We start from the raw sequence: 576716 nt of genomic DNA on the forward strand, positions 1-576716 counted from the left end.
GTGAGCTACAGAGGGCACTGTGTGTGTGGTGCTTTACTTTACTTTAGTGTTTGACACAATTATATTCATGGGCACAGTGTATGTTATTATTATATTCAGGGGCACAGAGTATGGCACTATTATATTCAGGAGCACAGTGTGTAGCACTATTATATTCAGGGGCACAGTGTATAATACTATTATATTCAGGGGCATAGAGAATTTTATCTTCGTTTACAGGTGCGAAAATGTTGGAAAAGTGGGCAGCCGAAGACATCTACGCAGCAAACTCTGCAGAAATGGGTCGTGGCCAGGAGGCGTCATCATGGAGGTCTGGGCCGAATGGAAAAGAAAAGAGAAAAAGAATGACTCCAATCTGAGAAGTAGTCACCTGTGAGTCAGTAAATGTTCTCCTTGTGACTGATCAGTACTGCAGTCACTGTACGATCTGCAGCGAGATAATGGGCAGGGTTGCCAACCTCCACCTCAGAAATTTCTGGACAACTGAGCTAAAATTCACGGACAGACCAAAATTTTTACGGACACGTTAAAAAGTTGTTGCCTGTGCAGTGTTCTAGGAGTGACTCACCAATCACAGCTCCTCTTGTAGCTTTCCCACGCTAACTTAGTTGATGTTTTCTCTAATTAGTCGTTCACTTTTTCCCTTTTTTTTCTCCATCCAGCCCTAACCGCTGTGACGACTTATTCCAGCCGCGACTCCTCTCTACAGAATGTGACACACAGACATGTTGGATTCTCCCTTTTCCAGCACCTCCTACCTATACCCCAACCTATAAACAAACTCCTAATCCACAGTGCCCCAGATGGTAATAATAATCCCTCAGTGCTCGACACAATAAAAGTGCCTCATCAGTAACCATGCCCCCTGCAGATAAAACCACACACAGCCCCCCTTGTATATAGTGCCACACACAGCCCCCCTTGTATATAGTGCCACACACAGCCCCCCTTGTATATAGTGCCACACACAGCCCCCTTGTATATAGTGCCACACACAGCCCCCTTGTATATAGTGCCACACACAGCCCCCTTGTATATAGTGCCGCACACAGCCCCCTTGTATATAGTGCCGCACACAGCCCCCTTGTATATAGTGCCGCACACAGCCCCCTTGTATATAGTGCCGCACACAGCCCCCTTGTATATAGTGCCGCACACAGCCCCCTTGTATATAGTGCCGCACACAGCCCCCCTGTATATAGCGCCGCACACAGCCCCCCTGTATATAGCGCCGCACACAGCCCCCCTGTATGTGGCGCCGCACACAGCCCCCCTGTATGTGGCGCCGCACACAGCCCCCCTGTATGTGGCGCCGCACACAGCCCCCCTGTATGTGGCGCCGCACACAGCCCCCCTGTATGTGGCGCCGCACACAGCCCCCCCGTATGTGGCGCCGCACACAGCCCCCCCGTATGTGGCGCCGCACACAGCCCCCCCGTATGTGGCGCCGCACACAGCCCCCCCGTATGTGGCGCCGCACACAGCCCCCCCGTATGTGGCGCCGCACACAGCCCCCCCCGTATGTGGCGCCGCACACAGCCCCCCCGTATGTGGCGCCGCACACAGCCCCCCCCCGTATGTGGCGCCGCACACAGCCCCCCCGTATGTGGCGCCGCACACAGCCCCCCCCGTATGTGGCGCCGCACACAGCCCCCCCCGTATGTGGCGCCGCACACAGCCCCCCCCGTATGTGGCGCCGCACACAGCCCCCCCCGTATGTGGCGCCGCACACAGCCCCCCCCGTATGTGGCGCCGCACACAGCCCCCCCCGTATGTGGCGCCGCACACAGCCCCCCCCGTATGTGGCGCCGCACACAGCCCCCCCCGTATGTGGCGCCGCACACAGCCCCCCCCGTATGTGGCGCCGCACACAGCCCCCCCCGTATGTGGCGCCGCACACAGCCCCCCCCCGTATGTGGCGCCGCACACAGCCCCCCCCCGTATGTGGCGCCGCACACAGCCCCCCCCCGTATGTGGCGCCGCACACAGCCCCCCCCGTATGTGGCGCCGCACACAGCCCCCCCGTATGTGGCGCCGCACACAGCCCCCCCCGTATGTGGCGCCGCACACAGCCCCCCCCCGTATGTGGCGCCGCACACAGCCCCCCCCGTATGTGGCGCCGCACACGGCCCCCCCCGTATGTGGCGCCGCACACGGCCCCCCCCCCCCGTGTGTGGCGCCGCACACGGCCCCCCCCCCGTGTGTGGCGCCGCACACGGCCCCCCCCCCCGTGTGTGGCGCCGCACACGGCCCCCCCCCCCGTGTGTGGCGCCGCACACAGCCCCCCCTGTGTGTGGCGCCGCACACAGCCCCCCCCGTGTGTGGCGCCGCACACAGCCCCACCCCCCGTATGTGGCGCCGCACATAAATATGTACTGAGCTTAGTTCTGGCGCTTTCTTTATGTACTTAGCTTGGTTCTGATGCTGTATTTATGCACTGAGCTTGGTTTTGGTGCGGTATTTATATACTGGGCTTTGCTCTGGTGCTCTATTTATGTACTGAGCTTGGATCTGGTTCTGTATTTATGCACTAAGCTTTAATCTGGTGCTGTTTATATGTACTGAGCTTGGTCCTGGTGATGTATTTATGTACTGAGTTTTGTTCTGGCGCTGTATATATGTACTCCGCTTGATTCTGGCACCGTATTTGTGCATTAAGCGGGAGATTTGCTGTGGCTTACAGCACACGCCACACTCTTCTCCACTGACTAACTAAATGGACTGAGCACGCTTAGGATATTGAATGTGTGCATATAAGTCGTATACAAAATGGGTGATTTTAATATAATGTGTGGGTAGGTAGGTATGTATGTATGTATGCTTATGTAATTATATACATAGTGTGACAATGCAGTTAAACATTCTGGACAGGGAATTACTTTGAGTTCACTTTAATATAAGGTGTATTTGGAATATTGTAATTATTTTAATTGATTATTAGAATAATTTTCCATGGCGCGATACACCGCGACCCCCTCGTCGCGTATGTCTTTGTCTGCAAACCAGAGAACCTGTTGTTAAAAATCTGGGTGATATGTCCCGGTGTCCAGAGGTAGATACAGTTGCGTTCAATGCTTCAGCATGGAACCGTCAGCTCCCTGCTTCAGCATTCAATGTCCACTCATCGAGGACTCCCCGGGCACAGTGCTACTTTAAGCACTGAGCACAGTGATGTCGGGTTTTCAACTATGGTGTCCCTGGCCAGAGCAACACAAGCTCTCTGGCCAGGGACTCCTGTCTTAGGAAAGCCTTTGACGTCAATGTCCACATATGGACAGTGAGGTCAGGTGCTCCTCCTGCAGCAGAATTCCTGGCCAAAGCGTCGGCAACACTCTGGCCAGAGATTACACTCCTGGAGGGAGCCCCTGACGTCCCACTCCATAAATGGACAGTGACGTTAGGAGCAGAATCCCCGGACAGAGCGTTGCCGACACTCTGGCTGGGAATTCCGCTCCTAGAGGGAGCCACTGACGTCACTGTCCATATATGGACAGTGACGTCAGGGGCTGCTCCTGGAGCAGAATCTCCGTCCATAGCGTGGCCAATGCACTGGCTGTGGATTCCGCTCCAATAGCACAGGGAGGGGGAGGTGGCGGCGCTATCTACAGGGAGGGGTGGCGCTGTCATCAAGGGGTGTCCATATTTACATGGGCACTATGGCACTAGATGGGAACTATCTACAGGGGATACTGTGGTGCTATCTACATGGGCACTGTGTGGCACTATCTATATGAGCACTGTGGCACTATGTGGGCTCTGGCACTAGGGGCAGCTAAGGTGGCATTATACTGTATGGAGCAGCTAATGTGGCATTATACTGTATGGGGCAGCTATGGAGAATTATACTGTATGGGGGCATTATATTGTATGGGGCAGCAATAGGGGCATTATACTGTATGGGACAGCTGTGGGGGGCATTATAATGTATGGGGCATTATACTGTATGGGGCAGCTATGGGAGCATTATATTGTATGTGGCAGCTATAGGAGCATTATACTGTATGGGGCATTATAATGTATGGGGCAGCGATGAGTCATTATACTGTATGGAGGCATCTGTGTGGGCATTATACTGTATGGAGGCATCTGTGTGGGCATTATATTGTATGGAGGCACCTGTGTGGGCATTATACTGTATTGGGGCAGCAATGGGAGCATTATGCTGTATGGGGCAGCTATCGCTATGCGTGCCGCATCGGTTGTCCCTCTTTACGATACTTGAAAGTTAGGTATGAAAGGGAGGTATGTTTACATGTCGCCATTCTCTAGGCCTATGTTTTGGAGTATTTGCACTTATCTGTGATGTGTCTATTTTCTAATGTGCCCCTACTCTTAGTGTGAACTTGCAATAGAAATTGCTATATATATATATATATATATATATATATATATATATATTATTAAATAAACCGTTAAGGTTGTGTACTTTCTTTATTTAATTTAATGGAATAAAAATGCTACAAGAAAAAAACCTCAATAGGTCCTCAAAACTGTATACAGTGCTGACTGGGAATTTATAAACTCCTATTCACACACTTATTAGATCTGAATTTGCAGGGTCAAAATCTACCACTGGCTAGATATCCAGTAATGGACCCAGAAATACAATGAATCAAAAACATCACAGATCTCCTGATCTCCTTGAAAAGTCAATTATTCAAATTTTTAACTCATTCTCCAATTGGTTGACGGATCTAAGAAATGCAGTCCCTGTAGCCTTCACATTCTTTCCAGTGGCAAGTCACTGCAACTTCCTTGCCACGCTTCATTTAATTAATATAATTTGTTAAGCCATGGTAATTTCCCATGGGATACTATGAGCACAAGTCCCAGCCCTGTCCTAAGTAACTAATCTCTATACAGCCTAATGCCTGCTGTGAGGAATATTGCTAATATCAACTTTAACCAGTCTACATTTCAAAATAGAACAATAAATATATCAAAGGCAGCAAAATAAAAACAACAACAACAAGCCAGTTATTATGTTTCCCTAAGAGATTGTTGTAAAGATATTACGCCTATGAAGCCAGCACACATATTTCATGTACTTCTAATACTTTATATCAAATGGGAGAGACTAGACATGGACCGCACATCCACTGTATACTATGATCAATTGCGGCTACGCAAAATATTTAAATATGAACGAGAGGTTCTTTGTAAAATTTTGATCAAATTGTATGCAAGCCCACTTGCCACTTCACGGCGACCTCTTAAAAGTGGGTCCCTACTCTATCGGTTGCACCACCGCGTGGCGGCCACCGCCACTGCAGCACCGCTCCTACTTTACACCGCTAATACTTTATAGTGGAAGAATATTTGTCATTCCGGACTTTCATAGGAATAAATGATGCAGTAAAGAGAGATGTTTGGTTTTACTGGGGTCTATTATTAACATAGAAAGATATCGATAAGACAATGTAAAAACAATCGAGCGTTTTCTGGCTGTTTTCTGTTGTAAAAATGTGCCAAATGTACAAAATTGTTGGCTGGATGTATCAGTATATGGTGTCAGTGCTGTATGTTCGAGCACTGAAGACGTAAGGTCACTTTTACAAGGACATATTCTGTAGTGGAACCTACACAAAAAAATCATTTTGGTTTTTCGTTATTCAGTATTGTCTGCTGAGAAATGTAAACTTTTTAAAAAAAAGGCTGAATATAACTAGCGTCCATGGCCGCGGACCGTGGGGGTTTACTCCCCCCCCCCCCCCTCCCGGCAGCCATGGATCTGTGAGCACTTTCTCGTATCTCCTTCCCAGGAGACACCAGCGCTCACTTCTGCTCCAGTCTGCTGTGTCCCGTAGGGTGGGCGCACACGCTCGTGCCCGGCCTTAAAGGGCCAGCGCGCGCACATGGGACATCATCAACTGCCCATAATTTCCTGGACTATAAGAAGGGCCCTGCCCCTTTTGCTAATTTCCTGAGCATTGTTAGTTTTCCTATATCAGTTTTGCAAATGGTTCCTTAGTGTTATCCTGTTCTTGTTGTTACCCGTGCCCTGTTACCGGTTTCCTGTATCCCGTGCTTTGTTCTTGTTCCTGAGCCTCTTGGTGTTGGAGTCATGTCCTATTGCACCTGCTGTTGTCTGCCACGTCCAGTGTTATCCACTACGTCTGGCGCAAACTGCTGCACCTGCTGTCATCCATCACGTCTGGCGTAACCTGCTGCACCCACCTCTATCCATGCTAAGCCTCAGCCACTGTCTGGACTATTCAGGTACCCTAGTGCGGGACTTTGTATTGCTTGGGTGCTCTGTTTGGCCAGCTGCCTCCCCGCCACGGCGGTGCGGCCTAGTGGGTCCACATACCCACAGACCGTGACAATAACCCAACACTACAGAGCAGAAAATTTATGATAATCTTGTATCAAGAGGATTTCTGCCCAAAAAGTAAAAACTACCATATTAGTGTTAGATAGAATATATATATATATAAAATCTATCTATCTACATATTTTATCTTAAAGCTGCACTTTGTAGCAGCTCCCTATCTGGCTAATAGTGCTAATCTGACCTGTGGATACCAATTGTAGATATAAAGGAGTTGTCCCACACTTAAATAATGGATTTCTCTGTTAAATCGCAGAAAAACGAAAAACGTTTCAATCAAAATAATTGAAAAAAAATTCTCGTGTGTCTATTGTTGTAACTACTTTTTATGGCACTTTCTCCTCTGACCATCCATCTAATGTGTCCAGTGCTGGTGAAAAGAATCTCCGTCTAGTGGGCCAAATTTTACTGGCGGGCGTGCACAATAGCAGGAAACACTCCACCGCCCATGCACTAGAGGATCCAGTGTGACTATGTTATTGGGAGTCTGTGGCCACTGACACTGGATATATTATGTGAATGTACTGAGAGGGAAACAAACCAACACCAGGGGGTGCCATAAGTATGAAATAGCAATATCTAAAATATTGAAAGAATAATAAAGGGCTGTATGATGAGGAATAACAGTGGCAAGTGACAAAATAGTTTGTTCGAAGAGCAAGTTACCATTTCTATGTATTAAAATAAACTTTTTGAATGGATTTGAAGGTTACCCATGGACCAGATGGGAGGGCTAAAAGGAGATGTATTATGTAAAAGAACATGTTCAAAATGATTCTTCTGGATCTCTCTGCAGCCTTTGACACTGTAGACCACAAACTCCTACTTAACATGCTCCACTCTATTGGCCTTAAAGAGACTCTGTCACCACATTATAAGTGCCCTATCTCCTACATAAGGAGATGAGCGCTATAATGTAGGTGACAGCAGTGCTTTTTATTTAAAAAAAAACGATCTATTTTCACCACTTTATTAGCGATTTTAGATTTATGCCAATGAGTGTGCTGTCTTAGGGTATGTGCACACACACTAATTACGTCCGTAATTGACGGACGTATTTCGGGCGCAAGTAGTGGACCGAACTCAGTGCAGGGAGCCGGGCTCCTAGCATCATACATATGTACGATGCTAGGAGTCCCTGCCTCTCCGTGGAACTACTGTCCCGTACTGAAAACATGATTACAGTACGGGACAGTTGTCCTGCAGAGAGGCAGGGACTCCTAGCATCGTACATAACTATGATGCTAGGAGCCCGGCTCCCTGCACTGTGTTCGGTCCGGTACTTGCGGCCGAAATACGTCCGTAAATTACGGACGTAATTAGTGTGTGTGCACATACCCTTATACTAACACATTAACGATACTGAAGTGTTTAGACAGTGAATAGACATTCCACGGGATGTCTATTCACAATCCCTGCACTTCGGTACTGTTTCTGTGGTAGTTACAGCAGAGCACGCGTAATCTCGCGAGATTACGCTGTAAATGACAGGTTACAACGAGATTACGCTTACTCTGCTATAACTACCACAGAAACGGTAACGAAATGCAGGGATTGTGAATAGACATCCCGTGGAATGTCTATTCACTGTCTAAACACTTCAGTATTGTTAATGTGTTAGTATAAAACAGCACACTCATTGGCATAAATCTAAAATCGCTAATAAAGTGGTGAAAATAGATCGTTTTTTAAAATAAAAAGCACTGCTGTCACCTACATTATAGCGCTCATCTCCTTATATAGGAGACAGGGCACTTATAATGTGGTGACAGAGCCTCTTTAAAGACACAGCTCTCTCTTTGTTTTTCTCCTATCTCTCTGACCGCTCGTTCAATGTGTCATTTGCTGGTTCCACTTCTTCTCTTTCTCTATTGGACAAACTATCAGCAGATTTGGCTTCCAGTACCATCTCTACGCTGATGACACCCAATTATATGCCTCTTCCCATGACATCACCCCTGCTCTAATACAAAACACCAGTGATTGTCTGTCTGTCTTTAACATCATGTCCTTTCTCTATCTGAAACAGAATCTTTCTAAATCTGAGTTCCCTGCGATCCCGCCATTCACTAACCTACCGAAACCTGATGTCTCCGTCTCTGTGTGGCACTACCATAACTCCCAGGCAGCACGCCCGCTGTCTCAGGGTTAGTTTTGACTCCGATCTTACCTTTACTCCTCACATTCAATCACTTACACGCTCCTGTCATTTTCACCTCAAAAACATCTCAAGAATCCACCCTTTTCTTACTGAGGAAACAGCCAAAACCCTTATTGTTGCTCTGATTCACTCTTGTCTTGATTACTGTAACTCGTTATTAGTCGGTCTTCCCCTCACTAAACTCTCCCCTCTCCAATCTATCCTTAATGCAGAAGCCAGGCTCATCTTTCTGACCAACCGCTACACCAACGCCTCTACCCTGTGCCGATCACTTCACTGGTTGCCCATCCCCTTCAGAATTAAATTCAAACTTATTACTCTCACCCACAAAGCCCTCCACAGTGCTGCACCTCCTTACATCTCTTCCCTCATCTCTGTCTACCAGCCTACTCGCGCTCTACGTTCTGCCAATGACCTTAGATTAAAATCCTCCATAATCCGAACCTCCCACTCTCATCTCAAGATTTTTCTCGTGCTGCACCAGTCCTCTGGAATGTGCTACCATAGACAATCAAATGAATTCCTAATATCCACAGTTTTAAACGTGCCCTGAAAACACATCTTTTTAGACAGGCCTATAACATTTCCTAATCTGACTCCTTTCCTTGGCCCCATTAGTCATCAGAATAAGATTCCCTCACACTCCGTGCACCCTAATTGTCACGACGCGGGGTATGGCCCCACTGGGCTGTACCGCGTAGTGGGATAACAGCTGGCCAAACAGGTTCAATGCAATGTTTATAGTCCAGAAAGGGTACCTGAGGCAATGTAAACCGTAGCAGTGGATTCAGGCTAAGATGAGGCTCCGACAGTAGACCGACACCCGGCGACACAATGGATGCAGCGGAGGACACCACACGACTCCAACTCTTGACGGCACAGGGGCACGGTAGCACAGGATACGGGGTACAGGCAGTAGGAACGGGTAACACTGGGAACTGGAAAACACTAGGAGACCATTTGCAATGACAAACTTAGATAACACAACAACGCTCAAGCAAGGATCAAGAGGGGAGAGCCCCTTTTATAGTCCAGAAGCATTCTGGGATAATTGCAGATATTCTGCAACTGTGCGCACACTGTCCCTTTTAAAGCCATGCATGCGCGCGCGCCCTGCGGGAGACCGTGTCCAGACCAGGAAGTGAGTGCCGGGGTCTCTCTCAGGAGGGAGATGCCATCGGGAACACACTCGTCCATGGCCGCGGCCATCAAAGGGTAAGTCAGGATGACGGTACGCGGCCATAGACGTTACACTAATGCACTTCATGTCCGTCATACATGGATAGTGGCAGGTGACCTGGTCATGCAGCTTTATGTGTACTACCCCATGTGTATAAAAGATGGCCGGACCATTGTACTGAACAAACACTTTTACACTTTGTGTCTCCCTTATTTCCTCATAGATTGTAAGCTCTTGCGAGCAGGGTCCTCAATCCTCCTGTCTGAATAGTAAATTAGCTTTGTCACTATGTAATGTCTGATATTGTCTTTCTATGTTCCCTCTAAATTGTAAAGTGCTGCGTAATATGTTGGCTCTATATAAATAAAGATTATAATAATAATAATTATTATTATTATTATAAAATGAAACAAACATTCATTGTTGAGTTTATTGAATTTTGCAGAGTAATTCAGATCCGTTTTTTTTTTTCAAGTTGGTGAGAACTATGCATAAAAGCACTAAAACGATATAAAAGTTTCCAACAATATTTGTCAATCTGCAAGATATGCTGCGTGTTCTGCAAACAAAATCTGTTAGAAAACTCCTGTCCATTCCCTACTAAACTCTTCAGTTTTGGTCAGAGACTGGCTGAGAGGGGGTGGGGGAAGCTTATCTAAAGGGGCGTGGCTTAGCTTGTCTGTTTTCTCACTGATCACAGAGCCGGAGACTGGTCTGATCTGACATGCTGTGATTGCTCAGGTCTGATGTCCTATTTTCATTCAAAGCCTAAATAAATGTGTCTTTTACCACTTATAAACCACTGATTTAACATTACAGGGTTATTTTATGTGAGTTTTATGTCTTTTATACTCTGTAGCTTTAACAGGCAGGCAAATCATGCTACGTCACAGCTGAGAAATGGAGTGAAGGTGGATTATTTCTTCCTGATGTAAACAGACACCAACCAGTGTAAAGGTTTCCTGTATAAGCAGCAATACAGACTCTTTCACTTTCATTTTGAACTCTTTCTTCGCAGATCTTAAGTCTCCCGCTGCCTCTCTGCTGATTTCTGTAAGTTTCTGGATGAACATTTAGTAATCTCTTAATATGAATAAGCTTTTATTTTGTATTTGTAGGCAGGATCTTTCTGTCTAAACATAAACCTTTACAACTTGTTTACATCCACCTGTCTGATCTTCTTGGACATAGGGCCGGACATATTCCAGGCTTTGAGGTTCAGCTAATCATGGATCGTGAAGCAGAAGAACCACCGACCTCTATTATGCCCCCTGAAGAAAGCAACTTTTCACAGGTCATGTTCACTAATGTGCAAAAATTTAACAAGCCTAAAACCGACATACTATGCCAATTCCATATGGAAAACCACTTTGTCTGCAACCCTAAAGACTGGATTGGAATCTTTAAAGTAAGTCTGAATGTACCATATAAATTTGATAAACCTAATCTGGCTTTGTACTACTCATGACATTAATCCAAGGTGGTCCACACCTATTTGTAGTTTTAATGTTATCTGTTTAAAGGGTATGTACAGAATTAGAAAAAACATGGCTGCTTTCTTCCAAAAAACAGTGCCATACCTGTGCACAGGTTGTGTGTGGTATTGAAACTCCGCCACTGCAATTGAGCTGAGCAGCAGCATAAAATCCAACATGTCGAACTAAAGGCCCTATTACACGGGCTAATGATCGGGTAAACGAGCGTTCACATGAACCTCCTTCCTGATCATTGCCCTGTGTAATCAGGGCAATGATCAGCCAATGAACGGGCAAACACTGGTTCATCTGCTGATCTGCTCTTTTAGGCAGCATTAAATGATAGTTGTGGTCAGCTGTGTAATCAGGGAGATGCGATGCTGACATGATGAAAATGTATGGGGACGAACGATTGGAGTAACGCTCGCTCATCCCTATACATAGGCAATCATTGCTCCGTGTGAAAGGAGCAAACGAGCGCCGATCAACTAGCTGTCTCATTGATCGGCGATTGTTTATATGGCCCATGTTTGGCCGTGTTATAGGACCCTAAGTTTCCCTAAGTAGAAAACGCACAATAATACATTTTTGACGTCAGATTCTGTTGACACTTACCGACAATGATATAATGTGCTCTGTTATTGTGGAGGGGGTCTCCAACAAATTGCCCCAGGGCCTCTACCAATCTTGATCTGACCCTGAAGCTGCTCTTTTGACTAGCTCTGTTTCAGATCCGCTTATCTCTCTGGCCTGATGCTTCAAATCGTGCAGGATTTCTTCTTTCATTGAGAGTGCGGCGACACTCCTGCTTCTGATGTTCTTCCTAAGCTTTATGCTGCGACATTACCGCAGTCTTATTCACAATCTTCAGGTCTTTGAGATGGCTTTTGAAGTGCAGAATTTCAGTATCTATTTGATCAAGCTAATGCTGAAATTGGATTTTCAGGAGCATACATGATGCCATATCTTGACTGTTTTTTTTTGACTGACTTTGGTTTTCTGTTGGATCTAATATTAGCTGTATGATCTCCAGCATGGGCTGTCGATATTGAGCAATATACACAAGATATATAGCAGCACACGAAGTCCCTATGATCGACCATGGAGTCGTATGCACTGCATATAAAATGTTTATGCAATATCACTATAACTAAAGATAAAATTGTGTATCCGTTTGCGTGTCCAGGCCCAGCAAGGTCCCTGAATTTCCCCTTAGTGATGCCCACACATAACAGACTATGCCTCCATAACAGTGCAAGACCCAATACCCTAATATGGCTGGGTTTCCATTGCTAAACCCTCTTCCCAATTCACCAAAAAAATAAAAAAATTATTCAATGACTGATCATATTGCTTTCTGTGGGCCTCAAACAATTACAAGTGTAAGCCTTAACAATGACCTAGGGGGTTTCAAGTGTTAGAACTGTATATATTATACAGTCTGGATGACTGTATAATATTAGCCAGATTCCTTAGCTATTACCTTTGTTACTTTTTACCTGTGGATTATTTGATCATCGGGGTGTGTATTACATACTTAAGGAGTAAGTTCCCTATGATGTTCGTATTTAGATGGATGTATACTTATAGGGTCCGGGTTAGTAAATACCCCAACTATGATTTGTGTGGTGCATAGTGTTATTATTGTGTAATCTTGTGGACTTGTTTTGCATATCTAGTTTTTAATCGGTATAACAAAGGTTAGTGTGATTTCAGTGACAGATATTTACTGGCAAGGAGCTGTTTTTAGCTGAACCGGTTACCCAAGAATTTATATCTTTATAGGGAAGCTGTTTTTCTGAAATCATATCATTTTGACTACATGCAGTCACAACTAGGGGGAGCAAACTGTATATGGATTCATACAGCTAACCTTGATCTCAATGGGAGCTCTCCTTAGTGGCGGCTGTCTCTATGATAGGTGCAGCAAGGCCTGGGGCAGCTGCCTCATTTATCTCACCCCTCAACACAGTCATCTACTCATAGCTCTAATCTCAGCACTGGTGCAAATCTATTGATGTCTGCCTTAGGAGGATTTCAGGTTGTCTCCTGCCAAAGGTCAAATGTGAATTGTGTAAAGGTCCTTTTATACCGGCCAACACTCGGCCGGTGCAGCGAGCGCCGATCAGCGAGACCTCGTTGATCGGCGCTTTTTTTCTCCTGTCACATGGAGCTATGGATGGGGACGAGCGGTTGTTACTCCGATCGCTCGTCCCCATCCATTATTATAATGTTGGCAGCGTGTCTCCCTGTTTACACACGGAGATGTGCTGGAAACGATAACGATAATATTTAACTTTTTTAAAACGATACGACCAGCAGATGATCGACCGTTTGCTCATTCATCTGATGATCACTGCCCTGTATACACAGGGCAATTATCGTCAACGAGCGTTATATGAAAGCTCGTCTGCCCGATAATCGGCCAGTGTAAAACACCCTTAACTCCCATTTAACCTTATGCTTCACTGCCTCAGATGAATTATTCAGCCAGTAGCAAGGAAATATGGTGAAAAGTGCTTGTTTACTGGCAAAAATATAATGATCTGCTTAACCAGTCTTAATAAACCTACTAATATACATATAGAAAGGAGAGCTACAATCTGACTGCCATGAACAACCACTCCAAATCTTCTTGCCACTAGTTTTAGAAACTTCCCTGTAGGTGCCCTGACTAATACACAACTGGTTTTGTGGTATTATGACATTGGGAAATTGCGGCTATTTTGTGAAAGTTGCAGAAAAAAAAGAGAACCACAAAACCATATTGGGTGAATACAACCCTAAATGTGCGCAGTAATTTAGAGTTCTTATCTGTTCTGCAAAGTTAACTAAAATAATATAATATTGTTATATTTGCAATTCGTGTTTGATTATTACTGTACATATAGCTTCGGCTCTGTTTACATAAGCGTCATGGGTTCAGAATAGAGTCATAACAGCTATGAAGGATCCATCTTGGACCGGATCCCAGCAAGTTCTGATCGATCCCAGTGACTTATAATTGAGTCCATCAGGTTTCTATCGGGTTGTTTTTGACAGCAAGAATAGCGCTGCATACTATGCTGTCTTTGCTGAAAAAAAAAATACCATAGGGCCTTTAGATACATAGATATAAAATACAATTTGAAAAAACAAAAGGTACAAATTTGTATGTGTTTTTAAATATAAGATTATGTATTTACATATTTATTGACTTACACATAATATTTCCAAGTGAATGGAAGAAAACTGTAATACTGTGAACCACCGCTACAACTGTGTCGGCAATTCACAGTATGAGCAGTGACCGTAATTAATCGGAAACAGCGGTCACATGAGGGGGTGCCAAGAATCTGACCCCTACCGATCAGATATTGTTGGCCTATCCTCCGGATAGACCATCAATTTCTTCAAACTGGAAAACTCCTTTAAAGAGGATCTCTCACTAGTTTAGTAATGCACAATCTCCTCGCTAATCTAATAGGCACTGCCATATTGATAATGCTAGTGAAAATTGTGTCTGAAAACGTTTATTATTTTAAAAGTTATGAGCTTTTTTCAAAATATGCAAATGAGCCTATACTTGACAAGTGGGCGTCAACACCAGCGATTCTCCTGAGGTTGAATTACCTCACAGCCTCTGACGCTGTCCTATCAGCATGGAGCTGCTTCACACAGTGTAAGAGACTGAGGCTGGAGGAAAAGGGGATCAATTAAAATAGCCATATATCGGGCTGTGGACCACCTAGAACAACGCTTCTGGTGCCATATGAAAGATGAGATTCTAATCTTTCATATGACACCAGGAAACAACCGGAGGTATCACTAGTTAAAAACACAATCGGGAATGGAAGCTGTATACTAAATGATCAGGCTGTGTTGCTGGGCAGGGAAGGGGGAGAAGCTGCATGCTGATTGGACAGCGTCATACAGAAAACATTACACCGCCCAGAGTGAAAAGAAAAAGTCACCTCCTATTTGGCAAGTATAGCCAAATTAACATATTTAGAAAAATGCTCATAAGTTTGCAAATAATGTATTTTTTTTCTCCCCAAAAACGTTTACCTGTAGTTATCAGTATCATAGCGCTATTAGATAAGTTAGGAAATAGGGAATTAATAATCTGGTGACAGATCCTCGTTAAGCTTAAACATTGTATATGGTTGATTCCATTGTATAAATCTCTGTGCTGCTTCACATTTCAATGTAAAGAGTAGAAATATAAATGCAAAAGCCATATTAACAAATAACAAAGTAATACAGCTGAGGACATACCATATGTGCAAACTGTGCAGCTGCACAGGGACTTAGTAGGTAAGGGGGCCCTCTGCCATCTTATAAGCAGTATCTTACTGTCTATTAGATTGCAAGTAATCGCCTGAGCTAATGAAATTCCTAGCTCACAATTACTGAAGTATTTTTTTAAAGGCATAAGTGGTGCCTATGATGAGTTATTCGAGAACGAGGGGCCCATATACTGTACTTTCACATGGACCCTCTACTGTCTGTGTCTGCCCCTGGAGTAATCCCAACACCACTCTGTGCCACCAGCTGATGAGAATAAAATGTCCAGTCTCTGTACTCACATGGGCTCATCCTTCTCAGCTGACAGGACGGGAAGGAACATAGGCGCCAGACGTGTCCGTTAATAACAGTGATTTTATATCATCTGCCTGAAAGGGATTGTTTCTTTTTATTCTCCTTGCTACAAAAAAGTCACAGACAAACTGATTCATAAATGACCAATTAAACCTAAAAAGCCATATCAATATTTAAAGAAAAACAACAATTATTATGTTTTACATCCATACGATCCCCATAGGATATGTTCTTTATGTTTATATAACTTATGTATTATTTCCATCTATCCATGGGTAGAGCTGGAGCTTATTTGTGTGCATGTGCAAACTAACAACATATAGTTAACACGTTTTCTAGTTTGTGAAAAATATGTCCTGAAGATAACATGCACTAACTGCTACAATGTAGAAACCATACTGTAACAGTCAATACAGGGAACACAATGAGCAAATAGAAAGCACTTACAAACACATTGTGATGCTCTGTTTACCTTTAAAAATGATGTCATCTCCAGTATTCTAGTCCAGAGCTGCATTTATAATGCTTCAGAGCTGAAATCTCCCAGCAGTCCTTGCTAACTCAGAGCTAGACAGAGCAGATATTATATGTTAACACATATAACCATCCTAGACCACCATGGCTAATAGATAGTAATAGTAACCTCTTCATCACCCTATATCAGTGTTTCTCATCATTCCTAAGCCATGTACCCCGTACTCAAACAAATTTAATCAAAATACCCCCAAGACTATGATCATACACTGTGCTCCCTATTGAAAGCAATGCATGAGCACAAAGAAAGTACCCCCTAGAGACATGGTGTGTACTACCTGGGGTACACGTACCCCAAGTTTAGAACCTAAGCTCTAGATCACCCGACATACTAGGTATTAATTACTAAACTAAGTTGGCAAAGTGAGCACAATCTTGGCTGGACGGGGAAGGAGGGGAATTTTGACTTGTCTGTCGTGGGCACCAACAAACATGGAAAACCCCCTTTATAAAATATGTCCTGACATCCTAAGGTCTGATTTGTGTATGTTTTACTCTAAAGGTTGGTTGGCTAACTACTAGAGAATATTTCACCTGGATCTCCGCACGGACAAGCGTGGACAACACTGTTCTATTCACAGGTCAGATTTGTCTATATGCTTATACTTTAAATGAGTTCTAAGCCGGGTCTGTCCTTTACCAGGCAGCCTCGACACAATTCTCAAAAGAGAATAAAAATAAGTAAATGAGTATGGTTATAATAATATTGCATAAGTGTATAGCCATACTAGAGAGCCTACCACTTGCATGCGTCATCTAGCACCCTCCATGCTATATACAGTTTACACATTGCTCATTAGGGAGGGGTGAGGGGAGTGCCATTATTTTCTTTTGTGCACATTGGTAGTCTACAACAAGGAGATGTTTGTGTAGAAATATTTGCTTCTCTCAACTATTTTGACTCATTCCAATGTGCTCTATTCACATCCTATAAAACCTTATGAACATATAGTATTTTCTTGAGTTAAGCTCATTAAACCATCACCCAATAATATCTGCAATATAGATTTCTCAGGAGTTGTACTTGACTATTTTCAGAGGCTCTTAACACCATAGGAGTCAGTGGTGCAGCTATGAATCATGCAGAGTTTACAGTTGTACTTTGGCCCTGATACCGGATCGAGGCAAAAAGGTTCCTCAATCAGTTCTTTATATGCATGTGACTGTCCTGTTACTGAATCTGTATCACGGCCCAGGAGATTCAAGCTGGACTTCTGCTGGGGGAGTCATGGTCCAACCCCCCCACCCCCTCTGTGTATAAATACTTTGTATTACAAAATCCAGGAAATATTTAATTATACAGAGGACAGGGCAGATCATAAAACGACATGTGCAGACACCCTAGGTTGTACTTATGTATAGAGTGCAGCCAAAGAGAACCCTTGAGATTTTAGAATCACTTCACCACAGGAAAGTAAGACATGAGAGGGCAAAGATTGAACCTGATTAAAGCAAAGACATACGTTTTACATTTTAAAGGAGTTCTACGCTTTGGACAATCTCTTTTTGTTAGAAAGATCCCCTTATAAAAGGCTGTTATGGATTCTAGCTGACACCCTGCGATCAGTTGTAATCTATGGGGGAATCGGGCACCAAGTATTTAATTCCTTTGCAGTGCCACCACAGGTGAAAAGAAGTATTACAATGTTGTCTGAAATCAATGGGCTGTCCTTGTAATGCATGGTCATGCCGGGTCCTCCAGAGTGAGAGATGCTCTTTGTAGCCACTTTTCATTGGCTCTGTACACCCTGATAGGATATTTGAAAATGGGGTTATTAAACAAGACAATCCATTTGTTAGTTTACTATTAGAACATTAGAGTAATAGCGGTGGAAAAAGGAGCTTTGCAGTAGTATGTGTTTAACATTAGTAATGTCTAACCTATGTATTGGTACCTTCATAAAAAAAATTCTATGAACAAAAACATTTCTAAGACATCTTAGTAATTTTAAACCTTTGCATGCTAGTGTACATTTCCCTGAAGTTACTAAGCACTAAACTTTAGTACATTTATATACTTTATTTATTTACTCTCGGAGTCTCCATTTTAAAAATGACAACTTACATACTGGAGCTCAAGCCTTTATTCTGACATAGCCCCAGTAATAAGAAAACTGACTTATTTTTCCCCAGCATATTATCTGCCCAAGGATGATGATTACTACCAGTTCTGCTATGTGGACCACAATGGAGAAGTGCGAGGAGCCAGCATTCCTTTTCAGTTTTGTCACAACATCCCAGAAGATGAAGATGATATCCTGATGGTGACAACTGAGGTCCGATTTTGTCTTTTTTTTTCTTTTTTTCAAACATTTCAATATAAATAGTTCAGTGAATTCGCAATTGTGGTTTAAATAACATTCCTTTTTGTTCCTTAAAGGGGTTTTCTGGGATTCTACCTTGATTGGCCTATTCTTTGGATAGGCTATTTGATTGATGGGGGTCTATCCCCTAGGACCCCAATGATCATCTGAATGAAGGGGCAGAAGCATCCCTTCGCTGCAGTGCCTGACATAGTGATGTCTATGCATGTGCTGCTTCACATAAGAAATAGATCCAGGGGGCAAGTGATTGGCTACAATGTCCGTTCCAAATGGGATTGTCTTCTGCTGGATCTTTGGGACCCACTATCAGAGCTTTAGAGCATGGGCCCACTAAACAATCCTCTGGTAGGCAAGTCCGAACCTGAGCCCTTTTACTGAGTACTGACTGGCTACCTTATTTTACTGCAAGTACTAAACTAAAGGCTGCTTGTAGATAGTTGCTGACAGTTTTTTTTTTTTTTTTAAAGAGGACCTGTCATCTTTCCTGACACGTCTATTTTAGTAATTACTGGTATTCCCCATAAAATAAAAATTCTGGATAATCTTTTCTTATAACTCTGCATTGTGCTATTCTTGTTGTTCCTCCTAGAAATGTATGAATAAATGGACAACTGGGTGTTGCCATTTCCCTTATCAAAGGGGCGTGTCCCTACACAGTCTCACTCTGTCACCGCTGATTGGATAGTATCAGTCTGTGAAGGGACACACCCCCAACTGGTAACACCCAGTTCTCAATTTATTTATACATTGTTAGGAGGAATAACAGAGGAATGGCACAATGTAGTGTTCTAAGAAAAGATTCTTCAGAATTCTTATTTCATGGGAAATAAAATTATTTACTAAAAAATTCATGTCTGGAGAGGTGACCGGTCCTTTTTAAGAAGATTAAGCTCCTAATCAGAAGCACTTAATAGATATATCTTCAATTACTGTTTCATGGAGAGTTAGCAGTTCCTTTACATAGTCATAGGATTTGATATAAATATTTTTTTTTATCCTATTCTGCTTCTTTCTTTATTTTTATCAGATGGAGATGATAAAGACAAATGAGGAGAATGCTGAACTTAAGGTAAAAAAACTTCTGTTGTAAATGGAATGTATCATATTGTTGTGTGTTCTAATATATATATATATATATATATATATATATATATATATATATTTGTGTTAGATGCTCATTGGGTTTAGATAGGGCACCACTGCTGAACTGAGTCTTTGTGTTCCTAATGGGAAATCTATGGGCCCTTCAGCTGCAGTATCCTCATACACTGCCCACTTGCCTGACTTTTGCATTCATCCTTGTATTGCCACACAGTGCTCAGGGCAACAACAGTTGTGAATACATCCCTACATCCCATTCATAATAAATACCTTCCATTCCACAAGACCTGTATGAAATAGTTATAAAGGTTTAACATTGTTTAATCTCAATGTTATTAATGAACTCCAGGTAATAAGGTACCGATGTACCATATTATGTGCTAAATCCTATTCTTGCATTATATGGAGTCATGCTATCCACTTCAGGAATCTGCAAGAATTCAAGATCTCCGTTGTCCCAAGATAACATATTCCCAATGTCTGACCAGATCTATTTCCAAATGAAAACTTTTATTTGGCTTGAATATATTTTGTAAGGTTTTCCTAGCAAAAAATCAAACCGATATTAAGTCATATACTGTAAATTATTGTAAAGAAACTTAAAACTCCTATGAAACCTCTCTCGTAGAAAGTTGTGGAAAAACTGACAGAGGAGAGCTCAGTACTGCAAAATAAAGTATCGGCTCTGCAAAATGAAAACCAGGCCCAAGCTGGGAGGATCCAGAGTCTCCAGGACGACTTACTGTACTCGACAGAGAAGATGGAAAGGCTGGAAAAGGAAAATATGGTAACGAATATTCATTCCTAAAACCAACAAAGTGTAAATTAAGCTTCGTTCACATCTGCATTAGAGGCTCCATTTGGGGCCTCTGTTGCAAATCCGGCTAAAAATACCGTAAACAATAGTATAGCATATTGCGCTATTGTTTCCGATAAAACCGTGGAAACCCGATGGACCCATTAAAGTCAATGGGTTACATCAGCCGCCGGTGATGTCCGACGTGCAACGGAATCGGCACTTCCAGGATTTCCATTGTTCTGCCTCTCTGGCGGAGCAGAACAATGGAAAGCTGAATGCAGGTGTGAACCCAGCCTTAATGTGGTTGTCTGCTGTGGATCCTGTTTCAACAGCGGGCTCCCCAGATGATAAATTAATCATGCAGATGTCCTGCTTCTGGGACGTGCCACCAAGTTTTTGATTTCCCTGTAGCGCCACTGGTTCTCATTAAAACCAATAGACTGTTCATGTAATGCACAGAGGCACTAGTTTCCACAGAGACTACACAAAAACATACTTTATTGTGACATAACTGGGGTTAGGAACTAAAATAAGAAGCAGGAATTGAAACAAGATTATGTAAGTGTAGTAAATAGTTCATAGACTTTGACATGTAAATGACTTCTTTTAAGCCGAGTTCAAGTTGTTCTTCATTTTACGGACTCTCACATGACAGGCGTAGGTAAATTTGCCAATCTATATCAGTCATTGGCAAGAAATCCCTACTTTTCTGCTGATGGTAGGGGGTGTTGGATTGTTGGACAATTAAGAATATTTATCCTTTACATTACACCTGTCAATAACATATTGTAAATGTAGCAGTTTGGAAAAGCGGAGAGTGACTCAATATTCTTAGAATAGAGGTTTTTGGTTTTCTTTTTATATATTATTTGTTCGTAGGCAAATAGTTATAAATAATAATTTTTACTAATACATTTAGTAAAAAAAAATCATTTTGCATACTATGTCACTAATATATTGTGAAGGTAGCAGTTTGGGAAAAGGGGAGAGTGAGACTATATGCTTAGAATATTGTTTGTTTTTTTCCAAAAATATTTATTGGTAGGTAAATAATTATAAATACCGTAGATAATTTTTCCTAATAGATTTAGTAAGAAGAAAATGCTTATTTGCATACTAGACCGCAAAATGGTGTGGCGTACAATGCTTTCACCTTCTCGAAAAGTAAAATAATAACATGAATTATTGTTGCATATACTGAAGGAGCGGACAGTCCAAACTAAGAATCTTGAGGATGAAATCGAGAGGATTAACACAACCATTCAGTCATTGGACATGGACCTGCAAATGTAAGTGTATACTGAGTGTCACTTAGTGTATAGATGTGCATAGTTCCCCAAGGATCCCCTACGTTATAATGAATGACAGGCACTACCGATGTAACTTTTAATGGAGAACTATATACGGATATCGGCTAGACTAGTAACGCTACTAATATGTACTATAACATGTTATATGAGATGAACTTGTATTCTCAATACCCCATTTTATTAATCTTTACAGGCAAAGGAACCAAGAGGAGAAATTGCTGTCAGAAATCAAAGAGATGGAGAAATCAAAGGATAAAATCCAGGAAGAAAAGAAACACCTTGAGGTCAGCGCAAACAAAACAAATAACCCAAACATTGCACATTTGTAGAATTCATATAGTTATAGATATTTGAGGGGTGTTGGCCTCCCCCTAACAGTGGTAACAGATTGGAGATACTCTGTGCCATGTTTGGCTTTAAAGGGATTGTCCACTTTGGAAAATTTCTACTATTTAGAAGGGTCCCTTGACGATAGAAAAGAAACATAATAGAAAGACAATAGAAAGATCACAAAATGTCCACCCGCTGGCACCCCCAGCGATCAACTGTTCTCTATGGGGAAACCAGGCAGTACGTGCGTGAGTTCCTTGCAGAGCTACCACAGGGGAAATTAAGCATTATACATTGTCTATTTAAAGAGGCTCTGTCACCAGATTTTGCAACCCCTATCTGCTTTTGCAGCAGATAGGCGCTGCAATGTAGATTACAGTAACGTTTTTATTTTTTAAAAACGAGCATTTTTGGCCAAGTTATGACCATTTTTGTATTTATGCAAATGAGGCTTGCAAAAGTACAACTGGGCGTGTTTACAGTAAAAGTACAAGTGGGCGTGTATTATGTGCGTACATCGGGGCGTTTTTACTTCTTTTACTAGCTGGGCGTTAGGAATGGGAGTGTATGATGCTGACGAATCAGCATCATCCACTTCTCTTCGTTAACACCCAGCTTCTGGCAGTGCAGACACACAGCGTGTTCTCGAGAGATCACGCTGTGACGTCACTCACTTCCTGCCCCAGGTCCTGCATCGTGTCGGCACCAGAGGCTACAGTTGATTCTGCAGCAGCATCAGCGTTTGCAGGTAAGTAGCTACATCGACTTACCTGCAAACGCCGATGCTGCTGCAGAATCATCTGTAGCCTCTGGTGCTGATGTGTCCTCGCTCGTCCGACACGATGCAGGACCTGGGGCAGGAAGTGAGTGACGACACAGCATGATCTCTCGAGAGCACGCTGTGTCTGTGCACTGCCAGAAGCTGGGCGTTCTGAAGAGAAGTGGATGATACTTCTCGTCAGAACGCCCAGCTAGTAAAAGTGGTAAAAACGCCCCGATGTACGCACATAATACACGCCCAGTTGGACTTTTACTTTAAACACGCCCAGTTGGACTTTAGCAAGCCTCATTTGCATAAATACAAAAATGGTCATAACTTGGCCAAAAATGCTTGTTTTTTAAAAATAAAAACGTTACTCTTATCTACATTGCAGCGCCGATCTGCTGCAATAGCAGATAGGGGTTGCAAAATCTGGTGACAGAGCCTCTTTAAATCAATGGGATGTCTGTGTAATGCAGGACAGGTCCTCCAGAGCAAGAGACGCTCTTTGTAACCGCTCTCCACTCTGGCAAAAAGATGAGAATCCTGACAAGTGGACCCCCTCACTATTAACTCAGACTACCCTAATAGTATGAAAAGTTTTTTCCCAATTGGGCAACCCCTTAAAGTGAGGCTGGCACTGGAGGTTAAAGGGGTATTCAAGTTTCATTGTATAATAGAAAGTTATGTAGTTTGTATCAATTCCTCATAGTTTTGAAGATCTCGTCTTGTAAATGGGAGCCTTTATTGTCTACTTTCAGCTCATCACATGATGATCAGACGGGTACACGGCTCATTAAGTTATAGTACATTTATCCGAGCTCTCTCTTGTAACGATTCCTGCATTACATGGCCAGGATAGATTTTCATTTTCTTGAAGTAAACAATGATGGTTTCAATTTACTGACAGAAAGCACAGATTTTGAAAAGCATGAGAAAGTTGCATAACTTTTTATATCACAATGAATACGTTTTATTTGTGGGAAACCAGAACAACCCTTAGTTTCTGATTGAAAATATACATGTAAGGTCTCCGATGCTGGTTTCATTTATGTAACTTACTGCGTGATACTTCATTTGCAGCCATTCCAATCACTGAGACGTCCCCATCAGTGTCCTAAAGAAGATATATTTTTTTCAGGACATTTATTTCTTATAGATTTGTTATTATCACTATTATGTAAAGTACATGTACCTAGACATAAACACGGTCATATCTACTTGGTACTCATTCATGTCTTCTCTTTATAGAGACTGCAAATCCACATGAAGACCCTTGAAGAGGAAAAAGAGAAGCTGGAGTCAGAGCTGAAACTGTATGTGCAATCCAAATTGAAATAATAATAATAATACGCTTGACAAAGAGACGACGGCTTGCATTATTGCACATTATTACTGTACATGTATTCATGGTAATTGGATCGCCGTTCAGGTTTACAATTGGCCTCATTCACATCTGCGTCAGGGCTCCGTTCAGTGCTATCCGTCAGAATGGAACCCTGATTGAAACAAACGGAAACCATAGGTTTCCGTTTGCATCACCATTGATTTCAATGGTGACGGATCCAGTGCAAATGGTTTCCGTTTGTCTCCGTTGTGTAAGGGTCGGTTTGACGGAAGCAATACCGTAGTCGACTGACCACATACTTTTTTTAATCCTTCCATCCACCTATCCCATGTAGGTACAGAGAAAAAGAGCAAAAATTTCTCTCAGACATGGTGGAGATGGAAAAATCTCTTGAGAAGTCAGTGGCTGAAAAGAATCGCTTGCAGGTGGGTGTCCGGTATGACTATAGTAGTTGGGCCACATGCATACGACTGTTTTTGTCTGTGTGATATCTATGTCTTTTAAACAGCGAGCACACTGACCCATTCATTTTTATGGCCCCATGCACACTACTGTGTTTTTCACTGATCCGTGTGGGGGCCTTGGGACCGGGCCGCAAAACTCAGAGTAGGTCATGTTCTTGTCCATGTTTGCAGCTTGGTCTCGCTCATTTAAGTCTTTGGCAACGTGAAAACAACGGACGGCACATGTATGCCGTCTGGGTTTTGAGGATCCGTTGTTTACGGGCCACAAAATACAAACAGTCGTGTGCATGTAGCCTTATGTATATGTTTAGTTTGTGAGGGGATGTTCTGATCTCTTGCCTTTTACACCATGTGCATAGGATATGGCCTAAAATCAATGGCAAAACACTGCAAATTTTGATGCAAATTTCACCCTTTGTTGCATAATCCAGAAAAAAAAAATATCTTTCGCAGATCAGAAAATCCACAGCATGCCCTTAGATCTGCATTGATTTTTACCACTTTATGTGTATGGGGCTATAGTGAAACCCCAATCACATTTATTCTATTGCAAATTTCAGGGCAGATTCTGCACTAGAAATCCATGTGTGAACGCAGACTTTTGCTAGTGCATAGACCTAGCTTTTACATGTAACAATTCTACAAACCATTGATGGACTATCCCCGATACACACCATTGTTACAACCCTAAAGATGGTCACTTACAATTGTCGTACATGTGCTACCATGATGAAGATGTCTGATGTCAGCCGGCATTTACATATTTCATTCATTTGACAGAGTGAAGACGCAGCCAAGCAGAAGGTAGTGGAGAACTTGTCTTATACTCTCACTCAATGTAAAGAAGAGACTGTTAAACTGAAAGCAGAACTTGAAGTAAGCATTATCTTGTGTTTGTTATGTAGTGACTGTGTAATGTGCTTATAGGGAGGATCCTATATAAAGGTGCGGGTATATTATACAGCACATCTGTAGTGGGTCTGTATTCTGAATGGGCATGGCATTCCGGAGGGTGAATTTAAAAATGGCAAAAACATGGATGAATGGGAGCTTTTACAGAGGAACCACTATATTTACATAGGCGCAATAACATTTCATACTGTCCTATCAAAGAAATAAACCATTTGGTATAAATACAACGTATGATTGTAAAATACATGGTATACATTTTCTTGCATTGTATAATAAACCAAAGTCATAGTACATTACTTAATTTGAATGGAACACCATTTCACTGTCACCCAGTGGTCCTATTTGCTACTAAGTTGATGGCCAGGTAATGTTTGTTAGTATATGTACTGTAAGTCACTATATTTAGATGGCTTTTACTTGCTTTTTTTTTTTTTTTTTTTCAGTTGTAGTTTTCAGGTTGCTTTTTAGCTCTGCTTTACCAGGTACAACTAGGGTCAGCTATCCTGTGTATAAAGTAATTGCCTTTTGTTTCATCATACACTCAGACTGCTGCTTAGTCTCATTGCATGCTTTAGGCCTCATGCATATGACTGTAGCCGTGTGCACGGTCTGTGATTACTGCATGAACGACCCGAGGAGTGTCATCCGCAGGCCGTCCGCAATCACAGAGCGTGCACACCTAAGATGTGCATTGACTTTAAGGAGTCCCGGACTGCAAATGCGGTCCATAAAATTACTTGTCCTATATTTTTGCGGTCCGGACTCCCGGACAATGCACGGACCGTAGAAACCACAGGCCCATAGAATAAAATATGTCCTATACTATCCGCAATTGTGGATGAGGCCTTACAATGCAGCTCTGCTTGTCTAGATTAACTGCTGTGTATAAGCATAGGGTCACTTTCTAGGAGGTCAGTGCAAGGAAAAAATTATTGTTTATTAAAGGCAAGAAAACCACCAATGGCAAAGTTATTACCACACATATCTTCAACAAAAATGAGCCTCACTATGTAGTATCCTGGTGTTCTGCTTTAAAGCACCACATTCATAAGAAATTCAAAGAAAAACTCCAGGATTCCAACTTAGTGCCCTCTGTAGAGCCCCACAAACTGGATTTCGTTGTAGTTGTTGACAGTTCCCAGAGCCCCTCCAAATGGACCTCCTATTGCAGAAACATTTTGCATTACATCCACTATACATTATATTATTGGGTTTCTTTCATACAAAGATTTTTTTATATATATATATATATATATATATATATATATATATATATATATAATCTTTGTATGAAAGAAACCCAATAATATAATGTATAGTGGATGTAATGCAAAATGTTTCTGCAATAAGAGACCTGACAGAGTTTTTCCATTTCATCCTCTAATTTCCACTCGCACACTGGTATATTGAGTTCTTGCACAGTCTAGGAGTGTTGGCATTATGGACTATAAAACTCTTAATAAGCTCTTCCAAAATGCTGCCTGGATGTTTTCCAAATCCTGGTCACATTTACTTTCTTGAGAAACGGAGTTACATTTGATAATCATATCCAGACCAATTTAATCAGTGCTAACTATGATTCTCCCATACAAGTTGCAGAGATGTACACTGGAAAGAGAGAAGAAACAGAAAGAAAATCTAAAGCAATCGTTGGATAAAGAGGTAAAGATGCGTCCATACACCTAGTCACCCTGCGTATACTCAGGATATAGATTGCGCTACAGCAGATGAATTAAAGGGGTATTCCCATCTTAGACATTTATGGCATATCTACAGGATATGCCACAAATGTCTCATAGATGCGGGTCCCACCTTTAAAATCCACACCTATCTCCAGAATGGCGGTCTCCTGCCCCATCACATCTGGTGAGGTGGCCATTGGCCGTCGCCTCCTGGCAGAGAGTCAGTGGAGAGGTGAATGGGAATTACAGAAACAGTCGAGCACAATGATGAAAAATGCTGTAAGGCTGTTGATCTGGGGACATGCCAGGGTACAATTCACACTAAAACCTGTTCAGAACCCTTAGGCTGGGTTCACACTGAGTTTTTTGCAGGCGGAATTTTTGCCTCAAAATTCTGTTTGAAAGTTTGAGGCAGATTTTCCTCTCCCTGCACGCCGTTTTTCGCGGCGCTTTTTGCAGAGTTCAGCGCCCGCGACCATTGAGTGCCACGGGCATAAAACGCCGTAAAATATGCTTTCTCTGCCTCCCATTGAAGTCAATGGGAGGTCAAAGGCGTAAACGCCCGAAGATAGTGCATGTCGCTTCTTTTTCCCACGAGGCGGTTTTACCGCTCGCGGGAAAAAGACGACTCGCCTCCCATTGAAATCAATGGGAGGCATTTTCGGGCCATTTTTGACGAGTTTTTTGGCGTGGTTTCCGTGCCAAAAAACTCATCAAAAAACTCCCTGTGAACATAGCCTTCAAAGGGTTGTCTGATATGACAAAAAATGGGTGTTTTTTTCAACAAACAGCACCACCTTTGTCTCTGGGTTGTGCCTGGAGTTGCAGCTTAGCCTCATTTGAGAGAATGGGGTTGAGGTGTAATGCCATCTGCATTCCATGGTCAAGGGTGGCAATGTTTCTGTAAAAAGACAGTTTATTTTTTCTAATTTCAAACAACCCCTATAAGACCACACATCCCCACCACATCAGTAAATACATATACAGGGACTGGGAAATGTCATAATTCAGCATTTTAAAACAGAGCAATACTTACGCCATATGCATAACAGTAGTTAGAGATTCCTTATGTTAGAATGTACAATACTGAGGGAAGCCAACATCCTGGATAAACAAGTGTATTTTATTAAAATAATATAGAAACCGATACAAAAATTATAAATAATACAATTAATTGCATAAAATAAAAGCAACATAAATAATAAGCATGCTAACTAGTTCATATTAAAAAGAGTTTGGCAATACTATAGACAAAAAAACTATTAGGTACCATATATACACCTAATAACCCATATGCCTTAAAGGGGCAGTCCCATGGAGCTAGAGTGCACATGCGTGACCTGCCGCTCCATTTATAAGGGGATTCAGGACCCCCATTCTCTTGATTGGTGGGGGTTCTAGCGGTGGGACCCCAGCGCTCAAACACTTATCCTATGGATAGCTGATAAGTTGTTGTGGTGGGACGGGACAACCTCTTTAATAAAACCATTGGTGATTCCAATAACAACTAATCAGATTGCAGCTCTCTTTTTAATCAGGCATGTTGGGAAATTACCCCTCCAGTATCAATTGTAAAGCAGCACATGTTGGAGATCTACATCTGCCCAGGGAACGAACGTATACTTGTTTTTGAAGATGTTTTCTTCTTTTATTAGTTCAGGAAGACTCTTGATCTAGAACGCAATATGGAGCAGGAGAATCAAAAGCTTAGATCTGCAGAAGAGACACGGACCAGCTTGTACAAGAAGGCAGACTTACTTAAGGTAAATAACGTGATATATAGCAGCCACAATGAGAAATTAAATTGGTGTGGGATCGAGCCAGTATTTTTCATTCTACCTCTTGTAACCGCACAGAACAGAGAAGGGGGGGGGTGTCCTTCCTTCGGGACCCAATAATCCAGAGCAAAGAGTGGCTACGAAAAGCATCTCTTTCTCTGGAAGGCTTGGCATGTCTGTGCAGTGATATCAATGGACACTCTGTAATGCTTCATTTCTCCTGTGGAGGTGCTGCAAGGGAAGTGAACACTTACTAGATTAGAGTGGAGGAGTAGAGTTCTGGGGATCCCAGCAGGAAATGTTGTGATCAGCTTATTTGTGAAGGACACTTTTATCAAAAAGGAATTGGAAAATGCAGACAACCCCTTTAAGAATTACTTACTAGATATTTTTGAAACCATTACTGTTTGCTAAACAGCATCCCTTATGTATTTAAGTCATTGCTTAGCAACAAATGCTGCAGACAGCGGGTGACACCACCTAACCTCTTGTCTATTGTCTTTTTCCGGGTGAACTAGTAGACTTGTGATAGTAGCAGGATGTTTGTTTATGTATCTTCAGAATACCCGAGTATCTTTACACATAATGTTATGTAAGAATTAACCAAATAGTACAGTAGTGTGACCACTTACGGGTGCTTTACATTAAAGGAATTGTAAACCTTATGTACAACAATGCACTATTTACTGTATTCTGATTTCGGATACAATCATTAGTGCACCGTGTATGCAGCGGTTTCTGCGTGCACACTTTATGATAGAGATTGAAGTCATGTCTATGTTCTTTTTTTATTTCTCTAGTCTGAAAATGAAAATAAAATCAAACAAATGGGGCTATTACACATGACTATTGCTGATTTGGAGGGTGAGGTGAACAGACTAAAAGATGAGTGCAAGGTAATAACATTTATCTTGATTGTAGTTTACTACGAGATTTACCCTGAATGATGAAACACAACTGGAAGAGAATAACAATAATTTCTAACATTACAGTATCTAGAAAGATTCAATTTGTCACAGAATCATTTGTTTGGAGAAATCATGTGCGTCATTGCTTAAGATCTGAAAATCACAATTATCTGAAGATCCGTGGATCACATAAATACATGCTTGGGTCTAAACGTCCGTATTAAATATCTGAAACTTCCACTTGTTTTATGTATAACCACATCTAGCAATGGTTCACCCTTATTATGGGTCAGGACCAGTTCAGAGAGGTATGGTCATAATATGCCACCTATAGACTGATGTGGGCTCATACTCTTCACTTCATGTGCCTTTGATTTTATACAGATACATACAGAGGTTTTTCTCATGGATTCATATGGAATCCGTGGGAAAATAACTGTGGCATATTCATATCCATGTCCTAGTACAGAGGTATACTCCACTAGGAACATCGCTTCTAGAGGAAGATGCAGTGCCTCATGGACACACCACCCGTGTGCCACCGTATAGGGTCTGTGCACACCATTTGGTTAGGAGGAGAGGGTCTTAAAGAGGCTCTGTCACCAGATTTTGCAGCCCCTATTTGCTATTGCAGCAGATAGGCGCTGCAATGTAGATTACAGTAACGTTTTTATTTTTAAAAAACGAGTATTTTTGGCCAAGTTATGACCATTTTCGTATTTATGCAAATGAGACTTGCAAAAGTACAACTGGGCGTGTTGAAAAGTAAAAGTACAACTGGGCGTGTATTATGTGTGTACATCGGGGCGTGTTTACTACTTTTACTAGCTGGGCGTTCTGATGAGAAGTATCATCCACTTCTCTTCAGAACGCCCAGCTTCTGGCAGTGCAGATCTGTGACGTCACTCACAGGTCCTGCATCGTGTCGGCACCAGAGGCTACAGTTGATTCTGCAGCAGCATCAGCATTTGCAGGTAAGTAGCTACATCGACTTACCTGCAAACGCCGATGCTGCTGCAGAATCATCTGTAGCCTCTGGTGCCGATGTGTCCTCGCTCGTCTGACACGATGCAGGACCTGTGAGTGACGTCATAGCGTGATCTCTCGAGAACACGCTGTGTCTGCACTGCCAGAAGCTGGGCGTTGTGAAGAGAAGTGGATGATACTTCTATACACAACGCCCAGCTAGTAAAAGTAGTAAACACGCCCCGATGTACGCACATAATACACGCCCAGTTGTACTTTTACTTTTCAACACGCCCAGTTGTACTTTTGCAAGCCTCATTTGCATAAATACAAAAATGGTCATAACTTGGCCAAAAATGCTCGTTTTTTAAAAATAAAAACGTTACTGTAATCTACATTGCAGCGCCTATCTGCTGCAATAGCAGATAGGGGTTGCAAAATCTGGTGACAGAGCCTCTTTAAACCTGACTGGTACTTGTAGAACAATTTTGTGGCACCCAACCCTATTGCCTTTCCTCTTCTCAACACAGAAGAAGGGAGTTCAGATGTCTTCTAGCCAGGGTGGAAGTCTTGTCTAGACAAGAAGTTTAAATTCAGCTCTATGGCAAAAGGCATGACGAAGTGAGATTCAAGAGTATGAAAGACATTCAATAGAGTTTTGTTAGTTGCTGTTTTTTGTTTTGTTTTTTACCCCTAATGCCATATTTTTGATCACATTTATATATAAATGTGTTGTATATTATATTAACCTTTTAAACTTCAGAATTCAGATCCCAGCCATTTCTGCATCTTATGTTTTTGAGAGGGTAAAATGTACTCCTCAATGGAATTTAACTTGGTTCATCCATAGTTTTTAGCAACATGAAGAATTAGATAAGCTAAGATGACAAGCAGGATAATGCTTACTTCACATTGACAAAAAAATAGCTTATTGAAGGACTGAGGGCCCCTCTATGATTTGAGGGCAGGTATGGACAGTATTGCAGAATTTAGGAGCTGATTAGTTAATTCCAGGAGCCATTTGTTAGTGCTCAAAAATAAGTTTTGTAGACGTAAATATAAACCAACCTAAAATCTTAGGGTCAGCTGGTATGGTATATTAATCGCATGGGCAGATGTAGCTGCCAGCCAATGTTAACATGAATTCAGTCCAGCAAAAGATTTGGGACTTGAGTTAAATAAATACTTGTATTTGCACCATTCATTTAGAGCAAGATGGACGCAGAAAGAACAGTGAAACAATTAAGAGCACAACTCAAAACTACTGAGGAGAAAACGTTCAGCTTGGAACTGGAATTGTCTCAGAAGCAGGTGAATGTTTAGTATGATATGGGGTTTATATCTACAGTTTATGGACAAATGTATTAACACACCTACACATTAAGTAGTGGTTCAGAACGCACTAGACCAAAGTAGGTGCACAAATAGGGGCCCAAACCAATCGTATATAAAATAAGTATTCGGCACACAAGGTTGAAGTTTTGAAAGAAATCTTGATTTTTATTATCAGGTGGATGCCAGAGGCTTAGTGGGACGTTTCGGTCATAACAAGACCTTCATCAGGCACTATGCCTTTCTGGTTACTGGTATATCCAGTCGTTGGCGCTACGTTATAAATGACGGCTGACCAAGATTTTGGAGTGTTTGTGTGGGAATTTTTGCCCATTTATCCAGAAGAGCGTTTGTGAGGGAGAACACGAATGTTGGAGGAGAGGGCCGGGCTCGCAATCTCCGTTCTGGTTCATCCTAAAGGTGTTGGATGGGGTTGAGGTCATGGCTTTGTGCGGCCAGTCAAGTTCTTTCACATCAAAATCATTCAGTCATGCCTTTATGGACCTCGCTATATGCACTTAGGCACAGTCCTAAGGGAACAGAAAAGGGCCTTCCCCAAACTGTGCCCACAAAGTTGGAAGCTACAATTGTCCAAAATGTCTTGGAATGCTGAACATTAAGATTTCCCTTCACTTGAACTAAAGGCCTAAACCAACCCCATAGCCTTATCCCTCAACCAAACATTACAGTTGGCACAATGCAGTCAGGCAGGTAAAGTTGTCCTGACTCGTCCATCAGACTGTCAGATAGAGAGGGTGATTCGTCACTGCAAAGAACACGTTTCCACTGCTCTAGAGTCCAGTGGCGGCGGCTTTACACCACTCTATCCGACGCTTGGCATTGTGCTTTGTGATGTAAGGCTGGCGTGCAGCTGCTCGGCCATGGAAACCCATGACATGAAGCTCCCGGGGCACAGTTTTTGTGCGGATGATAATTCCAGAGGAGGTTTTTAAGTCTGCAGAGCGTTGGCGACATTTATGCACTATGTGTCTTAGCACTCGGCGACCCCGCTTTGTAACATTACGTGGTCTGACACTTCATGGCTGAGCTTCTGTGGTTCCTGAACACTTAGGGTCTGTTCACATCACCGTTCGCTTTCCGTTCCGGGGTTCCGTCAAAGGTTTCCGTCGGATGAACCCTGTCGGAAAACCGGAAACTTGCCGGAATGGTGACTGAAACGGAAGCTGTGGTTTCACTTTCACTTTCCGTTGTGGGGTTCACCCGACGGAAACCTCTGACGGAACCCCGGAACGGAAAGCCAACGCTGATGTGAACAGGCCCTAACACTTTGCAATATCACTCACAGTTGATTATGGAATATCTAGGAGGGAAGAGATTTCACGCACTGACTTATTACAACAGTGGCATCCTATTACAGTATTACCTTCAAATTCAGTGCGCTCTTTAGAACGGCCCCTTTTTTCACAAATCTTTGTAAAGGCGACTGCATAGCGAAGATGCTCCAGGATTTTATACACCTGTGGCATTGAGACTGAATGAAACACTTGTATTCAATGGTTAAGAGTTGTCCCAATACTTTTGTTCATATAGTGTATCTACATATCATAATGGTAGACGTATTATAATTTTTTTTTTTAATACAGGGCATAGTTATTGAAACCAGACAACTCCTTTTTAAATAGAAGGGTCAAAGTATGGTTTATTTCAAAGTAATAGTCTAGCGCTGACTGGTAAGTACCTACCGTCTCTGTCAGCTTTGGGTTTCAGTGGTGTGAATCCGCTGCATTTAGTGCCCCATCACAAAAATAGCAGTAATGTGTGAACTGCTCCGCAATTTAGATCCTACTTTCACGCTGAAAGTCAGTAACGGTATAGTAATGGTACGGTGACGCAGATCAATACAGAACTTGTAATAAACATGTTACCCTTCACAAACAGCTGAACCATCTGGGTTCCTATTGTTTTTTTTATGTTTTTCAGAAAAGGACTGCGGAGCTACATTACAGCACACGATCAATAGTTGTCTTTCTTATTGTTCACAGGACATCTATAGAGAACAGGGAGAGGAAATATGCACATTAAGAAGTGCCCTAGAACTTCGCACAGAAGAAATTATGGACCTGAAGGATATACAGAAGGTATTCTAGTGAGATACAAGTGACTATCGCTTATATACTATCTTTTATATACCTTTAAGAAAAATCTAAGGATTGCACTCTATGTGAGCAACATAAGGTTGAATTGTTTATTCATTTCTAGAATCATCTTATCGAAATAGATGAGCTCCACAGTTGTTTGTCAGGCAGAGCATCCTCTACTTCCATGTCCTCATCCCAAGGCTTACTTTTTGGGAATCCATATCAAGGTATCCAATTTGTGTCTTTCCACATGTTTTACATTAAAGTTTCACTGCATCTCTTCAATGTGTGCACTGGCATTTAACATTTTAATTAATGGATGATATTCATGTGGTTATACTATTAGCCTGAATTCACACATCGCTTATTTGTTACGGAATTTGGGTTGCGAAATCCGCAACGAATTTCCACAACAAAGGACCGTACAGTGTTAAGTGAATGGGGTTTTAACAAACCCCATTTCACTTTCAGCGTAAAAAAATCTAGACATGCTGCATATTTTCAAAACCGCAGCTGCCCTATCTGTTACGGAAATGGCGCAGATTTTCACTGCCGATTTCAATTATGGCAATACAATTGGTGAAATCCGCAGCTGTATCAATGCGAGTAAATATACGGATTTCGGTGCTGCTCTTGGTGCAGATTTGTAGATTGATTCACCAGCAAAATATTTACGTGATGTGTGAACCTGGGCTAATTAGCTATTCATCTATGGCGACAAATTGGTCCACAGAACTGTGCTGATTAGTGACTGAAGCGAACCATAGGACCATCTAGTTTTTCTTTCCTAGAATGAATTAATTTCTTTTTCTCCTGTTGCTTAAATAGCGCCAGCATATTCCACAATGCTGCACTGTACTAGAACGCCTGTGCTATGTACTGACCCACCATATTGCAATAATAATATATACCCATACTGGTGTTATACACCAATCAGCCATAACATTAAAACCACCTGCCTACTATTGTGTAGGTCCCCCTCGTACCACCAAAACAGCTCTGACCTGCTGAGGCATGGACACTATAAGACCTCTGAAGGTGTCCTGTGGTATCTAGCACCAAGACGTTAGCAGCAGATCCTTTAAGACCTATAAGTTGTGAAGTGGGGCCTCCATGATCCAACTTGTTTTTCCAGCACATCCCACAGATGCTCAATCACATTGAGATCTTGGGAATTTGGAGGCCAAGTCAACACCTTTGTCATGTTCCTCAAACCATTCCTGAACAATTTTTGCTGTGCAACAGGGCGCATTATCCTGCTAAAAGAGGTTTTTGCCATTTGGGAATACCATTGCCATGAAGGGGTGTACTTGGTCTGCAACAATGTTTTGGTAGGTGGTACATGTCAAAGTAATATCCACATGAATGCCAGGACCCAAGGCTTCCCAGCATCACACTTCCTCTCCCGGCTTGCTTTCCACCCGTAGTGTATTCTGGGGCTGGCACACTCACCCGGCCGTCCACATAATGTAAAAGAAAACGTGATTTATGAGAACAAGCCACCTTATTGCATTGCTCCATGGTCCAGTCCTGATGCTCACATGCCCATTGTATGTGCTTTCCTATCATGGCCAGCATTAACTTTTTCAGTAGTTTGCACTAGAGTAGCTCTTCTGTGTGATCAGACCAGAATGGCTAGCCTTCCCTCTCCTCTTGCATTAACAAAGCTTGGCTGCCTTGACCTTGTCGTCAGTTCACCGTTTGTTCTTCCTTGGACCACTTTTGGTAGGTAATAACCACTACATACCAGGAACACACCACAAGACCTGCCGTTTTGGAGATGCTCAGACCCAGTCGTCTTAGTCATCACAATTTGGCACTGGTCAAAGTCACTTAGATCCTTACGTTTACCTATTTTTCCTGTTTTCCACACATCAAATTCAAAAACTGACCGTTCACTTGCTGCTTATATAACACCCCTTCACAGGCACCATTGTAACCAGATCATCCATGTTATTCACTTCATCTGTCAGTGGTTTTAATGTTATGGCTGATGACAAAACAATCATTTTGGTTTCTTTCTTAAAGAGGCTCTGTCACCAGATTATAAATTACATAATGATCGGCGCTGTAATGTAGATAAGTGTTTTTTATTTTGAAAAACGATAATTTTTGAGCAAGTTACGAGCAAATGGGCATTGTAAAGAGAAGTGTATGACCCTGACCAATCCGCGTCATACATTTATCATCGTTTCAGCCCATTGTTACAGTGTGATTGTGCAGTGAAAGAAGCTGGGCTGGAACAATGAGAAGTGTATGACACCGATTGGTCGCTGATTGGTCACTGATTGGTCAGAGTCATACACTCCTCTGTACAACGCCCAGTTGGTAAAAAGTAAAAACACGCCCAGTTGTCTATTAAGAAACTAATTCGCATAAAACTAAAATTGCTCATAACCTGCTCAAAAATGATCGTTTTTCAAAATAAAAACCACTGCTGTCATCTACATTACAAGCGCCGATCAGATTATGTAGGAGATAGGACACTTATAATGTGGTGACAGAGCCTCTTTAAAGAACGGCCAATACTTTCCAACCAATAGAAGGGATCTCCACCGTTGGAGAATTTATAGGCCATTCTTTAAATATTTCCTTGCTCAACATGTTTTTTTCTTTTGTCTATACTTTGCTTTGATTGGATTGATGTTCCATAGGGCTTCAAAATATTGATGCACAATACTGATTAAATTTGTAATGTGTGAATGACGCCTAACTCATTGTGAATTTACTATAATTGAGAGACCTGAATATTCTGTATTTTCCAGAAAACAATGATTTGGCACGTTCTTCCTCTCTGGACAGACCATGACTGTAGATGAGTAGTACTTATAAGAGCCTCACTAATGCCTTGTTATTATTACATGTAAAACACTCAGAAGATCTTAAGCTGAAGAGCGTTCAGATTTGTCAATTTCCACAGTGTTTGATAACAAATGTCTTAGCTTCACATTTTTTTTTCCTGTCACTGATCTACATTTTTATGTTCTTTTTTTCAGGAGATTATCATAGTGGGGCGGTGAGTACAGAATTGACTTTTAATGCTCTTAGATCATTTACAGATACAACTCTAAACTGTGTTTAATGAATATGTTCATTTTATCTTCATCTAAAGATGATGATAATATATACATAATGTATACTAATTGCCATATACAGCTCATTTAAATATCTAAAAAAAACAACAATTTTCAATTGAGGCTGGCCCGACGTTCAGCTGACCACTGCGTGTTCTCCTGCAACTATAATTATGTTACTATATTATTTAATATAGTATTACACACACAGTATTAAATATATGTAATATAGTATTACATGCCAGTCATTCAAATGAATGGTTGGTCATATAATGCATGGGAAAACCCTTTTACGCACTCCCCACAGCTCCCACTGATTTCCAATAATACCACAATTTTATTTTTAACTGCTCTCAAGCTGTATAGGTGTACTCTGCAAATATGCAATGCCAAAGCGTCTTAAAAATATTTTGGTGCATAAACGCAAACAAGTTTCACTTGCCAATCGTTCCACCCTCTGACAAAATTACAAAATATAAAAGCATACCATAAATGGTTAAATGAAAATTCTCATATCCTGAATGCTGTTTTCGTAAAATTGCAGATTCTCTTGAGTCTTAAGTAATAGGTGCACATTCACTTCTTATCTATTGTATGGGCAGAACTGGTTTCAAATCTGACCAAGGACAGCATCTGCATGGAGTTTGTGTTATGACTACAGGTTTGTGGACCCACTGGGCTACGCCTCCGGTTTGGGCCACCTCTGAGACCGTTATTTAATTAGCCTCCCTGGTCTTCACCCTTTAATCCCTATACAGCAGGGGTCTGAAACTCGGCCAGGTAAATGGGCCGCACATACAAAAAATGTGAAGTTGACAGGCCGCATTACTATCAAACTTGATACAATACAAAAGTATTGTTAATCAATTAGTTATTCGAACTACTATAATAATACCACATTACTATAACAATACTACATTACTATAATAACAATACTACATGACTAATGATAATACCGCTAGGTTTAAACCTAACAGAAATTTACGAGTTTACTCCACGTGCTTATTTTAATAGTCCAGTTTTCCAGTTTGTGGTGTTATATACAGTCTGGCTGCTCAGTTGGCAGCGTTTGCCAAACACAAGAATATCGAGATTGGGCAGTCTCTTTTTAGATAGTGCCACAGTGCCCTCTGTACGTAAGACCACACCCTTCCCTAGATAATGCCACATTGCCATCTGTAGATAGTGCCACACACACACCTCCCTATAGATAGCTCCATTGGGGCTCCCTCTAGGAGTGGAGTCCCCAGCCAGAGCATTGCCGACACTTAGGCCGGTGATTCCTCTGCTGGAGAAGCCCCTGCGTGGTCAGGGGCAACCCCAGAGCCACAGTCCCAGAGCAGAGAACTAGTATAGGCTAGTATGGACAGGCTAGTATGGACAGTGATGTCAGGGTCAACCCCAGAGCCGGAGTCCTAGGCAGAGAGCTAGTAGCGCTCTTCCTGGGACTCTTGCTCTGCTTGCGACATCACTGTCCATATATGGACAGTGATGTCAGGTGCTTCCCCAGCCGGAGTCCTAGAGTAGAGCCGCTTCCAGCACTCTGACTGGGACTCCATCTGTACTCCTGACATCACTCTTCATATATGGACAGTGATTTCAGGGGCTTCCTCAGAACAGGAGTCCCGGAGTAGAGCGCTAGTATAAGCTCTGCTCTGGGACGTCATGAAGGAGCGCATGTGCACTCCTCCTTCAGCCTGCTCTCTCCTCTCCCTAGGGAGTTATGGTGCCCTGCGGGCCGCAGATGACAGCCTCGGGGGCCGCATGCGGCCCGTGTGTTTGAGACCCTTGCTATACAGGGATCTGGTCTTTGCTGTGGGGAGGCTACCAGGTCGCTACCTCTTGAGGTGGTCCCAGCGAAGTAGCTGCTGGCCAAGTGAACTAGAAACGGGGACTGGAAGATGGTACCTTGATGGGTGGGAAGTTCAGCCTTGACACTAACGGTAGGAGGCTGACTGACAGCAGGCAGCTGAATGGAAGCTGTTAATGGATTGCTGAACACTGGCGGATAGCAGACACAGGCAGAAAGCGGACAGCTGGACATTGACAAGTAGCTGGACACTGGCAGACAGTGGATAACTGGATACTGGCCGACAACAGACAGCAATAGCGGACTGGATACAGGCTGGTGGTGGTTGATTGGATACTGGCTCACAACAGGCAGCAATAGGGGACTGGATCAAGGCTGGTAGCAGATGACTGGATACTGGCTGACAACAGGCCTCAATAGCGGACTGGAATCAGGCTGGTAGCAGATCACTGAAAACTGTCTAACAGGCAGCAATAGCGGATGACTGGATACAGGCTGACAGCGATAGCAGACTGGAATCCGATGTATACAGCAACCTTCGCAGGATGCAACTAGGTTGTTCCAATATGGCTCCGGCACCAGGTGGACAGTGGAGGTGCCTTAAATAGTCCTGGGGCAACAGGGATTGGTTAAGTGAATTTTGAATTCATAGCCCTTTAAGAGACGGCCGGAGCGCGTGCGCATTAGGGAAAGAGGAGTCGCGAGAGGAGGACAACAGAAGATGCCGCTGGAGTTCGTTTGAATCTTCTCCCAGTGTCTGCTTGGATTTTCTCTGGGTACTCTGGTTTCCTCCCACCCTCCAAAAACATACCGATCGGTTGACTGGCTTCCTATGACATTTGCCCCAGTGTGCGTGTGCCTGAGATAGGGAAATTGGATTGTGCGCCCCATCGGGGACACAGACCTCTATGAATGCTGCCAAGCCTTGTACAGTGTCGCGGAATATGCTGGTGCTATATAAGCAACCGGAAATAAACACCATATCACAACCAAAAGAACACACAGCTGCAGCAGATGACACACTAATATATTGTATGTTTAACTTACAGCATGAATCACTCAGAAGCTCTACAAGCAGGTTCAGTGATGAGAAAACACAGCTATCCAGTACTTTATCTTGTCCTATATGTGCTTTAACATTTCTCCCACATGAACGTCAAATATTACAAGATCATGTGATGTGTCACCTTGATGGGGATGAAGCCAGGCCATAATATTCATTCTCTCTCATTTCTAGATATGATATAACGTAGAAGGGAAATATATCGTATCCTCCCCTTCTATATTATATTGTTGAATTATTAGGTGGTATACACCAAGGTGTCATATGGTCTCACCGCACAGGGTAGGCGGGAGGATATGGCCACGACTGTCTGAATAGATACTTTTTGAACCTTGTTTCTTTGAGAAGGTGTGCATATTAATTCTAGATATTCTAGTTGTACAAGTAATCTGCAAGAGGTTTGAGGTATAAATAAATAGGAATAAACCCTTTTAGTATGATATCTACGACTTGATTTCCCATCGAGGCATCTTCGTGCCCTTAGATCTATTCTGCCCTTCAACACCTAAATAATAAATCTTGTCTAAAGTCTTTTAATATTCAATTCAGCTGTTTCAAAGTTATTACCAATTCTGGTTGCACAATACATCGAAATATCGACACTGTATCGATGCTTTGCACCTTCAAATGGTTCAATACCGTAAATTCATATATTTCGATACTAACCTGTGCTTAGTATTATAATACATGAATTTAATGACTAGCATTTTGTGATGCGGCCAGCGCTACACTAATGAGTAGCGGCGCCGGCCCTGAAAACAGAAAACATGGTTGCGCACACTGCACAGCATTTCCATGTTCTCTGTCTTCGGTGCCGATGATGCTGCTCATTAGTGTAGTGCCGGCCACATCACATCATGCTAACCGCGTGTTTAGGAGCAGGGCAATGGCTGTAATACACAGCCGCAGCCCCAATCTAATGGCGATGATCCGAGAAACCTCTGATCTCTGCCGTTATCCCCTTGAATGCCGCAATCAAAGCTGACCGTGGCATTCAATGGGGGACCCCCCATTCGATCGCATCACAAGCAATCCCTGTGACACGATCGAGGGACATACCTAATATGGACAGAAAGCCCAGTGTCCATTGAAGGACCCCAGGGCTGTCTGACCATATTTTCTATTCGGGCATACTTAGGCATGTCCTAACAACTGCCTGTCTACTATCTGTAGATATGCCAGAACATTAAAGTGTAAAAAAAAAATACACATGCACATTTTTTAAATAAATAATTATTAAAATATAAATTAAATAAGTCCCAATACATAAAATAATCTACACCTACTTGGTACCATCACGACTGTAATACCCTACAGAACCAATTTATAGTGTCTTTATGATGATCAGTGTATGCTGTAAAAAAAATAAACTTCTTTCTGCATTTTTGCAGAAATAAAAATTTATATAAATTAAACAATAATGTAAATGTGCCAAAAAATTACACCTTCATAAAGTACAACTCGTCCTGCAAAAAACAGTCTCATACAGCTACGTCCATTATGACTGTGCAGTACACAATCGGGTTAATTACTGTTAATGTGAGGCACATGAAGGTTCAAAATTGATAACCCCGTGTTGCCTCCCATCAGAAGATTGACTTTTTATTTTTTGTGCTTTTTTCTCATTGTTGGCAAAGTATTGTTTTTGGTATCGAGAATTGTAATTCTATACGAAGTATCGGTAACAAAGTCTAAATTCTGGTATCATGACAACTCTCTTACCAAGTATGTGAAGCTTGAAGTAACTCCTCCATGCACAGAAAATGTGAAGTTCAACGTTTTTTTTTTCCCACTTTTAATTTTTGAAAAAAAAATAACGGCAAAATCTGTGATAAAAAGAGTTTTAATTACTCCTATCCTCCATCTCCCATCTTTATATGTCTGCCTCCTTTACCTTAGCTCCCCTGTCCATGTCTCCTTGTTTTTTTCCCTCTTGCTCCTCTTGTATGTGAGTTCAAATCCCCTGATATTTCACTCCAAGAAATGTATAAAATAAAATGTAACAAGGTGTAAAAACAAATTTCTTTACAAAAGCGATAAATAAAACTTTAAAAATAAATATATATTGCAAATGATATACATATTTGGTATCCCCATATCCATAATATCCCGTTGAATAAAAAAAACATGTATGATAATCAGTGAATGATGGAAAACATAAATTCAAATATATAAATATTTTCCCTGAAGATGGTTCCTTAAAAAATCTACAGCCGTCCTGCAAAAAACAAGACCTCACACACCTACATTGATGAAAAAAATAAAATTATGCATTTTGCTGCGCTCAGTGAGGACAGAAGAATGTGGATGACAGGTTTCCTTAAAGGCTAAAATCTGTGACGTCATGAAGGGGTTGATATGCACTAAAGGGACCCAAATAATGCATCATCTAAATCTACATGAGCCATACACTAAATGTCTACAATAAAAACAGTGACATTTGCGGAATGGTTTTTCCAACTTTGTTGTGACTATTTGGGTGTTAAAGTGAATCTCTAGACTTCCTCCGTACTGTAGCTTATTTGGCTCACTATATGTATGGCATTAACCTGATATTCTTCATTTCACTTTAGTCGCTTAGTTTATAATCATTCTATCCTTGTAAGGAAATTGAGCTCTGCATGTACTGACATCCTGGTGAGTTTATATACCCACCACAGCCAATCCGAACAAGCAGAGAGGAAGAGGGGAGGAGCAGAGCAGCGGTCTGAGCCAATGATAAGACAGGAGGTAGATTTCAGAGTCCCTGTAGCTAAGCTATAGTCACAGATCACAGCTCTGAACTAATGGATTAGAGCTATAAAGCAAACAAGCAGGCTCATCTAAAGAAAATAAATAAGGTAGTATTACCCAAAGTCAATGATTTGCGTATAATATTTAAGCCCACAACTGAAGTTTCACTTTAAGACCAGACGCATTACTCTTGGATTTAATTTTATCATCTAGACTTCCAAATACCTGAAAACTAGAAAAGCCCCCAAAGTAACTGTCTAAATGTTTAATTGGTTACAAAAAACTCAATACAAATCAGTTGATGTTGTTTTGCATTTATTTTCATTATTTGTATTCTACTAGAAAAATAAAGGATGATTTTTAATAAACTTATAACAATAATCCTGTTAATACCGGTGTACTGTTTTCAGATCTGCTGACTGGCTGAGAGGGGATACACCATGCAACTCCTCAGAGCAAGGATTTGCTTTATGTTCAACATCCCCCCATTAATGGTAGCTTCTGTTAGTCAATATCTGACCTGTAGAAGAACCTTGAAACGGGACTAAGCCAGATTCTCCTATAAAAAACGCTCTGGATTTCTCTCCTTTTTGGAGGAGACTCCGGCTTGGCTATAATCTCTAGCAGTGTTTTAAGGCTCTTCTACAGGTTGGACATTGACTAACAGGGAAGCTACCTCCAATAGGTGGCACTAGAGTGTTTTCCTGGAGGAGAACTAACTTGCATATAGTTCATAAGTACACATTACACAGAGGTGCAGGTCTGCAAAAGGCATCCCCTGTGTGTGTGTGACCCCTGCTGGTCATTTTTGGGATATACAGATATAGATAAGATTCCTTTGAAATAAGACTGAATGTAGCGCTAGCCACACACATCAGATACATGTCAGCAGGTCCCATCAATTTTGAATATAATGTTCATGGCCGGAGCCCAACTGTTCTCCAAAGGCAAAAATGGGAGGTAACAAGGATTGGGCTTGTTAAATTTCAACATATTTAATCATTTGTTCCTCACAGGGAACTCTACAGTCGATTTGAAACTATTCTTGTTGGAAAAATTATATCAGCCAAAGAAATGGAAGCAGTTTGTTTTTTAAGATTTCACTAATAATACCGATCACTTTCAGCACGTACTTAAAACTGCAGATAAAAGATCTTTAAACATTTCATACATTTACTAGGTGATTTAATGTTACAACTGTCTACATATTGATATCACTGACATGTATAGAGATCTTCATAGCCATCCACAGTCTTCCACTATAATGATCAGTTTAAAGGGACACTATCTCAATGCCCAGTGCAGTTCAATACAAGTTGCTGTTCTGTGTAAATGCCCTTTACAGGATGATTGTAGTGTTCCTTAATGGGATTACTAGAAAAAGTCCAGATAAATGTCTGTCCGTCCGATCACTACTAAATGTCACATGAGGCCCTTAGTTGTTTAATCAGTTGTTTCATGCATTTAATCTTATGCTTCTGCCTTTGTGCCCGTCGATGTAAGCGTCGGATTTTCCTTTTAAGTGTAACGGTATCAGGGCTCAGAGCAGAGTACGGGATATCACAAGTTACAATGTCACATGCCGCTGAGTAGGTGTGATCCATGTGCTCATCAGGGTTGTCACTGTCCAGATTGTGGTCTTTGCTCTGCGCTGGGGACTCCTGATAGGTTTCGTCTACATGACTGCAGTCCATGTTCTCTACATAAATCGCCTGATGTCATCCAGCCTGTGCCGAGGAGGCCAGCAATCTGGAGGGATAAAGAAAGTGGGCTGAACCCCAACCTCCTTTTTGATGTTACCTTGAAGAGGTTCTATAGGATGGATCACTGGAAAAGATACAGAACACAACAACTGGTTACACTCTCAAGTAAAAATCTTTTCTTATTACAGATTTTCTTTTTACGTCAACATAAGAAGAGCAGTTTAAAGGGGTTTTCCAGGACTGTAACACTGATGGCCGATCGTTAGACTAGACCATTAATGTTTGCTCGATGTGGGTTTGAACTCCAGGACCTCGATGATCAGCACCATTAAGAGACCGCTGCGCTGCTGCCAGTTTTGCTTCATTGTTTACATAGCACAGCGGCTCATCTGTCCCTGGTAATGCAGCTCGCCTCATTCAAGGAAAGGCACACGCTGCAGTACTAGGCACAGACGCTGTTTGAGAAGCTTGCTGGTATATCCATGTATATAGGTCTCCTTCTTTGGGTGCTACAATTTATGATCTGTGAATAGCGTTGCCACCCGACCGGTAAACAGCCTAGAGAAAAAATTACCGGCAATTGCAAGTGCATTTTATGCGTATTGTTGCATAAGACAGGGCCTGCACAGGGATCCTCCTGCTTTGCTAGGCCCTCCTCGCCCTAGGAACACGTCAGGACTAGGTTACGGGTGGGATTGGTGCCAGCAGGACACTGTAGCCGAGACCTCACATTCAGCAGCAGGACATGGACACTCTGCCGGCGCAGCCTCAAGTGTCAAGAGTGGAGGACGGAGAATAGTAATTTGTCTGTCTGAGGGGTCCAGACCTAGGTGGCAAACACCCCACTAAAGTCACGGCCCCAAAACCACACTCACTTTTTACTCCTGTTGGGGTGTATTTACATGTTTTGGGTTTTGTGGCGATTTGTTGCGCATCATTTCAGCAAAACAAATACGCAAAGCTGACGTGTAAATAACCCCTTCACTGCCATGGCCATATGTAATACGTCACGACTTTAAACTTTCTTTGCGGATTTTATGCAGAAATTGGTGTCAAATTTGAACCCAATCTGCTTCCCATGTATGTGAAAAGGGTTCTGCACAGATATTTGTTCGCAACTCGGAAAAAAAAAATCACCATTGAAAATAAGTAGCATGCTACGCATTTTGGCAAATTCTGCATGGAAATCAGAGGATTAACCCACATTAAATAACACAAATGTAGCGCAGCCGTGACAGAAATGCCTTGGATTTCTGCCACGCATCACGCAGGAATTCGTGTTGGACTTGCAATATGTAAATCAGACGAGCGACCGGAGCGACTCCACGACTCCGATGATTACTGGCATCCGGATCACTGAGATTTTTGGTCCACAGTTTTGATGATTTGTGAGGATTATGTTCATGTAAACATGTATGAGCTCTGCACAATGTCAACTTGTATTCTTAGGAGGTGTTGTGCTTCAGGCTCTACTTAGGTCAGACCTTTAGCCATAAATATGACTTTTTATCACTTTGATGCAAAATTGCATGAAGGTGCCCAGTAGTGTGGAGTGCAGGCGGCATTTTTATAATGTGTAAGGTGTCTACTTTCATAAAATGTATAAGGAGCTATCATATAATTTTTTTACATTTCATAATTCTTGTTTAATTTGTGAAAATTGTTGCGCAGTGAAGGACTTAAATCAGGAATTCTAGCTGTTCGGTACAGAGCTATTGACCAATATGGATCTTCGGCATAATGACCCCCGATGACTATGTCATATGTCGGTAGGTATTTGAAGTAATGGCCAAACTACTCGACATAGCCGATGCTGTGTCCGACTCCCCCACATTATCACAACCAACAAGATGGCCACTTACTTACCCTCTAGGAAGCGACAAAAAAAAAGAGCTCTGGCGCAACTTCTTCCGCCGGAAGTCAGCACCTATTCTATAGCTGATTAACAGGTCGTTCTAGCCGTTACCACAGACTCTATGGTTCAGTTTCCGGCGGAAGTAAATAGATTGTCCGGCGTTTCTATGACAAGTGAGAGTCTATCTGTCCTATCATCTCGCTGCTCCGGAGTCCCGGAAGCGAGAGTAAAAAGGAATGGCGGAGAGTCCGGCGGCTGAGGCGATCATTCTCCAGGGGGCGGTCGGTGGAGGTTTGGTCCCCCACCTCAGTGGTCTCCAGCCCCCCGGTACCTCGCACCTTGCAACGTCATCTGTGTGGGACCCAACATCCAGTACTGACTGGGACAACGAGAGGGCGTCAGCTCAGTGTGTACTACGGATTAAGCGGTGAGACACCGGGGGTCACCCCGCCTGTATACAGGTGTCCCTATAATGGGTGGGACTGGAGGTGGCTCTCCTCCCCTATTGCTGGGCACAGGGTTCCAGAGTGCCCGTATTGATGAGTATTAAAGGGGTTTTCTGGTGATTTAAAAAAATATCCAGCCAAAAATTCTTCACCGAATCTCCCACAACATCTGTGATGACGTGTCGTCCATAGGAATGATGTCATGTGAGTGGGTCAGCCAGTGAGAGCCTGCTCTGGTGATTTCACTATGTTGGACTCGTCGCTTCTTGTGATTGGCTGGACTGCTCCCATGAGATTGTGCAGCGGGTTTATTATTGTAGCGTATGGGGCAATTTAATTGTGTTTTTGTTTTATTTATTTATATATTTGTTTTGGTTCCTGAAAAATCGCTGTAAACATGCAGGAGGTGTCGTGTTGTCTTAAAGACAGAAGCAAAGTATTGAACCCCAATTATTACCGCCATCACACAGCGATTTATTATATGATCCAATCATAAACAGCCACAATGATCATCTCTGTGTGACTGGGGGTGAAATAATGATCTGGTCAGTTCTATAACATCACTATTATCACTATGGCTACCAAGCCCCTATTACACCGGCCAATTATGGCCGGTAAAACTAGCGCCGATTGAGACAGCTCATTGATCGGCGCTCGTTTGCTCCTGTCACACGGAGCTATGGATGGGGACAAGCGGTCATTACTCCGATCGCACGTCCCCATACAGTATCATGTCGGCGGCGCGTCTCCCTGTTTACACAGGCAGATGTGCTGCCGACAACGATAATATTTCACTTATTTAAAACGATACGACCAGCAGACGATCCAGCGTTTGCTCGTTCATCTGCTCATCGTTCCCCTGTTTACACATGACAATTATCGGCAATTATCGTTCTATGAACGCTCGTCTGCCCGATAATCGCCCCAGTGTAAAAGGGCCATTAGTGTGTACCCGCTTATCACACGGGGACCCCATTACTGCAATAGCAGGGCTTTATTTTGCTGATATTGGAATTATTTTTTCTCTACTAAATCATTCCGTCCTAGTAAAATGTAAATAAATGGGTCTCTCAGACAATCACCCCGATAATTGTGGGACATTGCTTGGATTGGGGCTGAGTTGTGTAAGAATAAACTGGCTATTGAGAATACAAGTTCTTATCAAGCAGGGAGACGACGTGAACCCTGCGTCCCCCTCCCCCCCCGGCCTAATTAAACCAGCGTAATCCACTTTTCATGCAACGTACCATCCGCCATCTTTCTTTCCCTGACAGCCAGTACTGATATTGCTTGTTGCACCTGTCAATATATGTAGGGAATCTGAGACTGCTTGAATTGACGATGTTATTCCTATGGATGTCACATCATTATTGGTGAAATGTCTCCATGGCTGGCAGTGAGTGGCTGGCCTGGTCTGCTTGCTTTCTGTACGATACTCTATTATCGAAAGAAATAAAAAAAAAAATAATACATGCCATCTAATCCGCGCTGGGTGCCGCCCCCTTCTTCGTTGCAAGTGACCGTGCCTTGGGCTTTACACTGCCAACAGTTCTACTCAATGAGTGTGGCAATGCCAGGTTGGGGACATGCGCCACTGTCATACATGGGTGGTGTCTTCTGTTGAACATATTTGGGTCACAGCTCAGAAATTGTTAATGATGAAGTCTGATATATAATTCCACTGGGAAACGTATTTTTACTGGAGAGTCCCTTTAATGTAAATTCGTCTTTCATCATCTCGGGGCTGTAAATGACAGTAAATAGTGGCCACTTGCTGCAAAGTCGAGTTGCGTTGCTTCTACATGTTGCTATAGTTATTTGGCCATATGTCTCCCCAGTAAGAACGCGGGGCAGAAAATCACGCGAAGAACCTGCGGTAATTTGCAGTTTTGTTGCCCTGTTTTCTTTTCTACTTCAGAGCAAATTACAGATCCATGTAACAAAGTATGGAGTCTAATGATATTACTCGCGAACTGGAGATCGCATAGATATTATTATCTTGTTTTCTATGTATTTTAAAGTGCCATTAACTCCAGGGCGCTGTACATTAAAGGGGTTGTCTGGTTTCATCAAATTTTACAGTTATTTTTTGTATAAATAGGGCTACACGATGACTTCAGCCACGACCTGATGAAAGTCAATGAGACCCCATTACAACCCTAGAGTTACTGGGCCGCAACAATGGCAAGAAATCCATCCTGCTGGATTTTTTGCGACTGTTGTGGTGCAGGTCGCAACACGGGCCAGTGACTCATTACCAGTGGTGAATGCAGGGCGACAAAGCGATCTTTGGCCGCGTGACCTGTGTCGAGGCCAAAGTCGCTCTGTAGCCTTAGCCTAAATGTTATACAATTTTCCAATTTGCATTCTGCATGTTTTTCAAGATCTCTGCTTGTTGTCATTCAGTAGCAACATTCATTGTTTACTTCCAGTGGATAAAATTCTGTCCATGGTCATGTGATGGGCACACAGGCGCTGGGCTCGTTAGTGTGTGTATCAGAGCGGAGTCTAGTAATGATCCCAGCACCTGTGTGTCCATCACATGACCATGAGGGCAGAGGAAGATAAACCGGGCTGTGGGGTTAAGGATAGATGGGAGGCCGCAGAAAAGGAAGTTGTAGTGCTAACATCCCAGCGTGTATGTTGTACTCCGCTCCCCTGGTAATAACACAGGGTGTACACTACTCGGTGCCCCTACTATAACCATTTCTCATACAATTTAAAAATAAAAAAATCATCAAATACTTTCTATTTCTTTACCAAATATGGAAGTCAAATCAGCGAGAAACTTTCATTTCCTCTGTCGTTCATTCTGTGCTGATCATCATGCAAGTGGCATCTGGCACTAGATACATGGCACAATAAGAGACTTGGGGCCTGTTCACACCTGCGTCTGTGTTTCAGTTCTGCTCCTTAAAGAGGCTGTCACCACATTATAAGTGGCCTATCTTGTACATGATGTGATCGGCGCTGTAATGTAGATTACAGCAGTGTTTTTTTTAATTTAGAAAACTATTAATTTTGACGGCGTTATGAGCAATTTTAGCTTTATGCTAATGAGTTTCTTAATGGACAACTGGGCGTGTTTTACTTTTTGACCAAGTGGGCGTTGTACAGAGGAATGTATGACGCTGACCAATCAGTGACCAATCAGCGTCATACACTTCATTCATTTACACAGCACATAGTGATCTTACTAGATCACTATGTGCAGCCACATACACACACATTAACGTTACTCAAGTGTCCTGACAGTGAATAGACATCACTACCAGCCAGGACGTGATGTCTATTCAGAATCCTGACACTTCGGTAACGTTTCTGTGAGATTTACAGCGCGGCAAGCGTAATCTCGTTTTAAATGACCGTTTACAGCGTAATCTCACGAGATTACGCTTGCTGTGCTGTAAATCTCACACAAACGTTACCGAAGTGTCAGGATTCTGAATAGACATCACGTCCTGGCTGGTAGTGATGTCTATTCACTGTCAGGACACTTAAGTAACGTTAATGTGTGTGTATGTGGCTGTACATAGTGATGTAATAAGATCACTATATGCTGTGTAAATGAATGGAGAGAAGTGTATGACGCTGATTGGTCACTGATTGGTCAGCGTCATACACTCCTCTGTACAACGCCCAGTTGGTCAAAAAATAAAACACGCCCAGTTGTCCATTAAGAAACTCATTAGCATAAAGCTAAAATAGGTCATAACTCCGTCAAAAATGATAATTTTTCTAAATAAAAAACACTGCTGTAATCTACATTACAGCGCCAATCACATCATGTACAATATAGGGCACTTATAATGTGGTGACAGAGCCTCTTTAAAGAAGAGCAGAACAATGAAAATACCGGAAGCGTTGGGTCAATTGAATGACATACACCATCAGCTCCTGACAGAACACATTGACTTTAATGCGTTCCGTCACGGTGCCCGTAGTTTTACCGGAAACAATTGCGTAGCATGCTGCACTATTTTTTCCGATATTTTCAGGCAGATCTTTGACGGACGCCTCTAGTGGGGGCAAAATGCACCTGTAAAATTGTTACAGAAAATTTGTGTTCTGCCCATCAGCAACCACAGAAACCTGACCTGCCGTCATGACCCCAGTGTGAATAGATCCTAATGGAGCAATGTCCTGACTGCAGCTCTGACCTGTCGTAACTTTGCTCCAAATTCTGTCATTTCTATCAATTTAAAAGTCTTGTTGGTCATGACTGGACAGTGGCTACAGTTCCCAGGTCCCAGCAAAAGTCCTCATGCACACGACCGTGTCCGATCTGTGATATATGGACCACATGTCGGCCGCGTTTACCAGACAGAACACGGTTCAGGGAGCCGGGCTCCTAGTATCATAGTTATGTATGACGCTGCGAGTCACTGCCTCCCCCTGTTTTCAGTACGGGTCAGTATTTCCGCGGGGAGGCAGTGAACCTAGCGTCATACATAACTTTACTAGGAGCCCGGCTCCCTGCAGTGTGTTCGGTCCGGTAAATGCAGCCGACATACGGATCGTATATCACGGACCAAACACGCTCGTGTGCATGAGGCCTAAGGCTTATTTTGCAACTTCACTTTCATGATGTGACTTGTGCAGAATTTCCCTTCTGCACTCCAATAGAAAATGAATGGATGACAATAGCAGCGCAACTTGGTCTCCATTTACTTGAGTTGGAGTCTTCTTGGGTTCTATGGGCCTAAAATAGTCCGCCTACTATAGTGATGTTTCTTTGAATTGCTGCCTGCTGCGACCAGGTGATGGATTGTCACTATGAACAGCCTGTCACCGATTCTCCAGCATTGGAAGTATACGTGATAAGTATATTGAAGCGTTCAGTAATTTACTGTTTTAGGTATATAGGATAATCAACACGTATGTTTTCCTGAGACTCCTTCACCAGTTGCGTCATACTGATGAATTCCCCTACCGCCCCCCTTTTTTTGTTATAATAATGTTCTTATGTCGCTCTCGGGTTTGTTGTAAACACCAGGAAATGTTCTGCCCTACTGGAATAGTTTCACTTTCAGGTTACATTTAAAGGGGTATTCTTATCTATACCTCTGGACATGCCCTACTTGCATGATAGGTGGGGGGGGTTGCACATTTGGGACCCTTACCTATCGGGAGAACATAGGTCCTCTGACCCGTGCGTGTGTGTATTCATGTGTATGGGCGTGATCTCAGATAGGAATACCCCTTTAATGTCTATGCGGCTTCGTCGTTCAGTGTTCTGATATTTCTTCTTGTTTCCCCTCAGGGATATTATGTCAATTTATAAAGAGCCTCCTCCTGGGATGTTTGTGGTGCCGGATCCTCATGACATGACAAAGGTACACATGATCTCTTCCGTGTTGTTATTGTTTTCACTGATTTTGTCATCGTTCTGTATCAGTCATTTACAACCGACATGTATATAAATGGTTAAAAAAAAATGTCCCATATATTGTGTTCAATTAATGGAGATGTCTGTCCTTGGGTTTCATGTATTAGGTTTTTATAGGGTTTCATCTATTAGGCGACAATCATATTTAATGTTAGTAGTGCGGTGGGAAGGCATGCGTATACCACATTGAACAAAGAGAATTTCCATCACTAACATATGTCATAACCTCTGATATCTCCACTGACCCGACGACGAAGAGAGTGAGGCACCTTTTGGTTTTTCATTGCACTTCGGAGCTTCTGTCCAGATGCTGTGCAGGGAACTGAGTTCAAGTGAATAGGGCGGTGTGGTCGTTCCCTGCACAGTCTGTGGGCATGAGCGCTGCTGAGTGGGAAAAACTATGAAGGAGGTGTAGTGCCTAACTAGAATTGCTACCATGTAATTCTGGGTCCTGGCAGGCGAACTAACGCAGATTAGAAAGTGATGCTGTAAACTGGCGTGTCGGCAGGAATAGCGTTCTGCTCTACAGCTAACTGAGGTGTATCCTGCACTGCAGGTGGCCGGGATTGTCGCTGCACAGGGAAAGTGAAGAGCTGCCATTTTTGGCTGTCACTTATGTAATAATGATTTAACTCTAGATTACAAATGTGCATGCGTGGTAGTGCCACTTTGCCCAGATCATTCATAGTGAATGAGCATGCAGTTTTATTACACAGTGCACGCCGCTTCATTCTAGTGATTGGTGCAGGGCAAGCTCAGGAACTCTCACCAATGCTATCTTGAGACATATACATTTGATATACCTGTCTATTCCCCTCCTCTCTCCCATTGTCTTGTATGTATCGGCCGACTGTGCAGATTTTTTAGCAGATCTCCAGGGGAAATCAAGAATCAAGCGGGTTGAAATCCAACATGTCTGGTCCTTATTTCCCTACAGTAGACATCAGGACAGTCAGGCTTCCCTATACACATTACATGGGATTCATGGCTGCTTAAGAATGTTTCCACAGGTCGGATACACCGTATATCCCACCTAGAACACACTGGGAATTCTGACCGAAAAACCACACAAAATTGTGGTGTAGCCTTTCGGATGGAATTGCCACTGCGGAAAACAGAAGGAAAAATAAAAAAAAAGCCGAAACCCTCCTGGCGTTGACATAGAAACACATCCCTCTGTTTTCTGTGCCGCCTGGCCTCCTGTGATGAGGCTGTAGTCCATGTGACCACTACAGCCTGTGATTCGCTGCAGCAGTCACATGGGATGAAACAATCCCAGGAGGCTGCCCTGGATGGAGAACAAGGAGCTGTCGCTGTGTTAATGCCAGGAGGGGTAAGTCTAGATATATAGATACATTTTATTTATTTATTTTCCCCCCAGATTTGATATTTTTTGTGGCAGAATCTAAGCTTTCCTGCTGCAAAAATCTCAACGATTGCTATTTGTTGCGACTGTTATCACCCCATTGGATTAAAAGCCCATTATCTTTCCTGCTACTGTAAATGTTGCAGATTTTCCGCACAGAGTTCTGCTTTTGTAAGGTGTAATTATTTTCATTACAAAGGTTACGTGCCCTATATCTGTGAAATGCCACTTCATCCTTGGTAATGGTATGAACATACACTTTGTCTTCCAGATCCACGCACTTATCACAGGTCCGTTTGATACACCTTATGAAGGCGGCTTCTTCCTGTTCTTGTTCCGGTGTCCCCCAGATTATCCAATTCACCCCCCTAGAGTTAAACTGATGACAACTGGTAACAATACCGTGAGGTTTAACCCCAATTTCTATCGTAACGGCAAAGTCTGTCTGAGTATTCTTGGGTAAGGAACTACTTGTGAGTAACTGTGCTGTGACTTCCCTCCGATTCCTTTGGCTGCACATAATGTCTAGTAGTGAACAGAAGAGTCTCCAGATGCAGAGCTGTGAGGGTGGGGGGTTTGGGTTTGGCAGCACAGAGCTGTGAGCCCGAAGGGGGCGGGGGGTTTGGCAGCACAGAGCTGTGATCCCGGGGGGGGGGGCGGGAGGTTTGGGTTTGGCAGCACAGAGCTGTGAGCCGGGGGGGTTTGGGTTTGGCAGCACAGAGCTGATTCTTGGTCAGACTTTTTAACACTCTTTGTTTTCTTACACCAGTACTTGGACAGGACCTGCATGGAGTCCAGCCCAAAGCCTGTCTTCAGTGCTCATCTCTATCCAGTCCCTGATGACTGAAAACCCTTATCACAATGAGCCTGGCTTTGAACAGGTATTAGATTTTCTTCTAACCCTTGGATCTTGTTCTTGATGCAATAACTCCGGACTCGGCATGTGATATTTACACTGTTTGCTTCTCCTCAGGAAAGGCATTCAGGAGACAGCAAGAACTACAATGAGTGTATCCGTCATGAGACCATAAGAGTGGCAGTATGTGAAATGCTGGAGGGAAAGTGCCAGTGTCCTGAGACCTTACGGTAAGTCATAGCACTGTGGCGTTCTCGTAGACTATACTGAAATACAATGTATATACACTCACTGATGTTGGGTTGTGTTCACATCTGCATTCGGTTCCGTTGATTGGTTCAGTCAGACATTTCCGTCAGGGGAACCCGTCAGCAGAAAGACAAATGGAAACCATAGCTTTCCGTTAGAATTACCATTGATTTCAATGGTAATGCTTCTGTTGCTAATGGGTCCCATTTGTCTCCGTTCCGTAAGGTTTCCGTTGTTTTGGCGGAATAAATTGCGTAGTCGACTGCGCTATCTTTTCCACCAAAAAAAAAAAGTATTTTTCCTCTCACTTGTGAATTCTTTTTTTCATGGTTTCCGCCAGAAAAGTCGCAACACATAGCTCTTTGTTGCGGGTTTTACCTCCCCATTGAATTCAATGGGAATAACAAAAGAGCGGCGATGCTGCAGCAAGGATGGACATGCTGCGGCTTAAAAAAAAACAACAAAACTCGCCACAGGACAATTTATTATCCTTTTATTCCCATCTGATTTTTTTTTTTTCCGCTGTGTGTGGATGTGGTTTGTTCAAATCTCACCCACTCTGCTGCTACTGTAATACCCTGCGGATATTTCCTGCGATGAAATCCGCTGTGTTTATGCCCAGTGTGTTACTACCCTTAGGCCTTATTCAAATGAACGTTGTATACATCCGTGTGCTGTCCGTTAAAAAAAACGGACAGCACACAGACCTATGCAATTCAATGGGGCTATTCAGACATGCGTGATTTTTCACTGCATGAAACTCACTGCATGTCCTATTCTAGTCCGTTTTTGCTGACCACACGCCATTGAAGTCTGTGCGTGAAAATCAGCACACGGACGTCATCTGTGTTGTCTGTGTTTCACGCGTCAGTTGCTAAAGAAATTCAGAGAAAAAAAAATGTGCACCAACACTGATGGCACACAGAACTGCAACACATAAAAAACACAGCGTTTTTATAAACCCGCAAAATGGACACAATCGTGTGAATCAGGCTTTAGGATAATGATTTAATTGTTTGTGTAACCTGTTTGTTTTTGTTGCTGCTAAATGTACAAAATACTTTTAATATGTTGCGTGACTCTTAACCCCTTCGCGCACCTGGGTGTGCAGTTACGTCCGCGCTTTAATAGTTGACCACCGTGCCGCGCTACACTGCAGCGGCTGTCAACTGTGCAGGGTGTCTGAAATACCAGTAAAACCCCAAACACAACTGGCAAGCAAAATCTGCGCTCCAAAAGCTAAATTCTGAGCCCTGCTGCGTGCCCAAACAGCAGTTTACGTCCACAGATATGACATGGCCATACCCGGGAGAACCCGCTTAACGTTTTATGAGATATTTGTCTTCAGTGGCACAAACTGGGCATAACATATTGTACACTAAAATAGCATATCAGTGGAAAATTGTAATTTTCACTCTGCACCAACCGCTGAACTTAACCCCTTCACGCACCACGACTTAATAGCATGTCGTGGTGTGGGGGCTGATGTATGGAGCGGTCTCATGCTGTAATACACAGCTGACACCCGGGGCTAACGGACAGGAACAGTGATCGCGCTGTTACAGGAGCCTGTGAAAATGACTATATACTGCAATACATTAGTATTGCAGTGCATTGTACCAGCGATCTACTGATTTGCTGGTTCAAGTCCCATAGGGGGACTAATAAAATGTGTAAAAACTAAAGTAAGTAGTTATTAGTGGAAAAAAATAAACAAATTTAAAGTCCAAAAAAGTTCAAATTATTACAATAATTTGCACGGTGAACGTCGTGAAAAATAAAGAATTTAAAACGGCTAAATTGCTGTTTTTTGGTCACCTCGGCGCTACCAAAAAATGTAATAAGTGCTCAAAAAGTTGTATGTACTAATAAAAACTACAGCCCTCACACTGCTCTATCGACCAAAAAAAAAAAAAATGTTGCGCCTCTCGGAATGTAGTGAAAAACATTTTTTTTACTTTGTAAAAGTAGTAAAATTAAAAAAAAATATATATAAATTTGGTATCACCGTAATTGTATTGAAACGCAGAAAAAAAATGTAAGTGCTCGTTTTTACTTTGCGGTGAAAGCCGTAAAAACAAAACTCAAAAAACAATGGATTTTCACCTTTTACAGACTAATTCCAATGAATTCAGCAAAACAACTGTGGGGTCAAAATGCTAACTTTACCCCTAGAAAAATTCCTTGAGGGGTGTAATTTCCAAAATGGGGTGATTTATTGGGGTATTATAATATATAAGGCCCTCAAAGCCGCTTTAGAACTGAACTGGTCCCTGAAAAAATGGCCTTTTGATATTTTCTTGAAAATATGAGAAATTGCTGCTAAAGTTCTAAGCCTTGTAACGTCCTAGAAAAATAAAAGGATGTTCAAAAAACGATGCAAATATATAGTAGACGTTTGGGAAACGTGAACTAGTAACTATTTTGTGTGGTATTACTATCTGTTTTACAAGCAGAAACATTTTAAATTGGGAAAAATACTAATATTTGCACATTTTTTCTAAATCCTGGTGTACAACACGACACGAGAAAACAATCTCCGAATCACTTGTATAGGTTAAAGCATTCCAAAGTTATTACCGCATATAGTAACATGTTCGATTGGAACAAATCTGCTTCGTCCTGAAGGCCAAATCGGGCTCAGTTCTGGAGGGGTTAATAAATCTACAGAAGCCTGAATTGGAGGGTTACGTGTAATATAAGTTTAACCGGTCGTACCTGTACATGCTTCTTATGGAGCACATAACGGACATATTTTAATATTGGGGTGGTTAGCCCACACCGAATAAACTGTGTTCTTAAACCTCCCAAATATTGACCGGTCTGACAACGAGGACATTTTACTACTACTCATGCAAAGGAAAGGCAAATCTGTTGCCTATAGCAACCTGTCAGGTTTCTGCTTTTGTTGTCCAAAGAGCCCCTAAAAATGAGACCTAGCGTTTGATTGGTTGCTTTAAGTTAGTGCTCCGCTTGCACTAGTCCTGATACAGCCCCACCAGTGTGATACCTTTGAAATGCCATATTTTCTGATCCAAGCGATTCTGAGATTTTCTTGTGACACATTGGACTTTATGTTACTGGCAAAATTTGCTCGATACATTCAGTATTTAATTGTGAAAAATTGCAAAAATTAGCATTTTTCTAAATTTAATTGTATCTGCTTGTAAGACAGGCAGTTATACCCCACATAATAGTCGCTAATTAACATCCCCCATATGTCTACTTTAGATTGGCATAGTTTTTTTGAATATAGTTTTATTTTTCTAGGACGTTACAAGGCTTAGAACTTTAGCTCCAATTTGTCACGTTTTCAAGAAAATTTCAAAAGGCTATTTTTTTACAGGGTGCAGTTCAGTTGTGAAATGGCTTTGAGGGCCTTATATATTAGAAACCCCCAATAAGTCACCCCATTTTAAAAACTTCAACCCTCCGTATTCAAAACAGAATTTAGAAAGTTTCTTAACCCTTTAGACGTTTCACAGGTATTAAAGCAAAGTAGAGGTAAAATTGACAAATTTCTTTTTTTTTTTTTTGCAGAAATTTTATTTTTAATCTTTTTTTTTTTTTTTTGTAACACAGAAGGTTTTACCAGAGAAACGCAACTCAATATTTATTGCCCAGAGTCTGCAGTTTTTAGAAAATATCCCACATGTTGCCCTAGTGTGGTAATGGACTGAAGCACCGGCCTCAGAAGCAAAGGAGCACCTAGTGAGTCTTTGGGCCTCCTTTTTATTAGAAAATATTTTAGGCACCATGTCAGGTTTGAAGGTCTCTTGCGGTGCCAAAGCAGTGGAAACCCCCCAAAAGTGACCCCATTTGGGAAACTAGACCCCTCAAGGAAATTATCTATGTGGTCATAAACTGCTGTTTGGGCACACGGCAGGGCTCAGAAAGGAAGGAGCGCCATTTGGCTTTTGGAGTGCAGATTTTGCTGGATTGGTTTCTGGGCACTATGTCGCATCTGAAAAGCCCCTGTGGGACTAAAACAGTGGAAACCCATTTTGGAAACTACACCCCTCAAGGTATTCACCTAGGGGTGTAGCGAGCATTTTAACCCCGCAGGTGTTTTGCAGAAATAAGTGTGTACTCGATGTTGCAGAGTGAAAATTTTATTTTTTCCATAGATAAGCCAATATGTGGTGCCCAGCTTGTGCTACCATAACAATACAGCTCTCTAATTATTATGCTGTGTTTCCCGCTTTTAGAAACACCCTACATGTGGCCCTAATCTTTTGCTTGGACATTCGAGCAGGCTCTGGAGTGAAAGCGTACCATGCGAAATTGAGGCCTAATTTGGCGATTTACAAAGTATTGGTTCACAATTGCAGAGGCTCTGATGTGAAATAATAAAAGAAACTGCTGAGAAGTGACCCCATTTTGGAAACTACACCCCTAAAGGCATTTATTAAGGGGTGTAGTGAGCATTTTCACCCCACAGGTCTTTTCCATAAATAATTGTGCTGCGAATGGTGCTGTGAAGCAATCCTTTCTGCACAGGCCGGTGTCGCACTGATATATGGCGTCCTTTCTTATGCCACTTTTGATCCACACTCCACACCTTTGCGGTTTGAGGAATTTTGCTGGGAAGGGTTGTCCTGGTATAATACGGGCTCCCTCGCTTCCAGCAGATATGTTTGGGCCCTCCCCTTCCTGGTTCCCTAATTTTAGTGCCTTGATGATTCATCTCTTGAAACAGAAGAAATGTTCCCCTTGGGCCTGCACAACCGCATATTTTTATTTCCTGACTTATTGGAGCCTTAACTAATTTTATTTTTTCATAGACGTAGTGGTATGAGGGCTGTTTTTTTTGCGGGACGAGCTGTAGTTATTATTGGTACCATTTTGGGGTACATGCGACTTTTTGATCACTTGTTATCCTTTTTTTTTGGGAGGCAAGGTAATCCAAAAATAGGAATTCTGCCATAGTTTTTTTTTTTAGTTTTTTTTTTTTTTTATACAGCGTTCACCATGCGTTATAAATTACATGTTACCGTCATTCTGCGGGTCAGTACGATTCTGGAGATACCAAATTTATAGAACTTTTTTATGTTTTACAACTTTTTACACAATAAAATAACTTTTGTAAATATAATGTATTTTTTCTGTCGCCAAGTTGTAAGTAAAATAACGGTTTAATTTTTTCGTCGATGGAGCTGTCTGAGGGCTTGTTTTTTGCGAGACGAGTAATATTTTTTATAGGTGCGATTTTTTTTATTTTTTTTTTTTTTTTTTTATTTTTTTAATTATAATACATGCGGCTTTTTGATCACTTTTTATTTACATTTTTGTAGAAAGTGACCCAAAAAAAAAAGCAATTCTGGCATTCTTTTTTAGGTTGTTTTTTTTTTTTTTACGGCGTTCACTGCGAGGGACAAACAACATAATATTCGTGTAGTTCAGGTCGTTACGGACGCGGCGATACCAAATATGTATGGTTTTATATATTTTTTTACAATAATAAATGACTTGATAAGGGAAATTAGGCGATCGTGTTTTATGTTACTTGAAACTTTTATTTTTACATTTTTTTTACACCTTTCTTTAATCCCACTAGGGGACTTGAAGGTCCAACTGTTTGATTGATGTTCTAATATATTGCACTACCTATGTAGTGCAATGTATTAGAGCTGTCCGTTATTCACGGACAGCAAGCCGATCAGGCTCCGGCTCCAGTCGGGGCCTAATCGGATTCCGTAATGGCAGACAGGAGGCCATTGTTAGGCTGCCGATTTGCTAGAAATCACTTTGATGCAGCGATCGCATTGGATCGCTGCATCGAAGGGGTTAATAGCAGGAATCGGAGCTAGCTCCGGTTTCTGGCGTTACAGTGGGATGACCACTGTAATATACAGCGTACACCCACTGCTGATGACGCCGGCGCCATCTTGCCAATGGTACCGGAAACCTTTTAGGCCCCGCCGCCGAGCGGTGCATAGGAGGCTTCAGTTGCTGGCAGACCGGGAGGTAAGTATTAGGCCTCCGATCGCCTTTGCAGCCACCGGCAACCCAGCGATCACGTTGCTGGGGTGCCGGTGGCTAAAAACTCGTCACATGCTGCGATCTCTATTGAGCGCAGCATCTGAGGGGTTAATCGGCCGGATCGGATGCTAGCTCCGGTCCTGGCCAATACCTTAGGGTGCCAGCTGTAACATACAGCTGGCACCCGGCGGTGATGGTGCGGGCTCGGCTCCTGAGCCTGCACTATCACCGCGACGTAATGGTACTGCGCTTTGCGGGAAGCCCTTCCCGATTGACAGACACTGATTTCAATGGGGCCATTCACACAAGCAGGAGTGTGAAAACTATGCACAGCACACGGATGCACATCTGTGTGCTTTGTGTGATTTGTGCATTTCCATTGGAAAAAAAATAAATGTGCTTTGCGAGTGCGTGAAAAACACTTGCCATACGCAAAGCACAGATGCAGCAACGCACACGGACCAGATTTATGCGTGTAAATCTGTCACGCTCGTGTAAAAGTAGCCTAACAACGTTCGATCGTCTCCTTTTTTTTTTTTTTTTCCTGCTCAAGCAGTAGACCGAGCCCTGTGCATTGTCTCCCAGGCATCCGTAGCCAGTAGTAAGCATCAAGTCGACTGCGCTATTGGTTTCCGCTTGTTACCATTCTGTCAGGATTCCGTTTTTTTGACAGAATCATTATCAAAAGGTGACGGAAACATTGCTATCAATGGTGATGCAAACGGAAGCTAAGGTTTCCGTTGAGGGGTTCTCCCGAGGGAAACCTCAGACTGAACCCCTCAATGGAAAGCCAACGCTGATGTGAACCGGCCCTAAGTCACAAATTAGTGCCGCAAATGTTTGGACAGAAAAAGTTCAACTAATTTTAAATTTAGAGGTGAACTAAATAAATATTTTAATTAGGAGCAATTCTAAGCAGCTGCCCTCTTCAGTTTAATTGGTGCTAAATATGCCATTATTAATAAATGTTGGCCATTGTGTGCAGGTGATAAGAACACTTCATACCTTGTAGAATAAAGCTGCCCATAGGCCACCTGCGGTGCCTGGCACATCGAACAGGAATCTGGTGTTTCATTTTAACCCGTCTGATCCTTCAATTTCTTTAGGGGCTCTAACATCTATGTGTCCCCCTTTGCTGTATTAAGATATTCTATATGTTCTAACTGACCAGCCCTAACGCTATGCCAAGAGAGGAGACACTGAGGACCATCTTATATCCATGACTGACTTTATCTTTTCTTGTTGCAGGAGTGTAATGGAAAAATCATTCTTGGAATACTATGACTTTTATGAAGTGGTTTGCAAGGATAGATTTCACTTACAGGGACAAAGCATGCAGGTGAGTTACCTGGTTATTATATCAAATGTCTATATATATATATTTCATGAGAAAATGGGCCCAATAAAGTTAGGGGATAACTGACATATTGCCGTTTTTAGGAGCATAGTATTGTGACTTTCATCAGATTGCCACTTTCTTTGGGTTTGGGGCATAGGCGTTGTCGCTCAGCCTAATAGGATGCTTTGGTATACTTGACGGGCAGTTACTTGATGGGCAAATTATCGTATTCTGAAGTCCCCCAGTGGGACTAAAAAAAATATTAATGTTTAATAAAGTCAATTAAAAAAAAAAAGCAATTTATTTTATATATATATATATTTTTTAAAGTGATTTCATTTAGAAAAATTGTTTACCCCAAATTGGTTAAATGAAAAAAATAAAATGACTGGTCACGCCAAATACAAGCCCACATATGGCTACATTGACGGAAAAATATAAAACTTATGACTCTTGGAATGCGCGACAAATATTTTTCCTAAAATGTGCTTTTATTGTGCAAAAGTGGTAAAACGCAAAAAAAAAAAAACCTTTACATGTTTGTTTTGACTGATGGAATAAAGGTAAGGCTCTGTTCACACCTACTCTCACAATTCTGTTCTGTCAGAGGAGCAGAACAAGGGAATAACCAGAAGCGCCGGTTCTGTTGCACCACGGACACCACCGGTGGCTGACTTTGATGGTTTCCATTGGGGTGTCTGTAATTTTAAAGAGGCTCTGTCACCAGATTTTGCAAGTGGGCGTGTATTATGTGCGTACATCGGGCGTTTTTTCTTCTTTTACCTGCTGGGCGTTCTGACGAGAAGTATCATCCACCTCTCTTCACAACGCCCAGCTTCTGGCAGTGCAGACACAGCGTGTTCTCCAGAGATCACGCTGTGTCGTCACTCACTTCCTGCCCCAGGTCCTGCATCGTGTCGGCCACATCGCCACAAGAGGCTACAGTTGATTCTGCAGCAGCATCGGCGTTTGCAGGTAAGTCGATGTAGCTACTTACCTGCAAACGCTGATGCTGCTGCAGAATCAACTGTAGCCTCTGGTGCCGATGTGGCCGACACGATGCAGGACCTGGGGCAGGAAGTGAGTAACGTCACAGCGTGATCTCTCGAGAACACGCTGTGTCTGCACTGCCAGAAGCTGGGCGTTGTGAAGAGAAGTGGATGATACTTCTCATCAGAGCGCCCAGCTAGTAAAAGAAGTAAAAACGCCCCGATGTACGCACATAACACACGCCCAGTTGGACTTTTACTTTAAACACGCCCACTTGGACTTTTGCAAGCCTCATTTGCATAAATACAAAAATGGTCATAACTTGGCCAAAAATGCTCGTTTTTTTAAAAATAAAAACGTTACTGTAATCTACATTGCAGCGCCGATCTGCTGCAATAGCAGATAGGGGTTGCAAAATCTGGTGACAGAGCCTCTTTAATATTGGCCGGGTCTGTGACGGAGGTCTTAAAAGCAGTGAATCGGCCCTTACATGTTATCCCACACGGTGAATGTTTTAAAAACCAATGGCATAATTTTTTTTTCTTCCCATCCCCCAGAAAACATTAATAAGAATTAATACAAGTAAATCAATACATTTTATAGGTAGCCCAAAATGGTGGCATTAAAAAAAAAAAAAAAAGAAAACTTATCTTGCAACAAACAAGCCCTCATACAGCTATGTCGACAGAAAAACAAAACCGTTTTGGCTCTGAATGCAGCGACACAAAAATCCTATGGTCATTAAGGCCAAAATAGGCTCAATCCTGAAGGGGTTAAAGACTGAATGTAACGTCCCTCCACACTCTCTATACAATAGTCTCCACGTAGTACGTTCTCTGTAGGTTCATAGATCTTTACTTGCATAGGCAATAGCGTGGTGATGCAGATCTGCTAAGGATGTAACTCCATAGGAGGCGTCCCAGGGAGACCCAATGCTTTCCAGCAGCTGTGTGGCCAGATAGCTGTATATAGGAAGAACCCTTTAGATCACTGGTACCTTAAACTGTTGTATTAAAGGGGTTATGTGGGGACTGAAAAGTATTTGCAGTAGTACAGCGGGGCCGGTCACGTGACGATGAGGTGTGTCATCATGAAGTAAGACTCTGCAACTAGACTTCCTGTCCCCGGCAGCGCTATATAAAAATTAAATTAAATCTTCTAATCGGCGTGACAGGGGACCGGAATGTATATTAGCGAGTGTATTCACATACTGCAGTGACTACACTGCTAATTTTCAGTACACACAACCCCTTTAACCCCTTATCGACCGCCCACCGTCTTTTGACGGCAGGCGGTGCATGTCCTTAGTCTACAGCGATGTCTTTTTGGCGTCGCTGTGGAAGAGGCTGATGAGCGCTCCTGTGAGTACTCATCCTCCAAGCAGGAACTGAAACCTTCAGCTCCTGGTCTTCGAGCCGCCTGCCTAATACAGCTGAGGTCAGAAAACATTCGGACCCCAGCTGTTTAACCCTTTGATCACCGTGGTCTGTGACCGTGGCAAGATCAAAGGGAACTCCCCTCTTTGATCACGTTACCGGGTTTCCAGTGACATTATCAAAGAGCAGGGAATCCCTCAACAGTCAGCCCTGGGGACCTACAAAGGACCGCAGGAGTGTCGGTTCCGTTTGCCTGCTGTTCAGGCACACTATGTACTGCCCTAACAGCTTCCTGTGTCATAGTGACCCAGTGTAATGTATTAGCATACAGGAGTATGCTAATACATTTCAAGTAAAAAATAAAGGTATCCCATAATGGGATTAAAGAAAAGGAGCAAAAAAAAGAAATTACTTATGCCCCTACACTAAATAAAAACCAAAAACCTACACATATTCGGTATCTAAACAACCGTAATAACCTGAAGACTTAATATAACAGGTTATTTAGCATGAAACGTGAACGGGATAAAAATAAACCAGAAAAACTATGCAGAGAATAGCTTTTTCCTATATTCACGCTGTAAAAAGAATTTTTTTTCTACCTCTAATCTGTGCAAAAAAAATAATACAATTTCTCCCGCATAAAACAAGGCCTCATACGGCCACGTCCATGAAAAATAAAAAAGTTATGGCTGCTAAAATGCAGAGGTAAAAACTGAAAAACTTAACTGGTCATTAAGGTCGTTAAGGCCTAAGGCACCAACTTTGTTCTTGAGATAAGACTCCTATAAAGTAGTTATTGCTTGTGCAGTGTGTTGTAGTGGCAGCATCTAAAAAGGTTTTTCTGTGGTTATAGGACCCATTTGGTGACAAGCGAGGACATTTTGACTACCAGTCTCTTCTCAGTCGTCTGCAACTTATCCATCAGAGAGTGCGGGAAAAACACCGGTGTGAGACTGTGGACATAGACTCGGACTCCAGCTCTTCTGAGACAGACATGGACACGCAAGGAAGCTCAAACCCATAAGGTATGGGAACGTAAGGCCTATAGAGCATTGAGACAGTACCTCGAGCTGTTACGCTGGATTCTAAGACTTTGTTGAGCACAAAGCCACTTCCGCTTTTGGCTGCTGTTTGGGCGCTAAGGAAAGACGACATGTGGTCAGTTTATAGATAACACCACGGTGAGGCTTGGCCTAATGGAGCCTGGATCAGACATAAGGCAGCACTAACCCTTTATGTTCTTTGTGAAATGGTCCAGACAAGCCAAAGAGTTAGATTCCAGGTGAGCCAAGCCTTGTCCAGCCGCAGGATTAACCACATGACGGACAGCGTGAAATTCTGGAACAGTCTTTTTATTTTATGTTTTCACCCCCTCAAAACCAGCACTTTTGTCTTTTACCTGACGGGTTATGTCCTTATCTCTGTTACTACCCATAGGTTTCCTACAGGAATAAAGCAAGGCTTCTATGTATTTTTTTTTTCTATGTTTTTGTAAGGTTTATTTGTAATTGCTGTACAGCCGGGTAAGCAATGTGAACGATTGTTACGTTACAAAAACATTCAGAATTCCTTATGGCTCATTCACATCTGTCTTGGGTTTTTCACGAGATGATTTAGGGCTTGTCTAAACGTAACAGAATTGCTGCAGCAATTCCGCAGAAACAAGCAGGATTTCTTCTGCAGAAAATCCGCACCATTTCCTGCGTTTTTTACTGCAGAACGTGGTGCCGATTGTGCTGCGTTTTTTACTGCAGAACATGGTGCCGATTGTGCTGCGTTTTTTACTGCAGAACATGGTGCCGATTGTGCTGCGTTTTTGTCAATGTTGAGAGATGGTGACGTCTCCTCTGAAAAACGCAGCAATTCAGTCCACTTTCTGCAGCGGGAATTGACATGCTGCAGTATGTAAATTGCGCACCGCAGGTAAATGTCTGTTCGGAATTTTTATGCAGCGTGTGGATGAGGTTTGTTAACTCTCATCCACCTTACTGTATTCTGCTGTGTATTTTCCGTCTGTAATTCCGGACTGACAATACGCAGCAATTCCACTACGTGCGGACGAGCCCTTATACTTTCAACAGTTGGCAAATCTGTAATTATCTAACAATAGCTTGACATAAATGCTGAGATGTGACTAAAGCCACGGACTTGTAAAAAACCAAAACCTTCGAAAAGCTGGTGCCAACATCAAGATCCATTGTACATTTTTTTGACTTGTTCTGGATTTTTCTTCTAATAGTTTACATAAACGTCCTCCTTTATATTTTGTATTTACCACGTTTCCCAAGTAAAATGAGGGCAAGTGCTGTCTCTATGGAGCATTCTCGATGGCACTGAAGAAGTCTAAGCCTCTATAACAAGATAAAATTTGTGAGGTTATTGCCGATCTTAAATAGAAAGATAAACCAGACGCTGTTATGAAGGCGGACGCTCACTCTTGACTTTAGACGTGATCTGACACAAGTGCCTAGTGAGTTTTCTCTGCACAGCTACACCAGTCTTATGAGAATCATATTTAACTTTTATAAAAGTAAAAAAAATAATGGAAGAGGAAAGATCTGTTTTATAGTAAAATGATCATTGTTTATGTGGTTGGTGTTGTCCTGCTCATTGGATGAAAGTTAGAAGCCATTGCTGTCTCCTTAAAGTGAATGTCCACCTTTTAACGGGGTTGTTTGGGCACGAACTACTGATGTATCCATAGGATAGGTCATCACTATATGATCGGTGGGGGTCTGACACCCAGACCCCACACTGATCAGCTGCCTCAGGCACCGGACGTCCATGCCGGAAGCGGATGGCTCCGGTCACAATATAGCGGCTCCTATTCAAGTTAATAGGAGCAGAGTTGCTGTTCTGCAGAACGGCTGCTGTGCGGTGTACGGAGCCATCTACATAACATCTGGTGCGTGGAGGCAACTGCAACAGCTGATCGATGCAGGGGTCACCCATCATATCCTCATGACCTATGCTGTGGATTGCTCATCAGAATTCCATGCACTGACAACCTCCTTAAACACTTCTTATTCTTGTACTCTAAATAGGCCACAAAAATCTGTTCTGATTAAGTTCTTCATAATGGTTGCAGCTCTTTTTCAGATACAGATCTCCCAATTCCCTGCTAAACGATCAAACTAAAGGCCCTTTTACATCGGCCAATAAGTGGCCGTTGCAGCGAGCGCTGATCAACAAGACATCGTTGATCGGCGCTCGTTTGCTCCTGTCACACGGAGCTATGGATGGGGACGAGCGGTCATTACTCAAATCGCTTGTCCCCATACATTGTTATCATGTCGGCACCGTGTCGTCCTGCTTACACAGGGAGATGTGCTGCCGACAACGATAATCTTTTATTTTTTTTAAAACTATGCGATCAGCAGATGCTCGAGCGTTTGCTCGTTCATCTGCTGACCGTTCCCATTTACACAGGGCAATTATCGTCAATGAGCGTTATGAATGCTTGTCTGCCCAATAATCATCCTGTGTAAAACCCCCTTTACTGCCTGCAGACACCACTAGGCATTCAATGTAAACCGTATGCAGTAAGCTCCTACGCGCCCCCTAGTGACTACTGAAGGCAACCAGAATTTAATCTTTTAGCTCTATCTTTTGCAGGGGATGTAGTTCTGTATCAGAAAATCTAAGCTCCAACAGTTAGATATTTCTTAAGAAATGTAATGCGCACAGAATGTTTGACTTAAAACTGACAATTTTAAAAGGTGGATATTAACGTGAATATAGTTAAGGGGTTGTACACTTTTTTTCTTTTCTTTTTTTCTGTTTTTTTCCCTTATTTTCATTGTTAAAATCCCAGAAACGTTCTGCAAAAGCAGATTCTTACCTTCATAGGCAGCATTGTAACACTTCTACATAACGATTATATTCCCTAAGAAGGTAAGGACATGCCCGTGCACAGCACATCCGATGTAGTCCAGGTTCTTTACTTCAGCTATAAAGGCCCAATGCACACGGGACGGAAATGCTGCGGAAATTGATATCTGGTGCCAATCCTCAATCGATCGCATGTCAATTTATCTTACGGAAATTCCACATCTTTTCCGTCCTGGGTTGAAATGGACAAAACAAGCAATCTTTGTTACGTATATTCTTTTTCATGGCCAAATCCTGCTGTTTGACAAATGAGAATTAAAAGCAACAGGATAATATATCAAATCCGCTAAACACTGGTGGCCAAAAATGAGGTGCTCTGCCTCCACCAGCCGGATGTCCTAAGCCCCAGCTTGTGGGTCTGATAATATACAGGTAAGCCGCATTAAACCACAGTTCAACCATAGTAAATGTTTGATATAAAATTCCTTACCTGGTATTCTCCCCATTTCCCTAAAGCGGGATGGGGTCCAGTAGATCTGAAGTAAAGACCCCCTGCAGCATTGTGGGAGGATCAGACACTGGGGGAGATTTATGTAAACCAGCGCAATGGAAGAATGGAAGAGCTGCTCATAGCAAACTGTTAGATTTCAGCTTGGGTTTCTCAAAGGTCCTTTGGGGAACTGCTCCACTTTTCCCTTGCTCTAGTTTTGATAAATCCCCCCCCCCCACTATAATTTGGTGGAAGTTAATTCTCATCCAAAGACTTTCAAACGATGCAACACTGAAGGGGACTTTAGAAAACACCAAGGGTCATAGGTAAGGAACCTTCAGCTAGTTGGATTTTATACATAGTTATATGGTGCAAAGGGTCTTAGTTTTTAATGTCGTCTTTAAGGTAATTATGTGATTACGTTTCTTTTGATGTTAAAGTGGGCAGCTGCCAACTAAGGCTCCATCTCCATGGGCATTTACAGCAATAGATCTATACCAGCAGCTGGGATTTTGCCGTGCACAGTTGTAATGGAACTTCTTGCCATAAGTTATAACAGTTGATATTTGGATACTTTACTGCATTTACAACCGGGAATAAGAAAAAATATCCTGTTTTCTGGTTAGTATTTTAAATGACTCCATGATTTTCTAATCTAAAATGTTTTTGTCGTAGTTCTGTCAAGGACAAGTGACCCGTCAAGCAAGAGTGACCTCCGCATAGTGGAGCAGCTTTCCTGCCCTATGATCCGATCTCTCCTGCTTGCGGAGTCATTTGGTTCAGCACAGTGGATTATGGCATAATGCAATTCCCTCAAATCTTAGCCATGGCACATTTATTTGCTGGAATAATACATGAGGTTTTTGATGTATTTTTTTTGTTTGTGGCAAAGCCAGGGGTGAATCCAAAATAAAGGAAAAGTATTAAAGGAATTCTGCCGCTACTACTTTATTTAGTATCAACTTCTGTATTTTGCAAAAAAAAATGCCGCAAAAACTGCACACGTAATTCCTGCCTTAGGCCTTATTCACACCAAATCAGATGCCAAAATTAGGAGTGGATGCAAAGAAGAGTAGAAATCTTTCCATTATGTTTCCCTTGTGTATTAGGATCCATTCCTGGTTGTGGCTTTAAGATACTGATGCACAATACTGACTAAATTTGTGAATAAGTCATTTAAAAAATGAACACACTGCTTCCTTCTGTTGTAATGTTCACTGCGGGTCGTGTCACAGGCGCTTGTTACAGGTAGGTGGGTTAAGTACAGTAAAGATTTATTTGGTTTATCTGATTCTTCTGTAAATAAAGAAATTCCTGTCTGATTTTCTGGGTTCTATTGATCTCTATGTGATGGACTTGGGTTATTATAAGGTGAGACAGTAGAGCGTGCTGCTCTGGTGGAGGATTTATACTTACCTAGTAACAAATCAATCTATATAGCAGAATCAAGAGGGGTCCTGTAGAGATCACTGGACCCGATGGATGTACAGAACGGCTCTTCTAGGGAACAAATGACCAGTTTCATTCCAGACAAAACTCGTGTATGAGTATGAGCCTAACCCCAGGGCCGGAGTGAAACACAAAAAACAATCATCCCTGGCACACAATCCCCAGCAGCCAACATACTGTCTAAAACCGGCCCTGGCCCTAATCCCCCCAGTCACAGCACACAGCGCACGTCGGTCGATTCGGTCCAAAGTGATTTCTGTTGAATGTCAGATTACCGAACTTTTTTATGAGGGGAATATTCGTTCCGGTGGAGCAGCGAGCTCACACCTTATGCGCTCAACATTCAGCTTTCCCCCTTCCCCATAGAGCAACACCTACGGGGTCACAGGGTTTTTTTGCAGTACAGGTTGTACTTTTTAATAGCACCATGTTCGGGTACTTATAATTTATTCATTAACTTTTTTTGGGGAGGGGATGGAAGAAAACCTGAAATGTCACCACTCGGTGACGGGTTGTTACGATTGCAAAGATACCAAATTTGTATAGATTTTGTATGTTTTACTACTTACACAGTAAAAACACCACTTTTTGTAAATTATTTGTTCTTGCGTCTCCATATTTGAAGAGTCATAACTATTTTATTGTTCCGCCGATGCAGTTGTATGAGGGCATTTTTTTTTTGCGGGATGACTTGTAGTTTTTATTGGTACTATTTGAGAGTAGCTGTGACTTTTTGATCACTTTTTAATCACATTTTTTTTTAAAGTCAGGATCAACAGAAAACAGCAATTTTTCCATTGTTTTTTATTTTATTTTTTACGGCGTTCACCGTGCGGGGTAAATAATGTAACCGCTTTATAGTCGGGGTCGTAACGGACGCGGCGTTACCAAATATGTTTACGTTTTTATTCCTTTATTGTGTTTTTTTTTTAAATAGTAAAGCATTTTGTAAAGTGTGGGTTTTTCATTTTTTTTTTCCACATTTTTTTCATTAACTTATTCAACTTTTTTTCACTTTTATACTAGTCCCACTAGGGGACTTCACTATGTGCTCCTTGGATCGCTATTATAATACACTGCAATACTTCGTATTGCAGTGTATTACTGCCTGTCCGTTTAAAACGGACAAGCATCTGCTAGTACATGTCTCTGGCATGACCTAGCAGGCATTTATTACGGGCAGACCTGGGGGTCTTTATTAGGCCCCCCGGCGGCCATTGGAGACACAGACACTCGGCGATTTTATCGCCGGCTGTCAGTGGGATGAGAGGGAGCGCCCGTCCCGTCTGTCTGTCCCGTCCCGATCTCACCCTGTCGAGCAGGGATGTCCCCAGCCCTCAGCTACCTCTGGCAGCTGAGAGCAGGGAGAAAGCCCACTAATGACCGCTGTGAAAAGGCTAGCTCACGTGATCCGAGTTGAGAGCAGGAATCACTTCTGTACAATGTGGGGTCTAACCCCCATGTTGTCCTCAAGGTGACCTTGGGCTGCTTCCCCTTTCCCAAAGTGCCACCTATGGAAGGATTCTGATACCTGTTTGAGTGATGAGTATGTTGCTGAAATCTGTAATAATCTACTATATAAATACAGCTGTCTCAAAAGAGACAGCTGCATAAGTAACTTTCTTTACATAATTAACTTTCTTATGCAGCAACAATCTCACTGCACTGCCTCCACACCACTATAAACACCATTTTGGACAATCCACACATCAGGACTTGAACCAAGGGCTGCACAGAAGATGCTCACCATCCAGACACCACTTAATCACCACACCACCAGCTCACGCTAGCATCTTAGCTTTCTTATTGTCCCCATAAGACCAAATGTAATCATTACTTCCAGCAGGAATAACAACATGTCATCTTTAGAAGAGTTTGTTTGCAGTTTTCAGCAGCAGAGGTAGCGCACTGGTAATGTTCTGTACTGATAAACTAGATGTGTCAGGGACGTGTTGGTTCTATCCCCAGTGTCTCCTCCTTGTGTTGCAGTTTTAAACGTCTCATCAGTTCAGGTTCACAAGGCGAGGCATCCTTTTAAAGCAGAAATGCATTGCATTGTTGAGTGTCAGCCGCTTGCCAAAATTGTTGGAAAAACATCACCAAGCACAAGCAGCAAACTCGTATAAGTGAGGAGATCGCCATCTACCACACTAGCAGCATGCAGGATGCTTTGAACCTAGGTTAACTCCATAGCAAACCAGGCCTAGGCACTTAAGCTCCAAGCCACCATGCTGTCATACTGCCCCCCACAGCCCCAAGCCAGTCATACTGCCCCCACACCACTATAAACACCGTACCGTACTATACCATACCGGACAATCCACACATCAGAACTTGAACCAAGGGCTGCACAGAAGACACTCACCGTTCAGACACCACTTAATCACCACACCACGAGCTCACGCTGTCATCTTAGCTTTCTTATTGTCCTGATAAGACCAAATGAAATTACTTCCAGCAGGAATAACAACATGTCATCTTTGGAAGAGTTTGAGGGCAGCTCTCAGAAGCAGAGGTAGCACACTGGTAATGTTCTGTACTGATAAACTAGATGTGTCAGGAACGTGTTAGTTCTATCCCCAGGATCTCCTTGTATCTCACTTTTGAACGTCTTTCACCAGTTCAGGTTCACAAGGCGCGGCATTCTTTTAACCCCTTCAGAACGCAGCCACTTTTGGACCTTATGACACAGCCTTATTTTTTAAATCTGACATGTGTCACTTTATGTGGTAATAACTCTGGAATGCTTTTACCTATCCAAGTGATTCTGAGATTGTTTTCTCGTGACATATTGTACTTTAAGTTAGTGAAAAAATTTGGTTGATATATTCTATTTTTTTGTGTGAAAAACACCAAAATTAAGAGAAAATTTGCAAAAAATTAGCATTTTCTAAATTCAAATGTATCTGCTTGTAAGACAGATAGTTATACCACACAAAATAGTTACTAGCTAACATTTCCCATATGTCTACTTTAGATTGGCATCGTTTTTTGAACATCCTTTTATTTTTTTAGGACGTTACAAGGCTTATAAGTTTAGCAGCAATTTCTCAAATTTTCAAGAAAATTTCAAAAGCCTATTTTTATAGGGACCAGTTCAGTTCTGAAGTGGCTTTGAGGGCCTTATATATTAGGAACACCCACAAATCACCCCATTTTAAAAACTGCACCCCTTAAAGTACTCAATACAGCATTTAGAAAGTTTTTTAACCCTTTATGCATTGCACAGGAATTAAAGAAAAGTGGAAGGGAAATTTGCAAATTTCATTTTTATTTGCAGAAATTCCATTTAAATCCATTTTTCCTGTAATACTGAAGGTTTTTACCAGAGAAACACAACTGAATATTTATTGCCCTGATTCTGAAGTTTTTAGAAATATCCCACATGTGGCCCTAGTGCGCTACTGGACTGAAACACCGGCCTCAGAAGCAAAGGAGTACCTAGAGGATTTTTGGGCCTTCCTTTTCTTAAATTATATTTCAGGCACCATGTCAGGTTAGAAGAGGTCTTGTGGTGCCGAAACAAAGGAAACCCCACAAAAATTACTCCATTTGGGAAACTATACCCTTTGAGGAATTCATCTAGGGGTGTAGTGAGCATTTTGACCCCACAGGTGTTTCATAGATTTCATTAGAATTGGGCAGTAAACATGAAAAATATCATTTTTTTTCCACTAAGACATAGCTTTAGGTAAAAATGTTTCATTTTCTCATCAAATAAAGGAGAAAAATCACCGTAACATTTGTAAAGCAACTTCTCCAGAGTACGGAAATACCCCATATGTGGTAATGAAGTACTGTATGAATACGCATCAGGGCTCAGAAGGGAAAGAGCGCCATTTGGCTTTTGGAGAGCAGATTTTGCTGGATTGGTTTTTCTGCGCCATGTCGCTTTTGCAAAGCCCCTTAGGTAGCAGTACAGTGGAAACTACCCAAAAGTGACTCCATTTGGCAAACTACACCCATTGAGGAATTCATCTAGGGGTGTAGTGAGCATTTTGACCCCACAGGTGTCTCATATATTTTATTAGAAATGGGCAGTGAAAATAAAAAATTACATTATTTTCCAATAAGACGCAGCATTAGTTAAAAATTTTTCATTTTCTCAACAAATTAAGGAGAAAAAGCACCGTAACATTTGTAAAGCAACTTCTTCAGAGTAGGGAAATACCCCACACGTGGTCATAAACTGCTATTTGGACACACAGCAAGGCTCTAAAGGGAAGGAGCGCCATTTAGTATTTGGAGTGGAGGTTTTACAAGATTAGTTTTTTTACACCATGTTGCATTGAGCTATAGTACCAGTACAGTGGTACCCGCCGAAAAATTACCCCATTTTGGAAACTAGATCCCTCAAAGAATTGATCTAGAGGTGTAGTGAGCATTTTGAACGCACAAGTGTTTTGCAAAAATGAGTAAACAATAGATGTTGCAGATTGAAAATTGCTGTTTTCCACAGATATGCCATTTGAGTGCCCAATGTGTTGTGCCCAGCTTGTACCACCGTAGACACACATCCCATAAATTGATAAGCGGGTTCTCCAGAATACCCCATATGTGGTCATAAATTGCCGTTTGGGTACACTGCCAGGCTCAGTTGGACCACCATTTGGCTTTTGAAGCGCAGATTTTGCTTGGTGTATTAGTGGTATTTCAGCTTATAATGTGGGCTGGGCGGAGTACATCAGGGTATATGTAATCTGGGCGGAGTACATCAGGATATATGTAAACTGTGCGGAGTACATAAGGGTATATGTAAACTGGGCGGAGTACATCAGGGTATATGTAAACTGGGCGGAGTACATCAGGGCATATGTAAGCTGGGCGGAGTACATCAGTGCATATGTAAGCTGTGAGGAGTAAATCAGGATATATGTAATATGCGCAGAGTACATCAGGATATCTGTAAACTGTGCGGAGTACATCAGGGTATATGTAAGCTGTGCGGAGTACATCAGGGTATATGTAATATGTGCGGGAACATCAGGGTATATGTAAGCTGTGCGGAGTACATCAGGGTATATGTAAGCTGGGCGGAGTACATCAGGGTATATGTAAACTGGGCGGAGTACATCAGGGTATATGTAAACTGGGCGGAGTACATCAGGGCATATGTAAGCTGGGCGGAGTACATCAGTGCATATGTAAGCTGTGAGGAGTAAATCAGGATATATGTAATATGCGCAGAGTACATCAGGATATCTGTAAACTGTGCGGAGTACATCAGGGTATATGTAAGCTGTGCGGAGTACATCAGGGTATATGTAATATGTGCGGGAACATCAGGGTATATGTAAGCTGTGCGGAGTACATCAGGGTATATGTAAGCTGGGCGGAGTACATCAGGGTATATGTAAGCTGGGCGGAGTACATCAGGGTATATGTAAGCTGGGCGGAGTACATCAGGGTATATGTAAGCTGGGCGGAGTACATCAGGGTATATTTAAGCTGGGCGGAATGCATCAGGGCATAATAGGATGATGTAATAATGGGGTGAATGAATAATCCATAGATTGGTGTGGTATGCTTTGAACCAATCCTTTATACACAGGCCGGGTTTATTGGGTATTATACAAAATATCTGCGCTCCAGTGTTGCCTTATATTTGACTTCTTCACTAGCCCTATAAGCCGCACAAGGCCCTAAAGTTTCCTCATCACCGCTGCATCTACAGGGTTCACCTGTGGGGTCCAGCAAATGATGATGTGGGGTATTTAGTGAAATTCTACTGGACCTAAAAATGAGTCTGGGCCGTCATTTAGAATCATTTTGCATCATTGCGTTTTGAAAGTCATAACGTGTTATTTTTCCGTTGACGGAGCTGTGTGAGGATGCGTTTTTTGTGGAATGAGCTGTAATTTTTATTGGTTCCATTTTGGGGTACATACGATTTTTTTATCACTATTTATTCCATTTTTTGGGAGATGAGGAAACCAAAAAACAGCCATCCCAGCACGTTTCTTTTTTTTTTTTTTTTTTTTTAGTGTTCACTGTGCAGTATAAACAACATGTTAACTTTATTCTGCGGGGCGATACGATTACAGCGACATCAAATTGATATCGTTTTTTTACGTTTCACAACGTTCCCTCAGTAAAAATACTCTTTTCTAAAAAAATTCATGTTTTAGTGTCGCCATTTTCTGACAGCCATAACTTTTTTCTTTTTTCGTTGATATCGCTGTGGGACGGCTCGTTTTATGCGTGACGAACTGTAGTTTCTATTGGTACCATTTTGCGTTACTTGCAACTTTTTGATCACTTTTTATTACATTTTTTTTTGAGACAAGATGACCAAAAAATAAAATGCTGTCATTGTTTTTTATTAAAAATTTTTACGGTGTTCACCGTGCGGTAAAAATAATGTGATATATTTATAGATCAGGCCGTTCCGAACGCGGCGATACCTATTATGTATATTTTTTTTCATATTTTCATTTTTTTTCTAATAATAAAGGAGTTGATCAGGGAAACAGGGCAAGTGTTGTTTTTATTATTTATTTATTATTTATTAACTTTTATTTATTTATTTTTCTTTCACATTTTTTACTTTTTCTTTTACACTGACCTGGGGACTTGAAGATCTGGTCTTCTGATCCCCGCTACGATACACTGCACTACTTATGTAGTGCAGTGTATCGTAACAGTCATTCTTCAGTTGACAGATAGCCGTATTAGGTCCTGCCTCGGGCTACCGTACCTTGGCAACCAGGAAGCCTAGTAACGGTTTCCTGGTTGCCATAGCAACAATCGCCACCCACGATCCATCGCGGGGGGGCCCGGGGGGTACAGAGGGAGCAGACAGCCGCATTGAAGGGGTTAAATGGCTGCAATTGGCGGTAACAGCCATCGCAGCGGCATGTCAGCTGTGTATAACAGCTGACAGCCGCTGAAGATAAAGCGCGCGCAGCTCCTGTGCTCGCTTTATCTGCAGGGCATAACTGTACGCCCGTCTGCGGGAACTCACTTGGTTTCCGGGCGTACAGTTACGCCCAATAGCGGGAAGGGGTTAAAGCAGAAATGCATTGTGTTCTTGAGCGTCAGCCGCTTGCCAAAATTGGTGAAAAAACATCGCCAAGCACAAGCTCGTATAAGTGAGGAGATCACCATCTACCACACAAGTAGCATGCAGGATGCTTTGAACCTAGGGACATGGGTTAACTCCATAGAAAACCAGTCCTAGGCACTTAAGCCCCAAGCCACCATGCTGTCATACTGCCGCCCCCCACCTCCCCAATGTGATCTAAAGTTTTTGTTGTTGAAGGTCCGATTACCCATTTTTAAAAGATGTGAAAAATGCATCCTTGTAAGGCTGCCGTGCAGCTAGCTCACAGCTTGCGTGATCCAAGTTGAGAGCAGGAATCACATCTGTACAAGGTGGGTTCTAACCCCCCTGTTGTCCTTCTGGTGACCTTGGGCTTCTTCCCCAAAGTGCCGTGTGCGTGTGGTTGTGCGTGCGTGCGTGCATGCATGCATACACGCACTAATATATATATATATATATATATATACACACACACACACACATATCACAAATATGCACACATATACATATAAAGTACACACGCACTTACTTTTGATGTAGGATATTTGTGAACGGAGTTCAGCAGGTTGATGGGGTGAGATTCTTCACTCAGCGTTTCTCCTGCTCATAGTCCAACACAGTGCCGCCAACAGTCTCCCCTTCCCCACATCCTGACTGGTAACAGCAGCAGGAGTTTGTGTGAAGAGTAGGAAAGGGGGCTGGAGGGGTGAGATTTGTTAGATAGCAGCACAGACCACGGCTGCTATAACAGTCGGACAGCAGTTCTTAACTGCTGTGCCGCCACCTTAGAAATGCTGTACCATGCCGCCTGAGACACTGATCGTTTGGGCGGCCAGCAGGCGGCCCACTGTTCACCGGCATTTGCCAGAACTGCCAATCCGACCCTACCCACCCCCCAAGTTATACATAGTACCGGACATCTTAAATATTCCAAGATTTTATTCATAGAAAATGATATTACATTGATATATGAGATTGCTTTTCATCCAGGCTGCTATAGGCTTAATCCTCCCATGTTGGATTGTAAACATTGCTGGGTCATGGAGCCTCAAAAACATAGGCAGGAATACTACAGATCACAGCTGTCACTGGTTGCAGACATGGGCTGGATCACTGTACATCGTAATCACACTTACTGCCCTCTGGGGAGAAAACGTCCAATAGTCAGATATAAAGGGGGGATAGAACAGATAAGAGATACATATATCTGCTGCTGTCCGTTATACCCTCGCAGAAAATACCTTTCCCTCAGAGGTTTCTTCTTGTTTTGTAGACAGATGAAGCTGAGGTAGTGGAGATTTTCATTATCAGTGACCGGTATCAGGGAGCCCCCACCCCGCTCTCATCTGGAGTAATCTGCTGAGAATAAAGTTCAGAAAAGAGAGCTGGCAGCCAGTATTGGGGCTCCCCCGCTGCTTGTGAGTCAACCCACGCCAAGCCTTCCTTTAGTAAATGCTCCTGGAGGGGAGAATCAGTAATCACTCAGCATTAGTCGACATGTTTCACAATAATTACATCAGCTCAAGTTAAGGAGATCGTTGGACTGTATGTCTTTTAATAGATTTGGCGTCTGAAAATTTTCACCTATTTTTCTTTTTAAATGCAGCCTAAACAAGACCATCCCGGCCTTTCTTGTCCATTTGCAAATTTGTCACACATTACCTGGTGTAAATGGTATAATAAATGTGGTCCATTCATAAAGAGGTAAAAATGTATTTATGTCAAAATCGTATTCACAATTCTGGCTGTTATGGGAAATTACTTCTCCTGGATTGCCGGCAAGGTGCCAATCCACTTTTTCAGACGATTGCTATGAGACAGATTAGTTGCTAAGGATTCATACAGGGTTGTCAGGAAGCGCATCCCTAGCAACCAGCCTGATTAAGATTACATAGGTCCTCAGCTCCAGACTTGAGGGCCGTACACAACCTGTGCCTTTCTTCATGTTGCCCCATTATAATTTGAATCATGGTGACCATCTGCTTTGTGGCGCTCCCATGTTCACTGTAACAGTATTACAAACATAATAAAACTCTGCACCAAAGGTTTGTGACTAGAGGCAAACATGACACTGATGGGATATTAGGACGGAAGCAAAATGTTATATAGAGGGGGCTGTTTCTCAGATTTTACTCAGTGTAGTAACAAAAACACAAGCATCTGCTCAGGGCAACATTGAATATTTGTGCCCTTGTGTTGTGAGTCTACACTACCGAAATATTATGGGCAATGTTGTATGTGAAGATCAGTACATGCCCGGGTTTTACTATAAAACATCAAAGGACATTAAGGCTATGTTCACACTGAGTTTTATTGCAGGTGGAAATTCTGCCTCAAAATTCCGTTTGGAAGTTTGAGGCAGATTTTCCTCTGCCTGCACGCCGATTTTCGCGGCGTGTTTAGTCCGCGGCCATTGAGCGTCGCGGGCATAACTCTGCGAAATACGCTTTTTCTGCCTCCCATTGATGTCAATGGGAGGTCAGAGGCGTAAACGCCCGAAGATAGGGCATGTCCCTTCTTTCTCCCGCGAGACGGTTTTACCGCTCGCGGGAAAAAGACCCCTCCGTCTCCCATTGAAATCAATGGGAGGCATTTTCAGGCCGTTTTTGACGTGTTTTGCGACGCGTTTTTCGCGTAAAAAAACTCTGTGTGAACCCAGCCTTATGAAAACTGGTGCAAAGGAAACGTGAAGTAGTTGTCCATAGCAGCAAATAGGATTCCAACTTAGTCTTTCAGAGGCCCTTAGGGTATGTGCACACGTAGTGACCAAAAACGTCTGAAAATCCAGAGCTGTTTTCAAGGGAAAACAGACCCTGCTTTTCAGACGTTTTTTGACCAACTCGAATTTTTCGCTGCTTTTTTCGCGCCGTTTTTTACGTCCGTTTTTGGAGCTGTTTTCATTGGAGTCTATGAGAAAACAGCTCCAAAAACGTCCAAAGAAGTGTCCTGCACTTCTTTTGATGAGGCTGTATTTTTACGCGTCGTCGTTTGACAGCTGTCAAACGACGACGCGTAAATGACAGGTCGTCTGCACAGTACGTCGGCAAACCCATTCAAATGAATGAGCAGATGTTTGCCGACGTATTGTAGCCCTATTTTCAGACGTAAAACGAGGCATTATACGCCTCGTTTACGTCTGAAAATAGGTCGTGTGAACCCAGCCTTAGGAGAATAACAGCAGCAACATGATTGGTTGCCATGGGCACCTATTCAACTTTGCTTTTGTACCAGTTTTCATAAATCCGTCTTGGGTAATTATAATACCTGATAATTACGCGTAATTCCCTGCTAATCCCCGTTCTTTCCTATTCGCTTTCTTGCCTTATATCAGAGGAGAGGGACTAATAATACAGAAGGGACAACACTCACCAGGACGTGATTGGCTCTTTCCTTCTCCCAGTTCAAATTTGCTTTTATTTCACTGACTGTTACGTAGCTCTTCTTCTGTAGAGCAAAAAAAGTCACGTGATAAATACATGTATAATGCGGGCAAGATGTCACTCTGGAAAATTCCCCAAGGCAGAGAACATTAGTACCTGGGGGGTTACACAAAGTAAAACTTGCCTCACCACAGGCAGGATTAGGGTATGTTCACACGCCCTATTTACGGACGTAATTCAGGCGTTTTACGCCTCGAATTACGGCCCCAAACAGTCTGCAAACATCTGCCCATTGAATTCAATGGGTCTTACGGTGTTCTGTGCAGACGGGCTTTTATTTTACGCGCCGCTGTCAAGACGGCGCGTAAAACGACGCCCGCCTCACAGAAGTGCCTGTCACTTCTTGGGACGTAATTGGAGCCTTTTTTCATTGACTCCAATGAAAACCAGCTCCAATTACGTCAGTAAAAGACGCAGCGAAAAACGCGTGCACTTGTCAAAACGTCTGAAATTTAGGAGCTGTTTTCGCCTGAAAACAGCTCCGTAATTTCAGACGTAATTGGCGTTGCCGTGTGAACATACCCTTACAATGACAGGACACTGATATATTAAGAACACAGGATCCACCATTGACATTAAGTGAAGGACACAGCTCTCCCCCTCCCTGCACAGGTCACAGAGCATGCCTAGAAAACTCACGTTGAAGTCAATAAGTTATGTCCAGACTACTGTGTCCATGTGGCTGCTATAAGGCTGTGTTCACACTTGCAGATTTCGTTGTTTTTTTTCTTAAGGAAATGGCGCAAAACGAAGGGCACAGTGACGGAAGCACAACGGAGCCAATTAACGTCAATGGGTTCCGTCATAAACGGATCTGGAGGCTTCCGTTTTTCTACTCCTACGATTGACCAGAACAATGGAAAAACCCTAAGGCTACATTCACACGAGTGTTAGATTTGCGGGCGTAAAAAACGCAGCATTTTTCCTACATTTCTAGCCCGTGTGCATTCCATATCGGCATCGGTGTGCTTTGGGCGTGGCATGCGTTTATTACGTCTGTTAAAAGCACTTTTTTTTTTTACATTTATTTCTACGTGTTTCATGCATCAAATACATAGAAAAGAAGACAGCACCCGGATGTCGTCCGTGTGCTGTCCGTGGTTTTCACGCACGCATAGTCTTCAATGGGCGACTAGGTGCTCAAAAACACACCAATATGGGACATGCAGTGACTTCAGGGAAGATGGCTGCCCCACATAATCATGTACAGAAAATAGAACGAAAACAGATTAGAAGAAAGTAGAACCAGTCTACACGTTCATGCTGCCCTATCTGCTGGTTAAAGGAACAGTGTCATCACAAATAATTTTTTTATATGTTAAAGATGTTAGTGCTTTAATAAAAACGTTTATTTTCATTTGTGTTTTACTGTTTCTTATTTTTACACTTTTTCTTCCCTATGGGGGCTGCCATTTTTTGTTCCATTTCTGTGTGTGTCGATTAACGACACACACAGACATGGAACACGGCAGCCACAGTCCCATAGGGACTGCGAACGGCTCCCGTCCCATTGACTGCCGTGTACGGCGTCTGTGTGGGAACTGCGCATGCGCCGCTCCCACACAGTCCTATTCGAAATTGGCGCCGTCCGGCGCCATTTTCCTGTGGACCGGAAGTCGCGGCCGGACAGTAATATTACTACTTCCGGTCGCGGCTTCCGGACTTGTGCACATGGAACAGCGGCAGCAAAGGGAGCGGACGGGCCGGAGGGAGCCGCGGCGGCAGGAGCAGGTAAGAGATTTCAATGTATGTTAGTGTTTGTGTGTGTTTACTTCTGTATGTAAACCTACTACACTGTGGGTTACCTCAAAAAATGGCAACACACAGTGTAGGAGGTTAAACCTTTCAAACCCCTCGTTTATCCCGGCACTAGCCAGGATAAAGGAGGGGGGGATGCTGAGAGCTCACTAGAGCGAGGGCTTTTAACCCAATGTTGCAATGCTGCAATTTTGGGAACAGCTCCATCTAGTGACCAAAAATGGGTAGTATTATAAATTAGAAATAATTTATAATATTACATGGACTCGTGCAAAAAAATAAAAAAAATTTGAACAATGTTTAATCACCCACACACTAAATGTTTAATTTTTTAAAAAAAAACATGTTTTTCTGGCAACACATTCCCTTTAAGACTGGTCCCCTGATAACACTAAACTGTATTTGGCTCTAAAGCGCTGCACCTTTCAGCTGGATTGACAGGTCTCCTATACACAAATAGGAAGAGACCCGTCAATCAATCTATCTGAGCTGGAAGCCGGAAGGGACCCACCCAGCAGACCCCTCTCTCCAAGCCCGGCACTTATTAAAACTATTTCTCTAAAACGCAGCGGCGCTTCAGCGTAAAACAGTTTAGTATAATCAGGACACTTGTCAGCATGTGGGGGCGGCATGACATAGTAACAAGTTCCCTTTAAACATAATACATGTGTCAAATCTATTAAACCACAAAAGACTGTTTCCCGTCATGTCCAATAAATGATGAGATAACCGCACTGACCTCCGCCAGCTGTAAGACCACCGTGTGATCCATGTTTAGTTCAGCAGGAACCGACTGCACCAGGTAAGAGCCGCCCACTGGGATCATTCCAAAACCGCTGCCGAGGACTTTTAATTTTTTTATTGCTCTGATGATATCGTCCCTGAAACAAGAAATGTGCTCAGTGAAACCTACTAAAGAAGAACCAGGGCTGCAGCGTCATCCAGGGAGGCCGGACAGGACGGCAAAGTTGTGACGCGTCACCATGACAATGGCCGGGGTAAGTAGGAACGTTTCTGTATTTTTTATCCCTGCCACTGCTTTCTGCAGCGGAAATTCTACCAGAAAAACCGCACCACAATGTGATGCGGTTTTTCAGACAGGATGTGCTGCGGGTTCCAGGTCGGATACGCTGCGTAGTTTTACGCAGCGTATCCGACCCGTGGGAACCCGGCCTAAACAATGAAGAGGCCGTGGCGACAAACGCTGCAGCCCCTTCAGTCAGCTGATCAGCAGGGGTGCCGGGAGTTAAAAACCCCACCGATCTGGATAGGACTAAGGGTAGGTCATCAATATCAAATGTTTGGAGAAACCCTTTTACGGTTTAGAAATTGCAGCCATTTTTTACATAGCCCCTCCATTTTCACAGGCTTAAAAGTAATTGTCAATTTCATGGCCAGATGAGGCCGGTTCCCTTCTTATTTCATGCCAAATTGAGGAGAAATAAAGTCTGGCGTTGACTCCAAGTGTTGACTCTGCATTTGGTAGCGGTTCATGGAAACTCTCAATATGAGGCCTTGCAAGGTATTGTACCAGTATCCTGTTCACTTGGACGAGACAGTGGTACAATACCTTGCATGATGTAACGGCGAGTGCAACAACGAACGAGGAGGAGAAAAACCATGTACACAATGAAGAGGGAGCCTTCAAACAGCTCCCGGGAGCCGGACCCCCACTCATCTAATATTGATGGTCTATCCTAAGGACGGCCACCAGTTTTAGAATGCCAGATAACCGCTTAAAGGCAAAGAAATGTAAAATGCTTCAATGAGCAAAACTGAAGAAAGAAAAACCCACAAACAAGCAGCAAGTGAAGGCGGCTGCAGTAAAAGCATCTCAGAGCCTTGTTTGCACAGTGCAGATTGGCTGCAGATTTTGCCTGCATTTTTTTAAGCCAAAACCAGAATTGTATCCAGGACAACAGACCTATATTTATATATTTCTTCAGTTTAGGTTCCGTTCCTGATTTTGGCTTAAAAAATACTGGCAAATTCTGCAACAAATCTGCACTTTGTGAACAAGGACCAAGGGAGGAAACCGCATACGGTGATGACCATGGGTTCCAGACCACAGGCAGTCATGGATGCACATGCTCTGCAGTCACAGTATTAACAATAGTACTTATATTTAGGATCATGTTAGTTTGTCCAATTGTTTTTGAGCATGTGAAAATGGAGGGACTATGTAAAAAACGGATGTAATTCCTAAACGGTTAATGCAATATTTCTGGTTAACCCTGTGAAGTAAAGCTGGAAGTCTACACTTAAATCACATTTTGATTGCTTTGTTTTAAAATCCATTGTGATGGTGAACAGAAGCTAAATAGTCAAACTTATGCCACGGTCCAAATACTTATGGACCCGACTGTACATATCACCATCTGACGATTTGCATTCGAGGATAACGGACACAGACATGTCCAATAACAGAGATCATGGTTTGGCTGCAACAGCCTTAACCCATTCAGTGCCGCAGTAATGGACATATATTGTGATTATAAGCACTTTGGTAACATATTAAACATTTTGTACCGTTTCTGCGCTGCAGCTTCTATGTATCCACTTTACATAGACATAGCGCTGCTGTAACGGGTCGAATGACATCAGTTCCCGTGTGCCTCTGACACCACATCTAACCCTTATCAAATCTAAAACGGATTCGGATTTGGCCATGTATATGAAGTGGATACATAGAAGCTGCAGTGCTGAAAAGGTAAAAAATTTGTAATAAATGTTTATTACAGAAGTGCTTATAATCACAATATATGTACATTGCAATGCAAAAACAATTGTCACAAGGTTTATATAGCCTTTAAAAGAAAACATTCTGCCTATGTTTATGCCGGGGGTCCGGAGCTCGGTAACAGAAAAATTCAGCACGGACTGCTTTAAAAACCATGTATCATGAAATAATCAGGACAGAACCTAAAAACAACATGATGGAAAAAGGCAGAGATTCACTTTGCGGTGAGTTCAGATGTGGTAGAATTGTCGAAGATTTGGTCACCAAAAATGAATAAGAATTTACAATACATGTTGATGCGGTTTTTAACCCCTTAATGACCAAGCTATTTTTTACGTTTTTCCATCGTCGCATTCCAAGAGCTAGAACGTTTTTATTTGTGCGTCGACATAGCTGTATAAGGTCTTGTTTTTTGCGGGACAAGTTGTATATTTAAATAGCACCATTTTGGGGGGACATATTATTTATTGATTAACTTTTATTAACTTTTCTTGGGGGGGGGAATAGAAAAAAATCTGAAATGTCGCCACTCTTTTTTGCATCCTAAATCTACGCCGTTTACCGTGTAGTATAAATAACACAATAACTTTATTCAGCGGGTTGCTACGATTGCAACGATACCAAATTTGTATAGTTTTTGTATGTTTTTCTACTTTTACACAGTAAAAACGCTTTTTGTTCAAAATTAATTTGTTTTTGTGTCTCCATATTTGAAGCGCCGTAACGTTTTTATTTTTTTGCCGATGCGGTTGTATGAGGGCTTTTTTTTTTGCGGGAAGACTTGTAGTTTTTATTGGTACCATTTTGGAGTAGATGCGACTTTTTGATCACATTTTTTTAAAGTCAGGATTCACAGAAAACAGCATTTTTTCCATCGTTTTTTTATTTAATTTTTTACGACGTTCACCGTGCGGGTTAAGTAATGTAATAGCTTTATAGTCTGGGTCGTTACGGACGCGGCGATACCAAATATGTGTAACTTTTTAACTGTATTTTGTTTTTTTAATAATAAAGCAGTTTGTAAGGGGAAAAAGTGGGTTTTTCATTTTTTTTCTACATTTTTTTTTTATTAACTTTATTAAACTTTTTTATTCACTTTTTTACTAGTCCCATTAGGGGACTTCACTATGCGATCTTCCAATCGCTATTAGAATACACTGCAATACTTCTGTATTGCAGTGTATTATGCCCGTCCGTTTAAAACTGACAGGAATCTGCTAGGTCATGCCTGCGGCATGATCTAGCAGGCATTCATTACTGGCAGACCTGAGGGCCTTTATTAGGCCCCCGGCTGCCATGGGAGACACAGACACTCGGCGATCTTATCGCCGGGTGTCGGTGGGATGAGAGGGAGCTCCCTCCCTCTCTCCAAAACCACTCAGATGCGGTGCACGCTATTGAGCACTGCATCTGAGGGGTTAAACGGGCGAGATCGATACTAATATCAATCTCACCCGGCAGAGCAGGGACGCCCCCAGCCCTCAGCTGCCTCTGGCAGCTGAGAGCAGGGAGATTTGACAGCTCCCTGCTCTGTTTACTTATTCCGATGCCGCGACGTAAAAAGTCTATGGCATCGGAATAAGGCCCGTTAGTGACCGACGTAAAAACACTATGGGCCGGTCACTAACGGGTTAAACCCCATGCACACGTAGCAAAAAGTCTGCCCAGAGACCACCGCATGCTGTGTATTTTTATATTGGCAGCGTGCTGTGGATCTTTATATTGGCAGCGTGCTGTGGATCTTTATATTGGCCGCGTGCTGTGGATCTTTATATTGGCAGCGTGCTGTGGATCTTTATATTGGCAGCGTGCTGTGGATCTTTATATTGGCAGCGTGCTGTGGATCTTTATATTGGCAGCGTGCTGTGGATCTTTATATTGGCAGCGTGCTGTGGATCTTTATATTGGCAGCGTGCTGTGGATCTTTATATTGGCAGCGTGCTGTGGATCTTTATATTGGCAGCGTGCTGTGGATCTTTATATTGGCAGCGTGCTGTGGATATTTATATTGGCAGCGTGCTGTGGATCTTTATATGGGCAGCGTGCTGTGGATCTTTATATTGGCAGCGTGCTGTGGATCTTTATATTGGCAGCGTGCTGTGGATCTTTATATTGGCCGCGTGCTGTGGATCTTTATATTGGCAGCGTGCTGTGGATCTTTATATTGGCAGCGTGCTGTGGATCTTTATATTGGCAGCGTGCTGTGGATCTTTATATTGGCCGCGTGCTGTGGATCTTTATATTGGCAGCGTGCTGTGGATCTTTATATTGGCAGCGTGCTGTGGATCTTTATATTGGCCGCGTGCTGTGGATCTTTATATTGGCAGCGTGCTGTGGATCTTTATATTGGCAGCGTGCTGTGGATCTTTATATTGGCAGCGTGCTGTGGATCTTTATATTGGCAGCGTGCTGTGGATATTTATATTGGCAGCGTGCTGTGGATCTTTATATTGGCCGCGTGCTGTGGATTTTTATATTGGCAGCGTGCTGTGGATCTTTATATTGGCAGCGTGCTGTGGATCTTTATATTGGCAGCGTGCTGTGGATCTTTATATTGGCAGCGTGCTGTGGATCTTTATATTGGCAGCGTGCTGTGGATCTTTATATTGGCAGAGTGCTGTGGATCTTTATATTGGCAGCGTGCTGTGGATCTTTATATTGGCAGAGTGCTGTGGATCTTTATATTGGCAGAGTGCTGTGGATCTTTATATTGGCAGCGTGCTGTGGATCTTTATATTGGCAGCGTGCTGTGGATCTTTATATTGGCAGCGTGCTGTGGATCTTTATATTGGCCGCGTGCTGTGGATCTTTATATTGGCCGCGTGCTGTGGATCTTTATATTGGCAGCGTGCTGTGGATCTTTATATTGGAAGCGTGCTGTGGATCTTTATATTGGCAGCGTGCTGTGGATCTTTATATTGGCAGCGTGCTGTGGATCTTTATATTGGCAGCGTGCTGTGGATCTTTATATTGGCCGCGTGCTGTGGATCTTTATATTGGCAGCGTGCTGTGGATCTTTATATTGGCAGCGTGCTGTGGATCTTTATATTGGCAGCGTGCTGTGGATCTTTATATTGGCAGCGTGCTGTGGATCTTTATATTGGCAGCGTGCTGTGGATCTTTATATTGGCAGCGTGCTGTGGATCTTTATATTGGCAGCGTGCTGTGGATATTTATATTGGCAGCGTGCTGTGGATCTTTATATGGGCAGCGTGCTGTGGATTTTTATATTGGCAGCGTGCTGTGGATCTTTATATTGGCCGCATGCTGTGGATCTTTATATTGGCAGCGTGCTGTGGATCTTTATATTGGCAGCGTGCTGTGGATCTTTATATTGGCAGCGTGCTGTGGATCTTTATATTGGCAGCGTGCTGTGGATCTTTATATTGGCAGCGTGCTGTGGATCTTTATATTGGCAGCGTGCTGTGGATCTTTATATGGGCAGCGTGCTGTGGATTTTTATATTGGCAGCGTGCTGTGGATCTTTATATTGGCAGCGTGCTGTGGATATTTATATTGGCCGCGTGCTGTGGATCTTTATATTGGCAGCGTGCTGTGGATCTTTATATTGGCAGCGTGCTGTGGATCTTTATATTGGCAGCGTGCTGTGGATCTTTATATTGGCAGCGTGCTGTGGATCTTTATATTGGCAGCGTGCTGTGGATCTTTATATTGGCAGCGTGCTGTGGATCTTTATATTGGCAGCGTGCTGTGGATCTTTATATTGGCAGCGTGCTGTGGATCTTTATATTGGCAGCGTGCTGTGGATCTTTATATTGGCAGCGTGCTGTGGATCTTTATATTGGCAGCGTGCTGTGGATATTTATATTGGCAGCGTGCTGTGGATCTTTATATGGGCAGCGTGCTGTGGATCTTTATATTGGCAGCGTGCTGTGGATCTTTATATTGGCAGCGTGCTGTGGATCTTTATATTGGCCGCGTGCTGTGGATCTTTATATTGGCAGCGTGCTGTGGATCTTTATATTGGCAGCGTGCTGTGGATCTTTATATTGGCAGCGTGCTGTGGATCTTTATATTGGCCGCGTGCTGTGGATCTTTATATTGGCAGCGTGCTGTGGATCTTTATATTGGCAGCGTGCTGTGGATCTTTATATTGGCCGCGTGCTGTGGATCTTTATATTGGCAGCGTGCTGTGGATCTTTATATTGGCAGCGTGCTGTGGATCTTTATATTGGCAGCGTGCTGTGGATCTTTATATTGGCAGCGTGCTGTGGATATTTATATTGGCAGCGTGCTGTGGATCTTTATATTGGCCGCGTGCTGTGGATTTTTATATTGGCAGCGTGCTGTGGATCTTTATATTGGCAGCGTGCTGTGGATCTTTATATTGGCAGCGTGCTGTGGATCTTTATATTGGCAGCGTGCTGTGGATCTTTATATTGGCAGCGTGCTGTGGATCTTTATATTGGCAGAGTGCTGTGGATCTTTATATTGGCAGCGTGCTGTGGATCTTTATATTGGCAGAGTGCTGTGGATCTTTATATTGGCAGAGTGCTGTGGATCTTTATATTGGCAGCGTGCTGTGGATCTTTATATTGGCAGCGTGCTGTGGATCTTTATATTGGCAGCGTGCTGTGGATCTTTATATTGGCCGCGTGCTGTGGATCTTTATATTGGCCGCGTGCTGTGGATCTTTATATTGGCAGCGTGCTGTGGATCTTTATATTGGAAGCGTGCTGTGGATCTTTATATTGGCAGCGTGCTGTGGATCTTTATATTGGCAGCGTGCTGTGGATCTTTATATTGGCAGCGTGCTGTGGATCTTTATATTGGCCGCGTGCTGTGGATCTTTATATTGGCAGCGTGCTGTGGATCTTTATATTGGCAGCGTGCTGTGGATCTTTATATTGGCAGCGTGCTGTGGATCTTTATATTGGCAGCGTGCTGTGGATCTTTATATTGGCAGCGTGCTGTGGATCTTTATATTGGCAGCGTGCTGTGGATCTTTATATTGGCAGCGTGCTGTGGATATTTATATTGGCAGCGTGCTGTGGATCTTTATATGGGCAGCGTGCTGTGGATTTTTATATTGGCAGCGTGCTGTGGATCTTTATATTGGCCGCATGCTGTGGATCTTTATATTGGCAGCGTGCTGTGGATCTTTATATTGGCAGCGTGCTGTGGATCTTTATATTGGCAGCGTGCTGTGGATCTTTATATTGGCAGCGTGCTGTGGATCTTTATATTGGCAGCGTGCTGTGGATCTTTATATTGGCAGCGTGCTGTGGATCTTTATATGGGCAGCGTGCTGTGGATTTTTATATTGGCAGCGTGCTGTGGATCTTTATATTGGCAGCGTGCTGTGGATATTTATATTGGCCGCGTGCTGTGGATCTTTATATTGGCAGCGTGCTGTGGATCTTTATATTGGCAGCGTGCTGTGGATCTTTATATTGGCAGCGTGCTGTGGATCTTTATATTGGCAGCGTGCTGTGGATCTTTATATTGGCAGCGTGCTGTGGATCTTTATATTGGCAGCGTGCTGTGGATCTTTATATTGGCCGCGTGCTGTGGATCTTTATATTGGCAGCGTGCTGTGGATCTTTATATTGGCAGCGTGCTGTGGATCTTTATATTGGCAGCGTGCTGTGGATCTTTATATTGGCAGCGTGCTGTGGATATTTATATTGGCAGCGTGCTGTGGATCTTTATATTGGCAGCGTGCTGTGGATCTTTATATTGGCAGCGTGCTGTGGATCTTTATATTGGCAGCGTGCTGTGGATCTTTATATTGGCAGCGTGCCGTGGATCTTTATATTGGCAGCGTGCTCATTCTGCTGCAGAAAGGTCATTGATTTTCCCAGCAAATTTAGAAACCGCTGCAAATCCCATATGTAACACGTGCGGATTTTGCCATACAGTCGCAGAAAAACTCAAGTTCTTGTGACAGTTCTCTTGATGGTGAGCGGATTGTTGAGGTCCGAATGCTGGAGCACTCAGCGACCACATCTATTGACCAGGGGAAGTTGACGTGACATTGGAGGGAGGGCAAATGTAGCATTACACAGCGCCCATTGAAATCAAGTCTTTCAGAGTGAGAGACGTTCTCTGCAGGAGCTCTGGCTAATAGAGGGTCCTGAACAAAAAGTCTCAGGGGTAAAATGTGAGCGTGTGTATATTCAGCTTGATAGGATTTAAAACGACTGAATTGTGCCCATGTGCAAATACGGCACCGGTCGCCTGCAATAGGCCCATTCTGTACCTCTAATTTTACACATAGGCACATGGAGGACTCTTCTAAGATTGCAAAAATACATTGTGACATATATAGTTGTGTGCCATATTACGGAGGTATTCTGGACTAGAAGCATTGCTTCTAGTCCAGAATACAGTGCCTACGGTTTGGTCATATGGTCTAATAGACACTACATGTGCCGTAGTACAGGTTCCGTGCATGTGGCACTGCCCAGGACCATGAGGCCGAAATCACTCAGATCCAGCAAGTGAGCCAAATAGAATGTGCAACATGATACGCAAACGCATGTTCCTGGAAAATTAAGAGCAATGTTTGCTTGAGACGAAAGACCCTAATAGAGAGACTCTCGGTGACTTGGTCAGGCCGCCTAATATACGGTCGGCACGTAATACTACTAAATGACGGCTTCAATGTCAAAAGGACTGGTCTTAGTGAGAACCCTTTTAACTAGATATATTAATAAATCAAAAACGTTTATACTTTGTCAGGTCGTCTTTGCGAAATATTACATTTTAGGTAAGGATCAGAAACCTTTCAGTGTGACAAATACGCATCTGGGGATATTTGTTGGGGGACAAATACTTGTCTTGTACAACCATGAAATGAATATGTCCATTCCCAACGTCCTTGCTTCATGTGGGGGTTACTCACTGACTGACGTCCTGAGCCAGCTTCCCTCTTCCCTTCAAAACCTGCTGGTGGAGTTCAGCCAAGGTTATCAGACCTGGAAGAAATAATGACAAGTTAGAAGTGAGAGAGGGAACGTGCGAGATAGAACAGGCAGCACACGACATGCACAGCTCTGCCGTGCTCAGGGATAGCAGACACCATATATATATATATACATATACCACCACAGGATTCTCGTGTTTCAGATATTCTGACATATCATTAAGGAACGTTACAATTTTACATTTGTGGGGGTTTCTGAGCTGTGACCCCCCTCTATATCCATGAGAAGAGGTTCCCAGCACATGGCAATGTCCCAGACCTCTTCAGCCCCGATTAAAGATTTCTGTGACAGATAAGCCCAGTAGGATCTGCTGCCATCATACACAGAAGCTTATAGCAGTTTTTCATATAGAAGTTGTTTCAAGACTAGATATGACAACAGTTGGGATTCCTTTTTTTTTTTTCAATGTTGAACACATAATTTGATCTGCAGGCATCATGTTATAGAGCCGGAGGAGATGAGCAAGTTGATGTATAAGTTTGCAGGGAAAAGATTCAGAATAACTTTTAATTTATTGATTTACATCCCTCCGTATTCTGGCTTTAGGTGTCCGGTGGGCAGTCCTATTCAGTGACAGACTGCTAACTCTGTAAGCACACTAATACAGAGAAGGCTGTCAATCACTGAGTAGGACCGCCTACTGGACTCCTAAACCCAGAATAAGCAGGGATGTAAATCAATAAATGACTAGTTATTCTGAATCTTTTCCCACAAACCTATAACCTGGAGCACTTGTCCAATCATCCAGCAGGAGATTGACAACGGACTCTAGTCCACACGGTCATACAGAGAAGTCATTCGTCCGGCTGCTCACCCTTGTACGGAGCGCAGGATTCACCCGTGTACGGTCCATACTCCGCACTCACCTCCATTCTGATGCTTTAGAGCCAGACACACTTCTACTATCTGTACACCCAGCTCGTAGTAGAAATCTCCGACACCCAGCATTTCCGACCAGAAGCCTTTACCAGCTGGAAAAAAAACACATCATTCACTTGGAGCTGTAAGAAATAGATAATGTAAAGGTCTAACATGATACATCTCCAATATACATGCAACCCGTGATGGCTGTGTAACTGGAGCAAGGAGCCAATAACAATGAATACACATCACTGACAGACTATTCCCCTCACACCCCTGCAGGCAGCAGAACTTACAGGCCAGAGGGTCCACTCCAATTGTCGCGCACATATCTTGAAACTGGACCCGGAATTGGGGATTCTTCCGAATTTCCTGCTTGTGTTTACTGGCAAAGTCTTCTAGATTTGTTTTAAACATTTCTAGCTGCTTAGACATCTACAATAATGAAAAGAGAGAACAAGCAACGAGTGATTTACAGCAAAAAAAAATAATCGTTAACAGGATCTGTCAACAGCATTTTATTATGTGTTTAAAGAGGCTCTGTCACTACATTATAAATGCCATATCTTCTACATAATGTTTTTTATTTAGAAAAACGATCATTTTTGACGGAGTTATGACCTTTGAGATTTATGCGAATGAGTTTCTTAATACCCAGCTGGGCGTGTTTTACTTTTTACCAACTGGGTGTTGCACAGAGGAGTGTATGACGCTGACCAATCAGTGACCAATCAGCGTCATACACTTCTCTCCATTCATTTACACTGCAGCATCGTGTTCTTACTAGATCACTATGTGCAGCCACATACACACACATTAATGTTAATCAAGTGTCCTGACAATGAATATACATTACCTCCAGCTGGGATGTGATGTGTATTCAGAATCCTGACACTTCACAATCTTGACACTGAACGATTCAGTTTATTAAAGAAGTCAAAAGAAAACGTGTCTTGATTTCAAAAAGTTAGGGCCTGTTCACATCAGCGTTGTCCTTCCCCTGAGGGTTTCCATCGGAGGTTTTAGTCGGGTAACCCCTCAACGGAAAGGCAAACGGAAACCATAGCTTCCGTTTGCATCACTATTGATCTCAATGATGACGGAAACTTAGCTAACGGTTTCCACAGTCGACTGCGCAATTGATTCCGTCAAAACAACGGAAACCGCTCACAACGGTGATAAACGGAAACCATTAGCAAAGTTTCCGTCACCATTGCAGTTACTGAAATGTTTTAAAACCTCGGATAACCCCATTACCAGAAAGGATCCAGTCATAAAGAGACGGGGGAGCGGATGCCATCCAGAAATTTGACCGTTTTTCTAGCATGATAGAGGGTCTCACAGATGGAAGAGGGGAATTTCTTTGAACAGAACCTGATGTGGTCAAATAAAATAAAAGAGCCAGAGGACTCTTCACCCTTCAGGAGGATGTCCGGAAAGCCAAGTTTAAACTTATTAAGTCTACGGTAGTAATATACACACACTATGTAAAATATATACCTGGGACATCTTCTCTAGCATTTCATTGTTTAAACGAAGCTTAAAGGTGTTTCAGAGGATTAGAAACACATTGCGCTTTCTTCCAAAAGCAGCAGGACATATGTCCACAGGTTGTGTGCAGTATTGTAGCTCACCCACATTCACTTCAGGAGCTGAGCCGCAATACCGGACAGCACCCATGGACAGGTGTGCCGCTATTTCTGGAATCAACCAGCCATGATTTTCAATTCTTTGTGAAACTGCTCCTATTCTCACCCCTGTTGTGGGGGGGGGGGGGGGGGAGTGTCACCCTTAATGTAACAATCAGAGAGCACATATCCTCTCATTAGCAATGGGGGTAATAACATGAAGAAAAGTTCCTGACACCCCCCCCCCCCCCTTTGGCTCATTGGAGGCTGTACAGGGGGAGAGAGGACAGGATCAGGCTGTGATGTTTCTTCCTGCTCTCACTTGCAGCTTCCTCCCTCCTTTACAGAGACACGAGGTAAAACTTTTCTTGCTATTCCTCAAGTTCAAACAAACGCTGCACCTCAAATATTGTACCAATCAGGGTATTATCTGAGAGCTCAGATTCTGGGCATTAATGATACCACTATCTGAGCTGTAGTCCTTATATTCTAGTCACAGTAATCTTCTAAAGTCATGATGTATTACGAACATCCTTGGCAGAGAAAGGGTTAAAGGGGTGAGTGTCTCACTACAGACATTGGTGGCCTCTCTCTAAGATCAGCCATCAATGACCTATCAGTGACTTTGACGCCTGCGAATCACAAACACAGTGGCAGTGGTCCAAGGAAAGCGCTGTGCCCCTTCTGCTCCTGTCCGCTCAGCTGGTGTTTTCTTGGAGGCTGCATAGTCACCGTGTGACCCTTGCAATTGGCAAGGGTGGCAGTGGCCAGACCTCTACCAATCAGACATTGATGGAACATTCTTTCAAAACTGGACTGTGTGCCTGAATCCTAAGGTGCAGTCACAGCGTACAGTCTTTCTCTTGTAAGTTCAGCCATTTGTGCACCAGACTTCTCCTGCCTTCAATGTTTGGCACAAGAAGAAGCGGCTTCCTGTTAGCCATATTACCTCTCACTGGACTAATAACTAGTCTCCAGGACAACAGTCTGAATCTGTATGCAAAGCTTCTCCTCTAAACTTGAGACAACCCCCATCCCTCTCACTATGAAGAGACATGCTTAAAGACCACCAGTGGTAACACAACTTTCCATGTCTGCACCCCCCACCTGACTGTATACCACACCCTACACTTTTTATGTATACTCTACTTACTATTTGAACTGCTGCCTTGCTGGTGCTTAGAAAAAGTCTCCATCTTGATTCTTAGATTTCCCCAGCTTTCTCTTCTTCTCAGCTTTGCTATAAATCCCATGATGCTTCAGCACAGCATCACATGACACAGTTCCCTTGGTTGAACTTGATGGACGTGTCTTTTTTCAACCGTATTAACTATGCAATGACCAGCTAAAAACCATACCCCTTCTGCATGCTGGGGGGACACTGTGATTATCATTTTCTCCTAAATAAGCTGGGAAACCATAAGTATACAGACAGGGAAGCTGCACTATATTCTTCTACATTATACCTGTGTGACAGGAACCTGTCTAAGTGTCAGTGGTAGCTGATGATAGACGTTTGTCCTCCTGTGTAATACTAGTGGTACAGGAACTGCTGAAGCCTGTGATGGGTGACACATAGATATCCATAGACTCAAGTAGAGAAAGCGTGTCACCGAGCCGGATTCACACTGCTGATAAGCAACCAACCCAGTCTGATATATAGAGATAGAAGCAGCAAGAAAAATAACAGGTGAGAGACTGATACATGGAATACCATAATGGGGCACGTGGGAAAGTTTAAGTGTGGCCTTGTGCATTAAAATGTGAAAATGCGGTAAGACACTGGATTAAAAAGAAACAAAACGATAGAACGGTTATTGTAGACCCTATGACAAACACCCAGAATGTTTTTTGTCCTAGTAATGCACAATACAGGGTTGGGGACTAGCGCTTATCTCCCTCACTGAGCGAACAGTGCCCAGAAGTGCTTATGTGTGAATCAATATGCCTCAAGGCTTTCATTACTCTGGTGACACGAAGAGTATGGAGACCGGCTGAGTCACCCAATCCCCGCAGTATCTGTTGTTAAGCAACAAGAAAGAATGACTGAGCTTTTTCTTATAGTTATCAGCCATACTGTGGTTGTGAACTGAGATGTAGAGTTATTTCTCTCTTTTTACTTTTCTATGGTCCCCCCCCCCCCCCTCCATGTTCCAGGACAACCTGACAAGTCCTGGGAAACCACTTTTGTGGTCTGCTGGTTAAGCTCCAACATCAGTGCAGAGCCCCAGACTTCTCTCCTGCAGTCCTGATAGAAAATCTGAGACTATAGTCACCTGTACAAGCTGGTCCTCAGCCAAGACATTCCCTCGCTCCTTGTACTTGGCCTGAGAAGAAGAGAGAGAATATTAGAAACGTTATGGTTAGAACTACATAAGAGTATCGATCACCAAAATGCTGTTTTACTATGTTTTTGGACTGATCACATTAGGAAGATATACAGTGCGTACATTGTGTATTATGTGAGGGGTTTCTACATCTGACTAAAGCTGGCATTATAGTTTACATCTATATGTTGGCCTACAGCTATCACTCCCCTGTAAACATGTATGCTAGGATCAGCAGAGCGTGCATGTTTACCCGCCATGGGCAGAAGGAGATAAGTGGCTGCCCACAATCTGATGCCCCAGGAAACAAATAATTGAGTATGCTGTAATCCAACCTACCCGATAGTAGACTGCCCACCTGCTGTACGGTGATCCTTCTGGATTTCATCTATGTATCTCAAAATTATCATTGCGCTTGAGCACTTTAAAGGAAACATGACACCAGGAAACCTAATAAAAGCAAGCCAGGAGCAACCCACTGGCCTTGGAGCTTTTGACCGTTGCTTGAGATGAAGCATTGCAACAAAATGCATCCTCCATGCAATGTGAGTTTTCCACACCACATAGCTGTATCGATGGCAGTTTAGTATATATAATAGTATATAACGGATCGGCTCAGCCAAGCAGCTCAGCTTGCATAGAGAGCATGCATTTTCCAGTGATCCCAGATGGGAATTTGAGGGTCCTTTGTGCATGTACACGCTGACTTCATATTTTTTGGGGGTCTGTCTAGTGACAGATTACCTCAAACCGACACTCCGGTCTCAGGACAAAATTATAAACGTGATGGGGTATATGGAGTAATTTTACCCGGTGCCCTCCAGTTGTGCCCTCTGCCGTGGATCCGCCGTTTTAGGGTCCCCTCTGTGTTGTCTCAAAATCGCCATAGCCCTTCTCAGACTGAGTCTAAGACACTCCCTCTATTCTCGGATTGGGCAGAACTGCTCACGTGAGATGCTCTGGCCAATCCGAGTACAGTGGGGTTGTCTCAGACTCGTACTCTTAGAAGCACTGAAGTAATTTTGAGACAACACAGAGGGGCACAACTGGAGGGCACCGGGTAATATTACTCCATATCATCATATTTAAAATGTTGTTGCGGGACCAGAAGGTCGCTTTAAGGGTATGTTCACACATAGCGTATTAGTTGCAGATTTTACATCCGGATTTGTGGGCAGAACATTTGCATCATATTACAGTAGCAGCAGAGTGGATGATATTTTAACAAATGTCAGCCATGTGCTGCGGAAAGAAACAACACACAGAATACGGGCATAAATTTACCTGCGGTGCGAATTATTAACCCGCAGAATGTCAATTTATGCTGCAGATTCGCTGCGCATTTATTGCAGAATGTCCCCGTTCAGCTCAATGGGGAGGGGGGGGGGGGGGTCAGATTCTAAAAACAAATGCCGTTGTTTGCGTCATTTGCAACAGAAATGTGGATCCAGCCTAAAACTTCTGTTGATTTGCAAAACTGAGAGGCCATTAAAAATCGATTTGAAAACAGCGCCAAATTGTGGTAAAACCGTATACAGACACGATTTTGGTTGCGCGGATAATGATGCAAAAACCGTCTCATGTAAACCGGACACTGTACCTGCTGCAAAGCAACACAAAGTATAACGGGAGACTTCTAGAAACAAGTGTGGTCCATAATAACCCATCAGATTACTATCGGTTGCTATGGGCAACAGTGCTGCTTACACTTACACACACTATATACAGTATATATATATATATATATATATATATATATATTCCCATTATGTGTTAGGTGACAACAACTGGACATTTACATACTAGTAAACAATGTAATAATCAGCCTTGGCATCACTGTGATGGGTAAGAACACCGGACACAATACGAGCCTCCCTCACGTTTACACATAAATTACACGCAGATGGCCCATGACCCGGTTAACCCCATCCCGTTCACCTCCGCCAGCTTCTTCTTTGCTATCGCCCCCGCTCCCACCCCTCTCCGGTGCATGGTTGACGCTCAGAGCTTCACTTCCGCACTTCATCTACGTCACCACTACGAGACACCGACATAAGGTGATGACGACATTCTGATCGAAACCTTGGTAAACGCTAGGGGGAGATGCTGAGGAAAATGTTGTCTGCTACGTTGTTCATAGAGAGACATAGTGGCGGCCATGTATGTGAAGACCAGATAATGTTCTCTCAGCACTATCATTGCAGTTCGGTGGCTTTGCTTTCTTATTGAATACTCTGTTTTGTTTCTCTGTCCATAATCCTCTTTATCGGCCAGGACAACCTATCAGATGCCTGCTTTCATCTACTCACTTGCGCTTGCAAAATTAAAGGGGTATTCCTCAAAATCATAAATGATCACCAGAATAGGTAATTTTTTTCTGACTGCTGTGGAGCCAAAAATGAGGAGGACATTGAATGGAGTGGCACCGAGCATGTGTGCTGCCGCTCCATTCAGAGCCTACGGAAATTATGGAAACAATCAAGTATATCACTTGGCTGTTTCCGTCAGTCCTATAGACATTGAATGGAGCTGCAGCACACATGCTCGACCACCAATCCATTCAACCTCTTCTCACTGCGGGTGTGTAGTGCAGAGGATCTAGGGATTCGGGACCCCCGTGACCCCCATGGTATGGCCCCCAGTGATCAGATAATTATCACCGATCATGTGGATAGGTGATAATTGTCAGTTCTCGGACAACCCCTTTCAAGGAATTTGAATTTTAGCCATAGTAAACCTGCCTGCACTGGTTTTATTTATTATATATTGGCTGACCACGCCTTAGTCATAATCATATTTCCCTCCTCTGCTGTAAATTTGGGTGATGTCACCTATTTGGGTAGACTCTAGTACAATTTGGAAGAGCAAGTTTAGACATTTATTGGTTGATGCCACTCTATGAGCAGGAACTCAAGCCGTCTGTGTATTACATGGACAGCCATTTATCTGAATACCCGCCATGTAATACTACATTTCCCCTGCAGTGGCTGCTACGGGAAAATTGTCTGGCCACCGATTCCCCTGGAAAAATCAGCTATTTGCTGGGAGTTTCGGGACACAGACCTGCGGTGAGCTGCAACATGAAATCCCTTAATCCTATGACTAAATTAATGGTAACGCAAGGTTTTAGTATTAATCTTGCCTATATGTGGCATACACTTTAGATAACTGATCCCTGGGGCATTGCTATAGAGGGTGCAGAGGTATAAGTTGCACCTGGACCATGGTGCCCGAGGGTGCCCAAGGAAACTGGACCAAATAATATGATATCAGTATTATAAATGGCACGTTAGTTGGGGGCCCTGTTATAGATTTTGTATTGGGACCCAGGAGCTTCAAGTTAAATTTTAGGAATTACAGTCACAGCTACTCAGATGCGTTCCCTATAACCTCTCAGACATGTAAGTGCTTACAGGCCTTCTGTAGGATGATGTAAGTCGGAAATAACCAAGCGCCATTACAATTTACTAGTAAGTGCAATTTACTAATAACTAATGGTCTAGTACACAATGCGCGGCGTAGACCGTTATTATGGTCACTTAATAGTAAGTTTGAGAAATACTAGAGCCCATTATTTTTTATATGAATGTTTTATTGCAATAAATTGCATCGTGACTACATATTAAATTCTGGACAATATTAAAGCTGCAAATGTTTTCCACTGTCTCTCCAACAACCGGTACTCAATTGGGTGCTGATATGTTTATTAGGGGAATCTGTGGAGATAGAAAAAAGTTTTACTCAAAGTGTCTTTCCATACACGTAATAGTATGCTACATATGCAAACAGACTATCATCAAATATTTTTAATGGTGCATGTAGCATAGTCTGCAAGACTAATCTTACAGTCAAAATATACTCGGGGAGAAGGGGTTGGGAATTGTTCCAATGCATTTGCACCACATAGTAATATAAAACTCACCTAGCATTGCATAAATCCATTGACATGAGTAGATCCAAGGTTTGCTGACACACTGCGGCATTCACATCATACTGATCACTGGAAAGGATCATCCAAAACAGGAGTAACAAAATTACATATTGTCTGCAGATTTGGGTGGTGGAGGAGTGTGTTCCAGCTGAAAAAAAGTTCTAATATATTTACCTGTTCATTTGCCTGTATTTCAAGATCCAGGGCATAAATTTCTTGTTTCCTTCAAACCCTTCTATTGAGTCTGTGTCGATATTGAAATCTGGAATCTGGAAATCCACCTGTCTTTTGGCAAAGTCAGAAATGTTGCTATGGAAGAGAATAGGCACGGGTCAGAGGGTTTAGGTAGCTTTTATTAGAGGAGAATGAGCACAACAGTCAAATGGCACCTGGCATATTCTTTTCATATTGCATGTTAAACCCTATACAGAAAAAAAAACCTCCCAGTTTGCCATGGGCATATTGCTTCCTCCTGAGTAGGCAGAGAGAAGTGGCTGCCCAGTTTCGAGCTTACACGAATATATGCTCAATCAAGAAGCTCGGCCAGAGACAGGAAGGTGAGCATACATTATATGTATGATTGGTCTTAAGGAACTTCTTCCTTACAACAATGGTGGTTGTCTGCCCCAGATGCCCAAGGCTCTGTGATGCCTTTGCAACACAGCCCCATTCAAGTGTATAAGACTGGGCTGCAGTTCCAGTTCAGGAGTGGGCCTGTGTAGAAAATAGGGGCTTCTTCATTTTGGACCACGGGATTGTACCCTTACCAATTATACAATGATGGCATATCCTAGAGATGTCCTCATTGTCTATAGTGGGAAAACCTGAAAAACTATATATAAAGTAACTGAAATGTAGTTGAATTGGGGCTGAGAAGTACCCTCCTGCAACTTCAAAATATTTGCTTGTGCCTAGCAGTGGAACATGTACAGGACTCACTTCTCCAGGGATCTGCATTGTTTGCAAACAAAATGGTAGGAAAATGCCCCAAGGGTCATGAAAATATAGTGAAGGGGGAAACAAACCCCAGGCCTTACTGTCTTAAGCGGCAAAACCCAACCCCATAATGGCGGAGCCAATGTTGATCTTTGCTGTGAGACTCTTCTATATATGCCACTGCTTTATTAGTGAAGATGGAAATGCTAGTATTTGGTATATTCATTGTGTAAAATGAAGATTAGGTAACATACTTGCTCTTCTTCTCTCTTCTACCTAGCAACCAGTCCACAAAATTCTTTTTGAGCATGTTATCAACTGATCTGCTGTAGTCACTGGCTAGAATAGCCTCTGAGTATCTTCTCTGTATGGGCTGTGCCACTTCACTGCTCATCGATGCCCTACAAGACAGAAAAGTTGTAATAATTAACAAAGCGTAAAACTGATATAGTTAAAGAACCCTCACAAATGCCAACCAGACCAGTTTTAGATGGCTACAGAAAAGATTTGGCCACAATCAGATACATATTGTAATGAATCGTCATCTACAAACTACACACATGCACAAACTAAGGCTCGGTTCACACAGTGCAGGATTGCTACAGATTTTGCCTGCATTTTGGAAGCGAAAACCAGAATTGGATCCAGGAGAACAGACCTATAAGGCCTTTCTTTATATATTTCTTCTGTTCCTGGATTTGGCTTAAAAAATACACGCAAAATCTGCATCAAATCTGCACTGTGGGAACCCAGCCTAATGGCTACAATCAGAATGGTTTTTATTCTAGTGGAAGGGACCTAAACCAAGCTTGTGTAGCATGAAGATGTAGTCTGTTATACAGCTGTGACCACTCCTTTATATGTAGGTAGATGTAATGAAATGGTGGTCACCCAGATGGCCTACTAGTGGTTAGTAGCGAATCTGAAGTCTATAGTATGTAGAGTACAAGTGGAAATGGGGGTACTGCCGGAAGTGAAAAAAACAGATGTAAACAAAAGCATATAATACTATGTAAAGTATGTGTCTACAGCTACAACAGAGGATTTCGGTGTTAAATTATGTAGTCTGATGTAACGTTTGTTGCCAGTGTGCTCCTTAATCCTTAGGCAGTATACCGTTTTTCAGCTGTTTATGCTTCAGACTTCTTATGCCTTCAGTTTCTAGGACAGGAAGTAGCCGTCTGATGACCAAATTTTGATTTGGCTATCAGGATGTGTCAGACTGACCCTAATTCCCAGCCATTAAGGTTAAATGTTTTTTTAAGAAGAAGATGAAAAACAAGAAACGTTGGGAAGTGTAGTTCAGTGTTGACATCAATGAGGGAGGAAGTAGCTAGCTTCTCTTCCTACTTCCTCCTTCAATATAAATCAATATAGCAGTCAGATTTCTAGGAATTATAGCATTTTTTTTTTTAAATGCGTTTAGTTATTTTTTTTAGAAATACCCTTTATTGACTACTCACATTAAACAGAAGCACACTTTATCTGCATTCAGTTAAGATTTCTTATTTACCTTATATTAGTTTCTTCACAGTCTATGGTGTTAAAGGCAATAAAGGTGAAAAAAACAGCTAAATATTTTGGAGCCATCATCATGTTAGTGATCTGCAAAAAGGGCAAAAACAATAGTTAGACTCTTATGGGCATAAACTATTTCCTTTACACAGTGTGGTCTAATAAGATAGTACAGGTTCTTAGGAATATCCGTCTTCATAGAAAGATCTCAATCTCTATGTATCACCATAATCATAACTTTTTTTTTTCCTACAAAATCGACTGTATTAACACCTTTGTGTGTGCGTTTTCCATTCATGACCAACTGGCCAAACTGCAAGTTTAATGATCAGATTGCCCATGGTTTACAATACCTGATTCTCAGTTTTTTCAGATTTTCTATCAAGCTTATGAAAGGGGCTGCTTATATCATTCACATATATGTATATAAAAATGTTTCTGGAGTTTCTCAGAACTGGAGATATGTGCGATAAAGTGATGATCACCGGGGCAGACATTTTTCTGGTTTTCTTTTTAGTAACTCTCTTGAAGAACATTACAGTCAGCCTCTTTCCAGCCTGAAATAGCTAACAACAGTGAACTTTAGGTTGTACTCAGCTGCACATCACACGTATATGAAGGGTTGTTTCATGAGGACGTCACCTTTTCTCAAAGAAGCCAATGCCAGGTCTGGCTTCTCTCACCCCCGTTGATTAGCTGTTATCGCCAGGGGAAGCAGCGGCCAGCCACACATTTCCCCTGCAGCTGCCACTGCAGGGGAAATTTAGCATTATATACTGGCCATTCAAATGAATGACCGTCCTTTTAACGTAAGGTCACGCCGGGTCTGCCACAGTGGAAGTCGCACTTACAGAGCTGCTCTCCGTTCTGGCACATAGAGGGGGATCCAAAGCAGGGTACCCCTCTCTATGACATCCATATGCCCTAATGGGGCATATAGACAAGGCATGTCCTGATGGGACAAACCCTTTAAGTGTCCATTGAACATGCCAGATGATATTCTATCAGAGAAAGAAGTAATGGATGGGGCAGTCAAAATAATAAAGTAAGACGATGTTTATGCAGAATAAAAATCTACTTCTAGTATGAGTAATTTATATTATATATATATATATATATATATATACATACATAGCAATGCAAATTACTTACCTTGTGCAGTGTCCTGTACTCCTGGCTCACTTGGTGAGTAACACAACTTTATATACCCTGTGACATATCCCTATTGGCTGCCCAGGAACATGCCAGCTGTACAAGAGCTGGACTTATTATATTTGCTTCATTAGCACCAATTAAGTCAATTTCACATGAAACACGAGCACTGATGTACAGTAATTAAGCTAATGCAAATCACCATGTGGTGTTTATAGAGGGGGATTTCTGAATGGAAACCTTTTACAAGAATAAGGTCCTAATCATCCTAATCAATAGATAATAATGGATGCTTCATTGACCAGATAGAGAGCGGTTTAATACATAAGCAAAATATGCTGGAAGAAAATGTCCAGTTGGCGGTCCTACAAGCGTCATCAGATCACACATTCCAAAGTTACACATAAAATATGTTGGGCAACATTATTGTTATTAAAGGAGTTGTCCAGTTTACATGACCCTTTATGACCCTTTACTATGTGCTCTTTTGGGGATGCTAAGCTAATAGACAGGGCAAGAACACGGCTATCTGCTCTGGAGGACCACAGGTGTCCATCGAACGATATGGATACACCTTAATTTCAATGCCTGCCCTGTAATGCTTTATTTTTCTTAATGCAGCACTGTAGGGGAAATACTTACTTACACTTCCATAGCACAGAGCAGCTTATCGTGGGGACTTCCAGTAGCAGTACCCTTTAAACAGATGTAGGGAACTTCAGACCCACGGGCCGTATAAGGCCCGCAGAATCATTTTATCTGGCCCCTGCCGATATGCACCAACCTCACTCAGACCACCACCGCATCAATCACTACTTGGCTCCGTCCGCCCTCCTCCTGCTCCTAAATGTGAGTGTCCTAAATGGGAATGCCAATCCCATTTAGGAGCAGGAGGAGAGCGGACGGAGCCAAGTAGTGTCATTCAGTACTAGTGAATGAGGCAGCGGTCGGAGTGAGGTCAGTGCGTGCTGGCCCCGGGAGTGGACCAGTCCAGTCACCTAACCTCACGTCACTGATGTGAAGTCAGGTGACTTAGGTCTGGTGACTGGACTGGTCCACTCCCAGGCTGGCACGCACTGACCTCACACAGACCGCCGCCGCCTCATTCACTAGCCTAGGCCCCATGTAGAGTTAGGACCTAAATTAATTTGCCGTGAGCCGTGGCCTACTCAGACCGCCGCAAATAAAATAATCTTGTCGCTGGCATCACACACACTGGAGAGTTTACATTAGGGGTGAGTTAATTAAATGCTTGACCAAATATAGCAGGCTAATTTTTAAGTTGATAATTTTGTATGGCCTGTGAATGATGCTATAAATATCCAAATGGCTCTGCGGAGAGAGCTGGATGGTTGACATTTGGTGAAATTGTTGCATTAGCTTTATAAATTTGGGACAAATTTGGCCACGCCACCCAAATTTAAAGCTAACCATGAGAAAAAGTTGTGAAAAAAAAAAAAAAAGTAAGTTAGATATTTTATAAATATGGTACACTCTATATTTACTCCATAACACATTTTATAGCAATAATTTGGGATCTGCTTGTGTCCAGCCCTGTTACACATGGATGGTTCAAAGAGTTAGATGATCTGCTAAGAAACATTTAAGTATATTATAAATGAATGCTGTGCATTACTCTGGTGACGTGACCTTTGGATTGGGCTGTGTGGGGGTCAGTATACACACTATATTGCCTATATGAATAGTGCTATGATAAGGATCTGCTTAAGTGGAAGGTTTCCTGCTATTAAGATGTAGTCTGGTGGCGATTCTTAACCTGCCTGTTCATTAGATGTGATAAGAGTGTTATAAAGCATCCTCCACCATCGTGTACAATGTATTTATTAGCTTTAATTGTGATTTTCAGCAGAAAAAACTCTAAGTAAGGAACTGAAGATTTTGTTAACACGTGAATTATTCAGGGTTTTTTTTATTTTGCCACTGCAAATCGATATTGTCAATTTATGGTTGACAACAAGATCTAAACACATCTGTTTCTCTATAAAACGAAAGGTGACCGTACAAGGGTGTAACAAGTAATCATGGGCAGTGGTGCATTAAGTGTACAATGGGCCCTGGGCTGTTGACACAACATGGGCCCCCTCTTTCTCCCTTACACGCAATGCAACCCCCAAAAACCCTTTTCCCTTGCGAGACGCCTAAACAACGCTTTTCTTCTTTGAACTTTTATTACAACTTTAAAACAAACAATCCTATTAATAATTTTTTTCAAATATACAACTGTAGTATATGAACTTAGATGTGATGGATAACAGCTTGATCCTGCGTGTCAGAGACACGCAGGACTCGTTGAGACTGGACCCGTCAGTCCCGCTGACCTGACAGATACAAGTTTTAGTGCTAGATACAGCTGCTATGTATACAGGATACAAAGCGGCTGTATGTCAAAAAGTAGTTTTTAAAAGACGCACATAGCCTTTAACACATCAAATAAAAAATATTAACACCTCTCTTTAAAGTGTAACCAAAAAAACTTCAAAAAAAACTTTTGACATGTCATAGTGAAATGTCAGAAGTTTTGATCGGTGTGGGTTCAAGAGCTGTCCCCCCACCGATCGCTTAAATGAAGCCGCAGAAGGGCTCGGGTGAGCGCTGTGATGCTTTGTTTCTGATCGGCATTCCTCCAAGCTGTGTGTCGTCTCAATAGAAAGTATATGAGTCCACTGCGCTATTGATTTCTCCAAAAGAAAACCAGAAACCTTGTGGAACTGAGACAAGCGGAATCCATTTGCATTTAAATCAATGGTAATGCAAACGGAAGCTATGGTTTCCGTTTGCCTTTCCGTTCATGGGTTCCTGTGACGGAGAGGTCTGACGGAAGCCATCAAGGGAACCCCAATGCAGATGTGAACACACCCTTACTGTATCAATAATGCAGTCAATTCAGAAGGCGATGTGCAGAGAACTGCATCACTGATTTCTAGCGCGTCCAGGAGTGTTGCAAGCCCCAAAGCATATGTCCCCCCTCTCACACAAAAACATTATCTATATACATATACAGTTATTAAATCATACCACTATAGCAGATGAAATATTACCTGCATACTGTTACTGAACACAACTTATTATAAGACCAATATTACCAATCACAATACATTATAGTACCAAATAATACCGCCACACCATAACCCCATAGTCACTGAATAATACAACCACACCATAACCACATAGTGACTGAATAATACCCCCATACAGTTACTGAATAATAGAACCACACCATAACCACATAGTGACTGAATAATACACCCATACAGTTACTGAATAATACTGCCACACCATAACCACATAGTGACTGAATAATACCCCCATACAGTTACTGAATAATAGAACCACACCATAACCACATAGTGACTGAATAATACACCCATACAGTTACTGAATAATACTGCCACACCATAACCACATAGTGACTGAATAATACACCCATACGGTTACTGAATAATACCGCCACACCATAACCACATAGAGACTATATAATATCCTCATACTGTTACTGAATAATACTTCCACACCATAACCACATAGTGACTGAATAATACTCCATACTGTTACTAAATAATACCGCCACACCATAACCACATAGTGACTGAATAATACCCCCATACGGTTACTGAATAATACCGCCACACCATAACCACATAGTGACTGAATAATACACCCATACGGTTACTGAATAATACCGCCACACCATAACCACATAGTGACTGAAGAATACACCCATACGGTTACTGAATAATACTGCCACACCATATCCACATAGTGACTGAATAATACCCCCATACAGTTACTGAATAATACCCCCATACTGTTATTGAATAATACAACCACACCTTAACCATATAGTGACTGAATGATATCTGTCACAATCTGTGGGTAGGTGGACCCACTAGGCCGCACCGCCGTAGCGGGGTAGCAGCCGGCAAAACAACAGTGTACCAATTCAATATAAAGTCCAAGCACAAGGGTACCTGTAATAGGCCAGACAGTAGCAATGGCTTAGATGGGACCTTGGTGGCAGGTGATGCAAAACATGGCAGATGACACCAGACGTGTAAGTCAGCAGGCATAGTAGACGGCACAACACGACTCCAACACTAGAGATGGCACAGGAAGAAATACAGCACGGGATACAGGTAGCAGGGCACGGGAACACAGGGAATTACTAAGGGACCATTTGCAAGACTAACAGAGGCATAAAAACAACGCTCAGGCAAGGAGTGAAAGTGCAGGGCTCCTTTATAGTCCAGGGTGATCTGGGAGTAATTAGTTAATTCTTAAAATGTACGCACGCTGGTCCTTTAAGGCCGGGAATGAGCTCGTGCTTGCACCCTAGTGGTCACTGCAGGACAGGACGGCGGCATGTGCTGGCATCTCTGGGGAGCAATACCGTCAGCAGGATGAGAGGGGTCTGCGGTCTGCGACCACGGCCATTACATTATCCCCATGTTGTTACTGAATACCTCCACACCATAACCAAATAGTGACTGAATAATACCCCCAGTATTGCTACTGCATAATACCTCCACACCATAACCAAATAGTGACTGAATAATACCCCCGTACTGTTACTGTATATTACCCCCATATTGTTACTGAATAATACCTCCACACCATAACCACATAGTGTCTGAATAATACCCACATACGGTTACTATATAATACTGCCACACCTTACCTACATAGTGACTGAATAATACCCCCATATGATTACTGCATAATACTGCCACACCATAACCACATAGTGACTGAATAATACCCCCATACGGTTACTGAATAATACTGCCACATCATAACCACATAGTGACCGAATAATACCCCATACTGTTACTGAAAAATATCGCATACTGTTACTGAATAATACCCCCATCCTGTTACTGAATAAAAACGAATATACAATGACCAATATTACCACCATGTAGTGACCATATAGTGGTAGATGCCAGTTATACACAGGAGCTCTGCAGATGATATAAGTGATTACAGCACATTTATATCTAGTGACTCACAGTTGATGTCTTCTCTGATTAGTTGTTCACTTTCCCTTTTTTTCTCCATCCGGCCCAGACCACCGTGACAACTTATTCCGGCCACGACACGTCTCTGCAGAATTTGACACACAAACATGTTGGTTTTTCGCTTTTCCAGCACCCCCCACACCTATACCTCATCTTCTAAACAACCTCATAATCCACAGTGCCCCAGATGGTAATAATGATCCCTCAGTGCTCGACACAATAAAAGTGCCACACCACACTCCCACCCTTGTATATAGTGCTACACAACGTTCCCCCCCATATATTGCCATACAGCCCCCCTTGTATATAGTGCTACACCACAATCCCCCCCTGTATATTACAAAGCCTCCCCCAAAAAAAATAAAAATATTGTACTTACCTTGCCTTGTTCCCGCGACGTATGGAGTGCTGCACAGGCTCCGGTCGAGACACATGCGCAGACCAGCGTGATGCAGTGACGTCATCACGCCGGCCTGCGCAAGGAGTCTTCCCAGCGCCTTATAGGCTGCAGGCCTAACGTGGCCTGCAGCCCATAGTATTCATTTGTATCTGCATCCGGAGGACACAGATACAAGTGAATTTGGCTGTCGCTAGCACCAGGGCCCCCTCTAGCGACGCTACCGGGCATGAGGGGGCCTGTGCGGTTTGGGGCCCTAATGAAGATCCGCCACTGATTATGGGGCCCCATAGCTGTAATTGGAATGGGGCTGTTTTATTAGGACAGGAAGTTTTTGCCTCATCACATTCTGTCAGCCATAAAAATTTTATGTCTACGTGGCTTGTTTTTTGCAGGATGATTTGCAGATTATTTTTTTAGAAACTATTTGGGAGTACATATAAGATTATGTTTAATTTATATGAATTTTTAGAATGACAACACCATGACAAATGCAAATACATCATCGTTCTTCATTATTTTTTTAACCATTATTTACAATATAAATTAATTATACTGGTAATTACGAGTACAGGGATCTCCAATATGTATTACTGCTAAAAAGTTTTATTCAATAAAAATATTTTTTTTAAATCCTGTTTATTGCATGATTTTTTTTCATTTTTTATTTAATCCTTAAAGGGTAACTAAACTTTTTAAAAACTTTTGACATAGCATAGTGACATGTCAGAAGTTTTGATCTGTGGAGTTCCTAGCATTGAAACCCCCCCCAACAATCGTTAAAACGAAACAGCAAAAGCGCTCGGGTGAGCACTGTGGCCCCTAGTTTCTGATCGGCTTTCCTCGGAGCAGTATACGGGCTCAATAGAAAGTCTAGGAGTCCGTACACCGCTTGATCTACTTTCCTTGGAAAGCAGAGCTCTGTGTTCGGACCCCCACCGATCAAAACTTCTGACAAAAAATGTAGTTACACTTCTAACAATATTTGATTATTTTTAAAAAAAAAACAAAAAAAAAAACTTTAGTCCTATTACAAGACTTTCACTTTTAATTTTTTTTTTATAAACTCAATGTAATGTCATATGTATATAAGTCAATCTGTTCTAAAACATTATGACCCTTGAACTGTGAAACAAATGCATGGAAATAAGAACTAACAAACCAGAAAAAAAACACCTATGTGGATAGGTGATAAATGATAATGGCTGGAATACCACTTTACAACAATTGTTACATACGTGTTATTTATGGTAACCCCTTTAATGCCACTGGTGAGTCAGTAAATCGGTGTGTAGTGGCTCACTATTTGTGTCATTTAATCTTATTAACAGCCTTGGAAATATTAAATAATAGGGAAAAGGGATATGGGTTAGAAAAAAGAAGGGCAATACGTTATTTGGATCAATAGATCTCTTAAAAATATATTACTGGCAACAGTAGGCCTATATTGCCTGACAGGGATATTTTGGGTGAACGGTCCCCTGATTAAGAGCACCCTATTATATCAAATCCCATTTATTTTTAGTTTTTGTGTTAATATTTAACTAATTTCTCCTTTGCTGATATTAATTTTTACCTTTACTAGAGGGTTAGGCGTCGTTCCCATCAGCGTCAAGACTCCGTTCATGGGTTCCGTCTCAGCTTTCCAACAGGGGAAACCATGAACGGAATCCAAAACGAAACAAACGGAAACCATAGGCTTCCATTTGCATCACTATTGATTTCAATGGTGATGAATCCGGTGCAAATAGTTTCCGTTTGTCACCATTGTGTAAGAGTTCCGTTGTTTTGACGGAATCAATACCGTAGTCGTCTGCGCTATTCATACCGTCAAAACAACGGAACCCTTATACAACGGGGACAAACGGAAACCATTTGCACCGGATCCGTCACCATTGAAATGAATGGTGATGCAAACGGAAACCTATGGTTTGCGTTTGTTTCAGTTTGGATTGCGTTCATGGGTTCCCCTGTTGGAAAGCTGAGATGGAACCCATGAACGGAGCCCTGACACAGATGTGAATGAAGCCTTAATGAAATTAAATAAATAAATGGAAAAAAGAGTGACAGTTGGATTTTCATAGATTGTAATCATAGCACTCTCAACTCCCGACTCACAATGCGAGGCAAGCCCGGAGAAGCAGAGCGCCGCGCTCTTACAGCTGACACGCTCTACGCGAGTCAGCTGATCTGTGAGACATCTGAGCTACCGATCTCTGATTGCACGATCCAACCGGCACCCAAGCGTTCTAGTGTCCGACTGTGATCGCAATTTTAAATTACTTACGAGAATGATTCAACTTCAGGGATTGTGTTTGTAAGGTACAGCACTGAACTCCCTAACCTTTCCCCCAATTGAGCTATCCTTGTTGGGTTTGTCCTGACGTACGTTTCGCTATTGTCAGTCAGCTTCTTCTAGGGGCGGGGGTGCTCAGTTTCTGGCGTCTTTTAGGGGCTGAACTTGATAGACAGCTCTTTGAGCCAATCATACATCTGCAAAAATTAAAACAATGTTAAAACATACTCCTAATGCATCAACAACATAGTGGATAATTATTTAACAAAACAGGGTTGATTCCTTAAGGAGACATGAATAATGGGGAAGTGTAATTTAAAGAATAGGGGACATTGATCTTATAGAATGGGCACAGAGCCTTGATTAAAGCCCATTAACCCCTTAATGACCGGGCCTGTTTGGGCCTTAATGACCAAGCCAGATTTGTTAAATCTGGTATGTGTGACTTTATCAGAGAATAACTCACGAAAGTTTTGAATATCCAAGTAATTCTGACATTGTTTTTTCGTCACATGTTGTACTTTATTTTAGTGGTAAAAGTAGACTGATACGATTTGCGGAAATTAATAAAAAAATAGAAAAATTGAAGAAATTTTGTAAAAATTATCATTTTTCCCTATTTTTAACGGCAATATGTCACATATGTACATACATACAGTACAATTTTTTTAATTAAATATATATTTCCATCTCTTTACTCTATTTTGGCAGCACTTTTGAATTTTTTTTTTTTTTAGCAATTTAGAAGACTTACAAGTTTAGTAATAATTGTATACATTTTGAAGTACATTTGGTTTTCCTGCACCAAGCCAGGTTTTCAGAGGCTCATAGGTGTCAGAATGGTGGAAACTCCCTCCAGTGACCCCATTTTGCAAACTACACCCCTTAAGGTATTTATTAAGGGGTGTTGTAAGTATTTTGACCCCACAGTTTTTTTGTAAGAATTCATGCAAAGCAGGCGTAAAAAAATCTAATCTCACTTTTTTCATAAAAGTATCACTTTGAAGACCGATTTCTTTGTAAAGCGACCATGAGAATGAAGAAACACCCCCCAAAATCTATCACCCTGTTTCTCCTGTTTTCAAAAATGCCCCCATTGTGACTCTAATGCATTGCCTGGACACACAGCAGGGCTTGAAAGGAAGGGAGCACCCGGAGGCTTTCAGGACCCCTATTTTGCTTGAAAATGTTTTAGGCCCCACTGTACATTTGGAGAGGTTTTGAACTACCAGAACGATAGAAACTCCCCATAAACGACCCCATTTAGAAAACTAGACCCCTTAAGGTATTTATCTAGGGGTATAGTAAGTATTTTGACCCCACAGTTTTTTGCTAAATTTAATGCATAGCAGGTGAAAAAAAATTAAACTTCACTTTTTCCATAAAAGTATAACTTTGAATACCGATTTCTGTGTAAAGCGACCATAAGAATGAAGAAACACACCCCAAAATCTATCACCCGGTTTCTCCTGTTTTCAAAAATACTCTCATTGTTGCCCCAATCTGCTTATTAGACGTGTGGCTGGGCCAAAAAGAGAGGGAGCACCCTTTGGCTTTCAGGGCACAATTGAATAAATTCTCGGCCCCATATCATGCATTTAGAGGCATTGAGCTGCCTGAACAAAAAAAAAAAAACACGCAGAAATGACCCCATTTTAAAAACGAAACCCCTAAAGGTATTCATCTAGTGGTGTAGTGGGCATGCGGACCAAAAATTTTTTAAAGGAGGAATAATGGGTATTATTTCAGACACTATGGATATATAATGTTTTCTTCAAACTCTTATTACGTTTCCACATGAAATAGAGGAGACGTGGTAGAAGGTTATTTTGTTAGAAATATGCCACATTAATAAATTTGTGCGGCATACAGAAGAGAAGTGAAGCCGTGTATTCATAACGGATACATGTCGCTATAGACGTATTTGCCTGTACTTATGACTATGTCTTGCTGAAGAAGCAGTTGGTGCCATTATGATGTCATTGTGGACAGAATTCTGTCCTAATATAAAATCAGTCAGAGAGGAAAAAATAAACTGTACTGGAGTGACGGGCAATATCTTCAAACAAATGGAGGAAAATGTATCCAACTATGTTGCAAACTCGAGTCTGTTCACTAGATAGAAGAACACCTGCAGGGCTGTCAAGACAAGCTTTTTTTTTTTCAGTGACTGGTTGTACAACGTCTCTTTAGCTCCATCAATCCTTATATGAGGGACGAACGTGCCAAGTGACGCGGTACACCATAACAGACCCCTGCCCGGCAAGGTAGGAACCGCTATGTGCACAAAACAACCAATCACCTACAGAATATATAGAGGGGCAATGTCCAAAACCATCTATAGGAACAGTAAAGGATCACTAATCCCCAAAATGATGTCAGTATTTCCATAAGAACGGTAACAAAGCCCATGGTGTATTGATAAGGAACAGCTCAATTATTAGAGATCCTCCAAAAAAAGGTAAAGAATTAGGAATGTAAGAGCTGTATGTGGCAGGACATAGTCATAAGAAAAAGGAAATACATCCCCAATTTATTCTTGTAACCATTGCTAAAATGCACAATTTTCCCACTAATGCCAATATCCTCTGGGCATCCTGGGGGATTAAGGTGGCGGTCCCTGCCCTCATAAATGAAAAAGCCACAGGTGTAGCCCGTTGTGCTCTCGCACACCTTATAGAGTTTCACTCCGTATCGGGCTCTTTTGGAGGGGATGTATTGGCGAAACGATAGACGGCCCTTGAAGGACATAAGGGACTCATCTACCGCTAGTTTTTGGCCTGGGGTGTATAAATTGAAAAATGAGTCACTTAGGAGGGAGATTAGGGGTCTCAGTTTGTTGAGGCGATCATAGGCTGGGTCACTTCTTGGGGGGATTTGTGTATTGTCAGAAAAATGCATGAAACGCATTAGAGTCTCATAGCGCGTTCGGGCCATAACGGCTGCAAATACAGGCGTGCTATGGATAGCGCTGGTAGCCCAATAGGAGCGGATAGAGGTTTTTTTTACTATGCCCATGTTTAGGGTAATTCCCCAAAAAATTTTTATTTCAGAAACTGTTGTGGGGATCCATCCTCTGGCATAGCAAGACCTGGGATTTTGGGTGCCAAATTGCCTGGCGTATAAATTCGTCTGCTGGACGATTAGTTCCAGGACCTGATCGCCTATAAACAAATGAAAAAAATTATAGGGACTAAAATTTGAGACATCTGCGTTGATGCCTGGAGTCGCTGTAAATGGCAAAACTTGGGGGGAGAAAGCAATTGCAGGATCCCAAATTGCGGAAGGGACTGCAGTACTAGGCCCGTCTCCTGACGCTTCACCGCTGACCGCTGCGTCCACCACCATAGGGCTGGGGGGTCCAGTGGCAGAAGCAGAACTTGTGTCGCTTTCTGAGCCAAGTTCTGCTTCTGACGCAGTGTCCGTATCACTGCCGGAACCGCTAGAGCACAGCATGGCATATGCCTGCTCTGCAGAGAACATTCTGCGGCTTCTGCGGTTCATGTTCACCACACTAATAATTGTTTTTTTGTTTTGTTTTTCTAGAAGACAAACAAAAAAACGGGGGTGATTACGTGTAATCTGGGGTGATTACTGGTAATCTGGGGTAATTACGGGTAATCTGGGGTAATTACGGGTAATCTGGGGTAATTACGGGTAATCTGGGGTGATTACGGTAATCTGGGGTGATTACGGGTAATCTGGGGTCATTACGGACAATATTCGGATAATATCGGAACACTAGCGAGTAAGTATGTGGTGTATTTTACAGTATAATACAGCACAAGATTTCTATAGTATTTCTCTCTCCTCTCACAGATCAACTACAGTGAGAGGAGGGAGGGAAAGAGCACAAATCTTGTGCTGTATTTTGAAAATATGGGACTATGGTCACTGTGATAGGTATATCACAGTGACCATCTGATCAGGGACCAATTATAACGGTCCCTGATCAGTTTCTATGTACAGGCAGAATAGCTGCCTTTCACTGACAGCGCATGCGTGCGCCATTTTTTTTTAAATTTTCCCGGCGGTTGGGGGGAGGGGGGGGCACGCTCGGGGGCCTAACAAGTGTTTTTTTATCTCCTCTCACCAAACATTCATGGTGAGAGGAGATAAAAATGTTAATTTTCCACCGCTGCGTTAATTGTAACGGCGGTCGCAGATATTCGTTGAATACCGGCGATCGCCGGTTTGGGGACCGCAAACAACGGTCCCCAGACTGTGCTGCAAGCCCTCAGCTACCTCCGGTAGCTGAGAGCAGGGAGCTATCTCTTTTCACGGCGCCGCAATTTTATTCTGATGCAGTGCCGTGAAAAGGCCTATGCATCAGAATAAAGCCCGTTAGTGGCCGCCGTGAAAAGGCGTATTGGCGGTCACTAACGGGTTAATAGAGGAAGAATGCCATTCCCCTAGATGCTACAAAAATACTCAGAAGACAAAAGGATGCTGTATTGACATGATGTTGCATTAAATAAACTTACATTACACATTTTTATTATTAATTATTACTTTATTAATTATTCTAAATGATTATTTTGTTAGGTAGTATTTTATTTTTCTACTTTTATTTTAGTTTTGTCTATATTTATACCTCAATTATTTAATAATTTTGTTTTTATTATTGTATAGTAATTACAACTTAAGTGTTATTATGGCACTATTCTCAAGCCTACTTATTTGTCTTATTATTATTTTTTGTAGTGTTTTTATTTTTGTTATTTTCATTTGTATACTATTTTTAATGTGAATTTATACATTATATACATAAATGGTGCTTAGTTGTCCATCTTATTTAATTATAATGACTTTATGTAACTCCAGATGTACAGAGAGGTGTATAGGACACCTCAATTGTGTGTTTTGACCTAACAAGACCTATCCTAGCCAAAATTGAAGGATTCATTGAGTCCATTAGGGTTCACCGAATTCATCGTATAGATCCATTTGCTTTCTTCCCTTAACAAAATGTTGTCTAAATCTCCTCCTCTAATTCCTGTACATAAGTGACAAATTGCCCAACCAGGCAAATCTTTAACATTTTAGTTGTGTATCAATTTGAAGTGTTGGGCAACCAGAGTGGGTTGAAATGGGTTATTTCTCCTTTCAGCTTCTTTTTCCATCTTATCATAATTTTTAATACTGTTGATGTGTTCACGTATTCTTGCTTTTAGCTCTCCCCCGGTTTTCCAATGTAATAGAGATCGCATTTACAGTGTGGGATATAAATGACAAACTTTCGTAGAATAATAGATATGTTCTTTGATGCTGTAATATTTCCCTATACCGTCTGTAAAACCTTTCATTTTGACCAAAACTTGACAGGGCACACATATTCCACAAGAAAAAAAATCCTGGGTATTTCTGAATTTTCTTACTGATATAGTCTCGTGAGAAATGGCTCTTGACTATATGTTGACCAATTGTGTTCCTCTTCCTATAACCAATTGAGGCTGTAGGGCCTAAATGTCTTTTTAGGTCTTGATCAAGAAGTAGTATCTTCCAATGTTCATTTATGATGTTGTTCATCTCATCCCACTTATCATGTAGTGTTGTGATGAATCTAACTTTGTGGTCATCATTTTCCACTCTCTCTTTGATTTCCAACAATTTGCTCTGATCAGTAGGTAAAGCTTGATTACATGCATATTTAATTTGGTGTCCTGAGTAATTTCTTTCTCTTAAATAATTTTTTAGATCATCAGCACCTAATTGAAATTTCTCGAGAGTTGAACAGTTCCTTCTTCATCTAAGAAATTTTCCCTTCAGGATTCCCTTAATTGTCCTACATAGGTGGGCTCTTCTCGCATCCAGTAGACTGTTTGTGGCTGTCTCTTTCCTAAATAAATCAGTCTCAATTTTTCATTTCTGATTAATGGCAATTTTGTTGTCTAGGAAAGGGATTTAAATTTTGCTATAACATAGCGTAAGTTTCATATTCAATTTATTGCCATTGAGTCAATCCACAAATTTGAGTAGCTCCTGTTCTGGCCCTCACCGGATAAATATGACGTCGTCATTATAACGACACATATCGTAATATTGTCAATATATATTTGTAATCGATCATTGAAAACAAATTCTTCTTCCCACCACCCAAGGAAGAGGTTGGCAAAGATGGGCACACAAGCTGCGCCCATCGCTGTTCCTTTGGGTTTGCAGGAAGAAGCGAGAATAGAAAAAAAAAATCCTAGTTAGAATGAATTTAACAGCTCTCACAACAAATAACCTAGAATAAGTTCTGAAAAGGGAAAAATTATGTTTCTGGGTGGTATTTAAATTCTAGAAAATATGTTACTCTGTCTTTGTACTACATATGCTCAGAGGATAATGCAGGAAACTATAGTAGTGACATAAACATTTACAATATAAAATTGCTCGCGTTAATTGTAATTACTTAGCCTGTATTTAATTGAATTTATATTGAAGAAAAATTAGTCACTTTTTCCATGAAGCTTTCACGGTGGATGAATATTTTAGCTGAGAACTAATATAAATCTATGTTTTATTGTCCTCAATTTACTGCAGTTTGTCTTTTGCAACATTAGTTTTAGGGCTTCCTTGATTGTGTTTTTATGGTTGGTTGTTTAAGTGATTTATAGTGAATTTGTGGTTGTTGTGGAGATAGAACTGTAGAGTTAAACATTAGTGGACTGAAATGCAAAAGATCTGTACGTGTCATGTCTGTATTTATACAGTACCATTAGTAGCACTTTACATACAAGTAACACACCATGTCGGAGAGAAGTTCATGTAAGAAAGGATCTCTCTGTATCAAGGTACTTAGTTTCAGATGTCAGGTATGGCTCTATGACAATACAAGGTAAATTGTGATTCTCAGCAATATTTGTTCCCCCATGATCGGTCGCAATTTCACTGTGACTTGTGTCCGACGTTATTTCACTGGGGAGACCTAGCCTAAAAAGTGGAGAACTTTATGTTTGGGACATTGTGAATTACAATGATTTTTTCCCTCCATAGACATTTAAGGCATATCCATCTCTGGGACCCCCAGCTATTTGTATAATTGAGGTACCCTGCCAGCTGCTGCATCCAAGCAAAGACGGAATGTAAAGTGGTCAACACATGAATGGGGAAAGCCATGGACACACCCCTGTACTCACAATAGTTGGTCGTTCCAGAGCTATAGATATGCCATAAATATCACTATGTACATTACATGCATTATCCCTGTATTGTGATTTTGTGTATGTTATCCTTGTTCTGTGACATCACTGTTTGTATTATTCCCATACTGTGACATAGCTGTGTACAATAACTCTTTCTTTTCCATGGGCCTTGACATCACTGTATTTGTGTTTTGTGATATCACGTTGTGCATCATCCCTGTATAGTGATATAATGTGACCATGATTACTGTATTGTGACACCGTTATGTGCATCATTCTTGCCTTTTAACATCACTGTGACTGTTTTAACTGTGCTTGTTCCTTCACTTTAGTTATGACCCCTGTGCTGTGACATCACTGTCTTTATTATTCCTTTGCAGAGATTTAACTGCTTATTTCTGTACTGTGACATCACTGTATTTATTATCCCTGCACTGTGACATCACTGTGTGCAATGACTCTTTCTTGTGACTTAACAGTGTATATTCTCCCTGTACTGTGACATCACTATGTTTACTATCCCAGTGGTGGGATATCATTATGTGTATTATCTGCTTTATGTGACATAACTTATTAATGTGCAGTGACATCACTATGTGCATTTTCAGCAGTGTATGATATGTAGAGGTTGCCAAGTGGTTACTCTGATACACAAAAATGATTCAAGTATTATAAATTGCTTCTAATGTTGAGTGGCCCTGTTAGAGACTTTGCATGAGATCATAGGAACTTCAACTTCACCTCTGCATATTAATTCTTAAAGGGGTTGTCGAGGCATGGGGCGGTTTTCATACTGATGACCTATTCTATCTGTTTCTGACACTGACCACTGCAAAACCTCCGGTGCCTGAAGGCAGCCGGAACAGCTGATCGGTGCGGGGTCTGGGTGTCGGAACTCCACCGATCGTATACTGATGACCTATCTTGAGGATAGGTCGTCCATATGAAAAACCGCCCTATGCCCAGACAATCCCTTTAAATGCACAGATGTAACTCCATACACTTGATTGTGTCAGCATTATGTCAACATTAGAAGAGAGTATTACAGCTGCAAATCCTAGGTGACATGGGGTTCAAGGACCAGAACGAACAGTATCATAGGGTATTACGCTAGTCTGAATACAGCCTATGGATGGATTCACAAAAAGCAACTCCAAAAACTGCAACTTGGGTTACACTGGCAATCACAGTTTTTGGTGCAGTTTGTTTAAATTGAGGTTATTGTAAAGTAAATCATGTGGTGTTTTTGTACACAGCACGACTATTTATATGGAAGTCTCATAAGTGGGGTGAAGAGGAAATTGAGAGGTGACCACACATGTCTAATGGATTCCATAACTCCTATAGACTTCAATGGAGAGAGCCACACACATGCCTGATTCTGGAGATAGGGCTTCCACCTATCAGACATTTTGGGCATATCCCGATGATCTCCTTTGGATTATTATTATTATTTGCATTTCATAATGGGAAAACAATATTCTCAGATTTTCCAAGAAGTGCTTATTCTGCCCATCAGATAGAGATCTCCATCAATGTACTTACTGTCAGTAGCCCTAATAAAGAGGAGAAATATTGCATTGGAGAAAGTGTAGACATTTAAATTAAAGGACAAGCACCGCCATGACACTGGAGTTCTATAACCTAAGTTTGTATTCTCTATGGACTGGCGTACTGATAAACGCTACCCCTTGTAGATAGCTCCACACACAGCCCTTCCTTGTACTCAGGGCCACACTGCCCCCCTTTGTACTTTGTGCCACACAACCCCCCTCTCCCTTTTACTTAGTGCCACACAACCCCCCTCCCGCTTGTACATAGTGCCACACAGCCGCCCTCCCCCTTGTACTTCGTGCCAAACAAGCCCCTCTCTCTGTACTTAGTGCCACACACCCCCTTGTACTTAGAGCCACACAACCCCTCTTGTACTTAGTGCCACACAAACCCTCCCCCTTGTACTTAGTGCCACACAACCCCCTCCCCCTTGTACTTAGTGCCACACAAACCCGTCCCCCCTGTACCTAGTGCCACACAAACCCCCTCCCCCATGTTCTTAGTACCACTGAACCCTCCTCCCCTTTGTACTTAGTGCCACTGAACAGCCCTCCCCCTTGTACTTAGGGCCACACTGCCACCAGAGCGGACAGCGGTAGACTACCACTACCACTCTCCGCTCTGCCTGACGTGACTCACCGTTAGGAGGAGGCAGGAGGTCTTGTAGCGGTGTTCTGACTGTGGTCAGTGCCGGCCCTGGAGTGGACCAGTCACCTGACCTGAGCCACCTGACCTCATGTCACTGACATGAGGTCAGGTGACAGGTCAGATGACTGGACTGGTCCACTCCCGGGCCGGCACTGACCCCAGTCAGGACACCGCCGCAAGACCTCCTGCCTCCTCCTAACACTGATCGCTGCTGCAGCCTTCCGGCATACAGGGCGCCTGTCAGCAACGATCAGCTGTTTGGTACGGCTGCTCTGCGGCGCCCTCCTCCCTTCCTCAGAGTTGCACTCGGGGCACCAAGGAGTTTAAGGCAAAGAAGTGGAATATTCTGCATTGGCCAAGTCAATCACTAAATCTCACCCCGATCGAGCATTTCACTTGCTTAAGACAAAACTTAAGGCGGAAAGACCCACAAACAAGCAACAACTGAAGACAGCTGCAGTAAAGGCCGGGCAAAGCATCACAAAGGAGGAAACCCAGCGTCTGGTGATGTCCATGGGTTCCAGACTTCAGGCAGTCATTGCCTGCAAAGGATAATCTACAAAGTATTAAAAAAAAACACATTTTATTTATGGTAATGTTAATTGTTTAATTACCCCTGAAATGAGGCGGCTGTGTAGAAAAATGGTTGCAATTCCTAAACGTTTCACAGGATATTTTTGTTCAACCCCTTGAACTAAACCTGAAAGTCTACACTCCAATTGCATCTCAGTTGTTTAATTTCAAATCCAATGTGGTGGCTGCGGAGCCCAAATCATGAAGATTGTGTCACTGTCCAAATAATTCTGGACCTAAATGTATATTGTCTGAAATGTCTTTCTTCCACATGCAATGGTTGTCCCCTGGTTCTTTGTAGAGTCCTTAGAAGGAACATATTATGTGCTAGTTCTCTGTATTGACCACACATATTAACATGTATGGTCAATATTAATAAGATCACACCTAAAATGTCTTTTTTCCAAGCAGAACAAGCCAAATTGTTTTAGCCTTTCATTTTAAGTGACACCTCCCATCCCATTTAATAATCTAGTTGGCCGCCTTTGAACTCTCTCCAGTTCTCCTATATCTTTTTTACAATGTGGAGCCTAAAATTCAATTCCATATTCTAGATGTGGCCTTACAAGGGATTTATACAGGGGTAATATTACATTTGAATCACATTTTTTCTCTCTCTTTCTATACACCCTAAAATCCTAGTTGCTTTTGCAGCTGCTGCTTGACGTTGAGTACTGCTGCTTAGCTTATTTGTTACCAGAATACCCAGGTCCTTCTCTTGTTGCATTATCCCCAGTTTTATTTCATTTAATGTAAATGAATTAATGCCATCATTGTGTCCTAAGTGCATTACTTTACATTTATCGACATTACATTTTATCTGCCATGTTTTTGCCCATGCTGCCAGCTTATCTAGGTCTTTCTGTAATACTTTATAGTCAAGTTAAGTTTTAAAGGGAACCGGTCATCAGCATTTCACTTATTAAACCAGCAATACCTGGTGGAAGTGGGTGAAAAATAATTTTGATGTAACCTATAATTATCTTCTAAGTCGGCCCTGTAACTTTTAGTATTCTGGTTTTTAGTGTTCCTGTGCCGTATACTAATGAGCATAAAAGACTCATATCTTCATTTGAAAAGAGTCATATCTTCATTCCTCAAGCCTTTCCGAGTTAACCCCACCTCCTTACTTTTGATTGACAGCTCCTCACCTCCCCCCAGCACACATGAAATCCCGCGTTTACACATCGATGTCCTGTTCTGGTGCGTGTGCACAACGGGCGCATGCACAGTACCATAAAAGGCGCAACATATTTGCAGACCATTACTTACAGTCGGAGGAGGATTTTCGGAAAGGGGATAACGGCAATGAACTTTTGACAGCAGCGGCCAGCAAGGGGTAAGTAGAGTTCAATAGGTGAAATGCTGGTGACGGGTTCCCTTTAAGTACCCTACAAAGTTTTGTATCGTCTGCAAAAACTGACACCTTGCTATCAATCCCATCCACAAGGTCATTGGATCATATTAGTTACGCACGACATGTTTTTCATGAATCCATGCTGGTTAACAGTTATTAGACTTTTCTCTGCTATATACTTTTGCAGTTCATCTCTCTTAGAATACTATCAAATATTTTGCATACCAAAGATGTCAAACTTACTGGATGGTAGTTACTTGTACAACATCAGCCGTCCTCCAATCCTGTGGCACTGATCCTGTTACAAGAGAGTCTAAGAAGATGAGATACAATGGTCTGTTTAATACTGAGCTCAATTCCCTTAATACCCGTGGATGAATGCCGTCTGGGCCGGGGGCTTTATCAATATTTAATTTACTCAGACGCAGCTGTACTTCCTCCTGTGTTATGTAGGTAATATTGGGTGGCTATTGGGTGGGGAACCTTTATCACTGTCCCCCTGAATATCTGGTACTGGCAGCTCATCAGTGAACACAGAGGAAAAGTCCATGTTTAATATCTCAACCCTCTCTTTGTCCTCTACAATTATATTCCCATGCTCATCTTTAAGAGGGCCAATATTATCAGTTTTTTTCTTTTTGGCACTAATATATTTATTTAAAAAAATTGGATTAATTTTAATGTCGTTAGTGATTTGTTTTTTGTAGATAACTTTGCTAACTTGATTTTATTTTTACATTTTCTTTTAAGAGATTTTGCTGAGCCCTCAGCCTTCAATGTTTTGACTGCTTTTTGGTTTTGTCTTACTCAATTCAGTAATTCCCTATCATCCATATTGGTCTAATTTTATTCCTAGACATTTTGTTACCAGTGGGTATAAACTTACTACACGATTCATGTAATATATCTTTAAAAACTCCCCATTTATCTTCAGTATTCCTATTTACCATTACATGAACTTCGTCAACAAGACTAAGTGTTTCCCTCTGTTGATTGCTTTCTAAAATTCCAGGTTTTTGTTGCTCCCCTTCGTATTGTTTTATTAAAAATGAACACAGTGCAGCCCCCAAACCAGAGTTAAGGGGTGCTACGTGCTGTTTCTGGTGTCCGTCTGGAAAGTGTGCTGTGACATTTGTTGAGAAGAGCCCTGTCAGTCAGAGTCTACCCTCCAATCAATGGTGTTGAACATTCTGGCACAACCACTGGACATCATGTGGGGATCACCCACTTGATATGGGGTTACAGGATCTGGACCTGGTTGGCAGTGGATTGCTGGGGTAGCTTTCATATGAGACGAGAGTTATCCAGATGGCACAACCACTTTAATGTGTGGAGGGACAGGGCCACAATCACAAATACAGAGCTGAAACATAAGAATAGGACGGCATCACTGCAATAAATCCGCAAAGTTCTTCTATATGCATCAAAATAAAGAAGAAACTAAAAAATACAGTTAGTTCACCTGCAGCTGATTTGATGCAGAAATTTCTATGACTGTCCTATTTATTGGAGTGGGATTTGCAGAAATCCATGCGCATGCTGCAGAAACAACCCCATTCAGATGCATACCTCCCAACCATCCCGGATTCAGCGGGACAGTCCCAGATTCCGGGCGGTGTCCCAATGTCCCGGGAAGCCAGGGGTATGTCCCGTTGTCAACCTAATTCTGGAGCAGAGAACCATCAGCTCCCTGCTTCAGAATTAGTTCAGAGCGGAGGAGCAGAGGGAGCTCCTCTGCTTGCTGAGGACTCCCCGGGCACAGCGCTACTTTAAGCACTGTGCCCAGGGAAGCCTTTGACCGTTACTGGAGCGGAATCCCTGGCCAGAGTCAGCAAAGGGGATTCCGCCGCTCAAGGAGCAGCCACTGACGTCACTGTCCATATATGGACAGTGACATCAAGGCTTCCCTCTAGGAGCGGAATCTCTGGCCTATGCTCTGGCTGGGGATTCCACTCCTAGGGGGGAGTCCCAATGGCGCTATCTACAGAGGGGGGAGGGTGGTGCCAGCTTCAAGGGGGTGTGGCACTATTTACATGGACACTGTGGCACTATCTACAGGGGACAATGTGGCGCTATGTACATGGGCACTATCTACATGGACACTGTGTCACTATCTACAAGGGCACTGGCACTAGGGGCATCTATGATGGCATTATGCTGTATGGGGCAATTTGTTTGGGCATTATACTGCATGGGGGAACCTGTATGGGCATTATACTGCATGGGGGCATTTGTGTTAGCTTTATACTGCATGGGTGCATCTATGGGGCAGTATACTGTATGGTGGCGGCTATGGGGGCATTATACAGTATGGTGGCAGCTATGGGGGCATTATAATGTATGGTGGTAGCTATGGCGGCATTATACTGTATGGTGGCAGCTATGAGGACATTACACTGTGTGGGGGCAGCTATTTGGTATTATACCGTGTGGGAGGCACTATGGGAGCATGATACTGTGTGGGCTGAATCGAGTGTGTATGGGCGGGGATTGGGTGGGATTAGAGGTGTGGCTTAAAAGAAAAAAAATTGTTGCAACGCGCTGCGCACGCCGCATCGGTTGTCCCTCTTTGTCATATTTCAGTTGGGAGGTATGCAGATGTATGGAGCAGATTTCAAGTCACAGAAATTTCTTCCAACAAATCTGCTGCGTTTGAATATACCATTAAAATGTAGGAACTAAAGACATAAGCACACAAATACTAAACAGTATATACATAGATATCTTTATTATGGCCGTGACAGAACACATATGTTGATGCCATCCCATACTAAAGCCTTTAAAACAGTCTAATGAAAGCTGAAATACTGTTGTGGTCTAAAAGATTTTTTATTAAAAACTAATTAGTTGCTCTATCTAATAGGAGTCTGAAAATAGTCTGAAATCCAGTGGCCCATGTTTTATCCTAAATGCTTTACACTGCAGCTTTTTTTTTTGTTGCAGACTACTTTGTATAAGCACAGACATTTGCCATACCTTATGTGCTAATAAACCATGTATACCTACTGTATGTGCACATTATCCATGTTTGCATGTTGTACCCCTGTTCTACCACTAGATGGTGTATAAAAGTTAGGGAATACACCAAAAATTCCAAAAATAACCCTAACTAAAAAAAGCCCTATATTATTTCTTAACAAATCTCATAAAGCCGCGTTTGACATTAAAATATCCCATTTGTAGCTGGGAATAGTTTATACAGGGGAAACATTCAGTTAATGGAAACTGAATATTTTCTGGATTTCCTTATAATTTCAATGCAGGTAGTGGGCAATATCAGCAAGGTTCCACTACTGCTATATTTAGTGTAAGTTCAGACATACTGTGGATTTTCCGGAATGGATTTAGTTCCAGAAAATCCGCCGCATAATACAGTAGCAGCAGAGTGGATGAGATTTGTTTAAATCTCATCCAGACGCTGCGTAAATGTGGAGTGGAAAAAACAATCAGAAATTGACCTGCGGTGCGTTTTTTAATACGCAGCATGTCAATTGTATTTGCGTGAATGCTGCTTATTTGTTGCAGGATTTCCCCATTAAATTAAATTGGGAGGTAAATCCTGCAACAAATAGCAGATGTTGCGTTTTTTGCAGTGAAATCTCTGTGATTCCAATCACAGGCTGCAGCATCACATGGGATAAAACATCATCCCAGGGCTGCAGAGCGTCAGGACGTCGGATGGACACATGGTAAGTATCCGTTTTTCTTCTCTGTGCAGTTTTCTGCAGTGTACATTCCGGGCGGAAAACTGTACCACAATTTGGTGCGTTTTTTCAGCCGGAATTCTCTGCGGCACACAGGGTGAATACGCTGTGTGCTTTTACGCAGTGAATCCGCCAGTATGAACATACCCTTATAGTTCCTTCTGTTCCTTCTTTGTAGAATATTGTATAATGTCATAGAAGCTGATGGCACTAGGTCAATTATAAAATGGGCACAACCTGCGATAATAAAAACCTTCATTTATACAGCACCAACATATGCCACAGCACTTTACAATTGCCTGGCAAGGAAAGGTGTAATGTGAGGCCTCATCAAATTTGCAGCAAAGTAGGAGGAAGTGCTGCTGGTTTACGGTCAGTTAACATTGAGATTTTTGGCACTGATCTTGACGCGGAAACCACGTCGGAATTAGCACCAAAAAAAAGGCCCAAACCGCCCCTATTGCTTTCAGTGGTAGGCAGAGGCGATTTTTTCCCCGGGCGTTTTTTGCATTAGATTCAACAGCTGGGGGGGAAAAAGGCCATAGAAAAAACGGTTAAAAAAAAAAGCGTCCAAAAATGCTGGCAATTATTTCCTGAAAGGAATTTTGAGGCAGTTTTTTTTCTGCCTGCTAAAAACTTTTTGTGTGAACTGGGCCTTAAAGAGATTTCGCAAGGCATAGCCACCAAAGGCCATCAAGTAAGCACCCATTTTGCCCGCTACTTTACCTATTCAAGGGCATCCAAAAAGGGGAACTGGAACTTTTGCTACAAGGGTGCTTTGGTTCCCTGTGCCTTGGATGGGATTTTATTTTTTGCTAAACTTGGTCACAATAGCGCTTTCATTGATGACTGTACAAAAGATTTCCCACTTATGCATATTTCTATGCATGAGACAGAACCCCGTACAGAAGGAGACAAAAGCGCCACAGCGCTACACCAACATGCAGCCTAGACGGGAGCGCCAATGAGAAAGCTCCTTACTCGCAGCCAATGGTAGGCGGTGGCGACTAACAAGCTTTTTTTTTTACATGCAGCCAATTGGACAGGCTGCCAGAGAATAGACATAGCAGCAAGAGTGGTGCCATTATTGTTTCTGCTGGTGACCGGTAAGCAGCCTCCTGCAAGCCTGACAGTGGACATATCTTGGCCATGGCAGTGGTCTGTGTGCACAATTCACCTCAAGGTCTGATCACCTCATATACAGTGAAGGAAATAAGTATTTGATCCCTTGCTAATTTTGTAAGTTTGCCCACTATCAAAGTCATGAAGAGTCTAGAACTTTTAGGCTAGGTTAATTTTACCAGTGAGAGATAGATTATATTAAAAAAAAACTGAAAATCACATAGTCAAAATTATATATATTTATTTGCATTGTGCACAGAGAAATAAGTATTTGATCCCTTTGGCAAACAAGACTTAATACTTGGTGGCAAAACCCTTGTTGGCAAGCACAGCAGTCAGACTTTTTTGTAGTTGATGATGAGGTTTGCACACATGTTAGATGGAATTTTGGCCCACTCCTCTTTGCAGATCATCTGTAAATCATTAAGATTTCGAGGCTGTCGCTTGGCAACTCGGATCTTCAGCTCCCTCCATAAGTTTTCGATGGGATTAAGGTCTGGAGACTGGCTAGGCCACTCCATGACCTTAATATGCTTCTTTTTGAGCCACTCCTTTGTTGCTTTGGCTGTATGTTTCGGGTCATTGTCGTGCTGGAAGACCCAGCCACGAGCCATTTTTAATGTCCTGGTGGAGGGAAGGAGGTTGTCACTCAGGATTTGACGGTACATGGCTCCATCCATTCTCCCATTGATGCAGTGAAGTAGTCCTGTGCCCTTAGCAGAGAAACACCCCCAAAACATAATGTTTCCACCTCCATGCTTGACAGTGGGGACGGTGTTCTTTGGGTCATAGGCAGCATTTCTCTTCCTCCAAACACGGCGAGTTGAGTTAATGCCAAAGAGCTCAATTTTAGTCTCATCTGACCACAGCACCTTCTCCTAATCACTCTCAGAATCATCCAGATGTTCATTTGCAAACTTCAGACGGGCCTGTACATGTGCCTTCTTGAGCAGGGGGTCCTTGCGGGCACTCAGGATTTTAATCCATTACGGCGTAATGTGTTACCAATGGTTTTCTTGGTGACTGTGGTCCCAGCTGCCTTGAGATCATTAACAGGTTTCCCCCATGTAGTTTTCGGCTGAGCTCTCACCTTCCTCAGGATCAAGGATACCCCACGAGGTGAGATTTTGCATGGAGCCCCAGATCAATGTCGATTGACAGTCATTTTGTATGTCTTCCATTTTCTTACTATTGCACCAACAGTTGTCTCCTTCTCAACCAGCGTCTTACTTATGGTTTTGTAGCCCATCCCAGCCTTGTGCAGGTCTATGATCTTGTCCCTGACATCCTTAGAAAGCTCTTTGGTCTTGCCCATGTTGTAGAGGTTAGAGTCAGACTGATTAATTGAGTCTGTGGACAGGAGTCTTTTATACAGGTGACCATTTAAGACAGCTGTCTTTAATGCAGGCACCAAGTTGATTTGGAGCGTGTAACTGGTCTGGAGGAGGCTGAACTCTTAATGGTTGGTAGGGGATCAAATACTTATTTCTCTGTGCACAATGCAAATAAATATATATAATTTTGACAATGTGATTTTCTTTTTTTTTTTTTTATATAATCTATCTCTCACTGGTAAAATTAACCTAGCCTAAAAATTCTAGACTGTTCATGACTTTGACAGTGGGCAAACTTACAAAATCAGCAAGGGATCAAATACTTATTTCCTTCACTGTAGTATTTTGGCACTATGGTTGGATAATACGTATTGGTGGGACTTAGCCTGGATGATACTGTATTGGGGCACTGCGGCTGAATTATCCTGTATTGGGTCACTATGGCTGAACTTTACTGTGTTGGGTTCACCATGACTGAATATTACTGTATTTGGGGCACTGTGGCTGGATGATCCTGTATTGGGGGCACTGTGGCTGGATGCTAGTGTATTGGGTTCACTATGACAATGTTACTGTAGTGGGGGCACTGTGGCTGAATTATACTGTATTGGGGTCACTATGGCTGAATGTTACCATATTGGGGGCACTGTGGCTGAATTATACTGCATTAGAGTCATTGTGGCTGGATGCTAGTGTATTGGGGTCAATGTGGCTAAATGCTACTGTATTCTAACACTGTGGCTGAATGCTACTGTATTGGGGCACTGTGGCGGAGTTCCACTATATTGAGGGGATGTATCTTAATGCTACTGTATTGGGGGCACTGTGGCTTAATGATGTAGTATAATGTATTCTTAGGCTTTAGTAGTCATACAACTTGAAAGACAATTTCTTATCTACTAAGACATAAGGGTAAATAATATTGAAACCTCAGTAATATTTATGTATGGGCAGATTAAAGATGTTGCTCTTGTTTGCACTGGTTGGCGAGGGGGCACTCTGCAGCCTGTGTCTCTCCAAATGCTGTCATACTACTACTGGCCAGGACATGCTGGCAGAACTTCTATCAGTCCAGATGGTCTGGAACTATCACTCCCAGCATGTCCTGGCCAGTAGTAGTTTGACAGCATCTGGAGAGCCACAGACTGCAGAGTACTACAGTCATCATGTTCATGCTTTAAAACTATATCCTTGTTTCCATGTACTTAAGTAATCTTCTTTTATATATGGACAAGGCTTAAGGTGAGTTTTTTTGTGCATCTATAGAGGTTCGGAATGGCAAAAGCAAAGGGCAAAAGATAACTCTGCAGTCATGAGAAGAAGTCATCATAACTGTCTGGTCCAGATGGAGAAGAAAAGGAAAGAGAACGTCTACAAATCAGAGAAGACGTCATCTGTGAGTCTCTGGATTTAACTGTACTGTAATCACTTATATGATTACTTATTTGTGTAGAACTGGTATCTATCAGTAAATGGTCATTGTATGGTGCTATAATGCAATACCTTACCACAGTTCTTATTTACATAACCACGCTGTTTATTTTCATGAGTACACCCACAAATATGACACTAACCAGATATCTCCCGCTGCACTGCTAGCTCCGCCTACAATGGCCTCAGACCCTAGAGCCCTGGCATTTTTATTTTGGGACTACACCCCTGCATCCAAATAAACATAGTTTTAACCTAACCTCTATGGTGACACTGATGTACTGTACTACTGCATAAGATGTGAGTCGAATAGTCATCCTAGCAGAGTATACGACGGTAATTCCAAAACAAAATCAATGTAAATATATATATATATGATTTATATATACAAATAGATCATTTTTATCTGGTTGACTGAAAACTGTATGGGTAATATGAAACAAGTACAAGCTCGATTGAGTCTCCTCTAATTCTTAACCAAACTTTGAGTGACATTTTAATACGCCCAGAGGAAGATTCTCTATGAACCGAGAATTCTAGAATTAGAGCTTCTCATTAATTGCATGGTCATTGCTTGTTTTGTGATAATTGGGACCGCCAGTAGGTTTCATGGGTGAGAAGTTGGCCGTGGAAAATTCATTGTAACCCAATTAATAGAATTCATACATGTATATACTGTGTGATACTTAAAGGGGTATTCCAATCACTATTGACTTATTATTTGTACCGTACACATTACTGGAGAGAATGCTCATTAAAACAATTTTAAAGGCTATGTACAAGTACAGTATTGTAGTTGAGGACTTAATGCAACACAACGTACTGATACGTTGTGTTGCTGATGCGGACTCAGAAGTTGAGCCCGCACCATCGCAAGCCGGCGTCAGCTGCATATTACAGCTGACACCCTGAGGCAAGGCCAGTACCGGAGCTAGTCTCCAACCCGGCCGAAAAAGCGCTGCATCTATGGTGTTTCCCAGCAGATCGGAACCCCGCAGACCCTGAGCCTGCGACATGAGCCGCTGGTGTCAGCTGTATGCAACGGCAGGGAACGGAGCTAGCTCTGATTCCTGCCATTAACGCGATTAAATGCAATTTCGGCATCTTAGTGCTTTGCTACAAATTGACACAAATGTGATTGTGAAGATGCCGATTGTTACTATGGCAACCGGAGGCCTAACAATGGCCTCCTGGTCTGCCACATACGATAGCCTATTATGCCCCTTCCGGAGACGGGACCTAATAGGCTTGCTGTCAGCGAATGACTGACAGCTCTAATGCATTGAACTACGTGGGCAGTGCAATGCATTAGAGAAAAGATCAGAGGTGCAGGCCCTCAAATCCCCTTGTTGGACAAAAAAATCCATCAAAAAAGTTCAAAAAAAGTTGAATAAAAGAGTAAAAATAAAAGTTTCAAGTTAATAAAAATGAACACTGCCTTTTTTCCTATTATAAGTCTTTTATTATAAAAAAAAAGAAAACTTTCAAAAAGTACACATATTTGGTATCGCCGTCCATAACGACCCAAACTATAAAGCTATCATGTTATTTTTCCCGCACGGTGAACACCGCAATAAATAAAAGTAAAAACCAATGCCAAAATCACTATTTTTTTTATCACCACTCTTTAACAAAACATGGAATAAATTTGCATGTACCCCAAAACAGTACCAATAAAAACTACAACCGCAGAAAACAAGTCCTTACATAGCTTTTTTGACTGAAAAATAAAAAAATTATGGCTCTCGGAATATGGTGACGCAAAAAAAATAAAAATAAAATAAAAAAGGGATTTTATTGTGCAAACGCTGCAAAACGTAAAAAAACAATATGCATTTGGTAACGCCGTAATTGTATCGACCCGCAGAATAAAGTAAAATTTTAATTTATAGCCCACGATGAACACCGTAAAAAAAAAAAGAATAAGAAACTTCAGAATTGCTGGTTTTTGGTCACATTTCTTGCCACAAAATGTAATAAAAAGTGATCAAAAAATTTAGTGTAGCCCAAAATGGTACCAATGAAAACTACAGCTTGTCCCGCAAAAAATAAGCCCTCACACCGCTCAATCCACGGAAAAATAAAAAAGTTAAGGCTCTTGGAATATGGTGAAACAAAAGAATTAAATTTTTTTTAACACATAGTTTTTGTCTTTGTAAAAGTTGTAAAATATAAAAAAAACTATATAAATTTGGTATCACCGTAATCGTATTGAGCTGCAGAATAAAGTTAATTATTTTTGCCACACGTTGAAAACCGTAAAATTGAAACCCAAAAAACAATGGAATTTTTCCAATTTTAGCACACAAATAATTTTTGTTCAGTTTACCAGTACATTTTATGGTCCTTTAAATGGTGTCAATAGAAACTACAACTCCTACCGCAAAAAATAAGCCCTCACACCGCTCTATTAGGATATGGCTCTTGGAAGGCGGGGAGTTAAAAAACGAAAATGAAAAAGAAAAAATGGATCAGTCCTGAAAGGGTTAATTAATTTTTAATGAAAAAAAACATTTATGGGGTAATCGGGAAAAATTGCTTTACAACTGTTGGGGTTCTTTTTCTCCTTTATTCCTTCTAAAAATGTCTACATTTTTTTCAGAAAAAAAGTCGATTTTAATTTTCATGGCCTAATTCCAATAAATTTAGCGAAAAAACTGTGGGGTCAAAATGCTAACTATAACCCTAGATAAATTCCTTGAGGGGTGTAGTTTCCAAAATGGGGTACTTTTGGGGGGTTTCCACTGTTTTGGCACCACAAGACCTCTTTAAACCTGATATAGTGCCTAAAAGATATTCAAAAAAAAAGGAGGCCCTAAAATCCACTAGGTGCTTCTTTGCTTCTGAGGCCTTTGCAGTTCATTAGCGCACTAGGGCCACATGTGGGATATTTCTAAAAACTGCAGAATCTGTGCAATAAATATTAAGTTGTATTTATTGGCTAAAACCTTCTGTGGTACAAAAACAAATACATTTCGGCAGAAAAAATTACATTTGTAAATTTTCCTTTTACTTTGTAAAACGCCTAAAGTGTTAAGAAACTTTCTGAATGCTGTTTTGAATACTTTGAGGGGTGCAGTTTTGAAAATGTGGTGATTGATAGGGGGACTTTCTAATATATAAGGCCCACAAAGCCACTACAGAACTGAACTGGTCCATAAAACAAATAGGTTTTGTTAATGTTCTTGAAAATGTGAGAAATTGTTGCTAAAGTTCTAAGCCTTGCAACGTCCTAGAAAAATAAAAGGATGTTCAAAAAACGATGCAAATATAAAGTACACATATGGGAAACGGTAACTAGTGACTATTGTGTGTGGTATTAACATCTGTTTTACAAGCAGATACATTTAAATTTAGAAAAATGCAAATTTGTGAGAATTTTCTCTACATTTTGGTGTTTTTCACGAATAAATATTGAATTTATCGACCAAATTTTTCCACTATTATAAAGTACAATATGTCACGAGAAAACAATCTCAGAATCGCTTGGATAGGTAAAAGCATTCCTGAGTTATTACCACATACAGTGACATGTCAGATTTGAAAAAAATCGGCTGTGCCACAAGGCCAAAACAGGCTGCGTTCTAAAGGGGTTAAAGGGGTTGTCGTAAGATCAACATTTTCACCTATCCACAGGATAGGTGATAAATGTCTGATTGTTGGGGGCCCCACTGCTGGTGATCACTAGAATGGGGGTCCTGAACCCCATATTCCTCCTCACTGCACAACCGTTCAAGTGATCGGTGGGCGTTGCAGCATTACGACCTATCCTGTGGATAGGTGATAAATGTTGATCCTGGGACAAAACCAGTCTAACTGAAAACCTAGACATATGGGAAATGTTAACTAGTAAGTAGTGTATAGGTACCTAGTGGGCCTAGTGGGGGGATAGTCTGCTGTAAGCACTACATGTTGGAACAATAAGAAGGGGTAGGGCTGAGGAGGGGCTTTTTTGATACGGCTGCTCTGCTCCCATCCTCTCAGGGCCCACGCCGCCCGGCAGATTACATTTATGGGTCGGTCTGCACAGGCTCCCTCATGCCCGGTGGCGTCGCTACCACCGGGGCCCCCTGCCTGGTGCTAGCGACTGCCACATTCAATTTTATCTGCAGCTTCAGGATGAAGGAGACTGAAGGGGGGCTGCGTGGCACCATCTACAAAGGGGGGCTGCGTGGCACCATCTACAAGGGGGGGCTGTGTGGCACCATCTACAAGGGAGGGCTGTGTGGCACCATTTACAAAGGGGGCTGTGTGGCGCTATCTACAAGGGTGGGCTGTGTATGGCGCTATCTAAAGAGGGGAGCTGTGTGTGGAGCCACCTACAGGGGGCTGTGTGTGGCGCTATCTACAGGGGGCTGTGTGTGCCGCTGTCTACAAGGGGGCTGTGTGTGGCACTATCTACAGGGGGCTGTGTGCGGCGCTGTCTTCAAGGGGGCTGTGTGTGGCGCTATCTACAGGGGGCTGTGTGTGGCGCTATCTACAGGGGGCTGTGTGTGGAGCTATCTACAAGGGGGTTCTGTGTGCTCTCTTTCATTTATTTTCTTTTAATTTATTGTTATGGTGACCCCCTTATATAACTATATTGCTTGTAAAATGTACAAATGGTTTTATGCTCGAGTTACATAAAAAAAAAGTGAAACAAAATTACATCTCATTGATTGGTAGGGAAAGCAAACATGGTGAGGGGGAAGGAAATGTCGGGAAAGAAGTTGGGGGGGGTGCACCAATATGAATCTTTGCCCCGGGTGCAGGAGAACCTATCTACACCTCTGATTGTGGCTCCCAAAAAACATTTAGCCGTCAACCCCTGGCAAATACTATTGAAACGCCATTAATGTCTTAGACCTGAAAACCGCTTTTTATCATTATGAAGGTTCGTTTTTGGCTGCACCAGATATAAATGTTACTTTCCTTTTGACAGATAAGGGAAATAATAAGATTCCCAAATAGTATTTTATATGGGCAGATTACTAGAGGCTCGGGCCAGTTAGTCTGTGCCTTTCCTATGGTCAGCTGTGTGAAGTCCCTCTGATCTGCCGGATAAGTTTAGCATATTGATGATTCACTCTTACTGTGAGAGATCTGATGTCTAAAACGGAGCATCACAGGCACAGCCCCATCATGAGATCTGTCGATTGAAAAGAGCTTTATTGAATTTGGCAAGGAGGGAACAATTGATTTTCTACATGTATTTTTCATGCAGATGGATATGTTGTTCTTTGAAACATGGCCTATCCCATTTATTACCCAGAAAGGAGAACAGATTGGAAAGGAGGGTTCATGTTCTCCATTTAAATGGTGACTGCATCACACCCCATCTGCGGTGAGTCACCAGATAGGTTAACAGGAGTAAATGAAACATAATTCAGTGTTATGGAGAAGAATGATAGAAGGACAGAGACAAGATATACAGAATATCAATAGATTGTATATGTCCAGTCCACTTTCATCTTGGTGCTGCTGGCTTTCATTCAAAATTAATTAAAATCTTACTCCACCAAAAACATCAATATCCAGGTTTGATGGGGTTAAAAGGTTCTCCATCTAAATTTATATTTAGAAAAATCCGATTAATACTGCTGCCAGAGATGAAGAATGAAGCGGCTTGACTGAAACCCTTGACTGCCATCAGCACAGTGCCAGTCTGACAGTCTAGTTACTAAGGCTATACTGCCTAGCAACCAATATATTCTCAAGGTGGTTGTTAGGTTGCACATCCATAGTAACCAAGTGTCTCTCAGATTGCTCATGACAGATCTGGTACTGAATTGAGTACAAAAGAATGGGGTAAGAAGTATTGGGAGCACCTAAACCCTTCATTTCCCGATTTATTTATTTCTACCTCATTTACCGTATTTTTGAGAACCTCCATTAAGGCGAAGTTAAAGGGGTATGTTTGGTATTTGAAAAGAGGTCTACTTTTATGCAGAAACTATACCAATCTTGACCATAGCCCATGAACAAGAGTGGCACTATTTCTGTTAAAAGGCAATTATTTTTTTTTCTTAAAAGTCCAGACAACTCTAAAATTTTAGTGGCCCATTGCTGCCGCTTGAGGGTGAGATCCATTTACATCTCATTTTACTGCTGTACAAATATGACTCCTGGTAAGGCCTTATTCACATGACCGTGCCGAATTTACGGACAGTAAACACTGCACAGACGGGCCGCGGACTGTCACACGCACTTGCGGGCTGTGCTCACATTAGGAGCACGGTTCGTAAATGCAAAAAATAGGTCCTATGTTTTTGCGGGTCATTTCTACAACCCGGACACACACTCATAAATATACGAGCAGGTGTCTGTGGCCGATATAAATGAATGGGTCAGTATTTTATCCGTAATTGCGGATAAAAATTACGGTCGTGTGCATGAGGCCTAAGGCCTTATTCACACGACAGTGAAAAAAAATGTCCATTTAAAACTGATCAACTGTCAGTTTTTCATGGCCATTTTGCATCAGTTTGTCTCTAAATTTTCATCCATTTCAAGTCCATCTGTCCGTTTTTAATGGCCGTTTGACATCCATTTTGCATCAGTTTTTCATGGCCGTTAAAAAAACTGATGAATTTCATTGGTCAGGCTTTTTTTGTCCCAACCCCCTGAAAACAACCAAAGGAAGGTCACATGTTCACCTAGACACTATTTACAGCCTCCCTGTAGATCGTGCCACACGCCCCCTGTATATGATGCCACACGCCCCCTGTAGATGATGCCACACGCCTCCCTGTAGATGCCACACACCTCCCTGTAGATGATGCCACACCAGCCTCCCTGTAGATCGTGCCACACCAGCATCCCTGTAGATCGTGCCACACCAGCCTCCCTGTAGATCGTGCCACACCAGCCTCCCTGTAGATCGTGCCACACCAGCCTCCCTGTAGATCGTGCCACACCAGCCTCCCTGTAGATCGTGCCACACCAGCCTCCCTGTAGATGCCACACCAGACTCTTTGTAGATGCCACACCAGCCTCCTTGTAGATGCCACACCAGCCTCCCTGTAGATGCCACACCAGCCTCCCTGTAGATGTCACACCAACCTGCCTGTAGATGCCACACCAGCCTGCCTGTAGATGCCACACCAGCCTGCCTGTAGATGCCACACCAGCCTCCCTGTAGATGCCACACCAGCCTCCCTGTAGATGCCACACCAGCCTCCCTGTAGATGCCACACCAGCCTGCCTATAGATCATGCAACATACTCACGAGAGCAGCGCCGTCTCTCCTCTTCTTCACTTGTGGTCACTCGTCTGCACGGGATCTGGCAAGGCAGCGCGACGGGGCGATGACGTCATCGAGGCGCCTTCAAACCCGAGTGACCACAGACGAGTGACCACACCTGAAGAAGTGCCGCAAACGTGAGTATGCCAACGATAGCCATCTGTTATATGGGGATTGGCAAGGGAACTACTAGTTCCCTTGCCAATCCCCATGTAACAGATCCGTTGTTACATGTATTGACAGCCATTAAAAACGGATCCATTGACTTCTATGGGGGCCGTCAGGCCGTTAAAACGGCCAAAAATAGGACATGTCCTATTTTTTGACGGCCATTATTCACGGGCCGTTAAAAAAACAGCCGTGTGAATGCACCCATAGAATATCATTGTTCTGAAAACGGCCATGTGAAAGCCGTTAAAAGGACGGCCATCACATGGCCGTTTTTCACTGTCGTGTGAAAGAGGCCTAAGAGTAGCAAACTGCCTAGATGTGAATGAGTCTTTTTTTGGGGGAAACAGAATTGGTGCCGCATATGAAACAGAAAGAAAATCAACCCATGATTACAGTGAAGGAAATAAGTATTTGATCCCTTGCTGATTTTGTAAGTTTGCCCACTGTCAAAGACATGAACAGTCTAGAATTTTTAGGCTAGGTTAATTTTACCAGTGAGAGATAGATTATATATAAAAAAAAAAAAAGAAAATCACATTGTCACAATTATATATATTTATTTGCATTGTGCACAGAGAAATAAGTATTTGATCCCCTACCAACCATTAAGAGTTCAGCCTCCTCCAGACCAGTTACACGCTCCAAATCAACTTGGTGCCTGCATTAAAGACAGCTGTCTTACATGGTCACCTGTATAAAAGACTCCTGTCCACAGACTCAATTAATCAGTCTGACTCTAACCTCTACAACATGGGCAAGACCAAAGAGCTTTCTAAGGATGTCAGGGACAAGATCATAGACCTGCACAAGGCTGGAATGGGCTACAAAACCATAAGTAAGACGCTGGGTGAGAAGGAGACAACTGTTGGTGCAATAGTAAGAAAATGGAAGACATACAAAATGACTGTCAATCGACATCGATCTGGGGCTCCATGCAAAATCTCACCTCGTGGGGTATCCTTGATCCTGAGGAAGGTGAGAGCTCAGCCAAAAACTACACGGGGGAAACCTGTTAATGATCTCAAGGCAGCTGGGACCACAGTCACCAAGAAAACCATTGGTAATACATTACGCCGTAATGGATTAAAATCCTGCAGTGCCCTCAAGGTCCCCCTGCTCAAGAAGGCACATGTACAGGCCCGTCTGAAGTTTGCAAATGAACATCTGGATGATTCTGAGAGTGATTGGGAGAAGGTGCTGTGGTCAGATGAGACTAAAATTGAGCTCTTTAGCATTAACTCAACTCGCCGTGTTTGGAGGAAGAGAAATGCTGCCTATGACCCAAAGAACACCGTCCCCACTGTCAAGCATGGAGGTGGAAACATTATGTTTTGGGGGTGTTTCTCTGCTAAGGGCACAGGACTACTTCACCACATCAATGGGAGAATGGATGGAGCCATGTACCGTCAAATCCTGAGTGACAACCTCCTTCCCTCCACCAGGACATTAAAAATGGCTCGTGGCTGGGTCTTCCAGCACGACAATGACCCGAAACATACAGCCAAAGCAACAAAGGAGTGGCTCAAAAAGAAGCATATTAAGGTCATGGAGTGGCCTAGCCAGTCTCCAGACCTTAATCCCATCGAAAACTTATGGAGGGAGCTGAAGATCCGAGTTGCCAAGCGACAGCCTCGAAATCTTAATGATTTACAGATGATCTGCAAAGAGGAGTGGGCCAAAATTCCATCTAACATGTGTGCAAACCTCATCATCAACTACAAAAAACGTCTGACTGCTGTGCTTGCCAACAAGGGTTTTGCCACCAAGTATTAAGTCTTGTTTGCCAAAGGGATCAAATACTTATTTCTCTGTGTACAATGCAAATAAATATATATAATTTTGACAATGTGATTTTCTGGTTTTTTTAAAATATAATCTATCTCTCACTGGTAAAATTAACCTAGCCTAAAAATGCTAGACTGTTCATGTCTTTGACAGTGGGCAAACTTACAAAATCAGCAAGGGATCAAATACTTATTTCCTTCACTGTAGGTATATTGAAAAAAGGTAAAAATCTAATAATCCTAATGCAAAAGTTTTTTTGTTTTTTTAAATTAAAACATATATTTCGATTGTTCTGTAACGAATAAATGGATGGAGTGTAGCGAGGAGATGCCACAGAAGACATAAACCCCATATCCTATTGTTAGGGATGCAGAAGGAACAGGTAGGTGACATATAATAACATTATTCCCTATTATATCGCTGACATATTATGCAGAGGTGTACACAAAATGTATTAATTCACATCAGTTTTCACTCACTCTAATTTCCCTATCTCCCACATACTCCTGGGACACTTGTATACCAGTATGTATATGGTTAGTGGGAGAGGGTCAAACTACCTGGAGAAAACACACGTAAGCACTGGCAGAACATACATGCTCAATGCAGATCTCGCTACGTTCAGGTTCGGCCAGCAATTAAATGGTTACACCTCTTGTGTATGTAAAAACACTGCTATAGAGTTAATAAGGTCCCTGGTGGCTTTGGGTAGCGGACAGTGCGCAGTACATTGACTTGTGTTAATTGTATTACATGAGATTGTTTATTCCATTACCGTGTGGGGGATGTGATATTGGTTTCTTAATTCAGTTACAGAGATAAGGTTTATTGTTAGATTTAATTATATTGAAGAAATAACATGCTACCCAATGTGTCGCTTGACTTGAAAAAATAGAAAGCTAATAGGTGCCAAGTGTCTGCCAGACGCCATACACAGTTGAGGGGAGTTGCTTTTGTTACACCCCCCGCCCCTATAGTGACTGCTGTTCCTACTCTCGTGGTATTGCACTACTACAGTGGAGGTGGAAATGATCACATGACAAGTCACCTACATCATAGGAAAAACTCCCCCCAGTTCACACACAGTTTTTTTTACGATGATTTTGACGGGGACAACTGGGGGGGACGGGGGACTGAAAGGGCATGTTGCATCTTCCAGCAGGTGTTTTTTCTTTAAATATCAGAATAAAAAAAAAATCTTCATTTTTTTTCAAAAACACATAGGCTCTTAAAAAAAATGATATCTGATTCATGTATGGAAATGCCAATATATGCATATTACTCAGAATAAACAACAGTTGTCAGTATACATGAGTATACTCCAGAAATAGACATCAGAAGCGTTCGTACCATAGAGGCAAACCATGCCGTTTCTATTGGGTCCTAGGAATAGGGCCGGCTCCAGGTTTATGTGGGCCCTTGGGCGATACAGACTTAGTAGACCCCATAGCAAGGGAAATCACAGTAAAATGGTAGAAAATGTCACTTTGTGCCCTCATATAGACGTTAGGCCCTGTTTATGCCTCCATTTAGAAGTTAGGCCCCCAGTTTGTACCCCAATAAATTTAGTGCCCTCTGTAGATAGTGCCACACAGCCCCCCTCAGGTAGTGCCACACAGCCCCCCTCCTTGGTAGTGCCACACAGCCCCCCTCCTTGGTAGTGCCACACAGCCCCCCTCCCCGGTAGTGCCACACAGCCCTCCTCCCCGTAGGAACTCTGGCTGGGCATTCCGCTTTAGGAGAAGCCCCTGACATCACTGTCCATATACAGCTAGTGATGTCACAGGCAACCCCAGAGCCAAAGTCCCGGGCAGAGTGCTACTAGCACTCTGCCTGGAACACTGCTCTGCTCCTGACATCACTGTCCATTTATGGACAGTGATGTCAGGGGCTTCCCTAGAGATGGAGTCCCGGAGCAAAGCCGCTTCAGTTACCTCCTACCCTCAAGAGTCCCAACTCATTCCACGTGTCCCTCCTTAAGACTGTGGTTCTGAACCGCTACAGTAAAGCTCATAGTTCGGGACATAGTTCGGGACATAGTTCGGGACATAGTTCGGGACATAGTTCGGGACATAGTTCGGGACATAGTTCGGGACATAGTTCGGGACATAGTTCGGGACATAGTTCGGGACATAGTTCGGGACATAGTTCAGGACTCCTGCCAGCTCGTGCGGCCATCCTGTCCTGGACTGTGTGTTAGGGTGCACGCGCTCATCCCGGGCTTAAAGGGCTAGCATGCGTTTACTAAAAGTTACCTAACGCCAGATCAACCTGGACTATAAAAAAGGTTACGCCCTTCCACTCCTTGCCTAAGTGTTGTTGTCTACCCATGTTCGTATTGCAAACGGTTCCTTAGTTGTATCCTGCTCCCAGTGTTCCCATATCTTGCTTCCTGTGTCCTGTTGCTGTTTTGTCTACTGTACCTAAGCCTTAAGTTGGAGTTGTGTGTATCATCAGCCACGCCTGCTGTCATCTGCCACGCCCGCTGGCGTATACCACGTCTGGTATCATCCGCCACGTCAAGTTCCATCCGTGCCAAAGCCTCTGCTACTGTCTGGACTCTTACAGGTATTCTTGTGTCAAGGACTACTGCATAGACTTTATAGACTTATTTGGCCAGCTGCCACTCCGCTATGGCAGAGTGGCCTAGTGGGTCTACATACCCCTGGATTGTGACAGGTCATCACATTGCGATGACATCGCTCTTATAAAATGCTCAGCCAATTAGACTGATCAGATCTTGTTGTGGCAAGACTCAGAAACCATAACTTCCAGGTGCCCATAGCACCTACTCTAGCTGCATACACGTTTTTTGTTCTTAATTCCTCTCCTTTCTTACAATGCAGTTCCTGTGGAACGACGAATCCTGCACAGGTTCTTGCTAACCAGTAGCAAAAGGGGATGCGACCAACAGGGCCTGGCCTACTCTTTTCGAGGGCCCCATAGTACCACATGGTCTGCCTCTATAGTACATACTCCCTTGTCTGCAGTTTACTGTCCTGAAAATCAGGGATAACATAAATTATTCACATCAAATATTGTGGGTCTATTCTGAATACAAATGTATTAAATCAATATTCGTCCCGTAATTGCCATTGTGTTTTATGTTCTATTTCAGGTTAATTTGACTGATCTTGAACATCTGCTTTATGGATAATTAACTCATTACTGACCCTTGCCAATTTTCTGTTAGACAAATTTCATAACCCATAAACTACAGATTCGTTCCAAATATGTGCAGAGCCCTTCAGCTCGGATTACCGAAGAACCCCGGCTATTAACCAAATACTGGGCCCCTTTGCAAAGGTTGCAGTAGTGGTCAGCTCCCAGACTACAACCAATGGGATTTTCTAAAATCTCTTAACAAATGTTACAAAATTCTACTAACTGGATAATCCCTTTAAGTGGTAATTTAAAGGCTATGTACACCTTTGAAAAGCAAATAATTAGTTGTTGTTTTTTTAAAAATAAATAAAAAGGTCTATCAATTTGTTTGGTGCAACTTTACAAATACTTTTTATTAAAAAATTTCGTTTACTTTTTTAGATACAGCTGCTCTGTATTTTGTATACAGAGCAGCTGTATCGCTCACTATTTACTGAATCAGTCAGTCCCGCGGACCTGACAGGCTCAGTGACAGTGGGTCCTGTATGTCTCTGACACGCAAGACCCACCTGTAAACTATCACATCTAAATTCGTAACTTAGATGTGATAGTTTACAGGTGGATCCTGCGGGACTGACGGATTCAGTGAATAGTGTTAGATACATCTGCTTTGTATAGAGAATACAGAGCAGCTCTATCAAAAAAAGTAAAACGAATTTTCAATAAAAAGTATTTAGAAAGTTGCACCAAACACTTTGCCTTTAATCCTAAATTACTCCAGCACCTTGGACAGCACCGATGCTGAGGAAAATAGTCATCAGTCATTGAGAATGGTATTGAGGGATCTAAAACGCTGAACTTTAGAGTTACTTATTAAAGGGAAACTCTGACATATACAAGACTTTCCCTGTAATAAATCTTCACCTAATGAAAAATAATCTCGGCTAAATACAATACTAATGAGGGGGGGGGGGGGGTGTACTAAAACTGCTGATCATGCAACTATTAATAGGGACACTCTCTGGCTAGTATTGTTAATGCAGGCACTGTTCTTGGGGCACTATCTGGCTAGTACTGCACTGTTCATGGGGCACTATCTGGCTAGTACTGCACTGTTATTGGGGGCACTATCTGGCTAGTACTGCACGGTTATTGGGGGCACTATCTGGCTAGTACTGCACTGTTATTGGGGGCACTATCTGGCTAGTACTGCACTGTTATTGGGGGCACTATCTGGCTAGTACTGCACTGTTATTGGGGGCACTCTGGCTAGTACTGCACTGTTATTGGGGGCACTCTGGCTAGTACTGCACTGTTATTGGGGGCACTCTGGCTAGTACTGCACTGTTATTGGGGGCACTATCTGGCTAGTACTGCACTGTTATTGGGGGCACTATCTGGCTAGTACTGCACTGTTATTGGGGGCACTATCTGGATAGTACTGCACTGTTATTGGGGGCACTATTTGGATAGTACTACACTGTTATTAGGGGTACTATATGACTAGTAGTGCACAGTTATTGGGGGCACTATCTGGCTAGCCGTGCACTGGTAATGGGGGTACTCTGACTAGTACAGCACTGGTAATGTGGGCACTCTCTGGCTAGCACTGTACTGGTAGTGGGGGCACTCTGGCTAGTCGTGCACTGGTAATGGGGGCACTCTGGCTAGTCGTGCACTGGTAATGGGGGCACTCTGGCTAGTCGTGCACTGGTAATGGGGGCACTCTGGCTAGTACAGCACTGGTAATGGGGGCACTCTGGCTAGTACAGCACTGGTAATGGGGGCACTCTGGCTAGTACAGCACTGGTAATGGGGGCACTCTGGCTAGTACAGCACTGGTAATGGGGGCACTCTGGCTAGTACAGCACTGGTAATGGGGGCACTCTGGCTAGTACTGCACTGGTAATGGGGGCACTCTCTGGCTAGTACTGCACTGGTAATGGGGCACTCTCTGGCTAGTACTGCACTGGTAATGGGGGCACTCTGGCTAGTAGGGCACTGGTAATGGCGGCACTCTCTGGCTAGTAGGGCACTGGTAATGGGGGCACTCTCTGGCTAGTACTGCACTGGTAATGGGGCACTCTCTGGCTAGTACTGCACTGGTAATGTGGGCACTCTGGCTAGTAGGGCACTGGTAATGGCGGCACTCTCTGGCTAGTAGGGCACTGGTAATGGGGGCACTCTCTGGCTGTCGTTATGGTGATGTGGCCAGTATTTAGGGTACTTCTACATGCTTCACGAAAGCAATTCTCAAAAGTTGGCAGCTATATGGTACAGAAATGATGGGTAAGTAGTATGTGTTGATACAAGGTACCAGCACTCTCAGACACTGGTAGATGGGCCACCAGTTTTGAACAATGTGCCAGATAGTGCCAGGCAGTACTGCATGTCCTCATCATAGTTATTAAAAATGTTTAAACCTCTTTAAAAACACACAGCCTGTGCCCACCTGGTGCCCTGAAACCTGTGCTCTCTACTACATTGGTGCTGCTACTCAGTAGGTATATAATATTACTAAGTGGGAGTAAATCTTAAATTCAGCGATCTCTGTTGCTATGGCACATCTCTAAGGGGATGCTGCACCCTCCCTGTCCTGGCAAGAGTTAAATATCAGCGCATGCTCAGTATTGTCTCCAGTGCTGAGACAGCAGCCTGTCGCGGGCCAGTTCGAAAGGCGCTGGGGAGTGATGGAGAGCAGTCGGCGCTGCCTCTACTAGCGAATCAGGGGGCGCCCCCTCCCGGCCGGTTCAGGAGTGTCTGCGGGCGTGAAGTCAGGTGCACAGGGGTGGACACGACAATGGTATGACCCACACTCAGCCAGGACTATGGAGGCTTCATATGTTCACCACTTGTAGGGTCCGGAGGATGATGGTGACCGCACGGGGTCCAGGCTACACGGACATACAGAGGTGAGCTGCTCCACATAGACAGATGGACAGACCTATTTACTATGCATCATTCATACCCCTCCCATGAATGAATATATACATGACATGGTGTGTCTGCTGTCATCCTCTATGATAGTTCATGCACTTGTTGTACATAGGGGTCATGTGATCTTACACTAAAGTTTGCCATTTCACTGTTGGCGGTGGGACTTGCCCAAGGTCACATTACTATGCCAACCACCTGTCCATCTGAAATCATATCATATAATATACTGCCAGCAGACCCTGGTCACATTACTATGCCAACCACCTGTCCATCTAATATCATATAATATACTGCCAGCAGACCCTGGTCACATTACTATGCCAACCACCTGTCCATCTAATATCATATCATATACTGCCAGCAGACCCTGGTCACATTACTATGCCAACCACCTGTCCATCTAATATCATATAATATACTGCCAGCAGACCCTGGTCACATTACTATGCCAACCACCTGTCCATCTAATATCATATAATATACTGCCAGCAGACCCTGGTCACATTACTATGCCAACCACCTGTCCATCTAATATCATATCATATACTGCCAGCAGACCCTGGTCACATTACTATGCCAACCACCTGTCCATCTAATATCATATAATATACTGCCAGCAGACCCTGGTCACATTACTATGCCAACCACCTGTCCATCTAATATCATATAATATACTGCCAGCAGACCCTGGTCACATTACTATGCCAACCACCTGTCCATCTAATATCATATAATATACTGCCAGCAGACCCTGGTCACATTACTATGCCAACCACCTGTCCATCTAATATCATATAATATACTGCCAGCAGACCCTGGTCACATTACTATGCCAACCACCTGTCCATCTAATATCATATCATATACTGCCAGCAGACCCTGGTCACATTACTATGCCAACCACCTGTCCATCTAATATCATATCATATACTGCCAGCAGACCCTGGTCACATTACTATGCCAACCACCTGTCCATCTAATATCATATAATATACTGCCAGCAGACCCTGGTCACATTACTATACCAACCACCTGACCATCTAATATCATATAATATACTGCCAGCAGACCCCGGTCACATTACTATGCCAACCACCTGTCCATCTAATATCATATCATATACTGCCAGCAGACCCTGGTCACATTACTATGCCAACCACCTGTCCATCTAATATCATATAATATACTGCCAGCAGACCCTGGTCACATTACTATGCCAACCACCTGTCCATCTAATATCATATCATATACTGCCAGCAGACCCTGGTCACATTACTATGCCAACCACCTGTCCATCTAACATCATATAATATACTGCCAGCAGACCCTGGTCACATTACTATGCCAACCACCTGTCCATCTAATATCATATAATATACTGCCAGCAGACCCTGGTCACATTACTATACCAACCACCTGACCATCTAATATCATATAATATACTGCCAGCAGACCCTGGTCACATTACTATGCCAACCACCTGTCCATCTAACATCATATAATATACTGCCAGCAGACCCTGGTCCTTAGGATTGTAGCATAGATGGAAGAGTCTATAAGGCAACTGTTCAATAGACAATTCCCCAATATCGTCCCCTAGTGAAGAGCTCTGATAATAAGATGTCACGGCTGCCTTGCTCAGTGTTGCACTACAGATCCCAGCAGGGCACATCTTCATATTAGAATGCCCTCAACATACTAACAATATACACAGACATTTAGGTAATTGCTCTTTTATGGACTAGTGTACGACCCTAAAGGGACCGATTGAATTTTCATGTATTTCCTTGCAGATGTAGCAAAGCGTAATATCTTATGTGTTACCTGAAGATTTACATAGGACTGCCGGTACATTATATTGTCACAATGCTTCCACGACATGTTACATGTCAAATTCATCTCTGCTACCTATGTTCAGACGTAATAGTCTGCTGAGTAATCTCTTTCTATATGGAGTTATTACTGACAGTCTAGTGTTTGTCTCTTCTTCTAGATGCCACCTCTGGCTTGTGGACTTGTCTGGTGACCGCGCAGTCGCTGGCAGTCAGATGTGATAAGTCGCAGGTCATCCTGTGAACGAATGTCTAGTTTGATGTTCAAGTCCGGATTTTCAGTCTTCCTACACAAAATGAAGAAACAGAATATACGGACCCTGTCTCTGATCCTCTGCATGTTCTCCTATCTCTTGGTGGGAGCCGCAGTTTTTGATGCCCTGGAATCAGAGTCCGAAAGTTCCAGAAAAAGGATCTTGGAGGAAAAGAGGACTGACCTCAAAAAGAAATATCATTTCACTGAAGAGGACTACCGGGAGATCGAGCGCGTGGTTCTGCAGTCCGAGCCCCACCGTGCAGGCAAGCAGTGGAAATTTGCTGGCTCCTTTTATTTTGCTATTACAGTAATTACTACAATAGGTAAGAGTTGGCGCTGCCGTGCATTGGCTTTAGCACAAAAATTCAGATGTAGCAGAGCTGAATTTGTCATTTTAACGGTTTCCTTTGTGAACGATGAAATTCACTGTGGTAAAACAGTTCAGTAAACTTACCATGCAGTCCCATGTAAAACCAAAGATTGTGTCAAATGCTAAATATATATATATAAAAAACGTCTTCGATCGATGTAATAAATGTTGCATTATACTTTGAAGTAGAAAATTGCAAGCTTTGAGTCGATTCCATGCCGAGTTACATAATACAGAGTTTTCCCTTCAGCCTGAAGAAGCTTTTTACCTGATGAAGTCTCTGAATTGAAAGCCCATGAAATGATTTGCACTCGCAGGCTTTATAGTTATTTCAGGAGGAGTCACTATGTTCTTCTATGTACTTCATATAGCAATCTTATAGTCATATGAAATAAACTGAGAGGTTTAGCTAGTCCCCAAACCCAGCAATAAACCTTTAAAAATAAATTAGGAAATTGCAGAAATAGTAATTCCCCAATAACGCTGCACTGTGTGAACAAGACCTTGCTGTTTTTTGACTTGGGGTGATTCACGAATACCAATATATTCCGAGCACCGCGCCAGTATCTCTCTCCACGGAGCATTCTTTACATTCATCAACAGGGCGCATGCAATTGAGTTTTATTTTGGCATAATGCTAAAGCCCTGCCTACTTTTTCGAGACTCTTAGGTGTCAGGAAAAATGGCGCTAATTCATACAACATTGGTAATTATTAGGAGGACTTGGTTGTTCAGCAGAGGGTATAACCTTAATAAAAAAATAAAATAAAATATATATATAAAATGATCTATCTGGGTGAAAATGATGTTCACATTTTCGCAGAATAAAACCAAGGTGACCATGGAAACAGACCGTTTCTTTAAAGTTCAGTACGCCGGCTCCTCTCTTATTGTAACCTCTGAATGATGCAGCATTTGTTTGCCTTATCTTGGTAAATGTACATTTCCTGAATGATATCCCGATACTGGTTGATGCTGTTTTACCAGCCTGTGCCCCAGATTGGAGTTCTGTACATGTTACCATATAGAAATTACTAACATTTGCCCCTGTCTTTCTAGATATATAAAATACCAGGTGGGCTCAGCCTTAGGCTGACCATACACATATACTAGTCCTTCTCAATGAATTAGAATATCATCAAAAAGTTTATTTATTTCAGTAATTCAAGTAAAAAAGTGAAACTCATATTTTATATAGATTCATTATACACAGAGTGATTTATTTCCAGTTATTTAGTATTATTTTTGTTCTTTACAGTGCTGGTATGTATAGAGAAGACGTGTGTATGTGGGGTGTGAGTAATGTGGCTGAGTGGGTTGGGATGTCGGAGACGTGGAGAAGGACTCCAGCTCTTGAAAATAGACACTCATTAATGTAAAATATTTATCGAAATCTAAAAAGGTCAAATACCAGTTTTTGTAAATGCCAAGCACATTACTGAGTTATCATTGTATGAGACCTTAAAAAGTGAAAACTAAATATGTATAAATCTGCCTTTCTGCTGTTTTATGAATCCTGTTACGCTCCACTACCAGTCCATCACATGACAAAGTATGCGTGAAAATCCCCTGAATAAAGTTTTCCCACAATAAACATTGTGATACTTTAGATCACTAGGAACCCAACCAAGTACAGGGGTCCCAATTCCCCCTGTTCCTATAACAACAATAGTGAGGAGGAGCTCTGTAGCTCCCATAGAGGTTCTATAAAGTAGCAGTGCGAATGCTCGACCACCGCTCCATATAAGCTCCTCCTTATTCAGGGCCCCATATTAGCGATCGGTGGTGGTCCCAGAAATCTAACAATTTCTGTGGATAGGTGATGAATATTTATTGTAGGAAAACTATTTTAAAACAGAGGACTCCTGTTAGACTTTGTTCACACTAGCATGATGGCTTCCCTTATAAGAGGAGCCATTACAGTTATCACATGCCTGTTGTGAACTGAATCTTAACCGATTCCATGGAGTTAGAATGGGTCTATCAGGTTTATTTTGAGTCTCAGTTTTATTTAAAGAAAAAAAATAGTGCAACGGACTATGCTATTCTTAATGTGAACAGTGCCCGAACCTTTATTCCACTATTCACCACTTCTAGCAGGATCTTCCTAGTTAGTTAAACAAGTTGTTCAAGCAGGGGGCGGTTTTTCATACTGATGACCCATCTAAAGAAAAGGTCATCAGTATATGATCGGTGGGGGTCTGACACCTGGACCCCGCACCGATCAGCTGTTCTGGCTGCCTCTGGGCAGTGGTCGGGGCCAGAAGCACAATTCTGGATTACTGCAGCTCTCCTCCTATTCACTTGAATAGGAGGAGAGCTGCAGCACAGTTGCTATACTGTAACCGGAGTCATCTACTTCCGGCCCCTCCATAGCTTTCTGGCGCACCGAGGCAGCTGGAACAGCTGATAGGTGTGAGGTCCGGGTGTCGGACCCCAACCGATCATATATTGATGACCTATCCTGTAGATGGGTTATCAGTATAAAAAACTGCCCTATGCCCAGACAACCCCTTTAAGTAATGCAGACTATTGTAGGGAAGATTGAAATTACAATCCGTTGTAAAAAAGCATTTCCCTCTCAAGCAAAAAAATACTAATAAGTTATTAAAAGTATCTTCCTAAAGAAAGGCACCCCGGGCTGCTGCACATCTTCCCTACAGTGGATGCCAATCCATATAAACTGCCACCCAGATAATATACACGGTCGCACCTAGTCCAGCAGACCAGGAACTGCTCTTAGTAGTGGCTCCCCAATGTCTATACGGACAACACTTTCCGATATTTCCCCCACACAACTCCCCTGTCTTATTACTACTTAAAGGGGTATTCTGATGAGAATCATTTTTCCCCATATTTATAATAGAATTTATAAGGAGAGAAGCCAAGTGAGAACCCATAGATTACAATGCAGCGTATGCATGCTGGATAAATGCTCCTTGTCAGAATACAACTTTTTACTAGGCAGATTAGGAAAACGGTGTGACAACCCCTATGGGTGCTGTAATGGCAATATTGGTTGTCATCTAGCTTACCCAGAAACCACCAAGACTTAGTTGGATAGAATTTCAATAACTTGACAGAAGAGGATGACTTATATTTACTGGAGATGTTTTCTTAATACTTTTTCGTTTATATTGTCATTTATTAACTCCATGCATTGCCTCTGGGTGTTGTAAATGACACTTGTTGCAGTATTATAGTATTATTCCCCTATTCAATCTTAGATAATATTAAACCACAACAAATTTTTAAAAATTCTTTAATTACTGGAATAAAGAGGTTCTCCGGGACTTTAACCCCATACCGCCGCAGACAGTTTTAGTATTTTTTCTCCCTGCCTTCCAAGGGCCATAACTTTTTTTATTTTTCCTTTTTATTGTTGCAGAGCAAGGTTTAGTTTTTAATAGCACCATTTAATGTACAGAAAAAAATCAATTCTTTGTGTGGTGGAATGGAAAACAAACCGCAATGCATCCATTGTTTTTTTGTGTTTCGTTTTTACGGCTTTCGCCGTGCAGTAAAAATGACAACTTATTTTTAATCTGTGGCTCAATATGATTACGGTGATACAAAATTTATATAGGTTTATTTATATTTTACTACTTTTATTGCTAAACTTTTTGTTTTGTGTTGCCACATTCGGAGAGCCATAAGTTTTTATTTTTTCACCGATTGAGCCGTGTGAGGGCTTATTTTTTGCAGGATGAGCTGTAGTTTTTATCGGTATCATTTTTTGGTACGTAGAACTTTTTGATCACTTTTTACTAAAACATTTTTTAGAGATAATGTGAGCAAATAACAGAGATTTTGGCGTTTTACATTTTATATTTTTTACGGCGTTCACCGTGTGCATTAAATAATGCTATATTGTAATAGTTCAGACTTTTACGGATGCAGCACTATTAATTTTGTTTACTTTTTTATTTTTTACATTACTTTAGGGGGAAAATTGCACAGGCAGGGCTTAACAGAGGCAGAGTGAAGGCTGCCCTGGGGGCCTTCATTAGGCCCCTGGGCTACCATAACAACCGTCGTCACGCCCGATCTCACTGCGAGGGGGGGCGATGAGCTATCGGAGGGGGCCGCCTCCCTCTTTTCAACGCCTCAGATGCTGCGGTCGTGATTGCCCGCAGCATTTGAGGGGTTATACAGCCAGGAACACTGCGATCGCTAGTCCCAGGTGTCCGCTGTAAAATACAGCCAACACCTGCAGCATATGAAGCGCGCTCAGCGCGGGAGCGTGCTCCAAACCTCACCCCCCGCACCCGGACGTAATAGCACGTCTGGGTGCGCAAAGGGGTTAATGCTCTTATTACATATCGTGTTGATATGCGATTCAATAGAGGACCAGTATGGTGTGATTATAGGGCAATCCCACCAGATATGCATTAGAGTGCCTGGGGACCTGCCACACCTTCAACACATGTCAAGAGTGGAGCAAATCAGAGTTTCAAACCATGAGAGTGGCCTGGTAACCGTATAGTTTTTCAGAAAAACTAAGCCGATATTGTGGAAATGCTCGTACTGTGCTCTGGACCAATGTTGTCCTTCTCTCAAACTATTGATGGAGGCAATGGTTGGTACAGCATTACCTTTGTATAGGTCACCTATTGAGATAGAGTTCATTGAGTGCCACAAATTCAAGGCGTCATCAAAGTGTGGGTATAGAATGTAAGGAGTTAAATGTGCCGGCATTAAAGGCGATGGAAACTGAGAGCTGAATACATGAGAAGTTGGAAATTTCCGGGTAAACAACAAGCCCATAATCAGGGGGGTTATCGCTATCCGCTTTCCCCACCTGTCCCATACCACCCCATAGAGTTGGTAGAACCTGAACATGGATGTTTTCCAAAGCAATTTGTTTAGCGAAGGTCAAATTTGAGCTGGACAGTAATTCAAGATGTGTTCTGAGTTGTATAGCTTGATAATATAGTAGTATGTCTGGAAGTCCAAAACCTCCTAATGCTTTTGGAAGAGTTAATTGTTATATGAGACTCTAGGGTGGGACTGGTTCCATAAAAATCTAGGGAACATTCTCCTAGTCTCTGTAAAAAAGGATGTAGGGGTGAAAATAGGGGCTGCCTGTAATAAGTATAATAATTTAGGTAAAATTAAAGATTTTAGTAAATTCTTTCTCATGATCCACGATATCATCGGAATTTGAAGATCTCGTAGTTGGTCAGAAACGGACTTCAGTAATGGGGGGAAATTTAGGCGATAGATATCATGGAGATCACCAGAGATCTTAATACCCAAATAGGTGATGTGTGATGATGCCCACTTACATGGGAAATCTCTCGTGAGAGTAGAGAATATAGATGGGGATAGGGTGATGTTCAGGGCCTTGCATGTCGAGTGGTTAATCCTAAAATTGGATAAAACACCAAACTCCTCTAATAATGTCACTAAGTCAGGGAAAGCAGTCTTAGGGTTCGAGATAAACAATAACATAACATCTGCGAAAGCAGCTACTTTGTGGTCCTTATTGGCCACCTGCAGTCCCTGGATATTGGGATTTTGTTTAATGGCTGGAATAAACATTTCTAGGGTTAATATGAAAAGGGTAGGGGACTGTGGACAGCCCTGTCTCGTACCATTGGTTATTTTGAAGGTCGATGACAATACACCATTGGCCCTAACTCTGTCCGAGGGCGAGGCATATAGAGTAAAGACAGCATCTACCACTGCTGTGGGGAAGCCAAATTAAAGCAGCGTGGGGTACATATATTGCTAGTCCATCCTGTCAAAAGCTTTTTCAGCATCTGTACCGAGCAATACGAGGGGTCTTTTGAAAGTCTTAGCATAGTTTATGGAATGAAGAACTCTATAAGAGTTGTCTCTATCCTCCTTGCCACGCACAAAGCCAGATTGCTCTGGATCAATCATTTTGGGTAGAAAAAGGGCCATTCTATTCGCTAATAGCTTCGCCCATAATTTAACGTCCCTATTAAGGAGTGAAATTGGGTGATAGTTCCCACATTGAGCAGAATCTTTACCCTCCTTGTGTAATATTGCTATATGTGCTTCAAGGGCTTGAGAGTGTGGGGGGCAACTAGAGTTCAGCGAGTTTAAATATTCTACCAAAGGTTCACCCAGTACAGCAAGGAAATTTCTTGTAATAGGAAATCGGAAAGCCATCTGGGCCAGGACATTTGCCATTCGGGAAGGACTGTAGCACCTTCTTAATGTCAGCCCAAGTGACTGGGGCTAGCAGCGGTGTCACATCCTCGTCAGTTAAAGTTGGAAGGGATAATGTGTCCAGAAAACGTAATACGGCTTGGCGTTTACTATCAATAGAAGGGGCGAGGTTAGTAGAAGCGGAGTTAGTAGGGGAATCGCACGTTTTTAAATTATACAGGGAACTATAGAATGATGAGAAAATATCAGTAGAAGGGTCAGATGATATAGAGCCCCGATCTGTGAGGATGCGTTTAATATAGGTTTTCTCTTTGGCTTTTTTGACTAATGCGGACATAACTTTCCCATCTTTATCCCCATGTGAAAAAAACTTATGCCGCATTCAAAGGTAGACCTGGGCAGATTTAATATTTAAGACGACTTTAAGAGAGTTATGAAGGTTAGTCAGCTTATCCTGTTCTAAGATTGTGAGAGATCTCATGTAATCTTTCCATTTTAGCTATCTGAGACAGAAGCTCACTTATCTGTTTGGCACGTTGTTTTTTGCAGTACGCTCCTAGGGCTATAAACTCCCCCCTCATGTAAGCCTTATGTGCCTCCCATCTAGAGGGCTGACTAGTGTCTGTAGACAAATTTGTAACAAAGTAGGACTGCACCTTCTTCTCAAGAGCCCTCAACGTTGTATAGTTATCCAAAATTGTTTCATTTAATCTCCAAGTCCACTCTCTAGGAGAATGATCAGTAGGCTTAACTGCAAGATAAACAGACGCATGGTCGGAAATCGTTACTTTACCTATTGAGGAGCTTAGGAGATGCGAGAGACTGGTGTCAAGTGTAAAGAAATAATCTAATCTCTGATAAGAATGGTGAGCAGCAGAGAAGAAGGTGAAATCCTTGGTATCTGGGTGCAGAGTCCGCCACACATCTATTAATCTGGTATGCGCCAATGATGAGAAGATACGCTTCTGAGCTCTGTAGGATACAGCAGATCGCTTCGAAGTAGAATCCAGTAATGGGTTTAAGACTAAATTCAAGTCATCCCTTATACATAACCGATCAGTCAAAGCTGCAATCTTCTGTAAAACTTCTATGATCCAGTTTGTTGTATTAGTATTTGGAGCATAAAGGTTACAAATCGTAACTAGTTGGTTACCAAACCTGCCTTTCAATAATAAATATCTGCATTCAGGGTCAGCTATCAAGTCTAAAGACGTGAACTGGGAGTTCTTATGAAAACCAATACTGACACCCCTAGATGCAGAGGAAGGGCTAGGGGCATAATACCAATTGTTATAAAGTGCATGATGTAAGTTGGGGATATGACAAAGCGAAAGTGTCAGCCATAGTTGGAGGAGCGTAGAGACCTTAAAAAGACAGTTAATGCAAGTACCACAAAAATGAAAAGCAAGTATAAACTATAACAATGTATAACGAAACCTGAGACATTACTAGGATATTGCATACTCCGTGTGATCAGCATGTAGAAAACAGTCTGTAAAGGAGAGACTCCTTTATGAAAATGTAAACCTGTAAAGAAGGAAGACGATGAGTGGGGGGGGGGGGAAGGAGAGCAGAGAGAATAGTAGCACTGATCAGAGGAGCTACCAGAAACCGTTAATGCAAAGAAGAGCGTTTTGTATTGGCCAGCAGAACCAAAGATTGTACTTTTTTTTAATGTAATCATGTAGCTAACGTAACCAAGAGACAGCAAGCAAAAAGAATATGAAGGCAGACAATCGTAGGAGTCCAAGTTGATGGATGATCTGACTTGGTGTTTCCTATATTTCGGCGACTTCATCTTGGAAACTGTGGATCAGGCATCATGAGTTGGTAGGTCAGGTAGATCATCTGATTCATCTAACGGTAGCCAAGAAGGAATGTCCATAGGGTCAATATGAAGTTCACCCCACACATATCTAAGAACCTCTGGTTGTGTGATCATCATCTTCTTGCCCCTTTGGGTAATGCCCTGGCCAAAAGGATACAGCCAACGGTATGGTGTTTTGGACTCTCGAAGTTCGTCAGTGAGTGGCTTCAAAATTCTGCGTTTCTGCAGGGTAGAAGGGGCCAGGTCCTAAAAAATCTGGATGGCCGAACCCTCAAAGGTAAGTTCTCTCATTTCAGTGGGAAGGATAATAGATATATCTACATAACTCAGGAGTTTGCATATGATGTCCCTGGGGGGGTCAGACTGTGCCGGCTTCGGCTTGAGAGCTCTGTGCACTCTTTCTATAACAATATTAGCCGCTCTATCCTTTCCTAAGATATACACAAATAAGTGAGAGACAGTGGTTTGCAGGATATCTTGTAAATAGGATTCAGGCAGGCCTCTTATCCTTAAATTGTTTCTTCTGCTCCTGTTCTCCTGGTCCTCAGGGAGCAGGAGCAACAGAGTCTGATTGATTTGGGCCCGTTGTGTGAGAACTTTGTTATTCAGCGCTGTAAATAAAATGGAGGATTGTTAAGCCTGTTCCAGGGCCTCCACCCTTCCCCCAAGATGACGTAGGTCAGATTTAATGTCCGCCAGCTCACTGGCTATAGGAGCCAAAGCCTTAGTCAATGCTTTTTTCAAAAAACCACGGGATATAGGGGGTAGATCATCACTTGCCTGTGCATCTGAAGCACTTTCATCATCCGAGTCCTCATAGTGCTGGGCGGCATCTCGTGGTTTCGGCGCCATTTTGGGAGCTTGCAAGCCGGCAAATTCTTTTGAAAGAATTGATCAACTTCGTGTTGGTTTCGGGAAGCTTTAGAAGCCGGAGTGAGATCCCGGTTCTTTTCATTAGCTGTCAGCTTTCCCATAGTTAAGAACGGCCGGTATAATCTGGGTTTCTAGTGCTCAACATTTTTTTGGGGGAGTTGAGGTGATAAAAAAAACAGCTATTCTAGTATTTTTTATTTTTTTTACAGCATTCACCGTGCAGGATTAATATTGTTATATTGTAATAGTCCTGACTTCTACGGACGCAGTGATACCAATTATGTTTATTTTTTATTTTATTTTTTACATTAGGGGGAAAATGGTAAGAGGGTTTTTTTAAATTTTAATATTTTTTGTCCTGTTTGTAATAACTTATTCCTACTAGTTTTTACACTATTTATAGTCCCGCTAGGGGAATTAAAACATATGACCATACCATCATTCTATCAATTAACACCCTCCTTTTAAACCTTGCCCCTGGCCACGGGTGGCAGACTTGGGGGCCGTCATTTGGCCCCAAAGCTCCCATGCCAACCATCTGCATCCCACGATTGCGTAGTGGGTCAGCGCGATGAGATAACGGAGGAGCGCACCCCCTCTTACTAACGGCTTAGAGGCTGCAGTCGCTATTGACCACGGCATCTAAGTTGTTAAACGGCTGGGATCAGAGTTTTTCCGATCTTTTTTGTTACAGTGAGTTGTCGGCAGTAACATACAGCCGACACCCACTGAGTAGGGAGCGGGCTCAGTCCGTGAGCCTGATCCATATACCCTCTTTTGGCAAAGACGTGCAGTTATATAAAATGTCAGGAAGTGGTTAAATTTGATATGCAGGTGAAACAGCCCCAACCGTATGTACGGCGTTCTGCCTGGGTAAACATTGATGGGCCACTTCATTGTGCTGCTTGGCGGGTGTGACGGGAGTCGATCCCCCACCAATCAAATAGTCTATACGAAGGTATTGGCCATCAATAATAAAGTCCTGGAAACCCTTTAAAAAAGAAGCCGTAGCTGATTTACTTCCGAGTTGATGTTCAGCTCACACGGCGTCATGAAGTATTCACCCCTCTATTGCTCTTTTACACATTTATTGTGTAACTACTTTGATTCACTGTGGATTTAATGAGACTGTTTCTACTACACCGATCAACAGAAAAAGAGTTGTGTTAAAGTGAAAACTAAGATCTACAGAATGACCTCCGTTCATTACAAGTATTTAGTAGATGCAGATTTGGGAGTCATTACAGCCCCGAATAGGTCTCTATGAGCTTTACATATATGGAATACAGATACAGATTCTCCTTTGAATTGAGTTTTGGATTCGGACAGCCCCTTTAGAATATTAAAGGGGTTGTCCCAAGATTAACATTTATTACCAATCCACATAATAGCGCTTGGCTGTTTCCGTCAGCTCCATAGATTTTAAAATGGAGCGGCAGGGCGCATGGTTACCATTCATTCTCCTCCTCACAGTGATCGTGAAGGGAGGAGGAACTGGGAGTTCGGGAACCCTGTTATAGTGATCCGTGGGACCCCCAGCGATCAGACATTTATCACCTATCCTGTGAATAGGTGATAAATGTTAATCTTGGGGGCAACCCCTTTAATACTGCTGTTTTTTAAGCTATACTGATGCAGTCCTAGTTTTATGTTTAGGATCTTTTTTTCGAACAAAATAATTCTTCTCCCAAGTCAGTTCTTGCAGACTGCAGCAGGTTTTCCTCCAGAATTTCCATGTATTTTCCTACATTTATTTTGCTCTCTACCTTCTATTGCCTGCTGCAGAAAAAAAAGCTAAAAAACATGCCACTACCACCATTCTGTACCTTGGTGGACAAATTCTATATACCGTGCCATTCCTCTGTTATTCCTCCTAGAAATGTATGAAAACGTTGTCAAAGGGGTGTGTCACTACACAATCTGATACTTTGAGCACTGATTGGACATTGTCAGTGTGTAGAGACACCCCCCCCCCCCAACTAGTGACATGCCGTTGTCAATTTATTCATACATTTCAAGGGGGAATAACAGAGGATTGGCACAATGCACAGTACTAAGAAAAGATGATCTGGAATATTAAAATAAGTATTTACTACAACAGACATGTCAGGAGAGCTGACAGATCCTCTTACACACTGCGCATTATACCTCTGAACAACCTCGCGTTTTGCCTGTAGTAATCATTTCTCACATATTCTGTGCAATCACCAATAATTTGGGTAATATTCTATTGCAGGCCGTATTTTCTGTCTTGCTCATCCATTTTTCTTTTGCTCCCAAAATATCCTTTTATGGTCCCATCTGCTTAATTTCTTTCTGTACTTGACATAACCTCAGAATGGTTCAGTGATGCAGACCAATCTCTCGCCGCTATGTCTATTACTATGTGGAGATGTCAGAGGGTAACTGCAGACCTATTATTGGACATACAAAAAACTGTGGAATTGCTGAGAATATCATTTCCCTCCGATGTGCACCGTGACGCTCATAAAACGGTTATTGCTGCATTTTTTTCTGTCAACACCCTGACCATAAGCTTCAACCTTTTTTTGACTGATTCAAAAGTTGGACTCTAGTGACTGAGATATGAAAAGGCAGTCAGCAGGGCAGCCCTTAAAACGCTCAAGCAAGTTACAAAAGAAGATCCCAGTATCTGAAGAATAACCTATATTGAGATATATATTGTATGTTGCTCAGGTGACCTGCCTTTGATATATAGAAATTTGCCCGCTTCTTCCCTCCACCCTGTGTACCCTCAATGACCATCCTAGAGCATGAAAGTTAGTGGGCCCACAACATAATGCTGGCCATACACAAGCAATAGCTGTCGGCTGAACTTTCTGTCGACTCCACTATAAAAATGCACATTAACCTCAGCCGAGCATCAATGGGGAGAGGAGAATATCGCCCGTGTGGAGCAAAGGATCGGGCTTGCTAAAATCGAACAAAACTGATCTCTTTCCCCCCAATATCTGCTGTCGACAGACACCCATACACATGAGATTGTCGGCCAATCCTGTCGAGATCCATTAATAACCCTATTTTGGAACTCCAGATTGAGCGATGCCCTAATACGTAAGGTTCCTTTGCCTAGGTTCGCCTTTGAACCAAAGATGGACCTACATCGACCTGTGCCACCATACTGTATTCTATAAGCAGACAGAGGGTATCATAAAGGAGGACCCAGCTTGTTCATGTATTAAAGGGATGGCCCATTTCAATGGGGGTTATGTAATGTTTTATTTCCCCTGCAGCGTCACTGCAGGAGAAAGGAGGACAAGAAAGGATCTGTGGAGGTCTGAGATCTCTACAGAGTACAAAAATGAAGTGGCTACCTGATATTAATACTATCTTCTCACATATGTGTGACCGGTCAGAAAACAGGAAGTTTATGGGAACGCTGTATATGCCTTATACGCAAGCATAGTTTCACCTATAGTAATGCCGGTCCTGTATTCTGCAAATCTTTAAGTTTTTATGCCTTGAGTAATCTATGTGATGCCTCTAATTTCAGTTAAAGGGAATCTGTCACGTTAAAAAATTGCAGCATGTTCTGGAGCAGGGAGAGCTGAGCAGATTGATATACAGTTTTGTAGCAAAAGCTTTAGTATTACTTGTAATTTAGTCATTTAAACCTCTGCCCTTTCTAGGCTTAGGAGTCCAGTGGGCGGTCCTGATCACTGATTCACAGTTATCTCTGTATTCACACTCCTACAGGGATGGCTGCCACTGTATAGGACCGCCCACTGGACTCCTAAACTCAGATTAAGCATAGGTTTAAATGCATAAATTACAAGTTATATTAAATATTTTGCTACAAAAATATATATATTAATCTGCTCACCTACTCCTGCTTTATAACATGCCGCCTGCTGATTGGACTGCATTTTCAGAGTGACAGGTTCCCTTTAAGGCAAATGATTGAGCTGGGATTTCTTTATACGTCTTCTCAAATCCCTGTTGTATATGATCGGCTTAATAGGGCATCACATTCACTGTCAGTCTGAAGAATTTAACACGTCACTTAGTATGATGTTCGCTGATCTGAAGCCTGAATATGATAACTTGACACCATATTAGTAAAGGACCTTTGTCAGCAGCCAGATGCATTAGTCGGCCTGTGATAAAATGGTGAGTCACACTGGAATCAGATCTGAAGGTTATATTTATATTTTGTGCCGACTCTTTCGTGCAAGGTCCTGACAGGAGAGATTTCAGCGGACACAATCGACACATACAAGTTCACATTTAAGCATGTATAGTTGGCATCATAACTGGGTCATGGCAGGAACCTAATTAAATTATAGCAGATCTCGTACAAAAACGAATGCAGCCAGAAAGTGGAGAAGATGCCCATAGCAAACAATCACATCACCTACTTTTCATCCTGCCTTAGAAAATGAGAGCTGTAGTCAGATTGGCTGCTAAGGTCAATACCGAAGCTTTATGTACTCTAGTTTTTTTTCTCATAAGACCCATTTTGGAATAATCTAGACTGCTTTATGTTAATATTTGGGGGTCTTAACACACTGTGCGTCTTTATATACGTAGCCTCTCCCTAAATGATAAATTAAGCTTTATTTAAAGGGTAACACGTTGCCTAAATACAAGTCATTCACTGTTTGTTGGGCAATGTATTAATGAACTACCATTTATTTCAAATAAGGACTCATTCACATGGACTGTTCTGCAGCACACAGAGTCCCTACGCAGCGGCGAACATACTGCCCTGTGCAGCTGTACAGGAGCCCAGAGGGGAGTTGGTGACCCCTCTGCCACAACTGGGCTTGCAGCAGAAGCTAAATAAGTTATTGCTACGGAAGGAGAGTCATGGCTTACCAGTATTGGGCGTGTTGTACCAGTGTTGGGGAGTGACTTTTTGTCCATGGTAGATGTCTCTCTCCTGTCTCCTAGGATTCTATCAAGAGTCAGCACTGGGCAACAGATATCTAGTAAGACATTAGTGTCAAGTGTGACAGCGTGTGAGTGATGTGCGGAATGTGTCCTATGTGTGAGTGGCACGTGTGGCATTTGTCCTATGTTTGAGTAGCGCGTTTGTGGCATGTATCATGTGTGAGTGGCATGTATCCTATGTGTGAGTGGCGGATGTGGCATTTGTCCTATGTTTGAGTAGCGCGTTTGTGGAATGTATCATATGTGTGAGTGGCATGTGTGTCATTTTTCCTATGTTTGAGTAGCGCGTTTGTGGCATGTATCATATGTGTGAGTAAGCCTGTGTATGCCATATCCAGCATGTGAGTAGCATGTGAACAGTATGTGTGGGCCCCTTCAAGCACCACTTTCACCAGTGCATGAGGCTGGCCCACACATACTTCTTGAATAAGGCCCCTCTGCAGTCGGTGTTCACCCCGTCCGTATGGCAGTGTGTTTTTTAATGTGTAAAAGATTACATAATTTTTTTTAAAGAACATATTTGGCCAATTGTACCCAAATAGACCAAAAAAACTAAAAATCATGTCTGAGATGCTGTGTGTGCGTCTTTACTGGGGGAGTGGTGCAGTTCTCAGCCTCACTATTAACACCTTTGTTGGCCGACAAATTAACGAGGCCCTTCCTGTGCTTTTCTTTACTCCAGTTAAAGAGGTTTTATGTCCCATCCTTTGTCTCCTGGTGACACGAGCGCTGGCTAGGATTGAACTCTTCATCTCGTGCTTGTATGAAGAGGCTGCAAATGTGCAGCTCCAGCATTAAAATAAGCAGGTGACGTCTGCAGCTGGCGTCTACATGAGTAATGTCTCTTTAAGGTGACACATGTAAACAGCTTTTGGCTGTGCACATAAGGAGTAGAACGTATTTGTAATTTGGACAGATAAAAGCACTTACTTTGCTTGGTTCTACATGCTCATTAAAGCCGCCCACATTTAAAGACACTTCATTTTTCCAGTTGCTGTCGTGTTCTCTGAATGTCAGCGGCTCGGCTCTACAGGTGCTGCGGTGACATTCAGGAACCATGTTACTCATGTGTTATTCTGCGGACAGCTACATGCATGTCACACCAGCAATCCCTTCAACTCTGTCATAAATAGGGATTTTTAACACTTTATACATGGACGCAAATCTGCAAAACTATTACGCAGAAAAAAGAGAAGGTGATACACGATTATAATTCTATTGTTGGGCTCTTTCTCCTTAAAAAAAACAGTGCTAGGGATTGTGCCTAGAACTATTTTTTATAAAAACCGCACTTGTAAATTAGGCTTAAATTTATTTTAACATCCACATGTATTGTACTGTAAATTGATGCAGATTTTCGGTACAGATTTCTTTAGTTGGCGAATAGACTTTCTGCTATTTAAAGTGTACCTATCATTTCACTCCCTCAAAATAAAAACGACTCCATATGGGTTATAATGCCAGCGCAAAACATTTATTTGGTCCGTTCACCTTTATTTGCAGTTTTTTGTAATTTTTTGGTGATATTCTTGCGCCGTTGGGAGCAAGGAAACGGTTTCATTTTGCATGGCTGACGGGCGGGCTCCATCTAAGTCATCAGCCAGTACCTAGTATACTGATGTCAGTGCCCTCACTTCCCAGTATTATCTGCGGCCCGATTGCGAGCGCGACAAGTTAATGCAAAGATAGAGCAGCGCTTAGCCGCTGCCTCGAATTGTGATGTCACTAGGGAGCTGAATGGAGGCGGACTATGCCGAAAAACAGTAACTACTTTGTGACATGCTTGGGAGCGCGCATGTTGGGGAAGAGAGGAAGAAATCCGTATAAATAGATATGTAGCGTGGTATACAGATATCACATGGAGACATCAAAGGAGTATTTGTTTACCATGAGAATGACACTTAGCAATGCGCTATACGGAATGAAAAAAGTAAATACGGAGTCATAATTTAAAATGACTATATTATAAAGTAATAATTCTATAAAGGAGTTCAAAAGTAATAAAGTTTAAATGATAGTGACACTTTAAGCAATTTCCACAGAGATACGCAGTAGATATTGAGGAAACGTAATGTATAACACCCCAGCAATATCCTTACAGTCCGGACATTTTAAACATCTATAGCTAAATAGGACCAATAACAATGACATATGTTTTCCTGTACTTAGTGCCAGCGCACAATGTACTCACAGCTGTAGGGTTCCCGGAAAGTAAGGCATATTGTAAAGGATCTGCCAGGCACAGCTTCGGGGTTAACGCCCATAGATAATCAGTCTGCACCTGCTTCTATGTCTGTGAGACTGACTCCATCTTCCACCACTCAGGGTGGCAGGCTTAGGAGTGGGAGAGCCTATCACAGCCTGGCCAGACGGAGCTAGCTCCCGCCCTCTGTCTATTTATACCTGCCTTTCCTGTTCCTCCTTTGCTTGTGATTCTTCTCGTTTGGTTTCCTGGCCCTGCTGCAGCTTCTTGTACTATTGTCCTTGCTTCATATTGACCCCGGCTTGCGGACTACTCTCCTGCTCTGCGTTTGGTACCTCGTACACTCCTGGTTTGACTCGGCTTGTTTACTACTCTTCTGCTCTGCGCTTGGCACCTCGTACTCTCCTGGTTTGACTCGGCTTGTTCACTTCTCTTGTTGCTCACGGTGTTGCCGTGGGCACTGCCCCTTTCTCCCCCTAGCTCTGTGTACCCTTGTCTGTTTGTCTGTCGTGCACTTATTGAGCGTAGGGACCGTCGCACAGTTGTACCCCGTCGCCTAGGGCGGGTCGTTGCAAGTAGGCAGGGACGGAGTGGCGGGTAGATTAGGGCTCACTTGTCTGTCTCCCCACCCCCGTCATTACACATATATTCCAATAGTCTCCTGCCCACCCTCAGCTGTACCCACTTTAAAAAATGTTCTTTAAAAATAAAATGTAAATTAAAAACCTTGTATGCTTGACTGTAGCACTGGGTTCCCACTCTGGACCCCAAACTGTCCATTTGTTGGCGCATATAATCTGTGCATGGCATCGGGCACGTCTTCAGAATGATGGCAGCAATACCGGAACATATTCGACACTTCCTGGCAAACCGTACTTAAAAAAAAAAAAACTTATTAGGGAATATAATCATGAATACATCTTTTAATTACAATATAATTCTGTCATTTTAGTTTTTTCCATTTTGCAGTCTCTACATTATAGCTGCACCACAAGGCCGGCGTGGAGCGTTTACAACGTGAAGCAGGCACCACTGAACATTGTGATGTATGCATTCACTTTCCTCATGAACTACTTTGTCACTTTTCATAAATCCTATATATTCAACCTTGTCGTATCCTCGTCCGCCTTCCTTCTTAGTGGCGAACTCTGTAATCACAGGGAAATAATACAGAGGAGACATTTGTCCAAAAAGCTGGACAGTTGACAGAGTAATGTAGATCCGCCACACAATAATCATGACATCTAAGCAATTTCCCCCAATTACTTTCCGTTACAACCACTAATAGTAAATTGTGGACATTGTTACAATAGTTCTGGTCCTTGCTGGACCAGAATAGCAAACAGTACCATTAACTCTCTTCCCTGTAATCCAGCCACCTGTGTGTTTCTGATCAGACACCATCTCGACACCTTTAGATTTCATTCTTCTTTCTCTGTGCTATTATATCAATCCCATGGTGCATCAGCACAGCATAAAATGAGCAGGTGGAGCCAGTGCCATCTCTGCCTGCTGGGTAGGACAGTGTGATTATCCTTCCCTCAATATTCTCCTAAATAAGAGGTTAAAGGTGTAGAACCAAGGAGGCTGAAATGTGATCTTCTTCATTATAACTGTGTGACCAGCCTGTCTAATCATCATCGGTAACTGTGATAGGAGTCGTGCCCCTCTCCCCCAGTGGAGTGCCTCTGTGGAACAGTCTGTGATGACATCATACAGGAAGTTGTGGTTATTGTATGAGTGACATAAGGAGGCTCTGTCAACAGATTAGAAGTGCCCTATCTCCTACATAATCTGATCGGCGCTGTAATGTAGAGAACAACAATGGTTTTTATTTTGAAAAACTATCATTTTTGAGCAAGTTATGAACAATTTTAGATTTATGCGAATTTCTTTCTTAATAGACAACTGGGCGTTTTTTTACCTTTTTACCAACTGGGCGTTGTAAGAGAAGTGTTTGACGCCGACCAATCAGTGACCAATCAGCGTCATACACTTCTCTCCATTCATTTTTAGCTGTACTCGCAGCACGGCGTGATCTCGCGAGATCACGCTATGCTGTCACATACACCCACATTAACTTTACTGAAGTGTCTTGAGAGTGAATAGACATCGCCTCCAGCCAGGACGCGATGTCTATTCACACTCCTGACACTTCGGTAAAGTTTCTGTGGGACTTACTCAAACAGCACAGCATGATCTCGCAAGATCACGCTTTGCTGTCATTCAGAGCGTGATCTCGCGAGATCACGCTGTGCTATGATTAAGTCCCACAGAAACTTTACCGAAGTGTCGGGAGTGTGAATAGACATCGCGTCCTGGCTGGAGGCGATGTCTATTCACACTCAAAACACTTCAGTAAAGTTAATGTGATGTGCTGCGAGTGCAGCTAAAAATGAATGGAGAGAAGTGTATGATGCTGATTGGTCACTGATTGGTCAGTGTCATACACTTCTCTTTACATTGCCCAGTTGGTAAAAAGGTAAAAAACGCCCAGTTGTCTATTAAGAAACTAAATAGCATAAATCTAAAATTGTTCATAACTTGCTCAAAATTGATCGTTTTCAAAATAAAAACCACTGTTGTTATCTACATTACAGCGCCGATCAGATTAGGTAGGGGATAGGGCACTTATAATCTGGTGACAGAACCTCTTTAAGCTTATACCATTGAATCATGGAGAGAAAGCAGGTCACCGCTGGTCTAGTGAACAAGTTTGTGGGTCTCTATGATCAACAGTTCATTCTTCTTTTGCATAAATGTTGCTTTACTTGTTACTAGTGTGAATGTTGCAGTTTGTACAAATATTATTGTCAGCCATTAGTTTGGCCACATATTGTTGGCTGAGGTGCACATTGCATTATCCAAACCTCTTGAATGTAATTGGCTAACAAGTATGCCACCCATTTCTACAGTTTTCATTGACATGACATGACATGAATACTACACATAGACTTATCTACCCTCTTCAATCACTTACCCTCTACTGTTCCTCTGTTCTCACTTCTATCCGAATGCTATATAACAGCTAGACTATTTTCATTCCCCTTCTCTGTGGACATTTCTATTGCATCTACAATAACAAAATACAAAAAAGAAGCAACTTTGTAATCAGAGTCGCTTAAAAATATTCTACCGTTTTAGGTTTACAGCTCTTGTGCAAACCTAATGTGTCTTTATGGTTACAGATTGCAAACCCTGTGTAGTTTGATCCTGCATTCATGTGTTACTCCACTTTCCCTGCTCCCTTTTCTTGCAACCTAATGACATTAAGAGAGCAGGAGCAACATCTGCATTCAGCCCCAAACCAGAATGGAGAGTGCTTTCCGCTCATTCTGCAGCTGGATGCGGCCATCTCAACTGGTGGAAGGGGGGGGGGGGGGGTCCTGTGGATATGCCATACATATTTCAGATAGAAATACTTTTTACTTTCATTGTTGCATCTACGTCTTGAAATACAAGAGACCAGAAAAAACGGTCATACAGATCACAGGGCAATAGTCAACAGTCCATGGCTACATTTCCAAGTCCGTGGCTCTCAGGTAATGCTGGGGGTTACAGCTCGCAGCAGCCGGAGTGCCACAGCTTCCAGCCACACTGTAAGGAGTCCCAGCGATGCATCTCATGATAGAATCAGTTGTGTTTGGACTGTAGAATTATGTTGTATTTGTAGACACTGGCTCAGCTCAAGCTAAATTTAGAGTCCAGTGACTGATCTCAGATATGAATATGTTATCGTTCTTATTTTTTTCATGCCTCTACTGGAAAGCGCCAAGTTTCCACTCACTAATTCTGTTTATACCTTTGGCGTCAGACTTTGGTTTCCCTGTAGAAATGTTAATATTTGGAGAAAGGTGTTTTTTTTTTTCTTTAAACAGGAAACTAAACTGTAGAAGAATTTTTTTATGAACTAGAAGCTGAACGGCACCTTTCTCTCCTCCTCTCCATGCCTGTCACGGCGCATTTATTTATTTCTCAAGTTATTTTGGTTTTTAACTCCGTGTGCAGTGGATGCTGGCAGACTATTAAAATAGGCTGTAACACTCAAGTCACAAAGGAATTGCTGAAAAAAATAAAATGATGCAGAATTGCACCACATATTTTCACCCATTTGCGTGTTTGAGAACATCCACAAGTATAACTTTTGGTATCGAGAACTGAACCCCGATCAGGCGCCTCTAAAACCAGCTGGAAATCTATGTAGCGGAGATATAGGAAAACTATGAAAGATCTACCAGCTTCATGAATGTGGAACGGTCACTCGATAGGTCAATTCGATAGGTGCAATTCAGCTATAGAGTGTATGTGGGTTTAGCTGTAGCCCCCCTCCCCTCCATGTGCCCTATAACCCTGGGAGGAGGGTAGCAATAATACAGGATGGATATAATGGCATCACTCCTTCCCGAATAAGCCTGGTTACTTAGATTTTGGATATGTTCCCCAATGTACATACTAAAGTAGATCTCCAACAGTTTAGAGAATGTTTAACCCTTTTAGGACTAGGAGTATTGTGAGCCTCAAAACAGGGTAACACCGATATCAGAATGACCAGTAGAATAAAAAATAACGTATATTTAAACTGCATGGCGGAAATAAAACAAAAGACGATGGCAGATTTACTGTTTTGGAATGAGGTGATGAAGAAAAAAAAAATCTTTAAAAATATTGCTTGGTACTGAAGCCCTCAAAATGGTCCTTAAGGTGTTAATAGTGGAAAAGATCATTCAGCCGTATCCACATTCCTGCAATGAAACCTCCCTTGTTTTAAGGTTCAAGAGTTGGAAAAATTCTTCTATAATTGGGCCTTTTGGGAAGCATTTGCATTATGACATTGTAGAACTGAATATTATATGTACACATTTTGAAACGGAAACCGATATTTTCTTTCATTTTTGGCTTTGAGCTAAATCAAAGGGATGTTATGGGGTTAAAGGCATGGTTGATTTATTTTAGAAATATCGCCACTCTTGACTATGGGCTGGGTGTTTATACAGCTAAGCCTGAAAGAAAGCAGCCATGTTATTTGAATATCATACAAACCCTTTAACCCCTTAAGGACGCAGCCTTGTTTTGGCCTTAAGGCTCCGAGACGATTTTTCAAATCTGACATGTTTCACTTTATGTGGTAATAACTTCGCAATGCTTATACCTATCCAAGCGATTCTGAGATTGTATTCTCGTGACACATTGGACTTTACGTTAGTGGTAAAATTTGGTCGATATATTCAGTGTTTATTTGTGAAAAATAGCAAAATTTTGAGAATTTGTTTTAAAAAATTGAATTTTTCTGATTTTAAATGTATCTGCTTGTAAGACAGATAGTAATTCCACCCAAAATAGTTACTAGTTTACATTCCCCATATGTCTACTTTATGTTGACATCATTTTTTGAACATTCTTTTATTTTTGTAGGATGTTACAAGGTACATAAGCAGCAATTTCTCATATTTTTAAGTAAATTTCAAAAGCCTTTTTTTTAGGTATCAATTCAGTTCTGAAGTGGCTTTGAGTGGCCTACATATTAGAAACCCCCATAAAACACCCCATTTTAAAAACGAAATCCCTCAAAGTATTCAAAACAGCATTTAGAAAGTTTCTTAACCCTTTAGGCGTTTTACAGGAATTTAAAGCATAGTATAGGTGAAATATACAAAGTTCATTTTTTATGCCGAAAATCCTTTTTATTAAAGTTTTTCTGTAAGACAGAAAGTTTTACCAGAGAAACACAACTCAATATTTATTGCCCAGATTCTGAGGTTTTTAGAAATATCCCACATGTGGCCCTAGCGTGCTACTCGACGGAAACACCGGGCTCAGAAGCAAAGGAGGACCTAGTATATTTTGAGGTCTCCTTTTTATTAGAATATATTTTAGGCACCATGTTAGGTTTTAAGAGGTTTTGTGGTGCGAAAAACTGTGGAACCCCTACAAAAGTTACCCATTTGGCAAATTACACCCCTCAAGGAATTTATCGAGGGGTATAGTGAGCATTTAGACCCCACATGGGTTTTGCTGCATTTTGTGGAATTAGGCTGTGCAATTGGAAAACACATTTTTCCGATTAAAAGGTACAAATTTTTACTTTTTACACGGAATAAAGGAGAAAAAGCACCCCAAAAGCAATTTCTCCATATGTGGGCATAAACTGCTGGTTGGACAAACGGCACAGCTCAGAAAGGCAGGAGTGCTATTGGGCATGTAGATTTTGCTGGATTGGTTTTTGGGCGCCATGTCACATTTGTAGAGCTTCTGAGGTACCAGTAAAGGGGAAACCCTATTCATGGGGCGCATGCGACTTTTTGATCAGTTTTTATACTATTTTTTAAGAGGCGTGGTGACTAAAAGACAGCAATTCTACTATTGTTTTTTATCCCTTTTTTACAGCGTTCACCGTGCGCTATAAAGGACATTTACTTTATTCTGTGGGGCGATACGATGATGGCGATACCATAGGTTTATAGTTTTTTTTTTATGTCTTACGGCGTTTGCACAATAAAATACTTTGAATAAAAAATCATTTACTTTTTTTGTTGCCATATTCTAAGAGGCATAACGTCTTTATTTTTCAATCAAGAAAGCCGTGTGAGGACTTGTTTTTTGCGTATTGAACTGTAGTTTCGATAAGAATCATTTTTGGGTACATGCAACTTTTTGATCTCTTTTTATTCCAATTTTTGGGAGGTGAAGTGACCAAAAAATTGTGATTCTGGTATGGTTTATTATTATTTTTTTATACAGCGTTCACCGCGCGAGATAAATAATGAAATACTTTTGTAGTTCAGGCTGTTACGGACGCGGCGATACCAATTATGTATAGTTTATTCTTTTTTTAATAATAAAGACTGATAAGGGAATAAGGGGGATTTTTACTTGTATTACTTATGATTTTAAATTTTTTTTATACAACTTTTTTTTTAACTTTTATATTTTGTCCCACCAGGGGCTTGAAGGCAGGAGGCCCTGATCACAATTCTAATACACTGCACTAGTGTATTAGAGTTGTCAGCTACTCACTGACAGCAAGCATAGTGGGTCCTGACTTTGTCAGGACCCACTAGGCTTCCGTATATGGCATAGCCGGAGGCCATTGTTAGACCTCCGGTTGCCATAGCAACCATCGACGCCTGTGATCATGTCGCGGGACGTCGATGGTGTTTTAACCCCTAAGAAGCCGCGATCACTGTTGAACGCGGCTTCTAAGGGGTTAATCAGCAGGGACCACTGCGATCGGTCTCTGCTGAAGGAGCTGCGGCCACTACTGTACGAGACAGCAGTTGTCACAGCTCCTGTATGTGCCAGGAGGGGGGCCGGAATGGCCATTCCTCCCGTCAAGATACTATTAGGTCATGGAGGGAGAACGATGCACTTATCATGACCTAATAGTACGTCCAGGAACGACATTGCTCTGATTGGTCCGTAAAAATCCACGGACCACTCAAAGAGATCGCCGACCCGGGACTGCTCTCATTGGTCCCGGGTCGGCTAGCTGTGCTCCTCTGCTGTCTCTGACAGTGGGGATTACAGCCCATATTCTCCTGCTGCCTCGTTTAAATAGGACATTGCTCTGATTGGTCCGTGAATTTTCACAGACCAATCAGAGCGATCGCCGACCCGGGACTGCTCTCATTCGTACTGGGCCGGGTAGCGGTGATGGTTAGCGGTCTGTGACAGCTGTCATCACAGCTCTGTCACCGTGCATTAAGACACCGTGACGGTTTGATGCCATGGCGAATATATTCGTCATGGAGCATTAAGTAAAAGTGCTATATGACGAATATATACTCGTCATGGAGCGTTAAAAAGAGAGCGTTAAAAAGGACCTGTCACCTCTCCTGACATGTCTGTTTTAGTAAATAATTGTATTTCCCATGAAATAACAATTCTGGAGAATCTAGAACCTTACATTGTGCTGTTCCTCTGTTATTCCTTCTAGAAAGCTATGAATAAATTGATAACTGGGTGTTACCAGTTAGGGGTTTGTCCTTACACAGACTGACACTGACAGACTGTGTAGGGACACACCCCTTTCACAAGAGGAATGATGTCACCAAGTTGTCAATTTATTCATAAATTTCTAAGAAGAATTACAGAGGAATTGCACAATGCAGATTAGAAAATATGTACCCGAATTGTAATTTCATAGGGAATACAAGTATTTACTAAAACAGACATGTCAGGAGAAGTGACAGGTCCTCTTTAATGTTTGCTTACCTAGCCCTATGTTTAAATACGCTGTCCAAGGCTTGATGGCACGGGACATACAGTTAGGTCCAGAATTATTTGGACAGTGATACAATCTTCATGATTTGGGCTGAAGCAGTGCTGCTGAGGATACATCCTGTGAAGTGTGCCACACCATAGCCTAACACAGTTGTATTGTGAGTACCAGTAGATATTGGTAGTGAATGGGTTTTTGGTTCTCCACGGTTTGAATGAGATAAGAAATAACTTTAAGCCATAACCTTCAATAAAGATGGAGTTCTCCTTTAACTGCTCAGTTTATTCTCTCTCCATTTGTGACTTCTACCTTCATCTTCCCTTTTTCTTTTCCCAGGATTCGAGCACCCTCTGAAATGTTGACGGAACAAAGTTGTCTGTAAATAATGAATGAAGCTCTGCTCACATATTTCAGTAATATTTAACAACGGCATTCATTATGCATTAAATAGAAATGCTCTGCAAGAGATTTATAAGAAATGTTTTCCCATTTGCATTTTAAGTAATAGGAGGTTAAAAGCAGAGATAATTTCCTCTAAACACAGGCCACTTATCTCTTCTGCTTGGCACCCACACCAAGTACTTATAATGAAGCCAGACGATTGCACTCACAATGTAATTCTGCGTCCGGGAGAATGGTAATTAGCACTCAGCCGCGTTCTCTTTCAAGTGAAGAGTCAGCTCTCTTTGTCTTACACTAAGCACTATAAGAGCGCTCCGTAATATCACCCATAGGCACTTCTCACATATGCATAGAGATGCGTTCTCATACACCTACGGGTGGTCATGGATGTCAATGATTAGAGTTATCGGTTGTTTAGGGGACCAATAAGGTCCTCCAAGTCTTTTATTGGAAACTTTGAGTTTAGTCTTTACTGTAGTAGTTTGTCTGTAGCTACTAGATAGATAGAGGATCATTGGAGAAGCTGCCCCTGGAAATAGGTTATTCAGAGTATACCACCCCTTTAAATAACATAATTTGGTATTTTAAGTGCCCTCTGTTTTCAAAACCTCATCTCACACGTAGCGAGAAAAAAAAAAAATCAGCGTAAAAATCGGTGCAGGCTGCGGATTTTAAAATCTGCCGCATGCTCATTTGTGTACGGAGATGTTGTGGATTTTCACCACGGATTTCACGCTTTATGAGATCCCTGGTAAATTCTGCCCCATAAAAATGTTCCATGTTTTAATTGTAAAAATCTAGTTTTTCAGGGTTCTACGCAGTGCACATACTTGGGGCACGTCAATTGCAAATGTTAGACTATATTCAGGGTTAGCCTACGGCAGAAATTCTGCAGAAAATAAAGGCTGACATTCGCATTTCTGTCATAGATTATCCAGCGGTTTTGCACATGGATAATATTGTCATTCAATTGGGCTAATCCGTGTCTTTTCTGCGCAAATAAAATACATATCACTTTTTTTTCCCCCGTTGTTGTGTGAGGAATGTGAACGCATTTGAGGAGGATTTAGCTGTGGAATCTGTGCATAAATCCTCATTAAATCCTGAATGTGTGAACACGGCCACTGGGTTAGGGGAGGAGGTGGCAATAAAATTTACAGCAGAACTCTTAATGGACAGCAGGACTTGTTTTAAATATATATATATATATATATATATATATTATATATATATATTGCCCCCTACTATAAATTGTAAGATTAGAAGTCACTAAGAATTTCTATGACTATATTTTCCCAATTAAAGTTTTTATTTTTTGAGAAAAAAAACAAAACATGAGCGTTTACAACAATCCTCACACCCTTAATCCAAAGGATAATGAGGTACATCATTAGTACAGAATTACAGAAGAACAATAAGAAACAAACAGACAGTAAAAAGGAAACCGTGATTGCTGAAAAGAAAAGGAGTGTAAATGTTATACATATCTATTGCGAGTCAAACAGATATTATGGCTAACAGAATGTGCAAACCTTATTAGGTCTAAATCCTATATGTAGAGAGACAGAAACTATACCTCCCAGAATCGAAAAACAAATATAATGGAAATATCTCAGCAGACAGATACCACAGGAGTTTGCGAGCGTATATCAGGAAGTTGGTCTACAAAGTCTGACCAAAGAGACCAACGTAAGGCAAAGGCAGAGTATCGGAAGGTTCGTATTGCCAACATTTTTTCCATTAACCAATCCAAGCGCACCTGGTTAGTGAGTTCCTGAACCAGAGGTGACGGGGACTTCCAGGATCTAGCTATTATAATTCTAGTCGCCATTATTATATGTCCCACAAACGTCCTCATGGATTGCGGGATGTCCATAATGCCTATGAAGCATAGAGCTAGAGCCGGAGACGGGAGGATTGTGCAGCGAGTAACGTTAGATATTAAGGAAAAAGACTGCAAAATTTCTTTTTGAAGAGTAGTGAGGAGATTCATTTCCACCATTGGGGGATATGAAACTCTCATTCTTATAAAAAGACGTTCTGCAGGATCTGAGGTGTGTATTAGGTTGTTTTGCAGCAGCAGGGACACAGAACTGTATAACATACTGTGCAGCTGCTGAAGAACCTCTTTTAATAGGGGTTTCAACATGTTAGTCAGTCATTGACATAGAACTGTAATCTGCTACTTATTGGTTTTGCAGTAAGACATCAGCAGTGTCTATGTAATGCCATTTATCTCTATATAATCATCAAGTGCTGACATCAGAATGACATTATTTGCAGACCTGTTGATGGAAACTTTTCATTGATGTGTATTATAATATATATCATAGCACTTGGCGTAGGTAACTGGAATAAGGCAAGGACAACAATGATAGTCAATTGGATAACAGTCTGCTAAACTACAGCGTGATTTATACTTTTCTAGTTGTACGGTGTCTGAATAGATCTCATACTTTTACTACAAGAAACGTTTGTTTTTTGTTTTTTTTTTGCTTGCTCATGGAGACAGCAGTTGGCGGCAGAACACCATGGTGATCACATAAAATCAATCCATGAGAAACTGGTTTCACACCTACCTACTCCATAAATAGCATTACCGTGAGCTCCTGCATTGAGGTCTCATCAGATGTTCGTCTGGGGGTGAGGGAACACGTGGCATCAATGTGTAGATCTCAAGATTCACACATTAGACAGTGGCTTCCTTGCCAGCAGTAAGTTGGTGCTATTTCTGTGTAGTCAGTGTATTTTGGGCGTCTGTGATGTATTTCTGAAATGTTACCTTACAAATTGTACCATTTTGTTTATTGCATTCAATAAATAGTGTCACTGGTTCGAAGACATTTACTGGCTTCAGAAAAGGGGAACCGTCTGTTTCATTTCTTAAATGACGCTTTAGGTCACAATAACCTGAAAGAAGAAGTCTCCTGTCTGAGATCTACTATTATAACTAAAGGGATTGTCTTATGAAGACAGCCCCTTTCCTTATGTCCTATTAGGGCAGGGGGGGCCAACTCATTTTCACAGAGGGCCACATCAGCCTTATGGTTGCCTTCAAAGGGCCGATTGTAATTGTAAGACTGCATAAATGCAACAGCTCGCTTAACTGCTAAGGATTTATGCACGGGCAAGACACAATCTCGATGTGGGAGTAAACCAGGGTTGCTAACCTCCACTTCAGTCATTTCTGGACGACTGATGCCCCAGTTGAGCCCCCTGTAGATAGCACCACACACACAGCCCCCCGTAGATAGCCCAACACATAGCCCCCTGTAGATCGCACCACACCCCCCCTGTACAGAGTGCTACACACAGTCCCCCCTTGTACGGAGTGACACAGTCCCCGATTGTACAGAGTGCCATACAGAGCCCCGCCTTGTACGGACTACCACACACATTCCCCCTTGTACAAAGTGCCACACACAGCCCCCTTGTACAGGGTGCCACACTGCTACCCTTCTACTGAGTGCCACACAGTCCGTCCCTTGTACTGAGTGCCACACAGTCCGTCCCTTGTACGGAGTGCCACACAGTCCGTCCCTTGTACGGAGTGCCACACAGTCCGTCCCTTGTACGGAGTGCCACACAGTCCGTCCCTTGTACGGAGTGCCACACAGTCCGTCCCTTGTACGGAGTGCCACACAGTCCGTCCCTTGTACAGAGTGCCACACAGTCCGTCCCTTGTACAGAGTGCCACACAGTCCGTCCCTTGTACTGAGTGCCACACTTTCCGTCCCTTGTACTGAGTGCCACACATAGGGCCCAGAGCGGAGAGTGGTAGCTTACTGCTCTGCCTGACGTGACTCACATTTAACAGCAGGTCACGTGTTAGCGGTCTGAGTGAGGTCCGTGCCGGCCCGGGAATAAACCAGTCCAGTCACCTGACCTGAGTCAGTCACCTGACCTCATGTCATTGACATGAGGTCAGGTGACTCAGGTCAGGTGACTGGAGTGGTCCAATCCTGGCACTGACCTCACTCAGACTTAGAAGTCAAACTTAGAAGTCCTGCTGTTGTGGCGCTGCATGTAAAAACCTAATTCAGGTTTTTACATGCAGCGGACCTCGCGGGCCACATAAAATGTGGCGGCGGGCTGAATTCAGCTAGCGGACCTTACGTTTGACATGTGTGTATTAGGGCATATGGACGTCATATTAGCCAGAGCAGTTTACAAAGAGCAGCTCTTGACCTGGCCTGTACATGTGTTACATGGTTGCCCCTGTATCTTGCCTTATGTACCTTGTACTAATTGAGTTGATTATATTCTTTTGCATACATGACTAAAACGAAGTGTACAATGTAACTGGATTTTTGTAAATCAGTGAATTGTGGGTGCTCAGTTGACAGTTACACAGAGCTTAGCTGTATGTCACATATCTGACAGCAGACTAGAGCTAAACGGTTTCCAAGGGCAAACAGTAGAGTTTTAAGGGCAGCCATGCAAATGAATGGTTAAAATGTACATAAAATAAGTATATATATTGTTATAAAAAAGTAAAGCAAAGAGTTTTTAGGGTACATCTACATGCCGCAGATTTCGCAACAAATCCTCTGAAAAGTCTGCATGTGTTAAATGCAGATTTTGCATCTGATTTGGAGCAAACATTTTCTGCAGAAATCTATCTGCATGCACTGTACTATAAATTGCTGTGGATTGTACCGTAAATCTGCCCCGTGTGAACTCATCCTATTGACACCTTTGCAGACTTTTTTTTTGTTATTGCACTGTATGTATTTTATTAAATAAAACATATTGACAATTGGTTTCTATTTAATATTTTGCACTTTATCTTCTGCAGCTTGTATGTCTTACAATACAATACAAGCTGCAGAATGCCATTAAGTACTCATTCTAACAGACCAGCTTATTTTCTGTTTATCTCTAGCCTCTCTCTCTACTCTCCTTAATGCTTTTCTAAGGCGAAATCTTGATTTAGGTTTATTTTCTTTGGTTTTAAAGATGTCAGCTTACAATACGTAACGTTCAGGAGAGAAAGAGCAGAGCGAGAAGAGAGAAGAGAAGAGTGCGAGAGAGAGAGAGACTAGAGATAGGCTGGTCTGTCGGACTGAGCATTGGACGGCAACCAGCAGCTTGTATTCTATTGTAAGACAAATAAGTTGCAGAAGACAAGCAGTGCAAAATTTAAAATGAAGATGAATTGTAAATATGTTTTAATAAAATACATAGAACGCAATAATTAAAACATTTTTTAAAGAAAATCTGCAAGAGGTGTCCATAGCCTTTAAAGTTGCTCAACCCTTCATGTACATTTAGGTTTTTAAGATAGAGCATTATTTCCTAACAATACCCAAAACTTTGCAGTCTCCAACATTTATAAAACGAAAAAAAAAATAGAGGTTTTGATTTTCTATTGATTGAAACTGAAATATGGGTTAATGAGAAATTATGATTAATGTTTAATATTTAGATTACCAATACAAATCCTGCTATTCACCGAATAGGCAATTTCCAGTTAAAGGGGCTGTTTGAGATCATAACTAGTATTGCAGCTCAGCCCTTTACAGGCGAATAATCCCGATAACATTGTTTGGAAACATCACCTGAACCATCAGTATATAATTTCTGACAATCTCCATATAGAGAATATTCTACTGACATATCTCATAAGTCCCTGCTCTATGTAACACTTCTGTTTTCTTCTGCAGGTTATGGTCATGCTGCCCCAGGAACTGATGCTGGGAAAGTGTTCTGTATGTTCTATGCTGTCCTTGGGATTCCCCTCACCCTGGTCATGTTCCAAAGTCTGGGAGAACGCATGAACACATTTGTCAGATTCTTATTAAAAAAGCTGAAAAAATGTTTCCGCATGAGGAAGACGGAGGTGTCCATGGAGAATATGGTGTTAGTTGGATTCCTATCTTGCATTGGTACACTCGGCATTGGCGCAGCCGCCTTCTCATACTTTGAAGGTTGGACCTTCTTCCACTCTTACTATTATTGTTTTATTACACTTACCACCATAGGGTTTGGAGACTTTGTTGCCCTTCAAAAAAATGAAGCTTTGCAGAAGAAACCACCATATGTTGCTTTTAGCTTTATGTATATCCTGGTGGGACTGACAGTAATTGGAGCATTCCTCAACTTAGTTGTCCTCCGCTTCTTGACCATGAACTCTGAAGATGAAAGACGTGATGCAGAAGAGAGAGCTTCTCTGCGGAGGGCACAGAATAGCATGTCTCTACAGTCTAAGATGGATGCCCGTAGTCGGAGCTCTATTTATCTTCCGATAGGAGATCGGACAAGCCAGATTAACCTCATACCGCTCATGCAGGATGATCCAGATAGGGGGAGACGCAGGTCTTCGAATGCAACCTCAAGGGCAGGGTCTTTTTGCACGTGTATGTGCTATCGATCTCCTTTTTGTGACAGTCCTGCAATATCACATCATGAGGCACTGAGCTGCCATACCAACCCAGTTTATTACAACTCCATCTCTTTCAAAATAGATGAAATATCTCTTAGCACTCGTGACAACACCGGCTTCTCTTCTCCTGACAGCATTTTTTCACCAGAGAATCAACGGTACACAAATCATTTCAGAGTCAGGAGGAAATCTATATAAAACATGAGTGGACGTATCAATGTCATTTGTTTAATATAGATGTATGAACTATTTGCACTGTTGTTAGACTTCCTAATGACCCTATAGAAAGTCTGTGGGACTGTAACGCAAGGACTTTCATGCTTCGTGTGACTGTCCTTTGCATGTTACCTTGTGAAGAAACAGACCTACAATTACTAAATATCAGCATTTTATTTGTCCTGTATATTGCTATCTTTGTAGGCAGCTCAAACCAACAGAAACTATTAGGGATTGTGTAAAAAAAAAAATCAGTGTTAATCTTGGTATTTCTTCGGGTATATTGGAATGGGGTGAAGTAAAATGAAGAATGGAAGACATGATGTATATGGGTGTCAGGGTGCATAATTTTTTTTTAGAAGAACACCTATGATTCTTGGAATAGGTAGGCTACATGATTATAGCCATTCCAATATTTCCATTGTTTTGCCCAGGTCTTCTCAAAAACGTCAAGAGCTTGGTGCACCCCTCTATCCCCTGTTCAACTTCACCAAGAAACAGGGCTAAACAGGTCGATGATCTTTTTAGGACATGATGTGATATAACCAGTTTACCCCTAATGCTTGGCCTCCTGGCTATCATTTACCAAGCATCATCTGGCCATTTTTATTCATTCAGAGTTAATCTACAGTCAAGAACTGAAAAGTGTATCTTAATCCAAAACTTAATTTTCCGTTCTTGGCTATAGATTGACCCTAACAGAACCAAACTCTTTTCCACCCACCCAAATCCTGAAAACTGGGGACCACACCACCAATAGGGTAGAAATAGCAGGGATGTTCTATCGATGTGGGTAAGCTAGTGGTCTAAGGGTTAGTGGACATTTTTGTCCAAGCTGCATGCCATAAATTTAATAACAAAATATTCACTTGAGACTAAGGTATTGTTAACTTATGCAACAAAAAGGTGTTATGGTGCCCAACCAAAAATTCAATAGACCAACTATTCACCTCTTTCCCATCTCAATCTGTGTATGTCCAGTAGAGAACAGAGTTAAAGATGAGCTCCTAATTTTTTCTGCCAAGACTTTTATTTTTTTTCAGTGTGGTTGTATGCACTCAATAAAAGAGACAAAATTGTAAAGGAAATCCAAAAACAAAATGTTGCACAGGGACTCACCACCTTAGTAGTAAAAGGGGTAAAACCAATAGGGTCCCCCTCCCCACGGCACCATAGCAGCCACGTGGCCTGCCTCTACAGTATGTCTGCCCTTGATCACCTATATTAATATATACGCATGCTCTGTGAGCTGTGCACTGAAAATGTAAGCTAGCGCTGTATGTCTTGAGCTGTTGTATGTTTGTTTGCAGCCACAGCACCATCAAGCACATACGCACCATGATAGCCATACCCCTTAACCCCAAATGGATTAAAAAAAAAAAAAAAAAAAAAGCACACCACATATTATAAACATGCAGCAGACATAGCCGATCATCTGTTGCCTAGCAATACGGACAGTTTGCCAGCTGACACTTCACTACATGCGCCCTAGTGTACAGCAATCTGCAATATAATTGTAGATTTCTTATTGGCTGAGATCTTCAAAATTATTGTCTGATTAAAAGAGGAAGAACAGAAGATTAAAAATCAGCACAAATGAATAATTTCATTTTAATGTAGCGTTAGGGGCTTTACTTTTGAAAAATGTGGTTGTGGATACGCTGTCAAATGCTCTGGTTGTATCAATACATAGGAAATATCTCCAGATTTTAGGGAAATGATAGGGATTGTTATACAGATGTAGCCGTCTTTATCTTGACTTAACGCATTAAATACACAGTGGCTAGATCTCTTATCTTTACTTTTTCAATGACTTTTCAATGGCTTTTGTTGTGTGATATCACGCTGCAGCAAGTTGCCAGAGTCAAGATAAAGATGACTACATCCGTATGGCATTAAAAAGATATGTCTTTTCTTGTAGAAACAGCACCACCTTGTTCATAGGCTGTGCCTTGCAGCTCAGCATCATTTACGAGAAAGGGGCTGAGCTGCAATATTTTAGACACAGCCCATAAACGAGAGTGGCGCTGTTTGTAGAAGAAAAGAGACATCTTTTGCATCTCGTACCGTCCGTTTAGGCCACTTTCGCACGGAAGTTATTTTTGTCAGTATTTTGTATCGGTACTTAAGTCAAAATCAGGAGAGGAATCGACACAGAGAAAAAGTATAATGGAAAGATTGCACTTCTTCCTTGTTTTGGACTCACTCCTGGTTTTGGCTTAGAAATAGTACTGAGTTTTTCCCCTTTAGAATATTTTAGAAAAAATTGTGACGTGTTCATGATAGATATCTGTGGCGCTTTTTACCTTTTGGCTTGGCAAAACCATTCTGGGTTGTGATAACTGGTGTCCCATTGCAAGTCTGGCGTAAGGCTGAAAAACTTTTTTGCAGCAGGAACTATGGAGTAAATCAAAAATAGTTAGAAGGACAACTCCATGTTTGATCAACATTTCACAGTTACAATCTTCATAAGGGCATGCCCCCACGTGGCGGATTTCCTCCGCAACTGTCCGCATCAATGCCGCACCTAATCCGGGTTGCGGATTACGGCTGCGGATCTGCCCAAAATGTGCAGTAAATTGATGCGGACTAGCTGCTGCGGACTGCGGGAAAAGTGCTTCCCTTCTCCCTATCAGTGCAGGATAGAGAGGAGGGACAGCACTTTCCCTAGTGAAAGTAAACGAATTTCATACTTACCGGCCGTTGTCTTGGTGACGCATCCCTCTTTCGGCATCCAGCCCGACCTCCCTGGATGACGCGGCAGTCCATGTGACCGCTGCAGCCTGTGATTGGCTGCAGCCGTCACTTAGACTGAAACGTCATCCTGGGAAGCCGGACTGGAGACAGAAGCAGGGAGTTCTCGGTAAGTATGAACTTCTATTTTTTTACAGGTTGCTGTATATTGGGATCGGTAGTCACTATCCAGGGTGCAGAAACAGTTACTGCCGATCGCTTAACTCTTTCAGCACCCTGGACAGTGACTATTTACTGACGTCTCCTAGCAACGCTCCCGTAATTCCGGGAGCCCCATTGACTTCCTCAGTCTGGCTGTAGACCTAGAAATACATAGGTCCAGCCAGAATGAAGAAATGTCATGTTAAAAAAGCAAGACACATCCGCAGCACACATAACATGTGCATGACAGCTGCGGACTTCATTGCGGAATTTAGAATCTCCATTGAAGTCAATGGAGAAATTCCGCCATGAGTCCGCAACCAGTCCGCCACTGCTCCGCAACAGACAGAGCATGCTGCGGACACCAAATTCCGCTCCGCAGCCTATGCTCCGCAGCGGAATTTTACGCATCGTCTAAACGAACACTTCTAAATTTAAGTGGAAGTCAATGGAGAAACGGCTCCGCTGCGGATTAACGCTGCGGAGTGTCCGCAGCGGAATTCCAGTGAAATTCCGCCACGTGTGAACCCAGCCTAAAAGTTGAGAAACTTTGTAAATAATTTCTGTTACTTAACTAGTACTGTTATGAGCAGGTGTCATTTTCTTTATTATTAAAAAATTCTACTGTTTCTTTTTTGTAATCTGTATATGGATTATCTGCACCCCACAAACATTCTTGTGATAGGATAACCTCTTTACTAAACACACTGGCGACCAGCTGATAACACTGCAGAAAATGGCATGGTTGAATCAAGTTCCCCCGTTGATTCGCAAATGCCCTAATGGGGCTAAATGAAAGGGGTTGTCTTGATGGGACAACCCATTTTAACAGAATAGCTCTAATTTTAGATTATGTTGTGGTTGACCTTCTGACACCACATCTTCAGTCAGATATTCAATGTTTGCGTATATCTTAGCACCCGCAGGGAACTGCTGCATTTTTGTAATAAAATGTGCAGGTGCTAATCTGCTGTGGCTCACTTTGTAAGGCCATGTTCAGATAGAAGAAATTTTCCGCTGTGGCATTGGCCTCAATTCTGCATCAAAATCCCTGGATTTGAGCCTTTGTATTGCAATGGTTAAAACCCGTGGCAAATCTGTAAAAAAAATCTGCACAATATAAAATCCACAGTATGCCCTCAAATCCGCCCAGATATTTCTGCAGTGTGTGTATGGTGAAAATTCCATGCATTAGGCCCCATGCACACGACCGTAAAAATCTTCCGTAATTGCGGACGCTTCAGGAGTAGCCCATGACTTCACTGTCCATATAAGGGCAGTGACATCAGTGGCACCTCCTGCAGCGGAGTCCCCAGCCAGTGCGTCGGCAACGCTTTGGTCAGGGATTTCGCTACAGGAGGAGTGAATTGCATAGCAGGAAGCAGTGTGTTCCTGCTCTGCAATAGTACGCAATTGTATCTGTGTTCTGAGTATGCAGATACAATTGAATGTAGCAGTGGTACGGTCTCTGTAAATTCTGGACAGTCCTGGCAAATGCTGGACAGTTGGCAAGTATGCAATACCACCTGCTATGACAGGGGCCTTGTATGTGGGAGTTGGGAGAGCTGTTATAGGTGTTTTCCCATAAACAGCATTTATCTCCTATTTTGTGGATAGGTGATAAATGTTGTCAGTGGGAAAACCACTTTTAGTCAAATGTGAGCTCAGCTGACTGCTATCTCATGTGGCTGGCTTAAAGGGATTGTGGGGCACCTTTCACTTCCGCCCAATCTGACATCAGCTGTGGAGAGACTGTGCTTCACGCCAGGCAGGACAATTGCTGTGCACAATATCTGCTGGGCACTGGACATCGTACTGTTTTGGCAATAATTTTTACAATCAGGGTTGTGCAATGGGCACACACTTTGCACCAGCATATGCCAATCTCTATATGGGAGCCTTCGAGGAAAAATACATACATGGGGACCATCCTTTCAAAGATAATATTTTACTATATAGACGCTATATTTATGACCTTTTCTTTGTATGGAAAGGTGAGGAGGAAGAAGCTCTTCGATTTATGGACATTTTAAATTCAAACGATTTTGATCTATCTTTTTCACATACTTTCTCTGTAACATCTATAGACTTTTTAGATTTGACCATCAATTTTGACAAAAGCAGCAATAATTTTACCACCAAAACACATTTTAAGTCAGTGGATGTCAACAGCTACATTGATTTTAAGAGTGCACACTACCCCCCTTGGATTAAAAACGTACCCTTCGGGCAATTTAGAAGGGTGAGGAAAAATTGTACCACAGACAGCAATTTCAATAAAGAATGCAACATCCTAGAGAAGAGATTCAGAGAAAAAAAACTTTCCCACTGATCTCATAAAAGGGGCACGTTCCAAAGTTATCCCAAGAGCTTTGCATCAACCATACTCACAAAAAATCAGAACCTACAAGCTGCGATACTAATTTTATCACTGCTTTTAATAGTGGTAATAAATCTGTTAGAGCAATCTTAACCAAACATTGGAATATTGTGAAAAATGACCCCTACTTAAGAAACGAACTACCGGATAAACCAACTATTACATTCAGACGCTCTCAAACACTTAAGAATATTCTTGCTCCAAGTAGAGTACGAAAGTCTAAACCACCAAGTCTGAAAAGGTTTCCCACTTTTTTTGGTTCATTTAAATGTGGTCATTCACGCTGCCTGTGTTGCAACAATATTACTCATAGAAAAGATACATATACATCTACAGTCACTAATGAATCTTTTCCGATCAAATAATTTCTCAATTGTGGTAGCTCCTACGTAATATATCTATTAGAATGCTCATGCCACTTACAATCTTACAATACATTGGCAGGACGACACAATGTTTACGCACTAGAATCAATAAAACACAGGTTTAATGTCACTACGGGCTTCCTCAAACATAGTCTCTCTCGGCATTGTGCCTCTACACATAACCGACAATTTGAGACAATTAACATCACTCCCATCAAACACATTCAATCTGATGTTCTCAATAGATTTTACAAACTAAAACAAAGGGAGAATTACTGGATCTTTAAGCTGCAAACACTAAATCCAGGAGGTCTCAATGACATTTCAGAATCATCATTGGACTGATGTTCAGCTATATACTCTCAATTCATCTGTGCGTATGAGTGATCCACTCTATTCTGACTGTAATATAAAAACTTCCAATTTTCACAAACACTACTATAAGTATATCTGTAGACTTCTCATCGAAGTAAATAGATAAGCTTTGAAAACTCTGATTATACTGATACACAAAAAATGTTGTAAGTGTAAACACAGTCCTATTACACTTTATTTGATCATTTGATTCCGTTCATCTGTTTGGACTTTAATATGGGCTGTTAAAGAATATCACCGCACAATACGTGCTGCTACAAAGAGATTTATACAATTATAAAATTTCTTTATGACTTACCGATTTGCAGCCTCCTGCGCCAGTGTGGATGTCCCTCTGACTCCTCTCGGCTTCCATAGTCATTGTGGTTGCCTAGACTACAGAGACGCTTATCAGCGTCCTCCAAGTAGCCCGGCAACCAGTGGCAACCTGCTTCTCTTTTGAAACATCCATTTGTATGTTTCCACTATACAGTAAGTTATTTAGTATTATTCACATCAAATTTTACACTTTGAATAAAAGTTTTTTCATTAACTAAATATGTTCTATAGACCACTAGTCATTGTGGTTGCCTAGACTACAGAGACGCTTACCAGCGTCGTCCAAATAGCCCAGCAACCAGCGGCACCCCGCTCCTCCTTTGAAACATCCATTTGTATGCTTCCACTATACAGTAAGCTATTTATCACTGTTCACTTTAAATTTTAAAAAAGTTTTTTTTATTGACTACATATGCTCTATAGACATAAAGTATGTTTTTTTATCGATCTCCTATCTGGTCACTTTTCTAACCGTGTATAATTGATGTATTTTATTACAAGCCCGATTTCATTTTTATAATATTTTATAAGGTATTGTAATGACTGTCATCCTTTTTTTTTTAGCTTTCATGAAAACTAACGGCCTGAGGAAGACACTGGTACAGCGTTGAAACACGTAGCCACTATTGTTTTACAATAAATAGATATATTTTTTATATAATTTAGTCTACCACCGCCAGTATTTTCCAACAGCCACGTAGCAGCGCCTTGCAAGATCCTCCCTTTTTCACCTTTCCTCCTTTACTTCATTAAGCGGTGACCGTGTGGTTTACCGGTTTGGATCCTGGCAGCAACACTTGTGGATTATCCTAAAGATCACCTTTCCAATTACTTTATCCAAGTATTACCTGGGTGAGCAAGGTATATCACTACCGGTAGTTTACATAACCCGATTGACCTGCACTATTTGGCGCCGTGTTTTTTGTTTTTATTTCCACGTACTGTTGCCTCGGCACCTGTCCTTGCCCAGTGTGAAGCAGCGTCTCTCCATGCCCGATGTCAAATTGGGTAGAAGTAAGAAGCGCGGTGCGACCCCATTAAGACACTTGAGATCTGTCTTTTAAAATTGAGTTGCGGTGAAGACAAGGCCGGTTAGTCTTGGCTGTGTGACATATTTCTGAAGACAGAATTTTGTCTGATAAAAATGTACTTTAGACCTGGCGCAGAGTTTGTGCTTTATTTTAGAACAGTCTGTAGTTTGCCTTGTGTTTCACTTCCTCAAATTTTTTTAAGATTAATGTGTGTATGGTCAGTGAATGGAAACATTCTTGTTTACATTCAGAGGCTGAAAACCCATAGAGGCTCTGTTCATACAATGGGTCTGAGTGGCCACCAACAGACCCTATTGACCTCTAATGGGGTCTGTCAGGGTTCTGTCAAGGCTTCATCATTTTTATGCCAACTAAAATGACGGAAACCTTGACAGAATGCCTTAGTGCAAATGTGAACAAAGCCTTATATTTCTCACAGCTGACAAGAGGATAAATTGTATCGAGTCTAGGAATACCTCTGTGAGCATAATACAAATCTTTCCGGTCCTGATCTTTTGCTACAATGTATCTGTGAAGGTAAAACGTATCACCCATGGGTCCAGGCCATTTGGCTTTGACTCCATGAACACGACCATTGTTTTTATCCGTAATTACGGATAATCTGCGGACCCATTCATTTCTATTGGCCACAGACAACTTTCCGCATACTTACGGATGTGTGTCCGGGCTGTAGAAATGATCTGCAAAGAATAGAACATGTCCTATTTCTGTCTGCAATTGCGGCACAGACTCGCCCATCTATGGGTGCGTGCAAAATTGCGGACGTCTATGGATGTGCATATGTAGCCGTTCGTAATTGTGGAAGCGTTGCAATGTGACGGCAGGGTATTCCCAAAGAAAATGGCGCCTGAGCAATTATGTGACTTTTTAAAGGGGTTGGAACATGTTGGTGACATCATTTATAGCCTCCCCTTTTTTTTCAGATCCGTAAATACGGATGCAGTAAAGACCGTATTTGCGGACAGCGTGCCAGATATGCGGATGACTTGCGGATTACAATGGTCGAGTGTATAAGGCCTAACCTAGAGCGTTGCCTAGACTGGATACAATTGAATCCATCCACTTCTCAGCTGAGAGCAGGGCTAGGTATGTAGCAGTTGGCTACCTCTGAATGTAAACAAGCATTGTCATACACTGACAGCAGACGAATATCTTGAAAATAAGAATTGAGACACAAAGTATATTAGAACATTTTATAACTTTTCCTTTATACAATGATTACGCTTTATTTACATACAACTGGAAAACCCCTTTAGATATAGGCACAGTTTGTGTATATTAGGGGTTCAAAACCGGTCTCAAAATTTGCCTGTTCTTGTTGAAAAGTGAATACATCCTAAGGCCCTGTTCACACAGTTTTTTGCCGCGGTTTTTGCCGTCTGATGTTTTTTTTACTCGCGGGAAAAATAAGCGACATGCCCTATCTTGAGGCGTTTTCAGCCTCAAAAACCCCATTGAAATCAATGGGAGACGGAAACAAACACTGTTTTTGACAAAAAACGCGGTAAAAATCGCGGCAAAAAACGTGTGTGGTGCCAAACCACTTAAAAAAACCGGAGCTGATTTTTCCAGGCTTAATTTTTGGCCAGCAAAAAACTCTGTGTGAACAGGGCCTTATGTTGTACTTTTAATACATTTACATACATTAGAGGAGTCTGTTAGGCCCTGTTCACACACAGTATTTTGCAGGCAGAAAAAAATCAGCTTGAAAATTCCTTCAGGAATTTTGAGGCAGATTTTGACCTGCCTGCACTTTCTTGCCGCGTTTTCCACGCCGCAAATCTTCAGCAGTATACAGTACAATACAAGTGGATGGGGTAGTCAAAACACCGTTCACTTGTAGCAGAAAAAAATCTACATGAAAATCATAGCCAAAAACTGCAGCATGCTCATTCTTGTGCGGAAAAATAATGGAATTTCACCCTCTGCAATGCACAGATAAATTCACGGTTGGGAGGTACGCTCTTCTGTAGTGATTGCAGGTTACAGTGTTCTATAGTTTGGGGTGTACTCTTATAGTGATTGTGGTGTACAAGCTGATTTTCAGGAGGGGGCACTCTGGTTCAGAGGTTTCCAGCTGTGTTGCAGTACAGACCCATCACTCACTTTCCTTTTCCCAGGACGCCAGCTCTTCGGGGTGACTCTGGGGTACAGGCACGTCCCGTAATCCATCCGCTGAGGTTCTCAGCTCTCCTGTACATAAGTATCCTGTGCCTGGTGGCAGTTTTCACCAGGGCCGCACCTGCCATGAGGCGAAGTGAGCCTGGTGCCTCAGGCAGCGCCACCTAGTTAAATAGGGGGGCGGCATTTTGTGCACTTTATTTACTTAGTGCACTCATGCCTTGATCCCAGCGAGGAGCCAGGTACGGACTGGGCAGGGAGGCGGGGGTCGAGGGGGGGCATATCGCGGGGGGGGGGGGCATTCGCGACCAAAATACAAGCCATCAATGTGTGATCGGTAGGAGTGTTATTTGTTATTCAAGTGAAGGGGCTTAGCTGTAGTACCAGCCACAGCCACATGCGTATGGAGGTCACTGTGTCAGGTAGTGCAGGGGTCTGTCTGCAGACTAGAGTCTGTCTTACATGTGTTGTCTCATCAAAGACAATCCCTTTCACATTGGTGATCAGCTAAACGCAGCGGATTTTTCCAGGGGGAACCAGCGTGAAATGTATTAACCCCTTAACGCAAAAATTATGTACATGTACGTCATCGACGAGATGTAGTTTGGCATTGAAAAAAATCTTTGATACCGTCCATTTAACCCCCTAAAACACAGCAACGTTTTTTTGAAGCCAAAACCAGGAGTGGATCATAAGGGAGATAAAGTATAAAATGCAGATACTAGTCCTCTTACTTGAATCCTCTCCTGGTTTTGGCTCTGAAAAATGCACAAAAAAACCTAATCAAAACCTGCAAGTGTGAATGCATCCTAAAACTGCAAACCTACAGAGCCAAAGTATTTGAGCTACTCCAATAAGCTGATTTTCAGTTTCGCACTCTTCCATTCCTCCCAACTTTCAAGTATTGCAAAGAGACCAAACCGATGTCCATGTATCATGCTCCCATAGTGCTTCCCACACAGGATAATGCCAAATAGCAGCCCCTGCACAGTATAATGCACTCTAGCTGTCACCATACAGTATAATGCCCCCATAGATGCACCCATACAGTATAATGCCCACACAGATGCCCATATGCAGTTTAATGCCCAAACAAATTTCCCCATACAGCATAATGCCCCATAGAGCATAATCCCCCCATAACTTCCCCCATACAGTATAATACCCCCACAGCTGACCCATACATTATAATGCCCCATAGCTGACCCCATACAGCATAATGGCCCCATAGAGTATAATGCCCACACAGATGCCCCCATACAGTATAATGCCCGTATAGCTTTCCCCATACAGTATAATGCCCCCTTAGCTGCCCTAGTGCCAGTGCCCATGTAGATTGTGCCAACCCCTTAAAGATTTAGTGCCACATCCCCTGTAGATAGCGTTACCCCCCTCCTGTAGCCATTGGGACTCCCTCTAGGGGCCAAATCCCCAGCCACAGCATTGGCCACACTGTGGCCGGGGATTCCGCTCTAGGAGGAGCCATTGACCATATATGGACAGTGACATTAAGGGCTTCCCTGGGCTCAGTGCTTAAAGTAGCGCTGTGCCTGGGGAGTCCTCTGTAGTAATGCTGAAGCAGGGAGGTGATGGTTCCGTGCTTCAGCATTGTGTTCAACTTTATCTGCGTCCTGAGGACGCAGATACAGTTGCACCGGGAGTCCAGGACATACCACTAGCCGCCAGGGACAGCGCCCAAAATCCGGGACTGTTCCACAGAATCTGGGACGGTTGGTTTTGCGGCATTTTGTGCACTGTCTCTACTTTGTGCACGAGGAGCCAGGTACGGACTAGGCAGGGAAGGAAGCGTCTCGGGGGGGGCCATCTTACAGCAAAACCCACAGCATAAATTCTTCATCAATTCCCTGGGTGCCGCAGGGAATTGGAGGGAGGAATACAGACTACTCGGCACGTATGAGATTTTTTTTTTTTTCTGAGTTGCGTTTCTTGCAGCAGAATCGCTGCAAACCTGCCGCAAAAAAATGCAACCAATGCTATTTGTTGCAGGTTTTACCTCCCCATTGAATTCAATGGGGAAAACCTGCAACAAATAAGCAGCGTTTATGCAAATACTATTGACATGCTGCTGAATAAAATTCTGCACCACAGGTCTATTTCTGAACGTTTTTTTTACGCTAAGTATTTACGCAACGTGTGGATAAGATTTGTTTTATCTCATCCACTTTGCTGCCACTGTATTTGCTGCGATTTTCCGCAACGAATTCCGTTGCGGAAAATCTGCAGTATTTACGCAACGTGTGAGCTGACCCTTGCAAAGCTTTTTCAGTGACTTATTGCTGCTAAACTAGAGATAAAAATGAACACGAGGGTCTTCTTACTACACCTCTTAATCAAACTGTATAAACCCAATTGCCACTCGTGAGCAACCATTTTAAGGCCTCATGCAAACAGCTGGGTTCACACGTTCCTGTCAAAATGCGTTTGTTTGCTGAAAATGCATTTTGACCGCCACGTGAAACCCACCATAAGGCTTCGTAATTTCCGCAACGGAATTCTGGATAATTTCCGCAACGGAAAGTGGATGATATTTAGTAAATCTCATGCCCAAGCTACGTAAAAAAAACACAGAGTAAACGTTAATAAATTGACCTGCGGTGCGGATTTTAAATCCGCAGCATGTCAATTTATGCTGCGTTTTCATTGATTTTCTGTTGCGGTTTTTCCCCTTTGAATTTAATGGGGATGCAAAACTTGCAACAGAAAGCCGTGTTGCGACTTCTGTGGCGGAATCACAGCGATTCAAAATTCGCAACAAAGGAAAATAAAAAAATGTCATGCTTACCCAGAACTCTCTCCATCCTGAGATGATGTTATATCCCATGTGACCATGGTTGCCAACCGTCCATAAATTTATGGACAGTCCACAAAAATGGGTGTTTTTTTCTGCCTTCTGTAGTGTCTGGCAGAAAAAGCACCGTTGCGCCAAAATGTACATGTCCTGATCAAAGGAAGAGTAGGCTGCGGCCGGGAATATTTTCAGATTTCGCGGACCGCTGCCAAGTGAGGTCGGTGTCGGGAGTGGACCAATTCAGTCACCTGACCTGTCACCTGACCTCATGTCAGTGATAGATGACCCTAGTCAGAAGGTACTCCGCCGCTGTGCCGCCTGACCTTCTCGGCTCCTCCGGTGAGTCACGTCAGGCAGAGCAAAGAGTGGTAGTGGTAGGAACCACTACCGTTCTCCGCTGTTTGCAATGTGGCATTAAGTACAAGGGTGGAGGTGGCGCTAAGTCGTGCGGAATGTGTTCTGGGGTGCGACTTTCAATTCTGCAGCATGTTAATTTATGTTGCGGGTTCTCTGCAGAGATGCTGCGTGTTTGGAGAATAGACTTCAATGGGGAGCATAAATTCAGCAACAGATTTGTTTTGTTGCGGTTTTTACAGCGAAAATACACCCTAGGCTCTCTTTACCCTAATATTAGGTGCAGCACAGCACGGTGACCAACTCTGTCACAACGCAGCACCTACAGGGAGAGCACCCTAACAGCACCCCTGCTGCCAGGCTCCCTTGGCTCTGGACTACACCCTCCAACAGGTACAGTACTGAGGCAGCAGAGACCACTAAAGAGCACAACAACCACGTGAACAGTTTAGAACAGCTCACCTTTCCATGAGATAGACTGCTAGCAACTAGGTAGCAAACATGCAGTCTCCTAATTAAAACCATCTGGGCCAAATGGGTGGAGTGTTGATTCTAAAGGAGTATTCACACGTGCAGGTTTTGCTCAGGTTTTTTTAATGCAGTTTTTTAAGCCAAAACCAGGTGTGGATCATAAAGGGAGAGAAAGTATAAGGTTACGAACACACACGGCGTAGCTTAGCAGCGTATCTGCCCTGAACACCGCAGGGAATGCCACCCCAAAAAAAAATCGCACCATTGCGGTGCATTTTTCCAGCTGCGTAAAGCTGCACCGGGAAAAAAAAAAAGTTCATACTTACCCCCTCACCCTTCTCTGCGCGTAGTCCAGCCTCCTGGGATGACGTTGCAGGTCATGTGACCACTGCAGCGGTCACATGAGATAAAATGTCATCCCAGGAGGCCAGACTGGAGGAGCAGCAGGGAACTCTGGGTAAGTATAACTTTATTATATTTCTTCTTACTTGCAACACACACCACTTTGTTGCGGGTTTAAGCACCCCATCGTATTCAATGGGAAAACCCGCAAGAGAAGACCTGCGATTCCGCAGCATTAGCTGACATGCTGCGGTTGAAGAAACCGCACCGCAGGTCAATTTATGTGGGTTTTTTGCAGCCTACATTGTTTCGCAGTGTTGGGACGAGATTTGTTGAAATCTCACCCACACTGCTGTTACTGTAATATGTTGCGGATTTGCAACAATTATGCCGTGTTCACACGGAGCGGATACACTGCGTAAAAGCATAGAGCATACCCGCCCATGTGCCGCAGGGAATTTCAGGGGGAAAAGCGCACCAAACTGTGGTGCAGCTTCTAACCCGGAATGTCTGCTGCGGAAAACTGTAGCATTTAGCTGGCCTGCCTCCTGGGATAAAACGTTTCAGCCTGTGATTGGCTGCAGCGGCGGTCACATGGGATGAAGCGTCATCTGAGGAGGCCAGCCCCCTGACGTCATCTGGGCCGGCCTCTTGGGATGATGTTTCACCCCATGTGACCGCCGCTATAGCCTGTGATTGGCTGCAGCCGTCACATGGGATAAAACATCATCCCAGGAGGGAGGAACACAGACTTCTGGGTAAGTCGTTTGTTTTTTTTTTACTCTGAGTTGCATTATTTGCGGCGGATTCGCTGCGAACCTTGCATAAAATACTCAACAACTGCTATTTGTTGCAGGATTGACCTCCCATTGAATTCAATGGGGAAAACTCGCAACCAATAAACTGTGGAATAAAATTCCGCACCGCAGGTCAATTTCTGAGTGTTTTTCCGCTCAGTATTTACGCTGGATGTGGATGAGATTTGTTTTATCTCATCCACTTTCCTGCTACTGTATTTGCTGCGTATTCTCCGCAACGAGTTCCGTTGCGGAAAAAAACACAGTATTTATGAAACGTGTGTACAGACCCTTAATCCGTTACAGAAAATCTGCAGTGTTTACACTGTGTGTGTTCGTACCCTAAAGGACAGACACTTCTTATTAAATCCACTTCTCGTTTTGGCTTCAAAAACTCCATAAACAACTGATCAAAACCTGCACGTGTGAATAGAACCCAAATAAAAAAAGTGAGGGGATAAATAATTTAAAGAGGCTCTGTCACCAGATTATAAGTGGCCTATATTGTACATGATGTGATCGGCGCTGTAATGTAGATTACAGCAGTGTTTTTTATTTAGAAAAACTTTCATTTTTGACGGAGTTATGACCTATATTAGCTTTATGCTAATGAGTTTCTTAATGGACAACTGGGCGTGTTTTACTATATGACCAAGTGGGCGTTGTGGAGAGAAGTGTATGACGCTGACCAATCAGCGTCATACACTTCTCTCCATTCATTTATACAGCACATAGCGATATAGCTATATCGCTATCTGCAGCCACATACACAAACGCTAACGTTACTGCAGTGTTCGAACAGTGAATATACATTACCTCCAGCCAGGAGGTGATGTGTATTCAGAATCCTGACCACTTCTGTAGCGTCTCTGTGATGCACAGCACAGCTAGATCTCTTTGTGAATGACAGTTTACAGCGTAATCTCTCGAGACTACGCCTGCTATGCTGTAAATCACAGAGAAGTGGTCAGGATTCTGAATACACATCCCGTCCTGGCTGGAGGTAATGTCAATTAATTGTCAGGACACTGCAGTAATGTTAGTGTTTCTGTATGTGGCTGCACATAGTGATATAGCTATATCGCTATGTGCTGTATAAATGAATAGAGAGAAGTGTATGACGCTGAGTGGTCACTGATTGGTCATCGTCATACACTTCTCTCCACAACGCCCACTTGGCCATATAGTAAAACACCCCCAGTTGTGCATCGAGAAACTCATTAGCATAAAAATAATATAGGTCATAACTCCGTCAAAAATGATCGTTTTTCTAAATAAAAAACACTGCTGTAATCGACATTACAGCGCCGATCACAACATGTACAATATAGGCTACTTATAATGTGGTGACAGAGCCTCTTTAAGTACATAAAAAGCTAAGGCCTGCACATCCAATTTTTACATTGATCTATAGCTGCTGCCATATATTTCTCCCTTTTGTAATGTAGATCCTATAAGTCCTATTCTCTCCATTGCTGCAGTGGTCCATGGCCTGAAGTTCTGTTCATGGCCTGAAGAAATTAAAAATGAGATGCCGCTTTCACGTGCTCTTAATACACCTCAGACTGTGTTCACACATCACGGTTTTTGCCGTGGTTCGTGGCAAAAACCACAACGTGTGAACACAGGCTGAGTTGACTCATATGTTTTTTATATTCTGAACCACATAAAAATATTTATTGGCTTAAGTGTACAATATTCAAATTCCAGACAGCAATAGGGTCTTGGACTAAATTATTTCGTTTTTTTTGGGTTAAATCCGCTAAACGTAATCTTCAAGAGAAACTATTTGCATTTTGTGTGCTTTGTATCATTTATAATGTAATGAATTGCAAGCCTGCCATCTAGTGTACGTAGTGGGTTATTGTACACAATAAAAATACTGTATGCAATAATGTACTAAACAATTGACCTATTTAACCTCTTGGCACATTCAACATACATTTATGGCGCTGGCGCTATGCAGTTAGCACCAAGGCCCGTAAATGTATGGCGCAGTGATGGTGCAGGCAACTGCATATTACAGCTGACACTCTGCTGCAACTGCAGGGATAGCAGATAACTCAAATCCCGGTTGTTTAACCCCTTAGATGCTGTGGTCAATACCGGCGGCAGTAGTTGGACAGAGAGAGAGGCCTTCCTCTTTCATCCCATCAGTGTCCCCGCGGACACTGCAGGAGTATTGCAGTGTGTTATGACAGTAATCAAACATTTGCATGGTCGTCCCAAAGTGGGACTAAAAAAAAGTGAAATAAAGAGTAAAATAAAATTGAAAAACAAACCTTTTTTCCCTTATAAAATGCTTTATTATGGAAAAAAAATAATCAATGACGAAATTGCTTTTTTTTATTCATCCCCCTTATAAAAAAAAAACTAATAAAAGTTAACCAATAAACTTTATGTACCCCAAAATGGTACCAATGAAAAAAAAAGTTACGGCATCTACACGGTGTGCTTAGGATTGCCAGCAGGGTCCATTGCCTGAGAGACCTGTAAAGAAACTGCAGATGTGGACTAACTGTGTCTCCAATCAGGAGTAGGAGACAGCTGGCCAGGCTGGATATAGTCAATGATGCAAGGGTAACAAAACCGCAGCTATGAGATGGCTGGTCAGACACGACAGAGTCAATGATGCAAGTCACCAAGGGTTGACGCAAACACAGGGTGGGAGCAGTGGCGGATTAAGTAGACCATGGGCCCTGGGCTGTTACCCAAACTTGGGCCCCCCTTCCTCACCGTAACTATTTTTAACACTACCTTTTTGGGCAAGCATTAACAGTGTTACGATTCCCCTTGTCACAGCGCGGTGTCCCTACATACTGACAGGATCACACTGTGCAGGGACACAACCTTCTGACAAGGGGAATTGTCTATCAGTCCTGGACCGCAGAAAGACTTTTTGTGAAATACAAGGATTTCCTATAATAAACATGCCAGGAGAGGTGACAGATTCTCTATAAATCTAGTGACTCACAGGTGACGACGTCTCAGATTCTAGTAGTTTTTTTCCTCTTTTCTTCTCCATCCGGTCCAGCGCTCATGACGACTTCTCCCGGCCATGACTCATTTCTGCAGAATTTGCCACTTAGACGTCTCCTCACTTTTCCAACATTTCCACACCTATAAACGAAAATAAAGTTATCATGGTGCCACATAGTGTACCCCTAAATATAATAGCACCAAACACTGCGCGCCTGAATATAATACCACACACTGTAAAACACCATACACACAGCCCCCTGTACATAGTGCCACACACAGCCCCTGTAGATATTACACACCCCCATAGATATCGCCATACACAGCCCCCTCTATATATCACACATCCCCCTCGTAGAGAGCGTTACACACAGCCCCCTATAGATAGTGCCATACAGCCCCCCTGTAGAGAGCGCCACACAGCCCTCCCCCTCTTGTAAATAGCACCAAAAAGCCCCCCCTATAAAGAGCGCCACACACATACCACGGTGGATAGCACTACACAGCCCCCCCTTGCCTCACAGCGCTCCCCCTTGTATATAGTGCCTCACAGCGCTCCCCCTTGTATATAGTGCCTCACAGCGCTCCCCCTTGTATATAGTGCCTCACAGCGCTCCCCCTTGTATATAGTGCCTCACAGCGCTCCCCCTTGTATATAGTGCCTCACAGCGCTCCCCCTTGTATATAGTGCCTCACAGCGCTCACCCTTGTATATAGTGCCTCACAGCGCTCCCCCTTGTATATAGTGCCTCACAGCGCTCCCCCTTGTATATAGTGTCACACAGCGCTCCCCCTTGTATATAGTGCCACACAGAGCTCCCCCTTGTATATAGTGCCACACAGCGCTCCCCCTTGTATATAGTGCCACAAGGTTATGTACACATTTAAAAACTTTATATTATAATTATATATATATATATATAGTATGTCTGTGTATCAGTGTGATTGATTGATTTTATTAAAAAATATTTTTACTTTTTGAGATACGGCTGCTTTGTATCCTGTATCCGTCAGGTCAGCAGGACTGACAGGATCAGTGACACGCAGGATCCACCTCAAATCTATCACATCTAAGATTATAATTTAGCGCAGGGCCCGTTTCACTGATCCCGTCAGTCCTGCTGACCTGACGGATACAGGATACAAAGCAGCTGTATCTCAAAAAGTGAAAATATTTTTTAATAAAACGTAATTACAAAGTTGCACCAAACACACATTTTTATTAAAAAAAAATAAAACCGACGTTATTTTTGCGACGTTTTTTCCGTAGACAATGCAGGTTTCGTTTTTTATCGTTTTTATGCACACATTTTTTGCCATTTTAGAATTTTTATTCATAAAGTTTGAAAATAATAGTAAAAAAAGAAGCTTTTTTACGTTTCAGCTATTTTTTTTTGGTAATAACATTGTTTTACCCTAAAATAGACCTTTTATCTGTGATCGTCATTGTCTACCGTAAATTTTAATATATTACATGTCTATATTAGGGTAATTGGGTCAGCGCTAGCGTTACAACAATGATTGGCGGGGGGGGACGTTTTTTTTGGGGTGGGTATTTTATGTGTATTTATTATTATTTATTTTTTTTGCACTTTACTATTTTTTATTACTATGTTCTGATCCTCAAAGGTCAAAAAAGACCTTTGGGGAACCTTATATCTACTTTCTCTTTGTTTTACACCATGTTTTTCCACTGTAACTGGAGCTGCACAGCAGCCCCAGTTACAGGGGAAATCAGCCCTCTCACAGTGACGATTGTCACTAATAGGGCTGTGCTGGGTCTAGTAAGACCCAGCAACAGTCTGCCACTAACGGCACCCGGCGATCATGTGACCTGTCACATGATCACCGGGAGGAATAGAGACAGCGCCGCTGCTGCTGTCTCTATTCCTGTACACAGCGTTCATTGAACGCTGTGTAAGAAGACATCGGAGAAGACAGAAGCAGCGAAAGCTGCTTCTGTCTTCTCCTCAGGGTCCCCGGCAGTCACTGACAGCCGGAGACCCGACATTCAGCTGCCCGATCGCGCGGGCAGCAAGTTAAAACCCGAGCTGTAGAAAGTCTATGGCTCGGGTTTTAAGCACCCGTCCCTGACCGCTGGCCGTAAAAATACAGCCAGCGGTCGGGAACCAGTTGGGCAGGAGGATAATCCTGTACTAACCTCAGCGCCGGTGACCGCCCGCCGGCTCTTCTCTTGCTGCTTTGGAGTAACAGAACAGCCGTCCGTCGCTGTTCTGTTACTCAATGGCGGCGGCCCGCACTGTCAGGGAGGCGTGTCCTACCCCTGGATCCCGGCGAATTCCCTGCTCCTCCCCATCTTCGGCCGTTAGCAGCGCTAGCGCGCTGAATAGATTTACGAGATAATGTGCGTTTCGGGCTGCCATGGGCCCCCTGGAAGCCTCGGGCCCCGGGCGGCCGCCCGAAACGCCCATATGATAATCCGCCACTGGGTGGGAGCACAGGCCAAGGTCAATAGGCAGGCAGAGTTCATGGTCAGGCAGGTGGTCAGCGCTGGCAGCAAGGGTTAAGTGGTCAGCGGTAATCCGGGTCGGGCAACGGGTAATCAGATAGTGTCAGCAGGCAGAGACAAATTCGAAGGTATAAGTTGGGGTCAAATACACGAGGAGTCAGCAACATACAGAATACAACACAGCAGGACCAGACAGAGCTAGGAACCTTTGCTCAGGCAACTTCCTGTGGGGGAAGCTGCCTTAGATAGCCCTCAGATGCATGGGAGTGGCTGGAAACAAGCAGCAGAGTTTTAATTTCTTAAAGGGTCAGCGCACACACCCTTTGGGCACAGTAACCACGGCATGGGAGAACAGTGTAACGGGCAGAGAGAGGGTGCCGTCGGCCAGGTGGCATTACACCCCTGTATATAGTACCCCACATAGAGTCCCGTGTAAATATTGAGCCTCATAGAGCCCCCTGTAGATAGTGCCCCTCATAGAGACCCTAGTAGATAATGCCCCTCAGAGTCCTCTGTAGATAGTGCCCCCATAGAGCCCCCTGTAGATAGTGCCCCCTGTAGATATTGCCTCCTATAAAGTCTTCTTTTGATAGTGCCCCCTGTAGATAGTGCCCCCTGTAGATAGTGCCTCCTATAGTCTTCTGTAGATAGTGCCCCCTGTAGATAGTGCCCCTCATACAGCCCCCTGTAGAAAGTGCCCCTCATAGAGTCCCCTGAAGATAGTGCCCCATGTAGATAGAGCCCCCTGTAGATATTGCCCCCTATAGAGTCTCCTGTAGATAGTGACCCCTGTAGATGGAGCCCCATAAAGTCTCTTGTACATAGTGCCCCCTGTAGATAGTGCTCCCTGTAGATAGTGCCCCCATAGAGCGTCTTGAAGATATGCCACTCATGGAGCCCCTTGCAGATAGTGCCCCTCATAGAGCCCCTTGCAGATAGTGCCCCTCATAGAGCCCCTGTAGAGTGCCCCTTATAGAGCCCCTTGTAGATAGTGCCCCTGTACATATTGCACCATATAGAGCCCCTGTAGATAGTGCCCCTCATAGAGCCCCTTGTAGATATTGACCCTCATAGAGCCTCTTGTAGATAGAGCCCCTTGTAGATAGTGCCCCTCATAGAGCCCCCTCTAGATAGTGCCCCTCATAGTGCCCCTTGTAGATAGTGCCCCTCATAGATCCCCGTGTAGATAGTGCCCCCTGTAGATATTGCACCATATAGAGACCCCTGTAGATAGTGCCCCTCATAGAGCCCCCTGTAGATAGTGCCCCTCATTCTGCTCCTTGTAGATAGTGCCCCCTGTAGATATTGCCCCCTATAGTCTCCTGTAGATAGTGCCCCCCAAAGAGTCCCTTGTAGATAGTGCCCCTGTAGATAGTGCCCCCTGTAGCTAGTGTACCCCATAGAGTCCCCTGTAGATAGTGCCCCATGGAGCCCGCTGTAGGTAGGGCCCCCATAAAGTCCCCTGTAGATATTGTCCCCTATAAAGTCTCCTGTAGATAGTGGTGTTCCCTGTAGATATTGCCCCCTATAGATAGTGCCCCCAATACTGCCCACTGAAAAATAAACCATTACATTCTCACCTGTCCCCATTCCGGCGCTTTACTTCAGCAATGACCAGGCCTCATCTAGCGGAATGCCGGAAGTGGCACGATGATGTCGTCGTGCTGCCTGCATCATTGCTAAAGCGCTGAATGGTGAGGCAGGAATGGATTTCTTAAGGGGGAAATAATAATTTGATAAAAGCCGTTATCAACAGCTGCAAATAGGAATAACTTATTTTGGACCTTACTTTTACAGGCCCCTTTCGACATTGAGTTTATGGCCTCCGTTTAACATATGCTGGGAAAAACTCCCGACGTATACCTTAAGGCTGTGACGGAAGCCTAACCGTGACATTCATCAACCATAGACTGTAATGTTTAATGACTCCTTTTCGTGACGTATCCGATAAGCTGATACCATTATAGCACATGGGTGACAGATGCCACTGTTAGATATCCGTTTAACGCATCCGTCACCCATAGGCTATAATGGCATCCATTTAACATATACGTCATGAAAAGCTATTGAGAAGTCCATGACATATACGTTAACCGGATGCCTGCGACGTATGCCATACAGTGGCCTACGTCACCCAAAAATGTATATCGTGTGGTATACATTTTTTTACTGGATCCCTCTAGATAGAATATCATAATCAACAATGCTTTTCTATCGAGCAAAAAAAGAAAAGGTACCCCAACGTATACCAGCCCAAAGGAGGACAAAATGACACTCTTTTGGCCTTCTTCAGGTGAATGGGGGTGTATGGATAAGTTTAATGTATACGCCGGGAAACCTATATGTTGGTCTGCTATAATTGGGTACTATTGATGGCTCTATTTTGGAGCACTGTGGCTGGGTCTGCTATTGGGGCACTATTAAAAGCTCTGTTATAAGGGCACTGTGACTGGCTCTGCTACTTGGGCACTGATGGTAGCCCTGTTATAATGGCACTGTATTGTTGCTGGATCTGCTATTGGAGCATTTTTTATGGCTCTTTTATAGGGGCACAGTGGCTCTCTCTATTATTGGGGAAATGTATGTTATAGGGGCACTGTTAACCGCTTAATGATCGGGCCTGAAAAGGCCTTAATGACCAGCTACATATTTCTGTTTTTGCCACTCTGCCTTTTAGCAGCCATAAGTTGTTGTTTTTTTCATGAGGCCTTGTTTTGGGGTAGATTTTTTTTTTTTTTACGGTGTGAATATAGGAAAAAGATTCTCTGCATCGTTTATCTTGATTATTTTGTATCCCGTTCAGGTTTCATGCTAAATAACCTGTTCAATTAATTCTTCAGGTTATTTCGGTCGTGTAGCTACCTAATATGTGTAGGTTTTTTGTTTTTATGTAATGTAGAGCCAATAAAATATATTTTATGCAAAATAATGACCTTTTTTTTGGCACATTTTTTATTTATTTATATTTTTACTTTTTTTTTTAATACCATTAAGAGATAACTTTACTTATAACTTTATTTTTTTACTTATAATGTAAGCATACTCCTGTATACTAATACATTACACTATGTCACTATGACACAGGCAGCTGTTAGGACAGCACGTAGTGTGCCCTAACAGCAGGCAAACTGAACAGACAGCCCTGGGGTCCTTTCTAGGTCCCCAGGGCTGACTGCAGAGGGATTCCCGGTTCTTTGATCACGTCACCGGGTTTCCGATGATGAGATCAAAGAGGGGAGTTCCCTTTGATCTTGCCACGGTCACGGACCGCGGCGATCAAAGTGTTAAACAGTAGGGGTCCAAATGTTTTCCGACCCCAGCTTTGTTCAGCAGGTTGCTCTGAGATCTGGAGCTGTAAATTACAGCTCCTGCTTAGAGGATGAGCACTCACAGGAGCGCTCATCAGCCTCTTCTACAGCGACACCAAAAGACGTGCCGGTAGACGAATGACCTGCACCGCCTGCCGTCAAAAGACAGTGGGCGGTCGTTAAGGAGTTAAAGGCTCTGCCATTGCGGCAATACTGATGCTCTGCTATTGGGGTGATATTGATGGCTATTTTATTGGGGGCACTGTTGATAGATCTTTAATAGGAGTACTGTGGTGGGGCACTGTGGATGGCTCTGTTAGTGGGCACTCCGCTCCCGACGATATGTGTTGTACATCAGAATGTGCAATTTATACAGATTTCATTAACAGATTTGTCACTGGAGGTTCCTCCTTGACGTATATTATACAGCAGGGGTATATAAATGATATAAATACCATCTGTCTTGAGAAAGCTATTCACAGCACTTGGTAATATATACACCTACACGTGGCCTCTGTATAATAATTCCCATTTTGCACTATTCTCGTGGAGCTTTCATAACCTTTTGAAGTTTCAGCTGTCAATCATTGCCAACATCCCGTTGCTTCATGTTGCTATGTGCAATCGTACAGCCGGCATGCCTCCTATGGGAATCCCTGTCTGAGATATACTTCATTGTTACCATATATTTGGTCTATAACTTTAATATGTATATATTCAGGTCACCATCTTTTATTCCCTATCCTGCTAAGAGACTGACATATAGGAGTACCAGTCACCCTGAGCTGCTAATGTATGAGGATGCGCCATTCAGTGACATTTTTTGAGGTCCTACAGGGAGTATTTGTTTAACTCACACCGCCTTTGTTCGCTTAGGCTGGGGAAAGACATCGCTGTCCATAGGAATGCATTGAGTAGCTTAAAAATATCTTCCAAATCGCTCCAGTCAAGAGAATTGATCTTTATTTTATCCGCTACATGCGGATTTAAGAGCTACACACTTGTCAGGAGCAATTTTAAAAAGATTTTCAAACTACTCAATGCATTCCTATGGACAGCGATTTATCACAGCGACATCAAAGCAATTTATTTTGTAGTCAGATAAATAGTCCTAGCATAACGCATTATTACGTACAGCGATTTATCGTTCACTATAAAACTAAAGTGGGGAGTTAACAGGGTTTGTATGCCAGGTTTTTTTTTTACACAGAAATGTCGCAAACGGCCCAAAAGTCGCAAAATCTGCAACTATTGGCCCATTTTCCTCACTCTCGCCACTTTTTAAAAAAAGTAACGGACCGTATTGTCAGGGCAATAGCTACCCGCGGTCGACACATGTATTATAATTTATGGCAGAAGCTGGTGTAATTGATAGTGGAAGTCTTCACCAACTCTTGGCTGCTGGAGATTTTATTGTGTCGGACAGACAGCTGAAGATGCAACAAATTTATCAAGAGGCGTGTATCCATGTAAATTTGTTGCATCTTACTCCAGCTCGTTTTTTTTATTAAGACTGGCACAGATTTTATACATCTCCACCTAGGTCTAGCCCCAGCCTTAGGCCTCATGCACACGAACGTACTTTTGCGGCTGCAATTCCCCTGAAAATCCACAGGAGAATTGCGGCCCCATTCATTCCTATGGGCCATGCACACGACCGTGATTTTCACGGGTTCATTGAAAATAATGGCCGTGGCCATGTGCACAGCCCGCGATTTGCAGGCGGCTCGCGGCTGTCACTCCGTGGCCAGCCGACCCGGAAATCACGGCCGTGCACATGGCTATGGTCGTGTGCATGAGGCCTTACCTCATGCACGCGGCCGTGCCCGTAATCACGGCCGGCGATGGCGAGCACGGCCGGTCACTGACGGCCGCATTTTCGGGCAGTGCTCCCATACAAAGTATGGGAGCACGGCCCGTAAAACGCAAAAGATAGAACATGTTCTATCTTTTGCAGTACAGTTCTACGGCACGGACACCTATCCGTAGCGATACGGAAAGGTGTCCGCGACCAATAGAACCGAACGGGTCCGTAATTGCGGACCGTATTACGGTCCGCAATTACGGAGATTTTTTTTACGGTCGTGTGTAATTGTGGACAAATATTATCTGTCATCATTATTTCCATTTTTACTCATAAAACCCTGATTGCAGCTACATAAGGACAAATGAACACTAGGGGGCAGTGCTTAGCTAAGGAAACGGCAATATCTACATAGTGCTATAAATGATTACATCTCATCCAATCAGCACATTCTAGGTACATGGCTATGAATAGTCCCGTACAGAATTAAATACTAATGTAGTGGTAAAGGGGTATAATAAAAAAAGTGTGTGAAGGAAACAGAATTTGCAATAAGTAAGGCCTTATTCACACGAACGTGTTATACGTCCGTGATACGTGCGTGATATTCACGCGCATCGCACGGACCTATGTTATTGAATGGGGCCGTTCAGACTGTCAGTGATTTTCACGCAGCGTATGTGCGCTGCGTAAAACTCACGACATGTCCTATACTTGCCCGTGTTTCGCGCAGCACGCACCCATTGAAGTCAATGGGTGAGTGCAAATCGCGCATGGCACAAGGAAGCACTTCCGGGTGCCGCGCGTGATTCGCGCTACAGTAGTAAAATTAATTAATGAAAACAGAAAAGCACCTCGTGCTTTTCTGTTTGTAAACATAAAAACAGAGTGTCATAATGATGCCGGCTGCGCGAAAATCACGCAGCCACGCACCGTATGCTGATGCCACACGGACCTTTTGCGCGCGCAAAACGGACACGTCCGTGTGAATAAGGCCTAAGTGATATAATCAGGGGCGTAGCTAAAGGCTCATGGGCCCCGATGCAAAAGTTCTCATTGGGCCCCCCCCTACAAACTTCTCATGGCCGCCAGCCCGCAGCTTTCAGCTGCATCGCAGGGTCTCCTAAGTGACCCAACAATGCAGCACTAGCGTGTGTGTGTGTGCGTGTGCGTGTGTGTGTGTAGGAGACAGCATATCTATAGCACTACGACCATATAAACTATGGATAGGATTAGATACAGTGGCTCAGCAGGCAGTATCACACATGATAGGATTAGATATAGGGCCCAGCTCGCTGACAGTGCAGCTCCAGCGCTGGACCCAGGAAAGGTAAGAATAATAATTGTTTTGCTTTTTTATGTGTTACTAATTATTTTCTTATGTTTTTTTTTTTTACAGGTTCGGTCGTTGGACTACGTCGGATTCGAGGACTACTTCAATCACATTTTTTTTTTTATTCTCAATAAAATAGTTAATGAGGGTTGTGTGTGTTTTTTTATTTCAATAAAATATTTTTTCTATGTCCTTGTATTTTTCTAAACTTTATTATTACCGCCTTAGTAATAGCCTCTGGCTGATTGACAACCTCCATTACTAAGGCGGGGCTTAATGTTATGCCGATGCAGAGGCTAACACTAACCCCCATTATTACCCCGGTACCCACCGCCACCAGGGGTGCTGGGAAGAGCCGGGTACGATCGAGTACCCGACCATCTGTTGTGATGGTCGGTACCGGGGCGGCCGCAGGCTCGTATTATAAGGCTGGGGAAGGCCAAAAACAGTAGCCCTCCCCACCTTGGTAATGCTAGGCTGCTGCTGCTGTGTTGTATCTGGCTGGTTATGAAAATTGGGGGGGAACCCACTTCGTTCTTTCCAATTATTATTCTTTTTTTAAAAATGACGTGGGTCCCCCCCCCCCGATTTTTCATAACCAGCCAGATACAACACAGCAACAGCAGCCTAGCATTACCAAGGTGGGGAGGGCCACTGTTTTTGGCCTTCCCCAGCCTTATAATACCAGCCTGCGGCCGCCCCGGTGCCGGCCATTACTGCAGATGGTCGGGTACTGGATCGTACCCGGCTCTTCCCGGCACCCCTGGTGGCGGTGGGTACCGGGGTAATAATGGGGGTTAGTGTTAGCCTCTGCACCGGCATAACATTAAGCCCTGCCTTAGTAATGGATGCTGTCACTCAGCCAGCGGCCATTACTAAGGCGGCAGTAATATAGTTTTAAAAAAAACCACAAAGACATAGAAAAAATATTTTATTGAAATTAAAAAAAAAACACACGACCCTCATTAACCATTTTATTGATAATAAAAAAAGCCGTCATCGAAGTAGTCCTTGAATCCGACGTAGTCCAACGACCGAACCTGTATAAAAAACACAAACACAACAAAAACGATTAGTAACACATGTGGTAGGCTTAGATACAGGGAGTATGTGTGATACTGTCTATCAAGGTAGGCTTAGATACAGGGTCCAGCACAGTTTCACATATGGGCCCTGTATCTAAGCTTGCCATGTGGTTATGGTAAGATGCTTAGATACAGGGCTCAAGCAGGCAGTAATGTTATACAGTATAAGATTGATTACGGTCTGCTGGGGCCCTGTATATAAGCCTACCGTGTGGTAGGCTTATATACAGGGCCCATCAGACAGGATCACACATGGGCCATGTATCTAAGCCTACCATGTGATTGGCTTAGATACAGGGCCCAGCAGACAGCATCACACAATCTGTGATCCTGTCTCACGGGCCCTCTAAGTCTGCTAGATCGTAGGCTTAAAGGGGTTGCCCATTCCCTAAATATTGATGGCCTATCCTCAGGATAGGCCATCGATAGCTGATGGCTTGGGGTCCGACTCCCGGGACCCGCCAATCAGCTGTTTTGAAGGGGCAGCAGCGCTCGTACGACAGCTGCTTCCCCTTCATTTCACTTACTCACTCACGCTGTGTATCGCTGACACAGATTCACAGTGTGGGCGAGTAGAGAAATGAAGGGGAAGCAGCTGTCATACGAGCGCTGCGGCCCCTTCAAAACAGATGATTGGCGGGTCCTGGGAGACGGACCACGCCAATCAACTTCAGCAGACAGGGATATTAATCTTACCCTCCTCTTCAGCCGCAGTGGATGGCCTGACTCTATCCAGGATCAGGATGCTGTGCGCGGCGCATAGCGTTGTGACCTCATGCGCTGCGCACAGCGCTGTGACGTCAGGACCTCCGCTGCGCTCCAGAAGCAGGAAGGTAAGTACTGTAGTTACTATAGTAACAGGGTCCCGCAGCCCCAGTTACTATAGTAACTTTTTATTGATGTGGTGCTGGGGGCCGCGGGCCCCCCTGTCTTCGGGGCCCGGTCGCAATTGCGACCGCTGCGACCCCTATAGATACACCACTGGATATAATATAAGAAATGGTTTTATTGTGTCATTCCTTCCGTTACTAGAGTGCAAAATATATGCAAATAGATCTGTGACTGCATAGGTATTGCATTTTTTATTTTGTTATATTTTTCTTTAAAGAGAAACGCCTTTGAGACCTGAAGTTTTCCATTGTAATCATTGATAAGGTTGCAGTCACAAAGATGTATTTACAAGCCATGTGGGGTCTGTCTGTTTTGTGCTAAAAAAAAAAGGGGACAACCCCATTAGTCCAAAGTAGGAAAACCTCTTCTTCAGGCCATGTGGAGAGCCATGTGCACAGGACTGGGGAGAGTCATGAAGACTAAAGGTATGTGCACACACACTAATTACGTCCGTAATTGACGGACGTATTTCGGCCGCAAGTCCCGGACCGAACACAGTGCAGGGAGCCGGGCTCCTAGCATCATAGTTATGTACGATGCTAGGAATCCCTGCCTCTCCGTGGAACTACTGTCCCGTACTGAAAACACGATTACAGTACGGGACAGTTGTCCGGCAGCGAGGCAGGGACTCCTAGCATCGTACATAACTATGATGCTAGGAGCCCGGCTCCCTGCAGTGTGTTCGGTCCGGTACTTGCGGCCGAAATACGTCCGTCAATTACGGACGTAATTAGTGTGTGTGCACATACCCTTACAGAGAAACTGTATTTGTTGCGCAGAGCAACCAATCACAGAGCAGCTTTCATTTCTTATAGTGCTCTTGAAAGATTTAGGCCCCATGCACACGAACGTGCTTTTGCGGCCGCAGTTCCCCCGAAAATCCACGGGAGAATTGCGGCCCCACTCATTTCTATGGGGCCATGCACACGACCGTAGTTTTTACGGTCCGTGCACGGCCCGGGAGCCCGCACTGCAGAAAGAACGGACCAGTCTTATTACGGCCGTCTTCTGCGGTCCGGGCTCATTAAAAATAATGGCCGCGGCCATATGCATGTCCCGCGATTTGCGGGCGGCTCGCGGCTGACAGTCCGCAGCCGGCCGACCCGAAAATCACGGCCGTGCACATGGCTACGGTCGTGTGCATGAGCCCTAAGGCTGCCCTATCATTGGTTGCTATTGGCAACAAAGACAGTTTTTCATGAATCTCCCCTAATATAGCATCCAATGGAACAGGTCACAATTTATTTATTTCTGTCAGACTTTACATAAATTTGAGAGCAAAATCCTCCGTATGCCCCCATATGTAATCGGAGGTATACACAGTACAGTATGGTACCATTACTAACAGGCAAAAGTGACTTCTTTCTAGATCTGTACTCATGTGCAGATCCAGCAGGGTCACTTGGTGGTGGTAGCGCATAATGTCACCAAAAACCCTTAGGCCCTGTTCACACTGAGTTTTTTTGCTGCCAGAAAAATCAGCCTCAAAATTCCTTCAGTAAAACACTTTCTCTGCCTCCCGAGGCGGAACCGCGGTAACAACAAGCATGCCGCCGGCTAAAAAACGCTGCAAAAAAAAAGCCTCCGCCACTGAAATCAATGGGGGGCGGTTTCAGACTTTTTTTGTCGCTGATTCCGACTCGGTTTCTGCATCAAAATCAGCCTAAAAAACTTTGTTAGTGGGCCTTAAATTGGATAGGGAAAGATGGGCACCAGTCCCCAATTCTTGAGGGGTATTCGCAGGGTCAGACTGGCCCACCTTTGGAGCAGTCGCTTACCACTAGGGTCTATTTCTTATGGGATGATTCACAAATTAGCTATTAGATCTTATTGATGATACATCCTGTGTGTACAATTATATCACAAGGACTGTGATGAAATGACAAGTGGATATATACATGTTCTATATAGATAGAGGTTGGGCCCTAAGAATCATCTCTGGTGGGCTCAAGTAACCCTAGTCCGACGCTAGGTATGAGAATATGTTCCCTTGTACGTCTTTTAGTTTTTGCTGTTTGTTCTCTGCGGTTTTACATGTGAAGCTACCATGCAGTTTCCCATAGAAGTTGATCTAGGGACATTTAGTGGAACTGCTTCTTAAAGAAATAAAAACATGGTAAAATCATGGTTAGGCTGGATTCACACACGGTAATTTGGACAGGTTTTCTTTTCGTTCAAGTGACATCACCTCAATGGAATGGTGATGTCATTTATCCTCACCCAGGGGCACAGACACCTATCAGTCCTCCTTTGGTTTAAACCAAAATCAGTATGACATAGGGGTGGACCGATAGTGATCTGGTCTGCCAGGCGTGACTATAAGGCTGGGTTCACACGACCATGTTACGTCCGTAATGGACGGAACGTATTTCGGCCGGAAGTCCCGGACCGAACACACTGCAGGGAGCCGGGCTCCTAGCATCATCGTTCTGTACGCTGCTAGGAGTCCCTGCCTCTCCGTGGAACTACTGTCCTGTACTGAAAACATGATTACAGTACGGGACAGTTGTCCTGCAGCGAGGCAGGGACTCCTAGCATCGTACATAACTATGATGCTAGGAGCCCGGCTCCCTGCACTGTGTTCGGTCCGGGACTTCCGGCCGAAATACGTTCCCTCCATTACAGACGTAATAAGGTCGTGTGAACCCAGCCTGAGGCTGGGTTCACACGACCTATTTTCAGACGTAATGGAGGCGTTTTACGCCTCGAATTACGTCTGAAAAAACGCCTCCAATACGTCTGCAAACATCTGCCCATTACTTTCAATGGGTCTTACGATGTACTGTGCCGACGACCTGTCATTTTACGCGTCGCTGTCAAAAGACGGCGCGTGAAATAACAGCCTCGTCAAAGAAGTGCAGGACACTTCTTGGGACGTAATTGGAGCCGTTTTTCATTGCCTTCAATGAAGAACAGCTCCAAATTACGTCCGTAAAAGACGCGGCGAAAAACGCCAGTACATGCAATTACGTCTGAAATTCAGGAGCTGTTTTCCCCTGAAAAAAGCTTCGTAATTTCAGACGTAAATGCAGTTATCGAGTGCACATACCCTTTGGGTCATGATCACGCTTACCAACCACTATAGCGATGATACACTTCATTTTCATTAGTAAAATGCATTTAAAGGGGTTGTCTGGTGATATAAACTTAGATACATGCCTTGAGGGGGCCCACATCCCCTTGGTTAGGGCCTCAATGAGGACCCACAACCCCTTGGTCATTCCGCCCCTGGTGTGGCATTAACCGAAATAAAACTTATAAACATTACAGTGGAGAGAGAACTATTCTAATGGTTGGAGCCAGACACTGCTACATTCTGCATGTTCTGAACATTTACATGAGGTTTTGCTCTGATAATGGATATGTTAAATTATTAATATGCAAAATGAGCAGATTAGATGTGACATAGAAGTGTATAAAAAGTCACTAATGGGTAAATGAGATTGATGACAAAGACCAGAGAAGTAAGGAATCCAATCAACGGCCTATATGGAAGAGCCAGATTATGACTGAATGAAAGTTTTATTCCCTCTTCTGATCACTACCCTCAGTGTTACCAGTCTACTAAGGCCTCATGCACACGACCGTGTTTTTGCGGCCGCAATTCCCCCGAAAATCCACGGGAGAATTGCGGCCCCATTCTTTTCTATGGGGCCGTGCACACGACCATAGTTTTTGCGGTCCGTGCACGGCCCGAGAGCCCGGACCGCAGAAAGAACGGGAATGTCTTATTACGGCCCGGTTCTGCGGTCCGGGCTCATTGAAAACAATGGCCATGTGCATGTGCGGGCGGCCTGCGGCTGACAGTCCGCTGACAGTCCGCAGCCGGCCGACCCGAAAATCACGGCCGTGCACACGGCTACGGTCGTGTGCATGAGGCCTTAGTGGCATCACTGATTACAATAGAAAATGAATATAAATGTGTTTAATTGTCAATCAGGTTCACAAAACAGGTAAATCACTATATAGTATCCCTGCACGGACTGGTTGCATCAAGCTTTTCTGATGGATAGACAGATGATCAGACATAAGATCAGGGGCGTTGTTAGGGTCTTAAAAGATCAGGGGCACAAGCCCCAAGACATATGTTTACCCCCCCCACGAAAAAATATATATTTTTACATACATATCAGAGACAGCATATCTGTAAGGCTAGATTCAAACGACCATATAAAACCTTGGACGTGAAAAACGACAGTGCACCCTGTTATCATGCATCCCTCCATAGACTAGAGTCTATGGAGGGATGCATGAAGCGCAAAAAAATAGGACATGTCCTATTTTTTTACGGACCCTTCACACAGTCCGTTGAAACAACGGCCGTGTGAACGGCCCCATTGAATTACATAGGTCCATGTGACAGCCATTGTTTTAACTTCCATCACACGGACGTAATCAACGTTTGTGGGAATAAGGCCTAAGACTAAGGCCTCATGCACACGACCGTAGTGTTTTTCTGGTCCGCAAATTCCAGGACCGTGTTCCGTGAAATGTCATCCGCAGTTCATCCATATGTAATCCACAGTTCATCTGTATGTAATCCGCAAAATGCGGATGAAAAAAAAAAAGCCTAGGTAAAACAGGATGACGACAGAACTCATTCCCGGTCGTCGCCTAGCAACATTTCCGCAAATCCGCAAACTGCGGATGACACACGGAGGTGTATCCGCAATTTCCACGGGCCCATTGACTTCTATTGGCATGTCCGCATCGAATTTGCGGCCCGTAATAAGACATGTCCTGAGTTTCTGCGGCACGGATTTGCGGACATGCGGAGACCCGTGAAAACACGGATAGTGTGTATGGGCCCATAGAAATGAATGGGTCCGCAATTCTCCCGTCGATTTGCGGGGGAATTGCGGACGCAAAAACACGGTCGTGTGCATGGGGCCTAAGGCCCCTATAGCTACACCACTGGATAGAATGAGATGCATTGTCTTAGCAGACTTTATCACATATGATAGGCTCAGATACAGCGGCTCAGAAGACCGTAGCACACATGATTGGATTAGATACAGATTCAGCAGACAGTATCACACATGAGAGGCTTAGATATAGGGCCCAGCTCGCTGATATTGCGGCTACAGCGCTGGACCAAGGAAAGGTAAGATAAGAATTGCTTTGTTTTTTTTATGTGTTACAAATTTTTTTTGTTTGTATTTTTTACAGGTTCAGTTGTTGGACTATGTCTGATTCGAGGACAACTTCAATGACAGCGGTTTTTTAATTCTCAATAAAATGGTTAACGATGATTGTGTTTTTTTTTTTATTTCAATGCAATGTTTTTTCTATGTCGTTATATTTTTTTAAACTTTATTTCTACCTCCTTAGTAATGGCCACTGGCTGATTGACAGCACCCATTACTAAGGCGGGACTTAATGTTAGCCAGTGAAAACACTAACCCCCCGTGATTACCCTGGTACCCACCGCCGCCAGGGGGGCCGGGAAGAGCAGGGTAGGATTCAGTACCCGACCATCTGTATTGATGGGCGGGCACGGGGGCGGCCGCAGGCTAGTATCATTAGGCTGGGAAGTGGCCTTCCCACCCTGATAATGCTAGCCTGCTGCTGCTGTGTTGTATCTGACTGGTTATGAAAAATGGGGGGTAACCCACATCGTTTTTTCTATTTATTTTTAAAAAAAATTACGTGGGGTCCCCCTCATTTTTCATAACCAGCCAGATACAACATAGCAGCAGCAGGCTAGCATTACCAGGGTGGGAAGGCCCACAGTTTGTCCCTTCCCAGTCTAATAATACCAGCATGTGGCCGCCCCATTGTCCAACCATCACTACAGACACATGGTTGGGTACTGGATCGTACCTGGCTCTTCCCGGCACCCCTGGTGGCGGTGGGTACTGTGGTTATAATGGGGGTTAGTGCTAGCCTTGTCACTGGCTAACACTAAGCCCCCTAGTAATGGACATGTCAATCAGCAAGCGGCCATTACTAAGGCAGTAGTAATAAAGTTTAAAAAAAATACAAAGACATAAAAATTGAAATAATAAAAAAACACACAATCCTCCTTAACCATTTTATTGAAAATTAAAATAGTCATCATTGAAGTAGTCCTCAAATCTGGCGTAGTCCAACATCCAAACCTGTAAAAAAAAGCACAAGCACAAAAAAAAGCATTAGTAAAACGTGGTAGGCTTAGCTACAGGGCCCATGTGTGGTACTATCCGTTGGACTCTTTATCTAAGCCTACCACATGTCAGGCTTAGATACAGGGCCCCAGCAGACAGTAATGTTATACAGGATCACAGATGGGCCCTGTATCAACACCTACCATGTGATAGGCTTAGATACAGGGCCCATGTGTGATCCTGCGTTAGATCCTGTATCTAAGCCTACCACAAGGAGACCTCAGCAGACAGTAACGCTCCTACCCTCCTCTTCGGCTCCGGACGCAGCGGAGATCCTGACACCATCCAGCATTGCGATGTTGTGCGCAGCGCATTGTCATGACATCATGCACGGCTCACAGCGTCATGACGCGAGAAGACGTCAGGACCTCAGCTGCACTCTGAAACGAGGAGGGTAAGTATACTGTCAGTTACTATAGTAACGTAGGCCCCAGTTACTATAGTAACTGTTTATAGACGTGGCGTGTGGGCCCCTTCGCAATTGCGACCGATGCGAGCCCTATAGCTACGTCATTATTTGGCAGATGCCGGGGGTTCCGGGGCAGAGATCCGGGGCTTGGGCCCTGAAAGGACGGTACTAGCGACGCCACTGCATGAGATACTGCTTTCATTTGGCCATCTTAAAGGGGTTTTCTGGTTTTATGTAAATAAAGCTTAAAGGGGTTGACTGCTTTATATAAAATTTGTACCCACTCTTCTGAACAAATATATATAATCTGTACAAAAGAGTGGAATATAGGCAATTGACTAATAGACGCCCTATAGATGTTTTGCCTTGTTTAATTGCATGGTAAAGCTATACCTCCTTGTTAGCCAAGTGTTCTCCCTGGACAGCACCACCTCTCATGTCCTGAAAATGGCCACTGATGAAGGGGCAGGTGATGTTACCCCATCAATCAGCACCTCCCATTGAAACGCGCAACTCCTGCTTTAGTGCAGCTGTGACTGTGACCTCAACGTATTGTCCCGGAGTCCTCATGTCCGTATATATATTAAGGATAAAGTTGAGAAGGATTTTTACAGCTTGCAGTCAGGGAATGCTGGGAGTTGTAGTTTTGTAGCAGCTGGAGAACCACAGGTTGGAAACCACTGCTGCACAGTGCCTGGACATTCATTGGAAAGTTATTTTATGCTCATAATACTGCACAAAAGGCATTAGGCAAATCACGGTTTATTACTCAAAAAACTGCAGCGTTTTGACGCAGTTTTGCGGTTATCACAGTAACCCTTCTCTGACCGCACCATCTGACTATACCATTATATTGGTGTTCATTGTGTAGGACACGACTCCAGAACCACTAGTACTGCAGCTGTACTGACAATGTTCATGTGATATTTTTCAAGGTCGTATGGAATAATATAAGATGACTAACACTTCTATCTCGGAGATGATTAGAGCATTGCATACCTTATAATACCTTCTTTCTGCTTCACCTATCACCAAGGTAACTGAGCTGAAGAATGAACGGGCACGTGTAATTATAAAACATCAATTAGTGGTGTCGTTTTTTACTCACGTGTAACATGTGTCAGAGTAACGCTTTCAGGTTTAGGCTATGTGATCTTTATCAAAATTATATGGTGCCATAAAATGAGACTAAATTAAAAACATTTTTAAAAAAAAAAGCGTTTCATGGTATGTACACACGAGGCGAATTAGCTTTCAGATTTTCCGCAACGGATTTCATTGCGAAAAATACGCAGTGTATTACAGTAGCAGCAAATCTCATCTACAAGCTGCAAAAAAAATAAAATATGCAGAAAAGAAGTACGAAAATTGATTTATGGTGCGGATTCTCAATGTGCAGTATGTCAACTTCTCTTGCGAAAATGCTGTGGAACTTCCACACAGAAAATTCGGTTGGAAATTCTGCAGTGTTTATGGTGTGTGTGTGGATGTACAATGAGGGTATTTTCTGAAGATGAAGTTCTGCTGCGGTTGTTGCGGTGTACAGCAGAAGACCACGTGTGGTTATACAGCAAATTGCCGCTGTTTTGTGGTTTTAATAGGGTAAGACCCAGGGCCGGCCTATGGGGTGTGCGACCTGTGCCATTGCACAGGGCGCATCACTCCAGCAGGTGGAAGGAGGCGCTGCGTTGGCTCCCTTCCCCTGCTTGTTTTAGAAGCGCCCGGGCCCGCCGCCTTTCCACCCGGGCGCTTCTTCTCCCAGTGGCGTCGCTACCGCTGTAGCAGCCATAGCGGCTGCTAGCGGTGACACCGGGCATGAGGGTGCCCGTTTCACGGCCGGCGGCCCCGCTAGCAGCCACTGCGGCTGCTACAGCGGCAGCGACGCCACTATAGCCAAGCAGGGAGGTATCTCCCTGCTCTGCTATCAACTAGCGCCACTGTAGCTCCCTGAAGGAGCGGAATCCCCATATGGCTGGGGATTCCGCTCCTGGACAGAGCGCTTGATGTCTCTGTTCATATATGGAGAGTGACATCAGGGGCAACTCCTGAAGTGGAATTCCCGTCCACAGCGTTGCCGACTCTGTGACGGGAGATTCCACTCCAGGAGAAGCCAGTGACGTCACTGTCCATAAATGGACACAGACGACAGGGGCTTCTCCTGGAGTGGAATTCCTGGTCACCGCAACGGCAACGCTGTGGATGGGGATTTCGCTTCAAAAGTTGCCCCTGATGTCACTGTCCATATATGGACAGAGACATCAAGCGCTCCATCCAGGAGCGGAATCCCCGGCCACAGGGGGATTCAGCTCCTTCAGGGAGCTACAGTGGCGCTGTCTACAGGAAGGGGGGGTTCTATCTACAAGGGGGCTGTGTGCCACTACCTACCAGGGGGCTGTGAGGCACTACCTACCAGGGGGCTGTGTGGCACTACCTATTAGGGGGCTGTGTGGCACTACCTACCAGGGGGCTGTGTGGCACTAGCTATTAGGGGGCTGTGTGGCACTACCTACCAAGGGGGGGTCAAAAAGAGAAAGCGAAGCAACATTCAAAAAATATTTGGGTTTATTTATCCAACATTCACTACAACGTTTCACCTCCTCTATGAAGGCATTTTCAAGCAATTGCAAGTATTTTTTGAGTGCTGCTTCACTGTCTCTCTTTTTGACGTTCATCATACAAGGAGGGGTCACTCCTTTGTTTGAAGCATAGCACCGGCCTTGTTAAGCATGAAACCACAGTGCTACTCCAATCCTCTGCTTTTTTTTTTTTTTTTTTTACCTGGGGGCCTAAAAGTGCCATGTCTATCAGACAAGGTGCAGCCATCCCCCTACGTCACATCCTTGTAGTGGTGAATTAATAGCTAACACTCCAGCCACAAAAATGCAATTTTCAGGGATGATCATGTTGAGGAGGTAATTCCAAAACAAGCCAATAACACTTTTCACGATGCATCCAGCAAATGCTCCAGAACAAGATAACCCAGCACCATGTGATAAAGTGTCCACCACAGTAAATCCATTCATTTCCATTATTTACGTAGCACCAATATATTCTGCATCCTGTACACAGATGTATCCACTGTCATTAGTCATTGTTCACAGTGGGGTTCTGTGTCTCAGGAACTGGGTCAATAGAAAACCAACAGACCTATTAGTAGTTTTATTAAAATGTTATAAAAACATCTCTGCGTTTGACCTATAGTCTATTTTGGTTTGATGACCATTGCTGATAATCCTAAAATGCTATGTCACATGTATAATATTAGGATGAACAGAAAGGATTTTACTTGGTTACCCATTAGATGTAGTACCCAACTCCATCATTTGTTGAGACGGAATAGTGTAAAACACATATAATTGTTTTTGGAAGTTTAAATAAGCCAATTTGAGACTTGCAGTTGGAAGTATTAGATGTCTACAAGGAGTTACGGTGGAAAATTGTTGAATTTGATTGTGAAATGTCCATACCTGTCAGAGATCTGACTGTCAGTACAAGGGTGTAATTATACAGGAATTATTCTAAAATGAGTCATCTACATGAAAGGGAAAGAATGTAAGTTCACCTACTTGCCTTTATTACGAAGCTCGGTTACGCATCCTTCTTCTAGCTTAACACAATGCGACTGGTACCAATGTTGTCTGTTTCTGAGAATCACAGCCAAAGTGACACATTCATGTACATTTGAACAATGATGATGACTTTTATTTTACTCAATTGGGGTTACTTACCCAGCTCTAGTCCAACGGCACATACTATTATTATCATACATTTATTCATTAGCATCTTTCCCTTCTATATTGCGCAGTATTTTTTCTGTTACAGAACTGTAGCAACATTACCCTCCAAAAAGTTCACTCTTGTCTAGTCTATCTTTATTGAACTTTTACAGACAAATTAATGAAACGGGAAACCATCTAAACCACTTTGAGATGTAAGGCGCAGTCAGTGTACAAATAGTCAGCAAGCACCATAATGAATAGGTGACCCCCAAAAAGAAGTTAAATAGGATGAGAATGTAAGTTAGACTGCTACCTGGAAGGACTGTTGAACCCCTAATACAGAGGGGTAGAGTGCAGAAAAAGAGCAAAAATGTGAGAAGGGGGAGAATAAAAAAGAGAGAGAAGAGTAGGTGTGTGTGTGTGTGGGGGGGGGGGGGGGGTGATGTTTGGGTATGTGCATAGGGCTAGGAATGCATAAGCCTAAAGACACTAGCTATCTAAGGTGGTTATGGCCTAAGGATGTTTTTAGGTTTTGTCATTGAGGGAAACTCAAGTCAGTAGAATCAGGTAGTAGCAAAAGCATATAGTATGTTCTTGAGGAAGACTGTCGGTTCCCCTATTCTGTATTCCAGCCTAATTCATGAAATAAAACTGAGGTGCAATAACAGACACAGCTCATAGACAAGAGTGGCACTGTTTTGGAGAGAAAAAAAAAGTAGACCATTTTTTCTAATCTTGGGCAACCCTTTTAACACCTTCTCACCTTCTTCTCTAATTTCTGCCCCTGCCTGGTCATGCCACACTTCATCCAGCCTTGACTGAGCTCTGGGTTCTCTTGTTATGCTAGAATCTAGAATAAAAAGATTTCTATGGTGATTAGAAAACAATTGACACGAAAGATTGAAATACGCAACACCTTTATAAGAAAAAGTCTTTATTTTTTTGCAACTAGTATGAACAGTTTACCCCAAAAGTAACAATAATTATGTAATCGACCATTACACAGCTTCTGAATTGAATCTACAGACAATAAAATAGCACATCATGTATAATTTCTTCATGTATACAAATTGCAGTACTTCGCTAAATGTCCAGAATACTGCAAGCCAAACATTACATTAAACATACTATAATTTGATATGCACAGTACAGTCTACTTTGTAGGCCAAACCTAGAGCTACATGCACCTGACAATATTAAAAATATTGCAAAATATATGAAAGTATTTTAATGACCATTCATGCCTTTTTAATTATTAAATCGCTATAGGGCTATGTGTACTGCATGTTTATTGTTTTTTGTTTTTTTTAAACTTTTTTAAGAAATTTTAATTATCATTAAAAAGTGAAATTTAAACTGGAATATGGTTCATATATTAAGGCTAAATAATTTGTATAAATTCCTAAACATTTGAATAAATAAAAATATGCTTATATGAGAACTAAAATGAGCTATAATGTTCGTTGATCTCATATGTAGTTTAGATTTCCTTTTCTTTGGATTAAAGTCATTTGACAAAAAAAGTTCAGAAATGTTTCCAGTATGTAATGCAGATATTTCATATTTCTTCAAGTTTTTTATTTAGTAACCCCTGAGAGCCTCTTACTGAAAAAAGGATGATTATTACAATTGTAAAGATTTACAAAATTTTTAAAATTGAGATTAATTAGATTAATACTGTTAAATTACCCATTTACAATGCACAGAAATTTCTCCTTTGAATCCGTGCGTTTCCTAATTAATTTATATTAATAATAAATAGGAGAAACAGTTTAGAATATTTTTTAAATGTTAAAAGGGTTGTCTGGTTTTGAAAATTCTGGGTTAACAGATGGGGGCCCTCATTTGTCACCTCCATCAATTAGCCAAAGCGGAGATCTGGAGAGAGAGAACCTGTCCTGTCCATGCATTACACAGCAGTCCATTGATTTCAATGGACGTCATGTAATGCTTAATTTTTCCTGTAGTGGCGCTGCAGGGAAATTGAACACTTTTTACTGAGTACCATTGCAGATTATGGCTGACCACTGGTTCTCCCAGCTGCGGGGAAACCAACTTATATTCATGGGACTCTTCTAACAAAACAAACAAAAAAAAATGCCAAAAAAGGACAACCCCTTTAAGATTAATGAACATGTTATTTAAGGATGAAACAAATATAGCTTACCAAAAATTATAAATAAGATTTTAAAAAAAGTAGATTAAAAAATAAAAATACAAAAATAGACGTTTTAATAGAATACAATTAGTGCACATTTAGTTGTTTTTATTTGCTTTGATGGTATATTAAAATTTACAGGAGGCAAACGTATTTGTTCCCAATTACCTATAAAATTGGTTATACCTGTAGTAATAATAATTTATACATTTTTATTTTTGCAATACTTTACATGAGATATTTAGTAGGGCGTGACAGGTGGTCTGCTCTTTCTTCATTGTAAGTAGTGAGGCAAAATATTGAGGTCACGTTATGTACTGGTGTCAAGCTTTCACCATTAAGGCTTCAAGGAGGAAAGATAAAAATTCCATAAAGATTTTGCCTATTTTTTTTTTTTGCTTTGTGTTGTGAAAATATTTTAACTTTTAAGTCACTCTAGAAGTTAATACATAGTAAATTTGATCAGTTTCTTTTTTTATTACCTCCAAATATTTTTAGTGTTACATTTCCAGAACAGATAGTAATTTATATTGTATAAGCACAAACATTAATAAATAAATGGGTTGTAGAAATACATTTCATAAATAGTTTTTCAAATTATGACAATTTATGTAAGACTTGGCTTCATCAGTATACTCCACATTTAATACCTGGGTGAACAATTTCCTCTTAAAAGAAAAACAACCTTTTCACAAAGTCATATAATGCATATCACTTTTTTTTTTTTTTTAAAACCTTCAAAAGTTTTATGCATTTTTTATTACCCACTGGCCATTATTTGTGATGACTATAAGTTTTGTAATACTTAATAAATTGCTTTACAAAAATGTATGTCCTGACAACCCTCAGTTATTGGTCCCTTGCTAAAAAGACATCTTGATTAGATACAATATAATCAGTGAATTGACACTGTTAAGACTGGCAGATGTTATCAGTCCAAATGACGTGAATTGGAATTATAATCCATAATTAGAGTTTATGATTCTCAAGTGTTCGCAACTCCAATCCTTGTCACTTGGACAGTTAACACCTGTCTATACAAGGTTCAAGGCTCTTTGGAGAATGGATTAAGGTCAATACATTACACAGATGTGTATAAGCATGGGGGAATTTTTTTTACCACTCATTTGACTCACTCTCATGAGCAGATTTTCATTCACCACCATTAGATATGCTATTACCTAGAAAAATGAAATCCTTCATAGTCATACATTGAAAGTACTCTCCTATTTATATATATATATATATATATATATATATATATATATATATATAATATTTAGTTTTATTTTTTTATTTTTTTTTATTTATATATATATAAATCTCCATTATTGGCCATATATGAGAAATTATTTCTCCAATGTTCTCTAACTTTACTATTTCAAAGACTTAATACCAAGTGTTTGTATGAGAAAGTATATAATTTTTTTTGCGTCTTACACTACCTTATACTATCGTGAAAAAATCTAGCCCTTAGTTTACTGTACAAACTACTTTTAAAAGCTAATTCTCTACAAAAAGTATGATTGCATGACAGGATATTATTGGATGGCTGAATGTGATGAGATACTCATAGCAAAGCTTTGATGGTCTCTCGATACTTTCAACTATTTTGATTATGGTATGATGTTCCTCATCAACCCCAAATGTGTTTGGTTTAAAACAATGTGTGTGTGTGGTTTGAAATGAATGTTGATGAGATTGGTCAAACCATGACTTTTTCATACTGTAAGTAGAGGGATATATGGTTTGAATATCAGTGGACATGTTTTCTTTTTGCAATTTTAATGCTCCTCAAGACAATTTTATAAAATCTATTTTATAGATAGAATGCATTAAATGGTGTTGTTTGGTTTAGAAAACCCATTTTCAAATACCCTATTAGGCTATTTTAAATACCAAAAATGGGTCCCTCATTCGGGACCTCCATTAATTAGCTGGAGCAGAGAGCAGCTACAAAGAGTGTCTCTCTGGAGGACTCAGCTTGTCTGTGTATTACACAGGTTGTCCATTGATTATAATGGGCTCCATGTAATGCTTGATTTCTCCTGTGGAGGTGCTGCAGGGGAATTAAACACTTCCAAGCTTCCCCAAAGTCTACAGATAATAACTGGGGGTCGCAGCAGTGGTATCAGCTTATTTTTTTTTTGTGGACCCCTCTGCCCAAAGCAGACATGTCCTCTAAATGCCAAACTCCTTGCCAATCACTGTCACTTTGATTTGGAGTATTTAGAAATGTCCTGCACCCCCAACCATTAACATAAATAGTAATCTAAATTTCTGAATAAAGTGCAATAAACATACAATCCTCTATAGAAGAAGGTGATGTAAAAGAGGCACCTGAACTCAAAACCTGTGTCAGAAACATGTGGCACAAAATGCTTGAAAATAATGTGTAATGAACATGAAAGTTTGAATTATATGAATCTTTTATGGTAATTCATAAAAACAAAAAAGAATATAATGTAATACAGTAACAGGTTTTTGTAGGTGCCAAAAGAATGGCAATGAACATTTTTTCCAGTACAAACTGACAGATGCATGAATATTGTATATCATGACATAAGTGGATAACTGTGCTGTCAATGTCATTTATCATGCATCTGACAACAGAGGAATCGGTATGGCAGCATATGAATAAAGTATGGGATGTGTAGCCCTGGACCTCCCATGACTGGCTAGTGAATACATTAGACTCCACTGTATAAAATTCTAGAATATGGTACATTAAGTATTTCTGTTGATTTTACCCGATGGGTCAAATTAGGTATTGTTTTTAACCATTAGAATAAATAGCCCCCAAGCACACCTCCCCCCCCCCCAATACCCATACAATTACCAAATCTGTCCTGAAACGTCAGATACAATACAACAAGAGGTCTAAAATGGAAACGAGCGATGTGACAGGCTCAATCATAGAACTTAATGCATTTCTTAGCAGCAAAACATTATCAGTTAATTGTATATACTGTATAAAAAAATAAAACCTTGTGAAAGTGTAGAAAGGTATTTTTTGAAAAATAAAACTTATTTTAGCTTATTTACGTTTCTAGCTAAGACAGGTTTTTAACAGGAATACGCTTATGTCATAGTATGTATTATTGCTTCACACTATACACCAAGTAGTTTTAAGGCCCTGTTTTTTGCTGGCAGAAAAAAATCTGCCTCAAAACTCCTTTAGGCTATGTTCACACGGGGTATTTTGCCGAGTTTTTTGACGCGGAAACCGCGTCGCAAAACTCGGCAGAAACGGCCCGAGAACGCCTCCCATTGATTTCAATGGGAGGCGTCGGCGTCTTTTTCCCGCGAGCAGTAAAACTGCCTCGCGGGAAAAAGAAGCGACATGCCCTATCTTCGGGCGCTTCCGCCTCCGACCTCCCATTGACTTCAATGGGAGGCAGGAGAAAGCTAATATATCTCGCTGTTTTATGCCCGCGGCGCTCAATGGCCGCGGGCGAAAAACGGCGCGATAATTGCCGCGAAAATCGGCGTGCAGGGAGAGGAATATCTGCCTCAAAGTTCCAAACGGAATTTTGAGGCAGATATTCCTCCCCCAAAATACTCCGTGTGAACATAGCCTTAGGAATTTTTAGGCAGATTTTGACCTGCTTGCAATGTCTTGCTGCGGTTTTCGGTCATTGAGCGCCACTGGCAAAAAACGCAGCGAAAAAAACGCTTTTTCTGCTTCCCATTTCAATGGGAGGTCAGAGGCAGAACCACAGCAAGAAAGGACATGTCACTTCTAATCTCCTGCGAGGGCTAAAAGCCGCTCGGGAAAAAAAAATGCCTCCGCCTCCCATTGAAATCAACAGGAGGTGGTTTCGGCCATTTTTTTGCCGCCGATTCCAACATGGTTTTGCGTCAAAACTCTGTGTGAACAGGGCCTAATGGTAAAAATTTATTTGAGGTTATTTCAATCACATTACCAACATTAGAGAATAAGGTCATTTGCACTAGGTATGTTTCTTCAGACAAATTTCCCCCATCGTTAATGATCTGGTTTATTAGACTGATCTCAACTATATCGGGCCAAGTGAACTTCTAAATGTCATAAAACTTTCCATATATGACATTCTATGGTATATTATAAACAAGATGATCAGAAACCATGATGAATGAACTCCTTTAAAATATAAGTCTAGTCCCTACGAAGAAATTAAAGGTCAATATAAGCAAAAACAAAGGCTATGGCAGACTAGCCACGTGGCCAACAAAAAGCAAGTGTCTTAAAAGATGATAAAGTGGAGATTCATGTGTAGCCTGCAGTACCTGTAATGACCACTAGTTCTGTAACAGTTATAGCTTAATGATTAACAACCAGACTCCCATATACAACTAATTTTGTTAGTTGTTTTAACTCTGCCCAGATGACATGGAAGCGAATACATTCTATATGTTAGTCTAGCCACATGCCTACTCAAGAAGCAAGTATCTGAAAAGAAAAATACATAAGTGTGGATCAGTGCTTTGTATTCTTAAAGGGGTTATCCAGGTTCCTAATTTTTTTTAGTAATGGCTACAAATGAAATGAATTAATAAAACAAGCAGTACTCACCTATCCTTTTCCACAGTGATCCAGCGCTGAAGCTCCGGTGCCACTCCCAGTGATTGTTTAAATGTGGGCAGCGAGCGACCGCTGCAGCTAATCAGAGGGCTCAGTGGTGCCGAATCGATTTTCTAGCAAAATACCACAAATACAATAAACTACGCTGAGCCCTCTAATTGGCTGCATCGGTCACATGCTGCCTGTATATAAACAGTCACCGGGAGTGCCGCCGGAGCATCAGCGCTGGATCGCCAGGGGAAACGATAGGTGAGTACTGCTTGTTTTTTGTAATTCACATCATTTGCAGCCATTGGCGAATAAATGTAGGAACCCAAATAACCACTTTAAGGTATATGGACTGTGGATGCATAGTGGACACCACAATTAATTTAGCCCTCATTATGCCACTTTATGCCTTTTTATACAGGACTGGTATGGTACAGAGAGACTTGTATGCCAGTGGAATGCATCCAAAGTGACTTCTGACTATATATGATATATATTATTTGGTCTGAGATTTTATCCTGTTAGAAACATATCCCTTCCATTTATTTTTAATCTGTGTTCTACTACACGAATTTCGCATATTAGGTTTTCTCCCCAAAAATTTTTGTCCTTTTTTTTTTATTTACTAACAATTACAACTATCGGGCTTATAAAAATGACTTTATCATACATATTTTATGTAGATTTGCTGTACAATCACAGTTTCAACGTTTCTCTATGGGGAAAGAAGTAGCAAGCAATCTTGTGACCATTGCAGAAAATGTGACCATCTGGTGTCACCTTGTTATGGTTGCAAGGTTTTTTTTCCCATTGGGAACCACTGAAGTAGCAATGTGGTTTTACAGCAATTTTACAGTAAATTTCTAGCAACCGTGGGTCAACTGAGTCTTTTTCTCACACTTCCCCTTCCCCACTTCCCCTTTCCCATCCCTTGGTTGAACTTGATGGACATGTGTCTTTTTTCAACCGTACAAACTATGTAACTATGTAACTATGGTGATCCTATAAGTTTAAAGCTTCAGTGATGGTTTGTATGATCCTTCATCTAATAATTTAGGTCCAATGGACGTCCGCCTGTTGGGGACGTCTAGACTATAATGCACCAAACATGTAAGTCAGGCTGCAACTTAGGACAAGTTCAAGATAAGTAATACAATGTAATTACAAAGTTATTCAGCTCTTTATGCAGATGATATTTATATATCTATATACAGACTAAAAATGGTGAATATACGCTTTACGTCGCAGCTTTACTGTTGTCCCTACCCTTGAATAATATCTCCTATCACATTTCATTGATGTCAGGTCAAATTTCAGAGGAAATACAACATTGATATTTCAGGTATTACCTGTAAAAGTAATTGTACTTTGTTTAGATTTGAAAAAAAATAGTTCCTCTTTGGCTTATTTTATATATATATATATATATATATATATATATATATATATATATATATATATATATATATATACACACACACACACATATATATGTGTATGTGTGTGTGTGTGTAAAACAGATTTTGGTTGAAAACAGAAATCTTTCACTTACAAAAAACAGCAGAGCGTACATAAGCGGCGGTGAATATCAGGGTGTAGCCAATACATTTTGTTATTTGACATTGTTCAATTTCATTCTGAAGGTATACAGGAATTCACTCTTGTATGGATATCCATTAATTCATTGAAATGTCCAGTCAAGAAACAATATTAGACTGGGTTACATACAATAGCTGAAAATGATTCTTAGCAAAAAAAAATATATAGGATACTGAGCAAATAATGGCGGTTATTATTTAAACAGAACAAAGCAACCAATCAGATTCTGTTCTTTACCAGAGATGTGGTTGCTATGGGAAACACCAGTTTTTCATTACATTAGTTTTCATAATTGCCCCCCCAATTGCCCCCCCAATATGTTAGACTTATTATGATAAAATAATATCACGTTAAATACTTATTTGAAATGCATTACATATTATTTTTCGAATAATACAACGATTAAAGACAACATATACATTTTGTCTGTAGGCCGCCATACCTAGGAGTCTTCTTGCAATCTTTAACAAGATCAATTTTCAACAAATATAATCATGGATATGAACATATTATTAACAATCTGTGACAAACGATGGAATATTATGAAATATTGCAAAATAAATATGTATAAAACACATATTGCATATCACATTGGATACTGTCCCATAACGGCCACATTTTTCATCATTGTCTACATTTTGTTTTGTATATAACTAACAAGCAATTATACGCTTTTTCTAATAACACATACACATAGCGGAAATGTTTTCTCTTGGGTTAAATAGTTTATCTTAGAGGACATAAATAGAGCTCAATAAAGGAACAATCTGGGCAAATCTGATACACTGTGTTATACCTACGGGGGGGGGGGCTTAAAAGGGTTGTACAGTCATAAGAAATTGATAGCCTATCCTCAGAATAGGCCATCAACATCTGTGGGGGTCCGACACCCGGCACCCTCGCCGATCAGCTGTTTTGAAGGGGCCGCGGCGCTGCCTCTCCTTCAATACTGTCACTGCTCGTACTGTGAATCGCCAACAAATTTGTAGCGGCGGTTCACAGTATTACAGCCTTCTCCCAATTCACTTCAATTGGACAAGGCTGTAATACTGTGAACTGCTGATACAAGTGTGCCAGCGGTTCATAGTAACAGTAATGAAGGGGAAGCAGCGCTCGTACAACGTACCAGGATGCCGATAGTCGGACCCCGACCGATCAGATATTGATGGCCTCTCCTGAGGATAGGCCATCGATTTCTTATGACTAGACAACCCCTTTAAAGGGCGGTGTATGACACAGGAATTCTCCATTTAGTGTTCTGTGAATGTGTCAAGCACTTCTCCCTCAGGCCCTACACTGGGCATAACACAGTTTATATGTTTTGCTTTGTGTATTCCTTTAATAAAGAACAAGATCTGGATTCCCAATAGGACATCTGTTACAATGGACAACAGCCATAGGGGAGCAGTGAGGAATACATACTGTACTTACACCCCTAAGATCATATCCCATGTCTATGAAGGATAGGTTCGTAGATAGACATTATGAGACAGATGTATCAATACTTTCTTAAGAACAAAAAGATTGGGAATGTTGAAATCGAACATGCCCGATCCTTCTCTCCTCCGACTTCTGCCATTGGGGAAGAGTTAGGACACCCCCATACACATTAGATAGTTGGCTGGTCCCACTGAAATTACCGGATTCGGCTGGCAGTCATCTAATGTGTATGGACACCTTTACTCCCTTTTATATTTACCACCACAGTTCCCTAATAAGTAATACTTGTGGGTGGCATGTGAATACAGATTAGTCCCGCTTTGACTTGTTAGACATCCCCTTTTAATATGCTCTTCTAGGGCATTCTGAGCCAATAGATGGGGGTCTTCCACTTGAGATCTATTAGCTAGAGCTTTTTTGTATCATTAGGATCTTCCATTTTGAGACTATTAATTCCATTGTGACAAGTGGAATGGAAATGGCATTAAAGGAACAGCATGCATTTTCATTCTGTAGTCAATATTTCTAAAAATGTTATATGTACATCTAAATTGAGCAATTTAATATAAATCTAATCTAATTTCTAAATCACATTCTTGTTTATTTATCATCATAGCGTTCATTTTTAAATTAACCGTTCCATTAGTGGTAATTCATATGTTCCGCCATTTTTAAATGTATCAAGTACAATCGGCACCAAAAATGCTATAAACAAACAAAGCTACTATACTGTATGTTGTACGATGCAATAGTAGCAAATATAGTCCTTTTCTATAACTATCTCTATACTCTTTTCCTTAAAGACCTATTTCTATGCATGTTTTAATTACATAGATGTAAACATAGAACAATTATCATCATAATTAATGCAACATTTAGTATTATTGAAGAGTTCAAATCTAATATACAATGAGAGATTCCAATGTCAATACCTTGCATGCAAACATATTGTATCCACCAGATAAATACTGTGGATTCTAAGCATTAATATGTTTTTTAAGGTTGTAGAGCCGGCCAGAAAAACCTGCGACTCATCAATTGGTGCAAAACTACAACTCTCAGCATAATCTGATGGATGCAAGGGCTTGTAGTTCCACAATAGCGTGTCACAGCTTACTCAAGCCTGCTATGGGAGGGTAAGTGGGATGTGTTGAAGAAAGTTTTCCTTTCCTTACATTACCATGCTTCTGCTTTATTCTCGAAAGTCATTAAATTGTGAATGCATTGGGAAATAGTTATTTTTTGTACCAGAAAAGTATCATTATTCCTTACAAAAGGGCAGAGGAAAATAACTTAGCAGAAATGTAAGTGGCATCAAGTGGATTTATAAGGCAAATTTTACCTCAAGCCTAGCTCTAAAGTAATAGGACATGCAGTGGTATTTGCAGGTAATAGATTAAGAGGAAATGTGTTGAAGAAATTCTATCCAATATTAGAAACTATCTTTAGTGCAAATAAGACTCAGCAGTGCTCGGCTTCAGTCAATCCACATATTAAATTTATCATATTTTTTCATATATTTTAAAGGGCCACTCACAAATGTTTAGAACATTTTATATAACTTAATGTAATGTAATTTATAAATGACAGCAATAATTATCCTCAGCTAACCATGTGATAGGGATTGTCTATGGGTCCTGAATGCTTCCCTGCCATATAAGAGCTAGAAGTTAGTGGTGCAGATGAATGATGACCTATCACTCTAAATGCACAGTGATGTAATCGCTCTACATCGAGGGGTGCACAACCTGCAGCCCACGATGCCGTTTTGAGCGTAAACTACATAAACTACAATAGAGATAGCTGTGCTTATGTGTGGCCCACTTGACTTATCATCTCTGGAGTGCTGAATGGGAAAGCAAGGGACGCCCATTTTCCTGATAAGTGGAAGTCCCAGAAGTGGAATCCCAACCTATCAGACATTTATGGTATATACTGTCGATGTGTCTCAGATGGGAATACCTCTTTTAAGTGGTATTGCAGCCCTTGGTAGTAGCATAATCAATGACAATGTGGCCCTCGGACCAAAAATTATTGTGCACCCCTGCTCAACACTAGGCTGTCACAACACAAGTGATGTCACAACATATGACAGCATGTGACATCATTGGTAGTTATGTAGTAGGCCTAGGTGTAAATTTAATATTTGAGTCTAGGAGTTTCATACAACACCATTAGCCCATTGCTTTTTAGGGATATCAGCCATCAACACTGAAAACATGATAAAACTCACATGTTAGGAATCTGTGTGATAACCCACAGAAGACATTTGATTCCATTTTACTAACTGCATCCCTCATTTAAAGGGGTAGTCCCAGTAGGACAATTCCTTTCCATAACCCTTATAATGGTATATGACATCATAGAGGGGTCCCCTATTAAGGATCCCTTTCTCAATTATCTATAGCGGATAGCCACTAGAAAAAGCAAATCCCATTCTGGAGGACTTAGTGTGGCAATGTATAACAAGGTCACTCATTTATTTGAATGGGCACCATTTTTACTACGTTTCATTGTACGTGTGTGACTGCCCGCATCTCCAGTTGATATCGTTGAGGGGTTTCAGCAGTTGGCCTTGCAGTGATCGTAATCGTTGGTGCAGCTGCATACTAAATGGGGGTTGTCCAGTTGAGATAACCCCTTTAACTCATAAACCTGGCCTTATAACATTATACATGCCCAGTAGTATTAAATCCTTGAAAACAGGTTAAGATTTTCCTTACTATAAATATTTAATTTGCACAAAAATTATAGTCGTAATCAATGTTGGAATCAAAAATCTTTGCCAAGTTATGCCCAGGACATCTGACTCTTATGTTTTCTATTTTTGGCCCAGCACTTTTTGAAAAATAATTATGATAAAAAGTCTTTTGTTCATATACCTCTTATTTAATTAATCTTGAATATGAATTCCTTCAATAGTCAATAAATATGTTGAATTTGCTAACAACCACAATTTCCCATTTAGATTTGGCATATATCTCTTTAAGCAGAAACGCAAAAATTCCTAAACATCTTTTTAGTACCAGTTGGAAGAGATTTCCAGTCTACTAGTAAAATTAAAGAGCAATTTCGTAGGTGTAATTTAACAGCTGTACAGGCCATAAATAAATCTGTAACATATTAGTGTATCTTATATTCCTATGGTCACTTGTGATGGTGCCCAATCTTTTAAATATGGCAGAGTTTCCCCACAATACCCCACTTCCTTAATACTACAATTGCCTACATGGCTTAGACATTCTGGTAGTGGTTAACAGTGGGAGGATGTGACATAGTTACCCGGCTTGCAGTCCAGGAAGTTGTATGGGTGTCTACCACCATTCCTACACGAGAACCACCAGTGGTCATGCCGTTAAGAGAACCCCGGGAAGAAAATTAAACTTATACATCGAATTTCAGGGATTTATTTTATATCCTATTTTTATTTTATATTCAAATATACTGTGTATTTCACAATTACACTCATAATAGTGCCCTATTTTATGATTTTACTAGTGGACTGGATCTCCACTATAGATGGTTTTCTTTGCTGAAATGAGAATAGCATGGACATCCTTTACAATGAAACACAGTGAATTAAAGAGACCTAGCTCTGTGGAAAATTGACTTGTCTTAATTTGGTAGTTAATCGATATTACTCAACAAGGTTACAGCAGCCATTTTTCTGCTGCCGCTGAGCTATTGGACAAATGTCAAACTGTTACTGTAGTTATTAATTGTAGACCTTAGATGCATTACACCTACAGCTTTAACAGCGTTTGTTCAATTTCAAAAGCAACAATTTTGGATATTAAATGAAAATATATTTGACATATGACATTATTTTCATTCAACAACATATTTTTTTAGTTCACTACATGCAAACATGTACATGGCTTTGAGGCATCACCTGCAAGGGGTCCCTCTAACAATTTCTAAACCAATATTATAGACCACATGCAGCTTGGAAACTGTCTACAACAATTCTTTGAATCATGGATATGATCTTCAAAAATATTTTAGTCAACTCTTATGTTGCCATTAATGGACATTTTGTTACATGACATCGTTTCACTTGTACACACAACATTATCATTATGTGTATGGTCAGATTTAGTAAGACAGTCTTTAGAATGCTTCAAATTGTTTTACGAAAATGTCCAATCTTGCACTTAGGATTTCTCATATGGGCGAAAAAAATCTAATAATTATATCCTTTAAAAGTTCGCTTTGACTAATGATTATAGACTAAACGTGACCCAAAGTCTTCTGTACCCAAATAGACACCCAAAATCTGAACATGTATATTGCTTCTAAATATGAAGGAGTACGGGCTCCTTATTTATCAAACTGTAACCTCAGAATTTACATACATTTTTTAAAGTCTAAACACATTACAAAAATAACATTTCTAAACGCGATCTCTTCAAAAGAACCGATGAGCAAATCAATCCACCCCATTGGTATATTTGCCAATCTGCCACCCCATTGAATACAATGGGCACATTAATGCACTTACTAATCTCTTCAATTGCCAAAAGTGAACCTCTCATCTAAAATTGATCGCCCAATGTATCCCAATGGCAGGTGAACTGCACGTAGATTTACAGAGATTGATTTGCTCATGGACTATGGATTGGCATTCACAGTTCTTCTTAACTCATTATTGATGCATGTGTTATGCATAATTACATTAAAAAAATAGAAGATATTAACACGCACTGTACACAAGTATTTGGAGTTAGTGGAACAAAATGGCTTGTGCCTCCACTCTATGGACTGCAACATGCTAACCTAAATGGTTCTTAACGCATATGATTGCAAAAAGTGCTGAGTATGCATGACAAAAATATTAAAACACACAATATGTAGTCAATAGTATGACATTCACCTGAAATATATGTACACTCATAAAATAGAATTCAATATTTCTCTCAAAAACACCAACCTTCATAATTTTGGTATTGGCACCAGCAGCAACACGTATTCGAAAATACAGAATCTTCTATATATTTGCTTTTTTCTTTTTACTTTAGTTTTTTGTTTTGCTTCTTCAAATAATGACGTGCAAGACTCGATCCTTCCTCTATAATATGAAGCTTTAACACAGGATTGTAAGGTAAGCTACCATTATGTTAAAAAGAAATGACATTAGTTGCCATAAATAGGATTTGTTAACATATTTGCTAAATTTCTGCTTTAAAATATATAGTTTTATAATATCTTTTCAATATTTGCTATTCATTAACATTTTTAAGAAGAATCTCAATTAACTTGAAATTATTCTGTTTTTTTCTGTATTCTTAAATTTTTTATGCGCTACGGTAGAAGACGGTTCAAAATATATGAATTTTTAAAATGCTATTTTTTTTTCATACCGCTAAAATCATGCTTAAAATGTACACAGTTTGCAAATGATGAACCATGTAATTAAACTATATGCTGGTATACAATGGCTTAAATTTATATTGGTTGCTAGCACTTTAAGAAAAAAAGTGCTTCCCTGATCAACTGATATATATATATATATATATATACTACCTATTTATTTATTTACCTATTCTAATTCAATTATATATTTCATTCCCAAAATGATTTATCAACTGCATTGGCCAAGTAGTAAAAGACACTTCCTGGTAGATTGGCACAGTTTTCAAATCACAAAGATATTTTTGTTACACAATAAATAAAATATTATCCCCAATGAAAAGTTGCAGTTCTTTCTAAGCATTTTTATAGTCAGTTCTTCCAGGTTCCACACACTTTGTTCAGGGAATGTTTAAAAAGTTCTTGATAGAAAGTTATGAAAATATCTTTCACTAGAATAAAAGATACTGCAACTTTTAACAATTCTCACTTTCGGCTTTGGGAATATACAAGACCTCAAACGTGAGAATAGAGGTAATTGTACGATTGTAGACCTAGGATAGTTACCCAAGGTTACTTTCATACACAAAGGGAAACCACACTTTCTCCTCTCGGAAGGTTGTTTGGTTGCTTTCAGCTTCCAAAAAATTGGTCAAACATGCAAGATGTTTGAGGTCAGAGATCCAAACAAAGCCTTGGTAGTGGGTTATAAAAAACAAGTCAAGAGGTCATTTTCTTTACTATTAAGATCTCTCGCAGCATGGTCCCACAGTGCTTTCCAAAGAAAGTTGTGAAGCTTGACGGAGGAGAGGACCTGTTGATGGATCAACCATTGATGAGGTCGGGAATAACTTGTACCAGCCAATAACCATGCTTGATATATCCAACTCTTCTAGAAGTATTCTGGCAACTCCCATGAAATGCTTCCTTTCCATTCTTCCATAATTTCCCCAAACCATCACCTTTAAGACAACACATATATGATCATCCTCATACAACAGTGCACTTGTCTCATTGGATTCACCCAATTTTCATAAATTCTCATACCATTACCACGACGTTTGTAATTATTTACTATAAGAATAGAGCTAATAACATATTATGAAGTTTGACAGCGTGGAATTTTGGTATTTCGGAGGGTGCGCTATTTGATTATAACAACATATGAATTTTTATTTATCAAGTACAATAAAATAAGGTACTCACCAAAGAAGAAAACAACGTAATCTAGGAAATGATGTAATCTAAACTGATCTAATCTAACACATGTAATGCTCTTAAAATAACATTAAAGTGGTTACTCGTCTTTGGACACCCCCTTGTGGAATGAATACTCTTGATATTAATTTGCCTGCGGGATTTCACTTCTCATCCCAGTAAAATATGAATGCAACTGTGAAGCTCAGACTCTGTTAATACTGGGGGTCGTAGTTTAGTTCCATCAGGTTTTCGTAGCCCCTGATGGGCCGAATAGCATAATCTGTTGTACTATTTTACCTGTTAATAAGAAAAAAAATAGAAACCGAGACCACTATTTCTATAAGGTCTATTAAATTTAGCGAATTCCAACTCAATATTTGAAAAAGGATTTTTTTTTTAAATTATTTAATAATTTACATAGTTGTAAGTTCAATCAAGATCGTTGTTTATTTACAGGCTATTATGTTGTAGAGTTCCACTTTTCTTCTTAATACTTTGTATTTGGCTCATGGCTGTACCAGTAAGGCTTCGTTCACATCTGCGTCGGGACACCGTTCATGAGTTCCGTCTGACCTTTCGTCAGGGGAACCCATGAACGGAAACTAAACTGAAACAAACGGAAACCATAGGTTTCCGTTTGCATCTCCATTGATTTCAATGGCGACGGGTCTGATGCAAATGGTTTCCGTTTGTCACTGTTGTGTAAGGGTTCCGTCGTTTTGACAAAATGAATAGCGCAGTTGACAAAAACGAACCCTTACACAATGGTGATTGTAATTCACTGAAGTGATATATGAGTAAAACGTATAAATTTTATTTCATAACTCTCTAAAAACAGGGGTATAATCACCACTGTGAAAAGCCCCTCCGTGTGCATTAAAAACGTATTAAACACATACTCCAAATCCTGGTTCGTTTGTGAACCCTCTCTCACTGGGTATACTTGAAAGATACAAATATGGGATCAACGTTTCAACATTGGTGTAACAGTGGATTAGACCCTAAAACACACCGGAGCCTGCAGTTACCGCTCCTAAATCTCCTGGTGCTAAGGTACACAACAATGCCACTGTTCCCTACGCTATGATCCCTCACTAAACTGACCCCTTACGCATTTTTATACATATCATCAGGGGTCTGTAACTTGGTCATTGTGGCTAGGATGCCAGCGATATTGATTCATTAGCAGATATTCTGCTGTACAACACGGAAGCGTGCACGCATAGATGTCAGCGGCACGCTTCACTTCGGGACTCAGAGTTGATATAACTAATACTCCTCCCCCTGACCTCGGCAGTGCACTTCGAAACAGCCAATCACACTAGCCCACCTCATTCGTGAAGCCTGACCATGTGACTCCCGGCCGTCAGCTGACATACCCGGAAGTAACATCGACCACATCAGACGAACGCGCAGGCGCAGTGGGAGGCTATAGGCGCATCTCCTTACTGCACATAAGCCCATTCTCATCGAGGATGGAGTATGATAATAGCAAATAGGGTAGATATTGCGGATCAGCTCAAAACCGCAACTCGGCTGCCATAGATAAAACACCTTCTCTGTAAATACACTTAGTATGGATAAATAAGCGATATTTATATTTGCCACACTTTAGAATTTTAAAACACTTCTCTTGAAAGAAACGGCTATACCTGTTAACAATGAATGGTGTACTGCAAGTAACTGTATTGTAGCCAGAATTGACAGCCACACGCATACTTTAGCAACCATAAATAGTAACATCGAAATGTGTATTTAAATGAAACAGGTATAGTTTGTTTGCTCATTTAGACCTTCAGGCTGTACACAAGCCAGTCTATAAATCCACTGGGCCTCTTTACGCAGAATAAGATTGTCCCAGTCCCCTCCCCGTTTTGGAGGACGTACCAGTTCAATCGCCTGAAATTTTAAGCATTCTGCTCTGCCTTGATGTTTTGCATGTACATGTTTGGATATGGGAGTATCTCTTTCATTTGTAACATCTCCAACATGTTCTCTAATCCGGCGCCGAAACTGCCGCACCGTTTTACCCACATAGTTCAGTGGGCATGGACATGTTATCAAATAAACCACCCCTGCCGTTTTGCAATTGACAAAGTCTCGAATATCATACTCAACCTTGGTGGTAACACTTTTGAATTTTCTCCCATTCTGAATAAAGTCACAAGCTTTGCAACTACCACATCTATGTGTACCTGGTATCTGCCTATCCAGCCAGGTTCCTTTTTGTGTTATAGGGTGAAAGCAACTGTGCATCACCCTATCCCTTATGTTTTTGCCTCTACGGAACGTGACTGAAGGCCATTGTGTAATCTGATCCACCAAGTCCACATCTGCACCTAGGATACGCCAGTATCTTTTTAGTATTTGCATGATCTCAGATTGTTTGGAGTCATAAGTACCTATAAGTCTCGTAACCCTTTCCTCTTTACGTTGTCTAGGGACTAAAAGACTCTGCCTGTCTGCATCCCTCGCTCCTTCATAGGCCTTTCTAATTACCCCCTTCGGGAAGCCTCTCTCCTTCAATCTATTTGTGAGATCCTGCGCCTGTATCTCAAAATCATCCATCGAGCTACAGTTCTGGCGTACTCTCATGAATTGGCCTCTGGGGATACCTCGTTTGAGGGGATAAGGGTGACAACTATTCCATTGTAAAAAGCTGTTAGTTGCTGTCTCCTTTCGGTGTACTTTAGTACGTATTGTGCTTTCCTTAGTTTTCATAATCTTAAGATCTAAAAAAAGATCATTCCTGATCACTGATTTCACATGTAAACCTCAGCCCTAGATTATTTTCATTAAGGGCTGCCACAAAGGCATTGAATTCCTCCACTGTGGAATTCCAAAGCAACAACACGTCATAAATGTATCTAATCCAGATACCTATTGATGAAGTCCATTTAGCAAATTTATCCCCAAACACTACTGTGTCTTCCCACCAACCAAGATATAAATTTGCATAGGTGGGAGCAGTAGGACTCCCCATTGCTGTGCCACGTTGCTGGTGGAAGATACGGTCCTCAAAGATGAATACATTCCTTTCTAACACAAAATGCAACAATTGCAACACAAGCTGGTTGTGAGCCATATATTGAATGCCTCGAGATTTAAAAAAATATTCCACTGCCTCACAGCCAAGTCCATGTGGAATAGAGGAGTACAATGCCTCCACGTCCAGGCTAGCCAAAAATGTATTTTGTTCCAGCGTGATACCATCAATTTGTTTTAAAACATCCATAGTGTCACGTACATATGATGTAAGACCTAGCACAAACGGACGCAACACCTCATCTATATATGTACTCACATTCTGGGTTAGATTATTGATACCTGATACAATAGGTCTGCCACGTAAGGGAGGGTACCCTTTGTGAATTTTGGGCAGGCTATAAAAGCATGCCATGATGGGAAATTGTGGAAACAGAAAGTTAAATTCACTAGCACTAATCAGGGAACTACTCTTTGCATCACGTAGGATGCCTAAAAGCTCCTTTTTGAAAAGTGCTGTGGGATTCTCTTTTAAAATGATGTAACAGTCAGGATTGAGCAAGATGTCCTCACACATCTTCTTATAGTCTTCTCTACTCATAACCACAATGTTCCCACCCTTATCGGATGCTTTCAGAATGATATTTTGTCTTTTTTCCAAAGTGGTAAGAGCTACACGTTCAGACCAAGACAGATTGTTGTCTATTCCAGTTTAGTGAGGGATCATAGCGTAGGGAACAGTGGCATTGTTGTGTACCTTAGCACCAGGAGATTTAGGAGCGGTAACTGCAGGCTCCGGTGTGTTTTAGGGTCTAATCCACTGTTACACCAATGTTGAAACGTTGATCCCATATTTGTATCTTTCAAGTATACCCAGTCAGAGAGGGTTCACAAACGAACCAGGATTTGGAGTATGTGTTTAATACGTTTTTAATGCACACGGTGGGGCTTTTCACAGTGGTGATTATACCCCTGTTTTTAGAGAGTTATGAAATAAAATTTATACGTTTTACTAATATATCACTTCATTGAATTACAATTTCCTATACTTTGTGGGAGCACAAGTTAATATATATCGAAGAAATACAGTGAATTCTTACACAATGGTGACAAACGGAAACCATTTGCACCGGATCTGTCCCCGTTGATGATGATGATGCAAACGGAAACTTATGGTTTCCGTTTGTTTCGGTTTGGGTTCCATTCATGGAAAGTGCCTGATGGAAAGTGCCGACGGAACCCATGGACGGAGTCCTGACGCAGCTCTGAACGAAGCCTTAGCAAACTTGCTACCATTACGAAGGGATGATTATTTAAAAACATTAGGACAATGTGTACGTTTAGAATTTTTTTTGTAATATACTGCATTGCCTACATTGGAAATGATTGATTATCATTTCCACTCTACTGTATATTGTATATTAAGAGAATCACTATAAGAGCACAGATTATCGATGTTAACTCTTATCTATGTTTCTATTACCAGGTAAAGTCACATTTGCACTTGGATAACAATCTCTAATCATTATTTTCCTTTACAAGAAAAAACAATTTTATTGATTTTGTTCCAAGTTTTCCATGCATTGAGCATCTATCTTATGAATACATTTATCATTTTCCATATGTTTGTTACTATTTTTATTATCACCATTTTATGTTGAGGCAATCCATCGGCTCAGTTATGGGTTTAAAGAAGACCAAGAGAAAATTGTCATGCACCTTCTCCTGAGTACAGATCTATTAAACCTGTATAAAGCTGTGTACGGATTGGCTGCTGTGCTAATAGTCACAATGATGTTAAATCAACACTTAAAAGAGCTGGAATAGGATGTGAGTGACTAATTGCTTTCTTGGGGATGTAGTGTCAAATTAAATTATATAGTACTTGAAAAGAAAGGACAAGGCAGCAAGTCAGCTCTGCTGTTAAGTGCAAAGATACCGAAACATATCATGCATCGAATTGTCACAAAGCCAAAGTATTAAGTACGCATTCTGCAAAGATACCTTCCCTTTTATCACAGAGGGAAAAGTGTTCACCTTTCTATGATTCCTCAATGGCTACTAGATCCCTTCAGGTCTTTTTTTTTTAAATGTCCGGTTCCTGTTTATTTAATATAACTATCGATAAAACCTATAATTCACATTAATACTGACATTGTATATTCAGACCAGTACTGGCGGACCAGCAGCGACTATAACTTACAACCAGACCGGCAAAGAACGAAGAGTAGCGTTGGCATTTCTGAAGCCATGCTTTTACTTAGCTCATAAGTTCAGATATATGGCTAAAATAGTTAAGTAAAATCTATCAAAAATTGCTTAGTAATTGAAGATCAATGACGGGGGGTACATAGTTATACCAGCTACCAACAAATCCAGTCCTGGATGCCAGGTAGAGGAAGGAGGTAACTGGAAGTGTGTACAATTATGAACCAGCGGGCTCCACAAGAGCATAGGGATCCGGGGAGTTTGTCGCCTAATGGACGCATCAGTTTTTCAGCGACCCTCAGACGTTTACAGCGCGACTAAACAATTGTCCATTAGGTAGTGGGTATGATTCCTCAATAAATAATTCGAGATAGAAATTTCCTTGTATTTTCCAGTTTATTTTTAAGGTCTATTGATATATTATGTCAATGATTCTTTATTGCAAGCGCTATGTCAGTGATGATAAGTTCCTAGGACTCCGAAAGGGGTTTGGTAAGCGTATCAGCCACTTCACTGTGGGGTCTAAGCTCATGGAATTTCTACTAAGATACCTAACGTGACTTTAGACGGATCACCCCTAAAGAAGAGTACACAGTTCTTCACGTTCTCTTTATCATTTAACATATCTATTTCTATTGTTAGATTGCCTACATTAGTATTTGACCATATTGTTTATTAAAAATAACAAAATTTATTTAAAAAAAACAACCTTTTATATTTAGAATGTAAGTGTTCCCTCTTCTTACCTGTAATATTTTCCCTTGTGGACTCTCTGAAAAGAGAAGAACCTGATTATATAACGGATCTAATGATTTCCGGGCTACTTTTGTCTTCTTCTTAGCAACGCACAGTCCGTTCTCTAGTAGGTAAACCTTTATGTAAGCAGCTGGAAGATATAAAAGCAGGCAATATTAAAACCATTTACCAAACAATGCGACAAACAGCTTGCACACTGAGCAACATTTGGACAATGCGCACTGCAAACTGCTGAAACTGCTTTATCAGAGACACAAATCTCAGACTCTGAAAAATGTTCTATTTCTAGTATATCAACTTTTCTATTGTTTTATGCACAATTTAGTTTTTAGTTTTTACTACATTTGATCATGAGATTATTTTCCGTAGCTTTGTAGAAGCATTCGAAGGCTATGAACACCGTGGACCTGACGGATTCAGTGTAAAACGAGTGATACAGCTGCTCTGTATAGAGAGTACAGAACAGCTGTATCTCCAAAAGTAAAATGATTTTTTTAATAAAGACTAATTACAACTAGCCTTTAATTGTTAAAAAATATATGTCATTATAAACAAGTTTTTGTATACATCAGTAGAACATGTGAATATATGACACTATAATATATTTTATTAGAGGGGAGTGCCATATTCCTCACCCCCCAACAGTCTGTAGTTGCCCTTTCCCTGCTAGTAGGCTCTCTGTAAATGTTCACAAACGTCCTGAGTCACTAAAAAACAGGTAGACAATGCTCCCTGGGAAAGTATGCAAAATAGCTCTCCTCCAGAAGGAACAAAATCTGTCTCGTCAGTGCCACTTATATGTGATTATCCTGTAAGTCAGTAACACAGTGTAAGACACAGAGGAGGGAGGTGGGGGAGGTGGGTCATACTGCAGTCTCCTAGCCTCTGTGTGAGGCATGCTGCGGGAGGGGAGAGGGAGGTGGCTGATTGATCAGAGCTCATAGCTCACTTCTCCAGCTCCACACCAGGAAGAGTCCACCCAGATAGCATAGTTATAGAGATAAAATATGTATTCACAGAAATTATGGAAGTAAAAGACCCAAAATATGCAGATAAGAGCAATATATTGATTATAACTATATTGATTCTATTAAAATTTCTGTGACTAACTGCAAAGGAGAGCTGATAAAGAGGGGTGGTAGACAGATGACAAAGAAACTAGCCCCATGAGAGCTAATACGGCGGCTGACACTTATTACTGGCAGACAGCTACTTCTTGTCTCAGAAACTAGGCAGAAGAAGTCCGGAGTACAAACTGTTGAGTTTACCACAGAAAGATGGCAAACCTTGTCCCTTAGAAATGAGCTCTGATGGGTTGTGGTGGACAACTAGACCAATGTTCCTCTGACACAGTTTTGATACATGAGGCCAATTGAATGGCAAATCTCGCAATCCAGCCCTAAGTTTTCATGCAATCGTAAATGACCGGGATCACTGTAAATGATTATTTATTTTGTCTAATTGTACGTCATTATAATAAAGATATACTGTTTCATCAACAGCACTACAGCATCGATTATCCTAAATATTTTAAGAGCAATCCTTGACCCATAATGAATGACTTGAATGTCACAGCTGAGACAGGTCTATATCATATATTGATTAATTTTCTATTAAAGACACAGCAGCACAAATTGCCAGGAGATACTGAAAGACAGAAATGTAATTAGATCTTTATTGGTTCATGGGGGTTAATCAATGTCACCTTAATCGTTATTACCATGTGTTTTAAGACCACTGATGTCTGGATGACACTAACCAATCAGTGAATTTATTTTTTCATAGCATCATTGTTGCCCATAGTAACCAAACAGGTTTCACTTTTCTGAGACAGGTTGCAAAATGAAAGCAGTGATCCAATTGGTTGCAAGTGCTCCACTTGCTCTAGTTTTTATAAATGAGGTCAATGGTGTTTATAGAGTTAATTAGGTTATTAATACATTCAAGGATTACCATTTATTCCATGATATCAAGGGGTATACACCTCAGGTGCCCCCAGTCCACCGAGCCACATAAGGAAATAGATTATATGAAAATAACAGTTCTACCATCAGTTTCTGAACAGTTAATTAACAAATCAACTAATTCAAAAGTGACAACCAACATGGCGGCATTTCCGGTTGTCACTTTTGAAAAATGGCCGCTGTAACTGAATAGAAAAATCACAATATCTCTATAAGTAAATAAAACATAATTACTAAACGTTGGCTTCTGATCGAACTTCTGATTTACTAATAGATGGCTAATTTTACCTTTTAGATGGAAATCCTCCTTAAATTGCACGTTTGTTAAAACTGAAAATGTTCTAAATTTTGTAACTGAAAATTGTCAATCAAACTTAGTAAATGTAAGCAATGTAAACAAAAAGGCCTAAACTCTTAAAACAGTCAAGTTTTAAAGGCTTGACAAATCTTTAATAAACTTTAAAGGGGTATTCTCACATTATAGGAGATGTCATAAATGGGTGAAATGTGCATTTCCCACCTCTGGGAACAATCACCCATCAGGTGAACTGGGTTACTGTGACCCACATTGCTGATTCTGTTGTCCATTGTCCCCATACACTTCAATAGAGATGGCCACACATAAGTCTATGGGAGTTATGGAAAGAGCCGAGTATGCAGGAAGTCAATAGAGGAGGCTCTCCCCTCTATTTGCCAGAGCAGAGATCAACTACAAAAAACATCTCTAAAGATGGTAATACACGGCCCGACGTGGGCCGCGTAAACGAGTGCCGATCAACGAGACAGCTCATTGATCGGCGCTCGTTTGCTCCTGTCACAAGAAGCTATGTATGGGGCTTTTTACTCTGATCGCTCGTCCCCATACAGTTCTATTGTGTCGGCAGCACGCCTCCCTGTTTACACAGGGAGATGTGCTGCCGACAAAGATAAAAGTTTATGCATTTAAAACGATGCAATCAGCAGATGAACAAGCGTTTGCTCATGGCAATTATAGGGAACAAGCGCTCCATGAACACTTGTTTGCCCGATAATTGGCCAGTGTAAAAGGGCCTTTACTCTGGATGACTCAGCATGTCTGTGAATTAAATGGACAGTCAATGATTAATTTCACCTGTGGTGGCGCTGCAGGGAAATTGAAGACATCGCTGACAGATTCCCTGCGGTGCCAGATCAGCTTATTGTCAGGAGACCCTTGTATATTATATAAAAAAATAAAAAGGGAATTTTTCCTAAGCAGACAACCCTTTTAATGATACAGAAAAAATAGGAACAAAAGGGCAAATTCTTCCTTATAATATGGATGTTCAGCTGCTCAAGCCCTGATTTATTCGATATTGAATATTTCCGTTAAGATAAAGCCCTATTTTGCAGGCTTCTGTTGAATTACATTTAGTCATTTGAAAGAGTTTTCTGAACAGTTCGCGGCGCTTGTTCAATTTCCAATAATAACACAAAGGCGCAAGCCCGGTAATCTCTAGTGCTACGATTATTTGGCAAACAACGTAATCTTGATGAATTATGTATTTTCCCGTTTAGCATTCGTTTTGGAGACCTAAGAATCTTTCCTAATATATAAAGCTACGCGTCTTCCTGCAAGTCTCCGAAGAGCTAAGATGTTCTTTTATGTCAAGCTCTGTTTCCACTGTAATTAGCCGAGGTTTTAAAGTGAACTCAAGATGTTGAAAGTCTGGACTTTGTACTTTATACAGTTACATGTTTCTAATACAGTTTATTATGAAAATAGAGCATGTAAAAATGCAGTAAAGTGAACCCTCTCCGGTGTCAAGAATAGCGGCAGAAAAAGAGGGCAAAGCTGATTAAAGACACCCTCTAAGTTAACACATATGAGCATGGATTCATTAGTAGCCATCCATGACGTCATAATAATTGTCCCGGTAAAAGTGGTATCAAAATGTGACCCCCTTGTGGCGCAGGTCACCGATCAAACAAACATTAGAACGCCTAAGGCCCTGTTCAGACGGCTGTATTCGGTCCGTGATATACGGGCCGTGTATTGGCCGTATGTCCCGGACTGACCACAGTTCAGGGAGTCTGACTTATATATATATATATATATATATATACACATGTCCTTTTACTTTGCCACCGAAAGAGATACTGGGTGTATTACAGGGGATGCTATGTTACAGAGTTCTCGCAATGCCACAGATCTGCAGCAGAGATGGAGGAATGGCCTGTGATTTATATGTGAAAAGCCATTTATATTGTATATTTTCTGATTCTACTGCACTCCTAAGAAACAAGCTAGCCCTTTAAAGCGATAAACGGAGAGATTTTTCTGTAGAAAGGTTATTGTTAACTTGTCATTCTAAATTAGCCTATGCAGGACTAGAAGGGAGAATAATATCTAGTAACTATCACATAAGGAATAATAGGTTACAGAAGCCAATCAAATACATATCATACAGGATAATATACTGTACCTGGTGGGGTTTTTGAACCGGCCTTTGCTGTTAGACCTCGAGCCTGGATAATTTCCACTTCAAGTTGTCCATTCCTCTCCAGAAGACCAACTTCAACGTCCCCTAAGAAAAAAAGAATATAAAATTTATATAGCGTATAATATAATAAATAATGTATACACCCCACACCCCAAGTTGTCCATCATCTGAAGAAGTGCTAATAAGTTCTCTGGAACATCGTGTAACCTATAGATAGATGGAGCCCTTGCTCTTTTGACAGTTTTTGGATTATGGTTCATCTAGAAAATGAAAGGGGTCTTGGGTAATTATTGAGGACCTCCCAATAAATTGCATCAAAAGACTATCACTTTTATCATTCATATTATTCCAGCAGACCAGGGCATACTGATGTCATCCAGCGTACACGTTATGGTAAACTATGTTCAAGCACCTTATTCTTTTAGGAATTATTGGACAAAAACAAATGATATGGTTCAGCATCTGCGGACATGAACTATCCAGTGTTCTGAATAGTGCCACTTACCCATGGATGTGGTTGCTAATGTCTGACGACCAACAAACTGCGCCGGCCCCATGCCAGAGAGGAAGTCACTAAACTGTCCATCAGATGCCAAGCACATTCCACTGTAGTTCAAGCTGCAGGTCATAAGATACAAGACCATCAGTGACATCACTCACACAAGCTGCACAATCTGCTATACATTTCTTTTCCGTACAGAGTGAATGAGGCTTCAACAAAAAAATGTGAACCATTGAAATGGATTAATTGCATGAACAGTGGAGCAGTGACAGAAAGTATATGGTCAAGTAGTTGCTCGTCTCTATGCCCAGAATATATTAAGACTATAAAGCCAACAATTTTTGGAATATGCATCATCCTCTGCTGTTCAACATCTAATAATTCCGTAACAAATTATGATTAGAAGTCCATTAAGGAAAATGAGCACAGTCCAAACAATTTGTTCAATGGGAGGACATGATAAGGAATAAATCTTCCCTAAGATGTTGAATAGAATCACTGATCAAAAATGTATTATTCTTTATCAGAGAAAAACAATATTTGATGTTTTTTTCTATTTTATAGTGACTTTAAATATAATAAACTGTAATGAAATATGAAAGTTTTCATATTAGCCTCAAGATGGCAGCACACAAGATGTACGCCGTGACCTCACTTTACAGCTTGCTGGGAGAATAAAGGATATCTGCAGGGTCATCTCATTATCAGTTACAAATAAAGATCGCCTAATTTAATATTTTCCTTCATGTTGTTACGTTCTTTTAACACCTTCCCGCTATGGCCACTTTTGACCTTCCTGACAGAGCCTTATTTTTTCAAATCTGACATGTTTCACTTTATGTGGTAATAACTCCGGAATGCTTTTACCTATCCAAGCGATTCTGAGACTGTTTTCTCGTGACATGTTGTACTTTATGTTACTGGTAAAATTTGGTCGATACAGTCAGTCTTTAATTGTGAAAAACACCCAAATTTAGTGAAAAATTGCAAAGATTAGCATTTTTTTAAATTTAAATGCATCTGCTTGTAAGACAGGTAGTAATACCACACGAAAAAAGTTACTAGTTAACATTTCCCATATGTGTACGTAATGGCATAGTTTTTTTTTTAACATCCTTTTATTTTTCTAGGACATTACAAGGCTTAGAACTTTAGCAGCAATTTCTCACATTTTCAAGAAAATTTCAAAAGGCTGTTTTTACAGGCGCCAGTTCAGTTATGAAGTGGCTTTGAGAGGCCAATACAATACAAACCCCCATAAATCACCCCATTTTAAAAACTGCACCCTCAATGTATTCAAAACAGCATTTAGAAGGTTTCAAAGTAGAGGTGAAATTTACATATGTAATTTTTTTTGCTGAAATTCATTTTTAACCCATTTTTTTCTGTAACACAGGGGGTTTTTACCAGAGAAACGCAACCTTTATATTTATTGCCCAGATTCTGCAGTTTTTAGAAATATCCCAAGTGTGGCCCTAGTGTGCTAATGGACTGAAGCACAGGCCTCAGAAGTAAATGAGCAGTCACGGACCGCCGCCGTCTCCCACCGTCGGACTACCTAGGTGTGCAAGCTCGTCACTGGCCTTAAAGGGCCAGCGCACGCATAATAAAAGTTCCCTAACCAATCCCCAAATCACCCTGGACTATAAAAAGGGTTCCGCCCTGTCACTCCTTGCCTGAGATATGTTGTCTACCCATGTTCGTATTGCAAACGGTCCCTTAGTTGTTTCCTGCTCCCAGTGTTCCCGTATCCTGCTCCTCGTATCCTGCTGCTGTTTGTGTTTCGTGAGGATTTAGTTGGAGTCGAGTTTGTCATCTGCCACGTCAGGTGTCATCTGTCATGTCTGGTATCAAACGACACGTCTGTTATCACCCGCCACATCTGGCGTCATCTGTCATGTCTATCCGTGCCAAAGCCTCTGCTACTGTGTGGACTCTTTCAGGTCCTCTTGTGCTAGGACTTTGCATAGACTTTTATATAGACTGTTTGGCCAGCTGCCATTCCACTATGGCGGAGCGGCCTAGTGGGTTCGCATACCCCTAGATCGTGACAGAGGATTTTGGGGCCTTCTTTTTATTAGATTATATTTTAGGCACCATGTCAGGTTTGAAGAGGTTTTGTGATGCCAAAACAAAGGAAACACCCCAAAAAATATGCCATTTTGAAAACTACACCCCACAAGGAATTCATCTAGGGGTGTAGTGAGCATTTTGACCCATAGTGTTTTCATATATTTTATTAGAATTTGGACGTGAAAATGGAAAATGTAATTTTTTTTAAATAAGTTATCGTTTTGGCTTAAAAAAAAAACAATTTCCATAAGGAATAAAGAAGAAAAAGCCCCCCAACATTTGTAAAGAAACTACTCCGGTGTACATAAATACCCCATATGTGGTCATAAACTGCACATGGCATGGCTCAGAAGGGAAAGCCTTTTGGCTTTTGGAGTGCAGATTTTGCACGATTGGTTTCTGGTCGCTATGACGCATTTGCAATGCCCCTGTGAGAAAGCAGTGGAAACCCCCCAGAAGTGACCTCATTTTGGAAACTATACCCATCAAGCGATGTAGTGAGCATTTTCACCCCACAATTATTTTCCATAAATGAATGCACTGCGGATGATGCAAAGTAAAAATTTTAATTTTTCCCTAGATATGCCATTTCAGTGTTGTGCCCAGCTTGTGCCACTGGAGACACACACACCAATTTTTTTTAAAACGGTTCTCCCGACTATAGAGATGCCATATATGTGGAAGTGAACAGCTGTTTGGGCACAGTGTAAGGCTCAGCAGGGAGCGTGCGCCATTTGTCATTTGAAGCGCGGATTTTGCTTGGTAGGAGTATAATTGGTATTTAGTTTATAATGTGGGGGTACATGTAAGCTGTGTGAAGTACATCAGGGCATAATAAGAAGGTATAAACATGGGGTAAAAAAAAAATAATAACAATCCATAGATGTGTGCTACGCTGTGAAGCAATCCTTCATGCACAGGCCAGAGCCAGTGTCGCAAAGATAAACTGTGTCCTTTCTTATCCCCCTTTTGATACACACTCTGCACCTTTGCGGTTTGGGGAATTTTGCTGGTAAAGTGTTGTCCTGGGAGAATACGGGCGCCCTCGCTTTCCAGCAGATATTTTTGGGCCCTACTCTTCCTGGTTCCCTAATTTTGGGGCCTTGATAAATCGCCTCTTGAAAGAAAAGAAATGTTCCCCACGGGCCTTAACTTATTATATTTTTTTCATGGACATAGTCGTATGAGGGTTTTTTTTTCCAGGATGAGCTGTAGTTTTTATTGGTACCATTTTGGGGTACGTGCGACTTTTTGATCACTTTTTATCCTATTTTTTGGGAGGCAAGGTGACATAGTTTTTTTTTTCGTTTTTTTTATACAGCGTTCACCGAGCATTATAAATGACATATTAACTTTATTCTGCGGGTCAGTACTATTCCGGCGATACCAAATTTATAGCACTTTTTTATGTTTTATAACTTTCTGCACAATAAAATTACTTTTGTAAAAAGAATTTATCTTTTCTGTCACCAAGTTGTGAGAACAATAACTTTTAAAAAAAACTTTGTCGACAGAGCTCTATGAGGGCTGTTTTTTTGCGAGACGAGCTATAGTTTTTATAGGTATAATTTTTGGACACATGCGACTTTTTGATCACTTTTTATTCCAATTTTTGGAAGGTAAAGTAGCCAAAAAACAACACCTCTGGCATTGTTTTTTAGTTTCTCTTTTATGGCATTCACCGCGCGGGATAAATAACATAATATTTTTATAGTTCAGGCCGTTACGGACTGTATGGTGTTTATTTATTTTTTTCAATAATAAATGACTTGATAAGGGAAAAAGGGTGATTGTGTTTTATTTTATTACAAGAAACTTTTATCTTTGCTACAAACCACTAAGATGCAGCGATCGCTAACGATCGCTGCATCTAAGGGCTTAATGGCAGAGATCGGAACTAGCTCCGGTCCTTGCCAATACAGCAGGGTGTCAGCTGTAACGTACAGCAGACACCCGCCACTGATGACACGGGCTCAGCTTCTGAGCCTGCACCATTTTGCCGTAGGTGTCGGAAGCCTTTTAGAAGGCTTCCGTACTAGGCAGACCAGGAGGACAGTATTAGGCCTCCGGTCGACATTGCAGCCATCGGCATCCCAGCGATCTCGTCGCTGGGGTGGCGATTAGCTGTAAACACCATAAATGCAGCGGTCGCTTTTGATCACTGCATTTAAGGGGTTAATGGCGGGGATCAGAGCTGATTTTGGTCCCCGCAATTACAGCAGGGTGTCAGCTGTAACATACAGCTGACACCTGGGGATGATGGCAAAGACTTGGCTTCTGAGCCCTTGTCATCCATTTGTCGTATGCATACGGCAAATTGCGAGAGAAGCACAGGCTTTCCATGACGTATCCATACGACAAATGTCGGGAAGGGGTTAAAGGCATTGACTCCACGATACTAGTACGTACTGGTAATTGTCGCATCATCTTATCATGGTAGATCATAGTGTGATATAATGCATTTTCACCACTAGAGTTAACCTACTGTACATAGTTGCATGAAATCCCATTTGTATATGCGCTTTCATGCCCTTGCAATGTCACAGCTGAAAAAACACCATTAATGACCCCATAGTGAAATACCTGTGATGCGTGACTTTCACCCTGGAACTCCAGCTTTACAAGATTTGGAGTGCTATGAGCTGATCCATCTCAATGTTTACATTGCTTTTAGGGCAGAATTAACCCTATTTTGCATTGTGCTACATTTTTTTTATCTGTGGACAGTTATTGTAATGTAGCATTCTACATGAGTAAATCTACAGAAAATTAAGAAATGTGATTTTAGGAAAGACAATGGAGCATATTTATCAATGTGTTTATACCAGTTTTCTGGCATAACTACATATGAATGTGTCAGAAAATTTGGTAGGAATTCATAACCACATTTCCAAGGTTTATTTCTAAATAGAAAAGTGTTGAAAAACAATGCCAGATTCGAACTGGCATTCTTTTGGTACTGCTGGTGCATAATGCATTGGAGAAGAGACTGGCACCCTGGTGCCCCAGTATTAAGAAATGTTCCCTTAAAATATGACAATTGTCTTGCAAGCATATTTACGGTTCAAAGATACCAGTTTTTAAGACTAAAAAAAACTTTAAACAGCCCTAATGTGTTTAATTAAGAAAGATACTTGCATCATTAAAATAAAGGTTAAAAACAAGATCATGGTTCCCTACGGTCCGCAAGTTAATTTTGTATAGAAATACAGCACGAGAAAGTGCATCATTCGTAACAATTAGCGAGACGGTAAAAATAAAATCAGCTGATTCAATTAGAAGAAAGTTCAGCAGTATAATTTGCTGTGACAGCCTTTTTTCCAGGACTATTGTTTGTTCCAAATTCTATATATTAAATGGACTTAATTTTCATCTGTTCTACCAGTGAAGAAGCTGCGAGCAGTCGTCGTGTGATTAATTAGCTTTTCTTTGTTATAAAACTAATCCTAAAATATTTGTTATGGTTGGTTATAAACTATAGTGTTGAAATGATATTGAATGCAGAAAAGCTCTTCTGGCCTCTATCACCTCCAATTACAGTAAATCTTTGATCAGCAAATATAGCAGTATGGTGTAAATAGCAGCCGTCGGGAGGGATGTAACCCGCTAAAGGGTTGTGATGACTGCTCTATTTTCCACGGCCTGATTAAAGGAGCATTGAATCAGATAAGACAGAACCTCACATCAGTGGGTTCCAGCAGTTCTAAGAACCCCATTCAGTCTGTTCAGCCATCGCCATTAAGATTCAGTACCAGATTTGTTTGGGACATTGGTGGGGTGGAGGGGGGGGGGGGGTCACACCTTACACATGTGATCCTTTGAATTGACTGAAATGTCTAAAGATGTTATCACCCCAATAACGCCTTGAACCATTTTTATGATCATACTGTATTATAAAGTAGGTATAATATAACAGGAATAATTAGATGCAGGGAGCTCTATTACAGAGCTTTAATGCAGCTGATCTTCCTCCAAGTCAGAAATCATAAAAGCTTTTAAATCAATATATAACAAATACCTTCCTTTTACCTTCCAAAAGCAGAGGTTTACTTTGAAGTAAATGTCCACCTTTTACCAACATGTTGTTTTTAGGTCCTACATTTGGGGCTGATTGATTTCTCATAAATCTTTATAGTTTTGTAGGGAGATATAGGGAGTTATCTAGGGAGATATAGGGAGCTCAGTGTTTCGGATACAGAGCTCCACAACCCCTGTTTAGACATAAGGGGGATTCATACGCCGGTCTTAAAAGGATACAAGCTGTACAGATAGCTACACCAGGTTTAGATTGTTTTCGTTTTACGTTTACTTCTTCCTTAATAACTTCATGCAACTAGAACATTATGTTCAAACACCACCTAGAGATAACCCCTTACTGAGTTCTAATACATAATATTCTAGGAAGAGATTACGCGTTTTACACTAACACCATTCTTCTACATGTGTTTTGCATGTACTGTTAAATTATAAACCACAAAAAACAGATTTATTTTTGTATTCAAGCTACATATGTTTCAGTATCAACCTATCTCGCAATGTTTCCTACTGACAATACTATCATAGCTCTGCGAAGCTATAAATGTTCCCGACTTGTGGGAATATATACTGATTTATCATGCCTTTTTTTGTCAAATAAAGAGTTTGAAAAAAAAAAAAAAGGATGCAATCTGGAGTAAGATGCAACAAATTTATTAAGAGGCGCACGCCAGGCACTAGCGTAGATTTCCTCTATAATTTACTCCAGTTTATGGCGTAAATTATAAATGTGCCAGGCGAGAGCAGAAGAGAAGGCCAAAAAGCCAAATGGTTTTTGACTTTTGAGCTGTTTGCGAGTTTTCTACGCCAGAAAACTGGTGTAGAAAAGTTATTAAATTCCACCAGTGTGTTAAATGGACACTAACTTTTCAAACAACTTATGCTTGTCTAATAGTATACCTGGTATATAACAAGTTTGCAATTTACTTATTGTTAAAATGTTGTTGATTTATCCATGAAAATTCTGTGTGAGGATACTGCCACTAGTGGTCTGCCTCCCTGTAATCGGCTGTCCACCCCTTGTTGTCAAGCAAAATGTGTCCCTGGTTACAAACAGGCTGCAGAAGGTGTGTGTGTGTGTGTGTGTGGTGTCTCTTCACTGCCTGCCTATATAAGTCTATGGAGAGAGGAGGGGGTGTAGGAGGATGGAGCAGACAAAAAAGACACAGACACTCTGACCATAAAAGTCTATGGAGAGGGGAGGCGGTAGAAGAAAGCAGGGACAGAAAAACACAGACATGCTGCCCATTTAAGTCTAAGGAGAGGGGGAATAGAGAGAAGATACAGATGTGGAGCAGCTGCTGGTAAGAGTTATATCTCACCCTAATGCTTGATTCTGAACTACACTGCTCATTATTGCTGTGTGATCTCTTCCATGTTGCTGCTGCTTTTAAGTGTGATAGATAGAGATAGGAGAGCAGGATGTTTTCTTATCTGCGTGCATTGTATATAACACATGGGAGGTAGTTAGGCTCCGCCCATTATCTCAGAGAAAACTGAGAAGTAGAGATAGAGCCTGCAGAGGAGAGAACTGCTAAAAATACGACATACAAGTCATATAATGCCTAGAAATAGTGTTATTCCTCATGTACAGACATATGACAGCTTATTCTAAAGAATAAAATATTCGAAGCAGCACAAATCCCGATGTCAGGAGCGGTGACACGCTGTAAGATCAGACAAACACAGTCGGACGTAACGTAATCCTCAGAAAAAGCGTGGTTAACTAGCAGCACACGTCTCCCAAATTCAATCAATATGTTCTTTTATTGGTCAAACATCCAGTAAAAAATGGCAACGTTTCGACTCGTGACAAGTGGAGGCTTGAGAAAGACCCTCCACTTGTCACGGGTCGAAACGTTGCCATTTTTTACCTAATGTTTGACCAATAAAAGAACATATTGATTGAAATTTGGGAGACGTGTGCTGCTGTTCAACCATGCTTTTTCTGAAGCTTATTCTAAAGAGTCACCTGAAACATTAGACACGCTTTAAATGATACAATTCTGGCTGCATTTAGCTACCACTAGGGAGAGCTTAAGTTTACTTCATGCTGTTATTATTGAGTTCGATGTATAAACATTATGCAGTATCCGCCCCCTAGTGGTGTCAGCATTTCATGATAAAACTCTATGGCAGGAGATTTGAATAGAAAAACAGAACTCCAACCGCTATAAAGATATATTAAGAAATTAATCAGAACAAAATTGAGGATCTAAGATTACAAAAACATGTTCAAGGGTGAATATTCACTTAAGACTTCATATATCCCCAAATTACAGCCCTAATGTGGACTATTCATTCCTGCCCAGCCACCTACATGTCCTGAGCTAGACGAATACTATGTACCGTACTTGATTTACTCTTGGATTGTAATAACATTCAACCACATAGTAAATCTTTCGATGTCATATACATATTGCAGTATGGATACAGATATACGAGCTGTACAGTACTATTCCTTCCAGAGCGGTGTAATAAGCAAACACATCACCCAGCAGCACATACATCACTAACATTGACTAATGGGTGTAGAAATTGTAGAAAGGGGAATGAATCATGCAAGCTATACAGTTAATAACTTGCTTGTGAATTCCAGTTCTGGGAAAATGGCCGACATGATACATGGTGATAAAAATACAGATAGAAAGCAATAAAAATCTATCATGAAATGTACACAGGAAAAGTGCCCAGTCAATACTGTAGTTCATCTAGAAATGCGGGTATCAATAGTAGGGTGGAAAGATTATTCCAGGACAAACAAAAATGTGAGAGATTCCCGATACTGGTATTTAAAGGGATTTGCCCATCAGGGACATTTATCTCTAGAACAGGGGCCCCTAAACCTCGTTCTAGATATAGATGCGGGTCCCAGAGGACCCTGATGGGAAAACCCCTTTAATACCTTTCTGCATTAAAATGCACATGGAGGAAATGGCAGTCTAATTCCTGACAGAATCCTAAACGTGTGAACAGGACCTAAGTCCATGGGATCCGTCAGGATCTGTAACACAAGAGATACACCATGACTCTGGAAAGAACGAGTGTGCAGGTCACACATGTAGACAATGTACACACATCAATTCCTGGAGTCATTTGTCAAGGAGTCGGCTTTAACTCATATATATATATTAGTAACTTTCATCACAGTTGTTTTTTACTGTGGTAAAACATGAGTTTCCCATTGTAACTACTTATTAGGGAGTCCTTCAGATTCTAATATTATTATTTTTTTTCTATGTGCTGTTTGATAGACAGTACCTCAATATGTTCACCCTGTTGCTTAGCAACGGGCACAGCAAGAACTGGGTGACAACAGTCTCTGTGGTGATGTTATCCAATCCTGTTTTTTGTTTTTTTTAAACTACAGAACCGTTTCAATCATCTATTCTCTCTACACAAAATAAGCCGGAGCTGCTAGGAGCTGTTTTTATTTTTACTTTTTGTCTATAATAATCCTACTGAGCACCTGCTAATGTACTCTGCCATACTCCATTTTGATCAGTTACAGATAATCTCCACCACATAGACCGAGCACTGGGGGTACTGGACAAAGCTAAACTTTAGATTACATAATAAGGAACACTAAATGGAATCTATAATGAAAGCCCCAAAATAGTCCAATACAAGTTCATCAATACATGCTCATTATGTTGACTGCTTCCAATTAGATTTTCTGTGACATGCAGCCTGATGGTCTCTCCATCTCCCTCCAAGCGTGATTTTAATTTATCTTAAGACCTGAACCATCAATAAAACCTATTTACGAAAGTGCTGCTTCAAAGGAGTGCAATAAAATGACACACTCGGCACTTGACTGGCAACTATTAATTAGGAGGTTGAACTGGCAGCATGCTTAGCAAAACACTTAGCAGTCCTCGATGAGTGTACAAGTGTCAAGTGTTGAACATAAGGCTAAATCAGACTGTCCTGTTCATCAGTATTACCATCTGGACCCGTGATGAATCCACCTCCATTCACTAGCATATATGATCCATAAAGTCTTCTGTCTTCATGGTTATATCAGCAACATACACCTAGAAATAGCTAATGTTTGTATAATACAACGTGTTAAGATCTCTATCTAGAATTCTAGAATATAAATATATCAGTCCCTTATCAGAAATAAATATATATATTTTTTAGAAACAGCGCCACCCTTTGTTATAGGCTGTGTGTGGTATGGCAGCTCATCCCCATTCAAGTACATGCTGTTTTCACACCTGGACAACCCTGTTAACTTTATTTTGCAAGTGTAGCTACCTACATTCAGCTTTATGTAGGTAGCTGCCTTAGGCCCCATGCACACGACTGTGGCCCGTAATCACGGTCCGTGATTATGCTGCGAACAGTCATCCGCATTTGCGGGCCATGCACCCATTATAAAGTATTGAAGCATGGTCCGTAAAATAAAAAAATAGGACATGTCCTATTTTTTACGGAAATTTTCTACGGCCCGGACACCTTCCCGTAAATATACGGAAGGTGTCCGTCGGCCATAGAAATGAACGGGTACGTAATTACAGTCGTGTGCATAGGGCCTGTGTTTGCAATTACTTGGTGACAGTCACGTAAATAGTTATAGGACAGTCTAAATTCCCAGGGGTCTTTTGAACCCAGGAAAGGTATCTGCCAATGGTGCAAAAGAAGGGGGTGAATGACCCAGTATCCCTGCACAATCACAAAAAAAAGAGTAGCTGTCATCTAACAGCTGTTCAGTTCTCCTCTCCTGTACCACACTCTGAAGATTGGTGCAGGAAAAGGAAATGGAATGTATTTATGATGCTGATTTCTGGTCTGTGAGTCTACAAGCAAGAGAACACATGTCCAAAAGATACTACGACATGACCCAGGAGTCACTTGGACTCAGTTAAAAAGATTCAACACACATGAGAATACGATGTCAGTAAATAGTGTACTTTATAACTCACACTGTAAAAATAACATTTGGACTACGCTTGGCGGCTAGAAGCATGTCTGAGAATACTACATAAAAAAAAGAAGCCAAATCCTCTACATTGTACAAAAATGTAACAGAAAAAAATGACTAATTGCCTTTATTCAGATCATTACCGCCCCCTGGAGGCAGGTCTGCAGCACTGTCCTCGTGCAATGACGTGGCGTCTAAACTGGTACATACATTAGCGTAGAACTGATGTTTCTTCTGACCGGGTTATCTAATTTTAGTTTTGATCACTCGAGAACAAACCAGCTCTGTTACTACGGCCAGACACAGAGGAAGATAAGACAGTGAAGGTCATGAGCTGCTACTTGGTTTCTAATTTCTGGGTTCCTGCGGAGGGAGGGTAGCACATGCTGGAGATTTACTAATTATTCTGCATTGTCGTAGATGGAATGAGTCTCCTATGAACGCCACGTCTAACGGAGAACATCATGTAAGGCCGCAGCATGCTAAAATTTGTATGAGCAAATACCTACATAGCCAACCCCCACCTCCTGGCAGACAGCAGAAGAGCCTGGGAACACACCGTTGCCATGGTAATAAAAATGTCCACTTGTTTATGACGGCTGGAAACACAGCAGTGCTGGCTTAAATGTGTGCCACGCATAAAAGATGCCAGGGTGAGGTAAAGTTGTAGGAAACGTACCTCACGCCTGGATTTCTGTGCTCTAGGCGTGTATGAACAATGCTATACATGTTGTGAGGGGGTTAAAAATAAACATGGATAAATCTGCTGCCGTGTGCGGAAATGGGGGACGCAGCTGATTGAATGTGTTTTCAGGGACAAATTTGACTGGGAATTTGTAATCCCAAATTTCATCATCTTTCAAGGACCGGCAGAAAGAATGAATATGCTGCGGCAAATTACCGGGGGAGATGTGAACACGTGTGCCGCCTGACCCAATATGCATGGCTGGGAATAATGGGAAGTTTTATATCTCTTCCTTTAATATGGGTCATTCTACAAATATTTAACAACATATACAAACAAGCCAAAGTTATTTCCTGCATATCCATCTATAAAATACATCTATTCCTGTTAGTAGAATAACTCATTCTGGAAGTTATAATGAAAAGATATTCAAAAGGAATGGAAAATTGTTGTAATAATGGCATTGGTTTCCACTCCGTATTCTCAAGCCATTGCAAAAAAAATTAAAAATGATATTCCCGCTTTCTTTTCTTTTTACAGTTACGTTTCCTGTTATCATCCATTTCATGCTTGGGAGAAGCGAAGTATAATATTCTCCAATGGGATCACTGACAGGAAGTCCCCTCAGCGTGCTGCGGCTCGTACAAGATCCTGATGCCGGGCAGTGTCAGGACGTTGTATGGAACACAGCTCTCAGGACTTTGCGTGCTGCGGTTCATACAAGATCCTGATGCCGGGCAATGTCAGGACGTTGTATGGGACACAGCTCTCAGGACTTTGCGTGCTGCGGCTCGTACAAGATCCTGATGCCGGGCAGTGTCAGAACGTTGTATGGGACATAGCTCTCAGGACTTTGCGTGCTGCGGCTCGTACAAGATCCTGATGCCGGGCAGTGTCAGGACGTTGTATGGGACACAGCTCTCAGAACTTTGCGTGCTGCGGCTCATACAAGATCCTGATGCCGGGCAGTGTCAGGACGTTGTATGGGACACAGCTCTCAGGACTTTGCGTGCTGCGGTTCATACAAGATCCTGATGCCGGGCAATGTCAGGACGTTGTATGGGACACAGCTCTCAGGACTTTGCGTGCTGCGGATCGTACAAGATCCTGATGCCGGGCAATGTCAGGACGTTGTATGGGACACAGCTCTCAGGACTTTGCGTGCTGCGGCTCGTACAAGATCCTGATGCCGGGCAGTGTCAGGACGTTGTATGGGACACAGCTCTCAGGACTTTGCGTGCTGCGGTTCGTACAAGATCCTGATGCCGGGCAGTGTCAGGACGTTGTATGGGACACAGCTCTCAGGACTTTGCGTGCTGCGGTTCATACAAGATCCTGATGCCGGGCAGTGTCAGGACCTTGTATGGGACACAGCTCTCAGGACTTTGCGTGCTGCGGCTCGTACAAGATCCTGATGCCGGGCAATGTCAAGACGTTGTATGGGACACAGCTCTCAGGACTTTGCGTGCTGCGGCTCGTACAAGATCCTGATGCCGGGCAGTGTCAGGACGTTGTATGGGACACAGCTCTCAGGACTTTGCGTGCTGCGGCTCGTACAAGATCCTGATGCCGGGCAGTGTCAGGACGTTGTATGGGACACAGCTCTCAGGACTTTGAGTGCTGCGTCGCATATAAGGCCTAGACGCTGATCGCCATTAGGACCTTGTATGAACCGCAGCACTCAAAGTTCTGAGAGCTGCGTCCCATACAACATCCTGACATTGCCCGGCCTCAGGATCTTGTACGAACCGCAGCACGCTGAGGGGACCCGGAGGGGAGAAGCAAAAAGAAGCGGTGAGGTGAGTTTAAATATTTTTTATTTTATGTCCGATGGAAAGGGAGAATAGATGGCACACGGCCGTGGACGTTATGCCACAATTGAGGCGCAAGTCCAGGCAGAAAATGCAACACATTTATTAAGAGGTGTTCACCTCTTAATAAATGTGTCGCATCTAAGGCCTCATTCAGGCGAGCGTGTATCTCGTCCGTGTGAAGGCCGGTAAAACAACGGCTGTCACACACACTCATGTATTTCAATGTGGCTGTTCACACGATCGTTGTTTCAACAGAGTGAGTGAAGGATCCATGAGAAAATAGGACATGTCCTATTTTCCTGCTTGTCACGCATCCCCCCATAGACTCTAGACAACGCGTGCAGTTTTTCACGTCCGAGGTTTGCTACACTTGTCTGAATTTGACCCAGATCCACGAGGTTCCCCCCTTTGTCTCTGTGTCCCCAAGTGGAAATTTTCACTAGATTAGTTATGGATGAATTTAAAAAACTCTCCACTAAGAGAAGAGGTGATAACCTTACAAACATACAGAGAAAGGCACTTGATGACTTGCAGCTTTTGGATGATGTTGTAATTAAACCAGCAGACAAAAGGGGGGGAACATCGTGGTTTGGCCAGTAGTCAAATACGAAAGGGAAGCCCTAAGACACTTGCGTGACAAGCAGACGTACACTAAATTGACACATAGCCCACTATCCGTGTTTTCCTCCGAATTGGTTAAAATTCTTGATAAAGCCCTGGATAAGGGAATTATTCCTAAAAAGGTATATGAGGGACTTATGATTGACGAACCAAAGATCCCTACACTTTATTTTATTTTTTACCCAAGGTGCACAAGAATCTGGTGGATCCCCCAGGACGTCCGATCGTGTCGGGTATGGGTGGCCTCTGTGAGCCAATTTGCAAATTTGTAGAATACTATTTGAAACCCTTGGTAACTGAATTGCCCTCATACGTTAGAGACACGACGGAAGTCCTGGGTAGGCTGGATGGAATCCAAATCGAACCAGATATGATACTAGTTACGGCAGACGTAGAGTCTCTGTATACCTGTATACGACACTTGGATGGGTTGGAGGCGGTCCGCTTCTTCTTGGGAACCAGCAACCGGGATGGTGAAATCTGTGATCTAATTTTGGAACTGTTGCAGTACATTTTGACTCACAATTTCTTTGTGTTCAAGGACCATTTCTATCTGCAGATCCGAGGCACTGCCATGGGTGCGGCCTGCGCGCCATCCTATGCAAACCTGTTTCTCGGACTATGGGAGAGACGGGTTTTTCTTGGGGATGGCGCTCGGGACGCTGCACATGTGCAGTGCTGGCTCAGATACATCGACGATGTCCTTTTCATTTGGCAAGGGTCCGAGTGTGGCCTGGCAGAATTCATGCAGCAGTTGAATTCCAATTCCCTTAACATTAAGTTGACCTATAAGTCACATAAACATCAAATTGACTTTTTAGATATTCGAATTTTTGCTGATCATGATGGATTTCTCCAGACGGATATGTTTCGCAAATCCACATCAGTGAACTCATTGCTGCATGCCACATCATTTCACACTCGCGCCACTGTCAAAGCCATCCCGGTTGGACAGTTTCTCAGGACGAAGCGGATCTGCTCCACCGATATTCTCTTTGAACGACAATCTGACGAACTTAAAACTAGATTTGCAGATAGAGGGTATAGTACGCGTATCATCAAATCAGGGTACAATAGAGCTAGAAGAACGCCTCGCTGTAACTTACTGCGGACTAAAGTCCAGGTGGCGAATGACAGTACCGTCCGCTTCATTACAACTTACAACGATCAGTGGGATAACATTAGGTCCATTCTGGGACAACACTGGTCAATCCTGAGATCGGAACCCGCGCTAGCACAGTGTTTGCCTATGAGACCCATGATGACAGCGAAGAGGAGCAAAAATCTTAAAGATTTTTTAACCAAGAGCCACTATGTACCCAAATATGTGAATCCCTTCAGTTCAAGAGAACCAAGAGTTGGATGCTACCCGTGTGGCGATTGCATCGCCTGTCCCAATATCAGCAGAGCAAGTGATTTCTCAACCACAGATGGGACACGCACTTTTAAGATTAGAGATTACATCTCATGCAGCACTACTCATGTAGTGTACTATGCACTCTGTGGCTGCCCGAAAATTTATGTGGGATTGACTTCGAGACAGCTGAGAATACGCACTAGGGAGCACGTTCGGGACATCATCGGAGCGAATGCAATTAGCGATCCTAAACAGCTTAAAACATTGCCAAAACACTTTAAGCAGCACCACGGGTGTAATCCTAAGTCGTTACAAATTCGTGGAATTGACCATGTGCACTGTGGCATCAGAGGGGGTGATTTGAGGTCTTGGCCCGAAAAGAAGTTATGTGGATTGTTAAACTAGGATCCATGACACCCGGAGGCCTTAACGAACAACTTAACTTTGCACCATTTCTTTAGAGTCCCTACCATCATATTGGTTTTTATTATATTTTAATTGTGCGTCTTTTTACTATGGTACACAGGTGTTTGAAACATTACCTTCTGATATCCTCTTCGTGATATGAACTGGAACAGCCATATTGGACTCGTCATGGAAGATGCACAGAGATACTTAACTAGAATATGTTTTACTGCTAACGACCTAACATTTAAATGTGTTGTTTTTTTCACCATATATTATTTTCCTTATAATTATATCTATTGCTTTTACCTTTTTTTCACTTATACTTTTGTAATAATTCAAATGTATATTGGAATGATTTATGGTATACACTTAATGTAACCTTCAGGTATATATATTTGGCTGTTATCATATATATTTATAATTATATGTCGATTTGTGTACAGTCTGATATTTCACTCTTTTTTTCTTCTTTTTTTCTCTCTGGTATTTATTTATTTATCTTTACCTTTATATTGGCAGAATATTCTGCCTCTTATCCAATCCTGCAAGTTAATACAGCGGTATTGGTCATAACACGATTATTTATTCTGTATATAACAATTTTTTATTATTATAATTATTTTTTTCACTGTTATTATTTTATTTTTGAGAAAAATGGTAATTACCCTTTATGAGCTGTCACCCTTTGTCTCACATACACATTTTTTTCATACTTTAATATATGTCTATAATCTACTTAATGTTACACAGTAATATTGATTCTTCTATATTTATATAAAGTTACGATTCTTTAACTAATCTTTTGATATGAGTGTAATGATAGACTCTGGTATCCGCATCTTTCATTTACTTACATCTTCCACGTCTGTTCCTGTCCAATGAGGAGCGCACGTCTTCTGTGGATTCTGCCGGCGTGTGCCTGGCCCTGTTCCCGCCCCCATAGCGCGCTGCGCATGTCTGGGATCCCTGTACGCGTCGGGGATCCTGGGTGTGCGCTATGGCGTTTGGGGCGGGAAGTGGGGCTTGCCACACTTCCGTTTTTCGGCAGAACGCGTGCGCAGTGAGAACTCCGGACATCAACAAACACTTCTGTCAGCTGCTGCGTATACTATTTAAAGCAGCAGCTTCACTGAGACAACAAGCCCCTTGAGAAAGCTCTATGCGAAACGCGCGTTGGGGTCCTGTGCACGGCTGTCAGACTTCACCACTGTTTGTCTAATGGGTAAGACTTTTTACTACTGAAGGGGAGGAATGGTTGCATTTGCTGTCTCTAACGAGTCACATATTAGCACCTTACTATATCTACGTTATTATTGATTTAGTGCTGATCTTTCTTTGAGATATAATACCAATATTAGTGCCTCCGTTCCCATATCTATTCCATGGGCGATACTATTATGTATACTTGTAATAGAATACGTCTTCCTATTTCTTATATAAGCTGTCTGTTCTAACCGTGTATCTTCACTGGAATTATAACAGTGTCCTCATGTCCACTTTGTACCTTTTTAAACTGTTTTTCTATGTAATTGTCATTCTGTGTCATTAAAGTAAATTTTAATATATGGCTTCTAAGCTCCTTTTTTCTCTCTGGTTTATACTTGTCTGAATGTAGTCTTACACCAACAAATTGATTATCGAGGTGAAACCTCACACAAAGTTTTCTGTGAAACGCCACAGCATTTCAGAGTAAAACGCAGTTCTTTGTATTTTCTGATGCCCGTGGTTATGGCAGCATGAATCTGCTGACAGGTTCCCTTTAATACTAGCTGTATAAATCTGTATACAGTTATTTCCCCCTAGTGGTGACTTCATGCATTCAGAATTCTATAATTTATGATCAAGTCAGTGTGTATATGTATATATATATATATATATATATATATATATATATATATATATAATTAATGAGTCAACACAGGATTTCTGTGACTTTGTGAAATAATGGGACTACACAAGACATTGTCAATTCATAAATCCTGTTACTATTCATAATGCCTTCAGTTCCCCCAGTACTTGGGCTACTGTTTATCAAAATCTATTTTTATGAAAGCATCATATTTACAAAGCTTACAGCCTCCGTTCTCGAATAATCTCTCCAGAGAATGTTGTGAATATCTCCTAAATGTCACACTGGACAGTTTTATATCTGACACCCGCTAGATCTTAGTACGTGTATGGAACTTGAGCTATGTGCTCAATGATCTGCAAAGGTTTCTACAATCTGACTTTCTCATACAAGGATTTAATTTGATCCGTCAGGCAGATTTGGGCTCAGAATAATCCACAGAAGCCAGCTTCATTAATTCTTCTGTTCATTACTTTCTGGTAATTTGTCTAGCAGCTCGCAGGCACTTACACAGCCACTGAATTCACTTGATTTTAGACAGCGGCCTTCATTGTTGGCAAATTAGTGAAGGAGTAAAGAATGGTCCTCATTTATACGACTTGTTCTTGATGAAACTAACCAGTGAAAATAGAAATGTATATTGCCAACACTAGTGGGGCTACTAAACACTTTCTACAGCAGGGATTTATCTTGGATAAAGATGCAGAATTTTGGTTGCTTGATGCCCGTAAATCCTTTGATATATTACAGGTTACAGTAACACATGACTGCAGGTAACATCTTGCCTGAGGGTCACCCTTTTAGTCCTAGCTAGAGATCAGCGAATCGATTTTGCACAAATCAAATTAGTTAGGAATTTCCAAAAAGATTCTGATTTTCGCAAATTCATTTCCCGCACGAATCGCTCAAAACGGCAGCCACCATTTTACAGATCAGAAGAAGACAGAGAAGAAGGATCACATGACCTTCAGGAGCGGCCCGGTGGACTTCCCCTTGCAGACAGCCCTCACTCTAGCAGAGCCAATCATGAGGAATAGAGGTGTAAGTCCCTGATGACATCAGTGGTTGACAGTCATATAAGTCATAGTCACTGTAAACAGCCCAACCAGGAAACATTGCTGCTTTGTGGGGATACAGATAGGAGAGAGAGGACGTCAGACAGAGAGTGAGAGATAGTAAAACACAGAATACAGATAGAAAGTGGATTAGTGTCAGTGGGTATGTATCATAATAAGAAGAGAATAGAAAGTTAGATTTACAATAATTTGACAGGGATATAAATTTTAGAGAGAGATAGGAGTCAGTCAGTGTGTTAGTTAGACAGGACAGGCAGCCATTGCTGTGAGTGAGTGCTGTTACTGCTATACAATTCTTACATTAATATGTGAATCACCAATCTTCATCACATTATTCAAAAATCTTATTCAATAATGTTGATCCTGGGGCTGATAGCGTGCCGCTGCCTTCTAAAACGGACGTTAAGTATGTGACATCACTCATTGTGTTGCGTATACCTAATTGCTTATAATAGTGGCACCAAAAATTGGCGTATTATTCTGTGTCAAGGTTTTATACAGCACCGTGCTATATCAGTCTGTGTCCATGAAATTTTTTGTTTCAAATAAACAGAGTAAAAAGCCATTGGTTCTTCACTTTCCAGGACTATCAGGCACACTGTCACTGGCACATGTAGTCGTGGCGGTGGAAGTGGTGGATAATATAATATTTTTGTTAAAATATCACCAAACCTGCCAATGCCTCTTCCGATACTACTGTGTGTGTGTATAAACACCGGCAGGCATCTGGCCCCAAAAAGGGATCATTTTTGGACTGCTTTTTAATTTAAAAAGCATAAAAAATACGATAGTGCAGTGTGTTTTTCAACAGGCTGTTTGTTACCACGGCCTAGGTTTCTGCTACTTTGACAATACTAATATTGTCTTGGCATTAAAGAGCTTAAAAGGGATTGGATACAGTTCTAGAAGACCTTAGTGTGTCATACATGATTTTTCGGGGCAAGTGGGCACTTTGAAATCGCAACAAATTTATTGAGACTGAATCGAATCTGACGGTCAGATCGGCCCAGAACGAATTTCGATAAATTCGTGCATCTCTAGTCCTAGCTTTAGTATACAGCATTAATTAGAACCTTTTTACTATAGGGGGACACAAACTTACAATTGCCATCCAATGGAACCCCTACAATTACCTCATGCCTAAAAGTAACAACTATTGTTGTTGCTATCTTCCAGGGAACCTCTAACCAGGTTCCATTTTTTGCAAACACATCTTTCTGCTTATCTTCACTTTCTTCTCCCGATAACGTTATTGTTCTGCCACTCTCGCTATTCAGCTGAACATAATCTACAGAGTATATACGTCACTTTCTTCCTCTAAAAGTTCATGCACATAGCTCTTGTACGGAGCCGTAATATGGCACCAAAGGTCTATGGGTTCATAGTGTGCCACCATATGCCTCACATTTCATGCAAAGGCATATCGATTCATATGGAATCCAATGGAATGAAAGGATGCTGTATACAAAGATATTCTCCATGCAAGCATTGCTTCTTGGGGAGAATACCCTCATAATATGGAGCCATATAGGTGCAGCATATAATGGCACATGACGTGCCTATTTTTTCCTAGTATTGAACCACAGGGACACTGCATGCCACTGTACAGGCTGTATGAACAAGGCTCTGCCATGTGCATCAGGGGCACAAATAACCAGTTTGCAGCACCCAGTTGGCTTGTTACTTTCTTATGCTTGTCTGGATAGAATATCTCCCATGTAGGACGATGTGTGGATTTTGCACTTTGTCAATCCTAGAAGTCTACACTCTGTAGTTGTGTTGTAGTTTGAGAATGGATCTCAAAGAATTGAGAAGGGTGAAGCTTTCCTTTTTGTCACCCCATAGGAAACATAAGTAGAATGTGCGACATAACTGCAGTGGGTGAAAATGATTTCACACGACCATTATAGAACCTATAATGATCTAAGTTCAGTAAAACTATGGGGGAGGGGTCCACGTGTTGCCGACACATTTGCTAAAAATCTCCTGTATCACAGCTGTCAGAAACGTAAGATGATTTTTTTGTTAGCTGATCTGAATGCAGAGTATATAAGAGGTTGCTGACTACATCTTTGCATACATACTTTTAACTTGAGAATTACTACATCTTTTATTTGCATCAAGCTTGATATACTGTTGGACAGAGATATATGTTAAGTAGCCAGATAGATTACATTAATATACTTCCTATGAAATTGACACTAACATGCATGTGTGAGGAGCACTACTACATAAGATATCTATATACAGTTGCAAGAAAAAGTAAGTGAAAGTTTTGGAATCATCTGGATTTCTGAAATGATTACTAATAAAATGTGGTGTGATTGGAGGTTGCAAGGTTGGGGAGGAATTTAGGACCATTCCTCTTCTTCAGGTCTTGCTTCTTCAGGTCTTGCCACAGCATCTCCATAGGGTTAAGGTCAGGACTCTGACTTGGTCATTCCAAAAAAACAGATCATTGTCTTGTTGCATCACCCAGTTTAACCCCTTAGTGACCACCAATACGCCTTTTCATGGCGGTCACTAAGGGGCCTTAGGCTAGGCCATCGCCTTTTCACGGCGGCCCAGTGTAAGTCCTGCATGGGTGTCCCGTGCAGGCTGGAGCCGGGGTCGGCTGTCTCATGACAGCCGGGCTCCTGCTCCAACGGACGCGATCGAAGTTTATCGTGGCCGTTTAACCCGTTAAATGCTGCGGTCAATAGCGGCCGCGGCATTTAACTTGTTTATAGAGGGAGCTCCCTCTCTCATCCATCGGTGGCCCGCAAATGCAATCGCGGGCCTCCGATGGGGTGCCAAAACAGCCGGGGGCCTGATAAAAGCCCTCAGGTCTGCCCTGGACATATGCGTATTAGGACGTGCCAGAGGCAGGCAATAATGTCCTGGTATACTAAGTATACCAAAGCATTATAGCAGCGATCTAAAGATCGCATAGTGAAGTCCCCTAGTGGGACTAAAAAAACTAAGTAAGTAATGTGAAATAAAAATGTATAATAAAACTTACAGTTAAATGTTTTCCATAAAAAGTGGTTTTATTTAGTAAAAGTGTAAAAAATTTATAAAAGTACACATATATGGTATCGCCGCGACCGTAATGACTCAAACAATAAAGTTAATATGTAATTTAAATCGCAAGGTGAACACCGTAAAAAAAAGCAAAACAGTGGTGAAATTGCTATTTCCATTGCCCCCCGAAAAAGTAATAATAAAAGTTAATCATTAAGTCCTATGCACCCCAAAACAGTACCAATCAAAATTACGTCTCGTCCGGGAAAAAAACAAGCCCAAAAAAATCACTACATTGAAGGAAAAATAAAAAAATCCTCATCAGGATTGGCCGTTGTGCTATTGGAGTGAACTTACCAGGACGCCTACTCCTTGAGTGTAGCAACAGTCCTGAATTTTCTCCACTTGTAGACAATTTGTCTAAGCGTGGATTGTGTGATAAACCAGTCTTTGGGGGATGTAATATTCCTTATTTTCAGGTGGTGAATAAATCTCCCATGCCATCTATAAAAGGGAGAGGTGTCATGAGTTATGTTTTTTTTTTTTTAATTCCTTATTTTCATGGCTAACAGCCAAATTTTTACAGTAGAAAACGAATACAGAAACATGTATATAAGGGAGGGTGATATACATGTGCAAGGTTAGAAATGCATTGAATTGAGTGGCATATCCAAAATGTAACCGTATATAACAACCTCGTCATTACTAGAATATAGTGCTATATACTCCCCCCCCTCCCCATGTGCACACAAGAAATCATACAAGACAAAATGAAGGAGGAAAAAATGAAGGATGGGAAAAAGGGAGGGTGGAGGGATAGCTGCTCCCTCCGGGGACATCTCCGCTCCCCCAGACCGCCTCCAATAAAGACTATTCACCAGTGCCCGTCTGTCCCAGAATGTCTTTGTAGGAGTCGGAGTCCTGAAATATAATCCACGGAGCCCAAGTGTGGCAGAATCTGGCATGATTATCATGAATGCTCGAGGTCAGGTCCTCCATGTGCAATAGATCGTTGACCTTGGAGACCCAGAGGGACAGAGTGGGAGGAGAAATTCTTCCATCGCAAGGGAATACAATGCCGCGCCGCCATCACTAGATAGTGAAGCAGGGAGCATCTGTAGATGTTTGTTGGGGTGTCACAGTGATGGAGAAGGAAGAAAGCCGCATCCATAGCAAAGCTGGTATCGGGTACCTCGCAAATCACCTTTTTAACCCCATCCCAGAAGTCTGCAAGTAGTGGGCATGACCAGAACGTGTGGAGGAGGGTACCATTGTCCAATCCACATCTCCAGCAGAGAGGTGATACGTTCGGGAAAATCCGGTGCAGGCAAACCGGGGTCCTATACCAGCGCGAGAGTAGTTTAAAACTAGCCTCTTGGTATCGCGAGCTAATTGAGGTTTTATGGGCAAGAGAGAGAATGCGAGAGCATTGGTTTGTGGTTAGGGAAATTCCCAGATCCGACTCCCATTCGGAAATATAACCAGGCGCTGTCAGGTCAGGCGGGTTCAAGAGGAGGTGATAGATCGTGGACAATGAGTGGCGAACCGGCTCAGAACCCACGCACAAGTCTTCCAATGGAGACCTCGGAGCTAGCTCCGAGGGTGGTAAAGAGGAGTAGAAATGACGGAGTTGAAATATGCGCCAGTAACCCAAAGGAGGGAGTTCCGGCATCTGCGTCAGTTCCTCAAGGGAGAGCCACTCCGAGTTCTTCAGAAAGTGCTCTGCCCTGAATACACCCCGCACCGCCCAGGACTTGAACACCGAGTCACTCAACCCCGAGGGAAAAGATGGGTTCCCCAGGATCGGTGACATGGGGGAGCAAAGAGGCAGGAGGTGTGAACGGACCGCAACCAGGGCACAACATCTGAGCGTGGGACCGATCGTGGGGTGGTGATGTAGGGATTTGAGAAGACCGCGTTTCAGCCATGGAGATACTTCGAGAGGGACCGTCGAAAAGCTTTGTTCAATACCCACCCATGCCTTAAAAGGGGCATGTCTACACCAATCCACTATGCGCACCAAGTGAGTAGCGTTGTAATACGAGCGAATGTCAGGGAGAGCCAGTCCTCCCGACTTCCGGGAGCGACACAGAAGCGAACGACTAAGGCGTGGATGCTTGCCATTGCAGACAAATTATATTTGTATGGAGTTGATCGCTTTAAAGAATGAAGGTGGCACTGCTATAGGAAGGGCCTGGAATAAGTAGAGAAGTCGAGGCAGGATATTCATTTTAAAAATAGTACATCGTCCCATCCACGTAAATGTGCCTCTCGACCACCTCGCACAGTCCGCCTTAATCTCAGTAAGAAACCTCGGAAAGTTCAAGTTAAATATTCCCTTTAAATCTGCCGGGATATGTACTCCCAAGTACTTGAGCACCACCGAGTTCCATTTGAAGCTAAAGGATTGTTCTAGCGTAGATAGAATGGGGGCGGGGAGGGAGACATTCATGGCCTCTGATTTGGCAAAGTTTATTTTAAAATTAGAAAGGCTGGAGAAGCGACGAAACTCCTGCATCAGATTTGAGAGAGAAGTGGTTGGGTTGGTCAGGAAAAACAAAAGGTCGTCTGCATATGCTGCCACCTTATTGACATGGGAGCCCTCCCCTAGGCCCTGAATGTCCTGATTGGCACGAACATGCCTTAGAAATGGTTCCAGGGTCAGGATAAAAATCAGGGGAGAGAGTGGGCAGCCCTGGCGTGTCCCATTATGGATGGCAAATTCTTCCGACAGAATGCCATTCACCCGGACCCTCGCCGAGGGGCAAGAATACAAAGACATGATCCAACTCATCATCTGAGGGCCCAGGCCAAGTCGGAGTAGTGCTTCCTCCATGTATGTCCAATTGACTCTGTCAAAAGCCTTTTCAGCGTCAGTTGACAAGAGCATCAGTGGAACCCAGGACAGCTTAGCCTTATGTATAAGGTTAATCGCTTTCGTGGTGTTGTCTCGGGCCTCTCTGCCCACCATGAACCCCGCCTGGTCAAGATGAATGACCCCACTGAGCAACGGAGCCAAACGCATTGCCAAAATCTTCGCGAAGAGTTTAATGTCAGTGTTGAGAAGCGAAATCGGCCTGTAGCTAGCGCACTGAGAGGGATCTTTCCCTGGTTTGGGAATCACTGCAATGTGGGCCCTGAGTGTGTCTGGTGGAACGCGAACTGAGGAGGAAAAGAAGTTCAAGGATGCTAGGAAGTGTGGGCTAAGGGTCGCGGTGTATTTTTTATAGTAGGGGAGTGTGAACCCGTCAGGCCCCGGGGCCTTACCATTAGCGGAGCTCTTAAGTGCATCAGCTAGTTCTGGTGGAGAGATTGGAGCCTCCAATACACCCAGTGTCTCCTCTGACAAAGAAGGCATACCTGAGTCTGCAATGTAGTTTTTGATACGTGTACGGAAGTTGTTCGCCATCGTGGTCGGATTGGTAGAGTCTATGTTGTATAGGGAGGCATAAAAGTCGTGGAACTGTGAGGCTATGTCTAATGGCAAGTTAGCCCGAGTAGTGGGGGATGTTGCAATAAAGGGTACGTAGGTGCGCGCCTGTTGGAGTCTCAGTGCTCTGGCCAGAGACCTGCTACGTCATGAGTTATGTTTAAAGCCCATGCATCAGGTAAATGTCCCTGACTGTGGGGGATAATCAGGATGTCCTTTTCCAGAGACATAATCAAATTAGTTTGCATGACAACACAAGGACCAAACTTGTCTCTGTGGGGCTCCCATCACACCTGGGTGCTAATATAATCAATACTTTGGAAGCCAGACAGCAAGACTCCAGTACCCACATGTCTACAGAAATGGCTGTATGGGACAAAATAAATATAATCCTTCAAAGCCCCCCCCCCCCCCGTCATAATTCATATTGTATATAACCCAGCTAAGTGTATATGATCCAGGAACTCAGACGCTCCTTGGGTCTAAAGTGCAGGTATTCTCGGCCATGAGAAACCCCAGAACTGAATGTTGGTTACAATTATTAATATTTCATAGTCATGTTTGGTATGCCAGGGTTGGTTAATATATGCCCGGGAACTTGTCGGACATAGTATCTCGCTACGAGATTCATATAAGGAGTTATGACCGATTAGAATTGTGTCCGGCAACTTTCCCTGTTTTGCATGTAATTAGCCATCCTCCTTCCACCTGACCAGGAGGAGGGGTGAGGGGTCTTGTTTGGACCCTTTATAGTGGCATACCAAGAAATACACAGTGTCAGACCACAGGAGATGCGACCACATTGCAGTTCTGTCCACTTTCAAGCTGTTCTCCTCAGCGGGATCTCTAACCTATCCAATACGTAAGAGGTCTGTTATTCTTTGCTTTATTCCCTTTTATTTTGTAACTGTTTTGCTTATATGTATATCATTTTATTTACATCATTTTTGTAACCTTTTTTGTAAGCACTGTACTTTCGTATATTAAACCTTAAAATTCATAAGTTTGTTCCTTGCTGCTCTAAACCTACCCACAACCTCTAAGAGGAAAAGCATAACCTGTTGAATGCTATTTAGGGTCAGTGTGTGCCTGTGTGAACGTGTGCGTTAACAGGAGGAGGCTCTTGTCGGCCTAATACGGCAAGTGGTGGCAGCGTTTTGTGTGGATGTGTGAACTGGTTTTGGGGTGCGCTTTAACTCGTTATTAGCCTGTTGCGATAGGTGTGTGTAATAGTGAGAGTGGACAAGCGTAGTTCCCCTTTACAGTAGCATCCAAGTCACGTGTGCCGGGAGTGGTGTTCGTGACAGATTGATGTACACCCAGGTCTGTAGCAATGCTTTTGTAGCCTTTTCCATCGTCATGCGTCTCTATAACACGTCTTCTGAGGATTCTGAAAGTTGTTTGCCTCGAGACATGGTTCACACTAACCAATATTTCTGGAGAAATACAGATTTGTCAGTGACCAGGCTTTGTGTGCCTTTATTTAATGGAAAAGGCACCTGTGAAACCCACACTTCCAATCTCATCTCCTTAATTTAAACACCTTTGCCAACTAGCTCTTAGAAAAGTCAACACAGAGGTTCGCTTACTTTTTTCTCCTGCACTGTGGCTATTTACTCAATACATTCAATAAAAGACGAACCCTACAACTGTTTGTGCGTTAGTTATATTGTGTATGTCTATAATTGGGACAGATAACAGACCACATTTTATTAGTAATCAATGCAGAAATACAGGTAATTCCATGGAGTTCACTTACTTTTTCGTGCAACTGTAAGTGTGCGTACATACAGTATATGACCTACATTTGTATCTATTTAAAGCCAACCTACTGTAAACCAAGTGATAAATTGCTTCATGTCACTTACATCCCCAAATACTGTCTCATTTATTTAGTATGTTGGTAGTATAAAACCTAGTAGCTCATATATCATTGCTGTCATTTGTGCTGAGCTCACAACTCTGGTATAACCCACAGACCCCTATGTATCCCCATGGAGATGAAGTATAAGGGTACCCATAGTCACGGGTAAAATGCATGTATATATCTATCCGGTGTTAAAGATTTTACATTATCTTGAGTTGCAGACTACTGGGAAAAGCGCCTCCTCATTGTTGGTGATTTAGATCCTTCAGCATTGAGCGGAGTCTTGGCGGATCAACATTTACATGAACACTTTGTGTGCTATAGTAAGCTTCAAATCAGCAGAATATATCCTGCTGACCGAAGTATTTAATCTGTTTTAGCTGGCAAGTTCTGTCATACTGGTCACGTATTTTACAGAAAATCTCGGAGGACAGTAATTTAGCCAGAGAGACAAATCATTACTGTTGCCAATTGACAGCTATCCTCTAAAGTCTCTCGAAGTTGTGAAACCTTTTCCCTCTAAAGTACAAAAAAATCACAAGTAAATATACATAAGATGTCCTCTTTTATCAAATAGTCAATAATCCGACTCAGCCATTTCTTAGTTATTATATCTGCTCCTGAAAAAGTAGAGTGAACACACTAAAACCTCCCAGGGCTTTTGAAAACATTTCCGTGTAGAGCCAGTTATATAGAAAACGGGGCCCTGAGCAAAAAGCTAGTAATTTTTGGGCAATCGTTCAAGTAATTTCATTATATATATTTATATTTGCAGTCACAGGTGTTCTTGTACCTGTATACACGTTTTGTATCATTTTGTTGGAATGTGCTGTTCAAACTTTTGTTGTGTTTATGTGATCCATATATGTGGGGTTAGTGACTGCCTCCACTTTTGATCTTTCCCTCCTCCCATTCTGCCCTGGGTGATTTTAATTAGTTTAATGCTGGTTCCTACCATCCCCAGGTATACATGTAGGCTTAGTCCCAGTTCTGGGTGTATGTGCAGCGTAGGTCCTCACCTTACAGAGATCACCTTGTCGTGGCAGGTGGGCAAACACTTTTTGATCAAAATGTGCGCTAAGAACCTCCCTATTGTAAGTAGATTTAGCAGTAATGCATATTTATTTATATTTAGCAGTTTAGGTGGCATTAGTGTTCGCAGTGTGCTGTCGCCACTTTTTTGTCTGATATATATATATATAAAACAGATCCATCCTGTATACACAAACAATGCTAACATAAAATGCCCACACAATACGACCATTGAGTGCCCAAATAATACCGCCACACAAAATAATACTACCATATACAGTATTTGCCGCACAATAGTGCTATTAGATGCCTAATTGGTTAATAGTAAAGTCTGTTGTGGTTCAGAGTAGTGAGGATTACAGGTTGCTCCTTGGGGTCCCCTTAAAGGGAATGTGTTGCCAGAAAAACATGTTTTGTTTTTTTTTATTAAACATTTAGTGTGTAGGTGATTAAACATTGTTCAAATTTTTTTTATTTTTTTCACGAGTCAGGAAATATTATAAATTAATTCTAATTTATAATATTTCCCATTGCTGGTCACTAGATGGAGCTATTCCCAAAATTGCAGCATTGCAAAATTGGGTAAAAAGCCCTCGCTCTAGTGAGCTCTCAGCATCCCCCCTCCTTTATCCTGGCTAGTGCCGGGATAAACGAGGGGTTTGAACGGTCTAACCTCCTACACTGTGTGTCGCCATTTTTTGAGCTAACACACAGTGTAGTAGGTTTACATACAGTAGTAAACGTACACAAACACGAACATACATTGAAATCTCTTACCTGCTCCTGCCGCCGCGGCTCCCTCCGGCCCGTCCGCTCCGTCTGCTGCCGCTGGTCCAAGTGCACAAGTCCGGAAGCCGCGACCGGAAGTAGTAATATTACTGTCCGGCCGCGACTTCCGGTCCACAGGAAAATGGTGCCGGACGGCGCCAATTTCAAGTTGGACTGTGTGGGAGCGGCGCATGCGCAGTTCCCACACAGACGGCGTACACAGAAGTGGATGGGACGGGACCCGTTCGCAGTCTCTATGGGACTGTGGCTGCCGTATTCCATGTCTGTATGTGTCGTTAATCGACACATACAGAAATGGAACAAAAAATGGCAGCCCCCATAGGGAAGAAAAAGTGTAAAAATAAAAAAAAGTAAAACACAAACACACAAATAAATATAAATGTTTTTAATAAAGCACTAACATCTTTAACATATTAAAAAAAAAATTGTGATGACACTGTTCCTTTAAGAAACAAAGGCCCTTGGCATTTATTCTGTTTGCCACCCCTAAAACCTTCCCTGCTTTCATGTGAAATATAGATAGTTATGCAGCGTGGTAGGATGAAGGGTAGGCGGCTGTCTAGGATGCCACTGAGGGGGAGGGCACAAATTCTAGCTTGTTTTTTTGTTTTTGTTTTTAAAAAGGCAATGTTCTGCCCTTAAAATGACCAATTAGTGTTTCCCTGTATTAGTTAGAATATTAGGGATTGGTGGGGGAAGGAGCAGCAACAAGGGAATAAATGATTGACTATCGGGAAGGCATAAAAAGAAATACACTCAGGACATGTTTAATAGTCTTGGTGCAGAAAAGAGTGACCGACAAAGCACAAGCCTTAAACCCAGGTTTAGATTAATACACAGCAGGTGGCACATTTATACAAACATTCAGCAGAACACATTATCCCAGGCTGTAGCACACGGGTAGCTGGTAAATATCATCGCAACGTCTCTCCCACCATGTATGGGCCTCCACCCATGACCACAGTCCGAGAACATCATGGGATCAGGCAGTCTGTCAAGCAAAAGCACAAATGTTCAATATCTACAGCAAACATGTTTACATGCGCAGTGTGGATATGATGAGCCCGTCTCTCGGGCAGAAACAGCAGGGATGAAATACAAAGCACCCGGGTGCAATGCCAATTCACTGACCCAGTGCAGCAGTCTCGAACAAATAGATTGTGTAACGTGCCGAAACTTATGACAACAAATCTTGTGGAATGGATACAGCTAAGAAGTTCAGGTCAGCCGCTGTGGCACGGATATATAAATCACATTAACCCCTTACTGCATTGTCACGTACATGTACGTGACAAGCGTTAAGGGAAAGTATGGAGCACGCTCAAAGCCTGAGTGCGCTCCATACTGAGCGGGTGTCGGCTGCATGTTACAGCTGACACCTCATTGCAAGGGTGGAATCAAAGATTACTTTGTCTGCCTGTTTAACCCCTTAGATGCCACAGTCAATAGCGACCGCGGTATCTAAGGCGTTAGAAAAAGGGGGACAGCCCATCAGGCCCCCAGCGACGCGATTGCGGGGTGCCGGTCGTTATTATGGCAGTCTCGGGGGCCTAATGATGGCCACCAGGTCTGCCATCTTTGTGCTTCTAGTAAGCCCTACCAGAGGCAGAGCTTAGTAGGAACCTGACATAATCACATTATACTGAAATACCTTAGTATTGCAGTAGATCATGTTTTCTTTTCCAGTTTCCCAGTACATTATATGGTACATTAAATAGCGCCATGAAAAACTACAACTTGTCCTGCAATAACAAGTCCTCATGAGGCTATGTCGGCAGAAAAATAAAAAAGTTATGGCTTTTGGAAGGCGGGGAGGAAAAAATGTAAATGAAAAAATGAAAATTGGCCTGGTCATTACGGGGTTAAAGCAGTCAGCTGCTTCTTAGTAAAGAATAGAAAGAAAAGAGCTGATAATACCGTATACACATTTATGTAAATGTTCCTGAAGGTATCAGAACTGCAGATATGTGAGTAGGGATCATGGGAACAGGGACTGTTTACTATAGTCTGCTCCTCTGACACCAGATATGGCTGATTACAGGGGACAATAGATTGTATTCAACTGCCCAGCAGCAAATGTAACATCTTTGTAATGTACTTTACTGACCTTTTTTGATATGTTCAGTTTAGAAAACAAAAGTTTCATTTGTGGCATGGAAACCACTAACAAGCTGCTGTTGATGGACCTGTTGCCTGTTGATCTCTTTACACAGATTTTGATGTTTAACTATTAATTAATTGTAACCAACTATTCTTCTCACCAGAACTTCTGCAGTACCTAATCCAAAATTAGAATTAAAAAAAGCCATAATAGTATAAATGAGCAGCAGCTAGCCTGCTTTCTGACAGTTTCCATGTAACAACATATTTTTCCCACGCTGTAAAAAATTGCTTAATTTGACATTTCTAACTAATAAGCCAATATTTGTGAATTGTGAGAATCCGTCACACTGAACATGAGGTCCTATTCGTGGGCATTATATTATAGAGCAGGAGGATCTGAGCAGATTAATATATAGCTTTCAATGTTATGTATAACATCCTTGTTCACTCGTGATTTTCGACAACAGAGGGGGGTTTCACGAAATGATTGACAGCCTTCCCTGAATACATTATCCAACAAGAGACAGCTGTCAATCATTGAGGCCGCCCTCCGGAGTGAATGGGGATGTATGTCAATAAATTATCATTTATACCAGATCCTTCCCACAAATCTATACATTAATCTGCTCGGACCCTCCTGCTCTACAACATACTGCTCATAGGTAGGACATATTCAACATGACAGATACGCTGTAAAGAGATGTTCCAGTCTAATCGCTGCATAATACAATTTTCTGATATACTTCGTGTTTCAATTTGTCATCATTTTCAAAACCTCTGCTTGCTGTCATTTATTTTCATTTGCCTTCCGATTCTGCCAACTTAAACTTGGCCAGATCCTGCTCACACAGCTGATAAGTTTGTTACAATGTATCATTATCAATATTTGCTGCAGCTTCCCATACTGATGCTGCCTCTGAGAATTAGGAAATACAGTTTAGATATTTAGCAGGCGGCTTCCTGGAAGTGGGAATGTCCAATGTACATGTAAACCAGCCTGCAGATTTAATAACAGATAATAATCAAACATCATTATGAAACACTTTCATGCCACGGGGCGCTAATAAACCTTCTAATGAAGACCTCCATGTTTTGTAATAAACCTGATATCTAATAAAAGACATGCAACTCAAAAACAAAAGCACTCCCTAAAGTACCGAAATGCTCAGAAATGTATGAACAAAACGTTCAGCGGCGAGCGCACTCCCGACGATAAACCCCACTCAATAAATTACGCAGGAGTCCAATTTACTCTGCCTCAGCAAAGCAATACAACGTTATTAACTTGGGCTTGTAACTGTCTTTGCTGCCTCGCTTTATTTATATAATATATAGTGGGGGGATGGGGGTTATACAAGAAAAACTGGTAAGATAACATGACGGATGACATCATTAAAGTGTTTATTTACCTTTATCGCATAAATATTAATTCACCAATATATTATTATCATAAATCCTCCATTTACAAGGTGATCACATCAGATCTCCTGCTTGATATTACAGGGATCATATATTACAGAACACATATTGGGGCAGATTTATTATTCAAAATGCGGCAAAATATTGTCGTACATGTCGTGCACCACATATATTATCTGTTTTAGACAGTGTTTTTTCAACATGCTTGACAGGGGGTGTGGCTTGACAGGGAGGGAGTGGTCTAGCAAAAGGGGACGTGGCTTAAAAATTTTGGCCCAAAAAATAATGGTGTAAACTAAGCCAACTAATAGGTGGTATAAGGAGTAGAAAAGTGTCTAACATGTCTAGCTAGATGCGCCAAATTTAGCATACAACATAACCCAATGTGATATACTTGGTGCATTTTCTGACGGCCTTGTCTAAGTCTACACTATGTAAATCTTAGACAGGATTAGCAAATCTGCCCCAAGTATTTTATTACTGCAACAGCCATGTTCTCAGGGGTACTTCACATAGAGGAGACCCTGTAGCTGCTATAGAGTCAATGAAGAATGGGACCCAAGCCCAGGCTGGCCCGGAGCAGCATGAACCTCCTCACAGGCACTAGGGAAGGACTCTCCTGCGCAAAAAGGCGAGCCCCATTGAAATATTATGGGGCTACCAAATAAGTCTTTACTGCTTGGTAGCTTGGGATGTACATTTAATTTAAAAAATATATGCCAAAAAATTGTGTTTACGTCTTTTTTTTCTTTACACATTTTTATTGTTACTCTTATTACAGTGAAATTTCTTTGAGACGATCACCTAAAATTGCATTAAAAAGTTATCTTCTAGAAGCCAAAAAGAAAAGGCCAATATAAATAGGATATACAGATGTAGCAATCTTTAACTTGACTTTTTCAATGGTTTTCAATGGCTTAAGTGATAAATTATCACGCTGCAGCAAGTCATCAGTCAACATAAGGATTGTTACATCTGTAGGGGAATTGAAAATCTATCACACAAAATCATCTGGTCTTGACACAGGAGTGCTATTTTAGGTTATTTTTTATACATCTATTTATAAATCCCAAAAGAGAATTATAATTTAGAATCTCTATTTTCTAACTTTGATGTATCGGCATATATCTGTAGTCCTGTATATATAGCCTGTGGACTAAACGTACACAGCAGTTGTTAGGTCATAACAGGCAATGTAGCCAGTCTGGCAATATATAATTGAATAATCACGTCTATTCCCTTCTATGCCGAGACGAAGGGTTAAACAGCAGAGATCAGAGGTTTCTCTGATGTTCACTGCCGTCAATGAGTGGGCCACTTTCTCCTGCTCGTTACGGGTATTTTCATCATGGTACACCAGGGGGTTACATAGTTACATAGTTACATAGTTACATAGTTTGTACGGTTGAAAAAAGACACATGTCCATCAAGTTCAACCAAGGGAAGGGAAGGGGGAAGTAAAAAATTTCTACACATAGCAGTTAATATTGGTGGCTGACATGTTAGTTCAGCGGTTTCTTAGGTTCATCTGTTATCCTATAAAAATAAATATGGCCACCATGACAGTTCCTGCAGAGGTTGTCACCCAGCTTTCTTATTTTCCTTGCTGCACAAACGACACAAATTGCAGCTGTAATGGTGGCCATATTGGTAGTCACCAACCTGAGAAACGTATAACTAAAACAATGTCAATAGATTTGAATTGATCGAAGAGGATGACTCAAGGACTTGCATCCAGTGTGGTCTTCCTCACAATCGGGCTCTTCTTCTATGATACCTACGGTACTTTTCTCCCACATCTTCATTCGGGCAGCCATTGAAGCATTCAGCATCTCTTCCAGCCTCATCATGAAGCTTCACCACCACTCGTGAAACCCCTCACCCCTTACAATGAGCTTCTTCATTTCTCACATGGCTGGCTTCATAGATTTTAATTGCCTCAGTCACTGATATCTAAATTGTTGCCTTGAAATTGGGTCTTTCATTATCTGTAGCTAAATATCAATCCCTGCGGCCTCTGACCTTCTGTTAATTGTTCCTTAAGCTAAAGGATTACATGTTTTGGCGGTATTGAATACAAATGTAAGAAAAATAAGACCGCATAAATGATCAGAATAAATGGAGACATATAGTATCAGCAATGCAGCCAGTAGAGACCATGGAACCGACCTATCTACCACCGGCAAAGAACTCCACCGCAACTCCCCCTTAAACTATGTCCTGGACCCCCCTCACATCCAGCATTGCCAAATCTCGTCACCACTGCTGAGATCTACAGATCCTGAAAGGGTCATAAAGAGTAGGTGGGGCAGTGCTGAATTGCCCACCTCGAAAGTGAGGATTTATAATGGAAATTCTGCCCATGGGAGGTGGTGGGATTAAGTGGTTCCCCATTTCCTCCATAACCATGCCGTACTCCACTCAGCTTTACATTTTGTTCCTTTTAGACCATACACTAAGAGTATGTTCACACGTAGTGTTTTCAGCCGTTTTTCGGGCCGTAAACGTCCCGAAACACGGCTGAAAAATCAGAAGCAGAACGCCTACAAACATCTGTCCATTGATTTCAATGGGAAATACTGCGTTCTGTTCTGACGGGGCGTTTTTATACTTGGCCTTTTTGAAAAACGCCACTGAGCACTACGGCAGAGCAGGGAGTTCTCTCCCCGCTCTGCCATTAAACAAAAGACATGTATCCCCTCTCCACAGGATAGGGGATACATGTGTGATCGCTGGCATTGATAGGAAGAACGGGGGACCGAAAGTCCCCTGAAGTTCTCCATCACAAACCTCGGACTTCCGGGGTCTGTGTCGGCAGCTCCGTAGAAATGAATGGAGCGCCGGTCGCGCTTGTGCGCATGCGTGACCAGCGCTCCTTTCATTTTTATTGAGCTGCGCAGACGCCGGAAGTCAGAGGTTAGTCATGGAGAACTTCAGAGGACCTTCGGTCCCCCGTTCTCCCTATCGCTGCCAGCGATCACACATGTATCCCCTATCCTGTGGATAGGGGATACATGTCTTTTGTAGAACACACTGTAGGTCAGATTTTTTTGGGGGGGTTGGGGCTGCATGGCGTTACCTATAGGGGGGCTGCATAGCGTTACCTACAGGGGGGGCTGTATAGGGTTACCTACAGGGGGGGCTGTATAGCGTTACCTACAGGGGGGGCTGTATGCCATACAGAGTCCCCCCTGTAGATAACGCCATACAGCCCCCCTGTAGGTAACGCTATACAGCCCCCCCTGTAGGTAATGCTATACAGACCCCCCTGTAGGTAACGCTATACAGCCCCCCCTGTAGGTAACGCTACACAGCCCCCCCTGTGGGTAACGCTATACAGCCCCCCTGTAGATAACGCCATACACCCCCCCCCCCGTAGAGAACGCCATACAGCCCCCACTGTAGAGAACGCCATACAGACCCCCTTGTAGAGAACTCCATACAGCCCCCTTGTAGAGAACGCCATACAGCCCCCACTGTAGAGAACGCCATACAGACCCCCTTGTAGAGAACGCCATACAGACCCCCTGTAGAGAACTCCATACAGCCCCCTCTGTAGAGAACTCCATACAGCCCCCTCTGTAGATAACGCCATAAAGCCCCCTCTGTAGAGAACTCCATACAGCCCCCTTGTAGAGAACTCCATACAGCCCCCTTGTAGAGAACTCTATACAGCCCCCTCTGTAGATAACGCCATACAGCCCCCTTGTAGAGAACGCCATACAGCCCCCACTGTAGAGAACGCCATACAAGGTCTTATTCCCGCGAGCAGTAAAAGGGGGGCCCAGAAAATTTAGCTTTATGGGGCCCTGAAATTCCTGATGGCAGGCCCTGCATATAAGTATTTGGAGTGTGGGAGGAAATCGGAGAACCTGGAGAAAAACCCACACAAACTCCATGTAGATGTTGCCCATGGCCGGATTTAAGCCCAGCACCCCTCTCAGTTGTACGTTATATTGACAGATATGCAGAACATGAGGACATTTCCTTATTCTTGTCATGAGTGCCAACCCCAGGCAACACGATCATCCAGATCAGCTTTGGCCATGTACAGGAGTCTTGTAAAACATGGCCTCCATTTTTCAGAACAAGTAGAAGATGACAGACCAGACACAGGGAAACGCTTCACGTTTCATAACTGATAAATGACTTGATAGCAGCACAAACCCGTGATGACATTACGATCTCTACCCCCAGGACAAACCTCTTATGAGCATTGTCTTGACTGTTATCAATGACAAATGGTTTCATTTCTGGGCTGCGAGCGTTTTTGTGCAGAGCAATAAAGTCGGCTACTCAGTGTGTTTAGCATTTTGTGCTGCTGTCAATATAACACTGATCTATTGATTCACCATCGTGGTATAATTGTCTAGACCTCAAACAACTTACTGACATTTCGAGCAAAGTACCAGTTCCACTTTAAAGGGGTTGTCTGGTTTCAGCAGATAATTGTCATTTTTTTTGTATAATTAAAGTTATACCATTTTTCAATATTGTTTCTGTATTATTTCATTGCCATTTTTAAGATCTCTGCTTGTTGCTATTTAGCAGGAACATTCATTGTTTACTTGCAGTGGATATAATTCTGTCCATGGTCATGTGATGGACACACAGGTGCACGGCTTGTTACAGTATGTGTATCAGAGCGGAGTCTTCCAATGATCCCAGCACTTGTGTGCTAATCACATAACAATGGACAGAACTGTATCCACTGGAAATAAACAATGAATGTTCCTACTGAATAATACATTTCATCCCTGGAGACAAATGCAGCCTGTGATTGGCTGCAGCGGCAGTCACATGGGATGAAACGTTATCCCAGGAGGCCGGCCCTCTGATGTCATCTAGGCCGGCCTCCTGGGATGACCTTTCATCCCATGTGACTGCCGCTACAGCCTGTGATTGGCTGCAGTGGTCCCATGGGATGAAAAGTCATCCCAGGAGGCCAGCCTGCAGAACATCAGAGGTAAGTATAAGGTGTTTTTTTTTTCAAGTTGCAATTTTTTGTGATTTTGCTTCAATTCCGGGTTTTAGATCCCCCTTGAATTCAATGGGGAAAACCCATAACAAAATACTGGCGATTCCGCAACCACAACTGACACTGCGGCTTAAAAAACTGCACCACAGGTCAATTTGTGTGCGGAATCTATGCATATCACATACGCAGCGTGTTGATGAGATTTCTTGAAGTCTCATCCACTTCTCTGCTACTGTATTATGCTGCGGATTTTCCGCAACAAAACAAGTTTCTGGAAAATTGGCAGTATTTACGCCACGTGTGGACTAGCCCTAAAGGTGTAAGATATTGTTTTCTCTTACCACTTACTTGAAAAATTATCATGAGGCCAATGGCAAAGTTTGCAATTATCTTAACACACACACACACACAATTAATACACAACTAACACATACACACACATATATATATATATATATATATATACATACACACACACGAAAAAAGATTGCCGCACTCCAGTAAAACGTCGCTTGGCTTTAAACATGGGCAAATAAAACCCCAGATTCTTTACTGGACCTTGCTGGAGTGCTGCAATCTTTTTTCTTGTATGGTATTTTGAGCTGTGGACTAAGCTCTAGTTGCTTTGCACCCACCACTTTATTACATGAGTGTTGCTTCATTTAAATATTTTTGGTACTATGTATATGCATATATACATATCCATGTGTATACAGACATACACACACATATATAATGTATATACATACACACAGGCATATTCAACAAAACCTAAACAAACATGCATACAGATATACATAGATAAAAACACACATCCATGTAAATGTACACACCTTAAATCTCCTGGGCACCAATGCAAAATCTGTAATAGCCCCCTCCCCCCCCTCAGTTATCACATATTATTTGTAGTATTGGTCTCCTCATATAGGGATCTTTTTTACCCAGGTATGACCTCTGTCTCGGCACCCCTTTGGCTTCGCCCCTGCAGACAAATACAGATACACACACATTTCCCTCTCCAGCAAATCTGGCAGTCTACGGACTATGACTAGTGATATCCCTGTGCCGGCATACTAATGTCTCTTCCTATGGAATAGTAAGCTGATCAAGATGACGGACTGGCTGACATATCCTAAAAGTGGAGCAGAAAGCTATCCACTGTCATAGGTGTGTCCTCTACTCTGTAAACACTAGATCACTGCTTGTATATACAAAGCCTAATAGCTGCAATGCACTCATGTAGTATGCTGGTCATGACTTGTATATGCCAATGACATTACTATAGAGTGTAGACTTTGCCTGGGTTAAGATTTGGCAGTGCTGGCATAGCAGGCTTATGAAAGCAGCGGTTTGAAGTTCTGCTCTACACCGGAGGTACAGTATAAATGTGTGTTTGTTTTTTTCATATATAGAGGAATTCTGTGTTATCTTTTGGAAACAGTTTTTATTTTGAAATTCGTTTTATTTTCAGAATATATCTGAAGCCACTAAGGTTACTTCTTCTTGCACGCGCTGCTACCCAGACACAGTGACAGGGAAATTGATGGCGTTATGTCGTCAACAGTAAATTGCAGCAGTTTGGTAAAATTATTGTTTTACTAGCTGCCTGACAGGCTACAAAATAGCTCATCCTTACAAATAAGCAGCGAGCAGGTCTTCCACCAGCAAGGAAAATGCTTGACTTAGCACTGTAGCCTTGCAGCGCTAGGGTCCGCATGGAGTTTCTATAGTATCCCTGTGTTTTCTCAGGTTTCTTCCTCCCAGTACTCGGATTTCCTCTGACACTCCCAAAACATACTGATAGGTGACTTGGCTTTAGATTGTGGCTTCAATTGTCATTATGTAAGAAACAGGAAAGTTCCCGACGTGCACACTAAAAATATCCATAGTGCTCCATTAGCCCGACAGAGGCAAAAAGAGCGTCCTTTTGTCCTTCGTTGGGCTGGTATACATCAGTATATATTTTTTTTACTATGCTATTCCACTCCATCCAACGGAATCCTGAAAAAAAACCTATACCGCGCAGTATACTCTTTTTTAACATGGGAGCCTATGGGTGACGTATGCTACTGTATGGCATATGTGATAGGCATTAATTTAAAGAAGCACTCCACTTAATTTTTTTATTGCACCCACCATTTGTACATTGGTGTTTCAGTGGGGTGCTGTGTGTAGAAATACTTACCGATCCCTGCATCTTGTATTTTTCGTGTCCAGCGCCGCTCACGTGATCTTCCCTCTGACTTGTCTGGAGTCACTGTGCTTTCGAATAAACCGGAACGAGGCTCAATAGGAATGCATTGAGAGCCTGACTTCCGGTTTTCTGAACAGCAGCGATTCCAGACCAGGTCAGAATGAAGATCACATGAGCGGCGCTGGACCCAAAAAACAAGAAAATGCGGGGATAGGTAAGTATTTTTACACACAGCACCCCACTGAAACACCAATGTACAAATGGAGGGTGCAATAAAAAAATAAAGTGAAGCGCTTCTTTAACTTACACATTTTGAGCTTTTCAATAGCTTTTCATGATGTATCAGTTTAAATGTATCCCATAATAGTCTATGGCGACAGATGCATAGTCTGTGTTTATCGTGTACGTCGGGAACTTTCTTTGGCGTATATGATAAACATAGTGAAAACATTTTATGTGAATGGAGCCTCACTCCAGTTTAATAAATATTTCAAATTAAGATGTTTAAGTGGTTTACTTTCAGTCCAGTTAGATTGTGTCACCCATGGCCGGCATCAGCACATGGCAAACCCGGGCAAGTTACCGAACCGGTTGTTAAAATTACAGCTGGGATAAGAATTGGTTCTCCTTGTACTCAATTGTATCCGCGTCCAAATGCGCTTTATCTGTGATGCAGGTGGTCGTTCCACTGAATCAGGCCTGGTCAGAAGAGACCAGGTCTGCGTTGCTGGAGGACGGCGCGTAAATAGGGGGCAGATGAGTAAGTAACCTTTTTTCCGGAGAGCAGTGTGAGTGGCACGATTTACAGGCTTTATGAGGGGCACTATCTACAGGGGGCTTTATGGGGGGCACAATCTACAGGGGACTTTATGAGGGGCACTATTTACAGGGAGCTTTATGAGGGACACTATGTACAGGGGGCTCTATGAGGGGCACTATCTACAGGGGGCATTCTGAATGGTACTGTCTACAGGGGGCTCTATGTGGGGCACTGTCTACAGCGGGCTCTATAAGGGGCACTGTCTACAGGGGGCTCTATAAGGGGCACTATCTACAGGGGGCATTGTGATTGGCACTATCTACAGGGGGCATTGTGAGTAACGTTATTTACAGGGGGTATTGTGAGTGGCGCTGTCTACAGGGCACACTGTGAGTTGCTCTATCTACAGGGGACATGTGTGTGTGTGTGTGTGTGTGTGTGTGTGTGTGTGTGTGTGTGTGTGTGTGGTGCTTTACTTTATAGTATTGGACACAATTGAATTCCACCAGTGGAAATCGCTATGTGTAAAACTAGACTTATATTAGTTTCAGAAATGTATAAGGCAGAAAGATATTACGCATAAAATAGTCATCCCATTGAAGGTCCTTTCAATCAGCATCTCCTCAGCAAAGGGCAGAGCAAAGATTAAGCAATGATAAGCACAATTCTGCACATTAATAAGGTTTACAGTTTTACAAAGCATGACTTGACAATGGGGTTGCAATTCCAGAGGGTTACCTACCTGGGGTCCATTGTGTCCCCCAAAGACTGACTCATGCCTGGTGCTCCCTGCTCGCTCCAACTGGGACAGAGTTGTTGGTAGTCAGTACGCTGCCTGTATGAAAAAAGACTAGGTTGACAGGAGCTAGGAGAGTTCCCCAATGTCTGGCACTCCTCTCCTGCCTGCCAACCTGTTTTGTTTTATGTTTCATACGACCACCAGTTTAAGATATTGCTAGCAGGACAGAGTAGAGTAGCACCTGGTGCATGCCAGACATTGGGAGATCCACCTGATTACATGGACATTAGAACCCAGGCATGTAATGTCCTACAAACAAGCTTCAGTTTGGGTTTTCCACCAATGAAAAAAATGACCAAAGATATATATATGGTAAAGGACAAATTCACCTAGTGTATAAATATTAACTGTGCAGGAGGGGTGGGGGGTAAAAGTGACAACTACTATGACTAAAATGTTGTGGTGCTCAGAAGAAGAGTTGTCACATTACTTTCACATAAATAAGGCACGATTCACATCTGAGGAACAGAACAACGAAAATACCGGAAGCGCCGGTAGCATTGTACGACAGACACCACTGTTGCCTGACGGAGCACATTGACTATAATGGGTTCTGTGGGGTTTCCTTCAAGTTGTCCATGGTTTTTTAACGTTAACAATAGTGCAGCATGTTTTTTCTGCCAAATCTGTGATGGAAGCCACTAACGCAGATGTGAATAAGGCCTAAAAAGAAATTAAGCTGTCCTAGTCTTGGCAAAGGCCTATCTAGAAGATCTTTCAGTGCTGTATCATTGTCCAGCATTTTAAAGAAAACCAAATTCAAATATATTAAACCAAATTCATAAAAATAAAACAATTTATATATGAAACCAATTTCATGAGAGCTAATGGGCCCTCTTAAAGGACTCCTTTTTTCTTTAAAGTACCCTACAATGTAGTTATGCAGGTACGTATGTATACAGGTGTGCTAACAGGTGTTCTTTTCTATCCCTGCAAAGCTATCTATGAACCACACTTTTCTTGCAATATTGAAAAGATGTAAGTACTTTGAAATTGGAGAAAAAATATGTAAGTGTTCCCTTTATAAGACCTCTTTTATTTTGCTCTATTTTGCTTAATATCGGTGAAATATTCCCAGATCGGCTCACTGAGCGGGCCTTTTATGTCATCTGGCTCCCTGAACAATGTAACAACTTATTTCTGCTTCAAGTCAATTTCATTGTCCATTCTGAAAAATATGCAGTAAACTAATGAATAAATATGTTCCATTTGTGAAAAACATGTATTTTCACAAAATGATGTTTTTACAAGCTAGACATAATATCTGAATTCTAGACATGCCTATGTACTCAATCTCAGAGCTGCAGAAATAAACCAGTAGACCGACTGCCACAGAATTGACCTGGTTGACTTCCCTTTCCCTGGTAAATCTTCATCTGGTGCCTAATGTACAGAATCGACACAATGTAAAGTGGGGTAAACCTAAACCCTTAGCCCCTTCTCTTGCATAGCTGAGATCACTTGGGACCCGTGGGCTTCTCACTGCCTGCTTCAGATAGTTCAAGACACCAATCTATGCAGTAGGCTAGGGGCATCATGCTATGAAGAACGCAGGCAAGGAGAAGCACTACTAGCTAATATAACTTGGTGGTTGGAGATCTTTTTTACGTTAAAGTTAACTCATTTGGTCCCAAGCCCAGTTCAACATTAAAATATAAATATTCCCATTCTATCTTATTCCAATTGACACCTTCCCCAATTCAAAAATTAATCCATATCTCCAAAATACCAAAAGTTTGATGGGTGGCACTTTAGCCAGCTGACAAACATGTCATACTGTACTATCAACCCATTGACTTCTGTTATTAAGAACGGAGTATAAATCACTAGGGAAGGCAAAAAGTCTGAGGATAAAAAAATTTACGACTTCCTTCAGCCTGGTGTGAACCAAAGGGAACCAGTGATGAAAACAACTAACAGGACTTACTGCCCAATTCAAACGTTTTTATGTCATCATATATTGACAAATAGTTGTGAATTGATGACTTACTTTCCCTCCGATCCATAGCTGTTCATACTATCCTCTATTGATTCATGGCTTGCTTGACGTACAGTTCGACTCGGCATCTCAACAGCAAGTCCAGTCTCAGTGCTGCGCTGAATAGCACCTTTAAGCTTCCGTCCATCTTCTGAAAGACACAAAAAAGCATTATTATAGTTATTTTTCTATTATCATCACCACTTTACATGTTGTATAGCGGTAGAAAGACATCATTATGGATTATTACACAATAAACAACTGATATAGCCAAAATCCCATGAGGTACAGTCTCTAAAGTCATAGAGATGCGATTAATACATTTGGTAGGAATGCCCAAACCTCTGCATATTTTGATCCCAAGTTTTCATTGTGATAGATGAGGTTTGTGTGTAATTTAGTATCTCTGTATACTTTACATCAGATAAATCTTCCATACTTGTTCATTGATGGTGGTAACTTTTCACTTAAAGCACAGATCCGTCTTATATTGCCATATTGAGGCCCAATTATCAATAGTGTCTATCATATGACATCTCATATGACATTAAATATGATGCACATTGTGAGTTCAATTTTCCCACATTTTGTCCACAATATTCCCACATTTTTCTACAATAAATGCATGAGCCGCAGTGTAGAAGAACTGAATTTTTGAAGAACTTTTTGAAGAAGAACTTTAATTTTCAGGAAAATAAAGTGTTCATACGTTACTAATCTCAGAAGATGGCTTTGTACATCTTCTCAACCAATTATTTATTTCTATTGCCCCAATACATTAATAATGAAAAATAACGCCACTTTGCAAATAATCTTGATTAAAAAAAAATCCTACCATTTTGAGTCTACAGCTCCTTTGCAAACCTATGTGTATCCGTGGTAACAGACAACAAACAAAACCGGTATAGCCTGATCCTGCAGTCATTCCCCGCTTCCACCTGTCCCCCAACATTCATTAGGTAGATTAACAAGAAGTAAGGGATCAGCCTGTTGTCTTTTACCATAGAGATCCATAGATCTGAATAGGAGCTGTAGACACCAAACGGAAGGACATTTATAATTAAGACTAATTGTAAAGTGGCTTCATTTTTCATTGTAGATGCTTTGGAACATTAATAATAAAAAAAGTTAATTGCCAAGGTGGGCATAGCCTTTACTATGTCAACCTTTAACAAAATATAGGTATATATCATGGGCGTGCATGGAGGAGAGAGGGGCCCCCATAGCAAAGTTCAAATTAGGGCCTTCTTTGTTTTTGCTGGTTAATATCACCACACCTTTCTCCATCTAGGACAAGAGGGCATGGCTTTTGTTTGCCACACACCCTTTCCATGAAATTTCCCAATTCCTTCCTTTTTTACTTACTAAGGCTGCAGCATCTGGGAAAAGGAAATTGATGCAAAGGTAGTCACCACTCAATAAAGAATATGGGACAAACCCAAATTAGACCCCCTTTCTACAACGCCTTTGGTGTCTTTCCTACCTAACTGTACCGCTCTGGTCATATCCCTAGTCCGCCTTCATGATGGTCACAGTCCTGATCCAAACATATGTAAGAGGAATGTTTTCCTTTTTCACATTGCCATTCACACCTTTCAATCATGAACACATGAACAATAGACTACATGCTTTAAAATGCAAGTGTTGATCTTACATGTGGATTTATATCAAACACTAAAAGGGAAAAAAAATCAATAAACAGAGGAAGAAGTGTAATAGCTTTGTTAAAGTAAGCCATCGCAGACCAAAAGTGAACAAACAGAGAAATGCGCTAAGGCTCGCGGTGTCTGGGGACCGCTGTACCATGCCCCAGTTATGTCATCTCTAGCTATTTATAATAAACTTGGGGGAAAAAATCCACTTACTGCAAGTTCAAATATGCATGAATTGGATTTAAAAAAAAAAAAAAAAAAAAAACAAGATTAAAAAAAGATGCATTGCATTTTCTACTTGTGAAATCTGAATGAGACTGTTGTATGCGGAGGTGATGGTGGAATAGAGTAATGTCTCCAGTCATTGGCAGATATGACACCTAGTGAGAAGTGACACAAGAACCCAGGGTTCTATTTTTTTTTTAATCGAGATATTGTATGTGATATCATCTATTAAATACCCTACATTTGGAACAAAACCCAAGACCACTTCCTACTGCACTGAAAATGTAGAATAAAAACTAAATTCAGAATGGTAAAACAATCTTGGGTGTATCTTGTCCGCCGTCAATACTCATCTCAAAGTCTTAGCATCTGCTCGGGATGCGGAGTTTCCACGTATATAAAATAACCATGAAAATCCAAGTAAAAAAAGTAAATTAGTATAAATCTAGAACATATCATAAGTGTAGATAATTAGTTAATGATTAAAACTAAATTGTCCTCCTCCAATCTGCCTATTACTTATATCAGTATTCCCCAACCTGAGGCATTCTGCAAAACTACAACTCCCATCATGCCTGTGAGCCTGTAGCTGTTGGAGAATACTGCCCTATATAGTCAACACAGGTCACAACTGTCCAGTCTGATTTAATAAATAATGTATATCCAGAGTGTCCTATCCTCTGTTCAATTCTTGAGATTCCTCAATGGCCTGTTCATGATTTCTGTAAGTCATCCATGAGATCCAGCCACCTTGGCTGGTCAACTCTTCCAACCATAATTGTCTTTTTCAACGAGCTGTCCTATACATGGAGGCAATCAACATCCATGTATAAAAGCAATGCAGGACTTTTTTTTTAGCCTGTACTGGTATTGCATCTGGGTTAGGAGAACTGTTTCCCATCACTGTTATGTGGGTAGAGGTGGGTGACAACAACTGAGATTACATTTATGGATGGATCAGTGCTATGGTTGTCACTTATCTAGCGCTCCACATAGGTGTGTGTGTGTGTGTGTGTGTGTGTGTGTGGCTTTAGATTTGTAACATAGGTATTCATCCTTGGTGCAGGAGACTTTAAAGGGGTACTCCCATAATCACATTCCTGGTCCATTGTCCCCAACTATTAAAAACAATCAAGTTCTCAAATACAATTAATTTTACAAACTGAATGCAGCTCAAAATTCAACCCCCCTAAAAACCCCATGGTGCAAGTGTATTTATACCTGGTTGCCCAGGAATCCGTCCTCCTTTAGTTCTCTGCAGCCTGGCCAAGCATGCGCGGTAGATACTTGCTATGCTCCTACAGCGGGTATCCTCTACTCTGTGCAGTGAGGAGGCGAATGCTCGGTAGTGCTGTTCACACCGCACTGGTAAGACAGGCACATTAGCTGCTTTCAGTGAAGAAGCAGCTCCTCTCTGTGTGCGGCCCTTGGCCGGGCTCAGCAAGCGCAGCTTAGATCATCCATTTAACCATCAATGGTAAATCTTCCCCAATAAATGGCACACGTTTATTATTTTAGCCGTATAAGTGACTGGGGAGGCGGCGGGGAGCTTTGGCAGTGTGGAGACAAGTGGTGCTTCTGGGAATTGTAGTTTGCGAGATAGCATCAGCCGTCACATGGTATGACCCGCAGAACCGCCTGTACTGCTCTAAGAGGAAAGCAGTAGGAACTGGGCCAGAGGGGTGAGAAAGCACATCTGAAAAGTTTGTAGCCCATACAAAGTATGCGAGCACGGCTCGTAAAATGCAAAAGAACGGACATGTTCCATCATTTTCGGAACATTTCTACGGCACGGACACCCATCCGTAGCGATACAGAAAGGTGTCCGCAGCCAATAGAACTGAATGGGTCCGTAATTGCGGACCATATTACGGTCCTCAATCATGGAGAGTTTTTACGGTCGTGTGCATGGGGCCTAAACCTTTAAAAACGTAAATTTTTGTTTTACTAAAACAATGTATTATAGTGTTTAATGCAACTTTGTAATTTCTTTTGATTCAAATTTTTTATTTTTTTTTTTACTTTTTGAGATACAGCTTTATTTATCCTGGATACATAGAAGCTGTATCTTGCGCTGAAACCCAAATTCATCAGGTCAGCAGAACTGACGGCTTCGGTGACAGCAGGTCACCTGTTATCGATAACATCTAAGTTCTAAACATTACACACTATAATACATTGTCTTGGAAAAAAAAAGTCTTCAAAGGTTAACATAGCCTTTTAGATGTACAGCTTATGTACCTGGCAGAACATTGATAGCAATTAGTAGTCTTTTCTTCATGACAAACAATTATTTGCAGTGATCACGGTTACGTGATTGAGTCCTTTTATTTTTATAGTTTAATATCTGTCTCTAGATGAAAGCACAGAGATATGTAATAGGTACAATAACTCAGCCACGAAGACAGTATCATTTCATGCTCTGATTTATTCTGTCAAGTGGGAAATATGAGAAGTACCACATGGTTATATATAGATTTAATGTACATGAAGAATGGGGCTGACATTTTCAGTTAAATAACATCTCCATGAGAATCCTTGTTCTTCTATGAGTAAATGTCTGGTAAGAACCGAGTGTTATAATCGAACAGTAAAATCCCGTCTGCCTATTTCAATATAAATAAAATGTGCAAATCTTCAAACTTAATATAATGTCATATGCAAATTTAAATGAAAACTAAATTGTAAGCAAAATTGTGTATATTTCTTTTTTTATTTTTATTCTTTTATTTGTCATTTTGTTATTTTATATCACAAATCGTACAAATAATATACACAACATAGTGCGAAAATGGCAGTGAAAAACATGCAACAAATCACAGGTCAGTTATCAGCCTCACATCAACACATGGGGTCACCTGAGAGTACCATGTCGCTGAAAACACTTATTTAAGGAAACTCCGGTATGCACCCTGAACCCGCACATGATATGTCCTAAGTGTGCATAAGAGCATTAAAGAGAGAAACAGAGACAGAGAGAAGGAGAGGCAAATTAGTAAGGAAAGAAAGAAGAGAAAAATGGAGAGGGAGAAAACAAGAAGGGAGGCGGGGGGGGGGGGGAGCTGACCTGACATTCCGGATCTAGACAGGAATTCACGAGGCCATGATGATTTTATATTCCTCGGTCGTTTGGAAACGAATCCATTCACGCCATGTTTTTAGGAAGGAGGCATGAGTCCCCTTTATTGATGCCGTGAGGTCCTCCATTCTCATGATTTCCTGGATCTTGCCGAACCACGTGCCCACCGTCGGAGGACAGGACTGTCTCCACAGAGCAGGAACACATGCCCTAGCCGCGTTTACCAGGTGTCGAACTACCGAACGTCTATACAAGGGCAGTGGGACCTCACACAAATGAAGCAGGAAGAGGCCCGGGGATGTCGGGAGAAGGTAATCCGTAAACTTTAAGGAAATGCGCCACACCTCGGACCAGAACCCTGTCAGGAGTGGGCAGTCCCAGAAAATATGCAGGATTGTACCCACATGGTCCCCACATCTCCAGCATAATGGCGAGGCCGCCGGGATCATAGCATGCAATCTGGAAGGCACCCTGTACCAACGGGACAGTATCTTAAACCCTGCCTCTTGGAATCTACTGGCCATGGAAGACTTATGCGTCATGGTGAACAGGCGGTCTTGTTGTTCAGGTGTAAATGTTTCGCCCAGATCCCTCTCCCAGCTGAGCAAGTACGGAGGTGGCGGCAGATTGGATCAAAAACGCATAGATTCTGGATAAAGCATGTCGGGTCGTGCCTGTGCCTGTACACAGGAGTTCAAACGCGGAGCAGTCTCGTAGTTGCTCTCCAGGATGTTCTAGGGACGCCAGGAAATGTCGCAACTGGGTAACTTGCCATGTCGAGAAAGGGACAGGGTCCAACAGGGCTTGTAAAATTGTGTATATTTCAACAATTACATTCTACATCAAATGCTTAGTAATTCCCCATTAGTTCTCTTGTACTGGGTTTGAGTTGCAAGTGTGCCTAAAGCTAACCCCAGAATGCTGACGGTTTCCTGCAGTGTAGCAGCACAGATAACAGTTACATGCTTAGCTGTTAGGTCACATGTCTGACTACACTGTTGAGCTGACCTCAGTCTGTTTCCAAGGGCAACCAGAGAAATTAGGAAGGAGAAATGTATATGAATGGGCAAAAGGATAACATGTAAATAAAGTCAGCACACGATTACTGAAGCAAGTATATGCAAAGGCACTCAAAATGTTATGTAGATTTAAACTATGAAATTGGACATTACTTTTAATTGTTTCAAGAAACAATATGTTCTATTTCCTTGCGAAATAGAAAACCGAAAAGATTGTACATTACTTTGGATCATACATATACCATAAAGTCCCATTTAGACTGATGGTACTGGAGCCCTAATGACCCGCTGTCTTCCTCCTCTTACCACTTCCTGTCTCTTGGAGACTGTGGGGTTAGGGGAAAGGGGAAAATGTGACTCCTCAAAAACTTTCCTTCATATAAGCCAAAGGAGGACAGATTTCCGTCCTCTCAACACAGGGGTTGTCATCTTATGTACTGAGGAGTCTTGATACCTGTCATTCCTATTTTTCTATTTGTTATTTGTGTTATTGCATATAGTTTATTTCATGTTATCAGTCACAGCTGGTTGTCAATGAAATAAATGTAGAGTGATAGAAGAAGCAGACGTGCCTACTGGGAGTTTGGTGGTCGGCATACTGGGATAATGACAGGAGTATTGGTTAAGGGAAAGGTGTTATCTTTGTGAACAGAATTTTATAAAATTGCCTTCACACACCTGTAACATCTGGCCAATGAAGAAACTTGTGGCAACCCGTATTTGCAGAGGGCATGTATATTGCATTATTATATAGTTTAGGTGACTTTTATATTGAAACTGTTTAAAGTGCTACAATACGTTGACTTGAAAGGGCATGTTCACACCTGTGTTAGTGTTTCTGTTGTTCTGCTCCGTCAGAGGAGCAGAAAATTAAATAAATAACAAAAACAGAAGCGCCACTTCCTTTGTACGACGGTCACTAGCAGTGCCCCAACGGAACCTATTGACTTTGATGGGTACCACTGGGGTGCGCGTGGCTTTACCGGAAACAATAGTGCATCATGCTGCGCTATTGTTTCCGGTATTTTTGCCAGGATCAGTGACGGAGGCCCCGAATGGAGTCTCCAACGCAGATGTCAAGAAGCCCTGTATTGTTGCAATCCTTACTAAGAGAAGCATTGCAACATATTATACAGTCAGTGACCTCGCCGATCTAAGAACAGAGACCTCTGTACTCGAATCGTCTCAAACAATATTGAGGTGATTAACAGGAAGCTGGTGCACGCCACAGAGCTCGAAGTTTATCGCATTTTGAGCTGCCCTGTATGTGACACTGAGTCACTTAACACAAACACTCCTGGCTTCATAGTAAATGTTCATATAATATACTGACAGATGGGCTCTAGGAAAATACGCCTAATTTCTCCAGGATATTTGGATACACTCCACTGCAGAGCTACAGAATTGGGATCTGCCCTCGTTTTAATTGCAGGGTATGACAAGAGGCGTCTTATTTAGATAAAGGACACAACTGATGTCATTGGAAATGATGCATCATCAGCCAACAAGCAGGTAGAGCAGATTACAGTGATACTCACTAATATCCAGGAAGAAAATGAGAGCAGTGAATTGTTAATTGAGCAATTTGATAATATTTCAATGGTAAAACGACATTTTAATGCTGATTCATATCTGAGACCACCACACATCCTGAATCAAACAAAAATCCCTATGTTTCACTAAAGTCGTCTATACACATAACTGAAGCTTAGCAACAGCTATGTTCCATGACTCCCCGGAAATACAGTATCGCCAGTCATGTGACAGTCATACCCACAGAAACACATTGAGCGGCACAATATGTGTAACTTAATGTGGTCGCACAAAAAGCTGCAGCACACCACAATTCAGTCAGCTCTTAAAGTTGTCCAGGATTAGAAAAACATAACTGTTTGCTTTTAAAAACAGCACCACCCCTGTCCACAGGTTGTGTGTGGTACTGCAGCTCAGCCCTATTCTCTTCAATGGAGCTGAGCTGCTATTCTAGACACAACCCATGAACAAGTGTGGCGTTGTTTTTGGAAGAAAGAAGACATATTTTTTTAATCCTGGACAACCCCTTTCACAAAGTTCCATGACTGTTGCAGTCCAATAGGATAAAATGGCGACCTTGACTGTTTTGTAACAGTTGTATGAACTTTCCCATTAAGGGCTTGTCCACACGTAGTGGAATTGCTGCGTATTTTCAGTCCGGAATTGCGGACGGAAAATGCACAGCAGAATACAGTAGCAGCACACGCTGCGTAAAAATTCAGAGCAGAAATTCACCTGCGTTGCATATTTTTTGTACTGCAGCATGTCAAAAGCTGCTGCGGAAAGTGGACTAAATATTTTGCGTTTTTCAGAGGAGATTTTACTATCTCCTAACATTGAGAAAAACTTAGCAAAATCCGCACCATTTTCTGCAGTAAAAAAAGCAGCAAATGGTGTTTTTTCCACAGCGGATTTCTGCTAGTTTCTGCGGAATTGCTGCAGACATTTTCTGCCGTCACATGTGGACAAGCCCTTATAACTATAGGAGCGTCATGTCATCTGGAGCATGACCTGCCCGTAAACCAGAACCGCACTGTTGAAGTCATCATGTGTCCCAGACTATCAAACAATATAGTTGTGGCTTCAACTAGTAAGATAGTGAAATCCAATTGTAGTACTAGATGATAAATGACAAAGAAGTAAAAGTGAAGTTAAATCTTGACTGATTTAGCACTGATGGAATTATGATTCCCGGACTGACATCTTAAAAAAGCAGACTTTTACAATCTGGCGAGAATTCCTTACGATGAAAGGCACTAAAACACAATGGATTCTCCGTCAGCCAGAGTCTCACGATGAGCTATTTCTGGTAGACCACAAACGTTTACAAACATCCCACGTTACGGAAAGCAGTTATCAATAACCCATAGAGAGCAGGAATAGGTTCTCCTGTGATGGCGCGGGTCTGATGTGACAGGCTGCAGATGGATCCCCTCCTACAGCAGATACTGGGGACATTAACCTCAATTCTATCCTGTTTCCTCACACAGAACATTCCCACACAGCAGATGTGTTTTCTAATTGCCGCTTTGTAATATATTTTCTTCAATTATGCAGAGCTCGAGTTTTATGAATACCTCCAAGAAGAAATCCCTTCGTTCTGATTGGATTTGAATTCTTCAGCTACGGGGTTTCAAGTGTTGGAAATTGCTGATAAGTCCAAACATAAAAATACGCTAAAGAGATGCAAAATATAATGTAATATTATGAGCCCCGGCAAAGTCACCGGATTAGCACCAACTCCATATCTGGAGTTATAATGGGTAATAAATACATATTACCGTAAGGACGGGGACGTCACTGCAGGCTTAGGGCCCAACTCTGCAGTAGGAACTGCAAGTATAATATTTATAAGGGAGAATTCACCTGTTAATAAAAGGTGATATATTCATTTGGCACCAGAAGTGCTCACATTTATAATATAAAATTAAAAATTAAAATTCTTCATAAAATTGCAAAACAATCTTAAATGAAAAATCTGGTGACAGAGAGCACATATATTTATCACATTTAAACTAGGCGTTTCAAGTCTACTCGCTTCTTCTTCTAGCTTATTTTATCCTCCACCGATGACTGGAATACTTCCATTTATTGTTTGTGACTAAGACCTCAATTACGTCTGCGTTGGAGGCTGTTAGGGGCCTCAGTCGTGGATTCCGCTGCAAATACTGGAAACAAAGTGCTATTGTTTCCGTTAAATCCACGGACACCCCAATGGGACCTATTAAAGTCAATGGGTTCCCCCGGGTGCCGGTTGTCTCCGTTGTTCAATGGAACCTGCGCTTACGTGATTTTTGTTGTTCTGCTCCTCTGATGGAGCAGAACAACAGAATGCCGGACTCAGATGTGAACAGGGACTTACATGACAGGTCTGTGTTTCTGTGTTAACCACATTGATCTCTATGGACACATCTCATTCTTATCATGAACTCTGAAAGCAACGCAAGAGTTGCCTTTTGATAGTTGATCAAAACTTAATCCATGTAAATTTGTTACCCAGGGTATAGGTTTATCATATAATGACTATCTAATAATCTATAACTACATTTTCTGCATCCAGGCAAAACAGATGTAGTCAGCAAATATATATAAAAATGGTTACTGATCAGGTGGATTTTCTGATCACCTGTGTGTAAGGCCTCATTTACACGAGCGTGTGCGTTTTGCGCGTGCAAAAAACGCTGCGTTTTGCGCGCGCAAAAGGCACTTGGCAGCTCCGTGTGTCATCCGTGTATGATGCGCGGCTGCGTGATTTTCGCGCAGCCGCCATCATAGAGATGAGGCTAGTCGACGCCCGTCACTGTCCAAGGTGCTGAAAGAGCTAACTGATCGGCAGTAACTCTTTCAGCACCCTCGACAGTGAATGCCGAACACAATATACACCAACCTGTGAATAAAAAAAGACTTTCATACTTACCAAGAACTTCCTGCTTCCCCCAGTCCGGGCTCCCGGCCGTTGCCTTGGTGACGCGTCCCTCTCTTGTCATCCGGCCCCACCTCCCAGGATGACGCCGCAGTCCATGAGACCGCTGCAGCCTGTGATTGGCTACAGCCTGTGCTTGGCCTGTGATTGGCTGCAGCTGTCACTTGGACTGAACTGTCATCCCGGGAGGTCGGACCGGAGTTATCGGTAAGTCAGAACGTCTTTTTTTTTTTTTACAGGTTCATGGATTTTCGGAGCGGAAGTCACTGTCCATGGTGCTGAACCAGTTTAACGCTTTCAGCACCGTGGACAGTGACTGTCTCCTGACGTCGCGTACCCGAACATTTTTTACCGGTTTCGGTCAAAACGAGTTTGGCCGAACCCGGTGAAGTTCGGTGCGCTCATCTCGAATTTGACACTCCGTTTGGATGTTTGTAAACAGAAAAGCACGTGGTGCTTTTCTGTTTACATTCAGGAGTTTGACAGCTCTTGCGCGAATCACGCAGTTCGCACGGAAGTGCTTCCGTGCGGCATGCGTGGTTTTCACGCACCCATTGACTTCAATGGGTGCGTGAGTGCGCGAAAAACGCACGATTATAGAACATGTCGTGAGTTTTTTTCTGCGCACACGCGCTGAGCGCAATTCACGCATCGTCTAAACTGCCCCATTGACTAATATAGGTGCGTACGACATGCGTGCAAAGCACGCGCGTCGCACGCGCGTATATTACGTTTGTGTAAATGAGGCCTAAATGTGGAGCCTTTCAATTCTCAAAAACAACTAATGCCTAGAACACTTTTTGACTCCTGTTCCAGGACCAGTAAAAGACGGAGAGGTGGGGCAATCAATTGAAAGCCAACGGGCCGGTCATCTGAGGGGTCTACAGACCCGCATAATGTCACACACAAATGACAGGATCCAATGTTGCTGCTGAAATTGTCGGCAGAGAAGACTAGTTTCTCCTCCATTGGAATTAGTTTCCCCATAGCTTAAAGAGGCTCTGTCACCAGATTTTCAAACCCCTATCTCGTATTGCAGCAGATCGGCGCTGCAATGGAGATAACAGTAACATGTGTTTTTTTTTCAAAAACTAGCATTTTTGGCCAAGTTATGGCCATTTTTATATTTATGCAAATGAGCCTTTTTTAAGTACAACTGGGCATGTTTAAAGTTAAGTACAACTGGGCGTGTATTGTGTGTGTACATCTGGGCGTTTTTACTTGTTTTACTAGCTGGGCATCAGCATCATCCACTTCTCTTCGTTAACGCCCAGCTTCTGGCAGTGCAGACACAGCGGGTTCTCGAGAGATCACGCTGTGACGTCACTCACTTCCTGCCCCAGGTCCTGCATCGTGTCGGACGAGCGAGGACACATCGACTTACCTGCAAACGCCGATGCTGCTGCAGAATCAACTGTAGCCTCTGTCGCCTGGTGCCGATGTGTCCTCGCTCGTCCGACACGATGCAGGACCTGGGGCTGGAAGTGACGTCACAGCGTGATCTCTCGAGAACACGCTGTGTGTCTGTGCACTGCCAGAAGCTGGGTGTTAACGAAGAGAAGTGGATGATGCTGATTCGTCAGCATCATACACTTCTATTCACAACGCCCAGCTAGTAAAACAAGTAAAAACGCCCAGATGTACACACACAATACACGCCCAGATGTTACACACAATACACGCCTAGTTGTACATAACTTTAAACACGCCCAGTTGTACTTAAGAAAGGCTCATTTGCATAAATATAAAAATAGCTCATAACTTGGCCAAAAATGCTCGTTTTTAAAAAAAAAAAAATGTTACTGTAATCTACATTGCAGCGCCGATCTGCTGCAATAGGAGATAGGGGTTTGAAAATCTGGTGACAGAGCCTCTTTAAGAAATTCTCCTGTGATTGGTTGAACTGAGTTCCTTGTCCCACTTAGGTCACTACTCGATGAGATAAATATTTTACTATTTAGTGTTGCGAATTTCACAGGACTGTCTGATCTCTGAACCTATTCGCAGAGGAGACGGCAAAAAAAAAAAAAAAGTCATATTCCCATAAAAATATTCAGAGTGGATTGGGTTCTTTTGTTGAAAATTGGGCAGAACTTGGTCTTGGTTTGGAGAATTGGCTGAAGCATTGTCACAGATGTGTCGTCAGTATTACTTATAAACACTCATACAATAGCTTTCATATTTAAAAAGCCGCTGTTACCTCCGAAAACCCCCCTAAACTACAATAATCAGTATGTAGCTTAAAAGACGCTGATTCTGAAATGTTTATCTTTTTATTCACTTGCATTCCCTCACTATAAACCCACAAATGGGCCGTGCGCTGCATAGGGATCCAGGAACACGGGCCAAAATAGGAAATGTCCTATATTTTCACGGGCCGTTCACACGGTCCGCTAAAAATGCAGCTGTGTGAATAGCCCCATAGACATGCATCGATTTTAATGCAGCCAAGTGACGGCCCTTAAAAAAACAAAAACGGACGTCATACAGCCGATTAAACCTGTCCTCTGAATAAGCCCTTAGGCCCTTTTACATGAACCAATGAAATTAGTGTAGTGCTCTTTTGATAAACTTTATTGATAAAAACCCAGAGAACGTCTTTAACATGTGCATGATGATCATTAATAAAAGAGGACTTTATTGTTTATTCCCACACATCAGCTTAAACCAGACACTAATAAATGCATACATTCTGGGCAACCTGTCAAAAATCACAGATCTTATTTTGAAAATCTGGAACTACTTACTGTATATTTGTTTATTGTATAAGTAATAAACCATCTGGCCATTAGTTTTGTGGCACAAGATCACACGCTTAAAGTTGCAACCATTGAAACCGCAGCTGTAGTTGTTGCGCTGTAGCATTACATTATGCTGATGAGACCATTGAAAATGAATGACATCTCACACAGGTGATAAAGGATGAATGTTCTACACGTGTTGCACAATCAGCAAATGTAATTAAATGGATACTAACTTTTCAAACAATTTATGCTAATCTAATAGTATACCTGATATAGAACAACTTTGTAATTTACTTACTGTTAAAATATAGTTGTTTTATCCGTACAAATTTTGTGTAAGGTTACTGCCACTTGGTGTTTCCCCCACTCTGTAATCTGCTGTCCCGCCTCCTGTTGACACAGAGACGCTGCTGGTGAGATTTCTATGTCACCCCACTGCTGAATTCTCAGCTACACTGCTCATTACTGCTGTATAATGTCATCCATGCCCCTGCAGCTTCTATATATGTAATAGATAGAGATATAGGAGCAGGATTCTCCTCTTCTCTGTGTGCAGTGTATAGAAGACATGATAGCAGTTAGGCTCCGCCCACTATCTCATAGACAATTGAGAATTAGAGATAGAGTCTGCAGAGGGGAAAACGGCAAAATAATACAGAATACAAGTCATATAATGGGCATAAATAGTGTTATTCCTCATGTACACACATATGACAGCTTATTCTGAAAAGTCACCAGAAAGAGGTACACTTTAAAGGAGTAATCCTATCGCGAACATTAATGGCATATCCACAGGATATGCCATAAAAGTTTGATAGATGCAGGTCCCACCTCTGGCACCCACTCTTTTCTCTATAACGGGGCACCTCTGTCCTATCTTCTGCCACTGGGCATTCACCACTTAGTTACGAGGTGGCCGGGTTTTAAGGAAAAGGGCGAGCGCGTTTTGGGGTGCTGTTTTAGAAAATCCTATAGACGTGACTGGAAGTTACGGAAACACACAGCGAGCTACGCTGATTCTGGAATTCGGGATTTACTTTTAAGAGTTCTTTAACACCTGAACAAGACTGAAAGTACAGCTCTAGCAACATCCTTAGATCCCATTCATGGACAAGTTGTAAGTAAACAAACATTTTACCATTGCAAACTTGGTCTCCGAGATAAGTGGTCCAAAACAAAATATAACATAGGCTAGATTACAAAGTTAGAGCACTGCAATTTCCTTCTCACTTTAAAGCGGCTCTGTCACCAGTTTATAAGTGCCCTATCTCCTACCTAATCTGACAGCCAGGAGGCGATGTCTGGTCATTCTCCCGACACTCCGGTAAAGTTACTGTGGGAGTAAGTGACTACATGAATGAAGAGAAGTGAATAACGCTGATTGGTCAGCGTCATACAGTTCTCTTTGCAACGCCCACTTGGTCAAAAGTAAAAAAACGCACAGTTGGGCATTTAGAGCAAATTAGCATAAAACAAAATATCGTCATAACTCTGTCAAAAATAAACCTTTTTAAAGAAAAACACAAAAAAAACCTGTTGTTATATACATTACAGCACCTATCAGATTAGGTAGGCGATAGGGCACTAAAAAACTGGTGATAGAGCCTCTTTAACAATATTGATTAGAATCCCTTAAACACTTATTACATGTAATTACCTTAAAGGGGTTATACAAGATTCGGAAAACATGGCTGTTTTCTTCCAAAAACAGCACCACACTTGTCCTGTCCACAGTTTGTTTGTGATATTGCAGCTCAGCCCCATTCACTTAAAAAAAAGTTGCAATACCACACACAACCCAAAGACAGGTGGGGCTTTGTTTTTGGAAGAAAGCAGCCATTTTTTTTTAATCCTGTGTAAGGGCTTATTCAGATGAACGTATAATACGTCCGTGATACGCGCGTGCTTTTCACGTGGGTCGCACGGACCTATGTTAGTCAATGGGGCCGTTCAGACAGTCCGTGATTTTCACGCAGCGTGTGTCCGCTGCGTAAAACTCACGACATTTCCTATATTTGTGCATTTTTCGCGCGTCACGCACCCGTTGAAGTCAATGGGTGCGTGAAAATCCTGCACAGCACACGGGAGCACTTCCGTGTGACGTGCGTGATTCGCGTAACAGCAGTAAAAACTATGAATGAAAACAGAAAAGCACGTCATAATGATGACGGCTGCGCGAAAATCACGCAGCCACGCATCATATGCTGATGACACACGGAGATTTTATGGAGCTTTTGCACGCGCAAAACGCCACGTTTTTTGCGGGCACAAAACGCACACGCTCGTGTGAAGCCGGCCGAAGGGTAAGGCCACATGGTGCGTTGTTGACGCGGTTTTGTTGCGGTTTAAAACCGCATGCGGTCAACTGCATGGGTTTTTTGTCTCTGTAGTGCTGCAGTTCTGTTGCGTTTTTAAAGGAAATAATTGATGGACATGGTTTCCCCCCATGTTGAGGTTTGTTAGGTGCTTCCTGTATATAGTTCATCACATTGCATTGCAGAAATGTTAGCAAAAACGCAAGCAGTTCAGCAACAACATTGGCAGCGCCGTCATTAACCGCATGCGGTGGGACATTATGAAGATGCAGTTAACTGCACAAAAAACACTTTGTACTATAATAGCAGCCGTCTGTCCATAACACACATTTCACCATTGACTTCTATTGAAAAATGACTTGCTGCAGTTTAAAAACGCAACATAATGCACCGTGACCGCACCGTCTGGCCTTACCCTAACCCTTTGTTTACAGTTAATTGCCATTTTACAGATTACATATAGATAGATGGATTAAGCTACAAAAAAGGTGGCGTACATATATTGTAATACTTATGCGCTGAGCCTGAGTTACAGCCTGTATTATAGACCAATGTTGTACTCCCCAATCCTGTGGGGTATTGAAGGGATTACATTATAGGAGCTTAGCTAAACTGTTTGGGCTGTGTGTGTCAAAAAGTTGTTCACTGTTTCCAATACCAATCAGAATTGTGCATGCAGCTCTGGACTATGATAGGGGCTGTAACTCAAGGTCAGTAGAAGATAAATAATGTAATGTATTTACAAAGTAACACATTTTTATATAGATTATATCAAGAGAACCTGTAATAATAAATGATACAACTATGAATTCATCATTTCTTTCAAGTAGATACTGACTGAAAACTTTTTCCTCCGAGGTTTTTCTTTTTGCTTTAAGAGGTTGAAAACAGTCAAAATATAGTTTTATTGATCAATCACAAGGAAAAAAAGAGAAGAAAATGAAACAGTCTAACACATTTTATGCCACTTAGAAGTATTTTTAGGTGTTCACATTGATACTTGTGAATACCCACAATGTGACATTAACAAAGCTCTGTGAAATAAATTGGCTACATGCTACTTTTCCAATGTGAGCTGCAGGACGCATCAGATTTACTAAGCAGTGGGCTGAAGAATAGGCAAAAAAAAGAAAACGTTTTCTTGGCCTGAATTATAGTGATGACAAAAAGCTCTAATTCTCATTATTTCTTAATATCTCAAAAAAGCTTTAATGTATATAAAGTTATCAAATAAAGACAGAAAAAATATAAAATAGCTAATATATATATATATATATATATATATATATATATATATATATATATATATATATATAATCGTAACTAATAAATGAATTAGGATTTACCTTCACTTCTATGGAAAGCAACAGAAAGCACAATATATCTGGTGTATAGTGTTATTTGACCATCTAGAATGGGGCCCCTATTTGATTATCCAGTTTAGTTCAATAAATATTATGTTAACCACTTAATTTTAATGCAAATTAATGTGCTAGTTACGTGGCACCTGGGCCAGAATCCAGTTAATTTACATGCTGTGTTGAATAGCACTGTGCCCCCTGTACGCAGTGCTTTCTGCAGGACAATAATCAGTTCCCTGTCACAAACACAACATGAACTCGAGGGTTTTGCATTCGGCGGTGGCTAGGGTTCCCTGTGAGGTCAGTAATCACGTCAACAAGGATTCTCTCTGCAGAGAGGACATGAAGTATGCAGGGAAGACACGATCTGTGTCTTCTTTGCATGTCTGTGTATACTGATCACTAAAAAAGGCTGTTAACATTACATCACTGTTATCAGTTATCTGTATATGGGGACAGCAGGGACTACATAATGTGTTCCCTGATAACTTGTGCACTTATAATAAAAAAATATTCATTCATGCATAAATAACTTAAAAACAATTAAAATATGTAAATAATAAAATGAGAAAAATAAATTTAAAGTAAAAAAAACAAAACTGCCCTCTTCCAAAAAAGTGTACAACTCTCCGAACCCACACGCACCAATTTCAGACATTTTACATGACACAAATGAGTAATGCATGGCCGTCAGGTGCTTAGGCATTGATATGTTTCTGTAAAGCAAAATGTACATTACCTCAAATATAAGATTATTACCTCTGGCCACCAATTTGAGTTCAACTCCGGCCCTATCTGCTTCTGAACCTTCACTAAAAAAAATCTGCACCTGGATGATTATCATTTATGTACAGATGTGGCGTCTAAAGCGAAAGAAGAGCCTTGAGAAAGTGTCTGGAGGATGTAAATCGGCCGTAGTACCACTGCTACTGCTTGTACATGGATTACAGCGGGGGGGGCGGTCACATGAAGAAGAGTCGTATCGTCATAGAAGAAAGCTGTGCAACTAGACTTCCGGTCCCCCACGAGCGCTATAAAATTCAATTAAAAACTCATAATCAGCGCGACGGGGGACCGGAATGTATATTAGTGAGTGTATTCACATACTGCAGGAGTATACTGCTAATAATTTTCTCTCCCCACATAACCCCTTTAAACAATTAGAATGTCTCAAGCATACCGCAAAAAAAGAACCATTTCGGGTGGAAAAAAAAATCCCCTTTAGAGCACAGCAATCCAAAAGGTGAAATTTAACTCTGGTCATAAAGGCCCAAAACACCCCAATAGGCAGTGCTTTACATGTGATCTAATAAACAGGGAGCACTATTATTTTTTTTAAGGTAGTAGTGAGACCCCTTGCCTATACAATATGGCCTGCTCCCCAGGTTACACATATTGTATGTCCACTCCCGCCCCCCCTATTAACCCCCTATTAACCCCCTATTAACCAGAGCTGAGAGCCGCTGAAAACTGTGGCTACCGCTCTGATATGCTTTAAATGAGCATCACATAATATACATTTCTCCTGCAGCTTTCTCCGGCATTAATAGCTGATCGCCAGTAACATTAAAATGCAAGTTCAAATCGATCTCATGTTAAATGCATAGAGTAAGGCCCCATGCACACGACCGTAAAAAACGGAGCCATTCACTTTCATTGAACACTGACACCTTTCCGTAGCACTACGGATGGGTGTCCGTGCCGTGGAAATGTTCCGGGAATTATGGAACATGTCCGTTCTTTCAGAATTTTGCGGGCCGTGCTCCCATACTTTGTATGGCAGCACGGCTCGAAAATGTGGCTGTCAGTCAGCGGCCGGCCGTGCCTGCAATCGCGGGCCGTGATTGCGGGCACGGTCGTGTGCATGGGGCCTAAGAACGGACAAAAGTCCTTAAAAACCAAGTTCATCTTATGTTAGGAACTCTAGGTTCAATTCAACATATATTGCTCTTCCACTTTATATTTCTATATTACGATTCTATTTCCGCTTAAATATATATATTACCTGTATTGTGTCTCTCTCTATTCATATATATATATATATATATATATATTGCTCCCTATAGATATATAGATGTTTATTACACATAGCAAATACAACATTTTATAGGATTTAAGTGTTAATGCACAAACTGTCTTGGACCGGAAATTTTATGGTCACAGTCATGTATAAATCATTCCACGACTCTCATCACATACATCTGAAACAATATATGTTAACCCTAATTTCTATTTTAGCTTAGTTTTAACAAAACAGAACAGTGTATTTAACATTGTTTGTTCTTAAAACGCCAACACACGGTTCCTTACAATGAGAGGTGCACGGTGGGACACAGCAGGGGGGTCTGCAGAAAACCCCGGCACAGAACATATTCCCCGGTTCAGTCTGCAGCACATCACTCCGGCTGATGTTGAGCTGAGAGTACAGTGGTGTTGGCTGAATTACAGAGCTGTTTAGTATTTGTACTCAAGCACCGAGACATCTTATTCTCATTACAATAATTAATCCTATCATTAAAAACAATCGCTGATCCCTTCTCCGCAATCTTTATTCCAGGGTCTTGATTGTCGGGGAGGGATGATTGGATTATTCCTTTTTTTTCTATTCCCTTTCTAATTACAGAGACAATAAATAACATCTCAGTTTGACAGGTAATAAAGGAAGAAAATAATATATGTTCCATTCACAGCGAAAATGTCATTATGTCCAAGGGAGCCAAGTTCTCCCCAGCTCTTCGCCTACTCCTGGACAGGATTCTCTATATACTGCAGTGACATGGAGAAAACGCTGTAATAGGAACACAACCTGTACCCTAAATAATTGGACCTGGTACCCTTTTTTTATAATAAGGGTTCAGAATAGCTATACCTAATCCCAGGCAACTTCCTCATCCTATTGCTGAAATAAAATGCTCCCACCTAGGCTTTAAATTAAAGGGATTGACCTCCCATTAGCCAAAGCCTACACCCAGGTCAAGGTAAAGGTGGCCATACATATTAATGTCGATCGAATCTGCCAAACTAATGTTTATGGGAGCCTCACAACTCTCCCCTGATGGCAGATGTCAGAGGAGAGAGGGATCGGGCAGTTGAATTTAAATATTAACTGCACTTTAAAAAAACTTTTGATATGCCATAGAGACATATCAAAAGTTTTGATTGGTGGGGGTCCGAATGCTGAAACCACCACTGTCGCTGAAACGAAGGTGCAGAAGAGCCCTGCACCTTCTGCTGTGATCAGCGCTCCTTGGAAGGTTGAAGATGGGCTTACATAGAACGTTTATGAGCCAGTCTTCTGCCTAACAAGGAGCGCCAATCAAAGGTAAAGGCGCTTCTGCACCTTCGTTTCAGTGACGGTGGGGGTCCTGGCACCCAGATCTCCACTGATCAAAATATCTGATATGTCTCTATGACATGTGCAGTTACTCTTTAAACATGCCCGATCATTTTGTTCTCAGGGGAGATAAGCCACTGCTAGAGGCGTCTGGCAGAGGCATACTTCTTTTTCCTATTTAGAATACATGCACGCTCAGCTCGGCCAAGCGTGCATGTGTATGAGGGGGATATGGAGGAATAGCTGTCGGTTGAACAAGTGTAATGCGTATAGCCAGCCTTAGGCTCTCACTAGGTTGCCACTAAAAGACCATATAGAGATTTTGAAGAAAATAACGGGAGATGGAGCTCCTCCGAGATCTGTGTCCTTCTGTATCAAAGCCGGCTGCCACCCACTGCGTTCCCTGGGAGGATAGATCCTCTTTGTAGGAATCAAATTGGTGCACCCTTCGCACTAAAAGACCATGTCATGCACTACAGCGATAACAAGCTTAGATGTAGTTTCCCTGTAAAAAGTTAAACACAAACCAACGAGGATTTCGAACTCTAGACCATCATCATTCAGCTTAAGACAATGAGGTCCACATTGTCAAAAGTGGTTGTAGATAAATAATGCAGGTAATATCGAGGTTTGGGTCAGTATCATATTGCAAGATCAATGCCACAAAATCCCAAATGTTAGGGCTTTTCATTAATCATACTTTGAAGGGAGCCATCCAAGCCGAATTCCCCTTCAAATGGGAGAACACTTCTATCCCTTATTTGGGGATCCAGGTTGGGTTTCCACTTTCTCTGATGCCTAGGCTGAATCTAGAACCCCTGTTGTCCTCTATCCAGGAAGATCTCAATAACATTTCTAAACACGAACCTTCCTGGCTGGGTCGTAACGTCTGTTATAAAATGTTTATTTTGCCTAAAATTTTGTATTTCTTACGCACTGTATCGGTTCCTATACCATCCTGTACTCTCATGAAGTTCCAAAAGCAACTTAGAACGTTTATCTGGGGAGGCCGTCACCCGAGGTTAGCTGCATCCACATTGATGGTTAATGGACGTAGAGGGGGACTAGGGATGCCTAATATTATTTCCTACCATAAAGCACTGATTGTCAAGCAACTAAGTGCCTGGATTTCCCCGGCCTCATTAGCTAACTGGACTTCCATTGAGCAAAATCTTACGTGCACTAATTCCCTTATCGAGTGTCCTGTTGGCTTATGCGGTAAAACCATCCCTACCCCTACCAGTGGTTCCCACAATAAAGGTTTCCGTACAGGCTTGGTTGTCCCTTTTATAGGCCACTTCCTCCACTGAACGGGGAGCGCCATTCCCCTTACCCTTAAGCGTTCTTGAAATGTTGATTCCAGGTTTGAGGGTGCAGACATGGGTAGGATGTGGTATACACCATGTATCTGATTTATATCACGGAGACAGCCTAAGACCATTTCCAGATCTTGTTGCCATGTATCAAATTCCAAGTAGGGATATATTCTGATATGTGCAGATTGCATCTTATTTCTTGTTTCCAACTATAACGGCCTCCTTACCCCGATTTATTTGTGATCATCTCTATAATCCCAGCAAAGGGGACCTGAATTTTACAAAACGTATATATGACTGCCTTAATGGAGATGTGGAGATCAACAAGCGGGCTCATTTTGCATTGTTTATGAATATTAATGTACTGATTGAAGATGACAAAATCAATAAAAATTTATGATTAAAAAAAAAAAAAGTGGTTGTAGAAGTCTGGTCACTGGTCATACACATAAGATAGCTGTCACGCAACACCCTCATAAAAATGCATGCTGGGATTAGTCGCTTGTGCATGTATTTCAATAAGTAGAGGGGGATAAGACACCTCCGACAGCAGCTTATGTCCTGGGGGAGCAAAGGATAAGGCTATATGACTCAACAGGAAGAAACTACGGAATCACAGAAGTTGTACTTGTCTTACTTTATCTACTAATGACGGTCATCATCAGTAAGCAGGACGCATACTGGTTATGGTGCCTTCAGCAAAGGTGGGGACTGGTGCTGCTTGTACGTACATCCTGCCCATGTTCAGTGCTGAAGTTTAGCAATGTACAGGAGAAGGTAATAGTTGGTGACTCTGTGTGGTGTGTCTATCATATCTTCTGACAGGCAGTGACCTGAACCTAATGAGAGTTTAAGTTTATTTTATTCTCTTACAGGGCATTTTTCTGCTCCATTTAGCTGCTTCTGTTAAATGGTGACAATCAATATACCAACATTATAACATAGGTTATCACCCAGATTTCCTAGACCCCTAAATCGTGAGTAAACAGTGACCTTGTTTCATAATGCAAAATAGCCAGGCAGATTAAGGCCTCATGCACCTGGCAGAGCCACCCAATATGGAGCCTGTACCGAGGCACTCAGGGTCCCTGCAGCTCTATGTGCCGCCATATGGTGCGTCCCCTACAGTGCCATATAACTGAGATTGTCTGAGAATAACTCTGTAATACGGTATCCAATAGGTCGTGCCCAAAAAAAACAACAAAATACTGTATGTAACCCTATGAAAATGGAGGCATATAAAGGTATATTATAGACCCATACATCTCTACACTTCGATCATGTGCATGAGCCCTAACTGTTGTAGGCTTTAGGAAAGCTTTCCCAGAAAAAGCATTAACTTTATAGCTAGTAATAATGAGTTGACAGTAGAAGCTGACTAAGCCTCTGTTCACACTGACGTCGGAAGCCATGACACTAGGCCAGATTTGTCATATGACGGATCCCAACGGCCCCCATTGAATTATTATGGGGTCTTTCGGGTTTACATTGTGGTATCGGTTGAGCAGATGTGAACGTATCCTAAAAGATGTTTGTTGTGAATGAAGTGATAGTGAAATACCATGGGCCTTTTATTTGTGCCTACTCATCAGTACCAAACATTTCTAGCGATCCCTCTAGAGATGAGAAGGAACACAGGTGCAAGGTTAAAGCAAAAACACTCAACATATTAAGAACATGATGTGAAACATAATGATCATATTGTCAGGGAGAGCTGGAGGTATACAATACATGGAATACATATAGTAAAACCTTGTTACCTGGCAACAACTCGCTTCCAGCTCACAGTGATAGAGACAAGCAGCACACTTATTATATTGCACATTGGCCTTATTCCTACTGACGGCATAGTTATAGTGACAGTACATTACGCAAATGATGACTATTCCTTCCATAGTCAGAGATGCAGTGCGGGTATGGCAGCGGTTCAGAAATACATTTATCGAGAGTATACTGGAGTTCATATCCCATATTCTTAACTGTGCATGATCAACCTGCCAGATAATAAAGGTTACCTATTTACAAGTACACTAAGCTCCAAAAAATGACCGCCCGTCCTTCTGCTTTGCAGTTTAATACAATCTATTGTTCCCCGTTATCAGTCATTTCATGTTCTTCAATCAAATTTCACCACCGGAAATAGTTGCATAGTTTCATATGTGTGGATGATATTACCTGCACTTAATGACATCATCACCGACATAATCAAATTGTACAGATATAGACTTGTATGGTGAAGGCAACATAGAGACATTAGTGGACCCAGGAAGTGTACCACGTGTACATGAGCACAGTAGAGATGAAAATGTAATGGTAGACTTCATACTTAAAGGGGTTGTTTGGTTTGGACAACCCCTTACCACAAAATAGATCCCCCTACGATTAGCTGGTTGTAGTAGGTCCCACTGCTGGGACCCCTGTGATCAGCTGTCATTGCTGGGTGAAGTGGCTACAAATCCTGAGAAATGAATCACTGCAAAATGCCCATTAAAATCAATGGGAGTGTCCATGTGATGTATGGACAAGCTGGCACCTCCAGAGGAAGAGCAGTTCTTTGTAGCGGCTGTCTGCTCTACCAAAGAGCAGACATCCACACTCCCTTGTATTACAATGATATGCCATTTAGAGAAGTACAGTAAAAATGGAACATACACAGATTGCTAGAACGGAGGCCCCCTCAGGCTGGGTTCACACGACCTATTTTCAGACGTAAACGAGGCGTATTATGCCTCGTTTTACGTCTGAAAATAGGGCTACAATACGTCGGCAAACATCTGCCCATTCATTTGAATGGGTTTGCCGACGTATTGTGCAGACGACCTGTAATTTACGCGTCGTCGTTTGACAGCTGTCAAACGACGACGCGTAAATGGACTGCCTCGGCAAAGAAGTGCAGGGCACTTCTTTGCAACGTAATTTGAGCCGTTCTTCATTGAACTCAATGAAGAGCAGCTCAAGATATACGAGCGTCACAGACGCCTCGCAAAATACGAGGAGGAGCTTTTACGGCTGAAACGAGGCAGCTGTTTTCTTCTGAAAACAGGCTGTCATTTCAGCCGTAAAAGCCAGCTAGCGTGTGAACATATCCTTAGTCTACCATCTTCCAACTTTGCTCTGGCCGCAAAGAGGAACAGCCAAGTGCGATTGGGGCGACGAGGATTTAGCTTACTTAGGGATCAGTGGGGGTCTTATCGGTCTAACATTTGTCATCTATTCAGTGGATAAAATGTTTGTCACCGGAATATCCCTTTAAATAGGAAATTAAATTGTTCTCATTTGTTACATGCAGGTTTTGCTGTGGATTGACCGTGGATTTCACCCTATGGATTGCACATCTGAAGCATGCTCTTATTCTTCTGCAGATTTTTCACGCTATATCTGGATGGGGTTTTGAAAACCTAAACGACTTGTCTAGCCCTGTAAATTGCTGAAGATTTGTGGTACGGTAACCGCAAATGCAAATCTGCACAGTGTGGACCCAACCTAAATCTTCCTCGTGAACATGAACTAATACTGATCCTTTTTTTCAAACAAACATTGCACAAGATAGAACTAGTGGACATCACTACTACTCTATATACACTCTCTACTCTGCATTATTAACTGCAACTACAAACCATAAATCTGTGTTAACAAAATGGCCGATTATATATCAGCTCAACTTTTCTAACAAGAAGACTTCACCTTGTTCGACCTTTTTCTTACAAGAAAAAGAGGCAGACTGTAGATAGAGAAAATAAGACAAAGACAGACTGAGAAACTGAGGGAGAGAACGTAAAACAAAATCTTATATAGTTTTAACAATTTATAGTAAAGTTGGTCTCAAACAAAGGGACAATAAACTGAAATATCATCCCCATTTACATGGATGTTTGCTTATCCGATCATACATACAAACTCAGGCGGTGGACGGACTGCCAGATGGTTCCAGATGCGCTTAAAGGGCTGTCCACTTTTACAATCCCTTTTTGTTACAAGGGTTGCCCAAAAATAAGCTGATCACAGGTTGTCCAGTTATTGGGACCCCAACAATCAACTGGGGAACTTAACAGCAAGTGTTAATTTTCCCCTGCAGTGCCACCACAGGGGAAATTAAGTATTACATGGTGCCCATTGAAATAAAAACCATTTGTAGCTGTTCTCTGTTCCAGGTAATTGATGGAGGTCCCGAATTAAGGGCACCAACTCCATTAACTCAGAATGTCCTACAAGGGTTTTTGAAAATGTTTAACTTGAGGAAAAAACAATAGAATTGGAAGAAACCTCTTCAATTTATTTATCACCCATAGAATACATGATGAGGACGTGATTTATATTAGATCCTGAGATGGAATTAAAACTGCAGTTTAATATTCAGAGTTAATTTAGTATTGAGCTAGTGTTTCGAAAACCTGTCATGTTCTGAAGATGGGTATCACGACAGACCTCTATTCACAGATTGTAGGTGGTGCATGTATTCGGCTGATCGCAAGAATGCGAGAAATTATTTCAATCCAATGCAGCGCTTTGGGCTTACTTGAATTGTAACTGGAGGGATTATGATAATAACCTAATTTAGAATAATTGCTCACATGATTAGAATATTATAGTTTTAAGGGGCTACACATCGGAGTCTGACTTTTAAGTAGCGGCTAAAGGTCCTTTTACACAGACCACTGATCAGGCAAACAAGTGTCGTCCCCGATCATTGCACTGTGTAAAACGCAGCAAACGCTCGTTCATCGGCTGATCTGTTCATTTATGCGGCCAATACAATGGTTGCTAGTTGGCAGCACATCTCCCTGTGTAAACACTGAGATCTGCTGCCGAAACAATAGAAATGTATCAAGACAAATGACCGTATCAATGATCGCTCGTCCCCATAATATCCGATCATTGCTTCTTGTGAGATCTTTGATCGGTGCTCGTTTTCGTAAAAGGACCCTATTACTAAAGGAACAGGGACATTGTCTGAAAGGGACGGTATCTAAAAATTAGGGACAGTTGGTGACTATGATGTTTCAGCCCAGAGATGTCAGCAGATGATGTATCTAGCTTCTGGAAGTGAAGAGAAATAGCATTTTGCACCCAAACAATACAGCGACTATAATGCATTCGTATTTCTGTATTTGCATTATTTAATATTTGCAAATAATCTTGAGGGAGAGGTTAGAAGAAATAAGTCTGAGCGCAGCTGTTTGGATAATACGAAACGGCATACGTCCTCGCGATAATTCATTCCATCTTTCTGCTGTGCTGTTCTTGTGATTAAAACGTGTGCACTTTCTAAATTGTACATATATATTTTTACCAAGTTTTTTGCTATTTCTGCAATTTTACAGTCAATTCTCTCTCAAACTGTGACGCACACTTGGGAGGAAGGCAGGAGCCTTAATATTATTCTGGAAGGATCTGTCAGGAGAACAGAGAGCAGTGTTAAATATAAACCTGAGGTGTCCTACATTCTCCTCAGCTCGATATTCTGCACACCTGAAGGTCTGACACATCATAAATAACAGTATAAATAGGACTGTGATATCGCAACTGTTCTTGGGATCTAAAAATTGCTTAAATTGCTGAAGAAATTGTTCTACTTTTGGCTCAAGCCTCATATTCCAGAATGCAATGCGTAAGAGAATATGTGGGTGTTGAAGTGCCATACCTGAGTTTCACCATTCTTGTGGAATGGTGGGCGCTGATCCATTATAATAGGACAATCTGCTGTGCATTCAATCCCCACACATTATATTGTGTTGTGGAAACACTAGAATAAGCAGCTAAACAAAACCATTAAGCTAAAATTAATTAAGAATTGAATCTGGGGTTGAATAAGATGACACAGGAGTTTTCTGCAATGTTCAAAAGAAACCCGCCATATGTACACTGACTTTTGTTCTATACCGGTACATACTGTAACTTACAAGAAATACAAATAAACATAATAGAAACGTATAAATGAGGTTGTCTGGTTTTCAGACAACAGGTTCCTCGGAGGTAAGCGGATTGTGGGGGTTCATGCTGTTTATAGCCCATGTGATTCGCTGTTTCAGGGGAGACCGCTGTTTATTAACTCAGTTTTCCGGGCCGCACTGCCGCAGGGAACATTCATCACTACATGTCGCTGTCAATGGACGCCAGCAATCCACCAGAGCAAAGAGCCACAACGCTCAGCTATAGCTAATGAAGGGGGGGGGGGGTCCTTATCATGCCCTAAATAACAATTATAAAAAGGGGATGTTCTCCCTGAAATAAAAAGTCAACTGAAATGTAAGTTCTTCAGTTGTCCACTTCTGTCAAGTTGTTAAAACCTATTTAGCCATATTTTAGTTATAGCTGGTTCTAGAACGCTAGGTTACAACCAATATGGCTTCCATTACATTTCCATTCTAGGTTATTTCGGCAGCTCCATTATCATCTCCATGGGTATTACAGAGTTGGTTTCCGATCATTCAGCAGAGGTGTCCCTTTATTAGCACATTAATAGGTGGGTTGTATATTAGTATACAGGGGCTACAAGGGCATCTAAAGAGATACAATTCAAGCATACATTTTCATGGACATATTCTGTGCATGCTCCATGTACATAAACGGTGCCAAGCCACATTTATAATATTACATGGTGTGAGTATATTGGGGGCTTCTTTTAATAAACTTGATTCTTGTGACTTGTGTGAGTTTTCTTCCCCTACTTCAGAAACATGCTGAGAAGTTAAAATAAGACTTTCCTTCTGCAGGGATTTGCCACATGCCATTCAAATTCCCATCCCATGTTCCTTAGCAACAGACTACAAATTTCTTCAGTCAGAACTCAATGTTACTAAAAAAGTGTTTGTAGTTATTTGCCAAGGAACTTGTGGCAGCATTTTGAATGACAAGTGACAAATCTCCGCAAAAAGAAGTTGGTTCTAAATTGTATATCTGTTTTAGTGAGAGTATATACAGAGCCCAGTAAATGCCATTCTTCGTCCAAATAGTGTCATACAGTGCCTACATAAAGGAAAACTGTGCCTAGTGCCTTATTTTGCCCACATAGAAACATACTGTATCTAAAAAAAAACAACAATTAGTGCCTACATAGTGCCAGTGTCTAAATCGAACAAGATAAGTGTCTACATAGCATCAGACAGTTTGCCAATGTAGTATTATTGTGCCCACATACAACCTTACAGTGCCCACATATCATCAAAGTGTACAGATTGCCATACTTTGCACTTAGAGTCCTAAAATGCCCACATAGTAATAAAAACCTGAGCCCAGATTTCCACACTTTGCTCACAGTTATAAAATGAGTATTTTGTGCCATACTGTGCCCAAATAATGGTACATAGTGTTTATATATGAATATTTTTGGGGTTTATTCACAGACATGGTCCTGGCACACACACTAAGTGTGTAGAATATACCTTTGTTTTCACTTTATAGAAAACCACAGCCTTCTTTGCTTTTCTGTGCAGCCGGGCACTGCAGAAAAACTATACCGCACGCTATACATTTTTTCTACAATGGTGGGCGACGTATGCCACTGTATAGCATGCAGTTGCATACACCGGAGGCATCTGTCGGAAGTATATGTCATCAGAAGTATTTCCCGACATATACGTGTATGTCCAATTGATGACCTAAACGCAGTGTGAACAGACCCTAACCCCACTGGTTCCCCATGGCAGGAACTGGCATCATTACTTGACTGTTAGCCATACATCATCTACAGGTGGAAGAAGCCTGAGGATCTCTCAGAGATAAGAGCAGATTGCACAGGATAATGGAGATTTGCAGTTGTCACCCAATGCAGGTATCGATAGTTACAGTCCAGACAAATTTTGGCATATTTTTCTTAAGTAGAAAGAAAATAAACAGCGCTGGGTTCAGATATGATTTCAAGTAAATATTTACATGGGAAAGTGTGTTTTTTCCTTTACGAAAGATTAGAAGTATCTGGAAACCCCCACAAGATAAAATAACTTCCAAAAATTTAAAGAAAAGAGGCAAAAACTTGCATTTACTTTCTCCAGTCATTCTTTTAAATGAAACTAGGACGGACTTCTTTATATAAGGACAGTGACATCTAAAACAGCTACTAACATGCCAAACACAGAGGTAAATACAGCACACCCCATCTGCTAACTAGAAAGTATGGGGACGTCCGTTCCCTCTGAGCCGTCCGCAGCCCAGTGAGTGATCACATGATATACATCAGGACTCCAAAGATAGTCCCTTCTTCATTGGAGTTCTGGCACATCATATGATCCTTCTCGGTACCGTCCTAGTGACAGATTTTCAATAAATATTATATTGGCATGGACCTTATGCACATAGTTATAAAAGCCAAAAACTCAATTTTCACTATGACTTTGCTAAGAAACCTCTAATGTTAATTACAAACAAGCTGCCTATCTGATGCCGCTTATCAAATATGGCCAGATTTCCTTTTAGCTGTTTCAAAATAAAGCAATTATTTGATTTGAGGGCAATGAAGTCATATCACAATGATAGGGGAAAAAAAGTAGAGTGAAGCAGACAGCCGTCAGGCACAGGCTTCACCTTAGAGATCTGTATTTTATGGACACTAATTACTTGTTGCAGTTCAGTGACCTGAATTTGGAAACTTCGAGGTGAGTAATATTTGTATAGTTTCAGTAGCATGAAGATTTAGCCATGGAATTATACCGTCTTCCTGGAATAACTGCATTACAAAATAGTGTTTAGTCCAATTGTCATATTTCTGAAGATCCGCTAAACATATTTACTGACACAAATTACATTTCCTGTTTGTGCTGGTAAAAAAAGAGATCAATAGCATGCGCCATTTTCCCCAAAAAGTATGTATGTTTTTAAGGATTAGAGCAGGATGAGCACCCTGTGATCACCCAATACGTTCCACAATTTATATACTCCCGACCTAAAGTTTGTATCAATATAAAATTAGAATGTGATTTATAGTAGCTAGTATCTACATAGATATTACTAATGCCAGGAAAAAAAACGTGATATTTGATATTACCTACCCCATTTCCTCCACAAGAAATCAAGTCTAAACGTGTTTCGGTGGCCATGCACACAACAATAAGGGCTCATTCACATAGCTGTATTATAGAGCTGGGTTGTACAGAGCTATAATATGGCATTCGTAGATGTCTATGGGCTCATACTTTACCTTCATAAGCCTCTGATTTCATGTGTCATATTCCACAATACAAGGGTAAAATCCCTTAGAAACATTGCTTCTGTTCAAGCATACCCCCATAATACAGCATCATATGAGTCATACAGTGGCACACGTGGTGCCTGCGGTTTCATAGTACGTAGTCGTAGGGACCATATGTGCCTCTGTACAGGCTCCGTATCCACGGCTCTGCCATGAGGTCTAAGGATCAGTTCACAATAGCATCATGGCTTCAGTCTTTACCAGATATGATGTATCTGTTCTGATCCGTCCCCTCGTTAACTTATATTGGGTCCATCAGATTTCCGTAATTAATATTAGATAGAAGAGCGTGGTATGCAGTGGTATTCCCACCGTCAAAAAGTAACAGTATCCTGACAAAAAGGATCTAACACAAGTATAATTTACCCCTTAACCCCTTCCCGCTGCAGGCATTTTTCCGATTTTCATTTTTGTTTTTTCCTCCTTTTTTAACTGTTTTTATTAGTCCTCCTAGGGGACTACAACCAGCGATCGTTAGATCGCTTGCCCTATATACTGCAATACTAATGTATTGCAGTATATCGTAATTCTGACCGAGGCAGCGCTTAATAGGAGCACAAAGATGGCGGACCTGGGGGCCTTCATTAGGCCCCGACAGCCATAGGAACCATTGCCAACCCGAGAATGCATTGCAGGGGGCGCGATGAGCTGTTAGTGGGGGTCGCCCCCCTCTTTCTAACGATTTAAATGCCGCGGTCGCTATTGACTGCGGCATTTAACGAGTTAAATGAGCGGGATCGCGCTCGAGTGCGATCCCGCTCGTTACTCTGACGTGTCAGCTGTAACATACAGGCGACATCGGCATCGTATGGAGCGGGTTCAATCTGTGAGCCCGTTCCATACTTCCCCTACCCGACTTTGGCGTATGGATATGTCAAATGTCGGGAAGGGGTTTAATGTTATTTTGTGCGGACAGTATAATAAGCAACGTCATAGCAGCGTGTTTTAATGCTTATTATTAATGGTGACTTTTGGAAGTAAGTTTGTTACATGTATTTTTTTTTTCATTTCATGTAAAATGTTATTTATTGCGCAATAAAACTATAACCAGTAAGTAATATTGACCATCCTTACATTAAGTGTGAGATCCCAGTGCCACGCCGTGCACAACATCAGGAAGATTGGTGCGGTTTCTTCCCTAAGGGAGACACACTGATCATCAAGAATACATTGTAAGGAACCAGCTTTGGTAGATGAAAAAAAAGATAAAGAACGTCTGTACAGTAGCTGGAGGTATATCCATTTTCATATGCCCTCACTCTCGGCATGACAGCAGAATTGGCATAATTCGCTACAATCATACAGAATCCTTTGGGGCAGTCTTAATATGACTTTTCAGTATTCATCTCTGGTAAAGCAATATTATAATCTAATATATTCACTTGATGAAATGAAGATGAAGCAGGAGGCTAAAACTGTCAGAGATGGTAGAAATCTGTTACTTCAACATAGTGGGAGGCTTTGCTGAGGTTGTACTTCGGAGAACTTTGTAGTTGTCACGATCTGTGGGTATGTGGACCCACTGGGCCGTACCGCCGTAGCAGGATAGCAGCTGGCCAAACAGGGTACCAAGTAAAGTCTATAGTCTGAGCAAGGGTACCTGTGATAGTCCAGGCAGTAGCGATGGCTAGGCTCAGATGGGACCTTGGCAGCAGACACCAGGCGTGGTGTAACACAACACGACTCCAACTCTTTAAGGCACAGGAACAAGGCAGCACGGGCACAGGAACAAGGCAGGGCCCTTCTTATAGCCCAGCTTGATCTGGGAGCAATCAGTCAACTTTTTAACATGTGTGCGTGCTGGTCCTTTAAGGCCAGGAATGAGCGCGCGCGCACCCTAGTGCTCACTACAGGATAGAACGGCCACATGTGCTGGCATCTCTGGGAGGAAGACGTCCACAGGATGATAGGAGTCTGTGGTCTACGACCGCGGACATTATAGTAGTCTATGTTAGGATATTTATAAAAGGATCATGGGAAAATATTCCCTTTTCTATGATTATTTTTGGGAGACAACAAAAGAAACCCCAAAGACTGGAGGGAAAATGGATCTCCCTAAAGATAGTGACCCTTTATGAAAATTTCTGAAAGGGTTGTCTCATTATGTGAATACCTTTTTCAAATACAACCGGCCCAGCGATCGGCATATTTCTCAGGTGTCTAGCTTCTGAAACCCCTCACGAACAGCTGATATACAGGTATATCATGGACAGGTAAGGTGTAACGCGCTGCCAGCAGGTGCCGCTCCTGGAGGAGGAGCCTTTCGCTGGGTTTCTCACCTTCTAGCCTCCTGCTAGCTGCCGTATGTCCCATAGGGCGCACGCGCTCCCTGGCCATCTATTAAAGGGCCAGCGTGCGCATTCACAATCCTTCCCAATGAGTCCCTGATTCTCTGGAATTATTTAAGGTAGCTCTTCTGGTCAACTGGTGCCTGAGCAACTTTGGTGCAACTTTGTTTGGTGCAGTTGTTTTCTGTGAAGGTTCCTGTTTGTATCCTGCTACCAGTCAGTTTCCCGCTACTAGTTCGTATGCTGCTACCCATTACCAGTTTGTATCCTGCTACTTGTAGCAGTCTGTATCCTGCTCCCTGGAAGTCTCGGGGGTTAAAGGGTAAATACTGGGGAGACTACGTAGACAACGCCAATAGAGGTGGCTCAAAGTCAAACCAGTTGGGTAGCACAGTGGGTCCACATCATGCTGGTCATTACATCGGGTCCACCAGAGTAAAAGCCTCTATTGGTTGACTAATAGAGGGTGGTCTTGAGCAAGGGTCACTCCTTTATGACAGTCATATGCTCTATCATGGCATATGGAAATGGGGTTGTCATCATGATATAACCCCTTCAAAGGTTACGTTAAAAATCCTATTTGCCCGCTGACTATTTGCCACTTCAAAAAAGTAGGGCAGTGCTTAACTTTTTATCTACATAACAAGGAATACATAACTTTATTTTGACGCTGCTTTGAGAAAATTATAATGAGGACAGGATGTACGTCAGTTTTTCTGCACTGATAGTAAAAGAAAAGAACCGTTGAGAGCTAGGTAGTGTACGAGAGCATATAAAGCATATAAATGACTTTTAATGCCATATCATTTGGGTTTTGTGTGAAGAAAGACAGATCCCAGCCATTTACATTAAAGAAGCTTATTGAACAGTTCCTACGCACAGCCGCTGAATGCACAAGTGTTCTGAAGAATTCTTTCACAAAGGGCAGATTTTTTACTTGAACAAATGAGCTATGGATGTTTTCAGCCGCTGCTCTCAAGGCCGTTTATTACATATAGGCCTGAAAGGAACAAGTTATTTGTCGTAATAATCCCAACCGAACTAAACTGAAGAGTTGCATTTGGTTCTCCAAGCTCATTGACGAGATTCACAACTGCATAAGCATTGAATAATCTCACATTTCTACAAATATAAAATAAATACAAGAACAGTAAGTAGAAATACCTCAACTGTTCAACGAAGTGTCTGAACTCGACCTATTTTCGCTTAGGTTCCCCAAATTTCGAGTCTTGAGAAAATTGTTATGAGGGTATCACAAAAATTCAAGCTCGCTGCTCAATTTTTATGGGGCTGTCTACTGAAAACAAACATTTTTTTTTTTTTTTTTAAAGATGCAAACAAAGGTAAATTTAAAGAACAGTGAAGGGATTACTGGCTATGAAAAAGTAAGTGCTCCTTACAGGGTTAGACTGAGCCACAAGGAGACCAGGAAATCATCTGGTTTGCTGGGATTCTGGCACTAAGGCAGAGCCCGTCCACAACAATGCCCATAAATACCAGTAGGAGATAACATCATCTGAATCTGACAATAGGAAGCCAGGGGTTATCACTGTTATATCACTAGATCATTACGCTTGTGGTCTGTGGGGGTGCAATGATAAAAGCATCCAAAAAACAGAAGTTGGAGCAGCACTGTGGTTTCACGCACTGTGGTTTCATAGATATATGAGGTTCAGATGGCAAATGCTTAATTGTTTCTGAGCATGCGCTTGATGAATCCCATGCATTGGATTTGTTTGCGTGTCAAGCCTCAGTTGCATATCAAAAACTCTATGGGCATGCGGGAAATTAAGTACTAGCGCATGCACAGTAATTTTCTGAAAAATGCCGAGATGTACGGAATTACGAAACATGTGAAGGGATCTGGATATTGGTGAGTTCGATATAGATTATTTTACTGCAAAACACTTGCACTTTATAATTGGCACTTGACACTTTATGGAATTTTATACAGCAGAGAGAGAATATTTGTGACATTTTACTATACTATAACTATACTAAGTACTAGAACGCCTGTATGTATATATATATATATATATATATATATATATATATATGAATTGCACTTGAATGTTTTGCATCTGTTTATGTAACAATGAAACTAATGTTTTTGTAGTTCTAATATGAAATTATTTCATTATGAATTGTTGAAACTTGAATATATATATATATATATATATATATATATATATATATATATATATATATATATATATGTGCACTGCTCACTTATTGTATTGCTTGAGAAAGGCCCCATTGAGTAGGGCTGAAACGTCGCATGTGGTGGTGAATAAATTGATCTAATTTTCACTGAAAAGGAAGTGCTGCCTCTTATTTTTTGGAATATTGTTCTGTATCTTGGGACACTGGTCACGTGTCCGAATGAGGATTTATTTTGCACCCTCTTATCATTTAGATAACAGTGCTGCTTTTTTACCAATCTTTGTATATATATATATATATATATATATATATATATTTCCCTAAGTTAATCACATATAAAATATTTATTCTAGGCTGTAGAGGTTAAGATGTGCCCTAAAAAAAAAGCTCAATTATGTAAAGAATGTCTGCCAATATATTGTGACAACTGATCATGTCCTTGAAACGGACAAGCAAGTATCATATTCTTCTTAGAATTGAGATTAACCTCTCTGGAGTTCATTTGTTGGGCTGAAATCTCACGTCACGGCTTAAAATAAATTTGTGCAGCGAATCATGGCAAAAACGCATTTAAAATGCAACGTGAGAGCCCAGTCTTAGAGCAGCTGCTGAGGAAATGAGCCTCTCCTGGAGCATCCTACTAAATGAAAAGGTTTGAACAGCAGAGAACACGTATTTGCCAATTTAGACCACAGCTCTATTTTACTAAACACTGATAGTGTAGCTGGGAAAAGATACAATATTCTGTAAAAATCAGAGATCCAAGGATACCTGGTCAGACATGGGCTTATATTTGTGTGATTGTCATTTTTCCATCAATATCTAAGTTGTAGACCATTCCATTTCTTTCACAGTGGTCTTAAAGGGGTCATCCAGTATAAAAAAATGTATGGCCTATCTTTAAGTTAGTCCTTCAATACCTGATTGGTGGGGGTCTGACTTCTGGCCGATCAGCTGTTTTAAAGGGGCCAAGGCGTGTGTGCGAGTGCTGCTTACCTTCATTTACTGTCACTGTTCGTACTGTGAATCGCTGACACACATGTAGCGGCGGTTCACAGTATTGAGGATAAGCCATCAATTTTTTATGACTGGAATACCAAGATCCTTAAAACCTAGATTATAGCATAACGGGCCTTAGCTGGCTGCCCGAGCGATCGGGCAGCTAAATGTTGGGTGCTCGGCAGTCAGTCAGAGACTGCTGGGCACCCTGGAGAGAAGATAGAAGCCGTTTTCACTGCTTCTGTCTTCTCTGATCTCTCGTACACAGCGGCCAATGAGTGCTGTGTATAAAATAAATTGAGCCGCTGCCTCTATTGGTCCCAGTGATCACGTGACTGGTACATGATCGCTGGGATGCTGTTAGTTAGTGGCTGCTGCTGGGTCTAACTAAACCCAGCACAGCACCTACAGTGATAATAGTCACTATAAGGGTCAGTTCCCACATTGCGTAAATACTGCGGTTTTTCCGCAACAGAATTAGTTTTGGAAAATCCGCCACAAATACAGTAGCAGCAGAGTGGATGAGATAGAACAAATCTCATTTACATGCTGCGCAAATACTGAGCGAAAAAAAAACGCTCAGAAATTGACGTGTGTTGAAGAGTTTTATTCCGCAGTATGCCAATTGTATTTACGTAAACGCTGCTTATTTGTTGCAGGTTTTCCCCATTGGGGAGGTAAAACCTGCAAAACAAATAGCAGTTGTTGGGGCGGGTTCACAGTGATTCCGCCGCAAAAAAACGCAACTCTGGGGAAAAAAAAATCTTATACTTACCCAGAAGTCTGTGTTCCTCCCTCCAGTTCAGCCTCCTCTGATGACATTTCATCCCATGTGAACAATGCAACCAATCACAGGCTGTAGCAGCAGACACATGGGATAAAAGTCATCCCGGGAGCTGGCCTCCTGGGATGATGTTTCATCCCAAGTGACCGCCACAGCAGCCAATCACAGGCTGCAGCAGTCTCCTGGGATGAAACGTCACCCCAGGAGGCTGGCCTGCTAGCTAAGTTTTCATAGCGGACATTCCAGGTCGAAAAACTGCCCCACAATTTGGTGCGGTTTTCTACCCAGAATTCCATGCGGCGCACAGGGCGGATACGCTGTGTGCTTTCACGCAACGTGTCTTCCTCATGTGAATTCAGCCTTACAAAGCTGATATCTAATTTAAGTACGGTTTATGTGCAGCCCCAGTTTTTTCCACAGAGAAAAAACATGACGTAACAGAAAAAAATATATAATAAAGTGGCCAAAAGGTCTTTTTTGATATTTGAGGGACAAGCCATAATAATAAAAAGATAAAAGTAAAATAAAGTGCAAATAAATGAAATAATACATATACATAAGATACCCAACCAAAACATGTCGTAACGCTAGCCCTGACCCAATTTCCATAAAATAGACATGTAATATATCAAAATGTATGGTAGACAATGACAAATACATATAAGATGTTTATTTTAGGGTAAACTATATTACTGCCAGAAAAAAATTAGCTGAAATGTAAAAAAGCATATTTTTCTCCCTATTAATTTACAACTATGAGCCCAAAAATTCTAAACTAGCAAAAAGGATGTGTTTACAAAGGATGAAAAAAGAAACCTGCAGATTTGACCACACAAGACACAGAAATAGGCACTTTGTCTTTAACTGAATGCCTTTTTTGGTGCCTACACGCGTTTTTTTAGATACCACTCCTCAAAGTATGGTATAAAGACCCTAAATTATATTTCTGATCATAGATGTTTTATTTCCATATTATCCTATATATGATATTATAATCTTATCTGGACATCTTATCTTACATCTCATTGTGGGTAGGAGGACACATAAAACATCTAGCTGTAAATCCATATTTATATGACTTCTATTGCTCTAATACCAGTATAATGAACTTAGTTACCATGTCAATCATTCTTCCTCAATACTTTGTTAGGTTCATTCATAACTATTACTGTGCCCCATTGCCCAGATATAGATAAATGAGATTAAATAGACCAATAGGCAGTACAGAAACATGAAAAATGTGAGTTGCGGCCATTCATTTTAATTTGGACTGTTAAAGTGCTGATTCACTATATCACAAGACCAATGAGCTGAAAGCACATTTGGGTTGTTGAATAAGGCAATTCACAAAAATAAATAAATGTGAAAATGTGCACTATTTTTTAATATTAGCTTTTATGAACCTCTGTAAGATGGTAACAGGACAGAATATAACGTTTGCACAAAGGGATAACATATCCCACAGCCAAACCACTGCGTATACCGAGTACCGGATTTACATCTTAAGAGCCTGTAAACACAGATTGCCTGGCACCTTAGACTCTGCCCATCAACTAGACCCCACCGTAAATCATGTATAGCTTTAAAATGTTTTTCTGCTCTCACTAAGTAAAGCAGTACATTGTAGTGCAGTTTATTTATTCATATTTTTCCTGGAGGAATAACAGAGAAGCGGCACAACACAGAATTCTAAAAAAAACGATTGACGGTTTTATTTTAAGGGGAATGCAAGTATTTACTAAACTAGACAAGTCAGGAGAGATGAAAGCTGAGCTGCCAGTATATTAGTTTGACAGTTTTGATAAACGAGGCCCCATATTTCTGCACATCTCACATAATAAATTGTGTAAAACATACTCCATATTTTAGTGGTCTTCATATAAACATATCCTTTACATATGACTGCATTCACTAGTCGAAGGATATGGTATATTATATTCGTACATTGTAAGTATATAAGACTTTACACCAGTGATCTCAACTTATTACATGAGAAATGTTTTCAGTCTCGGAGAACCCCCTACTGCCGTTCTGACCTCAGAGAAGCTTGGTATAGAAGAGGGTAAAGTATTCTATAGTTTTATATTTTGGCTGAGATTTGTTGACTGCGTTATCTGCACCCATATCAAGCATCTATGGGCAGGCTGTTTGCCATCCCTTCTTCGTTCTGGTGAACCCCTGACCAGGTACCAATGATCCCCAGAGTTCCAGGTTGGGACTGTGGTTGAAAATCACTGCTTTAGACAAGAATACTGTACTGTCACTTTAACTTATAGGCCACCCGTGGTGTTGTCTTACAGTCACTGCCATAAGAATCAATTTAGCATCTAAAATTCAGATGCTTGTCTGTATGAAATATCTATGATACAGTCCATTAAACACCGCTAAGACGACATCAATCCAGAACATTACTGAAGAAAAATAGTCTCTTCTATATTGTGTATACCATGCAGATGATTGAGATATAAGTCATTCATACAATAGATGAGGCTACAAAAATGACAGAAATATCATGTGCCCCTGGTTTAGTAAACCAATGTTGTACCAGACAGAGAGCAGAACTGCCTACATAGCACAAGCAGCAAGCAAAGAATTCTTGTTTGGAAAGTAGTTATGTAGTAGATTTTATAGCTGCCAGTGACGTCTATAGTCCAGGACACACTTGGAGACTAAGTAGCTCTATAGCTAACATTAGAGAATTTGAATCGTATGAATGGGCTGCTCTGCAGACCTGACCTGTCCATGTATTACATGTTCGGTCATTAAGTGGACACTGACTTTTCAAACAACATATGCTAATCTAATAGTGGACCTGATATATTGCAACTTTGTAACTTACTTCCTATTAAAATGTAGTTGTTTCATCCATGTAAATTCTGTGTGAAGTTACTGCCACTAGGTCTCCCTTCCTCTAAACAGCTTTCCATCCCCTGTTGTCAAGTAAAATTCGTCCTTGGTTACTGTGCAGGATTGACGGACTGCAGGAGGTGGGTGGTGACTCTTCACTGCCTGCCTATAGAAGTCTATGGAGAGGAGGAGGGAGTAGAGGGAGAAACAGACACGCTGCCCATAGAATTCTATGGAGAGGGGAGCAGATGGAGGGAGCAGAGAGAGTCACAGACGCTGACAATACAAGTCTTATTCAGAGGTGAGGGAGGAGCAGGAGCAGAGTGAAAAAGACACAGACAACTGTGCTGCAGCAGCTTCCTGGTAAGTTATATTACATTTGGATTCCTGGATTCTCAGCAACACTGCTCATCACTGCTGTATACTGTCATCCATACTCCTGCAGCATGCATATATATATATATATATATATATATATATATATATATATATATATGTGTGTGTGTGATAGAGATAGAAGAGCAGATTCTCCTCTTCTCTGTGTGCAGTGTATAGGAGGCATGATAGCAGTTAGGCTCCACCAACTAGCTCAGAGACAACTGAGAATTAGAGAACTTGCAGAGGGGAAAACTGCTAAATAATGCCACATACAAGTCATATAAGGTCCAGAACGTGTTATTCCTTATGTACACACACATGACAGCTTATTCTGAAAAGTCACCTGAAAAGTTAGGTACGTGTTAAACCAATGCAGGGGAAATGTATGGTCAGCTGATTGACAGGGGTGTTTGAATTGGCTGGCCTCAGTATAAAAAGTGGTCGCCTTAATAAAACAACCCCCTTAATTGGCTTTGTATGAAATTGTCGTGTGTGTGTGTGTGTGTGTGTGTGTGTTTGTGTGTGTGTGTGTACGTCTGTCTGTCTGTATGTATGAGATAGGAAAACTATATTGTAAACCCGTTGGAGACAAGGACTGATGTGAGTGATGTCGATCTCTGTACAGCGATGTGGAATATGTTGGAGCTATATAAGTAATGGAAAATAAATAAAATAATCACTGTCACAAACATGTCGCGTATTTAGGGTTCTTAATTGTTCCAAGACGCTGAATAGAAAGTAAACGAGAGGTATAAACCTGTTACGTAATTCCATCCTCCCACCCTAAAAATTAACAGATTAATAACCTGACTGGGAATAGGTTATTAAAACGAAAATGACGTCTAAATCTGGCCTCATTTCAGGGTATCACAACTCTTTTTAATCATCCATCATGTATTTGCCCAATTTATATTCTATGTTCCTCTGTAATCTATTTAAAGCTTACCCAGTTTTCATCTGAGTTCAACAAGTTTAGACAAGCGTTGGTAATTTTCATTTCATTATCTCCTCAGCAGCTGTTTGAGCACAGGATTTCCAATCCGCTAAGAAGAAAGTGGTTCGCGGTCATGGAACAGGTATCCTTCGCTGACTAACAAATTGAATTGCCCTGGCTATGTATTTAAGATACCAAAGCCACAGTATGGCAAATATTTACAAAAATGTTTAAAAAAAGTCCACGCAGAAAAACTATTGATGGATTTAGCTTCAATGTCCTGCCAATTTTTTTAACATTTTACAAAATGTAACATTTTGTAACTGTATAAAAAATTGCCCACATCTGAAGAGTTTGCTTTATTTTGGGCTGAATTGGAGTTAAACAGTATAAATCCACATAAAAGGTTGGGTAATTTTGCAAATACAGTTTCACGGCCTGCAGTCTTCCATGGTTCTAGCAACATTTCCTTTAACAAAAAAAAAAGGAAAACTGCAATAAAACGACATGTCACAATTTTCACAGAAGTTTTGGTCACCAAACCACAAAGTCTGAACCTAACCTAACAGCTCATTTGCAAACGTTTTTTTATTGTGCTTTTAACCCCTTAATGACCAGCCTATTTTAAACCTTAATGACCAAGCTATTTTTTGCGTATTTCCATCGTCGCATTCCAAGAGCTATAACTTTTTTATTTTTGCGTCGACATAGCTGTATAAGGTCTTGTTTTTGTGAGGGACAAGTTGTATTTTTTAATAGCACCATTTTGAGGTAAATATAATTTATTGATTAACCTTTATTAACTTTCTTGGGGGGTAATGGAAAAAAAACTTAAATTTTGCCACACTTTTTTGCGTCTTAGATTTACGCCGTTTACCGTGTGGTATAAATAACACAATAACTTTATTCAGCAGGTCATTATGATTGTGGCGATACCAAATTTATATAGATTTTGTATGTTTAACTACATTTAAACAGTAAAAACAATTATTTTTTTTCAAAATTATTTGCCATGTTTTAAGAGCCATAATTGTTTTATTTTTATGCCGATTCAGCTGGATGAGGGCTTGTTTTTTGCGGGATAAACTTCTAGTTTTTATTGGTTCCATTTTGGAGTACATGGGACTTTTTGATCACTTTTTATCAAATTTTGTTTGAAGGCAGGATGAACAGAAAACAGCAATTCTGGCATTGTCTTTTATTTTATTTTCTACGGCGTTCACCATGCGGGTTAAATAACCTAATCGCTTTATAGGTGGGGTTGTTACGGATGCGGTGATACCAAATATGTGTAATGTTTAATTCGTTTTTTTTATATTAAAGTATTTTATAAGGGAAAAAGTGGGTTTTTCATTTTTTTTATTTGGGATTTTTATTATGCAATCTTCTGATCGCTTTTATAATACACTGTAATACTTCTGTATTGCAGTGTATTATTCCCTGTCAGTGTGAGGGTATGTTCACACGCACTGTTTTCAGACGTAATTTGGGCGTTTTACGCCTTGAATTACGCCTGAAAAAACGGCTCCATTACGCCTACAAACATCTGCCCATTGCTTTCAATGGGTTTTACGATGTTCTGTTCTCACGAGGTGTTATTTTACGCGTCGCTGTCAAAATACGCCGCGTAAAAAGACGCCCGCGAAAAAGAAGTGCATATCACTTCTTGGGACATTTTTGGAGCCGTTTTTCATTGACTCCATTGAAAAACAGCTCCAATAACGTCCGTAAAATATGCTGCGAAAAACGCGAGTAGTTACAAAAACATCTGAAAATCAGGAGCTGTTTTCGCCTGAAAACAGCTCCGTGTTTTCAGACGTATTTTGCTAAGCCGTGTGAACATACCCTAAAACTGACAGGCACTTGCTAGGTCTTGCTTAGCAGGCATCCACCACAGGCAGACCTGAGGGCCTTTGTTAGGCCCCTGGCTGCCATAGAAGCCATTGGAACCCTGGGATTGCAATCGCAGGGTGCCAATAGGGTGAGAGAGGGAGCACGCTCCCTACAAAACCACTTGGATGCGGCGCTCGCTATCTAAGGGGTTAAACGGGTGAGATCGATGATGAAATAGATCCCACATGTTAGAGCAGGTGTCCGGCTGTCTTTAGATAGCCCAACACCCGCTTTTAAAATATTTGATTTACGACATCCCTGTATAAAAATATCTCAAAATCTCTATAGTGGGTGGATTCAATCACAGAACGGTAGATAAACTTCTTCCAGTAACCTTGAAGGTGAACAGCCAACACTGCAAAAAAAAAAAAAGGCGTTCCTGCATCACCAACCAACTCTCAGATTAACCTGTCATGATTGGTCATGGAAGGTGAAGAAAATACCCATTTTGACTCTATTTTGTACACTAAAAGAATAAAATACATTGTATGTGAAATATATTGGCCTGTAGAGCGATATAAGATATAAAGAAGGCAGTCTACATAGAAGTGATATGACCATTTAAATGTATTCTTTATACAGGTGGCAGCAGTATATCCAGTAGGGACTGCATAGAAAGTGTATTTGATACTTGTGTCACTGCCCAATGCTGTAAAATCTCAATTTAGGTATTGCTATTAATACTATGTACTCAAAAATACATATATTTTTAGCTGGTACAGTTGGTTGACGAAGCTTCTTGTCACCTGAAAGTTAAACAGAGCATCAATATAATCTTGAGCGTGTGCAGTGAATTGTGAGGAACGTCTCTCGCTGGCAGCTCTGCCACCTCTGGGAAGGAGCCAGTATACATTTATAACAGCAGACAGCCCTGCTCTCTGTAAACTGTGCTCTAATGAAGGAACAGCAGGATGTTTCAAGAGCTACTGTAGAGCCCAGATATCGGGGACAGACAAACAGACATCAATTGGTTTACCGTGGTGTGCAGGATGCCAACCTGTAACAACACCAATCACTGTGACTGGCGAAATGCGGATTAAAAAGAAACAAGATTTCCTGTAATTCGCTAAAAAATAGCAAGTACAGAAGCCTGCTGCTACTGAAACATCCCATGCCATAATCCACCATCTAATGCCAACTTGCTTAGAATCATGTCAGCACTAATCTGAAAGAGAGTCACTGATTGTAATACAGAACCGTATTAAACCCCAGCATGCTTGGGACCTGCAAGTGTCGGATTATTAGAAATACTCGATTTCTGGCTATTTTAAAATACTTACTCAGGTCACCTCCAGCCTCTGCAGATACATTTTAATCTGGTCCTGCCACTGAACTGCTGTTTAAAATTGCCAATCAGACAATCTTACTCTTTATACATCTATATTTGGATCCCGAAAAAATTTGACTTTCAGATTTTCAGGAAATTTAGTACTGAACCTACTATTATATTATATAATCATCTGAGTGAGAATCATTTAAGTCAGTAGTTCTGAAAGGTATCACATGACATTGACTGGGCCTTTTAGAAACATCCTACATTAAGTTCCAATCGTGCCACATGATTGATGCTGTTGATTGGCCTAGAGAGATTGCGGTCGAGAGCGAAGGATGTTCATCCGCATATGATGCATACACCTTGATAGGGGGCAGGGTTGCTTAGTGGAGTCTTTATTAGGACATCTTACAGATGCCAACATCATCCAAACAGTCATTAGGTAAAAAGAATAAAACAAAATCCTACAATAATTTGTATACATTCATTATTTTAGATATAAAAACAACAAGGAGGGAAAGAATTCGGCATGAGTACCTTTAATTTAGCATTCCATCAACAGGGTAAAAAGATGTCACATCACAAAAATATATTACCAGCCTTGACTGCCATAACGATTCTAGCTGCATAGACGGAACAACCTCCAAAATGGTATCTTTTAGCGCCGTCTCAACAAAAATCAGGACAATTAGAAGAAGGGCCATGAAATTAAGGAGGAAAGGCTTAAAAGTGGGTCTATCTCAGCTCCAGCCATTACTGCTGTGAAAGTTCTCTGCTAGCCACTGGCAAGCAGTATGACAAATAGGTTTATGGATAGTGATATTTAGTCTTACAATGTGTGTGGGCTGCAGGACAATTTCTCCGCTTTAAAAGAACCCAGTCAAATCTCTGGAATAGTGCAGTAATTATCTGAACAAGCAGAGTGTGGGCAGCACAGATCCTATAAAATCTGCATCTGGTTATAAAAAAAATTATATTCAGATGACTAAAAGTCACTTGCCTTCAGCTCTGGCAAGAGCCAAGCGGTGAGTAAGACACACTGACCTATTTTTTGAGTAGTGGCATTTTTCCTGTAAGCACCTCATGTATATGGGGTCTCAAAATGGAATGCTTCTCCATCTGCAGATAAATACAAAAATGAATTTTTTTTTCATGGTCTTGACTCCTGAGGATCAAGGACCATAATACTCATACATGAGTACCATTGCATTCAGTGGTGTACCATCGATGAGTTGAGCACTTGACTTTAGGCTATGCCCTTCTCTTACTACAGGGGATCAGCATTATTGGCACTTCCTCCCTGCCTAATGCTATGTGCCAACCCAGCAGAAGTGATCAGTAATATAGAGCTCTTGTCGCACAAATAATTTTCTCTTTTATGACAGAGATTAGCACAGGAAAAGGAAGTTATATACAATAGCAACTGAGAGGATGATGGCATATAGGCTCCTGACGGTTACCATTAACTTATGGTCTGTCAGGTTTATGGTGTTTTTGACAGTTAGATTTCCACTGCTGAGCAGACTACATTATTGTTGCCATCAAAAACATCAGAACCTCATCAGTGTGTGGGCATTAACTTGCTGGCTGCTGCTAGTTGAGTAGAGGGCGTTATGGGTGCTTGGAACAGTTTTTTTGCGCTTTACTATTGGGCTTGCAGCATGGCGACTTAGAGTACTCTAAGGCTTGCTTCAAGGGCATGGCACATGTACCCATCCATCTTTCTTATCTCCATTTCATCTTTTGGCCCAAGCAGCAGAAAACCCAGATACACTCATGATATAGTGGAGAGTAATACTTTGCACAGGCAGCTTCAGATAGGGATCCACCGCTGTAGAAGTTTGTGTCATTGTCCAAGCAATTAAAGAAGTATTCCAATCTCATTTATGGCATATCCACAGGATATGTATAAATGTCCAATAGATGCAGGTCCCACATCTTGGTCCCGAACCTATTTCTAGAACGGGGCCTCCTGACCCATATCCTACCTTTTGCCTCTATCGTAGGCACAAGCCACTGGGTTATGAGGTTGCTGGGAGTGTACAGAAACAGCTGTGCTTGCTAAGCTATGCTGTTTCTGTAACTAAAATAAAGGTGAATAGAAGTCAGAGATGCAGCATATAGCACAGCGAGCTCAGTTGTTTTCGTAGCTACTGAGTTCGGAAAACAGCGTAGCTTGTTGTGAAATACTTTTTCGTAACTCCCATTCAAGCTCGGCTGTTTCTTTACTCTTGGCCACCTTGTAACTCACTGGGCGGCACTTTGTAACTCAGTGGCCGGATCCCAGTGACAGTGGGTGAAGGTTGGACGGTGGTCAGGAAACCCCGTTCTAGACATTGGAGTTGGTCCCTGAAGTGAGATAAGCAATAAATGTCCGAGATGGGAATACCCCTTTAATCTTTCCTGGGTAGAAAGAAAAATAATCTTGTTCTACTGAATGCTATTCAATTGTTGTGCAACCTTAACATTTGTCTGTATATAAGAGAAAAAAACTATAACATCAGGGTATCTGGTAAGGGGCCTATTCAGAGGAGACCCCAACATGCTTCTTCAGGATATTCACCAGAACCAGATTTGGTGGTAGCTGGAGGTTGGCTGTATTAATAATGTAATAAAGATAATAGTTATAATGTTATTATTGTACACATCAGGGAACCAGATCTTCAGTGGATATTTGCACCTCCATTTACGTTCTTCAAATTACATCAAGGAGTTTCTATGTCACATAATTATGTGCTTTCGGTTGCCATGGCAAGATCTCATGAATGGCAAGAACTGACAAGTTTCTTAAATAAACCATGAAATAAGCGAGTAATACTACAGCACACTATAGCTCAGTTCCGGGAAGCATGTAGCATTAAAACATTTCTGCTTTTTCCTATATTATCCTTTATATCAGATGCCATCTAGGACACTATGTTAAGAGGCTTGCACACTATACAAAATACCTGCACTACGAAGGTGCCACTTGGAGATTTCCATCAATGGAAATCTGAGAAACTGATTGTGCAACTGAGCAAAATGAATATCAATAGGAATCCTTCTGGAACTGTTGCCACTCAGTGGTATCTTATGAACACCCGCTGATATTCTTCTGAGATGTCTATGTGGAATGCTAGAACATTATTTTAGTTGCTTTTCTCCTTGAAGTTTTTTGTACATTGCACAGATTATTGCACTACTTCTCTATACAGATTATTGTCATATAATTATACGCTGTATATGGAGGGAGCAGATGCCATTAGTAAAGGGAAGGTTTCTGCATGCCCTCCCTCCGACATAATAATGGTCTTAATGTGACAGCCTGGACATGTATTAGTGTCTCTGGTGATCCACATTCACAATATCAATATTCATTACTATAATGGATCTGTATTTTTCGATCGTTGCTAACTATATTGAAAGTCCTATCACTCAATACAGCAGCACAATATTTTCTGACTTCCATGGAAGACTTGAAATAATTTTAGTTTTAGTAAAGGGAAAATTAAAAATTTTAAAATGTAATAGAGCTCAAACTACTCATTTTAGGCAAACGCTGTAGGTTCCAATAGCATATTTTAATTTGGGAGTTCTTAAAGGGGTATTATGGTTTTAGCGCGTTACACAATTTTGCAATATGCTTTTTGTATCAATTGTATATATGGCATTAGCGCTACGTTTACTATACTTACAAATGTGCAGTTCTTAGTGCCCACCTGTCACGTCTCTAACCTAAGGTCTGTGGTACCACCAGTCTGCAGAGATGCCGGTGACACCTACTAATACCATGCCACCATTACGTCTGCACCCAGAGAAGATGCCGTCAAACTCCAGCACAGGAATCAGGACAGTAAGCATTGATATTTATTATTTGGGACAGTTCAGCAGTCAAATCGTCAGTGAAATAAGGGTGAAATGTGGTTTGTTCCATCAGTAAGATCTAATGTGGCTTAAAACATAACACCACCCAAAAATTTATATTTTTCTATCATTGTGTTATCTTATCCCTTGCACACTTTATATTAAAGTGTATCATTATAAAAATGGATAAAAGGTTGTCACTGCCCCTCCCCTGATACTGACATCACTGAACAGAAACATGTTTTTGTTCCCAGGAAACTAATACAAAATTATTAATTATTTTCCGTATCTGTCAAATGATTTTAAGAAACTTTGTTTATTGACATATTCATTGAACAGATCTTTATAAGACTGACATAGCTATATCTGCAGCTATTGTATTGTTGTATATCCATCCTCTTACACGTCCCCATGAATAAACTGTGTGGACTTTCGATAGTTAGGGTGGCCATACACTTTTAATAAATGTCGGCTGAACGGTTCGGCCGGGTGTGCATGTGTCTTCAATTAAGAGGAGGAGTAAACAGCTGCCAGACACCTCTGGTGGCAGCTTATCTCCCCTGGGAACAAAAGTAACGGGCATGTTGAAATTCAGCCGAGAGCTAGCTCCGACAGCTCCATTGAAAGGGAATGGAGCAGTGGCCGAGAATGCGACTACTGCTCCATTCATATGGGGCTCACAGGGATGGCCAGGTAAGCTCTTTCTCGGGGGTTCCAGCGGTCAGACCCGCACTGATCAGATATTTATCCCCTATCCTGTGGATACGTGATAAATATTGGTTATGGGAAAACCACTTTAAGCCCACACAAGACCGATTTGTTGCAGACATTTCTGCGACTGTTTCATTTATCTGAATGTGCAGAAATCCATGTTAATGCTGCAGAAAAAAACCCATTCAGATGTGTGGAACTGATTTTTAAGTGCAGACATTTCGGCAAAAAATCAGCTTTGTGTGAACTTAGCTTAAAGCGTACCTACACTTTGAGATGACTTTTCAGAATAAGTTGTCATATGTGTGTAAACGAGGAATAACACTATTTCTGGCCATTATATGACTTGTATTCTGCATTTTTTTAGCAGTTCTTCCATCTGAGGCTCTATTCCTAATTCTCAGATGACTCTGAGATAGTGGGTGGAGCCTAACTTCTATAATGTCTTCTATACACTGAACACATAGAAGAGGAGAATCTTTCTCTACTATCCCTATCTATCACATCTATAGAAGCTGCAGGAAGAGAGAGGGGATTATGCAGGAGTAATGAGCAGTGTAGCTGGGAATCCAGCACTGGGGTGAGATAGAAATATTACTACGAGCAGATGTAGTATGTCTGTCTGTGTCTTTCTCCTCTCTCTTACTCTGCTCCTGCTCAACCACGCCCCCTCCACACACTTCCATGGGCAGCTATAACTGGATCCCTCAGTGAGCAGAGAGCTAAGAAAGCAGTTTATTCAGAGTAAGCGAACAGTTTAGGAGGTTGGTGGGAGGCGACGATAAGTAAAGAAAGATGCGTTTTACTCTAATAAGATATATTACAAAATGTGTTATATTCGCTTATATTATTGATTTATGCAAAGTATTTTCAAAGTGCAGTGCCTATTTGAGTATTTAATTTCCCTGTAGCACCACAATAGGAGAAATTAGGCTTTACACAGTCCCATTGAAATCAATGGGTTGTCTATGTAATGCAGGACAGGTCCTCCAGAGCGGGAGAGTAACTGCTCCCCACTCTGGCCAAGAGATGGGCATCCTGAAGACAGAATCCCCCCCCCCTCTCTATTAATTCAGAAATAACCTAGTAAGGTATATTAAAATACTTTTTTCTAAAGTAGACAACTCAGTTAAGGTAAAAATTGGCTGCATCCGTAGGCCAATGTACACAATGTGTATAACGTGCGGATTTGCCGTGCGGATTTTCGTACAGAAATTCCGCAGCGTAATACAGTACCAGTAAGTTAAGTGAGACTTCAAGAAATCTCATCTACACATTGCAGATTTTTTTTCTACACGTAAATTGACCCACTGTGCGTATTTTATAATCCGCAGCATGTCAATTTATCTTGTTTCTGCTTGCGAATTTTATCTGACTAGTTTTAAAAAAACGCAGCAAAATCAGCAGCATAAATCCGCACCTATTTCCGCATCAAAATGCAAAAAGCGCACCTAAAAACCGCATAAAAAAACCTGCATTATTATGTGTGGATTTTACCTACGGAATTACCTGTGGTTTTGATGCAGATTTTCGGACAAAATTCCGCAATGTGTGTATGTAGCCTTAAGGGGCTAAACTCAAAACTTACAGCAGCAGAAAAAAAGTCTTTGATACACTGTAAGCTTTATTGCTTTTCCTAAATGATGTTTAGTCTGTGCAGTTGTCTTTTTTTAACATGCTCTTACAATATTCAGAAATGCATTTGCAAGGTCACAGAAACAAAAAGGCCGGGACGGGGAGCGCTTTTGACTGCAAATGTCAATCACAGAGACAATTTTACATGACTGAGTCAAGAGTGCAAGGAATATAGATGTCTCTTTCGGCATTTACTCAACAAGTGATAGCATTGTGAATATTAAAGCTGTGTGAAGATAAAAAAGGAACAAGAGAAATAGCAATGCATTATTAAACAGGAGAGGTGCAGTTCATACATTGCGGCTACTTTTATTTTAAATAAACCTTACATTTTATGAAGGGTTCAGAAATGTAGCTGTTATTTTTTTATTACATCAGACAACATCTTCAATGCAATCGCTTGAATTCTTCTGAGCTCTAATACCAGCACAGCCTATTAGCAAGAGTGGCGCTGTTTCTGGAAATAAAGTAGGCCCATTTTTCTAATCTCAGACAACCTCTTTAAGCTGCCCATATACACTGTTGACCAAACCTGAATTTTGCAGAAAGACTGAAAGATGATCAAATATATATGGGGCAGCTATCAAAGTTTTCCGTCAGGGAAAATCTGTAGACCAAATGAGTATTCAGCTCTCACCTATCTCATATGTCTGTCATCACTCTTGTTAGTAATGTCCATCTTGTTGGTTGTGCCTTAGCAGAAGCTTCATGTAATGTATATTAAGCCAAGGAATATGAGGTAGGCAACGCTCCTCACTGTGTAGTCCTAAATCGCAGACAATGAAGCAAACTTTTAACATTTTCAAAAGGAATCATGTGGCACAAGTCATGTGATATCTCTAAAACTATGTTATTTGACTAAAGGAACATAGGTAACAAACACAAAAAAAAATGAAACTTGTGTGAGACAACTGTCTGCAGCAGGAGCCTCCCCCCACTACTCTGTCTACAATAGGATAAAGAATGTTACGCTCCACCAAAATGTAAAAGATCAGCAGGAAATTAACCACTGTGTTTTCTGCAAGTTTTATACATGTACATGCTTTAGGAGCTTACTGAAAATACTGTAGACCGACAAAGAGTGTACGAAAGGTTATTTCCTATTTAATTTTATCATTTTTAGGTATAATGTTTCTTTAAATATAGAAGATCAAGTGAGGTATTGCTCATCTGTTATTTATTTTCTTTGGTCCCTCTCTAGGCTGCTTTTTAGCTCTGCTCCATTAGGTCACAACTATGATCAGTGACTTCAGTCTAGCTGCAGTGTTCAGTACATGACTTCTTTCCTGTCCTGTCCCTCCCCGATTTACACTACAACTCTGTTTGTTCAGTTTGTCAGGGGTGTATAAGCATCTAAACTGTAAAGTATATTATCAGGTTATTACCACCCATATAGTGAGGCACATGAGAGAGGAAGGCTCCTCTTAAAGCGACCCTCTGGTCTCAGGACAAAATTATAAATGTGATGGGGTATATGGAGTCAGGGCCGGACTGGGACTTAAAATCAGCCCTGGCATTTTTAAGCACACAGGCCCACCGCAGGCCATACGCAGCTGCCAGTGTTGGGCTGTAGTACATGGGACAACTTTTCAGCTATACAAGACATGGGGAGATTTATTAAAATAGGTGTAAATGAAAAGAGGAATAGTTCCTGATAGCTCCAACGCCAACAAATCCACTGCTTTTCCACAAGAATAATGAGCATGCTCATTATTCTAGAGGATTTTTTTTGGTGGAGCGGAAAAAAATTCAAGCAGACTTATTTCTGCTGCATGTGAATGGGGTATAAAATAGCCCATTCACTATTAATGGATGCAGAATGTTAGTGGATTTGAAAGGGATTTAGGTATGGAATCAGGGACTTAGTCCTAATCAAATCCTTGACGTATAAAGATTACAAATTATACCGGTATACAATGCTAAAATATCAGCATACTGTAACTAAATAGTATGATTTCAATTTTATATTCAGCCATATATACACACACACAAACACACACACACACACACACACACACACACACAAACACACACACACAAAACATGACGCACAGATGCAACCCAGAAGCTGGACACATGCTGCATTTGTGCCACTCACAACTAGGACACATGAGCACACACACCACTCACACCTAGGACATCTGCGCACGCACACCACTCACACTTATGACTCGTGAGCATGCACACCACTCACACTTATGACTCATGCACACACACACCACGCACACCACTTACCACTTACACCTAGAACACATCCCCCACTCACACCTAGGACATATGCTGCACATTCACCACTCATACCTAGGACACATGCGCGCGCATGCACACACACCACTCACAACTAGGATATATCTTCCACTGCTGCCACTCACACCTAAGACATATGCTGCACGTTGTCTACCCACACCAAGGACACATGTTGAACACGCACTACTCACACCTGGCACAGATGTTGCACACACCACTCACATACTAGACACATACCACTCACACACTAGACACGTACCACACACTAGACCCATACCGCACACACCACACAAATGCTAAACAGATACCTCATATAACACTTACACACTAGACCTATACCACACATACCACTCACACTGAAAACAACACGTACAAAAATGCCACTAATACATTAGAAGACACAAAACTCACACAAATTGCATATTTCACTCATACAATTGACATACACTATTAATACTACATCAACTAGTCACACTACAAAATCAATCCAACACTTCACTCACATTGGTATATTTACCAACTTTTTTTTTTTTTGTAGACTGCTGATTATTGGGCACTGGCATGCAGGATGCTGGCAGTACATAGGCATCCATACCTGAGATGTCCCCTAAATGTGCCCATGAAGCCATGCCCCTTTTACAAAGCTCCTCCCATCTGTGGCTCAAATTAACCATAACCTGATGCTCACCCTTTTAACCCTATAGTTCCTCCTATCTACAGTATCTGGCGCCAGAGATGTTTACATATGAGCAAAGCATCAGTGCAGAAAACAAATCTAGAGCTGATTAGCTGTGGCTCGGCCAACAAGCACTATACTTCATTTCTGCAGTGCTCCTTCCCATCATTGTAGAGTACACAGCATTTTATCTCGAAAATATGTGGTCTTAAACACCAGGAGGCAGCAGTTATTGTTTTGTCGGTGATTGTGTTCACCACTGTCCGCAGGGCCGATTCTAGCTTTTCTGCTGCCTGAGGCGATCATTTAAATGGCGCTCCCCCTAGATTTTGATTGACACCCCCCTGGCTGTTCTACATCACTAGCAGCCTCCTCCAACTCTTGTGGATGCGCCGTTGCCTTGTGCTGGCATGCGCGGTGCAGCCAGACAGAGTACACCTCGCTGCACTGTGTGTGCCCAAGTAGTACAAGGAAATGGCACATCCGAGAATGTTGGAAGAGACTGGTAGTGATGTATAACAGCTAGAGGGATGTAAATCAAGCATGGAAAGTTGGGTTTGGAGGCAGGACTATGTGAATCTTCAGGATAGCGGCACTGTTCCATGACCCTTTAATGAGTAATTAACCTATAGTGTACGCCGGTTTAAAAGTTGATTTTATGCATCTGAAAACAACATACAGGAGAATGTTTGGAAATATTGTCAGGTCATGTATTACTGCATGGTGGCGGTTGAAGGGGTTAAAACTACCTGACAGGTTCCCATTAAATATACAATTAATTGAAAACAATTCCATCTGCCCTGCAATTTTGTTATTAGAATTAGAATTAGAATTACAGCTCCAGCACCAAACTCTGACATATACGGCTCCAGAACAAGCTCAATACATATATACAGCACCAGAACAAAGCTCAGTACATACAGTGAAGGAAATAAGTATTTGATCCCTTGCTGATTTTGTAAGTTTGCCCACTGTCAAAGACATGAACAGTCTAGAATTTTTAGGCTAGGTTAATTTTACCAGTGAGAGATAGATTATATAAAATAAAAAAAAAGAAAATCACATAGTCAAAATTATATATATTTATTTGCATTGTCCACAGAGAAATAAGTATTTGATCCCCTACCAACCATTAAGAGATCAGGCTCCTCCAGACCAGTTACACACTCCAAATCAACTTGGTGCCTGCATTAAAGACAGCTGTCTTACATGGTCACCTGTATAAAAGACTCCTGTCCACAGACTCAATTAATCAGTCTGACTTTAACCTCTACAACATGGGCAAGACCAAAGAGCTTTCTAAGGATGTCAGGGACAAGATCATAGACCTGCACAAGGATGGAATGGGCTACAAAACCATAAGTAAGATGCTGGGTGAGAAGGAGACAACTGTTGGTGCAATAGTAAGAAAATGGAAGACATACAAAATGACTGTCAATCGACATCGATCTGGGGCTCCATGCGAAATCTCACCTCATGGGGTATCCTTGATCCTAAGGAAGGTGAGAGCTCAGCCGAAAACTACACGGGGGGAACTTGTTAATGATCTCAAGGCAGCTGGGACCACAGTCACCAAGAAAACCATTGGTAACACATTACGCCGTAATGGATTAAAATCCTGCAGTGCCCGCAAGGTCCCCCTGCTCAAGAAGGCACATGTACAGGCCCGGCTGAAGTTTGCAAATGAACATCTGGATGATTCTGAGAGTGATTGGGAGAAGGTGCTGTGGTCAGATGAGACTAAAATTGAGCTCTTTGGCATTAACTCAACTCGCCGTGTTTGGAGGAAGAGAAATGCTGCCTATGACCCAAAGAACACCGTCCCCACTGTCAAGCATGGAGGTGGAAACATTATGTTTTGGGGGTGTTTCCCTGCTAAGGGCACAGGACTACTTCACCGCATCAATGGGAGAATGGATGGAACCATGTACCATCAAATCCAGAGTGACAACCTCCTTCCCTCCACCAGGACATTAAAAATGGCTCATGGCTGGATCTTCCAGCACGACAATGACCCGAAACATACAGCCAAGGGAACAAAGGAGTGGCTCAAAAAGAAGCACATTAAGGTCATGGAGTGGCCTAGCCAGTCTCCAGACCTTAATCCCATCGAAAACTTATGGAGGGAGCTGAAGATCCGAGTTGCCAAGCGACAGCCTCAAAATCTTAGTGATTTACAGATGATCTGCAAAGAGGAGTGGGCCAAAATTGCATCTAACATGTGTGCAAACCTCATCATCAACTACATAAAAACGTCTGACTGCTGTGCTTGCCAACAAGGGTTTTGCCACCAAGTATTAAGTCTTGTTTGCCAAAAGGATCAAATACTTATTTCTCTGTGCATAATGCAAATAAATATATATGATTTTGACAATGTGATGTTCTGTTTTTTTTAAAATATAATCTATCTCTCACTGGTAAAATTAACCTAGCCTAAAAATTCTAGACTGTTCATGACTTTGAAAATGGGCAAACTTACAAAATCAGCAAGGGATCAAATACTTATTTTCTTCACTGTATATACAGCACCAGACTCAAGCTCAGTACATAAATACAACACCAGAACCAAGTTCAGCACATAAATACAACACCAGAAGCAAGCTCAGTACATATATATAGCTCTAGAAGCAAGTTCAGTACATATATACAGCACCAGAACCAAGCTCAGTACATATATACAAAACCAGAACCAAGCTCAGTACATAAATACAGTACCAGAAACAAGCTCAGAACATAAATACAGCACAAAACAAATACAGCTCAATTTAGTGCAACCCCTGTCATATAGGTTTGTACAGCGTAAAACTACAGCTCCCAGCATGGACCGAACAATGGTAAAGATATGCTGGGAGTTGCTGTTTCACACAAAATATAAATCATACCACGCATCATCTCGCCGCAGATCATATAGTGACCACAGTACTGATTAGAATAATAAACATTTATATTAAGTGACTCACCGGTGACGATCTCAGATTCTAGTTGTTCTTTTTCTCCTTTCTTCTCCATCCAGTCCAGGCCCCTATGATGACTTCTCCTGGGCCAGAGCCCACTTCTGCAGTTTACCGCTCAGATGTCTTCAGCTACTCACTATTCAAACATTTCTGCACCTATAAACGAAGATAAAATTCTCATGTTGCCAAACACTGCACCCCTAAACATAATAGCTCCATACACTGCACCACTAATTATAATAGCACCATACATTGTGTCCCTGATTATAATTGCACCATACACTGTGTCCCTGATTATAATAGCACCATACACTGTGTCCCAGACACACATAGTGCTCCCCGTAGATAGTGCCCCCTGTAGATAGTGCCCACATATAGCCCCCCTTGTACATTGTGCAGCACATATAGCCCCCCTGTATATGGTGTTCCACATATAGCCCCATTTAGCTAGTGACCCACATATAGCTTCCTCTGTAGATTGTGCCCCACATATAGCACCCCCTGTATATAGTGCCCCACATATAGCCCCCCTGTAGATAGTGTCCCACATATAGCCTCCCCTGTAGATTGTGCCCCCATATAGCCACCCCTGTAGATAGTGTCTCACATATAGCCTTCTCTGTAGATAGCGCCCCACATATAGCCTTCCCTGTAGGTTGTGCCCCACATATTGCTCCCCCTATATAAAGTGCCCCACATATAGACCCCCATAGTGTCCCACATATAGCCTCCCCTGTAGAATGTGCCCCACATATAGCCCCCCTGTAGATAGTGCCCACAAATAGTGCCCCGTGTAGATGGTGCCCCAGATATAGCGCCCCCTGTATATAGTGCCCCACATATAACCCCCCAGTATATAGTGTCCCACATATAGCCCCCTGTAGTGTCCCACATATAGCTTCCCCTGTAGATTGTGCCCCCATATAGCCTCCCCTGTAGATAGTGTCCCACATATAGCCTTCTCTGTAGATAGCACCCCACATATAGCTCCCCCTGTAGATAATGCCTCTCACACTTTTAGGTGGAAAAAAACAACTTTACATACTCACCTTGATCCCATTCACACGCCATCCTGTGTCAATGCAGGCCTGCTGGGGCTGAACGATGGCGCTGATTGGCAGGGCAGAATGACTTGCCCTGTCAATCAGCTCCTTTCAACAACGGAAGCGGCGCGATGACATCATTGCACCGCTTCCGTTGTTGAAAGGCACTGATTGTTGGGGCAAGTCATTCTGCCCTGTCAATCAGCTCCATCGTTCAGCCCAAGCAGTCATTCTGCCCTGCCAATCAGCATCATTGTAAGGCGCTGAATGGTCGGGCATGGAACTTGCCTGGCCATATAGATGCAGGTAAAATTAGTGCAGGACAAGGTGGCTCATCTCACCTCATGGATGGTGCAAGCTTAATCTCGCGAGATCTCGCTGTAAATGACAGCACAGCGTGATCTCGATGTGCTGCGTGAGTAAGTCACACACAAACGTTACTGAAGTGTCGGGATTGTGAATAGACATCTCGTCCTGGTTGGACGCGATGTCTATTTACTGTCAAGACACTTCAGTAACGTTAATGTGTGTGTATGTGACTGCACATAGTGAACAACGCAGGATCACTATGTGCAGAGTAAATGAATGGGGAGAAGTGTATGACGCTGATTGGTCAGCGTCATACATTTCTCTCCACAACCCCCACTTGGTCAAAAGTAAAAACACGCCCAGTTGTCTATTAAGAAAATCCGTAGCATAAAGCTAAAATAGGTCATAACTTGGTGAAAATAGATCGTTTTTCTAAAAAAACAACAACGCTGTAATCTACATTACAGCGCCGATCACATTATGTACAAGATAGGGCACTTATAATGTGAAGACAGAGCCTCTTTAAGTGTCTTAATTATTTACATACTTTATGGCCCTTTGGCAGAATAACTTCTATATATTGTATTGAAATACCTTTTAGCTCGGTTTTACAACACAGCTGCCACAACACAGACATTTATTTTAATTTAAACAACGCATCAAGTTTGATATCCAGCTTTCCAGAGTGAATGTACCTTCCACTGTAATTCCTTATGACACATTTCCATCAGATACATTTTTCATAGAGAAACCACAACTTCTCTAAATCATTTCATATTCATACATTTAATTCCAGAGCAACAGAAATACATTATATTTATAATATAAACTCGGCTCCCTGGAGATATAAATCCAGCATGCTGCAGCAGTGTGGACATGTGAGATTTCTCAAATCTGTCCATTACCAGGCAAAATGTACCTTTCTGCTTCCAGTTAATTATATTAAGTGTCCCTCGCTGGGCATATATTGAATTTATAGCCCTGTCTTTTATGAGGCTGATGAAATGTAAAAAGTATATACGATATAGACAGATGTACAAAACAGTATATTCAGATATATGTATTTATCATTCTTTTTGAGGAGCACAACATAGCAAGGCATCATTAAAGTGGTTGATCAATAAGACAACCCCTTTCCCTATGCCCTATTAGGTCTTATGGATATTATAGAGCCGAGGCCCACTTCTTAAGACCCCTCTCTATAAACCAGAGTGAAAAGCTGCTAACTAAGGCCTCATGCACACAACCGTAGCCATGTGCACGTCCGTGATTTTAGGGTCGGCCGGCAGCGGAGTGACACCCGCGAGCCGCCCTCAAATCGTGGGCCGAGCACATGGCTGCGTGCATTATTTTCTATGAGCCTGGACACGGCCGTAATAAGACATGTCCGTTGTTTTTGCGGTCCAGGCTCCTGGGCCATGCACGGACCGTTGATACCACATACCCCATAAAAAAAGTAGGGTAATCCTCATTGTTGTATAACGCGTGGAGACATGCAAATTATTCTGTTACGTCCCTATGGCCACCTATGCACTCAGAACCACTGGATTACTCCAACTTGCATATAGCTATTTCAGGCATTTTAGCTTTCATTAGTGTAAGATATGGAAACCAAGGCTTTATGGTTTAGGGTTTCAGAGAGTACGATTACAAGACAGTCTACAACAGTGGTCTCCAAACCTGTGGCTCCCCAGATTTTGAAAACTACAACTCCCAGCATGCACTGACTGCCTGTCCTGCTGGTAGTTACACAACAGGTTATATAAGGTTAAAGGGGTTCTCCAGGCATTTTGTATTGATGGCCTATCCTTAGGATAGGCCATCAATATCAGATCGGTGGGGGTCCGACTCCTTGCACCCGCGTTGACTGAAGGGGCCACGGCATTTGTCTACAGTGTTTTTACCAGGCACAGTGCCATACACATCTGTAGCGGCTGTGTCTTATTCACTTGAATAGGACCAAAACTGCAATCCCAGGCAAAACCGCTACGGATGTGTACGGCGATGTGCCTGTAAACTTGGAAAAGGCTGCGGACCCCACTGATCTGATATTAATGGACTATCCTAAGGGTAGTCTGCATGTCTGAGACGCGCCCCCTCCTCCTTCACTGTCCTCTGAAGTGTCTGTCGCAATGAACCAGCGAAGACGTCATCAGGAGGAGGAGGTGTGTCTCAGACTACGTTCCCTGTGCAAGTCTGAAACAGCGGCAGCCATGTTGGATAGAAGACAACGGGGACTGAGAACGAGGCAACGGAGAGAGAAGAACCAACCGGATGTAATCTAGGTAAGTTCAAAATCATTCTAGTATCTCTAGTTTATTTTTATGGACCCTTAGGCCTCATTCACACGGCAGGGTTTCCCGGCCGGGTGCCGGCCGTTCATAAATCGGCCGGCACCCGGCTGCATTAGGAATAATAGACCCCTAATGGGGCTATTCACACGACCGATTTTTTGACGGCCGGGAAAACCGGCCGTCAAAAAATAGGACATGCTCTATCTTCGCCCGGGTACCCGGCCGCCCGGCTCCCATAGAAGTCTATGGGGCCGGGTATTACACGGCCATCACCGGGATGTGTCCCGAGTGATGGCCGGGTTTTCCGGCGCTTGCGCTCTATCTCCTCTTCCTCACAGCGCAGAGTGCATGTGAGGAGGAGGAGTTGATGCCATTCGGACGAATGGCATCGCTGCACACTGTGTGGCAGGGCCGGGGTGTACAGCAGGTGGAGGGAGCGCTGCGCTGGCTCCCTTCCCCTGCTTGTTAAAAGCACCCTGGCCCGGCGACACCTTCGATGGCGCCGCTAGCAGCTGCAGCTGCTGCGGCTGCTACTACTGTAGCGACGCCACTATAGCAGAGCGGGGAGGTATCTCCCCACTCTGCTATGTGCTAGCCGCACTTTAGCTCCTTGAAGGAGCGGAATCCCCGTGTTTTCGGGGATTCCGCTCCTGGACAGAGCGCTTGATGTCTCTGTCCATATCTGGGCAGTGACATCAGGGGAAACTCCTGAAGCGGAATCCCCGAACACATGGGGATTCCCCTTCAGGAGTTGCCGCTGATGTCACTGTCCGGATCTGCCCAGCCCGGCACGGATGCAAAACTTAATGCAAACCGGCCGGGCAAAATGGCCGATTTTACCGGCCGACACTCGGGCTCAGGAACGACCCGGTCGTGTGAATCCCGCCTTAGGCAGCATGAAAATATATTCACTAGATCTTTTGCATGTCACAAATATTGGTGCAGCTCAATTAAATGTACAATTTATTTTTTTTTAAACTGGCATATTGCAAGTAGAAAGTTTACTTGATAGGATGCTGCTATACTCAGAACTCTACGCGCCATAGGGACATGTCCTTTTCTACAAATCACTAAGCGATACTATTTAAAAAAGCCTATCGGTATAAAGTTTATCATTTTTGTAGACTCCGAAAACTTGAAGTAGTTTTCGCAATATGCCATTTCACTACCCGGAACATAAACACATTATGAGAGGTTCACACGGCAAGTATGCAAATGGTCACTAATGAGCCATTGCATATTTATTTATGTTTTACATTATATTTAAATGAGCTGGTATTGTCTGTTCATATATTCAGATGCCATGTCATTTAATGTCATCCTGTGCGATAAGCTCACTGAAGATTAGAGTCTGAAAAGGAATAACCTGCAGGGAGGCGGATTTCTGCAAAATGATTACTAATATTTTATGATATTTCTGCAGACTGATAATATTTTCATTATGTGGATTAGACGTGTGAAAACAGAAGGAAAGATAATGTCTCCGTTCTCAGAAAATAAAGCAGGAAGAAGTGGATTGAACTTGCCTTTCACATGAGTTTTAGAATTCTAGGAATAGTTTTGTGTTACTTCACAAATATATTTGTATTGTGTCTGTCTTTATTTTTAAATTTTGGAATTTGCCAAATCTGACCTCCACCTCTTCATATTACAATGGAAGAAAGTTTGTTTAAGATTAAACTTCAAAACTGTGGAAGAAATTCGAGGGTCAGCCTTAGATTTCTGATGTTGTGAAACTACAACTCCCACCATGCACTGATTCTCAGGGCAATTCTCAGGGCAATTCAGCGACAGATTTTTCTGACGGAAAAAAATAAATCTGTTGTCTGAACGCCTAGACACCTCCCCGACCTGGGACAAAAGTACAGCACAGGCCATAAGGAAATGTGTCATAGTTAAACCAGCCTGAGAGAATGAGGCAATGTTCACACTCTTAGCAAAAAACGTCTGAAAATAAAGGGAAAACCGCTCCTGATTTTCAGCTGTTTTTTTAGCATCTCGCTTTTTTTGCTGCATTTTTGGAGCTGTTTTTCTATAGAGTTAATGAAAAATTGTTCCAAAAACGGCTCAAGAAGTGACATGCACTTCTTTTTCGCGGGCAGATGTTTGGAGGCGTTCTGCTTCCGATTTGTTGCCCGTTTTTCAGCTGTTTACGGCCCGAAAATAAGCTGTGTGCACATACCCTTACAGTGCCTGCTGCCAATAGTCCAATCAGTATTTGGTGCTCACAATTCCCTTGTGCAATATAGAAATGTAGGTAGACTTCAAGACGATATATAGATTTTATTTTCAAGGAATACTCCAGACACAACAGATATAGCATGTTATAGAGTGCAGAGCCTGAGAGGGCGGTACATGACACAAGGATGCTCCATTTTGCGTTATTTATATTCATGTATCATACACCGCCCCCTCAGGTCCTGCACTAGGGATAATATGGTGTATCATATTTGTCCAGAGTGTTCTTTAAGGCCAGGATCACACACACAGTTTTGATGCGGCTTTTGGCTCCGTTTTTTTTTAGCCAAAGCCAGAATCAGATCCAGAAGACGGAAAGGTATAAAGAAAAAACGGATACATCTCCTTTTTTTGTGTGTCTATGACTGTGTTTGGCTAAAAAATGGAGCCAAAAACCGTGCCAAAAATCTGCATCAAAATGGTGTGTGTGTGTGATCCATGCCCTAAAGTGTTTCTTCACTTAAAGAGTCTCTGTCACTACATTATAAGTGCCCTATCTCCTACATAAGGAGATCAACGCTATAATGTAGGTGACAGCAGTGCTTTTTATTTAGAAAAACAATCTATTTTTACCACTTTATGAGCAATTTTTAGCTTTATGCTAATTCGTTTCTTAATGCCCAACTGGGCGTGTTTTTACTTTAGACCAAGTGGGTGTTGTACAGAGGAGTGTATGACGCTGACCAATCAGTGACCAATCAGCGTCATACACTTCTCTCCATTCATTTAGACTGCACTAGCAATATAGCTATATCGCTATGTGCAGCCACATAAACACACTATAACGTTACAGCAGTGTCCTGACAATGAATATACATTACCTCCAGCCAGGACGTGATGTCTATTCAGAATCCTGACACTTCTGAATCTTTTCTGTGAGATTTCCAGCAAGGCAAACGTAATCTCGCGAGATTACGATGTAAACGGTCATTTAAAACGAGATTACGTTTGCCTTGCTGGAAATCTCACAGAAAAGATTGAGAAGTGTCAGGATTCTGAATAAACATGACGTCCTGGCTGGAGGTAATGTACATTCATTATCAGGACACTGCAGTAACGTTATAGTGTGTGTATATGGCTGCACATAGCGATATAGCTATATCGCTATGTGCTGTGTAATTGAATGGAGAGAAGTGTGTGACGCTGATTGGTCACTGAAACTGAAGGCAGGAATTTACAACCATAGTCAGACATTTTGAAGAGATATCTTTTGTCAAACATCAGCATACAAAAACACATCACACCACTTTCCATTGCCCTCCCTCTCTCCGTGTCTGTCCATACTGTGTATATATGTGCCTACTTGGGTTAGTGCACCCTTACACTAAAGGATGGAATGGCAGCATGACAGGTTACATGCACTAAACTTGTCTTCTCAGGCTTTTCATTCATTTCAATAGAGGTTACAGCTTGGGAGAAAATATTGTGATATGGAATATTGTTTGTTTATGTATCCGACACACAGTGCTGCAAGAAATGATGTACAAATAACTGGAAATATCCTCAATCTGAAAACAGCCTCTATAAATACAATGTAATTTATATGTTCTGTAGTCCACTGCTGAACATCAGTGGTAGAGAACATGATTAGCTGTCAAGAAGATATATTTTTTTAGATATAAACATTGTATATAGTGAAATGTAACTGTATTTTTCATTCTGTCACAGGAATCAATGATCTTGGCTACTGCCGTATTTTGAATGCACTGAGCACGTAACCGTGTGAACGAGCCCCCAATATTATAGTATCTGCTGTTTTAAAGGAACAGTAAATCTAGAAATGAATGATAAAAGTAAACTGGAGATAAACTTGTCCACAATGTTTATCAGTCTGCAGGATTTTCTGCAGCTCCTGAGACAAACAATCTTGTAGAAATCCTGCAGAGAGCAAAGGTGTTAATTTCTTCCTGATCCCTGCCATATTTATCTGGCTGACAGCTGAAGGGGGCAGAGCTTTGCTGTTTTAGTTTGTTTCCTATAACAGGCAGAGCAGTGGGGGAAGGCTCCTGCTGCAGTCAGTTGCCTTTCTGCCAGATACACGACAGATCTGAGTTAAGTGAGAAAATGGAAAACATAAAGAAGAATTCTTCATATATTTCTCAGTTTAAAATGCAATATGAGCCAGGATACGATCACTTGAATGGAGGATATGGCCTCATTCACACGAGTGAATGTGTATTGAAACAACGCACAGCACATGGACCCATTGATTTCAATGGGGCCATTCACACATGAGTGATTTTTCAAGCAGCGAGAGTCCGCTGCGTGAAACTTACTGCATGTCCTATATTGGTGCATTATCACGCACCTACGCGCCCATTGAAGTCAATGAGTGCATGAAAACCACGCATCGCACACAGATGCACATTTATGTGCCTGATTTGTGCATCAATTCAGTTGTAAATATTAAAAAAAGACCAAATTTGACCAAAATGAGCACCAAGAACCACACATTTATAAATATAGTAAACATAGCAGTAATACATTTGTAAATAATCCATATATTCAATGTTTGCATATACCATAGTCCCCGCAGACTGCTGGTGTATCTTTATTTTGTTTGCTGTTCCATTGTAGTCACAGCAGATTTTACTTTGTTAGGTGCTGAGTAACTTTTTTTTTTGCATTTAAGACCTTTATGGCATATCCATGGAATATGCCATAATTGTCTGCTGCATCTTAGAAGGGAATGTGCGTGGCTCTCTCCATTTACTTCTATGGGAGTTACGGAAACAGCTGATCACACATGCCTAATTATTTCCACAACTCCTATAGATCAGAATGGAAAGAGCCACGCGGCCACCTCTCAATTCATTACCTGCCTGGATGCGGCAGCCTCCTCACCAGGGGGGATTCCTGTACTCGACCGAGGTGTTTGTCCCAGAGCTTGCACCCTAATCTATTGTGGATAGATAGGATACCCCTTTAATGCATCTTGTCATACACTGTATGCCCTGCATTGTCTGACCTTGCAAGTTTTTGTAAAGATACATCCTACACTTATATTCAATTGGGCAGGAAATTGCAATAGAGCAGGAAATGAACATACCAACCCAAGCAGATTCTGAATTAGCATGCAGAAAAAAAAATCCATGTGATTCAAGACACAAAACTGGCCTACAAAATACTAAAGCATCTACAACCAATCATAATAGATTTTATCCAAAAAACACAAACCTAGAAAATAATCTAAAAAACAAATCAGAAACTTTTATCATTTAGAAAACTGGCTTTTTCCATGTCGTGGGTCGCTAATATAAGTTGAGTCTTATTTCATCTGATAGAAAACACAGGAGACTTGGAGGCTGATATTGGTTTGTTGCAGTCAAGAAATAGGTTTGTTTCCAGTTTAATGCAAACTCTCATTATTGACTATTACAATATTCTCCTCTGTAACCTCAATGAGCAGAAAGATGTTCTCTATTCTAATATGGACTTTGACTCTATTCCCCTCAATTTTCATTTATTAGTGCACCCCCTACACAGCCTGTTATCCATACACTAAGTTATATACTCTTTTTATAAAACTACTGAACCCATGCTGCCGTCAAACTAGGCACTACATGGCAAATTTAATGTGAATTGGAACTAAATTCCGGGATACTGGAGTTCTATTTGAAAGTGGTATTCCATATTATATAAGTGATTGTTACTATTGGAAACAAACTCAATAATAAATAATCCAGATAACATAAAGACAAAGAACAGAAGATACATGACAATAAGTTTCTATAAGAAGTAGGTTGCTTATGAACAATGTGAACATTGTACGTTTTATAAACCAGGAGAACCTGGAATACTTTAAAGAGACACTCCAGTGATTTTTTTTATTGCGTTTGTAACGTATACCTGATAAAAAGTAGGACATGTCATCCTCTTATTGGGCGCTTTGTTGCCAAATGATCCTGGCCGCAATTATGTCACGTGATCTCACTGTGATCGGCTGATTCTTACAGCGTCTGCTGTGTGGACCGGAAGTCTCTTTCACTATGCATTCCTATCAGACGCTCAACGTGACATAATTGCGGACAGAATATTTCGGCAACAAAGTGCCCAGTAAGGTGATAACCTGCCCTACTTTTTACCGGGTGTACTTTACAAACGGGGGCAATAAAAAAAATCACTGGAGTGTCTCTTTAACTCCATCCTAGGCTCAGAGAAGATCATTACTTGCAGTGTACTGTATACTTTTTCACGATTGTCTGATATAAAAGCCAAGCTTTTAAGCTTCACAATAGAGACTCGGTGCCGTGTTCCAGCCACGCGGTTGCACAGACTTTCTGTTCTCGACAGGGGAGCGTTCTCTGTGTAATTGACATATGTTCACCCAACAGCTGATACAATTCTACAGCCAATAGACAATATGTATCAAAAGCAGCATGAGGCGATGAATTCTGCCTACGCCGACATACAGGGGCATGCCATATATTTCTGGATATCTATACATTAAACAGCACCTTAGAATTTTTAGACACATTTTGCATTATTCACATGACCTGATCTTCTTGTATCAAGGCTATGCTTACAATGGAAGGTTTTCTATTTCTAAATGCAAAATACTAATGTATTGTATCTTCCATCTATCATGGCTTCCCCTTACATACAGTGCAGGCACTAATTAAAATTAGCAGTGGTTTTCCTATAATTAGTGACAGAGATTTGTCTGCTGGGACTGTAATGATACAAGGCCTAAACCCTTGAGGGCAATACAATTCCCAATGGCCAAGCTGATAATATATAACCAATCCTTGCGTTCGATGAATGACTATGAATAAATAATGGTGCTGTGTAAATGCCGGTTATGTTCTGTTCACAACTTTATTACTACATCGTAACCCTCAATAAGGCCTACAGTCCTAATGCCCAAAGCTATTGTTAATTTCCTAAATGTTTTCACGGCTTTCTCCCCATTTCAATGCCCTTCAATGGTATTATTAAACAAGTAATCTGTATAATCTCAACAAAACAGTGTATGAAGGAAGATCTATGCGCAATGAATTCCTTAACATTAGTAACAGCTGTAGATTTGTGGATTAGATTTTCAGGAATTCAATCTTCGAACAGGTGTTAATTCAAATTGCTCATATGGGTATCTGGGCACAATTGGTTAATAGTTACTGCTAATTATTTCTGTATTATATGTTTCTTTTAGACAGAATGTTTTCACTAGATATCACTATATATATTATATTGGCACAACTGCTGGTATTCCTCAAGCTTGTTGCCCCGCACACCACTATTCTGAAACCCTTCATTCCCCCAGTCCATGAAAAAATTGGCACTGCATTACAAGGTGCTAAGGGTGGCCCCGGCGCAAGGAGATGATCGCTGCTAGGCCCCATTGCTGTGGCAGTCGCTCTATAGCAGGTATGCCACTGTGTTGTTAGCATTACTTCTATGAGTATTATATATTCTATGGACATAATGTATACAATAAGACTAATTATTATTGTACACCTATGCTGCTATTTTATACATCATGCCATCTACAATGTGGACTGTATCACAAGACTGATATATCATTCAGCTAAAAGTAGGAAATAGTGGACACGTAAAGAACAGATCATCGTCATATAGGTTGACGTAAGGAAGGCATCTCTATATCAGTTATTAAGTAACAGTATTTATATGCACCAATGCTATGCCCTAACATGGTTTCTGCCTCCCAGTATTACCTGGCTACCTACTAGATGGAATTGCTTTTAATTGTAAAAAAATATTTCTTATATGTGACCACAGGTACTTGTTGTGCCAGAGGGATTTTGTCAATGACTGGTGCATATGTCCACCAGTCTGAAAGCTACAATACATTATTAGACTGGGGTAGAATAATTACAAATTTAGTCAATGGTCCAGACAATGCCACGACTTCTGGCCAAACTAGTAATGCAGGTCAAGAAGTCAGGTGCAGATCTATCTCTTGTGGATTATTCTTTGTGTATAAGACAATAGCCATGAATCAGACACTAATATAGGATTGTGGAGAGTTCCTACTATGAGATATGTTATTAACAATAAAAAAAAATCATAAATATTTTCTTCTGATTCTCCCCACACAACCATCATCTTAATGAGACTTTGTAGATCATCTCAGTTACACCACTTCATCGGCAATGGATTTAACCATTTAAGTGCTTACACTCTCATCCATAGTAATCTACTGCAGATACCTGATCACGCTAATTGATTAAATCTGCGCATTGATATATTTTAATCCTATATACTGGCCTGGCCATTAACCAATTGTGAAAATTAAATGCAATTATAGAAAGGGTATAAGTGAACAAGAGTGCTTTTTAATGAACTAATAGACCTTATGGGTTTAGGAAAAAATATACATCTTTATCACTTACAATGGATATTTTGGTATGATCCAACTTGACTGGACCATACCATAGTGCGAAATTGTACAGTCTACAAAAAAAACACAAGTACAAGACCCCAAAGCTAACAATGCTAGATGCTTACCCCCATCTTCTTCATCAAAGGAGTTCATGCATGGGAAGTAGATGGCCAGAGCCTCGAATGATGCAGACAGACTAATCCGGCTCTGTGACCTCTCCATGAACATGCTTGGGGCGCTCCCCGGATCTGACTGGGGTTTCGGGAGCTTGGACGCCCCATTTTTCACTCGGAGCACTGCACGAGGCGTCTTGGCAGCTTTTGTGGGTCCCTAGATATGAAGAAAAAGCCTCTGTAACCTGCTGCACCCCAACAAGTGCCCCTGTACACAACAGTCCTATGGATGCCGTTTGTAGATGGTGCATTTACAGAAGCAATATGTCCAGCCTTTCAAGGTACAGGATCCAGGTCCCAATCACCAGGTGAAATACAAATAATCCCGTGCACCTCAGCTGTATGGAGCTGTTCCCCCTCTCCTGCTTTCTTTCTACTTGCAAAGATCGCTGGTTGACTTCATTCACAGAGAGATGACAGGAGGGGGCTGAATGAAGTCATTATTAGGATGCATATTGGCCAATCAGTGGATGCGAAGAATAAAGGGAGGCTTGGTCTCGGGCACAGCAGAGCTGAGGATGAGAGAAAGGGGTTGGCAGCACATTCAAAGCATCTTTGCACACAGTGGCTCCGGAGATGTCTAGTCATTGCTGATATGAACATACATACAAGACTCCATTACATTGCAATATAACATGCCTGTCACCATTTTCCTTCATATAAACACATGACTTATAGCTCCTAATGTGAAATCTGATGCTTCGTATTGTGGAGCAGGTCTCCTTTAATCTAAACTGACCACAATGTTATATTGAAGATTTGATGTGATTAAGAAATTAATGTTTCTTCCTTATGATTGCATGTTCTGATTGTTTGTAGCAGCAATTCATTCAATGTCCTATAGACTGCAACTGTCATGCGACAAAAAAATCTATATGTAGTATTAGCGTCAGGACTCATGCACCCGAGGATATTCAGGATACATACCAGCGCTGTATCGTATAGATTCTAAATATTGTGCTGGTGCTAAAGTTATCCTATGGCGGTGTGTGCTTCATTGGATGTCGTACATTGGACCACATTACTTCTCTAGAAATTAGCATTTCTACAGAGAGAATATGGTCCGGAGTACGGCAAGCAGTTCAGACAGCAAATTGCCAAAATACAGTGTTCAATATGATTCCATATTGAATGACATATTGTGCACCATGCTGTACACGATCCTGTGCACGAGCCCATAGAACGATGTAGGTTTCGAAACCTGTAGTAAAACATTGAATATTTGGTCTAGGTAACCAAGTATTTGATATGGTGCATTTTAATTGCAGTTATTGTGAAAATCATGTTAGAAATTCATCAAGAAATGGTTGCATGTGACAGATGTTATCTATGTAAATAATATTTTTTTTCCTTTGTAGGCTCCAGTTATTACTACTACATACGACATACTACAATCTGGACACCAGGATGCTCCAGAATGTCCTGTCTGGTTCTTCCTTCGTCTTCAGTCTTCTCACTGATATGTTCATAACTTTTGTGACTATATGCATTCATCTTGCAGATGGTCATACTTTTCATTGTCTTACTCAAATCTTCCAAGATATTTTGTCATTTTTAATGAGCTTGGTCTTCTTATAGAATGTCCAAAATAAGACGGGTTAAGGCCTCATGGCTCCACGCAACGTTCAAGGCTTACGGAACAATAATACGACCCCTATAGCAGAGTACGGGGCCATACTATACCTACATATGCCTCCGACAAGGGCATACAGAGGTCTTTTCTGTCTAATTCCATATGAATCTGGCAATAAAAAATTTTGGGCCATTTTGTTTTATTTGTGGGCAATGGATAATTAAGTGATTACTACTGCAAACTGGACACCTATGGGGCCATGCTGTACATACCTATGCATACGATTTGAAATGGGTATACAGAGGTGTTTTCTGTCATAATCCATATGAATCAGACAGTAAGAAAATTGTGGCATGTTCCTTTATACAGTGTTGTATTGGCGGCACCATCAGGTGGCACACAGGGTATCTACTGAATATATCCAAACTACAGCGCGTAGGGACTCTGTGTGCCACATACAGGCTGTCATTTGCATAAGTACTTAGGCTACCTGCACACGAATGTTGTTTTTGTCAGTGTGATAATAGTTTTTTTTAATGGATAGAACACTGTGGGACCAGACTGCAAAACTCAAAGCAGGTCCTATTCCTGTCTGACGCCATCCGTGTACTATCCGTATGCCAATCGTGTTTTGCTGATGAGTTGCTAGGCGACGGGGATCATGTGACTATCTCAGGGTGTTGGGACAAGATAGTGACATAATTCTTCTGCCTTTGTTTTTCTTTCTTGCGGATCCATGAATATGGGTGACATACGGATGCATTACAGACATACCAAATCGATTAGAAGGAACAATGATGACACATGGACAGCAAAACGGACAACGGATCTGTTCGTTACGGCCCGCAAAATACAAACGGTCATGTGCATGTAACCTTAGTCTGGTCACTTGTGCTACATGGTAATGCTTTATTTGATCAAGGATCCAATTGTTTTGCCGATGTCCACAATTTTCTTAAAAGTCTCAAAGTTCAAAGATATCAATACTTCTACTCTTCTGGCAACATATGTCAACTACTTCTATGTGTTCACCATCAATTACACAGTTCCTAACATATAGAAGTTTATTGATCTTTCTTTTAGTAAATGTGCATTTTCAATCATTGTTTTCCAGCCCTAAACCTTAATATATTTCCAGTTAAATTATAAATGGGAGCCAATATCTGCACCAAGTAACTATAATATGTTACAATTCCGTGGACTGTGGCTGTTGCGCTAGTCATAGACTTGATTATTATTATACTTGATTATTGACAGAAAGCTAATCATTCTTAAAATTTCCCTACCAAGAACTCAAGTTAAATTACTTCTAAGTCTTTCATCCCTTACTATTTTAATATATGCAACAAGCTTCATACTTCAAGTGTTTGTTAATGAACATCAATCTGCTTTACAAGGACATAATTCCAGCACTGAGTTAGTGGGAAATAACTGGGCACCTTTCTGTATCTACATATCAATGACCTATACACACCAGCTTTATAGACTCATCCATGTATGTTTTTTATGGGGTTATCTCAAGTCCTTCCCTAAATGAGGAAATGTTGGCGATCAGCTGATTGTAGCGCTCTGGCAGCTGAAATGTAAAAGTCCTATGAGAAAAATAGGGCGTGGATAACGGTAGAGGGATGAAACAGCTAAACCTGTCAACCTACTAAGGAGGATTGCGTTCTGTACACACCTTTTTACAGTTCTACCACAAAGGTTCAACACCTTGATCCACCATGTTTATGTGGATGTACTGCTGTCATACCCGAAAGGACCATATCCTCCCTATCATGTGACATGGCATATGAGGTGATGGATCAATGGCCACAACATAAGAAAAGAGAAAAGTCTAGCATCGATAAAATGCATGGGATTGTATAAATGGACTTACTTCAGACACAAAGAAAAGTCACTGCTTACGCATTTCAGACAAGAAAGCTTTTAATAATATGCTATGAACTCCTATGAAGTCACTTTAGATTATATCACCCCTTTTATAATTCAGATGTAATCTACTGTAACTGTGGTAGTGATCAGAAAGCGACTTGCAGGAAGACAAATCTGTGGCTGGAGCCCAGTGGCGTATCTATAGTGGTCACGGCTGTGACAAGGCCCCTAAGCCGGGGGGCGGCCCCGCAGGTCCTCCTCACCAAACAATGGCTGAGTGTACCCTTACTTCTTTTATGCTCTCCATCCAGCACAGCGTGGCGTGCGGGCCCTATTACCTTGTGGGGGGCAAAAAGGCGATTATTACTATGGGGCACACAGAAGGGGACAATTACTGTGAAGCACAAAAGGAGCATGACTACTTTGAGGGGGCACAAAGGGGGACTTTTACCGTGTAGGAGTAAAAATGGGGCAGTTATCACTTTGGGGTATTATTGTTTGGGGCACAAAGGAGGGCTCTATTACTGTGGGGCACAAAATAGGCATTATTTTGTACTAGGCACAATGGGGAAATTATTACCGTGTGGGGCACTAATACTTTTTAGGGCATAAAACAGGGCACTAGTACTGTGGGGCACTATTACTGTGTAGGGGCACTGAGGTATTGGGAATAGCAGCAGGTTTGTGAGTTCGTGTTCAGAGACAAGTCGTGGTTAGGAAAAGTCGTCATGTCGGTCAGGGCCCATATAGGGAAGAAAGGAGACTTCAATCAGAGAAGACGTCACCAGTTAGTCACTGGATGTAACTGTACTGTATTCATTTTTCACTGTGTTGAACTGGTGGTATCTATTATTTGGTGACTGCTTATTTAGAGTTTTCTATAGTACATAGAGCTGAGCCATTGACTCTTGTGCCCCTGATCTTTTAAGACCCTAGCAAGGCCCCTCGCTGGCTGCTAGTGCTGCATCGATGGGTCGGTTGAGAGGACGAGCTGCAGCCAGCGGCCATGAAGAGAAGTTACGCACGGGAGGGGAAGCAGAACTTTTGCACCAGGGCCCATGAGCCTTTAGCTATTTCCCTGCTGGGCCATGTTTACAGTAAGGTATAAATGGGGAAAATGAACTTGTAGCCTACTTTGATCTGCCTGGTGCTTTGACATTGTAGGCAGTCCTGATCATTTGTTGAAAGTCTTTATCCTGTGATATATCGCATAGTTCCATAGAGATGTTTCTTACTCCTATAATTGCAGGACAATATATTATTGTCAGATGGGAATGTATTATTGGGATTGCAGCTATGATTATCATCAATTTTGTTGTATGTCCACTACACTTTAATATATTGTCTACTTCTTATTTTCAAATCAAGCCTTTAACATGGCCCTGCGTGAAATGCCTTCCAGCTTCAATTTGTTATCAAAAGCTGTTCACAATACAACAATGTTTTTGAATGCCAGCGTTTGTAATGATATACCCCGCTGCGCTTCAAGCTGCTGAGTCCTTTTCTTAAATGAACCATTAATCCACCTCTACCAATCTGTGTTTTATTAATCAATTGACAAATTGTGCTTTCAAATACGTCACCTATAGAGTTTATCCATCCGCTTCACTTTCCAGTTTGTTTGCTTATATTCTTCATACGTATTAGTGAAGGGCAAAAATAAATATTTCACCAACTAAAAAACATTTTGTATCAAGCCCCTACAAACACATTTTTAAACAGTTTGATTGCTCCCTGACCAGACGTTCCAGAACTTTAGGCCGGGTTCACACATCTCTTATATGTTGCAAAACAAAGTATAAAATAATGTAAGCAAATGGAGTTTTTATAAACTCTGTTTACTTACAGTATAAAAAATCAACAGTGGATTCTGAACATGCTGCATATTCTAAAATCCACAGCATGCCCTATCTATTGTGGGTATGATGCTAATTTTCACCACAGATTTCATCTATTGCAATACAATGAATAAAATCGAAACAAAAATTTACAACAAAATCCGAATGTGTTACAGATGCATCACGGGTTTCTAGGATTGTCCAAAAGCGTAATATTTACTCAATGTGTGAACCCAGCCTTAGGGCTTGTCCACACGTAACGGAATTGCTGCAGAAAATTTCTGCAGCAATTCCGCAGAAACTAGCAGGATTTCCACTGCGGAAAAAACGCAACATTTCCTGCGTTTTTTACTGCAGAAAATGGTGCAGATTTTGCTGCGTTTTTCACAATGTTAGGAGATAGTGACTGAAAAACGCAGCAATTCAGTCCACTTTCAGCAGCAGGAATTTGTTAAATCTCACTCACTTTGCTGCTACTGTATTCTGCTGCTTATTTTCCGTCCACAACTCCGGACGGAAAATACGCATCAATTCCGCTACGTGTGGGCAAGCCCTTATACTTTCAAATCTGGACCCGGAAAATGCCAAACATTTTGGTGATTTCCTGCTAGTCTCTAGGTTAAGGCTATGTTCACACAGAGTATTTTGCCGAGTTTTTTGACGCGGAAACCGCATCGCAAAACTCGGCAAAAACGGCCCGAGAACGCCTCCCATTGATTTCAATGGGAGGCGTCGGCGTCTTTTTCCCTATCTTCGACATGCCCTATCTTCGGGCGCTTCCGCCTCTGACCTCCCATTGACTTCAATGGGAGGCAGAGAAAGCGTATTTCGCGCTGTTTTATGCCCGCGGCGCTCAATGGCCGCGGGCGAAAAATGGCGCGAAAATCGCCGCGAAAATCGGCGTGCGGGGAGAGGAATATCTGCCTCAAAGTTCCAAACGGAATTTTGAGGCAGATATTCCTCCCCCAAAATACTCCGTGTGAACATAGCCTAACAGAGCATTGTACTATTGTATTTCTATATTAAAAATACATTAAAGATTAAATTTATTTTTTTTCGATACCATGATATACAAAAAACAAACAACGAACAGACAAGTCTTCTATATGTATTCAAAATAGGTAACCATTTTTTTTCTCCTAATAAAGCAATTTAGGATTCCTTGACTCTGGATTTTGTTTCGGAAAATCTGCAGCATAATACGGTAGAATTGAACAAATCTCATCCACACGCTGCGTAAATGATGATCGGAAAAAACGTTCAGAAATTGACCTGCGGTGCGATTTTTTAATCCGCAGCATGTATTTGCGTAATCACTGCTTTTGTTTTGCTGGTTTTCCCAAGTTGAATTCAATAGGGAGGTAAAACCCGCAACAAATAGCAGATGTTGCTTTTTTTGTGGCGGAAAAGCTGCGATTCCGTCGCAAAAAAACGCAACTCAGAAATCGTATACTTACCCAGAATTCAGTGCTTTTTCGACCAGGCCGGCCTCTTGGGATGGGCCAATTACAGGTTGTAGCGGTCACATGGGATGAAACGCCATCCCAGGCGGCCAGTCTGCAGGATGTCAGAGGGTAAGTACGTGTTGTTTTTGGTTTTTTTAAACGTGCAGTTTTCCGCAGTGGACATTCTGGCTGAAAAACTGCACCACAATTTGGTGCTGTTTTTTGGCTGGAATTCCCTGTGGCTGCCAGGGCGGATACGCTGTGTACCTTTATGAAGCATATCTGCCCTGTGTGAACGTAGTAAAAGGCTGGGTTCACACTGTGCATTTTAATACGCATTTTGTTTTGTTTGGGTAGACAAAATCCCATGAAAAAAAATGCATGCTAAAACCGCAACAAAAATGCAGTATGAACCCAGCCAAATAACAAATGAAAAAAACCTATTAATACAGTTGATCTACATTAACATGTAAATAATAGGGACACCTGCAAACTGAGTTTTCCTCTATAGCCATAAACTCTATTCAGCTGTTTTCAGGCAGATTCTGTTTCTGGGGAAGTTAGGAGGTGACAACCAATATGGTCACCCAACCCAGACTTTGTTATAGCACTAGACGTGACTTGCTGGATATGACATCACCATGGCCATACGACGCACATAACGAGCGTTCACAGAATGCTTGTTCTCAATCATTGCGCTGTGTAAACAGGGCAATGATCAGCTGATGAACGAGCAAACGTAGATCATATTGTTGATCGTATCGTCTAGTTTCTGAAGGAGAAAATATTATCTCTGTCGGCAGAACATCTCCCTCATCTGTGTAAACAGGGAGATGTGCTGCCGACATGATAGAAAATGATGGGGACGAGCGATCGGAGTAATGAGCGCTCGTCCCCATACATAAACCCTTGTGAAAGCAGCGAACGAGCGTCGATCAACGAGCCGTATCGTTGGTCGATGCTCATTGTTATGGCCAAAATGGGCCATGTAAAAGGACCCTAAGGCAATGGCATTTTACCTACAGGGTCTCAGGACAGGGTTTTTTTTTAATACACATTGGTAAGCAGCAGATTTATGTATTTAGTTAAAAGCAAACCATTAGTGTATGTGCACACACACTAATTACGTCCGTAATTGACGGACGTATTTCGGCCGCAAGTCCCGGACCGAACACAGTGCAAGGAGCCGGGCTCCTAGCATCATACTTATGTACGACGCTAGAAGTCCCTGCCTTGCTGCAGGACAACTGTCCCGTAGTATAATCATGTTTACAGTACGGGACAGTTGTCCTGCAGCGAGGCAGGGACTTCTAGCATCGTATATAAGTATGATGCTAGGAGCCCGGCTCCCTGCACTGTGTTCGGTCCGGGACTTGCGGCCGAAATACGTCCGTCAATTACGGACGTAATTAGTGTGTGTGCACATACCCTTATTACTCTAAAACTCCCTCAGTGTTCTACTGAAAACCAGAGTTATAATTTATTTTATTTTATTTCTGTTACTTATATAGTGCCAACACATTATGCAGCGCTCTACAAAGGTCCACTCTTAGGGGGAGTTCACACAGAGTTTTTTTGACGAGTTTTTTTACGCGGAAAATGGGCCAAAAATGCCTCCCATTGATTTCAATGGGAGGCGGAGGCGTTGTTTTCCCGCAGGCAAAAAAAACGTCTCGCGGGAAAGAGAAGGGACATGCACTATCTTCGGGCGTTTACGCCTCTGACCTCCATTTACATCAATGGGAGGCAGAGAAAGCATATGCGAACGCTGCGAAAATCGGCGTGCAGGCAGAGCAAAATCTAACTCAAAATTTCAAACGGAATTGTATATAGCACTTGTATATAGTGCTACACAGCAATCACCCCTTTATAATGCCACATAGCCCTCCAAAACAAAAAAATATTGTACTTACCTTGCCCCGTTCCCACGACGGACGGAGTGCTGCACTGCCTCCGGGTGGTGCGCATGCGCAGACCAGCGTGATGCAGTGACGTCATCACGCCGGCCTGCGCAGGGAGTCTTCCCAGCGCCTTATAGGCTGCAGGCCTAACTTGGCCTGCAGCCTATAGTATTCATTTGTATCTGCGTCCTGAGTACGCAGATATAAGTGAATGTGGCTGTCGCTAGCACCGGGGCCCTCTCCGGTGCTAGCGACGCCACTAGGCATGAGGGGGCCTGTGCCGCTCGGCCAATAAATGGCCCAAACCGCCCTAATGATGATCCTCCACTGTTTGTGCCTAAGCTTTAATGTTATCATTGGTTTGGAGCATAATTCTGAGGTAATAGAAGCGGGTTCTCTGTTTAGAATCCTAATTTTTTATGCAGTGTAGAGAGCGGTTACAAAGAGCGTCTCTTGCTCTGGAGCACCTTGTCAATGAGGTTTCCAATTCATTAACAAAAAATAAAAACTGCCAATTCTTCCTGGAAAGTCCCAGCCTGATTATTTTCAGCATTTTTATTTCCGCCTTATCCAAACTTCACACAGAATATGAAATCTAAAAGTCGCTCTACAATGCAAAATAAACTTTGAAGCAATGAACGCCTTTCTTCCATGGGATCTACAAGAGCGTCTTGTGGAATCCTTCACCTAGGCATACTACCTAGCGATTCCTCCTCAGTCTTTTCATCCAACCTACCCTTGTCACTTGTAATAATTAACCCCTTCCCTCCTCAGCCATTTTTCGGATTTTCACTTTTGTTTCTTCCTCCCAACCTTCCAAAAGCCATAATTTTTCTGTCGATATAGCCATATAAGGTCTTGTTTTTTGAGGGACAGGTAGTAGTTTTTCATGGTGCGATTTATTGTACCGCATAATGTACTGGGAAGCTGAAAAAAATTATTTGTGGGGTGAAATGGGCAAAAAACAGCTATTACGCAATTTTTGGGGGGGTTTGTTTTTACGGCGTCCATCAGGCGGTAAAAACTTCAACTTCAACTTATTCTACAGGTTGATACGATTACGGCGATAACAAATTTATGTTTTACCACTTTTAAGAAAATAAAATTACTTGCTAAATTAAAAAAATCTTTTGTGTCGCCATGTTCTGAGAGCCATAACTTTTTTATTTTTCCATCAATTTAGGGATGTGAGGGCTTAAATTTTGCAGGGCGAGCTGTAGTTTTCACCCGTACCATTTTGGGCTAGATATACGACTTTTTGATCGCTTTTTATTACATTTTTTTGGAGCGCTAAGGTGACCAAAAAACAGCAATTTGCGTGTTCTATATATACGGTATATTTTTTTTACAGCATTCACCGAGCGGGTTAAACAACGCTATTTTGTGATAGTTTGGACTTTTACGGATGCGGCGATACCAGTTATGTTAACTTTTATTTTTTGTAACATTGATTTAGGAAAAAGATGTGAAAAGGTTGTTTTTTTTAACTTGTAATACTTTTTTTTTTTGGAACATAAAAAAACCCTTTTTTTAACTGTTTTTTCATTTTTTTACTAGTCCCCCTAGGGGACTTGAAGCAGCGATCGTTGGATCGCTTGCATGATACACTGCAATACTAGTGTACTGCAGTATATCGTGATTCTGACAGTCTCCTTTGAAGCCCTGCCGGAGGCAGAGCTTCAAAGGAGTACAAAGATGGCAGACCTGGGGGCCTTTATTAGGCCCCCAGGCTTCCATAACAACCATTGTAACCGGCCAATCGTGCAGCAGGCTGGCCCCTCTGATTCTAACACTTTAAATGTTGCGGTCGCGATTGACCGCGGTATTTAAGGTGTTAAACGGACGGAATTAAAGTGAGCTTCGATTCCGCCCATTGCAGTGAGGTGTCGGCTGTATTACACAGCCGTCACCTTCTGTGCATGGAGCGCGCTCAGCCTGTGAGCGCAGTCCATACTTCCGCTTAACCCTAATCACGTACAGTTACGTGATAATGCGTTAAGGGGTTGTGGACTAGTGTCAATCTTTTTTTGGATAATGCGTCATCACAAACTCTACATCTCTTGTACCTGTTCCAAACATTTCCAATCAAAATACCCTCCCATTTTTCTGCACATTACTACGTTGTCCGAACAAATGTGCCAAGGGCGTATGTACCATAGAGGTACCCCAAGTGGCTGCTATGGGGCCCCTGGTAAGAGGGCCCAGTCATGGTTGGTCCCATACCCTTTGTGTAATGTCGGGGTAGGGAGACGGACAGGTGAGCCCTAATCTACCCGCCACTCAGTCCCTGCCTACTTGCATGGCCCGTCCTAGGCGACGGCATACAACTGGACGACGGTCCCTACGCTCACTATGTGCACGACAGACAAGACAAGGGTACAAAGAAGCAAGAGAAGTGGGGCAGTTGCCCACGGCAACACCGTGAGCAACAAGAGTAGTGGACGAGCCGAGTCAAACCAGGAGAGTACGCGGTAGCAAAAGCAGAACAGGAGAATAGTCAGTCAAGCAGGGTATATATGAAGCAGAGGTCAATAGTAATATCAGGAACAGCAGAGCCAGGAAACAGGAGAATCACAGGCAAAGGACAAGCAACAAATGAAGGTATAAATAGACCAAGGGCGGGAGCTAGAACCATCTGGCCATAGGTTCTCCCACTCTTCAGCATACCAGCCTGAGTGGTAGCAGATCGAGTCACTCTAGCAGACCTAGGAACAGATGCAGGCTGATTAACCACGGGCGTTGACACAGAAGCTGTGTCTGGCAGATCCTTTACAGTACCCCGCCTCTTATGAGGGGCCACTGGACCCTTCCTAGCTGGACCTGGCTTGTTGGGGAACCGAAGATGGAACTTCCTGAGCAATAACCCAGCGTGAACATCCCGGGCGGGTACCCAAGTTCTCTCTTCAGGCCCGTATCCTCTCCAATGGACCAGGTACTGGAGGGAACCTTGGAACATCCTGCTGTCCAGCATCTTGGCCACCTCGAATTCTACCCCTTCAGGGGTGAGAACAGGGACCGGAGGTTTCCTCGAGGTAGCCAAGGATGGGGAGCAGCATTTCAGGAGGGAGGCATGGAACACGTTGTGTATTTGAAAAGATGGGGGTAACTCCAGCCGGAAGGAGACAGGGTTAAGGACCTCAATGACCTTGTACGGCCCTATATACCGGGGAGAAAAATTTTTGGACGGAACTTTAAGGCGCAAATTTTTAGAAGACAGCCACACCAGATCCCCGACCACACACAAGGGGTTAGTAGAACGTCTTTTATCTGCCTGAGTCTTTTGTATGCTCTGGGTTGCCTCAAAGTTCTTCTGAACCTGGGCCGAGACTGTGCACAGTTCCCGATGAACGACATCTACCTCGGGATTGTTGGAACTACCAGGTGAAACGGAGGAGAACCGTGGATTAAACCCAAAATTACAGAAAAAGGGGGAGACCCCTGATGAGTTACTGACCTGGTTATTAAGGGAAAATTCAGCGAGGGGAATGAAGGAGACCCAATCATCTTGACAGTCAGAGATAAAACACCTTAAATATTGTTCTAGAGACTGATTAGTCCACTCAGTTTGGCCATTAGTTTCCGGATGGAAGGCCGAGGAGAAGGACAGATCAATCTCCAACTTCTTACAGAAAGCAAATTGTACCCCTCTGTCAGAAACAATATTGACAGGAACCCCATGGAGACACAGGATGTGTTTGACAAACAAGTTAGCATTGGGCATTGGGTAGTTTCTTGAGGAGCACAAAGTGGCACATCTTACTGAAGTGGTCTACTACAACCCACACCACCGACTTGCCTTGGGATGGAGGCAGATCGGTGATAAAATCCATGGAGATATGGGTCCAAGGTCTTTGGGGAATGGGCAAAGAACATAGTAAGCCCGCTGGTCGGGACCTGGGAGTCTTGGACCTAGCACAAATTTCACAAGCGGCGACGTAGGCCTTAACATCTTTAAGCAACCCAGGCCACCAATAGGTTCTAGAAATGAGGTGCTTGGTACCCAGGATGCCTGGATGGCCAGATAGTGCAGAGTCATGATTTTCCCTGAGTAACCTTAGCCGGAATTTCAGCTTGTTCTCAGGAAGGCTCTCGGGAGCTGAACCTTGATCAGCCGCAATTTCGGAGACTAAGTCAGAATCAACAGAGGATATAATTATACCTGGGGGCAAAACACAAGCAGGATCCTCCTCCGGAGGAGGGCTGGCCATGAAGCTAAACGACAGTGCATCAGCTTTAATATTTTTAGACCCAGCCCTATAGGTGAACACAAAGTTGAATCTAGTAAAAAACAACGCCCATCGAGCTTGTCTCGTGTTTAGCCTCCGGGCAGACTCTAGGAAAACCAGATTCTTGTGGTCAGTAAGGACCGTTACCTGGTGCCTAGCCCCCTCCAAGAAGTGGCGCCACTCTTAAAATGGCCATTTAATGGCTAAGAGTTTGCGGTTGCCAACGTCATAGTTACTCTCAATGGGGGAGAACTTCCTGGAGAACTAGGCACAGGGACGGAGATGGGTGAGAGACCGGGTACCCTGGGACAAGACAACACCCACTCCCACCTCGGAGGCATCAACCTCCATGATTGTGGCTCCATTTGGTTAGGCTGAATAAGCACTGGGGCAGAGACAAAGCACCTCTTAAGGATCTCAAAAGCCTGGACCGCCTCCGCAGGCCAGTGGAGGAGATCAGCACCTTTGCGAGTAAGGTCCGTAAGAGGCTTAGCGATGACCGAGAAGTTAGCAATAAATCTCCTGTAATAATTAGCAAACCCCAGGAAGACTGTGAAGCCTTCAGGGAGGCAGGTTGGACCCATTCAGCCACAGCCTGAACCTTGGCAGGGTCCATGCGGAATTCATTAGGAGTGAGGATTTGACCCAAAAATTGTATCTCCTGCACCCCAAACACACATTTTTCGGTTTTAGCAAAGAGTTTGTTTTGCCGAAGGGCCTGGAGCACCTTCCTGACATGCTCAATGTGGGAGGACCAGTCCTTGGAAAACACAAGTATATCATCAAGGTACACTACAAGAAATACCCCCAGGTGGTCTCTTAAAATCTCGTTTATGAAATTGTGGAAGACCGCGGGAGCATTACACAACCCAAAGGGCATGACGAGGTATTCGAAATGAACTTCGGGCGTGTTAAAAGCAGTCTTCCACTCATCCCCTTCTCTGATTCGGATAAGGTTATAAGCCCCCCGAAGATCAAACTTAGAGAACCATTGGGCCCCCTGAGTAGAGGGACGAATGTAACCCTTGGCCAGGCTTCCCTGGATATATTCTCTCATGGCTTCACGTTCGGGACACGAGAGATTAAATATCCTACCCTTCGGGAGCTTAGCTCCTGGTACCAAATCGATTGCGCAATCGTATTCTCTATGAGGAGGTAACACTTCGGAGGCTTTTTTGGAAAAAACATCAGCGAAGTCCTGAATAAACTCAGATAGAGTGTTAACCTCCTCAGCGAGAGAAATCAAATTAATAGAAAAACAGGACGTCATGCATTCATTACCCCATTTAGTAAGATCCCCAGTATTCCAGTTAAACCTGGGATTATGCATCTGCAACCAGGGAAGGACTAAAACCAAATCGGAAGATAATCCCTGCATCACCAACACAGAACACTGCTCCAAATGAATGGAGCCAACAATGAGTTCAAAAACAGGGGTATGATGCGTAAAATAACCATTAGCAAGTGGAGTGGAGTCGATACCCACTACCGGGACAGGTTTTGGCAAATCAATCAATGGCATAGCTAGAGACATAGCAAATTCCACAGACATAATATTAGCAGAAGACCCTGTATCCACGAAGGCAGACCAACCCTCAAAAGAGACCTGAAAGGGAAGCAAGATCTTATTAGGTTTCATATTTACGGGAAATACCTGTGCGCCCAAGCGACCTCCCCGATGGTCACTTAGGCGCGGAAGTTTTCCGGCTGCTTATTCTTACGCCTAGGACAGTCGTTCACTTAATGCTTGTCATACCCACAGTAGAAGCAGAGACCATTCTTCCTGCGGAACTCTCTTTGTTTTTGGGGAGACACGGAGGCCCCGAGTTGCATTGGTTCACCCGAGTTTTCCGTGGAAGAACGGAGCAACGGAACCTCGGGAGCCATCATAGGGGAGCCAGCAGAGGAGAAGGCACAAAAACGTTCAAGTCGTCGTTCCCTGAGACGTCGTTCAAGACGTACCGCTAAAGCCATAACCTGATCTAGAGGGTCAGAAGAGGGATAGCTAACTAACAGGTCTTTCAGGGCGTTCGACAGACCCAATCTAAACTGGCACCTCAAGGCAGGGTCATTCCACCGAGAAGCTACACACCACTTCCTAAAGTCAGAACAATACTCCTCTCGGCAAAGGCAGTCTAGTCAGTCTCGTCATAGATAAGCCAGAGAGCAGAAAAAAAAAGGTCAACAGAGGAAAGTTCAGGGGTGTCAGGAGCCAAGGAGAAGGCCCATTCCTGGGGGCCGTCTTGGAGCCGGGACATAATTATACCCACTCGCTGGCTCTCAGAACCTGAGGAGTGGGGCCTACAACTCTCCCAAAAGGAGAAAAAAGTCTTCCGGTCCCCTGAGAACCGGTCAGGCAACTTGAGGTGGGGTTCAAGAGGTGCGCTGGAGGGCACTACCTGGGTAGCATCACGCTGGTTGCACCTCTGAGCCAGGTCTTGGACCTGTAGGGAGAGACCCTGCATTTGCTGAGCCGGGGCCTCAAGGGAGTCCATAGTAGTGTCAGGGACCAGGGTAGAAAAGGTATATGGGCCTGTGATTATGTAATGTCGGGGTAGGGAGACGGACAGGTGAGCCCTAATCTACCCGCCACTCAGTCCCTGCCTACTTGCACGGCCCATTCTAGGCGACGGCGTACAACTGGGTGACGGTCTCTACGCTCACTATGTGCACGACAGACAAAACAAGACAAGGGTACAAAGAAGCAAGGGAAGTGGGGCAGTTGCCCACGGCAACACCGTGAGCAACAAGAGTAGTGGACGAGCTGAGTCAAACCAGGAGAGTACGCGGTAGCAAAAGCAGAACAGGAGAATAGTCAGTCAAGCAGGGTATATATGAAGCAGAGGTCAATAGTAATAGCAGGAACAGAAGAGCCAGGAAACAGGAGAATCACAGGCAAAGGACAAGCAGCAAATTAAGGTATAAATAGACCAAGGGCGGGAGCTAGAACCATCTGGCCAGGCTGTGATAGGTTCTCCCAATCCTCAGCATACCAGCCTGAGTGGTAGCAGATCGAGTCACTCTAGCAGACCTAAGAACAGATGCAGGCTGATTAACCACGGGCGTCGACACAGAAGCTATGTCTGGCAGATCCTTTACACTTTGCTATTGTGTCATGAGATCCTTTGAGGGACTCCCTTTTCCACAGGAGCTGCAAGGAACAAGGGAGGGTTATGGAAAGGGTATAGGGAGGGCAAACAAGCACTAGGCCCTTCTGTTCTGGTTGGCATTACCCAATACTCTCAATTGGGTCGAAGAAAATTGTCAAAATCAGATAATGAGTCCTCTTATAAAAATGACTGCAATTCTAGGAAAATATCACTGTGTATTAACGGGCATTACATGGAGTGCCGTCATAATAAATCAGTCTGATAGGGCCGCACTCTGCAAGTGGAAACTCATCATTTCATTTTTGATATCTTGTACACACTAGCCGTTCCTTAGAATTTGGAGGGTGGTTCTGAATTTATTGTTAGTGCACATCTGCTGGCTGGCGAAAAATCTAAGCAGAAATATATCAAGGTAAAAATAGACTTTACTCTTAAATTGAATTAGACTGCTTTCTGAAAAGTTTATAAGTGACTTATGAGATATATGGGTATTTTTCTCTTAGTGTAGTTTAAAACCGTAGTAAAATATAGTATATCAGAGGTCTCCAACTTGTGGCTCTCCAGTGTTAAAACCACAACCACCAGCAAGCCCTGACAGCCGCAGGCTGAGCGTAATAGTTTCACAAAAGCTGGAGAGCCACAGGCAGGAGATCACTCTATTCACACGAGAGGGTCCGAGTGTCGGCCGATAAAAACGTCCGATTTGGTCCGTTTTTCTCGGCCGTTTTGCATCCGATGTGTTTCCGTATTTAAAGTGGAGCTAAATGTTTGACAAACTTCTGACATGTCATAGTGACATGTCAGAAGTTTGTATTGGTGGGGGTCCGAGCACGGAGACCCCCACCAATCGCTAGAACGAAGCAGCTGAAGCGTTCGTGTTAGCGCTCAGCTGCTTCGTGTCTGTTCGGCTTTTTCCGGAAATAAATATATCGGTGTACGGACTCAATAGAAAGTCTATGAGTCCGTACTCCGTTACATTTATTTCCGGAAAAAGCCGAACAGAAACGAAGCAGCTGAGCGCTCACACGAACGCTTCAGCTGCTTCGTTCTAGCGATTGGTGGGGGTCTCCGTCCTCGGACCCCCACCAATACAAACTTCTGACATGTCACTATGACATGTCAAAAGTTTGTCGAACATTTAGCTACAATTTAACAGCCGATTTTGACCCGTTTTGCATCCGTTGTTTTCCCTGTCCGTTTTAAAAACGAATGAATTTCATTTGTACATTTTTTGCCACACACTGCCCTCTGTAGATGCTGCCACAGCCCCCCTGTAGGTAGTGCCACATAGTCCCCCTTGTAGGTAGTGCCACACAGCCCCCCTGTAGGTAATGCCACAAAGCCCCCTGTAGGTAATGCCACACAGCACACTGTAGGTAATGCAATACAGCCCCCTGTGGGTAATGCCACAAAGCCCCCTGTAGGTAATGCCACACAGCCCACTGTAGGTAATGCCACACAACCCCATGTAGATAATGCCACACAGCCCCTTGTAGGTAATGCCACACAGCCCCCTGTAGGTAATGCCACACAGGACCCTTTTACATAGCACCCCCCTAGCTTTCTGTAGATAGCGCCACCGTACCAGGAGAAGTCCCTGTCTTCAAAGTCTATATATGGAGAGTGAAGCCAGGGACTTCTCCTGGAGCGGAAACACCGGCCACAGCGCCGGGGATTCCGCTTCAGAAGTCCCTGACGTCACTGTGTCCATATATGGACAGTGAAGTCAGGGACTTCTCCTGGAGCAGAAACGCCGGCCACAGCGCCGGGGATTCCGCCTCAGAAGTCCCTGACGTCACTGTGTCCACATATGGACAGTGAAGTAGGGACTTCTCCTGGAGCGGAATCCCCAATCGCCGGCCACAGCGTTGCCGAAGCTGTGGCCGGGGATTGGGGATTCCGCTCCTACAGGGAGCAAAAAAATACTCTCCTCCTCCTCACATGCACTTTGCACTGTGAGGAGGAGAGAGCAAGCAACGGAAGACACGGCCGTCACTTGGAACACATTCCAGTGATGGCCGTGTATTACCCGGCCCCATAGACTTCTATGGGAGCCGGACGGCCGGGAGAACGGCCGAAAATAGGGCATGTCCCATTTTTTGACGTCCTGGGCCGTCAAAAAATCAGTCGTGTGAATAGCCCCATTTGGTGTCTATCGTTCCTACTGTAGCCGTGTGACGGGCGTTTTTTGAACGCCCGGGAATCCCTGTCGTGTGAATAGGGCCTAAAGTAAAAAATTATGGAAACATAAAATCAAAATATAATAGTAATAATAATAATGATGATAAACTATTTTACTGTCCATTATGCCACCACATGTAAACAAATGTTTCCAAAAACAATTCCTCAGTATTGTGCAGAAGTCTGGCTGGGTTCACATCTACGCTACTTTTTTACAATTGAAAAAAAACGGAAGTGCCGGAGCCATTGCGTGACGAAGACTAACGATGCCCGATGGTACCCATTGACTTTAAGGCTACATACACACGTTGCGGAATTTGATGAGGAAAATCTATATCAAAAGTGCAAATAAATAGAGGTAATTGCGCAGGTAAAATCAGCACGTGATAATGCTGTTAATACATTTTTAGGTGCAGATTTTACATTTTGATGTGGAAATAGGTGCAGATTTTATATTGCGGAATTTGGTGCGTTTTTCTTTATAAACTTGTCAGATACAATTCTGTGACGGAAACGCAAGATAGATTGACATGCTGTGGATTTTAAAATACACACCGCAGGTCAATTTACGTGAGGAAAAATTCTGCAACGTGTAGATGAGATTTCTTGATATCTCATTTACTTTGCTGGTGCTGTATTATGCTAAGGATTTGCTGCAGAAAAAGTGGCCTAAAAGGTCACGTCAGGTTTCCTTCAGGTTGTCTGTCGTTTTACTGGAAGAAATAGTACAGCAGCGCTATTTTTTTTCCGTCATTTTTTACCAGTTCTAATTGACAAAACCATCACAAACATGGTAGAGGGAAGTGAGGTCAACTTGGCAGTGTTCCTGTTCAGAATTTAGTCATAATTCACAGCACAGTCAGTTGGCACTAGTTTATTTGCCTACCACAGAGTGTACTGTAACGTGCCATTTAAAACCCTGAATACCAACACTGTCTTTCAGTTATGACCTCCAATTAGAAGGGAGAAGACTATAGCAGTGTGTTCCTGGAGCAATCCTTCAGTTAAATTGGTACACAGGATATTCTGTCTAAGAGAAAAATAAGTATTACTCAGAAATACCATGCACAATATGTTATGTTCCCAATTCATGGGAATTATCTCTCAGGAGTCTACCACTGCCAGATCACATTGACTACAATCACAGGAGAAGTCTGTCATTCTTCACTAATATATCGATCTACATCATTAGCTGTAAGAACGTATTACAAAACGAGGGGTATTAAAACAATTGCAACTATGAGTTCATCACCCAAACTGGTGTAAATTTGCCTGAGCGTTCTTTCACCGAATTTTGAGTTCGGCTTTATTTAAAATTATTTTTAATGTCTTGTGTATGACCTTACATGGCCCAGATTCATGCAAAAGGCACATTTTAATACTGGAAACTAGGAAGAAGCCGATATGGTAAAACTCAGGGTCAGACTATGAACTGGCATCAGTGGTGTGCCACGTGTTTTTAACCGAAAATGCCTATTATGCCTGTAAGTATAATTAAACAGCTATTGCTAAAACTCAACAATCGCAGCGCTGCTTTATGTTTTTTTTTTTACTTTTATGGGGAAATGGCTTGGCAGGAGATTCTGAGAGACGACGTTCTATTGGGAGAAGTAGTACAGAACTCAGCGAGACTTTTATACCTACTACATGGTGTGAAGCCAGTGGTGTAACTATAGGGGTCGCAATTGGTGCAGCCCCCCCACACCACATCAATGAAAAGTTACTATAGTAACTGGGGCCTATTTAATAAACTACACGGGCCCCCGTTACTATAGTAACTGACAGTACTTACATTCTTCCTTCCGGAGCGCAGCAGCGGTCCTGACGTCACAATGCTGTGCACAGCATCCCGACCCTGGATGGAGTCAGGACCTTCGCTGCGGCCGAAGAGGAGGGTAAGATTAATATTACTGTTGGTGTGTTAATATTACTGTCTGGAGCTGATGGGTCGGGGTCCGAATCCCAGGACCCCCGCCAATCAGCTGTTTTGAAAGGGGTGCAGAGCTCGTACGAGTGCTGCTTCCCCTTCATTACGGAAACTTTCTCACACTGAATCGCTGACACGGACGTGTCAGCGATTCACAGTGTGAGCAAGTAAGGGGAATGAAGGGGAAGCAGCGCTCGTACGAGCTCTGCACCCCCTTCAAAACAGCTGATTGGCGGGGGTCCCGGGAGTCGGACCCCGACCCATCAGCTATTGATGGCCTATACTGAGGATAGGCCATCAATGTTTAAGGACTGGACAACCCTTTTTAAGCCTACCGTGTGTTAGGCTTAGATACAGGGAACCAGCAGACAGTAATTTTATACTGTATAATATTACTGTCTGCTTGACCCTGTATCTAAGCCTACGTTAGGCTTAGATACAGGGTCCAGCAAACAGTAGCACACACATGGGCCCTGTATCTAAGCCTATCATATGTGTTAGGCTGTGTTCACATCAGCGTTGCCCTTCAATTGAGGGGTTCCGTCAGGTAACCCCTCAACGGAACGGCAAACTGAAACCTCAGCTTCCGTTTCCCTCACCATTGATCTCCATGGTGACGGAAACGTTGCTAAAGGTTCGCGTTTGTCAACGTTGTGACAGGGTTCCGTTGATCTTGACACAATCAATAGCGGTCGACTGCGCTATTGATTCCATCAAAACAACAGAACCTTGTCACAACCGTGACAAACTGAAAACTTTAGCAACGTTTCCGTCACCATGGAGATCAATGGTGAGGAAACGGAAGCTGATTTTTCAGTTTGCCTTTCCGTTGAGGGGTTACCCGAAGGAAACCTCCGACGGAAGGTCAGCGGTGATGTGAACAGGCCCTTACTAATGTTCTTTTTTTGTGTGTTTGTGTTTTTTTAAAGGTTCGGTCGTTGGACTACGTTGGATTTGAGGACTACTTTGATGACGGCTTTTTTTGATTATCAATAAAATGGTTAACGAGGGTTGTGTGGGTTTTTTATTTCAATAAAATATTTTTTCTATGTCCTTGTATTTTTTTTTAAACTTTATTACTGCCTTATTAATAGCTACTGGCTGATTGACATCGTCCATTACTAAGGCGGGGCTTAGTGTTAGCCGGTGCAGAAGCTAACTCTAACCCCCCGTTATTACCCCCGTGCCCATCTCCACTAGGGGGGCCAGGAAGGGCCGGGTACGATCCAGTACCCGACCATCTGTAGTGATGATCTGGCACTGGGGCGGCTGTAGGCTGGTATTATTAGGCTGGGAAAGGTCAAACACAGTGACTCTTCCCACCCTGGTAATGCTAGGCTGCTGCTATGTTGTATCTGGTTATGAAAAATGGGGGGGAACCCCACGTCATTTTTAAAAAATAAATATATAAATGATTGGAAAGACCGATGTGGGGTTCCCCCATTTTTATAACCAGCCAGATACAACATAGCAGCAGTAGGCTGGCATTACCAGGGTGGGAAGGTCCACTGTTTTTGGCCTTTCCCAGCCTAATAATACCAGCCTGCGGCCACCTACAGATGGTTGGGTACTGGATCGTACCCGGCTCTTCCCGGTACCCCTGGTGGCGGTGGGTACCGGGGTAATAATGGGGGTTAGTAGCCTCGCCTTAGTAATGGATGTTGTCAATCAGCCAGCGGCCATTAATAAGGAGTTAGTAATAAAGTTTTTAAAAATACAAAGACATAGATAAAATATTTTATTGAAATAAAAATCCGACACAATCCTCGTTATCCATTTTATTGAGAATAAAAAAAAAAGCCTCATCGAAGTAGTCCATGAATCCGACATAGTCCAACAACCGAACCTGTAAAAAAACACACACACAAAAAAATAATTAGTAACACATAAAAAAGCAAAACAATTCTTATACTTACCTTTCCTGGGTCCAGCACTAGAGCAGCAATGGTAGCGAGCTGAGTCCTATATCTAATTCTATCATGTATGATACTCTTCTGCTGAGCCACTGTATCTAATCCTATAATGTGTGATACTGTCTGTTGAGCTACTGTATCTAATCCCATCATGTGTGATACTGTCTGCTGGGCCTTATATCTAATCCTATCATGTGTGATACTGTCTGCTGGGCCGTATATCTAATCCTATCATGGGTGATACTGTCTGCTGAGCCACTGTATCTAATCCTATCATGTGTGATACTGTCTGCTGAGCCACTGTATCTAATCCTATCCATAGCTATAGGGTCGTAGTGCTATAGATATGCTGTCTCCTATACACACATATACATACATGCACACATTTTTTTTGGAGGGGAAACATGTATTGGGGCTATTTCCCCTGACGTTTCAAAACCTTAGTGACTCCTGGCTGCTAGTGCTGCATCGTTGGGTCACTTAGGAGACCCAGCGATGCAGCTGAAAGCTGCGGGCCGTTGGCCATGAGAAGTTTTGGGGAGGGGCCCAAGAAGAATCTTTGCATCGGGGTGAGAGGTGTCTCCTAGAGGAAAGACTCATTTGTGACTGAGCAGTAAAGTAGAACCATTTTTTTCCTGTATTTAAGAGATGACCGGAATCTCTTTATACCTGCTTCGGTCTGCAAATTAAGTGAAGTGTGATTCATATCTCTGGATCGGGAAACAGGGGCGTAGCTGGGGGCGGGCGGGCGGGGCATGTGCACCGGGCACAGCTAGGATGTAGGGAAGGGGGGGGGCACCGCAGAGAAGGTGTTTCAAAACAGATGATCGCTGCTGATAGGCGCCCTGGAGGCCGGGCTGCTGCAGCAGAATGGCTTACAGGGCGCCTATCAGCAGCGATCAGCTGTTTTGATATGGCTGATCTGCCGCAGTCCTATCCTCTCAGGGCCCCCTGCTGCTACGGGTCCCGCGCCACCCGACACATTACATTTATGGGCGGGGCTGGTGGGCTGTGTGGCACCATCTGCAAAGGGGGCTGTGTGGCACCATCTGCAAGGGGGGCTCTGTGGCACCATCTGCAAGGTGGGCTGTGTGGCACCATCTGCAAGGGGGGCTGTGTGGCACCATATACAAGGGGGGCTGTGTGGCACCATATACAAGGGGGGCTGTATGGCGCCATATACAAGGGGGTTCTGTGTGGCACCATCTACATGTGGGGCTGTGTGGCACTATTTACAGGGGGGCTATGTGGAACCATCTGCAAGGGGGCTGTGTGGCACTACCTGGAGAGCGGGCATTGTGAAACCATCTACAAGGGAGGGCTATGTGGAATCATCTGCAGGTGGGCTGTGTGGAACCATCTACAAGGGAGGGCTGTGTGCAATATCTACGAGGGGGGCTGTGTGTGGCACTATCTACAGGGGGATGTGTGGCGCTATCTACAAAGGGGGCTGTGTGGCGCTATCTACAAGGGGGGCTGTGTGGCGCTATCTACAAGGGGGCTGTGTGTGGCGCTATCTACAAAAGGGGGGCTGTGTGGCGTTAACTTCAAGAGAGGCGCTGTGTGTGCCACTATCTACAAGGAGGGCTGTGTGTGGAGCTATCTACAAGGGGGGCTGTGTGGCGCTATCTACAAGGGGGGCTTGTGGCGCTAACTACAAGGGGGCTGTGTGTGGCGCTATCTACAAGAGGGGGGCTGTGTGGCGTTAACTTCCAGAGAGGCACTGTTTGTGGCACTTTCTACAAGAGAGGGGGCTGTGTATGGCGCTATCTACATGGGGCTGCATGTAGACTCTTTAATTTATTTTCTTTTAATTTATTGCTATGTTAACTCCCTTATATAACTATATTGCTTGTAAAATGTAGAAATGGTTTTATGCTCGAGTTACATTGAAAAAAATGTTGAAAAAAAAATTACACCTCATTGATTGGTAGAGATAGCAAACATGTCAAGGGGGGAGAAGATGTCGAGAAAGAAGTTGGGGGGGATCACTAATTTGAATCTTTGCCCCGGTTGCAGGAAAACCTACGCCTACGCGTAGTCCAGGCAAAAAAAACAACAGCGCTGGAATCAGGGAGACAGCGCTATTCAGGTCAGTTAACCGGTTCAACTTATATGACCTAGTAGTGACTGGTCCTCTTTAATACTAAAGTCACATGACCCTCTCGCTTCAGACATCACATGGAAGAAGTAGCTGGGTAGCCTAGGCCAAACTATTATAACTGGTAACAATCGGTAATGTCATCCTCGACCCACTTGTCTGCAATCTGGAGCTTTTTGGCTGGTTTAGACGATAATATGCTGCTCAGAAAATGACATTTGTTAATTAATATTTTATTTCTGCAGATATTAAATTATAAATAAAATGACAGAGACTGAATTAATTTTAAGACTGTAGTGTTCTTTTCCTGCCTTTTGTGTTAATACAGTAGAGTACAGTAATATCTTCATATATTGCTTTTGAAAGCAAACTATAACATTAATAAAGATTCATTAGAACAATTACCTCAGTTTTACGGAGACGTTTTGCTTAGTACAAGATGTCCTGGCTGTTCTGTCTTGCTGAAGCTGAAAGATTCCAGATACCTGTCTCTATTGTTACAGACCTAAATACCTGTCACCTGAAGGGAAACATTTAGGGTAAGACCTCACGGAGCGACCTGACATGGTCGCGACGCGGCCAACAATCTCGCCGGCACCATGTTCGGCGCGACTGTCAAATACCATGTTAATGGCCATGCGTTATTGCAGGTAAAGCGGCCATTTACTTCCAAAATCGTGCGGCCATAAAGGTTGTATTAATTAATGGCCGCACGAATTTGCAGATAAAGGGCCGTATTACCCGCATTAACGCGCGTCCATTAACAGGGTATTTGACAGCCATGCCGAACATGGTTACGGTGTGGTTGTTGATCGCGTTGCGACCATGTCAGGGACGCTCTGTGTGGCCTTACCCTCAGGGCCCCTGCAAATGCTGCAGATTTTATTGTAGAGATTTCTGCAACTGAAAATCAGTTCCATTTATCTGAATAGGGTTGCATGGAAAAAACGCATCCGAAAACTGCAAAACTTTTTACCGCAATTTGATGGGGCCCCCTCAGCCGTCACAGTAATATGTGAAATACCAAAATCAGGGCATAAACATACATAATTAAATATACACATAATAACTCCTCACGCACTTACATGGCATGCACACACAGCTGATCAGTGTGGGTGCTGGGAGTTGGACGCCCACCGATCTGATATTGATGGGCATCTATATAAAAATACCAGAGAACCCCTTCATACACACATACACTTTATACCACACACACAGGCTCTCATACACCTTGCACCCAGATACACCCTATTTGGGCTCTTTGTCCATACATTTAACTTTTTCAATAGTTCACATACTATGTAAGCGGGGAGCAAAGGCGATTCTTCTCTATTCATTTTCCAGGACTGCGCACATATAAATGTTAATTAGGACAATGAAGAGAGTGAAAAAAGAACTACTTGAAGAGCAGGTGTTTTACAAGAAATGTGCACTAAGCGAACGTAATCAACTATACCCCAAGAAGGAAAATGTATCCAAAAAATCCTCTTCCCTCAGTAATTTATACTTTGCTTTGATTCCATAAAATTAACCAAACTGAACTTTATGCAAAATGAGGAAAAATCGGATTTGACTGCAGTTAACCCCTATATCCCCTTCATGTCACACTAACAGAACACTGACTTTATTTTTTAGTCTAGCCCTGCATTCGGGGGTATAGAGTCAGGTAATGAAATGATTGGTGACCATCAGTTCTCCACTGAGGACCCAGCCAAACAGCTTTCCGTATCGTAGCTTCCTGGACCTGGTGTGCATGGCATGAAGAGGTGCTGGATCCTGGAAGTAACTGCAATCATACCTCAGGGTCTATTCACATTTGGCATATGTGCCAGGAAAGCTCCTGGCACATATGCTGAACATATCCATAGAGACCCATATTACATCATTATACCCTTTTTTCAAATGTATGAAATAGGGTAGTCGATAATGCCAGCCCATACTGAGGTATCCAGTAAAAAAAAACATACACCAAGCAATATACATTTTTTTTTTTTTTTAACATAGGAGTCTATGAGCAATGTATGCCAATGTATGTCTATACATGATACATAGGAGGCTTCCGTCTGAGGTATACGAAAGGAATTCCTCCCCACGTATACCTCCAACATACCCTGCAAACGCAGTGTGAAGAGACCCTAAATGTTCCTGTCTCAAGTGAAGCTAGGATTTAAATGAGGTTCTAATCTGCTTTTATAAAGGTGCTAAGTCACAAAATGAAAAAAAGAAATCACTTTGGAAAAAAACTTTCTATTCTTTACTGTTTCCCAGTTCTCTGAATGGAGCCAGAATGTAACATTTCATTCTGGTTGTCATAGCTACGTCCAGTGTATATCTCTACTGTGAGGCCGAAGTTCAGATGTGGCGGATTTGTTACAAAAACTCAGAACAAACGGTACAATGCAAGTGAAACCCTATTCACACAAAGCGGAAAATATCTGAGTGGACTGTAGAGAATGCTGGAGATTTTTTTATTCCGCAGTAGATGGGTGAACTTAGCTACAAAATCACTAAAAGTAACTTCACAAACAGATAAAATCAGAAAACATGAAAAAATGTAGGATTATAAACATATGTTATTAACCTTATTTTTTTATGACATGATGGCATAGCAGCTGCCTGTACAGCCTAGGCATACACTGATCAGCCATAACATTTAAACCTGCCTAATATTGTTTGGGAACCCCTCATGGCGCCAATACAGCTGTGACCCATTGAGGCATGGACTCCTCTGAAAGGTGTCCTGAGATATCTGGCACCAAGACGTTAGCAGCAGATATTGCAAAATGGGGCTTCCATGAATCCATTGTTTTTTCAGCACATCCCACAGTCACTCAATCAGATTAAGATTTGAGGAATTTGTAGGCCAAGTCAACACCTTGGACCTGTTTGTCATGTTCCTCAAACCACTGCTGAAAGACGCCACTGCCATTAGGGAATACCGTTTAATCAGGATTTATCAGACCAGGCCACCTTCTACAATTGCTCCATGGTCTAATTCTGAATCTCATGTGCCCATTGGAGGCAGTTTCGACGATGTACAGGGGTCAACATGGGCATTCTGACCGGTCTGTGGCTACGCAGTCCCAAACACATTAAGTTGTGATGCACTGTGTGGACTGACACCTTTCTATCATAGCTAGAATTCATTTTTTCAGAAATTTGTACTACACTAAGTCTGTGGTATTGGACCAGACAGGGAAGCCTTTACTCTCCACGCACATCAATGAGCCTTGGGCGACTATGACCCTGTCGCTGGTTCACCAGTTGTGCGTCCTTGGACCACTTTTGGTAGGCACTGACCACTACATACTGGGAACACCCCATGAGACCACATGTTTTGGAAATGCTCTGACCCAGTCCTCTAGACATCACAATTTGGCCCTTGTCAAAGTCGCTCAGGGAGTCAGATGTTAGTGTAGAAAGGCTTAGGACTTCGCCGTGCGGTCACTGGGATGGCTAAATGTGCGAACACGCATTGGCTAAATGTGCAAATTAATTCCTACCTGCAACGTACACGATTATATCCCAGCAATGTACCACATGTCAAACATATTCCATTTTACAAGTGTCTTTAAACACAGTATGTATAAAAAGCTCTACTTTATATGCAATAAAATGTGTTCAGTTTGTGCTGAAAATCTATGGGAATCATATAAGTCATATTGCAAACACATTTCATCCACATGGTTGTATTTTCTTTTATAATAAAGGAATTTTTGTTACAACAGTATTGTGATTCCACATTTCTTGAATCGCGTCTGTTATCGACTAAATATCATTGTAGCTTGCAAATAATAATAATGATAATAATAATAATAATGATAAAAACATAGTTATGTCGTTTCAGGGACATTTGTGAAATAAATAAAAATATTGCATGCTACCATATAAAAGGTGGATTTGTCGCCCTCTAGTGCTTGATACTTTTACTTGTATTCATTATTTTACTTTATATGGCACTTTTATCTGACAGGTTGATCAAAGGATTTTGTTAATAGACATTGAATATCCCTGATATATCAAACATAGTTACTTCAAGGGTGGAGATTACCATTCAAATACTGTATTTAAGTCCTGTAACTATAGTGTCATCTGTAACACGAGCGCTGACAGGACACCAGTACTTGTCCATACTTGCCAACAGTATCTCTAAGGTTCAGTTCACATCTTATGTTTCAATATGTTCGGCGTAAATGTCAGGAAACGCTGGATCTATGACCCCTGACAACAGACAATGTATTCACTACACTACATACAGTTGTATATGTTGTCCATACGTTTTGTTGAAGGATCCCTGGGTATTGAATAAAGTATTCGACTATGCTTTTCAATATAGTTACACAAAAGGTATGCCAATGCATACTGCCCAAACATATTAGCATACGTCGAGCCTATTATACCCTTTGGACGCGTTCGTAATATGTTGGGAGCATTTCCTGAGGTATACACCAACTAAAGGCAAAAAACAGAACAGAGGCTAAGGGTACCGACATGGGCCATGTAAACGAGCGCCGATCAACGAGACAGCTTGTTGATTGGAGCTCGTTTTCTCCTATCACACGGAGCAATGATTAGATATGTATAGGGACGAGCGCTCCTTACTACGAATGCTCGTTCCCATACATTTTTATCATGTCGGCAGCACGTCTCTGTTTACACAGGGAGATGTGCTGCTGACAAAAATGATTTTTAACTCTGTATAAAAGAGCAGATCAGCCGATGAACCAGCGATTGCTCGTTCACCGGCTGATCGTTGACCTTATTACACACTGCAATGATCGAGAACGAGCGTTCATGTGAATGCTCATTGGCCCGATCATTGGCCCGTGTAATGGGGCCTTAACAGAGAAAACTTTTAGCTAAATGTATGCAAGTTGTTCGGTGCCATATAATCTTATATTCTCAGGACTAGAACGGTTTTGTCTATAACATATATGTTGCTTAGGGACCTCCCAAGATTGACATTTATCACCTATCCAGAGGGTAGTTGATAAATGCCTGATCGCTAGGGGCCCCACCGATGGGACCCCCAGTGATCACTAGAATGGGGGACCGAGCCTCAAGTTCCCCCTCCCTGCATGACCACAGTGAGAACATTAAGTGAAGCGCTTGGCTGTTTCTGAATTGTTGCTTAGAATTGTGCTCACCTAGTTTGTAAACGGACAACACTTTAATACTGGAACTCCACAGCGACGTGTCATCACCCACAAGTCTTGGCAAATTCACAGGATTACCATGATACAACCTCAATATTTACCTATAGAAAAAAAGTAGCGAGATATGGGTAACACTAAATTTGCAAAGCAGTAATTACCTAAATTTACAGCGCCAAATGTATGCCTCCTTCACATGTAACATGCATTTTTACATAGGTTTTTAATGGAATTTTTTTTTTTTGTCATTTTGTGCATGTGTTTATCCTGCCATTTTTCAAGTTCTATAAAGAATGTTATAGGAAAACACCACAAAAAATGCCACAAACCAAAGTGGTGTTTATGTAGTGCTTTCTTATATTTTACCATAGAGTTTTAAGGAACAGCTGACCACAGCGTTTTTTTTGGGAAAAAAACAAACAAAAAATGCCAAGAAAAAATAAACTGAAAATGCAAGTAACCGTTGTGTGTGTATCTAGCTGTAGAGCTGTTTACTGAGCTGCAGTCCTCCTGTTCACTGAAAGATACAAAAAAGCCCACTCTGTTGTAAAAGTCACAGCGGCATAGAACAAAAATTGATGCAACCCAAGTATTAGGCACACATAGGGGGAGATGTATCAGAACTAGTGCAAAGGAAAAGTCAAGTAGTTGCCCATGTTGCAGGTCGCTGCTTAAGTTTTCCATAGGGCCCCTGTGAAACGAGGGGTGGAATCTGATTGTCAGGGGCAACTACTTCACTTTTCCATTGTAACAGTTTTAATACATCTCCCCCACTGTGTCATGCCTTATGTTTAATACAAAGATCTCCAGATGTTCTAGATCGCATATGAGCAATACCTTTATAAAGCTTTCAGATTTTATTAAAAATTTTAATTTCCATTGTTTCTACTCCGTTCACTCTGCATATGTTCAGGACGTTTCCTTTCAATCACAGCGGCAAATGTCCCGAACATTGATTTTTGTGTAAGTACAAAAAATTTTGATGACTGAGGGGGGCGCCCAATGGGGTTGCTTTGTGCACATTCCTTCCTCCTGTTACAATTGTGTGTCAATAGCCGTGTGTAGTTTTACAGCGCATAGTGAAAAATGAAAGGGACATAGTATCACCCGGTCTCATTAACTAGCACATGGGGAAGGACAATTTAACCTACGGGGGGGGGGGGGGGGGGCACTGTGACAGTGTCTACAGGGGGCACTGCGGACCTATCTACAGGAGGCACTATCTACAGTAGGCACTATCTACAGGAGGCAGTATCTACAGGAGGCACTATATACAGGAGGCACTATATACAGGGGCACAGTGGCACTATCTACAGGTGGCACTATCTACAGGAGGCACTATCTACAGGGGCACTGTGGCACTATCTACAGGTGGCACTATCTGCAGGGGGTACTTTCTACAGGGGCACGGTGGAACTAGCTACAGGTGGCACTATCTACAGGGGGTACTTTCTACAGGGGCACTGTGGCACTAGCTACAGGTGGCACTATCTACAGGGGGTACTTTCTACAGAGGGTACTTTCTACAGGGGCACTGTGGCACTAGCTACAGGTGGCACTATCTACAGGGGGTACTTTCTACAGGGGCACTGTGGCACTAGCTACAGGTGGCACTATCTACAGGGGGTACTTTCTACAGGGGCACTGTGGCACTAGCTACAGGTGGCACTATCTACAGGGGGTACTTTCTACAGGGGCACTGTGGCACTAGCTACAGGTGGCACTATCTACAGGGGGTACTTTCTACAGGGTGTACTTTCTATAGGGACACTGTGGCACTAGCTACAGGTGGCACTATCTATAGGGGGTACTTTCTACAGGGGCACTGTGGCACTAGCTACAGGTGGCACTATCTACAGAGGGCATCAACATCTGCGATCGCTGTCCGATTTACTGAGAAGCCAAAGCTGCAGTAAACGGTTCAATGGTTGTGAGGACATGGTAGCAAGTGAAAAATAGAAGATAAAAAGCCAGAAATCAATGCAAAGAAGCTGAGGGATCAGACAAAGCTCTCTATACTCTGAAAGCATGAGAAAATGGGGACTGGGCGATCATGTGACCTACCTGTGGGTGTTTTTAGTGGGTTGGGAGACAAACAATTGACAAATGAAATTCATCCGTTTTTAAGATGGACAGTGAAAAATGTATGCAAAAAGTGATACACTGCCCGCAACGGAAGCAAAACGGGCGAGAAAAATCACGTTGTTAAACAGCCGTCACACGGACTCATGCATTTCAATGGTGACGTTAGCACGACCGTTGTTTCAACGGAGCGTGTGAACGCTCCATTGTAAAATAGGACATGTCCTATTTTACTGCGTGTCACACATCCCTCCATAGACTGTAGGGGATCCGTGACAACGCGTCCCGCACTGGTCCACCTCGGACATGGATAACAGTAGTTTTTCATGTCTGAGGTGGGCTATGCTCGTGATAAGGAGCCCTACAGACTCAATTAAGGCTCTATTCACATTAGTGTTGAGGCTTCCATCTGGATTGGTTTTCAATGGACTGAAATGCAAACCAGGCGACAGATCCTATTAATTGTAAGGCCCAGGCCAGAAGTGACAAATAATTTCCTCCAGTGATGTTGTCGCAAATCCAAAGTGAATCTGCAGAAAAATCTGCCTGTTACATAAAAATCCACAAAATTTCACGAGTAAGCTCTAAATTTTGTGCTGATTTTTTCCACTACATATGAATAATGTTTTCAAACCCCCCCCCCCCCCCCCGCCCCCCATGTGTGTCCTGTAACCTGACACAAATCTGCACCAAAAATCTGTGACAATTCTGCCACGTCTGGTACTTACCTTAAAGGGGTTTTCCCACGAGGGACATTTATGACATATCCACAGGATATGTCATAAATGTCAGATAGATGCGGGTCCCACCTTTGGGAACCGCACCTATCTCTAGAACGGGGCCCAGAAACCCCATTCTACCTCTGTGTGTGTCGGCTGATTTCCGACCATGAAGGTGAAGACTCGCTGAGCTACGCTGTTTTCGTAAGCCCCATAGAACTAAATGGCAGTTACGGAAACAGCGTAGATCACATGCTACGCTGCTTCCGAAACAGCTATTCACTACTATGGGAGATACGGAAACAGCGTAGCTCAGCGTGCTACGCTGTTTTCATAACTCCCGACCATAAAGTCAGGAAGTGGCCGGGAGTCAGCGATAGCAGACAAAGCTAGAATGGGGCTTTAGGGGGCCCCGTTCTAGAGAGGTGGGACCCGCATCTATCTGACATTTATGACATATCCTGTGGATATGTCATAAACGTCCCTCGTGGGAAAAACCCTTTGATGCAATCCGGCACATTTCCATTATTTTTTTTTCTTTTTAGAGGATAGGATAATATAGTGACTATGCTATTGTGGCCATGAAAAATGAACGGGACATTGATGGAAATATTTCTCTACATTCTTTCAAATTAAGGACAGAACAAAATAACCTAGAGACAAAACCAGTGTGAACCGAGCTTAGGTTACCTTTTTTTTAAATTCTTCTTATTTTTTATTTACATTTTTAATTGATCTCATTCTGTACTGCAAGCCGACTACCCTCTTAATGCGAGAATACTATTCAGATCAAAGCTTCATGTAGATTATGAGAAGAACACAGATACAGCCCTACACAAAATATGACTATATCTGGTAATAGAAGCGGCACATGGGCATTTGTTTACTGTTGCTCTTTATTGTGACATCCTTTACTAGAAGATGAAGGTATGGTACCTGGATTATTGTAATACATATAGGGAGCCTGCGTGCAGCTGCAGCATGGCATTGTACTTCTACATTGTTCTTATTTCTATTCAGTGCTTTTCTAGAATTACATTTGCGCACCATGTGTTGCTATGACAACAAGTCTTGGTATAATTCAGCCACAGATATAAGCAGCACAACATCCATGACATCACATCTCCCACCAGGAAGTGCAGATATAGGGTGGAAGTACTTGCAGGAGCCATTTGTGATCCTGTCTGAACATTGTAAAAGGTTCCCTAGTGTCTTGGGGACGTCTGAAATGTATTCATCATTTTTTTTCCAAACACATTGAGCGCGCCACCGTGGCACCGATTATCTGCAGCGTTTGCTGCTATTAACTAAGAAAAAAGATGCATATGAAGATGGCGCTAGAGAAGCTGACATCCTTTGTTAAGCAAAAAAACTAAACACAATATAATACATCTAATATGACATTAATAATATGACCAAAATATGCCTGACATATGCACGTATATATCACCAAGCCATATACTGACATTTCCACATATTATTACTACTACTATTATTCAGATTTTTGACAGCAGTTATTACACTGATGAAACAAGACTAGGAAGTTTATCCTATTTTTCTGATAACTGATGTCAACTTTGACAAGCCTGAAATCAGAAGGGGACGTGTTATCATCAGCAGTGTGACCTCATGCTTTGGGCCTGAAATTAGAAGTCATAATATATCAGCAAAGAAGCTTCGGTACTGTCAAAGGGGCCTCATGATACGTGCAATCTTAGTCTGACCCCCAAAAAATCAGCATGTGATGGCAAATCCTTGCAATATACCATCACTTGTCAAGATTCGAAATCCTCTTTAAAGGGAAAGTATCACCTATATATTTTTTCCTAATTAAAACCAGGTAGTGAAACATAATTTTTTTTGTGATCTGTTTTTATTTTTTTGATTGTAGATTTTTTTTATTCTATTTTTTGTACATGATAATAGGGGCAGCCATCTTGCCTGAGCTGCTGTTAACAGCATTTAGAGATTTGCTTTACAGCAATCACAAAGACCATAGGGACCTGTGAACAGGAGGGGGGCCATTGACTTCTATGGGATAGTTTTCTACGCATACTCTGTGACCTGTGCAGCGGTCATTTTGCAGGGCGGGGGAGGAGCTGTATGTCAATGGTGGATCCTGTGTTATCTATATATAGGTGGTACCTGTCATTGTAATCCTCACTGTGATGATAATGAGAAGACTGTTGAGAAGTGATCTCTTCAGAACAGGAAGTGTCCGTCTCTTATGACTGGAGGATCCTGTGTTATCTATATAGAGGTGTTACCTGTCAGTGTAATCCTGCCTGTGATAATAATGAGATAACTGCTGAAAAGTGATCTCTACAGAACAGGAAGGGTCAGTCTATTATGAGGCTCAGTGGCCAGAGTGAAAACTGCAAGATTTTAGAATTATTTTTTTACGATAGAAAATGACAGAAAATTTAAAAAAAAACATCAAAAATTCTGAAAAAATTGTTTAACATTAAATGGGATTTTAACAATTGGTCATTTTCTGATGACACATTCCCGTTAAATGATGACCAGCAGGACATGAAGTGATTCACAGCTATATCCCAATCCAATCAAGAAGAACCTTTGAACACATTATTGATCACACAATGTCTTCACCAAGAGTTTGCCCAGAGTAGACAAATTTTCATTTATAATAGGAAAACCCTATTATTCCCTAGTTTACACCTATATATCCCTGCTAAGACAGTACAGTAAAATGGACACATCAGAAGACCAAGATTGTGTGTAAAATGCATTAGCTTTACAATTCAATACAAAAAGGTGTAATGTGTATTGGGGGCCAGCCATATGGTGTAACAATTTCAGGAGTTGGCTATCTCTAACTGGTGGTGCAAGAAAATTGCATTGTGTAAATGGCTCTTAACATTAACTAATTACTGTCATGTTGATAAATTGGTTGTTTTTAGTCACCTTACTGTGAAAATAAAAAAATAAATTAGGTAATAAATCAGGAAATGATTAAAGGCTTGATTACGTGTCCATACAAATTAGGTACATATCAGTATATGTATGTGTATACAGGTAATCAGTCTAGGGGCAGTCTGACTGTCTCTTGGGGAAAGCAATCATCTATGTTTTCATCCTCAGGTGAACTAGAATCACACATGCAGTTTTTAGAGCCAAACACAGAAGTGGATACAAAACAGAGGAGACATATCGGTCTTTCCTTTAATCTTTTCCTTCTTTTTGGATCCATTTCTGGCTTTGGCTTGAAAAACTGCCCCGAAAAGTGCATGTGTGACTCCAGATTAAGGCTACATGCACACAACAGTGATAAACAGCCGTGCGACGGCCGATTATGTTACGGCCGTCGCACGGCCGTTTTCAGAACAATGAAGTTCTATGGGTGTATTCACACGGCAGTTTTTTTAACGGCCCGTGAAAACTGTCCGTCAAAAAATAGAAGTCAATGGATCAGTTTTTATTGGCTGTTTTTTAGGAATCAATCCTTGTAACGGCCAGTAAAAACTGATCCTGGCCGAGGATTCCTGCACATAGCGCTACTTTGAGCGCTGTGCCCGGGGAAGCCCTTGACATTACTGTCCATTATTGGACAGTCATGTCGGGCTTTCAACTGTGGAGTCTCCAGCCAGAGCATCGCAAGATCTCTGGCCGGGGACTCCTGTGTCCGTCTGACCCCCCTGTAGATAGTGCCCTCCCCGTAGATGTCACCCCCCCCCCAGATAGCGCCGTTGTAGCTCGTAGGAGCGGAATCCCCACTGACGCTCTGGCCAGGGGGATTCCGCTACTGCAGAAGCCCCTGCCATTACTGTCCATTTATGGACAGTGACGTCAGTGGCTACCTCTGGAATCCCCTGCCAGAGCGGAATCACCGATCGACGCTCTGGCCAGGGGATTCCGCTACAGGAGAAGCCCCAGGCGTCACTGTCCATATATGGACAGAGACATCAGGGGCTCCCTCTAGGAGTGAAACCCGGCCAGAGGGATTCCGCTCCTACAGGTAGCTACAGTGGCGCTATCTACTGGGGGAGGTGCCATTCATGGGGGGGGTGCTATCTACGGGCCGCTGCTATCTACAGGGGGTGCTATCTACATGTGGGGGTGGTATCTACATGGGAGGGTGCTATCTACAGGGGGAGGTGTCATTTACGGGAGGTGCTTTCTACAATGGAGACTACTATCTACATTGGGGGGTGGTGGTATCTACAGTGGGGGGTGGTGGTATCTACAGTGGGGGGTGGTGGTATCTACAGTGGGGGGTGGTGTTATCTACAGTGGGGGGTGGTGCTATCTACAGTGAGGGGTGGTGCTATCTACAGTGGGGGTGGTGCTATCTACAGTGGGGCTGGTGCTATCTACAGTGGGGGGGGGGTGCTATCTACAGTGAGGGGTGGTGCTATCTACAGTGAGGGGTGGTGCTATCTACAGTGGGGGGGTGCTATCTACAGTGAGGGGTGGTGCTATCTACAGTGGGGGTAGTGCTATCTACAGTGGGGGTAGTGCTATCTACAGTGGGGGGTTCTATCTACAGTGGGGATAGTGCTATCTACAGTGGCGGTGGTGCTATCTACAGTGGGGGGTTCTATCTACAGTGGGGGGGTTCTATCTACAGTGGGGGGGGGTGCTATCTAAAGGGGTGTGGCGCTAACTACAGGGGTGTGGCGCTATCTACTTGGGTACTGTGGCACTATATGGGGTGTGACACTACAGGGGACACTGTTGTGTTATCTACGTGGGCACTGTGGCACTATGAGGGCACTGGTACTTTACATGTGGGCACTATGTCACTTTATATGTGGGCACTGTGGCATTATCTACAGGGTCATTGTAGCACTATCTACGTGGGAACTGTGTTGTTTTCAGGGAGTTTGGAGAATAAAACCAACAAATTAAATCCATCAGTTTTTTTAACGGCCATGAAAAAAAGGATGGCAAACAGATGACAAGCGGCCATTATAATTGGACAGACGGAATGGAAATGGATGAAAATTTGGAGACACTGATACAAAATGGGCATGAAAAACTGACAGTTGATCAGTTTTTTAATGGCCATTTTTTTTCCAGTGTCGTGTGAATGTGGCCTTAGTGGTGGTCGCACTACGTTCTTTGGTGCTGAATTTGACCCGGAAACTGTGTCGGAATCAACGCCAATAAACTCCCTAAACCGCCCCCCGTTGATTTCAATGGAAGGCAGGGGTTTTTCTCCAGAATGGCTGTTGGCCGCTTGTGGGAAAAAAAAGTGGCATGCTCTTACTTCGAGTGTTTTTTTTTTCATTAGATTTAACAGCTAAAAAAACGCAAGGCATAAAACGCTGCAAAAAAAGGCGAAACAAAGCGTAAAAAACGCTGCCAATACAAAATCGCCTCGAAATTCCTTCAGAAATTTTGAGGCAGATGTTTTCTACATGACAAAAAATGCTGTGTGAACTATCCCTTGGACATCCTCCCCTAATCTTGGACCTCTTTTTTAATTAGATACATTTTTAGATACATTTTTTAGAGTTTTGATTCTATTGATCCTATTTAAGCCTTTTTCCCAAGATAAAGTTCATTCGTCTGCTGCATCTCCCTTATAGTGACAGGCACGGTTACCTTGGTACAGCTTGACATATGCAGGAGGTTTCACAAATTTATGATGTCAAACTATAGGATTAATGCTTGATGGCAAAAGACATTAACCTGCAAATATACTTTACGATGATTCAATATACATTCACTAGGACCATTATATGTGCAAGAGGTGATATAGCTAGACTTCTGCAGCATCCATCTCTGTAGCCTACCATTAAAGAGGCACTGTCACCACATTATAAGTGGCCTATCTGCTACATAATGTGATTGGCGATGTAATGTAGATAACAGCAGTGGTTTTTATTTAGAAAAAAAGAGTTATGACCTATTTTAGATTTATGCTAATGACTTTCTTAATGCCAAACTGGGCGTTTTTTTATCTTTTGACCAAGTGGTCGTTGTGAAGAGAAGTGTATGACGCTGACCAATCAGCGTCATACACTTCTCTCCATTCATGTACTCAGCACATAGTGATCTTGCGTTGGTCACGATGTGCTGTCACTTACTCACACATTAACGTTACTGAAGTGTCTTTTGAGTGAATAGACATCACCTGCAGCCAGGACGCGATGTCTATTCACAATCCCGGCACTTCGGTAACGTTTGTGTGGGACTTAATGACAGCAAGCATAATCTCGCAAGATCACGCTTGCTGTCATTAAGTCCGACACAAATGTTACCGAAGTGTTGGGATTGTGAATAGACATCGCGTCCTGGCTGGAAGCAACGTCTATTCACTCTCAAGACACTTCAGTAACGTTAATGTGTGAGTAAGTGACAGCACATCGTGATCTCGCAGGATCACTATGTGCTAAGTACATGAATGGAGAGAAGTGTATGACGCTGATTGGTCAGCGTCATATACTTCTTTACAACGCCCACTTTGTCTAAAGCTAAAAAAAAACGCCAAGTTGGGTATTAAGAAAGTCATTAGCATAAATCTAAAATAGCTCATAACTTCCTCAAAAATGATCATTTTTCTAAATAAAACATTACATTACAGCACCGATCACATTATGTAGAAGACTTATAATGTGGGGACAGAGCCTCTTTAAACAGAGTACCACCTCTCCTATGTACAGTCAAATCCACCAGTCAAAATATTCATCTCTCTCACGCCGGTCCCCTCCTCTGGAATTTCCAACCATAAGCAAAGCCACACTTTTCTACTCTTAATGCCATCAAATGGAACATTATGTAGTTTCACATCTTCAAACAAGCATATTATCTGCCATAGACCATCTCTTAAATCCCTATCCCAGAACTACCACTTCAACTAACAAGCAATGACCTGAATGAGGACTGAGTTCTCCATTCATGACAATTTCTCAAGATTGAGTTCTGTCTTCTGTTGAATTCCCATCATAGTGACATGCACAGTAATTTTTTTCCATTGTTTTCAATAGATGCTCTGTGGTACTCCAGATCCCCTCTTTTAGCCCAACATGCCCTAATAGCACATATAAGACAGGGTTGTCTAAAGAAGACAGAACCACAACTGTGAATGAACGGTGTACTAAATGACTGAAACGGCAAACAACTATTCTGCTGAGTGAAGAACAAAGCTATACAGACAACCATACACCAGATGCACTAACATGGTCCTATGCAATTGTTTTGGTCACAGTCAACCAAGTGTTTTGCTAACTTGAATAAGATAACATAGTATTTTATTGGACTAACCAGCGCTAATGTGTGTTCTGGGAAACAGCAAGTCCGGTGTGATACCTGATAACGTAGAGCAGTGATGTCACTTTTCACGCTGCGAATATCAGACAAGAGCCCTTTGTGCAAAGATTCTTATCTTTCTACCATGTTTGCATAGTATTACCAGGGTGCGCACAGTTGTAAATAGTAGGTTTACAAGTAGTAACTTCACCACTGTTGCCATTGTTATCGTCTTCTCTGAAGACCAAAGAAGTATTATTCTGTTCTACAACACATTTACATTTTAGATGTGCTTTCCAGCAGATACAAAACAACTCACATGCTACCAAGCTCATTTAGTACTACTTAGGGCCTGTTCACATAAGTGTTGCCCTTCCGTTTAGGGGTTCCGTCGGCTTAGCTCCTCAACGGGAAAGCAAACGGAAACCTCAGCTTCCACTTGAATCACCATCGATTGATTGAACGTCGTGACAGGGTTCCGTTGTTTTGACGGAATCAATAGCGCAGTCAGATTTTTTCCTTAGAACTAGGCAGATACAATTTGCAAGCGGAAACGCAAGGTAAAATGACATGCTGCAGATTTTAATATACGCACCGCGGATTTGTCGCATGCAAATCCGCGCTGTAAAATCGCACATAATACGCATCGTGTGCATTGAGCCTAAAGGGGTTTTTTTTTTATTTAGTACACATAAGGCACTATAAGAGCAAAGCCTCCATTTTAGTATAAGATGACCGCTCTCAAAACAATGATATTATACTTCAGTTTACTATCACATCACATTGTTAAAATGACAGCCCCAATCAGTTGATGGCATTGTGCGCAGGAGCGAGGACTACACCAGTAGCCCATTAATTTAACTGGAGCAGGCAGGAAGGGGTTAATAACTAATTACTTTCAGCCAAATATAAGTCTGTTCTATGTAACATCTTCTTTCTCTCTCCTGAGATCTCACTCAGGAGACGGGAGGACACAGGATTTCATACAGTAAAATGGGAAAATGTGTTACTGCAACAAACTTTCCCTCTGAGTACAATGATGACTTGATTGGGACCTGAACCATTCTGGCCCCAGTGATGTCACCTGGACCAGAGGCTGTTTGTAGCATCCGGATCAGGGTGTTTGTGTCCCCCACATGGAACCCCATCGCCAGAAAAAAAATAGACATAAATATAAGTCAGTTCTGCACAAAGTCCAGCAAACGTGGACAAATATCTAGTGGGTGGTCCTGAAGTGGAACACTCTGAGCAAAACTGATACATTGTTTAACGCCGAGTGCAGGGCCAGAGGGGAGATGCCCGACGTAGGAATTCTCTTTGGTGTTCTTTGAATCCCTGTGTCATGAATTACAGTGTAAAATAGTGTCTGGCGTTTTCCTTTAAAAGGAATTCAGGCAGGGGGCGTTTTTTCATACTGATGACCTATCCACAAGATAGGTCATCAGTATATGATTGGTGGGGGTGTGGCACCCGAAACCCCTCACCGATCAGCTGTTGCGGCTGCCTCCGGGCACCGGAAGTTATGCAGTGGTCGGTGCCGGAAGCAGAAGGCTCCGTACACTGTATAGGGGTCGTGCTGGGTTACTGCAGCTCTACTCCTATTCACTTGAATAGGTCCAGCTGATGGGTGAGGGGTCTGTGTGTGGGTACCCCACGGATCATATACTGATGACTGTGGATAGGTCATCAGTATGAAAATCTGCCTTATGCCTGGACAACCCCTTTAATCTACATTGTCTGGCCAAAAGTAAACGGGCACACAAATATCACAGCCACTTGTGGTCCACCCCAAGGAAGGACTACACAAGATTTTAGAAAATGCTTTGGTTATTTGTGTCCATCAAGTGAATGGTGACATCGTCATAAGAGCCGACCCCAAACTGTTGCCTCCAAAGTGGAAGCACACAATACACAAGAATGTGCTAGAACTAAGAGGCCCAGCCCAAATCATGTGGCATATTACAGGAAAAAAACTATATACATACAACTTATTTCTCAAATTAATGTTATTTTTATAGCTCATTTATAAGAGTTTTGAAATGCTCTACTTTTGGTGGCATTCTTTAGGGATCACAAGATAAAACCTGTATTTATATAACACAAGCATATTCACAGGGAAGTAGAGAATACACTCACCTCAATCCTGTCCTTGGGGATGGTCCCAATCTAATTTCTTTAATAATTCAATTACCTAAAACATTAAAATCATTTCAAAGGTGAAGCTAAACTTCAGGTCCTCAACTTACCCCACTAGAAGATGTAAGCTCATGGATCCATTATTGGCCCAGCAAGATTGATAAGAAGCGTTCTGGGAGGCCATCAGACCCTGTAAATGGGATTAAAATAAATTGTTTACAGTTGAAAAAATTCTTGTGCATACTAAAGATTTACATTGTAATTTAAAAGTATTTGCCCCCTTTTTATAGCATATTTAATCTTTAAAATAAATTCATATTAGAAAAAGGGTACGTGACTTTTTTAAATATAATTACTGCATTTATGTAACCCCTTAAAAGGAGTCCACCCTCTATAAATTGGTGGACCGAACTTTAAAAATGATGGCTTGTCATTGTTCACCCAAATTTACTGCTGTGAAAAGGAAATCAGACCCAAAATCTTATTAGGCCCAATGACCTGTTAGACCCTCTCATTGCTCCCTGTTCTGTTTACTGTACCCTAGCCTTCCCTGATAGTATGTCCTCTAGTAGTAGTAGTGGCACCAAGTCATTATATATAATCTAAATGTGAGGACTTCAGAAACTTCCAATATGGGTAGATATAACACTTTGCCCTTCGTGACTTTCCCTCACCTACTTCATATAAACCCTACCTTCGGACCTACCCTTTAAGCACCCCTACACTGTCAAGTAGTAATGTTACCTTGGGAAGGAGCTTTCCTTGTCCTTATGGAAGATAATATGGCCTAAAGCAGCTAAGTGATCTATTCGTTCATTATACAAAGACAACCAATATAAGCTTCTAATGGCCTGATACCATACCCCTTCCTTTCTGCATACCTTGACCCCTCCTAAGAAATGCTGAAGATGTCAATCATATGTAGGAAGTCTCATTAGACCCTCTCATCTTTCTACTTGGGGTTCTCTGTTACAAAGGTACTTTCCAGACTGTTCTAGCACATCCTATCTGCTGCTAAATGCCTCATAGCACTCACTTAACGCCTCCAAGTCAGATCTATATAAGAGGTTTAAAAAGAAATGTGTTACGTCTATGGCGGGGGTCGTCGTTCCGACTTACCTCTTGACGATCCCGGCCATGGACGTCTCTCTTCTCGGCATTCGCTCCCTCCAGGGTCGCTCTCTTCCGGGTCCTCGGACTGTGTCCCCCAGGGCGCGCGCGCCCGGCCTTACAGGGTCAGTACGCGTCCAGCTGCCTAACATCATTATCAGCCCAAATGGCTGCTGGACTATAATAAGGGGCCCTGCCCACGTGTTCCTTGCCTGAGCATTGTTGTATACCCTAGTTTGTCTTGCTAAAGGTCTCCCAGTGTTACCCGTTCCTGCTGCCTGCACCCTGTATTCCGTGCTATTGTTACCTGCTGTGAAAGTCAAGTCGTGTCTTCCCGCTGCATCCGTGGCGTTACCTGTTGTGAAAGTCAAGTCCTGCTTCCGCCACTGTCTACATTGCCTCAGGTACCCGTTCAGAACTATAGACATTGTTTTGTACCTTGTTGGCCAGCTGCTACTCCGCTACGCGGTACGGCCCAGTGGGTCCACACCCCGCGCCGTGACAGTACGCTCAGGCCATGGACCCCACTGGCCAAGTCAAGAGCCTGTCATCCTCCCAAGCCATGCAGGCGGACCTTCAGGATCTGCAAGCACGACAGGATCAACTCATTGTGGCAGTAGACTCCATGGCACAGCATCTTGGTGCGCTAGATACTTCCGTCACCACTCCAAGTCAAGCTCCTCCGATCGACCCTCCTGCTACACCTCGCTGCCATTGCCACCTCGGTTTCATGGAGACGCAAGTTCGTGCAGGGGGTTCCTGAACCAATGCCAAATCCACTTCACTCTGCACGCCCGAGCAATTCCTTCGGACGGAGCCAGGATCGCCTTTATCATATCCCTACTCGCCAGCAAGGCCCTGGCGTGGGCGAATCCAATCTGGGAACGACAGGGACCCGAGACCAGAGACTTCCAGGAGTTTGTGCGGTTGTTCCGTTCCATATTTGAGGAGCCTGGACGAGTCTCGTCAGCAGCCACTGCTATCCTTAACCTGCGTCAGGAGGACGTGTCCGTGGGCGAATACACCATCCAGTTCCGGACACTGGCAGGAGAATTGTCCTGGAACAATGAGGCCTTGGTAGCGTCCTTCTGGTATGGCCTATCGCCTGAGATCAAAGACGAACTGGCTGCTCGAGATCTCCCAGCTGCCCTGGATGATCTGATTCTACTGGCTACCCGTGTGGACATAAGGCTCAGAGAGAGATCCCGAGAGATTCTTCAGGAAAAGCGGCTTCCTAGACTGGCGTCCAACTTCCAGCAACCCCTCTTGCCTTGTTCTTCTGCTGCGCCCGAGGTTCCGTCGCAGGTGGATCGACTTAAACTGTCCGATCAAGAAAAACTGAGCAGGCGCACCGCTGGACTCTGTCTGTATTGCGGCCTTGCTGGCCATGTCGTGCGTCTGTGTCCCCAGAGGCTTAAGAAACCCCAACGCCTGGGATTGGTTGGAGAGACAACCCTGGGCGCTACTGCACTTGATAGAGAATTCTCGTCCAAGCTGTTTATTCCTGTGACCATCATCGCTGGCGAGAGACCTCATCCAGTCTCTACCTACCTGAACTCTGGCTCCGCAGCCAATTTCATCTGTCAAGACCTCATGGATCTTCTTCAATTGCCTACTGTTATGCTGGAGAGACCATTAATAGTTGCCTCGGTAGATGGACTGCCTTTGCCTGACTCAGTATTGTCTGTGACCAAGCCATTGAGACTCCAAGTGGGAGATCTTCATTCCGAGCTCATCTCCCTGTATGTCCTGTCCAAGGCCTTCAACCCCGTGCTGCTGGGTTTGCCTTGGCTCCGTCTTCACGCCCCAGTCCTGGATTGGAACTCCGGAGAGGTTCTTCAGTGGGGTCCTAAGTGTCTAGACCGCTGTCTGGGTCATGTTCATCCATCCCAGCCTTCTTCGCCTCAGTCATTAACAGGGTTGCCTCCTTGTTACACTCAGTTCGCTGATGTCTTCGACAAAAAGGAGGCCGAGATATTGCCACCACATCGAGAATATGACTGTCCTATCGACTTGGTTCCTGATTCGTCCCCTCCTCGCGGTAGAGTATACCCTCTCTCCTTGCCAGAGACCCAGTCTATGTCGGCCTACATTAAGGAGAATCTGGAGAGGGGCTTCATACGAAAGTCTTCATCCCCGGCCGGAGCCGGGTTTTTCTTTGTCAAAAAGAAGGATGGATCCCTTCGACACTGCATTGTCTACCGGGGTCTCAATCAGATCACGGTGAAGAACAGGTACCCTTTGGCGTTGATTTCTGAGCTCTTTGATCGTATACGGGGGGCGAAAAAATTGACCTGCGGGGGGCTTACAATCAAATCCGGATACGTCAGGGAGACTGCATTTAACACACGTGATGCACACTACGAATATTTGGTCATGCCCTTCGGCCTATGTGACGCTCCCGCAGTATTTCAAGAATTTGTGAATGACATTTTTTGTGTCCTCCTCTATGACTGTGTTGTGGGGTATCTAGATGATATTTTGAGGTAATAATTATAAGGTGTTTTTCTTTCTACGTTTTTCTAAGTCGCAACACTTAACTGTTTGTTGCAGTTTTTAGATCCCCAATGAAATCAAAAGAGAAAACCTGAAACAAAATACCGGCGATTCCACAACCACAATTGACATGCTGCGCCTTAAAAAAAACGCACGTAATTTTGTGCGCGGAATTTCTGCATATCACGCACGCAGCGTGTGGATGAGATTTCTTGAAATCTCATTCACTCCTCTGCTACTGTATTATGCCACGATTTTCCGCAAAGAAATACATTGCGGAAAATCCGCCGTATTTACACCACGTGTGGACTAACTATGCTGTGGACTTTGGTGCGTTTTTTTCTAAACTTGTCAGATGCAATTCTGAAGCGGAAACGCAAGATAAATTGACATGAAGCTGTTTTTAAAATACGCACCGCAGGTGAATTAACACAAATTTTTTTTGCAAGGTGTAGATGACATTACTTGAAATCTCATTTTCTTTGCTGGTTCTGTATTACGCGGCGGATTCACCACAGGAAAATCCGCAGGTAACACACGCACTGTGCAGGGGAGGGGCCTCCGACGCAGATCCGGACGGAAATACTGGAAATAGCCCAGCGGGCTGCGCTATTGTTTCCTGTAAAACCACAGACACCCTGACAAAACCAATCGGCTCTGTTGGCCGCCGATTGTGTTAGTCGAGCAACGGAATCAGCGCATCCGATGTTCGGCGCAGAACGAAAAGATGAACACTGGTGTGAACCGAGCCTACAAAATACGTTTCTGGGTTTACACGACGGGATTTTATTGTATACAGGTTCTAGATGGATCTGTAATTTCTGGAGTAATCCCGAATGAAAAGATTTGCTCAGGTACCGGCTGCACAGGCTCACCCGGACAACTTTACGGGCACGTGCGGAGATCTGCACTCAGCAAAACGCGGTCATGTGACTAATGGTCATGTAACTGTATGTATGTGACGTCACGCTGGACAACGCTTTTTTAAGTAAAAGGTGTCGCTAAGAGGATTATTTGACATTTCTGAGGTGATTGCTGTGAAATAAACAAAAATACCTATATATATATATATATATATATATATATATATATATATATATATATATACACACACATTAATTCATAATGGCCGGGGCTTATGGTAATGTGTCAGAAATTACCACAAGCTGTAATAACGCCTCTCATTGCTACCATGGCGCCATTATCCACCGTACAGTGACAGGCTTTACCACGGACACTGAAGCTGACGCATCTCCCCTTCCCGCCCAGACGGACTTCCTCCCCTCTCCCGCACTGCTACACCCGATGACGTCACTGCAGTCGCCATGGTGACAGTAAGATCACCCCCTCCCCCCTTCTCCCGGCAGCCGCTGGTCCCGCGTTGAGAGGCGGGTGATGAAAGGGGAGGGGCTTGTAGGAAGCGGAAGTGGCGGCCAGAACGGAAGTAGAACGGCATTGAGTCTGCAGAAGGGATAGTGAGGAAGCTGAGCTCGATCGGATTTATATCAGCGCTTTATCACCGGACAGCGGCTCTCAGGTGCGGATGCTGGGGACTCGTAGATAGGAGGGGATGGGCGAGGCACGGGCTTCCGGCTAGCTCAGTCAGGGCTCTCGGGGAGTCGCTTGATACAAGGGCGGGGATCCTAGCGGCCTGCTCCCCGGATTGTCCATCTGAGGCCCCGTCATCAGCAGTCTCCTCCACCTGTCACCTCACCTCTAGCCGCCCGTCCTGTCATTGTCACGTCATCCTCCCTCCCTCCTGCTGTGCTGCATGTCATGTCTCCGGGCGAGGAGTGTAATAGTAACGCGCCTGTCCCCATTACCTCACACCATTGTACCGATGTATTATATTGTAGTGTGCGCTGTTTTCTATACGTGATGGTTATATTTCCAGGGTGCGCTATATAACCGATCATATCAATGGCCGTAATTCTATACAATCAATGACTACATCCATTAGGAAAATGCGATCTGAAGATTTTAATTAACCCCTGATTGCTTGGCCTTTGAGGGGTAATCTGCGGTCGGACACATTGATCGTAGACGGCCGAGCGTGTGTCCTCTCTTATAATGTTACAATGTATCGTGTAAGGGTGCAGTCACACACAAAAGATTTTGTTGCAGATTTTTCTATTCATGTGAACGGGCCTTGTAGAAATCCCTGCACCTGCTGCAGAAACCGCCACATCCAGGTCAATGGGACTGATTTTTCAGTCTGCAACAAAACCTGCTGTGTGTGACTGCACCCTTATTCGGAATCTGTAGTGCCAGGAAAGCTTCACCTGCTCCCCTGAATCCATCACCACTTCTCCCACGTGCAGATGGTGATATGTGACCCTTTTATTGTCCTCGGAAGGATGTCACAAATATTGACTCCTCCGGATAGATACATCTGATCTTACAGGCCGTGAAGGGGCTGTCCAGGATTGGAAGAAAGTCTACCCCCCCACCCAAACAGCGCCTCTTTCGTCCATAGTACGTGGCTGGTATTGCGGTGCCTCTCTTGTCCATAGTACGTGGCTGGTATTGCGGTGCCTCTCTTGTCCATAGTACGTGGCTGGTATTGCGGTGCCTCTCTTGTCCATAGTACGTGGCTGGTATTGCGGTGCCTCTCTTGTCCATAGTACGTGGCTGGTATTGCGGCGCCTCTCTCGTCCATAGTACGTGGCTGGTATTGCGGCGCCTCTCTCGTCCATAGTACGTGGCTGGTATTGTGGCGCCTCTCTTGTCCATAGTATGTGGCTGGTATTGCGGCGCCTCTCTTGTCCATAGTACGTGGCTGGTATTGCGGCGCCTTTCTTGTCCATAGTATGTGGCTGGTATTGCAGCGCCTCTCTTGTCCATAGTACGTGGCTGGTATTGCGGCACCTCTCTTGTCCATAGTACGTGGCTGGTATTGCGGCACCTCTCTCGTCCATAGTACGTGGCTGGTATTGCGGCACCTCTCTCGTCCATAGTACGTGGCTGGTATTGCGGCACCTCTCTCGTCCATAGTACGTGGCTGGTATTGCGGCGCCTCTCTCGTCCATAGTACGTGGCTGGTATTGCGGCGCCTCTCTCGTCCATAGTACGTGGCTGGTATTGCGGCGCCTCTCTCGTCCATAGTACGTGGCTGGTATTGCGGCGCCTCTCTCGTCCATAGTATGTGGCTGGTATTGCAGCTCCTCTCCATTCACCTATTTGGGGATAAGTTACAATACCAGACATAGATCGTGAACAGAGAAGACAGTATGGCACACGATACGTATTACGTGCGGATTTGCTGTGTATATTTTCACGAGGCAAATCCGCAGCATAATACATTACCAGCGTAGTAAATAAGCTTCCAACTAATCTCATCTGCGCGTTGCACAATTTTTCTGCACGTAAATTGACTTCCGGTGCGTATTTAAAAATCCGCAGCATGTCACTATATCTTGCGTTTCCGCTTGCGAATTGGATCTGGCTCGTTTTTTTTAAAAACGTACCTAAATCTGCGGCATTAAAACCGCACCTATTGCCACATCAAAATGTAAAAAACGAATCTAAAAACGCATCAACTGATGCACTATTGGGTCTAAATCTCCTCCCATTGATTTCCACTCCCGTGAGCGGAAAAAAACGCTCGCAGGAAAAAAAAACGACACGCTCTTTGTAACTGCGGTTCCGTCTCCGACCTCCCATTGAAATTAATTGGATGAAGAGATAACATTTTTACACTTCAGCTTTTTGCCCGCGGCATTTAACGGGTCCGGCTGAAAACGCCGCTAAGAAAGTGCAGGCAGGGAAAAGTCTGCCTCAAAATTCCTGAAGGAATTTTGAGGCAGATTTTTCTGCCTGCAAAAAAAAACTCAGTGTGAACAAGGCCTTACCTGCGGTTTTTAAGGAGAGTTTCTGCATAAAATTCCACAAGGTGTTCATCTGGCCTATTTCTGGGGAATAAAGCAGACCTTTTCTTCTAATCTCTGGACAACCGCTCTAAGGTCAGAAATCTTTGCTAATCACTGTATTAATGTTTTATTTATAATATATATTTATAAAATATTTTCTTTCAAATACTCTTATTATGGAATTCTCAGTTAATAGTGGGGGGGGGGGGGAATCCGTGTTCATGACCCTCATCTATTACAAAGAGCGTCTCTGGAGGAAATGTGTTCATACATGGACTGCCCATTATTAATAGTAAATGCATAGTTCTTAATCTCACCTGTGGGGGTGCTGTAGAGGAATTGAACACTTATTTTCAGATTCGTCTGCAGATAATTGCTGGGGTCCCCACAGCAGGACATCACTTTAGATAGCACCAGTCGCCTCTCATGACGTGTCTATTTTTAGTAAATACTTGTATTCCCCATGAAATAACAATTCTGCAGCCTCTTTTCTTAGAATTCTACGTTGTTCCGTTCCTCTGTTATTCCTCCTAGAAATTTATGAATAAATTGGGTGTTAGCATTTGCGGGTGTGTCCCTACAGACTGACCATGTCCAATCAGTGCTGACAGACTGTGTATGGACACGCCCCTTTTACAAGATTAATCGTAACACCCAGTTGTCAATTTATTCTATTTCTAGGAGGACAAACAGAGGAACGACACAACAGTGTTATTAAAAGATTTTTTTTTACAGAATTATTATTTCATGGGGAATACAAGTATTTACTGGCAGGAGCGGTGACTGGACCCTTTAAATAAAGAAAAGGACTATCCAAAGTAAAATACCCCGGTCCACATAGGCCATATGGATGTCATGGGAAGGACCTTCTGGGACCTCCCTCAGTTATCTGCTGCAGAGTGTCATGTTCTGGGGGTCTCTATACTACATGGTGGTCACCCATTGTCTTCAGTGGGGGCTGTGTAATACTATGTTTCCTCTGCGTGTTGACACACTGGCAGCTTCCCTTCTGGCAGTATCAGCTGTTATCACCAGCAGCCATGCCCACGATCTTCAGCTCTACATCAGGGGAGTTGTTCTACTTAAATGTCTGTAGTGAGACTATCTCTTTATCACCTATCAACTAGATAGGTGATAAATGTCTGATAGCTAGGGACCCCACAGCTAAGACCCCTACTGATAACAAGAACAGCGGTCCCAAACCCCCCCCCTCCTCGCTGCACAAGAACAGCGGTCCCAAACCCCCCCCCCCCTCCTCGCTGCACAAGAACAGCGGTCCCAAACCCCCCCCCCTCCTCGCTGCACAAGAACAGCGGTCCCAAACCCCCCCCCCTCCTCGCTGCACAAGAACAGCGGTCGCAAACCCCCCCCTCTTCGCTGCACAAGAACAGCGGTCCCGAACCCCCCCCCCTCTTCGCTTCACAAGAACAGCGGTCCCGAACCCCCCCTCTTCGCTCCACAAGAACAGCGGTCCCCGAACCCCCCCTCTCTTCGCTGCACAAGAACAGTGGTCCCGAACCCCCCCCTCCTTCGCTGCACAAGAACAGCGGTCCCGAACCCCCCCCCCCCTCTTCGTTGCACAAGAACAGCGGTCCCAAACACCCCCCCCCCACACTGCACAACTGTAGTGTGTAGACTTTTGGATCAAGCGGTGGTCAAGCATTCGCCCTGCTGTTCCATACATTGTCTATGGGGCTGACGGAATACGCTGCTTAGCTGTATTGTTCTGCCCCATAGATGTGATGGGGGGGGGGGCACGAGAGTTTGTATGTTCTCCCCGTGTTTGTGTGGGTTTACTCTGGGTTCCCTCCCGCCCCCCTTAAATATACATATAGGGAATTTAGATTGTGAGCTCTGCCGGGGACAGGGACCGATGTAAGTCATGACCGTCTCTGTACAGCATTGCGAAATATGTTGGCGCTATATAATTTAATAAAATAAATTAAAGAAACAGGTGATTAGATAAGGTCTTTTGTGGGACCATGTTTTATGATATTAGGGGAAACGTACTAAGTCGCCCATGCCTCTTACTGAATTTGTCGCCTCTTTTCCTATCTGTGCACCTCAAAAGGGATGTTTGTGCCGGTTATAAACTGGCATCGATTTTTCGCTATAATTTCTGCAGTAAATTATCATAAATGTGTTGGGCTTTGGGTGGCCTTGCCCGTTGCACTAAGTCCTACCCATTTTTTTTTCTATTTTAAAGTGGCGAGCTGTGTAAAATTGAAAAAGTCGCAAATTATTGCATGCAAAATAATTCGCAACTTAACACCAGAAAACTGGCGTGAAACCGTTCCTGAATTACTCCCTTGTCTGTTTTTCTTCTAGAAATAGTGCCAGCAGGAAAGTGAGCTGAGTTGTCATACCCGACACAACGCCTGGGCAACCCTTTATCTACACCTAAATTTGATCTGCACGTTTACTGTGCAGTCACATGCAATCTATTGTTTTCTACTATCAGCCAAAGGTGGAAATCTTACTTTTAAGGCTATATTCACATGACCGTGAAGAAAACCGTAGAAAAAATACAAAAAAACAAGACTGATGAATTTTGTTCGTCAGATTTTTTATTTTTTTTGTCCCAAACCCCTGAAAACGCCAGTGCCCACATAGTGCCACAGTGTCCCTTGTAGAAAGTGCCCCTGTAGATCGTGCCACACCGAGCGGAGTACTGGGGCAGATCGTTGCCGGGGATTCTCACATTACATAGCCCTTAACGTCACTGTTCATGTATGGACAGTGACGTCAGTGGCTTCCCCTGGCACAGCGTTTAAAGAGGCTGTCACCACATTATAAGTGCCCTATATTGTACATAATGTGATCGGCGCTGTAATGTAGATTACAGCAGTGTTTTTTTTTTATTTAGAAAACAATCATTTTTGACGGAGTTATGACCACTGATTGGTCAGCGTCATACACTTCTCTCCACAACACCCACTTGGTCATATAGTAAAACACGCCCAGTTGTCCATTGAGAAACTCATTAGCATAAAGCTAAAATAGGTCATAACTGTCAAAAATGATCGTTTTTCTAAATAATAAACACTGCTGTAATCTACATTACAGCGCCGATCACATCATGTACAAGATGGGTCACTTATAATGTGGTGACAGAGCCTCTTTAAAGTAGCGCTGTACCCAGGAAGCTCGGGCGACATATCCCACTGTATGTCTACCCAGTGTAAAACGTTGGTGCCTTACGTCGGGACTCCTGATATATACCTCCGACGGAAGTAAAAAATGTGATGTGATCAGGCCCTCCAGTGTATCCGCGTCCTAAGGACATGGATACCCTTCCCCTTGTGAGGGCTAGGCTCAGTTTTTAATGGCCGTCATACAGATGGCTTTCTGAAAAACTCATCCATTGACTTTTATGGGAATCGTGAAAATGGTCGTAAATAGAGCATGTTCCATTTTCTGACGCCCAGTATTACCCGGCCATTAAAAAAAAAAAAACTTAAAAAAAAAAAGTTGTGTGAATACACCGATAGAACCTCATTGTTCTAAAAACGCCCGTGTGAATATAGCCTAAATGATCAGCTATTACAGAGAGGTCTATCCCCATGATCTCTGTATTGCCACATATCTTCAATGCCCCAGTCACTTTTGCCTGCTTATAACATTTCGTCGGTGTCCTCCGTTACCAAACCCCCCCCCCCCCCCCCCCACGGCCTTCATGTTCCTGTGATCAAGTGACTATTTGTCTTCATGTCACTAGTGAATCCTCTCGGGGCCGGTCGTGTTAATTACGTTTGATCCACTATACAAACCCACTGCCTAAAATGATGAGGTCCGTCCGCAACTATGCGAGATGTCGCTTATTGTAAGTACGTGTTGTCTTTTCTATCGCAGAACATAAATAGGGGATGTTACGTTTCATGGATTGACTTGGAAAAGGGAGAATTACCGGGAATCTAATTAATTTTGAGACATTTCTTAGGTTATGGCTTACAGAATCTTAAGAAGATTCATCTGAAGACCCATAAAATGCCCACCACTGCCCATTTTTCCAATGTCCAAGTGATTGATCATCAAATGGCTAGTGTGTATTTACTGCCATAGGGATAGGGGCATAAGCGTCTCCAAGTCACCTGGCATCGCTGATCTCCCAGAGAACAGCAGATTTGAATGATACTTGTTCCTGGGCAGATGTTTGGGGGCTGCCACTTATTCATTCAATTATGGGCGTTCTGTATCGACATTTATCTGATACATATAACCAGCTTCAGTAAAGTAAGTTATTTTCATTGGCCGGCTCTAGTGACAATCTTATGTCTATGGGCTAAGCCTGGCTGTTCGTCAACAGCTCCTGTCAGGGAAAGCAAAGATCGGATAGGATGACATGGTTTCCCCTTAGATAAGAGTCACAAGAGTGTTCTGTCTTCTGCTTATCTCCATTCTCTTTTTGAAATCAGATGAGCTGAATGTACATGTTTACAGGGGCTGGTGACCGCTTTCTGCTTGTGATTGCATCATAATGATGTCGGCGTTTGCCCCCACCACTCCTAAAACATACCTGTCCTGACCTGCTTCTATGTGAACTGCAGTACGGCCCCGACAATCTAATGTGGGGACGGCTAAGTCTTTCTTCAGGGGAGAATTGACTGTAGAATTGCTTGCTTCTCCTTGAAATAAGTGGCACCACAGGGGTTTGGCAGCCACTTATCTCGCCCCAGATGAATTGACTATCCCCTTTAGCCTCGCTGAATAGTCGTGTATGAGGGTTGGGCAATGTAGTTCTCTGCATTGTCCACTCATGACAACTAAGTGAAAGATACCTAATGTTTTTCATCATCCATTACTCTCGTATCAATATAATGGGCACTTTTCCTGGGGAAATTAGAAAAAGGTAGAAGTGCCTGTCACCAGCCGTTCTGGAGATCCGTGGGTGACTGCGCCCGTCAGCACAGGTCTCAGGATTCCGGGTGTTGTCACACGCCTACTCTTCCTAGACGATGGCCAGAACATGTTTGGACACTACCTAGCAAACATTGCATGGGAAAAAATTATTCATTAGGAAGCCTGTAGTAGAAGCTAATGAATAGTTATAATAAGGAGTGTGGCACACAGATGTTTTATAGACGTGGATGATATTTGACTGCCTTTTTCGCCGATTTTTAGCCGGAAGACAGACTGTATATCTGTATAGGACAGAATAATCATTGTATTTCCCCCTAGATTGTATTATGTATGTGGACTTCAGTAGCTTATCTCCCAGTCGCGTGTGATTTCTCCTATCTAGAGTCTGTGCTGCCCCTAGTGGTTAGAAATAAGATCACAGCTGCCAACCTTCACAGACCGTGTGCTGCAAGGCAAACTGAAACTTTGCTGATTTGGTGCAGGTTTTAATGCTGCAATATCTTTGTCTTAATGTAGCAACCCATTTTTTATTTCCAATAGATTTCATCATGGACAAGGGTGAACTGGTACAGAAGGCCAAACTGGCTGAACAGGCTGAGCGCTATGACGACATGGCTGCTGCCATGAAAGCGGTGACTGAGCAGGGAGGCGAGCTCTCTAATGAGGAGAGGAACCTGCTCTCTGTCGCCTACAAAAACGTTGTAGGTGCCCGCCGATCCTCTTGGCGCGTGATCTCCAGCATTGAGTCGAAGACTGAGGGGAATGAGAAGAAGCAGCAGATGGCACGAGAATACCGTGAGAAGATTGAGGCCGAGCTGACAGAGATCTGCACAGATGTTTTGGTAATATGCACAGCTATGATATAAATGTTAAAGGGGAATGCCGAGCTTTACCACCTATTTGTCTCCAGTATTGTTCATGCCCTACCTCATCGCCGCTCATCTTCTGCCACCGCCTTTCTTATGTTATAGGAAGTAAGGTCCACAAAGATAGTGGAATTTCTTAAGACTGGTGTTTTATACACCAGTCGTAATCTAGCATGCGCTGGAGTAAGATCGGCCTGATTTATCAAGTCGCATGCCTCTTAATACGTTCAGAAAATCTCTGGCCGTTCTTGCGCCAGAAAGTCAAAACTACGCCAGTTATGAGCTGACGCAGGGCTGCGCTATAATCTATGCCAATTTCTGGTGTAAATTATAGGGCATTTGTCAGGCTGTGGGTGGCCCCGCCCATCCCGTTAAGCCCCATTCACTTTTTTTTCTTTTTTTTATTTAAAGTGGTGTGAGCGGTGTAAAACAGAACGTTACAAAATTTGACATTTCGGTGTCCGAAAACTGGCGTACATTCTATAATAAATTCCCCCCATTATAGAGTGCTGCATGTACACACTATCTCCTTTCTCATGTAGGATAGAAATTAAAGAGCTAAAAATGGGCAGTTGTGTTTTATCTGTAATTGGCGAACATAAAGGTCCTATTACGGGCCGAGCAACGATCAGTAATGTATGGGGAAAAGCGATAGTTTACGATTGTTTATCCCCATATGTCTTTCAGATCGCTATTAGCCGAATGCTCCCGACTCCCCCATATACATACACCCATGGATGAGCTGTTTGTGTGTTTCCAATGGGCAGAGGGGAATAAGCTGCTGCCAAACGCCCTCCACTCCTGTGGGAACAAGGGATTTGGCGTATTTAAATCCAACATGGCCGTTTCCTTTTTTTCACTGATCTCTGCTGTCATTGGACAGTTGGGACACCACCATACACATTAGATAGTCGGCTGCCCCCACCGGAGTCCTGCTGACATCTAATGTGTATATAGATCCCTTCATCTGGCCTCTGTGTGCAAGTCACCTTTAGAAGTAACACGAAGGAGCAGCTGATGTTGAGATACCTCAGTGCAGAGGGTGTGTTTTGTTTTTTTAAATGGGAATTGCTTCTAAGACACAATAGAGCTGAATCTAACATACATGGTGCACGGATCCACTCCTAAATCTGGCCATAGAGTATAGGATTTCTCTCACACCTGTGGTCTATAGCTAGCTATACACATGGGAAAGCTGTCATGTGAAAATTTCCCCTGACTCCCCATACATATGCTGAGCGTTTAAGTTTATTTCAATGGGGATAGGGTTATACAGCGAGTGGAATAAAGGATCGGGTGTGTTTAAATCCATGGTGCCAATCCTTCTTTCCCTGATGGACATCGGGGTGCGGTCGGACTACCCCATACAGATTATCAGCCAGATTTACCATCCTTGGACCCCTGCTATATCAGAGATTGTCCACCATGACTGTGCGATCTTGAGTTCCTTGCATCATAAACCTCATAAATCTGACAGGTTCACAGAGCGCTATTATTTGTATTTGAATATGCTGCCATTTAATTAAAGAAAATCATACTACCAGTTACACCCTGATGCCCCTCACTGACAGCCGGGAGGTGAAGTGCTGCCAGTCCTGCACTTCTTTTCAATATAACAGATTGGCACAAGAGCCTGCACATCATGTGTTGTCACCGGCAGGCTGTGTCCTCTGTTACTAAGCAACGGCCCAAGCCACTGCTTCACATGGTTAGAAAATGATTCCCTATATTTACCAGGTCCCTTTAAAATGCAGTGCGGATTCCAGAACTCGGCGTTAATATTAATACTTGCAATTTACATGTGAAATGAACAAACCGAATATAACTGTTCTCTCTACATTCCCTTCCTATGAGAGGTGGCAGCCGTAATGAAGATTATTTACTGAACAGTCTCATTCCTGATATATGTGCTGACGTCTCCTGGCATATGAGTGGTTAATCTGTGCATATTTTTGGTTGCTATAGAAATACTGGTGCTCGGCATCTTTTAATAGCATTTTGCTTGCTATTGGTTGCATTTGATATTAAGATAGAACTAGTGTGAGTCCACAGCAGGGAGATTCTTCTCGTTCTCCATGAACATGTAACTAGATGTTGGGTTTACGTGTTAATATAGCTCCTTCCACGTTCACGTTCTAATTGACCTCTCACTGCTGATAATTAGAACTTGATTCCGTTTTTTCCCCCACCGCCTCTATCTAATCCTGGGGGGTCTATCCCTTGTACTTACACATCAGAGAGGGGATTTCCTTTCACATACCTCTGTTATTTTATTATGTACTTTAATTTAATAGTTTATCATTGTTAAGCGTTCGGGTTTGTTTCTCCCGTTGTAATTCTGCTTCATCTGCGTTTACAAGAATAGGAAAAGCCACTGCGATTAGTAATGCTTTTTCTAGATTATGCAAAACCGAAACGGATCCCAAAGAGATGATCCTCGAGGGTCTATCCTCGGTTCTCTGAAACAAAGTGGATTAAAAAAACAAAACGTGTTACATCTGCATTGTATGTACTCGGCCTAATTTATAACCCTCCTTTTGATGACATCGATGCCACTTAGTGGTTCTACACTGGTACTGCAGCTCATAACGTATAGCCTTGTTCTTCCTGACCACTCCTCCATTGCATTTTTTTTTTCCTTCCTATTTTTAAAGTCTCTTTTGCTTTTTATTATTGGGGCCCTAATATAAGTGGATATTGTTGACTTGTTGCAGGATCTGCTGGACAAGCATCTGATTGCAAATGCGACACCACCAGAAAGCAAGGTTTTCTATCTGAAAATGAAAGGGGATTATTACCGGTACCTTTCAGAAGTAGCCAGCGGAGATCAGAAACAAGGTACGCGTTCTCCTGTCAATTTTCATTACACCAGTGGACAATTGCACCCCTTTTATGTGACGACCCAAAACATTTGTACTTTTACAATACAGGAGCGGCAAAGTTTGAACAAATCTCGTCCAAGCGCTGCGTATATGATGAGTGAAAAGAAACGCTCAAATTGACCTATGGTGCGTTTTAAAAAAAAATACGCAGCATGTCAATTGTATTTGGGTAATCGCTGCTTTTTTGTTGCGGGGTTTAGCCATTGAATTCAATGGGGAGGTAAAACCCGCAACAAATGGCAGATATTGAGTTTTGTGCAGCGGAAAAGCTGCGATTCTGCGGCAAATAATGCAACTCAAAAAATAAATAAATCTTCTACTTAAACAGAATTCTATTCCCCGTCCAGGCGGCCCCCTGGGATAACGTTTCATCCCATCTGACCGCTGCAGCGGTCACATGGGATAAAACGTCATCCCAGATGGCCGGTCTTCAGGACGTCAGAGGGTAAGTATATGTGGTTTGTTTTTTTTGTGTTCTTTGACGTGCGGTTTTCCGCAGCGGATGTTCCGGACACAATTTGGTGTAAACGTAGCCTTAGGGTATGTTTACGTGTGGGAGATTTGTTGCCGAAAATACCTTCCATACATCTGAATGGAGGTGTTTCTGCAGCAGGTGCATGGATTTTCACAAAACTCATTCAGATGTAAGGAACAGACGCAGACCCCTCCACCAATCTGCCATGTGTGAATTGACCCTAAATGTAGACTTTTCTGAATCCAATATCCTATAAAGCTCCAGAACTTCTGTTCTCTATGGTGATTGTACCGCCTATTGGAGCAGGAATTCTAACATCTGAATACTGATTCTAATAAGAAAAATGTAAGTTAATAGCTCCACCTAGTGGCCGCTGTAAGCTGGAATGAACTGTCAAGGTGACCTGGAATATAGCTGAGGTTTAAAGGGTTCGTCTCTGGAGTGAGGGCAAATGGATTGTTTGGGAGATTGTACATGCTAATGCTTTCTTCTTTCTTGCAGGTACTGTAACCAACTCTCAGCAGGCCTATCAGGAAGCTTTTGAAATTAGTAAGAGTGAGATGCAGCCAACGCATCCTATTCGACTTGGACTGGCCCTAAACTTCTCAGTGTTTTACTACGAAATTCTTAACTCTCCAGAAAAAGCCTGCAGTCTAGCAAAATCAGTAAGTGTCTAATGCTCTGAGGTTCATTTTAACCCCTTAATGACCGGCCTATTTTAGACCTTAATGACCAAGCCATTTTTTACGTTGTTTTCCATAGTCTCATTCAAAGAGCTATAACTTTTTTATTTTTACGTCGATGTAGCTGTATAAGGTCTTGTTTTTTGCGGGACAAGTTGTCATTTTTAATAGCACCATTTTGGGGTAAATAGGATTTATTGATTAACTTTTTTTTTATGGGGGGGAATAGAAAAAAACCAGCAATTTTGCCACACTTTTTTGCGACCTAATTTTACGCCGTTTACTGTGTGATATGAATAACACTAACTTTATTCAGTGGGTTGTTGCGATTGCAGCGATACCAAATTTGTATCGATTTTGTATGTTTTACTACTTTTACACAGTAAACCCTTTTTTCGTGTCTTCATATTTGAAGAGCCGTAACGTTTTTATTTTTCTGCCGATGCAGTTGTATGAGGGTTTTTTTTTTTGCGGGACGACTTGTAATTTTTATTGGCACCATTTTGGAGTAGATGCGACTTTTTGATCACTTTTTAACACATTTTTCTTTTTTAAGGCAGGATTCAAAGAAAACAGCAATTTTTGCAGTGGTTTTTATGTTATTTTTGACGACGTTCACCGTGCGGGTTAAATAATGTAATAACTTTATAGTTGGGGTCGTTACGGACGTGGCGATATCAAATATGTGTAACTTTTTTTTTTTACTTTATTTTTTTTTATATATATATATATATATATATAATTAAGCATTTTGTAAAGGGGAAAATGTGGGTTTTTCAGGTTTTTTTTCACTATTTTTTATTTTTTTTACTAGTCCCACTAGGGGACTTCACTATGCGATCCTCCGATCGCATTTATAATGCACTGAAATACTTTTGTATTGTGGTGTATTAGTGCCTGTCCGGACAGGCATCTGCTAGTCCATGCCATGCCTCTTATCCGGTGGAATAAGGGGGAGCTCCCTCCCTCCAAAGCCACTCCGATGCGGTGCTTGCTATTGAGCGCCTCATCTGAGGGGATAAATGGGTGAGATCGATACTGATCTCGTTCTCACCCGTTAGAGCAGGGTGAGGGATGCCCCCAGCCCTCCGCTACCTCTGGTATCTGAGAGCAGGGAGATTTAACTGCTTCCTGCTCGTTTTCTCTATTTCGATGCAACGCCGTAAAGAGGCTTATGCATCGGAATAAAGCCCGTTATTGGCTGCCGTTAAAACACCTATGGGCGGTCACTAACGGGTTAATCTCTTGTAATTTAGTTTGGCTTTCTGTTTCTTCTATAGCAATTTGACAACTGGCGATGTAATGTGACCTTTACATTTTGCTTGCCAGGCATGGCTGAACTGTTTGACCCAATCCAATGATTGCCAATAAAATTGTCAGTGTGGAGAACATACTTGCCTTTTCTCGTGGTCCACCCGTGGGATACGTATGAGATCTCTCGGGTTGGCCGTACTGGGTCGCACGCGGTGCTGATGTCTCGCTGACCGCCTGTTGCTGAAACCTGTGCCCTCTCATGGCCGTCCTTCAGACACTTTTATCCGTTTGGCACATGTTTAATAGTGAATGATTGTCCTTCCAGGCATTTGATGAGGCGATAGCTGAACTGGACACATTGAATGAGGAGTCCTATAAAGACAGCACTCTTATCATGCAGCTACTAAGGGACAATCTTACAGTAAGTATAATCCATAAGGGAAATTATATGAAGCCAATTATAGAAGGATTTTATAGTATAGAGCAGGGGTCAGCAACATTCAGCACTCCAGCTGCTGTAAAACTACAACTCCCAGTATGCACTGACTGCCAAAGGCCTCATTATTAAAGCCAAAGGCTATCAGGGCATGCTGGGAATTGTAGTTTCACAACAGCTAGAGTGCAGAAAGTTGCTGACCATAAAATAATGGGCACCATGATGCGATACGGTGAGGGTAATTTGTCCGCATGCCAGTTATTGGGTGGGGCGGTTACATCTGATCTTAGTGGCTGTATCATTGTAGCAAACACTAATACACGCTTTGTTTTCCAGCTATGGACTTCAGAACACCAGAGCGAGGAGGCTGACAACGTAGAGGGAGACAACTAACAACTGCCACGCATCCATTTTTTTTTTTCCACTGTCACTCTGTATTGTAAACCCCCCTCGTGCGACCAGTAATTAGAATAGTACATCGACTTTCACAACCTCCGTGTAGCAGAATAATTTGTGGATTTAAGGAAAATTTTCAGGTGTTTTACCGGACAAATACATTCTAATACTTCTGTATATATGATATATTTGTACTTGTATATCATATATATGATTTAAATATGTAATTATGTCTTTTTTTAACTGAACACTGTGATTACGGGGTTTTGCTAGTAACATTCTAAGTGAGGATTTTCTCCCCCCCCCCCCCCCCGCCCCCTTCTCGCTTTCAACATTACAACTTATTTTAGGACAAAAAGTCGAAGTACAATTCTGCTGTACCTGTTTTACAGGATGTTGGTGACCATACTGTAACCCCCGGGATGAATTGGGTTCATACCATGGTGTTTTGTTCCTGTATCAATGATCTCTTTTGATTGAGTTAAATATTACATATGGAACTTTAATTTGTAAGCCTGGATATAATAATCACGTTTTTGTTGTTTTTTTTTTTTTTAATATTTAGTCATATTGAGTTTTTCTATTAGAGTGATGCGCACTTTTTTGCCACTATGTGTTAAAGGAAAAAAAAAAATTACAATTATTACATCAGGGGCTCAAACAGAATATACTGTAAAGTACAACTATATTGGTAACTATTGTTCGTAGTTTAACAAAAAATGACTGTCAGATTCTGAAAGGAAAAAATAGAACGTCCGTGTAAGGTCTTCCCATCGTTTCTGTTGTGGAGTATCTTAGAAATCTGGTCATTTTCTTTCTTCCTTGCCATAGTATTTTAACTGTTTACATTTTGTTTCTTTTAATGCAACCCATTATTCTGCTCAAAACTCCTGGTGGTTTCTTGTTCATATTCTCTTCATCCCTTCCCTTTTATACGTCTTTAAAGAGGTCCTCCTCCTAAATGCGTCACAATCTGATTAATAACGCAGCCAGAGGCCGGTTTCCGATGTCTGCGATGCTGCCGTATTTTAGCGTTCGTATTACGGCCGCAGCATACAGTCCTCCCGCAGTTTAATTGAATCAAATTTAGATGGCCGTGGAACCCTATGGTGATCGGAGTTCTGTTCAACTGCAGGAGGTCCAGGTATTGCAGTCGTAATGTGGACGCCAGAATGCAGTCGCATTATTGACATCTGAGACCGGCCTTGGATATGGGATGACTTGGCCTCTCCCAAGATGCTTTGCTTCTAGACCGTGTCAATCCAGCACTGAGTTCTATTGGACAGATTGCTAGGGACTCACATCTACAGCCTTTTATGTGGGGTTGTTAGGCATTGCTTGCCTAGTTACCGCTTTGTCAGATTACTCAGGTCTTCAGCTCAAGGCCAAACACCGGATAACCCAGGGATGGGACTCGGAGGCTCGGCGGGACGACAGCGCAAATTCCTCGCTTTCTTATTGCCTTATTAATCAGATTTTTGTCAGAAAGGTGGTGAACCTCCCGAAGTACAATCTCTTCCACGCATGGCCCAGTTTGTTGAGACTTTTTTTTCACACCCTACATTTTATTTTTCATTCACCTACTTTGGGAGTCTTTACAATCGAAGTTATTGATCACCAATATTTTAGGCATTCTTGCAGTAAGACGTATATATCTATGACGTCGGTCGTGGAATCGTATTAACGCGCAGAGTACTGTATTTAGTTAGTCACTGTCACGGCATCATTCCGACTTTTTACATTCCACCTGGCTGTATCTTTTCCTCAGTGTCTGTCCGTCTGTCTGCTTCAAGGCAAAAATCCATGCACTGATCTTTCAGTCTCCGAACAAGACGTACAGTTAATACTTGCGCTTTATAAATGCAGTAGTGAATGTGGAACTGAGCCTGTCTGTATATCTGGTAGCTCTTTATTTTTTTATTATTATTGTTTTGGCTTTGTTTTTACTGACCAGTATTCTGCCTAAGGTTTGCTTCTGTGTTGGTTTGATTACCTAGCACACACGTGGTTGTGAAAAATTTAGTCTAGCGCAAAAAAAAAAAAGAAAATTAAAAAAAAAAAAAATGGTTATTGATGTACTCAAATTTGTGTATGTATTTTCAACAGTTCTAGTTTCACCCTACACAGAATAATCAGGAACATGTAACAATTCAAGCAAAATAAATAATCCATGTTATCTGCGTGTCCTGTCATTCACTGGGTGGCTGGGGTTTTATGGGAGTGATGAATATACAATTCTGACTGGTTTATGGATTAACGCCATGTTCCTGGATTGAGATGGTTTTTGTGTCAGTGAAAGGGGCCTAGTTGCAGTACCAGCAACAGATGTATTCACAGGGAGGGCGCTGTGTCGGTTACGTCAGTGTTACAACCACCATTGCCGCTTCATTGGTTTGTGTTTAGGAGGGGGTCTCGGGAGACAGACCGTATGTTTATGACTAACCTCAGGCTAGTTCAATCTTAAAATCTGATCCCCTTTAATAAATGCCCTCATACGTATTGGAAGCTTCAATGTGTAAACCAAGTACACACACCTGTCACCCGAGAGGGGAAACCATGACCCTGACTACACCAGCATGGCGAATGGAGACGTGTCTGAACAAAAACATGGTTAGAAGGGCAAAAGCCGCATTCAAGAAATGGAATAGCTGCCCGAAGGTTCGCTTCACCACGTTTTGCATGCGGGTTTTAGCCAAAACTAGGAACGGAACCTCGACAGAAGAAATATATAAATTAAGGCCTTCTAGGTCTCTCCTGGATACAATTCTGTTTTTTTGCTAAAAAACACATCAAATCTGCACTGTGGGAGGCCAACCCAACGATCAATGAGACCGCTCGGCACTCTTTTCAGAATGAGCAACGTATGGGGACGAGCGCTAGTACTATAGTCACTCGTCCCCGTACATCTCTTTCATGTCTGCAGTATGTCTCCCTGTTTACACAGATGTGCTGCCAACAACGATGATATTTGCCCATTAATTGGCCCATGTAAAAGGGCCTTTAGAGTCAAGAATAATCTATTCTATTTTATTAGGCGTTTCAGGCTGTACAAAGGCTGAGTATTCTTCGATGGGATGTCCAGAAAAATGTGTCCTCGTGGTCATGACATTATCTCAACTATACCACACTATTCTATACAGTGCAGAAAGTGGTATGCCAATGCAACTGCCCCGGCGTATACCAAAGGGACACTTTTGGCATATGCCAGGGTGAATGGATATATGCGCCGTGAGCCACATACGCTAAATGTAGTTCTACGTGGGAATCCTCTTCACGCCAAATATAGCATTGCCTGTGTCTTCTGCAGCCCCATGATCCTAAAAAGTTCACTCCTCAGTCGAATGATTGTTCTGATGCCCTGTTGGGGACCAAACAGGATGGGGACGTCGGCCAACCATAACTTCTGTCCTATACAAAATCCTAATTCTGCTACAACATAAAAGTCTTGTAAAACCGAAAAGAGCTGATTTTCAGCCGGTTTTTAAGCAAACTCGCGTTTTTTACGCCCATTTTTGGAGCTGTTTTTCTATAGAGTCAATGAAAAATTGCTCAAGAAGTGACATGCCCTTCTTTTTCGCGTCCGCTTTTAAAAACGACTGTGTAAAAAACGGCCTGTCAGGACAGGTTATTAGATATGGGGTAGATATTAGAGGGATATGAGATAGATTAGTAGATATGAGGTAGATATTAGAGGGATATGAGACAGATTATTAGATATGAGGTAGATATTAGAGGGATATGAGATAGATTATTAGATATGAGATAGATATTAGAGGGATATGAGGTAGATATTAGGGGGGATTCACACGAGCGTGTATTCGGTCCTTGCGGGCCGCGTGGTTTTCACGCGGCACGCATGGACCAATACAAGTCTATGGGGCAGTACAGACAGTCCGTGCTTTTTGCGCAGCGTTTGTCTGCTGCGCAAAAAGCGCGACAGGTTCAATAACTGCGTATTTCACGCATCACGCACCCATTGAAGTCAATGGGTGCGTGAAAACCACGCAGGTTGCACGGAAGCACTTCCGTGCGAACCGACTGAAACAGCGCATCAGCTGTCAAAAGGATGAATGTAAACAGAAAAGCACCACGTGCTTTTCTGTTTCCGAACATCCAAACGGAGTGTCTTTGCGATGAGCGAAGCCGGACAAGCGAACCGAACTTCATCGGGTTCGGCCGAACCCGGCAAAAAAATTATCGGTACGCGACGTCAGGAGATAGTCACTGTCCATGGTGCTGAAAGAGTTAAACTGTTTCAGCACCATGGACCGTGACTTCCGATCCCAATATACATGAACCTGTAGAAAAAAAAACGAAGTTCTGACTTACCGAGAACTCCCATCGTCTTCCTCCAGTCTGACCTCCCGGGATGACAATTCAGTCCAAGTGACAGCTCCAGCCAATCACAGGCCAAGCACAGGCTGCAGCGGTCACATGGACTGGCGCGTCATCCAGGGAGGTGGGGCCCGATGTCGAGAGGCGCGTCACCAAGGCAACGGCCGGGAAGTTCTCGGTAAGTACGAACTTTTTTTTCAACAGGTTTTTCTATATTGTGTTCGGCATTCACTGTCGAGGGTGCTGAAAGAGTTAGCGCTTTCAGCACCTTGGACAGTGACGGGCGTCGACTAGCCTCATCTCTATGATGGCGGCTGCGTGAAAATCACGCAGCCGCGCATCAGACATGGATATGACACACAGCTGTCAAATGGTTTTTGCGTGCGCAAAACGCAGCGTTGTTTGCGCGCGCAAAAACGCAATGTTCGTCTGTATCTGCCCTTAGAGGGATATGAGATAGATTAGTAGATATTAGAGGGATATGAGATAGATTATTAGATATGAGATAGATTATTGGATATGAGATAGATTATTAGATATGAGGTAGATATTAGAGGGATATGAGATAGATTAGTAGATATGAGATAGATTATTAGATATGAGGTAGATATTAGAGGGATATGAGACAGATTATTAGATATGAGGTAGATTATTAGATATGAGGTAGATATTAGAGGGATATGAGAGATTATTAGATATGAGGTAGATATTAGAGGGATATGAGACAGATTATTAGATATGAGGTAGATATTAGAGGGATATGAGACAGATTATTAGATATGAGGTAGATATTAGAGGGATATGAGATTGAGGTAGATATTAGATATGAGGTAGATATTAGAGGGATATGAGAGATTATTAGATATGAGGTAGATATTAGAGGGATATGAGACAGATTATTAGATATGCGGTAGATATTAGAGGGATATGAGACAGATTATTAGATATGCGGTAGATATTAGAGGGATATGAGATAGATTAGTAGATATTAGAGGGATATGAGATAGATTAGTAGATATGAGGTAGATATTAGAGGGATATGAGATAGATTATTAGATATGAGGTAGATATTAGATATGAGATAGATTATTAGATATGAGGTAGATATTAGAGGGATATGAGACAGATTATTAGATATGAGGTAGATATTAGAGGGATATGAGATTGAGGTAGATATTAGATATGAGGTAGATATTAGAGGGCTATGAGATAGATGCTGACATGTATGATAACCAGTGCAGACAACCAGGAGAGCAGTTGTCCATAGCAACCAACCAGATGATAGAGTGCTGTATTCTGATTGGTTGCTATGGGCAACTACGGCAGTTTTAGTAGTTTTTCTACATGTTCCCCTGTGACTTTCTTGCACTGATATAGCAGTGCTGACTTCCCAGCATGCTCCTCTTCCCTGAGAGACTCGTATAAGCCGCAGGTCTCACACCTCATACCAGGGCTGGCCAGTGACCCGACTCTACACCCCAGGCCTGCTGTTATTAAGCGGCTATATAATTGTCAGGCCCCGCCCCCCGGCCTGTGTCCCGCTCCTGCGCTGCGGGTTGTGTGTGCGGCTGCTGTCTGTCTGTGACTGACTGACTCACGGTAATGCTCCGGGCGGCCTTCCCGCCATTATGTGCTGCACGGTGTAACGGGGGAGAGGGGTAATGTGCCGGGGCTGGAGTTCTGCGGGACAGTCGCGTATCTTGGGGCGGTGAAACCCTCAAAACAGGTCAAGTGCTACTAAGAGAAAACGGTGAAGTTGTATTCATTTAAGGGCAATATGGCTGCGGTGCTGGGGGTTGTAATAATGACACTTTTATAATCTGTTTTATTTATTTTTACAATGTTTTATTTATTTTTTATGTTGGGGGAAGATGTGTAAACGTCCTCTGAGTGTTTGGAAATATATTGGTGTTCCTTTTTACCGATTTTCTTTACTTCAGCCAAATAAATTGGTCGAATTGAAGAAAATCCAAGTAAGAAGCCGCTATACACATGCGTTTAATGGTGGGTGACCTGGTGGATTTTGGCAAGGGTATCCTGCCAAAAACGTATGATGTTTTTTTTTTACAATGGCAGTTGGCGCAAAGTTACATACGTCCGGGGCAAACGTGCATGCCAAATGTAAGCCCTGAGCTGACCTTTTATTACCCAGCGAAATAAACATGGCCGCTCAGCTGGGCCTGCATGTTTGGCCTAGTTCACACCCTGTTAAATGGCCTTCGTATACGCCGGAAAGAACGTACAAAGTATACATTCAACATAGGCTGTGACGGGTGCCTAACAATGGCCTGCCTCACCATAGGATATAATGGTGTACGTAACACGGGTATCATTGTAGTCCGTGTGATGGATGCCACGGTTAGACCTCTGTTTATTGCATCCATCACCTATAGATTATTTGTTTAACATCTATACGTCATGAAAAGCCCGTCACCTATAGGCGTCCGTGTAAACAAACCTCCACCGCACGGTATACGTCTTTTTGCAAGATCACACAAGATGGAGTGTACGCTGTTCTATCCTTAAAAAAAGAAAGGTATGATGGCGAATACCAGCCCAATGGAGGGCAAAAAAAGGACATGTTTATTTGGCTTCTATCCGGCTCATGGAGACCTATGGACGTGTCTAGCCTATATCGGGAGCTTTTCCGACATGCACGCTTAATATAGGGTGTAAATGTATTGTGAATGGGGCATTAAAGATATTCTGGAAAGATTGCGGTCCCTCCACTACAACTGACACCTTTGTAGACGGCACTTACTACGGCTACAGTACCGACGTATAGACCTACATCGCCAATAGGCTCTATAGTAACAAAACATCTACTGTGCAGTAAAGTTGTTTTGTTTTTTCTTGACTATAGCCCTCTGTATAGAATAGCGTAGCCTACTAAAAAAGTATGATGTATAACGGCCTAGCCTATGCCAAAAGGGCACGCTTTTTGGCAAACGCCGGTCTAAATGGGGGCTTATGGGTACGTTTGATGTATGCGATGGAAGCTTTCCTGCAATGGGAACATAGCCAGCCATTGTGCCAGCAAAATGTCAAAGCCAAAATTTTGCGATGACCTGTTTTATTGGGAGAATGGGAGCCATCTGGCCCCACCTTGCAAGCAAAGGGGGAGTGCATATAGGTGGAGAGGTGTTCATGCATTTGTGGGTCCCTCTCCATTGATTTCTTAGGGAGTTATGAAATCAGCTGAACGAGCAAACCTGCTTGTTCTCTTAGGCCCTGTTCACACAGTTTTTCGAAGCGGAAATCGCGCCGAAAACGCCTCCCATTGATTTCAATGGGAGGCGGAGGCGGTTTTTTCCCGCGAGTGGAAAAACCGGCTCGCGGGAAAAAGGGACATGCCCTATCTTCGGGCGTTTACGCCTCTGACCTCCCATTGACATCAATGGGAGGCAGAGAAAGCGTATTTTGGGGCGTTTTATGCCTGCCGCGCTCAATGGCCGTGTGCGGAAAAACGCAGCGAAAATCGGCGTGCAGGCAGATCAAAATCTGCCTCAAAATTCCAAATGGAATTTTGAGGCAGATTTTCCTCCTGCAAAAAACTGTGTGAACCCAGCCTTAGGGTATGTTCACACAGTTTTGTTTTTTTATGCGGAAACAGTGTCCGAAAACGCGCCAAGAAAAACCGAAAAAGCCTCCCATTGATTTCCATGGGAGCCGGAGGAGTTTTTCTTTCCCTGCGAGCGGAAAAAAATGCTCACGGGAAAAAGCGACATACCCTTAAGCCAATGGGAGGCAGAGAAAGCGGTTTTCGCTGCATTTTTTGCCTGCGGCGCTCAATGGCTGCAGCAGAAAACGCCGCAAAGAGTGCAGGCAGGTCAAAATCTGACTCCAAATTCCTGAAGGAATTTTGAGGCAGATTTTTCCGCCTGCAAAAAACTGTGTGAACAAGGCCTTAGGTCTCCTGCACATGCTGCAGATTTTGCGCTTGCTGCAGAAACAACCCAATTCAGATGAATGGAGCTGATTTGTGTGTGTGTGTCTTGCCTTGCCAAACTGTCACGGTGGTGGGATCTCTACCTATGAGTCATTATGGCATTTTTTGTGGATATTACATACTGCTGTACAGTGCTCAAATAACGTGAGCCATCTAAACGTACCGAATATACACAAACACCACAACCACCCCATATAAACATGTACAGCACCTATTTATACACCAGACTGTACATATGCGATTACCTGGGCGTCTGCTCAAACATGAGGCTCTGTGATTGTGCTTTTCTATCCCTTTTGGTATATTAGGCCTCATTGACACGGCCGTGCCCGTAATCACGGCCCGCAGCCCCCATTTTTGGGCTGTTCTCCCATACAAAGTGGGAGCGCGGCCCGAAAAATAGAACATGCTACATAATTCCCGGCACGGACACCTATCCGTAGCGATACGGAAAGATGTCCACGGCCAATAGAACTGAGTGGGTCCTTAATTGCGGACCATATTACGGTCCACAATTACGGAGATTTTTTTATGGTAGTGTGCATGGGGCCTTAAAATGTATCTGCAATTACGAAATACCTCTTTAATTGGACTTGCTTTTCTTCCTCGGGGACTGGGCACCCCTATTCTTGGGATTGATGATGGTACCAGTGGTTGAACTCACAACCAATCAGACTTTTATGCCATATCTACTGGCTGTGTCATAGGGGTATGTTCACATATGCTGGTAAATGTTTGCATTTTGTGCTGTGATAAACTTTGTATTACACACAAAACCAGAGTCACAGATGTTTAATTCTTTAAGGATATATATCTAAAACTCCTGGCTTCATCTCCTGACAGACGTTTAAAGGCTATATAAATCTTTTTTTTTTTTCTTCTTTTGCATGTAGTTAATTTCTGCTTAAACATTTTTCTAATTGACTCATTAAAAATTGTCTTTAATTTTTGCCATGCAGCTTCTATAAATGCACTATACAAAGCAGCTGCATCGCTCCACTGTAAGCCAAATCTGTCATTCTGCTGGACCTACAGGTCAGCTGACAGCGGCTTGTGTGTGCCTCTAATATGCCTCTTTCACCTGCCCATACATGTTCAGCATGTAATGGGGAGGGCTGCACAAACCCTTTTATTCCTGTCTTCCTCCGTTATTTACATATGGGTGCCGTTATATTTGGTGCCCGATATGTAAATAAGCCCCTGAAATTTGTAATATTTACAAGGAATAAAGTAGAAAATGCACCCCAACATTTGTAAAGCAACTTCTCCCGATTACGGCAATACCCCATATGTGGTAATAAACTGCTGTTTGGACCCACGGCAGCGCTCAGAAGGGAAGGAGCGCCATTTGGATTTTGGAGAGAAGTTTTTGCTGGATTGGTTTTTAGTGCCATGTCGCAATTGCAACGCCCTGGAGGGAACAAAACAGTGGAAACCCCCCAAAAGTGACCCCATTTGGGAAACTAGACCCCTCAAGGAATTTTTCTAGGGGTATAGTAAGCATTTATATCACACAGGTTTTTTGCAGAATTTAGTAGAATTAGGCCGTGAAAATGAATATAAACATTTTTGTCCACTAAAATGTTGCATTTTTTTCGTTTTCAAAAGGGATAAAGGAGAAAATGTCACCCTAAATTTGTAACGCAATCTCTCTCGAGTACGACAATACCCCACATGTGGTAATAATTTATTTTTTTAATAGAAATTAATTAACCTTTGCAGGACTGATCCTTTGCTTTTCCATTTTAGTTTTTCACTCCCCGCCTTCCAAACGCCATAACTTTTTTTTATTTTTCCATGATTTGAGCGGTGTGAGGGCTTATTTTTGGTAGGACGAGCTGTAGTTTTTATTGGTACCATTTTTTGGTACATGCAACTTTTTGATCACTTTTTATTACATTTTATTTAGAGCTTTGGTGACCAAAAACAGTGATTTTGCAGTTATAAATTCTTTATTTCTTACGGCGTTCATAATGCGCTATAAATGACAATTTTACTTTATTCTGCGGGTTGGTACGATTACGGCGATACCATATGTATATAGTTTTTTTTATGTTTTGCAGCGTTTGCGCAATAAAATCACAATTTTTTCTGTCCCCATATTCTAAGAGCCGTAACTTTTTTATTTTTCAGTCAAAAAAGCTGTGGGAGATCTTATTTGCGGGACGGGGTGTAGTTTTTATTGGTACTATTTTCGTGTACATGTGACTTTTTGATCACTTTTTATTCTATATTTTGGGAGGGGTGGTGACCAAAAAATAGTGATTCTGGCATTGTTTTTAGTATTTTATTTTTTTTGCGGCGTTCACCGTCCGGTAAAAATAACATTATAGTTTTATAAATTGGGTCGTTACAAACGTGGTGATACCAAATATGTACTGTTTTTTAATGGTTTCTTTTTTCCCCTATAATAAGAGACTTATTATAGGAAAAAAAATCTTTTATTTTTACACTTCTGTAAAACCTTTTTTTTTTATTTTTTTTTACGTTTTTCTTTTCTTTTTACACTTTCTTTTTTCACCTGTACAGTCACTCTGACAGTTAGTCTACGAGGACCAGCAGAGGCTGGTCCTCATAGGCTTCCGTACATGGCAGACCCGGAGGCCATTGTCTGGCCCCCGGGTGCCATCACAAGATTCAGCAGCTCCCACAATTGCATGGGGGCTGCTGATGTGCTACAACCCCCTACATGCGGAGATGCCAAAATCAGCGGCAATGAGCCGCTTATCGGCAACAGTGGAAGGACAGCTGACCTCCTGGTTCCCGATGCACCGTGTCACCGACACTGTCACTGACACTGTCATCGACGGTGTGCATCGCAAATGTCAGTGACATTCTGTCACTCTGACAGGAAGTCTATCAGGAGGCTGGTCCTGACAGGCTTCTGTACATGGCAGACACGAAGGCCATTACTTGGCCTCCGGTCACCATGCTAGCCATCTGCAAACCTCACGATTTCATTGTGATGTCTGCCGATGTGCTAGGAACCCCTGAATGTGGTGATTGCAATAGATCACCGCAATTAAGGGGTTAATTGTCGAAATCAGCGTAAATAAGCCTCTGATCGGCATACCGTGGAGTGTCAGTTGTCAGGGACAGCTGGCCTCCCGGTTTCCGGTGCACACTGTCGCCGACAGTGTGCATCGGGAACCACGCAGTAACTGTACGTCCCCGTGTGTTAAGACACTGGTCACATGGACGTACAGTTGCGTCCTGGTGCGCCTAGGGGTTAAGTAATGTTTGTTGTGCAAAGCTTTTCATAGAGAATATTGCATTAAGCTGTGAAAAATGTGAGCACAAAACTGATTGTATCTTGCAAAGTAGTGAAATGTATGGGGTTTGACATAATATTGACAAATATATATATATATATATATAAACCAGGTAACTGTAGAATTAAGGCCTAGGCTATATGTTAACTTTAAATGTGCAATGAACAGCCATAGGAATGAATTGAATCACTGTGTGCAGGACGCTGCAGACACAATAAACACCAAAAGTTGCAATTGCATGATATTGACACCTATCTCAATCCAAAATAAGTTCATATAAATGTTGCCCAACCACATTGACCAAATGACATTTACTTTGACTTCAAGTTGAGTGTGACTATGGCCTTGTTCACATAGTGCAGATTATTTTGAAGCCAAACCCAGATCTGTTCCGAAACGGAAGAAATATATAAAGGAAGGCCTTATAGATCTCCTCTCGTGGATCCAATTCAGTTATTGTCTTAAAAAATGCATACATAATCTGCACTGTTTGAACAAGGCCTAGAAGGAGAAAATGCATCTTATTACTCAAGTCTCGCATTCCTCCGGGTCTGGTCATTGCACAGCCAAGGATGATGTGTAGCCGGAAAATAACTTCAGTATGTCATTCAATTACCAAAAACCTGTTCACGGATTTTGCAAATCAACAAATATTTTCCAATTTGAGAATGGGTTTTTGAATTGTTTAACCTTTAAATTGTTTCCTAGCAAACCATGAATGCAACAGGGGCGGGATACCCACTGGCATCGCTGTATGTAGGTGATCTGCATGTGGATGTTACGGAAGCTATGTTGTATGAAAAGTTTTCCCCAGCCGGCCCAATAATGTCTATCAGAGTATGTCGTGACATTTCTACCCGTCGATCCCTGGGCTATGCTTATATCAATTTCCAGCAGCCAGCAGATGGTTAGTGTACACATTTTTATTAAACCTTTTCAGTAATGGCAGTTTTGCTAAATGGATATTTTCTTGTTTTCTATACGGTGATATTGTTTTACAATGCAAATTTAGGTAAATAACCTTTTTGTTTTTCTAGCTGAGCGAGCTTTGGACACAATGAATTTTGAAGTCATTAAAGGTAGGCCGATTCGTATTATGTGGTCTCAGAGAGACCCTGGCCTTCGGAAATCCGGTGTAGGGAATGTATTCATCAAGAATCTTGATGAATCTATTGACAACAAAGCTCTGTATGATACCTTCTCTGCATTTGGGAACATTTTATCTTGTAAGGTAAGCTTGTTTGTTGTTTTATTTTGTCAGCCACGCTAGATTCCTTTCTTCTGCAAACTGCCATGTTCAGGAGGCTCTACAATGACCGTTCGTATGGTGCAGCGCCGCGTTATGGGGATCCGTATTCTTTTGAGTGCTTTATTACAGCTCTGTATAATGGCCATGTGCATAAGGCAAAATGATGAAGATTTATCAAAACTGGTACAATGGAAAAGTGGAGCTACTTCGATTCTGATCGGCTTTCCTCAGAGCAGCTCAATAGAAAGTATGAGTCCGTACACTGCTCGCTCGACTAAGCCGATCAGAACAGCACAGCACTCACCAGAGTTCTTCTGCCTCTTTGTTGTAGCGATCGGTGGGGGTCTTTGTGCTCGGCCCCCCACTGGTCAAAACTTCTGACATGTTAAGTTATATGTGGCTACATTCACACGAGCGTAATTCTGGTCGGTGTGCGTTGCGTCATTGCATCTGTGCTTTGCGAGTGGCGTGTGTTTTTCACTCACTCACTCGCAAAGCACATTTTTCTTTTTTAATGGAATTGATGCGCGAATCACACACAGCACACAGATGTGCATCCGTGCGCTTTGCGTGATTTTCACGCACCCATTGACTTTAATGGGCGCGTAGGTGCGTGAAAATGCATCAATATATGACACGCAGTGAGTTGCACTCAGCGGACACTCGCTGTGTGAAAAATCCTGCACTTGTGAACGGCCCAATTCAAATTAATGGGTGTGAGTCCTGTGTGTGATTTCCATGCACAGCACACGGATGAGTTTTACGCTAGTCTGAATGAGCCCTAAGGGTATGTCCACACGCACTGTTTTCAGACGTAATTCGAGCCTTTTTATTCCTCGAATTACGCCTGAAAAAACGTCCCTAACGCCTACAAACATCTGCCCATTGCTTGCAAAGGGTTTTACGGTATTCTGTTCACACGAGGTGTCATTTTACGCGTCGCTGTCAAAATATGGCGCGAAAAAAGTGCATTGGGACGTTTTTGGAGCAGTTTTTCATTGACTCCATTGAAAAACAGCTCCAATAACGGCCGTAAATTACGCCGCGAAAAACGCGAGTAGTTACAAAAACGTCTGAAAATTAGGAGCTGTTTTCGCCTGAAACAGCTCCGTATTTTCAGATGTTTTTGAACACTGCGTGTGAACATACCCTAAGAGTTTAATTACCCTTTTCATTAAAAAAATTAATTGCAACAAGATATTTGTCCTAAGCCTGGACTTGGTTGAAAATATAATCTTTTATTCATAATCTAGGTGGTATGTGATGAAAACGGATCAAGAGGATATGGTTTTGTTCACTTTGAAACACAAGAAGCTGCTAATCGGGCAATACAGACTATGAATGGCATGCTACTCAATGACCGCAAAGTGTGAGTACTTTTAACCAGTTCAGGACCGGGCTATTTTGAGCCTTCAGGACCAGACACCGTTTAGCCCTTTTTAGCACGTGTTCGATAAATGGCTGTAACATTTTTATTTGTTGGTCTAATGACGTGATTTTTGCGATGTTTTTTCTGTACACAATGCAGGTTTCTTTTTTTATTGTTTTTATACACATCCTTTTTGCTATTTTAACAGGTATTTTTTTTGGTAATAACATAGTTTTACCCTAAAATAGACCTTTTATTTGTGATCGTTATTGTCTACCGTAAGTTTTAATATATTACATGTCTATATTTGGGTAATTGGGTCCGGGCTAGCGTTACGACAATGATTGGCGGGGGGACGTGTTTTTTTTGGGGGGCTGGCATTTTATGTGTATTTATTATTAATTATTTTTTTTTTTGCACTTTACCGTACTATTTTTTTATTACTATGGTCTGTCCCTCAAGGTAAAAAAAAACCTTTGGGGGACTTTATATATATATTTTTTCTTTTACACCTTGTTTTTCCACTGTAACTGGGGCTGCACAGCACGGAAATCAGCGTGACGATCATAGTGACGATTGTCACTAATATCACTGTGCTAAGTCTAGTTAGACCCAGCAGCAGTCTCTCCGTAATGGCACCCGGCGATCATGTGACCAGTCACATGATCACCGGGAGTAACAGACAGCGGCGCGGCTGCTGCCTCTATTCCTATACACAGCGTTCATTGAGTGCTGTGTACAAGTGATCAGAGAAGACAGAAGCAGCGAAAGCTGCTTCTATCTTCTCCTCAGGGTCCCCGGCAGTCACTGACAGCCGGAGACCCGACATTTAGCTGTCTGATCGCTCGGGCAACAAGTTAAAACCCGAGCCGTAAAAAGTCTATGGCGCGGGTTTTAAGGACACTGACCGCTGGCCGTAAAAATACAGCCAGCGGTCGGGAACTAGTTAATATATACTGGAATATATTTTCTGTTGCTAATACAAAATATACATTCACTATTCAGGATAAAAAGTCTGCGGTAGGGCTGGGCAATTATGACCTAAATCAAAATCACGATTATTTGAACATGTAACCTCGGTTATGATTATTTAGGCCACACCCCCTATTTGCATGCTACGCCATTGAATTAATATTTATCCCCTGAGCCTGCTGTATACTACTGTATATAATATACCCCTGGCACTGCCCCCACAGTATAATGCCCCATAGCTGCCCCCACAGTATAATGCCCCATAGCTGCCCCCACAGTATAATGCCCCATAGCTGCCCCCACAGTATAATGCCCCATAGCTGCCCCCACAGTATAATGCCCCATAGCTGCCCCCACAGTATAATGCCCCATAGCTGCCCCCACAGTATAATGCCCCATAGCTGCCCCCACAGTATAATGCCCCATAGCTGCCCCCACAGTATAATGCCCCATAGCTGCCCCCACAGTATAATGCCCCATAGCTGCCCCCACAGTATAATGCCCCATAGCTGCCCCCACAGTATAATGCCCCATAGCTGCCCTCACAGTATAATGCCCCATAGCTGCCCCCACAGTATAATGCCCCATAGCTGCCCCCACAGTATAATGCCCCATAGCTGCCCCCACAGTATAATGCCCCATAGCTGCCCCCACAGTATAATGCCCCATAGCTGCCCCCACAGTATAATGCCCCATAGCTGCCCCCACAGTATAATGCCCCATAGCTGCCCCCACAGTATAATGCCCCATAGCTGCCCCCACAGTATAATGCCCCATAGCTGCCCCCACAACGTATAATGCCCCTATAGTTGCCCTCCACACAGTGTAATGACCCCATAGCTTCCCCCCACAGTGTAATGTCCCCTCATAGCTGCCATCACACCGTATAATGCCCCCCGTAGCTGCCACCACCACACCGTATAATGCTCCCCGTAGCTGCCACCACACTGTATAATGCCCCCTATAGCTGCCCCTAATAGTGCCTGATAAAAATAATTACATACTAACCCTGTTCTGATGAGTGGAGAAGATCCCTCTGGTCTGTGCAGCTCGGCGCAGACCGGTGCGATGACGTCACTGCCTCGCGTCTGGCGATACATTGTCAATGGTAGAGCAGGGACCTTATGGTCCCCTGCTCTACCATTGGGTTCAACTGTATCTGCGTCCTGAAGATGCATATACAGTTTAAACCGGGAGAAAATAATTGATCAAACCGAAATTCACAACATGACGTTGATTGCGTTGAATTTTGATTTCTATTTTCCATTAATTGCCCAGCCCTAGTCTGAGGTATTCTTTTGGATAAAAAGTTTTGGTACTGCAAGTATTTGCCAAGAGAGATGCACTCCATACATCTTGTAACGTTAAGCCTGTCCTGTTACATCTTATTGCATTTGACTGCGCCACACACAGCAGGCTGTATTCTACTGATACATCTGCAATTTCACGTTCCCCATAGGGAGACAGTGGCGTACGAAATGTGGCGTTTGGAGGTGCTGGTTTGCACATTATATCTATGAAGAATCTTTGCTTTGTGCTAAAGGCTATCCTAATAAAGAACGTGATATATGAACAAAGTGGTTTACGCTCTATGGGGTATTTCCTAAAGACAAGAAGTTCACCATAGCACCATACGTTAGGTGGGAGGTTCACCATAGCCCCATACGTTAGGTGGGAGGTTCACCATAGCCCCATACGTTAGGTGGGAGGTTAGAGTCTATACGTTCTTCATCTCTGATGCTTACATTTCTTTGATTCTCAGGTTTGTTGGCCATTTTAAATCGCGGAGGGAGAGAGAACTGGAATATGGAACAAAAGTTATGGAATTTACCAATGTATACATTAAGAATTTTGGGGACGATATGGATGACGTAAGATTAAAGGAAATCTTTTCTGCCTTTGGTATGTAGAACATTAAATACCATACTACCGTGCAGATGTATGAGCAGGATTGCTTTTTGTCTTATTTTTGAAGGGTTCTCCCTTGTAATGTTATGGCATATCACTAAGATATACCGTAACATTGTCGAGAGAGAAACTTGGCTTAATTCTAGCTTATGGGGCCAGGAAGCCCTTCGTTCAATGTATGGCTTGTCAGTGTTTAGAAAAGTATTCAGAAATGAATCCTGATTATTAAATTCATCTGCATTGGAATACTTTTAGAACAGGAAATGTCGCCATGTGATATCACTCAGGATTTCTTCCAGTACCATAAGCCATAATGTTCTTTGCTTGACACCACTGAATCAGATATCCCTAGAGGTGCCTTTACACCCTTTCAATAATGCATATGATTAGACTAATTTCGATCATAGCTTAATATCATCCTCAACGTGGAAATACCTGTAGCCACCCACTTCCGATATCACAGATCTTCAGGTATGATAAAAATTGTGATAGTTGGGGTCCCAAATTGGTGTGTTTATGCAATCGCTTGAAGGTCTGGCAATTAAACCACCCGTCTAGAATTTGGTGCCCGGCCTCTGTACCATGTGACTACGATTAAAATTTATCACAATATTGACGAATCGTCACTGACACACCTTGTCATATATATTCTCTATAGTCAACTCCCTGCTTACTCTCTCCACAACTCTCTCATAGCGTACAAACACTGCATCCTCCCAGTTAGCCAATCAGAGACTGATTGCTTGAACTGCTCTTTAATTGGATGTTAGCTGATTATGCAGTATCTATGTCTGATTGGTCTAAACAATTAGAGGTGCAAGGAAGGAGTCCTGCAGTCTTCATTATAAGGAGTTAACCTCTGCACAATAAGTTCACTCCTCCACAGCCCATGCCGGCCAGGAATGTTCTCATTAACCTCTGCACTAGCCCACCAGGGTTATTGTCTTAAACTCATGCCCTGCCCCAGCCCACCAGAGATGTTACCATTTACACTTTCACTTCCCTAGACCACCAGGCATAATATTAACCCCTTTACGTCCCTAGACCACCAGGGATGATATCGACCTTTTTACTTCTGTAGCCCATGAGTGATGTCATCATTAATCACTTCACGGACGTAGAACACCAGGGATGTTATTAATCTTTTCACTGGCCTAGATCACAAGAGATGTTACCATTAACCTCTTCACTACCAGAGACTACCAGGAATCCTTAGGGTTACCTATCGCTTAGGGGAAACTAAGACTGTACTGATGTTTTCCAGAAAGATGACTGCAAAAAGAAAGTGATTTTTTTTATTTTTTTTTCACATTCATTATTAATTTTAAATGAGAGGTCAGTTGCAGGTATGCTGGTGGAAGGGGGCCACGTACTGTTTTTGCACAGGGTCCCTCAGTTGTCTGTCTGCCCCTTCATCCTTTGAAATATAAATGCTGTCAAAATTGGATTTCCAACATCTGATTTGACTACTGATGGGGGAATTATTGCTTTCATTGTTCCTGCAAAAACTGTTCAGCTCGAATTACTTCTCAAAAATAGAATATTTGCAGCATTTTTACTAAAAGGCAGAAGCTTGAAACCACTAAGGCCCTATTCACACGACACGGATTCTTGGCCGTTTGACGGACGTTCTTTGAACGGCCGTCACACGGCCGCAGTAGGAACAATGGACCCCAAATGGGGCTATTCACAAGGCCGTAGTAGGAACAATAGACCCCAAATGGGGCTATTCACACGGCTGATTTTTTGATGGCCCGGGCCGTCAAAAAAAAAAAATAACATGCCCTATTTTGGGCCGTTCCCCCGGCCGCACGGCTCCCATAGAAGTCTGTGGGGCCGTGTAAAGCACGGCTGTCACTCGGATATGATCTCTTCTCACAGTGTGACGTGCATGTGAGGAGGGTATTTTGTTGCTCCCTGTAGGAGCTGAATCCCTAATCCCCGGCCACCGCTTCGGCCAAAGCTGTGGCCGGGGATTCCGATCCAGAAGTCCCTAACATCACTGTCCATATATGGACAGTGAAGTCAGGGACTTCTAATGGAGCGGTCCCCTATAGGAAGGTAGGGGGTTGGGATGCTGTGTAGCACTACCTACAGAGGGGATTGTGTAGCACTACCTACAGGGGGGGGGGGGTCTGGGTGGCGCTGCTTACAAGGAAGGGGTTCTGTGTGGCACTAGCTACAAGGGGGGCTGTGGCATTATCTACAGAGGGAAGTGTGTGGCAGAAAATGTACAAATGAAATTCATCCGTTTTTAAAACGGACAGGGAAAACAACGGGTGAAAATTAGCCGTTAAAAACGGAAACATGGCCTGAAACGGAACGGATGCCAAACGGCCGAGAAAAAGGACCAAAACGAATGTTTCTATCGGCCGACACTCGGACCCTGTCGTGTGAATAGAAGAAATCCTATATACGCCTCATATTAATGTATTCACAAGACAGTAAGTCTTCCAGACATATGTTAGTCCAAAAATATAAATGTTATTGTTCCACAATTGGAATACCCTCCAAAAGATACCCATACAAGTACACACAGAATATAAACATACTTAAAAGCGAACAGAGACCAAGATAATCAATACACCACCATATCCCATATGTTAGAATGATGCATAGTATACAACAAGTCTATCTGGGTGAAATTATATCAAGATTGTTATACTGACCACCATACATAAATACTCAGCATAGTTGCATATCAATTACCTGTGGCCGACATGATGGCTATTGATGGTCTCAGAAGAAACACCCCTGTCGTGTGAATAGAGCCTAAGTTTTGATGTGTGCTTTGGAAATATTGACTTGATGTATGCTAAAATTTAACACAAAATATTGCTTGGGTTAGATGTGATGGTTAAATATCTAGGTAATCTGTCTATTATTATTTTTATAATTTGTGTAATTCTCCCACTTTACCATCACCAAAGTAATACAGCCCTTACCTCTGCATTTCCTCCATACTTGACAGAAGGCATCCAGCACTCCTCCAGCATCCTTTGATTTGCTTTTAACAAACATGCCTACTCTTAAAATCCTCTTACAGTACTTTTACACTAGCCAAGATCGGCCGTAAAAAAGAAAACGTGCGCTGATCAACGGGTCAGCTTTTTGATCGGTGCTCATTTGCTTTTTTTCACAGGAGCTATGATCAGTAATATAAGGGGATGAGCGCTCGTCCCCATGCATTTCCAACATAGAACCCCACCAATCGCTAAAACGAAGTGGACGAAGCCCTCGGCTGAGCACTCAGCCGCTTCGTTTCTGTTTGACTCTTTCCGGAAATCAATGTAGTGGTGTACGGACTCGATAGAAAGTCTGAGCCGTACTCCGCTATATCGACTTTCCGGAAAAAGCCGAACAAACTAAGCCGCTGTGCGCTCACACAAGTTCTTCCGCTTCATTTTAGCGATTGGTGGTGGTCTCAGTGCTCGGACCCCACCAATCAAAACTTCTGACATGTCACTGACGTCAGAAGTTTGTTGAACGTTTAGTTACCCTTTCAGGATGTGTTTTCCTTTCTAAACGTCATTTTACCATTTTATGTGCATATTCTCCTCCGGGACCGCTATGCACTTCTACCCTCCTGGAATTCTCTTCCAGAGACCATTTGACATGCTAATCTTCTTCATGCCTCCAAGTGTAATTTAAAAACTCAACCTTTTCAGAAAAGCCTATAACCTATAGATATAAACGCCACCATGCTATCCAGGCAATACCCCATCCACTCACTAACATAATGCATACTGCTGTTAGACATAAATACTTTCCCCTCTTGTCTTCAATCCCTAATCCCTTTAGATTGTAAACCTGTATGTTCTCTCCTTCTATATTTTGTTACTTATCTTTTATATCATGCCTTGATTAACCGTATTTGTAATGTTCTAACTTACACCACGTTGTACAGAGCCACAGAAGTTGAAGACTATATAAATAAATATGTATTTCTCTTCTCTAGGTAACACTTTAAGTGTAAAAGTAATGATGGATGACGGCGGACGCTCACGTGGTTTTGGCTTCGTTAATTTTGGAAATCATGAAGAGGCACAGAAAGTAAGTATTCATGTCTCCTGCTCTGAGTGGAAATAGTTTGGGATTTGTTTAGTGAATGAATTGTTGCATTGAGATTGGTAATTAAAGTATTGAAGGCGCAGCCGATTTTTCTGTTTTTCATTTTCGTTTTTCTAATGTTGCATTTAAAGAGCCATAACTTTTTTTTGTTAAGTCGACATACCCATCCATATGAGCGCTTGTTTTCTTGTTCTAATTTTAAATGCTACCATATAATGTACTGAGAATATTTTACAAATTGTTTTGCAGAATGGAATTTAAAGACACATTTCCACAATAGTTTTTGGGATTTTGTTTTTTTTTATCGCATTCACTGTGGTAATAATGACATGTTACTTTTATTCTACTGGTGAATACGATTACCGCGATACCAATTTGACATAATTTTATTTTCTCTTGTACTACTTCTATAAAGTAAAATCACTTTGTTAAAAGAATTTGTCTTGCCACTTTTTTTTTTCCGTCGGTGCGGTGTGAGGGTTTGTGTTTTGCAGGGCGAGCAGCAGTTATAGGTATTAAATTGGGTACATACAACTCTTTGATCGCTTTATTTTGCAAGGTAACAAAAAAACAGCAATTCTGGCATTGTGAATTTTTTTTCCCGACCCTACAGTGTTCCACCGGCAGTTTAAGTATAGTGATATTTTTTTTTAAAGCTAATTATGAACCCCTTCTTCAGTCCAGACATACAGAATATGAAAGACTCCTTAAATATGCAACGTCATGGATAGGAAGAATAGCTGCATATAAAATGCTTCTCCTTCTAAGGCTACTCTACATCTTTCGAACCCTCCCAATCAGTCTCCCCAATAAATTTTTTCATTCAGCCCAAAAAACCCTCTCCCGATTTATTTGGTCAGGTTGCAAACCCAGACTCTCCCGCCACATACTCACTCGTGCCAAAAAGATGTGTGCACTGAGTATCCCTGACATACATAGTTACTATATTGCCGCTCTTGTTGCACAAATCTCTGATTGGTGGCGTGACGACAAAGATATCCATTGGCTTCAGATAGAATCCTCGTACATATCACCAGTTAGCCTTAAAACGACCTTGTTTTTAACCTTTTGGGACTTTTCTTCCTTCCACTCACTGTCCCCGTTGAACCAAGCAACATTACAACTCTGGTCTTTTTTCCAACGTGAATCTCCTGAACGCCCCCTTCTCTTAAAGTCATACATTCCCATAGATCTCTTTTCATTAATTGTCCCCAATTTAACCTTGACCCTATGGTCAATGAAGGCATTACTAATACCTCACACTTGTTTACCAACAATCGGTGAGTGAGTTTTGAGCACCTCACATCTAAATACTCTGTGCCTGTCTCGGATATTTTCAAATACCTGCAGATTAAACATTGCATCACAACTCCTAACGATCTTGATGCTTGATGCATTTTCAGGGTGTTTGGAATTTTCTCGAAACGCATTAAAGGTCTGAGAATTATATACAACATGTTGCACTCACACTCTGAGTTCTCCAAATCCCATCCCCTCCGGTCCTGGGAGAGAGTATTGGGTTGCTCCTTTTCTGATAGGGCATGGATGGAAGCTTTCAAACTAATTTATACATCTCTGCCGTGTATCCAACACACAGAAGCTGCTACACAAACATATCTGAGATGGTGCTATACTCCAGATTGTTTACACTAAATGTTCCCTGATTCTTCCCCCGTGTGCTGGAGGGGATACGGAAACACTGGCACTCTATACCATACTTTATGGGCATGTCCTAAACGTGAATCATACTGGTCTCAGGTTATTGATCTCTTGTCCAACGTCTCTGTCAAATCCCCCAGTCACCACAGCTGGCCTTACTCTTTCTTGACATGGGTTAGTTTCCTGTCACATTGTTGTGTAAAATCCTTGTAATGGCAAAACTAGTCATAACACGACATTGGGGGGAGGTTGATGCTCCACTATTGGGAGAATTGATAGCACTGATTAACACAACTTACTCGTACGGAAAACTCATATCCTTGGGTAATTCCTCATTTCATAAGTCACACTCCTGTGGAACCCTCAGTCCCAGAGCGTTTACTACACTACAGCACCTACTGTCATGATATCACTTTTGTCTCCATGTATAGTGATTTGGATGTCTGCTTAGATGATATATATGCTTTCTTTTTATTCTCACCTTATTCTTTATTGTTACTATACCGTCTCTTCAATCACAACTATTTTAGCATTTTCTTCTTTGCAGAGATGTTATAGCTGTTTTACTGAGTGCATTTTTATTATGCAATAGTGTTCATTTGTTTTCTTGCAAATACCAATAAAAAAACATTGAAACGAAGTATAGAGATATTTTAATAGTTTGAACTTTTATAGATTGGGTGATGCCAACTATCTTTATTTTGTTTGTTTTTTTCACATTGCGAAAATTGCGAATTATTTTTTTCTTTTACTTTGTAATTTTTGTATTTTTTTTTAACATTTAAAAAAAAATGAATTCAACTTTGTCTGTCTGTATCATGTGTATTTATTTTCCCCCTAGGATAATTTACCATGTGCTCGTTAGATCGCTTTATGTAATACACTGCAATACTGGCAAAAGTTAAGGGACAGAGCGTGCCTCCTCCCCCTGTCTAACCACTGCAATGCAGCGTCGCTATTGACCGTGGCATCGGTCGGGTTAAACAGCCGGAATCAGGGCATTGCTGGCGGGTGTCAGCTGTTTGAAACAGCCCGGCACTCGCGGCATATGGCTTTGGCTCAACTCCTGAGCCTGTGCCATATTGGGGAAGCACACATCTGTCATACATTTGTTTGGTTTCCCTTAAAGGGTTAAGAAGCTAGTTAATGGTTGTTTTTTTTTTTTAGATGTGCCAAGTAAAAGCTTATCTTTTTACAAACAAACCTTGAAGTTACTTCCTTTTCCCTAATCCTTTTCAGTTCCCCCATTTCAAGCCAAATGTTGACAATAAAGAAATGTCAGGAGGCATTCATTTTGTCGTCTCCCCCCCCCCCCCACACATACCTCCCCTCAAACCAATGTCTGCCTATGGGGGCAACTTGCAGCAGGAACCTTACCCACTGCACTGTCTGCAATGGGAGATGAGGCATGTTAAGCCCCTTACCTCCAAACTCCCCCGATGTTATTGAGGAGGTTAAAAGCCGCAAGACCATGGTTTTCTCTGCAAGATTTTTGCAAGGCCGTTTGATTCACTAGTTTGCAGAAAATCTTGCAGTCTGATCCAAAGTAGAAATAGTAGTAAAGCCGGCCATCCAAAATTCTAAACAAAATGTACTTGCAGAAAGTGGTGAACAATAACTAATAAAATATATATGCTATATGTTAGGGTCAGTTCAGAGTTTTTTTGACGTGGAAACCGCTTTGGAATTGCCCCCATTTATTTCTATGGGAGGCAGATGGTTTTTCGCAGCTTTTTGCCGGTCTTGAAAAAATAAAAAGTGCAATGTTCATTCTTGCCGTGGTTACCGCCTCTACCCTCCCATTGAAATCAATTGGAGGCAGAGAAAACCAGCGGCACTCATTTCTGTGTGTTTTTTGTGGCGTTTTTTTTGCCTGTGTTCCTTGCATTAGATTCACTGGCCGCAGGCAAAAATCAGAGGGAAAAAAAAGCAGCCTTTTACTGAAGGAATTCTGCGGCAGATGTTTTTCTATTTGCAAAAAACTGTGTGAACAGGGCCTTAGAGTACTCCACTTTTGTTATCTCTAAATAAATAAAAAATACATTATCCTTTCAGGCAGTTGTTGAAATGAACGGCAAGGAAATAAATGGACGTATGGTTTATGTAGGAAGAGCTCAGAAGAGGATAGAACGTCAAAGTGAACTGAAACGTAGGTTTGAACAGATCAAACAGGAGCGAATCAGTAGATATCAGGTAATGAAACTACCATGTTCATGTAATTGTAGAGGATCATGCAACCTGATACCAAAGAACAGCAGCTCTCACTTGAGTTTGATCAGGGTTCTTGGCTCTTTGTATAAGGGTAAGGCCACACGGTGCGTCGTTGATGCGGTTTTGTTGCGGTTGAAAACGGCATGCGGTTTTTGTCTCTGTAGTGCTGCAGTTCTGTTGCGTTTTTAAAGGAAATAATTGATGGACATAGTTTTCCCCCGTGTTGAGGTTTGTTAGGTGCTTCCTGTATATAGTTCATCACATTGCATTGCAGAACTGTTAGCAAAAACGCACGCCGTTCAGCAACAACATTGGCAGCGCCGTCATTAACCGCATGTGGTCAGACATTATGAAGTGCAATTAACTGCACAAAAAACACATTGTAATATAATAGCAGCCGTCTGTCCATAATACAGATTTCACCATTGACTTCTATTGAAAAATGACTTGCTGCGGTTTAACAACGCAACATAACCGCACCGTGTCCGCACCGTGTGGCCTTACCCTTACAGTGTTTAACTGGCTGCTAAAGGAAATGTTGCTCGTTTTATGCATTATCTTTCCTTTGGAAGTACCAAATAACTGATGGTTCTTAGGGTATGTTCACACAGAGTTTTTTGCAGGCAGAAAATTCTGCCTGTAAAAATCTGCTAAGTTTTTTTGGAAGTTGTTTTGCACCACAGGTGTTTTTTACCACGTTTTTTGCCACGTTTTTTTACCTCTTCAATAGGCACAGGAAAAAAAACCGCGAGCGGTTATTGCCAGTAAGCGCATCAGTCTTTCGAGGCATGTCGCTTCTTTTTCCTGCGAGTGTTTTTTCCGCTCGCAGGGAAAACTCTATTTCCCATTGAAATCAATGGGAGGCAACCTCAGCCGGTTGTTTCCGCGGAAAAAAAAAGTGGAAAAAAACCTCTGTTTGAACAGGGCCTTAAAATGGTTCTTTACTAATGTAAATATATGTTACAAAGTGTCAGCACATCAAATGCTAACAGGTTATATACATTGTGTTAAAATTCTGCCTCTTTAAGCAGCTAGAATGCATGGATCTGACCAGCGGCTACAGGTCTGTCCTCGTGAGCGGCCTTCAATATAACTAGGATTGTCTATGCGGCTGCTTACAAGGACAGACCTGCAGCCGCTCTGACCGTTCCTGCTACCCTGTACATTTTGCAGAATTTCAACACAATGGGATGGATTTATTAACCCCTTCCCGCTCCTTGACGTACTATTACGTCATGGCAGCTGTATCGTTCGCGCTCCATGCCGTAATAGTACGTCTCGGGAGTAACGGCCGTTTCGGCCGTCCTCCCGACACATACAGGAGCTGTGACGCTGCTGTCTTGTTCAGCAGCTGTCACAGCTCCTACAGCGGGGACCGATCGCTGTGTCCCCGCTGATTAACCCCTTAAAAGCCGCGTTCTATAGAGATCGCGGCTTTTTAGGGGTTAAGCTGCCATCGCCGGCCTGCTACGCGATAGCGGCCGGCGATGGTGACTATGGCAACCGGACACCAAACAATGGCGTCCGGCTATGCCATAGACGGAAGCCTAGTGGGTCCTGACAACGTCAGGACCCACTATGCTTGCTGTCAGTGAGTAGCTGACAGTTCTAATACACTGCACTACGCATGTAGTGCAGTGTATTAGAATAGCGATCAGGGCCTCCTGCCCTCAAGTCCTCTAGTGGGACAAAGTAATAAAGTAAAAAAAAAGTTAAAAAAAGATGTGTAAAAATAAGAAAATAAAAGTTTTAAAAGTATTAAAAGTAAAAATCCCCCCTTTTCCCTTATCAGTCCTTTATTATTAATAAAAATATATAAACAAACAAATAAACTATACATAATTGGTATCGCCGCGTCCGTAACGGCCTGAACTACAAAATTATTTCATTATTTATCCCGCACGGTGAACGCCGTAAAATAAAATAATAATAAACCGAACCACAATCACAATTCTTTCGTCACTTCACCTCCCAAAAAATGGAATAAAAAGAGATCAAAAAGTCGCATGTACCTAAAAATGGGACTGATGGAAACTACAGTTCGTTACGCAAAAAATAAGTCCTCGCACGGCTTTATTGATTGAAAAATAAAAACGTTCTGGCTCTTAGAATAAGGTAACACAAAAAGTGAGTGATTGTTTACAAAACGTATTTTATTGTGCAAACGCCATAAGACATAAAAAAAAACTATAAACATCTGGTATCGCCGTAATCGTATCGCCCCGCAGAATAAAGTGAATATGTCATTTATAGCGCACGGTGAACGCTGTAAAAAAAAAAGAAAAAAAAACAATAGTACAATTGCTGTTTTTTAGTCACCACGCCACCTAAAAATAGAATAAAAACTGATCAAAAAGTCGCATGCACCCCATGAAAACTACAATGGATTCCTCAAGGGGTCTAGTTTCCAAATTGGGGTCACTTTTGGGGGGTTCCCAATGTTTTGGCACCATAAGACCTCTTCAAACCGGACATGGTGCCTAATAAAAAAGAGGCTTCAAAATCCACTAGGTGCTCCTTTGCTTCGGATGCCGGTGCTTCAGTCCATTACCCCACACGGGCCACATGTGGGATATTTCTCAAAACTGCAGAATCTGGGCAATAAGTATTAAGTTGCGTTTCACTGATAAATCCTTTTGTGTTATAAAAAAAATGGTATAAAGAGGATTTTCTGACAAAAAAAAAATTTACATTTCACCTCTACTTTGCTCTAAATTTTTGTGAAACACCTAAAGGGTTCATAAACTTTCTAAATGCTGTTGTGAATACTTTGAGGGGTCTAGTTTCTAAAATGGGGTGTTTGATAGGGGTTTCTAATATATGGGCCCCTCAAAGCAACTTCAGAACTGAACTGGAACCTAAAAAAATAAATAAATGAGGCAATACTTTGCTTCTTACATTATACTGATAATGAGCCGTGCCCACCCCGAGATGACCCCAGTTTTGACCGTTTGTATAAACGGAGACCCCTATTAGACCGTTCCAGTGTCCGGTTTTCCCAAGCATACACCCCCGAGAAGTGTATTTCTATTGATGAGTCCCTGGTACATTTTAAAGGGAGGGTTCAATTCCGCGAGTACCTGCCGGGTAAGAGGGCAAGGTATGGCGTGAAGATGTATAAGCTGTGAGAGTGCATCAGGGTATACCTACAGGTTTAGGATATATGAAGGAAAGGCCACACCCAAACCAGACTGCATCCTGGACTACAATAGGTACATGGGAGGGATTGACTTGTAAGATCAAGCCCTGAAGCCCTACAGCGCCATGCGGTGTGGTATAAGAAGCTGGCCGGGCACATCATACAGATGGCATTGTACAATGCGTACGTGCTACGTCGATGTGCAGGCCAGAGGGGAACTTTCCTGGAATTTCAAGAGGTGATTATCAAGAACCTAATCTTTAGGGACCAAGAAGGGGGGGCACCCAGTACTTCTGGAAGCGAGCCCACACGCATCGTACCAGGGCAACACTTTCCAGGAGAAGTTCCCCAAACTGGCAAGAAGGGAAAAAGTCAAGAGGTGCAAAGTCTGCTATAAGGGATGACACAATATATCAATGTGACACGTGTCCCGAATAACCAGAGCTCTGTATGAAGGAGTGTTTTAAAATGTATCATACATCCCTTGGTTTATAATTTACCCCAATTTTACTTATCCTGATGCACTCCACACAGCTTATGCCCCCTTGTCTTTCCCCTCTGAGCCCTGCTGTGTGCCCAGGCAGCTGATAACAGCCACATGTAGGGTATTGCCATACCCGGGAGAACCCACATTACAGTTTATGGGGTGTAGGTCTCCGGTCAAAATGGTCACTACACCTCTAGATGAATGCCTTAAGGGTGTAGTTTTTAAAACGGGGTCACTTCTTGCGGGTTTCAACTGTACTGGTACCTCAGGGGCTTCTGCATACATGACTTCGCACTAGAAAATCCCCAGTAGGCCAAATGGTGGTCCTTTCCTTCTGAGCCCTCCCATGGGCCCAAACGGCAGTTTATCACCACAAATGGGGTATTGCTGCACTCAGAACAAATTGTGCAAGAGAATGGGGTATTTTGTTTCTTGTGAAAATAAGAAATTTTCAGCCAAAACTACATATTATTTGAAAAAAATAATTTTGTTTTCATTCCCAGCCCAATTCAAATAAGTTCTGTGAAAAAACTATGGGGTCAAAATGGTCACAACACCCATAAATGAATTCCTTGAGGGGTGTAGTTTCCAAAACGGGGTCACTTTTGGTGGGTTTCCATTGCTTTGATACCTCTGGGGCTCTGCAAATGCGACATGGCACCCGAAAACCAATCCAGCAAAATCTGTACTCCAAAGAACACACAGCGCTCCTTTCCTTCTGAGCCCTCCCATGGGCCCAAACGGCAGTTTATCACCACAAATGGGGTACTGCCGCACTCAGGACAAATTGGGCAACAAAATGGAGTATTTTATTTCTTGTGAAAATAAGAATTTTTGAGCTAAAATGACATATTATTGGAAAAAATATATATTTTTTTAATTCCCAGCCCAATTCAAATAAGTTCTGTGAAGAAACTATGGAGTCTAAATGGTCACATTACCCATAAATGAATTCCTTGAGGGGTGTAGTTTCCAAAATGTGGTCACTTCTGGTGGGTTTCCATTGCTTTGATACCTCTGGGGCTCTGCAAATGCGACATGGCACCCGAAAACCAAACCAGCAAAATCTGTACTCCAAAGAACACACAGCGCTTCTTCCCTTCTGAGGCCTCCCATGGGCCCAAACGGCAGTTTATTGCCACAAATGGGGTATTGATGCACTCAGGAGAAATTGGGCAACAAAATTGAGTATTTTGTTCCCTGTGAAAATAAGAAATTTTGGTAAAAAATTACATCTTATTGGAAAAAATTTCATTTTTTTAATGTCACAGCCCAATTGAAATAGGTGCTGTGAAAAAACTGTGTGGTCAAAATGCTAACAACAACCATAAATGAATTCCATGAGGGGTGTAGTTTCCAAAACGGGGTCACTTTTGGTGGGTTTCCATTGCTTTGATACCTCTGAGGCTCTGCAAATGCGGCATGGCACCCGAAAACCAATCCAACAAAATCTGGACTCCAACAAACATATAGCGCTCCTTTCCTTCTGAGCCCTCCCATGGGCCCAAACGGCAGTTTATCACCACAAATGGGGTATTGCCACACTAAGGACAAATTGGGCAACAAAATGGGGTATTTTGTTCCCTGTGAAAATAAGAAATTTTGATCACAAATGACATTTTATTGGAAAAAATGACATTTTTTTCATTTCAGAGCCCAATTCAAATACGTGCTGTGAAAAAACTGTGCGGTCAAAATGGTAACAAAAACCATAAATGAATTCCTTGAGGGGTGTAGTTTCCAAAATGGGGTCACTATTGGGGGATTCCTACTGTTTTGACACCTCAACACCTCTTCAAACCTGGCATGCTGCCTAAAATATATTCTAATAAAAAAGAGGCCTCAGAATGCACTAGGTGCTTCTTTGCTTCTGGGGCTTGTGTTTTAGTCCACGAGCGCACTAGAGCCACATGTGGGACATTTCTAAAAACTGCAGAATCTGGACAATACATATTTAGTAGTATTTCTCTGGTAAAACCTTCTGTGTTACAGAAAAAAAAATGAATAAAATTGAAATTCAGCAAGAAAAATGAAATTTGCAAATTTCACCTCCACTTTGCTTTAATTCCTGTGAATTGCCTGAAGGGTTAAAAAACTTTCTATATGCTGTTTTGAATACTTTGAGGGGTCTAGTTTTTAAAATGGGGTGTTTTATCAGGGTTTCTAATACATAGGCCCCACAAAGCCACTTCAGAACTCAAGAGGTACCTTAAAAAAAAGGCTTTTGAAATTTTCTTAAAAATATGAGAAATTGCTGTTTATGTTCTAAGCCTTGTAACGTCCAAGAAAAATAAAATAATGTTCAAAAAACGATGCCAATCTAAAGTAGACATATGGGAAATGTGAACTAGTAACTATTTTGGGTGGTATAACAGTCTGTTTTACAAGCAGATGCATTTAAATTCTGAAAAATGCAATTTTTTCAAAATTTTCTCAAAATTTTGCAATTTTTCACCAATAAACACTGAATATATCAACCAAATTTTACCACGAACATGAAGCCCAATGTGTCATGAGAAAACAATCTCAGAATCGCTTGGGTAGGTTTAAGCATTCCGACGTTATTACCACATAAAGTGAAATATGTCAGATTTGAAAAATGGGCTCTGAGCCTTAAGGCCAAAACTAGGCTGCGTCCTTAAGGGGTTAATATTCGCTTCTAGATAGCCTAAAGCTAGAGCTGCTAGGCTGAAGATGCGTCAAATTTTTCAATGAAGTGCACGCTGTTTGATTTGGCACATGTTACACTTCTTTCCCTTTACACCACCTATTGGGGGGTATACATTAGACCGGTGCTTTTCACAACTCGCAGAATCTGGTGCATCACTGGCCGGAATGGAGGCGCAACTACATTGATAAATCTGCCTCACTGTATATTACAAAGTCTTAGTACTTGATGTGCTGACACTGTAACTTTTTCCATATTGACATTAGAACTGTACCCCTTTAATGATTAGTATCCATCTCGGTCCATTGGAGCAATTGTCCTAAATAAAGTGTGTGGAATAAATAGAATCAAAATCAAGAATTATTTGGAAAGCAAATTAACAAAAGCTAAACTGTTTGGATGTTTCTTAATTCCAGTAGAGATGTATGGACGTCTATAAAATGCAGGTGCTTCAGGGGTCAAAGTCAAAATAGTTTTGTTTTTTTTGATAAATTATGCTTTGCGTAAATTGATGGGGTTGAACAGATTTCAGTGTCAGTACTTCTGAAGTTTTGTTTTTCAATGGTTACTATAAACAGTTGATATTGTTCATTATTGCATTATATTACAGGGAGTGAATTTATATGTAAAAAACCTGGATGATGGAATTGATGATGAAAGGCTAAGGAAGGAGTTTGCTCCATATGGGACAATTACTAGTGCAAAGGTAATTTTTGTATGTATTCTAGGTATAGTGAGGGTTAATCAGATGTCAATTAACTAGTTGACAGGAAGCACAAGATAAAGTTTTAAAGAAGTTTTCCCATCAGGGACATTTATGACATATCCACAAGATATGTCATAAATGTGAGATCGATGCGGGTCCCACCTCTAAGCCCCGTTCTACCGCTTAGTGTTCCCCCTTGAAGCGTGTGATTTTCGACCATATTCGATGAGAAACGCGTAGCTCGCATAAATGTCCCTGATAGCAAAAGCCCTTTAATTTGAGCATTAAACATTTTGATTACTCATTCCTGCTCACCAAAATGTGCTTTATAGCTACATGCATTACGTGATTCTCTTATTACTCAAGGCTTATTAAAATGTTCATTTTAATGAGGGAGATAAAACCCACAGCTATTTCCGCCTGAAAAACCTCACCAAAAAAAGTCTATACTTATCCCTGGCCATTGTCATGGCGACGCGTCCCTCTGTTGTCTGGCTGCCTGGGATGACGCTGCAGCCCATGTGCCCTGTGATTGGCTGCAGCAGTCACACGGGATAATACGTCATACAGAAGGCCGGCCTGGACGGAGTAAAGAGAAGAAAGTGTTGCTATAATAACGGCTGAACTCTAACTTTTTTATACATTTTACACAATTTTTTGAATTTTTCTCATTCACAGTTTTCGCAGCGGAGTCGTAGCGTAACAACCGCAAAAGTCGCAACACGTGGCTATTTATTGCAGGTTTTCCTTTTCCACTGAATTCAATGGGAAAAACCCACAACAGAAGAGCAACTAATCCGCAGCATAAATTGACATGCTGAGGATTTAAATACTTCACCACAGGTCAATTTATCAACATCTTTGCTGCAGATTTTTTCTGCAGCGTGTACATGAGATTTGTTCAAATCTCATCCACTTTGTTACCGTAAATGCTGTGGAATTTCCGCAGAGAATTATGTTGCGGAAATTCCGAAGCGTTTACGCTACGTGGGAACCCAACCTAAGGCCTTCTGCGCCCGGAACGGATTTGTTGCGGATTTGTGGGCAGAAAAGCCGCAGCTTAAGACTTTTTCAGGGATGTGGATGAAACTTCAAAAATCTCATCGAGATACTGCTAAACATTTTCCCCCACGGAGAGCGTGCTGCGGATTTTCAAATCTACAACATGCTTGTTCTGTTCTGGATGTTCACCGGGGATTTCACCCTTTTCAATGTAGAAGGGGGAAAGTGGATTTTGCTGTGGATACACTGCGGAAAACCCTCTATAAATCAGATACATGTGCAGGGGGCCTAAGTTATTGCGCACAAAATATTTGGAAATGTTGAAAATTCTCCATTGAACAGATCCGCACACCAGTGGATAAATCAAATGCCTTCAGATTGTGCTTTTATTTTTTTGGTTGTTTTTTTTTACACAAACTACAGATCAGAACTATTGTTTTTGAGCTGATGGTGACTATTTTCATTGCATAATTTAAAATATCCCTCCAGTTGTACTCCTACCTGATCTTACATGGGGCGGTACATTTGCCATGGCAACTGTACGACGCCCGGAACGTGAACGAGTCTTAACACACCCTTAACTGTACCGCCCAGCATGCAGGAATGTGTCTCCATGCCCAATGTCCGCTTGGGCAGGAGATTACAACTGGAGGGACTCTTTAACATAAGGTTTTTATGGCTAGTTCTGCAGCACAACATTAAGCACAAGGTTAGATTGGCAAGTTTGTCATTTGCATCTGTGTGGGGAAAAATGTAGTAAACTGAGCGGTCCAAAGTAGTTGTACTTTCTGTTTTGCAAATATTATTTGCAAATATGGCTCCTGTATATAAATGAGATTTCGTTCTCATGAACATTGGAAAATGGTATTTGTTGAGTCATTACATATATTTCAGTAAATAAGTTCTACAACAGCTGTATATTTTCAATCTTAGGTCATGACAGATGGAGGACACAGCAAAGGGTTTGGTTTTGTGTGTTTCTCCTCACCAGAAGAAGCTACCAAGGCAGTCACAGAGATGAATGGACGTATAGTTAGTACAAAGCCTCTGTATGTAGCACTTGCACAACGAAAAGAGGAAAGGAAGGCAATTCTCACCAACCAGTATATGCAGAGATTAGCAACGATGAGAACACTGCCCGGGCCATTGCTGGGAGCGTTCCAACAGCCAACAAGTTACTTCTTACCCGCTATGCCACAGGTAAGGTCTTCACCGGTCCCCTGCAGTCCTAGAATACTTATAATAAATCCAGCTGACACTGATGTTGTCAGCATTATTTACCTTTTATGGGGTTGTCTGGCATCCAATAAACTTCATTGCTCTCGATATATACTGCAGAATTTAGTGCAGGATTGCATATACTGCAGGATTTAGCTCTCCACTACTGCTAATAGAAGAGGGTCACTATCTTTGGGTCTTCACTTTTTAGCTGAAGACCCCTTATAGGGCAAATGTCAAGGTGATGTCTAATCAAACGACTGCTTTGGACGATATATTATAAATACTCATTACGTGTATTATAAAGAGCAATTTTTTTAATATAATTATCTGGTTGAGATAATTCATGAATATTGTTAGCCTAAAGCCTATATTAAAAAAATAAAAATAAGAATGTAAGGACATAGTATTACAAACACATCACATTGGCTATTATACAAACTGCATACATCACACCAAAAGTATATACTATACAGTATTCCAATACAACCATAATCCTTTATAGCTTAAAAGGGGTTATCTCGCCAAAACAAAAGGAGCAGTGGTCATGCATGCTGCTCCATTCCTACTCTGAGACTGCCAGAGATAGCTGAGTACTGTATGTGGCTATCTCCGGTAGTTCCACTAAGGGCTTATTCAGACGAAAGTATAATAGGTCCGTGCAACGCGCGTGATTTTCACGCGCTTCGCACAGGCCTATGTTAGTCTATGGGGCCGTGCAGACTGTCCGTGAGTTTCACGCAGCGTGTCCGCTTCGTAAAACACACTACATGTCCTATATTTGTGAGTTGTTCGCGCATCACGCACCTATTGAAGTCAATGGGTGCGTGAAAATCACGCGCAGCACACGGAAGCACTTGCGTGTGATTCGCACAACAGCAGTAAAAAGTATGAATGAAAACAGAAAAGCACCACTTGCTTTTCTGTTTACAAACATACAAATAGTGTCATAATGATGGCGGCTGTGCGAAAATCACGCATCATACGCGGCTGACATGGAGCTGTCAAGTACCTTTTGCACGCGCAAAACGCTGCGTTTTTTGCGTGCGCAATACGCACACGCTCGTGTGAATCTGGCCTAAGAATGAATGGAGCGACATGCATGATTGCCTCTCCCTTCATACAAGGTACTCGGGATCCCCGTTCTCTTGATCGATGGGGGTCCCAGCGATCAAACACTTCTTGCCTTTCCTGTGGGTAGTTGTTTTTGTAGGATACCCCCTTAAATATCAGTTATGCAGATAGCACTTGTGTAAGGACCCAATCCCTTATAAGATGTGCCAGTGCTAATCCTGAATCCGGTCATCTGGCCAACAATGCCTCAAATTCATGGGACATACCTCTTTTGTTCTGCACCCCTTTTTCTAGGCCTGTTGTCCAATTTACTTTGTGATGTACTGCTGCACCACAGGGGTCGCTGTAGCGAAGTATCAGAGGTTTAAGGTCCTGATTTGCAGGCAAATCTTCAGCATAGCCTAATACACTAGCCCATTTATTTTAGTTTGTGTAGTGGTTCTCTGAACTGTGATAGTATGTTTGCAGCATGCAAGTGAATGCTAGATGTACTCTATTATTGATAATCCATGACACAATAATTGAGGATATTGTGTACATTTGTGTATTCTGATTTTCCACTTAGAAAAAAACCAACAAAAAATATCTTATGCATACGGCAGTAATGTCACCTTGGCCTTTCTCTGTTCCGTTTATTACTTTTTTGGCCTTGATGACTTAAGTAATTGGAAATTGTCTGCTGGGAACAACCCTTGTCTTAGGATGTAGTCACACGTGGCATCTTTGCTTCGTATTTCCGCAGCATAAAAATACGCTGTGGAAAAGTTTACACTGTAAACCTATGGAAAAATATTCTGCAACGCAAGCAATTAGAAAAATCTGTTTTAAATTGCGGAATAGTTAACGTCTAGAGTAAATCCTTTGCCGACACAAATGCTGTCAGGTAACAATATTGTCGGCTGCTTTTGTTATATACGATATTGTTCTATAGTGTAACGAGCCACTTTTGTAGTCCTAGGAATGCTTATATTTGTTTTCTTTCACGTTAAGCCACCAAACAGAGCCTTTTATAACCCAAGCCCTGTAGCCCCTGTTCGTCCAACGCCTCACTGGACATCCCAGCAGTCTAGGCCTCCACGTAAGTCAATAGAATTGAGCAAATATTTTTTTTATTCTATTTTGATTGCTTATTACTAATGTTCCTGTTTGTCCAGTCTTATATCATTGACTATTTCTAGTTCACACAGTTAGACTTTGTAGTCGTCGTCTTCTCCATGAAGCTACAGCGTCCATGCCATTTACCTAGGCTAGACATTACATTTTTTAGTACAATGGCAGCAATGCAATTTGAGATGAGTAACCAATTTTTTTAAATATTTTTACAGACTTAAAGTGAATCTCCATGTATTTGGGGTATCTTTTGAGATTCTGTAAGGAGATTGCATAAATATCATGTGACGTCCTTATAAGATATATGGAAAAAGAGACGGACTCTCCGTTTAATGCAAAAGAAAAACCATGTTAAACCGATTGTGAGCCTGGCTTAAATGAGGATTCAATAAATTCATGTCAAAATACTTTATTATAAAAATGCAAAAAATTACTATGGTCTTTTCAGACTCAAAGACCCTTTTCAGATCTTATTTATCATGTTTCATGTGTTAATCCTCCCTATAACGGCAGAGTACCATCCGGCTCCACCTATGCTGCGGGCAGTTCCTCCAAGGCGTGTCGCCTCTAACATAAGTACAATGAAGCAAGCTTCAACACAGGTGCCCATGGTTGGTCCTCCGTCTCAAAGAGTTGGTGAGCTTCCTTTTCACCATGTTCTCAAAGTTCCAAGTTCCAAATATCTCCTGGTCTGGATGAAATATCTACCCAGTTGGAGAAAAGTGGAGTGAACGATCTAAATAGGCATTTCATAATATTTTTCCCCCATCTGCACCTACTAATAGTGCACATGGTGAAGTATTAATAATCAATTCTAGGTGGAATTGCCCTTTAATGACTGAATGCTTACCTTGTGTTTTTTATCTGCCCTATTTCATTATATTCATTGATAACTATTCCTTAGCGTTGAAGAATCAGTTAGTTAGGTCCAGAATTATTTGGACTGTGACACAAGTTTTGGCATTTTAGCGGTTTACCAAATCATATTGATATGTAGCTGCCTCTCTTTCAAGGGACCGAAGGTAAGTGGACAATTATTTCGAAAGCTATTTAATGGGCTGTATGGGCTATTCCCTCGTTAATCCATCAATTAAGCAGGTAAAAGGTCTGGAGATGATTCCAGGTGCGGCATTAGCATTTGGAAGCTGTTGCTGTGAACCCACACCCGTCAATGGAGCTCTCAATGCAAGTGAAACAGATCATCGTTAGGCAGGAAAACGTAAAGAAATCCATCAGAGAGATGGCACAAATGTTAGGAGTGGCCAAATCAACAGTTCGATACATTCTTGAAGAAAAAAAGAGCGTGCTGGTGATCTCGTGAACTCCAAAAGGCCTGGACGTCCACGGAAGACAACAGTGGTGGATGATTGCAGAATCCTTTCCATGATGAAGAAAAACCCCTTCACAACATCTACCCCAGTGAAGAACGCTCTCCTGGAAGTAGGTGTATCAGTATCTAAGTCTACCATAAAGAGAAGACTTCATGAGAGCAAATACAGAGGGTTCACCACAAGGTGCAAACCATTAATCAGCCTCAAAAATAGAAAGGCCAGATTAGACTTTGCTAAACAACATGTAAAGAAGCCGCCCAGTTCTGGAACAGCATGAAACTAGGATCAACCTGTACCAGAATGATGGGAGGAAGAAAGTATGGAGAAGGCTTGGAACGGCTCATGATCCAAAGCACACCACATCCTCTGTAAAACATGGTGGAGGCAGTGTGATGGCATGGTGGGGGCAGTGTGATGGCATGGTGGGGGCAGTGTGATGGCATGGTGGGGGCAGTGTGATGGCATGGTGGGGGCAGTGTGATGGCATGGTGGGGGCAGTGTGATGGCATGGTGGGGGCAGTGTGGTGGGGGCAGTGTGATGGCGTGGTGGGGGCAGTGTGATGGCGTGGTGGGGGCAGTGTGATGGCATGGTGGGGGCAGTGTGATGGCATGGTGGGGGCAGTGTGATGGCATGGGCATGCATGGCTGCCAAAGGCACTGGGTCACTGGTGTTTATTGATGATGTGACTGAAGACAGAAGCAGCGGGATGCATTCTGAAGTGTTCAGGGCTTTACTTTCTGCTCAGATTCAACCAAATGCAGCAGGTTGATTGGACGTCGCTTCACAGTACAAATGGACAATGACCCAAAACATAATGCGAAAGCAACCAAGGAGTTTATAAGGCAAAGAAGTGGAATATTCTGCATTGGCCGAGTCAATCACCAGATCTCAACCCGATCGAGCTGCATTTCACTTGCTTAAGAGAAAACTTAAGGCAAAAAGACCCAAAAAAAGCAACAACTGAAGACGCTGCAGTAAAGGCCGCGCAAAGCATCACAAAGGGGGAAACCCAGTGTTTGTGATGTCCATGGGTTCCAGACTTCAGGCAGTCATTGCCTGTAAAGGATTCTCTACAAAGTATTAAAAACATCATTTTATTTATGGTAATGTTAATTTGTCCAATTACTTTTGAGCCAGTAAAATGAGGCGGCTGTGTGGAAAAATGGCTGCAATTCCGAAACGTTTCACAGGTTAATTTTGTTCAACCCCTTGAATTAAACCTGAAAGTCTACACTCCAATTGCGTCTGTTCTTTCATTTGAAATCCAATGTGGTGGCAGCGGAGCCCAAATCATGAAGATTGTGTCACTGTCCAAATAATTCTGGACCTAACTGTATGTCATGACAGGTTTCAGTTCTATATTTAGTGTTGTTTTTTTATTTATACATTTAAAAACAAGAATAATGAACATGAAATTTATGAAAAGTACAAATACATTTGTTGGCTAAACGAGATCACCCAAAACTCCAAGTAGTACAGGATAGAAATGAATGAGTCTGTCACATGAATTAGATTTAATTTTTTTTAATAATGAAAATCCTTCTTTTTGTTTTCTGATCAGCAAATATCGGCACTCAGACGGCAGGAGCTCGGGCTCAGGTTAACCCATCAGTCATGCACACAATGACACAGTACAAATATTCTTGCTCCGTACGAAATGCACATCCAGTGGTGAACAATGTGCACCTCCAACAGGTACTTTACTGGATTTACTGTAAGTCCAAAACAAAATTGTATTCAGGAGAGCAGACCTATAAGGCCTTCCTTTATATATTTCTTCTGTTTAGGTTCCATACCTGGTTTGGTCTTTAAAAATACCTGCATATTTAGTATTGGAGCATCTATTGCAAATCTCCTATTGATCAAAGTATTACAAAATGTATAAAGCCTAAATTACAAGTATGGAAACCAACATTTTTTATATATTTTTTTTTTTTAACTTGAAATTAATTTTCTTCACAGGTCATGGAACCAGCCGTACTAATGCAAGGACAGGAGCCTCTCACTGCATCCATGTTAGCATCTGCCCCGCCACAAGAACAAAAACAAATGCTTGGTACTTGTCGTTGTATCTTTAGTGATTCATGTGTGTGTATATGTGTATATATATATATATATAACGCTGGTATTCTTTACAGGTGAACGGATTTATCCTCTTATACACAGTATGCACGCGTCACTCGCTGGAAAAATAACTGGCATGCTGTTGGAAATAGACAACTCTGAACTCTTACACATGCTGGAATCGCCAGAGTCCCTTCATTCAAAGGTATTTTTATATTAAAACAATTGCTGCATTCCAAATCATACAATAGCCTGAATTGGTTTGGCATACTAGCCCAACTACTGTTCTGTAAAAGTCTGCTGGTAATGCTATTCGGGTAAGGGATAATTTTTCATTTTTAATTGACTGCATTCGGGGGAAAGTATAGGTATGACAATGTCATAAAGCACAAAAAATATGAAGCATTCCCTGATCCTTCAGTCATCTTAGTGACTTATAGTGAAGCTTCTGTTTGGAACGAATTGCGTAATATAGTATTTAAACAGTAGATCCCTGTGGGACTGCATGGGATTGCAAGGTTCTTGCTACAGGTTACCTACTGTAGCTTGTTTATTATTAATAAACCGCTCACAGAACATGTGTGAAATACAGGTGGTCACTAAAGGAAACCTGTCACGTTGAAAGTGCAGTCCAATCTGCGGGCAGCATTTTATAGAGCAGGGAGGTCTGAACAGATTGATATATAGTTTTGTATCAAGATTCAGTATAACTTGTAATTTATTCATTTGAACCTCTGCTGATTCTGAGCTTAGGAGTCCAGTGGGCGGTCCTGATCACTGACTGATCTCTTCAAACTTATACAGGAAACAGTCAATCAGTGATTAGGACCGCCTACTGGACTCCTAGTCCCATGATGAGCAGAGGTTTAAATAAAAAAATTACACGTTATATTGAAACTTTTCCCACAAATCTATATATCAATCGGCTCAGCTCCTCCTTCTCTATAACATGCTGCCCATAGGTTCCCTTTGACAGTGCACGTAGCCAGTGGCATTTAGTTTGAAGCTGTTCAGACCTGCGTGGTTATTATCCCACTTGTAAACGTGTGAATACCAATATATTAGGGCAGTAGTCCCAGACCTGTGGCTCTCCAGTTGTTTCAAAACTGCAACTTCCAACAACTCTGGCCAGCCAAATGCTATCAGGGCTGCCCAGGAGTTGTACCTTTGCATCAGCTGGAGAGACAAAGGATTGGCACCACTATTAAGGAGTTTATAGTATTTGGCATTCTGTTTTATCATCATTAACCCGTTAGTGACCGCCCCATAGTGTTTTTACGTCGGTCACTAACGGGCCTTATTCCGATGCCATAGACTTTTTACGTCGCTGCATCGGAATAAGTAAACAGAGCAGGGAGCTGTCAAATCTCCCTGCTCTCAGCTGCCAGAGGTAGCTGAGAGCTGGGGGCATCCCTGCTCGACCAGGTGAGATGGATATTAGTATCGATCTCACCCGCCATAAGATCGCCGAGTGTCTGTTTCTCCGATGGCAGCCGGGGGCCTAATAAAGGCCCCCAGGTCTGCCTGTAATGAATGCCTGCTAGATCATGCCTCTGGCATGACCAAGCAGATGCCTGTCCGTTTTACACGGACAGGCATAATACACTGCAATACAGAAGTATTGCAGTGTATTATAAATGTGATCGGATAATCGCTTAGTGAAGTCCCCTAGTGGGACTAGTAAAAAAGTTTAATAAACAGTGAAAAAAAATAAAAAATGAAAAACCCATTTTTCTCCCTTACAAACTGCTTTATTATTAACAAACAAAATAAAGTAAAAAAGTTACACATATTTGGTATCGCCGCGTCCGTTACGACCCCAACTATAAACTTATTACATCATTTAACCCGCACAGTGAACGTCGTAAAAAATAAAATAATAAACCATGCAAAAATTGCTGTTTTCTTTGAATCCTGCCTTAAGAAAAATGTGATAAAAAGTGATCAAAAAGTCGCATCTACTCCAAAATGGTACCAATAAAAACTACAAGTCGTCCCGCAAAAAAAAAACCCTCCTACAATTGCATCGGCGAAAAAATAAAAACGTTACGGCTCTTCAAATATGGAGACACAAAAACAAATAATTTTGAAAAAAAGTGTTTTCACTGTGTAAAAGTAGTAAAACATACAAAACCTATACAAATTTGGTATCGTTGCAATCGTAGCAACCCGCTGAATAAAGTTATTGTGTTATTTATACCACACGGTAAACGGCGTCCATTTAGGACGCAAAAAAGTGTGCCAAAATTGCTGTTTTTTTTCTATTCCCCCCCCCCAAAAAAAAGTTAATAAAAGTTAATCAATAAATTCCATGTACCCCAAAATGGTGCTATTAAAAATTACAACTTGTCCCGCAAAAAACAAGACCTTATACAGCAATGTTGACGCAAATATAAAAAGTTATAGCTCTTGGAATGAGACGATGGAAAAACGTAAAAAATGGCTTGGTCATTAAGGTCTAAAATAGGCTGGTCATTAAGGGGTTAAAGTAACTGCACACACAGACAGTTTGGAATTTCGAGGCAGATTTTGATCTGCCTGCATGCCGTTCTTCGCGCCATTCTTCGCACCGTTTTTCGCCCGCAGGTATTGAGCGCCGCAGGCAAAAACGCAGTGAAATACGCTTTCTCTGCCTCCCATTGATGTCAATGGGAGATCAGAGACTTAAACACCCAAAGATAGGGCATGTTGCTTTTTCTCGCAAGACGGGTTTTCCACTCGCGGGAATAAAACGCCTACGCCTCCCATTGTAATCAATGGGAGGCACTTTTGGCCGTTTTGACGCGGTTTCCGCGTCAAAAAACTTGTCAAAAAACTCTGAACTGACCCTAAGGCAAATACTTTGCTGGTATTGAAAATGCCTTTAGATGTCCGCAATACTGAACTTTAAAAATTCATGTGAAATATAATTTTCACATGACCCAGAGTGTCCTATAAAACAAGGTTTACTTTTTCTATGGGCTAAAATGTATTTTCTTATAGGTTGAAGAAGCAGTCGCTGTCCTGCAAGCCCACCATTCTAAGGACCCCACACATAAAAGCGGCCCACCTTCCCTCATGTGAAACATGACTATAGGAGCGCTGTAAGGACTTGTAACTTCAGTACACTTTGTATCAAGTGCACAGTGGAAGCAGATTGTACGTATTTAGGAAGGACAATCATATTTTGTTTGTGTAGATATAGTATTATGTAAGGTAAAGTCAATTACATTCTCAGAGATAAAAGATAACTATATATGTCTTTTATTTTTTTTCTTGTTTCGTCTTTTTCTTTCTGCATTAAATAAAAACTTACAAAAGCAAACTTGTTTCATATTACATTTCTACACTTTTTAAAAGTTTTCACCTTATATTGTTGTGAGATCTAAGATGGGTTTTTCTGCAAACATTTATCCCTATTCACAAGATAGGTGATAAATGTTAGATTTCTGGGACCCCCACAGCTGCTGGTGCAATGGTCCGGAGTCCCCCATTCCTCATCACTTGCACATCTGTGGTGAGGAGATCTTTGTAAAGAGCAGCAGTCAAGCGTGTGCACTGCTATTCCATACAACCCTACAGGAGATACAAAAGCAGCCCTCTAAGAGCAGGAAGGAGGAGGAACAAGGGACTCGGACCCCCAGTACAAATGATCCTGCGATTCTAGCAACCTAACGATTTTCAATTATTTGTGATGAACTCTGTGTTAAAGAACCAAATGGTTGTCCAATAGATACGAAATGAAGGAAGAAAAAGTTTGTCAATGAACAGTTCTACAGTCTCAGACTGCATGGCTTTAAACTAATAGAAATAGAGAAGTTGAGTTGTCACTTTTATTATTCAGGTAATCGGCTGTGGAATGCTGGAGCTTCATGATACAAGTTTGGTCATGAAAAACCTCATTTGTCAGATGTAGTGACAGCCACAAAATCTGTTACCTTAGGGGATAGTTTTAACCTATGACAGTGCTTAGATACTTGCAGGGTTGGTTTTTGTTTTGGCCAGATTGGCAATTCCTTTTTTATGACGTCCTTTTATATCAAAGCCACTAGGGCGCGGCTTCCGTAAATGTTTTACCAAGCTTTTTATATGATGCTTTTAAAGATGAAAGGTTTCTCAGCACTGCACCATATATAAAGTTGGATTCTTAAACGGTCTGGGTTAAAGGGCTTGTCTCGATTCAGCAACCCATGTTCATATTTAGTATTAGGGCATAGGAACGTCAGAGAGGAGTCCCCTGCTCAGGAACTGCTGGAGCACATTCATTTGGATAGGTGCCATATAATACAAATCCCATAAGGCGGCTGCCTGCAGTTTTCCCTGGTGGTAACCGCTGATCACTTGGTTTTCTGCAACCAGTTCCATAGCGAGCAGCTGGCTTTTTTAGGATTTTATACTTTTGTATTCAGTTATAAGTGATGATGTCTTCACCAGTGTCCCTTCTATCATGTTCAGATCTATAGATGAGACGGATATTTAGATTTACACTGAATGTTTGTATGTACACATTTATTGCAGAAAATGTATTCGTTAACTAGATCTGTCAGCTATGTGGCAACCAATATGGCCACCATTACGGCTCCCGCAGGGTTTGTCATCCAGCTTTTACAGTTACTTGAATGGTAAATCTGCAAATTTATGCAGCCATTCATACACCGCCCCTGTATCAATGCTATTGCCAGTCGGTATGGGTAACTGTGTAAGGCTTCGTTCACATCTGCGTCTGGCTTCCGTTGATGGGTCCTGTTAAGACATTTGTCAGGGGAACACATGAACGTAAAACAAACGGAAACCATAGCTTCAATTTGCATTAAAGGTAATGCTTCCATTGCAAATGGTTTCAGTTTGTCTCCTTTCCGCAAGTTTTCAGTTTTGTTTTTTTAATATTCTTTATTTTTGGGTATTTTCAACAAAAAGAAATCAAAACAAGCAAGGAATGTACAGCAAGACAGAAAATATACGCATCCATCATACATATCCGGCAAGTGAAAACAGAGAGAACCAAAGCAAGTCAAAAAATAAAACAATCCGTATTATGCATAGAACACTTCCATACAATGCAACATATTCCTCTGTACCAGCAGAGAAAAACCAAATAAGGTGGATAAGATACATGGATATTGGGAATACATAGCAATACATCACAATCGATACTGACATTGCATCCAGGACAGTGGGCACCACGACAGACTGCATCAGAACCATGACACTCGATAAGACGTTAATTCCATACTCTGCATCAGGTAGAGAATAAGGAAAGTAGGCAGAACCAGAGGACCCGCACTCCCGCTATCAGGGCGGATCAAGCCCATTTCCCCCCCCCCCCCCTGAAAAACCTATGAGACCTATGCATAAAGTAAATAATTGTCCGAATCACAGAACTCCTGCCAGACCAATCTCCCCGACCTTGGATGTTCTTGCTGGACCTGTGTTGCCTCCTCCATCCTCTGCAGATGTAAAATCTCCTGGAGCCATTCAGTAATGGTTGGCACGCTACTGGTTTTCCATAACCGTACGTGCTGCGATCAACAGGAAACTAATCAGGGTTTTCGTGTATCTTTTGATCGCTCCAGGGAGCATGGAAAGAAGCAACACCTCCGGGGTATTGGGAAGCACTTGACCTGTGATTTTCTGTATCCGGTCCACCACTGTAGCCCAGAATGAGTTCATTAACGGGCATCCCCACCTAATATGCAGCATCGTACCACCAGCCCTGCTACACCGCCAACATTCATCAGGTACCGCCGGATAAAAGGAATGAAGCAATGCGGGGACCCTATACCAGCGCGACAAGATCTTGTAATTAGTTTCCTGGGCCTTGCAGGAGATGGAGAAGCTATGGTACAGGGCAAAAGCTTTTTGACCAGTCAGCCGACGACGGTGGCGAAGTAAGCTCCCTCTCCCACCCCTTCACAAAGGAAGGTGCAGGATTTAAATAACGAGGTTCCAAACACTTATAGACGAGGGAGATAGTTCTCTCTGGAGGGGTAGAAGCAACACATAGCTGCTCCATCGGTGTTCGATCCCTGTGCAAAGACAGCCTCGCCTTGTTAGCAGTATAGAAATGTTACAGCCTTAAAAAGTCCCAACGACCGACCGATGATCTCTCCAGCTCCGGGACAAGTGCCTCAAAGGACTTCAAGCCCCAACTCGTCAGAACATGACGGAAAGGTCAAGAAGTTGGGCCGCTTCCCAGGTGGAAAGTCCACATTATGGGATATCGCCATCATCGGGAGGGATCCCTATAGCCAGAGCTCGGTAATGTTTATACGTGAGTACCACTTGTCCCGCAACCAAAGGGAGCAGATCGTTCTCCCGCCCCTTAAAGTACCGCACCCGGAGCCATGGAAGTACAGTAAGAGGGACCGGCGCCAAAAGAGTCTCCAGTCTCACCCACAACTTAGAGTCCGCATGGTGGAACCAGTCCAAGATACGAGCACTCACCGCCGCAAAGTAATAGGCCAGACAGTCAGGCAATCCTAGCCCCCCTCTCCGCTTACTCTTGAAAAGGGTAGCTTTCGCTATTCTGGCGGTCTGCCACGCCAAACAAACCTAGCCAGTGCTTTGTTTAACTGAAGGAAAAAAAACCTGGGCAAGACACATGGGACCGTCTGGAAGAGATACATCAACCGCGGCAGGATATTCATCTTTATCACATTTATCCTACCCAACCACAAAAAATCCTTGGCTTCCCACTTGTCCAGGTCAGCTCTAAGAGTCTGAAGAATAGGCAGAAAATTATGAGAGTAGGAGTCCGCAAGAGTCACAGGTATCCGCACCCCTAAATATTTAAGCGAGCCAGACTTCCATGCAAAAGAATAATTACTACGCACCTGATGAGCTTCCGACACCGACAAGGAGATATTCATGGTCTCGCTCTTAGGGTATGTGCACACACACTAATTACGTCCGTATTTGACGGACGTATTTTGGCCGCAAGTACCGGACCGAACACAGTGCAGGGAGCCGGGCTCCTAGCATCATACTTATGTACGATGCTAGGAGTCCCTGCCTCGCTGCAGGACAACTGTCCCGTACTGAAAACATGATTACAGTACGGGACAGTTGTCCTGCAGCGAGGCAGGGACTCTTAGCATCGTACATAAGTATGATGCTAGGAGCCCGGCTCCCTGCACTGAGTCCGGTCCGGTACTTGCGGCCGAAATACGTCCGTCAATTACGGACGTAATTAGTGTGTGTGCACATACCCTTAGACATATTCATCTTATAATTACTAAAATAGCTATACGTTCGGATGGCTTTCATCAAAGGCGGTAATGATAGGTGTGGACGTGTAATATAGAACAATAAGTCATCAGCAAACGCAGACACCTTAAAATGCAGATCACCAAACTGAACCCCCCTTATGTCAGCATTATTCCGTACTGCTACCAAAAGATGCTCCATCACCACCGCAAACAGCAGAGGAGACAGTGGGCAGCCCTGTCGAGTCCCATTACCAATCCGAAATGGAGCAGAAAGAGATCCATTAACCCTAATACTCGCCTGGGGATGATTGTAAAGGGACATTATACGCGTCAACATTAAACGACCTACTCTCATCTGGCCAAGAGCCGCCTCCAGAAACCCCCAATCCACCTGGTCAAAGGCCTTCTCCACATCCAGCGACAAAAGCATACATGGAATGCTACTCTTCGTCACGTGATGAATCAGAGAGAAGGTCTTCAACGTATTATCTCTGGCTTCGCGCCTTGAGACAAACACCACTTGATCCGGGTGAATCAGGGACCCCAGAAACCCGGCCAGTCTATTCGCTATCAACTTAGCATACATCTTAGCATCCGTGTTGATGAGAGAGATTGGCCTATAGCTCGCACAATGTTGCGGATCCCTACCCTCTTTCGGGATGACCGTGATATGAGCCTGTAAAAACGCATCAGGGAACCTCACCTGTTCCGAAATGGAATTAAACAACTCCTGCAATGATGGTACCAAGTCCTCTGCCATGGACTTGTAAAATCCTGCCGTGTACCCATCTGGCCCCGGACTCTTCCCTGCCGGTAAAGCTTTAATAACCTGCAGTAACTCCTCTCTAGTGAATGGTAAATCCAGGTCCAAAGCCTCCTCTGGAGACAACCGAGGCAACGCAGTGTCCCTAATATACTCAGATAAAGAGAGCAGTGATTCGGGAGGAACATTACCCAGAGTAGGAGAGGGCAGGTTATAAAGTGAGGAATAATACTCACAGAAGGCCGATGCTATATCCTCCGTCTTAAACGCCAGCTCCCCCGCTACAGTTTGTATCGAGGGTATAAAGGAAGACGCCCCCTGCTCACGCATCGCCCTCACCAACGCCTTCCCCGCCTTATTACCCCACTCATAATAGCGGGAGCACACCTGACGGAGCCGAGCACTATTCCTGTCCAGCAACAATTGAATCTCATGGCGAGTCTTAGTTAGTTCCCGAAGAGTGCATTCTTGCAGCGTCTGTTTATGCTGGGATTCTAAGGACTGCACCCTAACTAGAAGAGCCTGCAGCTTCGCCCTTCTCTCCCTCTTAAGGCGAGCACCATGCTTGATGAGGACACATTTAAGAGCCTCCCACTTCACCGCTGGGGCGGTTTCATCCCTAGCATGATCCCCCCTAAAATTCTCCACCGTTTTTTTCAACTCGATCAAACACAATGGGTCCTTCAGCAAAGATTCGTTTAGGCGCCAGGTAAATTCTCTGCGACGCTGCGGAGAAAAGCGTAGTACACAAGACACCGGAGCGTGTTCATAGAGAAGCATACTGCCAATGGAAGTCTCCTTCACAAAAGATAATAGACTATGGTGAACCATGACGTAATCAATCCTGCTGTAAGAGTTATGGGCAAACGAATAGAAGGTGAAGTCCCTATCGTCCGGATGAGTCAACCGCCATGCATCACAAAATTACATATCTCTGAGCCTCTTCCTCAATTTGTTCAACTTATTGTATGCCAGGGAAGTCCGCCCAGAGGACGTATCAAGCAAAGGATTAATGGCCAAATTAAAGTCCACACATAGGATAGGCGCGCCCGACGAAAAAGAGCCCAACTCTTCCAACATCTTCAGGAAAAAAGGAACTTGGTTAGTGTTAGGAGCATAAATATTGGCTACCGTGACCGGGCGGACCCCTACCTCACATTTCAGAAAAATAAATCGTGCCTCAGAATCCACATAGGTATCTATCACCCTACCCCGAAAAGATTTATGTAGAAATATAGACACCCCCCTAGTCTTGCCATGCGGATTACTGCAGTGGTATCCCACCGGGTAATATTTATTTAGAATAATCGTAACCTGATCCGCCAGGAAGTGGGTTTCCTGAACACAAAGTACCTGGATCCTCTGTTTATGTGAAGCATACAAGATCTGAGACCTCTTCTCCGGAACATTAAATCCCTTCACGTTCAGGGATAAGATGTTGAAATCAGCCATTATCCATGAACTCAAAGAGAACCAGGATGCATCCAATCACAAAATACTTGCGTTAGCCAGACGCTGCCGCCGTGCCCACCATCCCTTCAAAGACATCGAGTACATTACAAACATTCCATGTGTACATTGCATTACCATAGCATAGCATAAAGAGCATAAAAGGGATAATGAAAGAAAATACAAAATAAACAGATGACCAGTAAAACATCCTGTCACGACAAATATACTAAATTGTGCCGCTAAGCACCTGTATCACTGAGTAGAACCAGTCTAGTCTCAGCGATAATCCTATGTGGGGGTCACAGAAGACTACCTTCAAACAGTACACCGTTACCGATAACAGAAAGTATGGGTATCGGACTAAACTCCACAGCCTCTATTATCACCTTCTTCTGAACCAGTTACTTGAAGGGACAGACCTATTGTATATTGACGTAAACAAGCTACGGGGACTATAAATGCCTAACATAGGCCCACGACGGGACGTTTCTAGCCACCCCATAACCGAACTCCCATCAGTATACCTAACCAGATCCCTACATAAGCCCAACAGGGAATAATAAAATATCCTTTTACAGACTCACTAGAATGACGAACTCGGGCATCCCTGTATGGGTGAAAACCTGCAATGCAACGGGGTTAAAGAGAAAGCATATAAAACATCAACGCTCCCGGAATCTTGACGGGGATGCTCTCTGTCGCCACCGCGGTCTCTGTGGCAACGGTGATACAGATCTCTCCCTCCTCCCAGTCGCAGGCCTCCCAAGCGGTGGTGCTCCCGGCCCCTGCAAAGTATCCACTTGGAAAGTCTCCCAGTCCGGCAATGAGATGACAGGCAATCTAAGGACCCTCAGAAATCCCGGGAGTTCAGCATGTGTGTACAGTAAGACAGTCTTGTCCTCCACTTGCACATGCAGGGCAAAGGGGAATCCCCATCTATACGATGGAGAGCAACTCCCGGACAACTCTCCTCTAGCTCCTCTGTCTCCTGTGTCATCGTCCTCCGTCTCAACTCAGGCCGATCCGGGCCTCTCCTGAGGGACAGCTCAGCATCCGCCATCACGGGCGTTGTCTAACCCCAGTCCTGGCCGCCGCCATCTTGGATCCTCCTCGAGGTACCTGCCAACCCAGTTAATGTACCTCCACTCCTCTCCCGTCCTTCACACCCCACTAGGGAACCGGGTGCTTGTGCTGCTGCTTTCTCTGCCTCTGGGGACAGCAGCTCCTCCAGGCTGAAAGTGAGCCGGGCAGGGCTGCACGCTATGGTCCCAGCCGGTGGCTCCCTCAAAGGCGGCGTAGCGGCCCCCTCCGAACCCGAATCTCCGGCTGCCAGCGGCAACAAAAAATTGGAGATCGGGGTATCTGCACCCCCTTGTGTCTGGGTACCCCGTGGGGTCTTTCTAGAGCGAGTTTTCCCCATTTAAGTGCTCGATCTGTCCCTTTTTAGCTCAGGCCTGAGGAGAGCTCTCTCAAGCTCGTCTGCTCTCCAGCTCGTCCAGCCACGCCCCCAAGTTTTCAGTTTTTTGTGGTAACAATAGCGCAGTTGACAATGCTATTGATTCCGTCAAACTAATGGAAACCTTACGGAACGGGGACAAACTGAAACCATTGGCAAAGGAACCATTACAGTTAAAATCGATGGTAATGCAAATGAAAATGAAAGCTATGGTTTCTGTTCAGGGGTTCCCCTGACTGAAAGGTCTAACGGAACCCCGACTCAGAAGTGAACGAAGTTTAAGCTGTAATAGCTGCCATCTAGGTTTTGCTTAAATAGACATTACTAAGCAACAGCTGACATTTTTTTTTTAAATAAAAATGTCTATCAGTGTGATTGGTGCAACTTTATAATTACTATTTATTAAAAGTTATTTTACATTTTTGAGATACAGCTGCTTTGTATCCTGTATACAGAGCAGCTGTATCTAGCGCTGAAGCCTGTATCGGTGAGGTCAGCGCGACTGACTGGTTCAGTGTCAGCCGGACCCCTTTGTTTCTGACATGCAGGATCAAGCTGTTATCCATCACAATCCATCACATCTAATTTCATATGTTAGATGTGATAGATTACAGATGTGATGACGCACCTCATGGTAAGTTTGGAAATTTATTTACTCACATGGATTCCAATCCTACAAACATGTCAAAGCAAAGTCTTTTTAAAAGAGGCTAAGGCACAGAGACCGGGAAATGGTGTGTCCTGACCGTTAATAAATAAGTAATGCAAAGAAATGACATGTAAACAGTAAAGCATGTAGTTGTAAAGTGGTCCTCTGAGTTTACATAAATAAATCTAGTTAAAATAAGCACTGTTTGTACTCGCAGGTTAATATATTTTCAGTATTCAGTCTATAAAGTACAGTGCATGCATGAATGCACCCCCCATAACTACGTCGTTGGAGAGAATTTCCTTTTATACCTCTCTCCTTAGGGTATGTTCACACGTGCACGTCCGTTACGGCTGAAATTACGGAGCTGTTATCTGGCGAAAACCGCTCCTGAATTTCAGACGTAATGGCATGTGCAGGCGTTTTTCGTAGCGTCCATTACGGACGTAATTGGAGCTGTTTTTCTATGGAGTCAATGGAAAACTGCTTCAATTACGTCCCAAGAAGTGACAGGCACTTCTTTGACGCGGGTTTCTTTTTTACGTGCCGTCTTCTGACAGCGGCGCTTAAAAAAAAATGACAGTCTGCACAGTACATCGTAAAACCCATTCAAATGAATGGGCAGATGTTTGCCGACGCTTTCAAGCAGTATTTTCGGTCTTACTTCCAGGCGTAAAACGCCTGAATTACGTCTGTATATAGTGCGTGTGAACATACCCTTAAAATGCCCGTCTGGTTTTAGTTAAGAACTTGTTTACAGACTGCCCTGTATAGGTTTTTTTTCCAAAAGCAAAAAACAATTGTGCTGTATATCAGACGTATGCTGACCGCAAGACCCGGAGTACGTGGGCTTGGTTTACCATAGGATTATAGAATTCGACCACATTATGGCAGTCTGAATGAAGTGTAAACTTTTTTTTTTTTTCTCCCAGTTCTGGGAAGTGTAGCAGCCTACACTTACTCTTCTATAAAGGAAAAAAAAAAAGGCTCAATTGAACAGCAGTTTTAAAAATTTTAATTTTCCTCAGGATGTTCCTTGCCTCCTGGTAGGGAGAAAATGCCTCCTCGCAGGGCAGCCGTCCTTGTACTAGTTGTAAATGTTGCTATATGTGGCATTTATCCACAGTGCCACGGTTAGCCATGAATTTTTATGGTGGTACAATCGATGAAGATCGCTAATAATTGATGGGGTTTTTTATCATTGATCTGCATGTTATAAGAAATGGGCAAATTATGGCGACATTTGTCTAGTGTAACCCAGTCTTTAAACAGCAGTCGTTCTATTGACTGAAGTTGATCATAGATGTAAAAATGACGATTCACTTGATCAGCAAACTTATTCTGCATCACTGAGAATATTCGCCTTATATCCACATGCAATTCTTGTGGTTGCCTTCAGGCCACATTCACAGGTGTTTCATAGTACCAGCTGGTTCTTACACTGGGAGGCTGCTAGAAGTCAAATATTTTTGCCAGTGATAAGTGCTGTTATTTTTGCATTATAACTCTGCCAGGCCGCCCAGCCCTAAAAACAACCGCAGCGCCCGGACTAGGTCAAGAAAAAGACTGCACAATCTGCAGCAAAAAGAACCCAAAATATTGCAGAAAAAGTCACAAAGCCGGCATGTGTGAAAACACCCTAAACCTAACCAGTGATTTGGGTGGAAAACGACACTGTAACTGAAAAATAGTAGGAAGGAAACCTCCAGCTCACCTTGACTGAGGACTTGCTCAGATGAACCCGCACGGATCCTCGTGTCGGCACACGATAAGTGAACAGCAGAAAAAAGGGAAGGGTTGGATCCAGCGAGGATGTAGATAAAATGGAAACTAGTTCCAAGTTTAATGGTATAAAGTTAAAACAGGATCTAGTAGAAAGATAATGTCCTGGGGTGTCAGGAGAAATATCGTAGGTATACGCGTTTCAGACGCTTCTTGCGTCCTTAGGGTATGTGCACACACACTAATTACGTCCGTAATTGACGGACGTATTTCGGCCGCAAGTACCGGACCGAACACAGTGCAGGGAGCCGGGCTCCTAGCATCATACTTATGTACGATGCTAGGAGTCCCTGCCTCTCCGTGGAACTACTGTCCCGTACTGAAAACATGATTACAGTACGTGACAGTTGTCCTGCAGCGAGGCAGGGACTCCTAGCATCGTACATAACTATGATGCTAGGAGCCCGGCTCCCTGCACTGTGTTCGGTCCACTACTTGCGGCCGAAATACGTCCGTCAATTACGGACGTAATTAGTGTGTGTGCACATACCCTTAGGGTATGTTCACACGAGGGCGTCCGTTACGGCTTAAATTACGGGGATGTTTCAGCCTGAAAACATCCCCGTAATTTCAGCCGTAACGGCATGTGCAGGCACTTGAACGCCGCGTCCATTACGGCCGTAATTAGCGCTGCTATTCATTGGAGTCAATGAATAACGGCTCCAATTACGGCCAAAGAAGTGACAGGTCACTTCTTTGACGCGGGCGTCTATTTACGCGCCGTCATTTGACAGCGGCGCGTAAATTTACGCCTCGTGTGAACAGACAAACGTCTGCCCATTGCTTTCAATGGGCAGATGTTTGTCAGCGCTATTGAGGCGCTATTTTCAGCCGTAATTCGGGGCAAAAACGCCCGAATTACGTCCGTAAATAGGCCGTGTGAACATACCCTTAATCATGGCTTGTAGCCATGATTAAGGACGCAAGAAGTGTCTGAAATGCGTAGGCCTGCCATACCTACGATATTTCTCCTGACACCCCAGGACATTATCTTTCTACTAGATCCTGTTTTAACTTTATACCATTAAACTTGGAACTAGTTTCCATTTTATCTACATCCTCGCTGGATCCAACCCTTCCCTTTTTTCTGCTGTACACTGTAACTGGTCTGGTTGGCAGGCTATGCTGGTAGTTGTAGTTCTAACACACCTGGCGAGCAACAAGTGCCAAAGTCTCTTCACTGCACCCCAACACCTGTCACTATTACAACTGTACTGAAGGGGGAAATACACCTGCAGGGAGGTAGATGATAAGTGATCGGTGGTGACATCAGAGCTGCTGCTGCTGCTGCTGTAACTTGTGTGCCTGCACTCGCTTCCTGTTCCTACTTCCGTTCACTGGTATCGTGTATGTATATCTGTGTGCACAGTGCAATAACCACAAGCTGCGATCATCCTGTGCATCAGGTACATGTATTGCTGGGAGCACAGGGGAGGCTGCATCCCCCCGATCACCGGACACAGAGCTCTGCCAGCAGCAGCATGGAGACTGTGCAGCTGAGGAACCACCCGAGAAGGTAATAGAACCGTCTACACCCCGGCATTACAGCTGTACGACGATGTGGACGACTTTATATTCTGTACGATGTTATATACAAGACTTTAGTTCCCAGAAGTTAGGTCTCCTATTCTCCTGAAAGTATTCCATTGTATCCTTTGCCTTAACCGTTTATTTGTATTATTATTCTGTATTAAATAGATGAAGTGACACATTGACAGCACATGGGGGTCACAATTGTGTTGTGTATTTCAGAGATCAGTTCATTAGGTGCCAGTGTAAAAGTACTCTATAATAAAGTTGAAAATTGGGTTTTGCTATGATGGCATTTTATGATGTCATTCAACGACAGATATCAGGATCTTGAGATAGATCTCTTTACATTAGCACATCTATATGACTATTTACATATTGTGTGCTCGATATCAATATACTGTGAATGATTACTACATCTTGTTATTGTTTACATTGTAGCAATAAATGTTTTATGTAAATACTGTTCAGTTATATTTACATTTCCTGGCATAATGTTATCGGAATTACTCTTAATAATAATAATAATTTAATAATAACACTGCAGAGAAAAGTAAATCAGGTAGTTGCAGATAAAATCAATTTCTTTAATAAACTACAGTAAATGGATTGTCTAGTTTAGAAAAGCCATTTTAACTACCCTGTTACTAAGTTCTGAGATAAAGAGACTGTCACCTCCGAAAACCATCCTTAACGACGACAATCTGTATATCGTTTAAAAGCTACTGATGCAAAATCTGTCATTTTTATCTTCTTGCTCGCCTGCATTCCCCGCACCATTTTTAAAACGAGTGCTGATCGACAATACAGCTTGTCGATCGGCCCTCGATGCTCCTTTTAAAAGGAGCAATGATCGTTTAGTATAGGGACAATGATCATTACTACGATTGTTCGTCCCCGTGCATTTGCATCATGTTGGCAGCACATCTCCCGATAACGATAATATTTAGTGCTGCATAAAAGATGTGATCAACCGAGGAACTTATGTACCCCAATACTGGAGATATGAAGAAAAAAAAACAATTATTAGTCCAGATTACCCCATTTACATGCACCTTCTTGAATAAATGTACATGTTGCATATATACTGCAGAAGAAATAAGCAGCTTTAGACCATTGATGCTGCTTGTCTCTGAAAGAGAACACAAAACCAAAATTTGTGTCCGATCCTTGTTTCCCTTGACCAAGAATTTCCCAGGCCCTATAGAAGTGAGATTACTGTATTTTGTGCCCTTAGTACTTATATGTACCGTATGTTAGCGGCTGTGTATGCTCTGAAATGACTCCTAGCTGTAGTCTGACCATCAGTATAAGGGCGGCTGTGTAGGAGTTGTCATACAGGATGTGTTGTCATAATTATAGATCAGTAATAAGTCAGCCTCTTTCTTCACACAATGGCCTAGCTGTGTGGCTTCCACAGTGGTATGACATGGTCTTTGTGGATGTCCTACATTTACATAACTGTGACAGGATTGTGTAATACATTATTGGGCAAGTCCCCTTTCTTCACTTCTGCTTTTGTGCATTATAAACCGGAAGGACACTTGTTCTATTAAAATACCATGCTCTTCACACTGACTTCCTACTTTGACGCTTGTATTGCTTTGGTTTGCAATTCTGTATTTTTTATATTATTATATTCGGTTCAGTATTTAATATTTAATACATTTAATATATCCAAGCCGCAAAAACACTATTTTTTTTGTATCTTGTCCTCTGCAATGCTGTATACTTGTAATGTATCACTTATCTATCATTCATATGATCCGCTACGCTGTACAGAGAATACAGACAATCACCCTGACTGAAACCGGCCATACACGGCCCACTACGTATACGTTAAATGAAGGCTGTGACGGGTGCCTAACAGTGGCATGTATACCCCAGGGACTATTATGGATCCGTTAAACGCATACGTCATTAACTCTCATGACCTTTTCATGATGTATCCGTGAAACAGATTCCATAATAGTCTGTAGATGACGGATGATACTGTGAAGCATCTGTTACAGCCAACTGTTAGCCATAGGCTATTATGGCGTCCATTAAACAGATACGTCATGAAAAACTATTTAATTCTCATGATGTATACGTTTAAGGGATGCCTGTGACGGATGCCATACAGCGACATCCGTCACCTATAGACTCCCATGTTAACAAAATGTTTACCACTCTTTTGGCCTCCGTCGGTATGATGGGAGCCAATTAGTACATTTAAAGTATGTGCTAGGAACTTGCCCGTTGCATCAGTCAAATGTGCAAGGAAAAGGCTCTGTGAAAGGGGCTGTACTTTGTAAACACATTGGTTTGCTCACATTTTACTGATACTGTGTTACAGCCGGTGTAAGGTTATGTTCACACGCTTAGCTAAAAACGTCTGAAAATACGGAGCTGTTTTAAAGGGAAAACCGCTCATGATTTTCAGCCGTTTTTTTTTATAGCAACTAGCGTTTTTCACAGCCGTTTTTGGAGCTGTTTTTCTATAGAGTCAATGAAAAACAGCTCCAAAAAACGGTTCAAGAAATTACATGCACTACTTTTTCGCGGGCATTTTTTAACGCGGCCGTTTTTCAGACCGGCCACGTAAAAAAAATGCCCCATCGGAACAGAACGCCGTTTTTCCAATTGAAATCAATGGCCAGATGTTTGTAGCATTCTGCTTCTGATTTGAAAAATGGCCAAAAATAGGTGGTGTGAACATACCCTAAAAGTACATTGCTACTGGAATCAGCTAAGAATCAGGCACATACCTACTATCTTAACTGAACTCCTATAATGTAGTGGGAGTGTACGTTTTTCAGATTACCGTACTGTGAACATCTCCTGATCATCCTGCATATTTCAAACTAGCCAGAGTAGCAGGGAGATTTCAGCTCTGAAGCCTGAAAAATTATGACTGCGTATCTGGACTACAATACAAACTATAACTCAACATCATTACAAGATAAGAAAAGCTAAGAATTTACCAACTTAAAAAACTTTTGACGTGATAGTGACATGTCCGAAATTTTTAACGGTGGGGCACTGAGCACTGAGACGCCCACCAATTGCTTAAATGAAGTGGCAGAATGCTCGGGTGAGCGTTATGGCACATGATTTCTGATCGTCTTACCTCAGATGGGTGTACGGGCTCAATAGAAAGTCTGAGTCCGTACAGCGCTTGCTTGGCTTTCCTTATCGGTCATAACTCAAAATTGATAGTTTTTCTAAATAAAAACGACTGCTGTAATCTACATTACAGCGCCGATCACATTATGTAGAAGATAGGCCACTTATAATATGGTGACAGAGCCTCTTTAAGGAAACCCGATCAGAAACACAGCGGCATAGTTACTCTTTAAGTTGTCCATACACATTGGATTAATTGTATGGTATCCATAAAGTGTACCCCATCTTTTTACATATTATTGAGGGGTGTAAAAACATGGAATGAATGGGATTAGTCCCTTACCATTAGTTCGAACACAGTTCCACATGCCCAAGGATCGGCATACTACAGTTCCTTTGGAATTGTTGTCAGCAGGACTCAGAGATGTCTCAATACTATCTCATCATGACAACCTCTTTTTAGAGTAAAACTGGCCTGGCAAGCAGCTGATAGCAACTGTAGGTCTGGCTTCAGAAACCCTCTGCTATGAGATATGGGCCATACATGAGCTGCTTAGAGCCTTACATTTCCCCTGCAGCTACAGCTGCAAATAAATGCCCGACCAAGTTATGCACCGATGCCAGGGCAAGAGCCGCTGTTTGTTGGTAGCTCTCCACACTCGCTAATAGATGCAGGTCACGAACAGGGGACTCCCCCTCTAAGATGTTCATATCCGAATAGGAAGATAGAGAAGTGTTGTCTACATGAGACCTCCCTTTAAGGGGTATATTACCTATTAGAGCACTGTTGGCCCATTAATTCTAGCAATTAATGGGGGATCCCAATTCATGACCCCCCACATTTACTTTCTTTTGACTTGTTTCAAGGAGAGGTAGAGTGAGGAGTGCAGATTCACATTAAGTAACCTTGACATTGCTGTTCTGGTTTAAACTTTGTGTTTGGTAAAGGAAACATTTTTTTACTCTTTCCCATAGGCAGTTAAAAAAGCTAAGTGAAGAGAACTTGAATAAACAGCCGGAGGAAGTATTTGATGTTCTAGAAAAACTTGGGGAAGGGTAAGTGAAGAGGTTTCAAATCTTTTGATGTGCTATTCATCTGACCCATAGACATATACACTGTTGTCGCCATCCATCTACAGTAACATGACATTTACCCAAAAGTTAGAGTCTAAATCCTCCAAAAACCTCAACATTCAGATATGACTGAAGTTACGTCTGCTATCCCATTCCCCTCCCTCTTTTCATATTCTCTTGGATCCAGCAGATATGGGCATTTTTGGGCAGGAGACTGGTCACTGGTGATTTCCTTTCCCTTACTTGCACAAATAGAAGATATATTTAGTTTTGCCTCCTTAGAAAGTTTGTAAATGTACCTGACTTCTGGCTCTGTACCCACAATACATGAGTAGACCTCCCCTTATTATCTCCTATCCGAGTGCTACTAGTAACATAGGAATAAGGCCACCCTATCGGTATGCATGTACCTGCATAGGATGAACCCCTGGGGGATCTGCTCATTTGTATGTAACCAATTTAACCAATTTAAAGTGTTGTAAAAACGAATTACATACTACATGCAGTAGAGAGAGCCCTTTTGTGCAGACCTAGCTAGTAGCTTTTAGGTATTGTTCATGCCTCGGGATGTTAATGTGGGCTTCCCTTGCATATCCCAGAGAGAGGAGTAAGAAACAGCCTTGTATTATTTTTTGTATGACAGTAGTACCCATGATGCATCAGAGATATATGCAAAGTGGCCCGATTATTTAATGCCTTTTATGATGTGTGTGTGTGTTCTTCCTTAGATCCTATGGCAGTGTATTTAAAGCGAGCCACAAAGAAACAAGCCAAATTGTGGCCATTAAACAAATTCCTGTAGAGTCTGACCTGCAAGAAATCATAAAGGAGATCTCCATCATGCAGCAGTGTGACAGGTATGCATATTGCTTGTACATATATATATATATATATATATATATATATATATATGTAGCTCCAAACCAGAGCTTTACTGTAAAGAGCTATTCCGATTGGTTGCTAAGCTTTCCTTGCTTTAAAGGGGTTTTCCCATGGAGGACATGGATATGTCATAAATGTCAGATAGATGCGGGTCCCACCTCTGGGACCCACACCCATCCCTAGAATGGGGTCCCCTAATCCCCGTTCTAGCTTTCCGGCCACTTCCTGATTACATGGTCGGGAGTTACGGGAAGTAGTAGTGAATGGCAGTCACGGAAGCAGCGTAGCATGCGAGCTACGCTGTTTCTGTAACTACTATTCAGCGACCATGTAATCAGGAATTGTCCGGGAGGTAGTGTGAGCACAAAAAGCTAGAACAGGGTTTAGGGGGCCCCGTTCTAGAGCTAAGCGCGGGTCCCAGAGGTGGAACCTGCATCTATCTGACATTTATGACGTATCCTATGGATATTCCTAAAAATAAAGTATTTGAAGCAGCACAAATCCCGATAGCAGGAGCGGTGTCAAGCTGTAAAATCAGACAAACCCAGTCTGACGTAATGAAATCCTCAGAAAAAGCATGGTTGTACAGCAGCACAGGTCTCCCAAATTTCAATCAATAGATTCTTTTATTGGTCAAACATCCAGTAAAAAATGGCAACGTTTCGACCCGTGACAAGTCTAGGCTTAAGAAAGACCCTCCACTTGTTACGAGTCGAAACGTTGCCATTTTTTTACTGGATGTTTGACCAATAAAAGAATATATTGATTGAAATTTGGTTGCTGCTGTTCAACCATGCTTTTTCTGAGGATATCCTATGGATATGTCATAAATGTCCTTCATGGGAAAACCCCTTTAATGTTGACTTGCTAACATATGTTCCTCTCCTGCAGATATGGTAGTGGATCTGGCCATACAACCCCCTACAAGTTTTCACGCTTGGATCATAGTCAAAAGGGAGACAAGTCCCTGCCAAACGCTTCTGAAAGCGGCTTATCTCCTGGCATAACAAAGGATCAGGCATGTGGAAATCCAATATGGCTGATCCTACTTTACCCCAGCATGAGCTGTCAGGGACTAGTTGGGAGGATTCCTTATATATTAGATTGCGTCCCTAACCTGCTTGAATCAATGGGCCCCGCCGACGTTATTCCAATGAGTATAAGCACCTTAAGGGCTCATGCATATGACCGTTGTTTTCTTTAGTGTCCTATCCATTTTTTGCGGGTAGCGTACTGAACCATTCATTTTTATGGGGCCATGCACACATCCATTTCTGGGTTCCCATTGTCCATCGTTTTGACGGGAAGAATAGCATTGCATGTTACGCTATTCTTGTCATCAAATATAACGGATCTTGCAGAGACTGCTCGCATCTGCGTCGTAGTACGTTGAAACCATGACGCAGGTCTAGACACATCACATAACTGACACTGCCGACAGAACCCATTAACTTATGCAGCGCTACGCTTCCTATCAAAAACTTTGTAGTCGCCAACACAGATGTGAACAGAGCCTAAGCCTAATTCATGATTTGTCCATAATCATTCTGAAGAGATCTGGATGACAACTCTGTTACATGAAATTAAATTGTAAACATTGTGGTAGGAAATCTGTCAATTCCACAATTAATCAGAGAAGTTGTTCATCCTATAAATGAGCAACAGCGTGAATTCTTCTAAGTAATAGATGTGATCTCCTGAGAGAGAGTTTGTGCTTAGTTTTCCCATTGCCCTCTGCTTCAAGTGTTTCTTCATATTTCTGGAGAGTGCTGAGGAGTCTATGGAGAAAATGCTGTCAGGACACGAGGGAACCAGGGATCATTCAATATTTAAAACTTTCTAAATTATTAAGTCTTGACCTTTCTATACAGCCAAGAGATTTCCTCTTCAGTTCATTTAAATGAATTTCCTGTGAATACATTTTATACACATCTCATGCGGAATTTTTCTGTACAGAGAAATGGAAGTCTTGTATCTGAAGTGGATGAATTGGATTACTTTTAAGTCGGCTCACACGTGTCCTAGTTTTTCCAGGACAAACTCTGATCTACATTTTTAATGCTCAACTGCTTCTCTAGAATGTAGATGAACTAATTCCTAGATGGGCCTCCACCAATAACTACGGTGCTCAGTACCGTTATTAACCAGTCCACCCAAACGCTCTTCTGGCATCATTTGGAATTACCATAAAATGTTTTGAAACCTACAACCAATGGATTAGAAATCCCATTGGTTTGACCTCTGTCATAAACAATTCCCAAATAGGTAATCTGGAATTTTGAAGGTAAGGGAAAAAGATGTCAGGAAGTGTTAGAAGAGAAGGTGAAGGTCGATAGCATGTTTTTTTGTTGTTTTTTTATCACCATATCACCATATATTTTATTTTAGGTATCATTGCTGTCTTCACTCGTCTTAAAGGGGGCATCTTACTCCCATGCCAATGATTTTCATGGTCTTTTCTTAACTTGGTTGCATCATTGACATTTTGTACTCAACACGTGACTATGGCATCCAGTCTCTAGCCATTATGGTGATGTGCTGCCCCTACTGACATCACAACTGCGCCCAATGATTGGCTGCCACAGTCACGCCTCAAGTACAACACATCAATGCTACAAGCAAGTAAACAAAAAACGGCGGGGGACCTTGGAATCGTCTGCATGAGAGTAAGGTGAAAGTTTATACAGGGGTTTTCCAAAAGGTCAGAAATCCGGTGAATTCCCATCTTGGGTGTTTATTGCATATCCACAGTATAAGAAATTAATGCCTGATAGGTGCAGATTTAACCACTAGGGCCCCATCTATCGGGTGAACGGGGGTCCTGTGATCCCAGTTTTCTAATTGATCAGCAGCTTTCCCATTGAAATCAATGGAGAGGTGGCCACATATGCGCACAGCCAAGTGTGTATGGGACCCAGAGGTGGTACCTGCACCTATTAGGCATTTATTGGATATGCCATACATGTCCAATATAGATTTAGTATACATTGTATTCTGTTCAGACTAGCTTCAGATTGGTTATCTTTCCTTTTATCTGTCTTTTTCCTTCTTATAAACCTCACTTTTTTCTCCCATTTCATTTTTCTCTTCTTCTCATCAGCTATTCTTTCTTACCTCTCATGGTCTATTCAGTTATCCTTCTGTCTACAAACCAGTGGTTCTTCCATTCTCCTCACTCCGTGTAATGAGGGCTCTTCATGCGAGTCCAGTGCAATCTGTTTAACTATATCTTCTCCGCTCTCCTTTTTCAGCCTTCATGTTGTGAAGTATTATGGCAGCTATTTTAAGAACAGTGACCTGTGGATTGTTATGGAGTATTGTGGAGGGGGATCTGTATCTGACATAATCCGACTACGGAAACAAACTGTAAGTTAAATACATATTTTAGGATTATTACATTTCTTTCTGAAAGATTATGCAATCCTGAATGTCAATGCCTGAGCAGATCAATATAATATTTCATCCCCACAATTATATTTAAGAGCAAACAAAACTTCTGTGCACATTGTCCTTGGTCGCTGATGATAACCATCATGTACTCTATTTACATTGACATACGAAGCGGAAGTACTTAGATTATAGTTTGAGCTTATAATTTGTGAGAGTTTCACTTCTTGTTTTCCCCTAGACAGGTGTACAATACTGAAGACATACATACTGTGTCAGGTATTTTTGTAACTTATATAGACATCATAGTGGAGGGTCCTCTGCTCAGTAACCCCAAGTGCCAGAGTGGATAGCCATTAAGAAAGAGCTGTGCATGCTATAGCAGACCCAGTCCCTCCATGTATTACATGGTCGGTCATCCAATCCCCTGCACCCACCGGTCTAAATTACAGCTATTATTGCCGGGGTTTCCATGAGCCGGACCAGTGGCGATCAGATGGTCGCCAGGGTGGCTGTTTTTAGATTAGGGGTTGTCTTGATGAGACAACTTTAATGGGTCATCCATATGCTTTTTTTTCTGTTTTTACATGTATTCTTGCTGTTTTTGACAACCGTTTAAAAACAGACAACATATTTGAATGCGGGTACAGAAAATTAATTTTATATGGAATTGAGGGACAGTCATTTCCTGGTATTGGTGATTGAAGTGGACAGAAAACTGATCATGGGGGAAACACGAAAGCTGTGTATGAAGAAAAGAGTTAAAGGGAGGCTGAGTGGGTAGAGGAGTCCAGGTACATTGCTCCAAGCCATCTCTCAAAGTTGAATGTAGCGGATCATATGAATGATAGATACATGTCCCCAAATACTTTATGTGCCCTTGCGCTTATCTAACAGAAAAGAATGACTTGAGACATTCCACAACCGGCAAGGGTATTGTAACGGTGCCCAAGCCCACATGCTTTAAAGCCGATTGTAGAAAGTCCCAATGCACCCGATTAAATGCCTTCTCGGTTGACATATCTTTATTCTTTATTGTATTGCTGTAATAACACTGGACTTCTTGTCTTTAGTTTTAGTAAAAAAAATGAAGCTAGTCTTGTCTAATATAGTCATCTCCTGGTTTTCAACCTCAGGGATTCTATCTCCATATTGTATTTGCAGACCGGTGTTTCGGCTTTAACCCCTTCACGACTGTTAGCTGTAAACTAATGTCTAACATTCACCAAGTTGCAGCACTCCGTTATATACAAGAAAACAGCGCTGCGCCTTCTCTTGCGGTACCTCAAATATCATTCCACAAACATGTAGTGCAGCAAGTTGGCTTTTTCCTGCAATCAAATAAATTATATGTTACTGATTTCTATGACAAACGCCATTTTATTCTCTCTCTACAGTTAAAAGAAGACGAAATAGCAACCATTGTGCAGTCAACTTTAAAAGGACTGGAGTATCTTCATTTCATGAGGAAAATACACCGAGATATTAAGGCCGGGAACATATTACTTAACTCTGATGGGGTTGCTAAACTTGCAGATTTTGGGGTGGCAGGTCAGCTGACTGTAAGTATTCTTTGACCTTGCATTTCATGCTATATAATAATTTCTATGATACGATGCTTTTACATATTTGTTGCAAGCAGTATCAAGTAGAGCAACAACATTGAAAAAAAATTATTTCCCATCAGATCCCTTTCAAATACCATTTATTAAGCAAACGTTGATTACAAGATGGCCATGCATTTGGGATTTCAGACGGCCTGTTTTCTGAACGGCGTGTCGTTCATGGTTGGTTTGTGAAGGTTGTCGTTTTGGACCACAATTCCTTCAGTTAAAAACGACAAATCGGCGATCGATCTCTTACTTGATCTGTGGCCTGGTCTGGGCTTTTATTGATGGGATGCAGATTTGTTGTTTGGCATGAATAACTTTATAAGGCCTCATGCACACGACCGTAGTGTTTTTCTGGTCCGCAAATTCCAGGACCGTGTTCCGTGAAATGTCATCCGCAGTTCATCCGTATGTCCTCCGCAGTTCATCCGTATGTAATCCGCAAAATGCGGATGAAAAATAAAAAGCCTAGGTAAAACATGATGACGACAGAACTCATTCCCGGTCGTCGCCTAGCAACACTTCCGCAAATCCGCAAAACTGCGGATGACACACGGCGGTGTATCCGCAATTTCCACGGGCCCATTGACTTCTATTGGCATGTCCGCACCGCATTTGCGGCCCATAATAGGACATGTCCGTAGTTTCTGCGGCACGGATGTGCGGACATGCGGAGAGCCGTGAAAACACGGATAGTGTGTATGGGCCCATAGAAATGAATGGGTCCGCAATTTACCCGTGGATTTGCGGTTGAATTGCGGACGCAAAAACACGGTCGTGTGCATGAGGCCTAAGAGTACACCCGGCAACGACTGTAAAATTATTGCCATCTCAACCAGAAGTGATTGTAATAAGGTGGGGAAATCAAATTCCCAGATGCAGATCTCCAATGTGAGTGGGCAGAGTGAAGGGTCTCAGTGTACCAATGGGCATGAGTTTATGGTAACGCTATGTATAATATGTGGCTGCTTCTGTTTAGCTCCGGTGTTATTTCTCATCAGGACACTATGGCAAAGCGGAACACTGTTATTGGTACTCCATTTTGGATGGCCCCTGAGGTGATTCAAGAGATTGGATATAACTGTGTTGCAGATATTTGGTCACTTGGCATAACTGCAATTGAGATGGCTGAAGGGAAGCCCCCGTATGCTGACATTCATCCAATGAGGGTAAGAAGTACAAATGATGATGTCACCTATGACTGAATCTAATATTATAACAGTGATGTTCTGTTCTATTATCTCATAAAGCTTTACAAATATTGGAAAAGACCCTAATAGTTGGCGGGTAAAAAAACTTAAATATATAGAAAAATTGCCAAGGCAATAGGAACCTGTTTTTTTCCCAACTACTTACTAACTAATAGAATAGGATAGTAGAATAAATGAAATACCTTAAATTAGGGACAAACAACATGGAAATATAAAACTTTTGCAGGAAGAGGCTCGTTGGATCCATCGCCTCAGTAGCTTGATCCCCAATGGCCTAAACGAAGGTTTTACCTTCGTGGCCTTTCTGTGTGTTTTACTTTAAACACTGCTGTTTTTATCATTATCAATATCATTTGTATCATGTGATCGTTGTTCTAGTATATATAATATAATAACCTTAATACGTTGGGGCACTTTCATGTATTAATAATGTCTTTGTCTTACAATATATATTTTGATAAAGAATTACATATGCCTCATATTGCTGTACTATTTTGTCTTCCACGAGATTATCATCCTTGTTAAATAATGGATGTTATTCTCATCCATCTTTTCCTTTTTTCCTCTCCTTCATCCATTAGATGTAATAATGGCTGCGACAGATGCCATACGCTTTGCACAACATCATTTGGTTGCCATTCTAAGTGTTCGAGCATTTTGCATGATATATTTTTTCCGACTTTTTCTAAGTCCCTTGACATGCTCAGTAGCGCTGATATTTCACTTAGTCTCGGTATCTATTAGTAAATTTCTCATTTTTTTCTAAGTCCCTTGACATGCTCAGTAGCGCTGATTTCCCACTTAGTCTCAGCACCTACTAGCAGTTTACCTGATATTTTTTCTAAGTCCCTTGACATGCTCAGTAGCGCTGATTTCCCACTTAGTCTCGGCATCTACTAGCAGTTTGCCTGATATTTTTTCTAAGTCCCTTGACATGCTCAGTAGCGCTGATTTTCCACTTAGTCTGAGCATCTACTAGTAGTTTGCCTGATATTTTTTCTAAGTCCCTTGACATGCTCAGTAACGCTGATTTCCCACTTAGTCTCCGCACCTACTAGCAGTTTGCCTGATATTTTTTCTAAGTCCCTTGACATGCTCAGTAGCGCTGATTTTCCACTTAGTCTGAGCATCTACTAGTAGTTTGCCTGATATTTTTTCTAAGTCCCTTGACATGCTCAGTAACGCTGATTTCCCACTTAGTCTCCGCACCTACTAGCAGTTTGCCTGATATTTTATCTAAGTCCCTTGACATGCTCAGTAGCGCTGATTTCCCACTTAGTCTCGGCATCTACTAGTAGTTTGCCTGATATTTTTTCTAAGTCCCTTGACCTGCTCAGTAGCGCTGATTTCCCACTTAGTCTCGGCACCTACTAGCAGTTTACCTGATATTTTATCTAAGTCCCCTGACATGCTCAGTAGCGCTGATTTCCCACTTAGTCTCGGCATCTACTAGCAGTTTGCCTGATATTTTTTCTAAGTCCCTTGACATGCTCAGTAGCGCTGATTTTCCACTTAGTCTGAGCATCTACTAGTAGTTTGCCTGATATTTTTTCTAAGTCCCTTGACATGCTCAGTAACGCTGATTTCCCACTTAGTCTCGGCATCTACTAGCAGTTTGCCTGATATTTTTTCTAAGTCCCTTGACATGCTCAGTAGCACTGATTTTTTTACTTAGTTTTGGTATCTGTCTATGGCATTAGTGCGCAGGTGTGGTCGCCTGCTTGTGATTGGCCGTGTTGCATCGGCTTACTATTGGCCACATATCAAGTCTATCTGGCAGGAAGGAGGTTCCTCAGGCTGAATACACGCATTCATTGGCTAGCCGCAGCCACACACCTGTTCTCGTTCCAGTGGAAGTCCATAAAGAGGCTGTTTTGTTTGGAGCGTGCCACTATATGCCCCTAAAACCCCTGAGGACGCTGCATCTGTGGCAAAACATGTCGGGGAGGATCTTTTAGAGCAATGTTAACTGGAGCTGATCCTTCATATAATTGACTATAGCCAGCAGTTATACTCAGTGTCACCAGTGTCACCTCTCATGTTCTATAGACAGATTTATTTCTGCAAGTTCCATGTGCGGGTACACATTGTAGTTTTACATTTTTATGTTGTTTGTCCCTAATTTAATAAAGGTATTTAATTTATTCTGCTATTCTATTCTATTAGTTCGTAGTTGAGAAAAAACGGATGCCTATTGCCTTGATAATTTTTCTATATATTATCTCATAGGGGTGACTGAAACTGTAGCTCCAAATTCAAACCACTTAAAATTTTATATTGCATTATTTTATAATAATATTGATTTTCTGCCACTAACATATTGCCAGCCTACTGTGGTTACATTCACATCAGACTAGGAAGGCTCACCATCTTATTTCCCTACCTCAGACGGATCACTTAAATTCCCTGCCGCTGCCCTGTACGTGGTGTTATTAGAATCATGTGCTGTTTGGGGCAGGCTGTATGCTCTGCATAAACCACTTGCAGAGGCTGTTGCAGTAGGGGCATCGTTGGTGGTGGGCATACGGCTGCATGTACCCTGTGGTCGTTGAGATTACGAAATGTATCTGTAAATGTAACTGGAATATGGATCTCCTGTGTGAATGCAGCCAAATTCAGAGCAAAGCTGGTACTGTGTCACAATGCAGGAATGTCTTTTATGTTGCAGTTTTGTTGGAGTGGTATAGTTATTGTGTCTGTGTTTGGTATTAGTAACGGAGAGTATGATCCATCTTTTCATGAACCAATATCAGGACTTCATTGTAGAGACCTTAAAAATCCACCCAACACATGATGACGAAGGACCAGGACGCTAACACGTCCCATACACCAAATGAATACAGTTGGCGTTCAAAACACGTACTGCGTTAAACCGCGTTATATTCAGATGAGGCCACACTGCTGCTTTGATAGGCCAATTTCTTGTGACAGACTCCCTTTAACCCCTCAATGACCGCCTATACGTGTTTTCACGGTGGCCATTAAGGGTACTTCTGCCAGACCGCCGCCTTTTCATGTCGGCGCTTTGGCATAAGATAGCGCCCCCGGGAGGTGCTTAAACTCTGTGTACTCAGCTACGGAGGTAGCTGAGGCCTCGGAGCACAGACCGAGGACCGTTTTCTCCGGTCATGTGATCGCCGTTATTCACCGAATAACGGCGATCGCTATAAAAACATAAAATATATTCTGTGAGAGAAGAGAGAAATGGTCAAAATAAGGGCCAGCACTCCCTATTAGACCCCCGATCACCCCCCCTGTCCGCCCCCCCGTACCTGATAATCAAAATGGGGTGACTGACTGTCACGTCACAATGACAGAACACATTACACTACGGAGGTAGTGTATTGTGTTCTAGCAGCGATCAGAGCTGCAAGTCTAAATGTCCCCAAGTGGGACAAGTAAAAAAAAGATAATAAAAATGTTTTAAAAAAGTGTAATAATAAAAGTTATAAGTGACATAAACAAAAAATGCTTTTTTTTCCTATAATAAGTCTTTTATTATAGGAAAAAAATAAACACGTTCTAAAAGTACACATATACCGTGTTCGTAACGACCCCAACTATAAAACTATAATACTATTTTTTACGCACGTTGAACACCGCAAAAAAATAAGTAAAAAAAACCAATGCTAGAATCACAATTTTTTGGGTACCACCTCTCTCAAAATATACAATAAAAAAGTCGCATGTACGACAAAATAGTACCAATAAAAACTGCAACCCGTCCCGCAAAAAACAAGCCCTTACACAGCTTTTTTGACTGAAAAATAAAAAAGTTACGGCTCTCAGAATAGGGTGACACAGAAAATAAATTATTTTATAAAAAAGTGATTTTATTGCACAAACGCTGCAAAACATAAAAAAACTATATACATCTGGTATCGCCGTAATCGTATCGACCCGCAGAATAAACAAAAATTGTCATTTATGGCCCTGGGTGAACGCCGTAAAAAAAAACAAGAATAAAAAACATTGTCAGAATTGATGGTTTTTGGTCACATTTCTTGCAAAAAAATGGAATAAAAAGTGATCAAAAAAATCGCAGGAACCCCAAAATGGTACCAATGAAAACTACAGGTTGTCCCGCAACAAATAAGCCCTTACGCAGCTCCGGTGATGAAAAAATGAAGACGTTCTGGCAATACAAAATGTGCAGTGTTCCAAAAGCGGTCCACCAGTAGATGGCAGCAATAGAATGATGTATTAATGACGATAACGTCTGCCCGGCGGTTTATTTCCCTTGTATTTTAAACACTCCTATATTTAATATTAAGATTATCTGCCTACATTTTTGATCAGGCTTTCATTTGGTCTAGCACCGGAAGGAGAAAACCAACGAAACAATTAAAAGTAATTTATTCATTTATACTTCACATAAGGGGTAGATCAAGTATTTCAATGCCAGTTCATATTGTGGGTTCCCCTCCCAGAGTGTAAGGCAGGAAATGCTGCAGATTTTTTGCAACAAAATATCTTGCGCGGAATCTAAAATAAACCGCAGGTATTTCAGTCACAGAAATCTGCAGCATATCCTGCCTTTTGCATTGTTGCTGCGCATATTGCTGTAGAAGCGCGGTTTTTTCCTCAGTGGTTTTATCTGCGGATTTAGTGTCAAGCGTTTATTGTAGCAAACTATATGTGCACCTGCGGATTTCCAGCGTTTTTTCTGCGTTTCCGCTGTACAAACCACAACATCTTTAGCAGAATTGATGCTCCCTATTGAAGTCTATGGGCCAAACACGCAGCATCTCTGCACAGAACCCACAGCATAAATGAACATGCTGCAGAACTAAATGTCGCACCGCAGAACTCTTTTCACACAACTTTTCTGCATTTTTGTCCGGAGTGTGTGGCTGAGATTTTCTAAATCTCATCCACTTTGCTGCTACTGTAAATGCTGCGGAATTTCCGCACAGAATTATGTTGCAGGAATACTTCCGTGTTTACGCTGTGTGGGAGCCCAGTCTTAGGGTCAGTTCACACGGAGGATTTTGCTTGGTGGGTCCGACCGCAAAATCCGCAGCAGAATTATTCCTCCTCCCACTCATTGGGAAAAAATCAGCTAGTGGGAAACGGAAGTGTCTGGCTCCTATTGAAATTAATGGGAGTCAGAATCTGCCGTGTGAACATACCCTAAGGGCTTATTTAGACGAACGTGTAATATGTCCGTGCAACGCGCGTGATTTTCACGCGCCTCGCATGGACCTATGTTAGTCTATGGGGCCGTGCAGACTGTCCGTGAGTTTCACACAACGTGTGTCCGCTGCGTAAAACTCACGACATGTCCGATATTTGTGCGTTGTTCGTGCATCATGCCCCCATTGAAGTCAATGGGTGCATGAAAATCACGCGCTGCACACGGAAGCACTTCCGTGTGATGCGCGTGATTCGCGCAACAGCAGTAAAAAGTATGAATGAAAACATACATACAGAGTGTCATAATGGCGGCTGCGCTAAAATCACGCAGCCACGCATCATACGCTGCTGACACACGGAGCTGTTATGTACCTATTGCGCGCGCAAAACGCACAAGCTCGTGTAAATCCGGCCTAAGGCTGAGTTTCTACAGCGCACATTTGATGCAGATTTTGCACGCGTTTTTTTAAGCGAAGACCATGAACGGAACCTAAACAGAAGAAATATATAAAGAAAGGCCTCATGCACACGACCGTAGTGTTTTTCTGGTCCGCAAATTCCAGGACCGTGTTCCGTGAAATGTCCTCCGCAGTTCATCCGTATGTAATCCACAAAATGCGGATGAAAAAAAAAAAGCCTAGGTAAAACAGGATGACGACAGAACTCATTCCCGCTCGTCGCCTAGCAACACTTCCGCAAATCCGCAAACTGCGGATGACACACGGAGGTGTATCCGCAATTTCCACGGGCCCATTGACTTCTATTGGCATGTCCGCATCGAATTTGCGGCGCGTAATAAGACATGTCCTGAGTTTCTGCGGCACGGATGTGCGGACATGCGGAGACCCGTGAAAACACGGATAGTGTGTATGGGCCCATAGAAATGAATGGGTCCGCAATTCTCCCGTGGATTTGCGGGGGAATTGCGGACGCAAAAACACGGTCGTGTGCATGAGGCCAAAGGCCTTAGAGGTCTGCTCTCCTGGAACTATTTCTAGTTTTGGCTTATAAAGTGCAGGCAAAATCTGCAGCAAATCTGCACTGTGGGAACTCAGCCTAAGAGTTTCATTACTCTGACTTTCTCCAATCAGTTTTTTGCACCCATTATAATAAATGACCATCTATAGGTATAAGCTGTGATCATGAAGAGCCAGGAGTGGACTGACATTTGTCCAGGCCACTGGCAATAAAGATCATGGACAATTATCACCCACTATATTCATCATACATGTAAGCAGTATTTATTGCCTGCATTATGTTTTTCTTTTTCTAGGCCTTGCACTACAAGGGGTTTTCCAGGATTTCTGTTTTGCAGCCCAGCCTCATTCACTTGAATAGAAATGAGCTGCCATACCTGCGACAGCCCATGGTCAAGAGTGGTGTTGTTTCATTTTTTTTTTTCTAATTTTGGAAAATCCCTTGTTTTATTAATTGCTGCATTTGAGGGGCTGTTGGCCATAGGTCAGACAATCATTCCACCCCAGTCTATTTCTAGAAGCTACACTTTACATCAATTGGGCCAATGTAGGGGTTGTGTCTACTAGCTAAATGTTCCCTTAGGCTGAATTTATACACAGCCTTTACTAGCGTTGTCGGTGTTTTTTTGTTTTTGTTTTTTGCCCCAAAAAGCACTGTGGCCAGACATTTATGGTAAAATATGAGAGAGCCTGCATACACAGTGTTTTGGTTTTTCAAATGCATGTGAAAAATGACATTTGCCAAAAAGGGCATTTGAATGATAAAAGTATTTATGGATTATATCATATAAAGCCCAGTTTGAAACATAGTTTAGGCATTTTGAACCCAACCCAGCCAGGATTGCTCAAAACGGGTTGAGCTAATGCTTCTTAATTCATTTTCTGTGCTTGGCCTAGCGTTCTGGGGGACCCTAAAATATAATGAAATGAAAGATGCCATATTTAATAAAATGGAAATATACAATTTACAGATGTATTGTATACGAATCACACAGGTAAATAAAAATCCTTAAGGGGGTTTTACACTGGCCGATTATCGGGCAGACGAGCATTCATAGAACGCTCTTTGCCGATAATTGGCCTGTGTAAACAGGGCAGCGATCTGCAGATGAACGAGCAAACGCTGGATCGTCTGCTGGTCGTATCGTTTAAAAAAAGTAAAATATTATCGTTGTCGGCAGCACATCTCCCTGTGTAAATATGATGCCGACATGATGATGTATGGGGACGAGCGCTCGTACCCATGCATAGTTCTGTGTGACAGGAGCAAACGAGCGCCGATGAACGATGTCTCGTTGATCGGTGCTCGCTGCACCTGCCGCTCACTGATTACATTGTACTAAGTATGTGATTCGGTAACAGGTTCCAGATAATTGACGTCATACATTTTCAGGCCTGCGTGCCTATATCTTGTCCCCAGGGACAATATCACACCCTTCATCCTGTGGGTCTTCAACTGTAATATACGAGATGGTTACGGGCTGTAGTTCTGGATCATAAATTGTAGATCGCTGTGAGGGGCTCTGACATTTTCAGTACTGAACATGTCCGCAATCCATGCTATCGTTGGATCCAAAATGCGGCCTGTGGTATGCTGACAGGTCCACAATTGCAATGGTGGAAACATTTTATTTTTCAGGAGCCCTGCAGGGTTTTTACTAGATTATTCTCTCTTGTAAAGGAAGGGATTTTGAAAATAACCCTTATCACATAATTACTATTTATGCTATTTAAAGAGTACCTTTCACTAGGTCATATAAGTTGAACTGGTTAACTGGCCTGAATAGCGCTGTCTCCCTAAATCCAGCGCTGTTTTTCTTTTTTTCCTGAACCCTCCCATTCCAGAGATATGGCCCACTGTTGTGTTGGCTCCCTATAGGCTAATTTACTGAAGTTAGCCAATGGGGTGGGGCTAGCTTCCCTGTTTCTGATGATGACCAATCAGCACGAGGCAACTTGAGGGTAGTTCACCCCTTGTTGGCTAACTACAGTGAATTAGCATAGAGGAAGCCAATACAACAGTGGCCCATATCTCTGGAATGGAGGGGGGGGGGGGGGAGGAAAAAAAGAGAAAAACAGCACTGGAATCAGGGAGACAGCGCTATTCGGGTCAGTAAACCAGTTCAGCTTATATGACCTAGTGACAGGTTTAAATAAGGACTTCTCAGCCCTCTTGACATGTAGGATTTAGTAAATACTTGTATTCCCCGTTAAATAACAATTAAGGATCATCTTTCCTCAGAGCTCTGCTTTGTGTTGTTCCTCTGTTATTCCTCCTGGAAATGTATGAATAAATAGACAACTGGGTATTGCCATTACCCTTGTCCGGGGTGCATGTTCCTACACCACAGCCTGACACTGTCCAATCAGTGCTGGCAGTGTCAGACTGTGTAGGGATAACCCCCTATTAACGAGGGGAATGGTAACTCCCAGTTGTCCATGTATTTATATTTTTCCAGGAGGAATAACAGAGGAATTGCATGACGAAGAGTGAAACCAGAATGAAATACTAGTAAAAACAGAAAATTTATAAGATATATTACAAAATTATTAGATATATACATTTGTGGACTATTGCCAAGTATAATCAAGGTAGAGCTTTACTTTATATTGTAACGGGATTAATTCTGACTATATAATATAATTCCCCAGTACTACAGTATATAACATGGAGAGCATTTAGTGCATATTTTTCTTACAGTTAAAACTTAGATCCTATACAAAAGTAAGAAAATATCTAAATGTTAAATTTTTACTTCCCTCTTTTGCGTGGAATTTGTGTAACCGTACACTATGGTCCCAAGCCAGAACTTATCATTTTACTGATATCTGAAAATAAAATACATTATCATATTACATTTATATTAGTTTTTCCCCTTTAGGCTATTTTCATGATTCCATCAAACCCACCACCGACACTTCGGAAGCCGGAACTTTGGTCAAAACAGTTCATCGATTTTATTAACCAGTGTCTAGTCAAGAATCCGGAACAAAGATCGAGTGCAACGGAGCTGCTACAGGTATAACCCTATTTATCTCCAAATCTATATAGTTCGCTTACCTTTCCTATATGGACACAGGCTATGTATCAATTGATATCTAATAAAGTTTTTTGTTTTTTTTTGCTGTTTTGTTTTTTTTGGTCTATAGTTATGGTTGAGACTGATACTAGTCTGATATTTGCAAGATACTATGAGGCAGATTTATCACATTAGGGTCGAGCCGGGGGCCAAAATGAAATGTAGCATTTGCTAATCAGAATATATGGCGGTTTTTCTCCCCTTAGGCCATGTTCACATATATCATTTGTGGCCAGCCAGTTGTTTTATGCCTGAGCCAGACACAACTGATGAAAAAGTTGTACACCAGTCTATAGCCGGACCAAGCTAGACAAAAAAAGGTCTGGATGCATTTTTTTTTGTCTAGGGTCACAGCTGATGCATCGGATATCAAAACTACTTCCATAGGAAAGTATAGGATCAGTTCTGGAATGAGTTTTCTACTCATTAGTATTAGTGGCGCCTTTAATTTCATCCCCGGTTCTATATTTTGGGACAGTTTAGTTCAGCTGCTGTGAGTAGATCAGTACTAGTGATAGATTCTCTTTCAAATGGCCTGACCCTTGATAATAATATGTTGAAGTAGATTCTGGTCCTTTATTGGAATCCACATAGGCAAATCTGGCCAGTTTAACTCATGGACGGGACTAGTTTATAAGAGCTCGTAATCCATTTTCATAATACTAACATAGTATATTATGGTGGCCTTATCCAACTGTGGGTTAAAAATAATAGCAAGGTAGCTGAAAGGTTTTTATGGCTGGGTGTGTTCAGGGTTCAAGCAATATTACCTTAGATTCCAAGACCAAACCACATTCGTATCACTTGTTTTTGAGTTTACTTGTGGTCCCTTCCATTGTTGTTTGGAGAACACCAGAGGGATAGGCTTAGCTTACCAGGTTTTCATTGCAGACTGACCAGCCAATGGGAGGATGTTTCAGCTGTCTCATAGTCTGCCACACATGAAGCAGTCTAATCCCTGTCCATATCCTAAAATGTATTGTTTTTTAAGCTCTAGTATTGGAGAAGGGATAAATAGATGGATACTTCTTGGAGCCAGGGCCAGATTAGGGTTGGTGGAAGCCCCAGGCAAAAAATCTGTTAGGAGCTCTAATCGCAATTGACCCCCCATTACAGCCACATATAGGTTGCACATTGCCCTTTTCATTGAACTCTATGGAAAGTATTGAGATAGCCAAGATAGTGACTCCCTTAAGGCCCATTCTCACGAGCGTGAATAACATCCGTGTACTGCTCATGGGAATCACGCGCAGCACACAGACCCATTGATTTCAATGGGGCTGTTCGCACACGCAGGAGTTTTCACGCAGCGAGAGTCCATTGCGTGAAACTCTCTGCATGTCCTATATTGGTGCGTTTTCACGCACCACGCACCACTGAAGTCAATGGATGAGTGAAAACCACGCACCGCAAGTGGAGGCACATCTGTGTGCAGTGCGTGATTTGCGCACCAATTTGATTGAAAATAAAGAAAAGATGTGCTTTGTGAGTGCGTGAATAACGCATGCCCCTCGCAAAGCACACTGATGCATAACGCAACACACACGGACCAGATTTACGCGTGTTTTTCACGTGCGGGAATCTGATACACTCGTGTGAATAAGGCCTTAGACATTCAAAGATAGAGTTACCACAAATGCGTCTACTTCTCAGCTATATAGGATTGTTGAACAACCATCTGAGATCCCCGTTTTCCGGACAGGTGGGAGTCCCAGAGGTGAGCCGTGTATACACTATCTATATAAATAATGGGTACCAGGGGTGTAGCTAGATAATGCAGGGAGAGTGGTTGGTTGAAGGCTCCTTGGTCCCCAAGGTGGTGGAGGCCTCTAGGCACATGCTCCTTGTGCCCTCCCTCTAATCTGGCCCTGCCTGGAGCTCATAAAGACTATTCCTTTAAGCAATGTCTTTCGTAAACTTCAGAAGTGTTTTATTTTAATTGCTTGTGATGCATTAAATGTGATAAATCAATTCTTGGGAATTCTGAGAACAAGGATTTCCCTCGATAACGATGAGGATTCCTCTAAGTGTTTTTCGCTGTGATGAAATAAAATGCTCAGGCTCTCTGCAGACTGAAGGAAGACGTGACTTCAGAAAACTAGGACATGATGGGGTGGGAATAGTATGTAGTGTTAATATTTCACTGAATTATTTATTGATCTTAGGTTTGGCCTCTGACAAATATAACACATATTAAATGCAAAATAAATAAAACCAAGTGTTATGTGTGGGATCAGTAATGCCATCTATTATTAATTATGACATTTTAACGAGTTTTCTGTAACGGTAATGTGTATTTTCATAGTGGTCACACCATGGTAAAGTCACTAGGATTAGCACCGTAGACCTGCACCTATACAAATAGTGGTATGTTACACTCTGGGCAAAACAGATACACTGGTTGTGCTGGGCCTGATGGGTTGGGGTATGACACCGTATCAGTTCTTGCCAGGATGGTCCTTTAAAGGAGAATTCAAATAATGTTCTTCACTATACTATCTAGTTCATAAGCTTTTAAGCTACCCCTAAGGGCTAGTTCACACAGAGTATTTTGGCGCTTTTTTTGACGTGAAAACCGCGTTGGAAACAGCACCAAAAAATGCCCAAAATCGCCTTTCAATGGGAGGCGGAGACGCTTTGCCCGCGAGCGGTAAAAAATGCTCGTGGAGAGAAGCAGTGACATGCCCTTTTGTTCGGGCGTTTCCGTCTCTGACCTCACATTGACATGAACGCCACGAAAAACGCAGCGAGTGTTCTGTCGGCAGGTCAAAATCTGCCTCAAAAATTTTTCCGCCTGCAAAAAACTCATTGTGAACAGGGCCTAATGGTGGCTGAAGGCAGCCAGAATAACTCTTTGTCTATGCAGGGGATTTGGAATTGTGTATATGAAAAAAAAACATCTCTGTCTGCTAGAAAAATATATTAACAAGTTAATTGGCACAGAATTTTGGACTGATTTAGAAAGAAAACAAAAAAAAACAACTAAATGTTGTTCAAGGGTGGACATTCACTTTAAAGACAGTAACGATTCAAAAATTGTGAGGAGATCTTTGTGTGTGTCAAATGTGATCCTAATGGGAAAAAAAATAATTATTATAGGATTTTAGTTGGTTAATGATATTCACAAGGGTTTTATTCGGAATTATTACATTTAGTTACATACTATTTTCATCTTACTTAGCACCCATTTGTCAAAACAACTAAAGGAGCATCCATTCTGAAACACTTAATAAATGAATCAATGGAGGCAAAGATCAAACGTACTGAATTACAGCAACGTGAAGTAGAACAAGAAGAGGAGGAGAATGCGGTTGGTATATTTTGCTTTTGTTTTACCAGTAAGCCCCTTAATTCAATCTCCTGCAGCAACTATGTATACAACTCTGTGTCCAAACTCTAAGTTAAGCAGCTACCCCCGTCTCACTCGCAGCAGGAAATCTCAGCACAATAATAAGCTCCATTTACATTCAGCCAATCAGCTGTCTGTAAATATAGGGGTGTCTCTCATTGTGTGTGCAGCTGGAAAACTCCTTCAGGACTTTTATTACCTCCTTGACACTGAGGGAGCCGGCCGCCACAATTCCTTCTCTGCTCAGAAGCAAAGCTGCATTTTGTATAACAAATAAAAGTTTTCAAGCACTGAATATTGTCATCATGCTGTTTACATTCCCTTTAGGCTTTATTCAGACGAACGGGAAAAACGTCCATGCAACGCGCCTGATTTGCACGCGCGTTGCACGGACCTATATTAGTCTATGGGGCCGTGCAGACATGTCCGTGATTTTTACTCAGCGTGAGTCCGCTGAAAAAAAGTCACGACATGTCCGTTCTTTGGGCGTTTTGCGTGAATCACGCACCCATTGAAGTCAATGGGTGTGTGAAAACCACGCATGTCGCACGGAAGCACTTCCGTGCGAACAGCATGATTCGCGCAACAGCTGTCAAGGATGAATGAAAACAGAAAAGCACTACGTAATTTTCTGTTTACAAACATCTAAATGGAGTTTCATAATGATGGCGGCTGCGCGAAAAGCACGCAGCCGCGCATCATATGCTGCTGCCACACGGAGCTGTTAAGTGGCTTTTGCGCACGCAAAATGCTGCGTTTTTGCGTGCGCAAAAACGCCACGCTCGTGTGAATGAGGCCTTAGGGTATGTGCACACGACCAATTTTCAGACGTAATGGAGGCGTTTTACGCCTCGAATTACGCCTGAAAAGACAGCTCCAATACGTCTACAAACATCTGCCCATTGCCTGCAATGGGTTTTACGATGTTCTGTGCAGACGAGGTGTAATTTTACGCGTCGCTGTCAAAAGACGGCCTGTAAAATTACGCCTGCGTCAAAGAAGTGCAGGACACTTCTTGGGGCGTATTTGGAGCCGTTTTTAATTTTCTCCAATGAAGAACAGCTCCAATTACGTCCGTAAAAGACGCTGCGAAAAACGCAAGTACTTGCAAAAACGTCTGAAATTCAGAAAATGTTTTCTCCTGAAAACAGATCCGTAATTTCAGACGTATTTTGCGCTGTCGTGTGAACGTACCCTTAAATTAAGTTAAATCATCCTACCATCACCTGGAGTCAAACCCCAAAAGTAAGCCCACTCAGAAATATGTGTGACCAATTCACACAGTAATCCTAGAAGATGAGCCCATGCGGCTATAATCGTTTCCTATATTGCATACGACATTGACTGTTTCTAAAATTATCTTTGTCCTTAATGTTTTTTTTTACCTTTCTTTTCAGGACGAGGATGATGTTGATGCTGGCACAATGGTTCAGCCTCGAAATAAAGACATGAACACAATGCAGGACTTCAGCACCATGAGCGAAGGGGCTGATGGCACCATGGTGGAAAATGAACACTTAGAAAAACAGCTTGGCACCATGTTAATAAACGAGGCGGATGAGGACGAGGAAGCAGAGTCTGGTACCATGAAACGTAAGCTTTCAGTTCTGATTTTTTTTCTTTTAAATTGATACTAGCATCTCTTGTATGACACAATGACGAAGAATATTCAGATAAGCACGTCTGAAAGAGGCGCGATTGCCAGCAGACCTTTTAGTATTAGGGATCTAGGAGACACCCCAATATATTAGGTAATGTATCTGCACGCATTAAATGGCCAGTGATGAAAATGAATTAGTCCATGCCGTTTAAAGTACCCATGATGTGGCGTCAGGTGTTGCCTGGGGATTGGTTAACAGGACTTAGACACGTTAATTTGCATATTCTTTAATAGGTGCAATGTTATCATCCACTAAATGCCCTAACATTATGGGGTTTGCTTAAAGAGGCTCTGTCACCAGATTTTGCAACCCCTATCTGCTATTACAGCAGATCGGCGCTGCAATGTAGATTACAGTAACGTTTTTATTTTTAAAAAACGAGCATTTTTGGCCAAGTTATGACCATTTTCGTATTTATGCAAATGAGGCTTGCAAAAGTACAACTGGGCGTGTTGAAAAGTAAAAGTACAACTGGGCGTGTATTATGTGCGTACATCGGGGCGTGTTTACTACTTTTACTAGCTGGGCGTTCTGACGAGAAGTATCATCCACTTCTCTTCAGAACGCCCAGCTTCTGGCAGTGCAGATCTGTGACGTCACTCACAGGTCCTGCATCGTGTCGGCACCAGAGGCTACAGTTGATTCTGCAGCAGCATCAGCATTTGCAGGTAAGTAGCTACATCGACTTACCTGCAAACGCCGATGCTGCTGCAGAATCATCTGTAGCCTCTGGTGCCGATGTGTCCCCGCTCGTCTGACACGATGCAGGACCTGTGAGTGACGTCACAGCGTGATCTCTCGAGAACACGGCTGTGTCTGCACTGCCAGAAGCTGGGCGTTGTGAAGAGAAGTGGATGATACTTCTATACACAACGCCCAGCTAGTAAAAGTAGTAAACACGCCCCGATGTACGCACATAATACACGCCCAGTTGGACTTTTACTTTTCAACACGCCCAGTTGTACTTTTGCAAGCCTCATTTGCATAAATACGAAAATGGTCATAACTTGGCCAAAAATGCTCGTTTTTAAAAAATAAAAACGTTACTGTAATCTACATTGCAGCGCCGATCTGCTAGATAGCAGATAGGGGTTGCAAAATCTGGTGACAGAGCCTCTTTAAGTGAAATGTCCTCTTTAGAGGTCTGCTAATGTGTATACTTATGGACATATATTATTGTAGTGTGTCTTTTACGAACCAAATCTACTCTCCATAGTAGTTTACCAACCACAAAGCATTTAGAGATTGCATAAACATGTAAATTATATCAACGGCACCCATAGGTTCTATTGTCCTGCCAGAGAAACTCTGACAAAAGAGTTTGATTTTTACTTTAAATGGTCCAAAAGAGCTATAAACTGGATGTTTGTATATTCTAAATAACTGAAGGTTCTGCCAATTTGCCTTAAGGGGCAGATATGGCAGCCATCCAGGAAACGGTGCCAGCAGTGTCCTCACATCAGCTGCCAGTACAAAACTTCTACTTAGGGTAAAGTTGCACAATATAGTTAAAGGGTTTTTCTCATAATAGGCTTTTATGACAAGTCCCGGTGCTGTGAATGTATTGCTGCCTGTTCATTGAAACCAATGGGGGTTACGGACACTTACCAGTCCTCTCTTGAGTGACTTTTCATAACTCCTGCTGATCTCCAGGGCTGGCATTAGGGCTGTACGATCAGTGCGGGGCACATCACCTCTCACTAGTGAAAGTAGTGTCACCAGTCCAGATAGCCCCGGGAACCAGTGCAGCCACATTTCTTAGTTTGTTGATTTGGCAGTGATATTTAAGCACTGTATGATTGTATTTTTTGGGTACTAAATGGTACTCCATAATGAAGGGCATCAATAGTAGGCAATGTCCAGAGCACCAACCACCCTAAAGCCAGCCGTGATGATCTCAATGGGATGCATGACCACCTTTTTTGGTGGACGCAGGTGCTGGGACCCAATCGTTCTCCACAATGTTGGGGTCCCGGATACCTGACTCCATACATGTGTTTCTTTAAATATCTGCTGGGACTTTTACCTAATATACAAGACTGTGTGTAGGTAACGTGCCATAAGAAAGGTTTGTAATGTGTTCACTGCCAGCGTGCTCTGTCTTTGACATTGTATTGAATATTTATATTTTTGGGGTTTGTCCTTCTGCTTAGACTTTTGAGGTTGGGCAGTCAGTTCTACGTAATTGTATCCCACTGCAGTCTTTCATTTGTTCCTAGCAGGCTCACCAATACTTGAGTCTGAAAGAATATACTCCCATAGGAAGAAAAGCTTTTACCGTATCTCACAATAGGGACCTGTCAGTCATAACCTTCACCACTCAGTCAAGGTCATATCGAAACAGACGTGTCTCACCAACTTGCAGGGAAACATCTATCTAAGCCTCAGACTTTTAGGAGATTTGTAGCATTCACATAAATTTTGGTTCATGCAGAGAAATCTAGTTCTCATTGTAGTGGAAGAGGCTGGATTACGAATAAGAGGCAGGATATGTACTGGTAACCACAGAATGAAATCTTCGTCCATATACAAGCTTTATTTGGTGTTATACAATTATTGATGTACTTTTATTAGCATTTCTGAATATGAAAATTGCATAGTTATTGGTTTTTTTTAAATGAATAAAAAAAAAATATCTAAAGATCGTTCACATTAGCGACATTGGCTTCTGTTTATAATGCAGCCATTTCAAACGGATTCTGGCAAATCCTGATGGACTCCCTTGACTTATAATGGGTCCGTCAGCTTTCTATTTGGGTTCCAGAATATCTGTAGAACCATAAAACACAAAGGCAAACAGAGCCTAAGGGCCTATTCACACCTGCGTTGGTGTTTCCTTCTCTGTTAAAGGAGAACAACGAAAATTTTGGAAGCGCCGGTTCTGTTGTATGGTGAACACCATCGGCGCCCAACGGGACCCATCAACTTTATAATGAGTTCTGTCGGGTTTCCCTTATGATGTGCGTGTTTTTTTCCGGTATTTTTGGCCGGATCTGTCACGATGGCCCCTAACAGAGCCTGCAACATAGTTCTGAACAGGCCCTTACACCATCCAACCTCAATGTACTCTTATAAATATAATATGATGTAGAAGTGATCGACCAAAAATGTTCTTTACCATTTGACATCACAGAAAGTATCCAGCCTGCACAACTTGCCAAACCATCGTTTCTTGAGTACTTTGAAAAGAACGAGATTCAGTTTGGTGCATCGGATAAAAAGACCCCAGAAAACTCTTCAAATTCCTCTGAATTTAAGATACCTCTTAATGGAGACTACAGCTTCGTAAGTACTACTGAAATAACAAGACATGTGTGATATTACTTGCTCCCGGCTTCAGAAACCCTTGGCCTATAGCTCTTATGGCTGGGGAAAGTAGCGTCCAGAGGTCGTGGCTGGGGAAATTGGATATTTTATGCCAGCTAATCAAATGAATGGCTGTCTTTGTAATACATGGATGGGGCAGGGTCATCAAATCGTGTACTGCTCGTTGTTGGGGGCTCTATGCTCTGGCTCATAGAGGGAATCCAGAGCAGGAAACCCTATTCTATGACGTCTCTTCTCCATAGGCTGTCTGATATTGAGCTGCAATACCAGACACAACCCATTGAACAGAGTGGCGGTTTTTCTAGATTAAAAAAAAGTATGACCATTTTTCTAATCTCATAGAACTCCTTTAATTTTTAGAAAAGTGGAGCGTTGCATTTAGAAATAATAAAATAATATATTTTTAACACTTTATTTCCAGTACAATAAAACTAAAATGAAAACTTTAACGCTGCTGAAGTTGAGAGATTCCTGTAAACCGCCATTTTGAGAGCTATATGAGAACATCATTATTTATTTTCCCTATCTGGACACCTGACACATCTAATGCTGCACCATTATTGCCCTGGGCAGCGGAGCTCATGCAGTAATCAGATACGGCAGGTTTTACACTGAGGATCAATACAGTTTAGAGGCTTCGTTCTGCACTTCAGTACAATACACGCTGCAGTTGTTATATTTTTCTCTCTCTCCTTTAAATCAATCAAGTTTATTTTAAACATAATGCACATATGGATTTTTACCAAGGTCAGGCAAGTGTTGCAGTAAGAGATGAATTTCAGGAAACTGCCAGATCCACATTTAAAGGGCTCTGTCACGTAATCTCAGATGAGGCAGCTATACAAATCTTATGTCAAATAAATATATAGATGTCACTGAAGCTCCTCAGAACTGGAAATGTTTTAGATCAAGTAGGGATCATAGGGACAGATATTTTTTTCTCACACTAAGGGGCTATTCACACGTGCGTCTTCTGTCCGTGAGATATGGACCATATGTCGGCCGCATTACCCGGACCGAATGCGGTTCAGGGAGCCGGACTGCTAGTATCATAGTCATCCATGACGCTGTGATTTACTGACTCCCCAGGGGAATAACGGCCCGTACTGATAACATGATGACAGTATGGGACAGTATTCTCATGGGGAGGTAGTGACTCACCGCGCCATGTATGACTATATTTCTAGGAGTCTGGCTCCCTGAACTGTCTTCGGTCCGGGATATACTGCTGACATACTATCTGTATATCACGGACAGAACGTGGTCGTGTAAATCCAGCCTAATCCCATTGAAGAACCCTACAGCCAGCCTCTCCGCAGCCTGATAACAGGAAGAAGTTGATTAATTCTTAAAGATATTGTCTTAGTTTACAATAAAAAAAAGGTCTGCTTTTTTCCCCCCAGAAAAGTATTTTACTCATGTGCATGTATTGTGTCTGGTATTGCAGCCCAGGCCTATTTTAGTTAATGGGGCTGAGCTGCAATAACATACACAGCCCATGGTCAGGAGTGGCGCTGTTTCTGGATAAAGAGCAGACCCTTTTTTCTAAGCTTAGACAGCCCCTTTAATGTTTTTTTACCCTCTGCCTCTTGATTTGCGGCTATGTTTGGTCCTGCAGCTCAATCCCACTCAAGTCCAAGGCAGGCACATCCACAGGTACGGCTTTGGTGTTGTGTCTGGTCAAACACCCAGGGGGCGGCAGCAATCTCCTCACAGGCTCCTTTATTCTGCGGATCGGTGAGGGTCTCGAGGTTGGTCGGCCGCCCACTGATCACATAGATGGCCTGTTCTAAGGATATAGCTTACTGAATTTATAGTGGGAAACTATATTGCGCATATATACTCTACAAAACCTGAGGATATGCTTGTAATAGATTGCATATACTAATAAAAAATACCCTCAGAGTAAAGATTTTAGCAAATGATTTTTTTTTAATCTAAGTAATTGTTTCTGTCTCTTGAAGTTAAAGGACTGGAGTGTGGCCGAACTACAGGTGAGACTGAATTCACTGGATCCATTAATGGACAATGAAATTGAAGAAATTCATCAGAAGTATCAGGCGAAACGACAGCCCATCCTAGATGCCATAGAGTCAAAGAAACGGAGGCAGCAAAACCTCTGAAATCCTGTACACCATGACTGGACATTATTAATATTATTTTTTTTATATATATTTCCTTGTAATATTTTTCTAGCTGCATATTTTATATTTTACTGTGATATCTTATAAAAATTCATAAGGATGTGTATATAAAGAGCTTTGTAATATGTGTAGGTTCATGTTTAATCAATTTGAAGGGGTTTTCCAATTTTATGTAAATAAAGCTACTGCGATTTTCTAAAATACTTTGTATCAATTTGCTTTCTGTCAGTGAATGGAAGCATTCTTGTTCACATCCAGGTCCACATCATCTCTAAATAAGGCAGGAACATGGTTTGCTAAGTGTTTCAAGTTTGTAAGTGTACGGTGCATGCATGAGAAATGATAGCTATGTACAAAATTGTGCTCTCCAGACGAGTCTAGGTGCACAAGGATAATGGCCATGTCATTCAATTACAGCATACCCCTTTAATAAAGAACTTCATAATTTCGCAGGTGCGCAGCTGGTACCAGGACAAATGCATGCAACCATTATCCCTGGACTCTCTTGTACCTGAAGAACAAGTACCAGCAACACAAGTGATGTACCAGTGCCATAGGTGAGATCTAGGAGAGTGGCAGGCAGCAATTTCCACAATCCAGGTTAGCAGTGTCAATTCTAACAGGGTACAAGATTGACGGAAAGAAGCATCACAAGGCAAACTAGGTCAGTAGTGTCAGATTCAGCAGGATTCAATAATTAATGGGCAGCGGAGTGGTCACAAGGTAAGATAGGCCAGTCGTTTGAAGTTGAAGGGTAACAGGAAGTATGAGACCGGACACTAACTAGGGCAAGGTCAAGGATATTATCAAAGGCATACAAGTAGTGTCCTAGAATAGACGGCCTCAACTGCGGACTCTCTGTAAAACTGCATGGCGGTCGCCGTCTCAGGCCATAAATCATAGCACGGTGGTGGAGAAGCCTAGTAGGTGGTTTATTACAAAGGCAGAAAGCTCACTTTTGAGCAGGAAGCTGACATTCGTTGTGCAGGTACCATATTACGTCAGTCAAGTCAATCAATTTTTGGGATAATTTTTTATTTTTTTGTTTGCAAATGTGGAAATATTTGTTCCAAAGAAAAGATAAGTTTTGCATTGTGCTAGTACCATGACGTTTTGGAGTGTATTTATGCCTGTAGAGAGGCACTTGCAGGGTAAACATCATAATTTCGGTTATCACATATGTTTGCACATGCATAGTCACAGAAACATAAATATAGTTCACTCTTAGTCATTACCTATTAAAGTTCCGTAAAATTCTCTGATATTCTTTCGCCATCCACACTGGGTTCTCTGCTTGGCTTCCTATCACTGTTTCTTACTGCATTCTCCAGAGCTTTCTGTCTTCGGTAGAAGTGTGAAAACTTGTTGAATATGATTGTTATTGGTAATGCCACAACTAATATTCCACCCAAGATACAGCCAGAAGCAGCTAATTTGCCAGCTACGGTGGCAGGCACGACATCACCGTATCCTACTGTGGTCATGCTTACAGTCCCCCACCACCAACAAGAAGGGATTGTATCGAACCCTGTGTCTTCATCCTTCTCTGCCGTGTATGCCATTCCAGAAAAGACACAGACACCAACAGCCAGATAAAGAAGCAGGATGCCCACTTCTCGGTAGCTATGCTAAAAGAAAGAACAAAACACAAATGTAGAGAGTGGGCTGAAGATCATCAAGTAAAAGGTAGAAATTGTCTACTCTACATTGGTTTTACAACTGTCCATAGTTATACATCATCAACATGAAATACTCACAATCTACCAGCACCACTTGGCCCTCCACAAGGACTAATAATAATATGGTTTCTCTTGTTGTTTCTAGGCTCAATGCCCCGTTTTATGCGTTTAATAAGGTTTGATGATGGAAACCAGAGATCTCATGACACTTGGGCTTTTGACATATAATCTTATTATTTTAGTACACTACTTGATGAGTAACATTTTGAAAGAAACCAAAAATCGCTGAAACAACTTCTATTGTGAACAGATATCTATACTAATAGACATACTAAATACTCTAAAACACCAAACCAGACATGAAAGATTAACATATATAATCTCTTTGCCCATTGCTGTGGACACCTTGATATTTCCAGTTTCAAGCAGGGTACATGTGGCCCAATCTTTCTGCTTGACCCAAAGCTTGTGCTACAGCTAAATATGTCATTATACTGTATAAAGCCAACTTAAAGGAGTTTTCCCATAATCAATATTTATCACCTATCTACAGGATAGGTGATAAATATCTGATCGGTGGAGGTCCGTCCGCTGGGGACCCCACCGATCACGAGAATGGGCTTACTATGTCGTTCCTGGAGCCCCATAGGAATGTGTAGTGTACATGCTCGGCCACCGCTCATTTTATTTATATGGGGCTGCAGAAGATAGCGCTCGGCAGCACCATACAAGTGAATGGAGCAGTGGTCGAGCAGGCCCACTACTTCTCTATTCCTATGGGGCTCCCAGGAATGGCAATGTAAGCACGTTCTCGCAATCGGTGGGGGTATCAGCGGTCGGATCCCCACCAATCAGATATTTATCACCTTTGCTGTGGATAGATGATAAATAATGATTATGGGAAAACCCCTATTTTGGTGAATGATCTACCAGCCAGACGACCTGATCGCTTCATGATCCATTGGTACCAGACTGCCTATTTTGAAGTTTATGCTATACACGATATTGACTTATCTTCCAACTGCATTTTGCACATGCCTTAACATGTCATCTGGTCTCATGAACAAGGGGGTAACTTGTTCAGGTGTAAGTTCTTGAGAAAGGGGTCCAATGTAAAACATTTGTTTCTGGATCACGTAATTCAATGCAGTAAAATTCCAACCTTTCTGTACTCTATATTCAATAGCTACTTTAGTGTTATTCCTAAAGGCGTTTGTACCCTAGTAGCAGCCTCTTTGGCTTCTATGAAGCAAATAGAGGAGCGGTGGTCTCAACTGTGGTTGCTTGTATCCAACTTAGCTATGGGCCGTGTAAATCTGTACAGGGTTCCTCTTCTCCACTGGGGGGGGGGGGATAGAGAGGAGTATGGTAAAAAGGCACTTCCTTCCCCATGATGGAAATGGGGGGAAGCTCTTGTAGCGTGAACCAGCAGTAGAAAGGAGAGTTCCCTGTTCTGTGGGGCTCCTGGCCAATGTAGACCGCTTTCAGTCAACTCTGTAGGACGATAGTCAATATCCTCTATTTGAACAGGTTTTACATCCAGGCAAAAAGACATAAAAGACAGCTTTACACTTACACATACAATAGGTAGATTGTAAAATCAGACTAATTTAAAAGTGACCGGTCCTCTTTAATGTTCCCTGGTTGAACAATGGCTAAATATATAAATCTGTACTTGTGGTAGTGAAATGTCCGCTGTTTGCTTGAAATGGCTTGTCTCCAAAAACAAATTATTACACACATCTTAAAGTAAATGTTGGCGAGGTTAAAAGCACCATAAAAGCTTTGCTTATCTTTATTTCATAAGTTTAACTCAGAGCTGGATTGTTTATTGTGCATCTATAATGGGCAGCTCACAGGAAAGACTCATCTCGGCATTTTGTATCTACTTAAAAAACATTTCTAATCGAAGGCTGCTTGTTCCCTTTTACTACCTGGAATCTACTTTTTGCTTCATGTAATTCAAGTGTTGGGTTAATATCTATTTTCTTTGCAACATCTCTGTTTTGTGCTGATGCATTGTACAATGTTGCAGCCAATATCAAGCAAATGGGCAAAATAATCTCTTTATAATAAATGTCCCAAAATTGAACGAGCATTGTGAAGAATGGTGCAAAAATGGAAGATCCTAAAAGTGTTCTTAAAAATAAAATGGCAATAGCATAATAATGACTCACCTGCCCTGTGCCAATGTGTAGTTATGGTGAATACAGCCAAGAGATATAAGGCTAAGGCCCTATGGTGAATTTTGGTATCACGACATGGTAGAATCACGAGTTTTTGCCACCATTGTAAAACCAAAATTTGCGGTGGAGTCTTAGCTAAAACGCTCATGAAAATGGCTGTATTACAGCTCAGTTTTGTACAAATCCATACGAGCATGTTCTCACGTGGCAAAATTTTTCCACAGCAAATGTTGCTGCAAATTTGCAGAAATTACACAACGAATCTGCAGCAACATTTGCATATTTGACAGGTAATTCACAACTTGCGGATATCACAGCGGACATGCCACAGATTTAAGCCTTTTCATTGCAGTGCTTCTCCTCTGGCGGCCATACATGCTGCGGAATTAAAATTCTGCACCGTAGCCTAAATTCCGCACTGTTATTTTCCGTTACGTCTGATCTAAGTTACCTAAAAAGGTATAGTAAACAATTTAAAAAAAGGTTGCTGCAGATTTCCACTGCGGACTGTCCGCAGCAGAATTCAACAGCAATTCCGCCACGTGTGAACATGCCCTAATAGTGGTTTGTGAGACCTCTGGTGTACCTCTGTATGCCTATTATTTCATGGAGGAGACCAACAAAAAAAAAATTGTGACATGATCCATCACATACTGTATTATAGAGTTATAATAAAGAGTAGAGAATGTTGCTTAGAAGTGTTGGAAAATAACATCTGATAATTTTACCTTAAGTGTAGCTCCAAGCGATCGAAGGCCGGTTGAATGCCTCGCCAATTTTAGGACTCGAAAAATCCTCATTAGCCGAAACACTTGGACAACCTTTCCCACGTTTTCCAACTCATGATCACTGCCAATGGTCAGATCTACCAAGAGAGTGAAGTAGAACGGAAGAACAGACACAATGTCTATCAAGTTTAATGGATGTTTGAAGAACTTCTTGAGGTTAGGAGCAAGAAGGAGCCTAGAAGATACTTCAAACGTAAACCAGGAGATACAGAAATATTCCAAGTTGTGAAGGATTGGGTCGTCAATGGGAACATCGTCCTCATCTAGGTTTTGATATTCTGGCATGCTGTTGATACACATGGTTGATATTGAGACAAGAACTACACAGATTGAGATAAAACTGAAGATCTTGCTGGGAATTGAATATCCAGGATTTTCCATAGTCAACCAGAGCCGTTTTCGCAAGTTGCCACATTGTAATGTGTTGAAACGCATGAGGTCTTGATTAATGTCAGAAATTTCATCTACAGATGTGTCCACACTGCTCACCTCACTCTCTTCATCCCAGTTATGTCTTCTGCTTTCTAACTTACGTTCATGGTACCGATAGCTGCAACATGAGTCTAGAAAAAACTCACTGATTCCCCAGTACTCTATTTCTTGGGAGAAGGAGAAGGCACATAGGTCATCCATCATGTGTAGTTTCCCAGTTTCATAAAAGTACAAGACATATGGAAAAAGTCCTGGATTTCGGTCAAAGTAAAATTCCTTAGATACCAAGTCGTAATCATCACAGATTTGTAGAATGGATTCCTCAGAGTCACAAAATAGTAAACGTCCAAGCCTGGTGTTCGGGAAATGTGAAAGTGTGATAGAGCTGATTTTCTTCTTCAGTCCTCCAACATTTATATTGATGTAATGGTCCTTGAAATTCCCGATCCAAAAAGATTTACTTTTGTGAACCATGGTCATTGGTTATCGCATTGTTTGTGTCTAAAAAAAACAAACATAAAAATATCAAATAGAAATAATTTTAAAGTGTATTTAATGTTCCACAGCCACTCCAGGAATTTATCTGCTTCATGAAGCCCTGGACTACTTTAAAGGGGTTTCCACACTAATCACATTTATCACCTATCCACTTGGATCCCCACGATCACTAGAACGAGGGTCCCGACCCCTGTTCCTCCTGACTAAACAACTGTAGTTAGAAGTATTTTGAATGAAGTGGCGGTCGCACATGTGTGCTGCCGCTCCACACAGTGTCAGTGGGGCCAATGGAAACAGTCAATCACTGTACTTGGCTTTCTCCATCGGCCTGATAGATAAATACTCCTCACTGCAATTATGTAGTGAGTAGGAACGGGGTCGGTAACGCTGTTCAAGTGATTGGTAGGGGTCCCAATGGTGGGGCACCCAGCGATCATACATTTATCTCCTATCCTGTGGGTAGGTAATAAATGTGATTAGTGCGAAAACCCCTTCACATATCAACTTGTATTCTTTGAAGTGACAATGTAGCTTGCAAACAACAGTAGGCTAGGTTGTCTCATCTCAACAACCCCTTTCCATGTGCCCTGTTAGAATAATGAGCATATGGATGTCATAGAGGGGGTTCTCGCTCTGGCAGACCAGGTTCATTTATATATTACATGGATAGCCAGTCATTTGAATGGCCACAAGTAATACTACATTTCCACTGTAGTGGCCACTGCAGGAAAAATGAGCAGGGGGTCTCAGGAGCTGGACCGGCTCAAATATCTAATTGCAGTGTCAACTTTTATATTAAAGGGGTTGTCTGTGATGACTGACTGATACACCGCTACTTTAATAAAAGTATGAGAAACTCAATTGACGTCTACCAGTACTGTTAGCTGGTGGACGTTCTGCTTTAATGGCTGTAATGATGTGACCTATTCCTTACATGAGATTATATTGAACAGTGCCTGTAGTTTGGAGCTACTTTGCATACAATATTACAGATCTGCATGAATAGCCATTCCATAATATGTTGTTATTAACGGAATCACTAACCAGAAGACAGAGCAGAGTGGCTAGCGGACATGTATCACCCCTATAGATTCCTTCATCAAGGTATAGATTTCGTGTATAGCATGCAAATGGGACTTGTTATAGACTGCCGATGGGTTGGCTGCAAAGTTGTGTAAATGTAATTGTGTAAAGGGGTTCAATGGTTACTGTAGTGATGATACTATAATCCTATGCAATAGACTATAGCACTGGATGGCTGCAATGACCGCAACCAGAAGTAAGGAACTGTCACATCTTGTCCAGCTTCACCATCAGTGTGTGGATAAAGTGGACATTATACATATGCATATTAGATGGAAATATAACACTTCCCTTCTGAAATGAAGGAAAGGAAATAATAATGACCCTCTGTGGCCAATGATAGCCAAGACGCACTATTATTCATTGTTGTTTGCAGATTAGTGGGTAACCCCTGTTCACACTGTAGACTGTGGACGTAAACAGGGACAGGGCAGTGGTCCACAAAAGTGAATTTACATTGATTTGTACTGGACCAAATGAAAAAGTATTCTAGTAACATAATGTTATAATAATCCACATGTAAAGTGCCTCTCCCCCCAAATAGTAAAACTTCTCTTACCCTGCACAATATTTCACTTATTATTCTTTGTACTGGAACAGGAAGTTTCAACCATAGTGAGCCATTTGGAGTCTGTTGGTCACCCAGTCACCCACTTGCACTCAAGTAAACACAGGCTCTTCCCTGATTTAATCTATGTCCGCTTGGAATAGTACAGAAGGCAAAGGTACTAATACACTGAATTACATGACAACCCACATGCACCCTCTGAGCAAGAAATGCAAGCTTCTCCTCCTGGGGTTTCTATTAATTTCAATTGAAGGTATTGTCTGGAATAGAATAGTATGGTAGGACGTGTAATTTATAAATTAAAAATTAAAAAAACAATGTTTTTATAGGTATTAGTCAATGCACTATTTCTATCTGTCCTATCTATCAAACTATCTATCTATCTATCTATCTATCTATCTATCTATCTATCTATCTATCTATCTATCTATCTATCTATCTATCTATCTATCTATCTATCTATCTATCTATCTATCTATCTCTATCTAGCACACAAGAAAATGGCGACAGCACACTGCGAACACTAATGCCACCTAAGCCGCTAAATATAAATAAATATGCATTACTGCTAAATCTACTTACAATAAGAAGGTTCTTAGCGCACATTTTGATCAAATTGTGTGAGCCCACCTGCCACGACAAGGTAACCTCTATGAGGTGGGAACCTACGCTGCACATAAACCCAGAACTGGCACTAAGTATATACTTGGGGATGGTAGGAACCAGCATTAAACTAATCAAAATCGACCAGGGCAGAATGTGAGGAGTGCAAGATCAAAAATGGAGGCAGTCACTTTATTTGAATTAGTTTGATGCTGGTTCCTACCATCCCCAAGCTGTAAAGTTGAGTGGCCACCAATATGTCTGACATTACATCTCACATAGTGGTTGTCACTCTGCTTTCTTAGAGGTCTAAATGGCAGATCTGTTATTTAAAGCTGCATAGATTTGCCATTTAAGTATGGGCAAGCTTGATGACAACTTTATTTCGTACTGGAACGGTAGCCATGGCCGGTGGAGGGGGTGGAATGGATGAGGTTTCACTCATTGCAGTCATAAAGTTGTTGCTATGATCATTATAATATGTGTCGGGCTATGTATAATTCACTAATTATATCCTGGCTTGCCATGCCATACATGCCTAGTGGTCATTATCTTACAGTACTGACCTTTCTATTATGTGCCGAACACTGAATATATCCTATGTGCTGTACTATATATATATATATATATACTATGCAGACTGTGGGTACTTAGACTTGCATATAGTCACAGATATGGTCACATGGATCATTTTGGTTTATTGGTATAAAATGGTGTAAAACTGCAATTTTGATTTGTAATAAATATCCCAAAAACTCTCTTAGGAAACAATTATTATGCTAAATAACAGAAATTGACAATCCCACATCAGCTTCTTCTTGGCGAATGTTACATTTTTTGGGGAAAATACTCTTCAAATATCTATCTAACTATCTAATCTATCTATCTATCTATCTATCTATCTATCTATCTATCTATCTATCTATCTATCTATCTATCTATCTATCTATCTATCTATCTATCTATCTATCTATCTATTTATCTATCTATCTATCTATCTATCTATCTATCTATCTATCTATCTATCTATCTATCTATCTATCTATCTATCTATCTATCTATCTATCTATCTTTCCATCTATCTATCATCTATCTATCTATCTATCTATCTATCTATCTATCTATCTATCTATCTATCTATCTATCTATCTATCTATCTATCTATCTATCTATCTATCTATCTATCTATCTATCTATCTATCTATCTTTCCTCAGTTCACTGCGTCCTGTAAACGTACTACTTATTGAGACATGACACTATATGTGTGTATTTACATAAGATTACAGGTAAACCTATTGAGTTATTAAAAAAAAATCACAAATGGCTGTACTACATCTACTACATTGCATTATATAAGAGTTGATTATGTCCATGAGCATTGCAACAACTGTCGGTGGACAAAATAATAATATGTGTGCCCGCTAATGTCCATACTATACCCACCAGACACACAGTATAAAACACATCCCAATAAGTTCCATTCTGCCAATAAATTATCAGAAGAATGTTCATTCTTTTCTGCAATACAACTTTTTGCCCAATAAATCCCAATCATGGTACAGATGTAGCAGAACCGAATTTGCCATTTGGCAGAACTCATTGTTATAGACATCATAATGTGTTATTTGTGGTTTTCTATATAATTGCAGATATCAAAAGAAAATTCATTAAAACTCACCCATACACGTCGCCCCCTCCTTCTTCATGGAACGTCAAACAGTATATAAGAATTGTCGGCAATTTTTACTAAATCCAGTTTAGAAATAAAATTGATACAAGGGTCTAATGAATGTGGATTAGGAGCTCCAGGCCGTCAGTGCTCATGACCCTGTGTACAAGGTTTGGAAATGAAGCATGGAAGCCCCAGTACAAGTGCAGAGCTGCTGTCATGTGAATCTCCTCCCAGCTTTCTTGGGCTTGTAGTTAGATCTAGTTACTTAAATATTGATGCACTGTACACATACTTCCAGGCAGCATGAAATCTGGGCTGTTACGTAAATTTTCACGAGCCTGAGCTGTTAACCTCTTGATTGATTAAGGAGGCTCTGTACAGGGATTAATGCATTTCTACACTGAGGTCCCACAGTATATAGGAAGTTTCCGTATCTATATCTCATTCCATCCCCCTAGACGTGAAGGTGTAACTCTGGTCTGGAGCCACTTTTATGTTAGGTGATTGCATTATGAGCAATATTCTAATATATTGTAATCTTATTATGGGAATCGCTGCCTTTACAACCAGGAGATCTAGTACTAAAGAAGTGGCAGATAAATTATAAAGCTTCCCTGTGATGTCATCAGTGTTAACAGCAGCCAGTCCGTAGATTATAGCAGATCTATGAGCAATTTCTTCACAGGATGCAGACATCTGTATTCTGCTGAGAGAATTTACAGGAAGCAGGAATTTCATTTCCCCACCATTGCGATTTTCTTTCACTATAATTGCTCCATCTCTGGCATTTAAGATAATAAGATAATATTTGGATGTTGTTCATTATACAGAGGGCCGGCCTTAGGATAGATGGCGCCCTGTGCGAAATTATCTTTCGTCGCCCGACCCCCATCATTAAAAAAAAATGCCCTTTTAGTGCCCCCATACAGTATAATAATAATATTTAATAATATAATATATTACAACCCCTTCAAGGACACAGTATTTTGTCCTCTAATTGTGCCCACAGTATTATGTCCCCTGTAGTACCCCTACACAGTATAATGTCCGCTTAGTGCCCCCCTGTAGATTTTGCCATACAGCCTCTATATAGATAGTGAGTGCCGTAATCCCCCACCTCCTCCTTGTAGATCGTGACATACAAATCTCCCCAACCTCCCCATTGTAGACAGTGCCATACAATCCCCCACCTCCCCCTTGTAGACAGTGCCCCCAAACAAAAACAAAAATTGTACTCACCTAGGCCCCGTTCTCACGACGAACTGAGCTGCTCCACGATGGGATCCTGTAGCCTAGTACAAAGTTTCCCAACCTTTTTGGACTAGAGGCAGCACTGGAAAAATAAAATTTCCTCAGGGCACCCCTACCAAAAATTGTTTAGAGAAAGATAGAAAACGGCTAAAAAAAAAAAAGCACTACACTCGTAGGGTATGTTTACACAAGTTTTTTGTAAGGCAAAAAAAATCTGCCTCAAAATTCCTTCAGGAATTGACAGCGTTGTTTGACTTTTTTTGTGTGTTTTTTCTTAATCCGTTGAAGCTAATGCAAAAGACGCAGGAAAAAAAGCTCCAAACGGGCGCCACAGGTATTTTCTGCCTTCTATTAATTTCAATTGGAGGTCAGAGGCGGAAACCACTTGAAGATCATCAGCCCCCCACTCACAGTAATGACCATCAGCCCGCCACTCACAGTAAAATTACCGTCAGCCCCCCACTCACAGTAAAATGACCATCAGCCCACCACTCACAGATTCCCCCTGTAGGTAGTGCCACACAGCCCTTGTAGGTAGCGCCACACAGCCACCTTGTAGAGAGCGCCACACAGCCCCCTGTAGAGAGTGCCACACAGTCCCCAGTAGAGAGTGCCGCACAGCCCTCTCTGGAGAGTGCCACACAGCCCCCTGGTAGGGAGTGCCACACAGCCCCCTGGTAGGGAGTGCCACACAGCCCCCTGGTAGGGAGTGCCACACAGCCCCCTGGTAGGGAGTGCCACACAGCCCCCTGGTAGGGAGTGCCACACAGCCCCCTGGTAGGGAGTGCCACACAGCCCCCTGGTAGGGAGTGCCACACAGCCCCCTGGTAGGGAGTGCCACACAGCCCACTGGTAGGGAGTGCCACACAGCCCCCTGTTGGGGAGTGCCACACAGCCCCCTGGTAGGGAATGCCAAACAGCCCCCTGATTGGGAGTGTCACACAGCCCCCTGGTAGGTAGTGCCACGCAGCCCACAGCCCCCTTGTTGGTAGTGCCACACAGCCCACAGCCCACTTGTAGGTAGTGCCACACAGCCCCTTTGTAGGTAGTGCCACACAGCCCCTTTGTAGGTAGTTCCACACTGCCCACAGCCCACTTGTAGATAGCAACCCCCCTTCTTGTAGATAGCACCACTGTAGCTCCCTGAAGGAGCAGAATCCCCGTGTGGCCCGGGATTCCGATCCTGGAGTGCTCCGCTTGATGTCTCTGTCCATATATGGACAGCGACAATAGGGGAAACTACTGTCGTCTTTGTCCATTTATGGACAGTGACGTCATTGGCTTCTCCTGGAGTGGAATCCCCGGTCGTAGTGTCTGCAATGCTGTGGATGGGGATTCTGCTTCAGGAGTTTCCCCTGTTGTCGCTGTCCATATATGAACAGAGACATCAAGCGGAGCGCTCCAGGATCTGAATCCCCGGCCACACGGGGATTCCGCTCCTTCAGGGAGCTACAGTGGCGCTGGTAGATAGCAGAGCAGGGAGATACCTCCCTGTTCTGCTATAGTGCCATCACTTCCGCTGTAGCGGCTGCTAGCGGCGCCACTGCCCTCATTCCCGGTGTTGCCGCTAGCTCACGCAATGGCTGCTACAGCAGTAGCGACGGCCACTGAGTGACGAAGCGCCCAGGCCCGTGTGCTTCTGAAATAAGCAAGGGGAAGGGAGCCAGCGCAGCGCCCCTTTCCACCTGCTGAAGTGATTCGCCCTGTGCAAAGGCACAGGTCGCACACCCCTAAGGCCAGCCCTGACTCTGGTTGGGAAATCCTGTGTTACAGTCTTCAGAGATATATTAGTGAGAGCAATCACCTTTGTGGGAGGGGCAAACACCCAAAAAAACATATTGCATACAATCATGAGAACAAATTGTGGCTTTTCTTCCTGCTGTTTTCCCTCTTGCAAGTTAGCAACTCTTTATTTAGGATGAACAATTTAGTCATGACATTGTATAATCACAGCCCTCTGATATAGCCATATTACCCCTAGCATGGGCTGAGTACCAACCCGTGACCCCTTGGTCCCACTCCAAATCACTATTCCAGTGGGTCTGGTGTATTTTGGGAGTGCTATGTATAAACCAGGATCAGTTGTTTATATATATATATATATATATATATATATATATATACACTACCGTTCAAAAGTTTAGGGTCACTTAGAAATGTCCTTATTTTTTAAAGAAAAGCACAGTATTTTTCAATGAAGATAACATTAAATTAATCAGAAATACACTCTATACAGTGTTAATGTGCTAAATGACTATTCTAGCTGCAAACGTCTGGTTTTTAATGCAATATCTACATAGGTGTGTAGAGGCCCATTTCCAGCAACCATCACTCCAGTGTTCTAATGGTACATTGTGTTTGCTAACTGTGTTAGAAGGCTAATGGATGATTAGAAAACACTTGAAAACCCTTGTGCAATTATGTTAGCACCGCTGTAAACAGTTTTGTTGTTTAGAGGAGCTATAAAACTGACCTTCCTTTGAGCTAGTTGAGAATCTGGAGCATTACATTTGTGGGTTAGATTAAACTCTCAAAATGGCTAGAAAAAGAGAGCTTTCATGTGAAACTCGACAATCTATTCTTGTTCTTAGAAATGAAGGCTATTCCATGCGAGAAATTGCCAAGAAACTGAAGATTTCCTACAACGGTGTGTACTACTGCCTTCAGAGGACAGCACAAACAGGCTCTAACCAGAGTAGAAAGAGTAGAAAGAGAAGTGGGAGGCCCCGCTGCACAACTGAGCAACAAGACAAGTACATTAGAGTCTCTAGTTTGAGAAATAGACGCCTCACAGGTCCTCAACTGGCAGCTTCATTAAATAGTACCCGCAAAACGCCAGTGTCAACGTCTACAGTGAAGAGGCGACTCCGGGATGCTGGCCTTCAGGGCAGAGTGGCAAAGAAAAAGTCATATCTGAGACTGGCTAATAAAAGGAAAAGATTAATATGGGCAAAAGCACACAGACATTGGACAGCGGAAGATTGGAAAAATTGTTATGGACAGACGAATCGAAGTTTGAGGTGTTTGGATCACACAGAAGAACATTTGTGAGATGCAGAACAACTGAAAAGATGTTGGAAGAGTGCCTGACGCCATCTGTCAAGCATGGTGGAGGTAATGTGATGGTCTGGGGTTGCTTTGGTGCTGGTAAAGTGGGAGATTTGTACAAGGTAAAAGGGATTTTGAATAAGGAAGGCTATCACTCCATTTTGCAATGCCATGCCATACCCTGTGGACAGCGCTTGATTGGAGCCAATTTCATCCTACAACAGGACAATGACCCAAAGAACACCTCCAAATTATGCAAGAACTATTTAGGGAAGAAGCAGGCAGCTGGTATTCTATCTGTAATGGAGTGGCCAGCGCAGTCACCAGATCCCAACCCCATAGAGCTGTTGTGGGAGCAGCTTGACCGTATGGTACGCAAGAAGTGCCCATCAAGCCAATCCAACTTGTGGGAGGGGCTTCTGGAAGCATGGGGTGAAATTTCTCCCAATTACCTCAGCAAATTAACAGCTAGAATGGCAAAGGTCTGCAATGCTGTAATTGCTGCAAATGGAGCATTCCAAGACGAAAGCAAAGTTTGAAGGAGAAAATTATTATTTCAAATAAAAATGATAAATATAAGTGTGAGTTTTCATGGAAAACACAAAATTGTCTGGGTGACCCCAAACTTTTGAACGGTAGTGTATATATATATATATATATATATATATATATATATAGTAATAATCCAGGAGGAAAAGTAGTCCTGGATAACGTGTATGTGTCACTGAGCTTGCTTGCTTTATTGATATAGGTCCTGGAATTTGGGGTCCCAGGATTTAGGTTTGACTTGGGTGGGAAGGTCAGTCCTATACTCCATTGAGGGTTTTCCACCTGTCTTCAATCTAGGAAAACAGTCCGAGCATGGTGTGTGAGGTGGAGAGAGAGGGCTGGAAGCTGAGTAGCAGAGAGGAGTATGTTGTACTAGAGCTGCACAGGTTATGCAGGCTGCAGGCTGGACAAGCTTTGTAGCTGAGAACTTCTGCTATACCCCTACCACACAAACGGTGAGACCACCCTGGTTTATGTATAGCCTCTTGCCTGAAGTAAGGACTCCTGGGTTATGATTTACTGCTTATGATATTCTGCTGAAGAAAGCTGCCTTAAGTTGGACTTTATTTTTCTGGTTTATTAAATCAACTAAGCCTTGGCAACTGAAGCTACCCTGCACCTGTGTCCTTGGCTACTATATTCACACGGCTAGTGAGCCACATCTCCACAATATATATAATGTAGTGACCTCCCCAGCTATCTTATACAATTGCCACTTCTAGCTTTCCTCAGTTACATAATTTATTTATTGGCAACTTAATTTCCGCTTCCTGGTGTGATATGATGACTGCGAATAGAAGGATTAACTGCAATCCCCGTACTACAAAGGAGACTGTCAAGCATTGTTGCCTAGCGGTTATTATAACTTCTTCTGCCATACAGATGTCTATAATCTTTGCCATATGCTTTGGTCATTCAATAAAATCCTAATATCCTGTATTACTAAATACATTACTACAGTTACAAGTTTTGTTATAATACAGCGGTGATATCCGGCCCGTGGCTCTCCATTTGAGCTATCGTCCCTCTCTCTAGCATCAGGGATGTTTTGTGTTGATGTATTTTCATTTGTATTGTGTTTGTGCTTGAATAGAATAAAAAATTTGGCAACTACTTAAATATAATGTGGCACTTGCAACTATCTTTTTTTGATTGTGCGTTATTGTGTATATTTGGTATTTGCTCAGATAAATCTCTGTAACAAAAAGCATATAGTACCATGCACGGTTTTTTTTCATTGAATTGCTTGAAAATGTAATGTTTTAGAAATTATTTCAGGGAAAAGGTAGAAGTAGCGCAGAATAGTGCGGGTCGCAGGGACCACATAGTAACAGCCACAGTGCCCCATAATCATCACCCAACAAGCGGCCAATCGCTTGTCCCTTCCTCTTCCTGATCTGAGCGGGTTAAGGTCTGACCACTCCAACCAGACACTTTTTGCTGGGTCGGAGTCTTACTTGTTCTGTTGGGAGACCAGGAGGTGTCCACTTATTTCAGGCAGGTATGTTGTCTGGGGAGACATGCCTGACCTTCCAGGGCTCTGAGAAGATTGGCTAGAATGTCTGATGTATATTTTAAGCAGTGACCTACAAAAAGGGGGTTACCCAGCCAAAAGAAACCCTGACTGGTGGCACAGTGGTTGATGATACCCGCGGCACCAATTTCCATTTGTGAAGACTATGAACCCAGCTGGCACTCTCTCCTGCAGTAATGTATAGAATTACCCACTCGACTTCTAGCTGCACATCAATGGCCACCACTTCTGAATAAGGAGAAGATGCATCTGTTCTCAGTGTGGCAAGGCTTCTGAGGGTGGCATCCTCTTGTATCTTTCTCCCCCATGTGTCATGTAAAGTTCAGGGACGATCTGACAATAAAAATCCAATCTGAATGAGCCCAACACCATCAGCTGGAAGAAAGGAACATCAGGGTGATGGTAGGGGTGTATTTCCGTGTCTCAACTTTTTGGATGGTCAAAGAAGGACCCTTATGATTCATCATGGGAAAAATTCATTTTTTCATGCTATGCTAGCCCACAAATCTTCTGAATACACATTTTTAAGGTTGTGTAAAAAATACAATCTGTAATATATAGTTAGGAACCAGACACTTGTTAGAGCAATATACTAAATTTATCAATGCAAATCTTTTTATTGGGTCCGAAAGAGTGAAATTAAAGCAGCAAAGAGGGACAAAGGGGTTTGGATCAAAAATAAGGAACGGTCCCTCCAAAAGAGGGACACTTGGGAGGCATGCATTTAGGGCATGTATCTCAGTGTCTAGGGCAGCAAGAGGCGTAAATAAAAACTCTTGAGAAAAAAGTTGACTAATTCAGTATTCCTATGGTGTGTGGTACGTGGTGTTTGCCAATAGATAGCAGCATTCACTTTCATATATTATACCTTTGATTGTTCATTGACGCTGGATCATAGCTGCCTCTAACTATGGTTCCCTAAACCTACAAGAGCAAATCTACAGAAAACATGTCGTCCTATATCCATCTATGAGCTTCAAAAGTTCTAACACAATATGTAGGGCGTAGAAGTTAGGTGTAGGGATCCTTAAGAAGCCGGTACGGTCAAAGTTTATCAGATTTCCATTTTGTACTAATAAAATGTTTGTTCTGTGCCCAGGATGTAATTCTGTGTATGATCCCTAGCCTGGCGGCCCCCACTATTATATCCATAAATACTATAATAACTGGTCGGTTCAGACACCATATTCACCAGTCATTGGGCATGGGTCAGACTGGTTATAATAATTTGTGTGGCTATGTAATTGTGGAAAGACACAGTGGCACATTGACCGGCGGACCTTATTATTATTATTGTTGAGTCCAAAGTTGGCCATTGAAATGAATAGGTGTCCGTTCCATTCACTGGATGTCAGAGTTCCTCCAGAACTGAGCCATGCTTGACAATTGGGGAACCCCTTTCTTTACCCCAACATGCTCTAATAGGACTTATTATAGCCGGTTGTGTCTGATATTGCAGCTCAGCTCCATTCACTTGAATTGGAATGAGCTGCAATACCCCATGCACACGACCGTGCCCGTAATCACGGTACATGATTACGGGCACGGCCGGCTGCGGACAGCCACCTCCATCTCCGGACGTGCTCCCATATAAAGTATGGGAGCACGGTCTGTCAAAAACAAAAAATAGGACATGTTCTAACTTTTGCAGAGCCTTTCTACGGCATGGACACCTTGTCTTAAACATATAAATGAATGGGTCTGTAATTAGGGACCATAATTATGAACGAAATTATGCACCACGGACTAAATCTACGAACGTGTGCATGGTGCCTCAGTCTGTTCTAAGAAAAAAAAAAGCAGAACCTTTTTTTCTAGCCTGGAACTACTCCTTTAAAAAAACTTTAACTAGTATGTTATGTGGGGCATTATGAGCGAAAAAAGTGAGCAGCCAAAGTGAAATCTCCAGAATTTGTAAGTGGAATACAGACATATGTGGCATCATCATTCTGACAGGTATTATAATTTCTCCTACAGGCATTGGTTCTAGTGGAGAATACTTCAGAAATATGCCATGTAACGGAGTGTATAAAGTCGGAGGCACATGGAGGTATGGGTCTATGGCGCAGTATTACAGATACTGGTACCACACAAATCTATAATGCGAGAAGGAAATAGTATGAGGACAGCTGACCTTGGTTTTGCTGCACACAACTGTCTGCTTCTTTATCTCTCCTCCTTCAGAGCTGGAGGTTTGGAGGAAACTATAAAGAATGAATCCCGGAAAAGATTATAAATAATAACGCAGATAAAACAATGGTGGTGCCAAGATTCCTGCCCTCATATTCATCTGCTGCCCATTTCCGGCACATTATTATTTTATTTATAAATCTTCCTTCATGTCTCCCTCCCATGTCCCCTTACATTCCTCTGCCACAAGTGACCCTTTTACGACTGTGTTCCAGGTGCCTCTCTTTAGTGTCTCTGCCTGAGGAGCCCCTATTAGTATTTCTGCCCTGCCCTCTGTGCCTGCCACAAAGCTGAGCGCCTAATTTAAGTGCCAACTGGGATTGTTGTACTGGTTCGTCCCCACGCTGCCTACTGCAGGAAGCTCCAGTTTATATTACAGTTTTCCTTGAAGCTACATTTGTATTTAGCTAAACCTATATGCAAAAACAAAGCAAAGCGCACCCAATGAAGAATATGTTTGAGATTTAGACTTAAAATCGCACATGCAGTTTTTTAAACCAAAGCCAGGGGTGGATCCAAAAGAAAGGGGAAGATTAAATGAAGGACATATACATTTCATTCCTGTTAGATCCACTTCTGACTTTGGATAAAAAAAAGCAGTTTTCTCCACGTCAAGGTAAATGACATCTCATAATGGTTAATAGATCCATCAGCTGCCTGCAGGCTTCATTGCTCTGCTGAGACCACCTTCTGTGCTGAATCAACAGGATTTTATTTGCTGCCACATATAATGGACCATTTATATTTTATAGTTGGATTGCCATATCAGCAAGAGGCCAGATATAACACACTTCAGAATATTCACTTTAAATTGCCAAGTTTTCCTGCTAATGGTGTTAGAAATATGGTATTAATTACATTGTGGTTATGGGCTTCTGAAATCTCTGAGAGCTAATAGATTCCATGTCAGTCTGTGTTAAGCGTTCTATTCCAGCTCCATTATAAATATAGATCTCTGTCTGTGTATATAGCAAACAAGAAAATGGCAACAGCACACTGCGAACACTAATGCCACCTAAGCCACTAAATATAAATAAATATGCATTACTGCTAAATCTACTTACAATAGGGAGGTTCTTAGTGCAAATTGTGTGAGCCCACCCGCCACGACAAGGCGACCTCTATGAGGTGGGAACCTACGCTAGTGGCATTAGTGTTCGCAGTGTGCTGTCGCCATTTTATTGTGTGCTATCTATCTTATCTATCTATCTATCTATCTATCTATCTATCTATCTATCTATCTATCTATCTATCTATCTATCTATCTATCTATCTATCTACATCACCTAAATCATATGACTACCCACATGGGGACTGGAATTGCAGGTACTAGTTTTGGGAAATCGGCACATTTTCTGGATGTTTCGTGCAAATTACTTGCAGGTGTGTATTGGGATTCATTTTCGGCTGAATAATGTAGTGGTATACCAAAAAGATTGGGGGGCAGGCAGGGCATGTGTCCCTGGCATTTGAAGTGGGATACAGTACTGGTCAGACATAATGCTGCTTATAGCGGATATTAAGTTGCGGTATTAATATGGGTTGTTCAGTTTACTGAATAATATTATTTCTAATAAGAGAAGGACAACTCTGTATCTGAAGTAATAAAATCCTCCCTTATTCTGTCCTGGCCACTGTTGTGTTCTCTGTAATGTTTACAATCTGAGCAGCTGAATGTTGGTGGATCTGCTGCAGTGTGATTGACAGCTCAGGTCTAAGGTCCTGCTGTATCGTCCTGTGCGGGGGGAGCTCTGAACACAGGGCTGTGAATACTTACCTGCTATTTATATTCTTCATGCTCTTCTTTCTAGCTGTCCTCCGTTACGACACAGCTTTTATCTCTAGATTGCCTGCACTGTCTATTGGAAATCTGAGGTAGTCTAAAATGTACGTCCTGTCTCATCAGAGGCACAGGCTGCTTTCCACCATGCTTTACACTGAATCTCTGCTTGCTGGTTGCTATGTATTAGCAAGTACTAATTTCCAATTCAGCTCAGATTATTGGGTAATAGTCACACACATACTGATTCATAAAAACCTTTAAAAATGGGGAGCCTGGAGGTCCGCTGCTTGGAGTAATGGGGTGTAACAATTAAATTTGATATTGAAGACTTCAGATTGACTCATCAAGTGGCGAGGAACCGCTTTAAAACAAACGATGCCATTGTATATAGCAGTTAATTGCGGTAGTTATAGGTGCCATGTCAGAGGTATGTCCATAGGGGGTGCAGAGATCGCAGTCTCACCTGGGACCTGCAGTTTAAGGGGGCCCAAAAGGCAACCCCATAAGAAGGCACCAGTATTATAAATGGTAGATGAGGGGGCCCTGTTACAGATTTTTCACTGGGGCCGGGGAGCTTTAATTTAAATCTCTGTCAATGTCTGTTTTCTGCTTTAGACCAGGTATATCTCATAAAAACCTCCCCATAGTGATACAGCATGACGCTTTTTTTCTCACAAATTTGATATGAATCCATGAGTAGAAACCTCTGTGTGCCATATTGAGTACCTATAGATCCCTATGGATGCTGCATTACTGATCCAGACTTCTTGGAACTATCATGCGGTCGAGTGTATGGGGCCTTAGACTAATTTACATTTTGCACCTGAATGGGGTCTGGTTGCTTGTGCATTTTTACAACCGTGCCCAGATGTTTAAGGGCGCCAACTGTTTGTCTATGGCCTTCAATCATGGAAATTGTGTAATAACTTGCTGTATTGTTATAAGTTGCCCCATAGTAGAATCTCTCGGCTCATGCCAATGGTGACAAAAATCAATTAAATATTTTTTCCTGTGTCTTTCTGGTTGTAGAAGTGGTACAGTTATATGGGATATGTACCTTATATTATACAACATTGAACCCTCCCCTTCTACAGAAACGTATAAAAAGTTTAGCACCCCAGCATGTTCAAATAAGCACTATTCCTGTGAAATATGTATTTTTTTTGTTTTAGTTTTATTAAAAAGTTAAACAAAAATTAAATAAAAAATATCTCCTAACATTCTAGACCACTAACATGGTTTCCGATTTCTAGAGAAGAAAACAGTAAAATTATTATAATAATAAACACCAATCTATTCACATTTATTTATAATAGTTTTACAGCTCTGCATGGCATCTCGGGGTATGCCTCCGAAAAGGGATTACAAATTTGTACCATGTGACATCAAAAAGTCACATAGATCTCTTCATAGCTTCTTGAAGTTTTTTTACAACAGGGATCTTCATTTCTTATCAGCGAGCTGGTTTTCCAGAGATTCAAGTCTTGCTGTCAACTGGGATAGTAAAGACTGTTAAGAAAACGTTCTAGGATAAAGGAGCAGTGGTAATAAAGGTGTTACCAGTTCACAAGGATCGGAGAAAACCTAAAGATGAAGTCGAGGGTTTAAGGCCATGTTATGGCTCCGTACATCCATGGATAATCCATTACGGAGATATTCCATCTCCGTAATACAGCGCCATACAACTATCTGCCCTGACACCTTCATTACTACACATTCTTGGATCGTCCATCTTTACTTTAATAGGCAGAGAACCCACAAAACCAAGGATCTGGCATTCTGAAATCCAGTATTCCCGATGCTTGGTGGGCACCCCCACAGACATTGGGGGACAGCCACATTATTTTCTCTGAGATTAAAAAAAATTCTAATGCGATTTTCATAAGGATTTGGCAAATTGTGGTGATCGCTATTAATGTGATTTTTCACTCCCTAAAAATAAAGGTCTATGGGCTCAAAATCCCTCATGTTCCGGCTCTCCGATAGCTCATCATAGAACACCCTCTCCTATATCCACCAGGATTTGTGACCTAAGAAATTCATTAGCTTGCAGCTTTTGAGGGGACAGTAGCCCTCCTTACTTATTGAGACTATGCGCGGCTTCACAGGTCGCATATATAGTATGTCTGCCACTGCTTCGAGTAGAGAGTTACCACAGCACTGAACCGCCAGGAGGGTGCACGCCTCTTCAGAACCTGGTCCAAGGTCCTCAATATCAGGCAGAAAAATGGACAAGGAGGCAGCACTTCCAAAATGTAGAAAAACCTTTATTCACCCATGCAACGTTTCAATCCCTCAGGATGAGGGATGCTTGAGAAAGATCCTGAGGGATTGAAACGTTGCATGGGTGAATAAAGGTTTTTCTACATTTTGTAAGTGCTGCCTCCTTGTCCATTTTTCTGCCACTGCTTCGAGACCCCCGCCGTTTTTCTGTGTGTGTATCTGCTTGATGGTGTGTAGTCAATGTTGACCATAGCGGCTAATTGCTGGTTTATAGTGACCTGTCGTCACGCAGCCGTGCACATTAAGGACCATAACTTTGATAGTCTTCACATTAAGTATTAAGAATTAGTATTAATAAACTTTTACTTGTGTTTATTATATGTACTATGTTAATGTCATAAAATGCGGATTAGTTCAGGTCTGGTCACTGAGTATCTAATGGTCTTGAGAAAAGTCTAGTTTAGTCCCGGTCAACTATGAGAGACAAGATGCTCATGTGTGGTGATCTCCATTGAAACTAATAAGAATTAGGGTATCTGCACACACAAAATTAAAAACGTCTGAAAATACGGAGCTGTTTTCAAGGGAAAACAGCTCCTGATTTTCAGCCGTTTTTTTAGCAACTCGCGTTTTTTACGGCCGTACAAACGGCTCAAGAAGTGACATGCACTTCTTTTTCGCGGCCGCGATTTTTCAGCCATTTTTTGGGACGTTTTACGGCCTGAAAACACTCCGTGTGAACATACCCTTAGAGTATGTGCGGAGCAGCATTTTTTGTGTCTCCATCAATTTTAATGAACTTTCAATTGTCACTTTTCATAATTTCCATCCATTTCAGTGGAGAGTAACTTCATATGTATGGCCTAGTCTCCCCCAGCTTCCAGGACTAAATCCGACCTGTCCTTGCGATCCATGTGTGTAACATGGGAAAACGCTTTAAATATTTTCCCGTATTCTTACCTTCTCCTGTATATATTGTGAATAATACAATACCAGAACATACAAAGGATATGTTTTTCTGCCAGGTTTCCTAGCACTGTGAGGGTGTTTGTCTGGAAGCTGACGAGATGCTCGCAGTCACAAGGATTCTTAAACTCTGTCTCTCCTTTTATCTCTTCTGCAAATACAAAATATCATTTCTTTATTATAACACTTCATTAATCAAACAAATTGCATCAAAATAATCATATCCCAGGGAGAAAACCGGCGTTATTAGAAGGAACACTGATATGTTCTTGTCTAATTTATAGGGGTTATATGGGGACCGAAAAGTAGTAGCAGTGTAGTCAGTCATGTTATAAGTGGAATGTTAATCTTAAACAAGATATTTATAAACTCTAGAAATAGAATACTTATCAGTAATATCTAATATCTTAGGCATAATAAGTATATTTATATTCTACTGGGTCTGTGAATATAAAAATTATTTTCTGGTAGAGGACTAATATGTTAAAGGGTTGTACCAGAATTGACTATGATAACCCGTCCACAGGATAGCTGATTATTGTCTGATTGCTGGGAACGCCCACCGAACGCTAAAACAGGGGTCCCGAGCCCTCCGTTTCTCCTCACTGCACCTCCACAGAGAGGAGGAACGTAAATGGAGTGGCGGTCGAGCAGTCACTTCATGGATGTAGCAGGGGGATATAGCTGGGCGTTTGCCCCAGTTGCTGGTGCCGACGGGGTGGCAACAACCACTATGCCTTGGCCAGGGTATTTAGATTCAAAGTCTAGCTAGGCTTCTACCTCAACGTATGGTAGTAGCATCAGTTCTGGTAATCACAGTTCACATAATTCCAACTATCGGAAGAGAAGCGTTCACCGGGCAGTGCATCTTACCCGGGCAAATATTAAGTTTTAAATCTTCAGCAATTAAATTCATTGTGGTAAAATCGGCTGTGTAGAAGGAATGCTTGTTTACGGGGTCAGACGCAATTTCATTGAGTTCATCTTCAACTGCTTTCCCAACACCCACGGCGTACATAGTAATTCCTGCAACACAGAATGTAGAAAATGAACAAACACCTACAGTAGCCCAGTCCCTGCTCCATGTGAAATTTTGCAAATCCCTGTGATTCAGACTTGATTGATTTAGTGTCAGTTGAATCTTCTTAATATATACAAATAAGAAAGAAAAAAAACAGCCCCAATGTGTCTTCATATGTGTTGTAAATACGGCAAAGCAAGGGGGCCCTTTAAGAGAGATTCTAAAGAGTTTATGTAGAAGGGTAAGGTATTGTAAAAGGTTGTGACTTTCTAAATCATGTTTGCATTGCTCCACTATGCGATGCCCATTGTATCACAATTTTTATAAAATCTGTTGAGTGTTACTTATAGACTGAAGAGTATCATAAAAATACATTATATGATTTTACGCAAGTATTTGCGCTCTCTTACCTGCTTCCTTGGCTTGTTTGGCCCATTCAGAGATATCATCTTGGGAGCGACCATCAGTAAACACCAAACCTATTTTAGGGACATTTGGCCTGGCACCTTCCTGTTGAGAGAAGCTGTGCTCAACCATATGCTTCAAGGCCAGTCCGGTCATGGTGCCTTTCTCCATGTAATCTACGTTCTTCACGGCATTCTTGATATCTTTTGAGGTTTTAAACTGATTCAAGGAGAACTCAGTGCGCACACGGCTAGAATATTGAACAAGGCCAACATGTGTGCCATGGGCAGAGACATCCAAGGTGTCCACGATCTTAATCACAAACTGCTTCACAAGCTCAAAGTTTTGGGGTCGAACACTTTTAGAGCCATCAATCACAAATACTAAATCGATGAATCCAGTGGAGCATTCTAGGAAACAGAAAAACAAATAAATTAAAAATTGAAAAATGGACAATATATACAACATTACCCAACAATAAAAAAAAGAATGGATATGTTAGGAAGGACTCAAGGACTAGACAGAAAGCTTGAGATTTACCAAAAAGACAGATGTGTCCAAATCACATGAAATGGGAATTTCTACAAATATTTTTTTTAGGGTGTCCGCTAAATTGCTTCATTTGGTAGATGAAGGGTTAACTATACATATGGTCAGAACTAATGTTGTCACTTTGACTTATCATTCTTTCTTTTTAAGTTATATATATATATATCATTGCAGACAACACATCTGGCACGGGAATACTCACTATTGCAGGTTTTTCCATCTGCTTGCAGTTCTTGTCCCTCTGGGCAAATGCAGTAGTATGATCCAGGTGTACTGATACACTTAAATTCACATCCGTGATCCACAACATTGCACATGTCAGTAGCTGAAAGTATATTAGAAGGTACAATACAGATATAATGTCAATGGAGAAGGAAATATATTGCGCGTGTGACTCTCGTCCATTCTGATAATCAGGTACGTATTATTAGTATGTGGTCATGTTGCTGCTCAGTCTCACAAGGCACGTTATCATAGTAAAGCTTTGTTCACACTGCCTTACTATTACTACGTTGGGTGTTCTTATTAAGAAAAAAATGCCAGACGTATGTACAAGATTAATGTCTATACAGTCGCATACGTCTGCCATTGACTCCCAGTGTAAAAAAACCATATACTACATGGTATACTTTTTAGTGGGATTCCCTTCTATACAAAAGCATTGGACACTCTATTATTTGGCTAATGATAGTCTATGGGTACGTCGGTGTATATGCTGAACGCACATGACAGACGTGAAGTGATGAGAACAGAGGGGTTTGGTCTTCTTGTTGTCTTCATGGAGGACTGGAAGGTTTTACCTTCGACTTTTAGAAATATGGAAGATAAATCCTCCTCTGAACCAGGCTGAATGATTCTCCTGCCATTGTTATTGCAGTATGTCATTTATTATTAAGGAAAGTTGGCAAAAGTGTCTATAGAAGTGGTTATTCTCTTTCAGAAGTGACTAAACAGGAAATACCAGGCTTGCAGACCATGAACGTGGAGGATGATATTCATAAACTGGAGGAATGAAAACAGAGGCTAAAACAATTATTTTGCATTCTTCGCATTGGATCTTTTTCGTACTGGAGCAAACCATTGTGTTCATGGACCGTATTAACTTCTGTACCGTCTCCAGTCTGAAATTCAATATGGAACTTTAACTAGTGTTCCTGCCCCAGAGGGCTCTAGACTACAAAACCTGCCAAGAAAAATTACATCAAGCACTCATCAAAGCCATACGGTTCATAAGTGGAATGGGATATAATGAAACAGTATGGGAACTTCTGTTTAAACTTATGATGGCTAATGTATTTAAATGGTAATCTTGCTATCGATCGACAGGAGGGGCTTTGTGAGCGGAAGATTTACAATGGTCTAAGATCACAAAGAAGTATATTTAATAGATTGCTATCTCGGGTCATGGGAAATTACATTGCAACTTTCCAGGACCTTTAATAAGCCATAAACTCCAATATTAAAACAAGTATTTCCATGATATATTTATTTATTTTAATTTCATTATCAGATCAAACGCAGCGGCATTGAAAAAATACAAAAAAGTCATAAAGGAATTTGTATTGCTGAGACACAATGTATATACAAATAAAATTAGTTTTTTAATAAAATGACTGCTTTTGATATACTTATTTTAATGGAACATTATCTCTCTGTACTTGTTTTATACAAATAAGAAGAAACTTGGATATTAAAGCCATGAAGAACTAAGATGCCTAAAATTAGGGAATCAAGGAAAAACATATACATAACATGACTTATAGACCGGCTATTCCCAAACTTTTTATCATGGTTCATTTACAAGCTCGAATAATGCTTCTAGGGACTGGCAACAAATCATATTGGAGAAATAAAAGATTTGGAGGACCCTTGGACGTTAAAATATATTTACGACTTGGCTAAACAATCTACAGGTACCAAGGTGTAAATGATCAATGTTTGCAGCTATAGGACAGTCATGACGAGGACTATTTATTACCATTGAACATAGAGCTACTCAACTGCATCTCTGGATGAACCACTAAGTGTTGGCCCTCAACTATAAAATGAAGAGAAGCCCCATGGGGATATTGTCTGCATCCCTGGCAAATCAGTTTTAGCCTGAGACATAGCCTATCAATTGAAAGTGTGAAAATATTTGAAGGCAGTCCAAACGGCATCTATTCCCCCCCCCCCCCCCTCGAATAGTGTTACCTATGTCGGTGAATATAAATTGTTAGATATGTATATAAAAAGTAAAGTAATTATTTGGACCCTTTTCTCTCTAGATGTTAGGGAGGCCATCCTTCTCTTGTAGAGACCCCATTTTTTGTGTGTGGATGGTTTCACTACTAATATCCCAATGAAGATACATACTGTACCCGCCATGAACAGAAGAAGGTCTTGGGAACCTTTGGCGTTAAGGTTTACAAAATGTAAAAAGCTTGTGATGAAGTGGTTGAAACGTAAGCCATCACATGTTCTAACAATCTTCCATTTATCACCCACCCATAGGACTCTTTCCCACCATTGAATTAATATTGAAGCAACCAATCAAGGACATACATGGAACCAATATAAGTGACCCATCTGGGAACACCCGTAATGTGACGGCACTTTGTAATCCACTTACACAGACATGTCTTGCCATCGCTCTGAAGAGTGTAGCCCTCATTACAGCGGCAGTAATAACCATTCAGGATACCCACACACTCATGCTGACAGCTGTGATTCCCATATGAACAGTAGTCAATCACTACAATCCAGAAGACAGATATTAATATTACATAGTTATGTGACTTGGATCCCTCAAACCCCATCAAATTCTTTGTAATAATGTTTTATTAGTATCTGTGGGAATGTAAGACATTTTGGGTTATTTGATGTTTCAGAAAGGAATCTTTGTGGAGAAAGGTCAGTCAATGGAACGGTTTGAGCTCCAGTTGGATCGACATGAAAGTTGGTTTCAATATTGTTTTAATGACACAAGAACTGGTATCTAGTTCAGACAGATCTTTCATGCCGGATTGAAATAAAAGCCTCTTGTTGTCTTTATGGGATTTCTTCAGGCTCTTGATCAGGATCATTGTTAGACTAGAAAAACGTTGTCTATAAAGAGTCACTTGACTATAACGTAAAAGTGTACGGACAATAACAACCAGGTTACTGAACACGGCCTGGAAAAGTGCATTCTTATAAATTATTGAGAGAAGAATCCGACTTTATTTTGGGCTTATCGCTAAGTACTCAGATATGACTTTATTCATTATGGTTCGGCTAGACGGGGTATTTTATTAGCTTGCTCAACCACAAAAGCCGACTTATAAAAGACAACGCTTATGATAAAAAGATAAATAATAAAATAAAATAAAAATGTCTATGCACATTAGTTAAATGATACCAGAAATCTAATGTGTATGGGGGGGGGGGGGGGGCGGCTTCCAATGTCAAAAAAGGAGGATCGGCATGCTGGATTTAACATGTCCGATCCTTTGTTCTGCCGGAAGAAAAGCCACTGTCCATAGTGTCTGGCAGGGGCTCGTCTCCCATTCTCTATTGAACCAGGCGTGAATGTTTGAGGCGGTTGAGGGAGATGGCTATTGGTTAAATGAAGGTTTGTCTGACAACTACCATATGTGTATGGCCGGTTTTAGACATTACTACATATAGGCCACCTACAGTTGACTATATGAAGGTGAATGATGCATTTGCTGTCGACTAGATTTCTTTACGTCCCTATGTTTCCTCTTTTCGATTAATATAATATACTGTTCCATGTTTTTTAGTGGTCACTTTAGTCAGTCATATTGACAAACCATGGACTCAATTATGGTATTTCCATATCTCCATGGTTGTACGGTGATACGTCCATTAACCTAGGGCCACCAATGTCCTCCATGCTTTGTTCTAAGTGTAGAACAACTTCGTGCTGTTAACATGTTTCCTAATAGAAATTAAATGTAAGAAAATGGAGTCCGATATATATGACTCCAGGCGGCATCTACAGAACAGGTGTAGTGTGTGGCAAAGTATGTGGCAACTAGTAGTACGGCCTATACCATAGTACCATTAACCATGGGAGATCAATGTAGTAGAAGCAGAAGTCAATGGTTGGCACACATTTGCTGTTTAGAGTATACACATAATATTTAGAGGATATTTTTGACTAAATATTCTACTTACTTGTGCATGTCTTTTTGTCATTGTTTAGCTGGAAGCCTGTGTGGCAGGCACAGGAATAAGAGCCGAGGGAGCTGACGCAGAGCTGTTCACAGCCGTGATTGCCTTGAGCACACAGGTCTATCACTAGAAGATATTATCACAAATTAAAGCTAATCTAAAGAGTTAATGCTTTGTAGTAGGCCTCCTTTGCTAGGTTTCAACAGGGGAAAAAACACATCTATTGATCCAACAATCTTAAACACGCTTCCAGATGGGACATTTTAAGGATATGTTCACACGTGCAGGTTTTGGGCCATTTTTCCCACAGTTTTTTTTAAAATTATTTTTATTTTATTTTTTTAAAATCCTTCTTCTATAATGTGAATTTCTGCAACTTTATAATAAACTTTGCGTGTAAATCAATTACCATTTTCAAGATCTCTGCTTGCTGTCAGTGAATGGGAACATTATCTTTTACATCGGAAAACTGAAAAGCTCTATAGATCTAATACTTCTTATAAGGCCTCAAGCACACTTCAGTGAAATGCTTTAGTGTGCTATGTGTTTTTTTTTTAACAGATAGCACACGGACCCATTAATTTCTACGGGGCCATGTACACTTCCATTTTTTATAACGGAACCGTGTTGCCATCCCGCCAAAAATAGAACAGGTGCTATTCCTGTCCGTTTTTTGCGGATCAGTCTCAGCCATTCTATTCATTTGATCCGTTAAAACAACGGACCTCACACAGAAGCCATCCGTGTGCGGTCGGTGTTTCGCGGATCTGTGATTTGTGGCCGTATATTTGGCAACAGATGCGTGCTTGGGGCCTTACTAAGAGTTTGCTGCAATTGAATCCCGTCTAAGCAATCCTCTGAGCAAACTACACCAGAAACACAAGTCTTTCTCCTGACCTGATAGTTTGCAATGTATCAGTATAGCTAAAATGTAGCCTGAAATCCAGACTGTTTAGCTCACAGAGATTTGCCGAGACGGGATACAAACATCTGTAGCAATTGGTTTGTAGGATTTTTCGCTTTCTAGATGTGAACAAGAATGTTCACTGACAGCAAACCGAGAACTTAAAACTGGCAAGGAATTGAAAAACAAAGCATATGAGGGAGTTGCATTTTTTCTATTATACAATAATTACATTTTAATAGTTTGATTGTAAACCCAGACTAAAGGTCTTATTACACGGCTCAACATGGGCCGTGAAAACGAGTGCCGATCAACGAGACAGGTCGTTGATCGGCGCTCGTTTGCTCCTGTCACAAGAAGCTATGTATGGGGATGAGCGCTCGTTACTCCGATCGTTCGTCCCCACGCATTTACATCATGTCGGCAGCCCGTCTCCCTGTTTACACAGGAGATGTGCTGCCGACTGATGATTTTTAATGCTGCATAAACGATACTAACAGTAGATGAACTAGTGTTTGCTCGTTCATCGGCTGATCGTTGCCCTGTTTACACACTGCAATGATCAGCATTCATATGAACGCTCGTTTGCCCGATCATTGGCCCGTGTAATAGAGCCTTTACACATTGTGTAGCTATCATGACCGCAGTAGCAACAATGTCAGATATTACAGTTCCTACAATCAAAAACGTACATATATTATCCTAAAAGGTGTGAACGCTTCAGACAATCCATTTTTATTAGACCTGTTCCCTGATGATAAGCACATTGTGTCCTGCTGAAGAGACACTCAGCGATCAGCTTTAATCGGTAGGGGAACCTTGCAGCAATAATTAAATTCTCCTGCAGCGCCACCACAGAGGAAATTCAGAATTACACAGTTCACATTGAAATCAATGGGTTGTCTATGTAATGTACGGCTGTGTTGGGTCCTCCAGAGCGTTCTTTTTAGCCGCTCCTTGCTCTGGGTAATGAATGCAGGTCCCAAACGGGGACCTATCTCTATTAACTTAGAATACCCTAATAGGGTTTTTGAAAATAGGTTTTCTATACCAGACGACCCCCTACAATTACTTCCAAAGCCCATCTATCTAGAGATATCATCTATACACTAAGAGTATGTGAATATTGGCTTACTTGAACACGTCTTCTTGTCATTGTTGAGTTTGTAACCTGTACGACAGGCACATGAGTAGGATCCGGGGGAGCTGACACAGATGTGCTCGCAGCCATGATTCCCCAAAGCGCACAGGTCTATTGCTGGAAAATAAATGACTTTGTGTATAAGCCACACTCCATGATAATAATGTAGATACATGTAGTTTTTATGTTTTAGATTATTGTTGTTGTGTTCACTGCGTTGTGAGTTGTCCACCGGCTAATATACTGGGGCTAGAAGAACACCAAAGGGTTACATTACAAGGGTTTCAAATGCTAGAGTTTATTAATATTTCACCCATCTAATATTTTAGGATAAGCTACCCCTTGAGGATTTATCAAGTGAAGTTTTGGCATCTTGATGGGAATTTAAATTTTTAAAGGGTACCTGTCACTAGCAATGCAGTGGTAATATTATGTGATTTTAACTTATGTTCTTTAATGTTATATATAAGTTCTAAGAAGAACTCAAATATCTTACTAATACAATGGAGATGTACTATATATCTGTCTGTGGTCTGTCGTTTTGTTGCAATCACCAACCCCTCTCTCTCCTCTATATACAGGGTTTGCCCATCCCGCACATGCTCAGTTGTAATATTGAGTCTGTGCAGTTTACTGGCTGCCAGTATGTTTCTCTGTGTGTAAATGTGGTTGGCTGCAGCTGTTCCCATGACATGTCACATACATTGGCCATCACAATTGACTACAAACTTTCCCAGACTCCAATGACCGCTCTAATAGTAATCATAGTATTATATTATTATATTAATATTATTATACAAGGGTCTACAGGACATGTGCAGAAGACACTGTCATCCAATAGTTGTCCATCCATGACCAGAAGACAGGAAGAAGCAGGGCTGACCACTATTATTAAATCCGGGGCGGACTTACTATATGTGTGAGTGGTGCAGGTAAGGGGACCCTCTGCCACTCTAAAAGTTGCTAGCAGTATCTTACTGCCTATTAGATTGGATGTAAAGGATTGAGCTAATGAAGTTTACAATTACTAGTGGATTGTTGTAGAGCCATAAGGGGGATACTTTATAACAAGGGAGATGCTCTCTAGTTAGAGAGTAATGGGCCTATATACAGTGGTTCTGGTGGCATATAAAAGATGATATTCTAATCTTTCAATGCCACCGGTATCGTACCATATACAGTTCCCATTCCCGACTGTGTCTTTCACTGGCGATACCTCTGTTTGTTTCACAGCTATCTGCGATTCTGGTGGCATATGAATGACTAGAATCTCCTCTTTCATATGACACCAGAACCACTGTTTTAGGTGGTCCACAGCCCGAGATATGGCTACTTTAGGTTATCCTCCAGCCTCAGTCTCTCATACTGTGAGGCAGCTTCATGCTGATAGGACAGCGTCGGAGGCCCCTCAGGAGAATCGCTGGTGTTGACGCCCACTTGGCTTATATGGCCTCATTTGCATTTATTAAAAAAAGCTCATAACTTTTAAAATAATAAATGTTTTGGGACACCGTTTTCACTATCATTATCAGTGTGACAGCGCCTAACAGATTAACTAGGAGATCGGGCATTACTAAACTAGTGACAGAGCCTCTTTAAATTATAGTATTATTTTGGAATTCCAGTATATGGAAGTATTATGTGGGCTCTTTAAGGAAGTATTATTTGGATACCTCATATCATATGGGCTATATATAGCAGTATTGTCTTGTCACTATACAGTATGTCAGTATTATGTAGGCTGGAATGTAAGGAACAACTGCCTAACAATGCAAAGTAGGGGCACGGAAGCCATACTCTTCATGTTGCCCCTGCACAATTTTCCATAAGAAACTGGCTATATTTTTTGCGAAACTACATGTCCTTTTTATGATTATTATGTCCTATTACTTACCTGAGCACGTCTTCTTATCGTTGTTTAGCTTATAACCGACTCGGCAGGCGCAGGAATAAGATCCAGGAGAACTGACGCAGAGCTGCTCACAGCCGTGATTTCCTTGGGCACACAGGTCTATCACTGTAAAACACATTTTTTTTTTTTACATTTCTTTTTTTGGTACATATTTGCTTTGGGTATAATATTGTAGGTCACAGTTATGTAGTATCTGTGATGCCATCACACTTGCTATTTTAATTTTTTTTGGGACAGAATCATCAGTGGACCCTATTAATTTTAATAGGATTTTAACTGAAGCTGTCATCAAATATTTAGTTTTGTGTGTCAAGTCTTATTTAGGAGAAAATATAGACAAATAAGAAAAATTCAGCTTTTCTTGTCTATCTCTCCTTATACTGTAATGTAGATATTTTTTCAGCAAAAGTTTGGAAAATCATGTGATCTACAGTACATTGACCTTTTGTGTCGTGGTGTCTTCTGACCTTATACATTTCCATAGAGATTTCAGATATGGTCTGTTATATGTAAAGATTTTGACGCCAATCAAGTGTCACATGTAGTCTAGGCCAGAAGCGAAAAATACATCCATGTTATTCCAAATAATGGACCTTTCTGATCCAGTCACAATTCACATACTGCATTCATAGCGATATCGTTAATCAGATCAGAGAAATGTTTCTGCCCTTTAGGTTGAATCAGTCCTGGTGACATTTAAGGGGGTTTTACAGAGGATGCTTATCGGGCAGACGAGCGTTCATATAACGCTCGTTGACGATAATTTTCCTGTGTAAACGGGAACGATCAGCAGATGAGCAAACACTCGATCATCTGCTGGTCGTATAGTTTTAAAAAAGTAAAATATCTTTGTCGGCAGCACATCTCACTGTGTAAACAGGGAAACGCGCTGCCGACATAACGTATGAGGACGAGCAATCGGAGTAAAGACCCCTCGTCCCCATCCATAGCTCCGTGTGACAGGAGTAAACGAGAGTCGATCGATCTTTCGTTGATCGGCCGTTGTAAAAGGCCTTTTACGCTTTGGGCCTCGTGTCAAAATGGGAGAAATTGTATATACTAACACAAAGGAAAATTATCTGGTGGGGTCCAATCAAAAATATAAAAAAAATGCGTTGACAATTGCCCTAGTATCTTGTTAATATCTGTGGCACTCTGTGTCGAAGTTCGGGTGCTGTCAGTAGGGTTCTCACCCCGTAGATCATGAAAATATAGACTTGAGCACTCCGTAGATTTGAATTGCAGTATATTTTTAATATAAAAAGGGCAAAATAAAGTTGTGTGGGTAACGTTTCGGGCTGTTATATGGCCTTTCTCAACACTATTGCCACTGGGTACAAGTTTAGACTGCTCAAGGATGTAGCGCTAGGGATGGGCACCCACCACTGGTATTTACTACCCATCCCTAGCGCTACATCCTTGAGCAGTTTAAACTTGTACCCAGCGGCACTGTATAACTTGTATAACAGGCCGAAACTTTACACACAACTTTTATTTAGCAATTTTTTTTATTAAAAACATACTGCAACTTAAATCTTCAGAATGCTGAAGTCTATCTTTTCACAATTGCACTAGTATGTCTGCAGCAAACTATAAACTAATAATAATGATTATTCGGTGGCTGCACTTACTAGAACATGTCTTTCCATCTGCATTAAGTTTGTAGCCGGGGTTACATTCACAATAGTAGGAGCCGGGAACACTAACACAGGTATGTTGACATCCATGGTCCATTTCAGTGCACATGTCCACACCTGAAAATAAAATAAGTTATCGTCTTTATAGAAGAAGGATGCGTTCAGAATGTTTTGATAAAAATGAACAGAACTTTTGTATTCAATTACTCCATATCCGGTAAATATGTCGGCTGTGTGTAAGGTGAGAAGGATACTTCATAAAAATGTTGACTCTGGCAAAAGAAATGTTGGGCTAACTTCTATCAACATCACTTGATATTAAGTAATTCTGGCAGTGGCCATGCCGATTGCTGATCTTGGAGACTGTGACTACAGGAGGAATCAGTATTTGTTCATATAAGCTCGTATATAGCTGTAGGATATGTACATTGATCCAGGATATTAACAGTGAGTATATAATAACATCAGCGCACATCTAGGAGAAATGTGTACAGGTGGCCAGGAACATTTTCAGGGCAAAGACCTCGAGAACACGTTTCAATTTCTGTCCTTCACTACTACTATCCGGAACATGCCCCTTTGGCATGTAGCTCAGAGTTTTCTGTATCTTCAAGGTATAAAGATGGCGGTACCATATATTTGAATGGAGCTGCGAGTATGTTGCAGGGCCATTTATTCCTAGGCATTGGTGCGGGTCCAAGGTCATGGACTATTTTATGTCACAAACAGATCAAAGTGGATGACATTTTTAAGCTGGCCATACACATTAGATTAAGATCGGCCACCATGCAGCTAATCAACTGTACATCGGATTATATAAAATTTCCGACCATTAACAAACTAGACGGAATTGGTAGATGAGGTACACAGTTTATAAAATGTGGTAAAAAACAAAATGCGCTTGTGCAAACTGGTGTTTGTGAGTGATCGGCTGTAAGAAATAGGTAATCATCGGCCACCAATTGTTTGCGTAAAATTTTATACTAACTACTAGCCGAAATGGTCAAAGTTGGCCACTTTCTTCCATTTTTCATCTGATGTGTATGGGGAGCTTTAGTGGCACAGATTTTTGACACCGTATGTTAATTGAAGATTGCAGTCAGGACTCACCACAGAGCTTATCCTGGAACTGGATTGCAAAGTGCTCAATTAGATCAAATGTCTCTACATAAAACACATGGTCATCGATTGGAGTAGATGCCATTGCTCGGAGAGAGTTAACATCTGCTCTCTGGACACCAACAGCGTATATCTCAATTTGAGCTTCTCGGGCTTGTGCAGCCACTTCTGTAACACGATCCTGAGGTCTACCATCGGTCACAATAACAGCGACCCTGGGAATCCTTTTGGCTAGTGGTCGAGCTCCTTCTTCAACAGTAAATGCAACATTCATGGCATACTGTATTGCCAGACCAGTCATGGTTCCTTGTGCTAGAGGAATGATATCATTGATGGCCTTGTGCATATCAGACTTTGTATAGTACGACTTGAGAGAAAACACATTTTGTACTTGGCTAGAGTATTGGACCACACCGACCCTTGTGTGAGTAGGTCCAATCTCAAGTGAATTAATCATATCAATCATAAACTTTCTCATGCTTTCAAACTCAAAAGGTCGAACACTCCTTGAGCTGTCAATAATGAAGACCAGATCCATAGGACCAGCTTTACATTGTGGCTCTGAAATAAAGAAGGGAACTAATATTATTATCATTCTACATAAAACAATAAATGCAATACACAGAAAATAAAGACCTAAAGAGGAACAAACGTTCATAAAAGCGTAACCTCTCTTGGCATGCATTACGAATCATTCTGGCCTTCTCATTTGGGAAGAGCTCTCTTATGTGGAGAAGCACCTTTAAGTGACTTTGTGACCTCAAACTTCTGCTGCCGAGGTGGGACGTGTATTGTGCCATGTCCAGATAGCTGCCTATAGGGAAATCTATTAATTAACTAAATTTTCCTTCCCGGAAAGAAACCTAAATTCTATTGAGTCTATGGAATTTTTCAATTAACGTCGTCACTTGAAGCTGTTCATAAAGATCTAACTAACTTAACTGATGAGTCCCTTTTATTCCCCACCTAACAAAAGTGGCATAGGCAGTAATGAAGTAGAATTTATTGCAGCATCTTTAAGAACGCCCAATTATTTTTTACCTTACCCTGCAGTAAAGTTTTGAAAAAAATATCCATAATTCTCCCTACATATCTATTAAATATCCGGATGACCCACATACGGCCATCCACTATTCAGTACAATACTGCTTCAATGGATTAAAGGCAGTCGTACCTCAATAGGCTATTGATTTAGGAACTCTCACCTTTTTACAATATACACATTCTGTTTTCTGACCAGTGGAACAGTTCTGGGTAAGTTAGCTTAGTTCGGACATCAAAATGTAACCGCGTTGGGGAAGGAAGTCAAATGTGTTTTATTGACATAAACTTGGCCCGATCCAGTGTTTGCTTTCGGCTCAAGCGTGGAGACTACTAACAAAAGCCCTCTCTATAAATAAGCTGTTCGAGGCTACAGGCCTTTCCCTGCCGTGTCTCACACAGTACAGTGAATGACAGCTCATGAGGCTTAATAGATCTATCAGCTGCCTGCAGGCTCCTCTACCATATAATGACCTCTTTATTTTCAAATATCTGAGTTATAGTGTAAAAAAAAACCACTACCATAGCTACTAAACTGTCAAGTTACAGAGATGAATAGCTCTCCGGCACTTATATATACTAGGGAACATACTCCTGCCTCGTTTTGCATTGGTTTGCAGAGTTTTGTCTTGCTCGGTGTCTATTGGAAACTATATACAACCTTCAGTGATTCTCATTCTCTACTTTCCAGCCAATCCAAATCTTGCTGTGAACAAGTTTTTGACTATGTATTGTGATCCATTAGAGGTATTGAAGGCAGATCGAGGTATTTTTGGTATAATGTAACAGAGTAGATGTAATTTTTTTAATTGGTTTATATAGAAGCAGAATTGACTGATTTTATAGTTTCAAGGGAAATCCCAAACCTTGAAATTAAAATGGTCTAATACGATTATGAAAAAGGGCTATAATAGTGAAAAGTACTGTAGAGGCTGGAATCAGAATAGGGTAATACTTTCTAATACTCATCCCATCCCAATTCTACTTGTAACAGGACAGTTGCAGAATCAATTCTTAATTCTCAATTCCAGCCATTGGTGTCCTATATTATTATAGAATACGACCCATGTAATAAATTCATTTAATTACATTGACTATAGGGTTAACCTATAATATTGCTGTACTAAACCGTGCCAGGACTAGCATTCTTTCTTCCAATTCACTTCCTGAAAGTGGACGGTCAACCTGAGAACAGGATAGACACAAGTTTGGTGACTATATAAAGTGTTTGGTTCTACTAGACAACTATTCAGAATGGATGCCCTATATTTGTATTTTGTCTTTGGAAAACTCTCGGCTGTTGGATAGACCTGCTGTGACCCAGCAGAATGATCACTGATGAGTATTATTTATGCTTCTTGGTCATTTTTAACATGCAAAACATGAATGGGTATTTTATTTTTTAATCCTTTCTAGAAATTTTCTTACCTTCAGCTTTTGGCCTTGCTTCAAGTTGTGTCCAAAGAACGAGAAATAGTGATGATAAATACAGCAGCTTCATCTTGCAGTTTGGAGATATGATTATAATTGGCTGCAGAAAATGACCAGACAATCAACTATTAGCAATACAATTAAAATCAACCTAATAATCATCAATAACATGTGTGAAATATGGTACTCCTATTAGACCCCCATCACCAATTTGTAGGGGAGACAGCTAGATTTTTTTAAATTTAGCTTAGCTTTGGTAACCGAGAAATCCTTTTATCTATGAAGAGGGCAAGACGATAGTGGGCCATAAACAGGGAAGGAGTCATGAATTTATAATTTTTTTTATCATATTGCTTTTAATATGATATTAACATACATTTTATTTGTGTTCGTGTGTTCTACTTTTTACTTTGTACTTACTTTTACTTCTCTATGGGGGCTGCCATTTTTTTTTTCATCTCTGTATGTGTCGATTAACGACACATACAAAGATGGAATACGGCACATACATCCCCATAGAGAATGCGAACAGGAGCCGTTCCATTCTCTGCAGCATACGCTGTCTGTGTGGGAATGGCGCGTGTGCCGCTCCCACACAGACCAAAACGAAGCTCGTTCGCAGAGCGAAATCCAGCGCCATTTTCTTTTGGACAGGAAGCCGCTGCCGGACAGTAAGATGACGGCTTCTGGCTGCGGCTTCCGGCCATATGTTCAAGGAAGCGAAGGAGCAAGGAACAGGAGCGGAGGCGGCAGCAGCGGCAGGAGCAGGTAATTTTTGTTCGTGTATGTGATGTGTATTATGTTTGTGTATGTTCATGTTATACTGTCTGCTGAGCCCTGTATCTAATCCTCCTACACTGTGCAGTCGCTCAGAAAATGGCGGCACACAGCGTAGGAGGTTTGAAGATTCAAACCCCTCCCTCTCCTGGCACTAGCCAGAATAAGGGAGGGGGGATTGTGTGAGGACACTAGAGAGAGTGTGTCTACCCCAAATTTGCAGTATAAAGCAATGAGGTTGCTTTACCACATTGACCATGCTGCAATTTTTGGGAACTGCTCCCTCTAGTGGCCAGCACATGGAAGTGTTATAAATTAGAATCTAATTTATAATATTTCCTGACTTGTGAAAAAATGAAAAAAATTAAAACAATGTGTAATCACTTAAATATTAATTGTTTAACTAAAAAAAAAAAATTCTAGTGACACATTCCCTTTAAAGAGGTTGTCGGGATTACTAAACCAATTTTCAAATATACTATTTGGTAATTCTTAATGAATAAATGGGGGTCTCCAGTTCTGGATTCTCCTCTATTAACCGTAACAGAGTGGCTACAAAGAGTGTCTCTCGCTCTGGAAGACCCAGCATGTCCATCCATTGCACAAAGCCCATTGATAGAAACAGTGTAATGCTTCATTTTTCCTGTGGTGGCACTGCAGGGAAATAGAACACTTGCTACTGGGTTCCCCCACAGATTATAGATTATTGCTTGGAGGCACAGTAGCGGAACTTTAATTAGCTTATCTCCGAGGGACCATTCTAACACAAAAAGATTGTCTAAAGTGGACAACCCCTTTAAAACAGTTGCTGCTTATTTATACTTAAAAGATGTAATGAGAGCTCTAAATAAACTATTTGGACGTGATATTTTTTTTAAGTGGAATCACACAAGAGTTAAAAAAAACTATAAGAAGTAAAGTAAATCAGGGGAATGGATTGTGGAAGGACTGTAAGTGTCTAAATCTCGACAAAAATGCTATGTGCCTAAACTATATTATAATCTGCCCAATTTCTAAGACACCACCACAGCTGGTTTAGCAGATGCGTTTGGTGGCAGGTCACTGACGTCTGCTAAATTTTCTCTTGCTTTCACCAATTTATGTTGGAATTGTAGATTATATAAGCGAATTGTGTAAAACCTATTAAAATAATCGGCCAAAAGGCTAATGACTACAATTTCTTTGGTAGATAGTTACATAGTTACATAGGTTGGAAAAAGACACATGTCCATCAAGTTCAACCTTTCTCAATAAATTACCCGTCATTCATTGCCTGATTAATTATAACCCTCAATGCCATTTGTCAGTAAATAAACATCGAGGCTTTTTTAAATGTGGACATAGTATCTGCCATCACTACCTCTTGGGGAAGGGCATTCCATAGTTTGACTACTCTAACTGTAAAGAACCCTTTCCTATATTGATGTTTGAAAAATCTGTCTTCAATGAATGTCCCCTGGTCTTTTGTAGAGTCCTTGGAAAGCACAAATTATGTGCTAGTTCTTTGTATTGGACACATATATATACTTCTACATGTTAATAAGATCACCTTTAAGGTGTCTTGTTTCCAAACTGAACCAGCCCAATTTCTCTAGCCTCTCATTGTAAGCGACACGTCCCATCCCATTTAACAATCTCGTCATTCGGAACAGGAAAGAAGAGAAAAAAGTGACCACTTATCACCAGGGACTGGCTATTATCCCCTAAATGAACAAAGGGATGAATAATTGCCAAATAAACCACCAGGGACAACAAATATAGAATAGTCCAAAGATTGTTGACCTCCAAAGATTCGCTTCTTTCTGGGTTCAAATTCCCTATTAGGGAATTCTAAGTTAGTAGAAGACCCTCATGTATTAGCCAGAGCAGGACCCTCATCTGTTAGCCAGAGGAGAGAGCTGGTACAAAGTGCATCTCTTGCTCTGGAGGACTTGGCACATCTTTGCATTACACTGACAGTCTATTGATTTCAATGGGCACTAGGAAATGCTTCATTTCCCCTGTTGTGGCGCTGCAGGATAATTTTACACTTTCTGCCATGTGCCCTCACAAATTACAGCTGATGGCTGGGGTCCCAACTTCAGGACAACCTGTAATTAGCTTATGGACAAGTGTCCCTCCTAACAAAAAGAGATGATCAAAGTGGACAACCCCTTTAAGTATTATTGTATTGTTCTCTCTTTTCTCAAGCAGAAACCTCTTTGTTAATGTTGGTTACCTAAAATCTAATTAAGCTGAAAATAAGGTGATACAAAAGTGATGTTGGTGGTAGATGTTTTTTCATAAATTTCACTTCTGAAAGTAGAATGAAGAAATAAAATAAAAAAGCCGTGATATATGCACATTAGTGAATAGCCAATATTTTTCACAAAAATAAGTTTGCAAAATAAAGTAAAAACAAAGTCAATGTTTCTTTTAAAAGCTTTCAAAATGAAAAGATAATGTAATATATATATATATATATTATCTATTTCCATCTTCCATAAGTAAGGTTGAGCACATTCAATATTTTTTGACTTTAGTCCAATTTTTAGGATAAGAACTCTCTGAAAAGCTAGATTTCCATTTTGACTGGCCAAGTGCCAGTGAGTATAAGTCTTCTTGATATATACACTGCAAATAATTTCATTTACTTACACTGAATAGAAGCTTCTGTGTATCAGTTAACAAAAAATGATGATTAGTTTCCTCTAGTATGGCTTCCTGAGGATTTCATTATTAGACATGAGGAATTGGTCCACATATACACCTCAAATATAGTTGTATATACACAATAGCATCACAAGCACCACAAATATAGGTACATGTACAGTATAATTTTACCAGCACCACAGATGGTTATATATACAAACACTAAAGTGATATATATCACAATATGATAAGTTGACCATTCAGTCAACATCCCCGGTAGCCTAGAAGTCAAATTATTTTATCGGGAAGGCAAAACAAGTGTGGAGATGTTGGAGGGGGAAAGGGGTGATCTGTTTGGATGCTGTATCAATGCGTTCAGTACCGGCTATCCTTTTACCAAATCACTTTTTAGGATGTATTATATCCAATAAATATTCGATATGATATTCACAAATTTGTTGCATGCTGTCATAATTTGGGGTACAAGTATGTATCCCTGCCTAAGCCTAATTTATAGAACTTATAAGTGAGTGATACATGGCAGAATTCCTGGTATATTTCTTGGGTAACGAAAGGTACCAATTCTGTTTGTTGAGATCAGACCAGTAGAGAGTCTTTCACCCAATGCACTTTGAGAAAAAGTATGCGAAATAACTTCTCCATAAAAAAAGCAGTCTAGACCGCACCCGAGAGACAATGTACTTCTGTCTGGAGGAGAGCTATGTTGCATTTGTAGAACTCCCATAAAAAATAATTATAGTTTTACGTGACACCATTAGATCCTATGAGAGCGATTAGCAATAGCTAACAGTGGGCCAAACAAGTTCAGTTCAAAGCTACCGGGTACATCCCATAGTCAGTCATCTTTCTATTTGACTCTCAATCCAAAATATCTCTATTTATTGCTGCATTAAAGTCTTCTATAGGCAGGGGCGTAGCTATAGTGGGTATTGATGTAGCATTCGCTCCAAGCCCTGGTGCCTGAGTGGCCCAATGACTCCTCCTCCACATAAGTGATATAAATGGCACATGTTAGGTGGAGGGCCCTGTAGCAGAGTTTGCATTGTGGTCTAAGAGCATCAAGTTACGCCTCTGGCCCTTGGCTGAGTTTTTATAGTGCAGATGCCAATATCTATATCTGAAATAATCTTAGTTGGGGCATTTGTTTTAGAACAAGGTGCAGCATTTATAAAGGACTAGGTCGTGCTTCCTGCACGGGGAACCAAATACAGTGTTCATTTAGAAAGACAATTCACTGTTGTGCAACATGGTGGTTGGTAATCTGACACATCTGAAAGAGCGGTGGTAAGGTCAACTTGCTCTAGAGACCAAACACTGCAAGAAAGTCCCTCAAAAGGAAATAAAGAACACATTTCCAGCTCACTTAGTTTATGTAAGGTGAATTAAATGGCCCGTTGTTGTTTTTTATGGGATCACAGAGAATATTATTCTGAGGAGGGTACAAAAACAATATAATAGCAATGGCGTGTATCATATTTCCTCTTGGACACATAAACAACCATAAAGCCTCAAGCTATGGAACTACAACCAACTGTACAAATGTCTCATCTATTTAATTCTAACCTTCACTTCTATGTTTTGTTTCTTAAAAGATTTCCACTTTAAGTTAAGTATGTTATTCAAAAAGGTGTCTTATATAAAGTATGGGGCAACTCCTTAATGCTTATCAAGTTCTTGTGCATTACACTTTTCTGACCGTTGTCTTAGTAGGGAAACGACAGGTATATACTAACTATCGCTTAGGCAGCATTAATTGTTGGACTGGGGATCCTTAGGCCCACCAGGGGAAATTCTTCAGAGGGCCCACCCTCCATCTATACAGAACATGCATTGTAGACTCTGTTATCATTGCATACCTATGACATATCAAGGTCAAATAGGTTATTTGTGAATGAACTCATAAGAAATAGAGCCTAGTATCTTACGCTGGTCTTTTGAGGCCCATTATTGTCTCAGAGCCTTGGCCCAACGGATTATCTCCCGGGTGCACCAGTAAGCCAGTCCAACTCTAGCTGTATACGAAAAGCCATTTTTGCTATCGGTTTAAGGTCCGTCAATTTTGTATCGAAAACAGGGCTCTTTATCTATTTGTCTTAAGTGTATTAAAATAAAGTTTTGTGATGTTTTTTCAGAACATTGGTGCTTAGTCTCATGACTTTGTAGGTTTATAGATTAAGGGGGAGGCTGGAAAACTTTAACCAAATATTTACCAAATATTAATCTCATTAAAAAAAATGTTAAAGAAATATAAACATTTTATTTTATGTGTTCATAGGGGAACAATGTATGGAGGTAAAGTAGAGACCTTATAAAAGTCCATGGGTATTGTATTACAAACCCATAAAAATCAGAGGCTGTGTACATCCATTATATGGCCATGTCCACCAGCCCTTATAAATTCAGTGTGTATATTATTGTCACACTATATATGTAATTTATTACTAAATGTGAATTACGGGCAAATTGCAACAATACTTTTCTTAAGAGTCACCTAAGGACAAGGTTCCTGATGAGTCCTTGGCGTTCAGTGAAAGGCATCTTGTTGAACCTATTGACGTTGGATTTATCTTCATCAGTACCATCTTTTGGCAGACCTCTTAAAAAATATTTTATTTCTGAAATAACACTGTTCAGAAAGTTTTCTTTATACCATATAAAACTTATTCACATAGTACATATGTTGATGTTATGTTGATTTCTATTTTGCAACCAGTAACCTGACAGTCTATATAACATTCCTAGTGGCCCACAGACCACAGTAGATAGTTAATGTGACGTTGATAGTTTGGAAACTCTTGTTCACTATTTCAGTTGACTTACATAGGGCAAAATTAACTTTGTGTAGTCGGCCATAAATGTAAAGATTAGAGGCAATGAATAATCCTAACCATTTTACCATTGTTAACCATAAGTGTTGTGTGTGTAGTACCAAAAACGATGGATTCTGACTACTGAAATCATAACCGTTCTCATAGCATGGAGTTGACTATTATATGAGAAGAGTACATGTGGACAGATGGAAAGACCCAATACTTGCACTGGGGAAAAATTGTGTCTGTGTTTGCCCCTTTCCCGACAAGCGTTCCAGTTTCTCATCGTATCTGTGAAATGTCTTTATACAGTATTTATGGCTCGCATGAAGGAATTGTCAGCCCAATACAACTGCATTTTGTGAGGCAGCTCCGTTGAGATGATCACAAGGGGTCCAGCTGCTGGTACCCTCTATGATCAACAGAGATTTTGGAGGAAGCTACTGGCATAAACACACAAATGTAGCATTACACAGCACTCATTGAAGTTGATGGGCAACCATGTCATAGATGGCCACACCAAGTCCCCCAGTATCCTCTGAACAGTGGCTCTGTGTTCTGGCTAATAGACTAGGGGTCCCGGTTGTGGGACCTCCCTCCATTAAACCCATATGTTGTTATCCTTAGTGGACAACCTCTTTATGGAAGATACATTACTCTTATGAGTCAGCTAGATCTCAATGGAATAAAGAGTCTAAAAAGGTAAATTAAGACTGGAATATACCCATTTACAGCAACCTGATTGTCTGAAGAGAGAAATTTTATGTCGAAACGCATTGCCATAAATCTTTATAAGCATTACGTTTATGTCCTTTTGGTCTTTTCCAGCAGCACCTGAAAATCCTTTTTTTTTTAAATTACTTTTGTTACAATTTTGAATTAGTCTGTAAGATTTTTAACCTCTTCTCTCTGGCACAAGGAAGGAGCAGCAGCTACAATCATCCACACACGCTTCTACCAGGGTTGTGCTTGTGTTTAACACAACCCCGAAAGGTGAGCACAATACCGCTCGCCCCTCGCTTATATTTTTATATCCTTTGTTTTGAGACACCTTCTCAATGAGGCGCCTTTCTTTTTCTTTCTAAGATAATATCATTTTCCTAGTACTGACTAAAGGAAATTCACATTTCCAGAATTTAGTATGAAACTGAGGTAATAATTATCATTTCTTAGTAACCACCAATAAAAAATAAATCATAATGGTTTAAGAATTGTTCTTGGGAAATTTTTCATTATGAAACGATTTCAGGATGGGGAATGTATGGCTGCGAGTCTAACGGGATGCCAGTTGCTGTGCACACCTATACAACCGATATCCCTCTCCTCGTCTCACCGCCCCAAGCCTCTCCATAGCTTTGCTCCTCTTGAAGGGACAGACCTATGTCAGCCTGTCGTTGATCACCTCTGATTATTTTAACCTGCTCAGAACTTCCACACTTGAGCAATTAGGATCTTGTCCATTTGTGAAGGTGTTTGTTTGGGATTTTAGTTTTGACATGGACTGTTTTCTGACTCTGCCTTGGGTTCGCTGCCTCCCCTGACCTGTATCGGTCTTATTGTGTTGCATGAACTCTGCAAGCCCTGACCTTGGATTTGTATGACCATGCTTCTGTTTATTGGTTCTGGAACTTCGCTTCAGAAATATAATCTGCAAGTTATCAGCAGTTGCTAATGGAGACTATTCAGAAGATTCCCTTGCACAAAGTCCATGCCACAGTGGATAGTGGTGGGCGTTTTGAATTAAAGATTGCAAAATCCCTCAAGGCCCGTTTATGTGGGCGAATGATCGGGCAAACGATCGTTCATATGAACGCTGGTTAACAATTATTGCCCTGTGTAAACATCTAATGAACGAACAAATGCTTTTTCATCAGCTGATCGTATCTTTTGTGCCGCAGAAAATATTATTGTTGTCGGCTGCCAACATGATGGAACTTTATGAGGACGAAAGATCGTAGTAACGACCGCTTGTCCCTATACATAACCAAACATTGGTTCTTGTGAAAGGAGAAACGAGCGCTGATCAACAAGCTGCCTCATTGATCGGTGCTAGTTTTCACGGCCCAGATCGGGCTGTGTAATAGGACCTTTAGACTGCCCCCTAGTTTAACATTCGCCAAATCTAATAGTGACACAGTTAATTCATAATTCTATCCTGCGTGGGACAGAGGGTTTCTGTGACCGCATCGCATGAGAAACCAATGTTGTGAGCCGCCATTGTAAAATAGATCTATCCCTTTTAACCTTGGTCATACAATTCTTCTCGACATTCTGCTCATTTGTCTTTGATGCTGGGGGTATATTTTACATACTGCACTAACTGCTACCGGGAAACCATATCTTATCCATCATATTCATCTGCTTCAATTCTGAGTTTTGTATCTACAACATGCAGTTCTAGTCGCTTATAGACGCTTCTTATTGGCAGTTTTGGCATTAATAAATAACATGTGAAGAGTATTAACACAATCTATAGCACCCAAGTATGTTCAATATGTGAGAACTACAGAAGAGACGACTCACGGCACCATTGCTACAAATGACCTGATGCTCGGGTGTTGATAGGCACCTGTTCACATGGAACCTGCACTTGTAGCAGCACATGAAAAGATCATTGTGTTTTCTCCTACAAACTGTAACACTAAAGAAAGGCAAAGGTTCACGGGAAGCAGCCTGTTAATCCATAGTAGAGCCTGTGACATGTAATTTTATCTTTCCGGTATGTCTAGATATCGAAAAGAACGTCACAATCTGGACTATTAAAATGGTGTTAATGCTGCGTGATGTGGGACTGTTGATATTTTATAGCTTGATATGTAAAGAAATTTTTTCACTTTTGTATCTATTACATGTCTGATTTTTTAAAATTTTCTAGGTAAAAAAGGGAAGGACTAGTTCATGAGATTTTCCAGCATATTTTAAGATCTTGTGTGATACAGAGAGCCTCTGAATGATATTTCCAGGTCTCCATCGACCATGTATGGACTGTTTTTTAGTGTACTATGGAAGTCTAAGTTTAGAATAAGGTGGAGAGTATCTCATATGTGATCACTGCTAGATACACCCCTTGTCCAGGGATTTTTAACTTCAATATTAAAGACATTTATTGTTACATTTTTGTACATTTTAGCTGAGGCTGCAATTCTCCAACTTTTTCAATGAAGTTGATACTTTGAAGGGGCTTTGGAATCTTCAGACATTTTCCTCATAGGAGATAAAACTCTATATTTAAGACTTTTATAATAAGAATTAAAAAAAAATACATTTATATTTTAGCTGAGACTTCAATTATGCAGCTTTTTTCAATGAGTCAAAGTTAAAGTGAAGTTTTGCCTTGTAGATCTTATAAAGGGGTTGTGCAAGATTCAGACATTTTCCTCAAAGGACATAAACCTCTATACATCCACAGTAATATAACATTACATAGTCAACTTGTCTAATCGTGTCCACAGGACGCAACGTCACTCTGGTGTCTATTCATAACACTGGAACATGTGGGACCAACGTCATGGAACCAATGAAAAATATAAGTCAATTAGAAAAGTTTTTCTTTCTACATTTTCCTCTTTCTTACAAAATTTATGATCATTGGGTAAAATGTCTAAATCTCAGGAAATCTCCTTCAAACATTGTATTATTACAATTGCCAGAGATTATCTAATGCTTATCTAATTAATTAAATTAGTTCCTTTACTAACAAGAGATAGGAGGGTAATCGAACATATCAGCCGCGGGGGAGTCAAAATGACCTCTGCTTCTCTGTAGGCTTCTTCTGCACAATTGATTTGCAATGGTGGATCAAAGATGTAGTGACAATCATATACACAATGTACAATCGTAGACACAATCTATACTTTATAGAATTACTTTATCAGTAGTATCCATGGCAGTTAGGTGGTGGACCTAAGTAAAGCTTTTGCACCTTGGCCTAGGCGCTTCAATCTTTCCAAGGCCTCATCCACATGACCGTAGCAGTTTGCACGGTTGTTGAAAATGGTACGGACGGCCTGAGTAGTGTCATCCACAGGCCGTCCACAATCATGGACCGTGCACACACAAGAGTGCATTGAGTTTAATGAACCCAGACCGAAAATGCGGCCCATAAAATGACGTGTCCTATTTTATTTTTCTTTGCAATACGGGCTCTGGGACCGTGGAAACCATAGTCGTGTGCATTGCCCCATAGCATATAATGTGCCCTATACTACCTGCAATTGCGGATAGTATCCGGATGCAAATGCTCGGTCGTGTGCATGGGGCCCAAGTGTTCAGTCTCAGAATTTCACATATGTGGAGCAATCCGTACAGTCCATAGTCTCCACTCTCCACACAGGGTAAGGAAATATTTTTCAACTAGACTTACAGTATACAGTAAGTGCACCTTGATGACTTGTAGATATGAATACTGTAGCTGCCTCTTTATACTTTGGCTACATTACAGGTTCGGAAATAAATTACTTCTCTCCTCTTATTTCCAGCACCTTGTTGCTAACAAAAACTGTATTGTCACAGGCCATTAAACTCTACAAATAAGGCAACAGTCATTGCTCTGCGGGCTAGTAAATTGCCGCTCTGTATTTTCTAGCTATATTTCATGGAGAAGGAGCCACGGTTTAGAAGTCACACCTCACTAGCCATGCATTTCTCTACAAACCTGTCTGCTGCATACAATGCAATCCTTTACTATAATGCACAACCCCGAACCCTGGACATTTTAATGTGTAATAGTCCCCAAAGACAAGGAACCATGTAGAGTGAAGAGTCTGGAGTAATATGTCGGTTAATTTAGCATGGCACAATGGTGAAAAATGTTACATGACACTTTAAAGGCACCAACTTCGGTTCTTTGTGAGCGCGGATGATGTCTGTTGAGGTTTGTGGTCAAGAACGAATGGGGAACGTGCAGCAAACAAAATAGCAACCTACAGTTCTATATGTCCAAAATGATAATGGATTGCTTGTATTAGTAAGGGGAACAATTTGTGTCTCTGCCTTAAGAAATTGTCTAGTTTAGAAAACCCAATTTCAAATACCTTATTAGGGAATTCTGAGTTTATAGAGGGAGATCCCCATTTATGGTCCTTTATCTATTACCCAGAGTGGTGACTGGTTGCAAAAGAAAGTCTATTGCTCTGAAGGAACTGATACTTCCCTGAATTATATGGACATCGCATTCATTTCAATGGGCACAGTGTAATGCTTCATTTTTCCTGTGGAGGCGCTGAATGGAAATTGAATACTTGCTTGCTGCAGATTACAGCTACTTTCTTAATTCTCTTTAGGGAGCTTTAATAGCAGGACACCCTTTGATCTGATTAGAATTGTGTAACCCTTCTATCAATAAGAGGACAACCATTATCAAGTAGACTTGTGAAGAATGATTTCAAAAGAAAAAAAAAAGAAAAAATTATGTAAGGGAGACAATAACAAATATATTGAGTGTTCCAAGGCTGGAGATCAGCAGCCATGTACATCTATTAAATAGATGGGGCAAAGTACCAGTGTCACATTAATACATGCCACCCTCCTGTCTACAGTATATTGGGTAACTACATTGGTCATCGCAGGTATGTGGTGAGGTGCTTCTTGCTAGACAACCGGCTTATGTTATATGGCACTGCCTAGCAATCACATCTTACAAAAATGATGCATTAGGGTGTCTTAGAACTGATCGTTTTCAACTCTCCATCTTTTCCAGACAATATTGTTAGAATCTCCCTGTGTGTATTATTAAGGGCTTCTCGTCATCATACACGCTCATTATAAATCCCCTTCATGGATGGGACAAAAAACTTGGTGCATATGGCCATTTTCTCCTGCATGTTCTGCCCTAAACCACGGGCCAGTAATGGCAACGTGTTACAAAGCACATATCACAAGTCAACCAACTACTCCTCAATTTGTGTCTTACTGTAATTCCTGAAAAGAAATCCAGACTTTTCTGTGGTCATCAAAGAGTCCATTAGAGATACAGTACATTAAACCGGTATTACCCTATAATGTCAGCCTTTGTGCTAATATCCTAAGTTTGTGTGAAAGTATGGACAGGCGATGATGGATCTAACGGGCAGTGCCAACATCATGCAATAACTGGGATTGCATCATGTTGTGGTTTCCTGAAATCAAGAAAGTTGTGAAGGCATCAACCACTCCAGTCTTGGTGCTGATTTCCCAAATGTCTTTGATGTCGTGGATAGGTGAGGAATGTTATGGAGAACTCCAATCATTCCTGCCATAGTCACTATATTCCAGCTAAGGGTCGGTCAACTCTCAAATATCCAGCTGCTTTTTTAGTAAATATTAATTTTGTATACCTACGGCTGTACAATATGAATTCTGCTGAGCCAAAACATTGTGAACCGCATCAAAGTGTATGATGGGAGATCAGGCTCATTTGTTTGTAGAGTTGTATACTAACAACATACATACCTGTGTGCTTCAATGCTAACTTTTTTTATTTTTAAAAAAGAATTCCACTTTAAATGAGTGATCTGGCTTAGAAAAAAACATTTTCAAATACCTATGGGGGTTCTCTATCCAAGATTATTAAATAGAGTGGAGAGAGGCTACAAAGAGTGGCGGATCCATGGACGGGCTCATTCATTTCAATAAGAACAGTTTAATGCTTTGCTCCCCTGTGATGGTGCTGCAGGGAAAATGAACACTTACGGGTCCCCCATAGTTTATAGCGGATTGCTGAGGGTCTCCGCAGTAGGACACCATGTGTTCAGCTTATTATCGGAGGACCCGTCTAACAAAAATGGATAAGAATACAATGGTGTGAGCTAGTGACCTGGCATCCTACAGATGCCATACCAATGGAAGTAGGGCACAGTAAGTAGTCTCCTTGGATGCCTATCATTTATTTCCAGAACTATGGAGCAAAATGTCAAACCCAGTGGACAGTACAGTCTTGATTATTTTTCCCCTAAAAGGAATAATGTAAATTTTAACGTAAAATACAAGTTTAGTACACCATTATTTCTTATGGGAGTGACTCCCAAGTCACCAGTCTGATGCCATCTACTTATGAAAAACCATCAAATGCAACAAGTTTAGTAGACCATTATTTCCTATGGGAGTTTGCCCCAAGTCCGCAGTCTGACGCCATCTTCTAAAGACAAAACATCACGTCCATGCCCCAAGCCCAAGCTTTTTTTGCAAGGGGAACAATATTTTTAAATGAATTTGACTACAGGTCAAGCAACTTCTACAAAGGAGAATCCTAGGAGGTCATGTAACAGAGGACGCTCTGTGGTGTACCTACCAGCGCACAGACATCTCCTCAATACCTGCATTCAAGCATCTTCTCTAGACTAGTAAAATAGGTCTACAGAATCCACATTCCAATCCTATCGAACAATCGTCCTTTCTAACCACTTCTACACTGACGGCTATTTTTACCCCAGACCATAAAATCCAACTGTTTGCTAAATCTCCCCTGCTCCATATGAGAAAATAATTCAGTCCATGAAAGAAACACCTGAACAAATAGATTGAATGTCACTTTTTGCCTTTTCCAGTGTCTGATTTATAATGGGATTTTCGGTTCATTTTGAAGTTTACTACATTGTACAATGTACATTGCTCATTTTATTAGTGCTGTACTTTCTTTATTCCTTGTCTAGTGGTTTATCACCATCATCATCCTCATCTTTAAAAATAGGATATATAAATCTGATGATATAATAATTCATATTGTATAGTAAATAACAAAACGGATAGCATGTCGTCCATTTGTTTGCATGATAGGTGACAAGCACATAGTGACACAGGGAATTAGAACAGAGGGCAAAAGTGCAAGTGTGCAATAAACCGTAGTAGCATATAGTAACCAACAAGTCATTAGCTATACAAATAAGTGACTGCCGGAATAACTTCTGTCTTTTCTATTGAAGGGGTTGTCTGGTTTAGAAAACCCAAGTTCAAATACCGTATCACCATAGTCTGAGTTAATAATGGGGAGTCTCCCCTACTTGGGAGCCTCCTCTATTATCCAGAGCGAAGAACAGCTACAAAGATCGTCTATTACCCTGGAAGACCAAGATATCCGTGCATTACACAGGTTGAAACCTGATTTTAATGTGACCTGTGTAATGCTTCATTTCTCCTGTGGGGGAGCTGCAGGGGAATTAAGTACTTTCTGCTGGGTTCTTCCAAAAATTACAGATTATTACTGAGGATCTCAGCAGGGGGAGACCCTGTTATTAGCTTATTGTTAGCGTATCTTTTAACAAAATTGATTTGTCTCAGCGAACAACCACTTCAGCTATTTTCCCCCAGGCTGTGACCTTCATTAAAATGAAATCCGTTTTCTAGTTGTATGTAAATAAAGCTTAATTATTGTGTAAAGCAAATTTGTCATTTTCTATTATACTTTGTGTTTTAGTTCTTCACTATTTTTAAGATCTCTGCTTCCTGTCAGTTAATGGAACAATATTGTTTACATCCAGAGGCTTCATGTCCTGACCGTGGACAACATTTTAGAGCACTGGCAGTCTAGGGCCATTGGACATGATCAGGGCAGTTTTCAGCCTCAGGATGTAAACAACATTGTTCCCATTCACTAACAGCAAGCACATATCATGAAAATAGGGAGACATTGAAACACAAAGTATATAAAAAAAAAAATGCAGACCTCTTTATTATGTAATGGAGTTATTCACCTAAAAATGGAGAACCACTTTAATGAAGTCTTCGCTCCCAAGGTCCATGTGGTGTGTCAGGAGTATAACCGTGTCTCCTCAAGAAGGTGCAGAATTGTGACTATAGGAGTAACAGAGACATAACTGACAGACATGCGGAGAGTGTGGGGGACTGGGTGACCTGGTGACCGGAAAACTCCGCTACATCACTCCAAAATGCCTGTATATGGCTGTAACTTTCTGGTCATGGTTGCAGTAGGAAGACTTGTCCTGGCGTAGAACCAGGTGAAATCCTGTGGAACATTCATGAGCACATGTGAGTTGTGATATTTGTGAAAGTGGACATGTTCACACGCAGCAGATTTGTTTCAGAAGTTTCTGCGAATGAAAATCCGTCATATACATGTGAATGGGGTTATAGCATGTGCATACATTTCTGCAAGCCTTATTCAAATGAATGGGACAGTCACATAAATTTCTGCAACAAATCTGCTGCGTGTGAATAAACCCTAAGGCTGCAGTCTTATTCACACATTGCATTGCTGCTGTGGTATGTGAGGTAGTTTGCGGTTTATGTAATCACTGCATGTGTGGTTTTCAGTAAAAAAAAATCAACTAGAGTTGTTTCTTAAACAAAAACTCCACTGTCATAGCAAAAACGACAGATCTACTACTATACTTCTATCACCCCTGTGTGGTCACGATCTCCACAGACCTTATACTATATTAACAAGTATGGCACTGTTAAAGGAACAGAGAAGAACTTCATACAGTTTTATGCGTATTGCAGCGCCTGAGGAGGTACTACATGATTCAAAGAACACCAAAGAGAGAATTGTTTTGTCATGCTCCGCCCCCTCAGGCTCAACACTAGGCATAATACAGTGTATCAGTTTTGTCTAGAGCGTTCCTTTAACTTCTAAAAACTATCCTCTCTTCATGAGGACTTAGAGATTCTTACAACATGATCCTCAATATCAATACCACTAAATAGTAATATTACAATTTAAAGGGGAGTTCCATTTTATTTATTTTTTTAAATCTTCTGAAAGATAATTGTTATACACTGGGCATCAGTGGGGTTCGAGCTAATATTATATGACCAGTCATACTGACATTTCTGTTTGTTTTGTTTTGTTTTGTGTTTTTTTTTTTTTTATGTGAAATTCTTCTTTAAAGATTATTCTGTCCCACAGTGTATTTTTATATGGATGCAAATGGACAGTGACAAGCACTCTGAGCACACTTCACGCTGAGATCAATGGTTGTCACTCTCTAAACAAACCAGTACTGAGCAAACTGTTACTTGTCTGACGGTCCTGTTTTGCCGGGGCAATTGTATGATGGTGGAAACGTCTCCTGCTAAGCGCCTATACTATAATCGCTCCCACTAACCAGCAAACAGAACCAGAGTTTGTAAAAAGAAAAAGGACATTTGGAAGGAACGGGAGTGTCCTGTTTGTCAACTTCTCTCAGCCAATCAGAATTGATGAAAAAACTCCTGGAGATGCTGATTGGCTTAGATGAGCTGATTTACCTACAACCGCTCACAATACTTCTCCCATAGTTCAGTTGGATACTAAGCACAGAATACAGTTTTATCCTCAAACTCTTGTTCTAGTACCTGTGCACTAAGAGCCGCTTAGAACATTCTTATTTAACCCTTTATTGACATCTTATAGATGCTTTTATTTAAAACGCCCTTGTCTTAAAACAGAAGCAAGTTATATTTAAAGCATTGACGTCCTACAGACAAAGGGTAGAATATTTAGATCAGGGTGATAACTATTTTTCTATGGAGTGTTTTCCAAAATAAACCACATTTCATGTTCATCTCCACCAATTGGACCACATTCCGGTATCTAAAAAGTTCTAAACGTTTATATAAGTATTAGCTAATGAAATTTATTATGTAAATTAGTGGCAACCATGGTAACACCGCTCCCCAGACACCTGCTGATAATAGACCCCATTTGAACCGATGTAGATAAATCACTTCTGTTTGGATGAACTGTCTATCTATCTAAGGAGGAGACCGCAAGGGGTGTTAAAATTGTCTGTAAAATGCCTAGGACAGCTGAGTGGCTCAACATACCAAACATAGTAAGGGGTTTCAAATTTTTAAACTTTCCCTTTAAGAAAAGATAGACGTTATAAGAATATATACACACCAATGTAGCAGAGCTGAGATGGAAGTGTAGCAAGATGAGTTTTTACTGCAAGTTCTAAAGTTTGCACTACCACCAATAGCGGCATAGCTTGTATATATTCATCATAAGGAAACAATTATGTTCTTTTATGTCCCCTTTGGTCACGGAAAGTCATCTGTCACATATAATTATCCAGAGTCTTTAGGTTATAATGTATTAAAGCTGTATTTCAATCACAAGAGTAAACAGAGATGTAAGACTACAGAGGTGTAGGAGGCACAGCGCAATAATAATACTACACAATGTCGCCAGTGTATAGAGCTCCTTTTCAGCTTTCCTTACAACTGGTTATGGTTTTTTGATATGTGTTCCTTTAAGAGGAAATAAAGAATGGCATTAGACGGGATGCTCATTACATTACATATGCAGTCATTCAATGGAGTAGTATACCCAGCAGATTTCCAATGGAAAAGGGTAGTAGTTATGACATGAAAAATGTCGTCATATATCTACTACATCCAATTTACCAGCCCATAGAATACAATTTATTACTTACATGTTGATTCAGCAATCACATACACAAATTGTACATAGGATAAAGGACAACTAAGAATGTCTAGATGCTGGGATTTGTAGTCCTAAAACTGTAGAAGAACGGTTGGTCTCCCACAGACCTAATTTAATTTGATCTCTCAATTGGAATCTGCTGGGAGTCATAGTACAAGAATATACAGAAGACACTATTCAGACTTTACGTTTCTGCTAGATTCCAAATTCCTAAAACAATGAGCGACAACATTTATACATTGCAGCAGGTTCCCAAATTCTTAGAAGTGCACGGAAAACAGTGGCAAATTGCAAAAGATCTCATGCTGCTTGCCGAGGATGGCTGATCAAAGCCAAAGCTTTAATGAAGTAATGTTTCCAAAGCATCTACATGAGTTTAATACTTCCTATCTGATCCTTTCTTATGCCTTGACCAATGAGAAATTATTGAGCGCGGCAGCATCCTGCTGGGACAGACTGTACAATCCTGGCCCCCCATCAGTGCTGTGGATTATACTCCCTTTTTCCTAAAACTTCACCTCTGTGTACAGCGCTGCGGAATATGTCACCGCTAGATCCATAACAAATTACTAAAAAAAATATTCAAACATGCAATAGACAATGCCCCCCAAATTAAAGCCACTAGTTCCCCTGCATCCAGCACCGGGGTGCATGTGCTACATACTACCTCCTAGTAAATGAAACTGCAGCCAGCAACATAAGTGCAAAGAGGGGTCCTTACTGTATAGTCGGTCCACCTTCTCTTTTCTAGCCTTGGATTGAAGAGCACTGAGGACCGTGCAGGTTTTTAATTCTGGGAGGTAAAAAGGGGGCCCCTCCCATCATGAAATTGGAACTGCTGCAGCCAGCCTAAAGAACAACACAGATTAGCACTAAAGCTGTCACAGTCCAGGAGTAGAGGAGTTTTCCGGTTTGGGAATACTGTGCCCGCTGTTACACTGTGGGACTAAGTCAGGGACACTAATATTGTTGCCTAATGATACAAATAGGAATGTGATGAATTCATGTCAATGGTTTGCTCATATATTGATCTTTTTGTTCACACATATTACTTATTCCATTATTAGATGTTCCTCTTGCAAACTTCATCTAAGTTGGGTCATAAATAGCTACACAACCATCGGCCAGGCCAAAATGCATTGCACCAGATGTTCTGATTTAATATACCATCTCTACAATAGTAAATATATGTGATGTTTTAGAATTTAAAGGGGTTTTCCAATTTTCTAACCAGGTTTCCTGTTAACAATGTAACCTACTTACTCATTATTTCTGTATTAAAGGAGATCTGTGAATATGGTGTAATATATAAGGACCGTATATTATAGGGACAGACCCATTGGGCTATTATATCAAACGTCACAAAAAAAGTTATGAGTCCGCTGTATTCATGAGCCCGGATCTTTCCGGTCTCCCCTCCCCCACTAATGATTGACAGCTGCTGTGTATATGCCTGAATACACAATGGCCCTTAATCATTGGTGAGGATCATGAATACAGCGGACTCCTAACTATGGACTCATAACTGCTATCAACCAAATGGCACAATATTTTTTTGTGCTGTTTGATATAATAAATATAGCCCAGCAGACCGGTCACTATAATATACTGCCCTTAATTATGATGACAGATCCGCTTTAATACTGCGGGCTGTGTGGGACGCTCTGTACCAGAGGATCCTACTGTGGGCCTTGTCTCAATAATTGGGCCCAATGGTCTAGCAGAAGATAATTGACACTATCTATTTCTTAAGGATTGATTATTATTAATAATATCTCCGATCTTATTGATGTGTCCTGTGGGTGCAATCAAAACAACAAAGTTATGATGATGGAGGCAAAGGTGTAACTTCAAGATCTTGGGCCCCAACGCAAAATCTGCAACAGTGTCCCCCACCTACCATGTGCCATTTCTAATATTGGTGTCTTCTTATGTGGCAGAGGGGCTTTTGGGCCCCTATTTGCTGCCAGAGCCCAGGTGCGACTGCTACCTCTGCATCCCCTATAGCTATACCACTGGATGGCGAGTGGGCAATCGGAACCCCATTCTTTTTCGCTGATTGTCGTAAAAAGAACCCCAGTCCGAAACTGAGTAAGGATGTCCTGTGCATTTTCCATGTATATGAAGCAGGATAGATATGATTTGTTGCAGGCAAGTAAGATATCATATCATCACTTGATCTCTATGGATTGAAATTCCACACAGGATACACAATGTGGCCAAGGAACAAGTGCGTATGTACCATAGACAGACCAGGCAACAGCTATGGGAGAGAGGGGGTCCAGACCAGGTTGGTTGTATCCTTTATTTTTGTGGGAATCTGTGCAGTGATCCACTCTCCATAGGTCCAATAATGTAAAAAAACAAGCATGTGAAGAAGTAATCCAAAGGCCATGGAAATTAAATAAACCAACGCCAAGTCCTCCGGTTCTAGGTGGTAATGGGTGTAGTAGTGTTAACCAGTACCAGAACTTGAATTTTAACTTGCTATGGGGACCCCTCACCTCTGCATATACCCCTTTCAAGATACAAGAATATGATGGAAAGAATGGGTTTACCTTGGACTTCAGAACTGAAATGTATCAACCTTGTGCCAATTGCAGCCGTAAAAAGCTTAATATGTGAAATCAAATAAAAGAGAAGAAGCAGAATGCACCTCTGACTTGATCTCTCTGTACATGTATATGTAATGTAATAGCACAGAAAAGACCGAAAACGTATTTACGGGTCCAGTGTTCTTCGTCTTTAAGAAGCCTGACTATGGTGTAGTACCGAGAGTGGATTAGTTACCATGCCAGTATAATTGGCAAAAGTGTCCCATCTATACAAATGACATGTTTAATCTGAAGTCAACATTTCCAGATCTTTTCCTTACTAACATTTTCAAAATACTCGGAAAGAATCTGCCTTTAGATTGTAGAAAAATATTACAATAACAGATGCCGTCTATCTGTCAATGGAAAAAATAATTTACCAGACCTAAGCTGCTCTTAGTAATTATCCTTATTTTACTCGTACTTCTGCTCCGTGATGACCTCTGGGAAATAAGCGTGTTCCTTTACCAAATAGTGCCGTTACATATTTACTCACGGGAATTTAGAAACATTTTGTTCAGAAATTGTATTCCAATAAATATATTTTATATTCTAAATTGCCTGACAATGGTCATCAAAAGTCCGATGTTACCATTGTGCTACAGTAAACTTGCTTATTACTAATTATTATACATGAGCCATTTATGAAGGAGTCAAAGTCGGCGCTGGAGTCGGACAGTGACAAAGTAGAGGAGTCGGACATGAAAAATTTGGCTTACTGACTCCACAGCCCTATTGAAGATCAATAGTGGTGGGACCACCTGAAACAACCCTTGCGACATTGGAGAACAACTAACTATTGCAGTGTTGTTAGACCAACAAAGGTGCTATTACAAGCATTGTCTATAGCCTCTGAATAAATCTGGACATACACATTAGATAAAAGTCGGCATCCGCTTTCCCATCTCCCCATTGATAAAAACATGCACGCTCGGCCAAGCTGCTCTTGCATGTTTATGGGGAAATCACAAGAGATAGCTGTCAGCTAAACAAACTGACCAACCTTACAGTATTTCATCTTCTGCTTCTATGGACTGGCACCAGATTTCCTGGTGCCAGTCTATACCGATAGTCAAACCATGGCAGGCACATATGATTTTCAGATGCAATGCTAACCCTCCTCTTCTTCTAGCGATAACTTCTTTGTTCACATTATATAAAATAATGTTATAATGACCACATTTAGGCCTCATGCACACGACCGTAGCCATGCGCACTGCCGTGATTTTCGGGTCGGTCGGGGGCGGGCCGTGCACATGGCCGCGGCCATTATTTGCTAGGAGCCTGGGCCATGCATGGACCGTGGAAACCACGGTCGTGTGCGTGGCCCCATAGGAATGAATGGGGCCGCAATTCTCCCGTGGATTTTCGGGGGAATTGCGGCCGCAAAAGCACGTTCGTGTGCATGGGACCTTACTCTTCCTTTGTGTGACCCGATCTGCTCATATTGTGTCAATACATACAGATTGTTACATTTTTGGAGGCATGTGACTATGATTCTGAATTATCCCCCCCATTCCTCCGTTCCTTCGTCTTGCTAATGACCCAATCTTGGTATGTGTACATTCCAGAGTTCTTCTTAGAGTTTCTCATCTGCTTTTCATAACTTGTCGGATTAAGGTCTTACTGTGATTCTTCAAAAATATCGTTCTTTTTCATGTTGGCATATCATTTATTTACAATTCCAAATTCCATCAAATTACCTTTTTCATATGGTCCATAAAGTTTAAGTTATTCTGACATTTGTTTAATGCTTTATAAAGATTGTCACATTAGATCTAATGAAACATGTTGATGTGAGAGAGAAAATTCTATATGAAAAATAATTTGAAACAAAAAAGCAAGCCCAGAAGAGGAAAGGTTATTTTATAATCAATGGGGAATTACACCGTTAGAAATGTGAAATCTCTACTTTCTTCTTTTTGAACTGAAGAAGAGCATGCAATCATTTTCCAGAACCAGCAGCAAGTGTAGGTCCTATTTTGTCCTTCTCTTCATATCTACTCCTATTAGGTTGGGGTGTAATGTGGGACACTAATACAGGGAATAGGGAACTTGCGGAAACTGAAGCTACCAACTTACCAGGCTCCCAGGACATCTGTAGATAGACGTTCTGAGTTATATCATGATAGGCAAGACCATGTTGGGGTACAGCATTACTCATGAGAGGGCTCCATGATTAACTGTAAACGGATATATCTGCAATTGGAAAACATTGGTGCAGATTTATTAATACTGTCATAAAGTTAGACCGGATAAAACTAGACCAGACAGGCAAAAATGGCACTAAATGTAGGAGGAAAATTTTAGTTGGGGCTCTTTTATTGATTTCACAATGATGGTTTGTGTAAAATTGACAACATTTCAGACACATTGTCGCTTTTTCAAGACAAGGTCTTTTTGTTTCAGGCATGCACATTTTATGTGCTGTTATTTTGGATTAAATAACAGATAACGACATCTAGTAAAGAATTTAATGTGTCCATCCTTGTGTCTTTGTGCTAGATTTATCCTAAGGTTATTGGTGGCCTATGAGCACAAGACTCGATGAGTGGTGATTATGCCCTTTCTAAGCACAGTCAGCTTCAGCTGAGAACCAACACTACAATCTCCTGCATATAATTAGACCTTTAATGAATTATTTGCCCTTAAAGGGATTGTCTACTTTGGACAATCCCTTTTTGTTAGAAGGTTTCCTGATGATAAGTTGATCACAGGGTATTCTAGTACTGTGACCCGAAACCAATTAGCTGTAATCTACTGGAGAACCTAGCAGGTGTTCAGTTCTTCTGCAGCGCCACCACAGGACAAATTAAACATTACACAGTTTCATTAAAATCAATGGGCTGTCCATGTAATGCTCGGACATGCCAGGTCCTTTAGAAGGAGAGATACTCTTTGTAGTCGCTCTACACTCTGGCTATTAGGTAAGGATCCTATATGGGGAGCTATTAAAGGGGTATTCTCATCTAAGACATTTACCCATACCCATTGCATATGCCATAAATGTCTGATAGGTGCGGGTCCCAGAGCGGAGACCCACATATATCAACGCCACATGTGCAGCTACCTCTCCTTTGACTCTTCGCCTGAATGAGGCGGGACAGGGTTGGGTGATCCCTGTTCTGGTGATAGGTGCCTGTGGTGGCACTGGTCCCATAGCTGGGTCGAACATCTATCAGACATTTATGGCATATTCCATGGATATGCCATAAATGTCTTGGATAGATTTAACCCTTGAACCCACAAGATATGCCAAAAATGTCTGATAGATACACCTATCACCAGCTGATGAGGCGGATGGCGCATCCAAGCAGAGAGTCAAAGGAGAGGTGAATGCGAATGGGCTAGTGATAGGTGCAGGTCCCAGACCTGGGATTCGCATCTATCAGACATTTTTTGCATATCCCGTGGATATGCCATAAATGTCTTAGACAGGAATATCCCTTTAAATCAGAATTCCCTAACAGGTCATTTTAAAATGGGTTTACCTTTTAAGGTTAGACCCTTGGCTGTCAGGATGGCACGTTATGTATGACACTGGTGGCTGTAATCAATAACTCTACTGTGCGCTGAATTGCACAGGATGAATAAGTAGTGTCTCATTGACAGGATGGCATTGATCCAACACGGTGGTTTGTGTGACATCATCATAGCCCACAAGGCAAACCAGGGGTTTTTATAAGTGCCTGAGCAATGAGATGTGATTACCACTTGTTAAATATGTCCCTGCCTAACTTATTATTTGTGTAATAAACAGATCGACAGTGTTAATTCCGAATGTTCTGCTGGAAAGAATCTGGTGATTCAATGGATAAAACTGATCCTCAGATATATTTTCCTGTTAACGTGTGCTATATATAAAGCTTTAACCAGCGACTGTTTATTGAAAAAAGGATTGAAGGTGCTGTAACCACTAACAGCTCTAACCACAGTAGACTGGACTGTCGCTTTGATCGGAGAGGATTTGCTACATCTAATAAAATATTTTCTTTTATAACATTTCAAGTAATGGAGTCATAAATATGATATACCAAGATGTTCAAACCTCACCTATATAGTCAAGACCATATTTGAATGCCTGTTTCTAGACCTTAGAGAAGGGTGACCTAAATTGGGGGATGTAAATTGTTGCTACGATTTGCCTTTGAATAGAGGACCAAGAGATCTTAGATATAAAATAATCTTTGAAATATGCATCTGTTACTGAATGAAACAGTCCTCAATCGTAACATAGACATTAATGGGCGACCTGCTCATCGATTGCAGGAGACAATGGGATTGTCGAAAACAGTAAAGTATGAATGGCAATGACCTAGACAGTAGATTAGTCAAGCAGATTTAAAATCAATATCATTAAAATAGACAGAACCTTTTAATGTAGAATTTCTTTATTCCCCTTTAGTAATATTCATGTGATCCAAAGCCTAGCAGAAAATACAAACATGTGGGTGCCTTTAACCATGTCAATGCAATATGCCTGACTGTTCAAGAAGTGTCTGGCTTTAGTGTCCTATTCTGCTCCAGTCATCTTTTAAAGGCCCCTGTAAATGTGTAATGGAGGGCACCTAAACTTGGTACTTTGGTAGAACATGCTGCACACCACTGTGATGATCTGAGGGCACCATGAGCCACTTCAAGATGTGGGTGCTTCCCAAGGTTGTATGGCCGGATCAATATTGGTGGGCGAAATATGTATGGTGGCTCTCTCCCATTTGTGGAAATAATAAAATAAAATATATAAAATAAAAAATAGTAAAACGAACATAATACTTCCTTTGCCTTATCTAGCCTTACTTTGACTAAATAATACCACCATTCAGTGTCACAAAATGTACAACAGACACAGTACCCACATATATGGCAATATTATGCCTACATAAAAATACCAAACCGTAAACACTGTTTAAAAATAACAGTGCCAAATGGTACCCGAATAATACCACAGCTGAAACTTGACATGATTTTTAGAGTGGACTATATGAATTTGGTATGGAACGGTAGACAATCCTAAATAGTGGAGTTCCCAGGGCAATTTCTCTGTTTCCAAATTCTATAATCTGGCCCTGACTATATGCTGAGTAAGTTTCCTCCTTTTTTTTATTTAAGATTTGCAGCATTACCAGCCCCCCTGGTCCTGTAGGGGCATCCTTGCCAGATGTCTGTATGGTTATATGTAATAAGTCATTGCACTCTGGACTTATTTCAGGTACAGGAAGTAGATTCCCAACCCAGATCAATGTAGATTAAAAAAAGAATTGCACATTATGGCTAAATAGACTGGTTTCTACAACTACATTTAAGTGAGCTCACCTAATAGATTTTTCAGTATATATATTTTATCACGAATTATTTGAAAACCATCAGTGTTTCTGAAAAGTATCCTCTTAGCTAACTGCGTACTACAAAGCTCATGTCAAATCATTCCAATGCAAACATCCGGCACATTGGCTCAAAGGCAGTTAAAAATTGCCATTTTTTTTTGTGGATCTTCCTACTCTACCAGTTAACAAGCATTGCGAAAGATATTTATAAAGATAGGTATTAAGATTTAGAACATTACTTTTATATATATATATATATACAGTGAAGGAAATAAGTATTTGATCCCTTGCTGATTTTGTAAGTTTGCCCACTGTCAAAGACATGAACAATCTAGAATTTTTAGGCTAGGTTAATTTTACCAGTGAGAGATAGATTATATAAAAAAACAAAAAACAGAAAATCACATTGTCAATATTATATATATTTATTTGCATTGTGCACAGAGAAATAAGTATTTGATCCCTTTGGCAAACCAGACTTAATACTTGGTGGCAAAACCCTTGTTGGCAAGCACAGCAGTCGGACGTTTTTCGTAGTTGATGATGAGGTTTGCACACATGTTAGATGGAATTTTGGCCCACTCCTCTTTGCATATCATCTGTAAATCTTTAAGATTTCGAGGCTGTCACTTGGCAACTCGGATCTTCAGCTCCCTCCATAAGTTTTCGATGGGATTAAGGTCTGGAGACTGGCTAGGCCACTCCATGACCTTAATATGCCTCTTTTTGAGCCACTCCTTTGTTGCCTTGGCTGTATGTTTCGGGTCATTGTCGTGCTGGAAGACCCAGCCACGAGCCATTTTTAATGTATTGGTGGAGGGAAGGAGGTTGTCACTCAGGATTTGACGGTACATGGCTCCATCCATTCTCCCATTGATGCGGTGAAGTAGTCCTGTGCCCTTAGCAGAGAAACACCCCCAAAACATAATGTTTCCACCTCCATGCTTGACAGTGGGGACTGTGTTCTTTGGGTCATATGCAAAAAGATGCCAAAGAGTTCCATTTTAGTCTCATCTGACCACAGCACCTTCTCCCAAACACTCTCAGAATCATCCGGACGTTCATTTGCAAACTTCAGACGGGCCTGTACATGTGCCTTCTTGAGCAGGGGGACCTTGCGGGCACTGCAGGATTTTAATCCATTACGGCGTAATGTGTTACCAATGGTTTTCTTGGTGACTGTGGTCCCAGCTGCCTTGAGATCATTAACAAGTTCCCCCCCGTGTAGTTTTCGGCTGAGCTCTCACCTTCCTCAGGATCAAGGATACCCCAGGAGGTGAGATTTTGCATGGAGCCCCAGATCGATGTCGATTGACAGTCATTTTGTATGTCTTCCATTTTCTTACTATTGCACCAACAGTTGTCTCCTTCTCACCCAGCGTCTTACTTATGGTTTTGTAGCCCATTCCAGCCTTGTGCAGGTCTATGATCTTGTCCCTGACATCCTTAGAAAGCTCTTTGGTCTTGCCCATGTTGTAGAGGTTAGAGTCAGACTGATTAATTGAGTCTGTGGACAGGAGTCTTTTATACAGGTGACCATTTAGGACAGCTGTCTTTAATGCAGGCACCAAGTTGATTTGGAGCGTGTAACTGGTCTGGAGGAGGCTGAACTCTTAATGGTTGGTAGGGGATCAAATACTTATTTCTCTGTGCACAATGCAAATAAATATATATAATTTTGACTATGTGATTTTCTTTTTTTTTTTTTATATAATCTATCTCTCACTGGTAAAATTAACCTAGCCTAAAAATTCTAGACTGTTCATGTCTTTGACAGTGGGCAAACTTACAAAATCAGCAAGGGATCAAATACTTATTTCCTTCACTGTATATATATATAATATTTACCACCTACATTCATAACTATAAAGGAAAATAGTCTATTATGTCCAAATGCCAGTGCTGCCACATCACACCTAATGACTTTTGGAAGTATCTGTGGTGGTGCCCAGGTCACCGAGTAAAAGACAATGAACTTTAATGTCTCTGGTGCCAGGAAACATTTTTCCATGTCCTGTCTGAATAAGCGATGACATGTTAATTACTGATTCATCCAGATCCAAGATTCTAATTGTGACACAGAGGAATGTGAAACTGGTTGGTAGCATCCCTTCCACATACCACCATCTCTTCTTGTGAACATCCATCCTGACATAGAGGACATTCATAGTCATAACTGGATACACAGACACACATATCCAGCTGTGTCTCATTAAATTAAAGTTTACAAATTTTTGTATTTTGCAGAAAAAACATTAATCATAGAACGTTAAGGCTGTGGACATTACAGGCAGCGATCTAGAGGTTGAATAACACGCAACGTAAAACTCAAATACAGAGCTATTTAGCAGTACAGTATATGTATAGAGCAGTACAGTACATGTAGTACAGGTAGAGAGAAGTACAGGACATGTAGTACAGGTAGAGAGAAGTACAGCACATGTACTACAGGTAGAGTGCAGTACAGGACATGTAGTACAGGTAGAGAGCAGTACAGTACATGTAGTACAGGTAGAGCGCAGCACAGCACATGTAGTACAGGTAGAGAGCAGCACAGCACATGTAGTACAGGTAGAGAGCAGTACAGGACATGTAGTACAGGTAGAGAGTAGTACATTACATGAAGTCCAGGTAGAGAGCAGTACAGCAAATGTAGTACAGGTAGAGAGAAGTACAGTACATGTAGTACAGGTAGAGAGCAGTACAGTACATGTAGTACAGGTAGAGCGCAGTACAGGACATGTAGTACAGGTAGAGAGCAGTACACTGTAGTAGAGGTAGAGAGCAGTACATTACATGTAGTAGAGGTAGAGAGCAGTACAGTACGTGTAGTACAGGTAGAGCGCAGTACAGGACGTGTAGTACAGGTATAAAGCAATACAGGACGTGTAGTACAGGTGGAGAGCAGTACAGGACGTGCAGTACAGGTAGAGCGCAGTACAGGACATGTAGTACAGGTAGAGAACAGTACAGGATGTGTAGTACAGGTAGAGAGTAGTGCAGAGTTAGGGTATGTTCACACACCCTATTTACGGACGTAATTCGGGCGTTTTAGCCCCGAATTACGTCCGAAAATACGGCTCCAAAGCGTCAGCACACATCTGCCCATTCATTTGAATAGGTTTTACGATGTACTGTGCCGACGGTCATTTTTTTTACACGCCGCTGTCAAATGACGGCGCGTAAAAAAGACGCCCACGTCAAAGAAGTGCCTGTCACTTCTTGAGACATAATTGGAGTCATTTTCCATTGACACCATGGAAAAACAGATCCAATTACGTCCGTAATGGACGCAGAAAAAAAGCGCCTGCACTTGCCATTACGTCTGAAATGCCGGAGCTGTTTTCTCCTGAAAACAGCTCCGTAATTTCAGCCGTAACGGACGCTGCCGTGTGAGCATACCCTAATGCTGTTCCTGGGGAAACAAAAGCACACGCTTTTTTTCCCCAACAACCTTTTTTAAAGGACTGTGGTACATAAGGTGTTTATGGTATAATGGCCAAATCATCAGGTAAATCTTACAAGTCTTGGTAAAGGCTTAGCATCGTCCACATCTTCTAAAATTATTTTCCACCTCAGTAAGCCAATTTTATTTTCCATTGGAAAATCTTGCATATAAACAGTAGAGCGAGGACTACATGGTAATACTTTCTTCAACACCCTGTAATCCTTAACATTGACTTTACACTCATGATCATGCACATAATTTGAGTATTCATATTGATCGATTTCACCCTTCGCAAACACAATCCCAAAGCTTCTGCTGTGCTAAAACTTTTGATTATAAGATCGTAAAATTTCGGTGCCTAAACACATTTGTTTGACGGTCTTGGCCAGGAACCAGTGTTGTTACACATTATAATTAGATTTGCCAACACCTACTGAGCCATGTGACCCTGATGTAGTTTGGATTGAAAAATCAAATATTTTCTACATGTAAATACTTGTCGCATGCGTCTTTCACGATTGGACAGTATCATTGAGTGAACAATCATGTCGTAGATTCGTGCAATTTTTATAGCGTGTAAAAGCGCCCTAAACATTGGCCAATATTTTTTAATTATTTTCATGAATACTTAAAACATAAATGTGCTCGGACCTCGGTCAGCATTTTACAGTTCATGGTGCATTATTTTGCCATCGACAACCCTGTAACTTGCAGCTTATATAACATTGTGTAGTAATGATTGATCTTTAGTATTCCAACTGTATTCTTGCTTTTTTTTCTGCTTTCCAGTTTTTACAGTTAATAAAGAGGCAAAAATTTGTGGTCACTTTCAATAGCTGACACTTTTACATGCAATCCCATCAGGACCTAGCACAAAGCAGAGCTTGTTTCCTAGGTATTGTGTGGGCTTCTTTGGAAACTGCTCCTGCATCGGTAGCCAGGCCTTTTTACTACAGATAAGACCAATCCTGACTCTAAAGGTCAACTTCATACAAAGTAGTGTTCACTTGGGTCCATTTCAGCATTTCAATGCTGCTTTGCACTAGGTCAAGTTTCTGAAACAATTCTTCCATCTGGAGACTGGATGAAGAGGGCAGTGTGAGAGTTTACTGGTCACACACTGATACATTTCAGATTTACTGTAGTCGAAAAATTGCAAAAAGTCTTAAAGGGAATGTCTCATGTATTTTATTTTAATTAATTCGATGTAAGTCTGTAGAACAAAAATAATATGTTTGTTCTTTTTATTATGGTTTAGGAAATTATTTTTTATTACTGAAAATTAACTTGGGACAGTAAGTATCCAGGAGGTGATGGCGTATTGCCCCTTCCTCAGGGAGTGATAAAACAAAGTGCACACAAAATCCTTATATGTGTGTATAGTGTATAATGTTGCTATCCTTCCTTATCTGGGTCTTCAGCAGTGCAATAGAGCATAGTCATTAAATTGCCCACCTTGTATTGATAATGAGATGACTCTGCTCATTCTGTCTCAATCCATACAGCAAAGCTGACAAGCGAACTATAAAAACAGGAAGAGTCAGCCTATTGAGACTGTTCTATTGGCCAGTATTAAAGCTGGAATATTAGAAGATTTATTGTTATGTGGATAGTAACACAAAAAGAAAAAAAAACAAACCTCATTTTAAATAATATGTCATTTTCTGATTATACATATCCTTTAAAGTAAGACTCTAGGATATGGCCACTTCTTACTATTATTGCATGAAGATTTTTTTTTATTCAAGATTTGAGTTGTTTCTCTTGGAGCTCAAACAATATATTCTAAGATTTGAAATTTCCATATATATTATTACACTGAAATTATTGAAATAAGGTAGGAGGGTAGAGAGCAGTGGCATACCTCCAATGGAGATAAACCTTGTAACTGCTAAGGTATTCACGGGCAAGGGGGGCATGGCACCAAGAAGCTGACCTATCTCCTGCTGACTATATTGGTAATGCCCAATGTAGTGTCCTCCCAGCCACAATGATATTGCACAGACATAGAAAATCACAAGACTCTGATGATCAATAAGCAGATTTTCTTGGAGCCTGCATGCTGGAGGTTTCCAGCCACCATCCATTTTTTCTAGGCATTGCCGGCTGCTGCTGTGTGGGAGGCAAGAGCATGGTCACTTACTTAGTTGCAGTCTGTGTATGAAAGTGCCTCTCTTGCTGTTTTTTTTTTTTTTTTTTGGGAGGGGCTATAGTTCTAAATGATGTATGCTGAAGTGTATCCCGTCTCTCTCTATCCATCAATCAACTACTACAAGATAATTGTTTTTTAAACATTTTATTAGTCTATTACATCAAACAATTACAAAAGGGGAGAGGAAAAAACTAATAAGACATCCGTCCAACATTATTTTGACATGAGATACTTTTCAACTCTTCCCTAATTCAAATGAATATAAGCCCCCTTGCCATACTTAATTTCTTGATCTATCTTCATAGTGGGCACAGCTCTGTTTTTCTGATAGTGTTCCGGACCGCCTGCATAGATGTAAAGCCCATTGATAAAATTCTTGCTGCTTGCAGCCACCTCTAGGGGGAGATAAGGAGCCTACTGTGTACTGTTTATACCTTGAACTCAATATTAACACAGTATGCAGTAGGCTCCCCCTATCTACAGCTTGAGGCAACCAGAATTATATCATTTAACTCTGTCTATGCAGTGGATTAGGAACTCTGTATCAGGGGAAAAAAAAAGGAGCTGCTACTGCTATCAAGATATATTAACATATTGAAACATAATGTTGGTCCGAAAGATTCCATAAAATTAAACAGTAGACATTAGTACCACCTTTGTTGCATCAGTTTGCAAATATATAAGTAATTCAGAACCTACAGTGGTCACACTTTCAAGTTAGAAATTAGGCAGTAAAATTCACTAGGAGGTCAGGGCTTATGACATCTACTGCTCGACGTTCCATGGTATTGCCAGGCTTACTTTCAGTCAGCAGCAGGTCTTTCATGGGTACCCAAGGGATCATGTTTTCTATGCACTTGCTTATTGTTCAGTAGATGAGTACAGTGTTGACATATCTAATTTTATGGCTTTTTTTCAGTGTGTCCATTGCTTTATGTAATATCCAATTAAAATAAATCCACTAGTTTGGGACTAGCAAACCTCTAACTACTCAAAGATTGACATGGAAAGATTGTGGAAGTAACTTCAATAAAATTTAAAAAGTCCCAAAAAAGATTTTGTAAAGTGGAAAAGCCTAATAATATCATTGACCGATATAATGAACATTTTTGTTATTTGGCATCGACAAAACCAGTATGATGCCACATTTTTAACCTCAAAAGTAAATAAAAGTGAACTTTTAGGGCTGCAACATCCACAAAGGACTTTAAGAAGTCATCTTCACCTCTGATGTCTTCACCATTTTGATATCTACTGGACCTTTTGAGTTCTGGATAAAAGCAATTTTATTATTTTTGTTAAAGTTAATACTTTGAGTCAGACTTATATGTATGCAATGCAGAGGAGACGTGTTGCCATTACACAGATCTTCACTGATCAGGGAGACTCCCGTTTTACATGTACATAATGATTGTATGCTTATCTGGTAACCAATTCCTAATTCTGAGATCCAAAAGTCAGACTTTTCAGATTAATCAAAATTCTGATTAATCCTCAATACTGACAATATAAGGCTAAATTCAGACTTTGCACACAATATTTTTAGAGCAATACTGCAAAAGAAATTAGGAATTAGAAATGCAAAATTAAAAAATTTAATCCTTCACCCAGTTTAAAATATATTTTACATCACAAATGTAATTTTCAAAACTGTTACTCCTTTTTCTACTTTATACATTATGTACAAAGTAATTCCTAACTTAAGAATATCTTACATACCAATCCTAAATGAAAAATATAAAGAAGCTTCCAATGAAGCTGGAATGTGCATATAGCAAAGAAAATAATCCAGCGAGACACAACTTGGCACCCAGCAGCATAGTATAAGGAGGACACTAGTGAGAGAGGCCACCAACAGAGGTAAGATAACTCGAAAGGAGTTACAAGCATCTATGGTGGAGATGAGAGAGGCTGTACATACTGTACAACAACTGTTTCCCAGGTGCATGACAAGAAACAGCTTTAGGCAGTAATCACACATGCAGTTTTTGTTGCCGTTTTTATGGCCAGGAGTGGATCCAAAAAGAAGAAAAGTATAAAAGAAAAACTAACAGGTCTCCTATGTTTTGTATCCACTCCTATGTTTGGAAAAGGATACTGCAGCAAAAACTGCCACACAAACTGTGTGTGTGCATCCAGCTTTATGGCAGGTTGCAAAAAGAAAGCCACTGAAAAAAAAATCCTAAACTACAATTTGCCAAAGTCATGTGGAACACTCGGAAATCTAGTAGGAAAAAGTTTGGGAGCAGAACAATTTAACCTTTTGGCTCTATATGGTGTAAGCCTCACACCCCACTACCGAAAACTCAACGTCCCAATGGAAGAACATATTGATGGCAGCATCATATAGTCATGATGTTTTTCTGCAACAGGCCGTCGAAGGCATGTGGAGATAAAGGGTTAAATGAGAATGAAAATATAAGGAAATCCTGGAGGAAAACCTGCTGCAGCCTGCAAAAGAACTGTGACTTGAAAGATTTGTTTTCCTGCAAGACAAAGATTCTAAACATAAAGCCAAGGCTACACAGAAATTACTTAAAAAAACAGCAACGTTAATGTCCTACAGTGGCCAAGTCAGTAACCCTAGCTCAATCCAACTGAGAATTTAAGGCTGGACTGGAAAGTAGATGTTCACTTATGTTTCCTGTGAAACTTGATAGAGCTTGAATTGAAATAGATGAATTGGAGTTCCCATTTTTCTATTTAAGTGTGGATTTGTGTCTTTTCACTTATGGTTACGATGTAGCGTGATAGAGCTAGACCAGTTATCCTAAGAATGAATGAGGAAAATGACTATCTCCATGTGTGCAACGCTGATAGAGACCTATCAACACGGATTCGTATTGGTATTTCAATTTAGTTAGCAGAAAAAATAAACCCCATACATGTATATTATTTTATAGTCGATCCATGAAACCGTAAGGCTGTATAATAAAATATCGGCAATACTCAGTAGCAAATAAAACACCTGCAAACAGACTAAAATCGCCATAAGTAAAAGTGTATCAGAATCTTTATTGAAATATTACATCAAATGTGTGTTAACAATGAGCCACAAAAAAATGGGGCGACATAAACAGGATGAAGGATATAGGGACAATAAAGTGCAAAAAATAAAAGTGCCATATAGGAATAAGGTTACTGCAACATGCCAAAACATCTTCAGCAGTATACCTATGTACCAGTATATAGACAGAAATAATAAGGTGATACAGTGCTACAGGTAAGTATAGTCAATGCACAAAGTTACTTACCCATCGTATACTCCACCACAAAGATGGTGCTGACCCCGAAGCACATTTTGCTATGGCAAAGCCTTTATTAGCCATAGTACAA

At 41.9% G+C, this 576716-nt stretch overlaps 11 protein-coding genes and 3 long non-coding RNA genes across 34 annotated transcripts; 7 read left to right on the plus strand and 7 right to left on the minus strand.

Moving 5' to 3' along the window:
• The first annotated feature begins 10360 nt into the window (after nucleotides 1–10360).
• Nucleotides 10361–42770, plus strand: CALCOCO2 (calcium binding and coiled-coil domain 2). 2 transcript variants are annotated; one of them, XM_075845544.1, is made up of 20 exons: nucleotides 10361–10413; nucleotides 10691–10725; nucleotides 10864–11080; nucleotides 16765–16843; nucleotides 18396–18538; nucleotides 19614–19655; nucleotides 20316–20474; nucleotides 21690–21775; nucleotides 21990–22080; nucleotides 24138–24202; nucleotides 24569–24659; nucleotides 25479–25574; nucleotides 27204–27272; nucleotides 28948–29055; nucleotides 29871–29966; nucleotides 32154–32255; nucleotides 34280–34375; nucleotides 34497–34602; nucleotides 37372–37391; nucleotides 40309–42770. In XM_075845544.1, exons 3-20 carry the CDS (start codon nucleotides 10901–10903, stop codon nucleotides 40471–40473), a joined length of 1794 nt encoding a protein of 597 aa, XP_075701659.1. In that variant the 5' UTR covers nucleotides 10361–10413; nucleotides 10691–10725; nucleotides 10864–10900; the 3' UTR covers nucleotides 40474–42770. The 2 variants fall into 2 exon arrangements, with proteins under 2 accessions (XP_075701659.1, XP_075701660.1); XM_075845545.1 differs by lacking the exon at nucleotides 10361–10413 and adding an exon at nucleotides 10532–10603.
• LOC142666287 (uncharacterized) lies at nucleotides 13653–15838 on the minus strand. Its single transcript, XR_012851656.1, has 2 exons — nucleotides 15716–15838; nucleotides 13653–14221 (listed from the first exon to the last, which is right to left on the minus strand). It is a non-coding gene; the product is annotated as an uncharacterized LOC142666287 (long non-coding RNA).
• A 1369-nt stretch (nucleotides 42771–44139) lies between the features above and the next one.
• LOC142665784 (uncharacterized) lies at nucleotides 44140–47204 on the minus strand. Its single transcript, XR_012851575.1, has 2 exons — nucleotides 46625–47204; nucleotides 44140–44882 (listed from the first exon to the last, which is right to left on the minus strand). It is a non-coding gene; the product is annotated as an uncharacterized LOC142665784 (long non-coding RNA).
• UBE2Z (ubiquitin conjugating enzyme E2 Z) lies at nucleotides 46733–66080 on the plus strand. The gene is made up of 7 exons (XM_075845546.1): nucleotides 46733–47040; nucleotides 52323–52395; nucleotides 54086–54273; nucleotides 54584–54695; nucleotides 54788–54900; nucleotides 62150–62240; nucleotides 65463–66080. Exons 1-7 carry the CDS (start codon nucleotides 46850–46852, stop codon nucleotides 65631–65633), a joined length of 939 nt encoding a protein of 312 aa, XP_075701661.1. The 5' UTR covers nucleotides 46733–46849; the 3' UTR covers nucleotides 65634–66080.
• SNF8 (SNF8 subunit of ESCRT-II) lies at nucleotides 66036–99187 on the minus strand. 3 transcript variants are annotated; one of them, XR_012851574.1, is made up of 10 exons: nucleotides 99064–99187; nucleotides 97075–97125; nucleotides 93467–93605; nucleotides 93176–93280; nucleotides 92228–92300; nucleotides 83359–83500; nucleotides 80791–80865; nucleotides 78663–78879; nucleotides 68451–68672; nucleotides 66036–66960 (listed from the first exon to the last, which is right to left on the minus strand). XR_012851574.1 is itself a non-coding variant. In XM_075845547.1 (8 exons), the coding sequence occupies exons 1-8, from the start codon at nucleotides 99115–99117 to the stop codon at nucleotides 78742–78744; spliced, it is 777 nt and encodes a 258-aa protein (XP_075701662.1). In that variant the 5' UTR covers nucleotides 99118–99187; the 3' UTR covers nucleotides 78343–78741. The 3 variants fall into 3 exon arrangements, 1 of the variants encoding a protein (XP_075701662.1); XR_012851573.1 differs by lacking the exons at nucleotides 66036–66960; nucleotides 68451–68672 and adding an exon at nucleotides 78343–78563; XM_075845547.1 differs by lacking the exons at nucleotides 66036–66960; nucleotides 68451–68672 and having other exon boundaries at nucleotides 78343–78879.
• Nucleotides 99188–100736: 1549 nt separating this feature from the next.
• Nucleotides 100737–182494, minus strand: GIP (gastric inhibitory polypeptide). 5 transcript variants are annotated; one of them, XM_075847004.1, is made up of 9 exons: nucleotides 182406–182494; nucleotides 173341–173446; nucleotides 167859–167951; nucleotides 165605–165740; nucleotides 103506–103597; nucleotides 102247–102393; nucleotides 101231–101365; nucleotides 101048–101125; nucleotides 100737–100841 (listed from the first exon to the last, which is right to left on the minus strand). In XM_075847004.1, the coding sequence occupies exons 4-9, from the start codon at nucleotides 165686–165688 to the stop codon at nucleotides 100832–100834; spliced, it is 546 nt and encodes a 181-aa protein (XP_075703119.1). In that variant the 5' UTR covers nucleotides 165689–165740; nucleotides 167859–167951; nucleotides 173341–173446; nucleotides 182406–182494; the 3' UTR covers nucleotides 100737–100831. The 5 variants fall into 5 exon arrangements, with proteins under 5 accessions (XP_075703119.1, XP_075703118.1, XP_075703121.1 ...); XM_075847003.1 differs by having other exon boundaries at nucleotides 165605–165753; XM_075847006.1 differs by lacking the exons at nucleotides 165605–165740; nucleotides 167859–167951; nucleotides 173341–173446; nucleotides 182406–182494 and adding exons at nucleotides 112482–112585; nucleotides 123894–123965.
• LOC142666803 (potassium channel subfamily K member 9-like) lies at nucleotides 146175–181491 on the plus strand. The gene is made up of 3 exons (XM_075847002.1): nucleotides 146175–146436; nucleotides 148455–148872; nucleotides 179165–181491. Exons 2-3 carry the CDS (start codon nucleotides 148542–148544, stop codon nucleotides 180079–180081), a joined length of 1248 nt encoding a protein of 415 aa, XP_075703117.1. The 5' UTR covers nucleotides 146175–146436; nucleotides 148455–148541; the 3' UTR covers nucleotides 180082–181491.
• A 35873-nt stretch (nucleotides 182495–218367) lies between the features above and the next one.
• RIMS4 (regulating synaptic membrane exocytosis 4) lies at nucleotides 218368–403914 on the minus strand. 10 transcript variants are annotated; one of them, XM_075845195.1, is made up of 11 exons: nucleotides 403769–403905; nucleotides 400122–403643; nucleotides 399113–399192; nucleotides 386845–386954; nucleotides 339968–340096; nucleotides 288910–289048; nucleotides 286863–286955; nucleotides 245701–245813; nucleotides 245178–245279; nucleotides 240760–240899; nucleotides 233270–234582 (listed from the first exon to the last, which is right to left on the minus strand). In XM_075845195.1, the coding sequence occupies exons 6-11, from the start codon at nucleotides 288984–288986 to the stop codon at nucleotides 234364–234366; spliced, it is 744 nt and encodes a 247-aa protein (XP_075701310.1). In that variant the 5' UTR covers nucleotides 288987–289048; nucleotides 339968–340096; nucleotides 386845–386954; nucleotides 399113–399192; nucleotides 400122–403643; nucleotides 403769–403905; the 3' UTR covers nucleotides 233270–234363. The 10 variants fall into 10 exon arrangements, 9 of the variants coding, with proteins under 9 accessions (XP_075701306.1, XP_075701310.1, XP_075701311.1 ...); XM_075845196.1 differs by lacking the exon at nucleotides 400122–403643 and having other exon boundaries at nucleotides 403838–403914; XM_075845194.1 differs by lacking the exons at nucleotides 339968–340096; nucleotides 400122–403643 and adding an exon at nucleotides 302371–302462.
• LOC142665489 (uncharacterized) lies at nucleotides 328911–359360 on the plus strand. The gene is made up of 4 exons (XR_012851516.1): nucleotides 328911–329026; nucleotides 330055–330117; nucleotides 336861–336973; nucleotides 358966–359360. It is a non-coding gene; the product is annotated as an uncharacterized LOC142665489 (long non-coding RNA).
• Nucleotides 403915–403994: 80 nt separating the features above from the next.
• YWHAB (tyrosine 3-monooxygenase/tryptophan 5-monooxygenase activation protein beta) lies at nucleotides 403995–420505 on the plus strand. The gene is made up of 6 exons (XM_075845198.1): nucleotides 403995–404145; nucleotides 411878–412179; nucleotides 414918–415041; nucleotides 416062–416225; nucleotides 417823–417918; nucleotides 418270–420505. The coding sequence occupies exons 2-6, from the start codon at nucleotides 411886–411888 to the stop codon at nucleotides 418324–418326; spliced, it is 735 nt and encodes a 244-aa protein (XP_075701313.1). The 5' UTR covers nucleotides 403995–404145; nucleotides 411878–411885; the 3' UTR covers nucleotides 418327–420505.
• Nucleotides 420506–424037: 3532 nt separating this feature from the next.
• PABPC1L (poly(A) binding protein cytoplasmic 1 like) lies at nucleotides 424038–461420 on the plus strand. 4 transcript variants are annotated; one of them, XM_075846998.1, is made up of 15 exons: nucleotides 424039–424263; nucleotides 430594–430792; nucleotides 430923–431116; nucleotides 432388–432503; nucleotides 435238–435377; nucleotides 439342–439436; nucleotides 443169–443306; nucleotides 450229–450324; nucleotides 452260–452526; nucleotides 454609–454696; nucleotides 455242–455364; nucleotides 457622–457755; nucleotides 458023–458116; nucleotides 458199–458329; nucleotides 461107–461420. In XM_075846998.1, the coding sequence occupies exons 2-15, from the start codon at nucleotides 430600–430602 to the stop codon at nucleotides 461185–461187; spliced, it is 1890 nt and encodes a 629-aa protein (XP_075703113.1). In that variant the 5' UTR covers nucleotides 424039–424263; nucleotides 430594–430599; the 3' UTR covers nucleotides 461188–461420. The 4 variants fall into 4 exon arrangements, with proteins under 4 accessions (XP_075703116.1, XP_075703113.1, XP_075703115.1 ...); XM_075847000.1 differs by lacking the exon at nucleotides 424039–424263 and adding an exon at nucleotides 424299–424390; XM_075846999.1 differs by lacking the exon at nucleotides 424039–424263 and adding an exon at nucleotides 424320–424414.
• Nucleotides 461421–472757: 11337 nt separating this feature from the next.
• LOC142666364 (serine/threonine-protein kinase 4-like) lies at nucleotides 472758–504073 on the plus strand. The gene is made up of 11 exons (XM_075846381.1): nucleotides 472758–472929; nucleotides 477027–477107; nucleotides 477854–477982; nucleotides 481259–481373; nucleotides 482792–482956; nucleotides 484006–484173; nucleotides 493211–493348; nucleotides 496590–496718; nucleotides 498155–498350; nucleotides 501552–501703; nucleotides 503710–504073. The coding sequence occupies exons 1-11, from the start codon at nucleotides 472763–472765 to the stop codon at nucleotides 503866–503868; spliced, it is 1599 nt and encodes a 532-aa protein (XP_075702496.1). The 5' UTR covers nucleotides 472758–472762; the 3' UTR covers nucleotides 503869–504073.
• A 994-nt stretch (nucleotides 504074–505067) lies between these two features.
• Nucleotides 505068–513479, minus strand: LOC142665469 (delayed-rectifier potassium channel regulatory subunit KCNS1-like). The gene is made up of 3 exons (XM_075845174.1): nucleotides 513406–513479; nucleotides 508483–509475; nucleotides 505068–505517 (listed from the first exon to the last, which is right to left on the minus strand). Exons 2-3 carry the CDS (start codon nucleotides 509452–509454, stop codon nucleotides 505128–505130), a joined length of 1362 nt encoding a protein of 453 aa, XP_075701289.1. The 5' UTR covers nucleotides 509455–509475; nucleotides 513406–513479; the 3' UTR covers nucleotides 505068–505127.
• Nucleotides 513480–524971: 11492 nt separating this feature from the next.
• On the minus strand, nucleotides 524972–560740 carry MATN4 (matrilin 4). Of its 2 annotated transcripts, XM_075846646.1 has the most exons (13): nucleotides 560584–560740; nucleotides 542259–542361; nucleotides 539781–540350; nucleotides 538665–538787; nucleotides 537016–537138; nucleotides 535116–535238; nucleotides 533080–533202; nucleotides 531530–531652; nucleotides 529121–529243; nucleotides 528375–528779; nucleotides 527817–527969; nucleotides 526990–527094; nucleotides 524972–525256 (listed from the first exon to the last, which is right to left on the minus strand). In XM_075846646.1, exons 2-13 carry the CDS (start codon nucleotides 542329–542331, stop codon nucleotides 525198–525200), a joined length of 2103 nt encoding a protein of 700 aa, XP_075702761.1. In that variant the 5' UTR covers nucleotides 542332–542361; nucleotides 560584–560740; the 3' UTR covers nucleotides 524972–525197. The 2 variants fall into 2 exon arrangements, with proteins under 2 accessions (XP_075702761.1, XP_075702762.1); XM_075846647.1 differs by lacking the exon at nucleotides 531530–531652.
• Between the last annotated feature and the right edge of the window lie 15976 nt (nucleotides 560741–576716).

Source organism: Rhinoderma darwinii, chromosome 13 (assembly GCF_050947455.1).
Source record: "Rhinoderma darwinii isolate aRhiDar2 chromosome 13, aRhiDar2.hap1, whole genome shotgun sequence".
Lineage (NCBI taxonomy): Eukaryota > Metazoa > Chordata > Amphibia > Anura > Rhinodermatidae > Rhinoderma > Rhinoderma darwinii.

Bases quoted from the DNA above. Each gene is read 5' to 3' on its own strand.
- LOC142666364 (XM_075846381.1), top strand. From the start codon at position 472,763: ATGTATATCTGTGTGCACAGTGCAATAACCACAAGCTGCGATCATCCT. The intron at 472,930-477,026 runs GTAATAGAACCG...TCTTTCCCATAG, and splicing joins CTGAGGAACCACCCGAGAAG to GCAGTTAAAAAAGCTAAGTG. The intron at 501,704-503,709 runs GTAAGTACTACT...TGTCTCTTGAAG, and splicing joins TTAATGGAGACTACAGCTTC to TTAAAGGACTGGAGTGTGGC.
- SNF8 (XM_075845547.1), bottom strand. From the start codon at position 99,117: ATGCACCGGAGAGGGGTGGGAGCGGGGGCGATAGCAAAGAAGAAGCTG. The intron at 93,281-93,466 runs GTAAGTTCTGCT...TTTTTTTTCCAG, and splicing joins TGGAGTGGACCCTCTGGCCT to CTGGTAAAGGCTTCTGGTCG. The intron at 80,866-83,358 runs GTCAGTGCGGTT...TTTGCTCTACAG, and splicing joins TGGTCTTACAGCTGGCGGAG to AAGAAGAGCTACGTAACAGT.
- MATN4 (XM_075846646.1), bottom strand. From the start codon at position 542,331: ATGAAGCTGCTGTATTTATCATCACTATTTCTCGTTCTTTGGACACAA. The intron at 537,139-538,664 runs GTAAGTGCAGCC...TGTGTTTTACAG, and splicing joins AGATGGAAAGACATGTTCTA to TGATAGACCTGTGTGCCCAA. The intron at 531,653-533,079 runs GTAAGTAGAATA...TCTGGATTGTAG, and splicing joins TGACAAAAAGACATGCACAA to TGATTGACTACTGTTCATAT.
- GIP (XM_075847004.1), bottom strand. From the start codon at position 165,688: ATGCCATGCACAGATTATATGCGCCAACAAATGGACAGTTTGGGGTCC. The intron at 103,598-165,604 runs GTTTTTAATTTA...CCCTTTTTGCAG, and splicing joins GCTACAGTCAAGCATACAAG to ATCACTAACATGATGATGGC. The intron at 101,366-102,246 runs GTATGTTACCTA...TCTCTTCCATAG, and splicing joins AGAAGAGAGAAGAAGAGCAA to CAACATTTCTGACTTTGCCA.
- LOC142666803 (XM_075847002.1), top strand. From the start codon at position 148,542: ATGTCTAGTTTGATGTTCAAGTCCGGATTTTCAGTCTTCCTACACAAA. The intron at 148,873-179,164 runs GTAAGAGTTGGC...TTTCTTCTGCAG, and splicing joins TACAGTAATTACTACAATAG to GTTATGGTCATGCTGCCCCA.
- RIMS4 (XM_075845189.1), bottom strand. From the start codon at position 357,662: ATGTTCATGGAGAGGTCACAGAGCCGGATTAGTCTGTCTGCATCATTC. The intron at 286,956-288,909 runs GTAAGTCATCAA...TTTTTCATACAG, and splicing joins AGCTATGGATCGGAGGGAAA to GCAGCGTACTGACTACCAAC. The intron at 234,583-240,759 runs GTAAGAAGAGGG...GTTGTCTTAAAG, and splicing joins CACAAGGGAAAATATTACAG to GTGATGGTTTGGGGAAATTA.
- UBE2Z (XM_075845546.1), top strand. From the start codon at position 46,850: ATGGCGGAGAGTCCGGCGGCTGAGGCGATCATTCTCCAGGGGGCGGTC. The intron at 54,274-54,583 runs GTAAGGAACTAC...TTCTTACACCAG, and splicing joins GTCTGTCTGAGTATTCTTGG to TACTTGGACAGGACCTGCAT. The intron at 54,901-62,149 runs GTAAGTCATAGC...TTCTTGTTGCAG, and splicing joins CAGTGTCCTGAGACCTTACG to GAGTGTAATGGAAAAATCAT.
- PABPC1L (XM_075846998.1), top strand. From the start codon at position 430,600: ATGAATGCAACAGGGGCGGGATACCCACTGGCATCGCTGTATGTAGGT. The intron at 430,793-430,922 runs GTTAGTGTACAC...TTGTTTTTCTAG, and splicing joins TTTCCAGCAGCCAGCAGATG to CTGAGCGAGCTTTGGACACA. The intron at 432,504-435,237 runs GTGAGTACTTTT...TTTGATTCTCAG, and splicing joins CTACTCAATGACCGCAAAGT to GTTTGTTGGCCATTTTAAAT.
- CALCOCO2 (XM_075845544.1), top strand. From the start codon at position 10,901: ATGGATCGTGAAGCAGAAGAACCACCGACCTCTATTATGCCCCCTGAA. The intron at 34,376-34,496 runs GTATTCTAGTGA...ATTCATTTCTAG, and splicing joins ACCTGAAGGATATACAGAAG to AATCATCTTATCGAAATAGA. The intron at 37,392-40,308 runs GTGAGTACAGAA...TTTAACTTACAG, and splicing joins GAGATTATCATAGTGGGGCG to CATGAATCACTCAGAAGCTC.
- LOC142665469 (XM_075845174.1), bottom strand. From the start codon at position 509,454: ATGACCATGGTTCACAAAAGTAAATCTTTTTGGATCGGGAATTTCAAG. The intron at 505,518-508,482 runs GTAAAATTATCA...TCTTTCTTTTAG, and splicing joins CGCTTGGAGCTACACTTAAG to CATAGCTACCGAGAAGTGGG.
- YWHAB (XM_075845198.1), top strand. From the start codon at position 411,886: ATGGACAAGGGTGAACTGGTACAGAAGGCCAAACTGGCTGAACAGGCT. The intron at 415,042-416,061 runs GTACGCGTTCTC...TCTTTCTTGCAG, and splicing joins CAGCGGAGATCAGAAACAAG to GTACTGTAACCAACTCTCAG. The intron at 417,919-418,269 runs GTAAGTATAATC...TTTGTTTTCCAG, and splicing joins TACTAAGGGACAATCTTACA to CTATGGACTTCAGAACACCA.